At 42.3% G+C, this 574556-nt stretch overlaps 7 protein-coding genes and 3 long non-coding RNA genes across 35 annotated transcripts; 5 read left to right on the top strand and 5 right to left on the bottom strand.

Moving 5' to 3' along the window:
* Nucleotides 1-65116: 65116 nt before the first annotated feature.
* dntt (deoxynucleotidyltransferase, terminal) lies at nt 65117-199171 on the bottom strand. Of its 2 annotated transcripts, none has more exons than XM_061790168.1 (11): nt 198945-199171; nt 192916-193090; nt 189676-189786; nt 174616-174786; nt 167985-168056; nt 167648-167771; nt 164166-164298; nt 140830-140932; nt 122607-122855; nt 122205-122288; nt 65117-65979 (listed from the first exon to the last, which is right to left on the bottom strand). In XM_061790168.1, the coding sequence occupies exons 1-11, from the start codon at nt 199133-199135 to the stop codon at nt 65893-65895; spliced, it is 1500 nt and encodes a 499-aa protein (XP_061646152.1). In that variant the 5' UTR covers nt 199136-199171; the 3' UTR covers nt 65117-65892. The 2 variants fall into 2 exon arrangements, with proteins under 2 accessions (XP_061646152.1, XP_061646153.1); XM_061790169.1 differs by having other exon boundaries at nt 122205-122285.
* LOC133485854 (uncharacterized) lies at nt 193663-195142 on the top strand. The gene is made up of 4 exons (XR_009790826.1): nt 193663-193835; nt 194209-194364; nt 194465-194538; nt 194617-195142. It is a non-coding gene; the product is annotated as an uncharacterized LOC133485854 (long non-coding RNA).
* Nucleotides 199172-205356: 6185 nt separating the features above from the next.
* blnk (B cell linker) lies at nt 205357-236706 on the top strand. Of its 6 annotated transcripts, none has more exons than XM_061790016.1 (20): nt 205357-205461; nt 221016-221081; nt 223116-223162; nt 223889-223932; nt 224030-224147; nt 224447-224550; nt 226547-226619; nt 230838-230863; nt 230941-230972; nt 231133-231160; nt 231266-231317; nt 231525-231564; nt 231637-231661; nt 231757-231787; nt 232507-232585; nt 232668-232696; nt 235267-235316; nt 235402-235485; nt 235560-235715; nt 236429-236706. In XM_061790016.1, exons 4-20 carry the CDS (start codon nt 223897-223899, stop codon nt 236597-236599), a joined length of 1134 nt encoding a protein of 377 aa, XP_061646000.1. In that variant the 5' UTR covers nt 205357-205461; nt 221016-221081; nt 223116-223162; nt 223889-223896; the 3' UTR covers nt 236600-236706. The 6 variants fall into 6 exon arrangements, with proteins under 6 accessions (XP_061646000.1, XP_061645995.1, XP_061645994.1 ...); XM_061790011.1 differs by lacking the exon at nt 205357-205461 and adding an exon at nt 217896-217938; XM_061790010.1 differs by lacking the exon at nt 205357-205461 and adding an exon at nt 220628-220784.
* LOC133485765 (zinc finger protein 518A) lies at nt 236645-247696 on the bottom strand. 2 transcript variants are annotated; one of them, XM_061790009.1, is made up of 4 exons: nt 247545-247696; nt 240570-240898; nt 238763-239989; nt 236645-238635 (listed from the first exon to the last, which is right to left on the bottom strand). In XM_061790009.1, exons 2-4 carry the CDS (start codon nt 240604-240606, stop codon nt 237968-237970), a joined length of 1932 nt encoding a protein of 643 aa, XP_061645993.1. In that variant the 5' UTR covers nt 240607-240898; nt 247545-247696; the 3' UTR covers nt 236645-237967. The 2 variants fall into 2 exon arrangements, with proteins under 2 accessions (XP_061645993.1, XP_061645992.1); XM_061790008.1 differs by having other exon boundaries at nt 238763-240898.
* A 23246-nt stretch (nt 247697-270942) lies between these two features.
* On the top strand, nt 270943-286816 carry LOC133485729 (opioid growth factor receptor-like protein 1). 2 transcript variants are annotated; one of them, XM_061789937.1, is made up of 8 exons: nt 270943-271084; nt 271579-271813; nt 275494-275580; nt 276301-276379; nt 276583-276661; nt 276830-276896; nt 277114-277259; nt 283415-286816. In XM_061789937.1, exons 2-8 carry the CDS (start codon nt 271628-271630, stop codon nt 283953-283955), a joined length of 1185 nt encoding a protein of 394 aa, XP_061645921.1. In that variant the 5' UTR covers nt 270943-271084; nt 271579-271627; the 3' UTR covers nt 283956-286816. The 2 variants fall into 2 exon arrangements, with proteins under 2 accessions (XP_061645921.1, XP_061645920.1); XM_061789936.1 differs by lacking the exon at nt 270943-271084 and having other exon boundaries at nt 271265-271813.
* A 4934-nt stretch (nt 286817-291750) lies between these two features.
* LOC133485730 (uncharacterized) lies at nt 291751-316979 on the bottom strand. Its single transcript, XR_009790792.1, has 2 exons — nt 316626-316979; nt 291751-293801 (listed from the first exon to the last, which is right to left on the bottom strand). It is a non-coding gene; the product is annotated as an uncharacterized LOC133485730 (long non-coding RNA).
* Nucleotides 316980-322591: 5612 nt separating this feature from the next.
* Nucleotides 322592-343403, bottom strand: asrgl1 (asparaginase and isoaspartyl peptidase 1). Its single transcript, XM_061790049.1, has 7 exons — nt 343244-343403; nt 336378-336584; nt 334714-334856; nt 327772-327926; nt 326377-326498; nt 324510-324620; nt 322592-323281 (listed from the first exon to the last, which is right to left on the bottom strand). The coding sequence occupies exons 2-7, from the start codon at nt 336562-336564 to the stop codon at nt 323070-323072; spliced, it is 930 nt and encodes a 309-aa protein (XP_061646033.1). The 5' UTR covers nt 336565-336584; nt 343244-343403; the 3' UTR covers nt 322592-323069.
* Nucleotides 343404-350826: 7423 nt separating this feature from the next.
* LOC133485634 (regulating synaptic membrane exocytosis protein 1-like) lies at nt 350827-459839 on the top strand. 17 transcript variants are annotated; one of them, XM_061789663.1, is made up of 34 exons: nt 350827-351824; nt 354785-354859; nt 372313-372523; nt 377738-377749; nt 397664-397932; nt 398346-399034; nt 411735-411775; nt 412352-412465; nt 412591-412690; nt 413326-413449; nt 414664-414681; nt 415264-415310; nt 417468-417583; nt 417672-417802; nt 418327-418498; nt 418686-418839; nt 419134-419187; nt 422152-422314; nt 422772-422876; nt 423353-423412; nt 424436-424513; nt 425753-425842; nt 426953-427036; nt 428329-428394; nt 436973-437082; nt 437370-437488; nt 441159-441319; nt 441446-441660; nt 445838-445870; nt 447311-447476; nt 454217-454329; nt 454569-454670; nt 454813-454952; nt 457414-459839. In XM_061789663.1, the coding sequence occupies exons 1-34, from the start codon at nt 351673-351675 to the stop codon at nt 457630-457632; spliced, it is 4503 nt and encodes a 1500-aa protein (XP_061645647.1). In that variant the 5' UTR covers nt 350827-351672; the 3' UTR covers nt 457633-459839. The 17 variants fall into 17 exon arrangements, with proteins under 17 accessions (XP_061645647.1, XP_061645632.1, XP_061645630.1 ...); XM_061789648.1 differs by lacking the exon at nt 424436-424513 and having other exon boundaries at nt 350828-351824; nt 417471-417583; XM_061789646.1 differs by lacking the exon at nt 424436-424513 and having other exon boundaries at nt 350829-351824.
* An 8387-nt stretch (nt 459840-468226) lies between these two features.
* On the bottom strand, nt 468227-473155 carry LOC133485826 (uncharacterized). The gene is made up of 2 exons (XR_009790813.1): nt 473054-473155; nt 468227-468444 (listed from the first exon to the last, which is right to left on the bottom strand). It is a non-coding gene; the product is annotated as an uncharacterized LOC133485826 (long non-coding RNA).
* A 1707-nt stretch (nt 473156-474862) lies between these two features.
* Nucleotides 474863-525079, top strand: bcl11aa (BCL11 transcription factor A a). 2 transcript variants are annotated; one of them, XM_061790000.1, is made up of 3 exons: nt 474863-475265; nt 478411-478860; nt 519494-525079. In XM_061790000.1, the coding sequence occupies exons 1-3, from the start codon at nt 475211-475213 to the stop codon at nt 521719-521721; spliced, it is 2733 nt and encodes a 910-aa protein (XP_061645984.1). In that variant the 5' UTR covers nt 474863-475210; the 3' UTR covers nt 521722-525079. The 2 variants fall into 2 exon arrangements, with proteins under 2 accessions (XP_061645984.1, XP_061645983.1); XM_061789999.1 differs by having other exon boundaries at nt 478408-478860.
* The last annotated feature ends 49477 nt before the right edge of the window (nt 525080-574556 follow it).

Below are 574556 nucleotides of genomic sequence, written 5' to 3'. Positions count from 1 at the left end.
AATTAAAATGAAGACGTCATTAGAGAGAATGATACATTTAGAGGCAATGCCAACACCTTTTTTTGTTAATTGCATATATATTTCAATATCCTAATAAACCATTAAAGTGTATTCACATAACACCAATGGTCGTCACAACTGATCGCCTACATGGTGAAATCTAGTTGACACAATAGACAGTGTTCCGCCTTGTCCCACGCAAGCCTGAAAATTGAAAGAAGAAACACTCCTGATGATGAAATTTTCATTAAGCAGATAGAGCTAAGAATAGTTTCCCAATCCCTGGGCATCTTGCATCAGCTTGTACAGATAGTTCAGTCCACACAGAGGTCTGATGTCTTGTTAACTAAGGGAACGTAATATGTTTGTAGGGGATCCTCCCTAAGGTACAGTATGCATGCACCATAAGTCACATGCTGCTTCAAGAATCAGTGACTCTTCTTTATCGCAGCATGTCATCGTCCTTTATCTGTCAATACAATGTTGTCTCTCTGTGAGTGTTACCAAAGGCTGGGAGACAAGAAACACCACATGGGAATTCAGCAGCTCTATCTTGTGTTAACTGTTGTAGGGACATTTGTTCAAAGACTGGGCGGAAATTATAATTCCTGCTTGTCAAATCTGAATAGTATTATCCGCAACCCAAACTTGAACCCAGATTTCTTGGGAGGTGTTCTTTGACCATTTCAATTCTAATACTATTCGTCATAGAACTGAAACCTTGATCTGGATTTGACCTGAGGTCGAGTGTGTTCAAAAACATACACACTGACCATGACAGCAAAGAACCAGTTTTTGTGGCACGTTAGCCAGATACAGAATACAGAATCAGTTAGCTGTCAAAATGAATGTGTATGTGACACATTCATTTTGACAGCTAACTGATTCTGTATCCCCTTTCCTTAGTAAGGAGAAAACCCATCCAGGCACGGGGAGAACATGCAAACTCCACACATGTGAGGCCGGATTTGAACCCGGGTCCTCAGAACTGTGAGGCAGACGGGCTACCATTTCCACAATAAAAAAATAACAAACACAAAAAAAAACCTCAAGAGTAGTAATCCCAGCCTAGATTTCAACCCAAAATCCTTGTAGGTTTACCACAATAACAAAGAGCCACTCTATCACACAGTTGCTACTTGCTGTGCTGTTATTTCCTCATGTGTTTGTTTATTTGTCAAATATTTACAGTGTTTCACTGACATTAACAATTACTCTATTAGCCAAAATTAATTCAGAAGGGCCTAATAATATGAAATAAATGACATTCGGAGTTGCATTAATATTTTAATGTGAGGAGGAGGAACAGACTGGTCCTGAGCTACAGAAAGTAGAGCTTATGAATTTGATGGTTCCTCCTCCCTAATAAATATTCACAATCATTACTTGTCACGTTAGCTACCGCTCAGAAAACAATTCTATTAAACTGGAAAAACAAACACGCTATTAACATCAATCAGTGGCTAAATCTCATCATAGAATATACTGCGCTAGAAAAAATATCAGCAGAACGAAAAAATCAATTACACATATACGTAGATAGCTGGTCACCTTTCCTCAACATGCTAAATCTAGACTCTTGATTCCATTGCCTGAGTAGGGTGCCATCTGACATTTGACAATAGCAAGACTATTTTCATAAGTGTGAAAGTAAACAATGGAATTCTGTATTCTTTGTTGAGGTTGTTGTTGTTTTATTATTGTTCTATTTATTTCTTTTTCTTTTTTATTTTATTTTCACACATTTGAGATTGGTTTGCATGGTGAGAGGACACATGCATGGTGTGATCTTCTCCTCTTGTCCCTGTGTTTGCTGTTCCAGAGTCTGTGGGGGCGGGGCTTTTTTCACTCCTTCCTAATCTTGGGGGTGGGGGGGAACCACTGGGGCGACGTCCTGGGGAGTATTGGTGGTGTGATTGTGACTCGCCCATGTTCCGTGGGTGCTGGAGAGGTGCCAGCTGGCGCCCGCCTGGGTCCCCCGCTCTGGCTGCTGGTGGGGGCGGTGCTTCCTCCTCTTCTCTCCATTCCTTGCATCCCGCTGCAGTCGCCTCTTCCTCTTCCCGTAGTGTAGCCGGGCGGTCCCGCTGTGTGGGGTGGCCCTCTTTGTCGGTGGTTTTCCGGCCACTCACTGTATATATTTTTCTCACTAATCACATCTGGGCACATATACATATCAAAGGGGTTCGGGGGACTGGTATGGGATCGGGAGGGTGAGGGTGTCAGACCGGGTAGGGCCAATGACTGCCAGTCGTGGACCTGGCAGTCATAGTGACAGGGGGGGAGGTGGGTTCTCACTTAGTTGCATGGTGGTGCTCCTGAGGCCGGGCCTCCCTGGCTGGATGACTGCTTGGTGTTGGGGCTGACCTCTCATGGCCCGCGGCTGATCCTTGTTCCCATCCTTGTCGGATGCCCCTATTTGCCCTCCTTTCCAACAAACAAGGGACACTGTCCCACCCTCGGGCTGGGCGGGGACTGGCTGCATCGTGGGCCCTGCGGGTTGGGGGGCGTGTGGCTCTCCTGGGGGTGGAGTAGGGGGTGGGGTGGCAGGGCGTGTGGGGTGGGGTGGTTGGCTGGGGCGGTGGCATTGGGTCCCACTGCTGCTGCCCCCACTCGGTGGCCAGTTGTCGGGGCGCCTTGGTGGGGCCGGCGGACCGCCCTGGGTCCCACGGTGTGGGACGTGTCCCGTCCACCAGGCTGCTCTCGGGTGGACCCCTGGGCCCGATCCTGCCCCTCGATTGATTGGGTCGGGTCCTCAGCCTCCGCGGTGCGGCCACAGCAATTACAGGAAACTTCTGTCAGTCTTTGTGCATGTAAAACGGTGTCAATTCACTTGCATGTATCCACAGGCACACACATCTGGGACTCTTTCACTGGGTGTGGGGTCACGCACTTACTGCGACAAATAACTCATGAATATGCAAATCACTTGTATATCCCCTCACTTATACTCTCGTCGTGTAGACTTTTATAATTTACATGAATTAATCCCACCACACTTCAGTTGTACAGCCGGGTTCACGACCCTTGTTCTGCATGCTTCTTCTCCTGTCCTTGTCCTGTTCTATCTTGTCCTGTCCTTCCCTCACAGGGTGTAGTACTGCAGCCCCATGCAACACTCATATTAAATGTTTCATTTGTATAGATAATGTAATGATTTACTTCTCTCATCCTGTTTACAATTCGTGCTTCGTCTTTTGTCTTTGTTTCTCTCTCCTCTCGAGAAACTTTGTTCCGTTCGACTGACCGACTCTGATTCTCAATAAACCTCAATTATAATATTAAGAAACCACAGTGGAAGCTTAAAAAGTCCACTGTGACACAGTAAAACTGTTTCGGCATAAAAGGGATACAGATTTTCCATTCTGCTTGACCTAACATCTGAACAGGACGAAAAAAAATAAAAATAAAAATGAATTTGATGGTTCTGATGGGATTTGATACTTGGCCTCTGCCCTCCTCTACATTATAGCCTGAATTTTTGTTTTTCTCTTCAACACTCTGGCATGAATTATTTGAAACGTTTCAATTGCATACAACGTTATCATAACCATCTTAGTTCATTTCACAAAAGCAAAATATGAGCCATATATCAATATCATTTACATATGTATGAGTTTGGAGATTGACACATGTAAGACCCCTGTTTCCTTGGCCTAGAGACTAGTTGGCGACCTAATGGTGACTCGAGTCGCCGCTGGTTGCAAAAACTGTCTCCTGGAGTCTCCTGGAGAGTAGCCGAAGAGTTGCAGTGAAATAAAACGTTAGATTTCATGGAGACTTTTGGAGACTCCTCCACAATAGAGAAAAAGCTTAACATAGTTTAATGTCACAAGACTGCAATCGTTACCCAAATTTATGTGGATATCCCTACTTATGCCCACTTAAACCTCTGAAAATATCAGAACTAGCTGGGAGCTGTAGATGGGATTTTATGGACATAGAGTGTTTTCATCTCCATATGCTCCACATGTATTGAATTCCTTCTGATTCCAGCAGTAGTCTAATTAATAGACTATAATGGGAAAACATGAACTAAAATATCTTCAGCAACACCAAATGCAACAACAGCCTTATAGTTTGTTAATATTTCGGTTTTGACATGTCTACACTAAACACCTACCACACAATAATTTTTAGTGTTTACACAAAAAAACAAAAACAATAACTGCTTTCTTCCTCAAAAAACTCACTTTGAGACCATTTTCAAAATGTGTTTTTGGCCCCAAAATCCAGTTTTTGTGTAAACGAATGTCCAATATTAACTATATTTAGTGGAAGGAATGCTTGACTGTACCATTCGAATGAGCTCCTGTCCTATAACAGACTTTAATTAAAAACTCATGAACTGACAACTCCATTTTAACTTTATGAATCCTTTCAACACACTGATTTTACTTTTATAATGGTGAGGAGAATGTGATAAAACACCAAAAGCACTTATTGTGATTGTTCGCTGCTACTTGCTGGTGAAACGTGTGAGCAGCGATGCATAAAGAGGGGTTTTGTTGAAGAGGCATCGGATCACTTCCTTGAATGCTGATGAAATACGGCATACAGATGAAGATGCGACCACTCAATCTACTGTTCATTGACCCTTTACGGATGGCGCAAATTGTAGATTGCTCTGATTATCCAATGAACAAAGTCCAATCATGGAGTTTGACCTTTGACGCATGAGGTCTGCTGGATAAGGTCACATGGAAGTACTGTAGTATCAAAATACAAAGTACATCAGGACGCATGTCCATCAAACTGCAAACAAAATTAGAATATACAGTGTGCCAATCAATATGCCCTTCTATTGACTGGCAACTAGTCCAAGGTGTTGTCCGCCTTTCACTCACAGTCAGCTGGAATAGGTTTCAGTTCCCCATGACCTGTACAGGACTAGTAGGACAGAAAAAGGATATATGTATGTGAAATAAACAAAATAGATGTTATACTCATAAGCTTTAAAACTCCAGAATGAGCCTCAAATTACAGCACGACTGCACTTGCCTGCACTGAGAAACATGTTTTGTTGAACATTTTTTTTTTCTTCAAGCAGCCTTTTCTCTGCATACTGTATGTCTAGCTGACTAATTTGGAGCAGATCAAGTGGCAAAGTTATCATTTTGCTTTTGTTCACACATTCACAGGTGACAATGTACCACCTGTTGCCTGTGTGAAGCATGTGCTGAGAATATGCTGGCTGTCCTTAACAGGCAAGTCTGTCTGGCATGTGAAAATTGAGTTTTTTCTATGTAGGAGTATCTCACCTTATTGCAGTGTGAAATGTGCTCTGGCTGCAGAAGTTCATTATCCTCCTCTTTTTCTCCTGCTGGATGAGAAAGCAAACTACCGCGCAGGTTTCAAATCCTATTCAGAAGTTTAAACGATGGATAGATGGCTGTGTCATCAGATGACCTCAGTTCAACCAGCTATTTCTCACCAATGAAACTTCTTGTCACATACAAAACACATTGTGATTGACAGCAAACTTATTATTTTGTAATAATGTAACAGTTTCCCCTGATTTAAATTTTGAAATGTACCCTATAAAATTATTTCTGCCAAAGGATAGATTTATGATATTGATATTTCCTGACAACAAGATGTCGTTAATCTCCCTTAATGAGTTTACATCACAACTCTGTACTTTTTCCATCAACATCCTCAAGATTCTGTGATGGATGTGGTACTCTTTCTAGGCATGAAACCATACTGTTGCTCGCAAATACTCACTTCTGTCCTGAGTCTCCCCTCCACTACTCTTTCCCATAATTGTGTGTCTCATCAATTTTATTCCTTGATAGTTCCCACAGCTCTGCGCATCACCCTTGTTCTTAAAAATGGGCACCAGCACACCTTTCCTCCATTTCTCAGGCATTTTCTCACCCGCTAGAATTCTGTTGAACAAGCTGGTCAAAAACTCCACAGCCGCCTCTCCTAGATGCTTCCATACCTCCACAGGAATGTCATCATGGCCAACTGCCTTTCCATTTTTCATCCTCTTTTATGCCTTTCTAACTTCCCCCTTACTAATCATGCCACTTCCTGGTCCACCACACTTGCCTCTTCTACTCATCCTTCTCTCTCATTTTCCTCATTCACCAACCCCTCAAAGTATTCTTTCCATCTGTCCAGAACACTCCTGGCACCAGTCAACACATTTTCATCTCTATCCTTAATCACCCTAACCTGCTGCACATCCTTCCCATCTCTATCCCTCTGTCTGGCCAGCCTGTATAGATCATTTTCTCCTTCTTTAGTGTCCAACCCAGCATACATGTTATCATATGCCTCTTGTTTGGCCTTTTCCACCTCTACCTTTGCCCTACGTCACATCTCATTGTATTCCTTTTGCCTCTCCTTGGTCCTCTCAGTGTCCCACTTGTTCTTAGCTAACCTCTTGTATGATTTCCTGTACTGTAAGGTTCCACCACCAAGTCCCCTCTCCTTTCCTGCCAGAAGATACACCAAGTACTCTCCTGCCTGTCTCTCTGATCACCTTGGTTGTAGTGGTCCAGTCTTCTGGAAGCTCCTCCTGTCCACCGAGAGCCTGCACAACACTCTTCCTGTCTCAGCTTCCACCACATGGTTCTCTGCTCTGCCTTTGTCTTCTTAATCTGCCTCCCCACCACCAGAGTCATCTTACACACCACCATCCTATGCTGTCTAGCCACACTCGCCCCTACCACTACTTTACAGTCGGTAACCTCCTTCAGATTACATCGTCTGCACACGACGTAATCCACCTGCGTGCTTCTACCTCTGCTTTTGTAGGTCATCCATGTTCCTGCCTCTTCTGGAAAAAAAGTGTTTCCATCCTTTTTGCAAAGTCTACCACCATCTGTCCCTCAAAGTTCCTTTCCTTTCCTACTTACCCATCACTTCTTCATCACCCTTGTTTCCTTCACCAACATCTCCATTACAATCTGCACCAATCACGACTCTCTCTTGTTTGGGATGCTCAGAACAACTTCGTCTAGCTCCTTCCAGAATTTCTCTTTCACCTCTAAGTCATATCCTACCTATGGGGCATAGCCACTAATCACATTACATATACATAACACCCTCAATTTCAGGTTTCAGCCTCATCACTGAATTTCCGCCGGCACCCTGCAGGTTAACGGTGTCGGGGGCGGACATTGTTAACCCGGGCCACGACTGATCCGGTATGGAATTCTTTACATGAACACTCATATTTCTTTGGCAAATTTTTAAGCCGGATGCCCTTCCTGACGCAATCCTCTGCATTTACCGGCCTACAGTTTGCACCGGCTTGTGCCCCCCATAGGGCTGCATTAGTAACTGCACTGATCTTAAAAAAACAAACAAAAAAAAAGTCACAATGTACTGAATCCGCAATAAATCAACTGTGATATAGCGAGGGATTACTGTGTATCTATCCACCCATCTGTTTGTCCGTCCATTCATCCATGCATCCATCCATCACAGAATCTAAACTTTCCAATCTAAGGAAACCACATCTCATGATTTTGTATAATAAATATTGACTGGCAATGATTCATGTACCTCTGTGCTTGTTTATGTATTGCACAATAATGTATCGAAATATTTGATAACTTGCAAAGGCTATTTTTGTGATACGCTGTGAATATGTGGATGTGTTTGCATATTTATTAGCTCTTAAGACTTGACAAATAACTGTGTTAATGGCTGCACAGTGAATTCAATTCAAGCTGTGATTATGGGAAAGCAGAGACTTCTGCAAATGGACTTGAACATTCATAACCCATTTACGCACCCTAGAGCCTGTAATTTAGCACAAACTGCACAAATCCCAAACACAAAAGCACATATACAGAGAAAAGGTCTTTGACAGATTTATGTTATTACACGCCTACAAAATTCTAATTATTTCACCTGCTGGAAGGCCAGGATTGCCAGGCAAAGGAGAATTTGTATTGGCAGTCCAGCGTTACCCTTGATAACACTTCTATTGTTGTTTATCATCAACTCAACTCAACTTTATTCATAAAGCATTTTAACAACAACTGCAGCTGTAACAACATGCTGTAGGCCTACATAATGTGTATGTCACAGTCTGCCATGTCTGCCATGACTGCCAAAGCCAGCCAATCAGAGTTTGTTAGCCACAGTCAGCTTCACCAGTGGTTCTCAACCTTTTTGGGGTCCAGGACCCCTGCATGTTTTTGATCGACCTTAAGGACACCACTGCTGCTGTTTTGCTAGAAACAGAAGAAACTGCGTTTTAAATTGCATTATGGCCTTTAATTGCTCTTTGAGACAAATATGAGCTTTCAGTTGTAACTTCCAGAACAAAACATTACTGTTGTTTGTGTGTATACACTAAACAGAAGTTCAGAGTACACACCCATTTTGGAGTCATTGGAGGGGATGCTGGAGAGCGTTCCCGCTGGGGACTCCATCCTTCTGCTGGGGACTTCAATGCTCATGTGGGCAATGAGTGGGCAGTGAGACCTGGAAGGGCGTGATTGGGATATATGTGTGTGTATGTATATATATATATATATATATATATATATATATATATATATATATATATGTGTGTGTGTGTATACCTGTCATGAACGGAACAGAGGATAGGACCCAAAAATGCACGACTCCAAAACAAATTGACAGTTTCCAAAAAGAGAGGTTTAATAGACGGGCATAGGTCGGTACACAGGCAGGCAATCCAAGAGAGGCAACAGTATCCAAAAACATGAGGCAAAGAGACAAGGTCGATAATCGGAACAGGGTCAAGTCTTACTGTGAATCTATGACGTGGAAACAAGGAATGCTGGAACGCGACGACAAGGTACAACGAACTGGCAACGAGAGGAAATGAGACACAAGGTTATATACAAGGGGTAATTAGGGTGAACGAGGCACAGGTGATGAAGATGCTCACATGAGCAGGTGTGTGTGAAACAGGGGGTGAAGACAAAACCCGGAACACACACACATATGACAGTACCCCCCCCTTAACGGCCGGCCCCAGACGGCCCTGGGGCCCCTGGATGCGCAACGTGGAAGTCCCGAATGAGCGAATCATCCACGATAAACGCAGACGGTACCCAGGAACGCTCCTCAGGCCCATAGCCCTCCCAGTCCACCAGATATTGAAACCCCCTGCCCCTCCGACGAGATGACAACAGCCGCTTCACAGAGAAGACAGGGCCCCCATCCACAAACCGGGGGGGAGGAGGGGGCCTGGAAGGCGGGACCAGAGGGGACTCCCGGGCTGGCTTGAGTAGGCTGACGTGAAAAGTAGGGTGGACCCGCATAGACCTTGGGAGCCTCAGCTTCACGGTGACAGGGTTGATTATTTTTGTGATGGGGAAGGGCCCAACGAACCTGGGAGCGAGCTTCTTGGACTCCACCCGGAGTGGAATATGTTTGGTCGAAAGCCAAACTCGCTGACCCACTTTGTAGTTCGGGGCCGGTGTCCTCCGACGGTCAGCAGCGGCTTTGTAGGACCGTCCCTGGCGCAGCAGCATCTGGCGGGCTCGCTCCCAGGTCCTCCTGCAGCGTCTCACCAAGGTTAATGCCGCTGGAACTGTGGATTCTGGGGCTATGGCAGGAAACAGAGATGGTTGGTAACCATGCACAACGTGAAAAGGCGATAGACCAGTGGATGCAGAGGGGAGGGAATTGTGGGAGAATTCGACCCAAACCAGTTTCTGAGACCAGGATCGCGGCTCCTGTGAAGCGAGACATCGGAGCCCCGTCTCCAGGTCCTGGTTCAGCCTCTCGGTTTGGCCGTTGGTTTCAGGATGAAACCCGGATGACAGACTGACGGTAGCACCTATGAGTTTACAAAACTCCTTCCAAAATTGCGAAATGAATTGGGGACCCCTATCAGACACCACATTCTTGGGGAAACCATGGAACTTAAAAACCTGATTAATCATTAGCTCGGCAGTGTCTTTAGCTGAGGGGAGTTTTGGAAGTGCAATGAAGTGCGCCATCTTAGAGAACCTGTCAACAACTGTAAGAATGGTGGTATTGCCTTTAGAGGCCGGTAATCCTGTAACAAAGTCTACGGAAATGTCTGACCAAGGACGTTGTGGTATTGGCAGGGGTCGCAACTCCCCAGAAGGACGTTGATGAGAGGCCTTGTTAGCAGCACATACCTGGCAAGCATTGACGTAATCGCTAACATCCCTCCTAACATTAGGCCACCAAAAGCGCTGTTCGACCACCGATAGCGTCTTGGCAATGCCTGGGTGACATACCGTTCGGTTCGTGTGAGCCCAGTGGATGACTTTTCCCCTTAAGGTCGGAACCACATAAAGCCTGTTCTCGGGGCAATCTTCAGGGCTAGGAGTGTCTTTCAGAGCCCCTTCAACCGCAGTCTCAATGTCCCAAACAAAAGCGGAAATGAAGCATGACTTAGGCAAAATAGTCTTAGGGTCGGACAAAGAACTCTCCTCGGAGAAAATGCGTGACAAAGCATCTGGCTTACCATTTTTAGAACCCGGTCGGTATGATAACGTAAAATTAAATCTAGAGAAGAAAAGAGCCCATCTAGCCTGCCTCGCATTTAATCTTTTGGCAGTTTTAATATATTCAAGGTTCTTGTGATCTGTCCATACTAAAAACGGAGTATGTGCCCCCTCTAGCCAGTGCCTCCACTCCATCAAAGCCACCTTGACTGCCAACAGTTCACGGTCGCCAATGTCATAATTTTTTTCGGCTGGGGTCAATTTTTTGGAGAGAAACGCACAAGGATGTAACTTCTCATCCTTGAGAGACTTCTGGGAGAGCACTGCTCCTATTCCGGCATCAGACGCATCGACTTCTACCACAAACTGCTGTTTGAGATCTGGCAAAGTAAGGATGGGAGCGGAGGTAAAGCTCGACTTAAGTTTTTGAAAAGCTGCATGACAAAGCGGGTTCCATACAAAAGGTTTGTGTGGCGAGGTAAGATCATGCAAAGGAGAGGCTATAGAACTGAAATTCCTGATGAATTTCCTGTAGAAGTTTGAGAACCTAAGAACCTTTGTACATCTTTGCGTGACGTGGGAGTAGGCCAATTAATAACGGCACTGACTTTGCAAGGGTCCATCTTGACTTCACCTTGAGCCAGGACGAAACCCAGAAAAGAAACGGACGCCTGGTGGAACTCACCTTTCTCAGCCTTGACATAGAGTTGATTCTGCAGTAACTGCTGCAAAACAGAGCAGACATGAATAATGTGAGTCTCCTCATCCGGGGAGAATATCAGAATATCATCTAAATAAACAAAAACATAAACATTCAACATGTCGCGCAGGACATCGTTGACAAGGTTCTGGAAAACAGCTGGAGCGTTAGTAAGCCCAAAAGGCATTACCAAATATTCATAATGTCCCGTTGGTGTGTTGAATGCTGTTTTCCATTCATCCCCCTCCCTTATCCTGACTAGATGATATGCATTTCTTAAGTCCAGTTTTGTGAAAATCTTGGCTCCCTCCAGGAACTCAAAGGCGGTGGAGATGAGAGGAAGAGGGTACCTGTTTTTTACCGTGATCTCATTGAGACCCCGGTAATCGATACAGGGTCGCAGGGTCTTGTCTTTCTTGTCCACGAAGAAAAATCCTGCTCCCGCAGGGGATGAAGATGGGCGAATGATCCCGGCTGCCAGTGATTCTTCTACGTATTCCTTCATGGCCTTGTGTTCCGGCCCTGAAAGAGAGAACAACCTCCCTCGTGGGGGTGTGGTTCGAGGCAGCAAGTCAATAGCACAGTCATAAGGTCTGTGGGGTGGAAGGGATTTGGCCTTGGACTTGGAAAAAACATCTTTAATATCCTGATAACAGGTGGGCACTTGCGATAAATCAGGATCCGCAGATGGGGTCTGTGGAGTGTCCTTAGAAACATGACCCTGAACATCACGTGGCGGCTTGAAACAGTTTCGGCCGCAATTGCTGCCCCATGACATAACCTGCCCAGAGGACCAGTCAATGTGGGGGTTATGTAATTTCAACCATGGGTTTCCTAAGATAACGTCATGATTTATGGCGTCAAAAACATGAAAACTAATACGTTCCGAGTGAGAATCAGGGAATGTCAATGTGAGTGTTTGGGTGCGGTGAGTGATCTTGCCCATAAAACTGCCGTCTGCAGCATAGGTGTTGCGGTGGCGTTTTATTCCAAAGGTTCTAAGGTGCATACGTCTAACAAGGATGGAGTTGAGTAAGTTTGCATCAGAACCAGAGTCAATTAAAACAGGTGTATGAATTTCTTGATCAGGAGAGCATAGTGTCACTTTAGGAAGAACCCGTGTAGGGTCTTCCTTAATGAAATTCAGACTCACCTCTCCCGTGCCCTGGCTACCGGCACCGGCAACTTTGACGTGACAGTTGCTCACGGAATGACCCAACTGACTGCAGTAGAAGCACCGCCCTTCCCTCAGCCGGCGTTGACGTTCCTCAGGGGAGAGACGGAACCTGCCCAGTTGCATGGGCTCATCCGTGGTGACGCTAGCCAGTGGATTGAGACTGGCAGCAGGGAATCTGCCTTGGTTTGGCTTGTCACCGAGGCTCGTCCTCCAAGTGCGTGGTGATGCATCCCTCCGCCGATCTCCATCCAGCTCGCGATCCAAAAGCCTTCTGTCGATCTTGAGGGCGAGAGCGATGAGAGTGTCCAAGTCGGTTGGCAGGTCTAGCGGGACTAAATGATCCTTGACGGCGGGGGATAGTCCTTGAAAAAAGGCATCGAGTAGCGCCCGATTATTCCAATGAGTCTCAGCTGCTACAATGCGAAACTCAATCGCGTAATCTGACACCCTGCGCTTGCCTTGTTGTAAGGTGACAAGGGAGCGAGCTGCCTCACGATCAGGAGTGGAAAATTGAAAAATTTGCTCCATAGTCTTGACGAAAAAAGCCCATGAATGACACGCGGCGGAATTGCGGCTCCATTCAGCAGTAGCCCACGCCTCCGCACGACCAGTCAGGTGGGAAATGACGAATGCGATCTTTGCCCGCTCGGTGGGGAAGGCGGCTGCCTGCAGTTCAAAGTGGAGTTCGCACTGCGTGATGAACGGCTTAATGTTCCCTGTTTCTCCAGAGAACCTCTCCGGTCGAGAGAGCTGTGGGCAGACAGCAGCAGCGGAGGTGGCAGGTGGCTGCATGGTGACTACTTCACACGGAAATACCGTGGCAGTACTGGGTGTGGTGCCAACTGGTTCCTTCTCTTGAAAAAATTTCAAAAGAAGTTCAAACTGCGAGGCCACCTGCGTCATCATATTGTCCTGATTCCTTGACAGTCCCTCTAGATGAAGGTGGAGGGCGGCAATCTGCTCATCCTGCTTCGCGAGGCGTTGACCCTGCGCTTGAAGGGCTTTGCGCACCGGGTCTGAGTCTGCTGGGTCCATGTTCTGGCCAGTTCGTTCTGTCATGAACGGAACAGAGGATAGGACCCAAAAATGTACGACTCCAAAACAAATTGACAGTTTCCAAAAAGAGAGGTTTAATAGACGGGCATAGGTCGGTACACAGGCAGGCAATCCAAGAGAGGCAACAGTATCCAAAAACATGAGGCAAAGAGACAAGGTCGATAATCGGAACAGGGTCAAGTCTTACTGTGAATCTATGACGTGGAAACAAGGAATGCTGGAACGCGACGACAAGGTACAACGAACTGGCAACGAGAGGAAATGAGACACGAGGTTATATACAAGGGGTAATTAGGGTGAACGAGGCACAGGTGATGAAGATGCTCACATGAGCAGGTGTGTGTGAAACAGGGGGGGAAGACAAAACCCGGAACACACACACATATGACAATACCTTTGTCCTTGTGGTGTCCCCATTAATATATTTGTCCAGCATGACTTATCAAAGTTAAGTCTAATTACTGTATTCAAGGTTCATACTAACAATAACTCACATTTCTATACTCTTGTTACAATTAGGAATGTAAAATTAGTAAATGTGAAATATGAATTAAAATCGTCCATGTATTCCTGAGTTCCAAGCATTTTTCTGTCGAAAGGTCTGAAATCAGGTCATTTGAATTTCTCATGCTTATCTATATCACGAGTGAAGATCTCTGCCTACCTCTCCGCTCCTGAGCCTGCGCTGTCAGTTCTGAGGACCGTGGTTCAAATCCCGGCCCCGCCTGTGTGGAGTTTGCATGTTCGCCCCATGCTTCCATGGGTTTTCTCTGGCTACTCCGGTTTCCTCCCACATCCAAAAACATGCACGGTAGGTTAATTGAAGACTCTAAATTGCCCGTAGAGTGAGAATGGTTGTTTGTTTATAAGTGCCCTGCAATTGGCTGGTGACCAGTTCAGGGTGTACCCCGCCTCTCGCCCAAAGATAGGTGGGATAGGCTCCAGCATGCCCGCGACCAACACTTACTTACGTGAACATCAGTGGTGCAGCGCGTTAAACCAGCTCACGAGCAGTCCAGACTCCAGATGAAGTTGGAAGCTCTCACTTCATTGTAAATATTATTTAAGAGAAGTATTGTCAGTCTTTCAGTGAGTCAGTCCTTACCTCCATGACGATTTCTGACCGCACACTTCGGTATGAATAATTAACAATGCATTGCGCGCTTAACACGCCAGTGAAACTGTATTCTTAATGTGTAAATAAAAAAGTAAAAACAATCAAATTAAATTTTTATGAAGAAAAAATAACCAAAAAAATGTGGTGACAGTGAAGCTGTGCAATTTCTGCACCTTCATTGTATGATGTCTTTTTTCTCAATGTTTCAGAAAGTAAGTCTCTGCCTCTGATTGGCTAGCACCAAGATGGGAATGTCCATTTTAGTGTATTCCTCCTTTGATTCGCTGTGTGTGGACACTCTTCACCAACACACACATGTAAGGGTGGGTTTTAAGACACACAGATGAAATCACTTCATGTGTCCTGCGTCTCAGATGCAGGACACACATCAAACAAGATCCCTGATATAGCATTGTAAAAAAATATATTTCTATAGTTTCTACAGACACCATTAACTTCAGCATCAGCGACAAAAAGACTCACTTGTTAAAGTACCTCACAGATTTGATTAAATAAAATGAAACCTTTACAGTTTGCTACGTGCATGTTTCAGTAACCATCAGCCATGAATCAGTACATTCTGTATGACAACAGCGACAACCCAGTGACCTTGACAAGTCCATTACAGATGTCATATTAGTGTGAATGAATAACACATGAGACGCTAAATGGCTCCATAGGAGTTCAAGTATAAATATTTAATTGACACAAGCTGTAGCTTTTCAGCAGGTTTCATCAGGTTTTGTGGGTAGTGTACAGATCTGATGGTTCAGACCTGGATGATGAGATGAGAAGATGCTCATGGACATGTTTTGAATTCTGAAATCATGGAATAAATAAATGGTGTCTATCTTCCAATTAGAGATTTTATTTCATGCAAAACATTCGTGTGTGTATATGTGTGAACATTTTATTTCTCTCAACAATAATCATAATAACAGGAGGAGGACTGTCTGTTGTCTTACTAGAGCGGCTCCAACTACCGGAGACAAATTCCTTGTGTGTTTTTGGACATACTTGGCAAATAAAGATGATTCTGAATTCTGATTCTGAAATTCCGAATAACAATCATAAGAATTGTCACAATGACCAAAGTGACTTGGATCAGCCCCTTTGTCCATCCATCCATCCAACAAATTAAAAAGATTTAACAGGTTCTCCATTGGCCCACACCCCTACTAAATTTTGCAGATATCAGTACAGTATTAATTACAGTGGACATTTTAGTGTAAACCCTATCTGTTTGGATGGAACTGGTCGACCTCCAGTTTGTTTGGCTTTTCGAACAACTTTTTCCATAGGAAAAAAAATAGAAATCAAGATATGTTTAAGGAACAACATTTTGGTATCATGAATAGTACAGGAAATCTAAAAATAAAGTTAAACACTGTTAAATGTCACATTCTGATGAAGAGGAATAATCAGTATTTGTTTAAGAAAGAGGACTCCTACAGACTAGAATAGTAATTCCCATTAGGGTTGGGCATTGAGAATTGAGAACTGATTGGAACCGGGGCTAACGTTCCGGTTCTTCCGGAATTGTTCAAATGTATAAATTTTGGTTCCCAGTTTCGATGCCTACAGTCCGTCGACCCCAACGAAGAAGCGGCGAAAAGTAACGAAGAAGAACGTGCACGAAGACGTCCTTGTGCCCAACGGCTGCGGTGAACAAAAGTGTGTCTTTGTTAAAATTAATGACCAGTCACCTCAGTGCAACACTTGGAATAAGATTATATTGTGCAAAGGAGGCTTTCAAGATGTGTAGAAGTCTGACGTGCTCCCTCCCGCTCCGAGCCTCAGCCTACACCGCGCGGAGCTTCAGTGACGTCAACTCTCAGTCAATGGACATGTTCTATAGTTCTTAGGCGATTTATCAAAATAAGGGAATGTTTGCAAAAAAATAATAACGTTCATCATTTTGAACATTAAATATCTTGTCTTTGTCGTCAAGTTAAGTCAAATCAAGATTATTTCTATAGCCCTTAATCACAAAAGAGTCAAAAAGGGCAATGAGTGATCACATCCCCTAATCTAAACCCCCCAATCGGGCAAGGAAAAACTCAAAACCCCATTTGGGGAAAAAAGAAACCTTGAGAAAGGACCGCAGATGGGGGTGATCCCCTTCCAGGATGACCAGGCTGTAATAGATGTCGAGTGGGAAACATTTATCACATAGTCTGGTGCTGTACAATGTTCATTACAATGGTAAGATGCTGTACAATGTTCATTAAAATGGCATAAGAGTCCATTTTAAGAGAAAAGTCACCACAGGGTAGACGCCTTTGGTGGTTCTGCCTCAGGACCTGGCCCGGTTGGTTGGAGCGGAACCCTCCATGCCAACGACTCCAGGGGAAGTGGTCCACTTCAGATCTTGTCCCAATAAGATTGCGGAACCCATATTATATTTTGAGTTGCTGTGGGCACGGCACGAGATTAATACTGCAGGAATTTGGTAGTTATTTCTCGACTTGTCATTGGTAGAATGAACTGAGGAAGAGTACTTAAACTCATCAGACAGTACGACTTCAGCAGAAAGCATAACCGTCTGCATTGCATTAGTGGGAAGTGGATCCGAATGTGTAGTATGTCGCTGTAATCTACATATAGGACTAAATGTGTTGTTAGCATCCAGCATAGCGCATGTTAGCCTTAACCTTACAGACTCCACACGTTCTAACAGACTTGCTAACCACCTGTGTCCCAGCTTGCTCTAGCTGTAAACTGTCATGGAAAGCTCAAACAGTAATCCATGTTTCTTGAAAGAGTAATGGGGCCTACCCCATTTGGGTGAATGCTGTATGCCCTCATCAAGCCGGGAGTCCTCCAAAACGCAGGCCACTTATCTAAAAATTGCAGTCCCTGTTCGTTACAGAAGTTAGCCAGCCACTAGTTAAGCGAGAATAATCTGATAAACCTCTCATCATTGGCTCTCGCAGGGAAGGGGCCACAGACAATTACTTGATGCCGACACATCTTTCTGGCGAGATTACAAATCCTGGCTATGTTCCTCTTTGTAATCTCTGGTTGCCTCATCCTTGTATCATTGGAGCCGACATGTATCACTATATCCGAGTAGCTAGTGTTGTTAGCCCCACGCTGGTGTCTAGGCCTCATGCGAATCAGCTCCCTTAGGCTAGGTTCAATGTCAGGTGCTCTGCCCCCAGCAATACACATTACAGTGGCTGGGTTTTTAAGATTGATGTTATGATGGAGTCACCTATGACGAACATGCAGGAGCCAGTAGACTGAGGAGGAATGGGACTAGCTAAAGGAGTGAATCTGTTATGCATCTGAAGAGACTCACTGTGGTTAGCTAGCCGCTTGGGGCTAATGCTAACGGGCTAATAGGTCAGCTACAACCTACACTATCAGGTGTGCCTGCCACATCTACAGTTGCCAAACTATTCTGCTCTAGTTGGCAGACACGTTCCTCTAGCAGAGAAAGTCTCTCAGGGAGAAGGGTGCAAGTGGTGCACAAGTACATACTCACGTTTATTTGGTCGGAGTTTTGGAGGTGAAGTTTGTGGAGGAGCCAAAGAGCCTCGTCTGTGTCAGGCAGTGGTGCGGCTGAAGCGTGTAGCATCAAAAACAGGGCTACTCAGCCCTCAAAAACTTAAAACGAAGATAAAACTAAAACTGTAAAAATGTAAGTAGACGAGGGGAAGATGTGAAGAGTTAATCTCTCGGACGCACACAACGTCATGTGACTGGAGCAGCGTCTGGCTTTGTAGTGTGTTAAACTGAATATAAATCATTGTATTCTGTTTTTATTTACATTTGACACAACATCCCAACTTCACCGGAATTGAGGTTTATGTTATTTAAAGTAGAACCAAACAGACCAAAAAAAATGTCTGTAAATTTGAAACATCACAGAAAAAAGCCGGACAATGAATGAATGAATAATTAAAAATCACAAAAGTATGTGAAATCAGGCTCTAAAAATGGTCAAAAATTGAAACAACTTGCAGATGCTGTGGCATTTTGCTGAATGTGCTGAAATCCCGCCTCCCTGGAACTTTCAGCGGTCAATCAAATACAGGCCTTCTTTCACAGCTCCTAAGCAAAGAGAGGAGAATACCCAACGACAGATAATGCACACGAGCTGCAGAAAAGCAGTCTTTTAGCTGGCATAATGACGATCAGCCACTCTGCCACGACAATTTTCCCTCCTTTGAAATTCAGCAGGAAAACGCACTTCTGTGGCCGCCGACGGGTGGAACATAAGCGATCAAATAGCGCGACGCGCACCAGCACCCTTGGATGATTTTTTTTCCACTCCTCCTCACTTTGGGCCACGGGGAGGTGGATCCCGTCCGATTTGATGCTGCCTCGTAACGTAACGCGTGTGGGGCCAGACGTCTGAGACACTGTAGCCCAAATAACTTAAAACACATTCGACTTCAGGGAAGATGAACTTTATTTTTTTCAATTTGTGGGCATAGTTTGATGGCCAATTGCAAGATGCCAAGAACGCACTCACCATCCACATAGGAAGACAAGAAAAGACTCTTCAAGAAATCATGGAATCCCTAAACTCCCTCACGCAATAAAGTATCCCTCCTTTCCTCGAAGATGCAATCCCAACTTCCTCCTGTAAATACTTCTGAGCCCGCAGCCTCCGAGCCACCCCGTTTCCCGTACAAAGAACCTCATGTGACTGCGCCCGAGCCCAACTCCGAACTCCGTAAAGTATTCGATTACCCCGTTCAGAGCAAAGAAGCCACCCGTTGCCTATCACGCTCCTCATTTACGGTAATCAGCGTGAGTACATTTCCCTCTTTGTCATTCCTTCCCCTGTTTGCCCTTTAGTTCTTGGTATTCCCTGGCTCCAACTTCACAACCCCGCCATAGACTGGACTCATTTATCCATCACAGGATGGAGTCCTCATTGCCATTCCCACTGTCTGCTCTCTGCCATTTCACCCTCAGAAGACCAACCACCCTCTGCCGCCCCAGTGGACCTCATAAATTCCCGAAGCGTATCATGATCTCTCCCCAGTATTAAGCAAGGACTTGGAAAATCTCTCTACCCCCCCACCGCCCGTACGACTGTGCCATTGACCTCTTGCCGGGAGCTCCAATTCCCATCTCTCCCGTCCGGAGAAAAAAGCAATGCAGGACTCACATCAGGGACTCACTGGCTGCTGGACTCATACGTCCCTCCTCATCTGCGGTTCTTCTTTGTGGAAAAAAAAAGACACCCATGCATAGACTACCGTGGACTCAACGACATAACCATAAAAAACAAGTCACCGCTACCCCTGATTGACCCGTCCTTTGAACCCCTCTACGAAGTTCAGATTTTCACCAAATGGGACCTCCGAAACGCCTACCTCTCATCCGTATCCAAGAGGGGGACGAATGGAAGACCGCCTTCAATACCTCTCTCAGCCATTTCGAGTACCTAGTCATGCCGTTCGGCTTAACAAATGCCCCTGCAGTTTTACAATCATTTATCCATGACGTCCTCCGTGACATGCTCAACCGGTTTGTTTTCGTATACCTTGATGACATCCTCATCTTCTGCCACTCCCCCGAAGAACCCCGCCAAGATCCAAGCCATCACCGACTGGCCCATACCCACTACCCGGAAAGAACTGCAACGCTTCCTCGGATTTGTTAACTTCTACCGGCGATTTATCCAGCAAGCAAGGTCGCAATCCCCGTTACTAACCTCACGTCCACCAGCTCCCCCTTTCAGTGGACCCCGGCAGCCTCCCAAGCATTCAGTAAACTCAAATCACTGTTCACCAATACTCCCATTCTGCGCCACCCTGACCCCTCCCTCCAGTCCATGGTGGAGGTTGATGCCTCGGACTCCGGAGCTGGAGCTGTCCTCTCGCAGCGGCACCCCACGACTCAGAAACTACACCCCTGTGCTTTTTTTCCCCCCCGTTGCCTATCCCCTGCGGAGAGGAATTATGACGTTGGCAACCGAGAGCTGCTGGCCATAATATGGGCCCTGGAGGAATGGAGGCACTGGTTGGAGGGAACTGAAAAGCCATTTCTAATTTGGACTGACCACCAAAACCTCGCTTACCTCCGTTCCGCTAAACATCTCAACCCCGGACAAGCTCGCTGGGCACTATTCCTGAGCAGGTTAAATTTCAGTCTCTCCTTCCATCCCAGTTCACGTAACACCAAGGCACATGCCCTGTCCCGTATTTACTCATCAGAACCCGAACCCATTTTCCCTTCCTCCTGTTTCATTGGAGCGGCCACGTGGAAGATCGAGCAGGTGGTCAAGAAGGCTAAAAAAAAAAAAAAACCTGATCCCAAGACCAGGCCTCCAAACCGCCTATTTGTACCGGATTCTGCACGTTCTGACGTCCTACAGTGGGCCCACAACTCAAAACTCACTTGTCATCCTGGCATCACCCGTACTACCCATGTCGTCCAGCAGCACTTCTGGTGGCCCGGTCTCATCAAAGACCCCTGAGAATTCATCCAAGCCTGCTCAGTCTGCACCCGAGGGAAATATTCACACCGGCCCCCAGCTAGCCTGCTGTGTCCCTTGCCGATTCCAAGTCGCCCTTGCTCTCACATCGTCGTGGACTTCATTACCGGCCTACCCACCTCAGAAGGTAACTCAGTCATTCTCACTATCACTGATGACTTTTCCAAAAGTGTCCATTATGTGCCCCTCCCCAAACTCCCGTCCGCCCTGGAAACTGCTAACCTTCTTGTCTTGCTTGTATATAATCGCCACGGTATACGCATCGACATTGTCCCCGATCGAGGTCCCTAGTTTTCTTCTCAGGTCTGGAAGGAATTCAGCCAGCTTATCCTCGGTGTATCATCCGCAGAACAAAGGCCAGAAGGAGCGGGCCAAACAATCCCTGGCTTTCTTCTGTGTGGCCACACGCAACACCTCCTGTTGGAGTACATTCCTCCCGTGGATCGAATATGCCCACACCTCCCTCACCAGCTCCGCTACCGGTATATCACCGTTCATGGCTTGCTATGGTTTCAAACCCCCACTATTCAAAGTACAGGAGCAGGCGGTGGCAGTTCCCACCGTACAGGATCACCTCCAGAGAGTCCAGGCGGTGTGGGACGACGTCCGGGCCACGTTGATCCGGGCCGCGGCACGCATCAAGCCCGTCATCGCTCCTCTACGCTCAAATACAAGTTGGGTCAATCCGTCTGGCTTTCTTCCCACGACCTCCCACTTCAAACACAGTCCCATAAACTCACTTCGCGTTTCATTGGTCCTTTTCCCATTACCAATATCATCAATCCCACTTCCGTCCAATTGAAACTTCCACAGTCCTTGAAAATTCACCCCACATTGAAAATCTCTTTGCTTAAGCCTGTCTCCACCTGCACCCTGAGCCATCCGGCCGAGCCCCTCCCACCCCCCCAGATTATCAATGACCATGCAGCCATCACGGTGTCGCGCATACTCGATGTGAAGCCTAGGGTGAGGTGGTTCCAGTACCTGGTCGACTGAGAAGGATATGGGCCGGAGGAGCGGCCTTGGATTTCCCGGAAGCTAATCCTCAATCCCTCTCTTCTGGATGACTTCAATACGGCTCACCCGGGGAAGCCTGGCAGGATGCCGGAAGGCGTCAGTTGAGAGGGGGGTACTGTCATGTACTCCCCTGCAGTGCCGTTTTTGGTGCCTGGATGGCGCTTTGCGCCCTCTCGTCCCCTCCCTCCCCCCCTCTTTCAGCTAATGCCTCAAGCTGTGCACCTTTCTACAATCAGCCCTCATCACCACCTACATACAACTCCAATTCAGGCATGCTTATACAACCCCAATTCCAATGAAGTTAAGACGTTGTGTTAAAAATAAATAAAAAGAGAATACAATGATTTGCAAATCATGTTCAACCTCTAACGACACGGTGGAAGACTGTTTAGAGCGTCTCCCTCACAATTCTGAGGACTGGGGTTCAATCCCCGGCCCCGCCTGTGTGGAGTTTGCATATTCTCCCCGTGCCTGCGTTGGTTTTCTCCAGGCACTCCGGTTTCCTCTCACATCCCAAAAACATGCATGGTAGCTTAATTGACAACTCTAAATTGCCCGTAGGTGTGAATGTGAGTGTGAATGGTTGTTTGTTTGTATGTGCCCTGCGATTGGCTGGCAACCAGTTCAGGGTGTACCCCGCTTCCTGCCCGATGATAGCTGGGATAGGCTCCAGCACGCCCGCGACCCTTGTGAGGAGAAGCGGCTCAGAAAATGGATGGATGGATGTTCAACCTCTATTTAATTGAATACACTACAAAGACAAGATATTTTATGTTCAAACTGGTAAACTTCATAGCAAATAATCATTAACGTAGAATTTTATGGTTGCAACACGTTCCCAAAAAGCTGGGACAGGAGAGAAAAACGACAGAAAGTTGAGGAATGGTCATCAAACACCTGTTTGGAACATCCCACAGGTGAACAGGCTAATTGGGAACAGGTGGGTGGCATGATTGGGTAAAAAAGAAGCTTCCCTGAATTCCTCAGTCATTCACAAGCAAAGAGGTTCACCTCTTTGTGAACAAGTGCATGAGAAAATAGTCGAACAGTTTAAGGACAATGTTCCTCAACGTACAATTGCAAGGAATTTAGGGATTTCATAATCTACGGTCCATACTATCATCAAAAGGTTCAGAGAATCTGGAGAAATCACTGCATGTAAGCGGCAAGGCCGAAAACCAACATTGAATGCCCGTGACCTTCGATCCCTCAGGCGGCTCTGCATCAAAAACTGACATCAATGTGTAAAGGGTATCACCACATGGGCTCAGGAACATTTCAAAAAACCAATGTCAGTAAATACAATTCAGCGCTACATCCGTAAGTGCAATTTAAAACTCGACTATGCAAAGCAAAAGCCATTTATCAACAACACCCAGAAACTCCGCCGGCTTCTCTGGGCCTGAGTTCATCTAAGATGGACTGATGCAAAGTGGAAAAGTGTTCTGTGGTCCAACGAGTCCACATTTCAAATTGTTTTTGGAAATGGTTCTGTTGTCCTCCGTGCCAAGGAGGAAAAGAATCAACCAGACTGTTATGGACGCAAAGTTCAAAAGCCAGCATCTGTGATGGTATGGGGCTGTGTTAGTGCCAATGGCATGGGTAACTTACACATCTGTGAAGGCACCATTAATGCTGAAAGGTACATACAGGTTTTGGAGAAACATTTGCTGCCATCCAAGCAAAGTCTTTTTCATGGACGCCCCTGCTTATTTCAGCAAGACAATGCCAAACCACATTCTACATGTGTTACAACAGCGTGGCTTCGTAGTAAAAGAGTGCGGGTACTAGACTGGCCTGCCTGCAGTCCAGACCTGTCTCCCATTGAAAATGTGTGGCGCATTATGAAGCGTAAAATACGACAACGGAGACCCCGGACTGTTGAACAGCTGAAGCTGTACATCAAGCAAGAATGGGAAAGAATTCCACCTACAAAGCTTCAACAATTACTGTCCTCAGTTCCCAAACGTTTATTGAATGTTGTTAAAAGAAAAGGTGATGTAACACAGTGGTAAACATGACCCTGTCCCAGCTTTGTTGCAGCCATAAAATTGTAAGTTAATGATTATTTGCTAAAAACAATAACATTTATTTGTTTGAACATTAAATATCTTGTCTTTGTAGTGTATTCAATTAAATATAGGTTGAACATGATTTGCAAATCATTGTATTCCGTTGTGCGGCACGGTGGCCGACTGGTTAGAGCGTCAGCCTCACAGTTCTGAGGACCCGGGTTCAATCCCCGGCCCCGCCTGTGTGGAGTTTGCATGTTCTCCCCGTGCCTGCGTGGGTTTTCTCCGGGTACTCCGGTTTCCTCCCACATCCCAAAAACATGCATGAATTGGAGACTCTAAATTGCCCGTAGGCATGACTGTGAGTGCGAATGGTTGTTTGTTCCTATGTGCCCTGCGATTGGCTGGCAACCAGTTCAGGGTGTACCCCGCCTCCTGCCCGATGACAGCTGGGATAGGCTCCAGCACGCCCGCGACCCTAGTGAGGAGAAGCGGCTCAGAAAATGGATGGATGGATGGATGTATTCCGTTGTCATTTATGTTTAACACAAAGTCCCAACTTCATTGGAATTGGGGTTGTATCAGCCTGCCTGTTCCCGGAAATCCTCGGCCACTTACCTCACGTAAGCCACACTGTTCCTGTCTCTCCTCGTTCCCAGTATTCCCCCGTGTTCCTGATCCACGTCATTCCTGCCGCCAAGCCAGCCGCTTGTCCTCTCCACTGCCTGCCACCTGTCCGTGCCACTGCCTGCCAACGCACTCAGGACCACCTCCATTACCTTCCTTAATAAACTGTTCATCACAATCTATCTGCCTCCGCCTGCTCTTGGGTCCAGCTCTTCTCCATACGTGACAGATAAGACGAAATGGCTGACGCACCATCATGTCAAAGCCAAAAGTCAAGGAGAGCTTTAACACGAATAATGTTATTATAATGATCAATGTATTAGTGATTGGCAATGTCATGTTCCGCTGTGTTACATTAATTGATAATTGATAAGTGCATTTCGGTGGCTTGCTGATAAAATTCTGCCTCCACAAGTGGTAATATAATTGAATCTCTGTGGGCACTTGCTTTGAAGCTAGCTGCACATGAAGCGATGCTGCCGAACGCCACTGAACAATGTTGTCGTGTAGTTCAATGTGCAGAGTTCTACAAGTAGTTTTCTTGGGTTGCCAACCGTTTGCAACTAGTCTGACTGCAATTCGAATTTGGAATCGGAAGTGAATGGCATCACAACAGCACAGACGTTATGGCCAATCAAAATGCCAGGTTATCTCATGATCTTTCACAACACGTTTGTGGGTACCAAGTGCGATTCAGCCCGCTGTGGGTGTTATTATAGAAATAATAAACAGCATGTGTAACACTTCAAATCTTTATATGGTGAGATCCAGTCCATTGGTCATTAAGTGAAAAACGGATTCACCATCGGTCCATAATATTGTGTGTGGCGGGATGAGGGCTGGCACAAATGCTGGAAAAATATGTATACCCTTCTTTTGATGAAAGTATGTCACAGACATGTTGATAAGACACCTAGGAACTGTTTTAAATTGTGAAAAAACTGCATGATACGTCCCGTTTTTTAAGTCTAATTCAATCTTGATCTACTAAACATATTGCTTTTGCAGCTTTGAGAATATATTATTATTACAGCATGGTCTTTTGTAAAATGGAAAGATTGTTTTTGTAGATGTAGATGATTCACTGTTTTGTTTCTTTTCCGAGTTTATAAAGTTATAGTTTTTCACATCGGTGTTGCCTGCCAGGCATGACTAAACATAGTTTATATTCAAGCATCTCAGTAGGTACAACAATGTAAATGTGAACTTTTATGCATATACCATAAGGACATCAAAAGATGTGATCACCAAACAAAAGCACACCTGCAACATCCCATCCAGTGCTCAGATTTAAAGTTCATGCAAAATTTTCCTCTATTTCCTTGGGAATTTGAAAAGGGAAAATGTGCATTGAACAGTGTTCATAAACATGACTTCTGCACACTAATCCAAGCAATACAGACTGGCCACAAATGCTACTCGTATGCAAACACTGATACAGTCACATTCAAATGAACAGCTGCTTGTCTCGAATGGTTAGGGAGTAGATCGGCCTCTATACCTGAATATTTTGTGGACCGCAATGTGACACAGGCTAAATTGACTTCTCTGACTTTGCTCTGTTGTCTAATTTGGCAACAATTAAAATTGTACTTGGAGAAGCAGCAATAAACAGTTTGAGAACCTTCTATCTTTTCCAAATTCTATAACACAACATAATATACTGTAACATAGCATTTGACTTGTGTAACTTGTGTGTGCATACAAGATGAGAATGTAAATTTAACATTTCCTGTAAAATACCATTTATCAGGTCTGAATCCCGTAATCATTCAAAAGATGTTAATGTGTCATGCTTAGAGTCTTATTACAATTCATTCAAAGCCTTTTTTTTTAAATTGAGGTCCTCGATAGCAATATTTTTAACAAGTTACTAAGGGTTTGTTCTTCAGAGGTTTATGCTCTCTGAATATTCCTCATGATACTGTGCCATGACACAGAAATATCGTTGAAAGAGCAAAGATGGTGGACTGACACATTAAACCAGATATTTCCTGAAAGCTAAATGTAAATTTTTAACCAGTTCATTTCATATTCACCCAACCATCCCCAACAGGGACCAAAGTCTAGGCGGCTTTAACCTTCATTCATATCTTAGCAGCAGTGAAGTAAATGGAACCAGGCACCAACAACACCTCTCACAGGACCCAGCAGAAAAATATCTGAGTTGTAATTTCAGAAACAGCTGCAGTATAAAGCTACACGGTGTTGCTGCTATTGTCTAGTTTAACCAAGTGAAATCATTTTAATGTAGAGTTAAAGAGAAACGATTCAACTCACACCATTGCAGGCATCAAATTAGCATATGGATAAAAGCTCCAGCTGTTTGAAGCAGATGGGATTACTATTTAGCCAGTTTTGTCAGAAATAAATTTATGGGTAGTATTGTGCAGCTGATGCGCTTAATCACTTGATGATTAGGAATCCTTGATAATAAAGAAATTTGTCCACAACATCCACCAAATTAAACCAGAAGCAATGGAAGGTCTCAGCACCAGAAGCAACTGACTTGTAACCTTGTGACACCTATCTCCGTCAATGCTTTAAATTGACATATAAATGTATCAAATATACATTGAAAATTGCAACACTAATTTTATCCAACCTGGTCACTCCGAGAGCGAACCTCAACATCTTCATTTCCGTCACCTCCAGCTCTGCTTCCTGTTGTCTCTGCAGTGCCCCTGGCTCTAATCCGTACATCATGGCTGGCCTCACCACTATTTTATAAACTTTCTCCTTCTTCCGAGCAGAGACTCTTCTGTCACATAACACACCTGACACCTTCATCCACCCGTTCCAACCTGCTTGGACCCGTTTCTTCACTTCCTGACCACACTCACCATTGCTCTGGACGGTCGACCACAAGTATTTCTTCACTTCCTTAATCTAATCTTCATTCCTCTGCTTTCCAGTTGCGTGCCTCCATCTTTCTAACTGTTCCTCCACTTGCTTCCTGCTTTCACTGCAGATCACAATGTCATCTGCAAACATCATGGTCCACGGGTATTCCAGTCTAACCTCATCTGTCAGCCTATCCATCACCACTGCAAACAGGAGGGGCTCAGGGCTGATCCCTGATGCAGTCCCAACTCCACCTTAAAGTCATCTGTCACACCTACAGCAGACCTCACCACTGTTCTGCTGCCCTCGTACATGTCCTGTATTATTTTAATGTACTTCTCTGCCACTCTAGACTTCCGCATGCAGTACCACAGTTCCTCTCTGTGTACTCTGTCAAAGGCTTTCTCCAGGTCCACAAAGACACAATGTAGCTCGTTCTGACCTTCTATGTACTTTTCTATCAACATCCTCAAGGCAAATAATGCATCTGTGGTACTCTTTCTAGGCATGAAACCATACTGTTGCTCGCAAATACTCACTTCTGTCCTGAGTCTAGCTTCCACAACTCTTTCTCATAACTTCATTGTGTGGTTCATCAACTTTATTCCTCTATAGTTCCCACAGCTCTGCACATCACCCTTGTTCTTAAAAATGGGCTCCAGCACACTTTTCCTCCATTCCTCAGGCATCTTCTCACACACTAGAATTCTATTGAACAAGCTGGTCAAAAACTCCACAGCCACCTTTCCTAGATGCTTCTATACCTCCACAGGAATGTCATCAGGACCAACTGCCTTTCCATTTTTCATCCTCTTTAATGCCTTTCCAACTCCCCCCTTACTAATCATTGCCACTTCCTGGTCCACCACACTTCCCTCTTCTACTCTCCCTTCTCTCTCATTTCCCTCATTCATCAACTCCTCGAAGTATTCTTTCCATCTATCTAGCACACTACTGGCACCAGTCCACATATTTCCATCTCTATCCTTAATCACCCTAACCTGCTGCACATCCTTCCCATCTCTATTCCTCTGTCTGGCCAACCTGTATAGATCCTTTTATCCTTCTTTGGTGTCCAACTTGGCATAAATGTCATCATATGCTTCTTGTTTGGCCTTTTCCCCCTCTACCTTTGCCCTATGTAGCATCTCAATGTATTCCTTCCGCCTCTCCTCGGTCCTCTCAGTGTCCCACTTCTTCTGAGCTAACCTTTTTCCTTCTATGATTTCCTGTACTGTGAGGTTCCACCACCAAGTCTCCTTCTCTCCTTTCCTAACAGAGGATACACCAAGTACTCTCCTGCCTGCCTCTCTGATCACCTTGGCTCCAGTGGTCCAGTCTTCTGGAAGCTCCTCCTGTCCACCGAGAACCTCTTCCCGAAAAGCTGCACAACACTTGTCCTGTCTCACTTTCCACCACATGGTTCTCTGCTCTGCCTTTGTCTTCCTAATCTTCCTCCCCACCACCAGAGTCATCTTACACATTTTACTCCATTTCTCTTCCCATCTACACCATGGTAAAATAATTTCAACCCTGCCCCTAAACTTCTAGTCTTACTGCCTTTCCACCTGGTCTCCTGGACACACAATTTATCAACCTTTCTCCTAATCATGTCAACCAACTCCCGAGATTTTCCTGTCATAGTCCCAACATTCAAAGTCCCCACATTCAGTTCTTGGTTCTGTGCTTTCCTCTTCTCTTTCTGCCGAAGAACTCGCTTTCCACCTCTTCTTCTTTGACTTCGACACAAAGTAGCTGAATTTCCATCGGCAACTTCATATTTGTTTGACAAAGTTTTAAGCCGGATGCCCTTCCTGATGCAACCCTATGCATTTATCCGGGCTTGGGACCGGCCTACAGCTTGCACTGGCTTGTGCCTCCCATAGGGCTGCAGTTTTGCACTTTCTCCTGTAATGTATGATTCATTTTAATGAAATGCGTCGATGATGTCATCACCGAGCTTAATTTCAAGAGACGTACTATTGTACTTTTTGTTGTAAGTGGACTGAAAGGTCTGACTTCCCAGTTTTGAATACTTTGAACTTAAAATTAAATACAATTATTGTGCCTCGAAGTCACTGATGGTGTAGTGGTGCACTCGCCTGACTTTGGTGTGGGCAGCGTGGGATCAGTTCCCACTCAGTGACGGTGTGAATGTGAGTGTGAATGGTTGTCCGTGTCTATATGTGCCCTGTGACTGACTGGCGACCAGTTCAGGGTGTAGTCCGCCTTTCGCCCGAAGTCAGCTGGGATAGGCTCCAGCGCCCCCCGACCCTAACCAGGATAAGCGGTGTTGAAAATGGATGGATGGATTGTGCCTCAATCGCCTATTTCGGGAATGTTTACATGAGAACGAGGTAGAAAAAACACCTGATGACTCTGTAATTTGCATGTCGTGATTCTCCTCGTGAGCTTATTCAGAAGACTATAAGCGTATACTTGAGAATTTGAGTTAAAGAATAAATGTGCTTCCGCTGATCACCATTTATCAATCGTCACTCGGGTAACCTTAGCAAGCCCATTATCTATTGCAAAAGATCGTCAAGTTTTTCCTCAGTATTGAACTCTGCTACAAAAATTCAAATTCCGCCAATGTGCTCGGTGTAGTGATGTAGGATTATCATATATGTTCCTCTTCATGGAAATAGTCATACCGAAGTCAGTGTTTCATGATAGAATCAAGGAGGGGAAGATTTTTTTTTTTTTTTTACTGATGCATTAAATAAACAGTTTACAAAAGACACCCAATTAGCTGTAATTCAACAATAGACCATAACCACAGGCAATTTCATCTCCATAGAGCATAGAGAGAACAACAGAGTAATTTAAAATGCTAGTGGTGCTTTAGTAAATTGGAATACAATCAGAGTGAGGGTGATTTTCTCTGCTGAAATTACTGATGCATGCTTGACCAAGTAGGAACAATCAGGATATTAATTAGGAGACACGTTCACCCACCTGTTTGGACGTTTTATCAGGCTGAACCATCTGCAGGCTAAAGCAATCTCACAAATAGATATTTGAATATGCCAAATCTCAAATGGGAAAATGTTGGAGTCACGCCCCATTTAGCTAAAAATGGACAAAAAAAGAACATCATGGATCTACAATGCTACGATTGAGGAACTCAACGATCAATGGTTTCAGTTTGCGGCAATTCCAATTCATTATGAATTTCACTTTCTGAGGCTTCTTTGTAATGAGCAACAGGGGAATTCTGGACTGACTGATCACTTTTATGTAAACTCAATTTTTCATTTCCCCCTGTCAAGGGTGAAATACTTTGATAATTAATTTTGTATCATTGCAAATATAATCTGTCCTTAAATTTTGAAATTAAGCATCTTTAATGAAATGAACATTGTAAGGTATAAGCTTTCAGAATTCATAAGCTTGGCAAAAATAAGAAGAGATGTTACTCCTGTTTAACTCAGCAATGTAATTGTCGTGGAGAAAAAAAGGTTAATGACTTCCGGCACAGAAATAATCGTAGTTGCTAATGATGCATGTGTATATTGTTTGTATTTTCATATAAACATTTCACAAGCTACTGTCCATATTCACATGTAATTCAATCCAAAGTAGAGAGGGGATGACACCGGTTGGGATCCTTAATCCATTTTCATTCTTTTGTATTTATGTACTATTATTGATGTCAGAACCGCAATCATCAGCATCACAACCAAGATAGCTTAGGTCGAAAATCAAATCAAATATGGTTCTACTCGTCAAAATGTAATCACTTGCCAATGCACAGCGAGTCACAATCAGTACTATACTTTTATTATTGTTCTAACTAGTGGTTTTAATAATTTTTTTACCTTACCTAAATGACATCCCTCTTTTACATCCTGTTTTTTTATGCAAATGTGTTTTGCAACGGCTTGGCAAGAAACTAATTTCTTGATATACAAGTCAAATTTAGAATAATTCGTATCGGAAGATTAGAATGAGACTGAAAGCACTTCAATGCATTTATGCACACATCATTTAAAGGTCTTGACAAGCAAGACGAGCAAAGGTCAATGACAATGTATGGTGGTATTTATTGTAGCCGATCTGGATTGTGAGCTAAAATTATACATGAAACCTTTTTGAGTTTCTATGTAATGTAAATTTTGTTGCATTTAAAGTATAAAGTTTTGTAAAATCATTGAGTCTTGCCAGAGGGAAATTCTGCCTGCGAGCCTTTCCAATAAATACAAGAGAGGGGTTAACACATTTTATGGTTATGTAGCAAGTGGAATTTTGGATCAATGTTTGATAAAAATGTACCTTTTATTAGATATGTGCTTGGCTTAAACCAAATGCTCATAAGACAAATGTAGAACAAAGCACATTTTGAGCCCCCAGTTAAAAAACAATTAAATGTAAATGCAATTTGGCCACATTTAGTGGCATATAAACCGAAGGAAGCTTCACCAGTGTTAATGTATGAGCCATTTAAATAGTTGAGAAGCTCAGAGGTTTTGGTCGAAGTTAAAATGAAAGAAAACATGCAATGAAGGGAAGAGCAAGTTCTTTAAAAGCTTATAACTAGTGTCATCATTTCTAAACAGAAATGAATCAGCGCAGTGTCATTTGCACCAAATCTGTTTTTCATGAGCATTGAAGAAAATGTATACTTTTCTGTACCAATTGAAAACCTGAGACAATATACGGCGTGTATTTGTACATACAGTGCAGTATATTGTATTTATAGAGCACCCCAGCACCTCTAAAAGTGTTGACGACCCTCTAATATTAGCATGTCGAAAATAATTTCGTATCGATCCATTTTCTTTACCCTGGCTGAACCAAGGGAATTTCGTACAAAGGCAATTCAAACAGACTAAGTAGCCCAAATCATTCCCAACTATTTCCAATATGTAGCTCCCCGCCTCCATTTATTTAAAAGTCGCATTCAGGCTAAGTAAGCGGAAAATACTTTAAATGCTTGTTAACTTGTTAAGTGTTCAGGTAGAAGGATGAAACCACAGTGCCCATAATTGGATTTATGCAGTTTTTGGGTGATCCTTTTCCATGCTACATTAGGTGGAATATGGAGATTCGGTAAATGATATTAGGTCCATCTTGTGCTACAGTGATGAGCTAATTTATAAAATTGGACTTGAGAAATTGTCCATCTAATTTCAGGAAGACTTGCCCACTTTTGAATAGCAATGATAGTGTACTGTGTTTACAGGTTATGGTATTACACTTCTTACAGGATATACACAGTACTGTTCCTCAACCTGACCATTTCCGTTTTAAGATTAATAGTTACTATCTCAATCATTTTGAACAAGTTTTGAACATTTTTTATTTTGTATTGCATTGTTATTGCTTGTGAAATTGAGATTCTTATGCCAGCATCAGTTATTACAAATGTTATTAAATAGCAAGCCACTCAAAACTAATTCCACCACCACTTTAATTTCTTTACAGGGCAATACTTTACAATTACAGGAGGCAGTCAAAAGAAAGAGAGTAAATGTAAAATGTAATGGACAACCCCCAGACAGAGACAAATGCTCAGAATGAAGAAATCCGTCTGGGTAGTCACTCGCAATTCAGACAATTAGTTTTCAAACGAGACACTGTAAGACTGTCTTAAAAAATGTCTAAAACTGTATGAACTCATATCATTATCAGCTCAATCAATCAATAAATATTTGTACTCCTGACTTGTCCTGCTTGCGTCCCTGCGTCCACCATGCCTTTTGCATCCACTTCACCAAAACAAACACTTCTATGACAATGTTTCCATCATTTCGGTAAAAGACCTTCAAAATACTGGCCTAATACCAATTACAATGACATACATTATTTTATTATTCTTTTTCCACTTATGAAACAATCTGCACTACTCACTGTTAGTCATTTTCACTACTATCTGTAGATCTCATAAGCTGCACTATTTGTACCTTTGTATTATTGTTCAGTATATGTGGTCATACAAGTGAGTTGTTTTCTATCTGAATTTTTAAGCCTTTTTTAAAATTCTGTACTAAAACAAGGTACAGTAAATGCCAAAAGAAAGTGGAGGACCCAGTGTGATAATGTGCATAAAATTACAGTATTTCATTCACAACCAATCAACTTGGTAGCTCTGTGTCTGACCATCATGAATGATACTTTTAAACACACTCGTCTTGCATTCCACACATATTATTTTAATATTCTTCTTCTCAGCCATGGGTATTGTTGATACGACAATGGAGATGATGAGATTTAACCTCTTAAATTTCTGTTAATTACGGTAAATCAAGCTGAACTCAAATCTTAACTACTTAGCTCACCATGAAATGGATGAATTAAACTTGATTGAATTAATATGAAGGTAACTGATGAGATCCAGAGATGTACATAGACCACTTATCTTTAGTCACTGTGTGTAGTAGCGCTTAATAATGGCCATACTACATACATGATAGCTGGTGTTGCTAAAGAACACAGATTTATCAGGTGCGATGGAGATGCCTTTTGTTTTTAGGCCTTAGTGGCACACTCCATCTTTTCCCCACCTGTGTTCACCTGGCACATGCAAAAACTCTTGTGTACATGTACAAAAATGAATGGTAGTCTAAATGTGTACTGACAGTCACATATTTTTACACAGGTGTGTTTTAACCTTTTTACTTCTTACAGGTATGGCTTCATGTTGGTTTTACTCATGTTGCATTCAGATTCAAAAGCAGACAAAGCGGACATTATACCAGTGCTGATCTTAAAACCCTAAGCGGTCTATGTGGATTTATGATAAAAGGACTCATGCAGTCTGGTTAATTCTATATGAACAAGTTGGTAAAATGAAAGTAACATTTTTAATACATTTATCCATCGATCCATCCATTTTCTTTAGCGTTTATCCTAACTAGGGTCACGGACTGAGGGAGCCTATCCCAGCTGTCTTCGGGCGGGTGGCGGGGTACATCCTGAGCTGGTCGCCAGCCAAACGCAGGGCACACATAGAAACAAACAACCATTCACACTTGCTAAGACCGCCCCCTTTCCTCTGATTGGTTGCCTTCTTGTACAAAACCCCTTCATGAGAGCACACGTCTTTGTTATGTTGACAGCGCTGGCTCGGGAAGGGAAGGCGAAGATCTTTACTATTGACGTAGATAAGCTTGAGAAATTTAAATGACCTGATTTCAGGCCTCTCGGCAGAAAAACGCCTGGAACTCAGGAATGGGTGGACGATTTTAATTCGTATTTCACATGGCACGGTGAGCGACTGGTTAGCACAGCCGCCTCACAGTTCTGACGACCCGGGTTCAAATCCGGCCTCGCCTGTGTGAAGTTTGCATGCTCTCCCTGTGCCTGCGAGGGTTTTCTCTGGGTACTCCGATTTCCTCCCACATCCTCAAAACATGCACGGTAGGTTAATTGAAGACCCTGAATTGTCCTTAGGTATGAATGTGAGTGTGAATGGTTGTTTGTGTATATGTGCCCTGCGATTGGCTGGCAACAAGTTCAGGGTGTACCCCGCCTTCTGCACGACGGGATAGACTCCAGCATACCTGCGACCCTACTGAGGATAAGCAGTGTAGAAAATGGAAATGGATGAAAATGGATTTCACATGTTTACTGAGGCACCATAGAGACAATATTACATCCAAAATAGTAGAAAAAGTTGGTTGGCAAAATATGACCCCTTTAATATATTGTTCATGTGGTAAGGTCTTTGTACTTTACTTGTATGACAATATTTGCCATGCAAATACTTTGAACTTACTCTTCTTTGGACCCTGTAAATGTAGACTTAATAAAACCTTGACAAATGAAAATTACAAAAAACAAACAAACAAGCAAAACAAACCAATGACCAAAAAAAAAAACGGCGCCACGACACACAACACAAATAAGACAAATAAGTACCAGTATGTAAAACACATACAAATACAAATACTACTACTGCTACTACTAAGGGGCAACAAATGCTTATGGCATTTTTAAATAGCTTTCCTAATTACGTTTTATGGTTAATGTTAGTTGTTTGTGTATTTTCGTAGTGTAATAGTAGTTGTATGTGTTTTTGCTCATAAATAACACAATACACTCAATCATCAATCTTTATTTGTAAACAGAACATCATATTCAGTAGTGTGTGCGTTTTTCAAAACAAAGCTGTTTTAAATCCACTGCAGCCTTGCTTTTTGCCAGGAGAGGTCACTATTTCTTACGCTTTAAGTAATTAACTAATTTTCGAAACATTTGGCCCAAGTCGTTCAGGTCTTAACAAAAGCTTCATTTGCCCATCACTAGTTACAAGCATGTTCACAGCATAACCCCTTGAACATAAAACTCTCACCATAACCACCGACATTTATTATAATTTGATGACAAATTTAAGACACTCTTTGTAAACGTCCCATGTGTTGGGAAGATGGCCACGAATTTAGTAGCGCTACGAACGAGTGGTTTGTAAGTCGAGTTAATTTCAGAGGAAAAAAAAAACGAACGCCGATTTTTCCATTTGAATGAAAACGAGGCCGCACGGTGCCCGACTGGTTAGAGCGTCCGCCCCCGACTGTGTGGAGTTCACATGTTCTCCCCGTGCCTGCCTGGGTTTTCTCCGGGCACTCCGGTTTCCTCCCACATCCCAAAAACATGCATGAATTGGAGACTCTAAATTGCCCGTAGGTGTGAATGTGAGTGCGAATGGTTGTTTGTTTGTATGTGCCCTGCGATTGGCTGGCAACCAGTTCAGGGTGTACCCCGCCTCCTGCCCGATGATAGCTGGGATAGGCTCCAGCACGCCCGCGACCCTTGTGAGGAGAAACTGAGAAACCAACACTTTGTAGTTTTCTCTGTCTATAGCTATATGTGCAACTTAATGTTTTACGACAGGAAAATATGATAAGTCACAACATAATGCTGACGGTCAGATCGAAATGTCCCACGCCATTTTTGGTTATGTGTAGTTAGTTCTTATAATCTTTTAACAGTTCACACCCTGTTGGGCACGCTCTGGTAGAGGAATTGACCAAGAGGTCATTCTTTCACACACCACCGATAAAGTCATGGTTTTATAAAAAAAAAAAAAAAAGAAACCAGCAAAACATAAATCACCAATAAATGTGACAGCTATATACGGCAAACATTCCAAGAACCACTCTTAACGTATACAGAAACGACGACATTTAATGTAACAATAATGATGTTATTGCCTAAAAATAAATACATAAATAAAAATCCACATTGCATTGTGGGAATTGCGTGGCTTGACGTCACGTATGCTTGTTTTCGTTACCATTAGCAGCTACCTTTGTGAGCGATCACGCAAATAGTTAAACGGCAGGCTGGCCGTGTGCTGTTGGGGCTTCCTGTACATTACAGTCTTGTTTAGTCAGTGTATGGTTCTCAAGAATCAGTCTTGTACAGTATTTCTTTTTTTTATTCACATCATGTACCAATCAAACAGGTCACAGCTCGCATTTATTCGACACGAAACTATTATTCTTCGTGTCCTTTTCTTCGCCTTTTTTTGACGTAATATTTTACATAGTGCCCCCTAGTGTTTCGACTGAGATACCACAGTTGGATAAAATTGTACCTTTATCACAACATGACAAACTTGTATTCCTCTTTTTTTAAATTAACACCTTGTTTTTGATCTTCACAAGAAATGCCAAGTTTTAACTGAAATCTATTTATATTTGTGTTTGAAATTGCCTCAATAGACATTTTGTAGACAACAAATTGCAGTTTCCTGCTATATGCATAATGTGAATTTAAGAAAAATACGGTTGATTATCTAAAAGAGGAACCCAATTGGTTCTTCATTATTAGTTGAAATGTCTCATTTTCTCTTATGTGTTCATAATTGCTCTATAACCAAGCAAAAATATATTTAATCCTTATACTGTATGGTCAGTACAATACTCGATTACTAATACTCGATTACTAATTGCAGCACTACTGGATGCACATTCTTATTTGTGACAGGTCTGTTTAATGTCACTTAAGAAATAAAATGAGAAAAAGTAAGTGATAGCTTAGCATTTTCATAAAATAACTGAAAACTACTATCAATCAATTTTGAAGGGGCATTAACTAAGCCCCCTCCTTGACTATTGAAGGGGCAAAAATTGTGATCAGTACCCTAGTTTTCTTTCAAAGGTTCAATGCACTGGTTTATCAAATTTGATTTGATAAAGAAATATGACTTTTAAAATAAATAAAATATATAAATGCAGTAAATAATATATATCTATATATATTTACATATATATAAAATATTAATTAAATATATATATTAAAATATATTTGTATTTTGTTGGTAAAATGGCTCGAAAGGATTCGAAACTCAAAGTGTAGGACTTGCGACTTGACTCGGGACTTGCCTGTGTCGACTTGCGACTTGACTCGGGACTTGAGGGCAAAGACTTCAGACCTACTTCTGACTTGAAAAGCGATGACTTGGTCCCACCTCTGGATTTAAGAAAGAGAAAGCAGCGTAGTGCTAGGGCTGCTAGGTAGCCAGCCAGCTAAGTAGCCAGCAGGCTAGCTAAAAAGGCAGCAATTTGGTCTGGTCAGTGAGGATTTATGGCATTGACGAGCAAAAACATTATTGATTCTATTGATTCTAGATTCTACCTATGGCCAAGCTATGACAAGGGATCCTAATTAAAGTAAGCCATTTTAAACTAAAAAGAAAAACTTTTCTGCATGGAGATGGAGCTAAAACAGCATCACTCATAAGTCAAAATGTGCCACGGTACTCTCTTACTGGTCAATAGATAGTTTTCAAATAATCAAATTGGACTTTTCATTTGTTGGACTATTATTTTGAAATAGTACAAAGAGAAAAAAATCTAATCTGATCCGCTAGTTGTGAAAACGTACAGTACATGAGCGATAGAGGGATACAGAATCTGAGTCCGATCACTGGTATTTAGTATTTAATGTAATTAGCAATCATAAATTTTAGTTATCATGCTGGGACTGTACTTATTCCAAAAAAGTACAATAAAATGTCCCTGGAAAGTGAAAATAAATTTATTGTAAATTTGAAACACAACAGAGAGGGGTGTTGTTAACAACGCTGTCAAATTTGAATGGTTAAAAAAAATGGTATACTGTTAATAAGTATACGAAATTAGGTTTCAGAATCATGGAAAATCATTCCACTCTTAGACACTCTGGGTGTAGCCGCTGAATCCATTGAAAAAGTGTGATATTTCAGTTTTTCTTTTTTAATAAAGCTGCAAAAATTTCAACAATTAAATTTTCTTCTGTCAATATGGGGTGCGGTGTGTACATTAATGAGGGAGGAAAAATGAACAAATTATTTTAGCAAATGGCTGGAATATAACAAAGAGTGAAAAATATAACTGGGTCTGAATAGTTTCCATACCCACTGTATAATTTGTTTTACTTTCCCAAACATGGCTAGATGCAGGGATTTTGCCATGTGGTGCTGCTTTACGAGACTTCACTGAGTTACTTAAGGTGTCTGCCTCCATTTTCCGAACTTTGCGTGTAGCTCTGCTCGGCTCCACGATGGCCAAACGAAAACGGCGACAGAGGTTGGGGGCCTAGACCAGAAATGACATTGACTGACACAAACGGCGAATGGTGAGTGGAATTTCTTTTTAAACCCATTACGTGTTCAACGGGCGCTGGAATGCGACGTCCTGCCTCGGCAATATCTCTTGCATTGGACTAGGACCCAATGCGCCTGTCAAACCTTTAACAAGAGTTTTTCGAAAAACGTCTGAGCGTCCTGAGACCGGAAATGACATCATAGAACAAAACAGCAGCAATAAATGAATCCTTTTCCTCTTCATTCACTGTATACAATGTATCCTGCTCAACTAAAATTACATAAACATATACTTCGTAATATTTTTATCATAACATTTAATTTTATATTTAATTATTTAACTTTTTTTCTTATTCAAGGTATTGACTCAGCTGACCAGTAGGGTGGCGCCGCTAGCGCCCTTATTGAGCAGCTGCCACTGATGTGTGTACCCCATTTACTTCTATTTTAACGCTCACACGACTTTAAAATGAATAATATATGGTTTCTTGGGGGTAAAAAAAAACAAAAACGTTCACATGTCATGGCATGTTTGCATGTAGGGGCTGGATTGCTATTTCTTGGGACACTGTGGTTAGGGATCTGCACACGCAATAGGACAGGGGAGGCTAGCTTCGTATTGCAATGTTAGTAAGTTATCACATTGTCTCTTGAGAAAGTAAGTGGCCCCTGAAATGGCTGACAATATTGTCTTAGCTGATCATGTTAGAGTCACTTGTGTCACCATTGTGTATGCCTCTAATATGTACCTGTGCTCCAGTATGGATCAGAAGACCACATAGAAATTGATAAAATAAAGCTAATTTACAAGCAAGCAAGCAAATGTGATACGTCGTAAGTAAAAATCACTGTTGTTCCAGTCCTTCACTGCCCTGGTCTGGAAAAACCAAGTAAACGTATGACAACTGAATGCTAACTGAGGTTTCCCACCTCTGGTTAAACGTTTTCAGAACTTTGCACACTACAATAGCTGTGTCTGTTCCATTGCCAGAGAGCACACATTGCAAGGTTAGGCTGCTTTTCTCAGCAGGATGTTCTCATAAAAAAAGACTCACTTTCATTTGTTATTTGTCTGTTTAGCCCTGTCTTCACACATGATCAATAACAATGTATTATGTCTGCTCTAAACCCCAAATGCAGCCAAATTCTCACTGCCTGGGCTTTGAAAGAACAACAAGGTTGTTAGTTACAAAGGTTACATTGATTAATATCCCTTCTTTGCCATGAATAGGTGAGTAATTTGCAGTAATGGAACATCCTTTGCTTATAGAATCGATCGTTCATGAAGTGATGAATTACTAGTAACAATTCTGTCGACCAATCAACAGTGTGTCTGGCTTCCACCCCTACTCAAGAATGACCACAAACAAAAAGAGATCTCTCAACTCGATGCCAGTTTCAAACAGACAACTCTCTCACACCGTACTCCACAGCTTTAATGTGTCCTGAATGACAAAGTCCAGGAACATCACTTAACTCAGAGAAGAAATACTGGTGCTATTCAAGGGAGATAAAGAGTATTGTCTGTGTCCAACCCCAAAAAATACATGACTGGCCGGGTGGTGCACGGACAACAATCTCTCCCTGATTGTGGAGAAAAGCAAGAAGATTGTTGTGGACTTCAGGAGAGTGCACTCATCAACAATGCTGCGGTGGAGAGGGTGCGCACCACCACGTTCCTGGGAGTGCACGTCACTGAGGACCTCTTCTGGACTAGCAACATCTCATCACTGGCCAAGAAAGCTCACCACCATCTCTACTTCCTGCGCAAGCTGAGAAGAGCCAGAGCCCATGTGCTCGTTCTATAGAGGGACCATAGAGAGCATCCTTACCTGCTGCATCACTATGTGGTACGGAGCCTGCACCGCATCCTGCCGCAAGACTCTCCATCGCATAGTGAGGGCAGCTGAGAAGATCATTAGAACCTCTCTTCCCTCCCTGCAGGACATTTACAACACCCGCCTCACCCCCAAAACGCTCCACAGAGCGGGGGATGTCACCCATCCATTCATCAGTCTGCTGCCATCAGGGAGGAGACTGCGGAGTCTGCGGCCAAGTTTTATTCATCACGCTGTCAGGAAGCTGAACTCTCTACCTCTCTTGTCCTCTGCCCACCTGAACTCTAAACCCCCACGCACATGCACACACATGCGCACACCTCCCCACACTGCCTTCTAATTCTTAAATGTCTTTATGTGCCTTGGTACTCAGACTTTGACTATGTTGCACATCTCTCCTAATCTTTGATATTTGCACATTAAATTGCTACTTTCTATACTGTATATACCATAGTTTTATTTAGCTTCTTTATCCATCTATCCATCCATTTTCTGAGCCGCTTCTCCTCACTAGGGTCGCGGGCGTGCTGGAGCCTATTCCAACTATCATCGGGCAGGAGGCGGGGTACACCCTAAACTGGTTGCCAGCCAATCGCAGGGCACATACAAACGAACAACCATTCGCACTCAAATTCACACCTACGGGCAATTTAGAGTTGTCAATTAACCTACCATGCATGTTTTTGGGATGTGGCAGGAAACCGGAGTGCCCGGAGAAAACCCACGCAGGCACGGGGAGAACATTCAAACTCCACGCAGGCGGGGCCGGGGATGGAACCCCGGTCCTTAGAACTGTGAGGCTGACGCTCTACGGCCACCGTGCCGCTAGCTTCTTTATACTGATGTTTATTATTTATACTTTTTGAATATTTTTTTGTAGCACTGTGGGCCTTTGAGTACCATAATTTCAATCCTCTATATGTGCTACACATAATGTAGAATTGACAATAAAAGTACCTTGTACCTTGGTTTCAACTCGTAAGATTATGTTTTGGTTGATGTGATGTTGAGATGCGGAATGCTTCCATCATCCTCTATCACAGTGACTGAGTCAACAGGAGGGCCAAATGCTGTGGATTACACTTACCTTGCTGTCACACAAGTGTTATTTATGTGCTGCAGTGGCATAACCCCCCCAGGTCGTCAGCTTTTGTTTTGGAGTTGTGAATGCGAGAAGGGAGCAGGAGATGAAAATAAATAAATCTCTTTATTAGATTATTGCCTCAGCTCCTGTGGAAGAACCCTCTTGTCTTGCTCCTGAGCCTGGCCAGTAAAGACATTTGCCCAATGAGCCAGTAACAGAAAATGGCAAACTGATACAGTATCTCAATATCACCATCGCCAGGTTAAAGGGCCATGGATTATTTTAATGCCATCTTGTGTACAGAAAGCCTCAAGCAGCTGATCAATGATACGTCTCCTGTCCATTCATGCCCCCCTGTCAGCACATACAGATGTTCAAGCCCTTTTTAGTCTCTCTCATCTACAATATGTGCACACATGCCATAACCATACCACACTATAACCTGTGAGAAAAAACCGAACTGCTCTTGAAGACAGTGGAATATGATTAAATGTTTTGCACTGCTATTATCATCCTATGAGCTGTTGAAAGCCAGGAAAATGGAACAAAGTGAATAACCTCCAGCTGTCTCGGTGTAGTCTGCAGACCTCAAGACAAGGCCTCATAAAGTGCTTCCTGCTTCCACAGAATCTCGAGAGAGCCCCTTGGACCTTTGGAGAAGAAACTTTGCTATTGTAGTAAACAGTATATAACAGCTGCACTGTGCAAAATATTACGTGACTATAAATGAAACTTTGCTTTTTTGAATTTTTCCCAGTTTGTCAGATGATATTTAACTGATATTTTTTTTAATGAAATCTTTTCTTCTTTCCAGCTTTTCCCTAGTCACTTGACCCTTCTCCAAATGTTCCTGTTCAGGGCATTCCTTTTAAAAATGATTCTTTCTCTTCCAGATCTGATATGATACAGTTTTTCCATCTGGTTCTTGGCATTCCTCTTTTCATATGCTTTGTACTTCCACTTCCATCACTTCTCTACCTACATGCTAAATTTCAGTTATACTCATCAGATGTCTAAACCACCGCAGTCTAGCTTCTTGTGTTTTCTTTGAAGCTTGGGTAATCTTCACAAACCCCCTGATGTATTCATTTATTTTTCTGTTTTCCAGTCACTCCGGACAGCCATCTGAACCTCTTCATTTCGGTAACAAAAAGCTTCCTTTCTTCTACTTTCTTAAATGGGGCTGCTTCCAATCCGTACATCATGGTTGGTCTACAACTTCTTCATGTACTTTGCCTTAAAATTTTTGGGGAACTCAAAATTCGTTACATATCACCCCTGATACTATCCACAAGTTGTTCCACCCACATTGTATACGATGGTTAACTTCCTTCTCCATTCCCCCTGTTTCACTTACCATCCATCCATCCATCCATCCATTTTCCTCCGCTTATCCGAGGTCGGGTCGAGGGGGCAGCAGTTTAAGCAGGGAAGCCCAAACTTTGCTCTCCCTACCCACTTTATCCAGCTCTTCCGGGGTGATCCCGAGGCGTTCCCAGGCCAGCCGAGAGATGTAGTCTCTCCACCGTGTCCTGGGTCGTCCCCAGGGCCTTCTCCTGGTGGGACATGCCCGGAACACATCACCAGGAAGGCGTCTGAGAGGCATCCAAACTAGATGCCCAAGAATCCTCATCTCGCTCCTCTCAATGTGGAGGAGACTCTGAGCCACTCCAGGAAGACCAAGCTTCTCATTCTATCTCTAAGGGAGACCACTTGCATCCACGATCTTATAATTTCGGTCACGACCCACAGCTCATCACCATAGGTGAGGGTAGGAATGTAGATCGACCATTAAATCGAGAGCTCTGCCTTTTGGCTCAGCTCCTTCTTCACCATGATAGACCGATACAGAGTCCGCATCACTGCAGACGCTGCACCGATCCGCCTGTCGATCTTCCGCTCAATTCTTCCCTCACTCGTGAAGAAAATCCCAAGATACTTGAACTCCTTCACTTGGGGCAGGATCTCTTCCCCGACCTAGAGAGGGCGCTCTCCCTTTTCCGACTGAGGACCATGGCCTCAGATTTGGAGGTGCTGATTGTCATCGTAGCTGCTTCACACTCTGCTGAGAACCATTCCAGCGAGAGTTGGAGATCGCAGCTTGATGAAGCCATCAAAACCACATGATCTGCAAAAACAGCTAACTAGTACTGATGTCGTCAAACTGGACCCCCTCAACACCCTGGCTGCGCCTAGAAATTCTGTCCATAAAGGTAATGGACAGAATCAGTGACAAAGGACAGCCTTGGGGGAGACCCACTCTCACTGGAAACGAATTCAACTTACTGCCGACAATGTAGACAAAACTCTGACACTGGTTGTACAAGGACTGAACAGCGCGTATCAGGGAGTCTGGTACCCCATACTCTCGGAGCACCCCCCCACAGGACTACCCGAGGGACACAGTCATATGCCTTCTCCAAGTCCACAAGACACATGTAGACTGGTTGAGCGAACTCCCATGCACCCTTGAGGACCTTGCTGAGGTCTACTGTTCCACGGCCAGGAGCCACACTGTTGCTCCTGAATCTGAGATTCAACTTCCTGTCAGACCCTCCTCTCCAGAACCCCTGAATAGACCTTACCAGGGAGGCTGAGGCGTATGATCCTCTGTAGTTGTAACACACCCTCCAGTCCCCCTTCTTAAAAAGGGGGACCACCACCCTGGTCTGCCTATCCAGAGGCACTGTCCCTGATGTACACACGATGTTGCAGAGGCGTGTCAACCAGGACAGCCCCACAACATCCAGAGCCTTTGGGAACTTCGAGTTGATTTCATCTACCCCCAGGGCCTTGACAGCGAAGAGCTTTAAACCACCCCAGAGATAGAAGAACGCACTGTTTAGACTCCCCAGACTCTGCTTCCTCATGGGATGGCGTGTTGGTGGAATTGAGGAGGACTTCAAAGTATTCGGCCCACCGACTCGCATCCTGTTTTGAGGTCAGCAGCGCAAAATACACAGTGTTAACTCTGCACTGCTTCCCCCTGATGAGACACCGGATGGTGGACCAGAATTTCCTCAAAGCCATCCGGAAGTCATTTTCCATGGAACTCCTCCCATGCCCGAGTCTTTGCCTCAGTGACCACCAAAGCTTTGTTCCGCTTGGCAGCCAGTACCCATCAGCTGCCACCGGAGTCCCACAGGCCACAGGACTCCTTCTTCGACTTTATGTCCACCAACGGGTTCAGGTTTCATGAGACCCTCATGAGACGTTTGGGTCTGGCATCTTCCCCCGCCATCGGAGCCAACTCACCACCAGGTGGTGATCAGTTGACAGCTCCACCCCTCTCTTCACCTGAGTGTCCAAGACATGCGGCTACAAGTCCTATGACACGACCACAAAGTTGGTCATTGAACTGCGGCCTAGGGTTTCCTGGTGCCAGGAGCACATGTGGATATCCTTATGTCTGAACATGGTGTTCGTGATGGACAATCCAGGCAGGCTACCCTCTTGTCAACTGGGATAAACCCCAATTTACAGGCATCAAGTTGGGAGGCAATAAGTATACCCATATTATTGTTTCACCTACCATTGAATCAAAACATTTAAATTACCCTATTTATGTTTAAGACATCCAACTGTATCTTGGCCTTCTGATCTCCTTCCACTTGGGTTGAACTTCTTCCTACTGAAGTTTCTCGGTTAAAGCCAGAATTTTCATTATGTGGGAGCCAAGAGAAGCCAGCTCTCATAAAGACAAGCAATTTAACTATCTGTGTGCCCATCCATCCATCCATTTTCTACCGCTTATCCGAGGTCGGGTCGCGGGGGCAGTAGCTTTAGCAGGGACGCCCAGACTTCCCTCTCCCAAGCCACTTCATCCTTCTCTTCCGGGGGGATCCCGAGGCGTTCCCAGGCCAGCCGAAGGATGTAGTCTCTCCAGCGTGTCCTGGGTCGTCCCCGGGGGTCTCCTCCCGGCTTCTCTCAATGTGGAGGAGCAGCGGCTCTACTCTGAGATCTTCCCCGATGACCGAGCTTCTCACCCTATCTCTAAGGGAGAGCCCGGACACCCTGCGGAGGAAACTCATTTCGCCCGCTTGTATCCGGGATCTTGTTCTTTCGGTCACGACCCACAGCTCGTGACCATAGGTGAGGGTAGGAACGTAGATCGACCGGTAAATTGAGAGCTTCGCCTTTCAGCTTATCTCCTTCTTTACCACAGCGGATCGATACAAAGTCCGCATCACTGCAGACGCTGCACCGATCCGCCTGTCGATCTCCCGTTCCATTCTTCCCTCACTCGTGAACAAGACCCCAAGATACTTGAACTCCTCCACTTGGGGCAGGATCTCATCCCTGACCTGGAGAGGGCACGCCACCCTTTTCCGACTGAGGACCATGGTCTCAGATTTGGAGGTGCTGATTCTCATCCCAGCCGCTTCACTATCTGTCTGTACTGTATTTTATTCAGTTCATTATTTTCAATTAAACTTCAATGAAATTAATTTTAAAGCAATTAATTTAAAAATGTATTGTCCTAGACGAATAAAAGATAACAAAATCAACCAAAATAAGTAAAAATAAAAATACAAAAGGGCAGACGGCACAAGGAAAATCAACATCTCATGAATCAGAATCAGAATCACTTTTATTCGTCAAATGCATCAATGGACACACAGGAATTTGACTTGGGATCCAGCGCTTAACACAAACCTAAACCGATAAACAAACCCTAGCCCCCTAAGTTGAAAGCAAAATTAGATATTAAGCATTTATGAGAGGAACTTGTCTGATGTTTTGTGGAAGGTTTTGTCAGATTCGGAGCAGCAACAGACAAAGCACGATCAGTTCTGAGCTTGCTTCGGAACAACTAAAAACATCTGCTAACCAGCCTGAACCACACAGAGTGTATGAGTGGAGCATGTCTGTAATGTAGGTGGGTGCAAGACCAGGCAAAGTTTAAAAAAAAAAAAAAAAAGGATTTTAAAATGGAGACAGAAAGTAACAGTAAGCCAATGAAGGGAAGCCAGGACTAGAGTGACGTGTTCTCGTTTAAAGGTACCATTTAAAAATAAGGCAACGGCACATTTTGTACAAGCTGTGAGCAATTAAGGGCAGACTGACTGATCACAAAGTATCAACATTACAGTAGTCAAGCCAAGTTGTGGATTACTGTTTCAAGGTACTGAGATGAGAAAAACTGTTTTCATGCAAGCCCGCGACCTTAGTAAGGATAAGCGGTACAGAAAATGGATGGATGGATGTTTGACAGTTGTCCCAGTTGAAAGCAACTCTATTTGCATTTATGTTGTTGACCAATACTGGCCACTCATGCCAGAGTAGCATCTGCCCATTTTGGACACTGACTGAGGAGTATCTGCAACATTTGCACAATCAACATTGTCCCAGACTATTGCACTACTAGTCACTTTAAACTACATACATTCCTTGAAGTGTCGGCGTCCTTTGCACAATGGTCATTGCACCGGACTTTTGCTATATTAGTCATTCAAACTGCTCTAAGTGCTCGAGGACTCTGCATCTTTTTGCACAATTCTCCCCAAAAAAAAAATATACAAATTTGTACCGGCATTACCAGATAACTAGCAACCCTTTACTGCTCAGTGACTGTTTTTGTCAAGGTCTTTATGTCTCAAAAGTGTTCTCTGTCAATTGACTGTCTGTTGTCGTACTTGAGTGGTTCCAACTACCGGAGACAAATTCCTTGTGTGTTTTTTGGACATACTTGGCAAATAAATAGGGTTCTGATTTTGATTCTGATTCTGATTTGACAACAGCACTAACTTGGTAATTCCGTTTAAAATCTGGGTGTAATTTCACCCTTACAGTAAATTAGTGACCATAGACATTTCATTAGGAACTAGAGAGAGTGAGGCACCACTAGACCCTCCAAGACAAAACAACTCCTTTGTGTTTTCATTAAAATTGAGAAAGTTAAGTGTTTTGTCGATAACGCAATCGAAAAGTGCTTTGCCCGTATGCTACAACTGTGCCATTCTTAACATTAAAACAAATACATTCAACAACTGGTTCTGTATAAAAAATATTTTATGTGGAATGAAAAAACAGTGTATGATTAAAACTTTCTTTCGGGTTTATATCATTTACTTATTATTATTTACTTTTTTGTATTTTCTTGATGTGACTAAATACCATTAAAACTCCATATAATTACAGACTCTCAGGGGCCCGTTTTTTTACATCACAAAAAAAAAAAATCTGCAAAGGAAACATGATTGATTACTCGATTATAGCTCCACTATAGAGCCTCCTCGATGCTCGCTTCTCGATGCACATTTAAGACAATTGAGATGTTTAATAATATGGTGGTGTGAAAATGACATCTGGGTCATGGTCGGCGGGGCGAAGAAAGCTGCACTTAAAAGGACATGAGATCCACCCCTTGTTTAAAAAACATCAATTTGTCCTAACAATTTTCAATGACATTAAAATATAAATATTCTGTCCGACTTCCGACCATCTAAGAGTCGAGTGGTGTTTAAGCCTACTGCAGTGTGCGCTACAACTTACATTTATCCATCCATCCATTGTCTGAGCCGTTTCTACTCACGAGGGTCGCGGGCCAATTTATATTTAGTTATTTTCAATTTTGTGTCAGTGAATAGCAACTCTTGTCAGCTGTCTTGTTATTTTGCAACACTTAAGGACTGAGGGATCTCTTTAAAAAATATCTAGATTTAGAAACCCTGCAGTGATCGCGATATTGCAACTAGGTCAAAGGAACGGGCAGGAAGCAAGGCTGTTAGACAGAGGGAGTGCCCAGCCAGGATCAAGTGTGTAGCAGAAGACTAAGCTCTGGCTTTCTCTTTGGTTGTAGCTTTGTCAGCATGTCTTTTTCTAAATTGACAGATAATAAATACAGTGGTCTATGTTCTGAAACATATACTGTGTCATTACAACAGCAGGAAGCGACATCTTGCCCAACCTTAAGGAGCACGACTGCTAAGATCACAGTGTAGGCAGAAACCAATGCAGGTTTGAGCTCTCAAATGAGCCTGTTGATAAATTAAGCCAAATAAATTAGGACAGGAACTCATTTTGTGCTAGACAGACAATTAAAGATGCGATGGAATTTCCCCAGTGAAAACATCTAATCTAGAAGCAATCATCAAGATTGACAATGAGTGCTCATGAAAAAAAATGGGATCTGAGATTACAATGCCATTTCAAAAGCTCAGTGGGATTTTGAGTTCTTATCTAGTTTCCCTTTAGACATAAATGCGTTTGTGGTTTTTTTTGTTTTTTTTGTCTTGTCTCTTACACCAGAGTGGCATGGCCCTTGACGTTGGTGTTTATCAGCATGAAGCGAGATGAAAAAAAATACGTGTGGTTTAACCAAGGTCTGGAGGTGGGGTTAAATGCTTGGCATTGCAGTCAAAGCACCACAGAATAAATATCTTTGTGGAATATCAGGAAGAAAAGTGGGGAGACTGAGATTTAGCACTAGTGTTTTTTTTTCCCAGAACTTCCCACACACCATTACTTTTACCTCAGTCAGTGTGGTCGTGACACTTTTAAAGTTATTGCCGATATTACTACCTCATGATTGTAATTGCTGTCTCCTTATGATCAAAGGTTTTCTCATGCCTGCTAAAAATGTCCACACAGCTGCTTGCAGCCCTTTCTCATTCAGTCTCGTTCCAGTTCGCAAACTCTGTCCTGCTTGCTGACATTCTGTGTTCATAAACTTTTTCTGACAGATTCATTCACACGGCCTTGCTTCAAACCAGATGGTTTCCTGCCAGTGGAGTCCTTGTTGAGCATTCAAATTGAGAACATGATGACTATATTTAGTTGCTGCATATATAACTAGAAATTGAGGACTTATGTCGATGTCTTGCTTAATTATAGTATGTCCTATCGACTTGGTTTTGGAGAATTAAATTCATCCATTTTTCATATCAGGCTCACTGTGGGGGATGGAGTCTATTCCTGTAAACTGAACATTCTGGAGTGATCACCAGTCAATCGCAGGACTATTCTAAAAGGAGCAGTTGGAATGGATAAATTCCTTGCCACCAGGGTGAGTAATCTATATGAACTAACATAATTTCTTGTGTAAAATGCAAACCCATGTATAATACGCACCTCCAAAGTTGACCTCCAAATTCTGGAAAACCCTTCTTCCTATGTATAATACATGATTTTGCTTCTACCCATATGATCAAAACATGAAGTATTATCTGTATTTTGTTCGTTTTTTCAAATAATTATTCTTAAATTAAGCACTTTATTTCAACACATAATACTTTATTATTATTTACTTTTATTTTGAAATTCACAGCCCTACTTTTATATAGTAAATGAGAAAACACACTTGTGCTCATATGTTTGATTACCCAGGCAGAATTTGTAAGCTGGGTACAATTATTTAAATAAAACATGAAGGGCCAGGTGAAACACATTTAATTTTATTTTAATGGGATTCAAATTAAACTATCAAGCATTTCACAAAAACATCTTTAAATAAAACATAAAGAAATGAATGATAGTTGTTGTTCAGTCATCAGTCGTATTTAAAAAAACAATATTTCACAAATTCTGCCAGGGTATATAAACTTATGAGCACAACTGTAGAGATATGCAGTCATACGTATGAGGGGCCGTTAGGGACATTAATCAGGATTAGCTCTCACACTATTCAAATGCTTTCACACACACACAAACTACTGAAAGGCTCTCATAAACACAACTCAAACCCTCTCATACACACGAGTCATGCTCTCATAAAGACTACTCAAACACTCTCATACACACGAGTCTTGCTCTCATAAAGACGACTCAAACACCCTCATTAACGCTACTCAAACACTCTCATACGCATGAGTTTTGCTCTCATAAAGACTACTCAAACACTCTCATATGTACGAGTTTTGCTCTCATAAAGACTACTCAAACACTCTCATTAACACTACTCAAATGCGTTCACGCGTGCACGTCAATCATATTCTCACACACGTCACTGGCATTCACGAGTTCACGTCAATCATGCTCACACACACATCGATTATCCATCCGACGGGCAGCCATGGCCCAATGGTCAAGATCATCGCCTGCCACCGTGCGGGACCTAGGTTCCAGACACCGACTGCCCCATCCGCCAACATCCCCCGGACTCACGGCTGTGGTGTCCTTGAGCAAGACACTGATACCCTGAAATGCTCCCCTGGTGCTTCAGCTGCCCCCTGCTCCAGTGTGTTCCACTAACGTGTGTATGTGTTCACTGTGATGGGTTAAATGCAGAGAACAAATTTCATGTGCATGCATGCATGTTCATGACAATAAATGGTGATTCTTCTTCTTCTTATGCTCACACATAAATAGTGTAAATCTTTTATTAGGTAGTTCCATTCAAAAAGTGAAATTATAGAGATGCACTGGACACTGCACACACTCAGAGTGAAGTATTTCATATTTAAATTTGTATAATTTTGATGATTATAGCATATAGCAAATAAAAAAATTCCCCATATTGAGAAACTAAAATATAACGTCAAACGAAATAGTGAATTAATTCAAGAAATAAAGTAAAATTAGGCTGGAATTAGGCCCTCTGAAAAGTACTTCAATGTTTAATCACTATGAGTACTGAAGAAAAACCTTTCAACTATATTATAATTTATTGAGATATACCTATATTAAAAAAAAGGCATGAAATATTTGGCTCTGAGTGTGTGTAGTCTGGAGTGCATATCTATGACACGAGTTTCACTACGACAATTAAATTTCTTCATTCCCCAACTCGTGAATGCCAATGACATGTGCGAGAATGTGATTGACGTGCTCGCGTGAATGCATATGAGTAGTGTTAATGAGTGTTTGAGTAGTCTTTATGAGCGCAATACTCGTGTGTATGAGAGTGTGTTTATTAGTCTTTATAAGAAAACTACTTGTGAGTATGAGAGTGAGCTGTGTTTATGAGAGCCTTTCAGTAGTTTGTGTATGTGTGAAAGCATTTGAATAGTAACTGTGAGAGCTAACACTCACAAACAATTGGTTAATTCTGAACACAGCCACATTGCCAGTTATAAAAGGGTGTGCACACCTGTGCAACCACATTATCTCAGTTGCTGTTTTTTAATTTCCTCTCTAACCGTCACGTGACCAAACCTGGTAAACAGTTTAGCAGACTCCCTGTGTAGGCTACGATAACTAGCATAACTACGGGTTGATGACATGATAGTTTGAACCAGAACTTGCTAAAATTTTGTCATTTGCTGGTTGCTAAATTCAGGTGTAGGGCGGGTGGAGGGTGAGGGTGCGGGGGTGCTGGTTTGCTGAGCAAATTGGCCAAAATGGACCACCTGCCACTGCGAAATACTGTATATAAAACCTTATTTCCTATTAAAATAGCTTTTAATGAGGGTCTGACTATCCAATCTATCTCTAAAAAAAGATGTATTTCTACAGAAATAATAGCTTGTAGGCCTCTGTTTGGTTCTGTCTTGCAATTGCTTTGTTGGGTTGTGTTGGAGCTGGTCACAGCACATTGCTTTCGCTTCACACTGGCTGAACTGACTTTGTGATTGGCTTTGAGAAGCAAGGATGCACAGTGTCCTTATTCTGTCACTTTCCCTGTTGGCTTTGAGTGGCCTCAACATATAAACTGAAGCCCGAACAGAAGCAGCTAATAAATCACTGTCTTCTTGTCAAAAACAAACAAACAAAAAAACGTCTGAGGAGTTCCACTCAGAATTCATCAGGGTTTTGTTTCTGACAATAAGATAAGCCTCTGCCTCTTTGAGAGTGAACTTAAAGAATCTTAGAGTATAAGGCACTATATTGTTGGTTTGGGAGGCTGTACAAAATCAGATTTGTGGGTCTGTCCATTATATAACCTCTTAATTTATGTTGGTTGTTTCACCATGGAACAGCTATACAGTAGAACCAGTGTTGCCAACTTATCTTTCAGGCTATATTTATACTGGAAACCTTTCTGGATGTTAGCTTATAAACGCTGAGACTCAAACTGCTGTCAGAGTACAAGATGTCCATCCCTGTATGTCCAAACTGCAAATGACTCGCATTACGCAAAACGACAGCTGGCTTACTGACCGCACAACACTACCCATCAACAATTTTGTGGTAATCATCGCAGGTGTCAGAAGTGATATATTTCATCACCATTTTATTTTCGTTCTCATTCAATAAAGCATTATTCTTTGTCATTATTCGTTTCCTGAATTTTTTCATCTTCATAGAGGTTTTTGGAGCTGTGCTTTGTATGGTCCCTCACATAGGACCTGTTTGCCATGGGTGACCCCGCTAGGGGCATAAAGCCCCAGACAACTTAGCTCCAAGGATCAGGAGAAATTTTCCCTTGCCCGGACGCGGGTCACTGGGCCCCCCCCCCCCCCCTGGAGCCAGGCCTGGAAGTGGGGCTCAAAGGCGAGCGCCTGGTGGCCGGCCGGGCACAGCCCAAAAGGGTAACGTGGGTCCCCCTTCCCATGAGCTCAACATGTGTGGGAGGGGCCATAGGGGTAGGGTGCAGTGTGAGGTGGGCGGTGGCCGAAGGCAGGGACATTGGCGATCCGATCCCCGGCTCGAGAAGCTGGCTCCCGGGACATGGAATGTCACCTCTCCGGCAGGGAAGGAGCCCGAGCAGGTGTGCGAGGTCAGGAAGTTCCGACTAAATATAGTCGGGCTCGCCTCCACACACAGCCTGGGCTCTGGTACCAGTCCTCTTGAGAGGGGTTGGACTCTCTTCCACTCTGGAGTTGCCCACGGTGAGAGACACCGAGCAGATGTGGGTATACTTATTGCCCCTCGACTTGGCGCCTGTACATTGGGGTTCACCCCGGTGGACGAGAGGGTAGCCTCCCTCCGCCTTTGGGTGGGGGGGACGGGTCCTGACTGTTGTTTTTGTGTGCCAAACAGCAGTTCAGAGTAGCCACCCTTTTTGGAGTCCTTAGAGGGGGTGCTGGAGAGCACTCCCGCTGGGGACTCCATCGTTCTGCTGGGGGACTTCAATGCTCACGTGGGCAATGACAGTGAGACCCGGAAGGGGGTGATTGGGAGGAACGGCCCCCCCGATCAGAACCCGAGTGGTGTCCTGTTATTGGACTTCTGTGCTTATCACGCATTGTCCATAATGAACACCATGTTCAATCATAACATTTATTTGTATTGTATTTGTATTTGTCTAACACTCTTTCTGCGTGGAGGGCATGATTAACATATTCCTCCAGAGGGCCAGTTGCTAGGTTTATCCAATGTTTATCTACCCATCTGTTAATGTGTTCTTTCGAAATCACATGTAAAGCATTTTTTAACTGTTGTTGATAAGGTGTGATGCCGGCTACGGCCTTTTTCACATCCTCATTAGTCCAGTTTAACCAGAAGAGTAAGTCGTCAAATCCATCTTTTTGTATTTGTGATATATCATTTTTGTGTCGACACTTTATTTCGTTTTGAAGTTGAACTATTTTTTGCGAATTTAGCTGGCCAGCGAAACCGTATTTGGTTATCCACGTGTTTAAATCTTCTATTTTGAAATGGTTTTGAAGTTGAACATATTTCCAATCTTTACACGTTAGGTCTATTTTTTGATCCTGTTTACTGTTATTTATTCCCATTTTTGTGAATTTGGAAGTCAGTTCATTTGCACCTAGAGTGACCTAAATACTGACTTTATTCAAAAATGACAGGGTGACAATAAATGTCTGAGTTTTGGTAATTCTCAAGCTTCTACCCTAATTGGGGCGGAGAATTCTTGCCTTTGCTTCCAAACTCAGTTGTCACTTACAATCCCGTCTTATACATTCATACTTTTACACATACACACGATATTAATAACGTTTTTATAAACACACGAAAACACGGAAACACAGAAACACAGAAATACGGAATTTAAGTACGTACAGGACCCCGCCGTCCCCACGGATTTTATCGGATACCGTTGTCCATCTTGACCACTTGCCAGTGACTAGTATTACACAAGGTTTGTTCTGCCGCAGACTTCTTCGTCGCGCAATTCACTCACTCTTTTTAATCCTTTTTTCCCCAAAAATTTTTTTTAAAATTTAACTCACCACTCGTCTTCAATCCTGTGGATTGTCGTCAACCTTCAGATCCCAGTTGAGGAGGACGAAGACCAGTCCCGTAAAAGGGTCTTACTTGCCGTGGCCACGGTCTCTTAACTGGAAGTCGGCTCCACAACTGGAATCCTCGGGTGTGTTGACATCCGGCTCGAAGGACCAATTTAATGTTGGATTTATCTTACCCAACATTATAAAAAATAGACACAAAAGGAATGAAGACGCTGGTTTCTTTTTCTCATGAGGAGGGCGTATGGGAGATTGTTCAGATCACAGTCTCTCAACACGCTCTAAACAATCCCCCCCCTCGCTCCTGCTTTTATTTGAAATAGGAGGGATTTACAAATCATAATGTTCTAAGCAATAAGACACAACACAAAATATTTGATAATAAGAGGGTTTTTCCCAGACATAGTATTCTAAACAATAAGACACAACACATAATATTGAACCAACACCTGTCACGACCCGACCACATCCGATCACGTCCTTGGTCCAGGCGCCCTTCCATCGGATGATGCTGAGTCTTCTTTTTGAAGGCGAGACATCTAAAATTGTCCATTATACTAATGCAAGCTAAGCAAATAAATGATAACTTCTACAATTTATCTAACAGGTGTCCACATGTGCACTTGGCACCAGGACACTCTAGGTCGCAATTCGATGATCGACTTTGTGTTCGTGTCATCGGACTTGCGGCCGCATGTCTTGGACACTCGGGTGAAGAAAGGGGCAGAGCTGTCAACTGATCACCACCTGGTGGTGAGTTGGCTCCGATGGTGGACGAAGATGCCAGTCCGACCTGGCAGGCCCAAACGTATTGTGAGGGTCTGCTGGGAACATCTGGCAGAATGGAGTTTCAACTCCCACCTCTGACAGAACTTTGCTCACCTTCCGGGGGTGGCGGGGAACATCGAGTCCGAGTGGAGCATGTTCCGCGCCTCCATTGCCGACCGGAGCTGTGGCCGTAAGGTGGTTGGTGCCTGTCGTGGTGGTGAGGGATGCCGTCAAACTGAAGGAGTCCTATCGGGCTTTTTAGGCCTGTGGGACTCCTGAGGCAGCTGATGGGTACCGGCTGGCCAAGCGGAATGCAGCTTTGGTGTTTGCTGAGGCAAAAACCCGAGCATGAGAGGAGTTCAGTGAGGCCATGGAGAAAGGCACTTCCCAGACGCCTTCCTGGTGATGTGTTCTGGGCATCTCCCACCAGGAGAACAAGATCCCGGATACAAGCGGCTGAAATGAGTTTCCTCCACAGGGTGTCCGGGCTCTCCCTTAGAGATAGGGTGAGAAGCTTGGTCATCCGGGAGGAGCCCAGAGTAGAGCAGCTGCTCCTCCACATTGAGAGGAGCCAGATGTGGTGGCTGGGGCATCTGATTCGGACCCCGGGAGGAGACCCCGGGGATGACCCAGGACAATCTGGAGAGACTACGTCTCTCGGCGGGCCTGGGAACGCCTCGGGATCCCCCCGGAAGAGCTGGATGAAGTGGCTGAGGAGAGGGAAGTCTGGGTGTCCCTGCTAAAGCTAATGCCCCCGCGACCCGACGTCGGATAAGCGGTAGAATTCGTTTCAAAGACAAATCACATACATTTTTTCTAAATCTGATGGCAAAACAATTTGACAATCACAATGTATATTTTGTCCCACATACCCACTGTCATGCAAAGCCAAGCCTTTATTTAGAGTGGTACGTTTAGTAAAAAAAAATAATAGTTCAATCACTCAAAATGTTCATCGTAGCACCCCACTGGTGACAGTTGAAATTATATTGTGTTTTATTATCCATCTATCCATCATGGATGACACTTGGCAATTCATTTAGTTTCAATTTTAGTATTCAAGATAATGCTGTATGTTTAAAGTAATGATCTTAACTGTAGGTATAAAAAGAATGACCTAGGTAAATTTTACTTGAAATACCTGGGATCCTGTTGGTTGAAAATACAATCTCACCTTTACACCTTTATATTTGCTCTGTCTTGATGTATTACGGGAGGCATTATGGAAGTAAACCTAGTCATGTAAGTATAATGCATAATTATTAATGACAAAATATACAGCAGGAGGTGGATATTCAGTTTCATGATGATCCATTTTTTCAGGATCATTTGAAATTGTAAAAAAAAAAAAAAAAAAAAGGAAATTTCCTGAATCTACAGGGTACCATGTGAGTAGCCAGGCCTACTCTGATATGATCATGGCACTCAAAGCAAAAGAGCCTCAAAGTGGAGTTTTTTTGCTATCATTCCATTTTTGATGTGTACTCATATTTAATTTGACCTTTTGTCACATAACTATGCCTGGCAAGCAAAACATTTTATGGAATCTTCAGGTATGTTCTGGAGAGGATTGCCGTTTGATGCATGTTCCCTTGAGTGCATGTGTCCTTCTCAAAGAGCAACCCATTAATCTTTGAGCACTTTCCATCAATACAAACTGTCAACATATCATCCTCTCTCTCGGTAAATCATGTAATATCGGCAGTGACAAATAGACAGAGCTGCAGGACGACCATATGTCATTTTACACTGCCACATAACAAAGGGCATATCAAAAGGTCAGGAAGGAGGGTGAACTATCTCCAGATAAAGACTGAGAGGGGCCGGTATCATTTATGTTGCAAATATAGATGTCCTGTGCCATCATGTATTCATCCAAATTCAGGGGACTTTGCCACATCATTGTGAGTGAACACTGAAAATGGAAAATGATTACACATGGAAATGTAAACCTGACTGAATCGCAAACTACATGATTACTTTGTAGGCAAATTGGCAAATGACTCATATGCAAATGACTGCATGCAATTTATCGTGTTGTCACACACCAGTCATCTTAGTCAGACCTCAGACATCTAAATGGAAAAAAGGTTGTGCGTGCCAGACTTTGAAAAGCCAAAGGCAATAATTTGCATAGAAAATGGATACGTGACTGGCTAAAAGTCATGAACAAACAAATGATATGTGGTTTTACAATTGGAAACTTAAAAAAAAAAGGTATGGATGAATTGAATTTTGATTTATTAAACATCAGTTGTCTTCTCTATCAAACTAAAGGGTTACACAGATACAGGCACCTCACAAGTTAGATGTGTGTTAGATGACTTTCATGGAGTGTGAATTACTGATTTTAATCCATGTGTTTACAATGATTTGGGCTGTTGTCATGCAATATTATAGGATTAAACATAACAAGTAATGGCCGGCACGGTGGACGATTGGTTAGCACATCTGCCTCACAGTTCTAGGGACTGGGGTTCAAATCCCAGCCCCGCCTGTATGGATTTTCCATGTTCTCCCCGTGCCTGGGTGGGTTTTCTCCGGGCACTCTGGTTTCCTCCCACATCCCAAAAACATGCGTTGTAGGTTGATTTAAGCCTCTAAATTGACTGTAGGTGTGAGTGTGAGTGTGAATGGTTGTTTGTTTCTATGTGCCCTGCGATTAGCTGGCGACCGGTTCAGGGTCGCCTCCCGCCCGAATATAGCTGGGATAGGCTCCAGCAGCCAGCGACTCCAGTGAGGATAAGCGGTAAAGAAAATGGATGGATGGATGCCTCCCATGCCTACGGGGCGGCCATGTTGTATGTGGGCAATGTCATGATGGTGATATCTATTGTTTATTGTGACGTAGAGCGCAGCGCAGAGAGAGAGAGCGGCATGGCGGCAGCGTGAAGTCTAAGGAATACAAACATAAGTCTCTGGAATCTGGAACATGCTAGTTTTGGTACAGTTAAACATTTTTGTCAAGCCTTTCCCATATGGCAACGGATTTGGAACAAGGAAGTACACTAATTCCTCACGGGTCATGAAAGCGACTCGCCTATAATGAGCACTGTATTGTCAACCATGTCACCATGACCAAGCACACTGATGTGGTAAGTTTGGATAGAATGTGGAACTTTCAAAGATTTTCAAGTTTTTTTTAATTTATTTATTTCCAATAACTTTGTACTATACTATATATATATAATTTTTTTTAGGCCATATATATATATCCATCCATCCATCCATTTTCTGAGCCGCTTCTCCTCACCAGGGTCGCGGGCGTGCTGGAGCCCATCCCAGCCATCATCGGGCAGGAGGCGGGGTACTCCCTGAACTGGTTGCCAGCCAATCGCAGGGCACATACAAACAAACAACCATTCACACTCACAGTCACACCTACGGGCAATTTAGAGTCTCCAATTAATGCATGTTTTTGGGATGTGGGAGGAAACCGAAGTGCCCGGAGAAAACCCACGCAGGCACGGGGAGAACATGCAAACTCCACACAGACGGGGCCGGGGATTGAACCCCGGTCCTCAGAACTGTGAGGCTGACGCTCTAACCATCACCATTAACACATCACCATTTTTATCACTAAATATATTTCCAAAGGTGCTATTGACCTGTAAATTTCACCAGATGTTGGGAACAACCCAAGTAATCCATACATACAAAGAAAGGAGAACAAATAAGATAAGGAATTAAATTCTGTGTAAAAATGTGAAATGACACAGGGAAAAAGTATTGAACACATGAAGAAAGGGAGGTGCAAAAAGGCATGGAAAGCCAAGACAACACCTAAAATCTGTTGATAATCAAACAGCAATCCAGCCCCCTGTCAGTGCAAAAGAATATCAGCTGGTTCAGTCCTAATTGATGGTCTACATAAAGGTCTCATTGCCAAGGTGTGAGTCAAGACACATCTCATGATGGGTAAGAGACCAAAGAGCTGTTTCCACATCATCGCAAACTAATTGTTGCAGAAACATAACAACGGCATTGGTTACAAGCGCATATCTAAGCTTCTGAACGTTCCAGTGAGCACGGTTGGGGCAATAATAAGTAAGTGGAAAGCCGATCATGCCACCATAAATTTGCCTCGATCAGGTGCTCCTCACATGATTTCTGACAGAGGAGTGCAAATAATAATCAGAAGAGTTGTCCAAGAGCCAAAGACCACCTGTGCAGAGCTTCAAAAAGACCTGGAATTAGCAGGTACTGTTGTCACAAGGAAAACAGTGAGTAATGTATTCCGCGCCTGTATGCACGCTCATCACACAAAAAAATGCTTGTCAAAGCTCGTTTAAAGTTTTCTGAACAACATTTGGAAAGCCAGTTAAATACTGGGAGAATATAGTCTGGTCGGATGAGAGCAAAATTTAACTGTTTGGATGCCATAATGCACACCACATTTGGATGGCACTGCACATCACCCCAAAAACATCATACCAACAATGAAGTTCGGAGGTGGGAACATGATGGTGTGGGGTTGATTTCAACAAATGGTACTGGTAAACTTCACATTATTGAAGGAAAGATGAATGGGAAAATGTACTGCGACATTATTGACAAAAATCTGCTGCCATCTATGAGGATGATGAAAATGAAACGAGGGTAGACATTTCAGCAGGATAATGATCCAAAACATACTGCCATGGTTTCAAAGAAAAAACAATAAAGCTGCTAAAATGGCCGAGCCAATCAACTGACTTGAATCCCACTGAAAATCTATGGAAAGAACTGAAACAAAGATTTCAAGACTACTTGTGTGGAGGAATGGGCCAAAATCACACCAGAGCAATGCATGCGACTAGTTTCTCCATAGAGGAGGCGTCTTGAAGCTGTCCTTCCAATTAATTTCTTAATTTCTGATCTTATTTGTTCTACTTTCTTTGTCAATATGGATTACTTGGGTTGTTCCCAACATCTGGTGAAATTTGTCGATAGCGCTGTTGGAAATATATTTAATGAGAGAAATGGTGACAGAAATATCTATATATCCATCCATACATTTTCTGTATCGCTTATCCTCAGGCAATTTAGAGTCTTCAATCAACCTACCACGCATTTTTTTGGGATGGGGGAGGAAACTGGAGTACCCAGAGAAAACCCACGCAGGCACAGGGAGAACATGCAAACTCCACACAGGCAGGGCCAGGATTTGAAAAAAATTAGGAGAAAGTGACGACAAACCTTTTATCAGTCTCATAACTAAAGGTTGCTACATTTTATGAAATACGAGTTCTAGATGACAGAGGCTTAGTTAAACTCAAAACACACGCAGAACACAACCAAGACACTAATCTTGCACATCATGGTGACAATTGCAATGTCTACTCACAAATGTAGATCAGGTGATAGGTGGGGTGGCCTGTCTCAGTCGTCTCAAGAAGCACAGAGGTAGGTTTGGTTGAATGAGAAAAAGGATGAAGAAAAATGAAACAAAAGCAAAAGACGAAAAATTGTTGTTCGTTACGCCTCGTTGGGAGAATATGACCGTCTCTCTCCCCGCCTGTCCCCGGGATCCGCTAGCAAGTTCAGTGAACTCACGTTTGGCTTGGAGTGTATCTGGGAGCTCAGCAGCAACTGTTCTGGAGGGTTAACAGCGGCGATTCCTGGAGGGTAGGGAGCCTGATCTCCATCCCCAAGGCCCGCGGTTACCGAGCCGTGTGCCTGAACCAAGAAAGGGAGGGGTGGCCGATAGCAAGAGCGAAGAACTAAGAGGGCGGAAACAAGAGAGAGCCTGGCAGCGGGAGTCAGGTGTTAAATACCCCGGGGGCGTGTCGAAGAAGACCGAGGACCAGACGAGACCACACCCATCAGCTTGAATCTAGTCTACAATTTTGACCCATAAAATGGGTTTAAGATTAATATAAAATACTCCCAACTTTGTACTCTCTACTCACAGGTCAAGCATATAGAATGATTGTTTATACTTTAGTCTTGGCAAATCAACTGATTATGGTTAAAATCACATTTCATGCTGCCTGGCGTTAAACCAAAGCAACCAGTTCTTAAGATCTCGCAGCTGCGCTTGTAAAGTTGACACACTGGCACAGACATCAAGGCATACTCTTGGAGTAATTCGGCAGAGTTCGTAAAATATCACAACAGAAATTTTCCTTTGGTTAAACATAAAACGAGAGTCCACGGTTAGGTTTTGCAGTTTCTCTAAACGCCAGCGAGTGTCGCCTTGTCCCAGCAATTGTTTCTATTTAAAGACAAATGGTCCAGGTGAAACATCTGGGGGCCTTTGATGCGTAGGAGTTCAGATTTCTTGGGATAGATTTTAATTAGTTTAGGGTCCACTTGAAGTACGCCAGGTGTCCTCTTCGTGGGAGTCTCACAGCAGGGCCACAGCAGTTTATCAAGTCGTGGTGGAGTCACTGTGACACCTCAGGTTGCGGGGAGCATGTCCGTTACATTATATATATATATATATATATATATATATATATATATATAAGTTCCCCACATCCATCGTGGATCTTATGTGGACCTTGTTCTAATATATAGATTATGGGATAATTGCTATATTGTGATTTGCTGCGATCGTTGCCAAAAACTCTGAAATTGTATTATTTGTTTTTTCCATGTCCCCTGTTAATTCCAACCTGTTTTTTGGCCAATCATTGAACACATTCAACTTAATTTCAGAGTGACAAAACAGTCACTTGAAACTGTGCACCTGAGCTTCGTGTTACATCTCTGACCTGACAAGATGCTGCACAATTCCCGTCCCAATCGGAAGTCACAAATTAATCTGCTGGACATTCTGGTACTCATGCTTACCGAATCTTTTGTCGACATTTTATCTTATATGACACATAGCTCATTATTTAAATCAGACCATTTACAATGCTTCAAATGCACAATATGTAATTGTCATCTCCCAGACTATTTTAGAAAATTTGGCACTTGTACATGAAATTAGTTTATCAATTAATGTGATGGTGTGCATAAAATTCTTCTTCATAAAAATAAAACCACAACATGGATGGTGGAAGTTTTTTTTTGGATAAAAATAACTCAAACATTTAATTGACAAGATTAATAATGCTGAGTATAGAGACTGATTGTACTGAGCCTTTACAACTCCTGATCTTAATCGATCTGCATGGGCAGATTGTTGTTTATAAAAAAATATTGTTGCTTTACCACTCATCATTAGGTGGAAAGTATACTATCTAGAAACACACTTTTACAATGTAGTAATCGTAAAACCAATTAAATTATGCAATCAAAGAAATTTGCGATTTCTTCCACAGTTTGGACAGTAGAAGATGTTTTCCATCAGTCTCTGCATAGTGCCATTAATGTCCTTCTGAAGTGAACACACACACAACTCCAAATGGAGAAATATTAAAATGAAGAAAATTGAATGATGAAGACACTTTTACTTTTTTGGGATTCAGATTTGAAATCAATCTGTATGTGGCATAATTCAGAATTTGGGCTGTCAATGTACCAAGGATTACTGAGAATACTTCTCTTCCCCCAACTGTCATATTACAAAGGGAGGAAACCCTTTGGAATTTGTTAATTTTCTGCATAAATTGGTCACCTTCATCTGAATCACGAGAACAAAGTCTGTTTAAAGTAAAACCACACAAACTATTATGTTTTCATATTTTTATTGAAAATAACATGCAAACATTCACAGGACAGGGAGGAAAATTGGATTTAAATAACTGGTTGACCCTCCTCTCCAGCAATAACCTCGACCAAACGTTTCCTGTAGTTGCAGATCAAATGTGCACATGAGGATTAATTTTGGACCATTCCTCTTTACAAAACTGCTGCAGTTCAGCAAGTTTCCTGGAACGTCTGGTGTGAATAGCTCTTCTGAGGTCATGCCACAGTATCTCAATCGGGTTGACTGGGCCACTCCAGGACATGTACTTTTTCTTCTGAAGCCATTCTGTTGTTGTTATGCTTCTGTGTTTTTGATCATTGCCTTGTTGCAACACTCATCCTCTTTTGAGCTTTGTTGGACAGATAGTCTCAAATTCTGTAAAATATCTTGATAAAGTTGTGAATTAATTTTCCATGGCCCAATTGTTAAGATCATCACCTGCCACCGTGGGGGACCTAGGTTCAAGACCCCGACTGGACCATCCGCCAACATCCCCCGGACCCACGGCTTTGGGGTCCTTGAGCAAGACACTGATACCCTGAAATGCTCCCCGGCCGCTTCAGCTGGTCTCTGCTCCAGTGTGCTCCACTAACATGTGTATGTGTTCACTGTGATGGGTAAAATGCAGAGAACAAATTTCGTGTGCATGCATGCATGTTCATGACAATAAAAGGTGATTCTTCCTCTTCTTCTTCTTCCCATTGATGATAGCAAGCTGTGCAGGCCCTGAGGAGGCAAAGCACACCCATGCCATGAGGCTTCCTCCACCATGCTTCACAGTTGAGAAGCTTTTGATGATGGTGTGCTGTGGCATTTTTCCTTCACACATGGTGTTGTGTGTTCCTCCCAAAGAATTCAACTTTGGTTTCATCTGTCCACAGAATATTTTCCTAGTAGCACTGTGGAACATGAATTAAAGTGCTCTTTAGCTAACTTTAAATGTGCAGCAATGTTTTTATTAGACAGCAATGGGTTCCTCCTCCAGTTTTTTATTTTATTTTATGTATGGTAGATTTGTCAACAGAGATGCTGCCATGTGCCAGTGATTTCTTTAAATCTTCAGTTGACACTGTAGGGTTATTTTCTTTTTTACCTCATTGCGCATTCTGCGCTGTGCTCTTGCAGTCATCTTTACAAGACGGCCACTCCTTGGAAGAGAAGCAACAGTGATGAACTATCTCCATTTAGAGACAATTTGTCTAACCGTGTAGTGATGAACATCAAGACTTTTAGAGATACGTTTGTAACCTTTTCCAGCTTTATACAAGATTATATATAAAGTCCTGACAGCAACCCAATTGAGATGCTGTAACATGACCTCAAGAGAGGTATTCACATGAGAGATCCCAGGAATCTTCTTGCTGAACTGTAAACAATTTTGTCAAGAGGAATGGTCCAAAATTCGTCCCGATTGTTGCATACGTCTGATCTGCAACTACAGGAAACATTTGGTTGAGGTTATTGCTGCCAAAGGAGGATCAACCAATTATCAAATCCAAGGGTTCATTTACTTTTTTCATCCTGTACTGTGAATGTTTACATTTTCAATAAAAATGTGAAAACTTATTGTTTGTGTGGCGTTAATTTAAGCAGACTGTTCTGGCATTATTGTGATTTAGAAGATCAGACTACATTTGATGAGCAATTTATACAGAAATTTAATAAATTCCAGTGAGATCACATACTTTTTCCTCCCATTGTAGTTGTCCACAGAAGTTAGTTTTACCAGCAATTTGTAACAGTGAGATCAGTTTTTCACTTGCATTGACAGCAATGCATTTATGAAATAACAACACAAAGCTACAGTATGGAATACATTGATAGATACTTTATTAATGCAGAGGAAAATGAAAAAAATAATTATCTTAATACAAAAAAAAACAAACACTGTTGCCTTTCAAAGATCTATCAATGTGGCTAATCAGTTTGACCACCACAAATTTACACTGGTTCTGGATTACCACTGTAATTGATTACCACAAATTTTAGTTTAACATGTGATTGAGATCTTTCATTGGCTAAGGAAAAGCGCAAAGTCTTTGGATAATCGAATGCCAGCTAAATGATCTGCATTGGACGTAGACTGAAATGGAGAGTAAATGGCGACACAGAAGGCTCTTTATCTGAAGCTCATTACCCTCCACTCAATTCCCAAAAGACCTTCTTTTGCTTCACGCTGAGCACTTTCCTGCCGAGAGAGTGATTGCAACATTTTTCTTGACAAGCCCTCACCCCTCTTTTTCATTGTTTCCTGTCTCCCCTCAACTCACTTTCTCTTTCTGCCTCCTCCCTCCCTCTGTGCTTCTTTCAGTCTCCCTCCAAGGCACTCAATTGCCTTTGTCTCGCAAGTGTCATTACAACACTTAGAGAGACGCAAACTGTAAATGAAGGGGAGATTTTATTTACTTCCTGATAACAGGGAATGAGCAACATTATGAATCATGCATGGGCATTTAATCCCAAAAACAACAAATGGGCTCATCAATACACAACAATATGAAAATCAAAAGTGAATCAGAGAGTTAGACTAGAAAGCAGATGGGACCAACGGCGATTTCGAGTGTCACCGATCCAAGGAGGAGTGGATGCCTACGCATTTCTCTGCCAAGGCTCAATGTACTCGAGACCCAGATGAGCAAATATGTCCTCTTCGCTCCTCGCGGTTAGGAACTCTCCCTACCAAGGACACACACAATTATAAAGTCAGTGGCATGGGCAGAAATGCACAGGTATTTGTGAAACCAGATACCGAAAGACAAATTACACTGGACCATCTAAGCAGTGGTGTCAAACTCATTGTAGATTTGCTACATTACATACATTGCTACATACAGTCTAATCTGATGTCAAGTGGTCTGGACCATTAAAATCAAAACATAATTAATATCAATAACAAATAACAGTACTTTTCCTTTTGTTTTAATGCAAAGCAATAGAAGTACATTAGGTAAACCATCATATTTAAAGAACTATCCTCTTTAAAAAAACATTAACAACCCCAGATTACTGCAATTTGCTACATGATCCTCTACATGTGTGTATTATAACTGATCAATATGATTGAATATAAAGGCACATAAAGTCACAGGTGAATTTGGAACTGAAAAATTTACCATTGGACTTTAAAACGAAACCAGTTTATGAAGACAGAGGAATTATTTTCACTCCATTTTGTACATGCATAATAATTCTCAAAACACTAAACTGACTTCCGAAACACAAATTCCATCCATCCATCCATTTTCTGAGCCGCTTCTCCTCACTAGGGTCGCGGGCGTGCTGGAGCCTATCCCAGCTGTCATCGGGCAGGAGGCGGGGTACACCCTGAACTGGTTGCCAGCCAATCGCAGGGCACATAGAAACAAACAACTATTCGCACTCACAGTCATGCCTACGGGCAATTTAGAGTCTCCAATTAATGCATGTTTTTAGGATGTGGGAGGAAACCGGAGTACCCGGAGAAAACCCACGCAGGCACGGGGAGAACATGCAAACTCCACACAGGCGGGGCCGGGGATTGAACCCGGGTCCTCAGAACTGTGAGGTTGACGCTCTAACCAGTCGGCCACCGTGCCGCCACACAAATTCCACTGAGAATTTATTTTAAATGTATAAGCAAGAGAATAATTGCCTTGAAAATGTATACACCTTAAATATTAAACATATGGTACATAAAAGATACAAAGATACCTGCATATTTTATCGCATTGCATGAACAATATACGGCCAACTCCAACAAACCAAACTCTTTTGTATTGAAGCAGTTAACTAACATCAGCATGTTTCCTTTTACCAAGGCAAGGATTCACTTTCACAGAAACTCGCTGAATCAATGAATCGAACACCATTCAGTCACAGCGACTGCTAAAACCACCACACACAACCACAATTTATTTTATGTTCTGTAGTGTCTGACCAGAAGGAAGTGGTCTATAAACAATCTCTTTCATGCACAAAGTAGTGCAATGGGATATGGACAAAACTCTAAATCCCGATAACGATACAGATCCCATTATTATCCATCCATCCATCCATCCATCAATCCATTTTCTACCGCTTATCCGAGGTCGGGTCAGTAGCTTTAGCAGGGACGCCCAGACTTCCCTCTCTCCAGCCACTTCATCCAACTCTTCCGGGGGGATCCCGAGGCGTTCCCAGGCCAGCCGAAGGACGTAGTCTCTCCAGCGTGCCCGGGGTCTCCTCCCGGTGGGACGTGCCCGGAACACCTCACCAGGGAGGCGTCTGGGAGGCATCCGAATCAAATGCCCTAGCCACCTCATCTGGCTCCTCTCGATGTGGAGGAGCAGCAGCTCTACTCTGAGATCCTCCCGAATGACCGAGCTTCTCACCCTATCTCTAAGGGAGAGCCCGGACACCCTGCGGAGGAAAGTCATTTCGGCCGCTTGTATCCGGGATCCTGCTCCTTCGGTCACGGCCCACAGCTCGTGACCATAGGTGAGGGTAGGAACGTAGATCGACCGGTAAATCGAGAGCTTCTCCTTTCGACTTACCTCCTTCTTTACCAGAATGGATCGATACAAAGTTCGCATCACTGCAGACGCTGCACCGATCCGCCTGTCAATCTCCCGTTCCATTCTTCCCTCACTCCTGAACAAGACCCCAAAATACTTGAACTACTCCACTTGGGGCAGGATCTCATCCCCGACCTGGAGAGGGCACGCCGCCCTTTTCCGACTGAGGACCATGGTCTCAAATTTGGAGGTGCTGATTCTCATCCCAGCCGCTTCACACTCAGCTGCAAACTGCTCCAGTGAGAGTTGGAGGTCACGGCTTGATGAAGCCAACAGAACCACATCATCTGCAAAAAGCAGACATGCAATACCGAGGCCACCAAACCGGACCCCCAATACGCCTCGGCTGTACCTAAAAATTCTGTCCTTAAAAGTTATGAACAGAATCGGTGGCAAAGAGCAGCCTTGGCGGAGTCCAACTCTCACCGGAAACGAGTCCGACTTACTGCCGGATATCCGGACCAAACTCAGACTCCGGTCGTACAGTGACCGAACAGCCCATATCAGGGGGTTCGGTACCCCATACTCCCGAAGCACCCCACAGGACCCCCCCGAGGGACACGATCGAACGCCTTCTCCAAGTCCACAAAATATATGAAGACTGGTTGGGTGAACTCCCATGCACCCTCAAGGACCCTGCCAAGAGTGTAGAGCTGGTCGACTGTTCCACGGCCAGGACAAAAACCACACTGCTCCTCCTGAATCTGAGATTCGACTTCCCGACGGACCCTCCTCTCCAGCATCCTTGAATATACCTTACCAGTGAGGCTGAGGAGTGTGATCCCACTGTAGTTGGAACACACCCTCCGGTCCCCCTTCTTAAAAAGGGGGACCACCACCCCAGTCTGCCAATCCAGAGGCACTGTCCCCGATGTCCACGCGATGTTACTGAGGCGTGTCAACCAGGACATCCCTACAATATCCAGAGCCTTTAGGAACTCTGGGCGAATCTCGTCCACCCCCAGGGCCTTGCCACCGAGGAGCTTTTTAACCACCTCGGTGACCTCAACCCCATAGATAGGAGAGCCCGCCTCAGACAACCCAGACTCTGCTCCTTCATGGAAAGGCGTGTCGGTGGAATTGAGGAGGTCTTCGAAGTATTCTCCCCACCGGCTCACAACGTACACAGTGTTAATGGTGCACTGCTTCCCCCTCCTGAGACATCGGATGGTGGACCAGAATTTCGTCGAAGCCATCCGGAAGTCCTTCTCCATGGCCTCACCAAACCCCTCCCATGCCCGAGTTTTTGCTTCAGCAACCACCAAAGCTGCATTCCGCTTGGCCAGCCGGTACCCATCAGCTGCCTCAGGAGTCCCACAGGCCAAAAAGGCCCGATAGGACTCCTTCTTCAGCTTGATGGCATCCCTCACCGTTGGTGTCCACCAACGGGTTAGGGGATTGCCCCCACGACAGGCACGAACCACTTTACGGCCACAGCTCCGGTTGGCCGCCTCAGCAATGGAGGCGCGGAACATGGTTCACTCAGAATCGATGTCCCCCGCCTCCCCCGGAACATGAGCCATTATTGTATTTTTCCTTAAAATTTAATTAGATGAATCGCATTTTTCTCTTATCTTTTCTCAATGTATTTATGACATTTTATATAGAAAAATAATTCAATAAATTATATTCTCTTTTCCTTTCGGCTTGTCCCTTTAGGGGTCGCCACAGCGCGTCATCCTTTTCCATGTAAGCATGTCTCTAACTTTGGCTCCAAAACATCAAACCTTGGCTGTGCCTCTGATGAGCTCATTTCTAATTTTATCCAACCTGGTCACTCCGAGAGCGAACCTCAACATCTTCATTTCCGCCACCTCCAGCTCTGCTTCCTGTTGTCTCTTCAGTGCCACTGTCTCTAATCCGTACATCATGGCTGGCCTCACCACTGTTTTATAAATGTTGCCCTTCATCCTAGCAGAGACTCTTCTGTCACATAACACACCTGACACCTTCCTCCACCCGTTCCAAACTGCTTGGACCCGTTTCTTCACTTCCTGACCACATTCACCATTGCTGTGGATGGTTGACCCCAAGTATTTAAAGTCCTCCACCCTTGCTATCTCTTCTCCCTGTAGCCTCACTCTTCCCCCACCACCCCTCTCATTCATACACATATTTTCTGTCTTACTTCAGCTTCATTCCTCTGTTTTCCAGTGCATGCCTCAATCTTTCTAACTGTTCCTCCACCTGCTCCCTGCTTTCACTGCAGATCACAATGTCATCTGCAAACATCCTGGTCCACTGGGATTCCAGTCTAACCTCATCTGTCAGTCTATCCATCACCACTACAAACAGGCCATTCCTCAGGCATCTTCTCACGCGCGAGAATTCTATTGAACAAACTGGTCAAAAACTCCACAGCCACCTCTCCTAGATGCCTCCATACCTCCACAGGAATGTCATCAGGACCAACTGCCTTTCCATTTTTCATCTTCTTTAATGCTTTTGTAACTTTCCCCTTACTAATCATTGCCACTTCTACTCTTCCTTCTCTCTCATTTTCCTCATTCATCAACTCCTCGAATTATTCTTTCCATCTATCGAGCACACTGCTGGCACCAGTCAACATATTTTCATCTCTATCCTTAATCACCCTAACGTGCTACACATCCTTCCCATCTCTATCCCTCTGTCTCGCCAGCCTCTATAGATCCTTTTCTCCTTCTCTAGTGTCCAACCTGCCATACATGTCATCATATGCCGCCTATGTGGACTTTGCCACCTCTACCTTTGCCCTGTGTTGCATCTCAATGTATTCCTTTCGCCTTTCCTCGGTCCTTTCTGTGTCCCACTTCTTCTTAGCTAACCTTTTTCCTTGTATGAATTCCTGTACTGTGAGGTTCCACCACCATGTCTCCTTCTCTCCTTTGCTGCCAGAAGATACAACAAGTACTTTCCTGCCTGCCTCTCTAATCACCTTGGCTGCAGTGGCCAAATCTTCTGGAAGCTCCTCCTGTCCACCGAGAGCCTGTCTCACCTCTTCCCGAAAAGCTGCACAACACTCGTCCTGTCTCAGCTCCCACCACATGGTTCTCTGCTCTGCCTTTGTCTTCCTAATCTTCCTCCCCACCACCAGAGTCATTTTACACACCACCATCCTATGCTGTCAAGCCAAACTCTCCCCTACCACAACCGTACAGTCGGTAACCTCCTTCAGATTACATCGTCTGCACTAGATGTAATCCACCTGCGTGCTTCTACCTCCTCTCTTGTAGGTCACCCTATGTTCCTGCCTCTTCTGGAAAAAAAGTGTTCACTACAGCCATTTGCATCCTTTTTGCAAAGTCTACCACCATCTGTCCCTCCCAAGTTCCTTTCCTGGATGCCGTACTTAACCATCACTTCTTCATCATCCCCATTTCCTTCACCAACATGTCCATTACAATCTGCACCAATCACAACACTCTCTCTGTCTGGGATGCTCAGAACTACTTCGTCTAGCTCCTTCCAGAATTTCTCTTTCACCTCGAGGTCACATCCTAGCTGTGGGGCATAGCCACTAATCACATTATACATAACACCCTCAATTTCACGTTTCAGCCTCATCACTCGATCTGATACTCTTTTCACCTCCAAGACATTCTTAGGCAACTCTTCTTTTAAAATAACCCAGACTCCATTTCTCTTCCCATCTACACCATGGTAAAATAATTTAAACCCTGCCCCTAAACTTGTAGCCTTACTGCCTTTCCACCTGGTCTCCTGGACAAACAATATATCAACTGTTCTTCTAATCATCATGTCAACCAACTCCCGAGATTTTCCTGTCATAGTCCCAACATTCAAAGTCCCCACATTCAGTTCTAGGCTCTCTTTCTGCCGAAGAACCCACTTTCCACCTCTTCTTCTTCTTCGACTTCGACCCACAGTATCTGAATTTACAACGGCACCCTGCAGGTTGACGGGCGTTGACCCGGGCCACGACCGATCCGGTATGGAATTCTTTGGATGAACGCTCATATTTGTTTGGCAAAGTTTTAAGCCGGATGCCCTTCCTGATGCAAACTTCTGCATTTATCAGGGCTTGAGACTGGCCTACAGTTTGCACTGGCCTGTGCCCAATAGGGCTGCATTAATTCAATAAATTATATTAACGATTATAAAAAAAATACTATAAAACACAAATATCTTGTGGAAAAATACCAAAATATCTGGTCGTACAGTTTTCAAGGAACGCAGACTATTGTTGTGTGCATAGTACTGTGGTGTAATGTATGGTCCTCCATACAATATTAATGTAGCCTCCAAGATGTAGGGCTTCTAAAATCAAATCGTCACACAAAATCTCCTGAACTCGTAGAGTGGCTCTCATTTCTCTTAATTGCAACGTTCCTCGCACCTCGATGCTTTGACTACCACCTGGAAGTTGTTCTCAGCCCGCCTTATTAAGGAGCATTTCAATTATCTTCAATCCACTCATGATTGGAGTTGTGGAGAGTAACAGCGTTGGTCATATTTTTTTATTTCCACTTCACAAAGCACAAAGCACAAAGCAAGGTCCATAATGGCATGGTTAGATGACTTGGGTGTGGAAGCCCTGACCTCAAACCCTTCAATCATATTTGGAACGACAACATCTCTATCTCCACACCAAAGTGTAAATATCAGTTATATGGTATAGTGTATACACAGTATTTATTCATCCAGTTTTTGTCATGTATTTTGTGTAGGTTGTGTCATGGTCTCTGCATGTCACAGTAAATTTTCCATTTAGCTCATTCGCACCTTGCATCCTCTTTCTTTCTCCCCACAAACACTTTGTTGTGAGTATTTGTGCTACTGCAGTCGAGATGAGCATTTTCCCTGACAAAACATGACTAGGTTATTAACAGCTGGCTGTCTACCAATGGCATGTGATGGGGGTTTATGTCTCCATGAGAGCGCTGACGAGCTCTGACTCACCTTGGGAGCAGGACCGCCTGGAGAGAATGAGCTGTGATTTTGACACATCTTTCCTTCAAGTGCTAAACTGGACCTGACATGTTGCAAAAAGATGGTAGGAAAAGCCAAAAGAACGGGAAGCCAAGCTGTCAGCTCAAAGCAGTCATAGTAACTGGGAACAACAAGTTGTCAGCCGAGAGAGAAATGTAAGTCCACCATACTAGCTTGTTACAGATAATGCAAAGGACAGGTTGGCCATGAGGCAAAGAGGTGTGATAGGGGTGTATGTATTCAGTGAAGCTCTCAAATTACACATCCTGTTTAGATCTAGACATCCAGGTTTGAGTGGGTGAAAGGTAAACCCATCTTTACATGTACCATGCACGTGCTTCACTTTTTCCATATTTTTTTAATATTACAGACTTATTCTGAAATTTATAATAAAAAAAATTCTCAACATTTTACACAATACTATAGCAGACTAAAAGTGCCAAAATTAAATAAATACAGCACATAATTACGTAAATTAATTAAATGTGCCTATTATTTCATCCGTTTATTTAAATAATAATAAACAATATTTCAATATTTACTTTCATTCATTCATTCATTCATCTTCCGTTCTGCTTATCCTCACTCGGGTCGCGGGTGTGCTGGAGCCTATCCCAGCTATCCCAGCTTTGAACTGGTCGCCAGCCTATCGCAGGGCACATAAACAAACAACCATTCACGCTCACCTACGGGCAATTTAAAGTCTTCAATTAACCTACCATGCCTGTTTTTGGGATCTGGGAGGAAACCGGAGTGCCCGGAGAAAACCCACCCAGGCACGGCGAGAACATGCAAGCTCCACAAAGGCGGGGTCAGGATTGGAACCCCGGTCTTCAGAAAAGTGAGGCAGATGTGCTAACCAGTCGCTCACCGTGCCGCCTCAATATTTACTTATTTCATATCATATTTAAATACATGTTGAAATAACTAAATCATTATTGCAACATTTAAATTTTTTTTTTACTTTTTATTAAATTATTTCACTATTTATTTATTCGATTTTGTCACTCTTGTCCTGTGCATCCATCCATCCATCTATTTTTTGTACCGCTTATCCTCACTGGGGTCACGGGTGTGCTGGAGCCTATCCCAGGCGGGGTACACCCCGAACTGGTCGCCAGCCAATCGCAGGGCACATATAAACAACCATTCACACTCACATTCACACCTACAGGCAATTTAGAGTCTTCAATTAACCTACCATGCATGTTTTTGAGATGTGGGAGGAAACAGGAGTACCTGGAGAAAACACACGCAGGCACGGGAATAACAGGCAAACTCCACACAGGTGAGGCCGGGATTTGAACCCCAGTCCTCAGAACTGTAAGGCAGATGTGCTAACCAGTCGTCCACCGTTCCACTGTCCTGTGCATAATGGAATAATTTTATCTGTAATTCTCCCCCAACAAACTGGGCAGGCACTGGGAAGGACAAGCGCTGATCTCGCCCCAACCAATTGCTGTTTCCTCACAAAAGAGAGATCTCTCTCTTTTGTGAGTTAAAAACATGTATGCTGAACAATTTATTGTATGTGTACATTTTGGGACCGAAAAGTGTACATAGGGTCGTATATTTGAGCAGGGCTCAAAGGTGAAATACTTTTTAAAAAATGTGTGTGAAAAAATGAATCCCTTTTGATTATTATATTTATATTATTATATTATATTATACTATTATAACATTATTATCCTATTAAAATAAATCCTATTGGAATTGATAACTGGTTGATCCTGTGTGTCCTATTACATAGCCATTTATACTTTATGAAAAGCATAATAATTTGTTTTCATTTTCAACAATCAAATTAAACCTAATCCTGGTGGACATTGGATTCCACCAAGGGTGCCATTTGTCACTAGTTCTGTGTGTTATCTTCATAGATCAAATGCAGGTGAATTTAAGTTTTTAAGAAAACAACAACTCCAGTTTGGTGGCCTGAGGATCTAATTTCTGCAATTTGCCAATTATTTGGCCCTGACAGTTTCATCGAGCTGTCCTGCATTTGCTGGGATAGTTCACAGATTAGTGTGAAGCTGTCTGGATGAGAATCAGCACCTCCAAATCCAAGTAAAGCGTACATTGTAGCCTCTGGGTTGCAGTCCTACCTCAAGTGGAGGAGTATCTCTGGATTTATTCCCAAGTGGCAGAAAATAGAACGCAAAATCGACAGACATCTGTTGTGGGGGGAGGAGAAAGCGCTGCCTTAAAAGACAAAGCTCTTAATTTACTTATCGATATTGTACAGTTTTGATGTTTTATGTGTTCAATACAATGTCTTGGCACTGTATCACTATTGTAATGTACAATAATGTAGTGAGTTTTATTTATAGAATGTTACATTACAAGAAATGTAAGGTTTAGTGATATTTTAAGCAAGCTACTTTTAAGCAAGTGGATTACCAAGTCAATGAAAACATGATGCTCCAATGAAATTATAACATATGGTTTCGCTTAGATTCAGTCTGGACAATTTTCCTGTGAGTGGGTTGCTGCAGCAGCCTGGGCAGTGAAACCCCTTTGAAAAAATAAATCTAGGGGTGTATCCCTATTCTGGCCAATGATCTAGGATTGCTTATGTGACATGCCTCAAAAATGTGTGCAGTGCGGTAAAATGGCTTGATCAATTTACAGTAAGTGGATAAAATTCTAAATGTTCGGGAAAAAGAGCAAAAATGTAGAGCTGGGTGTTGACCACACCCAAGCCTGATTACCTCCAGACATGTTCACTCAAGAAATCACCTAATTTGAACCTCTCTGACAAAATGAAGTCCGCCAAAAGATCTCAAAAAGCTGCAACAAAATGCCACGATCCATAGAAATTCAAGAACAGATGTAGTAATTGACATCTGTCTGGAAAAGGTTACAAAGCTATTTCTAAAGCTTTAGGACTGCAGCAAACCACAGTGAGAGCCATTATCCACAAATGAAGAAAACATGGAACAGTGGTGAACTTATCCAGGAGTGGCCGGCCTAAAAGAGTAACCCCAAGAGCACAGCGACGACTCATCCAGGAGGTCACAAAGGAACTCAGGACAACTTCTAAAGAACTGCAGGGCTCCTTTGCCTCAGTTGAGGTCAGTGTTCATGAATCAACTATAAGGTAGAGACTCAGCAAAAAAGACATCCACGGCAGAGTTCTTTATGCGAAAACCACTGCTGACCTCGACTCGGGACGTTGTGAGTCGGTGGGGAGAATACTTCGACACCGACACGCCTTCCCATGAGGAAGCAGAGTGTGGGTTCTCTGAGGCGGGCTCTCCTATCTCTGGGTTTGAGGTCACCGAGGTAGTTAAAAAGCTCCTCGGTGGCAGGGCCCCGGGGGCGGATGAGATTCGCCCCGAGTTCCTAAAGGCTCTGGATGTTGTGGGGCTGTCCTGGTTGACACGCCTCTGCAACATCGCGTGGACATCGGGGAAAGTGCCTCTGGATTGGCAGACTGGGGTTTTTAAGAAGGAGTACTGGAGGATGTGTTCCAACTACAGGGGGATCACACTCCTCAGCCTCCCTGGTAAGGTCTATTCAGGGGTGCTGGAGAGGAGGGTCCGTCGAGAAGTCAAATATCAGATTCAGGAGGAGCAGTGTGGTTTTCGTCCTGGCCGTGGAACAGTGGACCAGCTCTACGCCCTCAGCAGGGTCCTCGAGGGTGCATGGGAGTTTGCCCAACCAGTCTACATGTGTTTTGTGGACTTGGAGAAGGCGTTCGACCGTGTCCCTCGGGGAGTCCTGTGGAGGGTGCTTTGGGAGTATGGCGTACCGAACCCCCTGATACGGGCTGTTCGGTCCCTGTACGACCGGAGTCAGAGTTTGGTCCGCATATCCGGCAGTAAGTCGGACTCGTTCCCAGTGAGGGTTGGACTCCACCAAGGCTGCCCTTTGTCACCGATTCTGTTCATAACTTTTATGGACAGAATTTCTAGGCGCAGCCGAGGCGTAGAGGTGGCCTCAGTATTGCATCTCTGCTTTTTGCAGATGATGTGGTTCGGTTGGCTCCATCGAGCCGTGACCTCCAACTCTCACTGGAGCAGTACGCAGCCGAGTATGAAGCGGCTGGGATGAGAATCAGCACCTCCAAATCTGAGACCATGGTCCTCAGTCGGAAAAGGGCGGCGTGCCCTCTCCAGGTTGGGGATGAGATCCTGCCCCAAGCGGAGGAGTTCAAGTATCTTGGGGTCTTGTTCACGAGTGAGGGAAGAATGGAACGGGAGATCGACAGGCGGATCGGTGCAGCGTCTGCAGTGATGCAGACTTCGTATCGATCCGTTGTGGTAAAGAAGGAGGTAAGCCGAAAGGAGAAGCTCTCGATTTACCGGTCGATCTACGTTCCTACCCTCACCTATGGTCACGAGCTGTGGGTCATGACCGAAAGAACAAGATCCCGGATACAAGCGGCCGAAATGAGTTTCCTCCGCAGGGTGTCCGGGCTCTCCCTTAGAGATAGCGTGAGAAGCTTGGTCATCCGGAAGGATCTCAGAGTCGCTGCTCCTCCACATCGAGAGTAGCCAGATGAGGTGGCTGGGGCATCTGATTCGGATGCCTCCTGGATGCCTCCCTGGTGAGGTGTTCCGGGCACGTCCCACCGGGAGGAGACCCCGGGGACGACCCAGGACACGCTGGAGAGACTACGTCCTTCGGCTGGTCTGGGAACGCATCGGGATCCCCCCGGAAGAGCTGGATGAAGTGGCTGGGGAGAGGGAAGTCTGGGTGTCCCTGCTAAAGCTACTGCCCCGCGACCCGACCCGGATAAGCGGTAGAAAATGGATGGATGGATGGATGGCACTGCTGTCCAAAACAAACAGACTCATTTTACTTTTGAAATTTAAAAAAAATGTAAAAATTAAAAATCTGAATAATTCCCAAGAACTCTGGGAGAATATTCTATTAGGTGACGAGAAGAACGTTAAACTTTTTGGAAGGTACGTGTCTCGTTACATCTGGCGTAAATGTAACAGCATTTCAGTAAAAGAACATCATAGCAACAGTCAAACATGGTGGTGGTAGTGTGATGGTTTGGCGCTGCTTTCTATTTAAGGACCTGGATGACTTACTGTAATTAATGGAACCATGAATTTCTGCTCTTTGACAGCAAATTCTATCATAAACAATCTATTAATATTAATCACTGCTTAAATCTCATCATATATTGCGTTCTCCTAGGGGTGTGCGGGGGGGTTGCTGTGGGGGTGGTGTGAGATCCGTGCGGCCTCCCCCGGGTGGCTGGTTTTCGGGGTGCCTTGGTGGGACCGGTGGACCACCTGGATCCCTCGGTGTGGGAGATGTTGCATCCACCGGGTGGACTCCTGGGCCCGACCCCGCCTTTCGATTGGGTGGGTTAGGGTCCTCAGCCCCCACCGTGCAAGCACAGCAATTACAGGACACTTCTGATGGTTATTATGCATGCGAAACTGTGTCAGTTCACATGCATGTGTCTGCAGAAAAAAATCCCCTGGAATTTATTTGCTGGGTGTGGGGCCACTCACTCATTGCGAGAAATAATTTCTAAGTATGCAAATTTCTTTGGTATCTCCTGACTTACACTCTGTTCCTACAGCTGTTTATGATCATGTACCCTAAATTTGGGTACCTTAAGCATTTTTTTATTTTGTGCTCATCTGTTGTTATTTCAGTGGTTGGGTTCACATGAGGCGGCACGGTGGCCGACAGGTTAGAGCGTCAGCCTCACAGTTCTGAGGACCCGGGTTCAATCCCTGGCCCCGTCTGTGTGGAGTTTGCATGTTCTCCCCGTGCCTGCGTGCGTTTTCTCCGGGCACTCCGGTTTCCTCCCACATCCCAAAAACATGCATGGGTTGTAGTGGCTCCAGGAGTGAAGCTTGCCATGTAGTTGGTAGAAGATGTACAGGATAATAAGTTTGTTCTGCTGTGTGCTTTAATGACAAGTTAGTAGTGACACACAAGTAACAATAGCCATGACCTGCCTGCTATACCAGAGTGTGTTATTAGAGTGAAAGTAGTGAAATATGCCATGTAGTAATCGTTAAGTTAGCTGGGGGAGATGCTGGCCGATGCTTGCCTCCAGACAAAACGTCAAAATGTCTAAGTCAGTGCGCCCTATGCGATGCGCGTCGAGTGCGCCCCCTGTACGATCGTCACTGGGTGTGGGGTTAGGGTGGGGCCTTCTTCTGAGTGTGTTGTATGGTCCTTTAGCAAAGCTAAATTGATAATAAAAAAAAGTAAAATAGGATATAATGTAATTTTAAGAAAAGGTATTGTGCAGATCCCATTAATCAAAATCAAAACTGATCACTCTATTGTGCAAAAAAATAAAAAATGATAATATAAATATAAATATTTAATAAACTATATATCAATATACTTTTAACCTTATAGGTCGCTCCTCTTAGCAAATGTATGCGATAAGGTATTAATCCATTTCCCTTTATATTTTTTTGTCCTGTTCGGCTGTTAGGTCAAACAGATCTGTATCCCTTTTATGTCGAAACAGTTTTACTGTGCCACAGTGGAGTTTTTAAGCTGCCACTGTGGTTCTTTGTATACTGATTGATTTTTATTGAACATTTCAGTCAGACAGAACAAAGTTTTAAAGCGGAGTGACAGAAAAAAACAAAAGGTGAAAAGACAGTGAAAAGATAACTAAATAATATAGGAAGAGAAGACAACAAAAGACAGGACATTTGCTGTAATAAATATGAGGAAAGTAAATCATTATATGCCTAGTACAATGACACATTAGATTCGAGTGTTGTATGGGACAGTAGTGCTCCAAACTGTGAAGGAAGGACATAACAATATAGGACAGGGCTGGACAGGACAACGACAGGAGGGGAAGCATGCAGGACAAAGGTAGTGATCCGGCTGTAACACTGAAGTGTGGTGGGAGTGGCCATGTAAATTCTAAACATCTTTAGAAATGAGTGAGACGTTACCGAGGAAGTTCGGATAGTTATGAGTTATTTATCGAAATGTGTGAGTGGCCCCACACCAAGCGAATAAGTCCCAGAGGTGAGTATCTGCAGACACATGCAAGTGAATTGACACCGTCTCGCATGCACAATAACCTTCAGAAGTGACCTGTAATTGTTGCGCCTTCATCGCGGGGGCTGAGGATCCCACCCCACCCAGCCGAGAGGCAGAGTTGGGCCCAGGAACCCAACCAAGAGCAGCCCAGAGGATGGGACTCCACCCACTCCGAGGGACCCAGAGTGGTCCACCGGCCCCAACGACGCGCCCCAAAACTGGCCACCTGGAGGAGGCTGCAGGAGCCCAAAGCCACCCCTCCAGCCACATTAATTTGCCTACTAATTTGCGGTTCATAGTTGCTTATGGGCAGCACGGTGGAAGACTGGTTAGCACATCTGCCCCACAGTTCTGAGGGCCCGGATTAAAATCCAGTCTCGTCCGTTTGGAGTTTGCATGTTCTCCCCGTGCCTGGGTGGGCTTTCTCTAGGTACTCCGGTTTCCTCCAACATCCCAAAACATGCATGGTTGGTTAATTGAAGATTCTAAATTGCCTGGAGGTGTGAATGTGAGTCTGAATGGTTGTTTGTTTATATGTGCCCTGCGATTTGACCATAAAAATATAAAAACAGAAGAGCAGAAGAAGACAGTTAAATAATTGTTGTAACGCAGTTGTTGCCAGACTTGAGTGAAAGGTTTGCTGTAGCGTCTAAGCACTGAGACGCGAAGCTACCATTTTATGATAGGTTAGTGGTTAGAGGTTAGTGGTTAGCATGGCTTCTCCACCTTCTTCTGTTAATTACTCCTCATCCTCCTTTCGCGAAAATGATTCTTGTCAGAAGCTTTTTCGCCACCGTGGAGGCGATTACTAGTGACATAGAGGAGCAGCTCTGCACCGCGTTAGTCAGCTGCAGCGCGCACCGTCATCAGACGTGCTTGTAGTCATTTTTATACTTAGGCAGATGCGATGACATTATCAACAAACATTATCGCGATTGGTTGGTAGAGTCCAAATCTAAATCTCATCAAGAATATCAGCATGATAATGCACTGCTCCACCATAATAACAAAAAAAGCGATGACACTAAATGTGAGAACTGTTATATTAATTATGTTTCCCGATTACATTTCTTGTTATAGTTCATCCCTAATCAAGATCAGACATTCAGACAGGATATTTTCGTGCTTTGGAAGATTGTATGATGTCTGAAGGTGTGATTGCATTGATCAAAAATGTATCACTTGAATTCAAAGGGTGATACTTCTATAGTGATCTGACTTTCTTGTCCTTGCAGACTCGGATGGTTCTTTTTGTGTTTGAGTTTTTTGGCAGCAGTAAAAGATATGGCCATAACTATAAAAATAAAACCTCAGCTGTAATATAATTTCACTATCGTAAAAGGGCCACCTCTTAAAAGCAGTTTACTCTGACACTCAATAAATATTTGAGGTTTATATGCTTATCTCATTACATCATGCACACCAAGTATTTAGAGGAAGATAACCTTTGTTTGTTTGTTTTCAGGAAAAAAAAAAAAAAAAAAACATGGCGTGGAACATTTATATTGCAGTGAAATCAAAGTGGGGCAAACAACCTTTAGTTTTTGCCTTTCTCATAACCCCAGGCCCATTTATTGCACTAACAACTCTAATCAAATAACATACAGACACATATCATTGTAATTTATGGTGCGGCATCCTCGACAATATTGAACTCCTAGGTGATAACAGGCTGCAGCTGTAAGGAGGAGTGGAAGAAAACATGAAAAGAGAGTGCTTGACACGGCTGATGTGATTTGCAGTAAATCTACTTCTCCTACAATACATGGCAGGGCCTATTGTTCAGAGGAAAGAAAACACAGATGAGATTTTTTACATTACCAATTTAGCCATTGTCGCCGATCAGAAATAAAGCCCTTTTTCTGGTGCACTGTTCACTTTTCTCAAGTCCAAAATATTGTCATATACCCTCAGCGAGCTGCTGATTTATTTACTTAGCTCAACCCTGCGTGGCCATGAATTTTATGTACTTTAGAGCAGACTTTTCTATCTTGGGTATGCACAGGAAGGCTGCACTTGATAATGCAAAGATGTATATTTCTTTTAGGTGCCTTGAAAACACATTGCAGCTGTTAATTTTAAAGGTCCCATGCTATCAACATCCGTTTTTTTCCCACTGTTTTATGCATAACGTAGGTCAAAGTATGACATCCATGTGGTTTGTCGATTATATGCAATAGCAAATGAAAGGCAAAAGGCAGGAAAACTGAGCCGATCAGTTTCACCGTCTTTGGAATGTTGATACGCTAATCATTATACAAGTACAACCCCAATTCCAATGAAGTTGGGACGTTGTGTTAAACATAAATAACAGAATACAATGATTTGCAAATCATGTTCAACCTATATTTAATTGAATACACTACAAAGACAATATATTTTATGTTCAAACTGATAAACTTAATTGTTTTTAGCAAATAATCATTAACTTAGAATTTTATGGCTGCAACATGTTCCAAAAAAGCTGGGACAGTTGGCAAAAAAAGACTGAGAAAGTTGAGGAATGCTCATCAAACACCTGCTTGAAACATCCCACAGGTGAACAGGCTAATTGGGAACAGGTGGGTGCCATGATTGGGTATAAAAGGAGCTTCCCTGAATTGCTCAGTCATTCACAAGCAAAGATGGGGTGAGGTTCACCTCTTTGTGAACAAGTGCGTGAGAAAATAGTCGAACAGTTTAAGGACAATGTTCCTCAACCTACAATTGCAAGAAATTTAGGGATTTCATCATCTACGGTCCATAATATCATCAAAAGGTTCAGAGAATCTGGAGAAATCACTGCATATAAACGGCAAGGCCAAAAACCAACATTGAATGCCCGTGACCTTCGATCCTTCAGGCGGCATTGCATCAAAAACTGACATCAATGTGTAAAGGATATCACCATATGGGCTCAGGAACACTTCAGTCAGTAAATACAGTTCGGCGCTACATCCGTAAGTGCAACTTGAAACTCTACTATGCATTACAAAAGCCATTTATCAACAACACCCAGAAACGCCGCCGGCTTCTCTGGGCGGTCATCTAAGATGGACTGATGCAAAGTGGAAAAGTGTTTTGTGGTCCGACGAGTCCACATTTCAAATTGTTTTTGGGAATTGTGGACGTCTTGTCCTCCGGGCCAAAGAGGAAAAGAAAGATCCGGACTGTTATGGACGCAAAGTTCAAAAGCCAGCGTCTGTGATTGTATGGGGCTGTGTTAGTGCCAATGGCATGGGTAACTTACACATCTGTGAAGGCACCATTAATGCTGAAAGGTACATACAGGTTTTGGAGAAACATATGCTGCCATCCAAGCAGACCCCGGACTGTTGAACAGCTGAAGCTGTACATCAAGCAAGAATGGGAAAGTATTCTACCTACAAAGCTTCAACAATTAGTGTCCTCAGTTTATTGAATGTTAAAAGTAAAGGTGATGTAACACAGTGGTAAACATGACCCTGTCCCAGCTTTTTTGGAACGTGTTGCAGCCATAAAATTATAAGTTAATTATTATTTGCTAAAAACAATAAAGTTTATCAGATTGAACATTAAATATCTTGTCTTTGTTGTGTATTCAATTAAATATAGGTTGAACATGATTTGCAATTCATTGTATTCTGTTTTTATTTATGTTTAACACAACGTCCCAAGCGGCACGGTGGGCGACTGGTTAGAGCGTCTGCCTCACAGTTCTGAGTGAGGTTCAATCCCCGCCCCGCCTGTGTGGAGTTTGCATGTTCTCCTCGTGCCTGCGTGGGTTTTCTCTGCGTACTTCGGTTTCCTCCCACATCCCAAAAACATGCATGGAAGGTTAATTGAAGTCTCTAAATTGCCACTATGGGTGAAAATGTGAGTGCGAATGGTTGTTTGTTTAAATGTGCCCTGCAATTGGCTGGCAACCAGTTCAGGGTGTACCCCGCCTCCTGCCCGAAGATAGCTGGGTTAGGCTCCAGCACTCCCGCGACCGTTGTGAGGATAAGCGGCTTGGAAAATGGATGGACAACGTCCCAACTTCATTGGAATTGGGGTTGTACTTTGTGGTTGGTACCCACCCAGTCAACTTGGGAGAATGGCTGACTGGCTGTAAACGTCCTGGAGTTGTTGAACACGACAATGGAGAATAAAATTAGCGTTGCTGTTTGTTGGCACCTGGAAATTTTTGATAACTCCTGCTAACAATACTGGGATCATACGAAAAAAAAGCAGGCCTCGTGAATGGTTTGCAAGGAAGTTGAAGTATCTGGTAAGTACTGGTTTAGAGCTGTCAGCTATGTGAAGCATAGCCACATATTATACTGTACACTCTCTCTGTCGCTCTCTTTCTCTCTCTCTCTCTCTTTTTTTTCTCTTCTCTCTCTCTCTCTAACACCCCCCCACACACAGACACTCTCTATTAAGAAATATAAATAATGGTGTTGGTACTGTATCTAACAGGGAAAGCTCCTCCACCTCTCAGGGATGTGTGGCACTAATGAAGCGAATACACGTTCAGTATGTGCACTACTCCTGCAGTCAAACTCACAGCAGTAACGCAAAGCAAAAGTTTGCTTTGTGTCCGGTGTGAATGAGCATTGAATCGAGCCCTGTCAATCAATGATACAAGTCAAGATGTAGCCTACTACCAATCAGAGCAAAGCTGTTTTCCATGTTCAAATTAAGAACAACAGTGATCCAATCAGAGAAAGCTAGTTGTCTCATTTGCCAAGCGTTTTGGTCCAACTTCAATAGCTTGAAAAAGCACATCCTGGGCATTTCCAACCAAAATTATCTTGCAAACCCGATAAAAGGATGTAAGAGATTAGGAGAAAAAAAGTTGGTGTAGCGTCAGACCTTTAAAATATCTGACTGAGACGTCAAGTAGTTACTTTTATGCTAGAATGGCACTCAGTCGAGCAAACAACTCCACCAAGGTCAATTCTAATTTGGATCAGCACCAAATTTCACACCACCACGTGCAAAAGTGCTTTGTGCATCGGGTCATAAAAATGTTGACAAAATTGAAAAATGTGTTTTTGTGGAAATCCTGAATAACAAACAGCGAGAATCAACAAAACCTCCTCAGCAGAGGCAATAGCAGTTAGAAAGTATGTTTACATACTAAATTAAATAACATCTCTGACATTGTAATGCAAACCGTCAATCATCTACTTTAGTTGTCCGTTTTAAAACACATTGCACCTTCAGATGTTCAACAGACATGACTACTTACTACAAAGCAAATTATTAATGAAACTCGAAGTCATCTATTTCTCTCTGGTTTTCATGTTGGTTATGCCTCTAACTACTATAAATGTAGTCTTCTCATACAAAACACAAATCTGAAAGAGAGCTTAGACATTCAGTGCTTTTTATTGCATTGATTATTTAAACAATAACAATGACACACCTGGGCAACAAAAAATACAGTACCTGTCAGTCACATAAAATAATTGGCCTCACTGTTCCAATACTTTTGTAGGGGAGGGAAATGTATACAGTATGTATTCACTGCTGCTTCAGCAACAAGCATGAGCAACCCATCAGCAATCCAGCTCAAAATGAAAACACTGTGTTACTGTGAGTCAGTGTCCTTGACTTAATAAGCTGCTAATCAGCTAGGTTTCTCTGTCCTCCCCATAATGACGTCCCTCGCGAATGTGAACACATTCAAGTCCCTGCAAAACATCTGCCTCATCTCTGTTACCCATCATCATCTGTGTGCCACCCAGCTCAAAGCTTGATGGATGGGGCAGATGCACATGGCTGCCTGCCCGATCCCGGACCGACTCCACCGACACATCAAAGCGCCACAGAAAAGGAGAGAGAGGGGGGGGGGGGGACTGGAAAACGGATCAGCACAACTGTCAGGGAAACTTTGAAGGGTATTGTCAACTAAATAATCAACGATTTTATTCAAAACATGCTAAAAAAAACCATTAAAACCCATGTGTCTGATACTGTATGTCCTGCACAAATCATCATTTAGGCCTTTGACATATTCTTAACCAAATTCCATCCATAACTCAGTTGAACGATTTTCATTAAGGATGAACCAATACCAGTAGGAGTATTCACTCTTGAGTACTCACACTCTGTTTTCTTAGTAAATAAAGTAGGAAGGAATTGGTGAACATAAGTATCCTGTATACCAACCAACCACAACATTGTACAATATAACTGTATCCAACACAAGAGCTATAGCAAATATTTTGCTTAACAAAGATTATAATTGTAATCGTTAGTTGTGACTGGCACCGTTTTAATTCAACAATATCTTAACAATATTTTTTATTAGAGACAGGAGTGAGTCAACACGTTAGGATGTTGGAAATTATCCCATTACCTTTGTGTAAAATATGTCTAAATTCAGGAAGATTTATGAGTTAAGACCTTAAACCAGGCGGCACGGTAGCCGACTGGTTAGAGCGTCTGCCTCACAGTTCTGAGGAAAGGGGTTCAATCCCTGGCCCCGCCTGTGTGGAGTGTGCATGTTCTCCCCGTGCCTGCGTGGGTTTTCTCCGGGCACTCCGGTTTCCTCCCACATCCCAAAAACATGCATGGTAGGTTAATTGACAACTCTAAATTGCCCGTAGGTGTGAATGTGACTGCGAATGGTTGTTTGTTTCTATGTGCCCTGTGATTGGCTGCCAACCAGTTCAGGGTGTACCCTGCCTCCTGCCCAATGATAGCTGAGATAGGCTCCAGCACGCTCGCGACCCTAGTGAGGAGAAGCGACTCAGAAAATGGATGGATGGATGGACCTTAAACCATCTATTTCAATGATTTTAATAAGGGAATTTTAAACTGATTCAAACACTTTTGCTGAATGGGGATTAATACAATATTAGGATTAGAACACCCCAGTCAGATAATGTTGTGTTGTTTATTGCAGAACTGCTCTTATTCTTGCTTGTTCTTAATTTTCATTTGTGGAATAAAAGCCCATCTGATTACTTCAAAAGTTAATTTGTTTGGATGACAGCAGAAAAAAGGCTGTCAGTGGCAGAGAAAGTGTTGATTACCCACGTCCTCCTTCAACAACGATCAGCCGCACAGTCGCTGTTCTCTTTTCTTCCACTCGGCAGGACCTCAGGTCAAACACCAGAGACAGAAACCGGAAGGGCGCATGCACCTCACTAACCACACCAGCAATTAGGAGAAGAGTCATAAAACACGGCTGCCTATAAAACAGCTTTATTAGCGTTAGTGTTGTTGTCATTATCCAACCTTCCCTCGCTTGCTAATGAGCTTGTAAAGCAGTTAGAGGTCCAGTAAATAATGAATTCCTCATCAGAAACATCGGGATCCCAACTCAAAATATGCAAATGTTATTGCTCTCTGTGCCTGTGGAGGACCAAACATTTGCAAATGAAAATTGTTTCGTGCGTTTGGGTGCCCAAATGTAATGGCCAGCTAGAACAATGAGATAAGCTAAAAAAGCCTGATGTTTTCATTCGCATGAATACAGGAATGAAACATTGGAAGTTTGTAATGCATAAATTATCATTCTTCGATGCCCGAATTGAGTGACCATTCATTGCTAATTATGCTTGCAAAAACCAAAACAAAAGTCTGATCGTTGTTCATAATTTTTAATTGTGTGGCTGTTACACCCTGGAAACACCCTCAAAAAAATACCCCCTCTACTCACGATATTCTTTCTGTTTCATGTAACTCCTGCCATTTATGTTGCTTGTACAAAAATGATTATCACTGTTTGCTGTTAGTTTGCAACAAACATGTGCAAATGTTGATTAAATGTAATTAAATGTGTTAATTAATCAATTATGACAGGTAAGCTTTTCATTCTACAGCTTTAAGCGACTGAAATGCTTAAAGGTTGACAACTGAGCTTGCAGTCGTACTTTGTCTCTCTCCTTCATTTGGACTCACACAGAACACCCCTCTAATGATAGCAGAAAATTAACTTTCTCTCTTGCACCAAGGCTCATGAATAATTAACTGGTTTGTTGAGCAGGGAGCAGGCGCTTTCAAGACTATTATGGGTATTCTCTATATGGAGGTTAAGGTTACGGATTCAGGCTGTGAGTTTCAAGGAAGAAAATCTAACGCCAACTGAAATAAGCTTGCTCCGCTCTTAGTGATCTCTGGATACTGCCGTGATAACGCCACTGGAATAAAAAGGGTGCAAGGTCAGCAAATGCTCTTCTTCTTTTGTTTTTTTTCCAAGAGAAAATACTGTAGTTATTTAAATTGTAAATTGCTTCAACAAAATGTTAAAGTCCCTCTCATAACAATTTAATTTAGACTATCATTTATTAAATAGTCCCTCAGGAAGAAGATTTTGTGGCAGACAATCTTTGTGGAGAGTTTGCTCAGCCTCTTTTCCATCTCATCAAAAAAGTTAGGGGCAGTCACTTGGAGAAAGAGAAGTGATCTCATTTGCAACAATCACGCTGATGTAGCGAGGATGTTAGTAGAAGACAGACGTTTTCAAGCCGATCAATCTTAATTGATTAACTTCATGGATTTAGATAAGGGTGGAATGCATGTTGTTTTTTTCAATGAATACAGTGTGCTGGTATGGGATGACTGAACTCAGATGCACTACTTTGAGGGGGGGGAAAAAACAGGAGTAGTGATTTGATTTTTAAAGTTAGCTACTATACTGTACATCAGCGGTCAAAAAGTTAACTTATCCCGGGGCTGCTGGCCGTCTGAGTGACTCTGGACTGCATCAAGTATTGCACAAAACGGGAATCTAATCTTCTCAAATTGTTTGGATTAACAATTCTGAACACGATCGTTGACCCGGTCATCTCTCTCACTTCCCTGGTATTTTGCATACGCCTCAGCATGTCTGGTTGAGTCATGAGGTTTGACATTGACAATATCAGGACACATTCCAGTACAATATCATCTTGTATTTCTTGAGCAATATGAATATAAGACATGTCAGGGTGGTCCTGTGCTCAACAGTGAAACATTGTTTCCCACTTTTCCTGAAATTGGCTGTGCTTATTGCCAAACTGTCTCTTCGAGGCAGATTTTGAGAAAGACATAACTGGGACGGGGTGAGTAACTAAAGTTGCTAATTTACTTTGGCTAACTTGTCCACAAACACCGCTGAAATATGTCTTGAGTATGAACTATGGTAGTTTATAAGTGATGAAAAAAACCCAAAACGCACAGGGCAACGACTTGGCAATAAACGCTAAACCTTCATGTCAAGTAGGGGGCCTAAATATCATCTTGTGGTCTCCAATTTGCCCCCGGGCTATGAGTTTGAGACCCCTGCTATAATGTACATGTACAACTTGTCTCGAATTCATTTTAAAAGTATTCTAGTATTTTGAATGTATTTAGTATGTGCGTCTATCTGACTATATTCCGTACATCTTTCCACGTTAGTTTTTGTGTGTGTGTGTGTATTAAAAAACGCCTTGACCAGAGCTGTCCCATTTGTTTCACAATGCAAGCAACTTTGACAAAACAATAACTGAGAGGTACAAATACAGTCAGTTGAAATCTCACCTATGTCCACTTCCACAGTTAGATGTTTGCATCACTCCAGACCAGCCAACCAAATATGTCTCAAAATACATTGTGCATGCAAATGCATGTAACTATGCATGACAGCGTTCTTTTATGCATTTTACATTAGTGCTGATTATCATGTCACTCAATTCAGAAATTCTTTACCATTTGTTTTACTGCCTTTATTTTCAAGTGAAATTAACCCATTTACAATAATGATAATGCATAGCTTTGAGTGAGTAAGTGCACATGTACATGCTAAGAAATGGGTACCTTTACTCCAGTAACATCTTTGGTTATATTCATCCATATTCATGCTCTGAGATCACAATATAAAGGCTGAGGTCACGACATGTCTGAGGTCAGCACTCCTCTGAGCAAGACTTACAGTCTGCTCAGTTTCCTGATATTGTAGAGTCAAATCACACAAAGGTTGCACAGTGACCGCAAGATCAGCCTGAACCAGCCAAGTGATTGTTCATTCGAGTGTTCCACTAAATAAATCATGGGCCAAACTGAAAGAGGAGCCCAGAGTGGAAGCGTGCCTGTGCCACCGCCAGCTCAGTGTCAATTAATGCTATATGACAAGGCAAACACGGTCCAGCATCAGAAAGTCCTGAAGCCTTCTGCCTTTCACTTCATCAATAATGGATCACAATTTGCCTCCATTATGAGAGATAAACTGGATTCAGACTCATCCTGCAATGCAGCTTCACCGCTCTCACTATATTTGCACCTTTCCCTTTCATTCTATCTGCTATCTCCAATAAGAAGACTGAAGCTAGCTGTTATAATAGCCTGCAATTTAATTTTATTTTTACTGGCTGAATAAAAACTACCCATATTTCCTTTCTCTTGTTTGTGGGTTGATAAGAGTTTGGTCAAGTGGAGGCAATGGTTGGATGGGTAATGGCAAAAGAATGAAATATAGAATGGTCACATTCTCTCATTACAACAAATCGCGCAATTTTACACACACACACACACACACACCCACACACACCCACACACACACGCACACACACACACAATTAACCATCTTAGGTCACACAACAGCTGTTAAAAAGATCAGATCCTAATGTCCTCAGTAATAGTTTGTGCTTTATGACAACCAACCTATTATGTTGCCAGTCTGACAAACAAATCTTGGATGATCAACACAGAGGGTGTCACAATTTAGCAGAGGCTTCAATTAACGAAGTACAAATACTTCATTACTATACTTTAGATTTTTCTGGTATCTGTACTTGAGTATTTATTTTTGTTGTTTCTTTTATGCCGGCCGGCATGGTGGAAACTGCCTCACAGGATTTGAACCCCGGTCCCGCCTGTGTGGAGTTTGCATGTTCTCCCCGTGCCTGGGTGGGTTTTCTCCGGGGACTCCGGTTTCCTCCCACATTCCAAAAACATGCGTGGTAGGTTGATTGAAAACTTTAAATTGCCCATAGGTGAGAATGTGAGCGCGAATGGTGGTTTGTTTCTATGTGCCCTGTGATTGGGTGGCGACCGGTTCAAACACAAATATAACACAAATATCTGTACTTTCCACTCATTGCTTTTCAAAATGAGCTGTTACCTTTAAAAAAAATTCTAAGGTTACTGACGACGCCACGTAAAAGACGGATGTGGCAAAGTGAATATTGCCCGCGTCAAAAGCACTGCCTGATAAAATTTAAAGTTAGTGCTCAATCTGGTGTGTGTGAGTGATTTTAGTGGTTTGTTCAATATTAAAATAAAGATTTGTTATTCATATGAATTCATGATAACATTTAGTTTCCTGTGGACTACAGGAAAGAGTTTATTCTCTGTTGTGGCTGTATCCAATGTCGTGTTGGTCATACATACAATGGAATGATTTATTTCTTGCATTTAGTGAATAATACTGTAGCTAAACCTACCCCCCCAAATCGCATTCTAAATCTCAATAATTGTCAATATAAATACATAAATAAATAAATAACTCACAATTACAGTATTTTCCCAAATAGTTCAGCCCTATTTCTGAGTGATGACTCAGGAGTTTTAATTGGGCCCACTTGTTAAAAGTTATTGGCTTCCAGTGACAAGGATTGGCTCAGTGTGGCTAAAGGTTTAGCCATAAACACACGTGATGTTGTGACTACACACGTGCGGCTAGGAGATTTTTATAGTTTAGTGACATTGGCGAAAAGGGTTTATGACCCAGTGCCAACCCTGCAATCGGGAAAACAGTCGACTTGTTCTAACAGGGTTTTTCTGTTTTTTTTTTTTTTTAAATATACCTTAATTCCTGTATAACAGGTATCTTCAAATGGCAGGCATCGTCACTTGGCTGTTTTTTCTCTCTCAGAATACCCCATTGCCACAGATTGTCCATGATCAGTTTTCTAGAAAGCTACCTTGTTGAAGTGTGGCTCGCTTGCAGTCAGTTATGTCACGCTTGAGCATATAATATTTCAAACACATTTATTTTAGTGGGCAAATGTTTGAAATAAATACAGCTTTTTTAGTTTGAACAATTTTTTTTTGTATATAACGTCAAGCTGTACGAATAAATGCTCATCTTTTCATTTAAGCCTATCTGTTTTTATTTTTGTTTGGGCCATTGTTGACACCAGAAAAAGCATGCCAATCATCTGGAGAAATACAAAAGTCTCCCTATATGTATTTTATTATTGGGCTGGAAAATATATATTTACTTTTTACTTTTTTTACTTAAGTACATTTATAAGTGTACACTCTTTAACATTGTGCCGATCAAAGTGCCTTAATTGTTTATGTGACCTCAATGTGCAACAGTGCATGCAGTCGCTCTATCTTGAAATGAACGTCCATATTTTTGTTTGCCTGCCATAAGTGTCACTGGTTGGATGGCTGAAGTGAACAAGCATGTTCTCCCTCAATGAGAGGGAGGACATACAAGTGTTTCTCATACATTTGTACAGATGAATAAAGAATGTGTCATCAAACAAAGTGATGAATGAACAAACAACTCATATGTCTAGTGCAACTATTACACTGAACTACTAATCAGAATCAGAATCATCTTTATTTGCCAAGTATGTCCAAAAAACACACAAGGAATTTGGCTCCGGTAGTTGGAGCCGCTCTCGTACGTCAACAGACAGTCAATTGACAGAGAACACTTTTGAGACATAAAGACATTGAGAAAAACAGTCACTGAGCAATAAAGGGTTGCTAGTTATCTGGTAATGCCGGTACAATTATTATTATTATTTTTTTGACAATTGTGCAAAAAGATGAAGAGTCCTCTAGCACTTAGAACAGTTTGAGTGATTAATATAGCAATAGTCCGGTGCAATGACCATTGTGCAAAGGACGCCGAGACTTCAAGGAGTGTGTGTAGTTTATAGTGACTAGTAGCGCGATAATCTGGGACAATGTTGATTGTACAAATGTTGCAGATAATCCTCAATCAGTGTGCAAGTGGGGCAGATGCTACTCTGGCATGAGTGGCCAGTATTAGTAAACAACAGATATGCAAATAGTGCAGCGTGGCGAGACTTCGACAGTGAGTGCACGAGTAATGTATAATTGGCCTGACAGAAATGTGACAAACTCAAGACAAAAAAAAAATTGGCAGCATGTTGAAATGGAATTGTAGGTTAGCTGTTTAAGTAGTTGATTGCAAGAGGGAAGATGCTGTTGGAATGCTAGGGAAGTTCTAGTTTGCATTGATCGGTAGCGCCTACCTGGGGGAAGGAGCTGGAAGAGCTGGTGACCGGGATGTGGAGGGTCCAAGAGGATTTTGCACGCTCTTGTCTTAGTTCTGGTAGTGTGCAAGTCCTCAAGGGTGTGTAGGGGGGTACCGACAATCTTTTCAGCAGTTTTCATTGTCCGTTGTTCTATAAGGGTCATTTATTTTAATTAATAACAGTAAAGACACGGCCCACTGTGTTTCCTTTTGAAAATCAATTAATTTTACGGAAGTATGTGAATTATTGGCAGTTGTTATCCATCAAAAGGTCAAACAGTAATGGCTTCTAAAAAAGAAATAAAGAAAAATAATGAAATTGTCATATACTGCCCTGCAGTTCCATTATTGGAACCGGGAGGGTGCTTTGTGTCCTCTTTCTCCCCCCCTCCACTCTCTGTTTTCAGCACCTATCTTCAATCAGCCTCATCACCACCGGTGTATATAAGCCTGCCTGTTCCCAGAAATCCTCGCCTAAGTATTTCAGCCTCTCCTAGCGGTACAATGGCCCACCTTTGTCAAGTAACCTATACTGTTCCTCGCTTCCCTTGTTAACTCTTGTGTCTCCTCGTTCCCAGTGCTCCCCTGTGTTCCTGACCAATGTCATTCTTGCCACCAAGCCAGCCGCCTGTCCACGCTGCCGCCTGCCAACACATCCAGGACCACATTCATAACCTTTCCTCAATAAACTGTGCATCATTTTACATCTGCCTCTGCCTGCTCTTGGGTCCAGCTACTCCCCACACAGAACAGACAGAATACTTAGACCACTATGGACCCAGCAACTCCGGAGACTCTGAAGAACGCACTAACCCTCCAAAACGCCCACATTGGATGACAGGACAAAAACCTGCAATAAATCACCAAAAGGCTTCACTCCCTTTCACAACATGTCTCCATCCTTTTCCAACAGATGCAATCCATTCAACCCCTGTAAGTTGAGCCCCGAGCCCGCAGCCTCCGAGCCACCCCGCTTCCCGAACAAAGACCCTCATGTCCCTCCGCCCGAGCCTTACTCCAGGGACCTAGATGCATGTAGCCAGTTTATTCTTAATTGCTCACTCATATCCAATCGCCAACCGTACAGTTATCCCACCGAACGTTCCAAAGTAGTATATGTCACTAACCTCCTCTGCGGAAAAGAAGCAAAATGGCCCACTTCATTATGGCAAAACTCCTCTCTGGTACTTCATTCATACAATTCTTTTTCCGCTGAACTCCACAAAGTATCTGATCACCCAGTTCAAGGCAAAGAAGCCACCCGTCGCCTCCTCATGCTTACGCAGGGCGCTAAATCAGGAGTGGAATATTCCATTGAGTTCCGGATATTGGCAGGTGAATGAGGGTGGGACGAAGCAGCACTTGGGAGGATTTTTACAAATGGCCTCTCTGACCAACTCAAGGATGAGCTAGCGGTCCGGGACGAGCCCTCCTCTCTCAAGCATCTCATCGCCCTTTCCATTCGGCTAGATAACCGACTGCGAGAGAGAGCACGAGAACGTATGCAAGAATCCTCCCACTCAGAGCACCACGCCGTCGGCTTCTCACCCGCCTCCCGCACCGTCTCCCGCACTTCCGTCACTCCCCGTAGCTACCACGGAGCCCATGCAAATTGGTAAAACGCGTCTAGACCCACAGGAGTGTCAGCGTCGAGTCATCCAACGGCTGTGTATCTACTGCGGTCAATCCGGTCACTTTATTTCCTCATGCCCCCTCCCATCAAAAGACCAGGCTCACCGCGACCCGAGAGCGTTGTGGTGAGCCAAACCTACATTCCCTCAAGCTCTCCCTCTCATTTGACCGTTCCCGATTGCATTATAGTTTCTGCTCAGAACACCCCCATTACTGCCCTTATAGATTCCGGTGCCGATGACAACTTCATTCATGAAGCAATAATTCACGAGCTCCAAATCCCTCTCCAACAACTTCCGTCCCCGAAGAAAGTCACAGCCCTGGATGGCCGAATCATGTCACCCGTTACCCACTAAACTGTGCCATTCACCTTGCTCATTTCGGGTAACCACCGTGAGAACATCTCACTTTTTGTTATCCCTTCCCCTGATACCCCATTAGTCCTCGGAATTCCCTGGCTCAAAAAACACAACCCCACCATCGATTGGACACACTTAGCCATCACTGGATGGAGCCCTCACTGCCACTCACACTGCCTGCTCTCAGCTATACCGCCCTCTGATAAATCGCCACCCTCTTCCACGCCCGTTGACCTCTCCCGAGTCCCTGAAGAATACCATAATCTCTCTCCGGTGTTCAGCAAAGACCTGGCATTTTCTCTACCCGCCCCCCTCCCCCGCCCCCCCCCACCGTCAGTATAACTGCGCAATTAATCTGCTGCCGGGGGCCCCTCTTCCTTCCAGCCGTTTCTACAACCTTTCCCGACCTGAGAAAAAGGCAATGGAGGACTATATCCATGACTTTCTGGGTTCCGGACTCATAGGACCTTCCTCTTCTACGGTAGGGGCCGGCTACTATGTTGTTGAAAAGAAAGACACCACTCTTCACCCATGTATCGACTACTGTGGTCTCAATGACATCACCGTCAAATATAAATCTCCGCTTCCCCTCATCGACCCCTCGTTTGAACCCCTCTGCGACACCCGAATATTCACCAAGTTGCATCTACGGAACGCCTACCACCTCATCCGTATCCGAGAGGGGGATAAATGGAAAACCACTTTCATCACCCCTCTCGGACAATTCGAATACCAGGTCATGCTCTTTGGCTTGACTAATGCCCCCGCCGTCTTCCAGACCTTCATTAATGACGTCTTCCGTGATATGCTGAAGCGGTTTGTTTTTGTCTCTTTGGATGATCATATTCTCCTGCTCCCTTGAAGAACATCACCGTCATGTACGCCAAGTCCTCCTTGTAAGCTGTCTGTATGTTAAACCCGAAAAATGTGAATTCCACCTCTCTCCGAACACTTCCTGTGCTACGCTAGTTCTAAAGGACAACAACAACCCAACCCTGCCAAGATCCAACCGGTCGTTAACTAGCCCTCTCCCACCACCCGCAAAGAACTGCAACGTTTCCTTGGATTCGCCAATTTCTACAGTCGATTCATCCGTAATTACAGCAAGGTCGCAATTCCCCTCACTAGCCTCACATCCACCAGCTCCCCCTTTCAGTGGACCCTGGCAGCATCCCAAGCATTTAGTCAACTCAAGACCCTGCTCACCAGTGCGCCCATTCTTCGCCACCCCGACCCCTCCCTCCAGTTCGTGGTCGAGGTTGACGCCTCGGACACAGGGGCAGGGGCTGTCCTCTCGCAGCGGAACCCCACGACCAGGAAACTTCACCCCTGTGCCTTTTTTCCCCGTCGTCTGCTGAGAGAAACTACGACGTTGGCAACCGAGAGCTACTGGCCATTGTATGGGCCTTGGAAGAGTGGAGGCAATGGCTGGAGGGGACTGAACTACCATTCATCATTTGGACAGACCACAAGAATCTCTCAGACCTCCGTTCCGCCAAACGCCTTAACCCTCGACAAGCTCGCTGGGCCCTCTTCTTGAGCAGGTTTAATTTCAGTCTCTCCTTCCGTCCTGGCTCCAAAAACAGCAAACCAGATGACCTGTCTTGACTTTACTCACCCCCCTCCAGCCCTGACGAAACAGAACCCATGCAGCCACTTGGGAGATCAAACAGGTGGGTCAGGAGGCCCAAAAGACTCACCCGGATCCTAAAACCGGGCCTCCCAACCGCCTGTTCGTACCCGATTTCGCACACTCTAACATTCTTCCTCATTACCAAGATCATCAATCCCACCTCCGTCCAATTGAAGCTTCCACAGTCTCTGATAATTCATCCCACATTCACGTCTTTTTGCTGAAGCCTGTCTCCACCTGCGCCCATGCTGGATCACTTGGTGGCGCTCTAAAATGATGTAGCGGAAATTAGGTATTTTACCTATGAACGGTCAGGCCCATATACGGACAGGGCGCAAGTCAACTGAGCCACAGAGAAAGTAGAAAGCATGCGGGGTTGGAAGGAGGAGGAGGCCAGACAAGCATTTAGTCTACGTCATATCCAAGTGACGAAGGCTTTGTTGCAATGCTGAATTCCAGCGTTAGGTGGTGCCAGAAATCGCCAATTATAGCTTTAATATGCCTTTCCATGAAAACTAACACAAATGCATTTTAGTGTGTTGAGATTTCCTTTTATTGGTTTATTGGACAAACCGTCCTTCTTTATCACTCAAGGTGTCTTTACTGTTAATGCCATTGTTGTTGCAACACACCAGAGGATCTGTGAGCTGAAGTGTCAGGTTGAGGCATCCGATTAACATTCACACAATCGCAGACAGCAAAATCCATCCATACATCCATCCATTTTCTGAGCCGCTTCTTCTCACTAGGGTCGCGGGCGTGCTGGAGCCTATCCCAGCTATCATCGGGTACACCCTGAACTGGTTGCCAGCCAATCGCAGGGCACATACAAACAAACAACCATTCGCACTCACAGTCACACCTACGGGCAATTTAAAGTTGTCAATTAACCTACCATGTGTGTTTTTGGGATGTGGGAGGAAACCGGAGTGCCCAGAGAAAACCCATGCAGGCACGAGGAGAACATGCAAACTCCACACAAGCGGGGCTGGGGATTGAACCCCGCTCCTCAGAACTGTGAGGCAGTACGCTCTAACCAGTCCACCACTGTGCCCTGACAGCAAAATCAATGGTGTTATTTCTGAAATATGAATGAATATGTATGAATTTGTCAAAGTGTCAGAACTATTGTATGTCTTCGCCTTTATCATGATTGTATAAAGGCAAGAGTTTAATTGGTTGAATGACTAGTTAGGATCATTTATGCAATTTTATCAGCAGAGTTTGAAGGGCAACACATAAATTATGCAATTCCCATGATTTTTTTTTAAGCTGCTTATGTCTTTACTGTTATGCACTTTTGCCGTTACCATTATAAAAGGAAATGTATTTCAATGGGCCACCATCATTTCCTATGTCAACAAGAATTGCCTTTCCTATGAATGCCTAAAGTTTTAAATCATTAATAATGTTTTGAAAATAGAACTTTAAACGTCGCTGTTCGGGAGATATGTACCCATACAAAAACAAGGCAGCATATGAAAATGATTAATTAATGTATTTATTTATTAGTATCTTTACCGTTATTGATCAAATTATACGAAAATAATCCATTAACAATATGCACAAGCAGAACTGATTTTGGAACTAACATAGAAGTACCGGAACACATATACAGTAAGTACATTTCACAGCGAGGGAACCTTGAAATTGCACTTTACTGCAGCAACCATCATATCACTGCATAACCCATCAGAGACAATGAATACAGCTCTATTTATTAGGCTTATAAAATATATTTTACATCATTTAAAGACCAACTATGGGAGAAAACACAGTCTGAAAGCAAATCCCAGAATAAAATGTATTTTCCTTTTCTAATTCTGGGCGGCAGCACCCTCATAAGAGAACGAGTTTTTGTTTAATAGGAATCATTTCAAGAAGACACAGAAGTCTGTTGCAAAGCCATGTGACATCAACATGGACATCCAGTCAATTTAGTTATTACAGGTAAGATGATAAAATTATGATAGTGGCTCCTACAAACAGATTGGGCTTTAGAGGATATAATGATACTGAAATGTTATATACAGTTAATGCAAAATAGGCCTAGCGACGCCCCTGCTGTATATTGTAAAAAAAAAAAAAAAAAAGAATATCACTCAAAAATCTACAATATAGTGTAGGAGCGAACAGTGAATTTTTCAAAAGCGCACAGCTGCTCTGTAGCTAAAATGTCAGCTGCGAAGTGCCATGTGAAATTAGGTACATAACTATTGAAAGAGAAAAAGCTTCAACACTTCCACGAGCACTGTAAGCAGACACTTGTAGTTTTCCTAATATGTATTTTAATGATTAAATAATGTTTTCTGTCCCCGTTTTGTCTTTTCTTTTAGGTAAACAGTGCTTGGTTGTCAACTGTGTTTAAAACTCTAATTCAGTGGTAGACAAAGATAAGTATGCGGTTGGCCACATGCCTAAAACAATTTAAACTCTTTCACACCAGCACTTCTGTCATCCACATGAGTTTCTCACTTGAATATCCTGCCACCAATTATAACAGCAGCTATATTTTGCTTCTGGCTGTGCTCCATGCTTTTTTTGAGTTCGTCAGCACACATTGCAAGGCTGAACGTTTGAAACACTCCAATTTCCCTAATCCTATTTATAAATCCAAATGAATGCTATAATTTGTAATTTCCCATTCTTATCTTTCAGCCATAGGTGGTGGCTTCTACTGGAATGTTTTAAATGAGATATCGAGAGCAGGCATTCTGTCGTGCTGAGATATGCCTAGATTCTTTAAATCCGACAAGTCATCTACATGTAGCTCTGCTTCACGCAAATATTCTTTTGCAATTTGCCTACCACGTGTTCATGTTTTTATTACTGTATGATTGGATGGCAAAACCTAATTTCAGAACAAATCACAAGTTATTTGCTCTGATGCAATGTTTAGGTGCAGCTTTTGGATTATGACCTGTGAATTTTTACGAGCTGAATAATTATACATTCTAAGAACAAATGGAGAGAATAAACATAATGTATCTAGCTTGTTTATGCTTCGATAATGGTGCATTCATTGTAATCCTAACCAATGCCTACAAGTACACTGAAAAACTCCACACCTCACTGATTAGCTTAAAATTGATAATAATTGAGACTTTGACTCTGAGCTGCATTCTTAGTTCAATTTACAAACATAAATTGACCAGTAACGTGATAGAAATATAATGCAATATACTGAGCAAAAAGTGCAGTTACACTACAAAGAATACGTAAAACATGCTTTTCTGTATTGCGAAATATTACCAGTATTAGTGAAAACTATAAGGATGATGATGACTTTGGGTTCCTAATTAAATGCAAGATGTTGTTTGCACTCATGTGAGGCAAGGGAGAAATAAAGTATCCCTCTAGCGCTTCGCTATAATGAGGTCACAAAACAGAATTGGGTGCAAGCCTTATTTTAGTATTTTCGTTTCCTGCAATTCCGATGATTGATAGCTCCGAATATGGGTAACAAACAGGCCAATTTTAAGGTTTGTTATTGCATATGCTAATTAGAATTGCATTGGGATTCTCAGCCAATGGCCTGTGATGGAAACTGTCATGGTTATCAAAATAATGCATACATTTGTGCATTCTTGTAATTGGTGTGTGACGATATTTCAGATCCTGTAATTATAGGCAGTCCAGGTTCAGAACAGAGATACTACAGCAATGTAAGTTTGTTATTTTTATTTATTCTTGGAAAATAGTGACTGAAATGGACTGTCAAAAAAATTTCAAAGTGAAACTGATTTTGTAAGCATGCAGGTAAGGTGTTGTATGTGTGTGTAAATTGTATATCTTTGTGTTTGTCTTTTAAAAAAAATATTGGAACATCTTCACATTGGTTACCAGAAAAAAGATACTTTCACAGATGAAGCTGTTGAGGAGGACAAATTCAAGGATTGAAAGTCTGCACATTCCGGGCATTGAATATCCTGCTGGCTCTTCTGACCTTGAAACAGTACATCACAATGCAACTCCAACACAACTACACCAGGTCCTTTCATCTGCATCTGTTAATTAAATTGTAATTAAAATTCTTACGAACAGACAGGAAGAGAGGTTTGTCGGTGTGAATAGTAAATATGCAAGGAACCCCACATTCATTTGTAAAAATGCAGCGGCTGATTTTCAAGCTCCCCCACACACCCAACAGCCACCTGAGTGTTTAGAGGACACCTTCCACAGTTCACTTGTCTGTGAAAACGTACGCGCAGGTGTCTGTTTCTTACAATATGTGAAACCCTGAGGGTCCATGTGCCACCATCCGCTAAATTAAACCTCTCCTCCCCCTTCCACTGCACACTTAAGATCCTTCTCATGACCAGTTCCTATCCTCAAACATCACACCAGCTTGAAAACGAGGAGGCTCCAGAATCCTTGCTCCCCAAAGCCCTGTGCAATTGCCCTGTTATTGTCCAGTCATTCACTGCTTACAGGGGGGTGGGTCGAAAGAGCTGAGAGCATACTGCACCCTAGATTTTCTAATTTGACAGTGAGCTTCATATTAATTTCTGCTCTATGCCTGGGGGCAGAGAGAACTTTTGCATGACAGGGAACTATCTTAACAGGCTGATCACTTTTTAAATGAAACATTTTTATGCTTGTCAGGAAGAATTGGGATTGTCGGCACCATCTACTGAATTTCTTGTATTGGAAAGGGTATTTTAGGAAATTGCCGGTATATCTGCGGACGGATGCAATATTTTATTTAGAAAGCAGAAATTGTGTGAAAGTTAATGTCAGTGGAAAACCCCTGCATGTCAAGATATCTATGGTTATTGTTGCATTCTTGTCACCAAGACTCATTCAGCATTTTATTAACAAATATTATTTAAATTATATGCTTTTATGCTTATTTCATTTCTGTCTAACATTTCAGTATTTCTCAAATGATGAGTAACAAATACTAATATTTTAAATAATATATTTACTCCATGTATCAATTAATTTTAAATAATTACCCAGTTGCATATTAACATTTTATGTTTTATTTCAAACAATTATACACATTTTATTGTATCTTAGCACATCACATCCTATCAAAGTAAATACAAAATGTGTATATTTTATCATCATTTCTGACTGTATACCTTTAACAAATGTGCTGTGTGTTACCACAGAAAAATGTTCATTTGACAGTAGCATAAGGTAAATTACAGTCAGGTGCATTACATTTCACTCTTGTATAGAAAGTTACAAAGTACTTAATTGAAACGTAACTGTCACAGACATTTATCTCGTCTATTCTATCACTGATACCAAGTATGATTAAACTATTTCCTCTCAGATCTTCACAAACAATTTTTTTTCTTTTTTTGGAGAGGGTATTTGGCAGATCAGATATCAATGGAGAAATATGATTTCTATAGTTGGGAAAAGGATGACGCGCTGTGGCGACCCCTAACGGGACAAGCCGAAAAGGAAAAGAAGAAGATAGTTGGGAAATATTTCCCATCTTGACGTTTAACTGAGGCGGCACGGTGGAGGACTGGTTAGAGCGTCTGCCTCACAGTTCTGAAGACTGGGGTTCAATCCCCGGCCCCGCCTATGTGGAGTTTGCGTGTTCTCCCCGTGCCTGCGTGGGTTTTCTCCGGGCACTCCGGTTTCCTTCCACATCCCAAAAACATGCATGCGAGGTTAATTGACGTCTCTAAATTACCCCTAGGTGTGAATGTGAGTGCGGATGGTTGTTTGTTTGTATGTGCCCTGCGATTGGCTGGCAACCAGTCCAGGGTGTACCCTGCCTCCTGCCCGATGATAGCTGGGATAGGCTCCAGCACGCCCGCGACCCTAGGGAGGAGAAGTGGATCAGAATATGGATGGATGGATGGACGTTTAACTGCAAGCATATGGGGGGTAGACAATTGTAAAGATGTACTTTAGGCTTGGTGTCAGTCATGGAGGTTACATGGGCCCAAAGCTTTCCTTGGAGTGTGTCAGGTAGAGACAGTATACTGTAAATGGTCTTCCCATATCAGTAATTGCGACGAGACTGAGCTACGACATCTACAGTACACTTGCCTCCCTTGCACCAGTACTTCATTAATCACACTCAATCACAGTAATTACCCTCTAATACTGACACACTCCGGCACACATGCATGCACACCCACACAGAGACACACAATTTACATGAACATATTTTAACAGTTGGCTTGTCTACATTCTACAGACAATACATATCTGAGCGATGGCATCACCCCCCCCCCCACCCGCCCACACACACACAAACAGACATTGTGGCCATCGACAGAATGAATTTCAATGATAGGTCATTCCAGGCTGTGGTTATGTGTGTTTGGAGGTGTTAGACAGGTCATGGATCCCTCTTGCTCCGGGAGGGAGTAAGTCTGTCATGGTATGATAAAATCCTCCACCTGTCCTCATTCATCAGGCCAACTACACATTTTAATTATCACAAAACCTTCAGACTAACAGCAGAGGACACGCAGATACGCTCACATCGAACCAACTCCATTGAAAAGCTACTGCAGCAGAGACTACTATCACAGCAGACCTCTTTCTGTAAATCCATTCTGATTCTAGTTCCAAATGCCTGCGGCACCACAAATTGATGACCTAGAGATGTCAGTCATTGCTTGCCGAAGCTAAAACTTCTCAGCTCGCCTTAGTTACAGTCAGTCACCTAAACCTCACTACACATGTGCAATGAAGCAGCTGTGACCCACAACCAAAACGAGCAAGGAGACCCAACCTATGGATGTGACATCACTTGTATTTCTAAAAACAGAGTATGTTCTTTTTTCTTTTTTTTTCATTAATTGACCTTTAACACATGTACTTCATCTGGGTTGTAGCTTGCAAGATACTGATAAGACCAACTGGTGCAAAACTTGTCCAATCAGCAGTTCCCAAATTCAATAAAAGTGACAATTGTGACCAAGTTGGCTTCTTAAATCCACCCGATTCTTTTGATGTACTGTATGTGGTGGGAGGTTGTGGACCAGGCACATCAGTTCACCAGACCGGAATCCAATCAAATACCTCTCGGACATCTGCCAGGAGACCACCCCTGATCTTATCAGGAGCATTACCAGACCTTGCATGGAGTCCATAAAGGCACACAACTGAGCGACAGATTCACTCTACTACTCTCAGCCCATGTACAAATTTGATCAAAGGTTTCTTAAGTTTGTGCCCTGTGGCTGACTGGCAACGAGTTCAGGGTGTAGCCCATGACCCTGAACAGGATAAGCGGTATTGAGAACGGATGGATGGGTGGTTACCTAAGTTGCAGTTTGTGTTTGTATAAGAATGTACTCAATACACAATGAGCATGAACTGATTTGATCATTTGGTTTCTTACATTATGTCAAAATTGCCACATCTTAGAATTTCCTCCAACAACAACACGTGTTTCAAATTAAGTTTCTTCTTCGATCCCTTATTTCCAGAGACAGCACACAGCAACATTTCTGTAACCTGTCAACCTGCCAGATTATATGATTTGACAGTGGGAGTATTTGCAGCAAAAGGAATGGTTAAGGCAATACAAATTTAGCTCAGCTAAATGCGGCTTGCTGTTGATTTAAGGGAGGAAATGCTCCACTGACCATAACCTTCGCATAGGCCATAGTCAGCTTATTTTATTTTTTAAGGTGTTAGTGTGTTGAGGAATACCTAGATATACGGGTAACCCATGTGCAGGGATCCTGTTTGGTAATTTGTGCCATTTTTCACTACTGCTTTCACCTGTCTTCAGTTGACATTATTTTAACCTATGCAAAAACAGATTTAAAAGTGGATCCCAATTTACTGTGCATGAACCCGAAATTATTGTATCTCTCTATGCCAGTTGCAAGCCTTGTCAAAATTCCCCCAGAGCCAGTACTTAATGGGGAGATCATTAGATTGAGTATAGTGGTGTTATTTCTGATCTTTTTTAAGCATTTTATAAGACAGTCATTTAAGTCCTTTTATGGATATATTTGTCTTCCCAGAAGAGTGGAAGCTGTTGTAGCTGAAAAGGGGTGGCCAACTTCAGTTTCTTCCATTTTCACTTGTAGGTACAAGAGCAATGCATCCATCTTGTCCATTTTATCTGATTTCTAACATCCAGCTCATACATTGTTCAAATATAAGCATGTTTATGCGTGACTTCTGCTGTCCATTTAAATGCACGGATGGCTGCACTGTCAGCAGGTCTGGTTTTGTCCTTGCATTTTAATAAACACCATCTGAGTTGGCTAGTTGTGTATAAAACTGTCATGAAGCTGCCGCCCCGTGAGCCCGAGAACCTGACCTCTGTCCCAAGGGAGCGGCTGATGGGACATTGCAGTGACAGGGTGGGACCCATGTCAATCAGCATGCTGATACACTAGCCGTTGCCTCTCTACGCTTGAAAACAGCCGTGCTGTTGCATGCATTGTAAATGAGATAAGATTCAAAGAAAGGTTGCAATGAGAGTGTCAACACAAGCCTCAGAGATGACTGATGCAAGATTGTCGCCAAGAATTTTTGTTTTCTTGTCTGTTGTATAAAATGTCCATTGAGTTCTGCTGTGGAGTTGTAGAATATTTTTTTGCTTCTTAAATTGTTTCTGTTAGACAAAGACAAATGAAAAAGCTGTGTGCAGGAAGTTATTTTTTTTACAAATCAAAACTGGTCATGACTGCAGAGTTCTTTGTTTGTTGTTCACATTACATTTTCCAAGTATATGACATGATGAGTGTAAAGTTAGTCTTGCTTTCATTTTGTGTGAGTACATACATCAACGTATGTTTATGAGCACATGTATTCATGCCTTCTCCTAAACATCGGATGCCCCCCGAAGCTTCACATTATGATCAGATGATGGTATGAAGGCAACCATCCAGTACAAACATCAAATGCAGCGTGAAGCAAGGCTGCATTCTTGCTCCAACCCTCTTTGGCATCCTCCCTCCTTCGGAAACATGCTTTTAGGAACTCAGCTAAAGGGGTGGACATGCACACAAGATCAGACGGCAGCCTCTATAAGATTGCTAGACTCAAAGCAAAAACCAATGTGCGTATGATCATCATCAGAGACATGCTCTTTGCTGATGACACAGCAGTCACCTTACACACTGAACAAGATCTACAGTGTCTGATGGATAAATTCTCCCATGCCTGCAAAGACTCTGGACTAATCATCAGCATGAAGAAGATCAACGTTCTAGTCAAAGATGTGGACACACCACAGCCATTACTATTAACAACTACCAACTTGAAGTCAAAATCAACAAACAGATTGGCAAGTCTGCCACAACCCTGGGGCAGCTGACACTACACTCTAACCAAGATGGCAGTGCACAACGCCTGCATAACACTGCTCAGACAACACAGAAAGTGCTCGGTCGGGTCCCAAAGGATCTTTTTTACGGTCAACTCGCATCTGGCGAAAGACCCCGAGGCCGCCCACAGCTGCGATATCAGAATGTCTTCAAGCGAGACATGAAAGCGCTGGATAGCAAAACAGAGATCTGGGAGGACACTGCAGCAGCTGGCCCTGCTTGCTCAAGAAACAGCTGAAAGCAGGCGAGGAGAAGATACTGAACATGGGAGAAGAGAGGAGAGCCAGACGTAAGACACGTGCACACAGGCATACCCCAACGACCAACTACTTCTGCACTTTGTGCAGCAGAGACTGCTACTCGCGCATTGGTCTAACCAGCCACCAACGATGATGTTCTAGTCGCATCACCTCAAACTCCTAGGGCGCAGTATCCATGGTCGACAAGTCACCGAAGGAGGCCGACCTAGGCATGCGAAACAAAAATAAGCCAGCTTGATTGCCACCACCTGTGCTGTAATGGTGCTGAATGGTTTTGATATCCATATCTACTATGATAATACTATACTATAATTCCCCAAAATGTCCATCCTAGAGTACATGTTATGCTGTTAACATTTGAAGTGAACACTATTAAAGGCACCCCACAGCGTTTTTACAAATGTGGCTGCAGTGTTGGAAATTTACCAATGAGATGGTCTAATGTAAATATATTTGAGAAATAAAGCTAGGATTTTTAAAGACCCCTCCTTGAGCCATCACCTTATCGTGGTGGAGGGGTCTGTGTGTCCCAATGATCCTAGGAGCTACGTTTTCTGGGGCTTTATGCCCCTGGCAGGGTCACCCATGAAAGACAGGTCCGAGGTGAGGGACCAGGCAAAGCACAGCTAAAAGGCCCCTAATGAAGACGACAAACTACAGACTCAGTTTTCCCTTGCCCGGACGTGGGTCACCGGGGCCCCCCTCTGAAGCCAGGCCTGGAGGTGGGGCTCGAAGGCGAGTGCCTGGTGGCCGGGCCTGCACCCGTGGGGCCCGGCCGGGCACAGCCCGAAAGGGTAACGTGGGTCCCCCTTACCATGGGCTCACCACCGGTGGGAGGGGCCATAGGGGTCGGGTGAAGTGCGAGCTGGGGGGTGGCCGAAGGCAGGGACCTTGGCGATCCGGTCCCCGGCTACAGAAACTGGCTATAGGGATGTGGAATGTCACCTCTCTGGCAGGGAAGGAGCCCGAGCTGGTGTGTGAGGTCAAGAAGTTCCGACTAGATATAGTCGGACTCGCCTCCACACACAGCTTGGGCTTTGGTACCAGTCATCTTGAGAGGGGTTTGACTCTCTTCCACTCTGGAGATGCCCACGGTGAGAGGCGCCGAGCAGGTGTGGGTATATTTATTGACCCCCGGCTCGACGCCTGTACGTTGGGATTCACCCCGGTGGACGAGAGGTGAGCCTCCCTCCGCCTTCGGGTGGGGGGACGGGTCCTGACTGTTGTTTGTGCCTTTGCACCGAACATCAGTTCAGAGTACCCACCCTTTTTGGAGTCCTTGAATCGGCTGCTGGAGAGCGCTCCCGCTGGGGACTCCATCGTTCTGCTGGGGGACTTCAATGCTCACGTGGCCAATGACAGTGAGACCTGGAAGGGCGTGATTGGGAGGAACGCCCCCCCACCCCATCAGAACCCAAGCGATGTTCTGTTATTGGACTTCTGTGCTCATCACGGATTGTCCATAACGAACACCATGTTCAGGCATAAGGGTGTCCACACGTGCACTTGGCATCAGGACACCCTAGGTCGCAGTTCGATGATCGACTTTGTGGTCGTTTCATCGGACTTGTCATCGGGTGAAGAGAGGGGCGGAGCTGTCAACAGATCACCATCTGGTGGTGAGTTGGGTCCGATGGTGGGGGAAGATGCCGGTCCGACGTGGCAGGCCCAAACGTATTGTGAGGGTCTGCTGGGAACGTCTTACAGAATCCCCTGTCAGAAGGAGTTTTAACTCCCACCTCCGACAGAACTTTGCTCATGTTCCGGGGGAGGCGGGGGACATCCAGTCCGAGTGGACCATGTTCCGCGCCTCCATTGCTGAGGCGGCCGACCGGAGCTGTGGGCGTAAGGTGGTGGGTGCCTGTCGTGGCGACAGTCCCCGAACCCGTTGGTGAACACCAATGGTGAGGGATGGCGTCAAGCTGAAGAAGGATTCCTATCGGGCCTTTTTGGCCTGTGGGACTCTTGAGGCAGCTAATGGGTACCGGCTGGCCAAGCGTAATGAAAGCTTTGGTGGTCGCTGAAGCAAAACGTCGGGTATGGGAGGAGTTCGGTGAGGTCATGAGAGAAAGACGGCTTTGAGGAAATTCTCGTCCACCATCCGGCGTCTCAGGAGGGGGAAGCAGTGCACCATCAACACTGTGTAAAGTGGGGATGGGAAGCTGCTGACCTCGACTCGGGACGTGGTGAGTCGGTGGTGAGAATACTTCGAAGGCCTCCTCAATTCCACCGACAAGCCTTTCCATGAGGAAGCAGAGTCTGGGTTCTCTGAGGCGGTCTCTCCGATCTCTGGGGTTGAGGTCACCGAGGTGGTTAAAAAGCTCCTCGGTGGCAAGGCCCCGGGGGTGGATGAGATTCGCCCGGAGTTCCTAAAGGCTCTGGATGTGCTGGCGCTGTCCTGGTTGACACGCCTCTGCAACATTGCATGGACATCGGGGACAGTGCCTCTGGATTGGCAGACTGGGGTTGTGGTCCCTCTTTTTACGAAGGGGGACCGGAGGTGTGTTCCAACTACAGGGGGATCACACTCCTCAGCCTCCCTGGTAAGGTCTATTCAGGGGTGCTGGAGAGGAGGGTGCGTTGGGAAGTCGAATCTCAGATCCGGGAGGAGCAGTGTGGTTTTCGTCCTGGCCGTGGAACAGTGGACCACCTCTACACCCTCGGCAAGGTCCTCGAGGGTGCATGGGAGTTTGCCCAACCAGTCTACATGTGTTTTGTGGACTTGGAGAAGGCGTTCAACCGTGTCCCTGTGGGGGGTGCTTCGGGAGTATGGGGTACCGAACCTCCTAATATGGGCTGTTCGGTCCCTCTACGACCGGAGTCAGAGTTTGGTCCGGATATCCGGCAGTAAGTCAGACTCGTTCCCTTTTCAAATCTTCAGCAGAAGGTGTTCAAATCGTCAGCTAGTCCTTTATTGTTCTCTGCTTGGGAGGGATGGTCGCTCGTAGTTGGTTAGCAATTGTAATCCACGCCAGACTGACTTAAGAGTCGTTAGCGGTAAACTGTTTTTCTAGCTTTCCTGCATAATTTCTTTTTGCGATGTTAATTTCTTTAGTCAGCTGGTTTTTAGCGCAATTATACAGGGCTCTATCCCCACTTTGATTGGTGTCCTCCTTTGCCTGGCAAAGTTGCGTAAGTTTGGCAGTGAACCACATGGCTTATTGGCATTGAACGCGCGGACTGGACTGTCTTTGTTGATACACACACATCTTCACAGAATCTGATATAGGATGTAACAGTGTCCGTATATTCATCCTGGGTGCCAGTTGAAGACTCACTCCAATCTGTGCAGTCTGAACAGTCTTGAAGTTGTGACTTTGCGTCATTGGTCCACTTCTTCACTGTTTTCACCACAGGCTTCGCACATTTAAGCTTTTGCCTGTAAATTGGAATTAAGTGAATTAAGCAGTGATCAGACGAGCCCAGAGCTGCACGGGGGATAGGATCGCAAGGCAAGAACATGGTGGACCCAATTGCAGGGAAGCAGGGAGGCAAGGCAGGAGTGCGGGAATCTCAAAATAATAATATTTAATCACATTTAATCACATAAAACAACAGGAGACTATGACAAAAACAACTGGCGACTATGACAAAAACAACAGGCGACTATGACAAAAACAACTGGCGACTATGACATGGCAAGACATGTGACAACGACAATGAACCGACGAGAACTGAAAGAAACCAGGGAACTAAATACAAACAAATTGACGAGACAACGAGGAACACCTGGACAAGACGAGTGGCTAGAGAGAGCTGATTGGTCGACAAAGTAGATGAGAACAGGTGGACACAACAACCTAATGAGCACACGACAAACATGGAACACAGGAAAACATTGAACAAAACTAAACACAACCCAAACCAAAACACAGACCATGACAGTACCCCCCCTCTAAAGGAACGGATCCCAGACGTTCCCCAAACAACAACCAAAAAGACATCAACCCAGGGTGGGCGGAAGGGGGCCTGGAGGAGGGTACAGAGTCCACCCCTCAGGTCAGTCTGGTGGCCATCCAGGCCACCCGAGGTGAGGTGCTTGGCTGAGCGGTTCAGGAGGTCGTCCAGGACGCCAAGCACCAGGGTCTTTACAGGGCCATTCAGGCGGACGGCCACGGTGCCGAACCCAATGGTAATGCAGGGGCCAGGCAATAGGGTTGGGTGGCGGCCGCTGGACGAGCGCCGCGGGCGCGTGGTCGGGTGGCGGCCGCTGGACGAGCGCCGCGGGCGCGTGGTCGGGTGGCGGCCGCTGGACGAGCGTTCCCGGTGAGGGTTGGACTCCGCCAAGGCTGCCCTTTTTCACCGATTCTGTTCATAACTTTTATAGACAGACTTTCAAGGCGCAGCCGAGGTGTAGAGGAGGTCCGGTTTGGTGGCCTCTATATCTCACCTGCCATCTGCCAGTGGATTTACAGCTTCCTGACGGGCAGGACACAGCAGGTGAGGCTGGGGGAGGCCACCTCATCCACACACAGCATCAGCACTGGGGCGCCCCAACGTTGTGTCTTCTCTCTGCTGCTCATCTCTCTCTACACAAACGACTGCACCTCAACGCACCCGGCTGTTAAACTCCTGAAGTTTGCAGATGACACCACTGTCATCGGCCTCATCAAGGACGGTGACGAGTCTGCATATCGACAGGAAGTGGAGCGGCTGGAACTGTGGTGCGGCCGACATAACCTGGAGCTGAACACGCTCAAGACTGTAGAGATGATCGTGGACTTCAGGAGGCATCCTTCGCCACAGCTGCCCTTCACACTGTCCAGCTGCCTTGTGTCAACTGTCAAGACCTTCAAGTTCCTGAGAATTACAGTCTCTCAAGGACCTGAAGTGGGTGATCAACATCAACTCCGTCCTCAAAAAGGCCCAGCAGAGGATGTACTTCCTGCGGCTTCTGAGAAAGCACGGCCTGCCACAGGAGCTGCTGAGACAGTTTTACACAGCGGTCATCGAATCAGTCCAGTGTTCTTCCATCACAGTCTGGTTTGGTGCTGCTACAAAAAAGGACAAACTCGGACAATCAAAACTGCTGAAAGGATTGTCGGTACCCCCCTACCCACACTTGAGGACTTGCACACTGCCAGAACTAAGACAAGAGCGTGCAAAATCCTCTCGGACCCTTCACATCCCGGTCACCGGCTCTTCCAGCTCCTTCCCTCAAGTAGGCGCTACCGATCAATGCAAACTAGAACTAGCAGACATTCCAAGAGCATCTTCCTTCTTGCAATCAACTTCTTAAACACCTAACCTACAATTGCATTGCAACATGCTGGCAATATTTTGTCTTGTGTTTGTTGTCACATTTCTGTCGGGCCAATTATATATTACTCATGCATTCACTGTAGTAGTCTCACCACGCTGCACTATTTGCATATCTGTTGTTGACCAATACTGGCCACTCATGCCAGAGTAGCATCTGCTCCATTTGCACACTGATTGGGGAGTATCTGCAACATTTGCACAATCAACATTGTCCCAGATTATCGTACTACTCGCTTGAAGTCTCGGCGCCCTTTGCACAATGGTCATTGCACCGGACTATTGCAATAATAGTCATTCGAACTGCTCTAAGTGCAAGAGGACTCTGCATCTTTTTGCACAATTGTCAAAAAACAAAAAAAACAAAAAAGAAAGAAAATGTACCGGCATTACCAGATAACTAGCAAACCTTTATTGCGCAGTTTTTTTTTTTTTTTTTTTTTGTAATCACGTCAAATGGTTTACATTTTTTAACTTGACTTCCTGTTTTGAGATTGTAGCCTTTTATTTTGAAGGGTACGCACCAGAACTCAACATTTTGGCACGAAAAGTAACATTACACACCACCGGGAATTTTTTTTTTTTTTATTGGATGGAACAAAATGCTATAAAACGATTACTGTCCTTACCCACCAATGAGGCACAAGGTTAGTGTTTGTGATACTGTGAGACAATGTTTTTGTGAATTTTGTCACAATTCATTGTGATGTAAAGTTGGTTTGGTGAATTTTTAGCTCAATGTTAAGCTTTTTTTTTCTGTCATCGGATCTTACGTTGGTTTGAAGAATAAAATAAACACTAAAACCCATCAGTGCAAAAGTCCAACCAACCGTTTACCTTGTTAGCTGTCTCAATGTTGGCATAGACGTATTTTATTGTTTCACTCATAGACGTATTTTTTTGTTTCACTCACCCAATTGACGGAGAGTTGACTTAAATGAAAGCTCCGCGCGGTGTAGGCTGAGGCTCGTAGCGTGTCAGACACTACACATCGTGGAAGGCTCCTTTGCGCAGTATAATCTTATTCCAAGTATTGCACTAAGACGACTCGTCATTCATTTTTAATAAAATTAAGACACACTTTTGTTCGCCGCCGCCGCTGTTGGGCACAAGCACCTCTTCATATGCGTTCTTCTTCTTTGGTTTTCTCCGCTTCATCATTGGTTTTCACCACATCTTCAGAGCCGGCGGACTAGGCATCGAGACTGGGACAAGAAATCTTTAAATTTGAATTATTCCAGGAGAAACGGGACGTTAGTCCCGGTTCCAATCGGTTCTCGATTCTCAATGCACAACCCTAGCGACAGGCCTGCAGTCATTCAGACCTGAGATTGCAGGATTCTTGGGGACTGGGATGATGGTGGAGCTTTTGAAACAGGATGGTACTTCACAGAGTTCCAGACATCTATTGAAGAGCTGTGTGAAGACTGGAGTGAGCTGGTCCGTGCAGACTTTGAGGAAGGATGGAGAAACAAGGCTGGCCTGCCACTTTGTTGCTCTTTTGTTGTTTGAAGATGCATCTCACATCCTGCTTGTGGATGGTCAACACAAGAGGGGGAGTCAGATGTGTGATGGTGGTTGGTGGTGCAGTTGGGTGGGTGTGGGGTGTGAAAGTATCCTTTTCAAATCTTCAGCAGAAGGTGTTCAAATCGTCAGCTAGTCCTTTATTGTTCTCTGCTTGGGAGGGATGGTCGCTCGTAGTTGGTTAGCAATTGTAATCCACGCCAGACTGACTTAAGAGTCGTTAGCGGTAAACTGTTTTTCTAGCTTTCCTGCATAATTTCTTTTTGCGATGTTAATTTCTTTAGTCAGCTGGTTTTTAGCGCAATTATACAGGGCTCTATCCCCACTTTGATTGGTGTCCTCCTTTGCCTGGCAAAGTTGCGTAAGTTTGGCAGTGAACCACATGGCTTATTGGCATTGAACGCGCGGACTGGACTGTCTTTGTTGATACACACACATCTTCACAGAATCTGATATAGGATGTAACAGTGTCCGTATATTCATCCTGGGTGCCAGTTGAAGACTCACTCCAATCTGTGCAGTCTGAACAGTCTTGAAGTTGTGACTTTGCGTCATTGGTCCACTTCTTCACTGTTTTCACCACAGGCTTCGCACATTTAAGCTTTTGCCTGTAAATTGGAATTAAGTGAATTAAGCAGTGATCAGACGAGCCCAGAGCTGCACGGGGGATAGCACGATATGCATCATTTAGCGTGGTATAGAATGTTGTTTTCCCTGGTAGGACAGTCAATGCCTTGATTGTATTTACTGAATTTGTGGTTGAGTTTAGCTTTTTAAAGTCCCCAATAATAATGAGGGTTGAATTTGCGTGCCTTTTTTCAAGTTCGTTTACTAGTTCAGCGAGCGTTAAAAGTTCGGTGTTTGTGAGGAATGTAGGATGAGGATGGAAGAGGCGAACTCGCGACAGCGAGTAGAATGGTTTACAGTTCAAAAACAGCGACTCCATGTCATGAACATGGTTAGGGCGACGGCGAGGATCGCAAGGCAAGAACATGGTGGACCCAATTGCAGGGAAGCAGGGAGGCAAGGCAGGAGTGCGGGAATCTCAAAATAATAATATTTAATCACATTTAATCACATAAAACAACAGGAGACTATGACAAAAACAACTGGCGACTATGACAAAAACAACAGGCGACTATGACAAAAACAACTGGCGACTATGACATGGCAAGACATGTGACAACGACAATGAACCGACGAGAACTGAAAGAAACCAGGGAACTAAATACAAACAAATTGACGAGACAACGAGGAACACCTGGACAAGACGAGTGGCTAGAGAGAGCTGATTGGTCGACAAAGTAGATGAGAACAGGTGGACACAACAACCTAATGAGCACACGACAAACATGGAACACAGGAAAACATTGAACAAAACTAAACACAACCCAAACCAAAACACAGACCATGACAGTACCCCCCCTCTAAAGGAACGGATCCCAGACGTTCCCCAAACAACAACCAAAAAGACATCAACCCAGGGTGGGCGGAAGGGGGCCTGGAGGAGGGTACAGAGTCCACCCCTCAGGTCAGTCTGGTGGCCATCCAGGCCACCCGAGGTGAGGTGCTTGGCTGAGCGGTTCAGGAGGTCGTCCAGGACGCCAAGCACCAGGGTCTTTACAGGGCCATTCAGGCGGACGGCCACGGTGCCGAACCCAATGGTAATGCAGGGGCCAGGCAATAGGGTTGGACGCGGGCGCGTGGTCAGGTGGCGGCCGCTGGACGAGCGCCGCCGTAACGTGGTTGGATGGCGGCCGCTGGACGAGCGCCGCCGGAGCAGGGTCGGGTGGCGGCCGCTGGACGAGCGCCGCCGGAACAAGGACGGGTGGCGGCCGCTGGACGAGCGCCGCCGGAGCAAGGACGGGTGGCGGCCGCTGGACGAGCGCCGCCGGAGCAGGGTCAGGTGGCGGCCGCTGGACGAGCGCCGCCGGAGCAAGGACGGGTGGCGGCCGCTGGACGAGCGCCGCCGGAACGTGGTCGGATGGCGGCCGCTGGACGAGCGCCGCCGGAGCAAGGACGGGTGGCGGCCGCTGGACGAGCGCCGCCGGAGCAAGGACGGGTGGCGGCCGCTGGACGAGCGCCGCCGGAACGTGGTCGGATGGCGGCCGCTGGACGAGCGCCGCCGGAGCAAGGACGGGTGGCGGCCGCTGGACGAGCGCCGCCGGAGCAGGGTCGGGTGGCGGCCGCTGGACGAGCGCCGCCGGAACAAGGACGGGTGGCGGCCGCTGGACGAGCGGCGCCGGAGCAGGGTCAGGTGGCGGCCGTTGGACGAGCGCCGCCGGAGCAAGGACGGGTGGCGGCCGCTGGACGAGCGGCGCCGGAGCAAGGACGGGTGGCGGCCGCTGGACGAGCGCCGCCGGAGCAGGGTCGGGTGGCGGCCGCTGGACGAGCGGCGCCGGAGCAGGGTCAGGTGGCGGCCGCTGGACGAGCGCCGCCGGAGCAAGGACGGGTGGCGGCCGCTGGACGAGCGCCGCCGGAGCAAGGACGGGTGGCGGCCGCTGGACGAGCGCCGCCGGAGCAAGGACGGGTGGCGGCCGCTGGACGAGCGCCGCCGGAGCAAGGACGGGTGGCGGCCGCTGGACGAGCGCCGCCGGAGCAAGGACGGGTGGCGGCCGCTGGACGAGCGCCGCCGGAACATGGTCGGATGGCGGCCGCTGGACGAGCGCCGCCGGAACATGGTCGGATGGCGGCCGCTGGACGAGCGCCGTTGGAGCAGGGTCGGGTGGCGGCCGCTGGACGAGCGCCGCCGGAGCAAGGACGGGTGGCGGCCGCTGGACGAGCGCCGCCGGAGCAAGGACGGGTGGCGGCCGCTGGACGAGCGCCGCCGGAGCAAGGACGGGTGGCGGCAGCTGGACGAGCGCCGCCGGAGCAAGGACGGGTGGCGGCCGCTGGACGAGCGCCGCCGGTGCAAGGACGGGTGTCGGCCGCTGGACGAGCGCCGCCGGTGCGGGAGCCTGGCGCAGCTGCCGAGGAGCCGGAACGGGAGCCTGGCGCAGCTGCCGATTAGCCGGAACGGGAGCTGCAGTCGCTTCCTCAGCCTGCCGCCATTGAGGTGTGGGAGTAGAGGGTACGGGAGTGGAAGAGTGCACAAGGTCTCGGGAAGGTGAACTAGGAAAAATGGCTGGTACTGAACATGGCTTGGGGGCAGGTTTGACTAGACGTGACTTAATTGGAGCCGTGGAACAACGTGTGGGAACAGGTGAAAAATCAAGTGATTTGTGAACAGGGGGGAAAAAACGAGGGGGCAAAATTTGACCTTTACTTGGGCGCCTCCGTTGGCCACCACGCGGCGGTCCCGGGTAGATGGCCAAACGGGTGCCCAAGAAAAGGTCAGAGGGAAAGGATTTGGACTCACTGGGGTTGGAAACGTGGAAACGTGACAAAAACTGACGAGGACGGGATAAACTAGGGAAGGAACCAGAAAAATCTAAATCTGTGTCAGAGTCAGAATCCGACAGGAGGTTAACTAAATCAGGGCCATCTTCACAATCAGAAAAATCTGAATCTAAAGAAACATGTGGATGTACAATAGTAGGGCATGGTGAATAACTAGGACAAGTGGGGGGACCCGAGGAAAAGGACAGAAAAGACTGAATGATAGGGCTTACTGGAGGAGGGTAGGTATGGATGGCAGGCTGAGGACGGTGGGAGGCAGTTTGGTGGCGTCCAGGGTGACGCCATGTTCTTCCCGCTGGGTCCTGTTCTGGTCGGTTCATTCTATCATGAACATGGTTAGGGCGACGGCGAGGAACGCAAGGCAAGAACATGGTGGACCCAATTGCAGGGAAGCAGGGAGGCAAGGCAGGAGTGCGGGAATCTCAAAATAATAATATTTAATCACAATGATAAAACAACAGGCGACTATGACAAAAACAACTGCCGACTATGACAAAAACAACAGGCGACTATGACAAAAACAACTGGCGACTATGACATGGCAAGACATGTGACAACGACAATGAACCGACGAGAACTGAAAGAAACCAGGGAACTAAATACAAACAAATTGACGAGACAACGAGGAACACCTGGACAAGACGAGTGGCTAGAGAGAGCTGATTGGTCGACAAAGTAGATGAGAACAGGTGGACACAACAACCTAATGAGCACACGACAAACATGGAACACAGGAAAACATTGAACAAAACTAAACACAACCCAAACCAAAACACAGACCATGACACTCCAAGTCCGGGCTGCAGTGCGTGCTGAGCTCTGTGACGCCGGTTCCACCATTTTGTGTCGATATAGAAGCATAGCCCACCGCCTGTTGTCTTCCCCGATAAATGCCCGGTGTAGTTTGAAGCCCGGAAGCATTACGGCACCAACAGGGATGCGTCCACAAAGCCATGTCTCCATGAAGCACATGGTGGCGGAACGTCCAAAGTCTTTCCTGGTATTTGTGAAAAGCTGAAGCTTGTCTATTTTGTTGGGTAGGGAGCGTATATTTGCAAGGTGAATCGAAGGGAGCGGCATTCGGAATCCTCTCTTACGGAGCTTGATGTGCACTCCGGCTCGCTTCCCTCTGTGGCGTTGCCTTTGCCTCCATGCTCTGTAGACCACGGCCGCCGCTCTGGTGAGTAACTCAGACAAAAAACTGAGCGGATTTGTGAAGGTTGATGAAAGAAAGTCCAGGGTAGACCCCCTAATGTTTAGTCTTACCTTGTGTAAGAGAGTCACGTAATGTCTCCAAAGACAAATGAAAAACACAAAAACAGTACTAGAGAACACGTAACCGAGGCGACCACATGGTTATGTGCAATCTTGAAATCACCTTGAATGATTACTTTTAAGTATTTAATTGAGTCAGCAGTAGCTTAGGCTCTGTAATTTAAGAAGGGGCAGTCTACATGGAGGGGTGGGAACTTTAGAGAGCCTGGGTTCTTTCCTTTCTGCACTGACGTGCATGCACACCTGAGAGCATGTGAAGCATTTATTTTATTTGGTGATTACATTAATCCTTTTTGGCAAGGTGCTTTTCATATTATCATATCCTCCTGAGACCCAGCCTATTCATTTGTGTCCACTGTAGTAAACATTTGGTTTTGGTCTATAACTTTTGACTCATTTGAATTACCCTACTTAGTCCTGGTGTGCACAGGAGAGGATATCCTGGCCTTTCCAATGATAGCTCATGTGTTTGGGTGGGTTCTAAGTGGGTTGTCCGGAGACAAAATGGAGAATGCAGCAAAACACAAATGCCAGAAAAAGAGAAAAGGAAAGTTAAATATCCATACATCCATCCATTTTGTGAGCCGCTTCTCCTCACTAGGGTCGCGGACGTGCTGGAGCCTATCCCAGCTATCATCGGGCAGGAGGCGGGGTACACCCTGAACTGGTTGCCAGCCAATCGCAGGGCACAAACAAACAAACAAACAAACAAACAACCATTCACAGTCACATTCACACCTACGGGAAATTTAGAGTTATCAATTAACCTACCATACATGTTTTTGCAGACACGGGGAGAACATGCAAACGCCACACAGGCGGGGCCGGGGATTGAACCCCAGTCCTCAGTACTGTGAGGCAGACGCTCTAACCAGTCCACCATGCCGCCAAGTTAAATATTGTTAAGATAATGTTTTTTTCACCAAAGGCAATCATATATTTTTGTTTATGAACATTTTATGAGTCATAATTTGGAGTCAGAGTTCAGTTGAACTTTTTGTTCGGAAAAATAATAGCTCTTTTATAAATGTCTACTGTAATGGACATGAGGATGATTTGATAGTGTTAGCTAATAACTAAGTAGCTTTCAAGTTCTTTGTTTACATTCCATTTTCTGCCCCAAAACATATTTCTTTGTGGCGTAATAAACAAGCTGAATGTATTCACTGAATAAAATAATGATAGATAGATAGATAGATAGATAGATAGATAGATAGATAGATAGATAGATAGATAGATAGATAGATAGATAGATAGATAAGGTTATGATTATTTATTTCAACCTCTTTATTTGTGACACTATTGTAGGAGGCAGAAGTGAGACAAATTTTGTCCCAAATAATTGAAGAAAATTCAGTTCTGGAATCGTCAGATGAAGAAAATGCAAACAATGAGCTTGCTTATGCTGGAGAAGAGAGAGAAAGCTCAGAAGAAGAGGCAGGAGACTTATCAGATTATCTAACAGACACACATGAACAAGAAAACCTTCTTCCTCTGTGGGCCAAGACCATCACATATGATAACTCGATAGATGGATATTTAAGATAAGTAATAGTAAGTAATAAGATAATAAGTAATAATAAGCCGAAAAATGACAAGGAACAGGTTCTTCAAGTTGAGAAACTCACTGAAGATTGTCAATGACCTGGATGTAACAGATGAAACAAAGAAGAAAGACATTCTTTGGAGAGTCAGGCCTCTTCTGGACAGAGTAAGGCAAGGCTGCTTTAACCTCCTGAAACCAGGAAAAGTCTGCATCGATGAGCAAATTATCCCTTTTACAGGCCGCTGTCCCAACAGGCAATTTGTTCCATGTAAGCCATACCCTACAGGCTTAAAGGTATTTGTCCTTGCTTCGCCTGATGGTCTGATGTTGGACTTTGAAGTACCGCATATCAAGGGAAGAATACATTTGCTGGTCAAAGGTTGGGAATTGGGACAGGAAGTCTGCTGTACTTCGACCGCTATTTCACGTCAATTGATCACATGGATGCATTGCTGGCCAAGGGCCTTCCAGCAACTTGGACCATAACAAAAAAAAAACGTGTCCCAAACCCATGTCGTTTGCCTGATCACAAAAAAATAAAAAAGAGAAGGGAGGGGATCGTCAGTGATGATAGTCAGGAGAAGTCCAGAGTTGGCAATCACAAAATGGTTTGACAACAAGCCAGTTTTGATGGCTTCTACGGCATACGGGAAAAATCCTGAAGATGTCTGCATCAGATGGTCGAATCAAGACAAAGTCCAGATCCAGGTCCAAGTGAGAAGACCCGCAGTCATTAAGGAGTACAATGACAACATGGGTGGTGTGGACCTCTGTGACTGAATGCTGAGCTTTCATCGCTTGGCAAGCAGAATCAAGAAATGGACCATGCGTGTGATTACTCATTTCTTTGATGTTGCCACCACAAATTCCTGGATCCAATAGAGGTCTGACAGCAAAGTGCTTAACCGATCAGCAAAAAACTCTGAACAGTTCCTGGACTTCAAACTGCATCAGCCAAATGACCTGCTGAACTACCTAGATCCTGACGACACTGACAAGAGGGTAGAGGAGAGTGAGGTAAATGAAGAAGAGTAAAAGCCACCTATCAAAAAGAGAATTCCACAACCAGAAGCATCGTTAAGAAAATATGGGGCCAGGCACATGCCAGAAATGGCAGACTGCAACCATGCAGAGAGGTGCGAAACCAAGGTTGCAACGGCAAAACATACATGCGATGCATCAGTTGCAAGATGTTCCTCTGCCTTACAAAGAAGAGAAACTGCTTCCTGGAGTACCATCGCTAAGAATTGATTAATGAAGAAAAGAGGAAACTGAGGAGAAGCTAACACATTGAAACCTGTGCTACCGAGGCCTCCTGACTTGAGAGGACAAACATGTTTAAGCTCAATCTGTACGATATAATAGGCTTTTTGTTAACCAGTTTAACAGAAACACAGGCCAAATGTTCTGTTTTATTAAAAAAAAGATTGATATTTTTGTTTTCATGTCAGCCTGTTATATTTTTGTTGTGTTATGGTAAAATCGTTCTGCTGTCAACTACAGTAGACATGTTGTAAAATCAAATTTAAAAATATTTTTAAAAAACTCTAAATTGTGAGTTGTTGTTTTAGCTCCAAGCAGGCAGGAAACCACAGAAATAAATAAATTGAAAGACACTATTTTTCCTTGGTTCTCAGGAGGATACACTGAAACAATAATTGTCCTAATTTATTTAAATGGTGATTAAGATGGTCTTTCTCATAATACTTTAAATATAGATTTCAGTCATCAATGCTTCTATACCCAGGACAGTGAGCAGTTTCACATGAGGAAGTCAAAAAAGAGAGGCGTTAATCACTTGTTTTCCTAGTTTACACAATAGTCTTGTTGGGTCATGAATTATTATCTTATGGAAACTTCTTCAGCCAACTGGTTTTGTAGAGTGGAACAATGGACTTTTAATGACATTTAGTACACTTTGGCCCTGATTTAACACCATCCCAAAAAGCGGGCGCTAAATTGTGTGTTTATGCTAACATATTGCCCGTGCTGTTGGTGGGCATATTGCGCTGATCTAGTAAGATTGTGATCTTTTACAAAGCGCCCAAATAGCAGGCATGAAATTGCGTGTTCACACACTCTAACAGATTGTAGCGTGTTTGGCAACAGGTGGAAAGGTAGTGGACATATTTAAAAGAGGCTCTTGCGCTTTCAGTCGCGCTGATGGTTTTCACCGTTGAAAATTCAGGAGAGCATCACAAATGCAAAAGGAAGTGTGAATTCATGGAACTGGAGGTGTGATTGGAAGAGCCAGACAAATATATTACTCTGTAGAAAAAAAAACACTAAAACTAAAACTGTCGATTAAATAATATTGCGGGACCTAAAAAACATAAAAGCTGTTTTGTTGGACTTAATTCATCACAAGTGTGTAGCAATTGGAATCTGCCCATCGTGCATAACATTGTGTTTAAAACCTGGGACAGTACACTCGAAAAACTGATCTGTGAGAGACCAATACCATTTGTCACAGTGCACTAAAATGACCAAGATGCAAGAAAATGCAGAGTTGAAAGGAGCTGTGATCAAGTCTGCAAGCAAGTCTTTAGTACAGCAGGCCCTTTGTGTTGTTAAGTCATATTAGTATTTTAGCTTTTTTTATGCATACAACTCCTCACCAACTACCTTTTTGTGTGACAGAGTCCCAGGGGTTATTCTATTTTTGTTTGTATGTATTGCTTGTTCCAAATGTAAATAGTAATAGTAATTTATACATGGAGAATAAATGTATACTCTTGGTGTAGCAGTCCTTGGCTTTAGTCTTTCTGAGCCCCGTACACTGTCTCACTTGGTCACAAAAGACACAAAAGAAAATATGCTGCTCAAGCTGGTTACTACTCCGACAAGCCTTTTCAACATTGATCATATTTTTGGTAGCTGATTTTGCAATATTTATTACATTTTTGTTTATAGACAGTGAGGGTTTTATAAAATGGAACGAGTAGAACACCTTAATTCTGAAGTGACAGCATAGTGTAGCATTTGATACAGTATTGTGTAAAATACTAATTGCTATTTTACAGCAGTACTTTAGTACTTATTTCACCTCTAAATTCATAAAGAACACCCCAAGATTCTTTTCTGGTAAAGTGTCAGTGTCAGTGTAAGTATTTCTGATATGTACGATACCTTGGTTTTGTCATAAAGAGTATGATTGTCCAAAATCATCTTTCTCTCCAACCGAGCAAACCTCCTCAGATCTCTGTCAAACTGCTGTGGAGAAAGAAAATAGGTGGTTAAAAACCAATATTTTCTCTATTTTCATGGTATTGTAAGACATATGGTTGCATCGACAACTATTAATCTTGTTGCTTTACATCACAAACAAGACATATTGGAGACAATATACAGGCACACACGTTTGTCATTCCAGCAAAGCATCGTCATGTAGAAAAGTCAATTGCTTTGTCAAAAATGGACCACAAAGTTTTTTTTTGAAAAAGTGGTTATTGATTTGGATTTTGTCTCAAGCATTATTGTAATGACAGTTTTTTTTCTTTTTTTTTCTTTTTTTGTTTGTTTGTACCATACCGTAGACCCAGTCCATCCCAGGAGAGCATATGCGTAACGATCCATCGGTGGCGATACCAAGTCCACACGCACTGCCCTCCAGCCCCTGTTGTCCCCCTCGGCACAGCTGAGACCTCCGTCCACATGGCTGGCCTCCAATCGCAGGATCAGGAAACATTTTGCAAAATAGTCCATTGCCTCAAACCTCTGGCAAGGCAGCTTTGACATGTGAAAAGTAGAGGCCTGGTAATCGCAGTAAAGAAGAATCCCCTAAAGAGGAGAACACATTCAGAACACAAAACCATGTAACATTGTTTTGTTTTTGTTCCCCCCCCAAGTATTAACATCATAAATACAGGATAATCATTGACATTACAGTCACAGTCTGCTATGTACTCTGCTTTTTATTTCAAAGTCTGACCTATATACAGTAGATATTCTTGTAGGACTCTTGACAAGTAAAAAAAAAGGACAGCAAGTCTTGCTCGCTTAAGTGGGAACCCAGGGTTCCAAACAGGAAAGGTGATAAAGTCACCTTTCATCTAAAGCCCATGACTTTATAACTGCCTAAATTAACTTTATATGAGGATCAGAGTTTGCAGATTTGTCATGAACGGAACAGAGGATAGGACCCAAAAATGCACGACTCCAAAACAAATGGAGAGTTTCCAAAAAGAGAGGTTTAATAGACGGGCATAGGTCGGTTCACAGGCAGGCAATCCAAGAAAGGCAACAGTATCCAAAAACATGAGGCAAAGAGGCAAGGTCGATAATCGGAACAGGGTCAAGTCTTACTGAGAGTCTGTGACGTGGAAACAAGGAATGCTGGAACGCGACGACAAGGTACAACGAACTGGCAACGGGAGGGCATGAGACACGAGGTTAAATACAAGGGGTAATTAGGGTGAACGAGGCACAGGTGGTGAAAATGCTCACAGGAGCAGGTGTGTGTGAAACAGGGGGGAAGACAAAACCCGGAACACACACACATACATGACAGTACCCCCCCCCCCCCTTAACAGCCGGCCCCAGACGGCCCTGGGGCCCCTGGATGCGCAACGTGGAAGTCCCGAATGAGCGAATCATCCATGATAAACGCAGACAGTACCCATGAACGTTCCTCGGGCCCATAGCCCTCCCAGTCCACCAGATATTGAAACCCCCTACCCCTCCGACGAGACGACAACAGCCGCTTCACAGAGAAGACAGGGCCCCCATCCACAAACCGGGGGGGAGGAGGTGGCCTGGAAGGCGGGACCAGAGGGGACTCCCGGGCTGGCTTGAGTAGGCTGACGTGAAAAGCAGGGTGGACCCGCATCGACCTTGGGAGCCTCAGCTTCACGGTGACAGGATTGATGATCTTTGTGATGGGGAAGGGCCCAACGAACCTGGGAGCGAGCTTCTTGGACTCCACCCAGAGTGGAATATGTTTGGTCGAGAGCCAAACTCGCTGACCCACTTTGTAGTTCGGGGCCATGTCCTCCGACGGTCAGCAGCGGCTTTGTAGGACCATCGCTGGCGCAGCAGCATCTGGCGGGCTCGCTCCCAGGTCCTCCTGCAGCGTCTCACCAAGGTTAATGCCGCTGGAACTGTGGATTCTGGGGCTATGGCAGGAAACAGAGATGGTTGGTAACCATGCACAACGTGAAAAGGCGATAGACCAGTGGATACAGAGGGGAGGGAATTGTGGGAGAATTCGAACCAAACCAGTTTCTGAGACCAGGATTGCGGCTCCTGTGAAGCGAGACATCGTAGCCCCGTCTCCAGGTCCTGGTTCAGCCTCTCGGTTTGGCCGTTGGTTTCAGGATGAAACCCAGATGACAGACTGACGGTAGCACCTATGAGATTGCAAAACTCCTTCCAAAATTGCGAAATGAATTGGGGACCCCTATCAGACACCACATTCTTGGGGAAACCATGGAACTTAAAAACCTGATTAATCATTAGCTCGGCAGTGTCTTTAGCTGAGGGGAGTTTTGGAAGTGCAATGAAGTGTGCCATCTTAGAGAACCTGTCAACAACTGTAAGAATGGTGGTATTGCCTTTAGAGGCCGGTAATCCTGTCACAAAGTCTACGGAAATGTCTGACCAAGGACGTTGTGGTATTGGCAGGGGTCGCAACTCCCCAGGAGGACGTTGATGAGAGGGCTTGTTAGCACCACATACCTGGCAAGCATTGACGTAATCGATAACATCCCTCCTAACATTAGGCCACCAAAAGCGCTGTTCGACCACTGATTGCGTCTTGGCAATGCCTGGGTGACATACAGTTCGGTTCGTGTGAGCCCAGTGGATGACTCTTCCCCTTAAGGTCGGAACCACATAAAGCCTGTTTTCAGGGCAATCTTCAGGGCTAGGAGTGTCTTTCAGAGCCCCTTTAACCGCAGTTTCAATGTCCCAAACAAAAGCGGAAATGAAACATGACTTAGGCAAAATAGTCTTAGGGTCGGACAAAGAATTCTCTTCAGAGAAAATGCGTGACAAAGCATCTGGCTTACCATTTTTAGAACCAGGTCGGTAGGATAACATAAAATAAAATCTAGTGAAGAACAGAGCCCATCTAGCCTGCCTCACATTTAATCTTTTAGCAGTTTTAATATACTCAAGGTTCTTGTGATCTGTCCATACTAAAAACGGAGTCTGTGGCCCCTCGAGCCAGTGCCTCCACTCCATCAAAGCCACCTTGACTGCCAGCAGTTCACGGTCACCAATGTCATAATTTTTCTCAGCTGGGGTCAGTTTTTTGGAGAGAAAAGCACAAGGATGTAATTTATCACCCTTGAGAGATTTCTGGGACAGCACTGCTCCTATTCCGGCATCAGACACATCGACTTCTACCACAAACTGCTGTTTGAGATCTGGCAAAGTAAGGATGGGAGCGGAGGTAAAGCTCGACTTAAGTTTTTGAAAAGCTGCCTGACAAAGCGGGTTCCATACAAAAGGTTTATTTGGCGAGGTAAAATCATGCAAAGGAGAGGCTATAGAACTGAAATTTCTGATGAATTTTCTGTAGAAGTTTGCGAACCCTAAGAACCTTTGTACATCTTTGCGTGACGTGGGAGTTGGCCAATTAATAACTCCATCGACTCTGCAAGGGTCCATTTTAACTTCACCTTGAGCCAGGACGAAACCCAGAAAAGAAACGGACGCCTTGTGGAACTCACATTTCTCAGCCTTAACATATAGTTGATTCTGCAGTAACTGCTGCAAAACAGAGCGGACATGAATAATGTGAGTCTCCTCATCTGGGGAGAATATCAAAATGTCATCCAAATAAACAAAAACATAAACATTCAACGTCACGCAGGACATCATTGACAAGGTTCTGGAAAACAGCTGGAGCGTTAGTAAGCCCAAAAGGCATTACCAAATATTCATAATGGCCCGTTGGTGTGTTGAATGCTGTTTTCCATTCATCCCCCTCCCTTATCCTGACTAGATGATATGCATTTCTTAAGTCCAGTTTGGTGAAAATCTTGGCTCCCTCCAGGAAATCAAAGGCGGTGGAGATGAGAGGAAGAGGGTAGCTGTTTTTTACCGTGATCTCGTTGAGACCCCGGTAATCGATACAGGGTCGCAGGGTCTTGTCTTTCTTGTCCACAAAGAAAAATCCTGCTCCCGCAAGGGATGGGCCAGTTCGTTCTGTCATGAACGGAACAGAGGATAGGACCCAAAAATGCACGACTCCAAAACAAATGGAGAGTTTCCAAAAAGAGAGGTTTAATAGACGGGCATAGGTCGGTACACAGGCAGGCAATCCAAGAAAGCTAACAGTATCCAAAAACATGAGGCAAAGAGGCAAGGTCGATAATCAGAACAGGGTCAAGTCTTACTGAGAGTCTGTGACGTGGAAACAAGGAATGCTAGAACGCGACGACAAGGTACAATGAACTGGCAACGAGAGGGAATGAGACACGAGGTTAAATACAAGGGGTAATTAGGGTGAACGAGGCACAAGTGGTGAAGATGCTCACAGGAGCAGGTGTGTATGAAACGGGGGGGAAGACAAAACCCGGAACACACACACACACATGACAAGATTGGTGGCACGGTGATCCGACTGGTTAGAGTGTCCGCCCCCGAGTCTGCATGTTCTCCCCGTGCCTGCGTGGGTTTTCTCCGGGCACTCTGGTTTCCTCCCACATCCCAAAAACATGTATGGTAGGTTGATTGACCACTCTAAATTGCCCGTAGGTGTGAATGTGAGTGCCCGTAGGTGTGAATGTGAGTGCGAATGGTGGTTTGTTTGTATGTGCCCTACGATTGGCTGGCAACCAGTTCAGGGTGTACCCCGCCTCCTGCCCGATGATAGCTGGGATAGGTGCCAGCAAAATGGATGGATGGATGGAGTTTGCAGATTTGCTCCGGTCAATATGTGATCTGCTTGTAACAATTTTGATCTGCTTGTAACAATTTTGTTCTATGATGTAAATATTTCTTTCGTCAACCTGTGAACATGGCACCTTTTTTAATGCTATGAATAACATTGTCACTGTCATGCAAGTAGAAATACAGTATACAGTATAAGTAACTTGTACAGTATAACTTGCGACTAGTCAAGGGTGTAGTCCACATTTCCCCCGAAGTCAGCTGGGATAGGGTCCACCTCACTGGCACCCTGAATAGGACAAGCCGTATCGAAAATGGACTGATGTATAACTTGTACAGTCCAGGTTTGCACTCTCCATTATCTTTAATGTGTGGCGGACGCATGACTTGGTGGCTAACATGCAAAGGGAGATAACTGTGTCTAGTTGTCTCCAAATTAATCTATTTATCCCTGTCACGTTTCATTTTTTCATGATATTGACTTACTTTCATTTTAGTCATACCACAGTATATTTATACTGAGAAGCAGTGTTGGGAAAGTTGATTTTCGCCACGATTTAGTTCAAAGTTCAGTTCACCATTCCAAATATTAACTAGATCAGTTCAGAGTTCATAATTCAAAACTTTGAACTCCATTCACTGTTCCAAAAATTAACTAGTTCATAGTTATTTTTTTTTATTTTTTTCAATACTGTATGTTGCTGATGGGCTATGACCCTCAAAATACTGGCATTTAATTGTCCCATTTTTGCCACCTACAGTATTCAGCTCACACAAGTAGCCAGCTGGAGCTTTCACCCGACAATCTCAAAAACTTTGCTTGAATGCCATCTATCCATCCATTTTCTGAGTCGCTTCTCCTCACTAGGGTCGCGGGCGTGCTGGAGCCTATCCCAGCTGTCATCGGGCAGGAGGCGGGGTACACCCTGAACTCGTCGCCAGTCAATCGCAGGGCACATTTAGACAAACAACCATTCGCACTCACATTCACACCTAAGGGCAATTTAGAGTCTCCAATTAATGCATGTTTTTGGGATGTGGGAGGAAACCGGAGTGCCCGGAGAAAACCCATGCAGGCACGGGGAGAACATGCAAACTCCACACAGGCGGAATTGTGAGGCTGACGCTCTAACCAGTCGGCCATCGTGCCGCTTTGCTTGAATGGTCTTTTTTAAAATGAGGAGTTAAAACAAAGACATGACTTGTCCTTAATGTGGAAACAAAAACATGCAACAGTATGACAGGAACGATGGTGAAAGAACATTAATAACTGCATTTCTAGCAGCTCTGGCTGACTATATTAACCAATTATTTTCTCTCGTCTAGTTTTATATTACAAAACAAAATAAATTCCATATTATGACAGTGTGATCGTAGTTTTTTAACTAAAGCATTCTGGTACAAAAAAAATTTCTACCAAAGAACACTATCCATCACCACCGCAAACAGGAAGGGGCTCAGGCCTGATCCCTGATGCAGTCCCACCTCCACTTTAAAATCGTCTGTAACACCTACAGCACACCACACCACTGTTCTGCTGCCCTCGTACATGTCCTGTATTATTCTAACATACTTCTGTGCCACTCCAGACTTCCGCATGCAGTACCACAGTTCCTCTCTGGGTACTCTGTCATAGGCTTTCTCTAGATCTACAAAGACACAATGTAGCTCAACATCCTCAAGGCAAATATTGCATCTATGGTACTCTTTCTAGGCATGAAACCATACTGTTGCTTGCAAATACTCACTTCTGTCCTGAGTCTAGCCTCCACTACTCTTTCCCATAACTTCATTGTGTGGCTCATCAACTTTATTCCTCTACAGTTCCCACACCTCGCTTGTTCTTAGAAATGGGCACCAGCACACTTTTCCTCCATTCCTCAGGCATCTTCTCACCTGCTAGAATTGTGTTGAACAAGCTGGTCAAAAACTCCACAGCCACCTCTCCTAGATGCTTCCATACCTCCACAGGAATGTCATCAGGACCAACTGCCTTTCCATTTTTCATCCTCTTTAATGCCTTTCTAACTTCCCCCTTACTAATCATTGCCACTTCCTGGTCCACCACACTTGCCTCTTCTACTCTCCCTTCTCTCTCATTTTCCTCATTCATCAACTCCTCAAAGTATTCTTTCCCTCTAGCTAGCACACTGCTGTCTCTAGTCAAAATATTTCCATCTCTATCCTTAATCACCCTAACCTGCTGCACATCCTTCCCATCTCTATCCCTCTGTCTGGCCAACCTGTATAAATCCTTTTCTCCTTCTTTAGTGTCCAACCTGCCATACATGTCATCATATGCCTCTTGTTTGGCCTTTGCCACCTCTACCTTTGCCCTGTGTTGCATTTCAATGTATTTTTTTCGCCTCTCCTCTGTCCTCTCAGTGTCCCACTTCTTCTTAGCTAACCTTTTTTCCTTGTATGATTTCCTCTACAGTGAGGTTCCACCACCAAGTCTCCTTCTCTCCTTTCCTACCAGAAGATACAACAGGTACTCTCCTGCCTGCCTCTCTAATCACCTTGGCTGCAGTGGTCCAGTCTTCTGGAAGCTCTTCCCGTCCACCGAGAGCCTGTATCACCTCTTCCCGAAAAGCTGCACAACACTCGTCCTGTCTCAGCTCCCACCACCTGCGTGCTTCTACCTCCACTCTTGTAGGTCACCCTATGTTCCTGCCTCTTATGGAAAAAAGTGTTCACTACAGCCATTTGCATCCTTTTTGCGAAGTCTACCACCATTTGTGCCTCCAAGTTCATTTCCTGGATGCCGTACTTACCCATCACTTCTTCATCACCCCTATTTCCTTCACCGACATGTCCATTACAATCTGCACCAATCACGACTCTCTCTCTGTCTGGGATGCTCAGAACTACTTCGTCTAGCTCCTTCCAGAATTTCTCTTTCACCTCTAGGTCACATCCTACCTGTGGGGCATAGCTGCTAATCACATTATACATAACACCCTCAATTTCAAATTTCAGCCTCATCACTAGATCTGATACTCTTTTCACCTCCAAGACATTCTTACCCAACTCTTTTAAAATAACCCTGACTCCATTTCGCTTCCCACCATTTCTCTTTAAACCCTGCCCCTAAACTTCTAGCCTTACTGCCTTTCCACCTGGTCTCCTGGACACACAATATATCAACCGTTCTCCTAATCGTCATGTCAACCAATTCCCGAGATTTTCCTGTCTAGTCCCAATATACAAACTCCCCACATTCAATTCTAGGCTCTCTGCTTTCCTCTTCTCTTTCTGCCAAAGAACCTGCTTTCCACCTCTTCTTCTTCCTCTTCTACTTCGACCCACAGTAGCTGAATTTCCACCAGCGCCCTGCAGGTTGACGCCGCCGGTGGCGGACGTTGTTAACCCGGGCCACGAACGATCCGGTATGGAATTCTTTGGATGAACGCTCATATTTGTTTGGCAAAGTTTAAAGCTGGATGCCCTTCCTAATGCAACACTCTGCATTTATCCGGGTTTGGGACCGGCCTACAGTTTGCACTGGCTTGTGCACCCCATATTCACTGGAACATTCAGAAGCTTGGATATGCGCCTGTAAATAATGTCATCGTTATACTTTGCAACAATTACTTTACGATGTTCTTGAGACAGCTCTTTGCTCTTATCCATCATGTCTTTACTCACACATTGGCAATGTGGGCTAGTAGTCGCTAGAATGATGATGGAAAAACCATGCGGTTCCCATAATTCATTGCGACATGCAAACTTGAATTATTACAGTAAAAAAGACGTCTTTGTTATTAATGTATGTTACTAGTAGTTTGTTGAATGTATGTGTTATGTAACATTTATGCTTATTTCACAATTATGATTGACTTATCGCACTATGTCATTATCAAACGTGAGTGTAGTGTGTGTGTGTAATAAAATGAACTCCCAGTCAATTCAACTGGATATTTGGCAATGCTCTTTAGGGCATTGCTTTTTATTCGTAAATGATTCTTTACTCTGAGGTGTACATGCTTGTGCGTGGAAAATGTATTTCGGTTCAAAACCAAAAATGCACTTTTGGGCCTTGCTCCCACCTTCTTCTCCACTTTAATTCCCTCCGTTGTTAATAATTCCTAAATTTCTATCTATGCCGATAAAATAATCTTTTTTCTTGGGTCTGGTCCTTCTCAGGCAGTGATTACATTTAAATTATTTCAGGGCAGTTTTTGTTTCATTACAGCATGGTGATGATAACCTTTGTTTTATCACCAAATGCTACAAAGATTACAGTATGTGTTTAAAGGAAGTGTGACCCTTTCACTTTGACTATCACCGGCACAGATGCAATCATGCAGGTTTATATATTTGGAAAGATCGTTTCATTTCACTCTTGCACTCTGGTGCCAAAGGTGAAACTAATTAAATGGCCTAAGTTGAAGCATACGTTATAATAAAAGTTGATTGTTGCACTGCATAGATTATTTATTTTTAACCATGCAACATTCTTACTTCTAATTGAGATCATACAAAGACATTGCATGATCATCAATAGTGATTTCAATTACTATAGCAGCCACAATTGTCCATTGATTTTTAATCTGACCTAACACCAAAGAGTTTCCCGTTATGCTTATTTGTGGATGATTCATCAGTTTGGTTGGTAATTTGATATTTAGTTATGCTAATATAAATCCAAACTAATATATACATATAGTAACGGACATGCCCGTAAAGATGGCATCCAGCACCCCCAGTCTCGTGCTGGTTCCGCATACCTGCCTCGGCTGCACGCTGTGTTAGTCTGCATACACAAGACAACTAAGGAAAACATTGTCCGTTTATCAAAGAAGAAGCACGGGAGGTTGAAACTTCGCACACGGATGCTAAATGTATTACCAGCCTGTCCCAAGTAGCTCATCAAAGCTGAGACACAGACAGTGGTTTCTCACCCGGACGCTAAATTAATTAACTTCCACCCCCAGCCAGCCTGAAGAGTCTCACCAACAAAGACTTCTTTTTCCTGCTGTTTTCAGTCACATTTGTTCCTCCTGTCTGGGACAATGACTGGAGCACTTGCGATACCCACAGGTAGTGGAAAGCTACTGAAACCCCGGAATAACTAATCACAATCTTCACTGGACTTGAATGTTATATAATATTTTTAAGAACTTTGCATGAACGCCATTAGTGGTACCATCGCAATAGCGCCACTCATGATTGTTTTTGCAAATTTGAATGTCTGATGTCAAATCTGTTTGTCAACTGAACACAAATGCCACATTGCAAATATTACAGTGTTCTCAACAACCACATACAATTGAAACATTCATTACAGGGATTAAAGAGGATGTGCACGTGACAATGCAAGGCTGGAAAATAGTCTCATTATCTTAAATCCAATAATTTATATTTTATCCCACTGGTTTTAGACCACAAAATAATCCTAAAATGGGAAAGTAACATTAAGAGGCGGTCCATCTTCCCTGTTGGCCCTGGAGGGGGGGCAAGGTGCAGAACCACCCCTTTTGGCCGTCTTAAAGGCCGGAGCCTCCTTTGTTGGGGGGCTCTCGTTCGACCAACTTGCCGAAGACTGGCTTAGCCAGGACGCCCCCCCTCGCACCACGAGGTGACGAGGACACACCAGATCCTTCCCCGCCGGAGGGCATCCTGCCAGCACTCCCAGCTACCCTTTCGGGTGCCTGGGCAAACTCCATTGGGAAGGAAGTGGGCAGCACACATCCACTCCGGACGTCTTGCGAACAGCGACATACGGGCTGCGGCCGCCCTGCCTTGGAACTTTTTTTTCTCAGATTTTTTTCCCTTCATCCTATCCCGCTAAATCCACCTGTTCCCCCGTGCGGACCGGACCGGCCAAACATTCGGGAGTTCGACCCGCCTGCCTAAATTGTGTTCCACGCACCTAAATCCAAATTGCTTTCTACTAAAAGTACAGATTAGCGCATATTTAGGTTTAAATAAACGAGAACAGGAACCCCCAGCTCTATGCATATTCACTACATGCTCATTCCACCCTAAAATCACAAGTCAAGTCTCCTTTGCCAATGTTTGTCTGTCATTTGTGTTTTCTTTCCTGCATTGTTCCCTTGTAGATTCCCATGTTAGCGCTCATTACATGTTCTATAAAAATTCACTACCCGTATCATTTGTGTGTGCTTGGGTTCGACAAAAGACCTCTGGTTATTGACAACACTTATCTAATTCATGTAGCAATCTTCAAATTACGAGACTGATAAAAGGTTTGTCGTCACTTTGTCCTGACGTTTTTGTGAGTCTAAAAAGTGATGTGGTGCCCCTTTACGAGACAAAATAGCTTGATTTTTAATGCTGAAACTTAAAATTACGCTAAACTTCGTCGCTTCCATCTTATTCTTTTCTCCTAAATTAATTACGCTTTTATTTAACCTCATATACGCTACAATATACACATATATACAGACCCTTTCCCACACATTTGAATATCATGGGGAAAAAAATTATTTCCATAATTCCATTCAAAAAGCCCACAATTTAATCAATTTCAAGGATTAATTTGTTTATTTTTACATAATTTGGTCTTCCAGCTCATAAAACCGGAATTGAAAAAATTTGAATACTGTGAAGAAATCAGCCCAAATTTTGCAGGCCATACATGTTTTAAACTGAGTGTCACACACAAATCATCTACTACACTCAAAGCCCCTGCACAGGTATCCCCAGGTGTCATTATATTGCTTCAGTTTGGTTAAATTCTCTTAGTTGGGTTCAATATGGGGAAGACTGCAGACTTGACAACTGGCCAGAAGACCATCATTGATACTAGACTTGACATCAATCTGCTCGCCTGATCGGTATCAGCTGATAATTAGCATTTTATGCTGATCGGCTTTAATGTCATCGCCGATCCGATCAATGACATCATTGATCGGATCCACAAAAGACTCCATGTCACTGTCGTGTACAGTATAGTCGAATCCAAAAGCTAGTTTGATCAATGGGCTTCATCTTATCAACTCAAACATGACCGGACACACACATTACCATGGGGATGACAACAATATTGGATCATGCCACGTATTTATAAGAACAAAATGGGAAAACCCGTGTGTTGGTGGTAACCGGTGCTCGGGAGAGGACGTTCGTTTAAAGACTTGCTTGAGGTATGTTCACGTACTTTTAATATGATACCGCTCGCAATCAGCCAACCACAACAAAACATTATGTAGCCTCGCAAGCTAGTGCTAGCACTAACGGTTGTACGTAAACATGCTGGCCTTCTGTCGTATCATGCTCTACAGTTTCGGTGTGTGTGAAGTAATTTAATTACGACAAAGTAATTTAATTACAATAAGTTAGCACCCATTATTTCTGTCATGTTGTAATGTTGGTTTGACCTGACAGAATACATGATCTGACTAGACTACTGATTGCCTACCTTTATGGAGCCAAGGCACATATTTTGCAATTGAAAAGTCTCACGGCACACTAACAAACAAAAATGTCACAAAAAGTAGATTCTTAATTACTGTATGTACAAACCCAAATCCAATGAAGTTGGGACGTTGTGTTAAACATAAATAAAAACAGAATACAATGATTTGCAAATCATGTTCCACCTATATTTATTTGAATTTAATTTAATTAAATTGAATACACTACAAAGACAAGATATTTAATGTTCAAACTGATAAACTATATTGTTTTTAGCAAATAATCATTACCTTAGAATTTTATGGCTGCAACACATTCCAAAAAAGCTGGGACAGGGTCATATTTACCACTGTGTTACATCACCTTTTCTTTTAACAACATTTAATAAATGTTTGAGTCACTGATGGTGTAGTGGGACACCCGCCTGACTTTGGTGCGGGCAGCGTGGGTTCAGTTCCCACTCAGTGACGGTGTGAATGTGGGTGCGAATGGTTGTCCGTGTCTATATGTGACCTGCGACTGACTGGTGACCAGTTCAGTGTGTAGTCCGCCTTTCGCCCGAAGTCTGCTGGGATAGTCTCCAGCGCCCCGCGATGCTAACCAGGATAAGCGGTGTTGAAAATGTATAATAAATGTTTGGGAACTGAGGACACGAATTGTTGAAGCTTTGTAGGTGGAATTGTTTCCCATTCTTGCTTGACGTACAGCTTCAGCTGTTCAACAGTCCGGTGTTTCCGTTGTTGTATTTTACGTTTCATAATGCACCACACATTTTCAATGGGAGACAGGTCATGACTGCAGGCAGGCCAGTCTAGTACCCACACTCTTTTACTACGAAGCCACGCTGTTGTAACACATGCAGAATGTGGTTTGGCATTATCTTGCTGAAATAAACAGGGGCGTCCATGAAAAAGACATTGCTTGGATGGCAGCATATGTTTCTCCAAAACCTGTATGTACCTTTCAGCATTAATGGTGCCTTCACAGATGTGTAAGTTACACATGCCATTGGCACTAACACAGCCCCATACCATCACAGATGCTGGATTTAGAATTTTGCGTCCATACAAGTCCGAATGGTTCTTTTCCTCTTTGGGCCGGAGGACACGACGTCCACAATTTCCAAAATCAATTTGAAATGTGGACAAAACACTTTTCCACTTTGCATCAGTCCATCTTAGATGAGCTCGGGCCCAGAGAAGCCGGCGGCGTTTCTGGGTGTTGTTGATAAATGGCTTTTGCTTTCCATAGTAGAGTTTTAAGTTGCACTTACGGATGTAGTGCCGAACTATATTTACTGACATTGGTTTTCTGAAGTTTTCCTGAGCCCATGTGGTGATATCCTTTACACATTGATGTCGGTTTTTGATGCAGTGCCGCCTGAGGGATCGAAGGTCACGGGCATTCAATGTTGGTTTTCGGCCTTGCCGCTTACATGCAGTGATTTCTCCAGATTATCTGAACCTTTTGATGATATTATGGACCGTAGATGACGAAATCCCTGAATTCCTTGCAATTGTACATTGAGGAACATTATCCTTAAACTGTTCGACTATTTTCTCACACACTTGTTCGCAAATATGTGAACCTCACCCCATCTTTGCTTGTGAATGACTGAGCAATTCAGGGAAGTTCCTTTTATCCCCAATCATGGCACCCACCTGTTCCCAATTAGCCTGTACACCTGTGGGATGTTCCAAAGAGGTGTTTGATGAGCATTCCTCAACTTTCTCAGTCTTTTTTGCCACCTGTCCCAGCTTTTTGTTTCAGCCCAACGTGTTGCAGCCATAACATTGTAAGTTAATGATTATTTGCTAAAAACAATAAAGTTTATCAGTTTGAACATTAAATATCTTGTCTTTGTAGTGTATTCAATTAAATATAGGTTGAACATGATTTGCAAATCGTTGTATTCTGTTTTTATTTATGTACAACACAATGTCCCAACTTCATTGGAATTGGGGTTGTACTTCCTGCCATCTAATAGAAGACCATTCATTTGTTCTGTCTGTCACTATGCCTCACTGGCATAAATAGATTAACAAAGATACATTATTTATTGTAAATATATTTTTTGAGCAATTAAGTCCACAAGTATACACAGTAAAAGAACAAGTCATATTGCTCCATCTTGTCATCGGATCGGTGATCGGTTATCGTTTTTTTAAACTCGGTGATCGGCCCCAAAAATCCTCATCATCTAAAGCCTAATTGATACCCTCCATAGGATGGGTAAGCCACAAAAGTTTATACCAAAGGAGGCTGGCTGTTCACAGTGTGCTGTGTCCAAGCATATGGAAACTCGATTGGAAGGACAAAATGTGGCAGGAGTAGATGAATTTGCAAAAGAGATGACCGTGGGCTTCAGCGGATTAACAAAGATTCAAGAATCTAGCAGAGATCCAGAAAGAGTGGAAAGAGGTGGGAGTCACAGCTACAAAAACCACCACATTGAGACGCATCCGGGTTATGGACTACAACTATCGGGTTACTCGGATCAAGGCACTCCTGAGCCTGAGCCAATTTAGGAAACGTCTCAACTGGGCCAAGGAGAAGAAGGACTGGACTGTTGGCCAGTGGTCCAAGGTCCTCTTTTCCAATGAAAGTAAAGTGTGCCTTTCATTCGGGAATCAAGATCCAAGGGTTTGAATGAAAAGACGGGTGAAGCACAGAACCCAAGCTGCTTGAGGTCCAGTGTGAAATATCCACAGTAAATCATGATTTGGGGTGCAATGTCCAATGCAGGTGTTGGTAAACTCTGCTATCATAAATACAAGGTCACCGAGGTCAAGGAAATCTGGGCTTCCATAACTCCCAGGCAATGCCACAGCCTGATTGCTTCAATGCCACGGCGCATCGAGGCAGTGATTAATTAAAGCAAAGGGATTCCCAAGATTATGAAGATTATGATTAAGATGTTTGGAAAATACCATATTTTGATTGATTTAATGTGACCCTAATTTCTTTATTTTTCAAGTAAATGGTGATTTCTTCACAGTATTCAAATTTTTTGAATTCCTGATTTTGTGGGCTCTATGAGCTGGAAGCCCAAATTATGTAAAAATAAACAAATAAATACTTGAAACTGTTTAAATTGTGGGCCCTGAATCTATAAAATTATTTGCTAAAAGAAAATAATCGGTCATGGTCTATCACCACTATAAAATCTTTAGCAACTGCACAGGCATTTCAAAGTAACATTTTAGCAATCATAGTGTAAGTGTAGTAAGTTTAAAAAGAAAAAAAAAAGTTAACCACTGCTAATCATAAAATGTGAGAACAATAAAACAATCTAACTTAACTGACAACAAACACTAATTCGAATTGCAGTCCCTTTCACATAACGTCATGTAATGTAAAATATGCTCCTTCCATCTTCTTTCATCTCACAACAGCTTTTATTATGGCTGCTCCTTGCTGTCGGAAAAAAAAAAGTGTTGAGTGCTAGCGCGGAAGATCTTGATGCTTGATGGCGGTGCGCATTCACCTTTTGTGCAATGTTAGAAGCATTTTTCTTGAAAATTGTACAGCCTCAGGCAACTTTCAACTTTAGAGGTTGTTGCACTGTAGTTTAACACGAGCAAAGATAGCCAGTTAAGTCCAGATGGTTTGGTTTATAAGAAAAAAAAAAATGCTAGTACTGCATCAACATACCCTGAATGGAATCAACGGGCCCCCCTTCCATACTATCCACCGATATATATATATATATATATATATATATATATATATATATATATATATATATATATATATATATATATATATATATCCCACCAGAGAGCACTGAGTTAAGAAATAATGTGGAAAATTAAGGATGTTAGAACACTGAGGAACAAATTTCCAAGTGTCACCCTCGAGTGCACACATGCTTTCTCTCTCTCTGCAATTACAGATAACCGTTCACCTTCCAATAGGTATGGGGATGGATTCTTTAAGTTCCCTTTGTGTTGGACAAAGTAGTCCGTGACTACAAGGGCAGCATAAAAGACCGCATCTGCAATTAGAATCCCTGACATACAGATACATTAAAAGAAAGACTAGTTCCGCAAGAAGGACTGCTGCTCCTACACATGAGTTTGGAGATGAAGGCCAATTCTATTTTTGCCCAGCCAGCTGATTTTTCACTCCCTGCTGTCAGTACATTACTTTTGGCCTTGAAGCATATTGATGCATTTGGAGAAAAGCATTAATGGTTCTGGTGACAGTCATTTGGACCATTAAGTACCTGAATACATTTCATTCACGCTCTTAGGTTTGGGGCTCTCCAGCATACCTATATATGTCTCGTGCAGTTGCTCTGATTTGTTCCTGTCTTGCTCTTTCTGTTTGATGTGCATACACTCAAAAAGTCTTTAAAAAAAGAAAAAACAGGATGTCATGAAGTTCTCATCTAAGTATCGCAGTGGACTGTTTAGGCCAATGGCGGTCTGTAATCATCGCCCAAGCAGCAGGTAATGTCAGAAAACATCTGAGAGTAAGCTTATTTCAGAGTTTATGGAGGGAATTACAAAGAATGACGCAGGCGCAAAGATAATCTTTCCCCAAAAGCTTTGCCTCTGAGTACAGGGGGGACGAAGGGGACGATTGGCATCTGAATTTTGTTTTTTCCTTGTTTTTACCTACTTGCAGCCTTTTTTAAGATAACAATGTGGTCATAGCGTAACAGCCAACATTCAGAGGACAAACATTATGTTGTGAGGGAAGCATAGAACTGTGATCTCATCTTGTAATTTGTCTGACTCACAGAAAGGAAACTTCTAAATCCCTGGAAGTTCCAGATTAAATTTTTTTTAGCCAAGAGCTTTTAAACTGGGCTTTGACTTTGATAGTGTCTATGTGTTTTTGTATGGGTGTTCGTGCGTCTCTGTGTGTGTGTGTGTGTGTGTGTGTGTGTGTGTGTGTGTGTGCCTGCCCTAAATGTCAGTTGAAGTAGTAGACTTTACTGCTCAGATTGGATTTAGATGTAAAATAGAAATCTAATCTCAGCTGTATTGACAGCGCTGCCTGAATCACTTATCCAACCAGAGGTAGAACACTTGAATCTGTAACTGCATTGAGTTGGCACAAATGTATAACAATAAAGCTGAATCGTATTATGATGGCAGGCAACGCTCAGGGCTCAGCCTTTGGAGAGCAACATTGCACAGTATTGAAAGACACTGATGAAAGATGAATGGAAGCAATGCTAAGTGACTCATTTGTCTGCTTCTGAATCTGGTGCTGACCTTGCCTCTGCCCATAAGTTATGCTTTAAAAATCAACAGGAAAATGATGATGACATTTGTTTTGCGAGGATATTTCTAACTCCCTAGAAATTGGACATTGATGGTTGGGGAACTTTAGCTGTTGTTCGAGGGACTGTTACTTATATTATTACTGAGTGAATGGGCGTGAGTCCTCTGGACGCAATTGCCAATGACAAGATGGACTTTTATAATGTCATTTAATCACTTTCTGTTGTCCTGGTGGCTGCTGACTGGGCCAACTCTATCCGTTTTTTGTCAAGCCTGCTGAGAGGAACGTTAGAAGCCATATTCCGCTGTCCTTTCCTTGTCACCTAAAACCTTTTTAACACCAGCCCTACCTGCTTAAATCACCATCTCACTTCATTGTTACCTACTGTTCACACATGCTTTTCACAACTTTAGCTCTCCTGCTCCGCCTTTAGGGAACAAGTGGCTGCAAATGGTAGGAGCACTGTTACAATATGTAGCAAGTAGGATGTAATTATTGTCATTGGACCTTTGAAGGATGTTAGGCATATTTGGAATACCCCCCACCCCTGATTCCGAATAGCTCAGTTGATGTTGCACTCATTATGTTAATTGCTACACAGAGTATTTTTCAAATGGTAAAGATGGTATTGGTAGGGAAGGCTACAACATATAGAATATACTCCATACCTTTTTTTTTTTTTTATTTACCACCTATACTTGCCCTGGTGAATCTAGTTTAATTTTCTTGTTACATACTAAAACCTATGATGCCCTACCCCTAAAATAAGTAAAGTTACCAATGATTCAGCACCAATACAATCTGCACGTTATACAGACACTACAAATATCATGAGGTCTTCCATCATGTTATGTCTTTGTACTGGCCTTTAAGGTATTCTCTTGTAGCATAAAAGAAGTTTGGAGTTCATTCTGGTACCTTTTTTTTAAAATCGATCTATCCACTTTCTATACCATTTATTCTCATTACATCCATAGAATTTTGGACAAGAGGCCATTCACGGGGTCCATATTGACAAACAAGCGTTCACACTCACTATTGGTGCCACTACTTAATTGCCCCACTTAAACATTATTTGCTAAATGTATTTAAATTAATTGTGTTCATTTTTATACCCACACTCTATCAACATGTACATTTACAGTACTACAAAACTGAGTTATCACAGTGTCTCAACAGCTTCAGTAATGTTCATGTTGTCAAAACGTTCATTTTGAACTCTTTAGAAGGTTATACAAGTCACGGTCACAGATAGTTTTGCAATTTAGTGCCTAAAGAGCAAGAAGTCACATACTTGTTTTTTGAAGGTATCAATGATGTTGCGTAGAACACATTCCTCCTTCCCCACCTCATGTGTTGTGACAATAAAGTCCACATCATGGCCGACCTCCTTCCCCCTGGAAAGAAAGACAGCATGTGCTCAATGTGTGTGGGAAATTACATTTTAGTTACTAAAATATGCACATGGCCTTTTTTTTTTTTTTTGTACCTCTCAATTTGTTTGATGTTGAAAAAAATGTAAAGATCTATTTTGACATTTATGCAGGGAAATATTTTATAAAACCATTTTTCTGGCTCTGTGTCATCAAAAAGAAACCCAAATAGAGTCCGACAAGGCTTAAATAGTGCATTTTTGCTGTCAGCACTACTGCAGGAACAGAAAGCGATCAGGAAAAAGTCTCAGAGCAGAAGACCGACATATGCACATGACGCTCAAAAAGCAGATCTAAAAGAATCTGTCAGGGATATGGCCACTGAATTAGATACAGCACTCTGTTACAAATTTATGATACTTATCAAAACACTCTTGTGACCATTCGAGATGAGTTAATTAATGCCTCAATTACAGTACATCCTCACTGAAAGTTATTACATACAGTGAATGAGTTGACTTTTGTCATGTGACACATTAACCTGTACTGTTTCATTAGTCAGTAATGGGGAAAATGGATGTGCTCCAATATTCTGTGCCTTGATATATTGGGAGTTTATCAGATGAAAATAAGGGGCCAAGAAGACCTAAAATAAAGCAGTCAATATTTTCTCACCAACATAACAAGGAGTTAAGACTTATGAACTAAGACGCTTTGGTTTTAGTTTTTTTCATGAACATCCAACATGATGAAATGAAATTGTTGTCTGCCAGTTTGATTTCAGCTACCGTTTATACAGTATTTTGACACATGCCAGACACAGGTGACATATTGCAATGACAAAAGGAAAAGGTGTTTTCCTGCCACTGGCTCGTTCTGGGCTCATTATCAAAACGCTCAGATTCCATGACGAAAAGTAACATTGTGTTCTTGTGATTACAGTGACCCACTAAAACAGCCGTGTGTGCAGTTTGTCAGTGAGAACAATGCTGACACAAACACAAAGCAAACAAAGGCGACGAACGAATGACAGAGATTTCCTTATTCATCAAAGTTGGCCTCCGCTTCAGCTTTATCATTTGCCTCTGCTTGCTGCCAGTTTGGGCAAGTGCCATTTCAAACTGATCATTATGCACTCACTTAGTCACACACACACACGCACGCACGCACATGTACACACAACTCCTTTTGTGACAGCAAAGTGAAATGACAATGCATGTCAGGGACGATATGGCTCCAGGAGAAGGATGAAATGCTGCAAATCTCAGTGTTCGATCTCCCTTTGCTGCTCGTAACAAATGAATGATGGAAACATGAGAGAGCAACATCAAAGCAGCGACGATGGGCTACGAATAGCTTAATGGAGAGGAACAGAGTTCGCCATAGCTAATTTAGGGCGCAACTAAGTCTTTGAAATTAGCCATTAATGCTCTCACAAAGGCATGTGAATGTTAATGTTTAGGGTTAGTGGCAGGGGGCATGTACCCCTGTGAGTGCTTTGCTTTCAAGCACACTGAGCAGATGTTGATTTTGTCACATTAATTTTATTTGCCCTCTTACTTTAATTTATTCGCCTTCCATTGGAGCAGATTCGTCTCATTTGGGTGCGGTGTTGCTCTGTGAAAATATACAGTAACTTTACTCTCATGAGTTGACTCATGGGACACACTTAACAGTATTTTCATCGCAGATTCCCATCTGCTGACTGTGCAACTTTCACATAAACCCTACAGCACTCTTAATTGGCAAGGCTGAGATTCCACAACATTTCCAGTTCGTGTGGGGTGTTAAAAAAAACATGAAGAGAAGCTCGCCACCTCACCAGCAGCCTCTGCTACGCTGGCAAATCTCACTTGAGTGCGCTGCATAAATGTGTGCCATGAATAGCAAAATCACAACCAGGGAGAGAGATCATCAGCATACATTCATAACTCTCTTGGACATCCACTACCTCTAATCAGGGTGTGGGTGAGTGCATAGCATCGGAATGGGTAGTTGATGAAATAGGACACATTCAATATACACTACACTTCTCAGATCTCTGGATAGCTGTGCATTATTAGTACGTTGCACGGCTGTGCAGCTACTTCAACTAATACCGCTTCGGTCAGCAGAAAAATGGATGATAGCACACAAGTCCCATTCTCTCAAGCTAAGAGGGCGTTTTTGTTTCTTTTCTTTGCAGTCTCTATAAGTCATCCACTTACGGTCAGATGCATCACCACCCACACAAAGAAGTAACAGTGTAAATTCAGCTGGTCTACACTTATATTGCATGAAGAAAAATGATAAATTATTAAGTCTTTCAGCACAAAGTGCATGAAATATTAAAGGTTATTTACAAATATGTGTGGATGACAGGGTGACATGTATGAATAATACAGATATGGGAAGTGTTGCTTCTGGAAATGTCAACGAATGTGAGGAAAGAAAAGTTTAGTCGTAGTTAAAAGTAGCTGGCCGCAGAAAGGAAATGGCTTCCGTCGCTGTGATGTGCCTTTTCACCTTGTGTTTTGCCTCACTGCAAGACATGGGAGGTGATAATGAAGGTTTAACATGAATACAAAAAAAAAACATTTAAGGACTGCATTTAGTTATACTTTTTTTTCCTGAACGCATTCATCCAGGCGGCACGGTGGACGACTGGTTAGAGCGTCAGCCTCACAGTTCTGAGGACCCGGGTTCAATCCCCGGCCCCGCCTGTGTGGAGTTTGCATGTTCTCCCCGTGCCTGCGTGGGTTTTCTCCGGGCACTCCGGTTTCCTCCCACATCCCAAAAACATGCATTAATTGGAGACTCTAAATTGCCCGTAGGCATGAGTGCGAATGGTTGTTTGTTTCTATGTACCCTGCGATTGGCTGGCAACCAGTTCAGGGTGTACCCCGCCTCCTGCCCGATGACAGCTGGGATAGGCTCCAGCACGCCCGCGACCCTAGTGAGGACAAGCGGCTCAGAAAATGGATGGATGGATGGCATTCATCCAGCCATTTTCTATGCCGCTTATCATGTTCAGGGTAGCCAATCCCATCTGACATTGGGTGAAAACCAAACTATACTATATATCATTGTTGTTTTTCATTTAGTATTTAGTATTTCTTGCTCACGTTTGGCATGTAACCTTAGCTTAAATTTTTCAGTTTGATTGCACAACTTTTTCAAGTCTACAACCCCAATCCCAATGAAGTTGGGATGTTGTGCTAAACATAAATAAAAACAGAATACAATGATTTGCAAATCATTTTCAACCTATATTTAATTGAATACGCTACAAAGACAAGATATTTAATGTTCAAACTGATACACTTGATTGTTTTTAGCAAATAATCATTAAGTTAGAATGTTATGGCTGCAACATGTTCCAAAAAAGACTCAGAAAGTTGAGGAATGCTCATCAAACACCTGTTTGGAAAATCCCACAGTTGAACAGGCTAATTGGGAACAGGTGGGTGCCATGATTGGGTATAAAAGGAGCTTCCCTGAATTGCTCAGTCATTCACAAGCAAAAATGCCGAAAACCAACATTGAATGTCTTCGATCCCTCAGGCGGCCCTGCATCAAAAACTGACATCAATGTGTAAAGGATATCACCACATGGGCTCAGGAACACTTCAGAAAACCAATGTCAGGAAATACAATTCAGCGCTACATCCGTAAGTGCAACTTGAAACTCTACTATGCAAAGCAAAAGCCATTTATCAACAACACCCAGAAACGCTGCCGGCTTCTCTGGGCCCGAGCTCAGAGAATGCAAAGTGGAAAAGTGTTCTGTGGTCCGACGAGTCCACATTTCAAATTGTTTTTGGAAATTGTGGACGTCGTGTCCTCTGGGCCAAAGAGGAAAAGAACCATCTGGACTGTTATGGACCCAAAGTTCAAAAGCCAGCATCTGTGATGGTATGGGGCTGTGTTAGTGCCAATGGCATGGGTAACTTACACATCTGTGAAGGCACCATTAATGCTGAAAGGTACAGGTTTGGGAGAAATATATGCTGCGATCCTAGCAACACATTTGTCATGGACGCCCCTGCTTATTTCAGCAAGACAATGCCAAACCACATTCTGCATGTGTTACAACAGCGTGGCTTTGTAGTTAAACAGTGTGGGTACTAGACTGGCCTGCCTGCAGTCCAGACCTGTCTCCCATTGAAAATGTGTGGCACATTATGAAGCGTAAAATACGACAACGGAGACCCCAGACTGTTGAACAGCTCAAGCTGTACATCAAGCAAGTATGGGAAAGAATTACACCTACAAAGCTTCAACAATTAGTGTCCTCATTTCCCAAACGTTTAGTGAATGTTGTTAAAAGAAAAGGTGATGTAACCCAGTGGTAAACATGACCCTGTCCCAGCTTTTTTGGAACGTGTTGCAGCCATAAAATTCTAAGGTAATGATTATTTGCTAAAAACAATATAGTTTATCAGTTTGAACATTAAATATCTTGTCTTTGCAGTGTATTCAATTAAATATAGGTGGAACATGATTTGCAAATCATTGTATTCTGTTTTTATTTATGTTTAACACAACGTCCCAACTTCATTGGAATTGGGGTTGTACATTCGCCTGACTTCAGTGCAGGCGGCAAGGGTTCAGTTCCCACTCAGTGATGGTGTGAATGCAAGTCTGAATGATTGTCTGTCTGTGTGTCCCCTGCAACTGACTGGTGACCAGTTCAGAGTGCCGTCTGCCTTTTGGCTGAAGTCGGCTGAGATAGCTTCCAGCGCCACGCAACCCTGGATAAGCAGTGTAGAGAATGGATGGATGGATACTGAATGGTGTCCCTCAAGGTGAAATTCAACTCACGTGCCAATGTATTGCATAAGTACAGCTACAACTGTCCGCATGTCGAAGTGTCCTTGGGCAAGACACTGAACTCTAATTTACTCCCAGTGGGCCTGGCAGCCTGACCTTGCATAACAGCAGTCACCCATTGGTGTATGAATGTGTGTGAGAGTGGGTGAATGTGAGGCTTTGTGAAGCGCTTTGGGCACTGTAATATAGTAGATAAAGCGCTATATAAGTGCAGTCCATTTACCATTTACCATACTTTGCGTTGCACAACATATCACACACATGCAGACATTTAAGGAGAAAGGCAGAGTAAAGGGGTGCGCAAAAAGTGCTGCACCACTTCAACTGGTGTGGTTGGGACGATGATTTGTTCAAGGTCATCGACAGTAGCCAGCAAGCACACTACCATCTTTCCGACAACTAGTTGACATTTTTTTTTTGTCTGTAGTGGGACTAAAACCAATGTCCTCTAACTTCAAAGCCCAAGTCCTTACAGACTGAGCTGCTGCCCCAAGTATATACGCTACTTACATACATACATAAATACTTGCACAAATACATACCAAACAGCTCGTATTAGGGAGTTGGGTCCCCCTTACTCCCGCAGTACCCTCAAACTGAATCACGAAGGGACACGGTTGTACGCATTCTCCAAGTCCACAAACCACATGTAGACTGGTTGGGCGCACGAGTTTCTGCCTTGGCGACCACCAAAGCTGCATTCCACAGGACTCCTTTAGCTTGACGGCATCCCTCACAGGCGATGTCCACCAAGAGGTTTGACGATTGACGCCAAGACAGACAATGACTACCTTACGGCCACAGCTCCAGTCGGCAACAGTGGAGGACTCCCATAGGATGTGGTCCAAGTTCTGCTGGAGGTGGGTGTTGAAAGAAATTCCTCCTGACGGAGGCGGTGCCAGATGTTCCCAGCAGATCTTCACAATACTTTTGGGTCTGTCAGGTCAGAACGACATCGTCCACCACCATCCAAGCCAACACACCACATTGTGCTCCGTGGATAGCTGCACCTCTTTCTTCACCCTAGTGTCCAACACATGTGGTCGCAAGTCCGATGACAAGACCATAAAGTCAATCATTTAACTGTGGCCTAGGGTGTCCTGGTGCAAAGTGCACATATAAACACCCTTATGCTTGCACATGGTGTTTGTTATGGACAGTCCGTAACGAGCACAGAAATTCAATAAGAAAACACCCCAGGGGTTCTGGTCGGGGGGGCACTTCTTCCCAATCACACACTTCCAGATCTCACTGTCACTGCCCATGTGAGCATTAAAGTCCCCTAGCATAATGAGGGAGTTCCCATTGGGAGCACTCTCCAGCACCCCCTCCAAGGACCCCATAAAGGGTTGGTATTCTGAGCTGCTGTTTGGTGCATAGGCACAAACAACAGTCAGGACCCATATCGAAGGCTACCCAATCATCCACTGGGGTGAACCCCAACATACAGGTACCCAGCCGGGGGACAATAAGTATGCCCACACCTGCTCAGCACCTCTCACTGGGGGCAACTTCAGGGTAGAATCCCCTTTTGAGATGACTCGTACCAGAGCCCAAGCTGTGTTTTCAGGCGAACCTGACTATATCTGGTTGGAAACTCTGAGCCTGGCACACCAGCTTAGGCTCCTCCCCTGCCAGAGAAATAACCTTCCACCTCCCAAGAGCCAGCTTCTGTAGCCGGGGATCGGACCACCAAGGTCCCCGCTTTAGGCTGTATTGCAAGAGGACCTGTGCATGTCCAACATTTAACAACAGTCAGTGGGTAAAGAGTCTGGCGCTCCAAACCGGAAGTGTGTCATAAAATAAGACAACAGAAATAAACAAATAAATTTTACTCATTAACTGTATACTATGTATCCTACTCATCTAAAAATATCCATACTGTATGTTTTAAACTATTCTTATTATGACATTTCATTATGATGTGGCACGGTGGACAACTGGTTAGAGCGTCAGCCTCACAGTTCTGAGGACCGGGGTTCAATCCCCGGCCCCGCCTGTGTGGAGTTTGGATGTTCTCCCCATGCCTGTGTGGGTTTTCTCCAGGCACTCCGGTTTCCTCCCACATCCCAAAAACATGCATGAATTGGAGACTCTAAAATTGCCCGTAGGTGTGAATGTGAGTGTGAATGGCTGTTTATATGTGCCCTGCGATTGGCTGGCAACCAGTTCAGTTCCTACCCGATGATAGCTGGGATAGGCTCCAGCACGCCCGCGACCCTACTGAGGAGAAGCGGCTCAGAAAATGGATGTATTTCATAATGATGTTCATTCTTTAATTTTTGTCTAATTCAAGGTGGCTCTGCTGAAGTGAACCTTGCGCCCTCTGTTGACCAGCCGCGACTGTTGTGCAGTTGTACCTAACGTAGCAGCCAGCGATTGTACATACCATATTGTAGTAGCGAGCGTCTCATGCAGTTTGAGGATTTGAGTGTTTAATATCACTGAGAGGCAGTCCAGAAAATCATGATTTTGAATAAGATCCACAGCTAAGACTTGCTGGTGCCATTTGAGAATTTCACATAAATTGCTGGCACAAACTGTGTTTTCCAGCCTAACCTATTTTTACACCCCCCCCCCCCTCCCCCCCCCACACACACACGCACACATTTCTTTAAGTCACTTTTTTGCACAACATTTCCTTCAAAAAGGCTAATGTCAGTAGGATCAACAAATCCTTGTCGTGCTGCTTTGCTCTGAAGTGGATGGCAGCTTGACTTACTGCAGTGTGTCAATTAGTTCTTGTACATTTTGAGGGTTGACTCACACTTTAGTGTATATTATCTGGCTGCATCTATTTAAAGATATTCAATAAAGGCTACTGGTTGTAAGTAATTAGGCTAATAAGAGACTTCGAACTCAAAATTATAGCTAATTAAAATCTGTCGAAACTTTAGAGGGGTGCTTTTTCAAGATTGTCACAATGAAGAGAATTACTGGGTGATTATTAGTGATGCTGGCAATTATATGATCACATAAACTATTTTGGTGTAATAGACCCTAACTAGCATCCACTATTTAAAAAAAAGAGAGACATACAAGATTAAGGTAAATTAATCACTTACAGGCTTACAAGTCATTGTTCTTCTATATAGCGATGCATGACTCCAATCAGATTTCAAGGAATACTCCCCAAGCCCACACCAAATATCAGAAGAAATTTAAGTGTGCTCCATCTTGCCGAGTTTGAAGTCATAAAAGCTCTCTCATGGGCCTGTTATTCTTTTCAGCAGATGCTCCTCCCTGAAATCGTGTACTGTTGCTACCCATCATCTTGATGTTAACTATCTGTGATGCTCTAATCTCTTTTTCCTCATCTCTTTTACCACATTTTCCCTTGAGGAGTAGTTATTTACATAATCAGACATGATTCTAGCTGTCACTCAGCTCTTTGAAGTTAAGAGTTACTGTGCTGTATTGGGAGGATGCCATTACTTATGTTTCTCTCAAGTCAAGAGAAGTCATAAATTTCCAAGCATTATAGCAACAAACTGTTATTTTATTTAACCAATAACTTTACATGGCTAATGTTAGCTAATGTCAGAAAATTGTTTTCAAGGGAAAAAAAAAAGGGTAACAAAATATCAGAACCATACTCTACTATTTTTAGTGCCCTGCAGTTCGGGTACCAACTGCAGTGTTGCAGTGCAGAAGACAAGCACAAAACAAGACAGCTTATTGTTTTTAATCACAGACAATCATCACTGTGGTGTGAAAGAATGAAGGACATACATTTTTAAAAGCATGACAATGGCAGCACAGTGAGCAAGTGTTTTGTATTTTTGCCTCACAGTTCTGAGGTTTGGGGTTCGACTCTTGGCCTCCCTGTGTGGAGTTTGCATGTTCTCTGTGCTTGCAGGGGTTTTCTCCGGGTACTCCAGCATCCTCCCACATTACAAAAACATGCACATTGGGTAAATTAAAGATTTAATTGCCCATAGGTGTGAATGTGAGTGTGAATGTTTGTTTGTCTGTACGTGCCCGCCAATTGGCGGGCGACTAATCCAGGGTGTACCCTGCCTACCACCCAAAGTGAGCAGGGATACGCCCCAGCTCACCCGTGAACCTAATTAGGGCAAGCTATATAGAAAATGGATGGATCATTATAATTGAAAGCTATTTGTGTTTCTTGGTATAATAATCTATTGTAGGTAAGTCACCCCTTCATTTTTTTCATGTATCATGCAATTAGGGCCCTATAATTTTGATGAAATTATTGAGCAATTTCATGGTTGAAATTTCTACTTGTTATTGTAAAGGTTTCCACTTTGCAGAGGACAATAGGGTGTACCCTGCCTACCACCCAAAGTGAGCAGGGATACGCCCCAGCTCACCCGTGAACCTAATTAGGGCAAGCTATATAGAAAATGGATGGATCATTATAATTGAAAGCTATTTGTGTTTCTTGGTATAATAATCTATTGTAGGTAAGTCACCCCTTCATTTTTTTTCATGTATCATGCAATTAGGGCCCTATAATTTTGATGAAATTATTGAGCAATTTCATGGTTGAAATTTCTACTTGTTATTGTAAAGGTTTCCACTTTGCAGAGGACAATAGGTAGATGGAATTATAAAAGTACATGGACCTTTTATACCGATTTGAAAACAAAAAAACAGCCACGGTTAGGAAAATTTCATTCTCAAGAAATAAAAAGTACTAGAAGTATAATGACGCTGGAGTAGAAGGAAAAAATCTGAAAAAACATATCCTGGATTGTCGCCAGCCTGTATCTAATTCTAAACGTAACCCTCCACACTTATAACTATGGAAAATTTAGTATTCATTTAACCCAACATGCATGTTTTTGGAATGTGGAAGGAAACCACAGTACCCAAGGAAAGCCACTTCAGCATGGGGAGGAGATGCAGTTGCGAACCAGGAGATCCTTAGCCAAGATTCAAACCTAGAATCTCTTAACTGTAATGTAGGCAATGATGCTAGCCACTACGACAGTGTTGCCGTAAAAAAGCCAAACGATAAAAACAAAACAACAATATGAGGGAATTAATAATTAACAACAAGCAGCAAACTAAAACAGATTTAAGTAACCATTGCTATGGAAAAATATGGTCCATATTCTTTATTATATTATCTCCCAGTCTCTGTGTGATTCACAGTAATAGATTTTTGTTCTCCTGTGACTTTTTCAAATGTACCTAGTAGCTCTACCAGCCTCGCTTTTCTCTCAAGGACAAGATAACTGTGTGAATAGGTCTTTCTTTCTTCTTTCCTCATCTTCCTCTAACTGTGCATTCGCTCTTCCATGTTTTTCAGAGACGGGGAGAAGCCCGAAGCAACTGCAGGTTCCTTCTCTTGACTGTTTCTCTCTTTGCAAAGATTTCTTTCTTTCTTTCTTTCTTAATAATAACCCACAAAGACAAGATTGCTTCCTTACTTCTTCTGTCAGAAAGAGATTTGCCAAAACATTACATACACACCGACAACAACTGTCTTATTTGATTTGTACAAAATATTATGTCCATGCAGGGTTAGAATCTGGAATGTAACATTGTATTCCATTGCAACATGCTGCCAATTTTTTTTGTCTTGAGTTTGTTGTCACATTTCTGTCGGGCCAATTATACATTACTCGTGCACTCACTGTAGTAGTCTCGCCACGCTGCACTATTTGCATATCTGTTGTTGACCAATATTGGCCACTCATGCCAGAGTAGCATCTGCACCACTTGCACATTGACTGAGGAGTAACTGCAACATTTGCACAATCAACATTGTCCCAGATTATCGCGCTATTAGTCACTTTAAACTGCATACACTCCTTGAAGTCTCGGCGCCCTTTGCACAATGGTCATTGCGCCGGACTATTGCTATATTAGTCATTCAAACTGCTTTAAGTGCTAGAGGACTCTGTATCTTTTTGCACAATTGTCAGAAAATAATAATAATAATAATAATAATTGTACCGGCATTACCAGATAACTAGCAACCCTTTATTTCTCAGTGACTGTTTTTTTTTTTTTTAATTAATGTGGAATGACACAGGGGAAAAGTGTTGAACGCGCCAACTGGTATTTATTTAATACTTTGTACAAAAGGGTCATTGATGGTGATGGTGCTTGACTTTGGTGCGGGTAGCGTGGGTTCAGTTCCCACTCAGTGACGGTGTGAATGTGAGTCCGACTAGTTGTCCATGTCTATATGTGCCCTACGACTGAATGGCGAGCAGTCCAGGGTGTAGTCTGCCTTTCGCCCGAAGTCCGCTGGGATAGGCTCTAGTGCCCTGTGACCCTAACCAGGATAAACGGTGTTGAAAAAGGATAGATGGACTTTGTACAAAAGCCTTTCTTTGCAATGACAGCTTTAAGACGCCTCCTGTGTGGAGAAACTAGTCGCATGTATTGCTCTGGTGTGATTTTGGCCCATTCCTCCACACAAGCAGTCTTCAAATCTTTAAGGTTCTGTGTGCTTCTTTGATGGAACTTGAGTTTCAGTACTTTCCATTGGATTCAAGGGAGGTGATTGGCTGGGCCATTCTAGCAGCTTTATTTTTTTTTCTTTGAAAGTAATTGAGAGTTTCCTTGGCAGTATGTTTTGGATATTCATCCTGCTGAAATGTCCACACTCATTTCATTTTCATCATCCTCGTAGATGGCAGCAAATTTTTGTCAAGAATGTCTCAGTACATTCGCTCATTCATCCTTCCATCCTTCCTAATGTGAGATTTACCAGTACCATTTGCTGAAAGGCACCCCAACACCATCATGTTCCCACTTCCGAACGTCACTGTTGGTATGGTGTTTTTAGGGTGATGTGCAGTGCCATTTCTCCTCCAAACGTGGTGTGCACTTTGGTATACAAACAGTTCAATTTTTCTCTCATCCGACCAGACTATATTCTCCCAGTATTTAACTGGCCTGTCCAAATGTTGTTCAGCAAACTTTAAATGAGCTTTGACATGATTTTTTTCCCACCAATGGTGTCTTGCGCTGTGAGCGTGCATACAGGCCATGGCGGCGGAGTACATTACTCACTGTTTTCCTTTTGACAACAGTACCTGCAAATTCCAGTTCTTTTTTAAGCTCTCCACAGGTGGTCCTTGGCTCTTGGATAACTCTTCTGATTATTCTTTACAATCCTCTGTCAGAAATCTTGCAAGGAGCACCTGATCCTGAAATTTATGGTAGTATGATTGGCTTTCCACTTACATATTATGGCCCGTACTGTGCTCACTGGAACGTTCAGAAGTTTAGATATGCGCCTGTAACCAGTGCCATCATTATGTTTTGCAACAATTAGTTTGCGATGGTCTTGAGACAACTCTTTGCTCTTACCCATCACGAGATGTGTCTTGACTCACACCTTGGCAATGAGACCTTTTTGTAGGCCATCAAATAGGACTGAACCAGGTGATATTCATTTGCACTGACAAGGGGCTGGATTGCTGTTTGATTATTGATATATTTTAGGTGTTGTCTTACCTTTTTGCACCTCCCTTTCTTCATGTGTTCAATACTTTTTCCCTGTGTCATTTCACATTTTTACACACAACTTAATTTCTGAGCTTGTTTGTTCTACTTTCTTTGTATGTATAGATTACTTGGTTTGTTCCCAACATCTGGTTAAATTTAAGGTCAATAGCATTTTTGGAGAAAAAATGCATTTAGTGAGAAAAATTGTGACGTATTCAATACTTATTTCAGCCACTGTATGCTGGTTGACTAAGTACTATGAGAGACCAACAACAAAGAGGAGCTCAGTCTCCCCTGTTGACTTAAGTGCCTTTCCTTACTGCTCCTATACTGCTTATTCTGAATTATTTAACGCACACACGTGCACGCACGGGCACACACACACACACACCCCCAAATTGATATAACTGGATTTTTACAACACATAGACCAGAGCGCGCCAAATTTACTCCGGCAAAAAGCCCTCGATAAAACGAGGCAAGCAACTCAAAAGAGGAAAGAAGGTGCAAATAGCTGCACTCAGTGTGTCAGAGTACTTAGTAGTAAAAGTTTAGGGTGACCAAGAACAGGAGAACTGTCACAAACCAATATGACCTTTGACCCTAGTTTAATGGAACATATTAGTAAAACTCTACTCATGCAGAGAAAAAGTCATGATTGTTTGGAGCTTTATTTCCAATTGTGAATGTTTTGAGCTTTATTTCCAATTGTGAATGTTTTGAAATTTCAAAATGATGACAGCTGATTACATCAGCTACCTTGGCCATCTGGGGTCATTCATCCTTCTAAATCTATAAGTCAATACATCATTATATCAAATTGTTCTTACTTTTACATTACAATTACTAATTTTAAAGAAGACTAATTAAATAGTTCATCCATCCATCCATTGTCTTCCGCTTATCAGATTTCAGGTCGCGGGGGCAGTAGCCTTAATAGGGAAGCCCAGACTTCCTTCTCCCAAGCCACTTTGTGCAGCTCTTCCAAGGGTGGATCCCGAGGCGTTCCAAAAATGCCACATAGGACACGACAGGCACCCACCACCTTACGGCCACAGCTCCGGTCGGCCCCCTCAACGATGGAGGCGCGGAACATGGTCCACTCGGACCTCCCCTGGGACGTGGGTGAAAGTGTAAGGTGTAAGTGGGAGTTGAAACTCCTTCTGGCAGGGGATCCTGCCAGACGTTCCCAGCAGACCCTCACAGTACGTTTGGGCCTGCCGGGTTGGACCAACATCTTCCCCCACCATTGGAGCCAACACACCACCAGGTGGTGATCAGTTGACAGCTCCGCCCTTCTCTTAACTCGAGTACCCAAGACATGCGGCCGCAAGTCCGATGATACGACCACAAAGTCGATCATTGAACTGCAGCCTAGTCTGTCCTGGTGCCGAGTGCATATATGGACACCCTGATGCTTGAAGATGGTGTTCGTTATGAACAATCCGTGATGAGCACAGGAGTCCAGTAACAGAACACTGCTCGGGTTCTGATTGGGGGGGTGAACGATGCAGAACGATGGAGTCCCCAGCGGGAGCGCTCTCCAGCACCCCCTCCAAGGACTCCAAAAAGGGTGAGTATTCTAAACTGCTGTTTGGTGCACAGGCACAAACAACAGTCAGGACCCGTCCCCCTACCCAAAGGCGGAGGGAGGCTACCCTCTCGGCCATTGGGGTGAACCCCAATGTACAGGCGCCGAGCCGGGGGGCAATAAGTATACCCACACCTGCTCGGCGCCTCTCACCATGGGCAACTCCAGAGTGAAATAGAGTCCAACCCCTCTCGAGAGAACTGGTAACAAACCCCAAGCTGTGTGTAGAGGCGAGCTCGATTATATCGAGTCGGAACTTCTCGACCTCACACACCAGGCTCCTTTCCTGACAGAGAGGTGACATTCCACGTCCCTAGAGCCAGCTTCTGTAGCTGGAGAACGGATCGCCAAGGTCCCTGCCTTTGGCCACCGCCCAGCTCACACTGCACCCGACCCTTTGGCACCTCCCACAGGTGGTGAGCCCATGGGAAGGGGGACGCACGTTACCCTTTCTGGCTGTACCCGGCCGGGCCCCATGGGTACAGGCCCCGGTCACCAGGCGCTCGCCTTCCGAGCCCCACCTCTGGGCCTGGCTCCAGAGGGGGGCCCCGGTGACCCGTGTCCGGGCAAGTGAAAATGTTTTCCAGTGTTTTTTTATGTATCATAGGCATCTTCTGAGCCGTGCTTTGTCTGGTCCCTCACCTAGGCCATGAGTGACCCTGCCAGGGGCACAAAGTCCCAGACAACTTAACTCTTAGGATCATAAGGTGACGGCTCAAGGACGGGTAAATAATTAGTGTTCTTTACAATGAAGAAGTAAATTCCAATATTGTAACCTAAAGTACAATTTGGAATTGAAGCAATACCATCAATAAAAAATACACCACCTCGGTAACACAAAACTTAATGCCTGACAACCTTTGAGATGTCAGCATACCTCAGCAAGACCTTAATTCAGTGACCTTGCAAGGATTATGTGTTTATGTTTTTTTTACATTTTCTTTGGATTTTTGCAACACTTATTCTAAAGGAATAAATGAGGACCAGCCTCAACAAGATGTAGAACGTCCATCCATCCATTCATTTTCTGAGCCGCTTCTCCTCACTAGGGTCGCTGGCGTGCTGCAGCCAATCCCAGCTGTCATCGGGCAGGAGGCAGGGTACACCCTGAACTGGTTGCCAGCCAATCACAGGGCACATAGGAACAAACAACCATTCGCACTCACAGTCATGCCTACGGGCAATTTAGAGTCTCCAATTCATGCATGTTTTTGGGATGTGGGAGGAAACCGGAGTACCTGGAGAAAACCCACGCAGGCACGGGGAGAACATGCAAACTCCACACAAGCGGGGCCGGGGATTGAACCCGGGTCCTCAGAACTGTGAGGCTGACGCTCTAACCAGTCGGCCACCGTGCCGCCGATGTAGGACGTGAAACATAAAATAAATAAACAACCTAACTCCAGCATTATACGCATTGTCACTTTTTAAAAGGGAATTTGCTAAGTGTTTTTTTTGGTTGTTTTTTTTTAAAAAACATTTGTTGATGTCTTTTTACACTTGTGTGATGATTAAAACATTTTTTTAAAACAACGAGATGTGTGAGCTGTCAATCGGGTGTACCAGGCATTTGTCCGTTGGGCCGACAGCCATCATGTTACAGACCTATACTGTGGAAAAAAAACATTTCCGGCGGCACGGTGGCCGACTGGTTAGAGCGTCAGCCTCACAGTTCTGAGGACCCGGGTTCTATCCCCGGCCCCGCCTCTGTGGAGTTTGCATGTTCTCCTCGTGCCTGTGTGGGTTTTCTCCGGGCACTCCGGTTTCCTCCCACATCCCAAAAAAAAAAACATGCATTAATTGGAGACTCTAAATTCCCCGTAGGCATGACTGTGAGTGCGTATGGTTGTTTGTTTCGATGTGCCCTGTGATTGGCTGGCAACCAGTTCAGGGTGTACCCCGCCTCCTGCCCGATGACAGCTGGGATAGGCTCCAGCACGCCCGCGACCCTAGTGAGGAGAAGCGGCTCAGAAAATGGATGGATGGATGGCATTCTTTTTCCTCTTCATTTTCCTTGAAATCGGCCCCTATTTTGAAATGGGCGGCTCGCTGTTCTTCCACCACTGTTGACAGTTGGCTGAACTAATCAGACCTTAATACCTGGACGCCTCTTCTCACTGTAGTAAATAATTTAAGCGATAAAATGCATGTGTACCATTAATGCACTATACTTTACCTTAATTAACCTTGACTGCATCAGTAATTTAAAGATAATTTTGCTTGGAAATGCCCAGGATGCCTTTTTTTAAGCTATTTTAGTTGGTCTTTAATGATTGGTAATTAAGACAGATTCATTGATATGTAAATAAGCTTTGCTCTAATTGGATCATTGTTATTCTGAATTTCGATATGGAAAACAGCTTTGCTCTGATTGGTCCTTGGTGATAGCTTGACATCTTGTGATGGCCAAGCGTTCATAGCAATGCCCCATTTGGATCCTTCAATGTGGGGTCTTACTATCATCGTGGAGTAGAATTAACCAAGCGTTGAAGTCTGGATTGTTGGCCCAATAATAGGGAATGTGACCTGAAAGGGGACATGAGTAAAAATGAAGACAGAGGGGTATTTTGAGGTTAGGCTCGTCATCCACTCCCATTCACTTGAATTGAACCTGCGCGCGACATTCATCACTCTCCCACATGTTGGTGACAAGGCCTTTAAGATTGGCTATTTCATCCAGTTAGATTATAAATTATATAGTTAAGTATTGTTAAACAACATAGGAATTATACACTGTATTTCTATGGCTTGGCAGCGGTACAGACCCGGATAGCCGTGGCCCAATGGTTAAGATCATCGCCTGCCACTGTGGGGGACCTAGGTTCAAGAACCCAACCGGACCATCTGCCAATATCCCCTGGACTCACAGCTGTGGTGTCCTTGAGTAAGGCACTGATACCCTGAAATGCGCATCAGCTGCCCCCTGCTCCAGTGTGTTCCACTAACATGTGTATGTGTTCACTGTGATGGGTAAAATGCAGAGAACAAATTTCATGTGCATGCATGCATGTTCATGACAATAAAGGTGATTCTTCTTCTTCTTCTTAAAACCCAGAAATGCTGAGTTAAATGGATGGGTACCAACCACAAAGTGGTCAGATACTTGAATAATTAGTAACTACATACGTTCCAAACACATGGAAATCTTATCCGGTCATTTTGCAACCCTTAAGCCATTTATTGCCTTTTGCATTCAATCGACAAACCGCATAGATGTCAAACTTAAACCATGTCACAGATTCATTTTGACCTATGTTATGTATAAAACAGTAGATTTGTATTTTATTTTGATAGCATGGGACCTTTTAGCATATTTATTTTGTTGTGGGTGGATTGGTCATGCCTGGAGAGTGGGCGAAGAAATGACGTGCTAAAGAGGTGACTGCATTTGGATGTGCCAACATTTTGAAAAGTGTCTGGACACATTTTGCAATTTCATGAACAGACAGGGAAGCACGAACTGAACAAGTCACATATGGTGTAAAATCTACCGCACAAAAAGTGTAATCATTTATAGTGAAATATTTCTGGCCGTATTGCGTAATGGACAACAGCGCATATCAAGACTTGTTCAGGACGCTTGTGCCTCGATATTGGATCCCTTTTGCGTAAGTACATTACACAAAAGGGAACACTGTTATTGTAATAATGATAATGTAATGTACTAATGTACTGTAATATTACTGCCAGAGCTGTGGTCACTGTAAAAAGAGCCACTCTTAAAACCAGAGTGTGTATTTATTTGTTTTTGTTTTTATACCCTCGTCATGCGTTCATAAAGCAGCCCGTTCTTTAGCCTGATACAAATTATCACTTTTTAATGGAGGCAACACCTTTCAACCTGAAGAATTAGATATGAGCTGCTATATCACGGAAATTCAGAAAATACATTTTAGAGATGATTTCATTAAAAGGATAAAATAATTAATTAAACTACACAGAGCAAACAAAAACTTAACAATAGAGGCTCAATAAATCTGATATTAAGGATGTTGCAGATCCAAAAAATAAAATAAAAATCACAACCAATTCAACAAACAGGAAGAGTCCAGTTGCATCGATTCAGCCTTTGCCGATTACCATGACCTTGATGACAGAGAATCTAAACAGACAAAGAATTTTTTTTTTTAGTAAGCACGTTGGTATGTTTTATTGATATTGTGTCAGTAAGCAAAAATCACCGAGGAAATTATGCTATTAGGCATAATTTTATTATGATAGAATAATGTATAACTTAGGAGGTAAGACTATGTGTTGAGTAAATTTACAAAATTTATTTCCACAATGGTTATATAACTTCTAAAGTAGTGATTCACTGTACACTTCTCATGAACCGAAAGGCAAACAAGTTGTTTATATAACGCTGTTATTTTTTATGTGGTTATAAGCGTGCAGGACTCCAACTCCAGCACTTTCTTTTCGGTTATCTTTGTTGGTGTCATGCGTGAGTGAATGATTATTTTGAATAAAAAAATAATAAAAAAATTTCACTTTAACCCTGCAGTATGTAACTATTTTTTAATGCAGCCCTATGGGGGGCACAAGCCAGTGCAAACTCTAGGCCGGTCCCAAGCCCGGATAAATGCAGAGGGTTGCGTCAGGAAGGGCATCCGGCTTAAAACTTTTCCAAACAAATATGAGCGTTCATCCAAAGAATTCCATACCGGATCGGTCATGGCCCGGGTTAACATTGTCCGCCACCGGTGCCGTCAACCTGCAGGGCGCCGGTGGAAATGCAGCTACTGTGGATCGAAGACGAAGGAGAGGTGGAAAGCGGGTTCTTCGGCAGAAAGAGAAGAGGAATGCAGAGAGCCTAGAATTTAATGTGGGGACTTTGTATGTTGGGACTATGATAGGAAAATCTCGGGAATTGGTTGACATGATGATTAGGAGAACGGTTGATATATTGTGTGTCCAGGAGAACAGGTGGAAAGGCAGTAAGGCTACAAGTTTAGGGGCAGAGTTTAAATTATTTTACCATGGTGTAGATGGGAAGAGAAATGGAGTTGGGGTTATTTTAAAAGAAGAGTTGGCTAAGAATGTCTTGGAGGTGAAAAGAGTATCAGATGGAGTAATGAGGCTGAAACTTGAAATTGAGGGTGTTATGTATAATGTGATTAGCGGCTATGCCCCACAGGTAGGATGTGACCTAGAGGTGAAAGAGAAATTCTGGAAGGAGCTAGACGAAGTAGTTCTGATCATCTCAGATAGAGAGAGAGAGTGGTGATTGGTGCAGATTATAATGGACGTGTTGGTGAAGGAAACAGGGGTGATGAAGAAGTGATGGATGAGTACGGCATCCAGGAAAGGAACTTGGAGGGACAGATTGTGGTAGACTTTGCAAAAAGGAAGGAAATGGCTGTAGTGAACACCTTTTTCCAGAAGAGGCAGGAACATAGGGTGACCTCCATCCATCCATCCATTTTCTGAGCCGCTTCTCCTCACTAGGGTCGCGGGCGTGCTGGAGCCTATCCCAGCTGTCATCGGGCAGGAGGCGGGGTACACCCTGAACTGGTTGCCAGCCAATCGCAGGGCACATAGAAACTAACAACCATTCGCACTCACAGTCATGCCTACGGGCAATTTAGAGTCTCCAATTAATGCATGTTTTTGGGATGTGGGAGGAAACCGGAGTGCCCGGAGAAAACCCACGCAGGCACGGGGAGAACATGCAAACTCCACACAGGCGGGGACGGGGATTGAACCCCGCACCTCAGAACTGTGAGGCTGACGCTCTAACCAGTCGGCCACCGTGCCGCCCATAGGGTGACCTCCAAGAGCGCAAGTAGAAGCACGCATGTGGATTACATCTGGTGCAGACAATATAATCTGAAGGAGGTTACCAACTGTAAGGTAGTGGTAGGGAGAATGTGGGGAGCCAGCAAAGAATGGTGGTGTGTAAGATGACTCTGGTGGTGGGGAGGAAGATTAAGAAGACAAAGGCAGAGCAGACAACTATGTGGTGGAAGCCGAGAAAGGAAGAGTGTTGTGCGGCTTTTCGAGAAGAGCTGAGACAAGCTCTCGGTGGACAGGAGGAGCTTCCAGAAGACTGGACCGCTGCAGCCAAAGTGATCAGAGAAACAGCCAGGAGAGTACTTGGTGTATCTTCTAGCAGCAAAGGAGAGAAGGAGACTTGGTGGTGGAACCTCACAGTACAGGAAATCATACAAGGAAAAAGGGTAGCTCAGAAGAAGTGGGACATTGAGATGTAACACAGGGCAAAGGTAGAGGTGGCAAAGGCCAAACAAGAGGCATATGATGACATGTATGCCAGGTTGGACACTAAATAAGGAGAAACGGATCTATACAGGTAGGCCAGACAGAGGGATAGAGATGGGAAGGATGTGCAGCAGGTTAGGGTGATTAAGGATAGAGATGGGAATGTGTTGACTGGTGCCAGTAGTGTGCTGGACAGATGGAAAGAATACTTTGAGGAGTTGATGAATGAGGAAAATGAGAGAGAAGGGAGAGTAGAAGAGGCAAGTGTGGTGGAACAGGAAGTGCTTAATAAGGGGGAAGTTAGAAAGGCATTCAAGAGGATGAAAAATGGAAAGGCAGTTGGTCATGATGACATTCCTGTGGTGGTTCTGGAACCATCTAGGAGAGGTGGCTGTGGAGGTTTTGACCAGCTTGTTCAACAGCATTCTAGCGGGTGAGAAGATGCCTGAGGAATGGAGGAAAAGTGGGCTGTTGCCCATTTTTAAGAACAAAGTTGATGTGCAGAGCTGTGGGAACTATAGAGGAATAAAGTTGATGAGCCACACAATGAAGTTATGGGAAAGAGTAGTGGAGGCTACAGTGCGAGCAACAGTATGGTTTCATGCCTAGAAAGAGTGCCACAGACTTGAGGATGTTGTTGAAAAGTACAGAGACGGTCAGAAGGAGCTACATTGTGTGTTTGTAGAGCTAGAGAAAGGAAGATTAGAAATGAGCTCATCATAGGATTAGAAATGAGCTCATCAGAGGGGCAACCAAGGTTAGATGTTTTGGAGACAAAGTTAGGGAGAGCAGACTTCGATGGTTTGGACACATCCAGAGGAGAGAGAGTGAGTATATTGATAGAAGGATGATGAGGATGGAGCTGCCAAGCAAGAGAGCTAGAGGAAGACCAATGAGAAGGTTGATGGATGTCGTGAGGGAAGACATGAGGGCAGTTGGTGCTAGACAGGAGGATGCAGGAGATAGGCTTACATGGAAAAGGATGACAGGCTGTGGTGACCCTTAACGGGACAAGCCGAAAGCAAAAGAACTGTAACTAAAAAAAAAAAAGTAATTTTCACTCAATCCACTACTAGAGGAGATGACAAAATGCTGAGTAAGCCGATGAGCTCGTCTGACATCTTGCTGTATGTTTCAATATTTGATTTTTTTATATATATTTAGTGTATGACCAATTCATTTCCACGCTGGACCACTTGGTGGCGCAACAAAAATGACGTAGCGGAAATAATGCATTTTAGCATGCAGTGGGTGGAGCATGGCCCCTTTTGTGGAAAGCTCACTAAACGTATTATTTTGGGTTTCTGGAGCAGAAAATAATCATACAACAATTACTGTGTAAAAGAAAACAATAAAAACAATAATAATTAGAGCGAACGAACAAAAACTCTTTCCAAGGACCCCTGAACTGCCCAACAAGGTGCCTGACATAAAATCCACACACCGAACAACAAATAATAAATGCAGCAATAAAACAAAATGACTCACTCAGTGTGCATTGTAATGCCTGAGATGTTTCTGTTTGATATCTTCGTTACAAATGCAGACAGGACAGGGTTTGATGATAAAAGAAAACAATAACAGCCGTCTTCCGCTTCTTGCAGAGCCCCTCTTAGCTGCTCAAAAAGGTACCTGACGTAAAATAAACAAAGTAACGTCCGAGCAATGCAAACGCAGCAATAATAGTGAATGTACAACAATAGCTTCTTCCCAAAAAGCAAGAATCTGAAGAATCTTTTTCCCCACTGGCTGCCCTTCAAAACAGAAACAAAATGTTGTAGACTGTTGTTGAATTATCACATAGAAGGGGCCATCATCTTCATGTCGAAGCGACGGTTTCTGTTGTTGCAATAATGAATTGCGGCCAAAGGGGCGACAGAACTCACATATTTAAGTTTTAAGTTACTGAATAGAGCTGAATAGACAGAACCTAATGAAATACGATGGAACAGCAAGCATTACCGGGATAGTCCCATGTTATAGTGTTTGAATGGTTCAGATTGTTGCAGTTTTTTTTAAATTAGGTTTTCAATTTACCCCTTTAGAAATGGTAATTCTCTCTCCCTCTCATCCTGTATAGTCAAGCCTGGCTGTTGAGGTAGCAGTGGAGAAGAGAGACTACATATTCGTACTACATAACATATATACACCTTACTACAATAATAACTATTAGAGAGTTGGGTTCAGGAAAATAGTAAAATACATTTTTTTCGGGGAATTCAAACAAAAATTATGAGTTGGTTGTGCTCTGCTAAAAACGTGGGGCCAGTCTCAGCCAAAAAGGCCAGGGCTGATTTTTTTTGTCCCTGTTCAGCCCAGGATGTGTCTGCAACACATATCACCTCCGTATTTAAAGTAACACTATGAATCTTATTGTCTTAACATTAACAGTGGTCAACAAATATTTTCACTTGTATGACTGTATGATCTTTGAGAAGGTTGTCATTGTACTTAAAATATCATTCATTCTCACTAGGGTCGAGGGCGTGCTGCAGCCTATCCTCGCTATCTTCAGGCGAAAGGCGGGGTGCACCCTGAACTGGTCGCAGTGCACATATAAACAAACAACCACTCACACTCACATTCACACCTACGGGCAATTTAGAGTCTTCAATTAACCTACCATGCATGTTTTTAGGATGTGGGAGGAAACCAGCGTACCTGGAGAAAACCACGCAGGCATGGGGGGAACATGCAAACTCCACATAGGCGATTTGAACCTGGGTCCTCACAACAGTGAGGCGGATGTGCTAACCAGTCTCCCACCGTGCCGCTTAGAATATCATATTACAGTAAATGTATGAGCCCCACCTCTAGGCCTGGCTATTTTTTTAAATATCATATTACAGTAAATACAGTCTATGATTATATTTTGCTCCTTATGTCATACTTGTCATACTAGTTTCATTAAAAATTTAAATCCAAACAAATCTGGGTTTGACCACCATCATGGAGTGGATATTGTTCAGCCTTCAATGTGTCATTGTACTGTACTAAAACTACTCACATACACCCAATTTGACACATACTGTGTGAGCACTTAGCAACATGAAGTAGCTCCTTAGAAAATGAAGCAGATCTTGAGGGATATTTCGCGTGCCCATCAGCATAAGCGACGTCAGTAGAACAATAGCACAAAAGAGGAATAGTTATTCTGTTTCAACCACCCATCAACAAAGAGAGGACGAGACAAGTCTTCTACCTGCGGAAGCCACCTGTCAGTGCTATGACAGCGTCCGATGTGATCAAATGGACAGCTTCGTCAATAATGTTCCCCAGGGCTTGAGCCTCCGCTTTAGTGACAACCCTTGTGATGTCTCCATAATGCAGAAAGCCTGTGGGGGGGGAAAAACATGTGGTTATTAGTCTGGGAGCCAGCCATCAATCACACCCAGTTGCTCTGGGGAAGTGGAGAGTCAGTGTGAATTAAAAGGGAGATACAATATGATATGTTGTGCTCGAAGGCAACTACTGGTGCACGTCAGTAAATGATAAACCGATGTCATTTTGGTTTAATCCATCTCAACTATTAGTTTTGTTTTTGTCACACTGTTGCATGGAAACCATTAACTGTATGAAGAACATAAACCACCCATTTCTAACATAATTATAAATATGCCTGGTCATATGAGCCATTGTTCTACCCCTTTACATGGATAATGTAGCGTAATGATAGAGTTCATCCATCCATCCATTTTCTGGACCGCTTTATCCTCACAAGGGTCGCGGGCGTGCTGGACCCTATCCCAGCTAACTTCGGGCGAGAGGTGGGACCTTGAACTGGTTGCCATCCAATCGCAGGGCACATATAAACGAACAACAATTCACGCACACATTCACACCTGATAGAGTTCAGACATCTTTTTATGTCAAAAATGCCATTATTTGTCTGCACAGAGCAGTCATTACAGTTTTGAGAATGATGGATTTGTCTATCAGTACAGTAATTTGGGAAGTGTGATCTTTTTAATCTGATGTTTTGGTTTACTACTTCCTGCAGCGCTCCATTTCATGCATCCAGCTGCATTGTGAGCAGCAAAAGAGCCAAAGAGAATCAAAATGTGCATCGTAAAAAGGTTTTAATCCCAACCTACAATGTTGAAAATTGTGATTTAGCTCTGAAATTAGAGACCTACAGTAAATGCCCCACAGGGGTAAATAAAGTTTTCTGAATCTGAATCTATCAATCTACCTCTTCTCAAAAGTTCAGAGGTTTGTGACAACAGGATGCCTTTTTTCATTTGCAGAAAATAATGAATAAATCACATCTTACCACAATGATTGCTAAAAGATGTTACATACTAACAATGGTCCTCATTCAGTTTTTTCTAACCTTTGTAATCTATAACAAGCTATACTGGATTTTTGCCATGTTCTTAAAAGATAGTAAACGTGTGAAGGTGCAAGAAAGCTGATCCTAGTTCCCATAGGGAACCAATATTTTCTAATAGTAACTGAGCTATGAATCACGGATGGTATAGTTGTTTACTCGCCCGACTGTGCAGGCAGCGTGGGTTCAGATGCCTCTCAATGACGGTGCGAATGTGAGTGTGAATGACGGTCTGACTTGATACAGTATGCCCTATGAGTGACTGGTGACGAATCCATGGTTAAGTCTGGCTGGGTGAGGCTCCAGCTCCCTGCAAAACTGAACAGAATCACTGGTATACAAATGGGTGTATGTCTGAAATTGTATTTTTAAACCCATAAAATAATTATCGTTAAAGGTAGAGTTTCAAACAAACAAACAAATACTTGTTGTCATATATGTTGAAAATGTCTTCATGACCTGACAGTAGAAAATTAGTCAAATCATCTTTTGAAAATTTACCCCTCGTTAATGCCTGTAATTTAATTTAAATAATTATTTTGGGGACAGGCGGCATGGTTAGGGTGTCTGCCTCACAGTTCTGAGGACCGGGGTTCAATCCGTGGGTTTTCTCCGGGCACTCCAGTTTCCTCCCACATCCCAAAAACATGCATGGTAAGTTAATTGAAGTCTTTAAATTGCCCATAGGTGTGAATGTGATTGCGGATGGTTGTTTGTTTGTATGTGCCCGGCGATTGGCTGGCGACCAGTTCAGGGTGTACCCTGCCTCCTGCCCGATGATAGCTGGGATAGGCTCCAGCACTCCCGCGACCCTTGTGAGGATAAGCGGCTCATAAAATTGATGGATGGATGGATTTTGGGGACAACGGGACAAGAATAACGAATCAGAGAGTGTAGTGACAGGAGCCGTGACCGAATAGTCTGTCAATCATTTGCACATGCCCACCGTGCACACGGAGGCTCGCAGGGATGTAACTCAGCCTCTCACAGAGTAGATTTATAGTTTCTTGGCCTGATTATTTAACTCTGGTTAGCAACAAAACTGAAAAAGAAGGAATTAGAACTGAAATTTGGCTAAATTAAAACATTGCTAGCAGTTTCAAAACTGCATATTGTCTTTTTAGGGTCAGTTGATTGGTAAGCAGAGTACAATGTGATGTTTTTGAGGGTGAGGGTTACTAAAATCAGCCTGGAAGGGAGTTTCCAATTCTCTAAAAATCTCCAATAACACAGAAAACAGTTGCTAGATTTGTTGCTTGTCACGAGGGGTGTGTGAAAAGTCACTAAATATAGCGACAAGCGACTATTGTTGGCAACACTGCTGTGATAGGTTAAGCAAGGTGGAAAATGTGTTACAGCACATCATGTGGTATCAATATTGCACAGTCATCCCTGTGTTGAAAAACCTTGAGAGTTCCAACTACAGGTCATCCACAGTTTGTTCTCCTCTGTCCCTCAGGTAGCCTTATTAGTGTCGCCTCACTGCTTAAAATTCAACACCTTCTCAAAATTCCTCAAGAAAATGCATCATTTTAAATTATTCTGCTGCCTAGCCCGCAAACATTAGGTTTTTTTTTTTTTTTTTTTTTAGGAAGTGTACTAACGTGGGATAACAGCTCTTGCTAACACAAGTAGACAAATACAGTACCTACATTTTCTGATTGTGGTACCTTATCTTTTAACCTGAAAAGTATTTCTTAAGATATTTGTCATTGGCTAATTTGTATTGGGTGTAATTGGGCTAGTAAAACCGATAGAATGGAAAATGCTGTTGTGAAAAGAAACTGTAATGTTGTTACTTCATGTTTCATTGTATTATTTACCTTATTACCCACAGAGACAGTATCCGCACAGTTAGTATGTGATTGTAGTAGTACGAGTCGGGAGATATTGAGACAGGATCTTAAATTTTTATACTCTTTACAGATATACTCTATCCAACCCTTTGCAATACAAAGGACAGTCTTCTTCCATGAGTAAAACAAGCAATAAAAAATAAATGCCCCAGCTGCTCTCCTACTGATTTCTAAACGCTCAGTGGTTTGAAATTTCACAGCAAGCATTCCCTTTCACAGTCACCATTGAGGTTTGCTAAAAAATATCCCTGTTGTTTACATAATTTTCTTTTTACTGTAGATTCCCTGTTGTTGTCATCTCTCAGTATAACACCCCCCTACACGTAATATGAGCCTATTGGTGGTAAAAAAAAAAAAAAAAAAAAAGTGGCATGCAGACTCCAGGATGAGTCCAACAATTTGGTCTATGACACATACTCTTGGCTCCTAACTCCAGGTGGATTTTACATTCTATAATCAGTGGAATGGAAAAGTACAGATGATGAGATGTTGACGTACCACTCTGCTGCATCCGGTTGAGCTGAATGCTGGGCTCTGCCAGAATGTCACAAAATGAGCGCAGCCCCCTGCGGTACCATTTCTCTGCCGTCTTCGGTCCAACCCCAAACACACTTGTGAACAGCTGTCAGGAAATGAGGAAAGGGCTTCATTAAGAAGCTCTTACATGACAGTTCTTTTAAGAAGGGTTTAGTTGTCGGAGTTTTGAAAAGCTATACGGATGGCCTTTAGAGAGGGCAAAATGCAAATCACTTCCAAAGTAGTTCCAAAGCACCTCAATTGAGAAAGCAAAGACAGGCTGTGTTGATGAAAATGTACTTAATTTTCATCCACTGACCTTTAAGGTCTGATACCTCTCACTCGAGAGGGCTCTCTCAACTTCAAATGCATGGCCACATTGGAGGATCTCCTGAAAAACACAAGATGACCACAATAATTGTTGTTTTAACCATGAACACTTATTTTACTGTAATTTATCATATACTCCTATTTTGCGTTTGCGATTGTCTTTCCAATCATCTAATTCCTACTGTACTGTCTCTTTTTTTTTGTATCTAGCCTAGCAGGGTAGGTTCTCAAGGGATTTCAGTTCAGTACTTGTTTTGGTGCATTCAGAGACTGGTTACTTTCCTGCAACAGTGACTAATGAATGGGAAGTAAACCCCCAAAAACATTTTCCAGAAGCTTTTCTTGAGGAATTGTTTGGCTCGTGTCTTACACAAAAAGTACAGCACTGGTTTCATTGAAATGTTGTGGAAAGTTGGGTCATGGATACAGTATGCATTCTAAGAACTCATTACATTTTTGTGCACATCAGAATAAAAATAAGACTGTAGTAGTTTATGTTCTACTGTCATCGCTAAGTCTAAAAAGACATTTCCATGACTCCTACCCTAAAGATGGTACAGTCCATTCTGGTGCTGGAAAGTTGCTGCATTGCAGTGCTGAAATGATGGCCCACGTAAGTAAATCATGTGCATTTATTTCATGTTCTTCTGGATCCAAATTTTAAAATGTCTATACTTTTAATAATGTTGAAAATGGCAATAATTTAAAAATAAAAAAGTTAGGAGTGACATTTGGACCATTTCCAACCATACAAAACCAAGTGGATGTCCGAAAATTGAGACAAAATTTCACCGAAAAAAAACAATCATCCGAAAACAAGGGCATACAAAAACTGAGGTTCCACTGTATATGTAATGATATGATGAGGTGGTTATTCATTTATATGTTTCCACATTCATAATGGCCATCTGAGGGAAACTACTGTGTACCTTCAATGCGGCCTGCAACAACAATGAGATTTAGACCCCTCATCTAAACCGTACATTACAAGAGTGAGCAGCATACATCCACCTGCCATCCTTCACCTTGACTACATATTCCTTTCACTTACACACACACACGCGTGCGAACACACACGCACGCACACACACACACACACACACAACACACACAAGAACTTACTATTCATCACAAACTGCCTCAGACCTTCACATCAGTAGGTTTTTATCTTCAGTCACTGCTGTGTGAGTGTCGCTCCAATGTTCACAACTATATCAAGCATTTTGTTTTCACTCTGTCTGCTTTCACTTTGTTTTATGTGTCATGTCATTTTCTTGTTTTTATCTATGAGCGATCTGCTCAAAGAGAAAATAAACAGTTGTGGTGGTTGAGCATCTGAATGTTATAAAGAGAAGACGTCATTCATTGCTTCTTTAATTTGGTCTTTTGTGGTACAGTCATGTTATTTTCTTTAGTCATTCCACCTCAAAGCTGACAGATCTGACAGTTTTTGAAACATGCACCAAAAGACGGACTGTATGCTGAAAGTTTAACGTGTCAACTAACCTTACATTCTCAGACAAGGCCTTTTATAAAGAGCGCAGTTGCAGTAATTTGCCTGACATCCTGACATTATCTAGTCAAGCAAGAGGAGGGAATGATGCCCAAGTGACCCAATATTACTTTTTTTCACGCCAAAAATGGTCAAAACCTATGTAATGCCCGCCTGTACATGTAAAAAGTTTTGTTACAGTGCTTGGCTGGAAACTTTTTGATATTTTGAAAGGCTGAATTAATAGTGGCACAGATAAACCAGTCAGTCAGTTTATTTGATGATACAAGCAAGAATGATATTTTCACCTTGTCTGGTATTTTAAGAAAAAAGGGCTAGCCACCTGACATTCTAATATGACAGCAATTGTCCACACGGCCCCCAGTTAACGGCCTAGTACACAAAACATGCTAAGTTCCATGTAGGGATGAAAGAGTTTACAGTATACTGATAAACGGTGATTAAAATGTTAATGTGTGTGCACAGCATGTTTCACCGAAACCAATGTTTCCCAACCTGTATTGAACCAAGGCACACATTTAACATTAGAAAATTTTCACTGCACACCAACAAAAAAGTCAAAAAAATATATACTATACTGAAATAATGATGTTGTTGTCACAATACCATGGTGTTAATTTTAACTGGACCCAGAACCAGGCGGAGGCTGAAGAGGTTTGTGGAGAATGGTTTATTGAGAGGAGATTCGGAGGTGGATCCTTTAAGCGTACTGAGAGACAGTGAGCGTGCAGCAGGCAGTGGCGTGAGCAGGTGGATGGCTTGGTGGTTTGGTGGAAGAGGTCAGCAAGGCGGGGAACACGGAAGGAGCACTGAGGACAAGGAAGAACATGGATGTCAGAAATATTGCGAGAACTGGCGTAGCGTACGTGTAAGTTGCGAGCCAGTGTACCACGGGTGAGCGTTAATACTCTGGCAGTGGAGTCTTTGATCTGGCAGGCTTAAATGCAGGTGATGATGACAACAGGTGCGCGGCCAAGGTGGTGCTGATTACTGGGAAGAGAGAGTGAGAGGGAGAGAGAGAGGGCGAGAGGGGCACAAAGCGCCACCCAAGCTCCAACAAGGGAACTGCAGGGCACAGCTCATGACAGTAACCCCCTCTCAACGGACACCTCCTGGTGTCCTGTCCGGCTTCCCAGGGTGAGCCGCGTAAAAGTCTCTAATCAGGGAGTCATCGAGAATAAGCTTGTGGGAGATCCAGGAGCGTTCCTCCGGACCATACCCCTCCCAGTCCACAAGGAACTGGTAACCCCTGCCCCTGGGCCTCACGTCAAGGATGCACGAAACTGTGAAGGCCGGATGGTTGTCGATAACATGGGGGGGCGGAGGGGTTACGGCCAGAGGGGTAAGAGTGCAGGTGGAGACAGGCTTGAGTAGTGACACATGGAACGTCAGATGAATCTTAAGAGCTTGTGGAAATTTTTGTTGAACTGATATGGGATTGATGATTTTAGTGATCGGGAGGAATAAAGCGGAGTGAGTTTACGGGATTCAGTCTGGAGTAGGAGGTCACGGGAGGAAAGCCAAACCGTCTGACCCACCTTGTACTCAGGTGTAGGGGAGTGACGAAGGTCCCCGTGCCATTTATTTCTCTCAGCGGACCAGGTTAAGGCCGCCCTGACGTCCTTCCAAATGGACTGGACCCTTTGCAGGTGATCCCTTACTGCGGGAACCGCCACCGCATGCTCCTATTCCCTAAATAATGTAGGTTGGAAACCGTAACAGGCCATGAACGGAGACATACCCATTGAGGGGCTGATGAGGGAGTTGTGGGCGTAGTCTATCCAAGGGCGGAATGTGCTCCAGGAGGTGGGGTTGCGTGCGGCAACACAGCGAAGGGCCGACTCCAGGGACTGATTTGCCCGCGTCGTCTGGCCATTGGACTGTGGATGGTATCCGTAAGACAGGCTGGCTGCTGCGCCCACCACTTTACAGAACTCCTTCCAAACTAAGGAGGAGAACCGAGGCATCAACCTTCACCACGAACTGGAGGGAGGGGTCGGGGTTTCGTAGGATGGGAGCAGTGATGTACAGGGTCTTAAGCTGGTTGAAGGATTGGGATGCAGCCGGGGTCCACTGAAAAGGAGAGCTGGTGGAGGTAAAGGCTAGTGAGATGAATTGCGACCTTTCTATAATTGCAGATGAAGCGGCGGTAAAAATTGGCGAATCCCAGGAATCGTTGTGGTTCTCTGCGGATGGTGGGAGGGGGCCAGTTAACGGGTTCTTGGATCTTGGCTGGGTCTGGTTGTATAATTGACCTTTGGCAATGATATAGCCCAGGAAGTGTACGGAGGAGAGGTGAAATTCACATTTTTCAGGTTTGATGTAGAGGCGGTTCTCGAGGAGATGTTGGAGGACTTGAGGGACATGATTAGAATTTCGTCTAAGTAGATGAAAACAAACCAGTTCAACATATCGCGGAGGACGTCATTAATGAAGGTTTGGAAAGCAGCGGGGGCGTTGGTTATTCCAAACAGCATGATCAGGTATTCGAAGTGTCCAAAGGGGTATTGAAAGCAGTTTTCCATTCATCCCCCTCTCTGATACGGATGAGATGGTAGGCATTGCATAGGTCCAATTTTGGTGACTATCTGGGCATCACAGAGGGGTTCAAATGAGCGGTCAATAAGTGGGAGTGGAGATTTGTTTTTAACGGTGATGTCATTGAGTCCACAGTAATCGATGCAGGGGCGGAGAGTGGCATCTTTCTTCTCTACTGGAGAAGAAGCCCAAATGACTCCTGAAGCCAGGGAGTCACGGATATAGTCCTCCATAGACTTTTTCTCAGGGCGGGAAAAGTTGAAGAGACGGCTGGAGGGAAGAGGGGCTCACGGCAAAAAAATTATCGTGCAGTCATAAAGGCTGTGGGGGAATAGTGAAATGCAGTTGCCCATTTAGCTGCTTTTCCACATAGGAGGTTAGTGACGAATGTTACCTTGGATTGTTCAGTGGTTGTAAATTGAAAACTAGGGAGCAATTTAGGAGGAATTGGTTGCATGCACCTAAATCCCCGGAGTAGGGCTCAGGCGGCGGGACATGAGGCTCTTTGTACGGGAGGCAGGATGGATTGGAGGCTGCGGGCTCGGAAGGAGTACTCACGGGAGGAAGGTCGGACTGCATTTGGGAAGAAAGGAAGGATACTTGTTGCTCGAAAGCAGCAAGATCAAACTTTTGATGAATAAGAGTGGTCAAAGGAGCTGACGTACGATACATACAGTATGACGTATATATAAAGTTATATAGAGTCCAAACCTTGGACACCATAATTTTAACAATTACGCTTGCTGCAATCACAAAAATAAATACATTTCGGAACAAATATTAGTGTGCCTTGTTGTTTACTTACAAAATCAATTAAAGTGGTGCCTTGAGATACGAGTGACTTGCGTTTTCGAGATAGGAGCTGTTGATCAGCCAAAATTTTGCTTTGACTTGCAAGCCAAAACTTGAGATATGAGTGCTGTATGGCGGCAGGTGGCCCCACTCACATCACAACAAGTAGCAGTTAGGCTGATATACTGGAATTAGTAAATATTCTTCAGAAAAGGCACTTCAAGCTGTACATCGCCACTACCAGTTAGATTTTACTTGAAAGCTAACTATAAAACAAATATTAACCATTGCGTATTTGAAACAACCTCGTGCCTCCATTACGCATATGATGGAAAACACCAGAGCCACATGTGGTAACAATTAACATCCATCCATCCATCCATTTTCTGAGCCGCTTCTCCTCACTAGGGTTGCGGGCGTGCTGGAGCCTATCCCAGCTGTCATCGGGCAGGAGGCAGGGTACACCCTGAACTGGTTGCCAGCCAATCGCAGGGCATATACAAACAAACAACCATTCGCACTCACAGTCACACCAATGGGCAATTTAGAGTCTCCAATTAATGCATGTTTTTGGGATGTGGGAGGAGACCGGAGTGCCCGGAGAAAACCCACGCAGGCACGGGGAGAACATGCAAACTCCCCACAGGCGGGGCCGGGGATTGAACCCGGGTCCTCAGAACTGTGAGGCTGACGCTCTAACCAGTCGGCCACCGGTTACATATACAGTGGAACCTCATTTTAACATTTTTTAACAAATTTACATTTGCCAGGCTGTAACTTAGCCATGTACTCGAGTATTGCCTTGCTGTGCTCTTGAAAAATGGCAGGCCTGGGTTCAAATCCTGCCTGGAGGATGTAAGTTTGGATAAATTATTCAAGCTTTTTTATATTTATTTATAGTAATGTTTTACTGTACTGTGTTGTAGGCCACAGAAAAAGTTAAAAACAATAATTTTGTACTGTATGGTTGTAATTGGGTCATAAAAAAGTGCTTCAATATAAGACAATTGGCTGTAACACATGAGCCCCCCCACAGCTTTAGTCCATTAAATTGAGATTCCACTGTAATTATCTATTGCACAGGTGGGCTGCAACAAAACTTTGAAAACAACACTGACATTTTGCACAATCAATTAGTTTGGCATGTTTGTAAAGGGTTGCAAATGTGCACATTCAACTTAACAGTATGCCTTTAAAATGGTTTTCCCAATATACCTTTTTCTGAATAGACATTTAATGTTCTCTGCTATTGCTACTGGGTGTTTCTTTTACATAAGACCAATAAATAACTCAAATATCCAGCTCATTTTTTGCCCTCAGGAACCGTAATTATCCCACTTCATAGACACTGCATTTCATACACTAACATTTGAGGGATTTTAGGAATTTGAACTTTGTTAGTAATACAAACAGCAGCACCTACCAAGGCATGTAAACACTCTCTCAGATGAATTTAAGTTTAGAGTCATAGCACCTGTTGTAAACAAGTTACATGCATAATATTTCAGATGATCTCATGTTGTAAGGAGAAGGCGCCTTAAAGTTTAACGACATACAGTAAACATAACAGAAAAGCATTTGAAGTGATTGGGCAGACCAGACTACATTATTGTATTCTCGGGTGGGGATAAATTCTCATGGTCACACAAAATGACGAAAGGTGAAAAGAAATTCTGTAGCCTCACCTTTAAACAGATCCTCAAGAAAAATAAATGTGTTCTTTCTTTGCACATGTGCCCCCTGTCCGTAATGTAATTGAATGACTAAATACTGATACCTCCATGACTGCCTTGGTGTGTTCCCTCAGGCAGGGCAAGCTCTGAGTAGCCCCTATACACTGCACAGTCCATGGCAGACTCTTCAAGACGGAGGCAGCTCTCCTGAAGGCAAGGCATGAACTCTTGATCTCACTGAATTCGTAGTTCTCTGCCAGTACTTCCAAAGCATCCTGCAGGCAGAGGAGACCAGGACAGACAAAGGATGGGGGAAAAGGAGGATCATTTCGGATGCGCTAGATTGCCGATACATAATACTGATTGTTTTTTTAAATGGATCTGTCACAGAATAATGTTTCTTTAGCCCCGAGAGCAGACACCCCAGACGTAGTTGGTCGTAAGGTAAGCAATGGGACCCAAACTTAGAGCAACAGCATATTAAATCACACAGACAAACAGTATTTACTCCATGTAAAAAAAAAAAAAAAGTTTGATGAACTTAAAACTTCAAGGCAAAACATTTCAATGAAATTTTAAACTATTATTATTCAACTAAGTTTTGCTTTTGTGAAAATTTGGTTTCCCGCATTCCACAAGAAAGAAATGAGTTTACAAAAATGTTGTTCTTTATATTGAACCCCAACTTAAAGATATCAGTAAAAACAACAAGGCAAATTGTTTGCTGCAAAACAATTTGCCTTGTTGTTTTTGCTTGCTTTGTTGTGCTAACATCATTGCCATAAATGTCAATAATTTATATTTGAAAGTTTTTTTTACTTATATTGCTGTTTTAGGCCCCACAATACAAGTTGATTCTTTTTACAGTGTACGGTTCCTCTTCAGTTACTTTAAATGACAACCCTTCCTTTTGGTGCTCTTAAGTATGCAGGAACACTTCAACTTCACGGCTTCACTTCTTAGTTCTACACACTGACTGCAAACTAAAGCAATGTTTTCACTTCTTAATGATTCATTTTATTCAACACTAATAAAAGTTACATTGTTTAGCAATGCTTTATGAAAACTGGCAAGTGTGTCCCTTCAGGAGATGTTTTCAGTTAATTTCTCATGGCATTTGGGGTAGTGTTTCGTAATATGCTGACAGTGCTACTTTTTTTGTATTACATATCACTTAAACTATGTTTGTCTCATAAACTACTTTATTATTTTTCAAGTTCCAAATATGGCTGGGATTTAACCCTCTCCGATTTGATCAAGGAAGACCCTGCTTGAAGCCAAGCCCTCGTTTGAGACCGCAGCACCACCCGCTGTCTCATGCAGACATGCAGCCTCGGGTCAATAAACAGGACACTAGCTCATCTCTGGATGCACTGACCCGCTTAGTGTGCCACATGGAGATGGAGCAACTAATGCACTTGCAAACACACACTCACAGCTGCCTCTCTAAACATGCAACACACAGAAGCAGCAAGCTGGGCTGGTAATGAAGGAGGATGAGAGAGCATGTATGTGTCCTGGATCTGTTACAAGTAGCTTGTACTACGATACAACTTTGAGATGAATACCTTATAATAGATCTAGCTCAAAATAATTTCTTATGAACTCAGTTGACCTTAAATGTATGTCTTTTATAAGTGAAATAGATTATTTAATTGACTGTTAATATCATGTCATGTTAATGACTATTCTAATCTGAAATTTGGTTAGTTTATCTTTTTGTCGCTCGATATTATGATTTATATCATGATTATATTTTCATAGTTGTAATGACATTACAAATGATTTTTACGAAGCCCAGCGACTGCCATAAGATCGTAGTGAAAGGTGGGGTTGCAATCTGCCTCATATCACTTGCTTTGATACACTTCCTTCCAAAAATATTGTAAATGTGAAGTCACTTCCTATAGTTTTGCTGTGGACTGAAAACATTTTGGGTTTGACATCAAAATACGAATCAACATTTCAACTTTTCCAGTTATAGTATTTAAATCTACATTTGATGCACAAGTTAGGAGACAGCATTATTTAAAATAAAATTGAATTTTTCATTAAAAGGAAAGGTACTTCTAACGGACTTAAAATAGAATGTGTGAATAAGAGTTTTTAATTGGAAATTGAGAACTTCAGTCACTAAGTCAAATGCATGCTCTATAGAGTTTATGTCCGAGATTGACTTGGTCAATCTAAACTTCCACTTCTTTCCCCTGATGAATACGTTTTGGTTGGTTTAGGCAAAACTCAAAACACTTAATTTTACGATCACAGAAAGAACAATTCAATTTAAGAACTCTTCATGATTCCAAGTTACACTTTTGTTATGAACCTTGCTCAAAACAAATTCTAAGAAAAATCATAATGGACACCCAAAACAAAAAATATGCAATAAACAACCCCCTAATGTCATTCTGAGGCTGCAAATGTTACACATAGCCTACTGTGTACATTGACATTCGATTGGAATTTATAGCTTGTGATTCATATATTCAATATTTGTTCATACTGTGATATGTGCATGTCCATGTCAGCCCTGTTACTGTTAGGATCAGTCCAAGGTGTACCCCACCTTGCACCTCAAAGTCAGCTGACATACTGTAGGTTCCAACTCAACAGTTTAAGTGGTAGAAATTTGATGGATCCACTCAAAACAGAATAGACATTAAACAACATTTATTCAATGTAAAGTTTTTATAATATAATAATGATAATGATTTCCTCTGTTAAATTGGAAACTATAGTATTAATAAGTAATGAGTTGGATTTATCAGTGAGTCTTTTGATAAAGAGCCTAACAAATGAAGCAGTTAAACATCATGAGTAAGGGATAAAACAATCGAAAACATTCGACATAATTTTACCTTACCCTATACAATCACAAATACCCATGAAGCTCGTCTGTCAATTTTTGTTATTATATCAGCTAAATGGAGTGAGCATAGTGGGAAAACACAACACACTATGGCATTCCTCATCTTATTAATGAGGAATTATAGCTCATTGGGGAGAACACTGGAGACACTGATGCAGCATGCCGATTTACCTCACACCACCACATATAACAGCCATGCCTGTGAGTCACGTTCGCACAGCAACCGGCCTCGCTGCATGTGCACACAAAAAGCATGAAAGCAAGCCAGAAACCACACTGAGAAGTAATTAAAGACAATTAACAGCTACGACAGGTTTTATTTATCCTTATCCGATGCACAATGAAATGTATACACAAAAAAAGTAGATTTGAATCAGGGTCCTCAGAACTGTGAGGCAGATGTGCTAACCAGTCATTCACCGTGCCGCCAATTATTGAAATACTTGAAAATATAATTAAAGACAAAACAATAATACAAATGTTTGAGAATATGTAAAACTCCAAATAGTTAAATATGATGCGGTGGAAAATATGTAATATCTGTATATAATGTAGGGCTGTCAAAGATAAAACCTTAAGTTGTGGTTAAACACAAAAACATTATCGCATTAAACATGTATTAACTCAGATTATTCAGACAATTTATTTTGAACACACACTCCTTTACTCTAACTGCAGATGGATATCTGAAATGCAGCGCAGGTTGCTATCAGGTCAGTGATCAGGTCAATGATTATGCCATTGCGAATATAAGTATATATATATATAAAAGACTCCGACTGGTGTGCTTGGCGGCACATTTTGCTTGAAAAGTCATCCCGAAAGGTAATTTGCATATAGTGGCGTGCTGAACTCTTTTTTTCATCGAAGCACATGTTTAAAATCCCAACTCAAAACAAAATATGGTACTATGTGTGGTATATTTGTCGCTTGTGACTAATCGTAATTAATCAAAATTCAAGTGTCATTAATCTGATTAAAAATATTAATCAATTGACAGCCCTCGTATAATGCTTCCAATGTGCTGTGTGTGTGTGTGTCTGTGTTTGTGTCTGTGTGCGTGTTTCTTTTCAATGCAAGACGTCAATCATCCAAGACGCAAATGTCAATTTTTGCGTCTGTGTATGTCAGACTTGTGAGGAAAGCATGACACTGGGGGCAGAGGGGTACAAAGTTCACAGAGAGCCAACTTGATTTGTGTGTGTGTATGCAGTATAGATTTCCAAACCAAATGAAGAGCAAGACTAAGATTATGAGAGACGAAAAAGTAGCAAAAAGATCAGGAATAGGTGGTACAAGACTGGAAAGGTGTGATGTAGCGAAAGTAAATTGTGCAAAAAAAGGAAATTGTCACCCAATAGTGCATGGCTGTGAAGCAAAGAGTGTCTCGAGTGTCAATGAGCTGATGTACATTCTGTCTTGCTGAGCCTGACATTGTTTTGTACCATCCACTTCCTCTTCCTCCCTTAACGCATTCTGTTGGCCATGGTTGCTCTTTTTATCACCCCCAAGTCATCATATAGAGAGTAGACTGACTGACCCGCGTGCATAAATCCTAAAAATCCTAAAATGTTTTCTCGCCCACCCCGGCAGGATCTCCTTCAGGCTCGGGTCCTCTACCAGAGGCCTGGGAACTTGAGGGTTCTGCGCAGGATCTTAGGTGTTGCCGGTATTGTGCTCTTCTGGATGGAGATGTCGGATGTTGTTCCTGGTATCTGCTGGAGCCAACCTCCCAGCTTGGGGGTTACTACCCCGATCACTATGGGCACCACTGATGCCTTCACCATCCACATGTTCTCTCGTACTTCCTTCAGTCCTTGGTATTTCTCCATTTTCATGTTCCCTTTTCCAGTTGTTGCTATCACTCCAGATTGCTACATCTATCATGACTGCTGTCTTCTGATGTTTTCCCACCACCAATATGTCAGGCTGGTTGGCCACCACTAGTTTCTCAGTCTCGATCTGGAAGTCCCACAGGATCTTGGTTGTTCTCAACAACCTTGGGTGGTGTCTGCCATCTTGATTCTGGGATCTCCAGTCAATATTTGGTACAGATGTTGAAATACAATATTCCGTACAGATGTTTAAGTACAATATTCCTGTTACCTGGTTATGCCGCTCCATGTAACCCATCTGGCTCCTTCTCCTTACTGAGCTTCTGTTGCCTGAGGCATTCATTTAGTGGTTTGTCCCTGGGGGCCATCATGTATTCTTGGAGACTTGTTGTTTCCTCCTGGATAGTGCTGCTAGACACTCGCTCGTCCTCACCACCCTCTTTCGGCTTTGTGTACAGCCTCAGGATGCTGCACTTGGGGTGGAACCCTACGCGCATTGTAACAAGCATTCTTGTCTTGATGTTAGTGGGTTGCATCTCTTCCAGTGGCCAGGGTATGATGCCAGTGGGGTATCTGATTACTGGCAGGCCATAGGTGTTAATGGCCTGGATCTTATTCTTGCCATTCAGCTGACTATTCAGGATCTGCCTCACGCTCTTTAGGTATTTGGCAGTTTTGTGACATATGTGACATTGAGCTTTTTCTACAACCTGAATTCCAATGAAGTTGGGACGTTGTGTTAAACATAAATAAAAACAGAATACAATGATTTGCAAATCATCTTCAACCTATATTTACACTAAAAAGACAAGATATTTAATGTTCAAACTCATCAACTTTATTATTTTGAGCAAATAATCATTAACTTAGAATTTTATGGCTGCAACACATTCCAAAAAAGCTGGGTCACGTGGCAAAAAAGAATGAGAAAGTTGAGGAATGCTCATCAAACACCTGCTTGAAACATCCCACAGGTGAACAGGCTAATTAGGAACAGGTGGTTGCCATGATTGGGTATAAAAGGAGCTTCCCTGAATTGCTCAGTCATTCACAAGCAAAGATGGGGCGAGGTTCACCTCTTTGTGAACAAGTGCGTGAGAAAATAGTCGAACAGTTTACGGACAATGTTCCTCGTACAATTGCAAGGAATTTAGGGATTTCATCATCTACGGTCCATAATATCATCAAAAGGTTCAGAGAATCTGGAGAAATCACTGCATGTAAGCGGCAAGGCCGAAAACCAACATTGACTGCCTGTGACCTTCGATCCCTCAGGCAGCACTGCATCAAAAACGATCGTTCAATGTGTAAAGGATATCACCACATGGGCTCAGGAACACTTCAGAAAACCAATGTCAGTAAACACAGTTCGGTAAGTCCGTAAGTGCAAATTGAAACTTTACTTGTCATGAACGGAACAGAGGATAGGACCCAAAAATGCACGACTCCAAAACAAATGGACAGTTTCCAAAAAGAGAGGTTTAATAGACGGGCATAGGTCGGTACACAGGCAGGCAATCCAAGAAAGGCAACAGTATCCAAAAACATGAGGCAAGGAGGCAAGGTCGATAATCGGAACAGGGTCAAGTCTTACTGAGTCTGTGACGTGGAAACAAGGAATGCTGGAACGCGACGACAAGGTACAACGAACTGGCAACGAGAGGGAATGAGACATGAGGTTAAATACAATAGGTAATTAGGGTGAACGAGGCACAGGTGGTGAAGATGCTCACAGGAGCAGGTGTGTGTGAAACAGGGGGGAAGACAAAACCCGGAACACACACACACACATGACATTATTATGCAAAGCAAAAGCCATTTATCAACAACACCAGAAACGCTGCCAGCCTCTCTGGGCCTGGCTTCCTAGTAAAAGAGTGCGGGTACTACACTGGCCTGCCTGCAGTCCAGACAACAAAATACGACAACGGAGACCCTGGACTGTTGAACAGCTGAAACTGTACATCAAGTAAGAAGGGGAAAGAATTCCACCTACAAAGCTTCAACAATTAGTGTCCTAAGTTCCCAAACATTTATTGAATGTTGTTAAAAGAAAAGGTGATGTAACACAGTGGTAAACATGACCCTGTCCCATCTTTTTTGGAACGTGTTGCAGCCATAAAATTCTAAGTGAATGATTATTTGCTAAAAACAATCAAGTTTATCAGTTTAAACATTAAATATCTTGTCTTTGTAGCGTATTCAATTAAATATAGGTCAAACATGATTTGCAAATCACGTTCAAATTCTCCGTCACTCCTTGGCAACCCAGCTAGTCTCCAGGAATCAACAGGAGACTCCATGAGATGTCACTGAGACATCCCTACTACCATCAGGTTGCCAACTTGTCTCCTGGCCAGTGAGATGGGGGTCTAACATAACAAAATATGGAAAATGTGAAGCGCTTTGAATACCTTTCAGATGGATTGTATAATATTTTTTATCATTGGCCTATCCAGCAGTTAAAGGTCAGAGGACAAAAATTCTAAATTTTTTCTTGATAACTCTAAAACCCCTTTACAAACCACATTTGCATCCAGCGCCTTCCGGTCTTCGGCTCTATCCAGCGCTGTGACGTCAGCTGCGGTGCCAACTATTTTTCCTACAGCCATCGGGACCTCAACTGCCAGCAAGAGAACTAAATCTCGCAGCCGCCACGGTGCCATGGCGAAGCGGCACATACAAGTGGTGAGGATTTCCTTGGATATACCTATGACTCTTTTATGGTTACTACGCACTGAGGAGTTGGAAAAAAAAAGACCCACGTAGTACTTTTCATTACTGTCATCTGTACTTGTGCCTATATGACAAGCCAACAGACACGGCAAAGACTTTCTGTGCGGCGTGTTATAACGCTACTCGAGCGAGGGGCACACAATATCTAGGAATACTGCATCCTATGTAAAAGCTTGTGCCGCATCACTGAAACATATATGAATATTTAATACATATAGTCGTGCTCAAAAAATATTGGGTTGCCATTATTTCAAGCCTTGACTGTATAAAAAGACATGCTTTTGACATACTGTCAGATGGACCCAGTTGCCGCTCTCTTTTTCTGTTGTACAGCTGTTACTTGGCTGCTCATCATCGTCACTGTTCCGACCTCCTGATGGGCTCAAACGTACGGTTTGACGATGCCAAGTTCAGTTGGGTGCTCGTGTACGTCGAAATCCTCCTCCTCCTCATATTCCAACACGTTGCTCGCCATTATGTATAGTGTGTAGCGCGCTGTGTTTTTCAATTGCAATCACTTCTGGTAGCCCTTGTGGTGGAGAGAGTAACCACACTCTGGTGTCTTGAGCTTCGGGTGCGTTCAGGGAGGGTGTAAAAACCTCATTTTTAGCTACCGTAATTTCTCGTGTATAATGGACATTTTTTCCCCCCCAAAATTGTCAAAAGTCAATAGTGCACATTATACATAGGTATAGGGGCAAATGGAAAAAAACTTACACATTTTATAAATGTATGCCGCCATCTAGTGGTTATGAAAAAGCTGTACACTTTCATTCCAAAATGCCACCACCACCTAGTGGTTATAAAAAAGGTGTAGCCTACACTTTCATTCCAATATGACATGGGGTATGTATGACTGCATATATGTACAGTTATGCTCATAAGTTTACATAATAAATATTTGTGAAATATTGTTGTTTTTTTAATATGACTGATGAATGAACAACATCCATCATTAATTGCTTTATTGGTATGTTTTGTTTAATAATAATGCTTTTCTGAAATGCTTGACCGTTTAATTTGAATCCCATTAAAATAAAATTAAATGTGTTTCGCCTGGTCCTTCATGTTTTCTTTAAAGAATTGTACCCATCTTATAACTTCTGCCTGGGTAATCAAACATAAGAGCAAAACTGTGTGTTTTCTAATTTATTAAATAAAAGTAGGGCTGTGAATTTCAAAATAAGAGCAAATAAATTAAAGAAGGATTTAATTCACTTAATACCGACGTACAGGCAAGAACTTAAATGTGCAAAGCCTACAGTGAAAACAGTCAAAAAGTGGACAAATGAAGCCAAGATGGAACTTCAAAGCTGCTTAGACTGCACAGACTGGAGTGTCTTTGAAAATTCACCTGGCAGCCTGGATGAATATACGGACACTGTCACATCCTATATCAGTTTCTGTGAAGAGGTCTGTGTACCAACAAAATCATTTCGCACATTCAACAACAATAAGCCGTGGTTCACTGCTAAACTTAAGCAGCTTCGCCAAGCTAAGGAGGACGCATATCAGAGCGGGGACAGGGCCCTGTATAATCGAGCTAGAAACCAGCTGACCAAAGAAATTAACATTGCAAAGAGGATCTATACAGCAAAGTTGGAAAAACAGTTTAGCGCAAACGACTCTAAATCAGTCTGGCATGCATTCCAGTCGCTGACTAATTACAAGCGACGATCCCCCCAAGCTGAGAACAATAGCACACTAGCCAACGACTTGAATACCTTCTACTGCAGATTTGAAAAGGACAGTTTCACACCACACACCAACCCGGCCGCACCCGCGACCACAATCACACCTCTGACCTCTGCGTTAACCATCCATGAACAGGATGTGAGACGCATCTTCAAACAACAAAAGATTAACAAAGCGGCAGGCCCGGACCACGTGTCCCCATCCTGCCTCAAAGTCTGCGCGGACCAGCTCGCGCCAGTCTTCACTCAGATCTTCAACAGGTCAATGGAAATGTGCGAAGTTCCATCCTGTTTCAAACGCTCCACCGTCATCCCAGTCCCCAAGAAACCTGCAATCTCGGGTCTGAATGACTACAGGCCTGTCGCTTTGACATCTGTGGTCATGAAGTCCTTTGAACGTCTTGTGCTGGACCACCTCAAGAGTGTCACAGGTCCCCTGCTGGACCCCCTGCAGTTTGCCTACCAAGCGAACAGATCTGCGGATGATGCAGTCAACATGGGACTGCACTTCATCCTAGAACACCTCGACAGTGCAGGGACCTACGCGAGGATCCTGTTCGTGGACTTCAGCTCAGCGTTCAACACCATCATCCCTGAACTCCTTTCATCAAAGCTTCTCCAGCTCAGCGTCTCGCCTGCCATCTGCCAGTGGATTTACAGCTTTCTGACGGGCAGGACACAGCAGGTCAGGCTGGGGGAGGCCACCTCATCCACACGCAGCATCAGCACTGGGGCCCCCCAAGGTTGTGTCCTCTCTCCGCTGCTCTTCTCTCTCTACACGAACGACTGCACCTCAGCGAACCCGACTGTCAAACTCCTGAAGTTTGCAGATGACACCACTGTCATCGGCCTCATCAAGGACGGTGACGAGTCTGCATATCGACAGGAAGCGGAGCCGCTGGAGCTGTGGTGCGGCCGACACAACCTGGAGCTGAACACGCACAAGACTGTAGAGATGATCATGGACTTCAGGAGGCATCCTTCGCCACAGCTGCCCCTCACGTTGTCCAGCTGCCTTGTGTCAACCGTCGAGACCTTCAAGTTCCTGGGAATTACAATCTCCCAGGACCTGAAGTGGGCGACCAACATCAACTCCGTCCTCAAAAAGGCCCAGCAGAGGATGTACTTCCTGCGGCTTCTGAGAAAGCATGGCCTGCCACCGGAGCTGCTGAGACAGTTCTACACAGCGGTCATCGAATCAGTCCTGTGTTCTTCCATCACAGTCTGGTTTGGTGCTGCTACAAAAAAGGACAAACTCCGACTGCAACGGACAATCAAAACTGCTGAAAGGATTGTCGGTACCCCCCTACCCACCCTTGAGGACTTGCACGCTGCCAGAACTAAGACAAGGGCGTGCAAAATCCTCTCGGACCCTCCCCACCCCGGTCACCAGCTCTTCCAGCTCCTTCCCTCAGGTAGGCGCTACCGATCAATGCAAACTAGAACTAGTAGACATTCCAACAGCTTCTTCCCTCTTGCAATCAACTTCTTAAACAGCTAACTTACAATTCCATTACAACAAGCTGGCAATTTTTTGACTTGAGTTCGTTGGCACATTTCTGCCAATTATGTATTACTCGTGCACTCACTGTAGTTGTCTCGCCATGCTGCACTATTTGCATATAGTGGCCACTCATGCCAGAGTAGCATCTGCTCCATTTGCACACTGATTGAGGAGTATCTGTAACATTTGCACAACCATTGTCCCAGATTATCGCACTACTCATCACTTTAAACCGCATGCACTCCTTGAAGTCTCAGTGCCCTTTGCACAATGGTCATTGCACCGGACTATTGCGATATTAGCCATTCGAACTGAGGACTCTGCATCTTTTTGCACAATTGTTGTTTGTTGTTGTTTTTTGTCAATGTCTTTATGTCTCCAAAGTGTTCTGTAAATTGACTGTCTGTTGTACTAGAGCGGCTCCAACTACCGGAGACAAATTCCTTGTGTGTTTTGGACATACTTGGCAAATAAAGATGATTCTGATTCTGATTCTGATTACATGTTCAAATAAAGTGCTTAACTTCAGAATAATTCTTTGAAAAAACTAACAAAATACAGATAATACTTCATGTTTTGGTCATATTGGGTAGAAGCAAAATCATGCATTGTAAAAATGCACAATACATCGGTAGAAGGGTTTTTCCTGAATTTTGAGGTCAACTTTGGGGGTGCGTATTATACATGGATGCGCATTATACACGAGAAATTACGGTAAACCATGGTTGTGTTACGTGCATGTATTACATAAAATATAAACAATGCAAATATGAATTTTAACTGACCCCATAACATCTTTGTGATCTGACCTTTCAGCTTGAGTCCTATGAAGTTTGCATAGCAACAAGTGCAAACACCAAGCAGGACTAGAGAAAAAAATACTACCCATAATTTTGGTGGTCTATGTTGCTGTGTCTGTTGGATATTTATTTTATTTCAGTCGTCGTTTTTGTACTAAATAATACTTTGGGTTGTTTGTGTTGTTTATTATCACGAGAAGCATATTGGAAGAAAATTTGGATTTTAATTTCAAAACCAGACAACAAAAGAGAGAACTGTAATTTTGTTGTTACTCAGTTTTCAGAAATGCAATCACAAAATTCATCACTGGTAGAGCAATGCTATATGGTACAGTGAATAATATCAAGAGGACCTGGGAAACTACCGGTACTTCCTATTTCAATCTGACAAGCTATTTCAATGTGAACATTCCAAAGTGACAAAGTGAAATCTCTCATGAGAAGGTACTGTGGCTGTACATGAGGTTAATGATTTAATTATGAGAAGAGAAACTGAGCGCAACTGCTAATTGCAGAGTTAATGGAGAGAGGGAAAACAGGGGTTCAAAACCTGAACACCAGCTCTCCCCATTTGAGACATGAGTGAGGAACTGAGGCATATGCAGATATTTATGTTGTGAAGATAGCTGGGTTAGGCTCCAGCACGCCCGCTACCCTAGCGGTACGGAAAATGGATGGATGGATATTTTCATTGAAAATTACATTCACGGGACAGTGAGGAAAAGGTTAGCGAACCTCTAGGCTGCGGATTCTCCAAGAGCTAATCAGTCAGGTGTGAGTCAGCCTGGAGTCCAATCAATAAGAGAAGATTGGAGGTTTGCCTGAAAGCTGCTTTGGCCACAAGAAAATGCACACCAGTTTAGAATTGTCTCTTGTCAAGAAGACATGAATGTTTTTGGTATGTGGGAGGAAACCGGACTACCCAGAGAAATCCCACACAGGCCGGGGAGAACATGTAAACTCCACATCGGCGAGGCTGGATTTGAACCCCAGTCCTCAGAACTGTGTGGCAGATGTGCTAACCAGCTGACCACCCTGTCTCCCCCAAATCTACCATACATAAAAAATTATACAAGAATGAGGTCCATGGCCGAAAACCCACCAAAAACCCATTGCTGCATGTTTGAAGTTTGCCAAAGAGCACTTACATGTTCCACAGCACTACTGACAAAATATTCTGTGGACAGAGGAAACCAAAGTTGAATTGTTTGGGAGGAACAGACAATGCCATGTGTGGAGGAAAAATGGCACAGCACACCAACATCAAAACCTTATCCCAACTGTGAAGCATGGTGGAGGGTGTATGGGTATGGGTGTGCTTTATTCCCTCAGGGCTGGGACAGTTGCTATCATCAATGGAAAAGGGAATTCAGATGTTTATCACGATATTTAGCAGAAGAACTTAAGCCTATATGTCCAACAGTTGAAGCTTAATAGAGGATGGGTGTTGCAAAAGGACAATGATCCAAAATACGGACGCAAATCAACAACAGAATGGCTTCAGAAGACAATACGTGTTGGGGAGTGGCCCAGGCAAAGTCTTGACCTCAATCTGATTGAAATGCTGTGGCATGACTTCATGAGAGCTATTCACATCAGAAATCCTGTTGAACTACAACAGTTTTGTGAAGAAGAATAGACCAAAATTCATCCTGATTATTGTGTACGTCTGATCTGCAACTGCAGGAAACATTTGGTTGAGGTTACTGCTGCCAAAGGAGGGTCAACCAGTTATTAAAGCTCGGGGTTCACTTACTTTTTCTTCCCTGTCCTGTGAATGTTTACCTGTTATGCTCTGTAAAAATAAGAAAACATATAATTGTTTGTGTGGTATTAGTTTAAGCATACGTTTTTGTTTACTGTGATTAAATGAGGCGGCATGGTGAAAACTGGTTAGAGCGTCTGCCTCACAGTTCTGAGGACCGGGGTTCAAATCCCGGCCCCGCCTGTGTGGAGTTTGCATGTTCTCCCCATGCCTGTGTGGGTTTTCTCCGGGTACTCCGGTTTCGTCCCACATCCCAAAAACATGCATGGTAGGTTGATTGAAGACTCTAAATTGCCCGTAGGTGTGAATGTGAGTGCGAATGGTTGTTTGGTTAAATGTGGCCTGCGATTGGCTGGCAACCAGTTCAGGGTGTACCCCGCTTCTCGCTCAAAGATAGCTGGGATAGGCTCCAGCACTCCCGCGACCCTTGTGAGGATAAGCAGCTTGGAAAGGGAAATTATTAAATGATGATCAGACTACATTTTATGCAGAAATGTTTGAAATTCTAAAGTGTTCTCGTACTTTTTCCTCCCACTGTAGACGTAGAACAAAACAATACATTTCACATTTGATGATTGCTGAGAATACAACACAATTATTTACGGGGAAGCGCGGTGATCTAGTGGTTAGCACGGTTAGCTGTTGTTAGCCTCCTTCACAGTTCAAGGGTTCGAATCATAACTCTGGCCTTCCTGTATGGAGTTTGTATGTTCTATGTTCCAAAAACATGCAAGTTAGGCTAATTGAAGATTTTAAAATGTCTTTATGTGTTTATTTTAGTGTAAATGGTTATTTGGCTTATGACCAGTCCAGGACGGGGGTACCACCCCCTCTCATCTAAGTCAGTTGGGATAGGCTCCAGCTCACTCTATTGGGGAAGTGGATGGATAGTCAATAAGGTGAAAAAAATGTTTTCATTACAATATACTGTTTGTATTTATTTTTGGTCTTGCGAATGGTTATAGGAATTGTATTTTTAATCAGCAACATGCAGACAAAAACTACGTATGTCCTGTCATCATAACTTCCAATTTATTTTAATGCCAAATTATGAGGATGTGGAGTCTTCAGCACCCCCCCCTGCTCCAGCCCTCCAGCTCTGTTCATGAAGACAGAGTAACAAATTCATCATTCCTGATGAGGACTGTCATGTTCGTCATCCCCTTGGCTAATCAAGCGCCTGTGGGTACAGTATGTATATGCCAGGGTTTGTGAATAATTCAACTGTTGTGCTTCCAAAGTGTCGCAGCTGCAAAAGCATCTTATTTGCAGCTTTAACACATTTTGTGGAGTGTAAGTCAAAGTGCTGATGATGGGGAATAAAGCAAACTAGTGTCACCATATGGGAAAAAAAAGACTCATACAGGAAGGGAAAATGGAAGAATTGAGGGAGTCTGTTCCCTTTTAGCAGGTATAACTGCCACTCATCTGAGAAGACTTTCTATAAGATTTTGGTATGTGTATTTGGGGATTATTGTCAATTAATGCCGAAGAACATATGTGAGGACAAATATTTTAAATGTTTCATATGTTAATTAATTAAGATTAAGGGTGAGCAAGTGGTCTTGCAAAGAAAGAGTTAATTCTAAGACTTTTGTAAATCTAGACAGTGGCATGGCCTGAGTCGCAACCACGTGGGGGTGAGTCTCATATCTGCTCATATCTCTAACCAGTGAGCATGTCGCATGGCTCCCCTCCACTATTCCATCAGCGTTTTATTTTTATTATTTTTTACCTTTCTTCATAGCTTGCCATCATCATGAGGTACAAAGACTATTAAACGAGAAGGGGGGGGGGGGGGGGGGGGGGCTGAGCAATAAGAGGAGAGAGGAGTGTGTTTTCACTCCCCGACAAAACATTACACATGCACACACATGACCACGGCATCTAGCATATCAACTGTCTGTATTTTACAGTGCAAAATACGATTAATGGAGTTAAGTGAGGTAACTGTTTCTTACTGTCAAAATCTTGTTTTTGTTGTCCGTGCTTGTCCGTCTCTGGCAGGCATATTGAGAAATTGTTGCCACAGGGGTGAGTACCGACGCCTCTTGCGATGCAGGCAGTGTGTCCTGTGTACAAGAATAACCAGGCACTCAAAAACAAATACATGCATGGCATATACAGTATTTCTTTCATGTAAGTCTTATCATGTCGGGTACTGGAAAGTTGCTGAGTTGCTAAATGTCTAGATGTATCTGAGGTTATACAGTATATCCTTGACTAGCAGAGCCAAGTGCTCAAGCCGAATAACATATAAATGTAACCATTTGCCTTGGAGAAGTTATTTCATAACCGCGTGTCTCCGGGGCAACACGCTAATGACACTCATCTCACAGTCTGGTGGCATCCAAATCCATTACAGCTCTGAACCCATGGCATTACAAATCTGCTTCCCTTCATCCAATTTGGATCCTGTAAATTGCCTTTTTCATCCAGTGACGAAACGGTTCAACGTTTGTGAAATATATGTCAAGGGCATAATAAAATTTATTCAGATAATTAGACATCACAAAAAGAATATTGTCCAATTAGTTGTGGATTTAGTATGAGAATCGTAACAGGAGAACGAAGCACGATAGCAGTCAAACTATGCACTGTTTATCAAAAAGATAATGAAAAGAGTTCTCCCACTGCTGGGTTGAATCTAATGTATAAAATGTTGACCAAAAGTATTGATAAACTTAACTCGAGTCAATATGAAAGAATATAACAGTTGGTCAGTGTGATGTTGATGTTCCGAAGTAAAATTGCTTAAATATGTTCCACATAATAAAAAAAAGAGGTTCTCAGCATTTTTGTTGTTGTTGTTGTTTTCACACCTGATGCAGTTCATTAAATATCGCTCTCTGTCGTATGGAACTGAGCAGGGCAAATGTCATCAAGCTCTCCCCTCTTTTTGAATTCTTGCACATGCCACCTTGTACTTACCCACTGGAATACAAACAGACCCACAGTAGGCCTCAGCAGGCCAATTGCATAGCAATCAGATAGATATTCATTCACATTCCGTTCCGCTTATCCTCACTAGGGTCGCGGGGGTGCTGGAGCCCATCCCAGCTATCTTCGGGCGAAAGGCGGGGTACACCCTGAACTGGTCGCCAGCCAATCGCAGGGCACATAGAAACAAACAACCATTCGCACTCACATTCACACCTACGGGCAATTTAAGTGTCTTCAATTAATGCATGTTTTTGGGATGTGGGAGGAAACCGGAGCGCCCGGAGAAAACCCACACAGGCACGGGGAGAACATGCCATCTCCACACAGACGGGGCCGGGATTTGAACCCCGTTCCTCAGAACTGCGAGGCAGATGTGCTAACCGTGCCGCCTCAGATAGATATATGCTTTCAAATATATTCTGACTTGCTGTGGACTATCACATAAAATTTAACTTATTTCCACATTATAAAGTCAAACCCCAGAGAAATGCCCCCAAGCAATAGCCTATTTGTAGATTTGTTTTATCTCTACAACCCCAATTCCAATGAAGTAGGGACGTTGTGTTAAACATAAATAAAAACAGAATACAATGATTTGCAAATCATGTTCAACGTCAAGATATTTATGTAGTGATTTCTCCAGATTCTCTGAATCTTTTGATGATATTATGGACCATAGATGATGAAATCCCTAAAATCCTTGCAATTGTACGTTGAGGAACATTGTCCTTAAACTGTTCAACTATTTTCTCACACACTTGTTCACAAAGAGGTGAACCTTGCCCCATCTTTGCTTGTGACTGAGCAATTCAGGGAAGCTCCTTTTATACCCAATCATGGCACCCACCTGTTCCCAATTAGCCTGTTCACCTGTGGGATGTTCCAAACAGGTGTTTGATGAGCATTCCTCAACTTTTTTGCCACCTGTGCCAGCTTTTTTGGAAACTGTTGCAGCCATAAAATTCAAAGTTAATGATTATTTGCTAAAAACACTTAAGTTTATCAGTTTGAACATTAAATATTTTGTCTTTGTAGTGTATTCAATTAAATAATACAGCGTCCCAACTTCATTGGAATTGGGGTTGTACTTGAATGAGTTTATCACTCATACACAATTGCCACTGCGTGGTTCCTCGTTTAGTTTGCAGAGGACGTGCATCATAAAAGAAGAGAAGAGGGTTTATGGTTACCTGGGGACATGCATCAATAAATGCCAGCATGCCATCATTAGCACAATTAATGACAAGGGTGGCTGGAAGAGAGGAACTATGTCCATGTGAGAATGATAAAAAAGACAAAGGCATTATAGGAAAGCAGAGACATGTCATTCTGGCAGTTAACACAGGCTTTGGGGTAAAAATGTAGATAAAGCCTGGGAAAATTTAGATCCATTATTATTTATTATATCCATCCATCAATTTTCTGTACCATGTATCCCCACTAGGGTCGCGGGCGTGCTGGCGCCGATCCCAGCTATCTTCGGCCGAGAGGCGGGGTACACCCTGAACTGGTTGCCAGCCAATCGCAAGGCACATATAAACACACAACCATTCACACTCACATTCACATTTTAGAGTCTTCAATTAACCTACCATGTATGTTTTTTGGGATGTGGGAGGAAACCGGAGTACCCGGAGAAAACCCACGCAGGCACTGGGAGCAGGCAGAATTGCTTACCAGTTGTCCACTGTGACAGCCATTATTTCTTACATTTATTTTAATATTCATTTATTTTTCACAATGAAAGCTTACCACCAATGCCTCAGAATGCAAATGGGAAAATTAAAGGTTTGTCTTATTACTTAAATTTTCATAAACCAGCCTGCGAACTAATATGTGTATATTTCACTCTTGCTAGAGCAACTTATTTCCTCTGTTTACCATTTTTAAATCAGAATGGAAGCTTTGACCTGCCCTTGACTACAAAAAGACACCAGGTCCGATCCTGTTATTGAGTTAGGGCTTGTTTGTGTTGATTTATGATGTTTTAATATAGTTTGAGCTTGCACCCAAAGTTAATTTGTTGTTAGCCACACAAAGATCCCTGTCTTGTACATTCATGGTATCTATTTCTTAATTTCTGTCAATGTCCATGCTCCTGATTGCAGAAACTACAACTTCTGGTCAGACGAAGAAACACAAGTATGGCGTGAAGTAAGCTGTGTTATTATCGTATTATTGTCTGGAACAAGAAAACAACCTGCTGTTTGGTTTTAAGTGTTCACGTTTTCTGCTTTTGTTTGATTTATGACCCAAACCTGAATGAGGTGTCTGTTCTCCACGGCAGCAGGCTTTCCCACTCTCATGCTGTCAGTGAACCAGCTGATGTGCAGCACTTGCATCTTGGAAAGATTCTTCAGGCCACACCCCTTGAGCCACTCCCACAGGGATGCTGCCTCGCTGTCCTCAGATACCACGTGAGTGATATCATCACTGTAAATGAAGATGAATGATTTCAATGCTTTGTTCCATTGTGTCAGATAAACTACAGGACAAGTCCAGGTCACACGCATTCACCCTAAGCTAAACTGAGGTCATGAGTATTTCCATGAAAGTTAATTTGCACCCCTGACACAAGGTTTCAAACGTTTGATTAGCAAAACAGAAAATCAATAAATTGATTAATCATATCACAATCACACAAATTGTAACTTTGTCCATTGTAAATCTGGATTACAGAGCATTTTTCAAAGTGTTCGGCTTGAATTTGTTGTGCAAAATTAATCTTGGGAGAATGTGAATAGTATAATACAAATACAAATAATGCAATATCATTTATAGAACATATTTTATATTAAAAAATACAACAAAATGAATAAAAAATAGATAAAAATACAACAAAACATAAATATCCAGTAGAAAAATACAACCAGTTTTCAAGGACTGTACAGCGTTGTACATTGTAATGTAGTTGTCATATAGTTGTCATCTGCTGTTTTGTTGACTGTTTGTAATCCATTTCCCTTCTCTGTCCGCAGCATTACCTCAGTGATGTGGGGCGGAGCCACCGAGCTGCACCTGCTTTCAATCAGCTTTTTGGTGTATTTAAGTGTGGTTCATTTTGAAGGAAGATGATGCAGTATTTCCAACCATATTGCTTTTTTTTTTTTTGTCATACTCTAGTTCCCTGGCTTTGTTCCTGTCGCATCCAATCTCATTGGTTCCATTGGGACTTGAGGTTTGTGGGATTTAAAAAAAAAAAAAAAAGTTTTTAGTACCACTGTGTTACTGTTTGTGCTTACCTTGGTGGACCAAAAGTACTTATTTTTGTTCTTAAGTACTTCTGTGATTTTATTTTTTTTTTATTTTATTTTTTTTAAATGTTGGTGATAGTTTTGTTTTTTGCTCCATTTGGTACCTTCCTTCAACTGTGGCTCCATCCACCATCATTCTTTGTTCTCGCTACAGACCTTTTGCCATTGTTGTTTTTGTTTCTGGTTAGTTTGACGGGTGCGGTTTAGTTTTGTAATTTATAGTCTTATGCGGCACGGTGGACGACTAATTAGCACATTGATGAGGGTCATTGTTTTTGCTTTGCTTTATTGTTTTAGGCACAGTGGTTGACTGGTTAGCATGTCTGCCTCGCAGTTCTGACTACCTGGGTTCAAATCCAGCCTTGCCTGTGTGGAGTTGGCATGTTCTCCCTGTGCCTGCGTGGGTTTTCTCCAGGTACTCCGGTTTCCTCCCACATCCCCAAAACATACATGGTAGGTTCATTGAAGACTCTAAATTGCCCATAGGTGTGAAAGTGAGTGTGAATGGTTGTTTGTTAATATATGCCCTGCGATTGGCTGGCGACCGTTTCAGGTTGTACACCGTCTCTCGCCCAGAGTCAGCTGGGATAGGCTCCAGCACCGCTGTGACCCTAGTGAGGATAAGCGGTACGTGAACTGAATGAATGTATTATGTGTCCATTGTTTGACTAAAACGTGCAACGTGCCTCTCTTCCCTCCCTGCAGGACATTTACAGCACCTGCCTCACTCGAAAAGCCCTCCGCATAGCGGGGGATGCCACCCATCCATCACACAGCCTCTTTAGTCTGCTGCCATCTGGGAGGAGACTGTGGAGTCTGTGGACCAGGACTAGCCGACTCAGACAGTTTTATTTATCAGGAATCTGAACTCTCTGCCCCCTCTACCTCTTCTGTCCTCCGCTCACCTAAACTGTGAACTCTGATGCACTACATACATGCGCACACACACACACACACACACCAGTCTCAGGGTCACACCAGCCACTTTAGCAGCATTGGGGTCTTGTCTTCCTATTTTCCTTGATTCTCTGACCTTGACTATGTTGCACATGTCACCTTATCTTTGATATTGCACATTCAGTTAATACTTTTTATACTATATATTTTATACTATATATTTAGCGTTTTATATTGATATTTGTACTGCCTTTGTAGCACTGCGGGCCCTTGAGTACTGTAATTTAAATCCTCTGTATGTTACGCATATTGAAGAATTTACAATAAAAGCACCTTGGCCTTGTTTACAACTTTCACTTCTGCGTAGTGGTCCATTCCCTGGCTGTAGTCCTAACATGACTGTAGTGTAATGTAGCCTACAATGTTGTTTACCCATGCTCCTCTCACAGTTCCATAAATTATTATTTGCTGGTAATTGTAGCATTGCTTCTACATTAACCTTCATTCATTTTTCACAAAATGTCAGTGGAGTGCCAGAGATGTTGGCCTCTACATTCAGTTTAGTTGTGCAAAAACCCAGGAACTTGTTCTATCTTGGAGCACATGTGTGACGGTGGTCAGAGGACGGGGTATTACCACCATCCTGCTGGTTGAGAATCAAGTGTGCTAACCAGCATGCTAAGATCCCAGACTCCTAACCTACTGACTAGTGCTACTCTTAAGGCTCTCTACTAAAACACTTTTGCACAATGCAAACTGGTGTCTGTTACACATTCACACTGCAAATAATTTATTGACCTCAAGTCCCAAGTGACCAGCTAACAGTAACAGTCGCCTCTTTAGCACATCATCCCCGCACCCTACTCTCCAGGCATACTAATCAATTTACGCTCAATTCAACTGCTACACTATTCTGACAGTTGGATGGGTTGATTGGTCATTGGAGCGTGAGGCACAAGGATGACCTCAAGGAATAGCAGCTGTTGTTGTTACTGTCTCGGACTTTACCTTAGAGTAGCAACTGAGCTAACAATATTTCACACGTCAAAATAACAAATGAAAGAGGGTTACATCGTATGGTAGGCATTTTTATATCTCACTACGATCTTGATGCCATGTTTGAAAAGTTCAGTACCAAAGTACACTTTTTGCATATGACGTCATCACTCATTTGCGATGTAAGAGAACTCGATCAGCAGAATCGTCAGGCAAGCAAGCAAACGATTCCTAGGAATCGAAAAATTCTAAAAATGAACCAGTTTTCGATTCTCAGCCCCAGGGCAGATACTCCTTCCTACAAAATAAAACAGACACAGGGAGAACACGCAAACTCCACACAGGGGGGCCGGGGATCAAACCCCACACCTCAGAACTGTGAGGCTGACGCTCTAAGCAGTCGCCCACCGTGCCGCACTCCTTCCTCCGATATGCCAAGCAAATTCATAATAGCCGAAGGGGTAATGCGAAAAGCAGAATTGCCTGGCAAGCAAGCAAACGATTCCTAGGAATCGAAAAATTCTCAAAATGAACCAGTTTTTGATTCTCAGCCCTAGCCCAGATACACCTTCCTACAATATGCCAAGCAAATTCAGAATACCTACATCGTACATTTGTGTGACCACCAATATATTCCATTTGAGGTATTTCAGCAATAACCTTAAACCTAATGAATTGACCAGTCTATGGACAGGGTAACGGCATAATTTGTTTTTGGCTTGATTTGCTTCTATTACGTAAAGGCTTTGTTGAAATACTGTATGATTGATGAACACTGAAATAGCACTGCATGTTTGCCCATTTTACAGGATTGAAAGTTGATTTTTATCTGTACCCATACAAAAAAACAACAGAAAAATCCAAACTGACATGTACAGTAAATGAGCAAGAAAGCAAGCTCAGTGCTGAATTGTTTCTGCCAGAATCAGTGGTACTGTGAGCCTAGACACAAGGACGCATTAAAGTCACAGAGCTTTGATATAGAGAAGTCTCTGTGGACAATTCTCTCTCCTGGCCTGTTCTTTCAGCCAATAGCTTCCAGTTCCTTCAAAATGAGACCAAATGGGCCCATCATAAAATGAGAATGTCCATAAGCATTGGCATTTTTTGCTCTTTTGTCTTAAAAGCTGATCTCAGAACTTAAAATGTAAAATTAAAAATCAGTCCTAATCACATATCGCATCATACAGACCTCAGTGTTAAATAATTTAAACTAGATCCGGGTAATACATACCCTAAGTGATCACGACATTAGTTACACTTGCACAAGCAAATGAGATAGATGCAATACACATTACTGTGTCAGAATTTCATCACTAAAAGATCATATCTTTTGTGGCATTTGTGCATCGCTGCAAACTGCACCCACAAAAATATACTGTACCTCTATGGGAACCTGTACTGCTGTAAAGCGGTTATCCAATTAACATTTGCATGTGCACCTAATCAAGTTGCCATAAAAATTTAATTGTTACAAAAACAAAAACACATTATTTTAAAAAGAATGTCCAAATTATGGGTTGAGTTTGGAGGTTTTGAGGGCCCTCCGCCCTTTTGCGACTGAGTACCATGGTCTCAGATTTGGAAGTGATGATTCTCGTCCCAACCGCGTCACACTCGGTTGTGAACTGCTCCAGAGAGAGTTGAAGATCTCGGCTTGATGAGGCCAACAGAACGACGTCCTCTGCAAAAAGCAGAGATGTAATACTGTGGTCATCAAACCGGACCCCCTTAATACGTCGGCTGTGCCTCGAAATTCTGTCCATAAAGGTAATGAACAGAATCAATGACAAACGGCAGCCTTGGCGGAGTCCAACCCTCGCTGGAAACAAATCAGGCTCACTGCCGAGAATTACAATTACTATACTAGTACACTACTGTCCATCCAGCCATATGTTGAGAGCTGTGTGCCTTCAACCTGTGTGAAACTAGAAATGTGTGCTTTTGCTATCAAACTGCATCTGATATCAGCTTCGTCAGCTTAGAGAATTAACGTCAGTCTGAGGCAGGCACGCTCCATTTCCTGCTGTTGGTTTCAAACTATTGTATCAAGCCGAGTGTAACCGAAGCAGCTTTCAAGCTGTGTTTCTGGGAAAGCTGCCATGGCCAAGCTGTCATGTGGCTGGCAGGCACACAGACACACGTACACACTTATGGTTATACAAAACTCATGAGACCCTTCATTAACAGCGCACACTACATACAGCTTAAATCTATAATAACAATTTTGTGTTTGACTCACAGAAAATAAGATGAATAATCGTGGCTAACATTTACAGAGACAAACATTACAGAAGGAAAAATACTGAACTTCTATTTCACTAGCAATGTTAACTAAATCCATCCATCCATTTTCTGAGCCGCTTCTCCTCACGAGGGTCGCGGGCGTGCTGGAGCCTATCCCAGCTGTCATCGGGCAGGAGGCGGGGTACACCCTGAACTGGTTGCCAGCCAATCGCAGGGCACATACAAACAAACAACCATTCACACTCACAGTCACACCAACGGCAACTTTAGAGTCTCCATTTAACGCATGTTTTTGGGATGTGGGAGGAAACCGGAGTGCCCGGAGAAAACCCACGCAGGCACGGGGAGAACATGCAAACTCCACACAGGCGGAGCCGGGGATTGAACCCGGGTCCTCAGAACTGTGAGGCTGACGCTCTAACCAGTCGGCCACCGTGCCGCCTGTTAACTAAATCAATTCATATAAATACACTGCATGAACAACATCACCTAACAGTAAATTGAGTCTAATGCTTTGTTTTTGATCATACAGAGGAATGTGTGCACAGTTTTCGGTTTAGGAACACATTCAACAAGCGCTGAAGGCCTGTCACATCCACAGGTAGCACATAACATCTTATTTATCATGGCTTGAGGCAACTTTACCAAAGCATTCCCACTTTAAGTAAACCCTTGACAGCAAAATTTTTTTTTACAAACTCATAAAAAAAATGCCAATTTGTTGTGTTAAATAATATTAATAAGACTAAAAGGACTTAATACTAAGTATTAGTGAACATGCTCTGAAATTCAAAGCCCTAGCCACCCCCCCACCCAATGACCATAAATCTAAGTTACAAAGGCTTAAGACAAACACAGAAAACAGAGTAACAAATATCTCTTTTTTTCCCAACCTGAGGATGTCATCCACAATAAAGCCTTTTGACCTGGCCAGCTGGGCGAGAAAGCTCCTCCTGCTGCAGCCCATTTTCCTCTCCACTAGAAACAGTCTGAGCTCCTTAAACTTCACCGCATACCTGGGGACACCGACGCTTGCTGGTTTTGATCGTTTCCTAACATGAGGCAAAATGCCAGCATGGAACATCTTTTCTGGAATCAGCAAAGTGTTTCTGCAGCTTTTGTTGTCATACAGTAACTTCCATCAAGGAAAAAAACATTTAAGCAACTGTTCCTGTTTTTCCCCCCAACAGTGTGACAGTTGCTGGTAGCCTGCCACATTTCTAGCAACAGGTGTTGAAGTTGAAGTTTTGGTGTTTACCATAGAAACACCTGCAATATTGGGTGGTGCCCCCCCCCCCCCCCACCCACCCAAAAGAACGTGTGCCAAAAAGATGCTCCCATAAGGGGCTCTTAGTGGAGCTGTGTTTGACTGAGTTGTGCCCAACAAATCAGCTCAAAAGTTTTATTACAAGTACACTCTCTTGGAATGAGTGAAACTTCTCTCCAGGGAGTTGCCTGAATTCTGGTCACCTCACACAGCTGTCCTGCCATGTCCAGTTCATTTTGCCACTTGCTCACACATTATGTCCAGACCAAGTCTGGAACATCTGCTCCACCACTTTAATTAGCTTACTGTCTAAAAAAAGAGAGTCTGTGTGGAATTTCATCCACAACCTTTGCACACACAGGGGGCCAAAGCAGACTGTATTATGGCTGAAGAAAAAGTAGTCAGGAGGACAAATGGAAAAAAGTTAGTTAGTTTTCTTAGTTTTCTTTTTGAATTACTATTTAGAAGACATTCTATTGCCTTGTATGATTTTTGCCTCTGCAGCACATCTAATAATCGTTTCCTCACTTTAACAGACACACTTTGCTTCAGCTAGTTTGACACAATTTATTACACTGCTCTCAAATAGCTTGGCCTTCTTAGGGCTAACGGGTATCATAATGCAGAGTTGACTAATTTGACGGTTTACCCCCTCCCCTCAATTATTCAGCAGGTGATGAAGGTGCTTAGTCTCCTGTCAAAATGAGAACCATTGAATTTTAACATAGCTAAGACAAATGACTTCACTCACTCCAGGAATGTCTGAAATTGCATTGAACCCAGTTACTCAACTGACTTCCTTCAGCAGCCAAATGTGCACGCCAAATGACTTTGTCCCATAACTATATGGAGTCTTAATATCAATCCATGTCTAAACCCATTAGTTGATGCCTTTCATACAACTGCCGTGGGTTTGATTCCTGGACACTGAAGATCTCCAAATTGATCTTTTTCCCCCTTCTTTCTTTGTATGTATTGGGCACTTTCTGCTTGCAATGAGGCAACAGATAAGAGTAAACCCCCATTTAATTTACTGTAAGCCCGCAAACACAAATGACAGAGATGCCTTTTCTGTTAACTGACATCAATCACGGTCCATTCAGCCACAATTAGATACTTACTATATATGATGCATTTAGGCTGCATCTGCCTCTGCAGGACCCTACACCTTTTCTGAATTTAAAACAGAGCTATACTTTATATATATGTGTGTTTGTGTGTGTGTGTGTGTGTGTGTGTGTGTGTGTGTGTGTGTGTGTGTGTATGTATGCATGCACACCACCCAGCCAGTCCGTGAGAAAAATGACGACTCCTAAGAAGGTTGGGGAACACTGATGTATTTTGCGGAGTTGATCAATGACTGATTGATCAGATCGGCGAATTATGACATTAAAGCCGATCAGCATAAAATGCTAATTATCGTCCGATCAGATCGGTGTAAAGTCTAGTTTTAGCTGCTTAACCGTTTTCTCTATCGTTTTTTGGTCAACTGTATAAAATTATGACATGGTAATAGAATTTTTCCTGGGTGGCTTCAAATGTAACGTCATTTTATCATTTTGCTGATTTGTGCTAATATTTAACCTGATGGATTGTATTTTATTTCACTAAATTAGCAAGCAAATGTATCTATTATATATTGTCATACTGTATGTTGTTGGCATATTTACAGTAATGTTTAATAATACATGATAATTTATTTATTTATTTATTTTTGTTTTTTTAATAATGTGACAATCACTACAGGACAGGATTATTTTGATAGTAATGTGTCAGGTCCAATATAGTTTCAAGAAAAAAATGCCAACATTCTAAAAACTAAAATTTAAATCTGAATTTTCATTAGCTGAGATAATTTTATCAAACGTTATTTTTTACACACAATGCTTGCAGTTAATGCATTACCACTGAACACACAAAGGCTATCAGAAAGACAGAAGTTTGTATTGTGTGTACTTCCTATCTTATTTGTGCTGCATGTGCTGTATTAAGTGAATGTGTCACAGTTGAGAAGTTGTTTCCGTTTAAGTGATTTCAATTGACGTTATTTAATGCAACAGTAAGCACATACGTGCAATCATCTCCCATTCTGTTGTATTTAATAACTTTCACATGCTCCTATTGTGTGTCATCTGTATGGACAAATTACAGACTGACATTTCAGGAAATATTCTCAGAGAAGAAAATAAATAAAAATTCAAGCGGAACAGCACTGAAAAAGTGTGCGTCCATCCATCCAGCCATCCAACCAGCCAGCCAGCCGTTAATAAGGCGGGTCATCTAAAGCCTATCCCATCTGAATTTGAACGAGAAGCAGGGTGCACCATGGAGTGGTTGCCATACAAACAACCACACCTAGGGACAAGTTTGAGTCTTCAATTAACCTAAGATGTGTTTTGGGAATGTGGGAAGAATGTACTTGAAAAACAAACAAACAAAAAACTACCGGGAAAACATAAAACCCAGATTTAAACCGCCAACCTCAGAACTGCGAGGTAAATGTGCTAACCACCCATCCACTATTGACCATTCTGTAGTCACAGTGTTCAAAAATAGTTAGGGTTATTTCTATGGCAAAGCATAAAAATCCCTGATTTAAGTCAGTTGAACTGAACCTTTTACCTCAACAAGATTAGAAAACTTTAGATGGATGTACTTTACAGTATTTCAAACTCATGATAGAGCTTAGTTTGACAGAAGCCAAAATGCCTGAGATCCTTGGGAAGTACTGCCACTTTCTATTGTCACAACAGTAAAACACAAAATAAACAATTGAAGTGTGCAGACCTCTGCCAAATTGTTAACAATGGTGAAATTCATTTATTTTCCTCTATAGCTGGATTTACTCTCCATGGTTCAAGTCACACAATTTTTATGCTGCTTTGTGGCACAATTCCGATATTGGTCATGTCAATGTTAAAACGTAAAGAAACGTCTGGAATCGAGACATCCTCGATGAGTGAGCCTTAATCAAGTATGTGGAATAGCAACCAGAGACCTGTATACTGTTGGAAGTTTCTAGGCCAACTAAATGGTATATGATTTTTTAAAATCATTTTCTTGTTTGTACTTCTTGTCACACTTCTGTAACAGAATATAATCTGTTGTTCACTGTTAGACATTGCATCGGGTTTTTACCATAACTTTCTGGAACCACTGCTGCCAGTATGTAAATTCAAGTTTACTTGAATAGTAAACTTAAATCTGCAGTAACTTACTGGCAAACCTGTTGCCAGTAAGTTACTGTCATGATCTGTGCCCTGCAGTTCCTCTTTTGGAGCTTGGGTGGCACTTTGCACCCCCTCCTCTCTCTCTCTCTCTCTCTCTCTCTCTCTCTCTCTCTCTCTCTCTCTCTCTCTCTCTCTTTCTCTCTCTCTCCCCAGCTATTACCATCCCCTCGCCTGAGCACCTGTTCCCAATCAGCACTCATCACTGCCTGCATTTAAGCCTGTCAGATCCAGGAATCCAGCGACAGAGTATTGACGCTCGTTCGTCTGCACCTTACATGTCTCCCACTACGCTGCCCACTCCTGCCATGCGGTCAAAGCTCTTCCACCTGCCCACGCTCCCGCTACCTGCACCTTCCCTGTTCCAGCAGACCACCATCACTCCTCGGATATCCTACCCCCCCCAAGCTTCTACCAAATAAACCATTCTCATCTACTTCCTTCCCCTGCGCCTGCTTTTGGGTCCAGTCCAATATTATATAATTACCAATCGTGACAGTTACGGTTAAAAAAAATAATACTTAAAAAGTGGGAGGTGAGTAGTCTGAATTGGATTCTGGAGTCATGCACCACTTGATACATCATATTCATACAGCAGCTATGAATCATTATTTACTCAATACAAGTTGATTAGCTTACCTGAATCAGGTGACACTATGTGAAGCAGCAATTGGCTTCTATCTATTCCATCCATCCATCCATTTTCTGAGCCGCTTCTCCTCACTAGGGTCGCGGGCGTGCTGGAGCCTATCCCAGCTATCATCAGGCAGGAGGCGGGGCACACCCTGAACTGGTTGCCAGCCAATCGCAGGGCACATACAAACAAACAACCAATCGTACTCACATTCACACCTACAGGCAATTTAGAGTCTCCAATTCATGCATGTTTTTGGGATGTGGGAGGAAACTGGAGTGCCCGGAGAAAACCCACGCAGGCACGGGGAGAACATGCAAACTCCACACAGTCGGGGCCGGGGATTGAACCCCGGTCCTCAGAACTGTGAGGCTGACGCTCCAACCAATCGGTCACCGTGCCGCCGCTCCTATCTCTTGACCTCTACAATGACCTTCCTCCCATGGAAGCATACTGCTACTACCAAACCCACATGTATATAATAGAAGCATAACAACAATGCTTTTCTCCAATGGTGGCCACATTGCTAGTGGTCAGTAGAATAGAATTGAATCACCTTTTATTGTCATAAATATGCATGCATGCATGCAAGCACACAAAATTTGCTGTCTGCATTTAACCGATCACAGTGAACACATACACAAGTTAGTGGAACACACTGGAGCAGGGGGTAGCTGAAGCACCCAGGGAGCACTTCGGGGTATCAGTGTCTTTCTCAAGGGCACCACAGCCGTGATGTTGGCGGATGGCCCAGTTGGGGTCTTGAACCAAGTTCCCCCACAGTGACAGGCGATGATCTTAACCATTGGGCCACAGCTGCCCGTAGTTCTACACAATAGATTTTTACAATCATTCTCTTTCTTGTCTTTTTTTATTTTTTTTGCATGTGTCTCTTGTTAAATACATGTCTTATTTACACAGAAATGCTTAAACACTATGTGGAGCCATAAATATGGCAATGGAAACTGGGAACATTTATTGCAGTACATGTAGACATTGCTGTAAATTCTACAGTTATTTTCCACATATCCAGTAAAATGCTGTAAAGTGATTATAATTTAAGTAAATAGCTTCCACTGCATCATGGAATTTTGGTTGACGTCACACACTATAAACAGAAGCTATATTTTTTAAAAACAAAATCAATGTTATTATTCATTGTGGTCGTGGGGTGGCCAAATTGAGCAATCACAAGGAAATTCACACTTCTATCTAATGCAGCTGATAAGTCACCAGGTAATAGCTTAGCTTCACTTAACATACAACTGAACGAACCGAGATGTCACTATATCGCACACAACCCACAGCCAGGGTTTCATGAAAGTGCAACATAAATGCAACAGTTAAATAAGACACACATTCAACGAACGATGGGTAACATAAATACACATTATTCATGTTACGTTAATCCTGATCGTTCATCAACATTCAGGATTAATGTCTTTATTCCGGTAACAGTTCAACATTTCATGGTGCAATGCATGCTGGCAGCCACGTGCCTTCTGTTACAAAATACAGTAATTCTCTGTGTGACATCAACCAAAATCCAATGATGCAGTCGAAATTGTACTCAGTTACATATAATCACTTTAAAGTATTTTACTGTATGGTATGTGGTAAATAACTGTAGAATTTACAGGAATGTCTAACAGTGTAGTGTTTCTATGCATTTTTATTGTGTGCACATTAAATTTAAACCATGTCAGATATGAATCACTTGAAAGTAGTTGTCAGTCAAAAATAATTAGAAATAGAACTAAAATAGAAATAAACTCAATCTAAGCACTCAATCAGACTGAGGGACTGAGGTGAGGTGCTGCATGTGGTATAGAAATAAACCGTACAATTTTACTTACGACCCTGAAAAAGTTGCCAATTGAGGATGTTTTTTACACTTTTGTTGGCAGTTTAACCTGAAATGGGAACCAATTACAGAATTGAATAAGGACCTGAAAGTGAAAGGCAGAGAAATGCACAGAGAAGCTCTCTACTTCCAACTTTGGATGCATTAGTGGAATCTCAGTGAAGGTTTTTCACCATAAACTGCTCCATTAGTTAAGGATGTAGAAGACTAAAAATGAAATGACCTCCCACTGTGCACTTCTCTCTACTGAAGCTGAACACTGGAGCTGCAGGATGTGACAGGTCAGTCTATTACTGTACTTACAGGGGCACACACAACTTCAACTCGGAGTGTTCCCGCTGTGACTGAAATGAACTTGCCATCCAGAGAGCAGTGTGAGAGGTGGGACAACAGCCAAGTGGCCTTATTTATGGGCAAGGTGAGCAATAAGAACACCAATATTGAAGTATGTTGAGAGTGCTGATGGATGCCAAGAAGACACTTTGATCTATTTCCTCTGGAAATCAGGCTTTCTTTATATTACTTTACAGCATCTTAACTGATCAGAATATAAATGATAAAAAGATGAAAAATGCCATTGTATATAGAGTTAAATTGGGGTAATTTGTAATAGCCAGCATTAAAAATAATGAGCAATTACTAACAAATTCTTATATATCTGTCGTAAAAATGTAAATAGACCATCTAGCATCATGAAGAGCTTTAATATGGACTTTTGATTTCACTTTGAGAAAGAATGAGGAATTTCAAACTGAATTCACCTTTTCATAGCCAAATTTGAGCCTGCTCACTGAGATGCTCTGAGAAGTCCAAAATAAATAAGCAAACAATTCAACCACTAAAACATTTTTTCCTGTTCAGGAATGCAAGTAAATATTAATTATAATTTAATATAATTTGACATCTTAATCAAGAAATGATCATTTGCTTTGGTGGTTTTTTTTCTCTATTTTGTAAATCTGTGAGTTTGCATATGCATGATAACAGTACTAATTAATTATACAGGGTGATTGAAAAGGAACTCCCTATTTTAAAATACACATATTTATAATATTCATATGTTGTAATATTTTTCTCAATATTTTTGTGTATGTTCCATGATTAAAGGAGCAAGTCTATTCTACCAAACTAACGACTTTGGTTTCTTGTAAGAATTATAGTTCAGAAATAAATTACAAGTACTTAAAAATAGGGAGTTACTTTTCAATCACGCTGTATATCTGCATTAACAGTTTTCATTAGAGTTTCAACAAATTTGTGTATTAACGATTACAGAAACATAAAATATATTTTGGGGAATAATAATGCTGTTAGGCAGCATGGTGAAAACTGGTTAGCACATCTGCCTCACAGTTCTGAGGACCGGGGATCAAATCCCGGCCCCGCCTTTGTGGAGTTTGATTGTTCTCCCCGTGCCTGCATGGGTTTTCTCCGGGTACTCTGGTTTCTTCCCACATCCAAAAGACATGCAGGGTAGGGAAATTGAATACTCTAAATTGCCCGTAGGTGTGATTTTGACTGTGAATGGGCGTTTGTTTATATGTGCCCTGCAACCATTTCAGGGTGTATCCCGCCTCCCGCCCGAAGATTGCTGAGATAGGCTCAGACAGAGACTCATGGAGTAGCTCCTAGTTTATTTATTTTTTCCAACCTGAATGTACTGTAATTGTCCATTTTTTTCATGTTTTAATCTTCTGAGTGACATTGGTGGCCTGCGGCTATGCAGTTTGTCATTCTAATTACTTCCAAATGGACAAATCCTAGCTAGCAATATGAATATGCTATTACAACATCACACTGATTACATTTAAAGAGGCTGTTTGTCAAAAATGATTAACAGTCAGTTTTGTCATGCTGAACATTCAGTGCAACATTTTGCACTTTTCTGTTTATAATTACATATTTCAGCTTTGGTTATTACCTTGTTCAATTTTAAATTATAAATGTATATGTAGCACTGTAAATATGACCATTATGAGATATTCAAAATGCAATGCATAAAGCAATTCAGTTGAATTACTTCCCCCTTTCTACTGGAGGACGTTCATCAGTGGCCATTATTGTTCACATTGAACTGGAACTTCTGCTTCCACTTTCCTGTAAAAAGTAATGAGTCTCTCACTACTTTATCTTTATTGACCACATTGTATGTAATCTTTGGTGCATACCCTAGTTCATTTTATTTACAGGTATATCCATCCATCCATCCATTTTCTGAGCCGCTTCTCCTCACTAGGGTCGCGGGCGTGCTGGAGCCTATCCCAGCTGTCATCGGGCAGGAGGCGGGGTACACCCTGAACTGGTTGCCAGCCAATCGCAGAGCACATACAAACAAACAACCATTCACACTCACAGTCACACCTACGGGCAATTTAGAGTCTCCAATTTATGCATGTTTTTGGGATGTGGGAAGAAACCGGAGTGCCCGGAGAAAACCCACGCAGGCACGGGGAGAACATGCAAACTCCACGCAGTCGGGGCCGGGGATTGAACCCGGGTCCTCAGAACTGGGAGGCTGACGCTCTAACCAGTCGGCCACCGTGCCGCCTACAGGTATATGAGTGAGTCAAAATATTAAACACAGCCCTCTGCATGTTGCAGTGCAGTTCTACTACGCCGATAGTGTTAAATATACAGTGGTGCCTTGAGATACCTGTGACGCTACATACAAGTTTTTCGAGATAAGAGCCATTAATCGGCCGATTTTTTTGTTTTGACTTGTGAGCGATATTATGATATATGAGTACTGTATGGTGGGAGTGAACTCAATTCACTTTAGGAAAAGCAGCAGTTTGACAGTTTTTTTGTTTTGTTTTTTTTTAAGCCATAGTACCTAGAAAAAAAAACATGGTGGACGCAGTCGGGGCCGGGGATTGAACCCGGGTCCTCAGAACTGTGAGGCTGACGCTCTAACCAGTCGGCCAGTTTTTTTTTAAGCCATAGTACCTAGAAAAAAAAACATGCAAACACGAGGAGAACGGCCATAGGCGAGATTTGAATCCTAAACCTCAGAACCGTGACACATACATGCTAACCATTAGCCTACTGTGGTGCCTGGTGGGATAAAATTCGACTACAACCAACAAAACAGCATTTATCTTTATATCTCATCAAATACACGATATTGCTAAAAGTATTCACATCCAAGTAATCTGAATCAGGTGTTCCAATCACATCTATGGCCGCAAGTGTATGAAATCAAGCACAAAATGCATGCAAACTGTTTTTACAAACATTTGTGAAAGAATGGGTTGCTCTCAGGAGCTCAATAAATTCCAGTGTGGAACTGTGACAGGATGCCATCTGTGCAACAAGTTCAGTCGTGAAATTTCCTCGTTCCTAAATATTCCACAGTCGACTGTCAGCTGTATTATAAGAAAGTGGAAGCGTTTGGAAACGACAGCAACAACGCAAGCCACGTAAACTGACAGAGTGATGCTGAGGTCTATAGTGCGAAGAGGTCGCCAACTTTCTGCCGAGTCAATCCCTACAGACCTCCAAAACTTCAGATTACCTCAAGAACAGTGTGGCGAGAGCTTCATGGAATGGGTTTCCATTGGTGAGCAGCCGCATCCAAGACGAACATCACCAAGTGCAAAGCAAAGCGTTCGATGCAGTGGTGTAAAGCACGCCGCCACTGGACTCTAGAGCAGTAAAGACGCGTTCTCTGAAGTAAGGAATCACGCTTTTCCATCTGGCAATCTGATGGACGAGTCTGGGTTTGGTGGTTACCAGGAGAGCGGTACTTGTCTGACTGCATTGTACCAAGTGTAAAGTTTGGTGGAGGAGAGATTATGGTGTGGGGTTGTTTTTCAGGAGCTGGGTTTGGCCACTTAGTTCCAGTGAAAGGAACTCTGACTGCTTCAGCATACCAAGAGATTTTGGACAATTCCACGCTCCCAAAGTTGTGGGAACAGTTGGGAGTTGGCCTCTTCCTCTTCCAACATGACTGTGCACCACAAAGCAAAGTTCAAAAACACATGGATGACAGTCTGATGTGGATGAACTTGACTGGCCTGCAGAGAGTCCTGACCTCAACCTGATCGAACACGTTTGGGATGACTTAGAGCAGAGACTGAGAGCCAGGCCTTCTCGTCCAACATCAGTGTGTGACATTACAAAGGCTTTTCTGGAAGAATGTTAAAAAAAATCCCATAAACACACTCCTAAACCTTGTGGACAGCCTTCCCACAAGAGTTGAAGCTGTTATAGCTGCAAAGGGTGGACCGATGTCATATTGAACCCTATGGCTTAGGAATGCCCCCCCTTGAGCTGTCACCTTATCGTGGTAGTGGGATTTGGGTGTCCCAATGATCCTAGGAGCTACGTTTACTGGGGCTTCTCGCCCCTGGTAGGGTCACCCATGGCAAACAGGTCCTAGGTGAGGGACCAGACAAAGCACGGCCCCAAAAACCCCTATGATGAATATGATAAATGGATATAGGTTTCCCTTGCCTGGACGCGGGTCACCGGGGACCCCTCTGGATCCAGGCCTGGAGGTGGGGCTCAAAGGCGAATACCTGGTGGCCGGGCCTGCACAAATGGGGCCAGGCCGGGCTCAGCCCGAAAGGGTAACATGGGTCCCCCTTCCCATGGGCTCACCACCTGTGAGAGGGGCCATAGGGGTAAGTTGCAGTGTGAGCTGGGCGGTGGCCTCCACAGACGGCTTCGGCTCTGGTACCAGTCCTCTTGAGAGGGGTTGGACTCTCTTCCACTCTGGATTTGTCCACGGTGAGAGGCGCTGAGCAGGTGTAGGAATACTCCTTGCCCCCCAGCTGTCAAGCTGATGAATGAGTTCTATCGGGCCTTTTTGGCCTGTGGGACTCCTGAGGCAACAGATGACCAAGCAGAATGCAGCTTTGGTGGTCACTGAGGCAAAAACTCGGACATGGGAGGAGTTCGGTGAGGCCCTGGACAATGATTTCAGAATGGCTTTGAGGAAATTCTGCTCCACCATCCGGCGTCTCAGGAGGGGGAAGCAGTGCACCATCAACACTGTGTATATGGGAAACTGCTGACCTCGACTCGGGAAGTTGAGAGCCGGTGGGGAGAATACTTCGAAGACCTCCTCAACTCCACCGACACGCCTTCCCATGAGGAAGCAAAGTCTGGGGTCACTGAGGCAGGCTCTCCTATCTCTGGGGTTGAGGTCCCGGGGGTGGATGAGATTCGCCCGGAGTTCCTAAAGGCTCTGGATGTTGTGGGGCTGTCCTGGTTGACACACCTCTGCAAAATCGCATGGGCATTGGGGACAGTGCCTCTGGATTGGCAGACTGGGGTGATAGTTCCCCTTTTTACGAAGGGGGACCGGAGGGTGTGTTCCAACTACAGGGGGATCACACTCCTCAGCCTCCTTGGTAAGGTCTATTCAGGGGTGCTGGAGAGGAGGGTCCGTCGGGAAGTCGAATCTCATATTCAGGAGGTTTTCTTCGTCATGGCCGTGGAACAGTAGACCAGCTCTACACCCTCGGCAGTGTCCTCGAGGGTGCATGGGAGGGGTCCAGTTTGGTGGCCTGAGTATTGGATCTTTGCTTTTTGCAGATGATTTGCTTCTGTTGGCTTCATCAAGCCGTGATCTCCAACTCTCACTGGAGCGGTTTTCAGCCGAGTGTGACGCAGTTGGGATGAAAATCAGCATCTCCAAATCTGAGACCATGGTCCTCAGTCGGAAAGGGTGGAGTGCCCTCACCAGGTCGGGGATGAGATCCCGCCCCAAGTGGAGGAGTTCAAGTATCTTGGGGTCTTGTTCACAAGTGAGGGAAGAATGGAACGGGAGATCAACAGGCGAATCGGTGCAGCGTCTGCAGTGATGCGGACTTTGTATCGGTCCATTGTGGTGAAGAAGGAGCTCAGCCGAAAGGCGAACCTCTCAATTTACCGGTCGATCTACGTTCCTACACTCATCTATGGTCACGAGCTGTGGGTCGTAACTGAAAGAACAAGATCCAGGATACATGCGGAGGAAATGAGCTTCCTCAACAGGGTGTCCGGGCTCTCCCTTAGAGATAGGGTGAGAAGTTCGGTCATCCAGGAGGGGCTCAAGAGTAGAGCCGCTGCTCCTCCACAGAGGAGCCAGATGAGGTGGCTTGGGCATCTGATTAAGATGCCTCCTGGACGCCTCCCCAGTGAGGTGTTCCAAGCACGTCCAACCGGGAGGAGACCCCAGGGACGACCCAGGACACGCTGGAGAGACTACGTCTCTCGGCTGGCCTGGGAACACCAAGGATCGCCCCGGAATAGCTGGATAAAGTGGCTGGGGAAAGGGAAGTCTGGCCCTCCCTGCTAAAGCTACTGCTCCCACGACCCGTCCTCGGATAAGCGGAAGAAAATGGATGGATGGATAGATGGATGGATTAGAAATAGGATGTCACTTAAGAGCAATACTTTCGACAATATAGTGTAATTAAGGGGCTGCTGCTTTTATTATCACTGACAATTTTCAGTTACAAAAATCCCATTGTCTAAATTGTCTTATTACAACCTATTAAACTAAACTCGGAAAATTAAATTATTACCTTCAAATCATGAGCAAGTTGTAGTAATCACATAATGCTGAGGCAAGGAAAACTGAATTATTGCTTTTATTCTGTTTCTCATGATTGAAGAACTTTAAAAGTGATTAACATGAGGACATTTTATATTTACCTTCACCAGGCACAAATATGAAGTATTTGTTTTGATAGCTATAAGTTTTCTTGCCAATGTAAAACTAAGGAAGGATAAGCTGTTTTGTTGGTCAGCATCACAAAAAAAAAAAACTGCATTGCAGATTTCGGATTAACTTTGTTGGTGGGAGGTGGGAAGAACCACTCGGACGTAACCAAAGTACACACATACCGATCACTAACATCTTAATCGCTTTTACACACAGCGACCCCACACATGAAAAGGAAAAAAATCTGCTTGTAATCAATGGTTCTCAAACTGTAAAACAAGTACCACTAGTGGTATGTGGGCTCCCTCTACTCATCTTGTGATATGCGAAAGAATCACTGAATTATGTTCAAACTGCACATAATGTTACAGTGGCTCAAACCTTTTTTTTTTAATCCAAATTTTTTTTTTTTTAATTAAGTACAGTTTTTTTCAAACCGGTGCAAAATATTACAGTGGTTTACAATAATATTAAATATAGTATTCAAGACTTTACACCGATCTGATCGGCTTGAATTAGCAGTTTACGTGTGTATTATAATAACACAGCCGATCATCATAAAATGCTAATTATCTGCCGATACCGATCAAGCCGATCAGATCGGTGTAAAGTCGGTGTAAAATGGTGGTGCATCCGATAAATTTACTTCAGCTGACTTTGATCAGACGGGAGGGGAAATTCTTAAAGTCGGCCCAGTTTTTATGTTTCTACCCCACTTAAATGCAGATCCATTCATTCTTTTCGCCATTTGAGTTGCTTGTGAGTTGACTCCAGATTTTATTTGGATCTGCTTTTGATAAGACATGATAAGTGTTAATCTAACGATCCACTTGTTTCACTGTGTACTGTCTGTCAGGAACTCATGGTTCTATCACATCCTTGTAGATGCTTTAAAGCCAAGCTGTTTATTTTGTCACGCACGTGATGCAGAATGATGCATGTTCATAGGTTAACCATTAAATACTGTTCAGACGATAACATGCGTGGATGTGAATTTATGTGATGTGGAAGTGTTTTACTTAGTTTACTGTATATGCATGAGTCCACATCATTATCATGAAACTTCCCATTTGACTCAAGAACTCAGCATGTGTCAAAGGGCAGAGTAGGGCAAATAACTGGTCACTGAATGTCACCCACTGAGAGCTCCTTTTGTATATATTTGCATATTCATGAAGATATTCATATATAAGATGCCTCAAAAGGTTGGAAAATAATTACATAATACAATTATAAAACAAGCCATGTGAAAAGGCCACTTTAAACATTTGTTACATGTGACATGACAGAGGCTGTTGAAAGATCACTGCCCCGGTACATCTTTGTTGAAGTTTCATGAACAAATAGTCAATGTTTTCTGTGACTATACAAACGTTTGTCCGTTCCGATAATGATTCTAATAAATATATAGTGAATCCTGTTTATCACAGGGAACACATTCCAGACCAACTTGCAATAGGTGAAAATCCACAATCTAGAGAGTTCATAAAAAAACATTTTTTAAATACTTTTAACCCCCACGTTTTAAAGACACTTTTTGAAGTATTCCTTAGTGCCTTGTTCTCACTCTCTCATTTGCACAGGGAACACCATGCTTGCTTCTAACTGTTTAATAGTGTCTCACAGTTGTAGTTTATTGTAAAACTGAAACATAAAACAAAAAGACAATTAAAAACTGAACTGTTCTGGCAAAATGTTCAGGCAAACCATATAGTTTTTAAACAAAAGTCTGCTAGCTTAATGCTAACATACAATGGGTAACGCTATAGGCTGGCTAACAGAAATTAGCATGGTTTATACGGTAAATATAAACTTTCAAACAATTTGTACAAACAGAGCATACAAAAATGCTTACAGGCATATTTCTCTGCTCTGTTGTGTATACATGTCTATTACTGGAGATTAGTTAGCAAGCTTCTCTACGTGGCATCGCTTAACCTAACTGCTGCCTGACATGTTACGGCACAACGTGGTACTACACTAAAGGCACACAACTCTAAATTCTGACTTGCCTCATACTGTAAAAACCCATTAAAAATGTTTGATTAAAAATCTACGCTATAGCAGGGGTGTAAATGATGAACGATGATATAGCACTGTATATTAACCAATTAGCAGGATGGTGGAATCACCACGTTTCATAGTCTTCGCTTGAAGATGTGTGGTTTTTGTTGTTGTTGTTGTTGTTGTTCTCCCTGTGCTTGTGCAGATTTTCTTCAGATATTCTGGTATTTTTCCCCACAACCCGAAAACATGCTTCAGTTTGAACGAAGACTCAATTGTGTTTAAGCGGGAGTACACACATATCAATAATGGGACTGAATTAAGCATTTTTTTCCCCACTTCTGACCAAAGTCACCAAAGTCCTGACGTCTCTAAAAGATTATCCTAACTGGTTAGCCTGTGGTGTGGGGTGTGTTAAGAGTAATTCTTTTCCTCCCCGATCTGTTCAGAAAATGGTTGGGGGCCGACAATCTGAAATGGTAAACCTGTTCAATCAATACTCCAACTTCAGCAGGGTCATGGTCTCAGTAGCCAAATAGGAACCGACCTGACGCTTGCACTGTTGCCGGATACAAATAGAGGACCAACTGGTTGTATTGAATCATTGCATAACACGTCTCTCAAGTCATTCACCACAATACAAATAACAAGGAGAAGAGTTACAACAATTTATTTACCAGATAAGCTAAGAGTTAGCCTAACTTCTTCTATTTCTTCCTCTACTACTACTCTTTTTTTCTGCTTTGTTTTTTTTCCGGGCAGTCTGGATGCCCTGTGGCAAACTACTGCCTCTCACAGGTCAGTCTTGGTACTATGACAGATGTCTGCTTTAGAGGAGGAGACTTGTACTTGGTACCGATATTGCTAATGTGTGTATTGTGGTGTGTTGGTCATATCGAGTACACCACAAATACAAGAGCAATTGGCACAGGCATATATTTTTTTTCCTTGTCATCATGTGTAGGGTGACCCACATTTAAAAAATTGGTAAGGATGTTAAAAAATTATATATGTGTACCAGTGCCCCACTTTATTCTTTGAAGCTTAGGGCTAGCCAAATAATTTCTGTATTTTTACATTTATTTTTAAACAAAAGGTGAGTCATCACTGAATTCAAAAATAGTTATGCAAAAAGGCTCACCACAACATAGGGAACGAGCGGTAAATACACTGAGACTAACAACACACAAGTAAGAAGGCCACGAGGAGGGCAGAAGCTGATTGGATGACAGAGGAGCAAGGCACACTGGAGGGACAGATGCAGACCAAACCAATGACTCCAAATCCTCCACACAATTCCTCAAAGCATCCAGTTCAAAGTCCTTCTCCTCACCTTCAAAGCACTTGATCACAGGCCCTTTCCTACTGACCTGCTACACTGCCAAAACCCCCACTGCCCAACGCAGGCTCAGTTCCTTTGATTTAAACCTTCTTTCCCCAACCACCACTACAGAATTTGGGGACAATAAGCCTTCTCTATTGCTGCCCCTTCCCTTCGGAACACACTTCCCCAACTCATCTGCAACTGCACACACCTTAAAATCCCATCTGGTCACACTCACCTTCCAATGCCCGTAACATTTTAACTATCCATCCAGCCATCCATCCATTTTCTGAGCCGCTTATCCTCACTAGGGTCGCGGGAGTGCTGGAGCCTATCCCAGCTATCTTCGGGTAGGAGGCGGGGTACACCCTGAACTGGTTGCCAGCCAATCACAGGGCACATATAAACAAACAACCATTTGCACTCACATTCACACCTACGGGCAATTCAGAGTCTTCAATCAACTTACCACGCATGGTTTTGGGATGTGGAGTACATGGAAACTCCACACAGGCGGGGCTGGGGATTGAACCCCAGTCCTCAGAACTGCGAGGCAGACGCTCGAACCAGTCGTCCACCATGCCGCCACATTTTAACTATTTAACTTTAATAATTATTGTTCTTTTTTTATGCTCTGTAAAGCAACTCTGAGTACGTAGGATATTGTATAAATAAAATTGTTGGAAGTAGTCGTAATATAATTCCTAAATAGGCAACACAGAAACAAAAAGGTATAAAATTACCCTGAATATTGCCCTGGGATTGGCTAACGACCAGTTCAGGGTGTACCCCACTTCTCGCCCAGAGTCAGCTGGGATAGGCTCCAGCACACCCGCGTCCCTAGTGAGGATAAGCGGTACGGAAGATGAACGAATGAATTAATAACCCTAACTAGTCAAAAAATGCAACAACATCCAAACAAACTAAGGCCAAAAGTGAACCCTGATCATTTTGCACTTCATCTTTTCTTCTGGCAAAGCAAATTGTCCCAATTTTGAGAGTATGTGAACTTGGTTTTATCAGTGTGAGCCTTCAGTGCAGTTCCCAAAATGTAACTATATCACAAAAGAAGAAGAAATATGATAAAATGGTTGTGGAGATGATTGTTTCCCCTTAAAATGCACTAGATTTTTATTATATCCACACACCCTTGTCATATAAAGACAGAAGTCGTGCTTAAAAGAACTGTTCACAAATGCCAATTTAACACTATTCTAACAGCTGGTGAGTTATTAAGATTTGAAAGTGGCTCAACAAGGCTTCCAGTGTGTGATACAATGGAGAGATAGTCTGCAGCTCAGAGAGAAGTTGTGTCTCATTTGAACAAGCACAGACTCTCCTATAAATAATTCAACATCGGAACGGTGCCTAAGTATCCACTGGGGTGGATTATTTGATATTTTATTCTGTGTCAGAAGGCTAAGTCTGATTTATACAGACACCTTTTCCCCCACTGTAAGACGCATAATGATGAAGTGTGGGGTCAAAGTTCATTTTATTTGAAGGAGGTAAAGCCTTTCATATTAAGCAATCTCACCCTGTGATTTACAAATGATTCAATCACAAGACTCTGCTTTAAAGGGCGTTCACTGTGTGCATATTTTTGGGGCTGTCTGTTACCTGGAGTTTCCCACGTTCACACAAAAGTCATGTCAGGTGCTTTAAATGCCTCCCTGAGGTGGACTAGATAAAAGAACATCACTATTCTTGTTTATTATTACCCATTAAATGAATAACTGCCTTCCTCCATTTGTTCATATGGCATTTTACTGTCACAGAGTTCCATAACAGGAACAATTTAAAACAAAGAGCAAGCGAGAGAGAGAGTGAGAGAGAGAGAGAGAGAGAGAGAGAGAGAGAGAGAGAGAGCAGGAAAATGGAACGACCTGGAGCACTGAATTATGAATGAAGAATGGAATACATAATTTAGTTAGTATTGTTGCATATTTTATGGTAATCATTTTCCTTCCATTTACGATGACATTGCTGCTCAACAGAAATAAAGTTTGACAAAAAAAAAATACAATATTTTTTTTTTTTTCCCCAAATGCTGATGATAACATAGTATCCCTGTGCCCCGCTGGTTAGCGTGTCTGCCTCACACGGTTCTCACTGTCTAATCGCACCGTGGGCCTTTCAGTGTGAAGTTTGCATTTCACTTCGTGCTTGTGTGTGTTTTCTCAGGCCACTCCAGCATCCTCCCACATTCCAAAAGCATGCGTGAATACCGTAAATTGCCCATAGGTGTGAATGTGAGTGTGAATGTTTGTTTGTCTATATGTGCCCTGTGATTGACTGGCGACCAGTCCAGGTTTCCCCACACCCAAAGTCAGATGGAAAATCCTCATTTCACCCATGACCCTGAACAGGATAAACAGGAGAAAATGGATGGATAGAAGGATGGATGCATTGAGGGATGCATGGTAATGTGGTACTTTGACAAAAGGGTTGTATTTTTAATCAGCATGCAGACACTAAATTGTTCATAAATCAAGTGTAAATGTAAACAAGCTACATACTTTGCAAATATAAGATGCCTGTACAATGCCAAGTAACACTCAAGTCATGGGCACATTCTCCTGCAATGTTGCTCGTAGTCTGTGGTTATCACAAAGAAGTGCTGCTTAATAAAATATGGAAATAAATGTGTCTCCTGGAAATGCCCTAAAGTGACCGCAGTATCACCTCTAAATGTTAGTTTAGGGAGCAAATTATAATGTAGGCAGAGGGCATGAACAAAATGGTTGTGAAATACTGCCATCTAGCGTTTGTAATTAGCCTGACATACTGTATGTGCAATATCACCTCTATCGTGATCTTGTTACCTAACAGATCTTTACAGCTGATCTCTGTTTGTTTGAACAGAACATGTTAGATGGCGACATGAGCAGGTTCAGCTCCCTCCATCGGCAGTAAGTAACAATGACCATATTCTTATCACTCACCTTAGCCTCCTTAAAACTAATAAAAATGTAAAAAATAAATAAAATCTCTTCCTTAACACCAGAGGTGGGTAGGAGCCAAATATTGTACTCAAGTAAGAGTACTGTTACTTTAGAATAATATGAGTCAAGTAAAAGTAAAAAGTAGTCCTCCAAATAATTACTTAAGAGTAAGAAAGTACTCAGTGAAAATTCTACTGAGTAAGTAGTGAGTAACGTCTGATTTCTTTTTAAATCAGAGCATGAACGTCAAATAAAAAAATAAATAAACTGATTTATTTTTATATCTTTTTGACAGGGGAGGTAAAAATAAACAACTGAAATAAACTTGAATGTGATTGAATAACTTGGACTTGACGTTCAACTTGCTGCCTTCTTGGGCAGCTAACCATTGCAAGAGAGATGTTCCGTTTTTGCCAGGTTAAATAAAGTTTAAATAAAATAAATACAAATAAATCTGGTTGCAAAAGGCTCCACTCCCTCTTATAACTGGTATGTGGCTGTGTTCAGAAGTAACAGATCACATTCAAATTTGTGTTCAATGGGAGTCCACACACACTTGCTACCATTTCAATTTTAAGTGGAAAAAAAATAACAACACATGCATAGGGCATAAAAGAAACATTATTTGCTTTAAACACTAAAATGACTGAATGAAGAAGCTGTTTGCTGACCGGACTAATTGATAAAGTGTGTGTGTGAGAGAGAGAGAGAAAGAGAGAGAGAGAGAGAGAGAGAGAGAGAGAGAGAACATGATTCATGTTTTACAGTTACTTGTGACCATAAAATAGTGCTAATGTTGCCATATGCACAGCCAAAACAACAGCCAAAACATCTGCAACTTACCGCAAAGTGTTTTCTCAAGTTAAAAGTGGGCTGAAATTTCAAAGTTTGTGCAGTTACAAAACTACACTGCATGTTTAAAGATCTTGTTATTCCTAGTTTGTAATGTAAACATGAGTCGCACGCAGCTGTCACGACTCACTTTGCTTGGCCCGCGAAGCCCAATAGAAGGGGTTGTGTGCGGACATCTGACTTTCTTGTCTTGTTTGATTGGTGAACTTGAGTTAAATGTCACAGTGGTGGTAAAGTTAGATTGGAGCAACGGCTCCCAATGCGGAAGTCTAAAACAAAAGTCTAAAAATGGATTCCTCACGCAATTATTGATAAATGAAAGTAGCCAGGGGGCACGGTGGGCGACTGGTTAAGGTGTCTGCCTCACAGTTCTGAGGAGCGGGGTTCAATCCCCGGCCCCGCCTGTGTGGAGTTTCCATGTTCTCCCCGTGTCTGCGTGGGTTTTCTCCGGGCACTCTGGTTTCCTCCCACATCCCAAAAACATGCATGGTAGGTTGATTGAAGACTCTAAATTGCCCGTAGGTGTGAATGTGAGTGCGAATGGTGGTTTGTTTGTATGTGCCCTGCGATTGGCTGGCAACCAGTTCAGGGTGTACCCTGCCTCCTGCCCGATGATAGCTGGGATAGGCTCCAGCACGCCCGCAAACCCTAGTGAGGAGAAGCGGCTCAGAAAATGGATTGATGGATGGATCCATCAATCCAAAATGCTTCCTAATAACTGTTCTCCTACAGTTCTGAGTGGACAAAGATTTAGAAAAGTTTGAAACTGATGATCCTATTGGGACTTTAACTGGAAATGCATTGTTTTTTCATTCCACAACTCAAACTTCATTACAGTTTTCCACGAGAGAGACGAAAATAATACAATGATTTAAGATGTGCTTACATTACACCTCCAGATTGCAATAGTGTCAAATAAGTATTATGGGTCCTTTCTATATATAATCTGATCAAATATAGTTGACATAGCCCAATGTAGGTCTTTTTGAAAATCCATTTTTTACTCATATGAGTATTTGAATTATTATTATTATGGTCCTTCTTTGTCAGTCCAGCTGTCTTTATTGTTAATGTCACTGGAGACAGCCTTATTGTGTTGTTGGAATATATGAGAGGGACCTGTGAGCTGAAGTGCCAGGATGAGGCAGCCATTTTGCATTCGCAAAATAGCAGACAACAAAATAAATGGTGTTATTTCTGAGATATGAATGAATATGTATGCATTTGTGAACGTGTCTGAACTATTGCATGTCTTTACCGTCGCTACAATTGTATAAAGACAAGAGTTAAATAGTTTATCATTTATGCACTTGTAGCCATATAATTTGAAGGGCAACACATTTTTATGCAGCTGTTTATGTCTTTACCGTTATAAAAAGAAGTGTATATCAATGGGCCAGGGCTACCATCATTTGCACTGTCAATAAGGATTGCCTTTACTATTAATGCCTAAAATTTTAAATCATCAATAACTTTTTGAAAATAGAACTTTAAGCGTGGCTGTTTTAGCATGGGAGACATTTACCCACATAAAACCAAGGCGGCATAAAAAAATTGCTGAATTATAATAATTATTTTTTTTTACAAGTTTCTTAATCATTAATAAATTATATGGTAATGGCCCATATAAGGAAGTGCAATAACACCCCTAACCAACACGAGATGGTCCCAGCACTTGCACCTGCTGATGCAAGACATTTGTTGAAAATTGTGGTCACACAAATCAACTTTTTTGTGTGTGAGTGTTAGTTTAAGAGTGTGAGTGACAAGAAATAGAAAAGAGAAGTGATTCTTTTTTTTTTTGGGGTGGGGGGGCAACCAGAATGAATTCCAAAGGTGTGACTTATTTAGACCTACAGTACAGTATGAGATAAATGATGCTTAAATATGTAAAGCCTTGGGTTGAGTGAAAACATGGATATTTTAGGTAAACTCGCAGCTTCTGCCACAGCAAAGATTCGGTAAGCTCTGTGAGTTCTTCTCACCATCTGAACTACAACATGACTTTTATTTTGACATTTAAAGGAATGTGTTACAGCTGTTAACTCGACCAACCAAAATGATTTATAGTCTAAGGCTGTGCCTTTGCCATTCTACAAAATTTAAAAACAGCAACGCCCTATTCAACCTTTTCCCCATTCACGTTTACACTGCGGGTTCTATCTGACCAACTATGTTAATGTTTTTTCTAGGCATCTTCAAAAGATTGCTCAGGACATCCAGAAAAATGATGACAGCTACCTGAATAAACTAAAAAGGTACATTTAATATTTTATATTTCTTTTTAACAATTAAATACTGTCCAAGTCCAATTCGACATTTGACACCAATAAAAATACCCTAAATGGCATTCTTTCAGCCTGAAATTTCATGACTTTTCATCAAGTGATCTGAAATCAACAAAAATGGAAATACTTAAAAATGTCATTCTTTTGTACATGTGCTGCAAAGTTTGTATACACTGTGCCTGTTCCAGGTTAAATTTGACCCGTATCTACTAAAATAGATTTTGGACCTACCACCAGTCTCTGTCAATTCAAAGAAAATGGCGGGAATGTTGGGAATCTTAAAACTGTGAAACTGTAATGTGTGTATTATTTATGGGACAATGGTAACTGTGTTCAAAAGGCGATTGAAATGCAAAATGTCCCGAGAACATTTGAAACAGGTTTCCACTAAAACGTGCCCCTGATGGTTTTTGAAATGTCCTGGAGGATTATCGAAAACATCTTATGTACAGTTTTTTAATGTGTCAGTGGGCAAGGTGTTCACAGGTGAAGTTGAAAAAGTCCCGAGAACTGTTTGTGTTCCAATCACATTTGACCGGATTCCAGCAAAAACATCCCCATGTTAGTCTTTGAAGAGACATTGGGGAAAACAGCAAATGAATGAGCATAAATACAAAAGATAAGAAACAGATGCCATACAGAGGTCAGAGGGTGCCTTGACATAGGCACAAGACATTCACCTGCAAAAACAAAATACCTGCCATCAATTATTCGATCAAAACTGGGTCATAAACTCATGAAGCTTTATGAGCTGATATTTCCGTGACTGAGGTTATGGCAGACGGGCTTAAGCTACCTTCCAAGAGGTTCTAGATTTAAAAACTAGTGCTGTAAAACATAGAAAATACACTTTCCCTTTACTCTGAAACATTGATTCAGGATTAATCATCCATTTATGAGTGTCAGAAAGGCTATTAATAAATTTTGCAAAGATCTGTAGTTCATAATTTAATAATGTGAGGATATTCTTGGCCCAGGTCAAAATTGACCCATAATAGACTACTTATGCATGGAAAATTAACAGCTTGCCACCTAACTACAACCACAAAAACAATTAAACGTTTGTTGGCCATTACAATAGCAGACCTCTAACATCTAAACATGAATGTGTGTGTTGTTGGAAAATGTTTCCGCTTTCACAGTCATTTCACTAAGAAACACTATGAAGCCAAAAATATATAAAACAGATGGCCTCTGTCTCACGTACTGTTTCTGATATGAATCCCTTGAAGGATAGAAACCACTTGGAGTTGCTACACTCAAGATTTGTGTTACTAAACTTACTTACATGTCTGTTCAGTTCAAAGCTGTCTTTCCCTTCTAACACTATTCTAAGATTCTCCTTTTGTTCAGAAAAAAATGCAACCTCATGCCTCAAATGCTGTCATTTGAGTTATCCAAATCACATTTATGTTGTACATTTATGTTCATGGCACATATACACCAAGTTAAAACGACTGTGTGTGGACTCACCACCTGCAAGGGAAGCATAGGGCTTTGTTGCTCGTGTAAAAAGAGGACAAATTGCAGGTTCAGGGGTGGTGAGCTCCCGGCCAGGCAAGATCGATTTCACTGTTTTGTCCAGTTAATGAAATTTCATCCCCACATATATGAGAGAGAAACATACCACTTTTTGGGAAGGTCTGTGACAAAACCACCAATATTTTAAATGTTAAGCCACAGCAAAAGAGGAATAGATTGCATTTATAAAACAAACATATTGTAACCCTATTAATTTTTAAGACAAATTATTTTTATACAGCAGCACCTCTAAATGCTCATTAACCATATGCATATTATTATTATTATGATATATATATATTTTTTGGAGTAAACGAGCCCCCTACAGTGAGTTACTAAATTGAAAGTTAGCTACTAAAAATACCAAAAATGGACCATGGGTTTCATTGCTTAAACTACCTGGATGGATATGGATGGATGGATGAATAAAATGTTAAACTTTTCAGTCTGATACCCTGCTTATAGTGTCCTTCCATGTGGCAGATTGAAAAGCAAAGCAGTTCCAGAAGTACCTGTGAGAGACTACAAAGGTAACATCTGCATCTTTACACCTAAAATGACTTGAATGAAGACAGTCAGTTTCCATCTCTGAAACAGACGCATTTGAAAGCGCAAACTGAGGCATAGCAGGGTCACTACAACACCATTAGAAGCTTTTTAGTGTTATTAAAAATAATTCTTTCTGTTTTCATGTTAGGGTTAGGGTCAATGACAGTTTTGTAGTTAATTTTCATTAATAATTTTGCCAATCAGTCCCATCTACCATAAATCTACCATACTATGCACGCAATCATGTATTAAAATTAAATTGAAGGTTACTTTAGCCGGTATTCTAATGTCATCATTTACACCTTATTGAAGAATATACATATTTTTAATCAAAACAGTTATTTACTTTGACAATTGTTTCTAAAAATTGTCCAAATGGTTGTCTATACTGTATGTGCCCTGTGATTGACTGGCAAGCAGTCCAAGGCATAGCACGCCTCTCTTCCAAAGTCAACTGGGATATAGGCGCCAGCTCACCAGTGATCCTTATGAGAGTAACAGAACAGAAAATGGATGGACGACTAGATTATATAAATGATGGAAAACAGATAATTTGGTACTTAAATGAAGGCGAGACATGTTTCACTGCTTCCGTAACAGACACACAAGACTGATTTATCTGTGAAGTGATTGGATCAATTTGCGGGGTTTCGTAATTGAAGCATGTTTTCCTCAAATTCCAATACGATGATCTATGGTGATTACAGATGAGGTGATGGTGGATCTGGAAGATTTATCTGAAATGGAATATGTAAGTTTGAAAAAAAATAAAAAATATGGCAAAATTATTTACACAGCGCTACAGTTCCCTCTAAAGTAGCAAACCTTTCAATGCATGTTGTTCCCAGGATAATGATACGTATGACAATGCACTGCAAGGGCACGATATCAACTATGAGCCGCCTCCCTGCTGCAAAGTCTTCACCAGAACCACTTCTTCATCTTTTCTAACAGGGGACTATCTTGGTTAGAGTTTTCAAGTCCACTCAAGCATAATTTTCCCTCTAAAATGTATCACTGGTAGTGAACAGATTAAGGCCACATCATTTGTCTTGATACATTGAAAATGTATACATGATTTGACTCATTTTCTATAACCTTGGTAGTTTTGCCAGTTTTTTAGTATATGTTAACACTCTTATACCGCAAGTTGAATCAGGTGCTTTGTGTTGAGTTTTTAAATAGAAACACTGTCAAACCGGCACCTCGAGGGAATTAAGAAGAGAGCATTATGCAAATGCTGACGCTCTGCTTCTGCCTTCCAGACAGCTGCCATAATGGACCAAACTTGGAACACAGAAAGGCCTTCAAAAGGGGCAAAGAATCTCAACAACTACCCCCAGAACCCACCTATGTGGACAGTAATGACGTAAGATTAAAATCAAGACACAAGTATATACTAAAAATATTGTCCCCCTTCTCACTTTTTTTGGTTTGTTTGCAGTTTCCCTACTTTGTTTAAGATAAGATAATCAAACAATATAAATATCAGACAAAGATGACCCAAGTAAACAAAATGCAGTTTTTAAACAGTGATTTTATTTATTAAGGAAAAGACATTTCAAAGTTACTTTGGCCTGTGTGAAAAAGTAATTTAACTGGTTGGGCCATCTGCGATTGGCTGGCGACCAGTTCAGGGTGTACCCCGCCTGTTGGCCGAAGATAGCTGGGATAGGCTCCAGCCCGCCCGTGACCCTAGTGATGATAAGCGGTACAGTAAATGGATGGATGGATGGATGGTTGGTTGGGCCATCCTCAGCAGCAACAACTGAAAATCAAGCATTTTCTATCACTGGCAATGAGTCTTTTACATCTCTGTGTAGATATGTTGGCCCACTCTTCCTTGCAGAACTGTTTAATTCAGCAACAATGGAGGACTTTTAAGCATGAATGGCCTTTTTCAGATCATGTCACAGTATTTCAATCGAATTCAAGTCTGGACTTTGACTAGGGCACTCCAAAACCTTCATTTAATTTTTTATTTTGTCTGTTTGTTGTGAAGCCATTCAGAAGTTGACTTGCTGGTGTGTATTTGATCATTCTCCGGCTGCAGAACCCAAGTGTGTTCCAGCTTGAGGTCACAAACTGATGGCTGAACATTGTCCTTCAGGATTTTCTGGTAAAGAGCAGAATTCATGATTCCATCAATCACAGCAACTCATTCAGGTCAAGCAGCCCCAGATCATCACACGACCACCACCATACAGTATTTGACTGTTCTTTTTCTGAAATTACATTTATGCCAGATGTAACTAGACAAACACCTTCCAAAAAGTTCAACTTTTGTCTCATCAGTCCTTAAAATAATCTTGGGAATCTTTCAGAGGTTGGTTTTATTTTCATTTATGCCATTTATGTTCTTTTTTGGTCAGCATGGGTTTTGGCCTAGGAACTCTGCAATGGATGCCATTTTTGCCCATGACATAAACTGAGGTAAGAGATGCTCGCAGTTCTTAAAGTGCAACCAAACTCATTTTCTTGTTTTGGTTCTAAAATATATTCAATATGTTTGATGATGGCTGAAAAGATCTGCAAAGACTGAGAACAATATAATACTGAATTGTTGACATATGGCTCGGGGAGGTGGAATTTTCAGAGATCTCAGCTACACGCACACAGCGTCTGGAAGCTGAAAGAATGTCTCAATTCTTGACCATTTTTGAAGCCTGATTTCACATACTTTGTGATTTTTTTGGTATCCATTCGTTCATTGTCCGACTTGTTAAGACTTTTCTGTGATGTGTCAAATTTACTAGACATATTTTGGGTCGGTTTGGTTGCACTTGTTTCTTTGTTTTCCTGGGTTCCTTTGTGACCTCCCGAATGAGTCCTCGCTGTGCTCTTGGGTAATTTTTGTAGGTCAACCATTCCCTTGAAGGTTCACCACTGTTCCGTGTTTTGTCCATACATGAATAATGGCTCTCACTGCGGTTCTCTGGAGTCCTAAAGCTTTAGAAACGGCTTTGTAACACTTTCCAGACTGATATATGTCAAACAATTTATTTCTTGTCTGTTCTTGAATTTCTTTGGACAGTGGCATTTTGTTGCAGCTTTTTGAGATCTTTTGGCTGTCTTCATTTTGTCAGACAGGTTCTATTTACGTGATTTCTTCATTGGACAGGTCTCGAGGTAATCAAGCTTGGGTGTGTTCAAATTGGGCGAAAGGGAAAGTGTGTGAAAATTGACTCAGCTTTCCAAAAATGTCATTAGCTACAGTTAATTCCTGATTTAACAAGGGGGGTCATAAACTTGAGTTTGAGTGAGTGAGTTTCTTCCCTTAATAAATAAAATCACTATTTAAAATTTCATTTAGTGTTTTTTGGGGGGTTATCATCATTTATTGTGTTGTTTTTGCTGTTCTACAGGGAGACTACATCAATCCAGATGGCAGTAATGAGGATGGCAACTATGTAGAACCTGCAGAGAACCTCCCTGCTAGTAAGATACACTTCTGAATATAACAAAGAAGTATAAATGTGAAACTTGAGAATAGTAAAGGGTGGGGGAAAAACGCTCCGAGTTGTTGAAGGCTATTTCAACAAAAATATCCATTCATCCATCTATTTTCTTCCGCTTATCCGAGGTCGGGTTGCGGGGTCAGTAGCTTTAGCCCAGACTTCCCTCTCCCCAGCTACTTCATCCAGCTCTTCCGGGGGGATCCCGAAGCACTCAGTGGCCACCTGGGAGACATAGTCTCTCCAGCGTGTCCTGGGCCATCCTCGGGGTCGCCTGCCGGTGGGACGCACCTGGAACAGCTCACCTGGGAGGCGTCCAGTAGGCATCTGAATCAGATGCCCCAGCCACCTCATCTGGCTCCTCTCAATTTGGAGGAGCAGCGGCTCTGGATGACAGAGCTTCTCACCTTATCTCTAAGGGAGACACCCTGCGGAGGAAACTCATTTCGGCCACTTGTATCCGGGATCTTGTTCTTTCGGTCACGACTCACAGCTCGTGACCATAGGTGAGGGTAGGAACGTAGATCGACGGTAAATCGAGAGCTTCGCCTTTCGGCTTATCTCCTTCTTCACCACAATGGACTGATACAAAGTCTGCATCACAGCAGACGCTGCACCGATCCGCCTGTCGATCTCCCATTCCATTCTTCCCTCACTCGTGAACAAGACCCCAAGATACTTGAACTCCTCCACTTGGGGCAGAATCTCATCCCCGACCTGGAGAGGGCACGCCACCCTTTTCCGACTGAGGACCATGGTCTCAGATTTGGAGGAGCTGATTTTCATCCCAGCCGCTTCAAACTCGGCTCCGAACCACACCAATGAGAGTTGGAGATCACGGCTTGATGAAGTCAACAAAACCACATCATCGGCAAAAAGCAGAGATGCAACACTGAGGCCACCAAACCGGACCCCCTCTACGCCTTGGCTGCACCTAGAAATTCTGTGCATAAAGTTATGAACAGAATCGGTGACAAAGGGAAGCCTTGGCGGAATCCAACCCACATCGGAAACGAGTCCAACTTACTGCAATGCGTAAGTCTGACACCGGTCGTACAGGGACCAAACAGCCCGTATCAGGGGGTTCGCTACCCCATACTCCCGAAGCACCCCCCAAAGGACACCCCGAGGGACACGGTCTAATGCCTTCTCCAAGTCCACAAGACACATGTAGACTGGTTGGACGAACTCCCATGCACCCTCGAGGACCCTACTGAGGGTGTAGAGCTGGTCCACTGTTCCACGGCCAGGACGAAAACCACACTGTCCATCCATCCATTTTCTGAGCCGCTTCTCCTCACTAGGGTCGTGGGCGTGCTGGAGCCTATCCCAGCTGTCATCGGGCAGGAGGCGGGGTACACCCTGAACTGGTTGCCAGCCAATCGCAGGGCACATAGGAACAAACAACCATTCGCACTCATAGTCATGCCTACGGGCAATTTAGAGTCTCCAATTCATGCATGTTTTTGGGATGTGGGAGGAAACCGGAGTGCCCGGAGAAAACCCACGCAGGCACGGGGAGAACATGCAAACTCCACACAGGCGGGGCCGGGGATTGAACCCGGGTCCTCAGAACTGTGAGGCTGACGCTCTAACCAGTCGGCCACCGTGCCGCCCGAAAACCACACTGCTCCTCCTGAATCTGAGATTCGACTGCCAGAAGGGACCCTCCTCTGCATCCCCCCTGAATAGACATTGCCAGGGAGGCTGAGGAGTGTGATCCTCCGGTAGTTGGAACACACCTTAGGTCCCTTCTTAAAAAGGGGGCCCACCACCCCAGTCTGCCAATCCAGAGGCACTGTCCAAGATGTCCACGCGATGTTGCAGAGACGTGTCAACCAGGACAGCCCCACAACATCCAGAGCCTTTAGGAACTCCGGGCGAATCTTATCCACCCCTGGGGCCTTTCCACCGAGGAGCTATTTAACCACCTCGGTGGCCTAAACCCCAGAGATAGGAGAGCCCGCCTGAGAGACCCCAGCATCTGCTTCCTCATGGGTAGGCGTGTCGGTGGTATTGAGGCGGTCTTCGAAGTATTCTCCCCACTGACTCATGACGTCCCGAGTCAAGGTCATCCCCACTATACACAGCTTTGATGGTGCACTGCTTCCCCCTCCTGAGACGCTGGATGGTGGACCAGAATTTCCTTGAAGTCGTCCGGAAGTCTTTCTCCATGGCCTCACCAAACTCCTCCCATGCCCGAGTTTTTGCTTCAGCGACCACCAAAGCTGTATTCCACTTGACCAGTCAGTACCCATCAGCTGCCTCAGGAGTCCCACAGGCCAAAAAGGCCCGATAGGACTCCTTCTTCAGCTTGACGGCATCCTTCACCATTGGTGTTCACCAACGGGTTCGGGGATTGCCACCACCTTATGGCCACAGCTTCGGTTGGCCGCCTCAGCAATGGAGGCGCAGAACATGGTCCACTCGGACAAAATGTCCCCCACCTCCCCTGGAACATGAGCAAAGTTCTGTCGGAGGTGGGAGTTGAAACTCCTTCTGACAGGGGATTCTGCCAGACGTTCCCACCAGACACTCACAATACGTTCGGCCCTGCCACGTTGGACCAGCATCTTCTCCCACCTTCTAATCAGTGGTGGTGATCAGTTAACAGCTCTGCCACTCTCTTCACCAGTGTCCAAGACATGCGGGTCGCAAGTCCGATGACACGACCACAAAGTCGATCATCGAACTGCGACCTAGGGTGTCCGGGTGCCAAGTGCACGTGTGGACACCCTTATACTTGAACATGGTGTTTGTTATGGACAATCCGTGATGAGCACAGAAGTCCAATAACAGAACACCGCTCGGGTTCTCATCGGGGGGTCCGTTCCTCCCAATCATGCCCTCAAGTTCTCACTGTGATTGCCCACGTGAGCATTGAAGTCCCCCAGCAGATCGATGGAGTCCCCAGCAGGAGCGCTCTCCAGCACCCCCTCTAAAGACTCCAAATAGGGTGGGTACTCTGAACTGCTCTTTGGTGCATACACACAAACAACAGTCAGGACCCCACCCGAAGGCGGAGGGAGGCTACCCTCTCGTCCACTGGGGTGAACCCCAGCGTATAGGCGCCCAGCCGGGGGGCAATAAGTATACCCACACCTGCTCGGTGCCTCTCACCGTGGGGAGTGGAAGAGTGGGGAGTGGAAGAGAGTCCGACCACTCTCAAGAGGACTGGTACCAGATCCCAAGCTGTGTGTGGAGGCGAGCACAACTATATATAGTCGGAACTTCTTCACCTCACACACCAGCTCGGCCTCCTTCCCTGCCAGAGAGGTGACATTCCACGTTCCTAGAGCCAGTTTCTGTAGCCGGCGATCGGATCGCCAAGGTCCCTGCCTTCGGCCACCGCCCATCTCACACTGCACCCGACCCGTTTGGCCCCTACCACAGGTGGTGAGCCCATGGGAACACTACTCAACAAAAATATTCTAAGTATAAATGCTTTCCTTTATCTCTATCGTTAGATCCTAAGATATATTCTGCAATGCAAACAGAACCATGAAAGGCCATCTCGTATTATCACTAACTTTAAGTTAATAAAAGAGGGACCTATTTGACGTGCAGAGATTTTTTTTTTCATTTTGCCAATTTATCAAAACAGGTATTGTATAAAATTGACACTATTTTTGTTATTTTATTTACTTTTTTTACTGAAGTCAGACCCATGCTTAAGATAAGGAGTGCAATCAGTACTTCTACTTTGCGATTTTGTTTTACACAAATATCTGTACCTCAACGGAATGTGAGTACTTTTGCTACCTCTGCTTAACTGTCATACAGGTTAACGAGTATCAATATTACAACATAGACGCCTCATGTCTCTCACTTTTAAACATGTCGTCACTGTAAATAATAAAACGCAAAAACAAGAAAAGTGATGGTGCATATGGTACTGGTGAAGTTTTTATCTTTTCAATTCATGTGTGTTACATCCTCCTTTATTTCTCACATTCTCGCCCTTGTTGAAGTTGATCCTTCTTTTGGAATGTGGAGCAAAAATTAATTACAAATATTCAGTGCTCTGAAGTGAAAAAGACTTGTATGACTTGTAGACTTGTCAACAGTATGTTGATGTGTTTAGACCAATAAAACATTGTTCAAACACCCAAATTCATTAATAATAATCACAAAGAATTTAAATTAAAAATGCCCATATATTGAACACCTAACAAAATTACAAATTTGACATTTTTTCCAGATTTGTATGAAGTTCCAGAAAAAGAGGTGGGCTTTTTCATTGAAATCTGTGTGTGACAAGAATTACAGCATGTTCATTAAAGGTATTTATGGGATCTTCACAGGATACCATGTTGAGACAGGTTTCAGCAAACAGGTAAACCTTAAAATATTATTTAGTCTATTTACCGTAATGCATGTGAGTGAGAAATTAGCCGTTACTTCAACCCTGCAGTGATACAATTAAATGAAAAAGAGAAACATAAGGGCCCAAATAAGAGCATGTAAACGTTTCCCTGCTCTGATCTTGATTTCAGAGTAAAAATGAGGAGATCACGCTGTACTGTAAGTGTTAACAAATGAGCAAGCCATCTCAACATGCAGTATATGATATATTGGAGGCTCATCTTTATGTTTTTTTGTTTTGTTTTGTTTTTTGTAATCATCCAGGACCAGCAGGCTGAAAGTGACTCGAGATATGAAGTATGGGATCATGAAAATAGTGGGTATCAAATGGAGGAAACACCAGTAATCCCTAATTATAGACCTAAACAGTAGTACAGTAATTTAGCATGTTGTGCCATCTAGAGCATGGCCAGTGGAACAACAGAAACACATTGATGCATAAGTGTTTAATAAAAGCAAGCGAGGTTCTCAGTGAGAGATCATATGAATTTATGATTGTGGTTTCCTATTGATCAACCTGCAGAGCAACCTCCTCCATACCCACCCAAACCTTTGCCGAGAGGGTGAGTAACACAAACATACACTTTACCTTTACATTAAATGATGGAGGCATTAGACCCGTTTTTCTTTTTCAGGTCACTGAAACCTCCCTTAAGGCTGGTAGGTTGAATCCCTCAATACATTGCCTTGCTTTAATATTAATTCATCGTGCGCTTTGTTTGTTTCTAAAATCACTTGCATGACTCTTATTTCAGGCACAAGATGTAAAGCAGAGAGACTGTGACCGTAGGTATTTGAATCAGGTCTAGCCAATTTGCAAAAGAAATGAGCAGACATCAGTTTAAAAGATTGTGGTGTCCCATTAGTGCATAGTTATTTATTGTACAAATTACTTTTCAGATCTTTTCAAATGAAATGTGAGAGCAGATTATTGCACATAGTTGACACTAATACAGTGGAACATCCAAAGTTGATATGAAAGACTGCTTAGTAGTAAGCAATGTAATAATACATATATCATATTCCAATTTATTTAAAAAAAAACAGATTCTAACCTAAATAGCATGTAGCAGACACTAATGCAGATTAACTCTCCTAACATTCAGAACTTGAAACTCAAACAACATCACAGAACACATTGTTTGACTTTGAACGTTCCACGCACTGTAAAAATTAATCTGCTTGATACATGCAATTTCTCTTCAAAATTAAGAGTTGAGAAGTCGTGTTTCAAATCTGTTTGAAGTTTGAATGTTCTCTCTTCGTGCTTGCATGGGCTTCCTCCCACATTCAAAAACATGCATGGTAGGTTGATTGCGAACGGCATGCGAGTGGTCATTTGCCAATGACAGGCAAGCAGTTCAGGGTGTACCACAGTCTCTCGCCCAAAGTCAGCTGAAATAGGCTCCAGCTTACCCGACCCCAATGAGGGCAAGCGGGAAGTGGTATACAATGAATTACTGTAATGGATACAACATTCTGATAGTCTGTGTGGATGATTACAGGGCAAATGCATCTGATAACTTACCCTGATCGTAAATCACATCCTCCAAAATCCTCCACTATGGACATGAAACCTCCAAAGTAAGGCACATGCAGTATTTTGAGTGTTAACCCATTTTAGTTTATTCGTGTGACCTACTATTTGTCTGGACTCTTTGTACAGGATACCTCTTCCAAATGTTACCTTCTCCAGTAAGTAATAATGGGACTTCGGTGGGTATACGCTCAAGAAAACAACCAAATCAGATGAATTTGTGGTTTACAAAGAGAGGAGAGGTTATCATTTTTACAACATGTGGAAAAAATTGCTGGTACCCCTCTGTTAATGAAAGAAAAACCCACAGTGGTCACAGAAATAACTTAAATTTTACAAAAGTAATAATTTATTTTTTTTAAATGATGAAAATTAACTATGAAAATCAGACATTGGTTTAGAATTGTCGTTGAACAAAATATTTTTTTTTTTAAATGTAACAAAATGTATGGTACCCCGAGAAAACATTGAAAATAATTTGACCATAAGGACATGTTCAAACAAGGTGTGTCCTCTAATTAGCCTTAGAGGTGTCTTGTAATCAGTCAGTCAACCTATTTAAAGGTAAAGAAACGCATAAGACGAATGCTAACAAAAGAGCCAAGAACAATCTCCAAAGAAATTAAAGGTACATCAGTCTCAGATCACACCATCCATCATTGTTTGAGCCAAAGTGGACTGGATGGGAGACAACCAAGGAGGACACCACTGTTGAAAATAAATCATAAAATAGCGAGACTGGAATTTGCCAAACTGCATGCTGACAAGCCACAAAGCTTCTGGGGGAATGTTCTAGAGACAGATGAGACAAAACTGGAATTTTTTGGCAAGGCACAGAATCCTCTTTATTGCCAAGTATGTCAAAAACACACAAGGAATTTGTCTCTGGTAGTTGGAGCCACTATGACAATAGGCAGCCATTTTGACAGTAAATACTTTGAGACATAAAAACATGAGTCACTTAGCCTCCAGCAATTGAATGGCAAGAGGGAAGAAGCTGTTGGAATGTCTGCTTGTTTCATTATGCATTGATCGATAGCGCCTACCTGAGGGGAGAAGCTGGAAGAGGTGGTGACCAGGATATGGAGGGTCCATGAGGATTTTGCATGCTCTTTTCTTAGTTCTGGCAGTGTGCAAGTCCTCAAGGGTGGGTAGAAGGGTACTGACAATTATTCCGGCAGTCCTAATTGTCAGTTGCAGTCGGAGTTTGCCCTTTTTGTGGCAGCACCAAACCAGACTGTGATAGATGAACACAGGACTGATTCGATGACTGCTGTGTAGAAATGCCTCAACAGCTCCTGTGGCAGGCCGTGCTTCCTCGGAAGCCGCAGGAAGTACATCCTCTTCTGGGTCTTTTTGAGGAAGGAGTTGACATTGGTCTTCCACTTCAGGTCCTGAGAGACTGTAATTCCCAGGAACTTGAAGGTCTCGACGGTAGACACAGGGTAGTTGGACAGCCTGAGGGGCAGCTGTAGTGAAGGATACCTCCTGAAGTCCACAATCATCTCTACAGTCTTGAGTGTGTTCAACTCCAGGTGTGTCGGCCGCACCAAAGCTCCAGTCGCTCCACTTCATCTCGATACGCAGACTCGTCACCATCTTTGATGAGGCCGATGACTGTGGTGTCATCTGCAAACTTCAGAAGTTTGACCGCCGGGTGCGTTGAGGTGCAGTGGTTCATGTAGACAGAAGAGCAGCGGAGAGAGGACACATCCTTGGGGCGCCCCAGTGCTGGTGGTGCGTGTGGATGAGGTGGTGTCCCCCAGCCTCACCTGCTGTGTCGTGCCCATCATGAAGTTGTAAATCCACTGGCAGATGGCAGGCGAGACGCTGAGCTGGAGAAGCTTGGAGGAGAGGAGTTCCTTGATGATGGTGTTGAATGTAGAGCTGAAATCCACGAACAGGATCCTCACGTAGGTCTCAATCTCAAGATTATTAAGGTATTCTAGAGGGAAATTTCCACCACAGCGTCAGAAAGCTTGATCTGAGTCTGGAGAAAGCACTCTTCAAACCTGAGACAACTGGAGCACTTTGCTCATGAAGAGTGGGCCATACTACCTGGTGAGAGGTGCAGAGGTCTCATTGAAAGTCACATAAATGGTTTGATTGCAGTGCAAAAGGAGTGCAACAAAATATTAAGGGTACCATTACTTTTGTCTAGGCCTGTTTCATGATTTTTTATTTTTTTTATATAATTCTGTTGAACAATTAAAAAGCAATGTCTGATTTTCATTGGTTATTTTTTTTCATTAAATTGTTATTACCTTTGTCAGATTCAAATTATTTCTGTGACCACTTTTGTTTTTTCGTTCATTAAGAGAGGGCTGGCGGCACGGTGGACGACTGGTTAGCACACAGTTCTGAAGACCAGGGTTCAAATCTGGCCTCGCCTATGTGGAGTTTGCATGTTCTCCCCGTGCCTGTGTGGGTTTTCTCCGGGTATTCCAGTTTCTGCCCACATCCTGAAAACATGCACTGTAGGGTTAATTGAGGACTCTAAATTTGCCATAGGTGTGAATGTGAGTGCGAATGGTTGTTTGTTTATATGTGCCCTGCGATTGACTGGCGACCAGTTCAGGGTGTACCCTGCCTCTCACCCAAAGATAGCTGGGATAGGCTCCAGCATGCGGTATGGAAAATAAATGAATGAATAACAGAGGGGTACCAACAATTTTGGCCACATTTGTATGTATTTTTTCCTGGCAATAAAGTTGTCTCTGTGTACCAGAACAAACTGACAGTGATTCTGTTGAAAATGGAGCCACAGACCAAGATAAGGTTATCCTTTCAAAGCTCAATATGCATAACAAAAAACTGAATTAAAATGTATATTTACTGTTGATTTCGTTCTCCTTTATTTCAGGATGCAGATTTCTATGCGAAGCCATGGTTTGCTGGGAAATGTGACCGCAAGACTGCTGACCAGCTGTTGTTTCACGCAAATAAAGTATGGCTCTTATCAACTTCCTTACTTCTTATAGCAGTCATTGACATTTCCCTGACTGTGCTGGGTTGTTTCAGGACGGGGCCTTCATGGTGAGGAAGAGTTCGGGACAGGACAAACATCAGCCCTACACATTGGTGGTTTATAATAAGAGCAGAGTGTACAACATCCCAATCCGGTTTATACACACAAGGCAGCAGTACGCACTGGGAAGAGAGAAGAAAGGAGAAGAGGTACACTTGTAATTTTTTTTTTCATTCATGTGGCAGTGCCAATTATTACAGAAGATATGGACGTTTGACTAACCAACATTTATTTAAATGCAGTGCGACATCACTGCATGTTCGTTGTTACTATAATTTATTTAATTAAAATTGAGAATTGAAAGGGTATTTTTTTTTTTTTATGTAAAATTGTGAATTGTTGCAGTGTAATGCAGGTATGTCGCACGCACATTCAACAGCACAGCAGGTGAGGCATGACACACAAAAACTGAAGTTTTTCAATCAGTCCTGTGATTGTTAGCGACCGTCCAGGGTGTATCCCAGCTCTCGCCCAAAATCAGATGGGATACGGTCCAGCTCAAACGCAAACCTAATGAGGACAGGCATCATAAAACATGGATAAAAAGATTTTTACGATTACAAAACTAATTCTAAGCGAAAAACAAATAAAAAATATAAAAATAAAAACAGTGTGATGCATGTGGCCAACATACACTTGGCAGCACAGTTAGTGGGACAATACAAACACAAATTTGCACAAGATTTGAAGCAAATGTTATAAATATTTGTCATTTCATGACATGGTGTAGAATATTAACTCAAATGTCAAAAGTGGTATAAAATTTTAAAATGGCATTATAAACCTGAACTATTGGGAAGGAAATCAAGTCAGAAGAACTGCTTCAATGGATTTCATCCCCCCCCCCCTCCCCCCATTTAAGTATTTCCACAGCATCTCTCACATCATCGAGAACCACCAGAAGAACCCTCTGGTCCTGATAGACGGCAAGAGCAACAGCAAGGATGCTGCCAAGCTGCGTTTTCCTATGAAACAACCAACCACATCTGGACATCAAGGCCAGACTTTTGATGCGTTCTCACCTAGTTTTTAATGCCCACATGGTCAATCTGTGGCACTAAATTAGCAAGACTCAGAAGACTTTGAACATGTTTTATTGAGATGCTTTGCAGTGTTCACTCAGTATTCAAATTAACGAAAAGGCTGAGACAGTAGCTGTAGCAGGATTTTTTTTTTTTAGTAACTTACAAGTTGTATTTTTCAAATAAAGCAAAAGCAATATGTAACTCAGTCTCTTTAATCATGTCACCACGAACACACAACTTGCATTTATTCTCTGATCAACAAATAATGCTTATGCAGATTGGTTGCATAACAAAAAAACAAAAAAACAAAAAACAAAAAAAAGAATTAAGGCACTTTATGGAAAATATTCTTACAGTACCACGAGCTCAACTATGTACAATAAGAAATCTCTTGTCAGAATTGAAGATTTGATATTTACAGTGACTTACAGAAAGGGCTGTGGAATGACACAGAAACACACACACACGCGCGCGCGCACACACACACACACACCACAGTTCCTGTACTGTCAATACTGAGATCTCATGGCTGCTTTAGGAGATGTTTTACCACAGGAGGACACCTGTTGAGATTGTCGGCTTGAGGTGAGGTAAAGGAAATAGAACTCCTCCTTTAGTGCAAGTAAAAAAAACTAGATCATTTTCAAGTCAAACAAAAGTAAACTAATTGAAAAACAACACAACCAATCCAGGTGAGATTTCAAAAAACTATAGTCTATCATTCGCTGAAATATAAAACACACCTTTAGGTATAAAAATGTAGCGCGTGTTCAGGAATATCTGCTCCCATTAAATGAATGCAGGAAAATATATCCATCACAGATAATACTAGATTTGAACATTATTTGGAATTTACAAAACATTTACAAGAAATATTCCTTTGAACCAAAAATAAAGTCTATACATAAGAATCATAAATAAATGTTGAATAAAACAGCTTATTGCTTTTTTTCTTCTTCTTCTTTTAGAAATACACAGTTTTTGGTATATTTGACTAACGTGGGTCTCGGCATCCCATTCCTAAAACAAATGTTAGTTACAGCCTACCCCCATGCAACTGTGTGGCAATACACATTTACAGTGTTTTCTAAAATGTGACAGTGTATTTAAATAAAGCGATTGCGTGGGCAAACACAAAGGGTACTAATAACTAAAGGAATCACATTATTGTGACTATTGACTATTATTGTGAAATTTCATGAAGTTTCAAAAGGAGTTACTCAAACTGGGCAAGACAAAAGATTATGGTAGGTAATGTTACCCTGAGATTGTCTTGGATGTGCGACAACGGTTAATTAAGACTCTGAAAAGATGATTGTCACTGTTTCCATGATTGTTTAGCTGTATTGTATTTTGTTTTCCAGTGTACGCGACATTTAAAAGTTCTCACAGTTTGGCCTTTTCCAGTCCATCAGATGCCTCTGCCGGTGGACCATCCAAACCTCCTGCTTGTCAAAGACCCTGCCACAAAACCAGCAACTGAATTTCTTTGCAACCTTCATGCTGGGTGAAACTGCACCGACCACCTCATACTTTTTCCTGCTCAGTCTCCGCAGCCTAAGCTTTAAAACAAACCTTTCCTGGACCAAGTTCTCCCCGTGCCACAGTGGTTGGGTCTGAGCCGCCATATAATGGTTTGTCTCATGGGTCCTGTTGGTCGCGGTTGAAAGCGCGTTCAGAGTCCTTTTTGACAGAATGACCTTCTGCACAGCTCCTCTGTAACGACCAACCACGTTCATGATCCTGGCCACCTCTGGGATGTCTGCATCAGGGTGATTGAGTACCACAACAGGCTGGTCTCTCACTGGACGCCTTACCAACTGAGTGGGGTACATTGCTATCAATTTCAGAGTTCTTTGCAGGCTTTTTGGAGCAGGCTCCCGGCCGCCTACAAAGGCTGGCCACGATTCCTGTTGGATGGCATTCTCCATCGGCGGGTCAGCATTGTTGAGAAGCTCTGGGTTGAAGCCTGAAGGCACTTCTACACAATGGTCGCTCTGTTCTGTAGACACTGTTAGCCTCGCTCTTCCTGAGTTCATCACACCTGTGAGATTAAATTCGACACTCTTTTAGAAATACATGTGAAATCTAAATGTAAAGTCAAAGATATAAAAGTGGGATAAACCCTTGGCCATTTTTATCTCTATTGGAACTATAATTTGCAGGCTTACCCTTTTGCGTAATAGCTGGTTGTGAAAGAGGGGGAGACTTGCTGTGGCTGCTTTGAGTGGCTCCATCAATGGCTGACAGACTGCAGTCTGGGAAAACACTGGAGGAAGAGAGCTGAGCACTCTCGGGACACACCTCAACTGCAGTCTTTGTTAAATTTGACAGGATGCTCTTGTCAAGAACGGTCTCCAAGAATTGTAGCGATTTGTTTGCATCATTATGTTTTCTTTCAAATGGCAATAGCAAATCTTCAAACACAACAGGCTGGTTGATGAGAACATTTTCAGACCTTGCTGGATTTGCAGTGCAATGTGGAGGAAGTTCAGCCCGTGATGGTGCATGTGCTGCTGCATTGGCTTCTTGGGGGTCTTGCTGATCAGTCACCGGTATTGAGACCTTCACTGTTCTGTCAGAATTTGGTCCTTTGTATTGATCCTCCACTGGAAGACCATCTACTGTAAGTAAAGGGCTTTGTGACACCCACTGCCTCTCTTTGACAGGATTTTTCTTTAACACAATCTTCAAGGCTAATTCAGAGGTTACATTCTGCACCTTTTCAGATCTGGACTTTCTTTTCCCTCTTCTCAGAGTTTTATTTTTTGGTTTGTCTTTATAAGTGGTTCTTTGCTCTTGGCTCTCATTTATGACAACTGGCTCACCATAAATACTGATTCCATCCAAACTGAGTTGCACATTTTCAGGCCTTACATCTGTCCCAATATTGAAGTTGGTCTTTAAATCCTGGTTCTCTCCATTTTCAATGATCTGGACACAATCAAGTGGTTCATTGTGGGTGGAAGTTAATGAATCTTTACTGAGTTTTGTTTCAGTCTCAAGGTAATGTGGGTCATCATTCAAAATTACTTGACATCCCTTTTGCCCAACATCATAATGAGCATCGCCAGCAGGATTTTCAAGTGTAAGACTTTCTTTTTCCATCTTCTCTACCATTTTCAGTCTTTTAGCATAGCTTATAGCATTCTGAGCTACTGTTATCTTGTTCTGGACCGTGAGGACTGTGAGATCCTCTGAATTCGACAGGATACCATTCTCAGACTTTGGATGGACGTTAATGTCTTGAGGAACATTAGACAGAACAGATTTGAGAGCCTTGGTCCATTTCCGGTCACCCTTTTCACCTGCAACAGATTTCATTAAAAACTGCTGGGTCTTCTCTAGTGTAGTTTGGGGATCAGACAAATGGCAGTACTTCTCCAGGAAGTCTCTACCTGGAAGAGAAAGGCAGTCCTGTGTCAACCAGCACATTTCCCTCACTGTACTCCTTGTTAACCTTGGTGTAATTTGGGTGTTGTTTGATTTTGTTGCTATGGAATGGATCTCCTTCTTCCTCTGGTTACCTTTATGGCAACCATGGTTTGCATTAATGTGCTTTGCAAGTACCCACTTCTGAGATGCTTCATAGCTGCAGTGGGGACAACATAATGTTTGACTTGCTGTCATAGACCCAAATTGAGTATTGTCCTTGGGAAGTCCAATCTCATGTGCTCTTTGGAGGCCGAGATGATGTGCACACATATGCTCTAAAAACACAGTCACATCGCCAGTGGAGAATCCCTGACACTTTTCACATGAATATTTGCCATTTTGACAGTGACGCATTGTGAGATGTGCACTCAGTTCAGACCATGTGCGTTTCACATCATCATTACAAATAATGCAGCTAGAAAAAGTGTCCTTGTGGCTTAACAGATGAACCTGAAGGTAGGCGAAGTCATGTGCATCAAAGGGACACATATGACAACAAAAAACAGGTGAGCTCCCTCTGTGGTTTTCCTCAAAGTGTCTTACCAAGTCTTTGGGAACATATTCCAAATTGTCCTTGCATTGAATGCACATAAACCTGAGTGCATCAATACTATGGTTTGTGCAGCTTTCACTCTCCTGTGCCTCCAGGTGGGGCTTCGTTGATGAAGGCCACTCTGTCCTTTGCTCGCGTTTTTCTGGTAACTTCTTTGGACCATTTTGAGCTTTACGTTGCATAGTTGGGAGCTGAGCTGCACGCTTCCTTCGACGGAGCCGTTTGTGCCAAACTCTATTCTTCTTCCTTGCACTCTGCTTTTTATTTGCAGCAGCAGTAACTGTGCAAATATCTACCAAATCCATGGGCTTTTCTGTTTCTGAAAGAGAGTACAAGAAATCAACACACAAGGCACAACCACTTAAATTAAGACAGCTATGAAGAAATGCACGCCATTATTCCATTTTAAATAATTATTCCAAATTAGACACATTTTTAAGATGGAGTTTAACAAAGTCTAACCTCAATTTGTTCAGATTTCACATTTACTGTATTTTACTCTTTAGAAATAATGGCAATAGAATTATTCCATTCCTCAGGATGAAATGTAACCATTATCAACAACCTTCACAAAAAAAGAAGTTGACCACTGTTAATAGAGAAATGCAAAATAGAGGGGGGGGGGGGGGGGGGGGGTGAGTATTGATTTAACACATTAGCAAGTGGAGGAAGAGGATTACTGACAAGACCCTTTGCTGAGACTCCCTCCGGATTCAGAAAGTAAATAATGAGTATTTAATTCATTTAAAAAATAAAAAAAATCAACTTAAAAAATAGGTTGGCACAGAAATCTCCGCAGGTACAATACGAACCACCTTCCATACAGACATACTGTATCGACATACAGTATACCTCCATTCTACTGTATTGACTTTCCCTTCACAGTGTATTAATACCCTCTACTGGTAGAAAGTAAACTTTGCCCTTCTCTGCTAGGATGAAGGGCAAAGTTTATAAAACAGTGGTGAGGCCAGCCATGATGTATGGATTAGAGACAGTGGCACTGAAGAGAAAACAGGAAGCAGAGCTGGAGGTGGCGGAAATGAAGATGTTGAGGTTCGCTCTCGGAGTGACCAGGTTGGATAAAATTAGAAATGAGCTCATCAGAGGGACAGCCAAGGTTCGATGTTTTGGAGACAAAGTTAGAGAGAGCAGACTTCAATGGTTTGGACACGTCCAGAGGAGAGAGAGTGAGTATATTGGTAGAAGGATGATGAGGATGGAGCTGCCAGGCAAGAGAGCTAGAGGAAGACCAAAGAGAAGGTTGATGGATGTCGTGAGGGAAGACATGATGGCAGTTGGTGTTCGAGAGGAGGATGCAGGAGATAGGCTCTCATGGAAAAGAATGACGCGCTGTGGCGACCCCTAACGGGACAAGCCGAAAGGAAAAGAAGAAGAAGAAGAAGACTGGTAGAAAGTGGGTACTGCAGGCATGAACCTAAATTCAGTAAGGCAGGGGGTTGTATACATACGATTACTCGATTATTGGAAAAAAAATGTTGAAAAAAAATGCGTTTTAGGCATTAACTGTATTTGCTTCTATTAAGTTGCTGTTCGTGATTGGACTTTGTAATAGCATATTTATTCAGTTAACCCTTGCTAAAGTACACTTTTGGGGGGGTAGATTTATTTGTTATTATTATCTATCATTTATTCTTATTTAAAGATTCATTGTGCACTGAAAACTGTTACATATTGTTTTTTGAAAAGTAGAGCAATACAAATAAAGATTTTTCCCTAACATGAGGAATAATCATGATTAATAATCATGATCGCAATATTGATTAAAAAAAAAAAATCGTGATTATTATTTTGGCCATAACCGTGCAACCCTAATCGATTCTAAAAAGATTAGATAGTCACAGCCCTATTTCCATCAATCCATCCATTTTCCATACCGCTTATCCTCACTAGGGTCGCAGGGGTGCTGGAGCCTATCCCAGCTGACTCTGGGCGAGATGCTAGTCGACAGCCAATCGCAGGGCACAACCAACCATTCCCACTTACACCTACGGACACTTTAGAATCTTCAATTAACCTACCACGCATGTTTTTGGGATGTGGGACGAAACCGGAGTACCCAGAGATAACCAAGCAGGCACGGGAAGAACATGCACCCGGGTCACCAGAACTGTGAGGCAGATGTGCTAACCAGTAGTCCACCGTGCCACCCAGCCCTATATTTTAATGTAATTCTAAATTGAAAGATTAAGAAGAACTTATAACACTCAAATAAAACGTGTTTTATTGTTTTACACTAAAATACACGTCGACCCAAGAACCCCGCCATGTTTTACAACCTGTACATGCGTGGAGGAAAGCCAGGTGTGCATCTCAGTCTGTGGACTATAGTGCGTGCAAATTAGAGGTTAACTTCAGCTAAGTACTCCAATGAAAGGGTGAGTACTAGATCACTGTATGGCTGTATAACATGTTATGAGGTTTTTATGTGTTAAGTTGTTGGGTGTAACGCTGGTTTAAAGAAGAAGAGAGGTTGGAACTTCAGAGTTACTGCCTGTTATTATTAGTTTACCAGATTAGTCACATTTGGGATTAAACATGCTGTCATGAGCTCAAAATATGTTTGGCTACTCATTTCCAATTGTTATGATGGTTCAAGGTGCGGCGGCACGGTGGCCGACTGGTTAGAGCGTCAGCCTCACAGTTCTGAGGACCCGGGTTCAATCCCCGGCCCCGCCTGTGTGGAGTTTGCATGTTCTCCCCGTGCCTGCGTGGGTTTTCTCCGGGTACTCCGGTTTCCTCCCACATCCCAAAAACATGCATGAATTGGAGACTCTAAATTGCCCGTAGGCATGACTGTGAGTGCGAATGGTTGTTTGTTCCTATGTGCCCTGCGATTGGCTGGCAACCAGTTCAGGGTGTACCCCGCCTCCTGCCCGATGACAGCTGGGATAGGCTCCAGCACGCCCGCGACCCTAGTGAGGAGAAGCGGCTCAGAAAATGGATGGATGGATGGTTCAAAATCAAGGTTTATTTGATTTTTAAAGCTATTGTATGCAACGTTTGGCGGCCCCCAAGCTTGAATTCAGCATTACAACAAAAGAACAGAGCCGTCCCTTAAATTCGACGGAGGTAATGCATGTTATGCACCTTGTATGTGATTCGACAATATTTTTTCTTATGTTTTGAAGGACAGCTGGTAGGAAAAAAAGACGGATTCTTTGGATGAGGTAATTCATGTAAATTCCCTATCACTGCTGCGTTTTGCGGGTTGCATTGTTCAGTGCTGAATATCATGTGGCTTACGTCAGACACCAGGGGTGGGTAAAAATATCGATTCATCAGTGCATTGCAATTCTTTTGGATATCTTCCGTGTAGTGTGATATATCAACGACAACTCTCCGACAGTGCACCTTGACGTCGACCAATAGGATTGCGTTCTGTGACCGGCGCATCGCCTCCCGTGATTGCTGTTGTCAACATACTTGCGCGCCGTTAACATATATTCACGCGCACAAACGTTTACCGAAATTTTAGAGCATGATTCGACAGTACGCCGATATGTTTACGTACAACCGTATGTGCTAGCACTAGCTTGCTTAACGTTTTTTTGCCTGCTTGCAAGCCGTTTCGTATTAAAAGTACGTGAACATACCTCAAGCAATCCTTGAATGAACGTTCTCTCCCGAGCACCAGTGACGAACAACACACGTTTTTCCTCATTTTGCCCCCCACACTCACTCACAGAAACAATACATTGCGCGGCACATTGTTGTCGTCATCGCCATGGTAACGAGTGTAACCGGTAATGTTGACCGGTAACACGTTTTCTGCGTCCACCTGTGTGACAGTGATTGATTTGACAAGATAAATCCCGGTGAGCGTAAAAGATGGGATACGCTGCTATTGGAATAAATCTTGCGTGGTGTTGCCACTCTCTCCCAGAGAAACGCCAAGATTTGATGGCATAGTCTGAGTCTGACATAGTGCAATTGGGAAAGACCAAATTTGTCTTGTAGTCTGATCCAGGCATAAGCAAGCATCGCACGAGTTAAAAACCGAATGATTTCTACTTTTAAATCTAACGTTTGGGCTCATTCTTGATTCCCCTGTAAATCTGGAACACAGGAAATGGACAAAAGACACTTGAGCCCCGATATGCAATATCAACATGAAAACATTAGAGGTCGCCGTCCCGAAGTTGTACATGCAGTTAAGACAGTCATTTTGGAGTCAAAGTTGGCAGAAAGAGTGGCACTTAGGTACGTGTGATGGTTTGTCTTCAAGAGCAACTGACCTCTACGTACGTAACTAGTATCACTTCTCAACTAATTTCAAACAAGTGGGAATTAGTGTCAAATGTTCTGCAGACTAGAGCCCTCCACGGAAGCCACACAGGGAGCAACATAGCAAACTTGTTGAGAGAGGCAATAAATGAATGAATGGGGTTTGACGAAGTACCAGTAATTGTTACAATGCCACAAACATGCTACTTAATTAGGTATTACTTAAAAACCAAGCCAATATCAATAGTAACCCTAACCCTAATAAGAAATATACCGTAGTTTAAAGTATACATGCGGTTTACTTTTTCCAATAAAGAGCTGTCATTGTGTTTATTTTTGTACTCCATAAGCACAAATAAGTTATTGTGCTTATTGTGCACATTTTTATTACAATTTCCAAGAGGAAGTACAAATTTAAGGTTACATTCAAATTATCTTTTCAGTGTTTATACACAACTGCTGTTATTTTTACTTTTGTACTCTATGTGCACAAATAAGTTATGTGCAAATTTGTATTTTCAGATTTTTTTTATTGCTTAAGGAATGTGACATGACATACAACATATTTATAACTTGGCATCAAAAATGTTTATTATTTATTTATTCATGTTTATTTCTACTTCTTACTGAATTGATATCGGAGCATTCAAATCAAAATTGAATCGCAACCTTAAAGAATTTGTATCAAATCGAATTGCAACCAAAAAAAAATGTAAATCAAATCGAATCATGACATTCTTAACAATGCCCAGCCCTATCTACCATAATATTTTGTCTTGCCCAGTTGGCAACTACCTCCAAACCTCTCTGCTCATGCCTTGGAAGTATTAGCATGAAAGGATCTCACAGCCCACAATTAACTAACGTTAGCTCATATGAGCTAATGTCTACGTTTGCAGATACACTGTTGCATAATAATAACGCGGCGTATCAGTGACTAGTCCATAGTTATTTTGAAAACTAAAATCTTCCCGGGTGAGTAGAGTGGTGGCGTGCGCATGTGTTGAGGTGACTCCACACTCCAAGCGTACAGTCTCAATTGGTTGGTGTCGGGTGGCAAAAAAATTCAATAAATAAAGAGGATTTGCGTGTTCACACGAAGGCAGCATGTTTAATCCATCCTCACTAGTCAAGTGCAGCAGTAGACGGTAGTCAAGGCTAGCATAGTGGAGGAGAAGAGAAACTTGAAAACACTCAATCTTGCGTCATGTAAGTCGAATGCAAGACGAAAGCTGCCCAACAATCACTCATCATCGTAGCATTTAAGCAGCACCTTGCTGCAAAAATCCAACCTGACAGCAGGCTTAAGCTATTAGAAAAGCTATTGGGGTGTTTATTGCTGAAGACATGAGGCCATACTTCATTGTGCAAAACATGTTATGAAATCCAGTCGCACACCCTCTTCAGTGCGATGATCGAGTCAAGCCAAGTCTTTATGAACAGGAAAAGGCCAAACTTGGATGCTGCGATAAAAAGCCACAAAAACTAGGTTTCTGAGCCAATATTATATAGAGGCGGTTGGCTAGTCTGCCAATTCATTTTTAAGCGCATGGGCACAATTACATCCAGATGACATTTTGCGAACGCTCCCATAGTTCAATTTACTTTAGCGTGTGAAAACATACTGAGGGACGGTGTGAATGTGAGTAAGAATGGTTTTCTGTCTCTATATGCCCTATGATTGAATGGCGACAACTCCTGGGTCTATTCTGCCTCAAAACAGTTCGGGACAGGGTCAGGCTCCCTGTCACCCTGAAGAGCATACGGATCTTCTTCAGTAATGGGCGAGTACAATTGAAATGACCAGCTTTACATGCCTTTTGAAGAGTTTTGGGGTGCAAATCGTACCACTGACTGAGGTATGAATGCATATCTGGCACACAAAATGTACACAGGTTTGAAAGACTGCAGGTGATTGCCAAAACATGAGTTTGAATGTTTAGCACGAAAGAATCACCCTCCTGAGCATTCATATACAGTTTCCTTGGCACACAATAAGTGTTGATGCTGAGACACAGTACAGCATTCACCCAACAGAAGAGTGTCGAGACGTTCAAGAGCTCAACATTTCTGCTGCATGTCCACCTGTTGCTTGCTATGATTCAACTTGTTCTGCGTAGAAAGCCTATCATTTCCCTATGGCGGAAAAAAAACTAAACTACTTTCAACAACCAGGTGTTGGGCCACTGCTGTTGGGCTCACTTGCTCTCACTTTGTGTCCTTTTCTGACTAATCACCATATACCGTGGATATGGGTAGTAGCATTAAAATGCCTGTCGAAGTTTGCAAATGGACCGCTAAATTAACCAACGTAGTCATATAGAAGCCTCGTCGGTCAGTGGGGCGGCCATTATACTATACTCTAACTTAACCACAACAAAGTGACGAAACTGTAAGCGACAGACCCTTAGGAAATCGGGAAGTGACGATTTAAAAACAAGAGAGACTTGTCACTGTTTTCACTTCCCAGGAAAACGCGCTTCGTGCGTTTGCTATCGAGCTCAAGGCAAACATTTTTCGTGAAGTAGCGTTTTGGTTGTTTAAAAATAACGTGACGCACCGAGCGCTCGCATAAACGAAATAACTTAGCGACAAAGTTACGATAAATCCACATTTTAGCGTGGCGTCGCGGTAACACTATAATTAAAGCTACGAGGTTGTGTAAATCCAAATCAAAGAAGTTGTTGTTGCTATAATTGTGTCGTTTTTTTTTTTACCTCTTCTTTCGTCGAGAGCTTGACAGCTCAGCGAGTGGCAGCCATGATGGTTTCATCATCCGGGGATTACAATCTCTGAGCCCCCTTAGCCTTTAGCCTTTAGCCGGATGTCACCAAGCGGCAGGCCAGGCAGTCCCTCCTGCCTCAGGCCTCCTTATGGCTCTCTCTGCCGCATGTGGCTTGTACAAATGTACATGTTCAGTGGGAGTAAATAAATTAATTAAATAAACCTTCTCGTGTTCTACTCGATGTAACCAGCTCAATTAATAATTCTGACTGCCTTTTTGTTGCTTTAAAATTGGATCAGTGTTGGTTTTATACGTTGCCCCATATTTCCACACAATAAATCGTATATGCCAATGGCATTAACCATGCATATATATATATATATATATATATATATATATATATATATATGTGTGTGTGTGTGTGTGTGTGTGTGTGTGTGTGTGTGTGTGTGTGTGTGTGTGTGTGTGTGTGTTTGTGTGTGTGTGTGTGAATAATTTCGTATAAGTATGCTTTCTCAGCATCTAAAGAAATTTGCTAAATCCTTATCCTAGTCAACAGTTTCTGACTACCATAAACTGGATTAATAAGGGATCATGAGGGACAATTTTTCAGAATTTTCTTTCATCACGTTTTTATCGTCTGCTTTGCAAAAAAAAATAAAAAATCACCGACCTCATTCATTGGGTCGCATTGTGGGTAAGGGCTGTAATCTGAGGCAGAAAAGTTGTTCTTCAACTATCATTACCAGTTTCAGTGAGTTAAAAATAAAAACGTTAGCAAGAGCCATAAAAAAAATTGATACCGTGCAAAACTTTGTTTCTGGAGGTCAGGTGACCTCGAGTGGCTTATGTGGACAGCCACTCGATCTGCATGTTGGAGACTTTATCAGGTAGTTTAGATATCATTATAGTCCTGTTATTCTGTGAAACAATATTTTCTTGTCTTGATACAAAATCAGGATCAATTCTACTAGAAAGCGTGTCTGAAAATAAGTTTCTTGGAGTAATAATTGAACAACATGACAACATACAGCGGCTGAAATAAGTATTTAACAGGTCACCATTTTTCTCACTCAATATATTGACGTGACATTTTCACCATATATTTCATGAGAAAAATGGCGACGTGTTAAATACTTATTTCAGCAGCTCTGCTGTGTGTGTGTGTGTGTATATATATATATATATATATATATATATAGTGTGTGAATAATTTCGTATTTCGTACAGTGTGTATGTATATATACAGTGTGTATATATATATATATATATATACACACACACTGTGTGTGTTATGTCAAATATACTCCAAAAAGTCCCTTAATTAACCTCAAACAAGTGAATAATAATAGGTGAACATACCGACAATGACATTGAATTTAAGATGCGCTATTCATTATAACCAATAGATAGCGCCATATACCAAAGGAATTTTTTTTTTTTTAATTCAAGGTTTATTAAGCCTAAAAGAAATGATTCGTATTACGCACGGTAAAAACAATGGTAGCACTGACATTCTTACTTTGCTAGTCTCCCGCCACCTACCAAAAATATAAAAGATAAAAAAATGAACAGTTTTGTATAACGGAAGATAACTACTGAAGTAAATGTATGTACTAACAATTTTAAAACAATGATAATTTTTAAAAACAATGATAATTTTTAAAAATGTATTCTAGTTTGGCAGTAGTAATAGTTTTGCTAGTGCAAAAAAAAAACATAATGTGCAAAGATGCAGGCATTCAAGTATTGAAGTATTGTGGGTTTCAGAAGTATTGCAAAAACGTTCAAATGAGCAGGATTACAAAAGAAAAAAATATCATGTGTGGTTCACAGGTTGTTATGACATATTTGTTCAGGAGTCTGATGGCGTAGTGCAGTGTTCTATTTTTTTTTGCACGTAGATCTTGGCTTTCTGTCCTTGAGAATGGAAAATTCTCAATGACTATGGTTAAAGCCAGAGTTTTTTTTTTGTTTAGATATTTTTAGTAAACAGGTTTTTTATTTGTACAGTACAAATTCCGATTATAAATAAACTATCTACTTAGTTTTATATTAGCGCAAAACAGAATGAAAAGGGGAAAAAAGAAAATCCAGAATTAACTATATAAACATCAAGACAAAAACAACAATACCACCTATCCACCTGCCCGTCTGTCCCGATACATAAGTCATTTACAATACATAAACCCAAAGTATATTGCAGGATAGGGTTGGGAACGATAAACTGATGCGACCGGAAATCCGTTCGTAAAGGCGAGAGATACAACTGTATCAGTAGCAGATTCCGTTATCGATACAAAATCCGTCAGGAATCTTCAGATATATCGGTTGTAGGCCTGCGGACCAGATATCGCAAGACTAGGAATCGGTTGCCTGAAAGTTTATGGTTTTTATCTCGGAAAGCTTTCCTCCGTAGTTAACGTTATGTTTACAACCAAACTCAGCAGTGCTGGATACTAGCGACACTACTAGCTTAACTACATTTGTCTGTAGCGTCACTATTTCAACATCAAATAGCTTTTCAGTAGTTAAGCTACTTTTGTGGTCACGGCAAAAGCAAAGTAGCGTTTCCCAGGATTTGTAAACTTTGAATGCGACGTCACGTTACGTACCTTATCTCAAGTCCGCCGTCGAGACCGGGGCCCTGTGTGCAGCGGCGGCCCTAGCTTGAATGGCACGGTGAGTGAGACCCCCCATGGCTCTTTAAATATTGTTTGTGCAGATTTTGTGGAGAGAAAATCTTAAAAATTAATTGTTGTGGTCTATTTAAATAAATAATTTTATATTTAAGTAAAGTAATCTATAATTTTTATTTTTTAACACTGCCATAAAGCAACAATGCTCAGGGTTAAGTGGTGTTTTCCTGTACATTTTAAAAATAATGTTAGACAAATTTCATTTTATAGAATTGAGTTAAGTTAAGTCAAGGCTTTTTATGATTAGCACGTGCAAATGTTAACTAGCACGTTTTTTTCTGCAGCGAATCGAATCGAGAATCGTATCGTTCCCCTACTGAATCGAATCGTATCGAATCATTCCACCGGTAGAGATATCGTTTTTGAATCGAATCGCAACCTGTGTATCTAGATATGTATCGAATCGGCCTCGTGCCAGAGATTCCCAACCCTATCACAGGTGTTAGAGGTGGAGATAATCAGGGAATGGTTGCCATATTTTGTTAAATGCTGAGAGTCTATCAGAGAGAACGAACCGTGTTTGTTAGGTCCTTAGAGTCTTTGAGATGGAGTGTCGTTTTTCTTCCGGAACACCAGAAGCATTTTATTTTATTTATTTTTTTTTTTTTTTATTTTTTTGCAGTCACAATACAGCAGATTTTAAACATCACGGTGCATCATTCAGATTTACCATATCAGGAAATATTCCCAGCATAATTGCCAAAGGTTAAGGTTTCAACTGTTGGTGAAGGAGTTCAATCATTGTTTGAAAAATGTCTGTCCAATATCTGTGAACCTTCGGACACACACACACACAAAAACTATGGCTGAGTGTGTTCTCTGACAGAGAACATTTCTCAGTGGGTGAGATCAGGGTAGATGCTATGTAATCTTGCCTTAGAAAAAAGAAGACAATGTAGTACTTTAAAGGGACACTGTGTGGGAATTATTCCCTGAATTACTACACTGATATTGTGTATTGTATCCAAACGAATAGTGCGCTCTAGACCCTCAGTTTTTCAAACACGTATTGCAACAAAGGTAGCCGTCGTAAATATATATTTTAAAAAAAAACTCAAAGAACAACAAAACTGTCTAACAAAACTGAATGAAAAAAAGTTATCTTTAGGATAAATTATGCAGTGTTGACTTACTTCTTGAGGAAGAGAAAGCTGGCAACTTCAGTTTCAAGATGGAAAACTATCATCGTGCTCCCCTACTGGGTCACCACTCTTATGTATAAATAAATCTAAAATTCTTCGCTTACAAGAGCATATCAAATTATTAACAGAGGTCATAATGAACCATTGACAACACATACCTTAGGGAGGAAAAAGTCAAAATCAAAGCCTAGAAGCCTATATTTTCAGGGGATCTGCCTAAATGAGGAAAAGAACCCCTTGAGATACAGGTCACTAATTCTGTGGATGCCAGCTTGTTTCCAAATTTTAAATGTTTGGTCTAGGATTGATGGCTTGAAAGTGGAAAAACAACAGATAGGGACTTGCTTTTAATGTTTAATCTAATTTGTTTGAACATACATACAGTATGATGGATTATAACATTGTCGTGATACAGTGTTTTTTTTAATTGGCAAAGGAGAAAGTAAAAGAGCACCTATGCGCGTTTTTACCAAAGCAGTAAGTTATAAATCAGCTATGCGAGGCCCAGTAGTATGTCAAAAAGTCTGGGATTGCTAATCCTTCTTTTTTAGGTTTGCGAAGGTGCCGTCTGGCAATTCTACGTACCTTGTAAATAGGGATGCACGATAAGTGTTTTTTGCAACCGATAACTGATAACTTGCTGCTTCTCCAAGCCGATTTTTTTTCATGGTCTGTATTAGGGGTCTTCAACAATTTCTAAGCCAAGGACCACCAATGTGGCCCGACTGGTTAGAGCGTCAGCCTCACAGTTCTAAGGACCCGGGTTCAATCCCCGGCCCCACCTGTGTGGAGTTTGCATGTTCTCCCCGTGCCTGCGTGGGTTTTCTCCGGGCACTCCGGTTTCCTCCCACATCCCAAAAACATGCATTAATTGGAGACTCTAAATTGCCCGTAGGCATGACTGTGAGTGCGAATGGTTGTTTGTTTCTATGTGCCCAGCGATTGGCTGGCAACCAGTTCAGGGTGTACCCCGCCTCCTGCCCGATGACAGCTGGGATAGGCTCCAGCACGCCCGCGACCCTAGTGAGGAGAAGCGGCTCAGAAAATGGATGGATGGATGGACCACCAATGTGGAAAGCTGGAGCAGGACATCCTACTTATGTATATTGTATATACAGTAATTGTGTTTTATATCCAACTGGTCATATAATAGAATGCATTTTTATAGATATAAAATATAATTAAAATTAAAATAGTATTATACTAATATAAAATCATAATTTATTATCAAATATAATATGTATATAACATATGTAATGTAATATAATGAAAATAAAAGAATGCATTTTTATTGTCACGATGCACTAAGTGTCATATGTGTGTGTGTTCCGGGTTTTGTCTTCCCCCCCCCCGTTTCACACACACCTGCTCCTGTGAGCATCTTCATCACCTGTGCCTCGTTCACCCTAATTACCCCTTGTATATAACCTCGTGTCTCATTTCCTCTCGTTGCCAGTTCGTTGTACCTTGTCGTCGCGTTCCAGCATTCCTTGTTTCCACGTCATAGATTCACAGTAAGACTTGACCCTGTTCCGATTATCGACCTTGTCTCTTTGCCTCATGTTTTTGGATACTGTTGCCTCTCTTGGATTGCCTGCCTGTGTACCGACCTATGCCCGTCTATTAAACCTCTCTTTTTGGAAACTGTCAATTTGTTTTGGAGTCGTGCATTTTTGGGTCCTATCTCTGTTCCGTTCATGACAGAACGAACTGGCCAGAACATGGACCCAGCAGACTCAGACCCGGTGCGCAAAGCCCTTCAAGCGCAGGGTCAACGCCTCGCGAAGCAGGATGAGCAGATTGCCGCCCTCCACCTTCATCTAGAGGGACTGTCAAGGAATCAGGACAATATGATGAGACAGGTGGCCTCGCAGTTTGAACTTCTTTTGAAATTTTTTCAAGAGAAGGAACCAGTTGGCACCACACCCAGTACTGCCACGGTATTTCCGTGTGAAGTAGTCACCATGCAGCCACCTGCCACCTCCGCTGCTGTCTGCCCACAGCTCTCTCGACCGGAGAGGTTCTCTGGAGAATCTGGGAACATTAAGCCGTTCATCACGCAGTGCGAACTCCACTTTGAACTACAGGCAACCGCCTTCCCCACCGAGCGGGCAAAGATCGCATTCGTCCTTTCCCACCTGACTGGTCGTGCGGAGGCGTGGGCTACTGCTGAATGGAGCCGCAATTCCGCCGCGTGTCATTCATGGGCTTTTTTCGTCAAGACTATGGAGCAAATTTTTCAATTTTCCACTCCTGATCGTGAGGCAGCTCGCTCCCTTGTCACCTTACAACAAGGCAAGCGCAGGGTGTCAGATTACGCGATTGAGTTTCGCATTCTAGCAGCTGAGACTCATTGGAATAATCGGGCGCTACTCGATGCCTTTTTTCAAGGACTATCCCCCGCCGTCAAGGATCATTTAGTCCCGCTAGACCTGCCAACCGACTTGGACACTCTCATCGCTCTCGCCCTCAAGATCGACAGAAGGCTTTTGGATCGCGAGCTGGATGGAGTTCGGCGGAGGGATGCTTCACCGCGCACTTGGAGGACGAGCCTCGGTGACAAGCCAAACCAAGGCAGATTCCCTGCTGCCAGTCTCAATCCACTGGCTAGCGTCACCACGGATGAGCCCATGCAACTGGGCAGGTTCCGTCTCTCCCCTGAGGAACGTCAACGCCGGCTGAGGGAAGGGCGGTGCTTCTACTGCGGTCAGTTGGGTAATTCCGTGAGCAACTGTCACGTCAAAGTTGCCGGTGCCGGTAGCCAGGGCACGGGAGAGGTGAGTCTGAATTTCATTAAGGAAGACCCTACACGGGTTCTTCCTAAAGTGACACTATGCTCTCCTAATCAAGAAATTCATACACCTGTTTTAATTGACTCTGGTTCTGATGCAAATTTACTCAACTCCATCCTTGTTAGACGTATGCACCTTAGAACCTTTGGAATAAAACGCCACCGCAACACCTATGCTGCAGACGGCAGTTTTATGGGCAAGATCACTCACCGCACCCAAACACTCACATTGACATTCCCGGATTCTCACTCGGAACGTATTAGTTTTCATGTTTTTGACGCCATGAATCATGACATTATCTTAGGGAACCCATGGTTGAAATTACATAACCCCCACATTGACTGGTCCTCTGGGCAGGTTATGTCATGGGCCAGCAATTGCGCCCGGAACTGTTTCAAGCCGCCACGTGATGTTCAGGGTCATGTTTCTAAGGACACTCCACAGACCCCATCTGCGGATCCTGATTTATCTCAAGTGCCCACCTGTTATCAGGATATTAAAGATGTTTTGTCCAAGGCCAAATCCCTTCCACCCCACAGACCTTATGACTGTGCTATTGACTTGCTGCCTGGAACCACACCCCCACGAGGGAGGTTGTTCTCTCTTTCAGGGCCGGAACACAAGGCCATGAAGGAATACGTAGAAGAATCACTGGCAGCCGGGATCATTCGCCCATCTTCATCCCCTGCGGGAGCAGGATTTTTCTTCGTGGACAAGAAAGACAAGACCCTGCGACCCTGTATCGATTACCGGGGTCTCAATGAGATCACGGTAAAAAACAGGTACCCTCTTCCTCTCATCTCCACCGCCTTTGAGTTCCTGGAGGGAGCCAAGATTTTCACAAAACTGGACTTAAGAAATGCATATCATCTAGTCAGGATAAGGGAGGGGGATGAATGGAAAACAGCATTCAACACACCAACGGGACATTATGAATATTTGGTAATGCCTTTTGGGCTTACTAACGCTCCAGCTGTTTTCCAGAACCTTGTCAACGATGTCCTGCGCGACATGTTGAATGTTTATGTTTTTGTTTATTTAGATGATATTCTGATATTCTCCCCGGATGAGGAGACTCACATTATTCATGTCCGCTCTGTTTTGCAGCAGTTACTGCAGAATCAACTCTATGTCAAGGCTGAGAAATGTGAGTTCCACCAGGCGTCCGTTTCTTTTCTGGGTTTCGTCCTGGCTCAAGGTGAAGTCAAGATGGACCCTTGCAAAGTCGATGCCGTTATTAATTGGCCTACTCCCACGTCACGCAAAGATGTACAAAGGTTCTTAGGGTTCGCAAACTTCTACAGGAAATTCATCAGGAATTTCAGTTCTATAGCCTCTCCTTTGCATGATCTTACCTCGCCACACAAACCTTTTGTATGGAACCCGCTTTGTCATGCAGCTTTTCAAAAACTTAAGTCGAGCTTTACCTCCGCTCCCATCCTTACTTTGCCAGATCTCAAACAGCAGTTTGTGGTAGAAGTCGATGCGTCTGATGCCGGAATAGGAGCAGTGCTCTCCCAGAAGTCTCTCAAGGATGAGAAGTTACATCCTTGTGCGTTTCTCTCCAAAAAATTGACCCCAGCTGAAAAAAATTGACATTGGCGACCGTGAACTGTTGGCAGTCAAGGTGGCTTTGATGGAGTGGAGGCACTGGCTAGAGGGGGCACATACTCCGTTTTTAGTATGGACAGATCACAAGAACCTTGAATATATTAAAACTGCCAAAAGATTAAATGCGAGGCAGGCTAGATGGGCTCTTTTCTTCTCTAGATTTAATTTTACGTTATCATACCGACCGGGTTCTAAAAATGGTAAGCCAGATGCTTTGTCACGCATTTTCTCCGGGGAGAGTTCTTTGTCCGACCCTAAGACTATTTTGCCTAAGTCATGCTTCATTTCCGCTTTTGTTTGGGACATTGAGACTGCGGTTGAAGGGGCTCTGAAAGACACTCCTAGCCCTGAAGATTGCCCTGAGAACAGGCTTTATGTGGTTCCGACCTTAAGGGGAAAAGTCATCCACTGGGCTCACACGAACCGAACGGTATGTCACCCAGGCATTGCCAAGACGCTATCAGTGGTCGAACAGCGCTTTTGGTGGCCTAATGTTAGGAGGGATGTTAGCGATTACGTCAATGCTTGCCAGGTATGTGCTGCTAACAAGGCCTCTCATCAACGTCCTTCTGGGGAGTTGCGACCCCTGCCAATACCACAACGTCCTTGGTCAGACATTTCTGTAGACTTTGTTACAGGATTACCGGCCTCTAAAGGCAATACCACCATTCTTACAGTTGTTGACAGGTTCTCTAAAATGGCGCACTTCATTGCACTTCCAAAACTCCCCTCAGCTAAAGACACTGCCGAGCTAATGATTAATCAGGTTTTTAAGTTCCATGGTTTCCCCAAGAATGTGGTGTCTGATAGGGGTCCCCAATTCATTTCGCAATTTTGGAAGGAGTTTTGTAAACTCATAGGTGCTACCGTCAGTCTGTCATCCGGGTTTCATCCTGAGACCAACGGCCAAACCGAGAGGCTGAACCAGGACCTGGAGACGGGGCTCCGATGTCTCGCTTCACAGGAGCCGCGATCCTGGTCTCAGAAACTGGTTTGGGTCGAATTCTCCCACAATTCCCTCCCCTCTGCATCCACTGGTCTATCGCCTTTTCACGTTGTGCATGGTTACCAACCATCTCTGTTTCCTGCCATAGCCTCAGAATCTACAGTTCCAGCGGCATTAACCTTGGTGAGACGCTGCAGGAGGACCTGGGAGCGAGCCCGCCAGATGCTGCTGCGCCAGGGACGGTCCTACAAAGCCGCTGCTGACCGTCGGAGGACACCGGCCCCGAACTACAAAGTGGGTCAGCGAGTTTGGCTTTCGACCAAACATATTCCACTCCGGGTGGAGTCCAAGAAGCTCGCTCCCAGGTTCGTTGGGCCCTTCCCCATCACAAAAATCATCAACCCTGTCACCGTGAAGCTGAGGCTCCCAAGGTCTATGCGGGTCCACCCTACTTTTCACGTCAGCCTACTCAAGCCAGCCCGGGAGTCCCCTCTGGTCCCGCCTTCCAGGCCCCCTCCTCCCCCCCGGTTTGTGGATGGGGGCCCTGTCTTCTCTGTGAAGCGGCTGTTGTCATCTCGTCGGAGGGGCAGGGGATTTCAATATCTGGTGGACTGGGAGGGCTATGGGCCTGAGGAGCGTTCCTGGGTACCGTCTGCGTTTATCGTGGATGATTCGCTCATTCGGGACTTCCACGTTGCGCATCCAGGGGCCCCAGGGCCGTCTGGGGCCGGCCGTTAAGGGGGGGGTACTGTCATATGTGTGTGTGTGTTCCGGGTTTTGTCTTCCCCCCCCCCGCCCCGTTTCACACACACCTGCTCCTGTGAGCATCTTCATCACCTGTGCCTCGTTCACCCTAATTACCCCTTGTATATAACCTCGTGTCTCATTTCCTCTCGTTGCCAGTTCGTTGTACCTTGTCGTCGCGTTCCAGCATTCCTTGTTTCCACGTCATAGATTCACAGTAAGACTTGACCCTGTTCCGATTATCGACCTTGTCTCTTTGCCTCATGTTTTTGGATACTGTTGCCTCTCTTGGATTGCCTGCCTGTGTACCGACCTATGTCCGTCTATTAAACCTCTCTTTTTGGAAACTGTCAATTTGTTTTGGAGTCGTGCATTTTTGGGTCCTATCCTCTGTTCCGTTCATGACACTAAGTACAATGAGTTTGAGATGAGATGTCATTTATAAATGTACTATGTTCCTGTGCAATCAATAGCCATAGCAATAGCAAACAAACCCAGACTTTCCTCTCCCCAGCCACTTCATCCAGGTCTTCCAGGGGGATCCTGAGGCATTCCCAGGCCAGCCAGGAGACATAGTCTCTCCAACGTGTCAATATGCCTCTATCCGGCCATCCTGTCAGCAACGTACACTGTACATTTCATATTGTAATGCAACGGTGTTGAAATTCTTGTCTTGAGTCCAGGAGTAAACACACATCTGTTTACGTTTTAGTCCAAAAGGCACATTTATTCGGCAATATCCGTATTCGGTTAATGGCGTCTAACTCTGAGTAAACGACTCTAGCGCTGCATCATACAGTACACTGCTTCTGATTGGCCTACATACAGTATTAACTAAATGAGGAAAGGCATTATTGTAACACAATAATCGACAAGTATATGACATATATACATTATAAATATCTATGTATATACGATACAGTATATTGCTATGTAACACTGGTGCGTGCGTTAGGTTTACTATTGTACTTAGGTACTTACTTTGTGATGGTTAGGTTATGTCTGTTGGCCAATGCCATGTTTTATTTTGACATACCCAAAAAGGAGTAAAACAAAACAAAAAACTGTTCACTTTCAAATATGATAAATAGCCGCACACACACACACAAACTGCATTCTCTCACACACACACACACACATCAACCCCGTGTACACATCCAGGTCAAATATGTTTGCATAAACATACTGCATGTCACATCCATTCACACACCATATTGAAATACATTAAAAAATATCCTCAGATCCTTTCACACATCAATCTCAAATGCTCTCATACACGCTACTGAAAAAAAATTATTTTTTTCTTGGGACATTTATTTATTTTAGGAAAGCTAGATAGATAGATAGTGTTATGATCATGTTTGCTGGTTTTATGTTGTATTGCTCATGACTGTTCTTTCTTGAGAGATTGTTCCCCTTTGGTGTGAATGTGGGTGCAGGGATATGTGTGGCCTGATTGTGAACAGGTGGGACCTGCTGATTGGATGCATTGACTTGATTCCCACCAGGTGATTGGCCAGAGGAGGGACCAGAAGTCTTTTGAACCAGCAGATGGTTGCAGTACGGTGTGTTTCCTGATCTTCCCCTTCCAACATGGCCAGCCACCAGTTTTGTAACTGTCATTGTCTATTGGTAGGAGTGAGAAGCCATTTTTGTTCATCTCTTTTTCTCCTGTGTTGGGTTAGGAGTGAGGTAAGATTGTGTCTTTCATTTTTATTTTGAGCACAGACAGACAGGGTTGTTTGGTTCCATTTTGTTTATTGTTTTGGCATATTTCTCCCTCTGAAGTTGTAATAAACATTGTAAACCGTATGAATCGGTGGCACTGGCCTTACTTGGGAGTGGGAAGAAGGTAAGAATCAGATCCCGTTAGGTTCTAGTTTTCCCCTAGCCCCGGAACGTAACAACAGATAGATAGATAGCGTGTATTGGCGTTTGGATAAAACATAATTTATTTAAATAAATCTGTCGAAGGTGAACGCCTGCGTTCACTTCCAGGTTAGTCCAATTTACATTTTTAACGTCACAAATCAAACTATTTTTGTCTCGTAAAGGGCACCACGTCTACGATACAGGTAGTGGAATTTTATATATAATTGAATGAAATCTAACAGGGGAATCTACAGGGGAACAATGCAGAGGAAAGCAAAACAAAGGACAGACTAACATTGGTAAAGGAATGAGCATGCGCGGTGATTGTACGAGAGTTGTGAATCTCTGTGACTGTTATTTCTTTGACCCAAATATGCACTAATGGGTATTTAGTAACAGCACATTGCGTAGGCCAATTCAGGGAGGCGGGTCAACCTTTCAGGTAGTTGGCACTAGGGTCGCGGGCGTGCTAGTATAGCCTATCCCAGCTGTCATCGGGCAGGAGGTGGGGTACACCCTGAACTGGTTGCCAGCCAATCGCAGGGCACATAGAAACAAACAACCATTCGCACTCACAGTCATGCCTACGGGCAATTTAGAGTCTCCAATTAATGCATGTTTTTGGGATGTGGGAGGAAACCGGAGTGCCCGGAGAAAACCCACGCAGGCACGGGGAGAACATGCAAACTCCACACAGGCGGGGCCAGGGATTGAACCCGGGTCCTCAGAACTGTGAGGCTGACGCTCTAACCAGTCGCCCACCGTGCCGCCGGCTTAAAACCAGTGTAATAAAATAACATTGATTCACAACTAATACACTGTTTACACGCACTGTTTAATCTATGCAATTAGTGTTTCGACCTTATGTAGTGGCTAATAAATCTTACTGTTTGCATAACATTTCTGTGTTCGTTTTTAGATAAACACAAGCATATTCGGTTGCCAAACAAATGTAACCAGCAGACATTCAAATTCGGAGAAATACAATCACTAGTGACATTGGTGTGGTAGTAGACACTGGGGGCATTCATGCAAGGTTCTTGAAATATTAAAGCAGAAACATTCGGTGAGAACATGTTGCAGTATCTCTCAATAGCCAGTGGGTGTCGATTGTGCTCCAACTGGCCCAGACCAGAAGGGCCAAATGGTCCCTCAGAGAAAATACTTTGTGGGTGAGCAGAGACACGTCTTTGTCAGTGAGAGTCTTCAGACCGGCTGTGGGTGAAAGTTAATTAACTTAGCGTCTGCGTGAGAAACCAGTGTCCTGTGCCTCAGCTTTGATAATGAGATTCTTCAGACTGGCTGGTAATTAATTTAGCGTCTGTGTGAGAAGTCAGGTTTCCTGTGCTTCTCTTTTTGATCAGTGGCTCAGGCCTCCCTTAGATGTCTTGTATACACAGACGGGCTCAGCAGGGCGGCAGAGATTGGAGGTTCCTGGGTGCCAATGATCCCGCTAAGCTGCGCGCCTGCGCAATCGCGCACTGCTAGCACATACTCAGCGCACAAGAAAATCTATGCCGCACAAAAAAAATAAAATTCAACAGAAACGTATTAAATAATGTCTGATTTTACACCTGATATAATCTAATTAATTAGACCAATAATATTGTTTTCTGTACCATTTTGCAATGTAACTCAGTGAGCTACAGGTGCCCAGCCAATGATACGATATGGTTCACTTACGCTACGCAGCCAATCATAGCATTGACAATGCTTGCATATGTTCCCTGCCCATACGCGCCGTGCAGGTTAGCGACCTAACAACAGTGCGGCGGAGTTAAGAGATACAAACGCTAACCCCTTATCATGGCGAAACGAACGGGCAGCAACACATCCACTCATCAAGCCAAAGTGAAAAAGAAATGCGGTTCTTTTAAGATGGAATGGCTGTCGGAGTATGTGCAAATAGAAGGACAAGCGATGAAACTGGGTGAGATTTTTTTCCTTTTCGAGTGAGAAAGGTGTACTCTGCAAAACATGCAGCGAAGCCAAAGTAGCAAGTGAGTTTTTGGAGGGGAAAATGTGGATAGAATGGAGGTCAAGCCTCATATTCAGCAGAAATGTCATTTGAAAGCTGTTGGAATTGTACGAAGACTCAAGATGGGACAGGGGATCAGTACATTATTGCGGGAGAGAGCAAAAGACAGAGAGAAAAAGAACGAGCTGTCACACAAAGCAAAATCTGACCCCCGAGCAAGTTAAAGTTATCATTGACAATATTTTACTTGCTATCGAATTGAATGCATCAATGCTGTCAGTTAAACAAATACACGATCACATGGCAAAGTATGTAAGTATACCAGAAAGCTGGCGAAGTAAAAACTATGCCTTTTGAATTTGTGAACTCAATCAATGAAATAGTGCTGAATGAGACTATGTGCAGTGTTAAAAATGTACCCTGGCATACCTTGATAGTAGATGAGAGCACAGACATATCAGTACACAAAATGCTACTCCTATATATTAAATACAGGGAGGAAAATGATGTTAACCATAAAACTGTGTTTGGTGGCATCATTCAACTGACAGCTTGCACTGCTCAGGATATTTTGCAGGCAATAACTCAGTTTTACTCCAAACATGGACTGGACATGCAGAGAATGGTGATGTTGACCTCCATTACTGGTGCCTCAGTAATGCTAGGAAAACACAACTGAGTTGCGGCTTTCTTAAAGAGCCAAATACCACACCTAACTGAACAACATTGTGTGGCTCAGGACTTGAGGATTGATGATGCCTGGAAAAATTTACCTTTAATGCGATTTGTGGAAACTCTTCTTAGAACTGTGTATTCTACTTTCTCTCGGTCCACTGTGAAGAGGGGCAAAATGGAGGACCGAGCAAAGATTCTTGAAGAAGAAGACTGACACTGTCATTCAGGCCTCTGAACGAAGTGTGATGGCTGTCACGGCACTAAGCTGTCAATGCTGTTCTGAGGAACTACACTGTGCTTCAAGAATTCTACAAAAAAGAACTTTTGATCGGTTGTGTATGTATTTCGGCTAACACTTCTTTATGAGTAATGGTAAAGGGGTAAGAGTAAAATAAGTTTGACTTCTTCCTACTCCTTTCTGGACCGGCAGTGCACAGTGGTTCAGTGTGGGATAACAGTTACAGTATTGTACATTTTTTTTTGTACTGCATGTTTGATGTAAATGTTCAATTAGAGCAAATGAGAAACAAGATGTAATTGAAATATGGATTTTCAAGGCTTTGGGATTCCAGCAAACCCTGGTCAGAGTAGTTATCCCCAAATGGAGAAAACTGGGAACGGTTCTGAACCTTTCCAGCAGTTGTATTATTTGTATTTAGACTAGTATTAAATATATTAGTATTAAATATATTAGTATTTTGGCGGCACGGTGGCCGACTGGTTAGAGCGTCAGCCTCACAGTTCTGAGGTGCGGGGTACAATCCCCGTCCCCGCCTGTGTGGAGTTTGCATGTTCTCCCCGTGCCTGCGTGGGTTTTCTCCGGGCACTCCGGTTTCCTCCCACATCCCAAAAACATGCATTAATTGGAGACTCTAAATTGCCCGTAGGCATGACTGTGAGTGCGAATGGGTGTTTGTTTCTATGTGCCCTGCGATTGGCTGGCAACCAGTTCAGGGTGTACCCCGCCTCCTGCCCGATGACAGCTGGGATAGGCTCCAGCACGCCCGCGACCCTAGTGAGGAGAAGCGGCTCAGAAAATGGATGGATGGATATTAGTATTTTAGACATCCGTACTGTAATTATCTCACCTTTCAAATGACATCTTCCCGTGTCTCTACATTTCAAAACTCTTTTCAGCAGAAATGTTCTGAAGCAGAGTTTGCTGATTGTGTTGAATGTGGATGTCTTGGAAGTTATTCTCAGTCTCTCTAGTCTGAGGTTTCTGGGACTTACATTTTAGATACTTAAGTATCAGTTTATCTTAAGACTGTTTGAGGCCAAGTTGAGGCTTTGTTGGGACTATGACGGGAAAATCTCGGGAGTTAGTTGACATGATGATAAGGAGAAAGGTTGATATATTGTGTGTCCAGGAGACTAGGTGGAAAGGCAGTAAGGCTAGAAGTTTAGGGGCAAGGTTTAAATTATTTTACCATGTTGTAGATGGGAAGAGAAATGGAGTCGGGGTTATTTTAAAAGAAGAGTTGGCTAAGAATGTCTTGGAGGTGAAAAGAGTATCAGATCGAGTGATGAGGCTGAAACTTGAAATTGAGGGTGTTATGTATAATGTGATAAGTGGTTATGCCCAACAGGTAGGATGTGACCTAGAGGTGAAAGAGAAATTCTGGAAGGAGCGAGACGAAGTAGTTCTGACCATCCCAGACAGAGAGAGAGTCGTAATTGATGCAGATTGAAATGGACATGTTGGTGAAGGAAATAGGGGTGATGAAGAAGTGATGGGTAAGTACGGCATCCAGGAAAGGAACTTGGAGGGACAGATGGTGGTAGACATTGCAACAAGGATGCAAATGGCTGTAGTGAACACTTTTTTCCAGAAGAGGCACGAACATAGGGTGACCTACAAAAGCGGAGGTAGAAGCACGCAGGTGGATTACATCTTGTGCAGACGATGTAATCTGAAGGAGGTTACCGACTGTAAGGTAGTGGTAGAGGAGAGTGTGGCTAGACAGCATAGGATGGTGGTGTGTAAGATGACTCTGGTGGTGGGGAGGAAAGTGAGGAAGACAAAGGCAGAGCAGAGAACCATATGTTGGAAGCTGAGACAGGACGTGTGTTGTGCAGCTTTTTGGGAAGAGGTGAGACAGGCTCTCGGTGGACGGGAGGAGCTTCCAGAAGACTGGACCACTGCAGCCAAGATGATCAGAGAGGCATGCAGGAGAGCACTTGGTGTATCTTCTGGCAGGAAAGGGGAGAAGGAGACTTGGTGGTGGAACCTCACATTACAGGAAATCATACAAGGAAAAAGGTTAGCGAAGAAGAAGTGGGACACTGAGAGGACCGAGGAGAGGCGAAAGGAATACATTGAGATGCGACACAAAGCAAAGGTAGAGGTGGCAAAGGCCAAACAAGAAGCATATGATGACATGTATGGCAGGTTGGACACTAAAGAAGGAGAAAAGGATCTATACAGGTTGGCCAGACAGAGGGATAGAGACGGAAAGGATGTGCAGCAGGTTAGGGTGATTAAGGATAGAGATGGAAATATGTTGACTGGTGCCAGCAGTGTGCTCGCTAGATGGAAAGAATACTTCGAGGAGTTGATGAATGAGGAAAATGAGAGAGAAGGGAGAGTAGAAGAGGCAAGTGTGGTGGACCAGGAAGTGGCAATGATTAGTAAGGGGGAAGTTAGAAAGGCATTAAAGAGGATGAAAAATGGAAAGGCAGTTGGTCCTGATGACATTCCTGTGGAGGTATGGAAGCATCTAGGACAGGTGGCTGTGATATTTTTGACCAGCTTGTTCAATAGAATTCTAGCGCGTGAGAAGATGCCTGAGGAATGGAGGAAACGTGTGCTGGTGCCCATTTTTAAGAACAAGGGTGATCTGCAGAGCTGTGGGAACTATAGAGGAATAAAGTTGATGAGCCACACAATGAAGTTATGGGAAAGAGTAGTGGAGGCTAGACTCAGGACAGAAGTGAGTATTTGCGAGCAACACTATGGTTTCATGCCTAGAAAGAGTACCACGGATGCATTATTTGCCTTGAGGATGTTGATGGAAAAGTACAGAGAGGGTCAGAAGGAGCTACATTGTGTCTTTGTAGATCAAGAGAAAGCCTATGACAGAGTACCCAGAGAGGAACTGCGGTACTGCATGCGGAAGTCTGGAGTGGCAGAGAAGTATGTTAGAATAACACAGGACATGTACGAGGGCAGCAAAACAGTGGTGAGGTGTGCTGTAGGTGTGACAGACGAATTTAAGGTGGAGGTGGGACTGCATCAGTGATCAGCCCTGAGCCCCTTCCTGTTTGCAGTGGTGATGGATAGGCTGACAGATGAGGTTAGACTGGAATCCCCGTGGACCATGATGTTTGCAGATGACATTGTGATCTGCAGTGAAAGGAGGGAGCAGGTGGAAGAACAGTTAGAAAGATGGAGGCATGCACTGGAAAGGAGAGGAATAAAGATTAGCCGAAGTAAGACATAATATATGTGCATGAATGAGAGGGGTGGTGGGGGAAGAGTGAGGCTACAGGGAGAAGAGATAGCAAGGGTGGAGGACTTTAAATACTTGGGGTCAACCGTCCAGAGCAATGGTGAGTGTGGTCAGGAAGTAAAGAAACGGGTCCAAGCAGGTTGGAACGGGTGGAGGAAGGTGTCAGGTGTGTTATGTGACAGAAGAGTCTACGCTAGGAAGAAGGTCAAAGTTTATAAAACAGTGGTGAGGCCAGCCATGATATACGGATTAGAGACAGTGGCACTGAAGAGACAACAGGAAGCAGAGCTGGAGGTGGCGGAAATGAAGATGTTGAGGTTCGCTCTCGGAGTGACCAGGTTGGATAAAATTAGAAATGAGCTCATCACAGGGGCAGCCGAGGCTTGATGTTTTGGAGACAAAGTTAGAGAGAGCAGACTTTGATGGTTTGACACATCCAGAGGAGAAATAGTGAGTATATTGGTAGAAGGATGATGAGGATAGAGCTGCCAGGCAAGAGAGCTAGAGGAAGACCAAAGAGAAGGTTGATGGATGTCGTGAGGGAAGACATGAGGGCAGTTGGTGTTCGAGAGGAGGATGCAGGAGATAGGCTTACATAGAAAAGGATGACGCGCTGTGGCGACCCCTAAAGGGACAAGCCGAAAGGAAAGGAAGAAAAAAGTCAAACAATAAGTTTCGTGAACGTTCAGCGCTGAGGTCTTCCACATGCAACTTGATCAGCTCCGGGCAGAAAAGACCCCAGAAGTCTTCGGTCACAGTCGAGACTGCCGTGACGTCATGCAGTCACAGATCAATCCTAGCTTCGCCTTGGTGCTTGGGTACGTACAAAAATTCAGTCCGACGCTCTCACTGTGCATTGAGAGTGTGGTGTTTAGAGACAGAGTGCGCTCCATTTTCTCTGAAAGTGTATTGGCCATTGGGCAGTGATGTCAGTGCGTCTGCCATATTGAATGTGTCAGTTCTTCCTGTAACAAATGGCACACTCCAACAACGTCCCGAATTTCGAAACATTCCAGGTCACAGAGAGTGCGCCCGGAGTGAACTTCCCAACGTACCCTCTGTTGATATATTGTGCGAGTGTTGTAGCTGTGTGACTAAGTGTAATATATGTACATGTATAAAGCAATTATATGTTTGTGAGAAGAGCTGGGTTTGTATCTGAAATGGAATGTAGCAAACAAAACGTATGCAGTGTTGTGTAAGTGTGCAGCCAGTAATTTCTATCACTACTAGCCACCACCAGCCCTGAAGCTAGCCTCAACCAGCCTTCTAGCCTCCTACAGCCCTGCAGCAGCTTGATCCCACCAGTTTACCAGCCACTACCTGCCCTACAGCTAGCCTCCACCAGACTACCGACCTCCACCAGTCGTCCAGCAGCAGCTGGTCTCCAACAGGCTACAGCCACCAGGAGGCCTACAGCTAGCCTACATACGGCTACCAGCCTCCAACATCACTGCAGAAGCTATCCTGCAGGCCAACCCTCATCAAGATGGCCACTACTATACTGAGGACTGTGTTGGTTGCTTTAGGAATACTACTATACTGTGCAGCTCATTTTATGCTAAGTGCTGAGAGCAGAGGATAATTGCAATTCTTCTGATCTTATTGTGTTTGCCGACTTTATGGGATTTAGTGGCAAATGGTTGCTCCTCCATGAGTGCTTCTTGTAAAGTGAGTAGCCTGCTGGTCACTGGTCATGGTTGCACTTCTGCCAGTGTTGCGGTACAACCACATGAACATCTCGCAGATGACATGAACTTATCAGCTCTGTGCAGAAACCTACCTGAATTTCAAGGTATTTTAGCCTTGCATACTGTAATTACCTCACCTTTCGAATGAGATCTTGCCTTGTCTCTACATTGCAACTCATTTCAACAGAATTGTTAAGAAGCAGAGATTGCTGATTGTGCAGTTGTTGGGGTGGCTGTGGCTAAATTGGTAGAGCGGGTCGTCCAGTGACCTAAGAGTCATCGGTTCAAATCCTGGCACTGCCGACTGTCCGCTGTCTAAGTGTCCTTGGCCAAGACACTGAACCCTAAATTGCTCCCAGTGGGCCTGGCAGTGCCTTGCATGGCAGCAGCCGCCCATTGGTGTATGAATGTGTGTGTGAATGAGTGAATGTGAGCCTCTGGAAACCACTTTGGTGTAGAAAAAGCGCTATATAAATGCACTCAATTTACAGTTTACCATTTGTTGTTACTCATCTGGTAATGTGCAACCAAACCCCGGTCCTCATCTAAAGTGTATCCAGACATCTTCTGATTTTATATCTTTGTCACGTCTTAAAATAGTTCATCTTAATGAGTGCAGCTTGTTACCCATAGTGAACATTGTCAAAAGTCTGATTAAATCAACAGATGCAGATATATTTCTATAACTTGGTTGACGAAATGTACTGAGATGATCACGTTAATATATTTTGCTACAATGTTTATCGTATGAAAAGGCCTACAAAAGGTAACAGTGTTGCCATTGTGATGTCTCAGTGGTTCTTTCTGAATCCATCTGTAAACAACTGGAATTTTTGGCACTGAATGTGGAAATATCTAAGAATCTTTGCATAACCGTTGTTGGGTTTTATACGCTTCCAGTGGCGTCGTTAGGCCTATTTTAAGTCCCCTAAATGGTTTGTTTAAAAAAAATTATGTATATCCATCCATCCATTTTCTGAGCTGCTTCTCCTCACTAGGGTCGCGGGCGTGCTGGAGCCTATCCCAGCTGTCATCGGGCAGGAGGCGGGGTACACCCTGAACTGGTTGCCAGCCAATCCCAGGGCACATAGGAACAAACAACCATTCACACTCACAGTCATGCCTACGGGCAATTTAGAGTCTCCAATTCATGCATGTTTTGGGATGTGGGAGGAAACCGGAGTACCCGGAGAAAACCCACGCAGGCACGGGTAGAACATGCAAACTCCACACAGGCGGGGCCGGGGATTGAACCCGGGTCCTCAGAACTGTGAGGCTGACGCTCTAACCAGTTGTCCACCGTGCCGCCAATTATATGTATGTATGTATGTATGTATATATATATGCGCTTGGCTGACTTGGTGGCACATAGAGACAAACACCATTCGCACTCACATTCACACCTACAGGCAATTTAGAGTCTTCAATCAACCTCGCACGCATGTTTTTGGGATGTTGGAGGAAACCGGAGTGCCCAGAGAAAACCAACCCAGGCATGGGGAGAACATGCATGCATTCCAATCGCTGACTAATTACAAGCGACGATCCCCCCAAGCTGAGAACAATAGCACAGTAGCCAACGACTTGAATACCTTCTACTGCAGATTTGAAAAGGACAGTTTCACACCCCACACCCACCCGGCCGCACCGCCGACCACAATCACACCACTGACTTCTGCGTTAACCATCCATGAACAGGATGTGAGACGCATCTTCAAACAACAAAAGATTAACAAAGCGGCAGGCCCAGACCATGTGTCCCGATCCTGCCTCAAAGTCTGCGCTGACCAGCTCGCTCCAGTCTTCACTCAGATCTTCAATAGATCTCTGGAACTGTGCGAAGTTCCATCCTGTTTCAAACGCACCACCATCATTCCAGTCCCCAAGAAACCTGCAATCTCGGGTCTAAATGACTACATGCCTGTAGCTTTGACATCTGTGGTCATGAAGTCCTTTGAACATCTCGTGCTGGACCACCTCAAGAGTGTCACAGGTCCCCTGCTGGACCCCCCTGCAGTTTGTCTACCAAGCGAACAGGTCTGCGGATGATGCAGTCAACATGGGACTGCACTTCATCCTAGAACACCTCGACAGTGCAGGGACCGACGCGAGGATCCTGTTCGTGGACTTCAGCTCAGCGTTCAACATCATCATCCCTGAACTCCTTTCATCCAAGCTTCTCCAGCTCAGCGTCTCACCTGCCATCTGCCAGTGGATTTACAGCTTTCTGACGGGCAGGACACAGCAGGTCAGGCTGGGGGAGGCCACCTCATCCACATGCAGCATCAGCACTGGGGCGCCCCAAGGTTGTGTCCTCTCTCCGCTGCTCTTCTCTCTCTACACGAACAACTGCACCTCAGCGCACCTGACTGTCAAACTCCTGAAGTTTGCAGATGACACCACTGTCATCGGCCTCATCAAGGACGGTGACGAGTCTGCATATCGACAGGAAGCGGAGCGGCTGGAGCTGTGGTGCGGCCGACACAACCTAGAGCTGAACACGCTCAAGACTGTAGAGATGATCGTGGACTTCAGGAGGCATCCTTCGCCACAGCTGCCCCTCACGTTGTCCAGCTGCCTTGTGTCGACCGTCGAGACCTTCAAGTTCCTGGGAATTACAGTCTCTCAGGACCTGAAGTGGGCGACCAACATCAACTCCTGTCCTCAAAAAGGCCCAGCAGAGGATGTACTTCCTGCGGCTTCTGAGAAAGCACGGCCTGCCACCGGAGCTGCTGAGACAGTTCTACACAGCGGTCATCGAATCAGTCCTGTGTTCTTCCATCACAGTCTGGTTTGGTGCTGCTACAAAAAAGGACAAACTCCGACTGCAACGGACAATCAATACACAACCGATCAAAACTGTCTCGGCGCCCTTTGCACAATGGTCATTGCACCGGACTATTGCAATATTAGTCATTCGAACTGCTCTAAGTGCTAGAGGACTCTGCATCTTTTTGCACAATTGTCATTGTCAAAAAAAAAAAAAAGTACCAGCATTACCAGAATACTAGCAACCCTTTACTGCTCAGTGACTGTTTTTTTTTTTTTGTCAATGTCTTTCTTTCTCCAAAGTGTTCTGTAAATTGACTGTCTGTTGTCGTACTAGAGCGACTCCAACTACCAGAGACAAATTCCTTGTGTGTTTTTGGACATACTTGGCAAATAAAGATGATTCTGATTCTGATGCAAACTCCACACAGGCGGTGCCGGGATTTGAACCCCAGTGCCCAGAACTGTGTGGCAGATGTGCTAACCAGTCCACTACTGTTCCGGCTATATAAAATTTTAACCTGCAGTGGATATTAAGAAAAAGTCTACACTGGGTCTGGTGTCTCTCAATTTCCTCTTGGCAATATACCATAGATTCTCAATGTGGTTCAGGTCTGGTGAATTTGCTAGCCAACCAAACATAATAATTCCTTGGCCATTTAGTCTTTAGCAATAACCTTGAGCGAGGTCCCTTCTTCATGGAAGGTATTAATGACTGTCTTCTGAACAAAAGTCAAGTCACCAGTCTGCCCCAAGATGATGGAAGCTAGTGACAACGACTTTGAGACCACTTGAGGTTCAAGAAGCCTTTACAGGTGTTTTAAATAAATTAGAGAGAGAGAGAGAAAGAGAGCAATGTATTGTAGTTAGATTACCCTTGTCTTTGTTTGAATGCCAAAATCTGAGTTTGTGGTGTGGGGGTTGGGTAGGAGTAGTTTTCTGTCACTGTACTGGCTGACTGTAAAGTCACGTGACGCAGCGCCGGTCCTGATGCTGCTGTTACTGGACAGCTACTGTATACAGGCAGTGATTAATGGCACACACAGCAGCAGGCTGGATGATGGAGAGGAATCCTTTAACAGGAAACTGGATTACACATCGCATCATCGTCTTGAAGGAGGGGGAAAAAAAGACAAACAATAATAATCACGTTAAATACCGGTCAGCATTATTTAATCTTATAATAATAGAAACAAACATGTTGTCTACTGTATGTGTCAGTTTTTTTAAATATAGTTTAGTTTTTGCAGTTGTACCTAAATTGCTTTTTTTAGTGTGTCGAATGTACTTTGTCTCTCTCTCTCTCTCTCTCTCTCTCTCTCACACACACACACACACACACACACACACACACACAATCCCCATCTGGAAGTACTAAAGTACTAAGTTATTTTATATGTATAATGCTATAGTAACTCGTCACACATCATAAAATATAAATTTATTTATTGTAGATCGTCGAGTCCTTTTCCTATTGGGCAATGGAGCACAATAACCAACCCTCACATATCAACACGCATCCTCGTTGCTAGGCTTGAAATCTTCTTGTCCTTGGCATTTCAACGCTGGGTAGAATGCAAGGAAAGTCGGCGGCGCTCGGTAGCTGCAAACAAATGTCAGTTTGGCCCATTATAATATTAAAAATGTAATATTAGGAGAGGAGAACCCCCTGAGGGAGCGGGCGCCGCCGCGGCGTGATCTTAAATGGGCAATTTGTTGGGCAACTGGCGACTCAAGGAGCCGAGCACCGTGGAGGAATGCGACTCGACGTGGGGGTCGGACTCGGAGAGCGACCAGCCGGCGGCAGAAGAGGACAGCGGCATCTCCGACAGCGTGAGCCCGGTGGAGAACGAGTGGGCCGCCGGAAACAATGGAGACTCGCCCCCGAAGGTACGGCTGAGTTTAGCTAGGTGACGATAGCACACGGGTGAAAAGAGTCGGCAGACCAAGACGAACAATAACTGGGATATAATCTTTCAATGCAGTTCAATATTACGTTATATATATTTAAAAAAATAAAAGAATTCAAACGTTTCTTTATTGACAGCAATACTTATGTTGTGAACTTCCTACATTACATATTCGCTTCACGTGAGACGAAACATAACATCGCAGCACTTCCTTGTACTGAACACGAAACCGAACACGACAGGCACCCATTACAATATGAACCAAAAATCCCAAATTGTTCACATTACATTACTCTCAAACAAATCATAACGGTCTCTTAAGGAATTTCTTCTTTGGGGTCGAAAACTGATTTTAACATAATGCTTGCACAAACTCTTGACATCCTATATGTGTGCTGTTGTACCAAATATTCTTCCTTTGTAAATATAATAATGCTCAGTTTTGATTGACACTGAGAGGTATGCATTTAACAATATGCATTTTGTAGTTTGCAGTGGTGTAGAACTGTACTGCATTATAATATACTGTAATTGTGTCTAATATTTTGAGTACCTCAAAGACATGAATTTGGAACAGGTCTCTGGTATCATTATGATTTTTACAGTTTTACACCACCACAAACTACAAGCACAATATCTCTGACAGCCTTGAATAGCAAAAATTTGTGTTTGTTACCTTATCAAAGGTGAAACTGTAGATACAGCTCTTGTATTGTTATCATTACACTGTATAGTGCAAAAGGTCAAAATGTTGTGGCTATTCAGTATAGAGTATTCAGTATACTCCATAATACAAGAGCTCAGGAAACATGATTTATAATGTTTGGCCTGGTTGCGTTTTTCTTACAACATTACATTTTATGTATTTGATTGCAGCTAGGCGGCACAGTGGACGACTGGTTAGAGCGTCTGCCTCACAATTCTGAGGACCGGGGTTCAATCCCCGGCCCCGCCTGTGTGGAGTTTGCATGTTCTCCCCGTGCCTGCGTGGGTTTTCTCCGGGCACTCTGGTTTCCTCCCACATCCCAAAAACATGCATTAATTGGAGACTCTAAATTGCCCGTAGTTGTGACTGTGAGTGTGAATGGTTGTTTGTGTGTATGTGCCCTGCAACCAGTTCAGGGTGTACCCTGCCTCCTGCCCGATGACAGCTGGGATAGGCTCCAGCACGCCCGCGACCCTAGTGAGGAGAAGCGGCTCAGAAAATGGATGGATGGATGGTATGTTAATTGACAACTCTAAAATTGCCCATAGGTGTGAATGTGAGTGTGGATGGTTATTTGTTTGTATGTGCCCTGCGATTGGCTGGCAACCAGTTCAGGGTGTACCCCGCCTCCTGCCCGATGACAGCTGGGATAGGCTCCAGCACGCCCGCGACCCTAGTGAGGAGAAGTGGCTCAGAAAATGGATGGATGGAAGGATGATTAAAGCTGGTTGACATTTGAGTAGAAACTAGGGCTCAGTGAGTTGGCACAATAAAGACATCACGATAGATTTTTTTTCACATTGTCCGATCTCAATTATATCACCCATCCATCCATTTTCTGTACCGCTTCTCCTCACTAGGGTCGCGGGCGTGCTGGAGCCTATGGAATAAGTAAATTAAAGAAAATGAAAAAGATGAACATAGAAAAATACAAAAACAATTTTTACCCAACAGAACAACAAATGTAGGCAAATATAAAATTATACAGTGAAGTAATTTACAATCATGACTGAGTGTTTTTGCAGGTATGCAAGACCCATAATAAACAATAAAGATGCTTTTAAGGAAGTATGGGGTCTTAATGGTCCATATTTCACTCACAAGTTGATTTCATGTATTTTTTGCTGAATAAAATGAAAATGGCAGTCTTTTCCAATAATACCAATCCATTTTGGAGCAGTTGCTAAATAACTAATTGCATTTGGAACACCCTCTTTTCATCGCCAAAATCGACACGCCACCGTGTTGGTGTGATGTCAGAGGCAGAAGTGGAAACCAACTTCACTCCATAGCTGGTGTGGAAAAATGAATGTACAATACTATAAAGTGGTAGTAATCAGTCATATTTTATATATTGTCGTTGTCGGGAGGACTCCCCCCACCTCCAAAATGACAACTTTTGGGGGAGAAAAAAACAACTGGAGACACTGCATAGTCTGTGTGGACAAAGGAATTTACTAAAGTGACAGTATGAACTCATATTTTATATATCGTAGCTGTTAGGTAGTAGTAGTAGTTTCCAAACACTGCTTTGTTCAAATTTGTATTTTAGTTTATATTGCTGTCATATATGATTGCACTATCATATGAACAACAGCTATCTCGCGTGAACAACAGCTAGCTGAAAAATGGCTAATTTATTATGGTGTCATTGATTAAAAATGATACAAACACACCAGGCGAGTGCCACATCTTTGCAAGCCTCATGCATGAACTCGCCAATGGCTATTTGAAACAGGATGTGGAAAAGAGAATACTGCCCACGTCAGCCACGCTGGTGATTCAAAATCGGCCATGTCAAAAGCTGCCTGATAGAAGCTGAAGTGAGCACGCTCATTCTGGTGTGTGTGAGCGGTGTTCATGGTTTAGTTTTTTCCTCCCTCGCTTCGTGAAACATTTCGATCCAGCTGCTGCTGGCTAAACAGACAGGCTCATGGGCTTTGCCAGCTGCGAGGTAGCAAAGCCGCTGCTTGAAGCATATCGCGATCTACATTTGAAATGGCGATGGTCAATGTGTCCTGCAATTGTCATTAGTTCTCGCAGCTAAGTAGCCACCTTCTTCATCAATGCACGAGCCACGAATCACAATTCAATATTATAAAAAAGATGTTATTATTCATATGAATTCATCACAACATTTAGTGTTTGTTTATGTGTGCCCTGCGATTGGCTGGAAACCAGTTCAGGGTGTAACCCGCCTCCTGCCCGATGATAGCTGGCATAGTCTCCGGCACGCCCGCGACCCTAGTGAGGAGAAGCGGCTCAGAAAATGGATGGATGGATTTAGTTCTGGCCTGCTGGAAAGAGTTGTTTATTGTCTGTAGTGGCTGTATCCAATGTTCGGTTGGTCATAGTATATAATGATTTCTTGCTTGCATTTAGTGAATAATGCCAAATACAACAAACTTACCACCAAAAATCGCATGCTGAATTGCAATCGCAGCAATTTTCATACCCCAGTGCCAACCCCGCTAGTCCCTTTTAAAATGTGAATATTATAAATGTCAAAATATCATACTTAATATGGTGTTAACATTTTTTCTACTTGCAAATTTGCATCATTTTTAATAACAATACCAATTACATAGTTTCAGAGTAAAATATAATACAATGCACAATACATTTAATGATCTAAAAATTAGCAGGACTGAATACTCAACTCAAATGTCTTCTGCCCACAATACTCCTCATGGTCATATTTAAAACAGTATGACAGATGACACGAATGATTGCTGTTTTGCTGAACAGCTAATGCTACCTAGCATAAGCACAAATGTCACACACATTTCTGACATGTTTGACTGAGGAAATACAAACAGATCAGACCACTGTGATTGACGGGAAATTCATCCAGATTTATGATCGCGATAAATTTCATTAATTTATTCGCCCAGAAACTGGATTATCTTCTTTTATATGATTCTATTGCATTTTTCTTTTTCTTCCTCCTGCAGCTGACTGACTCTCCAGAGTTTCTTCCAAAGATGAAGAGGAGTTTTTATGCTGCCAGAGACTTGTACAAATACCGCCACTGCTATCCGGTAAATGCAGACACAAACACAGCAATGAGAATATGTTGCTTTGTTTTTGGTTGTTTTAGAATGTAGATGTGCAACACAACGACTGTATGTCGCACAATACACTGTAAGTGTACATACAGGTGTGCAAAAGTCTGAACACAATGAGGATATGGATGAACTGGACTGAATTGTTGCGCAGTGTGTGGGGTTCTGTGACTAGTTTTCATGAGTGGGTGACTGCTGGCCTCTAGTTTTACTGTGATTGGAACTTTGAATCGCAGGTGAACGGTGTCACAACGTCGCAGATGTAACAGCCAATCAAAAATGCCATGTCATATCACATAATGTTTCACAAAAAAAGTACACGGTGTAACAATAATTCTTAACTATATTTAGAATTTCATATCTAATAAGCGAAGCGTGGAGAATCTGTTGACAAAATGCACGTGAGCTTCACAACAAAAATTACCTTGGGTATGACGTTACATCCAGCCAGCCACAGCCAAGCCGTACCAATACAGTATGTGTGTGTATGTATGTGTATGTATGTATATATATATATATAAGAGGTGGGAAGGTAGAGGTAAACCATGGTATGGTCTGTACCTTTCGGGTCACAGTTTTGTACATTTTCGGTATGTTTTTTGAGGAGAACTTTTATCTCTCACTTTTATCTCTCTCAAAATTACCCCTGTCAAATTTATTTATTCACTTTTGGACTTTTTGTTGTTGTGTGTGCAGAATTACAAAAAGTCCCGGCAACCCAGCGAGTACCGTAACCTGCGTTTCTACCTTAACAAGATCCCACTCGTACCCGATGGTGAGACAGACACACATATACACATACACTATGTGCACAAGACCTATTGACTGTATAGAGAGGGGCGATGTTGGCTCAGGCATTATTGTCTTTTATTTGGCGAAAGGTTGGGTTTGCTTTGGAAAGACCAGAAGATGAGTGAAGTGATTCCACACATCCAGCTAAATGTCCATTTCTGATTATAATGTACACTGTCTTTTTAGGTATCTATATAGAAGAGATTTTGACAAGGTGGAGGGGTGACTATGACAAGCTGGAGCACAATCACACCTACATTCAGTGGTAAGACACACTTCACATTTTACAGTCAGTAATTTTCCATGTGTGTGGCACCAATTGAAATTGTTAACTCCACAGAAAAGTTGGAATGAATGACAGTCATCCTGAGATTCTGTACTTTGTTTATGAACAAATGTTCTTTTTTTTTTTTCTTTAATTGTTGGGTGGAAGGCTGTTCCCATTACGAGAACAAGGGCTAAACTTCTACGCACATGAATTGACTCAGGATGAGATTAAAGTAAGACACACACATGCACACACACAACACATTATGTATGAGCAGTATGTCTACGGTTTTGTATTGCTCAAGGAATTCATAAGAAACAAAAGTCTTCCAAAGTATCTCCCTGTGTGAGTGATATGATGCCGATCATGAATATTAATATGGCTATATTGGTTGATATTTAGACAGAAATGTAAATTACCATTTGTAACTGTCATTATTCACTCCTCAGGAATTCCAAAGCACTCGAGAAGCCAAGCGGAGGTTCTTGGCAGCTTATTCCTTGATGTTGGACTTTTATGGCATCAAACTACTTGATAAGAGCGGAAATGTTGCTCGTTCTTCCAACTGGCAGGAGCGCTTCCATCACCTTAATGAGTAAGTGCACAAATGATTTCACATTATAACATCATCTACACGATGGATCTGACTGCACTTTCGGGAAGTTTCTGTAATATGCAACTATACCTGGTGGAAACACTGTTGTGTAGATGAAGCAATTGTCTCTAATGCGAGACATGTTGCAAAGTCAATAGGATCTCTAAGTAAAGAGCACAAAATAACCAGAAAAATTGAAAAAAAAAAAAGAAAAATTTTTCAAAGTATTGTTTTGGTGTGCTGGCGGCTTTTCCAGATGACTTTGGGCAAGAGGTGGGTACAACCTGAACTGGTTGCCAGTCAATCGCAGGGCAAACAAACAACCATTCCCTCTCACATGAATACCTACGGACAATTTAGTCTTCAATTCACTTATCATGGAATGTGGGAGGAAACCGGAGTACCCGGAGAAAACCCATGAAGCATGTTATTCCCAACACAGAATCGAACAAATGGTAATCAATTCCCCTCAGGAGACCAATGTAATCTAAACTGTACAATTTAGATTGCAATTGTACATTACGGACTATAAACCCTCACCACAGACCCGTGACAGCTCCACCTCCCTACTAAATGAGCTAGATGACTTATTTGCTCGCTTTGAGGCACACAACAGCACTCCTGCACACAAGACTCCACCACCCCTGGTGACCAAGTGCTGACACTGACCCTGGACAGCGTGAAAAGATCTCTCGACAGGATCAACACACGAAAATCCCCGGGCCCAGATAAGATACCTGGTCGCGTTCTGAGAGACTGTGCAGCTGAACTCACAGATGTCTTCACGGACATCTGTAACACCTCCTTGAGTCAGGGTGCTGTCCCCACGTGTTTCAAAGCCACCACCATCATCCCGGTCCCGAAGAAGTCGTCTCCCTCCTGCCTCAATGACTACCGTCCGGTAGCACTCACTCCCATCCTGATGAAGTGCTTCGAGGGACTACTCATGCACAACATGAAGTCCTCCCTACCCCCCTCCTTGGACCCCTTTCAGTTTGCATATCGGTCCAACCGTTCAACCGATGATGTCGTCTCCACCGCCCTCCACTCTGCCCTCAAACACCCGGACTCTAAGGACTCATATGTCACACACTGCTGTTCATAGACTTTAGCGCAGCATTCAATAACAATAACATCATCCCTCAACAATTGATCTATATATTGGACCAGCTGGGGCTCAACACTTTGATGTGCAACTGGCTGGTGCACTTTTTGACAGGGAGACCGCAGGCAGTACGGATCGGCAGCAACACATCCAGCACCATCACTCTGAACACGGGGGCCCCTCAAGGTTGTGCGTTGAGTCCCCTTCTCTTCACCCTGCTGACCTATGAGTGCACACTGACATACAGCTCCAACCTCTTCATCAAGTTTGCAGACGACACAACTGTGGTGGGTCTCGTCAGCAACGGGGAAGAGACAGACTACAGGAGTGAGGTGAGCCGCCTGGCCGGGTGGTGCACGGACAAAAATCTTTCCCTAAATGTGGAAAAACCCAAGGACATTGTTGTGGACTTCAGGAGAGCGCACTCCCAGCATGCTCCCCTGAACATCAATGGTGCTGCGGTGGAGAGAGTAGGCAGCAACAAGTTCCTGGGAGTGCACATAACCGTGGACCTCTCCTGGACCAGCAACACCTCATCACTGGCCAAGAAAGCCCACCAGCATCTCTACTTCCTGCGCAACCTGAACCTTGAACCTTAAACCTTATATCAAGCATTTCCCCCCCACAATTTATCAAATCACATCAAACCTTATTTATAGTAGAAGTAGTACTTTTCGTACAGTGATGTGCATCTCAAAGTGCTTGACAAAGTTAAATTCAATCCCACGTGCGCACGCACACACACACACTCACAGAGTTAAAAACTAAGAAAATAATGCAATGATCTATGGCTTGGAACAGAGAAAGCAAGTGGGAAACGCATCTTAGGAAGCCGTCTGCATTAAGAGGAGACAGCAGACCGCGGCCACAGGACACCAGCATGGAGCCCCAGTGTAGTGGCGCAAGGGGAGCCACATATGGCGACTGAGGACCCCATGAGGCAGGACCATGGCCACGGTCATTTCCAGCTCCCAGTGCAGAGGGCTCCCTCTGAGGAAAGACTGAAAGATACTAAAATAATTATAAACATACATAAAAACACATACTACATAAAACCCAAATGTACAATGAAGACCTAAGACTGTAAAAAATACCATAGAAATAAAGATAAAATACGATAAATAATACTAAAACATTGAAAACATCCATCCATCCATCCATTTTCTGAGCCGCTTCTCCTCACTAAGGTCGCGGGCGTGCTGGAGCCTATCCCAGCTGTCATTGGGCAGGAGGCGGGGTACACCCTGAACTGGTTGCCAGCCAATTGCAGAGATTGAGAACAACAAAATAAAACAGTTCTAATGTACGTTAAAAGGTACATTAAATATTAGTTAAAAGCTAAGTTAAAAAGGTGATTCTTGAGCCTGTTCTTGAAAACATGAACGTTCTCTGCGTACTGATGTGCTCCGGCAGGCTGTTCCACAGACGGGGGGCATAAAACTGGAAAAAAACCATCATTCTTCTCGTTATGTTTATGTTTATCAGTTTATTTTTGAAAGGGGACAATGCAATTTCATAAAACACATGAAGTACACATGGTTAAAAAAGCCAGAATTAGCCAGAAGGCTAGTTTTCATCTGTAGTCCCCTGGCCATGATGTAAAAAAGCAGTAAAATACATCTACAAGACAATATAATACAGGATACATAATCAAACTATACTATTAAGAGAGAATAAAACCATAATTGTTTTGATCATAACAAAAAGACAACATAACATACTTGTCTTTTAGTGTTGGCAGCTATAGGTGTTAACTAGCCACATTTTCAGTTTTTTTGTGAAGGCCTTGTATGTTGTAAGCAATTTAACCTCCTCAGGTACTGAGTTCCACTCACCAGCGCTCCTCACTGACCAGGCTGACTTACTGAAAGTGCTCCTGCGCAGAGGAATGAGACAGTCACCTCTGACAGAGCCTCGAGTGACACGCTCAGAGCTGTTTCTTTGGCTGATGAACTCAGCCAGAGGAGCTGGGGCCAAATCATGCAGTACTTTATAAATCAAATTTAAATCTGCAAATATGTGAAGACTGTCCCAGTTTAAAAGACTATATTTTTTTTAATTGCACAGTGATGATAGTGCCTTGGTTTTTTATCCATCACTTTAATTACTTGTTTGTACAAAACTTCCAATGGTTTTTTTGCATTCTGACCAGCCTGGGACCAACTGGTTATGCAATAGTTAAAGTGACTAAGAATCATCGAATGCAGGTAAATTTTTGCAGCTTCAGTTGACATTTCATTCCGAATTGCACGAAAATTTGCGAGGTTTAATTTGATATTTTTACACAATTTGTCAATATGGGCTTTAAAGGAAAGCTGGTAATCTATTATTAACCCAAGATATTTGTATTGGCTGACAATTTGCATTTTTTCTCCATTAACAAGTATGTCGGGGTCAGGTGATACTCTATTTGTTTTAGTGAAATACATGCCTACAGTTTTAGAAACGTTTAGCTGTAGACAGCACGCCTGCAACCAAGTTGTGACACAGGACATTGTATTAGTGAGTTTAGCAGCAACAGTATCTTTGGAGCAACCATGAACAAAGAAAACTGTCGTCTGCATACATTACGCACTCTGCTTCAGAGCAAACAGTGGGCAAATCGTTGATATAAAGACTAAATAAAAGGGGGCCCAATATTGATCCCTGAGGGACTCCAGAGGTTAGCCTAAGAGACTCTGATCTGCAGTTGTTAACTGATACAGATTGTGTTCGGTCATGCAGATATGATTCAATCCAGCTCACAGCTTTGCGAGAGAAGTTAAATGTTGAGAGCTTGGTAAGAAGAAGAGAGTTATGTCAGCTTTTATAATGGTTTTAATAATCTAATGGTTCTGTGACATGCTTTCATCAAAATACCCCAAGGATAAAAAATGACATGCATATTTATGTACCATTTTTCTTTCTGTCTCAACATCTTTGAACTTTAGTGGCTGGCAGTCTCATGCAAGTCAGCTCCGCCCCTCATCCTACCTCATATTTTGCTGGCTAAGATTGGGCGATTAATTGAAATTTAATCCTGATTTTGATTTTGGCTACTCACGATCATAAAAACGCTAAAATCAAAGGAAAAAAACGGCGGAATTTTGGAGTAACGCGCTACCGGCATCACTGTTCATAATGTACCTGTGGATGAACCCGATAAGCGCGCTGTCTCCACAATGCACATGAGCAATGTACGCATTGAACCACGCTTCATTGAATGCGGGTGATCGAGGAAGCCCCTCAAAATGTCCACACTCTCTCCTTTGTAAAAAGCAAGCAGTACTAGTTCAGCTAGCTGACTGTGAAAGTGGCAAGGTACAGAGCTAGACGCCGATATTTAGTTTTCCCCGGCTTTATATCTTGTTAAAGCCATTCCTAGTGGGAAGGATTTAACCTGATGTGCAAAAAATGCACGTAATGTGATAAAATGGCTTGATCGATTGAAGTGGATAAAACTCAAAATATTGAATATTAATTATTAAAGAACCAAAAATCTGTAAACTATGTGGTGGCCTGACATAAGGGGGGTTAACATGGAGCCGTCAATTCTGATTATATTTAGAAGCCCAATCTGAATGAAAATGTAAACACCTCAATCGCAATAAACAGGCCAAATCCGAATGGAATTTCATTAGGTTTCCCAGGGTCGAATTCTCCTTTTTGCCAAAGCGATCAGAACAAAATTTTCGTCATTGTAAACTGTGAATCGGAATTGTGCCGGGATGCGCACTGTCTGCGCATGCTCTGTCTTTACGTAAATGCGCAGTGATGTCATTGTTTACGCAGGTTAATATGCCGGCTTCCGACCAGAGCTCATATGCCACGGAGATGTTGTTTTTAACTAGCGTAATTTCTCGTGTATAATGCGCACCCATGTATAATACGCACCCCCAAAGTTGACCTTAAAATTGTGGAAAACCCTTCTACCTATGTATAAATCATTTTTACAATGCATGGTTTTGCTTCTACCCATATGATCAAAACATGAACTATCTGTATTTTAATCGGTTTTTTTTTCAAAGAATTATTCTGAAGTTTAGCACTTTATTTGAACACCTAATCCTTTTTTTATTCACTTGCTCTTATTTTGAAATTAACAGCCCTACTTTTATTTTGTAAATTAGAAAACACAGTTGTGCTCATGTTTGATTACCCAAGCATTTCAGAAAAGCATTATCATTAAACAAAACATAACCATAAAGAAATTAATGATGATTGTTGTTCAGTCAGTCGTATTTAAAAAAAACAATATTTCACAAATTCTGCCAGCGTATGTAAACTTATGAGCACAACTGTACATATATGCAGTCATACGTACCCCTGTCATATGGGAATGAAAGTGTACAGCTTCTTCATAACCACTAGATGGCGGCATACATTTATAAAATGTGAAAGTCCCCCCGTTTGCCCCTATACCTATGTATAATGCGCACTATTGACTTTGACAATTTTTTGGGGGGGGGGGAAATGCGCATTATACATGAGAAAGGATGGTATTTGTAACTTGTTTTTATCAAGCCAACCAATCCCAACTACTGTGCAAAATAGATGACGCACCTCCATCTTGATAAATGCCGTGACGTCTATGTCAATCTGCGCACGTCACACAGCTGTTCTGATTAAATGGAGCACACAATTGGAAAAGATCACGCCATATGTAAACAGTTGACCAGAGGTCTTCATTCGGATTGATTTCAATCGGAATGAAAAAAAAGTCTCCATGTAAACTATAGTCCCATAGTGGTCCCAGGTAATTGTTCATGTTGGACCCTGTCACTGGTCTAATACTTTTGGAAGTACAGTACAGTATTCAGAATTTCATTTTTTAATTTATTTTTATTTATTTTTTCAATTATGGCTGCCCCTACTTTTATTACTACTGCTACTTCTACAATATTTCTGTCCCTCTTTTGAAAATTTTACCCACCAAAAATAATCTCCCCCACCCCGGGCCAGTTTTGTGGTCCCCCCTGCTCCAAATCCAGAATTGCCCCTGTTATTCATGTAATGCAAGAATGAAAAACATGGACTCATGCAATAGTCTTTATGTCGCTCTTTTGTGAAGGTCACAGCACAACTACCTGCGCATTACCCGCATTCTGAAGTCGCTGGGCGAGCTCGGCTACGAGGCCTTCAAAGCGCCATTGGTCCGCCTGTTCTTGGAGGAGTCGCTACACCACAACACACTTCCCAACATGCAACACAGCATCCTGGAATACTTTGTATACACCATCCGTCAGCCAGCCGCCCGCAGACGGCTGCTGCGCTACGCCCGCCAGCACTACAGGCCTGCTCACGCCTTCCTCTGGGGTCCGCCACCTAAGAGATCCAAACCTAGAAGCGGAGATGTTGGTGCTAGTGTGGGGGCTGGCAGCAGCGGGATCCGAGCACCTGCTCCCACACCGGAACCACAGAGGAGGGAGGAGATGAACTTCATCCCTTCCTCTGCATGTAGCGGGACCCTTGTGTCTTTTCACGATGCTGCGACGTGGCTGGAGAGAAGCCCGAATGGATACACACCACTGGGCTCCAACATGGATGGACTGGAGGGAGCACTTATTATGATGCTAGGGAGGAATGATTACAGCGAGGTTGTTCCTTTGTAAGGTGCCATTTGACTGATACTGACTTTTAAAAAGTAAAGTAGACATACAGGCATTAACGTGAAGAAAAATCTGCTTGTTCTGTAGCTTTTTAGGACCCCATATTATTAAAGATAAAACTAAGACATACTGTAGATTATTGTATTTATCATTATTAGTTATAGTAGAATATCCTAAGGGCTTATGATAAACACATACAGTATTTGCTGTTGATTAATTTAAGCTGTGCTCAAGAATGTTAGCGAGGACAGGACAAGAAAAACTAAATGTTATGGACTGAATACCCCAACCATGTGAACTTGTTCAGGCCTAAATCAGGGACATTTGAACACAAGACTAAAGATGCCCTTATATTTTTTGGTGATTTGGAGCTTTAGCCAACTTGATTTCTGATGTTTTGGAGCACTTCTGAAGCAGGTGCTTGCCATCGATACAGTTAATCAAATCCTGAACGTGGAGCCACGGTAGGGACCAGAATGAATCTGGACAAAGCCTACTTTGTATAACAACGTGTGAAGCGGGATTTCAGGGAGAACCTTTCTATTCTTACTTTTAAAACTCAGTAAAACAACAAACCTGAGTAGGCTAAGAACGTATAGCAATACTTTATCCATTCTATATACTTTAGAGTACCGGTAATGTGAAACTCAGGTTTTGTGCCTGAGCCCTGTTAAAATAGTAGATGCAAGTTGAAACTTATATTTTTTGTTACTTGTAAAGACATTGCACACCTACTAGTAAAGACAGATTAATGTGGCTCACTGGTATTTATATAGCCTTTTAAGATCGGCCATGCATTTTTAGTGAGTTAGCTACTTTCATTCTAAACAGATTAATGCAATAAATAACTGCAGGTCAATGACACAAAAATGGCCAAATGTATTTTTGCGGCTCATGAAACCTTCCACGTTCCAGTCTTGATTAATCTAAAACTTAATATCTCCGCAAGATCAAAATTTTAGTACATGGCTTACAGGATCTACTATTGTTTTTATGATTGAAAATAGTTGGTAGGTAAATTTGTTTTGAATTACAATTATATACATAATTATCTATTCATTAAATAACCAACTAATAAACAAGGGGTAACCACCAAATTTGTAACCATAAACTATTTACAGATCCTTAATAATGACACTCATATGTCAAGTATGCTGTACAGTACCTCTAAATATTAATTACAAACACATTATCAATAGTGTTTGTCTGTTTTGTCAAAGACTATAGACAGTATCTTTTTTTTGCCTGAATAGAAAAGTCAAGTCTGCTACTGGAGGAGTTTCAATTGTACTTTTAAAATCTACAGTCTGTCATGTGTTGTGGCTAATATGGAGTATGAGGGCTGCATTGAAAATAAAATAGATTATGCAAATAAAGTCGTACAATTCTGTATACAAACAATATCAATAAGTTCAGATTTACAATAAGAAAGTATTACTACAAGAGAATAGTTGGAATGTTATGAGAATAAAGTTGTAGAATGAGCGTAAACAATCAGAACTGCTGCGAGGACAGATTCCAACCATTCTTACATCGTTGTTACTACGTTTTACCCTCGTAACAGAACTTTTTCCACATGATACTACAGTTGTCTTTTTCTGTAATTCTACATTTATTTTATTTCCAGTGTGGCCCTTTGTGAAGTAGCGAAGAGGAGAACATGTGATATTCAGATCGGTTGAGGCAAACAGTGGACTTGGACTCCCCAACTGGCTAAAAATAACAGTTGAATAATATGTGTGCTGAACTTTTTTTTTTTTTTTTGGGACAATCTGTGTCTTCCCGTTAAAAGCGCTGTAAGATTACTTCAAAATGCTGATATACTGTCAAGAGAGCTGTATATACAAGTGCAAGCTATACTTTGTAGGATTCACATATTTATAGTTAATATATGTCCATTTCAAGAGTGAATATACACATAGGCTAAATGACAAACTGACTGTGATAGTGAATTGTATGTGAACTATGAGCCCATAAATGTGAGTCTTTCATACTCTATTATGAACATGCACTAAAAACACAGACTTAATTCTTATTTTATTTGTTTTACGTGAGCAGCGCCTTATACCAGAGTGAAAATAGTAGTCTTATATCCTAGGCTCTGTTGAGTGTCTAAATGTACTGTATATTCTGCATAAGGTTGGCAAGATCGCCGTTTTTGGGGTTTTACTATAAATAAGACAGAGCACCGCAGGAAGAGTGTCTTTTGCTCAGCCAGACAGGCCTTAGCAAATTCATTTTTAAATATAATTTGGCAGATGCTAGTGTTTGGAAAGATGACGCCTTTATTGACTTCCCGTAGTGTTCTTCCTGCTGGCTGACGTACCACAGCCATGCATTTGATAAAATTGTAAAAAATAAATAAATAAATGTTTCAGGTGAAATGTGTTCACATGGGCTAAACTGGTTCACTTTTTTGCATACTGTATGTATTATCGATACTGTTTATGTGGATATGACCCTAGTTTGGATAAGCGGTAAAGAAAATGGATGGATGGATGTATTATCTATGCTGTATATGTGGATGTGAGAGTGTGTGTAATACTATTAAGTGCCTCTTTTGTAGTTTATTGGTGTCTGAAAGGATAGAACTTCCCAATCACTTCTTGTAAACAGTTTTTGTATAGAATTTTAATGATCTATTTCAATATAGTCCTCTTCAGTATGAGTAATTATCTTGCTAAAGTAAAGGAATATATCTCATAAACATTGTATTGGGCTCATTTAATCAATACTATTGTTCCGTGGTTCACTATTATTATATTCGTACTTACTTCCTGGACTTTACAGTATTAGTAAGCTTATACAATAATGTAAAATGAATGCACATAATATGAAATAAAAATTGGGCTTGTGGTTGAAAAGTTAGCTTGTGTTTATTTCAGAAATGTAGCCTTTGGATTTTAAGAGGTTACACAAAAATATATTTAGAACTTACAAGAGCTTTCGACAAAGTGAGTATAATTGTAAGATTGACTATATTTGTCATGGTCTGTGTTTTGGTTTGGGTTGTGTTTAGTTTTGTTCCATGTTTTCCTGTGTTCCATGTTTGTCGTGTGCTCATTAGGTTGTTGTGTCCACCTGTTCTCGTCTACTTTGTGTCGACCAATCAGCTCTCTCCAGCCACTCGTGTCTTGTCCAGGTGTTCCTCGTTGTCTCGTCAATTTGTTTGTATTTAGTTCCCTGGTTTCTTTCAGTTCTTGTCGGTTCATTGTCGTTGTCACATGTCTTGCCATGTCATAGTCGCCAGTTGTTTTTATCATTGTGATGAAATATTATTATTTTGAGATTCCCGCACTCCTGCCTTGCCTCCCTGCTTCCCTGCAATTGGGTCCACCATGTTCTTGCCTTGCGTTCCTCGCCTTTGCCTTAACCACGTACGTGACAATATTTTGCACAACTTGGATGAAAATCAAGTTGAACAAGTGAAGAGCTCATTTCCAAAATGATAAAAATGATTTTTTATTCTAAGAAAAATGACTTTTATCCAGACCTGCCAAATTTACAAACATTAATTGTATCTTCCGAAAACAATTAATTGGCAATTGTCTGAACACGTTCAACAGTTGTTAACAGAGTCTTTGGCACGATCAATCATTTATAAATTTGGCTTTTATCCCATTATGGAATGATACAGGACTTAATCCATTCCAAGATCATAAATTCCATATTTTTGTCAAACTTCCAAGAATAAAGATAAAAATCTATTCTTCAATCACATTTGTATTGTTTTATTTCAAACCAATTGCAGTAATTTATCAAGATAAAGGCATGAATAGTCTGAAATTGTCCAAATACTTATCTAACTCCATTTATACCAGTGCATTAGAATTATTTTCTCACTTTCTAATCCGTACATTGAATATACACTTGGTTACTGCATGCTAGCTCCTTTATCTCATTTGTGTGTGTTTGTGTGAAATTGACACTTTCCTCTGAATTCTTGCCTGACAACAGATGGCATCTCAATGTGCTTCCTGTCTTCTTGTCCTTCATATCCTGCCAGCACAGTGTGCTCCATCCACACTGCTGTGCCTTAAACAGTTGTTTTACAATATTCGTTTTATTCTCTCAATCCTTTAGGGTAGATCAGGAGTAATTACGTTGTACAAAAACTGAGAAGTAAATGGTGATTTCTTCACAGTATTCACATTTTTGGAATTCCTGATTTTCGGGGTTTTATGAGCTGGAAGCCCAAATTATGTAAAAATAAACAAATACTATTTAAATTGTGGGCCCTGAATCTATAATCTATGAAAGTTTCACTTTTTGAATGGAATTATGGAAATAAATAAACCTTTTCATGGAAAGGGTCTGTAGTCCGCTTTGTGCCTGAAGTCACCTGAGTAAAAACCTCCACTGTGCTGACCAGAAAACATCCCCTTAAGGCAGGGGTGTCTAAACTACGACTATTTGTGGTCGTCTTCCATTTTTCTGTGGCCCGCAGCATATTGTAAAAATATTTAACATGGCCCACACTGCTATTAAAAAAACAAAAAGGCAAAAGTGTGGGTGTCAAAAGTGGACGGGTTGTGACACCCACATCCTACTACTACAGCTACTACTAATAATAATCGTAAATTGGTCTGATATAGAGCTTTTCTAACTTGCCAAAATGGAAAGAAAATATACAATGAAAATCGTAACTAAATTTCTCTTCATAATCATAATCAAGATGATTCAGTTTTAAAGGCAGAAATGGTTTACTCCAAATTCTGTTCTGTGTCAATGTCCAATTAGTGAACATATCACATTAATGATCCTCATGTAAACCGCTTTAAATATGTTTTTACTACAAGATGTGCTTATTTCAGGTTGCTCTTGTTTTGGTTCTGAATGTGGACGTGTTTCGGCTGCATAGCCAAAAAATGCAAAATCCTGAAATATTCTAAACTATTTGTCTTCTCACCTTTAACAAAAGGCGGTGATGTTGCAGTTTTTTTCAAGATAACTCATATACAGTACACTATATAAAATAATTTAGAAGTACTTGATGAATTGGTTTGAGCATGTTTAATTAGTGAATTGAAGTTGAAGAATGTCAAATTGGCACTTGCATCCTTCTATTATTCTCAAAGGAAGATGAGGGCTCTTAAGATCACATTTTCCATTAAATGCTGGTATGGTGTGATCAGCTCAGTTCAGTTATTCGTTTGAGACACCAACATCCTCTGTACAGTATTTATTTGACATTACATTTTTACAAAGACACCGCCGAGCCCTCTTACTCCTTTGTGTCGTGTCCCACTGTTTCACATGACAAAGAAGGTTCACGCATTGCACATTTGATTGGTGTCAGGTTAAAGGGGTGTCAAACTCATTTTTGTCACGGGCCACACTGTTACGGAGCCCCAGACGTGACATGTAAAAAAAAAAAAACCGACTACTTATTTGTGCGCACGAGCTACTAATTTGTGCGTGCGAAATAGTTACAGCGTGCGCACGAAGTAATTGTTCGTGCGCGTGAAGTAGTTACTGCGTGCGCACGAAGAAGCCGTGGCTCCGTACTGGAGGGTAACCAAATCGAACGCACTCTTACGGACAAACGACACAGCCGAAACTGCAAGACACATACAATGGCTTCAGGGTAAGATTATTTTCTTATCATGTTCTAGTCAATATCTTATTATTCTATATTTAGGCAGTTATTTGATTGGGTTTATGTTTGCTACTTTGTTACAGCGAGCAGTAGGCTACTCTTTGTGTGTTTGTAGGAACTGCAACTCTGCCTCGACTTTCAACTTCGAAAGACGGTGTGCTCGATTTACCCTCCTGTCCAGTATGGACTTCGTGCACACCCTGTAACTATTTCGTGAGCATAAACAACTACTTCGTATGTAGAGAATAACTATTTCGTGATGTAGTACTTCGTGCGCACGAAATTGTTTATTATAGTAGTTTGGGCACACAAAATAGTTGTTTTCACCCTCTGGGGCGCCGTACACTGCAGTTATGGTTTGCGCCTGAAGGCTGTTACGACTGTGGAGCCATATACTGTAAATGTGTAATCGCCTCATCATATTTCATATACAGTGGAACCTCGGTTTTTTGTATGCCCTGTTCTTTTTTTGCCAAAATGTCCCAATTTTTATTACATCCGCTTGGTTTTCATACAGTTGAAAATCGTTAAAACACTAAACACGTCTGCATATCTCCTAATTTTCTCATTTTAAAATGTTTGCAATTTCTTAATGTTATTAAAAGTAAAGACAACTTTAAATATTGGTCCCGAATAACATGAAATAGATGCACGTAGTTTGTTTACATGGGCCACATGAAATAATATGGTGGGCCATATCTGGCCCCCGGGCCTTGAGTTTGACACCAATGTGCTAAAACATACCCTAAATGGACAACCTTATTGCCTTTCATTTTTACTTTAAGCAATATGTGTGTACATAATATACATTTACATATTTGACAGGAACTTACAAATAATTTGTCCGTTTGTGCAAATATTCTCTCTCTCTCTCTCTCTCTACCTTCTGGGCTATGTCATATAAGTCCTAAGTGTGTGAATGTGTGCCAGTTCCTGCTCGGAGGGAAAGTCATGACCCAGGTTGTTTGGTCAGGGAAAAGCAGCCAATCAGAGACGAACCGCTCCCCGTTTCCTGTGCTGTATGGGAAGTATTCCGCAGCACTTGCAAGGATATCAGAGGAGTTTCGCAAAGCTGATAAAGGACTGAAACAGCTCTTTGTCTAAGCTTGTTCTAAAATGTTGTTGTTTTGGCCACGTAAGACGAAAAGATGCACTAAAAACGGCCATCGTGAGCTCAGAAACAGTGGCTGTAAATCCAGAAGCAGCACAAGGCATAAGCAGACGTGTTCAGGACCCAGGACCACTAGAGGGCCCCCAAGAGCAAACACGTCAATGGAGCGTATAGTCTTTTTTTTTATTTTTTTTAAATAAGCATTGAGGAAGAACAGAGTAACATAAAATGTTGAACGTTTACGTAGTTTATTTAAAAAAATATAATAATTAAAAAGCCAATTAATGTTACAGTGTTAAGGTCTAATTATTCAAATTCATATTTTGTTGTTCATTAACAATAAGGATGAAAATAATTCAACTTCACATTTTTTGTTCATTAAGGATGAAAATAAAAAAATCTTAAAATTTAGCACATTTTTTACATAGTTTTAAGACTAAATTTTATTCAACTTTATATTTCAACCATTTTTGTCACAGTGTTTCAGTTACCTCTGTTGAGTTACATTAAGTATTTGCTAGCCATTTTTATTTTTGTACATCTTAAATTAGTTTTATATATATATACTACTAGTCAAAAGTTCACACACGTTTTCCATGCTGTCGAATGAGAAACCTTGTCTAAACTGGTAATGTACAGCTGTGATTTTATTTGCTTTTGCACTTTACTCATGTTCTTGCGATGCTATTGCAGTGTTTTGGGCCCGAGATGATATTGAGTATCCCGCACGCTTTATCCCTTGGAATGTTGTGTCAATCAACTGCAGTCGGCTTTTGTAGTTTTTTTTTTTTTTACTCTTTAAAATCACTTCGGGTAGTGATTCTCAAAATCCATGCAAGTACGGAGAGAAGATGCAAAAACCACACAGGAAGGCCAGACCTAAAACTAGAACCCAGAAACTCTTGACTGTGAAGCAGACGTGCTGACATCATGTATTTACTGAAAATTAAATTAACATGTCAACATTCTCAAGACCATTACAGTATACAGTAACGAGATGAAACAGTCGAGAGCAAAATTATGACGATTACCACAATACCAAATTGTCAAATGGAAGAAAAAAAAAAAATAGATACATGCTCCAAAAATATTGCAAACCATTTTATTTTGAATACAAAACTCAACAAATCATATAAACAACTGTTTGTACTTTTTCCACATTTGAAGTGATAAAAAGCAACAACTAAAGTGTATTTTCATGCATGTAAAATCCCACAAAAGACAACTGTGATATATTTAATAGTGGGGGAGACTAATAAACAAATTGAGTCTGATATTAATCTCAGAATTGTTTTAATCAATACTCAATTTATGTAAAACAAAGCACAATTTGTCAACCTAGCCTTAAAATTATATTCACTGAATAAACAAAGTATGAAGTTACATCTAACATACAGCATGTGTTTAATATGTGACCGGTCACCGTACCAACATTTAGCTGAATTATTGAGACAGATAGTGCAAACAGGCCCACTCCCGGCCACCAGGGGGTGGACGCCGAGAGTGTAGGATGTTTACACTTTCTGCAACTCAGAGGTCATTGCTTTTAAGTAAGAAGTCAACTTGTAATTTGCATCAACAAATGTGGGAACAAACATCCAGGAGGTTCTACCTGATTTACTCCCTTTTTTCTGCAATACGTAAATAACAAGGTTTTAGCTGATAGTGCGCAGTAGTCTGAACGAGCTGTTTCCTTGGTTCTATGACCATTGAAGAAAGATGAGAACAGTTTAAACAAATCCTGCAAGAAGCACAGCACGGTATGATGGACGTGGAGGTAAGGTTGTTTGTAATAATGGCACGCCTACTTCCTTCCATGTCTGTGGTCCTGTGCTGTGTCACACAGTGTTACGAATGGGTGCAGAAATCAATAAATATCCCAAACTTTAACCGCTGTTTTTGTTTCAGCTGGGTTCTTGTATCCCACTGGGAACAGACAATTGTCACGGCATGTAATCACTCTGCGCACCAGTTTGTCTGCGATTTTAGGTCCGATATCACTTTTGCTTGCTTTGATGGTTTGAAAATAAAGCAGCAGTGCCATACAGGATCCACCAGATGGCCTCACAGTGAAAAAAACAACTGGTTATGCATTAAAGTGAATCCCTACATATTATTTGGGAGGAACTTAATCTTCTTTAGTGGAGTGGTATTGACTTAAAAACTCAGGTCAAAGCAATAAGAGTATTGCTTTGCTGCCATCTTGCAGCTTCTTGATGCCAAGGAACTATGTTGAAGTGAGTTGAGGCGCTTCATTTAGACAAAAGTCTGTCCTTTCTCTGCCATGTTGGGCAATATTCCTGTCCCCCAAGGAAGTGAGGAGAAGGAAAGTTAAAGTTATAAAGCATAAAGTTATGCCTAGCAACAAGTGAAACTTCTGACATGACAAGCAAAATGAATCTGAGCACATCTCTGACATGCTAAAATTCATTTGCAGTTGGAAGAGAAATTAGAAGTACAGTGGAACCTCGATAGAACGGTCTAATAGGGGCTGGGTGTCGTCCGATACAGTCAATTGTCCTTTACATTGAAGCACTTTTTTTTAACGCAGGAAAGGGAGGCATGTCTTTTGGAATGAGATCTAGTAATACTGTATATCCGTGACCCGGAAATACGTCAGTCCCATTCGCTGCCTGCACTGCGCCACAGCATCAGTAAACAACAGCGGCCAATTCTGGAACTAACAGACTTTGTCAACGGGATTTTAAATGACAAATAGAAACTGTTTTTGGACACATTGTTCAGTCCCGACAGTCCGTTTCATTCAATATCAGTTCAATCCCTTGTTCATGTTTGGTCACATGAAGGCCAACAGCAGTAGGTGTGCATTTCACATGCCCAGTTATCCCCAGAATCAAGTGTGGTACGGAAGTGTCCAGTGTCTACAGATGGTACTAGCAGGTGGCTGCTGCAAACATCCGACTGAAAGCCCCAAGACCCAACACCAGCTTCCAGTCAAGGATGTTTACAGTAGCCCTGACTGCCAAACAGCCTGGTGAAGTTTGGATGAGCATCTTTAGACAACAAGTTTAGCAATATTAAAACAATAATTGAGACCAAAACTAATGTGAGGACCAGGTATTCCATGATTCCACTGGCCTGGGCAGCTGCTCCGTAGTCTCACGCAGTAGATAGAGGCCTGAAAGAAACAAGAGTTCCTGGTTGATTGTCTTGATGAGCAGAGAACAAAGAACTTAAACCACTGCATTACATCAAATTGTATATCAGCTATGGATTAACACCCTTCACATACACTCGACGGACAACAATAATGGGATTCCGAGCAATGACATACATGATGTGAAAATATATAGTACAATTGACAAACTATTGCTACGCATTAAAGCAGGTGTATTAGGCTTTTTTTTTTTTTTTTTTTTCACAATTTAAAACAGTTTCCAGGTGTCTTAATAGCAAGTCTGTGACATGCTTTTGTCAAACTACCCCAACGACCAAGAATGATAGCACCCTTTCCACACCCCATGTCTTGTCTTTGTAGTGACTATGGCCCGGTTGGCACTGCAAACCCCTTCCCAACAACTTGATAAACTGCATTCTCCCAAGCCGCCCCGCTGTGCCTGGGGGATGCATGGCGGATGTCAGCTGGACCTTAAACTAATTAACAGTTCCCCTCGAAATCTGGATTCCAGACATCAAAGATGCCTTTCCTTCTTTGGAAGTGACAGAGCCCCCAAAAGGTTGGACTCTCTCCCAACCACTGGGAACATTGCTGGAGCGCGGACGACACCTGCTGGCGTTTGAGAGTTACTGCAATGTGTGGACTCTCATTCGGGCTTTCTATAACTGAAGATATTTTAGAACTCTGCAGAAATATTCCAAATGTATGCTTTGATGCCTATGTCATTGTGTCAGCTTTACAGGTCCAGCTGCAAGGCTCTGAGAGCTGTTCGTCTTGACAGTACAAATGTTGGAGTGAACAATAAGCAGTTGATCTGCCAAGAAAAAAGTTTAAACAACCATTCTATGTGCTTGATCTATGAGTAAGAGTACAAAGTTGGGAGCATTTTCTATGATTTTTCCACCATTTTTATGGCTAAATTGGAGACTAAAATTCAAGTCGATGGGCGTGGTCTTCTCCAGTTTCTCTGTCCCTTAGACACGCCCCCGAGGTATTTAACCTTTGACTCCCGCCTACTCTTGGCTTTTTGGTTCTTCTCACTCTTGGTTCCTCATGGTGAGGACTACCTAGACACACCTCAGCCGTGCTGCCACCCCTTCCCCCTCCCCTTTTCTTTTTCAAACACGCAGCTCAGCCAATGCGGAGCCCGGGATGAAGACTCTGCTTCCCAGCCTCAACTTGTTCACCGCCAGGTGATCAGAGTAGTTGCTGATAAAAGTGCTTCCAGCCAAGCGTGAGGTCTCTGATGTCCCAGCGGGTCAACGAAAATGTCAGGAAGAGAGACAGTCACATTTCCCAACCAAAGCGTGAAGAAGAACTTCTTTTCCTTTTTCTGGCTGTTTTTTTGTGTGTGCATCTTCTTCAACCAAACCTGCTTCATTTTCCGTCTGAGATGTGAGGAGAAAGACCATCCCCAAAGACCCACGGATCTACGGTCATGAGTAGGACACAACAATCGTTTTTAGGTTCGATATCACTTTTGCTTGCTTTGATGGTTCGAAAATAAAGCAGCAGTGCCATACAGGATCCACCAGATGGCCTCACAGTGAAAAAAACTGAACTGGTTATGCATTAAAGTGAATCCCTACATATTATTTGGGAGGAACTTAATCTTCTTTAGTGGAGTGGTATTGTCAAAGTGTAAAGGATATCATCACATGGGCTCAGGAACACTTCAGAAAACCAATGTCAGTAAATACAGTTTGGCGCTACATCCGTAAGTGCAACTTGAAACTCTACTATGCAAAGCAAAAGCCATTCATCAACAACACCCAGAAACGCCGCCGGTTTCTCTGTGCCCGAGCTCATCTAAGATGGACTGATGCAAAGTGGAAAAGTGTTCTGTGGTCCGACGAGTCCACATTTCAAATTGTTTTTGGAAATTGTGGACGTCGTGTCTTCCGGGCCAAAGAGTAAAAGACCCATCCGCACTGTTATGGACGCAAAGTTCAAAAGCCAGCATCTGTGATGGTTTGGGGCTTTGTTAGTGCCAATGGCAAGGGTAACTTACACATCTGTGAAGGCACCATTAATGCTGAAAGGTATATACAGATTTTGGAGAAACATATGCTGCCATCTAAGCAACGTCTTTTTCATGGACACCCGTGCATATTTCAGCAAGACCATGCCAAACCACATTCTGCACGTGTTACAACAGCGTGGCTTCGTAGTAAAAGACTGCGGGTACTAGACTGGCCTGCCTGCAGTCCAGACCTTTCTCCCATTGAAAATGTGTGGCGCATTATGAAGCGTAAAATACGACAACGGAGACCCCAGACTGTTGAAAAACTGAATCAAGCAAGCATGGGAAAGAATTCCACCTACAAAGCTTCAACAATCAGTGTCTTCAGTTCCCAAACGTTTATTGAATGTTGTTAAAAGGTGATGTAACACAGTGGTAAACATGACCCTGTCCCAGCTTTTTTGGAATGTGTTGCAGCCATAAAATTCCAAGTTAATGATTATTTGCTAAAAAAAAACCAAAGTTTATCAGTTTGAACATTAAATATCTTGTCTTTGTAGTGTATTCAATTAAATATAGGTTGAACATGATTTGCAAATCATTGTATTCTGTTTTTATTTATGTTTAACACAACATCCCAACTTCATTGGAATTGGGGTTGTACTTTTTTTCACAGAAAACAGCAAAAGACAAGCACAGTTAAATGTATCCACTATGGCTCTTCCCTTCACATTGTTGTTCAGTAAGCATCCTGTCAGTATGTGACATTCCACAGCCTTAACTCCCATTCCACACAAATAAACATATTTACCATGTAAACACGTCTCAACTTCTGTTTAGCCATCATGCACACTCCCACAGGTCAGCACACACAAACGCGCGCGCACACACACACACACACACAAAGAAATCAAATTACATCTTCACACGCAAATGAATGTGAACAACTCCCATTGTACCCTTTTTGACCTCCACATGAACACACACACAAATTGTGTTCCTGTCTTTGTCCAGACTCCTTCACACCCTTTTCGCATAAGCAACAATGAAAGCTTTAAGGATTGTCTGCGTCTGTCTATATAAACAAAGCAACTTTTATAATAGAAATAAATTTTTTGTGATTTAGAAGAATTGCACAACAAATCATTCAAATTGTCCCAGACAGAAAATGTTACCATCACAAAATCTTAATAACTGCATGTAATGTTTTACAGAACATTCTAACACTTTTAACTGTACTCAAAAGTGTTAGAAAAGAAGTCTGTTGCTTTAATAACCTATTTCACAGCCGTAAAACAGTAAATAGTAGAAGGTATACAGTTATTGCGATTGTCTGGCAACCAGTTCAGGGTGTACCCCACCTCCCACCCAAGGTCAGCTGGAAAAGGCACCAGCACACCCGCAACCTTAGTGAGGATAAGCGGTACAGAGAATAGAGGGATGGTATAGTTAGCAGGATTACCAAAAAATTATTGATTTCTCCAAACCTTTTAATTGCTGTGGTGCATGGGTCAAGGAAGAGCCCATTACATTTTGGTAAGGATCTGGAGAAAGGTACAGATAAAGGAGTTTTATTTTCCATTTGAGCCACTAGTGCATCAAAAGCAGCATCCACCTTTCAGAAAAAAATACTTGGAAAATGTAGTACCGTATTTTCACGACCATAAGGCGCACTTAAAAGTCTTCAATTTTATCCAAAATGGACTGGGCGCCTTATAATGCGGCGCACCTTATGTGTGCACTGAGTTCCAACATCTATAAATGTTGTTGTGTGATGAGCGCTCCGCTTGACTTTTTAAAATTTTATTATTGTTTTTATTTGTTTATTTATTTATTTTTAGCATTTACTGCCGACACGCTGCTTACACAGAGGAAAAGTGGACGTGGCTGAGGACACGAACCGCTGGACATCCGTGTAAACAGGGCGTTCAAAGTGAAGTTGCGAGCGGCGTGGGAGCCATGGATGACAGATGGCGAACACAGCTTTACTAAGACAAGGAGGCAGCGCCGGGCGAGTTACGCCACAATTTGTGGATGGATTCTGGATGCTTGTTCGAGCTTTCGCACGGCAACGAGACTGACTCGAACCTGGCGTGTTTGATTGAGAACTTGCCTAGCTGTTCATTTCGGATACAGAAAATGAGGACTTTGATGGATTTGTGGAAGAGGATTGATCAAAAAAATAACGTGAGTACATTGTTAAACACTTCAATAAAGTACAACCAAACTCAGTTTTGCTCCCGCTGCCTTTTTAAAAACATTGTGAAAGCATGCTTGCTGCTACCTTATGTTTTAAGCTAGCATATGTTTTACCATGCCTGAACCCAATAATACGGTGCGCCTTATGTATGTGTTAAATACAGAAATAGACCCCGTAACTGAGACTGCGCCTTGTGGTCGTGAAAATGCGGTAGTTGCGGGGCCGTGAAAACGTATTGGCTCCCTTCTCAAATTCTGATATTTTTGCATGGTTTCCCCACTTTGTTTAAGATCATCAAATGTTAATACCAGACAAATATAACCCAAGTGAACTGGAAATGTTTTTTTCCAATTGTGATTTCATTTACACTGAACAAAAATATAAACGCAACACTCGTGTTTTTGCTCCTATTTTTCGTGAGCTGGACTCGAAGATCTAAAAGTTTTTCTACATACTCAAAAGGCTATTTCCCTCAAATATTATTCGCAAATCTGTCTAAATCTGTGGTTACTGAGCATTTTTCCTTTGTCGAGATAATCCATCCCACCTCACAGGTGTGGCATATCAAGATGCTGATTAGACAGCATGATTATTGTGCAGGTGTGCCTTAGGCTAGCCACAATAAAAGACCACTCTGAAATGTGCAGTTTTGCTTTCTTGTGGATGTCTGGGGTGGTCAGAAAACCAGTCAGTATCTGGTGTGACCACCATTTGCTTCACACAGTGAAACACATCTCCTTCTAGGTTGGTGTGGTTACACGTGGTCTTCAGTAGTGAGGCCGGTTGGATGTACTGCCAAATTGTCTGAAACAACTTTGGAGACAGCTTATGGTAGAGAAATGAACATCCAATTCACGGGCAACAGCTCTAGTGGACATTCCTGCAGTCAGCACTCCAATTGCAGCCTCCCTCAGAACTTGCAACATCTGTGGCCTGGTGCTGTGTGATAAAACTGCACATTTCAGAGTGGCCTTTTATTGTGGCCAGCCTATGGCACACCTGTGCAATAATCATGCTGTCTAATCAGCATCTTGATATGCCATACCTGTGAGGTGCGATGGATCATCTCGACAAAGGAGAAATGCTCACTAACCACAGATTTAGACAGATTTGCCAACAATATCTTTTAGATCTTGGAGTCCAACTCACGAAAAATGGGAGCAAAAACAAATGTTGCGTTTATATTTTTGTTCAGTATATGAAGGTTAAAAAAAACCTATTCAAAGTTACCTGCCCCTGGGTGAAAAAGTAATGTCCCCTTAAACCTAATTACTGGTTGGCCCATCCTCGATAACTGTCAATGAGTCTTTCACATCACTGTGGAGATATTTTGAACCACTCTTCCTTACAGAATTATTTCAATTCAGCAAAAATGGAGGGTTTTGAGCATGAATACCCTTTTTAAGGTAATACCACAACATTTAAATTAGATTAAAGTCTGGACTTTGACTTCACCACTCCAAAGCCTTCATTTTGCTTTTTAAGCCATTCAAAGTTGACTTTCGGGTGTGTTTTGGATCGTTATCCTGCTGCAGAACCTAAGTGCGCTTCAGCTTGAGGTCACAAACAGATGGCTGAACATTCTCCTTCAAGATTTTTCTGTTAAAGAGCAGAATTCATGGTTCCAACAATCACAGCAAGTTGTCCAAACTGGGGAAACTATGCAAATAAATAAATAAATAAATAATAAGTTGAGAAGGGGGGGGCAAAAATATGTGTTAATGGCACTCTCATTTTAAAGAATTTGGATACATTACAATATTGCTGTTTTTGAATTAAAAGGAATTCCACTACTTACTTGTAAGCATCTTACAACAAAACAACAATGAAATTCTACAGAATAACGTTTAATTTCATACAGGTGTTCCTGGATTTACCACGTTCCCAACACACAACGTTACAAAGTTATGAATGGCATGAATGAAGTAATTTGAGCAGTGATGTAAGAATACAGTGCCGTGAAAAAGTATTGGCCCCCTTCTCAAATTCTTATATTTTCACACAGTTTCCCCACTTTTGTGTTTCAGATCATCAAACAAATGTTAATATCAGACAAATATAACCCAAGTGAACTTAAAATGCTGTTTGTAAATTGTGATTGCATTTATTAAGGAAAAAAATATTTAAAGTTACCTGGCCCTGTGAGTAAAAACTAACTGGTTGGGCCATTCTCAGCCGCAACAATTGAAATCAAGCGTTTTCGATTACTGGCAATGAGTCTTTCACATCTCTGTGGAGATATTTTGGCCCCCTTTTCCTTGCAGAATTGTTTGAATTCAGCAAAAATGGAGGGTTTTCGAGCATGAACGGCCATTTTAAGGTAATGCCACTGCATTTCAATCGGATTCAAGTCGAGACTTTGACTAGGCCACTTCAAAACCTTCATTTTGTTTTTTTAAGCCATTGAGAACTTGACTTGCTGGTGTGTTTTGGATCGTTATCCTGCTGCAGAACCCAAAAGCGCTTTAGCTTGAGGTCACAAACTGATGGCTGAACATTCTTCTTCAAGATTTTCTGTTAAAGAGCGGAATTTATGGTTCCATCATTCACAGTCAAGTTGTCCAGGTCTTGAAGGAGAAAAGCAGCCCAAGACCATTATACTACCACCACCATGTTTGACTGTTGGTCTGATGTTCTTTTTCTGAAATGCTGTGCTACATTTACACCAGATGTAAAGAGACAAAAACATTCCAAAAAGCTCAACTTTCCTCTCGTCAGTCCATATAATATTCTCCTCAAAGTCTTGGGAATCATTCAGATGTTTTTTTGCAAAAGTAAGACAAGCCTTTTTGTTCTTTTTGGTCAGCAGTGGTTTTCGCCTTGGAACACTGTCATGGATGCCATTTTTGCCCAGTCTCCTTCTTATTGTTATCATGAACACTGACCATAACTGAAGCAAAGGAGGCCTACAGTTCTTTAGTAGTTGTCCTAAGTTCTTTTGTAGCAACCTGGATGAGTCATTGCTGTTCTCTCAGGGTAATCTTTGTAGGCCAGACATCCCTGGAAAGGTTCACCACTGTTCCAGGTTTTCTCCATGTGAGGATAATGGCTCTTCCTATGGTTTGCTGGAATCCTAAAACTTCAGATATGGGTTTTGTAACCCTTTCCAGATGTCACTTACTTTATTTCTCGACTGTTCTGGAATTTCTTTGGAGCAGTCATTTTGTTGTCTTCTGTCCGACTTGATTTTGTCAGGAGAGATTCGGTTTAAGTAATTTCTTGATTGAACAGGTCTGGAGGTAATCAGGCCTGGGTGTGATCAGTGAAAATAAAAAATTTGAAAACGTGATTACCGTGATTAACAAGGCGGGAAATTACTTTTTCACAGGATCAATACTTTTTTTTGTTTGTTTTTGAATGAAATAATTTTAAATCAGCATTTTAATTTCACTTGGGTTACATTTGTTTGATATTTAAGTGTAAATGTTTGAGAAGGGGGCCAATACTTTTCACGGGACTGTATATCATCACAGAGCACAAGAAGGCCTGCTCAGTTTCCTGTTTACCGCTTACTCTTTTCGATTTGTTTTATATTCATGGCCTACACATATTTACAGTAATTATAACTTTGCTTTTGTGTTAGGATACGTTACGTTCTGGGTCTAGGGGAAAGCCAGAACCTAACCTGATCTGATTCTTCCCGTCTTAACACTCCCAAGTAAGGCCAGGGCCATCAAGTCACACGGTTTACAATGTTTATTAAAACTTCAGAGGGAGAAATATGCCAACGCAACACACAAAATAGAACTAAACAACCCAATCTGTCGGTTCTCAAAACAAAGATGAAAAATGAAAGACACACTCTTCCCTCACTCCTAACCCAACAGGAGAAAATGGGATTAACAAAAATGCCTTCTCCCTCCTACTAATAGACAATGAAACCGACAGTTACAAAACCTCTGGCCAATGACCTGTTGGCAATCAAGTTACCAGTCAATCAGCTGGTCCCACCTGTTCACAATCAAGGCACACATATCCCTGCACCCACATTCACACCACCAAAGGGGAACAATCTCCCAAGAAAGAACAGTCATGAGCAATACAACATAAAACAATATACCATGATTGTAACACATAGAATAGTGACTAACCCTGGCACATTTCGACACACGTACAAATTTGGTTTCTGTCACAGAAGAAAATCAGAATCATCTTTATTTGACATGTGTTTGACAAACACACAAGGGATGTATCTCCTTGTGAAAATGAAGTTCTGTCATAAAGATAAGACAACGGCCAAAACAACAGATTGCAAATGATCCCAGTCTTAATAGGCATACTTTCTACTGAACTTTTTGTTTCCATAAATTCAAACATGAACTACTTATTGATCGTTTAACAGAAAGAAACAAAAACACGTTTCAGTCCCCCTAATATGCTTCACCATGGCCTGTATGTATTTTGGTTAGAAAATAAATTACCGTATTTCCGCGACCATAAGGCGCACCGTATTAAAAGGTGCAGTCTCAGTTACGGGGTCTATTTCTGTATTTAACACATACATAAGGCGCGCCGTATTACTGGGCGCAGGCATGGTAAAACATACGCTAGCTTAAAACATACGCTAGCATGCAAGGCAGCGAGACCAAAACTGAGTTCGGTTGTACTTCATTGAAGTATTTAAAAACGTTAACAGTGAGTTCGGTTGTACTTTATTGAAGTATTTAACAATGTGCTCACGTTATTTTTTGATCAATCCTCATCCACAAATCTATCAAAGTCCTCATCTTCTGTATCTGAAATGAACAGCGGGGCAAGTTCTTCATCAAAAATGCTGGGTTCTCTCTCGTCATTGTCGGAGTCAGTCTTGTTGCTGGGGGGCTGTTCAGCAATGATGCTGGCGTTTTCTTGCTTCCTCCGCTTGCGAGCCATGGATTGGTTGATCATGAATTCTCTCGCGGCTGCTCGATTCCCATGTTCCTCCGCGTAACTGACAGCTTGCAGTTTAAACTGTGCTTCGTAAGCGTGACTCTTCGTAGGTGCCATTTTCGGGGATCCTTAGCCAAACTGATGTTGTTTTGCACAATGCACATACTGGCACTATATACCTACTGGGGGCGTGCCTTTAACGTCCTCTTTCACGCGCCCTTCCCCCTTTAACGTCCGCATGCTGTCCTCAGTCACGTCCGCCTTTCCTCTATATAAGCAGCGTGTCGGCAGGAAATGCTCCTCGTCAGTCAAGTGGAGCGCTCATCAAAGTCACACAACAACATTTACAGATTTTGGAACTCGGCGCACACATAAGGCGGGCCACATTACAAGGCGCCCTGTCCATTTTGGAGAAAATTTAAGATTTTAAGTGCGCCTTATGGTCATGAAAATACGGTATGTTTATTCAATGTCTGGCCCAAAATGAACTGCGTGAGGGCTGCGTTCACATAGCGTGGGAAACGATTTAAAGAAGCTTTCCTTAAAAATTGCTTTGAAATCCTCCCATCAATGTATTCACCAATAAGTAGCTTATTTATGTCACTGTTTGAGTCAGACCATTTTCAATGAGCCAGTCTGCCTACTGGTGCGAGAATAGGACCCAGAAATTATGTGGCTGATTCGGCTTCCATTCACAGTACAGTGGGAGGGTTTAATGTTAACTCATTTAACATTAATGGCTGCGAGAGCTGGAATTTGACGCCCTACCTCTGCAATATCTTTTAGATTGAACATGACCACACTCCACGTGTGACAATTTAACAAAACGTTCAAGGTAAACGACTGAGCACTGAGGCTGTGTGCCCAAACGGGAAGTAATAGTAGTTATAATAGTAGTTACAACATTTGAAAAGTAAAAAAACGGTACTAAACGAAATGGAACTTGCCCATGGTTACAAGGTTAAGAGAAAAGCCAGCACAAATCCTCTTAATTCCTACTATGCTAGCTTTCTGTTTGCAGATATTGATAGTACTGACCTATTGGGAGCTGCACACACCTCAAACCGCACTGTAGCAATTGTGACTGCACAAACAAGTTCCCACGTAGCTGTAGAAGAGTCCCAGCGTAATCAGCTGGCAAATCAGTGGAATTTTGCTTATCTGAGGGTAAGCTGTGGAGAAAAAAACTTGACTGCAATCTTGGAATCAGCATACCAATTTTAGTTTTAACAGCATAAAAATCTAATTCAACAAAAAAAAAATTTCATTGTTCCCCAGTGATTATCCTACTCATCTAAATCTAGATATACATATAGTTTATTATTCATTTATATGATAATAATTAGTTATAAGGCTATCTTTATTTTCTCTTTCCTTTCTTTCACTTGTCCTTTTCAATGTGAGTCAGTAGTGGGTGGGCGGCGCCCTAGCGCCCCCTATTGACCAGTCGCCATTGATTAGTATTTATCACACTAAATGAACAACAACTATCAGGAGAAGCCTTTTAATGAGGTAGAAAGACTTAGCAAGTTTTTAGACAGAGGCTGTCCTGCCCCTCCCTTTGGAAACTCAGGAGCACTCAACTTTTTGTCCCTGATTGTCTGAATGCTCTTAACTCCATGCAGGCCTCTGTGAAAAGTCCAAAAAAACGGGTCCTTGACAATAACAGTGCAAACATAATGCCTCAGGAATGCTATAGTACTGATTCAACAGTACATGGTTTTTAAGGCTAATTGCATGAAGAGAACAGCATGTACTCTGTATGTATGTGTTCACAGTAGGCAGTTAGTTTGAGTTCACATGCACAAGACTAAAAAACATAACACTTCAGGATAAAATGTATTCTTCGCTCTCTCTCTCTCTCTCTTGCACGCACGCACACACAAGGTCTCTTGGGGAACAAAGCTAACTTTATCAGAACATTGGATTCCTGCATTCCTCAGATTCTTGGCAACCAACTAACACAGAATGAAGAGAGAAAGACAGAGAGCGAGAGAGCAAGAGAGAGATGATGTGGTAGTATATGACAGAAGCCCTAACGAGGAGGAAAGCATGAGTCAAAAAAGGGCAGGTGTCTGTATAAACTGGCACTTCAAAGTTTTCCTTTCATGCAATTCAGGCGTGTACATTGTTACTATTGTGCCTTAGAATTGTTGTAGGCATTGCAATATTGATGTTGCTCAATACTGTGATAACCTTCTTAAAACGATTGATAACTTGGTAAACACAAGGGGCTTTGCGTAACCGTTACAAAACACACCATAGGTGTAAATGCTGTTTCTGTCTTGCACGTGCCATTCGCTCGCCCAAATAGTCTTTAGTCTTCACTGGATCTAACATATGGGTATGTTTTTACAATGTGAGAGGAAGCCCTAGTACCATGAGAGAACCCCAGCAAGCATGGGCGGGAGCTCAAACATTATTGCACTTAAATTGAGCTAACTGTGTACAATGCATATTCATTAAATACCTGCAGTGATTCCTGCAGTAGAGATACACTTATGTGAGAGTGTAAAGGCAATTGCGTTTCTTCTCCAGGGGTAAGAACTGTCATGAAAGAAGGGTTAAAATCTGTGTCGGCCTTCTGTGTGAAGTTTGCATGTTCTCTCTGTGCTTGTGTAGGTTCTTTGTGGTTACTATGACTTCCTCAAAAGTTTTAAAAATATGTTACCCAGGGTGGTTGCACAGGACACCAGTAGCGTCACTTTCTGCACTGTTCAGTGAATTGTCAAAGAAATGTTTTTATCTGAAAATGGCCCAAAAGTGCATTTTCGGTTTCAGAATGAAAGACTGTCACCGAAATAAAACAGCTGAAACAGGATGTTGTAATGAGGCAAGCAAAAACAGCGGCGAGCATGCGGTCATGTACACTGTATTGTAAAAAATAAATACTGTAAATAAAAAGCGAACAGTCTCCATTGAGTCCTCGCCGAACGTGGGGGGAGCCAACAGGCTGGCCACATTTTCTGGGGTGGGGTGGCCAATGACGATTACAATTATAGAGTAATAATTATGTTGTACAATTGAACAGTATGCAGAATTATTTACAGTGCTGTGAAAAAGTATTGGCCGCCCTCTTGAATTATTATATTTTTGCATAGTTTCCCCATTTTAATGTTTGACCTTATCAAACAAATGTAAATATGAGACAAATATAACCCAAAATAACTTAAAATGTGTTTTTAAAATTGTGATTTCATTTATTACGGAAAAAATAATATTCAAAGTTACCTGGCCCTGTGTGAAAAAGTAATGGTCCCCTATACCTAATAACTGGTTGGGCTATCCTCAGCAGCAACAATTGAAATAAATCAGAATCAGAATCATCTTTATTTGCCAAGTATGTCCAAAACACACAAGGAATTTGTCTCCGGTAGTTGGAGCCGCTCTAGTACAACAGACAGTCAATTTACAGAACACTTTGGAGACATAAAGACATTGACAAAAAACAATTGTGCAAAAAGATGCAGAGTCCTCTAGCACTTAGAGCAGTTCGAATGACTAATATTGCAATAGTCCGGTGCAATGACCATTGTGCAAAGGGCGCTGAGACTTCAAGGATTGTATGCGGTTTAAAGTGACGAGTAGTGCGATAATCTGGGACAATGTTGGTTGTGCAAATGTCACAGATACTCCTCAATCAATGTGCAAATGGAGCAGATGCTACTCTGGCATGAGTGGCCAGTATATGCAAATAGTGCAGCATGGCGAGACAACTACAGTGAGTGCACGAGTAATACGATAACTGGCAATGAGTCTTTCACATCACTGTGGAGATATTTTGGCCCACTCTTCCTTGCAGAATTCTTTGAATTCAGCTAAAATGGAGGGGTTTCAAGCATGAATGGCCTTTTTAAGGTCATGCCGCTGCATTTCAATCGGATTCATGTCTGGACTTTGAGTAGACCACTCCAAAACCTTCATTTTGGTTTTTTTAAGCCATTGACTGGTGTGTTTTGGATTTTTTGGTCAGCAGTGGTTTTCGCCTTGGAACTCTGCCAGGGATGCCATTTTTGCCCAGTCTCTTCCTTAATGTTGTGTTATGAACACTGACCTTAATTAAGGCAAGGGAAGCCTCCAGTTCTTTGGAGGTTCTCCTGAGTTCCTTAGCTTTCATTGCTTTCTCTTGGGGTAATCTTTGTAGGCCGGCGACTCCTGGGAAGGTTCACCACTGTTCCATGTTTTCGCTATGTGCGGATAATGGTTCTCCCTATGGTTTGCTGGAATCCTAAAGCTTTAGAAATGGCTCTTGTAGCCCGTTCCAGACTGATAGATGTGAATTTTCTTTTCTCAACTGTTCTGGAATTTCTTTGGATCGTGTCATTTTGTTGCAGCTTTTTTATATGTTTTTGATTTCTTGATTGAACAGGTCTGGAAGTAATCGGGCTTTGGTGTGATCAGTGGTGACAATTAACCAAAAATTGTGATTAGCCACAATTAATTCACAATTTGACAAGGGGCAGAAATTACATTTTCCACACAGTGCCAGGTAACTTTTTTCCTCATGTAAAATCATTTAATCACAGCATTTTAACTTTACTTGGGTAATATTTTTCTGATATTTACATTTGTTTGTTGATTTTAAACATTAAAATGGGGAAACTATGCAAAAAATATAAGAATTTGAGGAGGGGGCCGAAACTTTTTCATGACACTATATCCTATTACATCATGAGGGGCTTTTCCACCAACCAGCCCAGGAATTTTGAGTTCCTGGTAGCAGGAGTTCCTGGTAGAAAACGGTTCCTGTGGGTCATGTAGTTTGTGTTTCCGTCACACGAATTAGTTCAGGGTATCTTAAACAAATGAGGCTGATGTTGCTCATTACTGACACCTACTGTAGCTAAAAAAAATATTTAAAAAAAATACGGTATTTCAACCTTTCAATGTCTTATTTTATATCTGAATCTAAATTTCAAATATTTTTGATATCTTTAAAAGGTAATCCTTTATCCATGTGAGGCAATTGAGAACTGATTCACATTTGCTATGCCAACCTGGGTGCAGACAGTCTTTGAGGTAGAAAGTATTAATATCTACAGGTACATTTCAATAAATTAGAATATATTCATACTATAGTATTGAGATGACATACCTAACAGGATTGTGCAACAGAAGCCTGCAGATAATTATAAATGTGATTTCTCAGCTGGAAAATGCAATCGGGACATGAGCCTGAATCTTTACACAGCTCCACTACAAATTTGAGAACAATAAATCACATCTTAAGACAAGTTTTTCTAATGTCTTGGCATTCAGGCGATTACATTTTTCTTCACGCAAGTTCTCCAGCTTTAGAGAATATCTGCTCACATGGCTACACTACTTGTGCTGGGGAATTGGGGTCAGTGCCTTGCTCAAAAGCACCTCAACAGGAGTCAGCAAGAAGAATAGCATCCCTCCAACAACTAATTTTTTTTGTCTGCGGCGAGAATCAAATTCATGCCCTCTGACTCTAAAGCCCAAGTCCTTACATGTTGAACATGACAATAGCGATATGAGAGCCTAAAATTGAGTTTTCATGTAAAAGTTGAAAACAGTTATTGGTGAAAATGTAAGGGATGACTATTGTTGGCTTACATGAGTAAGCAAAACCTGCAAGATAATGCTGTGGAGTAACCTGTGACACTTTTGCTGAAAAAGGTTTACAGTACATTTACTGCAGCACTACTGAATCTAGCAGTCATTATCGTTCACATTTTACATATACATAGATTATGGGTATTCAAAAGGCATTTTCCCCCAGGAGGACAAGCAGTTCGTCTGCATGTTTGTCATGTTCCTTTACAAAAATTGCCATTGCAAGCCTAATAAATGTTTTTTTTTTTTTTAGATTTTGTGAATAGGGGTAGTTTTATCATCGGAAAACTTTTAAAGGCACAACGATTAATCGTTTAATTGACAACTAATCAATTATCAAATTAATCGATAGCGATTTTTGATATTTTATTTGTCGCTTAGGGACCTTGCTTAACTTAAAATTCCTCGGAATTTCAGCCTCTCAAAAGCAAATAATAATAATTATTTATTATAATAATAAAACAGTAGGTTGGTTAGCACATCTGCCTCACAGTTCAGAGGACCGGGGTTCAAATCCCGGCCCCGCCTGTGTGGAGTTTGCAAGTTCTCCCCGTGCCCGCGTGGGTTTTCTTTGGGTACTCCTATTTTCCTCCCACATTCCAAAAACATGCGTGGTAGGTTGACTGACAACTCTAAATTGCCCGTAGGTGTGAATGGCTGTTTGTTTATATGTGCCCTGCAGTTCAGGGTGTACCCCGCATCTCGCCCGAAGATAGCTGGGATAGGCTCCAGCATGCCCGCGACCCAAGTGAGGATAAGCGGTACGGAAGATGAATGAATTAATGAATGTCTGTATAGTATACAGTACCATGAAAACGTATTGGCCTCCCTATTTTGTTTTGCGTAATTTTTCACACTTTAATATTTAAGATCATCAAGCAAATGCCATGCCAGACATATCAGACAAAGATAACCCAGCTAAACATAAATTGTTTTTAAATGGTGATTTTATTTATTAAGGGGGGAAAAAATAGTTCAAAGCTTCCTGGCCCTGTGTAAAAAAAAAAATTGGCCCTTAAACCTAATAACTGGTTGGGCCATCCTCAGTAGCAACAGCTGGAATCAAGCGTTTTTCACATCTCTGCTGATATATTTTGGCCCACTCTTTCTTGCACAATTGTTTTAATTCAGAATAACTGGAGGGTTTTCGACCATGAACGGCCTTTTTAAGGTCATGCCACATCATTTCAATCGGATTCAAGTCCGGACTTTAACTAGGCCACTCCAAAACCGAAGATAGCTGGGATTGGCCTGCAACCGTAGTGTGGATGAGCGGTACAGAAAATATTAGGGGTGTATCAATTCGTTTTAACAACGATACGATTCGTATCATGATTTGTGCTTGCCGATTCGAATCAAGGATGATATTGGCTCATTTAAAACGATATGAACTGAAACCATTGAGATCAATTCAGTCATTCATTAGCCATAAAATTAACGTGACTGTGAAATAAATAGCAGGACACTACACAGTGCAAATGAAATTTCCTAAATTCCTTTTGTTTCTTGTAAAGGAATTAGGTAAATTAATTATGGATATATGATAAACAAGCATTAATGGCAAATACTTTACCACTTTGAATAAAATGAAACTAACATCTCTTCAGGTTGGATTAACAGTAGGTTTACAGGCTACTTCTGATGTTCAACACACAAATACAAATGTTAAGAACAAATACATTGTGTGCATAATTATTAGGCAAGTGTCATTTTTTGAGGATTATTTTTTTGTAATCAATAACCACAGTGCTTTAGGTCAAACCAAAATGTTAATCAACCTCATATAAGAATGTTTAAGAAAATAAAAGTCAGGTTGAGGCTTTCTCAGGAGAATATCAATATGGGGACATTTATTCGGAACTATTGGTGTGCAGAATTATTATGCAACTAAATGATCTCACTTTTTTATATTCCTTTGTTTATGTGAGAATTATAACAAACTCAACATTTTCCAATAGAAATTGATAGAAACTATATATACATATATAAAAGTAACCAATTTAGCCACCCTTCTTTTTAATAACGGTGATAAGCCTTCATCCATGGTTTCTGTCAGTTTCTTGATTTGTCGTTGATCAAGTTTTTGTGCAGCAGAAACCTAAGCCTCCCAGACATTGTTCCGAGAGGTGTACTGTTTTCCTTCACTGTATATTTACCCTTGAAGGACTTCCACCAAGTTCTCAGTTGGGTTCAGGTCAGGTGAGGAAGGGGGTCATGTTATCAGTTTTTCATCTTTCAAGCCTGTACTGGCCAGCCACGTAGAGGAAGGAGTACTTGGATGCATGTGATGGAGCATTGTCTCACATAAAAATCGTCTTTTTGAAAGATACAGTCTTCTTCCTGTATCACTGCCTGAAGAAAGTCCATCCATCCATTTTCTGAGCCACTTCTCCTCACTAGGGTCACAGGCGTGCTGGAGCCTATCCCAGCTGTCATCGGGCAGGAGGCGGAGTACACCCTGAACTGGTTGCCTGAAGAAAGTGTCTTCTAAAAACTCACAGAATGTTTGTGAGTTCATGTTGAGTCCATCTTCAACCCGAAAAGGTCCAACCAGCTCATCTTTAATTATACCAGCCCATACCAATATCCCACCTCCACTTTGCTGGCGTTTGGGTTGAAGTGGAGCTCTGCGCCCGTTAGTAATCCATCCATCCATCTGGTCCGTCAAGAGTCACTCTCATTTCATCAGTCCATCAAATCTTTGAGAAATCTGTCTTCAGATATTTCTTGGCCCAGTCTAGATGCTTCATCTTATGTGTCTTGTTCAGTGGTGGTCTTTCTTCAGCTTTTGTTACCTTGGCCATGTCTCTGTGAACACTTGCGCACCTTGTGCGTTGAGGTATTACATGTAGGTTGCAGTTCTGAAATATGACAGCACTTGAAGATAATGGGTTCCTAGGAGCTTCACGCTTGATTCTTCTCAAATCCTTGGGAGTTAATTTGCATTATTTTCTCTTAACACGTTTCTTGCGATACTCGCAACAAAACGTTTGAAGGTTCTGTGATCATGCCCAAAAATCTTAGATATTTCAGGAGTGCTTCATCCCTCTGAAAGACTTTTGATATTTTTTGACTTTTCAGTCAGTCAAACCTCTTTTTTGGCCCATTTTGTCTGAAGAAAAGAAGCTGCCTAATAATTACACACAACCTTATATAGGGGAGTGGATCCCAAAGTGGGGGGCACAGAGCAATTGCAGGTGGTGTGGCGTGGGGGGTGTGGAGGGCGCGGGATGAATGAATGAATGAAAAAAATTGCATTAATAGCAATGTGGAATATTTAAAAAATTTAAACCTGTTACAATGAACCTAATTACACAGTTGAGATGCTTGAAACCTAGTTACACTTACTGCATTACAACCTGCTGTTTATGGCAGTTCACATTAATTTTTTCCGAAAAAACCCCATTGAGGTAGTTATTAACTATCCATCCATCCATCCATTTTCTGAGCCGCTGCTCCTCACTAGGGACGTGGGCGTGCTGGAGCCTATCCCAGCTATCATCGGGCAGGAGGCGGGGTACACCCTGAACTGGTTTCCAGCCAATAGCAGGGCACATACAAACAAACAACCATTCGCGCTCATGTGTGAAATAAACTGCAATGAACTCAAAACAAAGTGTGTATGTATGATCTGTTTTTTCTTCTTTTTCCTTTTTTTTTGGGCGGGGGACAAAAACTTCTTATGAATCAAACGGGGGCCCAGCAGAGAAAGTTTGGGACCCACTGATATATAGGGTGTTGATCTCCTTCGAAGACATCCACACATTACTCATCATACACAGCACCCGGTATGCTTAAATCCATTAAGCATTCAGGTTTATCCAGCTGGGAGCGAGGAAAAATGCCGAAATGTAATGATGTGGTCAAAATACAGAACATGCCTAATATTTCTGCAGTGTCTATTAGTACAAACGTGAGTCTATGTGCATCATATAAGACTTATTTAGGAGAGGAATGATTAGCGCAGTGTTTTCCAACGTTCGTTGAACCAAGGGGCAGCAATTTTACATTAGAAAAACCTTACAGTAAACAACCAAACATAAATATCATGGAAAGTATGAAATACTGAAATCTTTTATTTTAGTCACAAATGTACTTAGTGTAAAATCTGGCATTGTTTACTTGAACACAAAGATGGTATATTTGCAGGGAGCCATGACTTCTGTTGTACGAATTGCAACAAGTGTATACACTGGTTAATTGTACCTTTTGCCATCCAACGAAAGAGCATTTAATTGTGCTGCCTGTCACTAAATACCGCTGGCATAGCTAGACAAACAAATATATATTTGTAATTGAAAAAAAATATTTAAATTGTAATACAAGTAACAAAAGATAGAAGACAACTGATTTTCATAAGAGTCAACGTGTACCGAACCAAACCGAAAACCGTCACCACAAAACCGGGATACAAACCGAACCGTGGATCTTGTGAAGTGTTCCACCCCTAGCGTTTACAGAAGTAAATATGGCGCCTCTTGAAGGTCTCAGTGTCAATTTCAAGCATTTGGTGCTTGAACTGACCAGTCCTCCATATTAGGCATCTTCTTTTCACCACTGATTGTTTTCTGCTCCTTCGTCCTGCATTGCTTTTCACACCTGTCTGTTTTGTGAAACAATTTGTCGCCTTTTGATAATGTATAGGCTGGATGAGCGCGACCCGAGCATCCAGACTGCAGTTGCACTGGATACATATCCGGTTTACATCCACGTACGAAAGAGGCGTGGGTCTGATTTGAAATAAATTGGAATTGTAATGTTCACACTAACATGAAAAAAAAAATCGGATACTTGTCACATATGGGCGAAGAAAATTGATCTGCAGCATGAACACAGCCTAAGGTGGCATTTTAGCATTTCACATAATTTCAGTTATGTCGTCTTAAAAAAAATAAATCAGACAGCACCATTCAAACACTATCCCCTATCCAGAGACATGGCCATTAACAGACACGTTTATCCAACCACTTATCTGTCAGACACACAAACCTTTGAAGGTCAAATAAGACATAACAATAGTTTCTTTTACATACAGCTGTTACACCTCAGTTCAGTCTGAACAGGACAAAGATGTAAAGAAACTGTTCAAACAAGGGGAACTGAATGATGGTGGACCCACTGTACCTGGATTTCTGTAAAAGAGACCAGTCTTCTTCCAGCAAGGGTTCAGTATTTATGCCCCCAAGACTGGGTGAATTCACTGTTGCTATGCTATTGTTGAAAATTACCACAGAAAAAAGCTTGCAGAGATATGTTTGTTCTTTGATCCACCTGTCTTACATGAACGCGACATCGACACAATGAGTGGGTCAGCATGCTCGTCGAACGCCATTAAAGGGGCAGTATATCACATGACCTCTTGCTGTGTTATGTGCCAAAAAGAACCTTTGCAGTATGAAAGCTTTTCTTCCAGTCAGTCACCTGAAAGACGGTAATATAATGATTTATGTTGCCTGATTTGTAATTGACATTCATATTAACGGCAGTCCCACAGTCACTAAGGTGGTTAACTAACTTAAGTACTTGGAGATCCTGTTAACATTAAACAATCCCAACCTGTAAAAAACTTTAGCAAACAATTTTTACTAATGACGATAGATAATGCAACACTAAACATTTTTTTTAAATAAAAATAGAAGGTCCTCCTGTTCCACTCCACTCCACACACATGGAGGACAGGCTGCATAGAAAGTAGGATTTGGGAATCATTTCAAATGGTTTCAAAGGGTTTATTATTTTCACAACATTAAAATTACATCTTTTGGATGTATCCCCTTACAATATGTAGATTACCTACTAATTATTGGACACTACTTTTCATAAGGCATTCTACGACAACAAAATCTAACATCGACACACTGTTACCTATGTCAGGAACCCTGCTACTTTTCTTTTTAACTAAAATGTAATCGGTAACTTTGGGTACTTGGATTCTTGTAGAGTCATGCAGAACCTCCATTCTACGGGTTATAGGTCAGCTTTGTGGGTTTTAAATTTACAGGCTTCCTGGAATGGCCTTGATGTTAACAGCATGACTTTCCACAATTAAGCCTGTGGGTATGTAAGAGCATTATGACTCCCCATACACTTATACTTATCTTTATAAAGTGAAAAACTTAAAAAAAAAATAATAATAATAAATAAATGACAATATTTTCTAAATGAATTATTTTCCTACTTACTCAATGCGGTTTGGGTTGATATATTGTCAATATGTTACCACAAATAAGGACACTTCCCAAAGTAACCTTGATGTAATAACAGCTGTGCTCCAAATCTACAACATAAAAAAAATCCAGCAAACAGCCTTGACCTTTATGTCTTAAAGGTTTCCATTCTTTATCAGTAAGAAGCCTCCTTCTCTCAGCTTTCTATCCCTGACAAGTTGACCTTGTACATCAGTCCTTGTCAGCAATTTAACAGGCCACCGGATATTCCGAACAGTGTCCTGAATACTAACAGAGCTGGTGGGCCGTGTAACCAGAACTTTGATTATTAACACTGTTGACTCCTAAAGGATTACCGGGTACAAAGCAAGTTAATGTTCCTTGACACCCTTTGGGTCGCTTGCAGAAAAAGCTTCCTAGGTCTCCCTGAAGATTTAATATAATAAACTGAGGTCAAAATAGTAGCCAGCATTTTTTATTTATGTAATGCATTCAAATATTTCAACTTTGTTTTTTCCTTTTTCAAGGGGGTCGCTCTGAAACATGCCTGTGCATTAAAAGCAAAACCAGTACTCAAAGATGATTTGCTTGGATTGCTATCAAAACTTAACACAGAACAGAAATTCAGAAACATGACAGACCATAAAGTGACACAGTTGTCTATTTTATTTAAAAGTTAGACTGCCCCTGTCTGTGCTAATGTCCACATGCACAATTATAACAGACAGCATAGCCTTTGTTTTAATTGTGAGATCTCCTTATTGAGCTCCAAATGACGTCCAACTTACAGTACCTGAAAGCATCACTGCAGAGTGCTGGTTGTGCAACATGGACATAAAGTTTTTACGTTTTAACTATTTCAAGACATTTTTACCAGTGTTTAAAGTAAAATTTACAAACATGTATGCATGCACTGCCGATATACTGAGTGCGACTATCTTATTTTCTGACATCATGTATCAAACACGAGGCTGGTGTCTAGTACATAAACAGTGATTAACTCATTCACTACCAGCCTTCCCAGTTAACATGGATATTTGACTTCTAAAGCCGTCAGGGGCAGTGAATGTGTTAAACAGTCATTAAAATGTGTAGATGGCTTTCTTCATTCAAAGTTTTCTTTTGTACTGTATCTCTCAACTTGCCTCCATTGTACACTATTTGGCAATGCATATTCGTTACATTTTTTGGCTGTGAATAATGCAACCGAAATAGAATTCACCTCTGCACCCTTTTTCATTCTCCCTGGCAAATAATACACTCTGGGATGGGCTGAGAATTCAGGAAGTGACTCTTGCCATCTCCATGGCAACGCTGAGGTCAACCCAGCAAGGCCGGAGACCCCTCCTCAAACACAGAGGCCCAGAGCTCTGGATCAACACAAACAACCCAGCTCGTGCACGCGCACGCGTACACACACACGCAAGCACACGCATACAAGCACACACGCAAAATCAAGCTGTAATAAATTCCACTTAAGTTAAGAAGTACCTGCGGCAGTAACGGTACACCACATGAAATTTTAAAGGATGTGACCAATAGGACTGCAGTGATGATGGTTAAGAATTGCGTTGTTCTTCTGAACAAAGTCTGAAATTGTGTAACTGTTCCAAGTAGATAGATCATTAGTTCTCTTGACAGGGCTCTAGTTAAATCTTGTTGGGATTATACTTAACTACTCTCACTGTTTCTTCCAAACTCTTACTGGGCTGGGAACCAAAGCAGTCATCGTCACGTCACGTTAGGAAAGAATTCATCCATTTCATTTTCAGTACCGATCAAGGGTGGTAAACAACTGATATTTTTTAAACAATAACAAACACATAATGGTCCTTTGCGCATAATGTATAATATACTTCATCCGAACATCCCTGTCATTAAAGGGAAACTGATTTAGGAGCTGGGAGAATTAGTAATTTTCTGGACAGCAAACTTTAAATGAATATATGATGGCATATAATACATTCAAGGAGTCAGACGTGAATACAGTGTTATCAAACCTTGCTTTAAATTGTAAAAAGTACGGAAAACTGTCGTTAACTCACCGTGAGTACTTCAACGTCGACAACAACTTTGCTTCACTGTACATATCGGGACGGTATGGCAGTTTCCATTCCTTTAAAATGTTATTTGAAAAGGATATTTATGTAAAGACGCCTTTGAGGCTGAAAAGCAAACTTCAGTCTTCTGTAAAAGCCGTCGGTCACTTGTCCTTCACGACTCCATCGCACAAACATGAACGAAGTGTTAATCGTCGCGTTTTTATTAGTTGGTTACTTTCAAACGATTTGTACATCACGTCTTACTCAGTCAAATTCTTCGAGGAAAGCCTGTCGTCCCAATTGCCAAAGGTTTTTGTTGGCGCAAGACTGGGACGTGTCCTGCCCCCTTCTTCCTACCAACCGGTGTACAATTATTAGCATGTTAGCCTCAAAGCTATTCAGCTTCCGGCTGGCTTGGTTTTCGTCAAAATAAGATGAAACGTTTTTTAAATATGAAGCCATCCATCCATTTTCTGTTCGTCTTATCCATATATTATACTAAAAACTATGAGAATCAAGGGAAGTTGATTCCATTATCTAAATTTCATGTTGATAACCAGTCTTTCGAATGTACAGTAATACAGAATATAGTCAAAGTTCACATACGGGTAGCTTTTATTTTTTAAATCAATGTGCTGCTTCGGTAAAGATAAGACTACTTCCTGCAGGGCTGTCTCACACAGCAAACTCAGAAGCAACAACCCTTTAAACTCATAACAATTTCAAACGCTAACCTCTGCATCGTTTGGACACACAATGAACCCAAATGAAAATACTCTTGTCAGAATAATTATACAAATTGTGTGTGGTCATTTGCTACATGTGAAAAATGAATTGGATATTGTTGTTATTGTTGTACACCAGCGCTGTGTCTATCAACTAATACCCACACCTCACTGGTGCTTTCAGTGTAAACACTTTACACATCCAGCCAGCGGTTGACTGTATTTGATCTGCTTTTAGATCATGATACCTGAAAGTTTGCAGTTGGTACGCAAAACAAAAAATAAATAATAGAAATAAGAGGGCTATGGACAAGAGTAGCATGCGGACCTATTGACCAAGCTTACTGTGTTAACAGTCGACAAGCATTGCCCCTTAGCTTTTCATCCTTTAGAGTTTAGCATTATTAGGGTGGGCTTAATAGCTCAAAGTGGTACACATAGGACCACATTGACTGACTATTTCTTGTCTGTATCTGCACTTATGGAAAACATGGTGGGTAGAGCAAATATATTAGCTTGGTATTACTTGTATAGTTCATATTTGAAAAAAAAATACTGGAAAATGTGTGATTGTAGGTCACGAGGCGGCACGGTGGACGACTGGTTAGACCGTCAGCCTCACAGTTCTGAGGACCCGGGTTCATTCCCCGGTTCCGCCTGTGTGGCGTTTGCATGTTCTCCCCGTGCCTGCGTGGGTTTTCTCCGGGCACTCCGGTTTCCTCCCACATCCCAAAAACATGCATTAATTGTAGACTCTAAATTGCCCGTAGGTGTGAATGTGAGTGCGAATGGTTGTTTGTTTATATGTGCCCTCCGATTGGCTGGCAACCAGTTCAGAGTGTACCCCGCCTCCTGCCCGATGACAGCTGGGATAGGCTCCAGCACGCCCGCAACCATAGTGAGGAGAAGCGGCTCAGAAAATGGATGGATGGATGGATGGATGGATGTAGGTCACCACAATGTTTCAATCTTGAAAGCACAACAAGAACACCAGTAGGAAAGTTGGTACATTACAAACCCTAATTCCAATGAAGTTGGGACGTTGTGTAAAATGCAAATAAAAACAGAATACAATGATTTGCAAATCCTTTTCCACCTACATTCATTTGAATACCCTACAAAGACACGATATTTCCTCAATGACATTTTCTCATTGAACGTCTATGTATTCTGCAGTATATATTTTTTTGTATATATAGAAAGTCTGGATGTGTTTTCAGACAATAATGAGGGAAAATAATGATAGTGAAACGTTGGGAGGCTTGTTAAAAATAAAATCAACCGTTGAAATGCCTCCTTGAGGAAAGAAGACAGCCACATCAACCCACATGAGGTAATTCTTGCAGATTAATTTCTGCCTGTCAGCTCAATTTTGTATTGATTGCACCACAAATGCTTCTATGATGTTTGAAAAAAAAAGTTCCTATAGATGACAAAGGCCTTTCTGTAGGTATCATTGTGTAACTTTAACTTTGGCTGGCTGTCATAACGTTGGATGAATGAACGGCTCTCCCGTGCAAGAGTGTTACCTCACTTAATGTCCCAAATTTCTGACCGATCGTCACCAAAATGTATGTGGACATCTCTATTTATGGCACTTACACCTCTGAAAATATCAGAACAATCGGCCCGGCATTTAGGATTTATGGATGCTACCGCTTCCCTCTCCATAGACGATCATTTAAGAAAAAGGAACGTGGATCGTACATGAAACCCAAAATATTGGGCCAACTTTTAATATTTTCAGAAGATGAAGCTGCCAAGAGTAGAGATTTCTGTTTAAATTTTGGTGAAAATTGGTGACAGTTTTGGGACATTTAGCCATGCACAGTATATGATTGCTTTGGTTCATAGGCTTGCAAGGATGAGGCACTCTCCCGGTGTGTTTGTACCATTTTAATCAATGGCATCCTAAAAGAATTTGTGATTTTTCAGCATATTAAACTAGCGATTGAACATAATTTTGAGGTGCTAGCTGTTTTTCATATGAGAGTGCAACGATATACTGCATAACAGCAATAAAAAGTATAATACCAACTTGAACAAAGTGATGTTCGGAAACTCACGTGAACTGTCATTTTTTTTATTATTTCCTGAAAAGTTGTAATTTTGGAGGTGAGGGTGTAGGGATTCCACCCTCAAGCATTAATATATAAATTATGACTAAATACTGCCACTTTATAGTAGATTACATTGTTTTTTTCCCCACACCGGCTAAGCAGTGAATTTGGTTTCCACTTCTGACACTGACGTCACATCAAAACTTGGGGGGCATGTTGATTTTGGCGATTAAAAAGGGGTGTTCTAAAGGCAATTGGTTATTTACCAATTGCTCCAAAATATATTGATCTTATTGGAAAATCTTGAGCAAAAGATAATCTTGTGAAATATGGACCATTAAGACCCATACTTCCTTCAAACAAAGCCGCACACATTATTCAGCTGTTGTCATACTAGAGTGCCTCCAACTACCGGAGACAAATTCCGTGTGTGTTTTATTTACATACTTGGCAAATAAAGATGATTCTGATTATTTCAGTGCATTACCTTTAATAGTGAGCTTAGTTTTATAAAATGGACAAGCAAAACAACTCCAGACATGATGGCCAAAAGTTTCGGGGATGGGAGCTTGATGGGTAGGTTGAGTAAAAAGCTTTTCCTTTAAATCTGGAATCAGGTTTTGGACTTTTAAGTCTTTCATATGGAACAATTTGTAGTTGTTTTGATTGGTTAAGTTAAATGCTATTATGCATTTATGATGATAAACCAAAACTCATCTCAGAAGTCAGAGACTCTTCTTTTGCAGATGGCCGGCGGACTTTATGGCATGAAACACCTATTACAGTAGAACTGTAGCGAACAGCAATGTATACTGATTCGAGCAGACAAGGGCAAATTGCACATGAAGCCATATTATATCACAAATGTAAAACAGAAGGCAAATAATGAAAAAACGGCGACCCCAGCTCATCTTCGGCTGTCTCGCCAACGTCTCACCGGCACTCATGAAACTGTGCATGTGTACATTTAAACGCAACGATGTTTCAGAATAGAAGTTACTTAGTATTTTCAGGTGATTTTAAATGAATACAATCACCTAAAACGTATGGATAAATATGTTAATAAATCAGTTAAGAAATTATATGGAAAAAAAACTGTGTAATATAATGTTGTTTATTTAGTTTTTACAGAAATGTAATATTATTGTGTAAAAATAATACTTTTTAATTAATATCACACTACCCAAAAGTCAGTTTTCTTTCACTGAATCACAGGCTCGCACATACAGTTAGATCGAGAAGAATTTAGACAGTGAGTTTTTATGATTTTCCCTGCAGACGGAAATAAAACAGTCCAAATGTGGTGGACTTAAGGCTTTGTGTTCACAAAAATATTCCATTTATCAATTATAGCTAAGTATTCACTGATGGTGTAGTGGTACACTCACCTGATTTTGGTGCAGGCAATCCAGTGTTTAAAATGGGTTATGCTCAATGGCTCTCTCAACAAACATGCAATTTTTCGGGTCTTCTGAAAAGTGACGGTTATGGAGATGTGAGGATTCCTTCCAATGCCAGAGTGATATGTGCCCTGCGGTTGACTGACCAGTCTAGGGCATAGTCTGCCTTTCGCCATATGTCCGCTCGGATAGGCTCCAGCTCACCCATGCCCCTGCACAGCAGAAACTGTATAAAATGGATGGATGGATTGTAGCTATTTTACACACAGCTTTGTTTTCAGAGGCTCAAAAATGTTAGAACAATTGACGTAATGAGAAATATAACCAGATTTCTTAATACAGTACTACGATGTAACTACTTTGCAGTCTGAAGCCTGAAGTTTGGAGCCCATGTACACCACCAAATTCTGAGTTTCCTCCCTGGAGATGCTTTGCTAGGCCTCAACTGCAGCCAAATTCACATGTGTTTGAGTCTTGCTGCCCTCACTAAGTGACTAACTTGGGCATTAAAGATTATTTAATTTCGCTACCACTAGAACTACAATTAGTTTAGAGTTGCTTTTCACAGGAACTTCTACAACTAAATTAGATGATAGCAGAATTGCTGTTGTAGTGTATAAAGGCAGAAAAAAACCCAATGTCTGTGTCCAAATACTTGACATAACTATAACTACTTATTTACAGAGAGATTCTGCAAACTAGCCACATCAAATTCACGACAGTAAATCTGGTAGTCACCTTTGCTTCTATGTCAGAACTCAGTGTAGGTGGGAGAGACATAGATGCATGATAATGTCAGTGTCTGGTGTGAAGTATTGTCAGATGGCAACACGGCAGGAGAAGTGTGACACTTCATACTGTACCTGTCTCGCCATCCCGGCATACACACAGGCGTCGTCCCGGCTGTTACGATCACAAGGTAGAATAATATTTGATTTACATGGTCCACACATTGTGTCTTTTCCATTTATACGAACAGCAACTTTTACAAAAAACATATAGTTTTATTGTCGTTGTACGCTATAGTTTGTAGTGAGGTCTCTAACATAGTGAGATTGTTTCGAATACCCCCCCATTCACTTTAAATAAGTATCCAAACATTTGAAACCTCTGATACCACAAAGTATATTTAATAGTTTACAACACATACAGTATTATTAAAATCTAGAATAAGAGAAACGTGAGCAAACATCAAACGGTACCCTACGTCGTAATATTCAATTTCATGTCCGAACTCACGTCGTGGTTAGCAGGCCTTCCCCATATCTCGACTCAGGCCTTGCACTCCACAAGTGTTCTCCCTTGTATGGGTTTTCTCCAGGTACTCTGGCTTCCTCTCACAATCCAAAAACATACATGTAAGATTAATTGAAGATTTTTAAATGTTCCTTAGGCATGAATGGTTGTCTATATGTGTCCCAGCCTCATGCCCACTGTCAGCTTGCATCGGCTCCAGCTCACCTGAGAACCTAATGAGGACAAGCACGAGGGAAAATGGATGAATATCCATTTTCACTCACTGGTTGAGGGCAATCTGGCATGCAAGGGTATAAATCAGATAATAAATAATTTTGATCAAGTGATTGGTAATCACAATCCAGGGTAGTCCGCCTTTCGTACGTAGTCAGCGGGGATAGGATCCAGGTCCCCACGAGCCTTAACAGGATAAGCGGTAGGCTATGGAGAATGGATGGATGGAAAAAAAGAACTATTCTCCCAGTCATGCGAGAAGTCCATGCAATACAATGTCATCAAACAATTAATTAAAAAAATACCATGAAAAACACATTCCACTCAACATTTTATTGTTTGAAATCATATGGAATAAAATATTTCATGTCAATACAAACAGCGATTTACAGCTTAAGAAATACCGTACTGTAAACCCATTTCCTATTTTGGAGTTTACAACAGCACCTTCTTGTGGTTCCAAACTGTAATCGCCATCAATTGATTAGCCTGTGATTAGGTTGAAGTGATTAGTTGTATTCGTAATAAGCAACACCAAAGTTAGAGCGCCTTTAAGTTCAATATAATTACATATTGGAAACAAAATTTATTCCAATTGTGGTGTCTATGCGAATCTTTAAATTGTTGTTTGACCTTGTATGCTCATTATATGTCCATATTGCAACTTGGCAAGTAGACAGTCATATTTGAAACCTGTACGCTAGACAGTGATAAACAGACATTTTTGGCATTATTAATTTTAAACAAAGAAGCTAAGATGGCAAACTTCCCTGAGTGTTGTGTTTTCTCTCATTAAGGTTCATCAATGCCTTGGGTAAAGCGTTCCCCGGCGAGCAAGCCATAGTGTAGGGTGTCCTTCTGGGCTGCGGCCCAGGCCATTTGAGGACTGGTGAAGCGAGCAGCCCAGTGACCCTGGGGATCCAGTGTCACCACCCCAGCCAATCCCTGCACTCTAGACTTCATGTAGGCCAAGCCCAAGTCAGAGGCGGCCTCTGCTGACTGACCTGAGGACAGAATGTTTCATCATCACAGAAAACATGAACATGATGGTCAATTGACAGGTTGGCAGAGGAGTCTTCAAATTAATCTGACAAGAAGCAGGTCTTGGGGTTAAAGCACAAATCTACAGGTTTCACATAACTCTTGTAAACAATTAACAATGGACAGTCAATGTTTAGTCACTTCCCAATAAAGCTAGTGTGTGCCAGAGGAGACAGATCCTGATAATAGTCCAACTAGTTTTGTGAGGAAACGGTTGTGGTCGGGGGGGGGAAAAAAAAAAAAAAAAAAGGCAGGAACTTCTGTATGAGTGGCTGCGCAAGTTTACCTGAGTGAGGTATATCACAGATATAAATTCAATCAACTCCAAATTCTACTGTCGATAATCGCAATAAGTAGGGAACATGAAATTTGCTGATAAAACTAGCATTGCCGGCCTAAGACAACTTTACATCCTTAGTACTTAAGCTGGGTAACTGATTTATTATGTTAATGTGGTGTCAAAACTTGCACTCTGAAATGTGAATTTAAACATTGTAGTTTCTACGTTCATTTTCAAAGTATTCATGACAACACATTTTTTTAAAATGAGTGAAAACGTGAATAATTAATTTCGATTTGCAGTGTGCACCCCTAAATTTTGAGCCCATAAAATTAACTTTGGGGCCACTGTGGTAAAAAAAAAAAGTTAGTCTGAAGCCCTGCAATGTCTTTCTTTCACCTGTTTGAGCACAAAAACATTTTGTTAGTGTTTAAACTCTGCCATTCATTGGTTTGTCTTCACTAGCTTGTGACCATGTCTTTGCCAAACGTGGCATAAACAATAATGACACCACATGAGTGTAGGTAAGGCCTGGAGCGACAAAAAAAAAAAAAAAAAAAAAAAAAAAAAGTAAACCTATCATGTTTGTATGCCTGGAGCAACAACAATACTAAATGAATACAATTTTAAAAAACAACAACAATAGTTCCTGTACTATATCTAATTTGCTATCAAGTATCAAAATTGATTATAAAGGTGGGGGGTTGAGTTTGACAGTTTTCCTTTATACGTGCTGAACTTTCAGTTCAGAAAATCTTAACACTTGGAGAGAATTTTCCAAAAGTCAGTATTGTGTGACCAGTTTCATATCAATACAAATAATTATTTTAAAACAAATGTTTGTGTAGATATGGATGAATGAATGGATGTTTGTGTGTGTTTAATGTGCGCATGTGTGTGTGTCTCAGTACCTTGCTCCATGTGAAACAGGATGAGTCTGGCAAGAGTAACTTTCATAATGGCCTCTCCGTGGCCTGTAGTTGACACAGCTCCCACCTGATTATCAGCAAAGCCTCCACATCCTGACACACATAAAGATTAAAGAACTGAAACGTCTTCTCTCCTTAGTATTATTCAATTGTTGACAGTTGAAGCATCTTTTAAAATTTAAGTCGCATTATAGTTGCCTTTGCATAGAATTCACATACGAAGAATTACAAAGTCAAAAAATGTGTGTTGTAGCAAACCTCAGCATTAAATAAACTAATCTCATGAAAAATTAAAATGCACCAGTTTTTGAACACTATGTTCAAAGAAAACAGACATCCCGAAATCAACAATTAACCAAGTTAAGTTGCCTCCGGTTACATGCACATCATACATAAACTGGTAAAAGACTGACTGTTGGAGTCCATTTTAGAAAATCTTTAATGTCTGTTACATTTTCTCAAAACACCCCAGAACAGAACTTAATGTATAATAGGGTGACTTTGGAATGACACCGAAATGGATCACAAAGCAAAGAAATATATATATATATATATATTCCAAAAGAAAACTTAGAATATCATAGAAACGTTTATTTATTTCCATAATTCCATTAAAAAAGTTAAACTTTCATAGATTATAGATTCAGGGCGAATAATTTAAACAATTCCAAGTATTTATTTGTTTATTTTTACATAATTTGGACTTCCAGCTCATAAAACCCACGAAATCAGGAATTCAAAAAATTTGAATACTGTGAAGAAATCAGCCCAAATTTTGTAGGCCATAAATGTTTTAAACTGAGTGTCACACACTAATCATCTACTAAACTCAAAGCACCTTCACAGGTTTACCCAGGTGTCATCAAATAGCTTCAGTTTGGTTCAATATGCGGAAGACTGCAGACTTGACAACTGGCCAGAAGACCAGCATTGATAACCTCCATAGGATGGGTAAGCCACAAAGGTTCATAGCTAAGGAGGCTGGCTGTTAACAGTGCTGTGTCCAAGCATATCAATGGAAAGTCTAGTGGAAGGACAAAATGTGGCAGGAGAAGAACACCAAACACAAATTCCACACAGGCGAGGCCAGATTTGAACCCAGGTCCTCAGAACTGTGAGGCAGATGTGCTAACCAGCTGACCAACGTGCCACCACTTCAATTATGGTTCTGATCTTATTTTAACAATCAAAACAGCCGGAATTGAGGTTATTTTATTATAATTATTAATTTTCATTCGTCCATTTTCTGTACCGCTGATCCTCACTAGGGTCGCAGGCGTGCTGGAGCCTATCCCAGCTATCTTCGGGCGAGAGGCGGTGTACACCCTGAACTAGTCGCCAGCCAATTGCAGGGCACGTATAAACACACAACCAGTGACACTCACAGTCACACCTCCAAGCAATTTAGAGTCTTCAATTAACCTACCATGCATGTTTTTGGGATGTGGGAGGAAACCGGAGTACCCAGAGAAAACCCACGCAGGCATGAGGAGAACATGCAAACTCCACATAGGCGAGGCCAGATTTAAACCCGGCTCCTCAGAACTGTGAGGCAGATGTGCCACTGTGTTTCGAATTTTTTCTTTTGAAATAAAGAATTCAGTGGAAGTGGTTGGCGTAATTTATATTGTTTTGTGTTTCTTTTTTTGTAACTTGGTTTTGAACTACTGACACATATATTTTGAACATCATAAATTGACAAATTGAAATTTATAAATAATTTATTATTGAGATTAAATGAATTACGTCCCCTGTCCTTCACTCAACCTTGTGAAGGAAAACCTACAGTATGCTACACACAGGTTAAGTCAAAATGTTTCAACTTAATTACGAAGATTGCGGCACTAACCGATGCAAGGTGTGTCACCCACACGTCCTTCCATCTTGTTTAGAATCCCACCAGTAGAAGTAGCACATGCTACATTTCCTTCTATGTCAACTGCCACAGCTCCAACGGTGCCCATCTTTCCCCTAAACAACAAGACATGATCTCAGGCTGGTTCATGTACAACATTTACTATCGTTCCATTTTCCGTAACGCTTATCCTCAGTAGAGGCGGGGTACACCCTGAACTGGTTGCCAGCCTATCGCAGGGCACAAATAAACAAACAACCATTCACACTCACATCATTCACACCTACAGGCAATTTAGAGTCTTCAAGTAACGTAAACATTTACTCGATATTTTTTAGAGAGAGAGAGAGAGAGAGAGAGACGGGGTACACCCTGAACTGGTTGCCAGCATATATTTATGTGGGTTGCATGATACTTTGAGTATTGTCATCGTGATGTACCTGTCCGCAATAGTCACATCGCAGGGTTTGCTGCGATGTTAGTGTACTGTATACTGTGTGCATTGTGTAAATGCTCAAATATCGATTCCAAATGAGGTGGTCATTTCATTCAGAATGTGAATGCTGTGATTTTTCCGATCAGAATAAACTCAGTCAACAGTCAACCCCCGGTGATAGCATAGGGCATCACCGGCCTACTTAGCCACAGGCATCTACATACATTCGCACACCACTGCAAACATCCATCCATCCATTTTCTTTGCCGCTTATCCTCACTAGGGCCGCGGGCCGCTGGAGCCTATCCCAGCTATCTTCGGGCGGGAGGCGGGGTACACACCATGAACTGGTCGCCAGCCAATAGCAGGGCACATAGAAACAAACAACCATTCGCACACACATTCACTCCTACGGGCAATTTAGAGTCTTCAATCAACCTACCACGCATGTTTTTGGGATGTGGGAGGAAACCGGAGTGCCCGGAGAAACCTCACGCAGGGATGGGGAGAACATGCAAACTCCACACAGGCGGGACCAGGATTTTAACCCTGGTCCCCAGAACTGTGAGGCCACCGTGCCGGGCCACTGCAAACGGCTGAATGCAATTTAAAAGCACAACTTCAGACGATTGTTCTCAATGGTGCAGTGAAAAGAATCTGCAGCTATCAGACGCCGAAACAAACAAGGCAGCAAATATTGATCATGTATGGCAAACATGCTAAACCCAAGACGTGTCAGTTACATTAATACAGTAATCTGTGTACATAAGGATTATTGAGAGTGGTAGGAGGATATCAATAATACCTTACTTCATCCTGTTATTTGCCAATGCTCTCAGTAATGTTGCGCTACTGCGAACATCCTGCACTGTCAAATATATCATGTTTATCTCTTCCTTTTGTGAAGGGAAAATATTAACAGATTACAACTGACATTATAGGAAATAACTTACATTTGGCTCTCCACAGTGTTGGGATCATCTGCCAGGTTTTTTCTCCAATGCATTCTGGAGTATTCAGTGATGAGGGATTCTTGGGGCACCTCAGGGACACCCATGGCCCGGGCAAACTGATTAGCACCATGTGCTGTCAGACAGTTATGACTGGTCTAGAAAAACACCAAAGTTGAGAAGAGATTACAAACTGAATGTTTAACATTATTAAAAACTATTCATGGAAAATCTAATTGAAATTTGGTTGATATTTTCATGAGCCTTCAGTGAGATGGGTCCACATGGAGAGACAGGAATTCTGGTCCCTTATATCGGTATGCCTACTGAGCTGAGCTCAGTAGTTAAATAAATATTAGGGCTATTAAATACAGTGGGTACGGAAAGTATTCAGACCCACTTAAAATTTTCACCCTTTGTTATATTGCAGCCATTTGTGAAAATCATTTGTTCATTTTTTTCCCTCATTAATGTACACACAGCACCCCATATTAACAGAAAAAAAAAACAGAATTGTTGAAATTTTTGCAGATTTATTAAAATAGAAAAAACTGAAATATCACAGAGCCATAAGTATTCAGACCCTTTGCTTAGTATTTAGTAGAAGCACTCTTTTGAGCTAATACAGCCATGAGTCTTTTTGGGAATGATGCAACAACTTTTTCACAACAGGATTCGGGGATCCTCTGCCGTTCCCCCTTGCAGATCCTCTCCAGATGGTGAACGTTGGTGGACAGCCATTTTCAGGTCTCTCCAGAGATGCTCAATTGGGTTTAAGTCAGGGCTCTGGCTGGGCCATTCAAGAACAGTCACGGAGTTGTTCTGAACCCACTCCTTCGTTATTTTAGCTGTGTGCTTAGGGTCATTGTCTTGTTGGAATGTGAAACTTCGGCCTAGTCTGAGGTCCTGAGCACTCTGGAGAAGGTTTTCGTCCAGGATATCCTTGTACTTGGCCGATTTCATCTTTCCTTCCATTGCAACCAGTCGTCCTGTCCCTGCAGCTGAAAAACATCCCCACAGCATGATGCTGCCTCCACCATGCTTCACTGTTGGGACTGTATTGGATAGGCAATGAGTAGTGCCTGGTTTTCGGCACATATACCGCTTAGATTTAAGGCCAAAAAGTTCTTTCTTGGTCTCATCAGACCAGATAATCTTATTTCTCACAATTTTGAAGTCCTTCCGGTGTTTTGTTTTTAGCAAACTCCATGGGTGCTTTCATGTGTCTTGCACTAAGGAGAGGCTTCCGTCGGGCAACTCTGGCATAAAGCCCCGACTGGTGGAGGGCTGCAGTGATGGTAGACTTTCTAGAACTTTCTTCTATCTCCCGACTGCATCTCTGGAGCTCAGTCACAGCGATCTTTGGGTTCTTCTTTACCTCTCTCACCAAGGCTCTTCTCCCCCATTGCACAGTTTGGCCAGACGGCCAGCTCTAGGAAGGATTTCGGTCATCCCAAACATCTTCCATTTAAGGAAAAAAGAAAAAAATTTATAACCTTGGCCAGATCTGTGCCTTGCCACAATTCTGTCTCTGAGCTCTTCAGGCAGTTCCTTTGACCTCATGATTCTCATTTGCTCTGACATACACTGTGAGCTGTAAGGTCTTATATAGACAGGTGTGTGGCTTTCCTAATCAAGTCCAATCAGTATAATCAAACACAGCTGGACTCCAGTGAAGGCTGTAGAACCTTCTCAAGGATGATCAGAAGAAATGGACAGCACCTGAGTTAAATATATGAGTGTCACAGCAAAGGGTCTGAATACTTATGGCTGTGTGATTTCTGTCAATATGCGGTGATGTGTGTACATTAAGGAGGAAAAAAAAGAACTTTAATGATTTTAACAAATGGCTGCAATATAACAAAGAGGGAAAAATTTAAGGGAGTCTGAAAACTTTCCGTACCCACTGTGGATATCATTAATCAACATTGATTTGTTACCCAGTGACATGATATTGAATACAGCTAACTTTGCAGAGATAATTGTAGCCAATTTGTTTGGTTGACATTTTATACTCAATAAGCTAGTAGCTCTACTTTCTTTGTGCCTCATTTCCTTAACTGACTTTCTGTCCTTTGTAATTATAGGGATAAAAAATGCCTGATCTCCACAGGGGTCTGACTTATTCTGGGATAGCAGTCAGATTTGAAGTTAAGATTCTTCATCGGTGGAGGAGGGGCCCTTCACATCTTGGTGGATGATGGTTTCAGGCAAGGGGGGATGGGAGGAAAATACTGGCGTGGTGTCCAACATTGACAATGGCCTTCATCTTGTCCGTGACATCAAGCAGGGCATTCAGGCTAGTTGAGAGTGAGTTTTGCGTCGGATTTGTGCTCCCGTGGGGCAGGGAGGGGTGTGGGAGATTCCAAGTGCTGCCTCATCTCATTCGTCATTCATTCCTGATTGTTTGGGTGACGTCAGTGACTCCTTGTGCTCGTCGGATCATCTTATCTCGTTTCGCCGATTGTTTATGTACAGCTGAAGACTCCTGCGCCTTTTGCCCTTCAACCACAACAAGGTCAATGTTTTCCTTTTGTCCCACTGAATGACGTACAGAGTAAAAAATGTTGGCAGTCAGTTACTTAACCCCTTGTTTATTTAGACGGAAACCGTCTACCTTGTAAAGATGTCTACAATCCCAAAATATACAGAAAATGTCAATGAAGCTCATGGATAGACCCGTATACACTTGTTTAAGTCACTTATTTAATTACCTAAGCCTGCTGAAACGTTCATCTCCAGAGAGTACCACTGGGAGAAGTCCACTTACGAAAACCTCAATATACAAACATTGCACTTTTGTGAAGAGATCAATGAAATCTCATTTTGGTACCTCTGATTGCTGCTTGACAACGATCAGGGGCCCTGTGTGTATAATGACAGATTTAAAAGTTGGGTACTTAGTGATATCCATTATTTTTTTTTACCGATACCAGACACCATGCCGTTGGTAAAATGCGCTACTTTTGGTGTTCTTCTCACTGCAAAAACATTTCTCATCCTTGATAGCTCCGTCACCAACCAGCCGTGGCCCAATGGTTAAGATCATCGCCTGCCACCGTGGGGGACCTAGGTTCAAAACCCCGACTGGACCATCCGCCAACATCCCCCGGACTCATGGCTGTGTCCATGAGCAAGACACTGATACCCCGAAATGCTCCCCGGGCGCTTCAGCTGCCCCCTGCTCCAGTGTGTTCCACTAACATGTGTATGTGTTCACTGTGATGGGTTAAATGCAGAGAACAAATTTCATGTGCATGCATGCATGTTCATGACAATAAAAGATGATTCTTCTTCTTCTTCTTCTTAACATTTGGGGTGCCATTTTTTTCTTGTATGATTTAGTTTCATACCTTTCCGTGGTAGTGTGGGATGAGCATTCTTTGCCACGGTCTAGTAAATGTGGCTCAAATCTGTTTGTTAGTCTGATGTCAATGTTTTGCGTTGACTTTCTTCCTCTTTTCTTGCCCTTCGCTTTAGCGACCGTCAACGGCCGCTCTCTATGGGTTGAAGAAGCAATCAACGAAGGCCAGCCAGATTCCTCTGTAATCTGCTGGCGTTCTCTCCTCCCTTTTGGATCCTATCCCATTTCTTTTGGCTTTTCTCCCAGTAAATTCCAGGGAGAACTGCTGGATGATCCATTACCATTTTCACAGTCAACATTCATCCTCTTTGTGGAGCTAACTGGCTGTCTGTTACCATGCTCCTGGTCACCATTTTGAGACATGGGTACAGTGGTTTCATTCCCGTAATAGCCATTTACTTTCACATACACTTCAAGGCAGTGAATTTTAGTTTCCACGACCGCCATCTTCTGAAGCACTTCAGTCTTCAGTGGAAAAGGGAGGCATCTTGTTGGTGGTCTTGCTGCTAATAGCAGGCCTGCGCTAATTAGCAGGCCACGCTCACGTAATGGTGATAAAAAATATTGGAATATAGCAACGACTGACTATCAACAAAAAGTACAGTCCCACAGGTTTAAAATTATCCAGGAGTTGCTGCTTCTTATTTCTTTGGAAGAAGAAAAACACATTTATCAGCAAGGGGCGAAGCAAGCAGAGTGAGGAAAAAAAGCATCTGCACTCTACGAGAGCAGGAGTGGAAGCCATACCTATAGTCTGGTTAAGTCCTGGTCGCAGTTTTTTTGGGGTCGCAGATTTTGTCACAACACCAGAAAAAATAGCGAACGTATTTTGACTGGTGCATTTTCACTTCTTTTTGGCAACCGTTTCTCTTTAATTTAAAATGGCTCACTTTAACCATGATCCCTTGTGGTAACGTAACCGTGGTCTGTTTAATGCCGGTCTGTGTGCCGTAAAATGTATAAATCCAGGGTGGCTGGCAACATCTGCTCCTATTATCCAGCTGTTTAGCTTAGCTGCTAGTTAGCAGTAGATGGACAGCTCTCGTCAATCATCTGCCACGATGTGTTGAATGAATCTTGCATAACCTTATCCAATTCATCTTCCCTGGTTGCAGTCTGCCATGAACATCCATGCAGCTCCTCAGGCACGGCCATCAAACGGCTCGTTCCATGGAGACTATCGTGACAGCCCCGTGATCCTTATGATCGGCGACAGTAGGTACTGCACAACTGCATACATGCGCATGCACAGTAAATCAAAATGGCGGTGGCCCAGAACAAAGCAAGTCAATGCGGTTTCACAGCACTGTACCGCTTGTCAGAAGAAAGTACCATTGTGTTATTCTTTGATTTGATTTCAAATATAGGCTACTTTCAGCCAAATCTGTTTCTGGAAGAAAAAAATGGAGAAAACAGCCTTTTTGTGAAAGCAGAACAATGACTTTGACACCAATATTTGAACATCTGAACATAAAACAACGCAGAGCAAGTACTTTTGACAGAAAAATAATTTATTATTATTTAAGTATAAGTATATACAGAATTTACATTAGACAAAAATGCATGAACAAATGGGCCCCCCACACTTGCACTTTTTTCCTCCAAATTCTCCTCCTCTACGTTTGCTCAATAGTCCAGGTGTTTATTACCTTGCGCATAAAATCTAGCAAAGTTTTATCCACATTATTCTTCTGTTGGAAGTGAATGAGATCTTGTGTGGTTGTCATTCTCCTTGAAACCAGTCACTACTTCTGCTCGAAGCAGAACCTGTGCAGTTTAGAAATTAAACTATTACTATAAAAATACATTGTTGAAATTGCTGTCGTGGGACGTGGAGAAACAAAGCTTTCAATTACCTTTTTTTTCTGCATTGCGTACTGGGATGGAAGTTGAACGTCTGCCGAATGCATAACCTGTAAGTTTTAAAAAATGCATACGCTTACTAGAGAATACTTTTTATTAATGACGTGTTTTGCAAGGGTTAAAAAAAAAAAAAAAAAACCTTCTTCGCAATCCTAAAAGATGCTCGATTCGTGGGCAAGATGGAGGAAATGGAAAATTCTAAATCAGTACTGGCAACAGATGTTACACTGTAATGTGAACTATCCATCCATCCATTTTCTGAGCCGCTTATCCTCACAAGGGTCGCGGGAGTGCTGGAGCCTATCTAACCTATCTTAGGCGGGGTACACCCTGAACTGGTTGCCAGCCAATCGCAGGTCACACATAAACAAACAACAATTTGCACTCACATTCACACCTGCGGGCAATTTAGATTCTTCAATGAGCCTACCACGCATGTTTTTGGGATGTGGGAGGAAACCGGAGTGCCCGGAGAAAACCCATGCAGGCATGGGGAGAACATGCAAACTCCACACAGGCGGGGCTGGGGATTGAACCCCGGTCCTCAGAACTGTGAGGCAGACGCTTTAACCAGTCGTCCACCGTGGTAAAGTGAACTATCCATCCATCTATCCATTTTCTGAGCCGCTTCTCCTCACTAGGGTCGCGGGGGTGCTGGAGCCTATCCCAGCTATCATCAGGCAGGATGCGGGGCACACCCCGAACTGGTTGCCAACCAATCGCAGGGCACATGAAACAAACAACCATTCGCACTCACATTCACACCTACGGACAATTTAGAGTTGTCAATTAACCTACCATGCATGTTTTTGGGATGTGGGAGGAAACCCGAGTGCCCGGAGAAAAACCACGCAGGCACGGGGAGAACATGCAAACTCCACACAGGCGGGGTCGGGGATTGAACCAAGCTCCTCAGAACTGTGAGGCAGACGCTCTAACCAGTCGTCCAACGTGCCGCGTAATGTGAACTAGTGGGACTAAATTATGTTTTTTTATGTAACAAGGATTGAAGGAGCGTGTTTGTCCGCTAAATGTAGCTAACGCGAGCTGCAAACGAGTTACCTTTGTCGTCGGACTTCGTCGTTCTTCATCGGAGGAAGCTCGCCTGGCGATCCAAATGGGAGTTCACAATCTCACAATTCCCATTTATTCAATTCCTGGTCGGCAGACGATCAGCCAGCAAGCGGCCGAGAGCATCTCGCCATACGTATGGTCCGGCATGTTGCGCGATCGCTTTGGAGCGTCATCCTTAATTCCCTGCATGATCTAAGGCGTCATTCCAGTCGGTCGCAGGAATATTTTTCTTGCCTTGGCGCAATAAATTTCTAGTACCGAAAGCTTCTTTTTTTTAAGAATGTTTCCATTTTGTCTTCTCTCTTTTTCGCCAATATGTTTGTCTCCTCTCATTGTCTCTTGTACCCCGCCGGCCCGCCCCCTCCTTCTTCCTCTTCTTCCTCTGAGGGAGGGACGTTCACCTCAAGGCATTATTGCCCTTTACAGGGTGCCAATCCTCATTGCAGTTATCCAGAGGCTTGACGATCACACATAAACTGCACAAGACCCTCCTCCACCCATACCCGTTAAAAAAACGTCATAACGTCTTTAGACGGTATTGGCAGGGAATAGATGGATTCTTAATGACGTCTTTGGATGGAATTGGCAGGGAATGAGTTAAGTTCTGAATGTATTATAAGAATCAGTGATCCTTGTGTATTCACCTTGTCCATTACCAGTCTTGCGAGCTGCACAGGGTTGGCTATATTGCGCACAGCAGAAACAGCACCACAAGCCAGTGTTTTCCCATCCATCACAATGGCATCCATCTCCACGTTCCCATTGGTGGTTAGCACTGACCCACACCCTAAAAAAACAACTCCAGATGAATGTACAGAATCTAGGGAGTGGACTTCAAACAAGTGATGCATACAAAACTTAAGGCACAAAGACTCACAACCTTGCAGAAACTGAAGGTGGCTCTGGTAAAGGTATATAATTGTGTATTGAAAACAACAGCTATGTAAAGTATATATTATAAATGGCTATAATTCTCTCAAGATAGATTGCATATTTAAGTCATTAAACTAAAGCTGATAGTTGAACAAGTTTGTAACTGTTCAATTTCAAATCAGTTGTAAATACCATACAGGCAAATGATCAATAAATTTATATAAAGTTGATACAGTTAATGATTGTGGTCTGTGGACGACTGGTTCCCTGCTCTTCAATTGCCTATTTCAAGTTAAAAGCAGGAACGGGAACCCACAGTTTTTAATTTTTGCAGTCACTAGGAATTGTCAAGTGATCCTCACAGCACAGGGCGTTACCATATGTATCCCAATACCCTACTGGCACCACCACTATGGAGCCATCTCCTTTAAAACATTGTCTTTAGCTAATGTTTTTCAAATTAGAAGCCATACATATTCCGCTCATTCTGCCCGATACAGTGTCAAGTGGGAATTATCTGAAAAGAGCACATTTCATTCCACTTAACAATACAGTTTGGTTCGGGGGGGGGGGGGGGGGGGGTGTTCACTGTACAAAGTTTATTCTACATTTCCATCACTGCATTCCAAATATGCAACATTCCTATTTTCATACTTTTATTGGGGTACTGGTTGCCGTCATACTGTATGGATTACATTGACAGGGTGGAACTAAACATGATTGATCAAGTGAATTGTCATTCCGTGTTTCAGTCGATTGTAAGATTGGAATGCACAACAAACAAACATTTAAAACTGCATGTTGGAGTTCCAAAAGCGTTACACTGTGACAGAGCTTGCGGCATCTCTATCATGATGCATAAATGAACAACACATTCTCCATTGGCCTTTTAATGTGCCCAGTCCACACCAAGCAGTCCGATAACCGCACAGCTGACTCACACTCCGTCAAGCATGACGACAATTTTACCACTTGAGTTTTGTGCACCTTTTAAGGTTTTTTTTCACAGAACATTTTGGCCAAATTATTTGTAGGACACCAAAATTTTACAGAATGATTTTACGTAACGGCGGGCGACTGGTTAGAGCGTCTGCCTCACAGTTCTGAGGTCCGGGGTTCAATCCCCGGCCCCGCCTGTGTGGCGTGTGCATGTTCTCCCCGTGCCTGCGTGGGTTTGCTACGGGCACTCCGGTTTCCTCCCACATCCCAAAAACATGCATGGTAGGTTAATTGACGACTCTAAAAAATTGCCCGTAGGTGTGAATGTGCGTGCAAATGGTTGTTTGTTTCTATGTGCCCTGCGATTGGCTGGCAACCAGTTCAGGGTGTACCCCGCCTCCTGCCCGATGATAGCTGGGATAGGCTCCAGCACGCCCACGACCCTCGTGAGGATAAGCGGCTCAGAAAATGGATGGATGGATGGATTTTACTAAACCTGCATTGAAGTTGGGGTTATTCTCCAGCTTGGTCACTGCCTCAACCACAGCATCCATGCTGCTTCCCCCACTCTGGAGGACAACATACCCAGATCGGGCAGCTGCGCAAACTCCAGCCCTGGACGCTTTTGATTTCTCACTTGGCACATATCCAGCACCTCCTTGGACCACCACAACAGGAAGCATGTCAATCACCTCTGTAAAAGCTGGGGAGAGAACAAGCATAACACAAGGCTCTAATTCATACTAAGATTTGTATCATAAAAGGACATTTTCTTCTCCGTCTACAGTTAAAAACAATCAAAATGCATTACAAAAGCACTCAGAGTGTCTGTCAAATGAAATATCTTTTTTCATAGTTTGCTCCCCGGATTAATTGGAAATTGTTTATCTGGACTCAAATTTATATGAAGGCGTAACGAGGATATTTGTGACATTTTGTCTTTTTGGTGATGGTGTCAGATACATAAACATCATAGATAACAACTGACTTGTAACAGACAGCCAGTGATCATAACTTGCATTTCCCCTTTATTTGTTTCATTTTTCAGAAATGAATGGTCGACCATTACTTTGGTCATCCTCCAAAACAAAATATGACTGAAATCTGGAATAGCTTTCGTTCCAAAGCCCAAACCGTGATCATCATGATTCCTTCACTGATTGTTTAGGCAATGAGAGAAGAACGTTTTAAAAAGGTATAAGACTTTCTGCTCTGTGTCACATAATTACTTTGCATATTACGAAGACACTCAATGAGAAAAGGAGTCCAGATGACAGGAACTTATTCCACAGGCTTTGAATCTGAGTCATCAGAATCAGAATCAAAATCATCTTTATTTACCAAGTATGTCAAAAAAACACAAGGACTTTGTCTCCGGTAATTGGAGCTGCAGACAGCCAGCCAGCCATTTGACAACAGACAGCCAGCCAGCCATTTGACATAAAATACTTTTGAGACAAAAACACAGTACGAAGAGTCACTGAGCAAATGAAAGGTTACCGGTAATGCCCATACATTTTCTTTTTTTTTTTTGACAATTGTGCAAATGATGCAGAGTCATCGAGCAATATAGAACAGTTTGAAATGACTAATATAGCAATAGTCTGGTACATTGTTCAAATGGCACAGAGACTTCAAGAAATGTAAGCAGTTTAAAGTGACTAGTAGTGCGATAATCTGGAACAGTATCAATTGTGCAAATGGTGCAGATACTTCTCAAGGATGAGTGGCCAGTATTGTTAAACAACAGATATGCAAATAGTGCAGAGTGGCGAGAGTACGACAGTGAGTGGACAAATAATTGGCCCGAGACAGGTGTGACAGCAATCTCAAGACAAAATTGGCAGCATGTTACTATGGAATTGTAAATTATCTGTTTAAGAAGTTAATGGTAAGAGGGAATAATTTGTTAGAGTGTCTGCTAGTTTTAAGTTTGCATTGTTCAATAGCGCCTACCTGAGGGAAGGAGCTGGAAGAGGTGGTAACCAGGATGTCGAGGGTCCAAGAGGATTTTGCATGCTCAGTTCTTAGTTCTGGTAACATGCAAGTCCTCAAGGGTAGGTAGGGGGTACCGACAATCTTTTCACCAGTTTTGATTGTCCTTTGCAGTCGGAGTTTGTTCTTTTTTGTGGCCGCACCAAACCAGACTGTGATGGATGAACAAAGGACTGATTCGATGACTGCTGTGTAGAACTGCCTCAAGAGCTGCTGTGGCAGGCCGTGCTTCTTCAGAAGCCCCAGGAAGTACAGCCTCTGCTGGGCCTTTTTGAGGATGGAGTTGATGTTGGGCTCCCGCTTCAGGTCCTGAGAGACTGTAATTCCCAGGAACTTGACGGTTGAAACAGGGCAGTTGGACAGCGTGAGGGGCAGCTGTGGCGAAGGATTCTTCCTCAAGTCCATGCTCATCTCTACAGTCTTGAGCATTTGCAGCTGCAGGTTGCGTCGGCCGCACCACAGCTCCAGTCGTTCCACTTCCTGTCGATACGCAGACAAGTCACTGTCTTTGATGAGGCCGATGACTGTGGTGTTGTCTGCAAACTTCAGGAGTTTGACACCCGGGTGCGTTGATGTGCAGTTGTTCCTGTAGAGAGAGACCTGCACCTGGGCGCCCCAAGGATGTCTTGCCCAGTCTCACCTGCTGTGTCCTGCCCGTCAGGAAGCTGTAAATCCACTGGCAGGTGCCAGGCGAGATGCTGAGCTGGAGAAGCTTTTTAGGAGAGGAGTTGGGGGATTATGGTGTTGAACGCAGATCTGAAGTCCACGAACAGGATACTCGCGTAGGCCCCCGTGCCACTGAGATGTTCTAGGATGAAGTCCAGTCCCATGATAACTGCGTCATCCACAGACCTGTTTGCTCAGTAGGCAAACGGCAGGGTGTCCAGTAGGGGACCTGTGACGCTCTTGGTGGTCCAGCACGAGGCATTCAAAGGACTTAATGACCAAAGATGTCAGGTCGACAGGCCTGTAGTCATTCAGACCCGAGATTACAGGTTTCTTGGGGACTGGTATGATAGTGGAGCGTTTGAAACAGGATGGTACTTCACACAGTTCCAGATATCTAAAGAAGATCTGTGTGACGACTGGAGCGAGCTGGCCCGTGCAGACTTTGAGGCAGGATGGGGATACAAGGTCTGTCTGCCACTTTGTTGCTCTTTTGTTGTTTGAAGATTTATTGTTCCCTGCTTGGAGGGATGGTCGCTTGTAGTTTGTTCGCGATTTTAATCCATGCCAGACTGACTAAGAGTCGTTAGCAGTAAACCGTTTGCCTGGCTTTTCCACATAATTTCTCTTTACACTGTTACTTTCCTTATTCAGCTGGTTTCTAGCGCAATTATACAGGGCTCTGTCCCCACTTCGATTTCCGTCCTCTTTTGCCTGAAGAAGTTGCTTCAGTTTGGCAGTGAACCACGGCTTGTTGTTATTGAATGTGCGAAATGTCTGTTAGTACACATTTATTTGCACATGTAACTGTCCGTTTATTCCCAGTTGAAGTTTCAAACACACGCCAATCTGTGCAGTCTAAACAGTCTTGAAGTTCTAACTTTGCTTCATAGCTCCACTTCTTCACTGTTTTCACCACAGGATTCGCACATATAAGTTTGTGTCTGTATGTTGGTATTACGTGAATTAAGCAGTGATCAGACCAGCCCAGAGCTGCGCGAGAGATAGCACTATGTGCGTCACTTGGCATGGTGTAGCAGTGGTCTAGAATGTTTTCCCTGAGAGTTTGTTGACAGCTGCCTATATTTAGGGAGTTTGTGGTTGAGTTTAGCTTTGTTAAAGTCCTCAAGAATAATGTGGGGTGAATATGGGTGCTTTTTTTCAAGTTCGTTTACTTGTTCAGCGAGAGTTAGCGTTGCGGGATTCGTGTTAGCTTGAGAAGGAATGTAGACACCCGCGAGTATGAATGAAGCGAACTCGCGCAGCAAGTAGAATGACTTACAGTTCAATAACAGCGACTCCATGTCCGGGCTGCAATATTTGCTGAGCTCCGTGACGTCGGTACACCATTTTTCGTTGATATATAAAAGCATATCCCACCGCCATTTGTTTTCCCGAATAACTCCATGACACAATCTGCCCAGTGTAGTTGGAAGCCCAGAAGCATTACAGTGCCATCGGGGACACGTTCACAAAGCCATGTCTCCGTGAAGCACAGGGTGGCGGAACGTCCGAAGTCTTTACTGGTCTTTGTGAGAAGATGAAGCTCGTCCATTTAGTTCTTAAAAACCTAACCTACAATTCCATTACAACATGCTGGCCATTTTTTGTCTTGAGTTTGTTGTCACATTTCTGTGGGGTCCATTATACATTACTCGTGCATTCACTGTAGTAGTCTCGGCACGCTGCACTATTTGCATATCCGTTGTTGACCAATACTGGCCACTCATGCCAGAGTAGCATCTGCTCCATTTGCACACTGACTGAGGAGTATCTGCAATGTTTACACAATCAACATTGTCCCAGATTATTGCACTACTCGCTTGAAGTCTCGGCGCCCTTTGCACAATGGTCATTGCACCGGACTATTGCAATATTAGTCTTTCGAACTGCTCTAAATGCTAGAGGACTCTGCATCTTTTTGCACAATTGTCAAAAAATAAATAAATAAATGTACCGGCATTACCAGATAACTAGCAACCCTTTATTGCTCAGTGACTGTGACTTTATGTCTCAAAAGTGTTCTCTGTCAATTGACTGTTGTTGTACTAGAGCGGCTCCAACTACCGCAGACAAATTCCTTGTGTGCTTTTTGGACATACTTGGCAAATAAAGATGATTCTGATTCGGAATCCTTTCTTACGGAGCTTGAACTGCACTCCGGCTTGCTTCCCTCTATGGCAGGGGTGTCCAAACTTTTTGCAAAGAGGGCCAGATTCGGTCAGATGAAAATGTAAGGGGGCCGACCATTCGGGCTGACATTCCTCAAACCATTACCATTGTAAATTAACATGTAAATATGTAACTACATCACTTTGCTGTCTGCAGCTAGGTCGACATTGCAAATGAGAATCTGTTTTAAATTGCATTACCAGGATAGTTAAAGGTTAAAATAATAATAAATGAAATACAAATGAACTATTTTATGAAAGTTAACTGAATTTTTTTAGAAATGTATTTATTCATTTTGTTTTAACAAATCACATCCCAGTGCATATTATGACAAAGAATAATATACTGACTATACTAAAATTGAAATTTGACAAAACTGTGGTTTGATCATCACAAAAAAATCAATTCACTGAGACTGGTAGCTCGCCTTTGTAGAATTTTCATTTGAGTGAGGGGCTCTTGTGAAAAAGCGCTGCTATGCTATCAAAACAGCTTCCAGTGGCTTCAGTTTTTCGGCACGTTTGTTCGCCGTTAGCTTGTCATAGTTAGCATGTTTCGTCTGGTAGTGCCTCTTAATATTAAATTCCTTGAAAACAGCCACAGTCTCTGGGCAAATTAGGCAGACACAGTTGTTTCGTATGTCAGTGAAAATATCCGCTTGTCCTGGACACGGCGGCCCTCGTTGTCAACTTTCCTCTTTTTAGTTTCAGTTACCATTTTAGAAATGGGCTAAAAACATACCACAGGGGTAAAAGTTCACACAGGGGTCACGCGATGAGGGTGCGGCCACAGGTCTACTGCCACCCTCTGGTGAAATATAAAATGACTTTTTTTTGTATGTGTGTATTGTTTATTGTGGTAAACTGTGCTGGCGGGCCACACATTATTGATTTTATGACATGATGCTTCGGGCCGGAGAAAATATGGACACGGTGACCACCAGCACACGTTTTCCCCCCATTTTGTTCTGATAATACACACGGCGCGATCCATTGGTGTTGTCGTCGCCATGGTAACGAGTGTATCCAGTCACGTTTGAGTTGACAAGATAAAGCCCAGTGATGCAGTGGTATCGGAATACAAGATTTTATTGCACTTAGTCCGACAAAGTGCAATCGTGAAAGACTAAATTTGTCTTGTACTCTGAGCCACGCATTAAGTGTTATTTGTCTCAGACGTGTTGTCTGTCCCACACCACCGTTTAAAAAAAAACAACTTTATTGGTTGTCAGATATTTACAGTACTACGTCAACTACTACTGTACTTGATGGCGACGCAGAGTAAATGTCTTTTGTGGAGCCGACCAATGACGTTATTGATCCGATCGGCGAATTAATGACATTTAATGATATTAAAGCCGATCAGCATAAAATGCTAATAATCGGCCGATACCGATCAAGCCGATCAGATCGGTGTAAAGTCTAACAGTTAGGCAACCACACGCTTAGGCGCCATCTTGAAAGAGCTATTGACTGAAGAAATCAGTTGAGTATGACACATGCACATGTTTGTCTGGCCCCCAAAATGTCATGTTGATTCACTGACCATTTAAGAAGATATTTATTTTGTTACTGCACTCAGTGGAATTTCAGATACTTTATTTTTTAGATTTTAGTTGGTTTATTAAAGACATGATACTTAGTAAGTAGGATTCACTATTTTATTTGCATCATTATTTTGTGCTGCATCACTCATACTGTATGCTAAATGCTACTAAAAAGATGCTTACTTGGTTTAAACTACTGCTGCACTAGATTTACAGTACAGCCAAAGAAAATGTTATCATGTTGGGATGTCGGGGGGCTAATGTTAATGCAAATAGTTTCTAATTTTACGAATAAACATGTTGGAAGACATCTTAGTCATGAACAACAAGCTTCAGAAATTAAGTTTCAATTGTTAGTATTGTTATCATCAAACAAGTAAGAGAACAGTAATACGTTTGTTGAAACTGACTGTCGAATGGCATTTTATAATGTAGAAGTGGAGCGGTGAAACATTTTAGTGGTCAGAAGAAAAACTCGAAAATCCGAAAATCAACAGTAGGCAGTATAAAAGCAGGTGAGAGCAGGATCATTTCCACGTACGAAGAAAACTAGACAATGGGAGGAAACAGTTAAGTCATAAAACTACAGGCTACAGTCAGAGGCTTAAGCTACTACTTTTACTAAAATGTCGCGTTTACTAATCTTCACCGCAGAATATTCACCACAAACTGAGAAACGAAGAAAATATGACGACTGGCTAGTATTTATGCTGTTAATACAACGGTTCCGATTATCAAGAGTCCAGCTCCAGTCCATACACAAGACGTAATACCGATTTGTGCACAGAAATTATTTCACTGAATGCACCGAGGCAGACAGTTGCACAACTTGATTGACAGATTGTATCAAAAAGGTCATGTGAGGTACTGCCATGTAAATACGGTGGTCAACTAATAATAAATAATAAAAAAAAAGAGTGGACAAGGTTGTGTTCATGTATAACGGTAACATGTCATAAAAGAATAACCCCAATTGTACTCACCGAAAGGTATGCTGACCCAATATGCTTACAATTGCGACATGAACGTGCGCTGTTTCGTTTCTCGCTCGGCGACTGTGTGTGCAGGTTCCTGTCTTGCACAGCAAATGGAATAAAGACTCATACTGCAGACTAAAAACCAACATGAATGGTGCATGTCGCCCCTTGCTGGAGGGCATCCTCCAGTACCACAAGGTTTCATAAGTCAACTGTACTTCTCATTCATTGTTTGTTTCCTTAATTACACTCATTGTTGCGCCACGGTGCTTCTCAACCTTTATCGAACCAGGGCACCCATTTCACTTGACAAAAATCTCTCGGCAAACCACCAAACGAAAATATCCCAATAAGTATGAGTACTAAAATAATGATGAGCTTGTCTTAATTGACTTACACTGTGTGAAATCTGGGCCCGTTTCATTGAAGATGATAGGAAGCCATAACTGATTCCGCTGTATGAACGGCAGCAGGTTTATCTTTTGCCATCTAATGGAAGAGCATTTTAATTGTTCCGCCTGTCACTGTACATCGCTGTCATAAACATAGATATATTTGAAATGGATAAGTAATCATTTTAGGGCAAATTAAGTTCAATTAAATACGGCACACCTGATGAGTTCTGCAAGTGTATAATGTTTAACTGATATCGGATTATCTTTAGGACTTTAAGATTCTCTTTTAAATTAAATCTGCCTCAATGAATGAAATGTGTCTTCCTATGTTCATTATACCCATATTTAGTCTTCAAGAAGAAGAAAAAAACATCTGTTTATTGTCAGGGCATACATGCATATTTTTAAAAAATATATACAATTTTTTTTTTATTATTTGATCGTCTGAAATCATGTTTACCATCCCTACATGTGGAGCCCATCAAAAGGATAATAAATAGGTTTATTACTACTGTCACGACTATTTAATTAGATAACTTAAACTTTTGGCTATTGCATCACTAAGACATACTGCGAACCTGTGTATTTTTAAAAAGTAATTTACTGGGATGTAGGATTGTTCTTATACACAACCTTTTAATTATAATATCAAAGATTTTGAATGGTTCGTAGTTCAATTCCACGAGAAAATGTTCAAACAAACATCAAATCACTGAACTAAAGATCAAGTCTTTTGTTCCTGTTTAATATAGACCTAAATTCTTACAAAACAATAGCAAGTAGCTTATGTTATTCTTGAATATTTTTGTTGAGCAGAAGTCGGCACCGTTTTCGAGCAATTAAGAGTCCCTTGCAAATTATGACAGTAATATGGCGCTCAGTCATAAGCTTCTGGATTTGAATCTCAGCTCACGCCATCCAGTGTGGCCTTTGCACCCCGCGCTTGTGTGGGTTAACTGATGGATGCTTCGAGTCCCGCTGTGGTCAAATGATAACCAATGGGAGAGATGCAAGTCTGTTTCCTGGCTACTGTCAAGGTGCCCCTGTGCAAGGCACCCCTCCCTGCCCCCAGCTTAAGAAGTGTAGCACTGTTTCCGCACCCCTTTCACGCTGCCATCTCTCCTTGCATGCATGTGTGCAACTGGCTCTAGTTCTCTGTGTGGTCTGCAACACAAAATATACACGTTGAATTTTGTTGAGGTATTATGAGTACAGTATGATAAAATTAACTGAAAACTCTAAAGTCGGCGGCACGGTGGGCAACTGGTTAGCACAACTGCCTCACAGTTCTGAGCACCAGGGTTCAAATCCCGGCCCCACCTGTGTTCTCCCCGTACCTGCGTGGGTTTTCTCCGGGCACTCCGGTTTCTGGAAGACTGTGGCATGCTCAGTTATCGCTGTACTTGCTATTTTTCATTTGATTGCTTTAAATTAATAGCTCAGAAGTGGTTTTCATCTATCCATCCATCCATCCATCCATTTTCTGAGCCGCTTCTCCTCACTTGGGTTGCGGGCGTGCTGGAGCCTATCCCAGCTATCATCGGGCAGGAGGCGGGGTACACCCTGAACTGGTTGCCAGCCAATCGCAGGGCACATACAAACAAACAACCCTTCGCACTCACATTCACACCTAGGGACAATGTAATGCATGTTTTTGGGATGTGGGAGGAAACCGGAGTGCCCGGAGAAAACCCACGCAGGCACGGGGAGAACATGCAAACTCCACACAGGCGGGACCGGGGATTGAACCCCGCTCCTCAGAACTGTGAGGCTGACGCTCTAACCAGTCGGCCACTGTGCCGCCGGTTTTCATCTAACTTACTGTAATTAGAACTTTACCACCTTGTTGGCATAGGTCAGTGATAGGTCCCGACTTACTTACAAATTTGCGTTAGGCCGCTGCCGTACAAACAGAACTCTGTTGAAAACCTGACTAGTGAGCATTCATTGCTTATATTTTTTATTGTCTCTTTTCTCTGGCTTCCCCCTCTCAAAATTATGTAAATATGAGGAAGTGTTACTGGTATTCGTAAGTTATTGATTTTTGTTGTCTCTCTGTCCGTCCACTCTCACTTAAATCATAATGATGACTGAAATCGCCCAAATGACATTTTGACACACATAGCTTGAAATAGCTATTAAGGGTGTGTTTCCACACCCATGACTTGTTTGATTGCAATTAGTGTTAATGTATAAATAGTCATAGAGTGTCTAAGCTCTTGAGATACCCCTGCACATTTTATCCAGGGCTGCCGCTGCACTGACTTTGCTGGGGAAAGTCACGGGGAAAGCAAAAGATCTGTCAAAGGACTGGTGTGAGAAAAGCTAGTTGAACTTTAGAAATCTGTAAAAGATATAAAATTATTTGAAAATGCCAATCAGTACTGTTCCAACTCTGATAAAGAAGTGGAACATTAGTGTTTTTGTTGATACCACGCCACGTTCGGGGTCACTCAACAAAAATTACAGACACAACGGCCATGAAGTTTGTTCGGGATGTAAAGAAAAACCCAAGAGCAACTTCCGCTGAAATACATGCTTCTCTGCAAAAAAAAAGAGCAGTGTGGCTTTTTCAAGATGCACAATAAGGAGATACTTGAACAAAAGTGGTCTGCAGAGCCGGGTCGCCAGAAAAAAAAGCCATTGCTTCGGCAATATCACAAAACAGCCCACTTATAACAGAGCCTCAAAACCTCTGGAACAAAGTCATTTGGAGTGATGAACAAAATTGAACTTTTTGGTCACAAACATAAACGTTATGTTTGGAGAGGATTCAACAAGGCTTATGATGAAAAGTACCCCATCCCTACTGATGTTTTGTGTGAGGTACAATGGCACAGGGAACATAGTCAAAATTGATGGCCATATGAATAAAGCATGTTCTTAAAAAATAGAGGACAATTTGCATTCATCAGCCTGGAAGGTGCGCATGGGATGCACTTGGACTTTCCAACATGACAATGATAGCACATAGCACAAGGTCAAGTTGACCCTTCACTTACTGCAGCAGGAAAAAAAAAGTGAAGGTTCTGGTGTGGCCATTACAGTCTCCTGACCTCAATATCATTAAGCCACTCAGGGGATATCTCAAACATGCAGTTCACGTGAGAAATGAAAGATACTGTGTGCTCTGGTTTCCTCCCACATTCCAAAAACATGCATGGTAGGTTAATTTAAGACTCTAAAGTGCCCGTAGGTGTGAGTGGTTGTTTGTTTTTATGTGCCCGACAATTGGCTGGCAACAAGTTCAGGGTGTACCTTACCTCTGGCCCGAAGTCAGCTGGGATAGGCTCCAGCACGCCCGCTACCCTAGTGAGGATAAGCAGTACGGAGGACGAATGAATGAATGAACGTTTTGCCTGCCCACTCATATTGTCCTTGAAGAATGCTACACATCTTACAAGTTCTGCCAGAGTGTGTAATTTATGAGCACAACTGTATTCCATTTTATTGTTCTCTCTACTTTTTTTGTTGCCCTTTGCCATTGCTTTTTGTGCTGTCCAGTTACAAATACTGTACAGTAAATTCCAAGACAACAGAGGGAGTATGCCAGGCTCTCATGTCGTATGTACAGCAAATCTGTTGGTACAATGAGACACAACTGACTAACGACTAAGGTTTCTGGACAAAACAGGTTAAAAAACAAACTATAAAATAAGATTGTTGGAGCAATAATCTGTTTATTGGTTAAGAATATAAAGTAGTAAAAATGAAGTCAATCTTTAAATAGCTTTCTAAGCATAGAATGAGCTAGTGATGTGGTTTTCATGTCATAATACTGAACAATATTTATTTTAAGAACTGAGCATTATCACTTTTTATTTGAATGTTAACTATCATCTCTAAACATATTGACATAACTTTGAACCAAGACACTAAAGGGCATTAAACCAGTCCAGCAAGTATTTTTTGCTTGTATGTCATCAGTTGTACAAATAATATTTTCATATATTTGTTTGTGTTAGGGCAGCACGGTTCAGACTGGTTACAGCGTCTGCCTCACAATTCTGAAGACCGTGTTTAATCTCCGGCCCCGCCTGTGTGGAGTTTGCATGTTCTCCCCGTGCCTGTGTGGGTTTTTCTTCGGGCACTCCAGTTTCCTCCCACATCCCAAAAATATGCATAGTAGGTTAAATGAGGACTCTAAATTGCCCGTAGGCATGACTGTGAGTGTGGATCGTTGTTTGTTTGCATGTGCCTTGCGATTGGCTGGCCACCAGTTCAGGGTGTACCCCGCCTCCTGCCCGAAGATAGCTGGGATGGGCTCCAGCACTCCCGTGACACTTGTGAGGATAAGCAGCTCAGAAAATGGATGGATGGATGGATGTTTGTGTTAGTAAATGTAGAACGGGGGAAAATAGAGACGACATATACTGTACATATTTAAAGTTTGCAAGAGCCACGTTTAAGTCGACACAATATGCAGTTATAATGGGTTACACAACTGATATTTAACATTAAAACTGGATGTTATATATCATTGTATGTTACCTGTGACAAACAGGCAGCTTTAAGACTGTAGTTAGCTTAACTGCTGCATGGGCAGTGACTACATTGGATCATTGACAAAGATTTACCTCTTTAAGGTAAACAGTTGTCTTATTGTAAAGATTATATTATAGAAAGATTATTTTTTTTGCTGAATTTGCAGAGGAAATCTTTGTGAGTGCAAATCGGCCGAAAACAAAACATTAAATGGGGATGTCTTGGGCTCAGGACTTACAGGGGCCATAGAAAAAAATATTTTCAATTTGCAGCATTCATGTGGTGGGGTCCAAAGTGATATTTTTTTACGGCGCCCCAGATAAATGCTCTTGATTGTGATAATGCACATAGCAATACAAAAGCTATATTATTATTATTTGTTTTAACATTGTAAAAGCTTTTGATAGTAAATTATATAAATGTTCATTTTGATCCTCTAAATGGGATATTGTAAAAGTGTCTTTCAAAAAGATCCCTCACTGTTCATACACGTTTGACTTGTATGGTGGATGTTCTCAGCATTGTAAATGTGATTTTAAAATCACATTTTAGTTTTTGAATGAAATATTTGAAGGAATATCACGACTATGGAAGTAGTATTTTCTAATTTGCACTACAATGATATCAAATAGTTGCAATGTCCCCTCCTTACCTTGAATAGCTGCTGACAGAAGGTGAAATTGTTTACAACAAGGACTCACTCCGTTGGTATCGCATAATAATTGCACACAGATCACTAGCCATTTAGGGTCACTATAACACGTCATTATTCTTCATGACTCTGATTCTCTTTATTTTGACGCTCATTTTGCGAAAGGTTTTCAGTGTTGTCATCCTCCCAACCATTCAAATTTGAAAGGCTGAATGAATGCCATACAGTATCTGCAATGATCGACAAGTATAAGCAACATTTACAAAATGTGAAACAAATTTACAAAATCCAACAATTTTGGGGGGGGGAACAAAAACCTAGGACACGCTGGAGAGACTATGTCGAAGTGGCTGGCCTGGGAACACCTTGGGGTCCCCTGTAAGAGTTGGTCGAAGTGGCTGGGGAGAGGAAAATCTGGGCTTCCCGTTCAGTCTCCTCTTGAGCAGATAAACACAGTTTCACAGACGCGCTAGTATGTTTAGCATTCTGAGATCATCTTTCCACCTGTCTCCAAACTTATCCTTTCCATTACTTTGGTAGGTTAGTCTTTCTATAATTAGTCTATAAAACAAAATTTTGTCTGGCCTTCCTAATCTTGCTCGAGTGATTTGTATCTTCCAGTGTTGCCTTTACACTTCTGTCCATGAAGTCTTCTCTGCACAGTAGCTTGTGATACCTTCACTCATCCCTTTTGTAGGTTGTTGCTGATGGAACTAACAGTTTAGATCTTTCCTTGCAGCCCTCACATTTAATCAACTGCTGTTGTTTTTCTTGATACACCTGAACTAACATCTGATACTTAGTATAACAGTGGGATCGTTTGTCATGACGATGTTGCAAATGGTTATGCAGGCTAAGGCCAATGTTTGTGCAATGGATCACAATTGCTTGTTATTCATTCATAGATAACTCTCTGGTTTTCATGTTACTTACACCTCTATGTGTAAATGTAGTTTTCAGTGTTAACGCCCATGTCTGAAACCAAGTGTAGACATTCAGTGCTAGCTATTTCTTTTTTTTTGGACACACCTGTGCAACAAAACACACCTACCAGTAAAATGTTGTAATGATTTGAATCAGATGACAGACAAATTGATTCAAACAAAAGCCACACTCTTCTAAGTTGTGTATCAGATTCAGATGTAAATACAGTTGCAGAAATACTTAATTTAAAGGCCACTTATTGATGCTTGTACCAAACATGGTGTTATAAAAAGTGTTTTCATCGGTTGTACAGTTACACACTGTCAACAGGACACTACATCAGTAGATCGCTACAAACCATTTCGGCAAGATTTGTGATTTGTGCATTTGGGGAGTTGGTGTTTCACAATGCTTCACATTTTGCAAGTTAGTTTTTTTAAATTGTATTTTGTAATTGTCATAATGTTTGACATTACATGGTTAATACTTTTCGGCCATGTAAATATCTCATAAGAGTCTAGTGGAAACGAATTGGAGCTAGTGGATAGGAAAACATTTTGATTTCATTACGAAACGATATTTAAAAAAACTACTTATTTAACAGCATCACAACTACAGGCAAAACAGTGCTTATAGTTAAGATGAGTTATACTTTAGTTGATAATATTTAAATCTGATCTCCAGGTTCATCAGGATACGCAAACTAAGTAGTAACGGTGGCTTTTCTGCTTTCTGATCATAAAGGGCCCAAAGTAATACTTTTCACGGGGCCTAAATTCTTGATTGAACCCACGAACATGTTTTCATGTGGATGGATCAGTATATGTAGGCATAGAACCTTGTAAAGTGTGTCCCCCCCCCCCCCCCCCCCCCCCCCCCTCCCTCCTGTCCACTTAGCCAAAGTATGTTGTGCTACTTTACTAAATGCACTAAATGACAACTTTGGGGGAATCTTAAAGAAGTCTCGCACTGCGATGCCCCGTTTTACAGTCTTCCTAAAGCTGACCAATCAGAGAAAGGTGTTTGCTTGTGGGGACGTTTAAGCCTTAAAGAGACAGGAACCAAAAGAGTAGAAGGTGATTGAGCAGAGTGCAGACTTCATGAAGCTAAAATGAGACAAATAATGAAGGTTATTATTTAATGGACTTTATCTTAGAAAAAATGCATTGCCTTGTGGAGCTTTAAAAAAAAAACAAAAAAAAAACCAACAACAAACAACTCTTGAATTTTAGTGCTAGGTAAATGAAGTTAAGCTGTAACATAACAGTCAATTGGGGGCGGGCAAACCTGATATCTCGCCCCTGAGGAAACCCTTTATTTTGATACGTGCGACAGGCTGCCGTGAGCGCGCATTTCCCCCGTCGAGTGGAGCCCCCCATTCTCAAATTAGGGCGGCGCGTTCCTGCTGCAAGAGAAGTGAACGCGCTTGAGGGGCTGCGGTTTCATTGACGGCTCTGTCTCCTTGACAGCAGCATCAGCATCAGCATCAGCATCATCAAGAAGTGTCTGCTCGCCTTGCAGCGACGCAGCCAGGCCAGTAGTCGAGCGGAGACCGCCTCCCTCTCCTCTGCTCGGCCGGAACTCGGATCATCCCCGTGTGCCAGCGTCCACACCGACCGCCGGAGAAATGGGCTCCCCGTGAAACAGAGGTGGTGGAGGGGAGAGGCGGGCGGCTGGGTCGGGGGGTGGGGGTTAGAAGACACCGGAGCTGCAAGAGGGAAAAGGAGAGGCAATCACGGCAATCCGGAACATTGGCACTACCACAACCAACGTCGCTGTCACAGCTACTATCACGCCGCCGCCGCCCTCGCCGCTGCCGCGCCGGGAGCCCCCCCCAACCGCCATGGGAACTCCGCATCAGTCGCTACTAAAACTACTTCATCCGTGGGCCATGTCGTGATCCGTGGACTCCGCCAGCGGGTTTTCGTGATCCGTGATCCCAATCGAGGGGAAGAAAGAGGAGGGTGGTGCTGAGCAAGATGTTCGCCTCAGTAGGCCCTCGGGGTCCAACCGTCGCTCAGGCCATCCCGGAGCCGGACTTGAGCCACTTGACTGAGGAGGAGAGGAAGATCATCATGGCAGTACTGGCTCGGCAACGGGAGGAAGAAGCAAAGGAGGAGGCCATGCTAAAGTAAGCTAAAGAAAGATTGTGCGTGCGTGTGTGTGTGTGCGTGTGTGCGTGTGTGTGTGCGTGTGTGTGTGTGTGTGAGAGAGAGGGATATATATATATATATATATATATATATATATATATATATATAGAGAGAGAGAGAGAGAGAGAGAGAGAGAGAGAGTTCATTGTGTAACTCGTGCTTCAGCATTAGTATCACACCTTTTTTCTACTGTATCTTACCATGCATGTGTTTGTACGTGTGCTGGCATGGGTGTGAGTATACTGCAGCTTACTGTAGTTCACACACACACACGCACACGCACACGCACGCACACACACACACACACACGCACACACACTCACAGACTGGATGCAATAAAAGAAGAACGAAAAGTGAAACACAGGCCCGAGTAATGTTTTAATCCTGATGTTGGGTTATTGGTAACTTGAGGATGATGACAGGATGAAGTGTCTGTCACTATATGGCTCATCACCAGCAGCGTGACATCCCACTTACACCCTTCCCTGAGAAATAGAAACTAATTTCTCATTTGCACTCGTGCCACTAGCATCACTACTATGAGTCACGCTTATGCTTCAGTCAAGTGGACTATATTTGCTTTTAACCTGAAGTATTTTATTGACAGATGCAGTGGGAAGAGGGCAATGGAATAGCAGAAAGCTCACTGATGCCTGACATGGCACATAGTAAAAGTAAAACCCTCCCTGTTGGCGTTTATCTGGGCAGCATCCATCTCAACAGCTGCTGTTCCCAGCTCTGGGGTGCGGTTGAGCCTTTCCCATCCTTATGCATGATACAGTATGTAGGCCAGAGCGCTTGCAAACAGACAGGCTGTTATAGAACCAGTAGGCCAATAACAGAGTGGGGAGAAGGCGCCTGTTTAATGTCATTTTGAATCAGAGTGACTTGTATCCACTGTGTGCATCCACCTCCTCCGTCTTGCTTTATATTGCCCAATCACCATACATGCATCTATGAAGAAAGGTTCAATGTTTACCATTACGATCACTGCGGGAATCAACCCAAATCCACCCCCTTTTGTCAGTACCACATCATCCAGCAAGTTAAAGCCTTTCCTCATAGTCTCTGCACACATAGCCGGACAGATGGATAGAGAGATAGGATGACCCACCTAAGCTACACGTTCCTCAAGCTGTACGATTCAGTTCTATTTTAAGCACTCTGCATGGACTGATAGGAGGATCGATTCACTGCATCTAAAGTAGGAAACGTCCAATATATAGCTCCAGTTCTAAGTGGCTGTGCGTCATTTTTAGTAATGTTTCAGAAGACAAGGATTCAGACACGCCATTCTGTAGCAGCTGCAAATCAGACTGTCAGCCCCTTCGTGTCTTAACTTCTACTGACCTCAGCACCGTTCTCTGACATTAGTGTTTAGATGTAAATTGACATACCAAAGCCATCTTTTCGTGTCTCACTGGTTGACAAATACAAATTATTCACACAAGTATTGCACAACTGGCCATTGCATCTCAAGGAACAGAACATGTCGGAAGCACATGTCACAGTCTAAGTGGCTTTTACACTGCTAACTCACAGCTACTGTTGGTATTCCCAGCTTCCAATATTAGCTTAGGCCTTTCGGTATTGTTTGCATCCTCCCACAGTCTAAAAACATGTAGTTTTTGTTGAGTTATTTTGGACGTAGTGTAGAATTCTACAAACCCTTCAAGTCTTTAAATTACATTCACAATAGTGGTGCAGAAAATGGACGGATGGATGGTTTCCCATTTGCAGCTGTAAGAAACCGGTTAAAGCAGGACTCTTCTGGGAAGACTTTTGGTGTGAGTCTGTGGGATCTTTTGCAGCTTTTGAGTTCGTGAGGTCAGACGTATCTGATTGTGGACAGCCTTGATCACAATTCTAGAACTAGGCTCTGTTTGGAGCTTTGGGCACCAAACTTATCCGAACATTCCTTTATGGAACTTGCTGTGTGCACTGGGGCACAGTCACACTGGAACACAATAGGGCCTAGCCCAAAGTTACCACAGAGCTGTAAAAATTGCAAATAAATTAAAATATAAGGGGAAAACTTCTTAATTATTCAAGGAAGTGAAGCTGTCAAATACTTTAGCCATAGAGTGTAAATGTTTGGTGAGTCAGCAGAACAACGGGATGGGTATGTATGTTGTACTACAGATAGGTATAATGGTATACTCAGTTTAACCAACTTTAGCTGGAGGTGAATAATCTTGTCAAAATGATTCTTTATTGTAATTTTACAAAAACATGTCAATGCGCCACTGGATGCCACATTTGTATATTCCTTTGCTCTTCATAAGGGCACACATGCATCAAACCATAAACAAAATGTTTATTGTAAGAGCTAGATCGAGCATACAGTAATTTGTCGTGGGTTTGTGATGTTTGCATGCATGCTTACAGCCTTGCACTGTATACTTTTTTTGTACAATAATGTGCAAGGGGTGCATATTTTGAACACATTATGTATCATGTATTTTTAGAATTGCCAATTACAGTATCTAACAGTATGCATGTGAGAAAAATTTAACTGATAGGTTTACAAGCTTTGTCACACATACATAAATTTGATATTTGAATTACACATTAATTATGAAAAGTATCTAGAAAGCTATCAAGGTGGGGTGTAGGACTCAAATTTCAATCCCAATAGCTTTAATCAGGTTGTCTTTGTTCAACAGTCTTGTCTAAGCCCACACGCATCATTTTGAGGGGACATGTTTCATGAAGGACTGGATCATGTAACTGTAACTGTTTGATATTAACCACATTTCCTATTTTAATTTTAAAAAAATGTAATCATTGTTTTTGTCTGAAAATCAGATCGAAAACGATACAAATGCTTTACAGTGTGGAAAAAGTAGTCCTTGTAAAATAGGAATTAACTGCCAATACACAAAAATATGTTTAATATAGCCAAACTGACAACATGTTCTTACTTTGTGTATTTCAGAGAAGAGAAGCCTATCCAAGCAAGAACAGTAAACTTGGTTGGGCAGAAAAAACCACCGCAGCAAAACGATGTCCGGTGAGTGGCTACAGTTAACTATATTACCAAATTGCTGGGAGTTGCAAATTCTAATTTAAAAAGTGAGTTTGGATTGTGCCCTCCATTTGTCATAATACCTGTCTGTTCTTTTGCTTCACCTTCTTTGTTTTGTCGTGAGATCCAGTTTACGCCTTGGATGAGTCACTAGGATCACAACTGCAGCTGCAAGAATGGCAGTTTATAGAATACACGTCGGTGTTGAGAATAATTATTGTATGTACCCTGTATGTACTGAAAATATGCCTATCTAGCAGGTGACGACTACAACAGCTTTAACCATAAAGATGGACATTACCCTTCTGATAATTCCATAGCAGAGTTTTTCATGTTTGAGGGTCCTGCAGTGTGCCCACTTCTTAATAAAACATATGTTTTGCTGCAGAAATGTTCCTCATATTTGAGAATCAAATGTGCAGGAAAATGAATAATTTCTTTATATAGATCGTTATAAGTTCAGAGATCAAATAATACTGTATGTGTGGATGTGAGCCAGACATTGGCAAATGGGCTCTTTGCACAAAATCCCGTGTTGCCGAAATAATGGCAGTCTTTTCTGGTTTTGAAATAGTTTTGACGCCGTGTTGATAGGATTTGCCCCAACTAATCATCACAGATGTACAAATATCATCTTTGCAAGTCCTTCTCCATAGCATCGAGCGGCAATATATTTAAGGGCTTTAAGATATAATGCCCCTTTTTACAGACATGGATATGAACGATAAGTCAATATTCTATGAACGATAAGTCAATATTCTTCCATTATATATTACATTATATAAAGGTTCTCAATATGTCCCGAAACATTCCCGGTTAGTGACCGAATATGTGTATGGTAATTAGGCATACACTGAAAAAAATGCGTTGTGATGACGAAAGCAAAAAAAAACAAACGAAACAAACAAACAAAAAAAAAACTTTGCCAGCTCGCTGTTGTGTACACTACCGTATATTGTAATTATTATTATTTTTTTTAAAAAGGCGCCTTAACATCCATCCATCCATCCATTTTCTGAGCCGCTTCTCCTCACTAGGGTCGCGGGCGTGCTGGAGCCTATCCCAGCTGTCATCGGGCAGGAGGCGGGGTACACCCTGAACTGGTTGCCAGCCAATCGCAGGGCACATAGAAACTAACAACCATTCGCACTCACAGTCATGCCTACGGGCAATTTAGAGTCTCCAATTAATGCATGTTTTTGGGATGTGGGAGGAAACCGGAGTGCCCGGAGAAAACCCACGCAGGCACGGGGAGAACATGCAAACTCCACACAGGCGGGGACGGGGATTGAACCCCGCACCTCAGAACTGTGAGGCTACCGCTCTAACCAGTCGGCCACCATGCCACGGCGCCTTAACAATGAACGAAAAATCTCACAGTGTAAATAAAGGGCTGCTTGATGTTATGTATAATTTTTCCACATCCACATTGTATGTCACCAACGGATCCGTGGAATCTTTGTAATCCAGATGTAGAGTTAAGTTTTTAGTTCCCAAATCTCTTTCTTGAACAAATCTATTTTTCCTGATTTTCGTTGACGATGTTCACATTGGTACCCAGCAATGTTCAACATAATGTTTATGTTACTTTTGAGAAAAAAATCAAATATTTTTTTTAAGTCGTGCGGGAGTACATGTGCGGCTCTTCAAACTATGAATACAGTATATGGCTGTCCTATTGCACAAAATAGGAAAAGAGTGACATGTATTATTTGCGACAGATATGACGACATAATGTTATGTGCAAAGAGCGCATGAAGGTTTGTCAAGTTCATCTTTGGAAATGGTTGGTGGTGGAGGGTCTGTTGAGGGAGCTATTTGATCTACTCTAGATTTCAAATAAAGCACACACAAGCCAGTTGGTCTGTTCCCAATTTATTCACGTAATGGATATTTTATTTCAAACACAATGGTGTGGTAGCTTTTTATTCTGTGTGTGTGTTTTTGATCATTAATACAGACGTGAATTGCCAGTGTTACTTGAAACAGACTGTCATCTCGCTTTGAAGAAATATGAGCGTCTCCATCCCTTTCGGCTTATTTGTGCTCTGAAATTCAGGTTCCCTGCAATTCGGCATGACTTCTACAGTCAGTAATGTCTTTCTTTTCGCCACACAATGATCAAAGGATAACACTTGTCTGTGTTTTATCCCTGCCCACTTTATGTGTGGAATATGTGTGTCGTTGGGGCAGAGACTGATATGGAATTACAGAGTCAGCTGGAGCACACCTGCTCCTCTGAAGAATCTCACAGGATGGCTGTCATTTATAATGTTATACAATTTGGGTCTTTACGCAGGTGCTTTTCTTCTAAGAGCACGACGTTATAGGCAGTAAAATCATCATACTCTTCTTGTACAACCTCACATTTTCTATTTAAGCCGAGGCTTACAAAACTTTAAAAAATCGGGTCACAATAAATGTATCCTATGGGGTAATTATTGGGTTTAAAGGTAACTATTTATCTAGATTCTTACTTATCCAGGTCATTTTTGTCACAGACATCTGGCTTTTACAAAACCTTTAAGAATACTAGCTTAATACTTGCTTTGTACCCCTTAAGGAACAGGTAATATACTATACAAGACGGCTAGCTTCCTGGAACTTGGAAGATAGCTTGGAAGAGTTAGCCGGGGTTAGCATCAGTTTTATCAGGGTGGTACCCGCTGGCAACGGTGCACACCAACCTGCTGACCCGATTTCAAGATTTGAACAAGCTATTTCACCTCAGTTTAGTAAAATAGGTATCGAATCACCAGTAGTACCCGTGCAATAGGCCTTTAAAGATTGATTTCATCACTTTGAGACTTTGGAAACTAAATAAACATAACGTGGGATTCATTGTGCTTTTAAATGTGTTTTCACGATCACATGAGAAATCCGTAAATTAATTTCCAGCTCTGTTAATAGCACTACCTAAATGTCATGTTAGGGAATCCCTGCTAGAAAACCTCACCTGATGATCGCTTATCTCCCAACAAGAGTCCAGTGTTCCTAATGTTTATTTACATATCTTTTTTAACGTCTGTCAAAAATGAAGTAGGCTGAAAAGATGGCTGCCGGTTGTCAGATGCTGCTAAATGATGGTCAGTTTCTTCGTAGTAGAGAAAGAACACATTCGTGGCAAACTCAATTAGCTTGCAAAATAGCAAATTCCTTGTTGTTGTAATATGGATCATGCTTCTGTAACGATGATGCAGATGCAGCATTAGGTGTAAGGATGTTTTTACTTCAGATCACTAAACGTGAAAGACAAATGTCTCCTGATAGCAGGGTACCATGGCGATGGCCCAGCAGCCCTATAGCGTGCTGTGCTGTGAGCTCTGAGATTGGCGAGGAGTCATTTCCTGAGTTCCTTCAGGGATTGGATCTTATCCCGGTCTTCCCATGAGCCTCTGCCCAAGCAGGGACCAGGGACATGTTTAACTCAATCTCTGTTTCACATCTAGACATCTGAGAGAGCCCCATCTTTACTTAGCAGGACTGCTGGATTTTGCCAAGCTTAAACTTGGTGCACTCGTGGCTTGTCAAAAAATGAGCAGGCCAGTCAGTGTTCTTGTCGTAGTTGTGGTATAGTTGTGAAATGTAACTCCAAACTTGCACCAATAACTACGACAGCATTTGAAGATTTCATTGTGATTGTTGCCATAGTACCAGAGAATATTTCTTCAAGACTAGCAAAGAAAAAGAAAAAATCCGTCACATAGTTTGTTGGACCTTAAGTCACGATTTTCAAGAGGATTGTGACATTCACCTATTTATGTTTTCTTGAAAGCACAGATCAGCTTCAGGTGAAACTATGGCAGTTTTAAGAGTACAAATTCTCCACTGTTCTAACTAGTTTCTTATTACCTGTAATTTCTGTCTTTACTTTTGTTTTTGTATACATATAATATTCATATTCACAAGCTATAATGTGCAATATTGAACAACAAGCTGCATTTGAGGAATCAGTGAACTTGATTTGGCAAGGAAGACAAGTGGTCCGATGGCCATATAGATAAAGAAAAATAGACAGACAAATACTGTACGTTGTTGTTAAGTCAGTTGTGGTTTGGGTTGATTTCAAGTGAACAGAAATCTCGATGTGCATAGACTGACTCATTGATTGGACAATTTATTTTGTATTTCTATTTGAAATCCAATGGAGTTTCCCCACACAGGCCCAAGTCTACATTGCAAATGAGAATCTGTTCTCAATTACCATACCTAGATAAATAAAGGTTAAATAAATACACTTCTACTTACTTAGACAGTTCTGGTATCTTATCAACATTGTTACAGACAATATATTTTCATCGTTGTTTGTTTTTATTTAGCAGGTTACAGAATTTCTGTTAGGAGTGCAGACCTCAACATTTCAGTGTTGAGGTCTTGCATCTCAGTAAATTGCATCAATCTGTATAACAGCATTCTGGCATACAGTATGCAGGACATGACATGTTACAGTTTGGTGCTGATCCAAATTGGAATTGTTTGGCCTTGGCAGAATTTTGTCCGTGGATTTATAATACTGTTGAACCTTTTGAATAAAGTGGTTCACAAAGTCACCTTTTGAACGTAATGAATAGGGGTGGCGCTTACATCTCCTTGAGGTGCATTTGTGTTATAGCTCTACCAACTTGCCATCTTTACGCATATACTGTACATGCTGTGTGTATGTCTGGCTGTGTATGGCATTACCAGGCCATATGGATCCCTGTCTGGAGAGCTCACTGCCTACTTAACTCTGCTGTTGGCTCTGGTGGTTCCTCCATCTGCCTCTCCTCTCCTCTCCTCTCCTCTCCTCTCCTCTCCTCTCCTCTCCTCTCCTCTCCTCTCCTCTCCTCTCCTCTCCTCTCCTCTCCTCTCCTCTCCTCTCCTCTGTGTTCTTTTGGCTCTCAGGTTCTTCTTTTTCCAGTTGTATTTATTGTTAGAGATCTAATCTTAAATTAAAATCCCCCAAAATAGACATGAATGCCTTTGTGAATTCATTCATTAATACACCAACTATGACAGTTAAGGTCTGTCATTTACCATAGTTTTTTCCCCCCCAATGTCTACTCAGCTGGTAATATAGATTAGCCATGGAAGAAATTCCAAACCAATGTTTAATATATAACATTGTTTTTTTCCGATGTAAGGTGTCTTTATTTCCAAATTTTTTAAAGCTCAAACTGTTTCTTATTCACCTTTTTCAAATAAACTGACCTGTGATCAGTGGTAGTAGAGGGTGGCAGTGAAGTGTGAGATCCAACAGATGGTGCTGTTTTTCTTTTAGCCAATATCTATTTTATATTTGATACAGAGTAGAGATTTAAAAAAAAAAAAAAAAAGGTTTAGCCATTTCAACAGCGTAGTGGGTGTGAGTGCACCCTGAACTGGTTGCCAGCCAATCGCAGGGCACATACAAACAAACAACCATTCACACTCACATTCACAATTACGGGCAATTTAGAGTTTTCAATTAACCTAGCATGCATGTTTTTGGGATGTGGGAGGAAACCGGAGTTCACAGTTCTGAGGACCCGGGTTCAATCCCCGGCCCCGCCTGTGTGGAGTTTGCATGTTCTCCCCGTGCCTGCGTGGGTTTTCTCCGGGCACTTCGGTTTCCTCCCACATCCCAAAAACATGCATTAATTGGAGACTCTAAATTGCCCGTAGGTGTGACTGTGAGTGCGAATGGTTGTTGGTTTCTATGTTCCCTGCGATTGGCTGGCAACCAGTTCAGGGTGTACCCCGCCTCCTACCCGATGACAGCTGGGATAGGCTCCAGCACGCCCGCGACCCTAGTGAGGAGAAGCGGCTCAGAAAATGGATGGATGGATGCCCTGCTTGTGTCAAAATCCTATTGTTCCTCCTGCCCCAGAATGCAAATGGTCCTATAGTCTGATGTATTTTTCTTATAAACAAGAAAGGGGACTACAGATGAAAACTAGCCTTTTGGCTAATTCTGGCTTTTTTATCCATGTGTACTTCATGTGTTTTATGAAATTGCATTGTCCCCTTTCAAAAATAAACTGATAAAAAAAAAAAAAAAAGTGACTTTTGTTTGTCACTCAGACTGGCCTAGCTTTGGTATTATGCAACATCAACACCTTAAATTCAGTATCTACCTGCAGTTATTTTATTTTATTGTTACCTCTCACAGTACAATATGAATATGCTAATCGTCGTTATTGACACTCTTGCTGGCTGACATACCACAATATGTCTTTGTACACAATTCGAACAAATCTGAGGTCAACCATAGTCACAGAAAGTATTATGTTCAACTTGGAGGATCCGCTGTAGCCAGTTAGGTTTCAGTCTTGAGAAATGACAACAAATCTTAGACTGCAAAATATGTACTTCACATCTAACAAAACAGAGGTAAATGGTAGAAAAGGCAGGAAATATGTAGAGGCAGGGAGAGAAACAAAGAAAATAAGATGTGTGTCTAGAGGACACCTGATTTGCTAATGTAAAAGGTGTCCATTGAATACATTTGAATTAGATAAGCCCATTTCCATCCTCCCTCCTATCTCCTTTTTAGTCCATGTACGTAGACAACATACACACTTTAAAGAGTGACTACCCCCTCAAAGACTGAGAGTAAGCATTGAAGGGAGGATGAAAAGGTGGGCTGGAGGTAGTGAGTTGTGGGGACTACTCGCAAGCAACCCAGCAGGATAAGTTCTCCAACGGAAGTGAGGGAAGGTGGAACAACAGCACTTGTCTCAGCTTGATAGAGCAAGCAAGAGAGTCTGCTGTGCCTGCTTCCATATGGCCACAGCACGTATTACACAGTCTACGTATGTACACAGTTGAACCTTTTTAAAAAAAAAAAAAAAAAACAGAAATAGAACTCATCATGAAACCTTTATTAACTGTACAGGCCACTTTTAAGTACTGTTTATCGTTCTTAATTGTCAAGCAAGTGTAAAAACACGTAAAATACTTTCAATATTAAATTGGAAAAACATTCGCAATAATGACAAAAGCATGATGTAAAGGTGATTCACGTTATAGACACACAATCCTTATGATAACTATGTAGGTAGATACTTTATTTAACCTTCAGGAAATTCTGATAGGAAATTGTCACACGTGTGTAGAAAGAAGTTAACCACTGTTATTAATGAAACAATAAAACACTCTGCCTGAACTTTGATAAAAAGTGATTTATTGACTAGAATTTGACTAGAGTCTAGTGTTGGACATCGAGAATTGAGAACAGATTGGAACCGGGCCTAACGTTCCGGTTCTCCCGGAATCGTTGAAATTAAAAATTTTCGGTTCCCAGTTTCGATGCCTAGTCCGCCGACCCTGAAGAAGTGGCAAAAACCAATGCAGAGGTGGCGAAAACCAACGAAGAAGAACGCACATGTAGACGTGCTTGTGCCCAACGGTGACGGCGGGAACCAAAGGTGTGTCTTAACTTTGTTAAAATTAATGACCAGTTGCCGAAGTGCAACACTTAGGGTAAAATTATATTGTGCAAAGGAGGCTTTCACGAAGTGTAGCGTCTGACGCGCTCCGAGCCTCAGCCTACACCGCACGGAGCTTCAGTTAAGTCAACTCTCAAGCAATTGGTGAGTGAAACGATAAAATATGTCTATACCAACACTGAGACAGCTATCAGAGTAAACGGTGGCACTTTTGCACTGATGGTTTTTTAGCATTTATTTTAGTCTTCAAACCAACATGAGCCGATGACAGAAAAAAAAGCTTAATATTGAGCTAAAACTTCACTGTTCCATCCAGGTGGAACAGTGGTCAACTGGTTAGAGCGTCTGCCTCACAGTTCTGAGGAGCTGGGTTCAATCCCCGGCCTGTCTGGAGTTTGCATGTTCTCCCCGTGCCTGCGTGGGTGTTCTCAGGGCACTGCCGTTTCCTCCCACATCCCAAAAATATGGGTGGTAGGTTGATGTAAGACTCTAAATTGCCCGGAATGTGAATGTGACTGCGAATGGTTGTTTGTTTCTATGCCAGTCACAGGGCTGGTGACCGGTTCAGGGTGTACCCCGCCTCCCACCTGAAGATAGCTGGGATAGGCTCCAGCAGCTCGCAACCCTAGTGAGGATAAGCAGTAAAGAAAATGGATGGATGTTCTGTCAACACCACATCGCTGAATTAACAATTTCAAACATGTTTTATAATGTCCTATTTTTTAACAAGTACTTCAACTTTCCATCAAAAGTATCCATTAAACACAGACTTGTGCTGCATGCAAGAATGCAGAGAAGTCTGATATGTCCCGAGATTATCAGGTCTGACTCCAAAACATTGTAGTCAACTGTAAACAATAGATAAGTGACAAGTGACAACTGCAATAAATTAGCAGTTAATTTGTGTCTGAATAGATAGTTTGACTGGCAAGAGTCCTGACAACAAACCCAATCTTTTGTGGCAGTCTTGAATACTGAATAACATGTTGAGAACAATAATAAGATACAGAATCTACAATATGTGTTATCTAGTATAATTAATGCACAGTTGTATCAAATCAGTCATCTTTTTGCATCCTGGTGAAGTCTGTGTACATCAATTTGCATAAGTTTAAGATTATCTAGTCTGATAATACAATATTCGTATTCAATCGATTAAAAAGGAAAATTTCCCAGTTTTGTGGAACGCAGCATTAAAATGGCGTAAACAAACTGATTATTGAAAACTTGTATGACTAAACAAAGGCCCAACAAACTATATTGCAGTATGTACATTTGAATCTGATGTTTGACATACCCGATGAACAGTTAATCAGCAACAATAGACATAAGGACAGAAGATAGTTGTATACATTATGCAATATTGACTCCCTCAGTTTTCTGAGGGACTTTGCTCACATGGGCAATGATAGTGAGACCTGGAGGGGCGTGATTAGGAGGAAAAGCCTCCCCTGACAACAACCTGAGTGGTGTTCTGTTATTGGACTTCTGTGCTTGACAGAGATTGTACGTAACGAACACTGTGTTTGATATAAGGGTGTCCAATGTGTACTTGGCATCAGGAGACCCTAGGTCGCAGTTGGATGATCGACCTTGTGGTCGTGTCATCGGACTTGCAGCTGCACATCTTAGACACTTGGGTGAAGAGAGGGGCGGAGACCTAAGCATATTGTGAGGGTCTGCTGGGAAGATCTGGCAGTCAACTGTTTAAACTCCCCCTTCTGACAAAACTTCTCCCATGTCCCGGGGGAGGCAGGGGTCATTGAGTCCGAGTGCACCATGTTACATTGTTGAGGCAGCCGACCGGAGCTCTGACTGTAAGGTCGTCGGTGCCTGTCGTGGTGCCAATCCCCGAACCCGTTAGTGGACACCAACGGTAAGGGATGTCGTCAAGCTGAAGAAGAAGTCCTATTGGGCCTTTTTGGCTTGTGGGACTTCGGAGGCAACTGATGAGTACTGGCTGGCGGAATGGAAGTTTATCCACCAACCAGCGTCTCAAGCAGTGCACCATATAGTGGGATGGGGTGCGGCTGACCTCAACTCGGGACGTTGTGAGTTGGTGGGCAAAATACTTCGTCTGCCATATTTCCCCTCTTCTTTCTCCAACTGTCTCTTTTTTCTCAAGTCATGTAAATAGCTATTTGTATTAAGAAACCCATAAAGACAAGATCTATCCATCCATTCATTTTCCGTACCGCTTATCCTCACTAGGGGTGTTCAAGACCCTAGCTCAGCTAACATGGTACACCCCTAGAATGGTCGCCACCCAATCGCAGGGCACATATAGACATTCACACCCACGGTCAATTTAGAGTCTTCAATTAACATACCATACATGCTTTTGAATGTGGGAGGAAACCGGACTACACAGAGAAAACCCACGCAACCACAGAGAGAAGATGCAAACTCCACACAGGCGAGGCCTGAATGGGACCCGGGTCCTCAGAACTGTGAGGCAGATGTGCTAACCAGTTGGCTACCGTGCTGCCCTAAAAACAAGATTGCTTCCTTAATTATTCTACAAAAGAGGAATTTGCAACACAAGGGATGAAAGCAGGCTAGAGAAATGTTTATAAGACACCTGGGAACAGTTTTGAATTGTGAAAACTGACATTATATGGCTCAATTAATTACTATCCAGATATTCAGGTATATTTTTTTTATGCTTTGTTTAAAGTGAAATGACCATGTTTTGTCAAACTCAAGGCCCGGGGGCCAGATTCAGCCTGTCACATTAATTTATGTGGCCCGCCAAAGCAAATCATGTGCGCTGACTTACTGATTTTTGCTAAAATATATAAATTGCAAATTGTCTTCATGTTTGATAATGTTGAGGTATTGCAAGCATTTTTTTGTTGATAAACCACTTTTAAAAGAATTTGAAGACCGATAATAGTTGAACAAACAATTTTGTCCTGGCTTCTGATTTCAAAACTAGCTATACATCTATTTGTTGTGTCTGTCATAATATGAGACGATCACGCATATATATGGGTTCACAGTCATAGCGGCACATCCGTAGGAAAACAATAACTACCATGTGGCCCGTGGCAAAAATTTGTTCGACACCCCTGATAGGGATTGTGTATATCCATCCATCCATCCATTCATCCATTTTCAACACCGCTTATCCTGGTTAGGGTCGCGGGACGCTGGAGCCTATCCCAGCTGACGTCAGGCGAAAGGCGGACTACACCCTGAACTGGTCGCCAGTCAGTCACAAGGCACATTCGCACTCACATTCACATCGTCACTGAGTGGGAACAGAAACCACGCTGCCTCCACCAAAGACTGGGCGAGTGTACCACTACACCATCAGTGACTGGATTGTGAATAATGTATCAAAATGTGAAACGGGATTACTTGGTTAATTACAAAAAGAATAATTTAATAATAATAATTTTAGCATATTAAAACAATATAGAATCATAGCCCTCTCGTACAATAGACCATTTGGAATGTGTGAATTTTGGTGCGTCATAGTACAATGCAAGTTTCAAAAGTGCAGATATTGTTTAAAAAAAGGTGCTAAAGTATTTGCTGCAAATAATAAGGTGCTAAAATGATTGTGGGTGGATGTGCTTTGCATGTAAAAAAAACTCTCAGAGAAAGACATTGTTAGACAAAATGGAAGCATTCTGAAACTTGACGTCAAATCTTAACGAGAATGTCTCACTTGTTATCACGAAATGATGTGATTTTAATTTTTATTTCACTTTTAATGAGATAAAATATATTATGTATGGATATGTATTATGTTGCAAATGGCTATTCAGTGATTTTCTGAAATTGAATTATTTTTATTATTATTATTTTATTTTTTTTACATCTGATTCCTATTTGAATATTGATCCAAGAAAAAGTGGAATGACTCATAGGCCACATAGGACCAAACGCCAACAGGGAATAGTTGAAGCTGGCTCTGAATCCCAACAACATGCCAATCTGCTTGGTAAAAGCTCAGGACTGTTTGGCTTAATAGCAGTAATGAACCTCAAGTACTGGGCCTTTGTCTTTTATTTGCCTTATTTTGGACACAAGTACTGAATGTCAAGCAGAAGGTATTTTCCAATTTGTTTTATCTCGATTATGCTATGATTGAGGATCCAGATTCTCATCCAAAACCATTGCTGGAAACAAATGAGTTATTTATTAACTCTTTTGGTAACTTTTCATGAAGAATTACCTGAGAGAAGTGGCAGGGTATCACAGTGATAATATTAAATAGCTGAGACAGAATTTAACTAGATAATGGTTCTAAAGTTTCAACATTGATGTTATGTGTTTGAGAACACAGCAAGTATTATTATTTGTTGCTACGCCTCACCATCTCCAAACTATTTCATTAGGCATGTAAAAAAGGCACATAACCATAAAGTCAGGTCCCCACAAAATACACCTCTGTGAATTTGCTTGAAATTCCTGAAAGGTTACATTAAAAGATACTGTACAACCCCGATTCCAATGAAGTTGGGCCGTTGTGTTAAACATAAATAAAAACAGAATACAATGATTTGCAAATCATATTCAACCTATATTGAATTGAATACACTACAAAGACAAGATATTTAATGATCAAACTGATAAACTTTCGCAAATAATCATTAATTTAGAATTTTATGGCTGCAACACATTCCAAAAAAGCTGGGACAGGGTCATGTTTACCACTGCATTACATCACCTTTTCTTTTAACAACATTCAATAAACGTTTGGGAACTGAGGACACTAATTGTTGAAGCTTTGTAGGTGGAATTCTTTCCCATTCTTGCTTGATGTACAGCTTCAGTTGTTCAACGGTCCGTTGTCATATTTTACGCTTCATAATGCACCACACATTTTCAATGGGAGACAGGTCTGAACTGCGGGCAGGCCAGTCTAGTACCTGTACTCCTTTACTACGAAGCCACGCTGTTGTAACATGTGCAGAATATGGTTTGGCATTGTCTTGCTGAAATAAACAGGGGCGACGATGAAAAAGATGTTGCTTGGATGGCAGTATATTTTCTCCAAAACCTGTATGTAGCTTTCAGCATTAATGGTGCCTTCAGAGATTTGTAAGTTACCCATGCCGTTGGCACTAACACAGCCCCATACCAGCACAGATGCTGGCTTTTGAACTTTGCGTCCAGTAACAGTCCGGTAAAGACATTATGGCATTAAAAGCGTGAAGACCCCCCACCCCTACCCCTCCCCCACACACACAAAAATTATTGAATAAGTGAGTATATACTGCCAATAAGCATTTTGGGGGTTGGTTCCACCTCCAAAAAAAAGAAAAAAGAAAAAAAAATTGACAAAAAAAAATCTAAATATATATATATATATTTTTAAAATAAAAAAACACAAATAAGTGAATTCCCAGATGCAGGGGTCCACTGTATATGCAAATAGATTCATTTTATTTTTTTTAAAATTTAGCACATACACTATGATTTATCAAACCTGAGATGACTTGCGATGGGTGTTTTTGCATCTTAAAAAAGGCTTTTTCAAAGGCACATACGAACCAGCACGCAAAACAGTACCAGTGAAATGCAAACATTTTTGAAATGCCAAAACCAGCCTGTTAAAAGTGACCGATTTGTAGAGCCTCTCTCACACACTCATACATAAGCTTACACACAGTTTTGTGCCTCTCTGGTACGATATCATATATGTGCATTTGAGTGAACGTTGTGTTGTATTGAGTGATACGAACAGTTTAGCATGCGTTATGCTACACTGGGTACACGTTCTTTCGGGAGTCAAAAAGGCAACAAAGCTCACAAGAGTGACAAACATCTGTATAGAGCATAGTTTGAAAGCAAACTACAACCACAATAACAAACAACATCCATCCATCCATCCATTTTCTGAGCCGCTTCTCCTCACTAGGGTCGCGGGCGTGCTGGAGCCTATCCCAGCTGTCATCGGGCAGGAAGCGGGGTACACTCTGAACTGGTTGCCAGCCAATCGCAGGGCACATACAAACAAACAACCATTCGCACTCACATTCACACCTACGGGCAATTTAGAGTCTCCAATTAATGCATGTTTTTGGGATGTGGGAGGAAACCGGCGTGCCCGGAGAAAATCCACGCAGGCACGGGGAGAACATGCAAACTCCACACAGGCGGGGCCGGGGATTGAACCCGGGTCCTCAGAACTGTGAGGCTGACGCTCTAACCAGTCGTCCACCGTGCCGCCTAACAAACAACAACAACTGAAAAATATTTTATTTTTAAAGTTTGCATAGTTAAGTTACAAGACAAAAATTAGGGGCTTTTCCACCAACCAGCCCAGGAACTTGGAGTTCCTGGTAGCCAAAGGATCCTGTTGTCCATGTGGTTCGTGTTTCCATCCAATTCAGGGTAGCTTAAACAAATGAGGCTCATGTTGCTCACTGACACCTATTGGATCTAAAAAAATGATGGTATTAATTTATGTCTTAATCTAAATTTGAAATAATTTTGATAGCTTTTAAATCTAACCCTTTATCCAGGTAATCCAATTGAGAATTGATTTTCATTTGCAATGCCAACCTGGCGTCACTTGCGGTAATGTAACCCAAATTTGCACATAAATGGTCTAAGGGTTCAATGCGGGAAAGACGACCCGATAGCAGACGTGATTAATGCAGATTTTAGTGAAGAAATATTGATTTACTTTATTCAGTAATGGGAAGAGGAGTTGAATCCAACGAGGGTTGCAAGATGAGGTTTTGATGAAAAACATTTGCCTTGAGAGTGTTGATGGAGAAGTACAGAGAAGGTCAGAAGGAGCTACATTGTGTCTTTTTAGATCTAGAGAAAGCCTATGACAGAGTACCTAGAGAGGAATTGTGCTACATGCAGAAGTCCGGAGTGGCAGAGAAGTATGTTAGAACAATACAGGCCATGTATGAGGGCAGCAGAACCGTGGTGAGGTTCGCGATAGGTGTGACACAGGAGTTTAAGGTGGACTGCATCAGGGATCAACATTTAGCCCCTTCCTGTTTGCAGTGGTGATGTATAGGCTGAGAGATGAGGTGAGACTGGAATCTCCGTCGACCATGATGTTTCCAGAAGACATCGTGAGCTGCAGTGAAAGCAGGGAGCAGGTTGAGGAACAGTTAGAAAGGTGGAGGCATGCACTGGAAAGGAGAGGAATGAAGATTAGCCGAAGTAAGACAGAATATACAGTGGGTACGGAAAGTATTCAGACCCCCTTACATTTTGCACTCTTTGTTATATTGCAGCCATTTACTAAAATCATTTAAGTTCATTTTTTTCCTCATTAATGTACACAGAGCACCCCATATTGAAAGAAAAAAAAAATAATTGTTGATTTTTTTTTTGCAGATTTATTAAAAAAGAAAAACTGAAATATCACACAGCCATAAGTGTTCAGACCCTTTGCTGTGACACTCGTACAGTATATGCCTGAATGAGAGGGGTGGAGGGAGAAGAGTGAGTCTACAGGGAGAAGAGATAGAAAGGGTGGAGGACTTGAAATACTTGGGGTCTACAGTCCAGAGCAATGGTGAGTGTGATCAGGAAGTGAAGAAACGGGTCCAAGCAGGTTGGAACTGGTGAAGGAAGGTGTCAGGTGTATTATGTGACAGAAGAGTCGGCTCGGATGAAGGGCAAAGTTTATAAAACAGTGGTGAGGCCAGCCATGATGTACGGATTAGAGACAGTGGCACTGAAGAGACAACAGGAAGCAGAGCTGGAAGTGGCGGAAATGAAGATGTTGAGGTTCGCTCTAGGAGTGACCAGGTTGGATAGGTTTAGAAATGAACTCATCAGAGGGACGGCCAAGGTTCAATGTTTTGGAGACAAAGTTAGCGAAAGCAAATTTCGATGGTTTGGACACGTCCAGAGGAGAGAGAGTGAGTATATTGGTAGAAGGATGATGAGGATGGAGCTGCCAGGCAAGAGAGCTAGAGGAAGACCAAAGTGAAGGTTGATGGATGTCTTGAGGGAAGACATGAGGGCAGTTGGTGTTAAGAGAGGAGGATGCAGGAGATAGTCTTACATGGAAAAGGATGACGCGCTGTAGCGACCCCTAATGGGACAAGTCGAAAAGAAAAGAAGATTTTGACGAAAAATACTTCTAAGCCATAAATGTAAAATAATCAAATGAGTACAACGGTGACTGAGCGTGCATTATTGTCCTCCCTGATGACAGATTTTCACGCCGCTGAGCAAATTAATTCATTGTGCGTCATTCATAATCTCAAAATGTCATGCTAACACTATTAAAACTATTTTTTGTATTAAAAAAACACACTTCTAGGACATAAATATAAAACAATAGGTACGATAGTAACTGAGTGAGCTTCCTTATGCAGTGCCACAGGACACCCTGTATAAACAATTTGTATAATATACAGTATAAATCAGTGGTTCTCAAAATGTGGTACAAGTACCAATAGTGCTACTCGGGCTCCCTCTCTTGGTCCGTAAAATAATCACTAAGTTAAATGTTCAAACTGTGCTTTGTATAATACAGTATCTTGAACTTTTAATCCAACATTTGAATTTAATCATTATTTAAGAACAGTTATAAGTTCCTATACAGTTATATTTCTGCCTTGTTTATGATGAACACTGGTGCCTCCTACGCTAATTTATTTCAATAGTGGTCATTATGCGAGTACTTGGAGAGCCAAGTATTGTTTGAGCTGGTACTTGGTGTGAAACGTTTGAGAACCACTAATATAAATTGTGGCGATTAAAAACAAAAAATATGATCGTGATTCAGATACTGAAATTGAACACACACAGGGTGAAGAGGTTACAGCAAGATTTTTATCTCTTATTCAATCTTTGTGCTCTCTCTTTTTATATTTTATGAAATGTTTTTTTCCCTTCAACTTCTTCCAGTCCTTACTTGTTTGTTGCTATTTTTGCTCCCCTCATTTCCCTCCCCTCATTTCCTTTACCTACAGTACATACAACCATCTGAATAAGAGACACTAACCTGGATGTATTTGTGTGTTGACATACTGGTAATTCTTTTTTCATTTCACTTCCATTCTGTCCATTTTCCAATCTCTTCCCACACTATTTGCACACTCTTCAATTACCACAAGGTGAAATCCGATTAATCTGAACACAACACCTTTGAAAAAATGACGTTCTCATCCTATATTGATTGGAACCTTGAAACATGTGGACACATATTTTGATTTTTCAAAACAGACAATTAAAACAGAGACCTGTTGTATTGGCTGGATTTAATGCATTTTGTTCCTGAACATTTTCAGTTCACGTTTTTCTTGCTGTGATTGATTATTCTTCCAGTGTTTGCTCGCCAATCAACTGTTCTATTGCAAACATTAACTCAGAGATGCATGCAGTGTGCAGAAGCACAGATTTTTTTTCCCGAGTTTTCATGCAAGAAAATGTATAACATTACTTTCACCATCTTTTTACTGCTTTCCTTAAACACAAAAACCTTCCCCAAGCAGATTTATATACAAAACCCAATTCTAATCATGTTGGGTCATTGTGTAAAATGTAAATAAAAAAAGAAAACAATGATTTGCAAATCCTTTTCAACTTATATTCTATTTAATACACGACAAAGACAAGATATTTTATGTTCAAACTGATAAACTTGATTTCTATTTTGCAAATATTCCCTCATTTTGAATATAATACTACTAATAATACTAATACTACTAATAATAATATTTTGCCGTTTTTTGTATTCAATTGAATATAGGTTGAAAAAGATTTGCAGATCATTGTATTCTATTTTATTAACATTTTACGACCCAACTTCAATGTAATTAGGGTTTGTACATTTTTTTTCTTTTCTAACAGAGATTGGAAGCTCCTGCTGTCAGTCACTGTTCGTTTTATGTCAGGAATTATTGCTGTGTCATGAATGACTGTACATGTACTTTATTTTATTTATTAAATGAAAAGAAGCCATTGTATTACATTGACCAGAGTGGCATCTTCTGGTTTCCAGCCGAATGCCTGTAAATGTTCCCTCAGCTCCCTTTTACATATTTCTAAATTTCATGCAGCACCCACTAAACGTTTTATATGTCACAGGGGCATCCAGCAGCAGCTTTCCAGCTACAGGGAGACAGTGATCAGGCAGGCTACAGCTGCAGCAGGCTCAGGAGTTCACCGAGATGATGCCCCAACCTGCGGCATCTGCCAGAAGACCAAGTTTGCAGATGGTTGTGGGAACTTGTGTTCGTATTGCCAGACCAAGTTCTGTGCTCGTTGCGGAGGGAGGGTGTCCCTTCGATCCAATACGGTAAAATAAAGAGAGACCATTATATTGTATTTATTTTTCATTCAGCTTTTAATCACACGGTTATACAAATGACAACATGATTTTCTATTCTTTCATGTGAGACAACAAAAAACGTCCTTTGTCCCCCAAATACAAATGAAAAAATAAAAGTTATTTTTAAGTTTAAATCAATTCAACGAAACAAACAGGTTATTGCTACCATTTTTCAAATGTAAGACATAGATAATCAATTGTCCAGTGTAACACAGCAATTTCAACATTATATTGAAAACAGACAACATTTTTGCCAAACAATGAACATAAGTATCAAGCCAAAGGATTAAAACGTCTTAAGAATTTGGAGTGATTTACAGACCTATAGACATGCATAGCATTTGGAAAATTATGTGAACAGCCCCACGTAGGACCTAAACATATCCTTATTGCCCCTCACCAAAATTAAGAAAGCACCATACAGTCTTGTGAAGGTCATGCCAACACCACTAGTGCAGTATGAATAGTTATAGATATATGGATGGATTCTTTTTTCCGACAGTATAGATCAAGACTAAGTATTTTTGTAAGGGCAGTTTGTTGCGGAGTTTTATTTGATTTCATTAGATTGTGCCATTGTGCCAAACAAGTGGCAAGTTAGTGCATGTTGACATTACATGCATCCATTACATTAACATTGTTAAAATCTGTTTCATTGAGGCGGGTAGAGTGGCCGACTGGTGAGCACTTCTGCCTCACAGTTCTGAGGACCCAGATTCAAATCCGGCCTCGCCTGTGTGGAGTTTGCATGTTCTTGCCTGTGTAGGTTTTCTCCAGGTACTCTGGTTTCCTCCCACATCCTAAAAACATGCATTCATTGAATACTCTAAATTACCCGTAGGTGTGAATGTGAGTGTGAATGATTCTTTGTTTCTATGTGCCCTGCAATTGGCTGGCGACCAGTTCAGGGTGTACCCCGCCTCTCACTCGAAGATAGCTGGGACAGGCTCCAGCAGCCCGCGACCCTAGTGAGGATAAGCGCTAAAGAAAATGGATGGATGGATGGATGAAAAACTGACAATAATGCCTCTCAACTATAAGCATATTGCTCAATATACTTTTACATTACATTTTATTTAGCTATCATTAAATACTGCAAATAGCCAAAAAAAACATCAATATTTTTAAATTAATACATCCCTAACAGTGTCAATCAGAAACAAACAACAAACAAAAATCTGACATTTTGATCCAACCCTTGTCTTCTTCTTTTCCTTTCGGCTTGTCCCTTTAGGGGTCGCCACAGCGTGTCATCCTTTTCCATGTAAGCCTATCTCCTGCATCCTCCTCTTGAACATGTCTTCCCTCACGACATCCATCAACCTTCTCTTTGGTCTTCCTCTAGCTCTCTTGCCTGGCAGCTCCATCCTCATCATCCTTCTACCAATATACTCACTATTTCTCCTCTGGATGTGTCCAAACCATCGAAGTCTGTTCTCTCTAACTTTGTCTCCAAAACACCGAACCTTGGCTGTCCCGCTGATGAGCTCATTTCGAATTTTATCCAACCTGGTCACTCGGAGAGCGAACCTCAACATCTTCATTTCCGCCACCTCCAGCTCTGCTTCCTGTTGTCTCTTCAGTGCCACTGTCTCTAATCTGTACATCTTGGCTGGCCTCACCACTGTTTTATAAACTTTGCCCTTCATCATAGCAGAGACTCTTCTGTCGCATAACACACCTGACACCTTCCTCTACCCGTTCCAACCTGCTTGGACTCGTTTCTTCACTTCCTGACCACACTCACCATTGCTCTGGACTGTTGACCCCAAGTATTTAAAGTCCTCCACCTTTGCTATCTCTTCTCCCTGTAGCCTCACTCTTCCCCCACCACCCCTCTCATTCATGCACATATATTATGTCTTACTTCGGCTAATCTTCATTCCTCTCCTTTCCAGTGCATGCCTCCATCTTTCTAACTGTTCCTCCACCTGCTCCCTGCTTTCACTGCAGATCACAATGTCATCTGCAACCATCATGGTCCACGGGGATTCCAGTCTAACCTCATCTGTCAGCCTATCCATCACCACTGCAAACAGGAAGGGGCTCAGGGCTGTTCCCTGATGCAGTCTCACCTCCACCTTAAATTCCTGTGTCACACCGACAGTACACCACACCACTGTTCTGCTGCCCTCTTACATGTCCTGTATGATTCTAACATACTTCTCTGCCACTCCAGACTTCCACATGCACTACCACAGTTCCTCTCTGGGTATTCTGTCATAGGCTTTCTCTAGATCTACAAAGACACAATGTAGCTCCTTCTGACGTTCTCTGTACTTTTCCATCAATATCCTCAAGGCAAATAATGCATCTGTGGTACTCTTTCTAGGCATGGAACCATAATGTTGCTCGCAAATACTCACTTCTGTCCTGAGTCTAGCCTCCACTACTCTTTCCCATAACTTCATTGTGTGGCTCATCAACTTTATTCCTCTATAGTTCCCACAACTCTGCACATCACCTTTGTTCTTAAAAATGGGCACCGACACACTTTTCCTCCATTTCTCAGGCATCTTCCCACGTGCTAGAATTCTATTGAAAAAGCTGGTCAAAAACTCCACAGCCACCTATCCTCGATGGTTCCGTACCTCCACAGGAATGTCATCAAGACTAACTGCCTTTCCATTTTTCATCCACTTTAATGCCTTTCTAACTTCCCCCTTACGAATCATTGCCACTTCCTGGTCCACCACACGTGCGTCTTCTACTCTCCCTTCTCTCTCATTTTCCTCATTCACCAACTCCTCAAAGTATTCTTTCCATTTATCTAGCACACTACTGGCACCAGTCAACATATTTCCATCTCTATTCTTAATCACCCTAACCTGCTGCACATCCTTCCCATCTCTATCCCACTGTCTGGCCAACCTGTATAGATCCTTTTCTCCTTCTTTAGTGTCCAACCTGGTATACGTGTCACCATATGCCTCTTGTTTGGCCTTTGCCACCTCTACCCTTGCCCTATGTCGCATCTCAATGTATTCCTTTCGCCTCTCCTCGGTCCTCTCAGTGTCCCACTTCTTCTTAGCTAACCCTTTTCCTTGTATGATTTCCTGTACTGTGAGGTTCCACCACCAAGTCTCCTTCTCTCCTTTCCTGCCAGAAGATACACCAAGTACTCCCCTGCCTGCCTCTCTGATCACCTTGGCTGCAGTGGTCCAGTATTCTGGAAGAGCCTCCTGCACACCGAGAGCCTGTCTCACCTCTTCCCAAAAAGCTGCACAACACTCGTCCTGTCTCAGCTTCCACCACATGGTTCTCTGCTCTGCCTTTGTCTTCCTAAGCTTCCTCCCCACCACCAGAGTCATCTTACACACCACCATCCTATGCTGTCTAGCCAAGCTCTCCCCTTCCACTACCATACATTCGGTAACCTCCTTCAGATTACATCGTCTGCACAAGATGTAATCCACCTGCGTGCTGCTCTTGGAGGTCACCCAATGTTCGTCCCTCTTCTGGAAAAAAGTGTTCACTACAGCCATTGCATCCTTTTTGCAAAGTCTACCACCATCTGTCCCACCAAGTTCCTTTCCTGGATCACTTCTTCATCACCCTTATTTCCTTCACCAACATGTCCATTACAATCTGCACCAATCACGACTCTCTCTCTGTCTGGGATGCTCAGAACTACTTCGTCTAGTTCCTTCCAGATTTTCTCTTTCACCTCTAGGTCACATCCTACCCGTGGGGCATAGCCACTAATCACATAATACATAACACCCTCAATTTCAAGTTTCAGCCTCATCACTCGATCTGATACTCTTTTCACCTCCAAGACATTCTTAGCCAACTCTTCTTTTAAAATAACCCCGACTCCATTTCTCTTCCCATCTACACCATGGTAAAATAATTTAAACCCTGCCCTAAGCTTCTAGCCTTACTGCCTTTCCACCTGGTCTCCTGGACACACAATATATCAACCTTTCTCCTAATCATCATGTCAACCAACTCCCGAGATTTTCCTGTCATAGTCCCAACATTCAAACTACCCACATTCAGTTCTAGGCTCTGTGCTTTCCTCTTCTCTTTCTGCAAAAAGAACCCACTTTCCACCTCTTCTTCGACTTCGACCCAGAGTAGCTGAATTCCCACCGGCGCCCTGCAGGTTGACGGCGCCGGTGGCGGACGTTGTTAACCCGGACCACGACCGATCCGGTATGCAATCCTTTGGATGGACGCTCATATTTGTTTGGCAAAGTTTTAAGCCGGATGCCCTTCCTGACGCAACCCTCTGCATTTATCCGGGCATGGGACCGGCCTACAGTTTGCACTGGCTTGAGCCCCCCCATAGGGCGGCATTTTTGATCCAACCCTTGTATGGGCCATTAATTTGTAGCTGTGCCTAATGCAGTGGCAGGTGAGTCTATTTGCAATTTAAAAGTCACAATAACTTGTATGAAATAATTGCTTTTACTGAAACACTTTGTGGGTAATCACAGGTTGAAGTCTCCAATATATTGCAGCAAACACATCAAGCCCTTACTGCATCACAGCGTCAACCCACCTGAGCTCACCCATGTGCCATAACATGTACAATGTACAGTATGTGTTTATTGATATTGTACTGTATCTCTTATATTTGGTATAGTCATACTGTTTGTTTATGTGTGTTCCCACCACAGTGTCAATAGACTGTGCAACCCAGGCAGAAGTTGCAAAAGGTTAATTGGGCATTAGACTGAACTGTGGATGGAGGGGGTAGTCTCCCACTCTATCTCGGTCTCCCAGGGGTGTAGAAGTGCCCTATAAACACACAGCAGGGGAGAGATGTGTGTCGGAAAAGGTGTTAAAACTTCCACTGAAATAAGTGGTGTGTCCTCTCGATCCCTCCCCTGTGCTCCCGGTGTGGCATTTAATGATCCCGCACAGACTTAAACACACACCCTAAAGTCTACTCTAATTATTGCCTTCCATGGGGTCCCAGGTAGCATGATTGGGTGGGTGGCAGTTTTATTCATTGGGGGAAAGTTCACTGTTACACACATTTCATTTGGATATTGGTAAGAAATATGAATTTAACAGGAGTACAAACGTGACTTGTACCCTAGTTTGTTGTTTAAAAATGCAACTTTTTCTTTCAGTATGTACATTGAATGTTCATTGATTTCAGACAGCACCCTTACTATGTTTCTCACTTTCTTTTTAAATTATACGTATGGCTGGCTGACTGGGCTGAAGGAGGACAAAGTGGTGAGTACTGATTTTTTGTTTTAAAAAAGTATGTCACATACATTTTGAAGTGGGATGTAGGATAATATCAGTGTTTGTCATTATAAGTGACATCTGTGGTACTGTAGTGCATCCAGAACATCTTCACAATGCTTCAGTTTTTCCACATTTTGCTATTGTTTTATTTTTCCTGTAACGATGAAACTGATACACAACGTAGAAGAAGATAACATTATTGGTAACGGAATGCTACATTTTTAGGTGAGCAAAAATAGTGGAATGGATACACTTAAAATATATTAAAATGAATAAGATGTGGTTGAAAATCCTTTGCTTGCAAAAGCGCATCGAGGATGGGACAATTAAGTAGTTATCTGGAAATACATTGTAGCCTCAACTCTCAAAAACCTCAAGGCATGTAAAATTTTGAGTTTGACCATCATTGGAGTTCAACCAAAAAATATGTACTAATTTTTGAAAAACTGTCAGGAGGCCCTGACTAGACCTTCAGTCAGCATTAAAAAAATTTACTCTGACAGTTTGTGGGTTTTTGAGACACCTTTTTTATGAATCAACGATAATGGTTAAAGAAGAAGAATGCCATGAGTAGAGAAGACAATTCATACACACCAGCTATCATGAAGAACTGGGTTTCTGTTAAAGAAAGCAGAAAGACACCAGTGGTGTCCAAGTATGTACCTTTCTTTAACGTTGGTGAGCGGTTCAGTGTCATACCAGTCTGAGATGATCACCAGTAACCATGGGGATGCGTAACAGAAGCGTAGAGGTGAGATGGGTTAACTTTGTAACTTTGTTCAGCAATGTTTAGCGCCTAGTTGTTCCCACTTTGAATGACTGGTGAACAGTCCACGGTTTTCCCCCCATCTCCTGCTGTTAGCTGGGATAGGGTCCTGTAACCCTATTGAGGACAAGTGTTGGAGAAAATGGATATGAATGGATGGATGTTCCCATTTTCGTTGACTCTAAAAGACTATTGGTGTTGACCAACTTTTTTTGACCAATTTTATTTTACCGTATTTTCACGACCATAAGGTGCACCGTATTAAAAGGCGCAGTCTCAGTTACGGTGTCTATTTCTATATTTAACACATACATAAGGCGCACCGTATTATTTGGCGCAGGCATGGTAAAACATACGCGAGCTTAAAACATAGGGTAGCATGCATGCACGCTAAAACAATGTTATTAAAAAACAGCGGGAGCAAAACTGAGTTCGGTTGTACTTTATTGAAGTATTTAACAATGTACTCACGTTATTTTTTGATCAATCCTCATCCACAAATCCATCAAACTCCTCATCTTCTGTATCCGAAATGAACAGCTGGGCAAGTTCTCCATCAAACATGTCGGGTTCCCTCTCATCATTGTCGGAGTCAGTCTCGTTGCCAGGGGGCTGTTCAGCAATGATGCCAGCATTTTCCTGCTTCCTCCACTTGCGAACCATGGATTCGTTGATCTTTGTTGAATTCTCTCGCGGCAGCTCGATTCCCATGTTCCTCCGCTTAACTGATAGCTTACAGTTTAAACTGTGCTTCGTAAGCGTGTATCTTCGTAGGTGCCATTTTCGGGGGTCCTTAGCCAAACCGATGTTGTGCACATACCGGCACTATATACCTACTGGGGGCTTGCTTTTAGTGTCCTCTTTCACGCGCACGCTTCCCCCTTTAACGTCCGCATACTGTCCACAGTCACGTCCGCCTTTCCTCTATATAAGCAGCGTGTCGGCAGGAAATGCTCCCAGTCACATAACAACATTTACAGATTTTGGAACTCGGTGCACACATAAGGTTTTGGAGAAAATGCAAGACTTTTAAGTGCGTCTTATGATCGTGAAAATACGGAAATTGGATACAAGGTGACTGGTATCAGGTGTTTGAGTCCCATCTGTTTGTGCTTTTTGACAAGAAGTGTGTGATGTACTGTACGTGCAGATCTATGGGATGATAACGGATATAGGACATTGATGTCTGAACATTGCAGACTATTAAAAGAGTCGCTCCCCATTCACTTGCAAATGCTGAAGTGGAAGGAATTTAACACCATTTGCGTGTGGACGAATGTTCAAAATGCACAGAAAGATGTTTGTGTCGACGTCCGTCCAGCATAAGATTGGGTCTGTGTGTTTCCACAGTTAAGAAAACATTCATGCTTAATGAATAAAACCGACTACGCTGAGAACTAAGCTTGGTTGTCATTTAAATACAGTTCCCTTGTGCGTTCTGTGCAGGCCTCGAGATATACACTAACAGCCTACAACATTAACATTGTAATCAGGAGGTGTGTGTGTGTGTGTACTGTAGCCCATGACAAATTGAATAAAGACTTAATTTTTTGGGGGGGGTTGGGGTGTGGAGTATTAGTAACAGACAGAGACAACAAGCAGGCACACACATGGGGATGTTATTAGCAAAGAGCACTCACTGAGCATTCTCTTTGGAAAGTTCATTTTGCTGGGTCGAGGAGACTTTGGCTCAACGAAAGATTTGAAATCCAATGAAAGAAGGACTGAGTCACAAATGAAACTACAGTTTACATTACAATGTACAACCCCAATTCCAATGAAGTTGGGAAGTTGTCTTAAACATAAATAAAAACTGAATATGGTCTCCGTTGTCGTATTTTACGCTTCATAATGGGCCACACATTTTCAATGGGAGAAAGGTCTGGACTGCAGGCAGGCCAGTCTCGTACCCGCAGTCTTTTACTACGAAGCCACGCTGTTGTAACACGTGCAGAATGTGGTTTGGCATGGTCTTGCTGAAATAAGCACGGGTGTCCATGAAAAAGACATTGCTTAGATGGCAGCATATGTTTCTCCAAAGCCTGTATATACCTTTCAGCATTAATGGTGCCTTCACAGATGTGTAAGTTACCCATGCCATTAGCACTAACACAGCCCCATACCATCACAGATGCTGGCTTTTGAACTTTGTGTACATAACAGTCCGGATGGTTCTTTTCCTCTTTGGCCCGGAGGACACGACGTCCAAAATTTCCCAAAACAATTTGAAATGTGGACTCATCGGACCACAGAACACTTTTCAGAGAAGCCGGCGGCGTTTCTGGGTGTTGTTGATAAATGGCTTTTGCTTTTTCAGTTTGAACATTAAATATCTTGTCTTTGTAGTTTATTCAATTAAATATAGGTTGAACATGATTTGCAAATCATTGTATTCTGTTTTTATTTATGTTTAACACAACGTCCCAACTTCATTGGAATTGGGGTTGTACATAAAGTGTTGAATCCGTACTTCGCAGTGAATTGCAACTGCTTTTGATGGAGTACATTGTCTCTGTTCACAACACAATTGAAACATGAATTACTGAACATTTCTAAACTGCATTAATTTAAAAGGTTCCAGAGTAACATAATTAGTTTTGTGTTCATAATCTAATCCTCAGAGTGTCTTTATGCATTGGTTCTATTGCTCTACTTTAGTGTACGGTACTGTAAACTGCTGCCATGACGTCCATGTCATGATTGTGTACTGCAGCCCTGGGGTGGTGTTGGTCAGCTCAAAGACTAGACTGTCTCAAGCTGTTACAGATTTTCTCAGAACACCTCAGAGCCAAAGTGTCACACTCTCCTACTGGTACAATGCTGATCTGTTGGTTTCACTGAAAGCCTCTGAACCCGATGCAGGTAAACTATCACACACTGAAAACTTTGGATGGCTAACCACTGGGGGAGAAAAAAAATAATCTTGTGATGACAGGAATGCGCTGTTAAGGTTGTAATACCATAAAAGGGGTTGCAAATGTTGATCTATTGATCCAACTCTACAAGAAATGATGTGCTGCTTTGTGTCACGGCACAACAGTAGAAAAAGCCTGAGCGATGTGCCATCTCCTGTTAGTGCCACAGCAGCTCATGATTACTATTGATTGCCAGTCTTACGAGTTGCGTCTGCCTCCATGTGCATCTCTCATTGACTGGTCTTAAGGGGGGCATCTTTTTTTTCTGCTTCTTGCTGTACATTGCCATATGATAGCAGAAATACACACATACAATTGAAAACATACAGTATGGCCTGTTTGTGTGATAAACGTTATTGTTTTTAGCAAATAATCATAAACTTAGAATTTTATGGCTGCAACACGTTCCAAAAAAGCTGGGACAGGGTCATGTTTACCACTGTGTTACATCACCTTTTCTTTTAACATTCAATAAAATGAGGACACTAATTGTTGAAGCTTTGTAGGTGGAATTATTTCCCATTCTTGCTTGATGTACAGCTTCAGCTGTTCAACAGTCCAGGGTCTCCGTTGTTGTATTTTATGCTTCATAATGCACCACACATTTTCAATGGGAGACAGGTATGGACTGCAGGCAGGCAAGTCTAGTACCCGCACTCTTTTACAACGAAGCCACGCTTTTGTAACAGAATGCAGAATGTGGTTTGGCATTGTCTTGCTGAAATAAGCACAGGCGTCCATGAAAAAGACGTTGCTTGGATTGCAGCATGTTTCTCCAAAACCTGTATGAACCTTTCAGCATTAATGGGGCCTTCACAGATGTGTAAGTTACACAAGACATTGACACTAACACAGCCCCATACCATCATAGATGCTGGCTTTTGAACTTTGCGTCCATAAAAGTCCGGATGGTTCTTTTCCTCTTTGGCCCGGATGACACGACGACCACAATTTCCCAAAACAATTTGAGATGTGGACTCGTCGGACCACAGAACACTTTTCCACTTTGCATCAGTCCATCTTAGATGAGCTCAGGCCCAGAGAAGCCGGCGGCGTTTCTGGGTATTGTTGATAAATGGCTTTTGCTTTGCATAGTAGAGTTTCAAGTTTGCACTTACGGATGTAGCACCGAACTGTATTTACTGACATTTGTTTTCTGAATTGTTCCTGAGCCCATGTGGTGATATCCTTTACACATTGATGTTGGTTTTTGATGCAGTGCCGCCTGAGGGAATCGAAGGTCACGGGCATTCAATGTTGGTTTTCGGCCTCGCTGCTTACATTCAGTGATTTCTCCATATTCTCTCAACCTTTTGATAATATTATGGACCGTAGATGATGAAATCCCTAAATTCCTTGCAATTGTACGTTGAGGATCACTGTCCTTAAACTGTTCGACTATTTTCTCACGCACTTGTTCACAAAGAGGTGAACCTCGCCCCATCTTTGCATGTGAATGACTGAGCAATTCAGGGAAGCTCCTTTTATACCCAATCATGGCACCTACCTGTTCCCAATTAGCCTTTGGGATGTTCCAAACAGGTTTTTGATGAGCATTCCTCAACTTTCTCAGTCTTTTTGCCACCTGTCCCAGCTTTTTTGGAACTAAGTTAATGATTATTTGCTAAAAACAAAAAGGTTTATCTGTTTGAACCTTAAATATCCTGATTTTGTAGTGTATTCAATTAAATATAGGTTGAACATGATTTGCAAATAATTGTATTCTGTTTTTATATAAGTTTAACACAACATCCCAACTTCATTGGAATTGGGGTTGTACAAATAGATATATACTGGGGAAAATTACAGACATCCCAAGGGAAATTCCATTTCCCAGGTGTTATGTGGAATTTCCAAAAGGCTTCCTATGTTGTATATGTTGGGCTGTTAGCATAGAATAAATATATAAACATGTTGAACATGATTTGACACAAATTCTATTTTCTCAATAGCATAAAGATGGTTAAGGGCCTTTCATTGCAAATGGCCAGGTTTGCTTTTTTTTACATAGGTGTATTAAATATAAGAGTAAATGAAATTGTAGTTAAGCGCCTCATAGATGAATGCAAAAGGATAGAATTCAATGCACAATACGATGGAAAAAAAACTGTAAACATTGTAAAATGCTTTGTAATTGCAGCCTGTTGTCGCTTTTGTTCATCTATTGATGATGTGTACTTGTTTACCTACTTTTTTGGGTGTGTGTGCATGTGTTTTGCAAAGTAAATGCCTAGCACAGTATTAACCTATGACGCTATTATGCTCCCAGGGTCTACAAGTCCAGTTTTGACCTTGGACCTTTAGGGTTTGTAGGTAGGGCGTGTAAGGCCTTGGATAAGGGAGCCTAAACAAGTATGAGTCGGTATATTCAGCAAGTCACACTGTTGTAGACGTTAGTTCAAAGACAAAATTGTTACCACCGTAGGGACTCTGGCTGGCTTTACATTGCCAAATTGCGATTAAATGCCAATATCAATAAATTTTTTACTTTGTCTCTTTTCATATACGTTTCACGTGAACCATATCTGAAATACCATGTACAATTACATATGTCAGCATCAGGCAGCGACAACAAATCAATTATACTGTACATCATTTACAAATTTATTAACTATAATATTATATTTTAATATAAATTAATAATTACTTATAATTTACTTACTTGACCTGGACAGACTCATTTAATCTCACACAGGGTCATTCCAACGATTTCCCTTCCACTACAATCGTATTAGCAGATTTTCAATTCATATCAGATTTTTTTAATGAAAATTTAGAAGAGGCCTGGTTTGGATCTGAGGATATTTGATTCCGTAAGGTTGACGCATAGAAGCAAACTGTGTATATCTAAATGCGCTACATGTGAGAAAAATATTGTGTTACTTTAACCACATACTTTCAATCCCTTCTAATACTGTATGTAGTAGAACCGAGATGGGATTTTTGGGGCTGATGCTGAAAATGATTTTGTGGCCTTAAACAAGCCAATAAACTATATATCGACCGACATCTGATTTATTGGTCGATAACCGATATGTCAGCCAGTATATGAAGTAAGAACATTGATACTGTACAACGCTGTGAATGAACATAAGTTCTTATAATACCCAAAATATGATTTCAGACAAAGAAGCAGAACACGACTAATTCACAAGAGCATCTTAGCAATATCAAATAGTCATATTTACTAGCTATTGAAAAGTTCCATCTGCAACCACTGGGTATTTACAAACATCTCAAAAGTAAATGCTTAGGCAAACATTCAAAATTGAAAGAAAAGTTGACTACAAACTAAGTTATGAATAAGCAAAACACACATCACGTTACTAGACTTAATACAAGGTACTAAACTAGATTTTATGTAACAATTTAGCTGCTTTCGAAACATGCACTACGTTGGTAAAATTACAACTACCGGTACATACCGGTTGGAAGTTTTTCAAATTTATTTTAATGTAGACATTAGCTCGTAAATTTATGAGCCCCGGTAAATTCGGCATGGTAGCATGAAATGGGACGCTCTATAGTCGTCTTATATTAATGGTGGACATGGGGGATATTTAAGAGACATGACTGTTCAGGAAAGATTGTAATCATACTGTTCATCAAAATTAGTTGTTATTGTATTACTACCGTATTTTCACGACCATAAGGCGCACCGTACTAAAAGACGCAGTCTCAGTTACGGGGTCTATTTCTGTATTTAACACATACATAAGGCGCACTGTATTATTGGGCGCAGGCATGGTAAAACATACGCAGGCTTAAAACATACGGTAGCATGCATGCACGCGAAAACAATGTTTTTAAAAAGGCAGCGGGAGCAAAACTGAGTTCAGTTGTACTTTATTGAAGTATTTAACAAAGTACTCACATAATTTTTTTATCAATCCTCATTCACAAATCCATCAAAGTCCTCATCTTCTGTATCCGAAATGAACAGCTGGGCAAGTTCTCAATCAAACACGCCAGGTTCGAGTCAGTCTCGTTGCCGTGCGGCTCCTCAGAAATGATGCAGGCTTTTACAAATGCTCGAACAACAGTGCAAGCAGACATGTTAGCCCAAGCATCCACAATCCATTCACAAATTGTGGGGTAACTCGCCCGGCGCTGCCTCCTAGTCTTAGTCAAGCTTTGTTTGCCATCTATCATCCATGGCTCCCACGCCACTCACAACTTCACTTTGAAAGCCCTGTTTACACCGATGTCCAGCGGTTGGAGTTCCTTCGTCAAGCTGCCCGGAATGATGGCAAGCTTATTGCACTCAGGCGAATGGTGACTGTAGAGACACTTCTCCCGGCTGTTCTTTGCTCATTAATCCATTGCTCGAGTTGGTCTTCCAACTCGGGCCACCTCCCCTTGTTTCTGCGGAAACTCAGCTTCGTCTTCTTGACTTGACGAAGCTCGTTTTCCTGCTTCCTCCACTTGCGAACTATGGATTCGTTGATCTTGAATTCTCTCGCGGCTGCGGCTGCTCGATTCCCATGTTCCTCCGTGTAACTAATAGTTTGCAGTTTAAACTGTGCTTCGTAAGCGTGTATTTTCGTAGGTGCCATTTTCGGGGGTCCTAAGCCAAACCGATGCACATACCGCCGCTATATACCTACTGGGGACATGCCTTTAGTGTCCTCTTTCACGCGCACCCTTCCCCCTTTAACGTCCGCATGCTGTCTTCAGTCACGTCCGCCTTTCCTCTATATAAGCAGCGTGTCGGCAGGAAATGGTCCCAGTCAGTCAAGCGGAGCGCTCATTAAAGTCACACAACAACATTTACAGATTTTGGAACTCGGTGCACATACAAGGCGTGCCGCATTATAAGGCACCCCGTGCATTTTGGAGAAAATTTAAGACTTTTAAGTGCCCTTTATGGTCGTGAAAATATGGTATTTGTTCACAGAGAGCCCACATACCTTAATTATTCTTTTTTTTTTTTTTAAACTACGTTCCTTTTTCTATTGTCTAATATTGATTTATTGAACTGTAATTGATGGCATCGTTCATGCATTTTCTTTGTATTTGCATTGAACGTAACTTAAGTTGAACCACATGGTGTAGTGAAGAGACGTTGTAAGTCAGTATACACCATACATTTTCTGGCTTTAAAAATAAAGCTGATGTCCAAAGGCAACTCAAGAAGTCACTCGTACCTTGTACCTGCAACAGTTAAGTTGCATTTATCTTGGTTTATTTCACAAAGACACAATTTACACCAACTTTAAAATCATGTGAATCAACAGTTGGGTATATCTTTGTTTATTTCACAAAGATCCAATTTACATAAAGTTAAAACGCTATAATACGCTCTCTAAAACTAAACAAACAAACAAAAAAATAATAAAAATAGAATGCTCTTCCTGATGTGCCCTAACAGCGTGTTTCTACAACGATGTTATGTCATTGCGCACAAAAGTCACAGTTTACCATGGAGTAAAAATCTGCAGTTTCTCTAGCTTTTTCTCTGGGAAGAATGTGCTGCACTTCGCTGGGTCTTTGTGTCTGTGTGTGAAGGGGAGGGGCAGCTTGCAATGCAGCACAGACACGAGCATGCTGACAGAATCTCCGTTCTGCAAAAAATGTTAATACATCGGTTACATATTGATCGATGTCAGTTTATCGGTGATAATTGGCTCGATTAAACCGCCAATGAATCAGTCGGGCTGTAGTACATTGAATAGTTGTGTAAAGAGTGTGTATCACATCTCTAATCATCTTTTCCCATCGAAATAGTGGAAATTCCATGAATGCGTTCTAGCCCCCCCCCAAAAACATAATTTGGTGTTCGTGTTTTTTAATGAGGAAAATAAATACATTGTAAAGAAATCAACAGGTTATGCATCATGATTTAATGCTGCAATTCAATTAATTGTGCTCCTCCTTCTGGTGTGCCTGCCTTGTCCAACACGAACAAAGAAGAATAGTTTCACATCTACTGTAAGTGACTCAGTAAGATGCTATAGTGTCAGTCATTGAATTCATTGTGGATGGAATAATACAGTATATGGTGTGATGCCTCTGCCTACGTGTTGCTCCACTGTTTGTGTTTAAAAAGCTATCGCTGAAAGGGTTCTATTGATGCCTATCATTAGCATATCAATAGCGTTTTGCTGGCCTTTTTTTTAGGCAGTTTTTTGGGTTTTTTTAAATACACAATGCATAATTCTCTTTATGTTTAGTTTAACAGTGAACTTAAACTAGGAGTGGTATTACATAGCTTGAAGCCTCTTTTTTTTTATGAATTGTTCACTATTTACCAAACTACTATGAAGGGTGTTGAATTGAGTTCACATCCGACAATTAGAAAAAAAATACTGGATAGCATCTTTCTGGATTATGCATCTCTAATCTGTAAGGATCCATCATTTTTCAAAGGATTTCCTACTTCATTATCACGAGAAAATAAAAGGTAGTGATATGATTTTAGTGGTCATCAGTTTCTGTTGCTGACTAATCATGCATTCAATAGTATTCAATGGTATTTCATAGATCTGTGTAACATACAATGTACAGTATTGTGGGAATGATTTGTTTGACTTGCACGTTACTGTGTATTAGCCATTTGTGTAAGTGCATGTGTACTGTAATTGTACTGTGTACGTGTGGGTGTGTATTGTGTTGTGGGAGAGCTGTGGTGTGCTGATGTAGTACCTCATTAGATGCTGTGGACACTAATCTCCTTTGTGGCAGTCTTTCATCCTTAGCTCAGGATTTATAGACGCCCACAGACGCATGTTGTCGGTGCCATATGTCAAGATGTCATTGGCTGCTACTACTTCCTGTTCCAACCCCTCCACCACCTCCTTCTCTTCCTCCTCCTTTCGTTCTTTTGTCCAAATGTGTAATTTTTCTCACCTGATAGGTGGCAAGCATTTGGTGTGTTTTAGCTCGATTGGAGGCATTAGTAAAAAGTCTAATGTGGCCTGCCACTGTTACAGTGTGACTGCTTGACTGCACACTGGATTTTGTTGATGACTGTGGTGATCAATAGAATAGGTGACAGATTGTGACTTCAGGTGGTAGGAATTTGCAAATTCAAATGTTCATACTTTGTAAAAAAAATTCCGTATGTTATTCTGCAGTGATGAAACAGGACTATCATATTTGTGTGGTGCAAAACGGGCAAACATAGGGCATAGTTAACTTAAAACATCAGCTCACACCCAGATTTGCACCTATGGGCAATTTAGAGTCTACAATAAACATAAGATGCATGTTTTTGGAGAAAAACAAACCTGTCTCACAGTAAAGACGTTCTGGGTTCGAATGTAAGAAAATGGCATGGGTTGAATAGATGAATGGATGGATAATGGAGGGAACGGTGCAGGCAATTTGCTTCTGCAATGATGTGTTTCTTGCATCTAATTTAGTTTACCCTTTAGACTTTTTTTTTTTACATGCTTTAGATACATCTTATTTCATACATGTGCACATACACTACAACGATGTGGCAAATACTAAGTCCTTGCTTTTTAAATCTAAAGCTCAAATTGAACCTAAAAATTGCATTATTTTTTTTTCTCCAGAAAGTACATCATGTCACAAAGGGTTTTTTTTATGAAGGCAAGGCAAAACGTGGAGGACTCAAGTGGAGGGAAGCAGGGAGGCAGACTGAAGTCTCAAAAATGATATTTAATTCCGAATCAAAGCCAAACAAGGATTATGGAAAAATCTAAATACTAATTCACAAGTCCAAAATCTAAACACAAAGTAACAAAGAAACACTTGAGTAAACCCAAAACAAGAAAGAAAACAAGACTGGTGAAATAACTGAGCGACAACTGGCGACTATAACGTGACACAGAGACAATGACAATGAACTGACAGAAACCAGGGAACTAAATACAAAGAGATTGACGAGACAACGAGGAACCCCTGGACAAGACACGAGCGGCTGGAGGGAGCTGATTGGTCGACACAAGGTTGATGAAAACTGGTGGACACAATAACCAAATGAGCACACAAGACATGAACAGCATGGGACTCAGGAACACATGAAAGAAAACACAGACCATGACACCACAAGCACTACACACTTCATACAGTACACATGAGCGTTGATGGACATACTGTATGTTGGCGCAGACCTCCTTTACCCACCGCCACACATATTTAGAGACACACACGCACACACACAGCTGGATGCACACAGGCACAGATGCTGCGGGATGCCAAACAAACACACACACGGGTTTTGTGTCCTAGTTTCCTTCTATGGAGAAGCTAGTCACTCTGTAGTTCTCCTTCACTCACAGCGATCTCAGGGGGTTCTTACTACTGTGATGTGACATGCTGCTGCTGCAGTTGTTGCTGCATTGTGTGCATGTAGATGTGTGTGTGTGTGTGTGTGTGTGTGTGTGAGTGTGTGTGTCCATGCATGGCTCACAAAAGTGATATGCACATTGTTGCCTACGTGTAAATGTTTATATAGTCGATGTCACCAATGTTTTTGTAAATCTGTTTCTATACTGTATGTGTGCTCATACAGTTCTTTCTCGCCTGTGCCTCACCATCAATATAATATAATATGAGGGATTACAGTATCATGAAGTCATTCTCATTGCAGCTCATGCCTCCGCACATAGGGTTCTAAATCGCATTGCACGATCGTAGTTGGCCTTTTACCTTAAATGCTGCAATTTTATTTTATTTCTTATATATATATATATATATATATATATATATATAATTTTAAAATAATTTTTTTATTGATTTATTTTTTTGGGGTGGGGGGCGGCACGGTAGACGATTCGTTAGCACATCTGCCTCATAGTACTAAGGACCCGGGTTCAAATCCGGCCTCACCTGTGTGGAATTTGCATGTTCTCCCCGTGCCTGTGTGGGTTTGCTCCGGCTACTCCAGTTTCCTCCCAAATCCCAAAAACATGCATGGTAGGTTAATTGAAGACTCTAAATTGCCCGTAGGCGTGAATGTGTGCGCAAATGGTTGTTTGTTTATATGTGCCCTGCGATTGGCTGGCGACCAGTTTAGGGTGTACCCCGCCTTTCGCCCAGAGTCAGCTGGGATAGGCTCCAGCAAGCTCGCAACCCTAGTGAGGAGAACCGGTACAGAAAATGGATGGATATTTAAGAAGCGAATATTTCCTCCACCACATTTAATCAGTTGATGTCAAGTATAATCGAGAGGCAATATCAGTTGATTAATTCAACTTAGCAACCTTACACAACTGAATGCTTAGCAAAGTTAAACTAACTGAAATGTATAATGATAGACATTTATGTTACAATTATATTACTGTTCTTCCTCAACCTATTGAGCTTTCTGACAGGTTCCCTTGCTATATTGTGTTTCACTTACATTTCACCACTCCCTAGCAGATTTTTTTGAGGAACATATCTACTTGTCAATTGAGGAAATCCTCGCTATATGGCATAAATCTGCCGTTTATAGCGATGCTTGAAACAGAAGAGAACATGACAGTAAAACATAAACACAATGAGCACACATGCTGGAGCTGTTCTCAGCCACAATTTACATCAAGCCACTCCCGGTTTGTTTAGCTTTGGGCACATATCTAACACACACTACTTTGTGTTTTCAAATTAGGGCTGTCAATCGTTTGTTTTACAATCAGATTAATCATATTTTTGAATTTTGATTAATCACAAATAATCACAAGTGCTAAATATCAGACACATAATGCCACATTTTGCTTTGAGATGATATTTTAAACTTGTTGTGCTTGTCAATGAAAAGAGAGTTCTGCGCTGCACTATATGCAAATTACATTTGTTTTTCCAAAAATCCCATCGGGGTGACGTTTGAAGCGAAATTTGCCGCTGAGTACACCAGTCGGAGTCTCCTCACTCATCTTTGCACTGGCGTAAGCATTGACCTGATCTCTGACTTGACAGCAACCTGTGCCGCCTTTCAGATGTCCATCTGCACTAAAGGTAAAGGTGTGGTCAAAATAAACTGGTTAATCTGCGTTAATACAATTAATGCGAAAAAATTTTGTGATTGATTATATGCGTTAACGCATTAAATTTGACAGCCCGAGTTCAAATACATTTATTATGTGTTTAAAATGTGGGTTTGATAGTTTTAAATGTTTAAAGTCTCTCTCTGTGTGTCTGTGTGTCTGTGTGTCTGTGGGGTTGTTAAACGATATAATAAACATCTTATATTGTATCTCTATATCGCAGATTTACACCTATTGCGGCACGGTCCGGAATGTTTCCCCTGCGATGAACAGGGGTTCACTGGGTTCATTTAAAATATGTCGATCTGACAGACATTCATCACTCTGGCTGCCTAAAACGCCATGGAGGATGTTTTCAACAAAGATATAATGTCCCACATGAGCCAGTGTGCTTGTGTTTGTGTGTGTGTGTGTAGGTGTGTGTGTATTTTTGAACACACGCTTTCCCTGGTGGTGCTGGGCTGTTTGGCAGGATAAATATAGCTGCGGCGTTGGTGTAAAGCTGTTTTCTCCTTAGCTTTTGTAGCTTTAATCAAAAGCAATCTGGAGGAGGGAGAAGTGAAAGAGAAGGGGGTGAGAGAGCACATGAGTGGAGGGAGAGGATGGGGAAAGGGGGTGGTGGGTATGGCAGACGGCAGAGTGTTTTATTTTAGCTCTCTTTAAATAGTCATTGGGGAGTGTTCAGGAGTAATGAGAACCTTGGTGGCTGGAGAAGACGGACTGACTCTAACCTCCCATCTCTCTCCTCCTCCATCCTCTGTGCGTCTGTATTTCACGGCCAGCCACACTTCCTCTGTCACTGAATCTGACGTAAATCCGGGCCTATGACTACGACGCTCCACGCTGCAGGGCCTTCGTGCAGCGCTTCCTCTTTTACACAATGATTCATCATATCTATTCTGGGATGGAATCACAACCGTCATCAATATCAACTGTCAGTGCTGTAACTAGTAGTTATTGATCTGTCACCATTTATTTTCTAAATGCATTGAGAGTTCTCTATTGTATAATGTCAGTTATTAACATAACATCCCCCTCACAATCCCTCATAGCTGACATATTTCAAACCGCAATTCACTATTGTAGAACATTGTCATGGTCTGTGTTTTGGTTTGGGTTGTGTTTAGTTTGTTCCATGTTTTCCTGTGTTCCATGTTTGTCGTATGCTCATTAGGTTGTAATGTCCACCTGTTCTCGTCTACTTTGTGTCGACCAATCAGCTCTCTCCAGCCACTCGTATCTTGTCCAGGTGTTCCTCGTTGTCTCGTCAATTTGTTTGTATTTAGTTCCCTGGTTTCGTTAAGTTCTTGTCGGTTCATTGTCGTTGTCAGGTCTTTGCCATGTCATAGTTGCCAGTTGTCGTTGTCACGTCTTTGCCATGTCATAGTTGCCAGTTGTCGTTGTCATTGTGATTAAATATTATTATTTTGAGATTCCCGCACTCCTGCCTTGCCTCCCTGCTTCCCTGCAATTGGGTCCACCATGTTCTTGCCTTGCGTTCCTCGCCGTCGCCCTAACCATGTTCATGACAGAATGAACCGACCAGAACAGGACCCAGCGGGAAGAACATGGCGTCACCCTGGACGCCACCAAACTGCCTCCCACCGTCCTCAGCCTGCCATCCATACCTACCCTCCTCCAGTAAGCCCTATCATTCAGTCTTTTCTGTCCTTTTCCTCGGGTCCCCCCACTTGTCCTAGTTATTCACCATGCCCTACTATTGTACATCCACATGTTTCTTTAGATTCAGATTTTTCTGATTGTGAAGATGGCCCTGATTTAGTTAACCTCCTGTCGGATTCTGACTCTGACACAGATTTAGATTTTTCTGGTTCCTTCCCTAGTTTATCCCGTCCTCGTCAGTTTTTGTCACGTTTCCACGTTTCCAACCCCAGTGAGTCCAAATCCTTTCCCTCGGACCCTTTCTTGGGCACCCGTTTGGCCATCTACCCGGGACCGCCGCGTGGTGGCCAACGGAGGCGCCCAAGTAAAGGTCAAATTTTGCCCCCTCGTTTTTTCCCCCCTGTTCACAAATCACTTGATTTTTCACCTGTTCCCACACGTTGTTCCACGGCTCCAATTAAGTCACGTCTAGTCAAACCTGCCCCCAAGCCATGTTCAGTACCAGCCATTTTTCCTAGTTCACCTTCCCGAGACCTTGTGCACTCTTCCACTCCCGTACCCTCTACTCCCACACCTCAATGGCGGCAGGCTGAGGAAGCGACTGCAGCTCCCGTTCCGGCTAATCGGCAGCTGCGCCAGGCTCCCGTTCCGGCTCCTCGGCAGCTGCGCCAGGCTCCCGCACCGGCGCCGCTCGTCCAGCGGCCTGCCACCCATCCTTGCTCCGGCGGCGCTCGTCCAGCGGCCGCCACCCGTCCTTGCTCCGGCGGCGCTCGTCCAGCGGCCGCCACCCGTCCTTGCTCCGGCGGCGCTCGTCCAGCGGCCGCCATCCGACCATGTTCCGGCGGCGCTCGTCCAGCGGCCGCCACCCGTCCTTGCTCCGGCGGCGCTCGTCCAGCGGCCGCCACCCGTCCTTGCTCCGGCGGCGCTCGTCCAGCGGCCGCCACCCGTCCTTGCTCCGGCGGCGCTCGTCCAGCGGCCGCCACCTGACCCTGCTCCAACGGCGCTCGTCCAGCGGCCGCCACCCGTCCTTGCTCCGGCGGCGCTCATCCAGCGGCCGCCACCTGTCCTTGCTCCGGCGGCGCTCGTCCAGCGGCCGCCACCCGTCCTTGCTGCGGCGGCGCTCGTCCAGCGGCCGCCACCTGACCCTGCTCCGGCGGCGCTCGTCCAGCGGCCGCCACCCGTCCTTGCTCCGGCGGCGCTCGTCCAGCGGCCGCCACCCGTCCTTGCTCTGGCGGCGCTCGTCCAGCGGCCGCCACCCGACCCTACTCCGGCGGCGCTCGTCCAGCGGCCGCCACCCTTCCTTGCTCCGGCGGCGCTCGTCCAGCGGCCGCCACCCGTCCTTACTCCGGCGGCGCTCGTCTAGCGGCCGCCACCCGTCCTTGCTCCGGCGGCGCTCATCCAGCGGCCGCTACCCGACCATGTTCCGGCGGCGCTCGTCCAGCGGCCGGCATCCGACCATGCTCCGGCGGCGCTCATCCAGCGGCCGCCACCTGTCCTTGCTTCGGCGGCACTCGTCCAGCGGCCGCCACCCGTCCTTGCTCCGGCGGCGCTCGTCCAGCGGCCGCCACCCGTCCTTGCTCCGGCGGCGCTCGTCCAGCGGCCGCCACCCTACCACGTTCCGGCGGCGCTTGTCCAGTGGCCGCCACCCGACCACGCTCCGGCGGCGCTCGTCCAGCGGCCGCCACCCGACCACGCTCCGGCGGCGCTCGTCCAGCGGCCGCCACCTGACCACGCTCCGGCGGCGCTCGTCCAGCGGCCGCCACCCAACCCTATTGCCTGGCCCCTGCATTACCATTGGGTTCGGCACCGTGGCCGTCCGCCTGAATGGCCCTGTAAAGACCCTGGTGCTTGGGGTCCTGGACGACCTCCTGAACCGCTCAGCCAAGCACCTCACCTCGGGTGGCCTGGATGGCCACCAGACTGACCTGAGGGGTGGACTCTGTACCCTCCTCCAGGCCCCCTTCCGCCCACCCTGGGTTGATGACTTTTTGGTTGTTGTTTGGGGAACGTCTGGGATCCGTTCCTTTAGAGGGGGGGTACTGTCATGGTCTGTGTTTTGGTTTGGGTTGTGTTTAGTTTGTTCCATGTTTTCCTGTGTTCCATGTTTGTCGTATGCTCATTAGGTTGTAATGTCCACCTGTTCTCGTCTACTTTGTGTCGACCAATCAGCTCTCTCCAGCCACTCGTGTCTTGTCCAGGTGTTCCTCGTTGTCTCGTCAATTTGTTTGTATTTAGTTCCCTGGTTTCTTTCAGTTCTTGTCGGTTCATTGTCGTTGTCACGTCTTTGCCATGTCATAGTTGCCAGTTGTCGTTGTCATTGTGATTAAATATTATTATTTTGAGATTCCCGCACTCCTGCCTTGCTTCCCTGCAATTGGGTCCACCATGTTCTTGCCTTGCGTTCCTCGCCGTCGCCCTAACCATGTTCATGACAAACATACTGTACGCAATTCGCTGAAACTACTGGCTGTCAGGCAGGTTACCTAGAAACTTGAAAAAAAATTATCATCAGAACATGACTGCATTTCAAATCTTTCTATAATTTGCCTTTTTCTAAATTAAAGCTGGGGATGAGCTATTGTGGTTGCTTGAAATGAGGTGAATGAAAAATCAGACAACAGAAACAGAACTAATAATGGACTATTTACATGTTTAAAATGTGCAGCGTACGCTTGCAAAATCAATGAGATACAATACAAATGCTGTCAGAACAGGCATTGATTTCCATCCATCCATCCATCCATTTTCTGAGCCGCTTCTCCTCACTCGGGTCGCGGGCAGGCATTGATTTAACAATACTTTTTGTTTTGCAGTGGTAGTAGAACAGAATTGCACCACATCGAGAGGGGTTCCACGAATGTAGAATTTTATTTTTGTAGTTTAGGATAGTATTGGTTCTCATTTATTGTGCAAGTGTACTCAGTAAGTGCATAATAATAGTAGTTTTCAGTTAACTAATTTTGGGTCATGTACTGACCTCATAAGTACTGTAAGTGCCAAGCTTTAAACTGCCAGTGCAGACACAGGTCAGAGAATACTGACTTGTCTTACAAAGTGTTTACACTTGTTTGTTTACAGCTGGTCAGAAATAATTGTGTGATGTGTAACTATAACCTGACTAATGGAAAATTAAATTGAATAATACACATTTTTTCGAGAACATAAAAATGTAGCAACCCTTGAAAACATAGTTAAATAATGTGGACAAAGTCTGCATTCCTCCTTTGTCTTATTTTTCAATCAGTCTTTCAGGTGGCTAATTTAGAACCACTGACTTAAGGTTTATAGTAAAACAAAAGGTAATTTTCCTCTTTATTATTAGACTTAAGGTTATGTTTCATATGTTGTGGCGACCATGTTAAAAACTTGCATCTGGTATTTGTAGGAATTGGCATATTACATTTAGAAAATGTAAGCTAATGAGCTGTGTTATAGCAGGTTACATTACAGTAGCTGTTCTAACAGTATACCTAACTTTCTGATGCTAGTAAAGCATTTTTAAAATTGTTTGGATTTTAACGTAGGACTCGCTTTGGCAGACAGCTTCAACAGTGTCAACAAAGTTAAAGCAACAGAGCGCCATGCACAGCAGACATAAATGGTGGCACATCAAGCACTTTCAATGGGCAGATCGTTAGCCACTCGTTATTGTTGCTTAATTTATTGTCTTCTGAATTAAACACATAACTGACTTAAAACTTAATGTTATGCTGTTGACATAGCTTACCTGTCTTTGGTAGTTTTATAGTGAGGCGTATAATTGTCGTGTCTCTTAGCTTTGGGTTGCAGACCTTGCAAGTTTCTCTTTTTTCCTGATTTAATAAAAGAATATAATCCTTAACTCAAACTACAATAATTTTTTTGAGCCCCCCTCTTAATACTTGCTAGACGAGGTGGGCTCTGCACTCTGCATCATAAGATACTAGTGGGTTGACAAGTTCACGCGCACTACACAAAAATAACTTCATCTGTATCAGTTATTCTGTTCAGGGTCACAGGGAGCTGGAGCCTATCCCCGCTAACTCTGGCCGAATGGCAGACTACACCCTGCACTCGTCGCCAGTTAGTCACTGGGCAAATATCATTTACACACACATTCGTCTGTCACTGTGTGGGAACTGAACTCACGCTGCCAGCACCCAAGTCAAGAGAATGTACGACTGTGACACAAAAAGTAACTTTTCTTTCAAAAACAAATAAATGCCACTCCTTAAAATGCAGCTATTCAAATGTAAACCGGCAAGGCTTGTCAAGCCATGTGTTTAAAGTCCAAGTCAAGTCAAGTGTCATGAATACCGTCAAAGTCAAGTTGAGTTTTTCATGTTTTAGCCAAGCCAGTCCCAAGTCCTATAAATGGCGACATAAGTCGGGCTCAAGTAAAGTCATGTGACTCAAATATCTCACCTCTACTCAATAATATTAACATGATCATGAGGAGGAGACTGTATTGTTGGGTGCTATTCTGGTGATTTGTCCTTAGTGTCTTATGTCAGATGCGACAGGGTCCATTTTCCAGAAACCCTGTCCAGGATAAGCACCATAGTGAGCGGACGGATAGGTCCATGGTATATTTTAGTTATTAAGATAAGCTCATATGGGAAACAACAGTTCACCACCATTTGTGTGTAATATCTAAATTTGACTGTTATTTTTGTAGGTCATCTGGGTTTGTAATAACTGCCGAAAACAACAAGAGATACTGACCAAGCCAGGCGAATGGTTCATCAGTCCGTCAGGAAAGCCCACTGGTCTCGGTTCAGCCATCAGTGAGCCATCTGTGTGCCAAACCACTGGTGATAAGAAGCTCCGATCCCACTCCCAAGCCCCTCCCGGCTCCACAACATCCTTAGACCCCAACACAGCCAGTGCACCTGGGAGCACAGCTGGAACAGACATCCGGTCACGAAGTGAACCACCAAGAGACACGTACGTTTTGTAACCAAACTGCATTTAAAACAAATAACGATGCCAAATGTCACTTGAGAACCAATTAATGTTTTTAGAGGAGCAGAACTCTTTTCTTTGAATTGGCATTTCTTACTACTCTCAAAGTAGCATTACATTTGATATGCTGTATATTTAAGTAAATGTAGTGAATATAACAGATACATTCTTGTTTCAATTTGGTTGGGAATTGGGGCCTCTCAATATCCACTCAGAAGGTCACTTGTGATTGTTCATGAAGCAATGCTTGAAGAACAAATGCTTGAACACGTATAAATGAGGACTAGGTCTACAGTAGGAATAACAGTTAGTTATCAGTTTTACAAAGCACAAACAATTCTATTCTATTAACAATTTTATTCTCTTGATCTCCATCCACTAATTTATTCCACTAGGAGAAATGGAAGAGGCGCTGGAGGAACTGGTCGGGGAGAGCGCAGGTCAGGCCACCCCATGTTGCAGACACAGGTTTCCATGGACCGAGACCTCCGGGGTGAATCCAGGGAGCACAGGGAAAGCCGACGACTCACAAAAGGACGTTCTTTAGAGATTGATCCAGTGGGAGGAAGTAGTGGGGTGAAACGGACACAAGAGGGGAGCTACCAACACATCGGCCACAGTGGTGCCCCCCCTCGTCAAGCAGGGCCAGTACCTTTTGGAGGCCGGGGCCATCCTGTACCAGTACAAGGCTGTGCAACTTCAATGATGGGGGAGGTGAGGGATGGTGGAGTGTCCGGACAAAGTACTGTCGGTGGACTGTGTGAACACACCCTTGTGCAACAAGACCACTCCCCTCACCTCAGAGAACCTCTGAGCTCAGGGCCTGGAGCAGCCCCTGCTCAGGGGCTTGTAGTGAGACGAACCAAAAGGAACAAGACTGACAGCATGTTACGCAATGATTCACTCAGCTCAGATCAATCAGAGTCCTTGCGTCCACCACCACCCAGACCCTATAAATCGAAGCGAGGGCTGGGGGCAGGAGGGAAGAGGCAGACCAGTGTCAGCAGCTCAGAGGAGGAGGGTGGGACCACGCCCGAATACAGTAGTTGTGAAGATGCTGAGATCGAAAGTGTTAGCGAGAGAGGTGAGATTTATTAATCTGTGCCATCTTTCAATCCATCACATAAAATATATGAGCTAGAGCAATGTCCGATACACTTAGTAGTTATCGTAATTTCTCGTGTATAATGCGCATTTCCCCCCCCCCAAAAAAAATTCAAAAGTCAATGATGTGCATTATACATAGGTATAGGGGAAAATAAAAAAAACTTTAACATTTTATAAATGTATGGCGCCATCTAGAGATTATGAAAAAGCTGTAGACTTTCATTCCAATATGCCACCGCCCTCATTTACTAAATAAAAGTAGGACTGTGAATTTAAAAAAAGAGCAAGTAAATAAAAAGAAAGCATTATGTGTTCAAATGAAGTGCTTAACTTCAGAATAATTCTTTGAAAAAACTAACAAAATACAGATACTTCATGTTTTGATCATATGGGTAGAAGCAAAATCATGCATTGTAAAAATGCAATATACATAGGTAGAAGGGTTTTCCAGAATTTTGAGGTCAACTTTGGGGGTGCGCATTATACATGGGTGCACATTATAAACGAGAAATTACATTACCTATGACGATGACGATATGTGACCTCATGACCGCGGAATCTTTTTTTTATTCCCAGTGACATGTTTAGCAGCTGGTATTGGTAATAGTGTTTAATTAAGTAAAGCAGTGGGTGATTGGTGACGGGATAGTGAGATATTTACTTACGGTGCAGCCATAGGGCTATGCCAGATAGCGCCTCCATTAGCCTTATCAGCAGTCGGGGTGACTTTGACAGCGCACAGTTTTCAGTTTTCTTTGTTTTCTCCATTCTCTTCATTTCACTTTTAAACTAGTCACGTTAGCAAAGCCAGCACGTTCATCGAGTGGCCGGTCATTTTCCTGTTGAGTAACAAAAAACTATACATGCGTTCCATTGAGGTCCATAGCGATGATTCATCCACTTGTAAACTGCTAAACTCCTGAGAATGTTGCTCGGAGTCGGCCCACTCATTTGAGAGGGAGAGTTTGCGTTGCTTGCGATTGTGTCACATGACTGAATCATGTCCGCTGATTCGGCGAATGAGGACGTTCATGTGTTTCCTCCTTTCTCTCTTCCTTTAATGCCGTCCATGCTCCCGTTCAGTTATTTTCTTTTTGAGACAGTATGAATACTCGATAATGTAAAATTGTGAATCCTTAAAACAACATTCACGATTATATCGAAGGCAATATATAACACCCACCCCCACTGTAAAGCGTCTTACTGTAAAAATTACAGTATTTTACTGGCAGCAGTGATCCTGTAAAATACTGTAAATTAATCTGGCATAAAATTGTAAATTTTTATATTCCTATTATATTTTCTAAGACTACTGAGAACAGCAACATACGAAAGAAATTTACAGTATTTTACAGGATCAATGCTGCCAGTAAAATACTATAATTTGTTGTGATTCATTAATATAATGTAATTTTATGAATATTTACAGTATGTCGACTGTATTTTTATCCATCAATATTTATTTTAATCTCCATTGTTGTGATTATTGATGATGATAATATTTTTTAATATCATATTATTATCCATCCATCCATCCATTTTCTTCTGCTAATCCGAGGTTGGGTCGCGGGGGCAGTAGGTTTAGCAGGTAAACCCAGACTTCCCTCTCCCCAGCCACTTCATCCAGCTCTTCCGGGGGATCCCGAGGCGTTCCGGGAGCCAGCCGAGAGTCTCCAGCATGTCCTGGGTCATCCCCGGACATGCCTGGAACACCTCACCAGGAAGGCGCCCAGGAGGCATCCTAATCATATGCCCGGCCACCTCATCTGGCTCCTCTCAATGCGGAGGAGCAGCGGCTCTACTCTGAGCCCCTCCCGGATGACTGAGCTTCTCACCATATCTAGAAGGGAGAGCCTGGACACCCTGCGGAGGAAACTCATTTCGGCCGCTTGTATCCGGCCGGGATCTTGTTCTCATGACCATAGGTAGGGTAGGAATGTAGATCGACCGGTAAATTGAGAGGTTTGCCTTTCAACTTAACTGCTTCTTCACCACAACGGACCGATACAAAGTCCGTATCACTGTAGACGCTGCACCGATCCGCCTGTCGATCTCTCGTTTCATTCTTCCCTCACTTGTGAACAAGACCCCAAGATACTTGAACTTCTCCACTTGGGGCAGGATCTCATCCCCGACCTGGAGAGGGCACGCTACCCTTTTTCGACTGAGGACCATGGTCTCAGATTTGGAGGTGCTGATTTTCATTTCAGCCGCTTCACACTTGATTGCGAACCGCTCCAATGAGAGTTGGAGATCACGGCTTGATGAAGCCAACAGAGCCACATCATCTGCAAAAAGCAGAGATACAATACTGAGGCCACCAAACCGGATATTCGTTGCACCTATAATTCTGTCCTTAAAAGTAATGAACGGAATCGGTGACAAAGGGCAGCCTTGGTGGAGTCCAAGCCTCACTAGAAACGAGTCTGACTTACGGCCGGCAGTGCGGACCAAACTATGACACTGGTCATACAGGGACTGAACAGCCCGTATCAAGGAGTTATTATTATTATCATGGTAATCACCACTACCATCATCATTATCAATGATAAAGACAAAAGAAAGGTAGATCCTTTTCAACCTTTTTTTACTTGAAAGTCTAACAGCGTTAGACGAGCTTAACTCTTGTGACTTTAACAACTGTAAACGAAAAAAAAAAAAACATGAACCACAACGTATTTGTTTGTGTGTGAGTGTAAAAATCACACAAAAGTCCCACTTGAAATCACCAAACCTCTTGATGAGTGTACAGACGTGGATTCACCGATGCTGGCTTGTTTTGCAGCATCCTGCCACTTTTCTTGCTTGGTCCCTTGTCACTCTTAGTTTTGGGTCCCCTCTTTGGATTTATGTCAGCGAAGCTTCTCGACAAACAAAGTAAAACAACAACAAAAATCAGTCTTTCAGGTGACAATGTATTAATCTAGTATAAACATTGACTGGTCATGACGTTAACAGTGGGCTGTTGTTGGCCCCAGGGACTGTCAGGCATTTATTTGTCTAAATATATCTACATTTATTTGTCTAAATATGTCTAACAGTTCTTAAGGGAAACATTCAAAATATGCCAAATAAGGCCAGTAACACCTAAGCCTCAAAATGTCTGCATGGACCGTTTGCTTATTTTGACTATGAAAGGGTCAGAAAATGTCCTGTGAATAAGTGCTTTTTCCCCTTTTCCCAGAAAACTTGAAATTTTCAAATATCTAGCAGGTTAGGGTTAGGTTAGGTTATCCCTGATGTCTCGTTGACGAGGCGTCAGGGATAAAATGATTTAATAACACATCAAAGACAAATACATTTTTGGGACGTCAATTGCAAAGAGTTGAGTTGACAGTTGATCTGTTCTGTACTGTAGTCACTCCCTAGGGACAACGACCGCCCACTGTTAACCTCATGATGGCCAGTCAATGTTAACGGAGACAATGACGTTTTGCAGCGCGAAAAGAAACGCAAAGGTCTGAGTCTTCCACCGTCATGCCAAGACTGTTCGTAAACAAAAATAGTATGTAATCTGAGGTAATTTTTCTTTTGAAAATATAGTTCGTGCGGCACGGTGGACGACTGGTTAGAACTTCTGCCTCACAGTGCTGAGGAGTGGGGTTCAATTCCCGGCCCCACCTGTGTGGAGTTTGCATGTTCTCCCCGTGCTTGCGTGGGTTTTCTCCGGGCACTCCGGTTTCCTCCCACATCCCAAAAAACATGCATGGTAGGATAATTGAAGACTCTAAATTGCCCGTAGGTGTGAATGTAAGTGCGAATGGTTGTTTGTTTCTATGTGCCCTGCGATTGGCTGGCAACCAGTTCAGGGTGTACCCTGCCTCCTGCCCGATGATAGCTGGGATAGGCTCCAGCACGCCTGTGATCCTAGTGAGGAGAAGCAGCTCAAAAAATGGATGGATGGATGGATCTGTTCTTATTTCCTTTAGCATGTCTATGGATTTTTGCATTACTGTATTATTTTGCCTGTTTGGCTGTTAGGTCAAGCAGAAAGGAGGATCTGTTTCCCTTTTTTGCCGGAACATTTTTACTGTGTCGCAAAGGACTTTTTAAACTGCTGCTGTGGTTTCTTAGTATTTTGATGGATATATATTGAGAATCAAAGTTGATCAGTCAAACAGAACAAGGTTTCTAGAGGGGCGGGAGAAAGACAACAACAAAAGACAAAGCACTAGCTGTAAAAAGGATGAGGAAAGTAAATCATTATATACCTAGAAAAATGACACATTAGATAAGAGTGTTGTGTGGGGCAGTAGTGCTACACCCTGTGAGGGAAGGACAGGACAAGATAGGACAGGACAAGGACAGGAGGGAAACCATACAGGACAAGGGTCGTGAACCCGGCAGTACAACTGAAGTGTGGTGGGAGTGGCTATGTAAATTATAAACCTCTATAGGACCAGCGTGTGAGTGAGGTGATACCCAAGAAATTTGCATATTCATAAGTTATTTGTCGCAATGAGTGAGTGACCCCACACCCATGCAAGAGAATTGACACTGTTTCGCATGCACGATGACCGTCAGAAGTGTCCTGTACTTGCTGTGCCTGCACCGTGGGGGCTGGTGACCCCACCCACTCAATCGAGAGGCGGGGTCGGGGTTCTTGGGGTTGCCGTTGACAACCGGGCCATAGGCGTAGACGCTACAATGTTCAAACTGAAGATGATTTTAAATGCAGCATTTGTTCTCTGTACATCTTTTTTTGGAGAAGAATTGCAGTGCTTCGAACCTTTGCTGGTTTTAATACACAATGCATGCCTCAGGCCAGAGCCAGCAGCCTGACTGTCATTGTGACCAGTGTGCATGTAAACAAGTGTGTCTTAGACTGTGTGCATGTTTCTGTGTCTCCAAATGCTTTGCTGAGTGTCATATTATATTGTTTTCAGCTTGGCCCTAAGGAAATTAGTTGGTAGTGACAGTCGCACTGAAGAGTGTACATGTGTGTGCATGTTTGTGTGTTTGTGATGGGTCCATTTGACCCCATTTGATTCATGTGTTGACCTCGTGTGGCCTCACATAGAAAACTATGTCCTAAAGCGCTGGAAGACACAGCTGTTAACGCTCTAACATTGTTATTTCCAAGTGGGGTGATGTCACATCACTGCTAAGCATTCTTTGGAACTAGAGCTCATTGCTAAGGAGCTAACAGCAAAAACATGGAATCATATTTTTACGAATTTTATAGCGCTTACAAGAATCGGGATTGTTGCTGTTCATATAACCTAACAGTCCCTGCTCAGAGAAAGGCTTACTTTTGTGATTTAGGAATGCAATGTGTTGAGTTGTAGAATTTGGCTAATAAATGTATAAATGTATCAACATTATAATGAGTTACCCTAAGAACCTGTGTTATTTCGATCAGACTGAGGAGCATTTCACATTTAGCATTTCAAAAGCCTCAGAAATTATCATTAAATGAACACCTCCATACGATTAGTTAAAGTAAACACAAATAATATTATGCATATGGATTTCCATCCAACCATTTTCCGTACCACTTATCCTTACGAGGGTCAAGGGTGTGCTGGAGCCTGTCTCAGCTGAATCAGGGCAAGAGGCAGTGTACACCCTGAACTGGTCGCCAGCCAATCGCAGGGCACATGTAAACTAACAACCATTTGCGCTATGGGTAATTTAGAGTTTGAGGAGGGAGGAAACCCATGCAGGCACAGTGAGAAATGCAAACTCCACACATGCGAGGCCGGATTTGAACCCGGGTACTCAGAACTGTGAGGCAGATGTGCTAACCAGTCATCCACTGTTTCACCATATAGTTATCATTTTTGTTATTAATGTTGAAAGATTGGTTAAATGCCCACTATGTTTTACAAAGCATGCATTTTTCGTACTGTATTTCTTAAATAACACTGTAAATTTCATACTAGTCTAAAACTAGTGACGGGTTTCTGTCACACAAATTCTTATGTTTGGAAATAATTTTACCCGCATTTCCTTTTAAAAAGACAAGCTCCAAATACCCATCCATCCATTATACTCATTAGTGTTGCTGTCAGCTGTAGCCTATGTCAGACTTTGAGGTACACCCCGAAGCGGTCGCCAGCCAATCGCAGGGCACATAGAAACAAACAACTATTCACACTCACATTCACACCTACAGGCAATTTAGAGTCTCCAATCAACAAACCATGCATGTTTTTGGGATGTGGGGGGAAACCGGAGTGCCCGGAGAAAACCCACCCAGGCACGGGGAGAACATGCAAACTCCACACAGGTGGGGCCGGGATTTGAACCCCGGTCCCCAGAACTCTGAAGGAGATTTGCTGACCAGTCGCCCACCGTGCCGGCATGGACCATTCAGAGAGCACAAATTTTCAAGCACAAATTTTGTTCAAATGTTCCATCCATCCATCCATTTTCAACACCGCTTATCCTGGTTAGGGTCGCGGGACGCTGGAGCCTATCCCAGCTGACTTCGGGCGAAAGGCGGACTACACCCTGAACTGGTCGCCAGTCAGTCGCAGGGCACATATAGACACGGACAACCATTCGCACTCACATTCACGCCGTCACTGAGTGGGAACTGAACCCACGCTGCCTGCACCAAAGTCAGGCGAGTGTACCACTACACCATCAGTGACATACTGTTCAAATGTTCTGTTTTGCAACTTCTGGAGATATTGACATCAGAGGTTCCACTGCATATTCAAGATAATGCATCAAAATTACAAGGCAGACACAATATTACAGGTTTCACTGAATAATACATTGCCGACTTATACAAACCTGTGACATCTGATTGTTGTAGTTTCTGCAGAAGTCCAAAGTTAGATGCAACACCAAGCATTATGACACTGAGCAGGTGGAGGATATGTGTTGTTTTTGTCAGAGCAGGTTTTACCGTACTGTATACACTACAGCATGGCAGCAAGACACTGCTTCCTTTTTTTAGCTTCAGACTGAGACAGGATCAATTATGAAATGTAGTTGCTGGCAGCTGAGAGGCATGCAAGCTTTTAAATCATTTGACTTTTTTAAAATCATTGTGAGATCACAATGGAAACACACGCATGCACGCACGCACGCAAACAAACACACACACACACGCACACACAAGCTCTGTCTGTGGAGGTAACCACTCTCGACCAGGCTGGAAATCAGAACAGTGTACTGCATTCTGCCTGTGTGGTCTTGAGCCAGATATTAACACACTCAAGAGCACATACAAATATAGACAAAAGTAAAAATGTAATTTCTGGTTTTATTTTTAAAAGAGGTTAGATGTCAGGGTTACAGAAGGGCTATACTTGTACAGTACATTAGTATGTAGAGTATATTATTTAAGAATATATAATTGATCCATGGGGTCCTGACTCTATATGTCCAGGCCTTTTTAAGACTGCAAACATAACATTCTCAACCACGTGGCCTGACCACTGCACAGAATTACATTCATGCTTGAGTTATGAAACTGAGAATTTAGTTTGCTTTAAGATTACATAATGCCACTATAAGTTGTCACAACCCATTCTCCTCATAGTCTGCCTGCTCCGAGGGATGCTTGGCTCTGTTTTACTCTTATTTTACTGTATGTCATAACAAAGGCGTTGAAGTGCTGCACACATTTCAACAACGCCTCCCTGCACATGTGAACGGAAGCGAGTACAGCTGGAAGAACCCCTGAATAATATTTTTCATCACTGTCTGAAATATGATATTGAATTTTTAAAAAAGAAAGATGATTTTGTTCGGTTTCTCATGTCAGTTGACAAATCATCAAGGACACCTGAATCAATGACAAATAAGGCAAGGTATGGAGAACCCTGAAAGTCAATACCAACTGATGACATTGACAATATGATCTCAGTTTTCATATATTGACGTGAGCTCCACAACTCTCCTAATTTTATTCCTTAACACAAGTAGTGACTCAAACTTTAATGGTTAGCACAGTTGGGCCTTCTTTGTAGACTGTGTGTCAATCTGTTCAAGTTCATTTGCTCACATCTATGTGCAGAGTCAACCTTTCAAGCTTTGCCTTTGACAGTGACCCAATCAGGAATGGAAGGAGAAGGTTCTCCCAAGACTATAACTGTTAACTCTGAGTTTTAATTCGACATTTGTGGCTTTCCAAGAGTGGATAAGGAAGTTTAGCTCTTCTGCTTATTGATCTTGTCGGCTTGTAATAGATATGACAGTATAGTAGTGAAACAGTTTTTAACATGGATTTTCCAGATTGATTTCCTTCTTTTGTAACTCCTTTTGTGGAACAAATCATTGTGTTTCAGGTTGTCATGATTCTTTGGTTTCTTACATTATTTTCTGAAAAATAAGTGAATAAATGTTAGCCTCATTTGTCTACAAATGTTTTGCAAACAGCAGAAATGGTCAGATGGAATAATAGTAGTGTCCCAATTGAACATCAATTTGACTGCATCAGCAATTTTTGAGTAAAATTTCAACATTCTTTACTGTCATGAAAAAGTAGTTAAAGCCCATCTTTCTAGTAAAACAAACAAACAAACAAAAAACAATAAAACATTTAGTCTAAAATTTAATGACATATGACAAAGACATAAAAAGAAGTTAGCTCTGTCCAGAGGATTTTACTTTTGCCATTGGGGAGTCAGGGTTTGAATCCCTCTGCAGACAAGACTAACTTGTAGTTGGATGTTGGAGTGATGACCGTCAGTTTGTCCTTGAGCAAAGCATCAAATGCCACCTTAGCCTAACCACAGAATATGTACAGCAGAGTGAAGATTTCCATTCACTGATGAAAAATGGGGGGCCCCGGTGGCCCGCGTCCGGGCAAGGGAAAACGAAGTCCATTGTTTGTCGTCATCATTAGGGGTCTTTGAGCCGTGCTTTGTCTGGTCCCTCACCTAGGACCTGTTTGTCATGGGTGACCCTGCCAGGGGCATAAAGCCTCAGACAACTTAGCTCCTAGGATCACTGGGACACACAAACCCCTCCACCACGACAAGGTGACGGCTCAAGGAGGGTGGTGGTGGGGCTCGAAGGCGAGCGCCTGGTGGCCGGGGCCTGCACCCATGGGGCCCGGCCGGGCACAGCCCGAAAGGGTAACGTGGGTCCCCCTTCCCATGGGCTCACCACCTGTGGGAGGGGCCATTGGGGTCGGGTGCAGTGTGAGCTGGGCGGTGGCCGAAGGCGGGGACCTTGGCGATCCGATCCCCGGCTACAGAAGCTGGCTCTAGGGACGTAGAATGTCACCTCTCTGGCAGGGAAGGAGCCCGAGCTGGTGTGTGAGGTCGAGAAGTTCCGACTCCATATAGTCGGACTCGCCTCCACACACACCTTGGGCTCTGGTACCAGTCTTCTCGAGAGGGGTTGGACTCTCTTCCACTCTGGAGTTGCCCATGGTGAGAGGCGCCGAGCAGGTGTGGGTATACTTATTGCCCCCCGGCTCGGCGCCTGTACGTTGGGGTTCACCCCGGTGGACGAGAGGGTAGCCTCCCTCCGCCTTCGGGTGGGGGGACGGGTCCTGACTGTTGTTTGTGCCTATGCACCAAACAGCAGTTCAGAGTACCCACCCTTTTTGGAGTCCTTGGAGGGGGTGCTGGAGAGCGCTCCCGCTGGGGACTCCATTGTTCTGTTGGGGGACTTCAATGCTTACGTGGGCAATGACAGTGAGACCTGGAAGGGCGTGATTGGGAGGAACGACCCCCCCCGATCAGAACCCGAGCGGTGTTCTGTTATTGGACTTCTGTGCTCGTCACGGATTGTCCATAACGAACACCATGTTCAAGGGTGTCCACACGTACACTTGACACCAGGACACCCTAGGTCGCAGTTCGATGATCGACTTTGTGGTCGTGTCATCGGACTTGCGGCCGCATGTCTTGGACACTCGGGTGAAGAGAGGGGCGGAGCTGTCAACTGATCACCAGTTGGTGGTGAGTTGGCTCCGATGGTGGGGGAAGATGCCGGTCCGACGTGGCAGGCCCAAACGTATTGTGAGGGTCTGCTGGGAACGTCTGGCAGAATCCCCTGTCAGAAGGAGTTTCAACTCCCACCTCCGACAGAACTTTGCTCATGTTCCGGGGGAGGCGGGGGACATCGAGTCCGAGTGGACCATGTTCCGCGCCTCCATTGCTGAGGCGGCCGACCGGAGCTGTGGCCGTAAGGTGGTCGGTGCCTGTCGTGGCGGCAATCCCCGAACCCGTTGGTGGACACCAACGGTGAGGGATGCCGTCACGCTGAAGAAGGAGTCCTATCGGGCCTTTTTGGCCTGTGGGACTCCTGAGGCAGCTGATGGGTACTGGCTGGCCAAGCGGAATGCAGCTCTGTTGGTCGCTGAAGCAAAAACCCGGGCATGGGAGGAGTTCGGTGAGGCCATGGAGAAAGACTTCCGGACGGCTTCGAGGAAATCCTGGTCCACCATCCGTCGTCTCAGGAGAGGAAAGCAGTGCACCACCAACACTGTGTATAGTGGGGATGGGGCGCTGCTGACCTCGACTCGGGACGTTGTGAGTCGGTGGGGAGAATACTTCGAAGACCTCCTCAATTCCACCGACACGCCTTCCCATGGGGAAGCAAAGTGTGGGTTCTCTGAGGCGGGCTCTCCTATCTCTGGGTTTGAGGTCACCGAGGTAGTTAAAAAGCTCCTCGGTGGCAGGGCCCCGGGGGTGGATGAGATTCGCCCGGAGTTCCTAAAGGCTCTGGATGTTGTGGGGCTGTCCTGGTTGACACGCCTCTGCAACATCGCGTGGACATCGGGGACAGTGCCTCTGGATTGGCAGACTGGGGTGGTGGTCCCCCTTTTTAAGAAGGGGGACCGGAGGGTGTGTTCCAACTACAGGGGGATCACACTGCTCAGCCTCCCTGGTAAGGTCTATTCAGGGGTGCTGGAGAGGAGGGTCCGTCGGGAAGTCGAATCTCAGATTTAGGAGGAGCAGTGTGGTTTTCGTCCTGGCCGTGGAACAGTGGACCAGCTCTACACCCTCGGCAGGGTCCTCGAGGGTGCATGGGAGTTCGCCCAACCAGTCTACATGTGTTTTGTGGACTTGGAGAAGGCGTTCGACCGTGTCCCTCGGGGAGTCCTGTGGAGAGTGCTTCGGGAGTATGGGGTACCGAACCCCCCTGATACGGGCTGTTCGGTCCCTGTACGACCGGAGTCAGAGTTTGGTCCGCATATCCGGCATTAAGTCGGACTCGTTCCCGGTGAGGGTTGGACTCCGCCAAGGCTGCCCTTTGTCGCCGATTCTGTTCATAACTTTTATGGACAGAATTTCTAGGCGCAGCCGAGGCGTAGAGGGGGTCCGGTTTGGTGGCCTCAGTATTGCATCTCTTTTTGCAGATGATGTGGTTCTGTTGGCTTCATCAAGCCGTGACCTCCAACTCTCATTGGAGCAGTTCGCAGCCGAGTGTGAAGCGGCTGGGATGAGAATCAGCACCTCCAAATCTGAGACCATGGTCCTCAGTCGGAAAAGGGTGGCATGCCATCTCCAGGTCGGGGATGAGTTCCTGCCCCAAGTGGAGGAATTCAAGTATCTTGGGGTCTTGTTCACGAGTGAGGGAAGAATGGAACGGGAGATCGACAGGCGGATCGGTGCAGCGTCTGCAGTGATGCGGACTTTGTATCGGTCCGTTGTGGTAAAGAAAGAGCTAAGCCGAAAGGCGAAGCTCTCAATTTACCGGTCGATCTTCGTTCCTACCCTCACCTATGGTCATGAGCTGTGGGTCGTGACCGAAAGAACAAGATCCCGGATACAAGCGGTCGAAATGAGTTTCCTCCGCAGGGTGTCCGGGCTCTCCCTTAGAGAGAGGGTGAGAAGCTCGGTCATCCGGGAGGATCTCAGAGTAGAGCCGCTGCTCCTCCGCATTGAGAGGAGCCAGATGAGGTGGCTGGGGCATCTGATTCGGATGCCTCCCGGACGCCTCCCTGGTGAGGTGTTCCGGGCATGTCCCACCGGGAGGAGACCCCGGGGACGACCCAGAACACGCTGGAGAGACTACATCCTTCGGCTGGCCTGGGAACGCCTCGGGATCCCCCCGGAAGAGCTGGATGAAGTGGCTGGGGAGAGGGAAGTCTGGGCGTCCCTGTCCCTGCTGAAGCTACTGCCCCCGCGTCCACCCGGATAAGCAGTAGAGAATGGATGGATGGATGGATGATGAAAAATGGTCCAATAAACACGCAATAAAACACTCGACCTTAACTAAAAGGGAAAATAAAGCTAAAGAAAAATCAAAACATGCTTTTCTTTACATTTGAGAAACTGAGTTCTGGTGAAGTACACAGCGGTCTTGCACAATATTGTGATCATTGCTATTTCTGACTAATACTTTACAACATTCCAAACAGGAGATTTTGTGTGACTTTATATTTGTCCTGACATTATTAATCAAATTCTAAATTTGGAGAGGTTCCATTTCTCTATTAAGGCATTTTTTGGTGGTCTTTTTAATTCTAAATTTTCCACCACACTGCTTGAGCCATATTACAGTGATGTACACTAGGTTGTTTTCTCAAATTTACATTTGTCTTTCTCACACACCTTCCAATACATACAGTATCTAAAACTGAATGTTCCATGAATTCTAACCCCATTGAAAATGTATTCAAAATGAGGTTCCAAATTTGGCAAGGAGTTAGTAATTGTTTGTTTGATTTTTGTTTTACGCAGTACAGTATAGAGTAAATTGTATATTGAAAAGGTTGTCTTAGCTTCACTTTATCAAAGCCCATCTTCCTCTTACAGGTGACTGGGAGTGCTACCCTCATGACCCCACTGTATGGCATGTAAGTATTTCTCAACTCGATTCCACTCCACTCAACTTCATTTCTATAGCACAACACCCGCAGCGCTAACATACTGTACATAAAACATAAAAGACAATAATTAAAGTAATAATAATACAAATGGGCGGCACGGTGGACGACTGGTTAGATCGTCTGCCTCGCAGTTCTGAGGACTGTGGTTCAAATCCCCGCCCCGTCTGTGTGGAGTTTGCATATTCTCCCCGTGCCTGCGTGGGTTTTCTCCGGGCACTCCGGTTTCCGCCCACATCCCAAAAACATGCATGGTAGGTTAATTGAAGACTCTAAATTGCCCGTAGATGTGAGTGTCAATGGTTGTTTGTTTATATGTGCCCTGCAATTGGCTGGCAACCACTTCAGGGTGTACCTCGCCTCTCGCCCGGAGATAGCTGGGATAGGCTACAGCACGCCCGTGACCCTAATGCGGATAAGTGGTACAGAAAATGGATGGATGGATTCTTTTGTCATCATATCGCTTATTGTTACTTTTAAATGTAGCTCAGTGTTATGTGCCAGGTCCCAGTCACAAGTCTAGTAAGCTCCTGTTTCTTGTTGCAGCATCCTGTAACCTGGCAACCATCCAAAGAGGGTGACCATCTGATTGGCAGAATCACCCTCAGTAAGAGGAGCACAACCATGCCTAAAGAAGCTGGGGCTCTACTGGGATTGAAGGTCAGGATGGCATTGGACACTTACCGCAGACACACACGCAAGATAAACAAGTTGGCTTCACAAGCCTCTCCAAAAGGGTTTCATATAGTTGATGTTCCTCATGGCATCCCTCTTTCTCGTTGTAGGTGGTCGGAGGTAGAATAACAGAGTCAGGAAGATTAGGTGCCTTCATCACCAAGGTCAAGAAGGGCAGCCTGGCTGATGTGGTTGGACATCTGAGAGCAGGTATACTGAAACTTTGTGAGTCCTCAAAAATAGAGAAGAAGCCCAAATACTTGTGTCTTCAGGCCTCTTACAGAAATTGAATGCTTTAAAAATATATATATATATATAATTAATATAGATACAGTACAGTATGCCTGTTTTTGCTCATTGCAACACCTGTTAGCATTTACACATAATTTCAGAAAAAAACTACAACTATTATGGTTCCATTTCATTTTGTTCAACAGGGAATTTGTAGTGTCCTCGCATATTTTATCTTGAAGGTTATTTCAGAATAGTACTTTTTCACAATTCCCGACAGGTCAAAATGAAAAAAAAATAAAAATAAAAAAAATCCTGCTAGATGGTTATATGAATAAAAAAGTATTTATTACACTGAACAAAGCCAGTGATTTTAAATCAATCCCACACGTGTGTATTTACTGCTGGAAATTCTTACAAAATAAACTAGTGGGAAAAAATATCTTCATAACATAGCCCTCTTAGAAATAGGCATCTTTATCAGGAACCTATGGATTTTAGAAAAGATATCATGCCAGGAAACCAACGTGAGACGAACAATACAATGCTAATACTGTATTGCTAATCGCATAAAATCACTTTCACACAAAGTATGACACAACATCTAATTTCAGGGGATGAAGTTTTGCAGTGGAACGGGAAACTGTTACCAGGAGCCACCATGAAGGAAGTTTACAACATCATCCTTGAATCTCAAGCTGAGCCCCAAGTCGAGCTAGTTGTATCCCGGCCTATTGGGTAAGTAGTGTGTTTTTAAAGACAGCTCATGTGAGAGAATACATAGACACAAGTAAATTCAGATATACTCACTCACTGGACACTTCATTAGGTATACTCGAGTCTCAGTCTACAAGAACTGTATCAAAAAGTCTACCTTTGCAAACACAACAATGCCTAGCTTTGATTGATGAATTGTTTTGACTGATTGTTTGTTAGCGTAGCGTCTCGTAAAGGCCGAATCTTTCATAGTTTATGTGTTCCCATTAGATTGTGCTGGTGTCTAATTATACGCTGTTTTAAGCCTGGAAATTAAACACATGTACAATTCATTTCATATGTCCTATTCGGTAAAATAAAATATGCTGTTAAGCTCTAAAATATAAGATACAGTAATGCAAACAAAACTGGATGTAGACAGTAGATATTTCACAGTCAACATATATAATTACAAATTACCCAACGCTCTACTCAGCAATTTCTGTTTGTGTTTGTAACAATGATTTATTTATTTTTATTTTTTTTTTAAATATGAACACTCGTTTAAATTTAGATATCGCTGGCATCGGGCCAAAACCTCTGCTGTCAAACTATTTCAAACTTAATATTTTTTCACAAATCTATACTACTGTATTGGTCAGTCCCCACATGTGTGTGTCACTGTATTTTTTACAAATTATTGACTAATCTAAAGTGTTGAAAATGGCTTTCTCTCTTTGCTCTCCTGAAAAGTGATGTTTTGGAGTTACGAGGATAATGCTCGACGCCAGCGATATGAAGTAATGTTTCTCAAAACGTGCAGTACTTAAAAGTTATGAGAACAACAATCACAAAAACCATAAAAGATCATCCAGGATAATGTGCTTTTCTTTCAACATTTCACATTTTGAACAGGAATGAGGGATGAAATTAAACCTCTAAAGTTATTATTATTTATTTGACTGAAATTATTATTATTTATTTGACTGATTGTACTGTATTATTCATGATATATATATATATATATATATATATATATATATATATATATATGTATATATATATATATATTATTATTTTTTAATTAATAACTTAAATAAGAAGCATGGATTCATGGATAACAGTTATTTTCAACATTATTGACATTGTCTTTATTGATGTTGTATTATCTTTGATATTGTTTTTATCCATAACGTTGACATACATTTTGGAACACAAAGTTGAATGTATTAATTTCTCTCCAAACACTGACAAAGGGTGTATAGAAAATATCAGTAAGTAATCCTACCATTTTTTAGGACCATTGATCCCTCATGCTTATGGAAATATAGTTTCCTATTGCTGATGCCATTTTGCATCTCGAAAAGAGAAGATCTTTCATTTAGATGAGCTCATGCGCAAATTGGCTTTAAATGAATATCATTGCATTTGTCCATCTCAATTACTGTATATTTTTAACTCAAAGGGATGCAAAATGGGAGTTGTGAATCAAAGTCAATTGTTTTCCACAAGCCAAATTAGCCAACATTCCAAGAAAAAATCATTTGATACGTAGCACGCTCCAAACTTTGCTAACACTGCTGTTTTGATTTTGGCTGCTGGAATCGATGAAGCACGATTTGAGTTTATTTTAATGATGCTTGCTTTATTCATTTTATCTATATTTGTGTTTAGTAAACTATTATGCCTCCGAACCATGTGATATTTTAGCTTGAACATCTACAGTACTGTAGCTAACCAGTTTGAATACTATTAGAAATTTGACTCAAGCATGCGAGCCTGCGCATCCACAAAACTACAAACTTTAATGTATGTAATGTCAACATGCAAATGACTCGTGCATTTTTCTTTTTCAGTGATATCCCAAGAATCCCAGACACATCCCACCCTCCATTAGAATCTAGTAGGTATCACTTATGTTATACAGTGGAAGCTCCAAAGTAGAACCCAATCCATTCCCTGACGCTCGTCGACTTCCAATTATTTTGAAATAAAATAAAATTAAAATACCATAGAGATCCATTGGAATTTAAATAATCTATTCCATAGCCAAACCACTGCCTCATCAAGTGAGCTGGCAGTTTACAATTACATTACAACAATTACAATTTAAGTTGTTAACGATCACACATGTAAATATACAGTACCTCACATACACTCAGTCGACTCTGTGTGGGATGCGTTCCATTCTTCTTGGATTGTTATTTTTGATTTATTGTTGGGTCAGCCATATTATGCAGAACTGCCAGGACAGAGATGCGTGAATTGTGTATCTACCGGGTGATTGAAAAGTAACTCCCTATTTTTAAGTGTTTGTAATTTATTTCTGAATTATCATTCTTACAAGAAATGAACATGAGAAGAGAGTGTATTGCATGGAGTTTTATTTAAAATTCGATATGGGCGCCAGCATTAGCCAACAGCTTCTCAAGCTGCCTGGGAACCGCATTAACTGATTTCACAAGGAACTCTTGTGGGATGGAAGACATAACTTCTCGTATTTGCCCTTCAAGTTCTTCCAAAGTCGTTGGTTTGGTAGACTAGACTTGCTCCTTTAATCATGGAACATACACAAAGAAATTGAGAACAATATTACAACATATGAATAAATTATAAGTATTTTAAAATAGGGAGTTACTTTTCAATTAGCCTGTAGATTGCGTTAGAAAGACCACACTGACTTGGTGCTGTTTTCCTTAACCGAATGTCGACATATTAAACAAAGCTCACTTTCATTCTTTTTATTAGCAAAATTGCCCTGATTGTGGGTGACAAGTTGGATGAGTGGTTAGCACATCTGCCTCACAGTTTGGGGTTGGAATGTGGGCTCCGGACCTTCCTGTGTTTGCATGTTCTTGTTTTATTATGGCGTTTCCCTGTATTTGTCTCCAATTAAATTCCGAACATATATAAAAAAATATTTTTCTTTGAATCCAACCAGCTTCTTTTCTGCTTATCCACCCATAAAGACTGAGATTGAATCTTGTGTTCTTGTGAAGCATGAATAATTGTGTATTTTTCATGCATAGGCCTGAAATAACACAGGAGCCATCTGACAGTTTTCACAAGCTACTTCATTCAAATAGAGATGGTGCTGTACTGTCCATTAAAAGCCCGAACACTCAAGATCCTAAACACACAGTGTGTAATGCCAAATACATCTGCAATTTCTTTTGCCTTTATGAAGCTTCGTAGTCAGCGCAAACCCATTTTTACTTGTCGGGAACAGGAACAGAACTGTTTTAATGGTACGTGTCACTTTCTGCCATAAAAGGTCCATGTTCTAACCTGTAAAAGTCTGCTGATCTGTCAACAAATACAGCTGGTAGTGGCTTGTGAACATAGCAGCATTTAGCAGCTTAAAAGATAGCTCTGCCAAATCTGAGGGACTGGAGGAAAAAAAGGGTTTATGAACAATTATTGCAATCTGGAACTACATTCTCACAAATGTAATATGTAGTTCTCACTACTCTATAGTGTTGGATCCAATTTACCATAAAATCTGTTGGGCTACAACAACAGGAAAAAAAATCTCAAAACAAGTAATAAAATATTTTGAAAAATAACATTTTTCTCCCTAAAAAGAACCTGCCAATGGAACTAATATTTTGACTATTGACTTGATAAGATTCTTAAAATAAGATATTGTATCATGTCTTTTTGAAAATTGAGGGTAAAAAATGCCTCAAAATAAGTACAGTAAGATGTTTTCACTAGAAATAAGATCAATTCACTAGGTAAGATTTGCAGTGCAGGATTAAAGCGACATAAATAGTTGTTCAGAGCACGCTATCAGGCTCAAGAAATAAATTTACAGCAAGTCCACATTTATACAATTTCAAATCTAAAGTCACCAGAACCCAGTCGCAAAAAACTGAACCTCTGCGGTTAGCCTTTTTTTTTTTTTGGAAGCAAAAGCTGATATAAAAAAATAATAAATACTCCAAACATTGCAAATACTGTAATTCACACTGTTTTGTTTTCTTTTACCATCAACATAGGCTCAATCGTCAATTCTTGAGATTTTCAAATAATTGTTTTGTTTCTTTTTACTTCGTAGCAGGTTCGAGTTCATTCGAGTCCCAGAAGATGGAGAGACCTTCTGTAAATCTCTTATCTCCCAGCAGTCCCAGAATGATTCTAGATGCTCCACAGCTAATGCCAGGAAAACTTTCTGTGAGTTTGTATGCTCTATAAATCAGCTGTTGTGTGTTTCACATTGTGAAGTCTCTGGACAAAATGTGTGTATGTATTTGTCCTGCAGGTGAAGCTGTGGTACGACAAAGCGGGTCACCAGCTAATAGTCAATGTGCTTCAGGCAGTAGAACTCCCTCTACGGCCTGATGGCCGACCCAGAAGCCCATACGTTAAAATGTACTTCCTTCCTGATCGCAGGTAGGGGTGTCAAATGTTTGAGTTATACTATGAAGTAGTGTCCGATGCCGATATTTGGTAGATTAAATTTCCGATAACCGATTCATCGGGCAATTAATTAAAAAAATTTTTTTTTAATAAAATTCACTTCTTTTTTGGTCCATTAATGCTTACAACAATAAAGATATGAATTACACGCAGAACATTTGAATGTTTTGCAATATGTTTAACTTTACCACAGGGAGAAATTTGTCTGATCTGATTTGTTAATGTATTAAAACAAATCGGCAAAAAATCTGTTTTGAAAAGGGCTAATATTGACCGATTGAATTGGTCGGGCCCTACTATGTCCACAAAAATGATTTTTTTAACATATTGAAAGTTTGGGGTTTGCTCGAGTCCTTGGAATGAATTATGTAACTCAATACGATGCTTCCACACTCTCCTTGTCGGCACAGCACCGCACATTGTCTTTAATCATCAACGTTGGAGTTTGCTGGACACATAAAAATCTTAAAATTTGTGTTTGAATGTGGTTGAAATAGTGACAAGAGTAAACGCAGGACAAAAGCACTGAAGAAGACCTGCGAACCCAAGTGGAACCAAACATTCCTCTACACTCATATCCATCGTAGGGATTTTCGTAACCATATGCTGGAGCTGACTGTGTGGGACCAGCCCAGGTCACTGGAGGAGGACAGCATCTTTATGGGAGAAGTAATATATACACTCACAGGCACACAGGCACACATAGCACTATGTGCTTGAATTTTTAGGTCAAGAAATAAGAATTACATGGAGCAGCAGTTATTCAAGTATTAACTTTATTTGAAGTAAAAACACATTTTGATTGTTTTAAAATCAATAATTTGTCTTATTTAGAGTGAAAACTGTGACTTGACAGATCCTCATAGAGCTGGAGACAGCCTTACTGGACGACAAGCCACACTGGTATCCCCTCCAAACGCATGACGTCTCATCCATACCGCTCCCCCGACCTTCTCCGTATCTGCCTCGTCGACACATACACACGGACAACCCTGCCAGGAAGCTGCAGCGTAAGTATTGCATGCCTGTGTCTATACGTGTACTTAATTCTGAGTGTTTTTTAAGCTCTGTCAAATCTTCTGTGTGTGTATGCGTGCACTGGGAAATACACTTTTTTTTTTTTTTTTTTTTTTAAATCAGTCATCGGCTTTGTATAACATACTCTATGTCAACGTTAATGTCTGCTTTTACTTACCTTCCCTAATACTTTATGTGTACTGGAATGTGTGCATGCCTGTTTGTGTGTCTGTGTGTGCGTGTGTGTGTGTGTGTGTTTGTGTACGTGTGTGCCTGTGTGTATGTAGGTTCACAGCGTGTAACAGAGCCTGAATTTGAGGGTACAGCTGTAGTTTCTAAAGGTGGGTGGGGATTGTTTCCTTGTACAATGCAATGTTTCAGACATTTGTTTTTGTGTAGTCTTTTTTTGTATGCTCATAAATGGAATGAAAAGTCAGGGAAAATTATATCGAACATAAAATACAAACACTCATCACGTGACCATATAACACTTTCACCTGTAAACTGCAATGTTGTAGACTGTATGCTAATTCCGTCCGTGCTGAAGCTCCCACAATGATTCGCGTTGTAAAACAAACAGATCTGGAACTACATTCTCACAAACGTAATATGTAGTTCTCATATTTGAGAATATTTCTCTACAACAGTCAAAACATTTGAACTACTTGGAGTAGCTGACTGAAAAACTCATCACATTACTTTTGTGTACTGGTTATGGGTAGAAGACGTGAGTCAGGAACATTTGCACAGAATATTGGTATGAAATCTTCAAAATTTTCAAAGTTTGCTGTTGATACAATTGTTGATAGTGAAAACTGATAACTGCAGAGCGTCCTTTGAGAAGACAAAAGCAACAGAGATTTTTTTTGTTGGTTTCAGTGTGTCAAAGCAAGAAAGAAGCTTATAAATGAAGGCAACCCTAAAAGATTGGTGTGGATATTATCATTGCACCAGTTTGATCAGAACATTGGTTCAGTAAAACAAAAACAAAACAAAACGCAAAGAACTACACTGAAAGCTTTTCGTGATGAAAAATGTTACCACCATCATGTCACCTTGCAACTTTTTCTGAAAAGTTCCAGTTTTTTCGAAACACCTTAGATCAACTCTTTCCCAGATGGGCTTGAGAAACAAACTGTTTTGTAAAACAAACCATCTGGTGTGTCTGGATAGGTATAAATGGGAAGGGAAAATGGTAGACCCACTTAAAGAGAAACTAGTGGGCCATTGCTGGCTTTGAGGTATTGCACTGTTGGAAATGAAGCCAGGGACCTTGGGATCAAAACAAAGCCCAGCAAGAATGCACATATGCCTTCAAGGCTGATCACTCGCTTTATTTCTAATTTTATCTTCAGATCATGTTCAGATGTTTTATTCTTATTTTAAAATATAGAACACAGTGCTGAAAATACCACTCTTCAGTTCTGTTAAATGTTTGCTTATTGCTAACATATTTCCATATGCACTTTCCTCCAAAATAATTGGAACATAGTGTCTTATTTCTTAGTTTTGCTGAAATTACATTTGACATCAAAAGATGAACAGGAGACAAGATATCAATATCTCAGCTTTTACAGTAGTACCAGGTATTTATATCTGGATCTGATTTCCAACATACTCAAAATGAAACAGCATTTTTTTCTTTTTTTGGGGTGAGAGTATTGTAACAGGCTAGAGTGAACATTTGTGATCCATTTTTAAAGTTTTCACTACAGCACATTTGGAGTGTTTGTTTTGAGGGTTACTACCTTCAGTCTCCTTTTTAGCAGGGAAAATTCAAACTCAGTGGGGTTTAAGTCTTGGGATTTACTTGGCCAGTTGAAAACCTGCCACTTGGTGCCCCTTAACTCCTTTGTGGTTTTATCAGTGTGTTTTGTGCCTCCGTTTATGACAGTCTCCATTGCTGCGGTTGCGGCACTAGCCTACACTAATGCAGTAATAAAGTCATAATTTCTGTAAATAATTCTATGAAAAGCACTTGCAGGACATCAGTAGATAACAAACAATTGAAAAACAGTATTGTGGGAACTGAGCGTGCCTTCTTGTCCCGCGCGACAATGTATTCTTTGCGTGCTGTAACCTCGAAGCATCTTGATGTCGTAAAACAAGGACTAGTACTGTACATCATCAATAAAGATTAGAGAGCCCGTCCCAGAAGAAGCCCCGCAAGCGCAAGCCAAGTCAATGTTTCACACATGAGCTTTTATATTTGGCATCATCAGTATATCTTTTTTTTACCCACAAAGCTTTAGCCTTTCCATCACTTTGGTCTTCATCTCGTCAGTCCTTAAAACTTTTTTCCCCCACATTTTTTTTTTTTGCTCATCTCTGTGGTTTTTGCAAATTCCATCCTGGCCCTTCTATTATTCTTGTTAATTATTGGTTTGCATCTGTACTTTGTTCTTGACCTTCACTCCATCCCTTTGCAGGTTGTTTCTGAGGTCACAAAGTTGTTTTAGGATCTTTTTTTTTACAGCTTTCAAACTGTTTTTGTTATCAAGAGCTGTCATTTTCCTTGGTCTAGTCATTTAATAGCTCTTATTTAGTACACCAATGGTTTATTTCTTCTACAGGACATTCCAGATGGTTGTATTGGCTATGGCCAATTTAGTGCTATGGTTCGAATAGATTTGTCATTTTCAGCTTCACAAGTCATTGTTTTTCACCCATTGATAGCTCTCTGTTGTTTTGTCTTGTTAGTTACAGAAGTATAAATGTTGTCTTTTCAGACAAAACCCCAATCTGAAACTGAGCGTAGAGATTTCACGCAATTTATGGTTGGAAGAATTAATTTAATAGGACTCACTCGGACAATGAAATACTGTACATCAGTCAGTCGTTATTCACATAGTCACACAATTGTCCAAAACCTTTTCTCACACGAAAAGTGGGTTGGTTCAAACCCGGGATGCTACCTTCTCAGTTCGGATCAGACCAGAATGATATCTAAAATGTGGATATATTGACTCCAATTCGTCTTTTGATCCAGATATACTTAGTCTACATAAAAAATAAATTCATTCGGAGGGCAGCGTATATGGTATATGACTAGATTTCATAAGTAACAGTCTACAACATTTCCAGTTTCTGCTGGTATAATGGTCATGTGTCCCAATACCTCTATCCATATATTGCATTTTGTAGTAAAAAAAAAAAAAGACTTCCCTAAATCAAAATCAAGTGTGTAAATGGTCTGAAAAACTATTGGATGCACAGTGTTTGGAATTTCCATTCCCTTTACTTGTGAATGAATTGTTTGTGTGTATCAATATGCGTTTACATGCAACATCACTGGCACCCAGCAGCAGAGGGACGTGGCAGGGAGCATCAACGAGAGCCCACGTCCACCCTGGAGGTGCCCGAGCACCAGAGGACGCCGTCACATCACATACGTTCTCGCTCAGTATCCCCCCACCGCGAGGAGCAGGGATTTATGCGGTCCCGACCAGCCAATGTACCTGCACAGAGGTGAAAAGTTAGATGACTGATGATGTATTATTGCATTTAAAGGGGCAATGCAGTGGCTTCTAAAGTGTAGCATAACACATTGATCGGCTTCATGGTTATTCCAATCAATTCCGTGTCTGCTTTGAAAAAGTGTTTTTCTTTTATATCCTGAAAAATAATGATATTCAGCAGTTTCCATTGGGTGCTACAGTCCGGTTGAATAAACATATAGAAAAGGAAAAATCTAAAAATGGCACATGATAGTGCTTGAGAGAGGAGGCGTGTTGGAAACCAACAAACTGAGGCCATCCCCAAATGAAATGGCTGACTACTCGGGAACTCATTGTGCTGCCAGCTCTGCTTTTACAGTCTGAGCCAAATGAGCCTAGCCAAGAATTGTCTGCCAAATTGCTTCACCACTACAGTGACATAAGACATTTCCGTCTTTATTGATATATTTATTGTCTTTCTTTTTCAGGAGTCTAGACGATGAGCTTTCGCACTCTAGGCGTTCTCGTTCTCCGACCCGCTACTATGACTCTGCAAGAGGTCGCCACAAGGATCAGGAATACCTGGATGACAGGTATTATCCTTGAATTTGCATCTGTCCTATCCTCGTATGTTCACTTATTGTGTTATTTGTATTTTGGGCAATACTGACTGCTTAACTGTACGCAGTGCTGGAAAGTGGAAAAACATTTGAATGTATGAATGTCATTGCTGGTGAAACCACATTCTATGAGTTATGTAAAATTATCAAAATGGTTGTTTGTTTGTTTTTTGGGGGGGGGGGATTTTTGGGAAGCAAATGTCTCATTTTCATTGTTGGTTTGGACTTCGAACAGGGGTTGGTGCTGTAGCCTCCTGATTAGTTGTTTGTAAAGCTGTGCAGTGTACCTTGTGTGTTTTGCCGTGCGAGTGTGCGTTTATGTACTGTTTGTGCATTTGTGTTGGTGCATAGCGTCCTCTTGGTCCAATTCACTCTCTTCTCCCTTTACTCTCCTGTTTTGGGGAATTGTTGCTTTCCTCATGTGTCATCCATCACCATGTTTACCCCAGTGAGGTCATCATGATCCACCAATCAATGCGAGGCAAAAGTGCTGAGTGCATCCACTTCAGGTAACTTGGCCAAAAATGTCATATTCATATTATTCATATTCATTACTATGTGCTTCTGGGTGTGAATTTCTGACTCAGAAATTGTACCTGGAGAGTATTTCCATGAATGTTTATGATAGTTTAAAATACATATGTTGGAATAACTGAATCTCACTCAGAACAATTTCCTATTGTTGAAAAAGAAGATATAAAGTTTAGCCCAGTAAAAAAGACAATCATATCTATTTTCCATGCAATATTAATACATTGGTAATGTTTACTGCTAAGTTGCACAATAATGGATAAATGTTTTGAGAGAACTGTGTCAAAAGAACACATTAGTGGATCATATGTATGCAATAAGCTTGCAATGCTGCCTGTGATCCACAAGAGGACACTACAGGACGATGATTATTGTTACGTATAGTCATGAGTGACTCAAGAGTTTGCTTTACGAGTTTATAAAATGTTTTCATTTTACATCGGAAAAAAACATATTAAGCAACAAAGTCAATATTTACAATGTTAACTGTTCTTCAGATTTTTAAGTTTGGTCAGGCATACCATTTTTTTTTTTTTGTAAAAGAAAAAAAAATTATTGCAACAATATCCAAGCACTGTGATTTAAAAAAAAAGAAAAGAAAACTGAAGCAGTACCAAAAATTTGAGCGCAGGCACGGGAGAACATGCAAACTCAAGTGACATTTCAGCCATTTTTATATACTTGCTCAATTGGTATGCGTATGCCGTATTTCTTATCGACTACAGCATTTTATTTATATACAGTACAATAACTAACAGAACTAAACAATAAAATCCGCTATAGTGCACTAAATTTCTAAATGTCGAAATCATCTGTCATTTGCGGTGCTTTATACCACAACATACTCAACTGCATAAATTCACTGGTTAACTTTCCTCTTCATTTACCCTGTGGATCTCTACTGTCTGTCCAAAACAACTGCACACTTCTTTTTTCCTTCCCTTCTCCTACAATCTTGTCCATTTGGTTGCTTCTGTCTCTGGCATGCATGCACAATTCAGGAGATCAACTAGGGACAGTCAAACACTCCCACTCAAGATGCCACTTTTATTCAGCAATACCCACAGTAACATGAGGAGGTAGGTATAAGGGTTTAATATGCTTCAAACAAACGTCATATATTCACTCGAGTCACATGAGTCAGACTAGGACTTGGGACTTGCTAGTCAAATCCATGACAGATTTGATTTGACTTTGACTTCACTTTAAAACCCACAAAGAAATGTATGCTATGTTAATAACTCCACAGTTTAGCTCACTTATAGCTGGTCAAACATTAACTAAGATTCATGTCGGGTAGAGGTTTAAGTGAGAAGATGAAGAAAGAGACAAGACGGAGACTGTTTTGGGACCATTGCAAAATGTGACTGTGAATCTGTTAGCACAGCTAATGAACGGAAGTACTGATCGTGAGTGCAATGTGGCCAATGAATAAATGTTGTAACTGAGCAAGATCGTATGACTTGCCGAACCCAAGTATTGAATTGACTCGAATTGACTGAAGATTACTGGCGACTCGACTTGAATTGCTCGATTTTTATCACAGTAACTTGGGACTTGCTTGAAACTTGAAGATTAAGACTTGACACTTACGACCTGCGCATACATTATGTGACTTATGCGACAAAATGTGTTTTCAAACCAACTCTTTTACGAGACGCCCTCAGGTGTGGCCATATTTTCATGATTTGATGACAATCTATTGTATATAAGTAATGTAAATCGTCAATTCGACTACATTCCTTTGTTTGAAGCATATGGACAAACTTTGTGGTGTTACACTGATGATTTTATCAATCCATCAGTAGTTTATCCCTTTGTGAGAGTAATACCAAATAGTTGCTGTTACTTTAATTAATGGGGAAAAAAATTGAGAAATTGATTTGGTCTGAGAGATCCTCACTTTTTTTCGGTCTCCTATTAGATTTAATTGAATCTGTTCTAATTTTGCTTGCAATGCATGCTGTTGTGGAAAATGTGCTGTGATCACTAGCATTGTACCGTGCCGGCATGTCAAAAGCTAAGCTAAAGCAAGCGCTTTTCTAGAATCCCGCCCTGGTAAAACTCGTCACTCGTCGCACAGGACTTTTGGTAACTCAGGTTATAACACCTTAATGACATACCACTCATTGTGCCCTGCAGCCAGGCATGGCTTCGTTATCAGACGTATCATTTTGTGAATCCAACCAGACTTTCTTTTCAAGTAAGTTTTGTGTTTGTCCATTGTTTTTCACTTTGTGGTTGACCTCTTGCCCTGTCTCTCCTCTCCATCCTCCTCTTCCTCCATTGGATGGCATGTTGTGCTGTGATGCCTCTAGTGATCTTCAGCCTTCTCTGGACAGGGTTAGGAGTGCTAGCACCAACTGTCTGACTCCAGATAATCATGCCCCCACACCTGAGTTGGAAAGGTACCATGCTTTGTATCCAACACCCTCCTGTAGTGCTACTGTAGTCCCTATTTGCCTTTGGTATTGCGCTCTTGCACTTTTCCCCACCTTTAAATAACATTTTGCTTCACCCTCAGAACACCTCAAGGCACTCACTGTAGACCAGTTTTCCTTTGTCTTCACAGCTGTTTAATATGAACACTTTTTTCCCCATTAAAATGATTTGGACGGTAAGATATCTTTGAGCCACTAAGTTAAGAGTTTCTACTTGCGACTGTAAAAGACAATTGAGTTTCTTGTTTTGAACACCTCAAGCTCTTAATTCTTCTTCTGGTCTGATTCACTTCACCAGTCGCACAGTCCTAATACTCTACCCTGCTTATGTGCGCTCAGCAAAGATTGACTGTCAGTAATTTGTGTCAACAGCACTCCTTTATCAAAACCAGTTTAATTTGTCTGCTTGGTGAGACTGAGTTGTGTCACTAGCATGTATTGCTATTCTAAACAATTGCTGTTGTTTGTGTCTAGTATCCGTAGTGTGAACCGTGAGCCATGAATGGGTTTCTTGTTTCTGTCATGTACTGTAGTAATGCCTCTGCAGTATAAAAGAAGAAGAAACTGTATACTGGCGGAGAGTAGTTTGTCAAACACAGATATTCCTAAAACAGTGTAAATTACATAGATTTAAAAAACACAAACAAAAAACATTGAGGAGATTTTGATTTCACGACTGTACAGCAAAACCGAAAGCAAGGAGAGAATTGGGAATACGACTGTCTTTGCTTCCCTCTAGTGGTGAAAAATAAACGCATGCAACTTTACTCTATTGTTTTTTTTTGTTTGTTTGGTTTTTTTTCAAATAAATTATTATCCAGATGAAATGCAATTGATAAACTAAATTATGCATTTGTTGTTGTTTTTTTGAATGATGTACTGTAGTAATAAATCATTGCAAACAGCAACTGCAATAATAAAGCCTGTTCAATTCATAGCTATCTCTCTGACAGCTATCACATTATCACATTATTTGACAGACTGTCTGTAAAGTTGGACTTGAATATATGAGTGAATACAAGAATCCATTTTTTTTTTTTTTTTAGTGAAGTTATTTGTTTCCCTGTGCACACATAGAAAATCATTGTACCATTCCTTGCCAAGGAGACGTCCTACCAGCCCCAGGATTTTTATCCAACATGCTTCCCCTGAAGATGACAGGTACCCTTTTGTGGACCCGTGACCTCACTCTCCTGAGCTTGACATGTGACACCACTGAGTACCAACTTCAAAACCTTTATTTTGCAACTTGAGAAAAGCTTCCATGCACACAGTTAATTTATTTATGACCCCAACCCTCCAATCCGCCACCCTTAGTTTCATTTCTTCTCTCAAACTGCAATTCATGGGTTCACATTGGTTTTATTTATGTGCAAGCAGATGCCAAACTCTACCTTGTGTGTGCGTGTGTTTAACACCGATCTTTTGAAGAGTTTGGATCCCATTTTTTTATATTTTGGATGAGCTAGTATAAATATTCCTAATCTAACTTTTAATTGATGAGAATTATGAGTAGAAAGTGATTTTATCTTGTGTGAAATAAAGCACTGACATACTTAGTAATTACAATAAATAGCTTCTTTATATTTGAACACACAGGATAAAATCACAAACTATTCTTTTGCTGGCTCTCGCTCTAATCCTAAATCACTGGTACTCTGTGGTTATCACTTTGGCACACTGACTGTGGGATACAAAATGGAACTTGTGAGAATAACAAGTCAATATATAGACATGTTCTACAGTTTGTCACTTTTGTGCATCTTTGCCAAGAGTGGTAGTAATGGTTTGTGTTCCTGGTTGTGGATAGTGTTGAAATTATTTGGTCTTGTTAGTTTTGTATTGTTTCCGTCCCTTGTTAAGCTTCAGCTTGTGCTCATTTTTAAATTGCGGTAGCTTGGACTGCTTTGGTGTGAAATCCTGCGCCGTTGTGTTTGCTTCTTGCAGTGACAAAGTATTTGTTGTTGTTGTTGATGGTGGTGGTGGTGGTGCTGTTGTTCTGGTAATTGCATTTGCAGCTTCTATGTGCTCAACTTCTTTGTTTCCAAGACCTATTCCTCAGCAATGGTTCATAATTTTCAATGGCATCAAGTTTGGATGTGTGTATGTGTGTGTTTTTAGTACAGTATTTTTTTGTTCTGTGGTGCCTGAAATTCCCGTCAGTAAGGTACACGGTATTTTGTTCAGGCATCTGCACACACGCGCGCACACACACACACACACACACACACTCACACACGTTTGTAACTGAGTCCTTTGTCTTCATATCACCCTCATAACACCCATCACATCTAATTAATATTCCGTGCCATAAAAATGTGAGGTCAATGATAGTCTCCTTAACTTATATATCCTTATTTTCATTCTCCATCTTGCTCTCCTCTCCATGCATCCATCTTTTCTTTTCTTTTTTTGTTCTGGTGTATCTCCTTTCCTCAACCGCCATTGTCCAGGCAGACTCAGACTCTCGATACACCTGAATGTCAGACACGTGGCAGGAAGCTGTTTGACAGTGGCAGGTAAGGCATGTACTGGATGCTCAGAACATGTTTACTAGCAGCCATATGAAACGAGGTCACGAAGAGCCTGATTTTAAAACAGCACCATCACCATATAATTGCCTCGAAACAATTAATAACAGCACTTTCTGTCCAATAACCGACATCTCATTTAGCCATCCATTGTATATACCACTTGTCATCATAAGTGTCACGGGTGAGCTGCAGGGAAATCCCAACTGACTTTGGCTACACCATAGCCATGTCACCAGCCAATAACAGAGCACAGCTAGACAAACAGTCATTTACACTTACAATGCCATGAAAAAGTATTTGCCCCCTTCTCAAATTCTTAATTTTTTGCTTAGTTTCCCCACTTTGTTTAAAACCATCAAACAATTGGAAATAAATATCTGACAAAGTTACCCATATAAACATAAAATGCAGATTTAAAATGGTGCTTTTATTCAATAAGGAAAACAAAAGCTTCAAAGCTCGCTGGCCCTGTGTGAAAAAATAATTGCCTCCTTAGCCTATTATTGGGTCGGGCCCCCCTCAGCAGCAACAACTGAAATCAGGCGTTTTCTATACTGGCAATGTGGAGATATTTGGGCCCACTTGCAGAATTGTGTTAATTCAGCAACACTGGAGGGTTTTCGAGCATGAACGGCCCTTTCAAGGTCATGCCACCTCAACACACCCTGTCAAACTCCTGAAGTTTGCACATGACACCACAGTCATCGGCCTCATCAAAGACGACACAACCTGGAGCTGAACACGCTCAAGACTGGAGAGATGATCGTGGACTTCCGGAGGCATCCTTCGCCACAGCTGCCCCTCACGCTGTCCAACTGCCTGTGTCAACCGTCGAGACCTTGAAGTTCCTGGGAATTACAGTCTCTCAGGACAGGAAGTGGGAGACCAACATCAACTCCATCCTCAAAAAGGCCCAGCAGAGGATGTACTTCCTGCGGCTTCTGAGGAAGGGAGCTGTTGAGGCAGTTCTACACAGGAGTAATCAAATCAGTCCTGTGTTCTTCCATCACAGTCTGGTTTGGTGCTGCGACAAAAAAAGACAAACTCCGACTGTAACAAAACTGCTGAAAAGATTGTCGGTACCCCCCTACCCACCCTTGAGGACTTGCACGCTGGGAGAACTAAGACAAGAGCATGCAACATCCTCTTGGACCCTCCATCTCCTGGTCATAACCTCTTCCAGCTCCTTCCTTCAGGTAGGCGCTACCGATCAATGCAAACTAAAACTAGCAGACATTCCAACAACTTCTTCCCTCTTGCCATTAACTTCTTAAACAGTTAACTTACAATTCCATTATAACATGCTGTCAATTTTGTCTTGAGATTGTAGTCACATCTCTGTCCGGTCAATTATACATTACTCGTGCACTCACTGTAGTAGTCTCGCCACACTGCAGTACTTGCATATCTGTTGTTGACCAATACTGGCCACTCATGTGCTGCACCATTTGCACAATTGACATTGTCCCAGATTATCGCACGACTAGTCACTTTAAACTGCATAAATTTCTTGAAGACTCTGCGCCATTTGCACAATGGTCACTGCACCTGACTACTGTCATTTCAAACTGCTCTAAATGCTAGAGGACTCAGCATCATTTTGCACAATTGTCAAAAAAATAAATAAAACATTGTACCGGCAATACCCCATATCCTGGTAACCTTTTATTGCTCAGTGACTGTGTCTTTATGTTTTTATGTCTCAAAAGTATTCTCTGTCAATTGACTGTCTATTGTTGTAATAGAAGAGACACATTCATTGTGTGTTTTTAACATACTTGGCAAATAAAGATCATTCTGATTCCCATTCTGATTCTGATTCAATCAGATAGAAGTCTGGACTTTGACAAGGCCACTTCAAAAGCTTCATTTTGTTTCTTTAAGCCTTAAGCCCTATTAATAATGTGTTACCTCACAAATAATACAACCCCAATTCCAGTGAAGTTGGGACGTTGTGTTAAACATGAATAAAAACAGAATACAATGATTTGCAAATCATGTTCAACCTATATTTAATTGAATACACTGCAAAGACAAGATATTTAATGCTCAAACTGATAAACTTTATTGTTTTTAGCAAATAATCATTAACTTGGAATTTTATGGCTGCAACACTTTCCAAAAAAGCTGGGACAGGGTCATGTGTACCACTGTGTTACATCACCTTTTCTTTTAACAATATTCAATAAACGTTTGGGAACTGAGGACACTAATTGTGTTGAAGCTTTGTAGGTGGAATTCGTTCCCATTCTTGCTTGATGTACAGCTTCAGCTGTTCAACAGTCCGGGATCTCATAATGCGCCACACATTTTCAATGGGAGACAGGTCTGGACTGCCAGTCTAGTACCCGCACTCTTTTAATACGAAGCCACGCTGTTGTAACACGTGCAGAATGTGCTTTGGTATTGTCTTGCTCAAATAAGTAGGGTCGTCCATGAAAAAGACATTGCTTTGATGGCAGCATATGTTTCTCCAAAACCTGTATGTACCTCGCAGCATTAATGGTGCCTTCACAGATGTGTAAGTTACCCATGCCATTGGCACTAACACGGCCCCATACCATCACACATACTAGCTTTTGAACTTTGTGTCCATAACAGTCCGGATGGTTCTTTTCCTCTTTGGCCCGGAGGACAAGACGTCCACAATTTCCAAAAACAATTTGAGATGTGGACTCGTCGGACCACAGAACACTTTTCCACTTTGCATCAGTCCATCTTAGATGAGCTCAGGGCCAGAGAAACTGGCAGCGTTTCTGGTGTTGTTGATAAATGGCTTTTGCTTTGCATAGTAGAGATTCAAGTTGCACTTACGGATGTAGCGCCGAACTCTATTTACTGACATTGGTTTTCTGAGCCCATGTAGTGATATCCTTTACACAGTGATGGAGTGTCGCCTGAGGGATCGAAGGTCACGGGCATTCAATGTTGGTTTTCGGCCCTGCCGCTTACATGCAGTGATTTCTCCAGAGTCTTTGAACCTTTTGATGATATTATGGACCGTAGATGATGAAATCTCTAAATTCCTTGCAATTGTATGTTGAGGAACATTGTCCTTAAACTGTTCAACTATTTTCTCACACACTTGTTCACAAAGAGGTGAACCTCACCCCATCTTTACTTGCGAATGACTGAGCAATTCAGGGAAGCTCCTTTTATGCCCAATCATGGCATCCAGTTGTTCCCAATTAGCCTGTTCACCCGTGGGATGTTCCAAACAGGTGTTTGATGAGCATTCCTCAATTTTCTCAGTCTTTTTTGCCACCTGTCCCAGCTTTTTTGGAACGTGTTGCAGCCATACAATTTTAAGTTAATGATTATTTGCTTAAAACAACAAAGTTTATCAGTTTGAACATTACATTTTTTGTATTTGTAGTGCATTCAATTAAATATAGGTTGAACATGATTTTCAAATCATTGTATTCTGTTTTTATTTTATTTATGTTTCACACAACGTCCCAACTTCTTTGGATTTGGGGTTGTATGTCCCAGCCACACATTATTCGACTGTTTCCTAGCAACAATTCCCTTTTTTCTGGAATGGAAAATTTTGATCGGCACCCCCCCCCCCCCCAGAGAAAGAGCGGTAAAATGTTCCCCCGAATTGCTGTGCCCACCACTCCAAAAGCTGTCTCGCTGGCATTGCAACTGCGCCTCAGCTTGAGGTCACAAACTGATGGCCAAACATTCTCCTTCAGGATTTTCTGGTAAACAGCAGAATCTGTGGTTCCATCAATCACAGCAATTCGTCCAGGTCCTGAAGGAGGACGCAGCTCCAGACCACAACAGGACTACCACCATGTTTGACTGTTGGAATGATGTTCTTTTTCCAAAATGCTATGTTACATTTATGCCAAATGTAACAAGACACACACCTTCCAAAAAGTTAAACTTTCGTCTCGTCAAACCATAGACTGCTTTTTCAAAGTCCTCACTAGGGTCGCGGGTATGCTGGCCCAGCTATTTCCGGGCAAGAGGCGGGGTACAACCTGAACTGGTCGCCAGCCAATCGCAGGATAGAAACAAACAACCAATAACACTCATATTCATACCTACGGGCAATTTAGAGTCTTCAATTAACCTACCATGCATGTTTTGGGATGTGGGAGGAAACTGGAGTACCCGCAGAAAACCCACGCAGGCACGGAGACAACATGCAAACTACACACAGGCAGGGCCGGGATTCTAACCCCGGTCCTCAGAACTGTGAGGCAGATGTGGTAACCAGTCGTCCACCATGCCGCCATCTTGGGAAATCCGTTTTTTTGTTGTTGTTTTTTGTTGTTTTGTTTGTTTGGGTCAGCAGTGGGCTTCGCAATGGAACTCAGCCATGGATCCCGTTTTTGCCCAGTCTCTCCCTTATAGTTGAGTCATGAAAACTGACCTCAACTGAAGCAAGGGAGGCCTGCAGTTCTTTAGATGTTGTCCTGGGTTTCTTTGTGACCTCCTGGATGAGTCCTCACTCTTGGGGTAATTTTTGTAAGCCGGTCACTCCTGGGAAGTTTCACCACTGTTCCATGTTTTCTTTATCTGTGGATATTGGCTCTCACTGTTGTTAACTGGTGTCCTGTATCTGATCTGTATAGATTGCAGGTAATCAGATTTGAGTATGTTCAGTGAAAATTAACTCAGCTTTCCCAAAAATGTGATTATTCACAGTTAATTCATGATTTAACAAGGTCGGAATTACTTTTTCTCACAGAACCAACTAGCTTTTAATTTTTTTCCCCTTAATAAATAAAATCATTGAAAAACGGCATTTTATATTTACTTGGATTATCTTTGTCTGGTATTTACATTTGTTTGATGATCTCGGACGTAGTAGGGAAACTGTGCAAATATTAATTTGAGAGAGGGCCAAATACTTTTTCATGCCACTGTATAATCACACCTATGGAAGTTGTTGTATCCCCAGAAAACCCTTGCATGCACATGGAAAACCAACACAAGTGATTCTGAGCCGGAATTTGAACCCAAAACCTCTCGACTGTTAGGCAGTAACCACTACAGCACAGTTCTGGCCATGCTTACCTCATCCATCCATCCATCCATTTTGTATTCCACATATTCGCATTAGGTTCATTGGTAAACCGCATACATTTTTAAAAATTATTATGCTGATTGGTTTCATTTTAACATTAACCAAATATACTGTAGGCATTAATACATCACCTTGTGTTTTATACCAACCTGACATGCCAAATCAAGTCAAGAAGTCAATTCTTCATTGTAAACTACAGTATGATTTTAATTTTGCATTATTTATAATCTTGTGTCATTTATGTGTATTCTATCTTTTGTCCTCTTCTTCATTTCCATATTTTTGTCTGAATTCTGTTTTGTGCACCATTCTATGTGTGTGCACCAGAGTAAAGCCTTGTCATGAACGGAACAGAGGACAGGACCCAAAATGCACGAATCCAATACAAATGGACAGTTTAAAAAATGAGAGGTTTAATAAATGAGCAGAGGTCGGTACACCGGCAGGCAATCCGAAAAGGCAACAGTATCCAAAAAAACGTGGGGCAAAGAGGCAAGGTCAATAATCAGAACAGGTCTTAGTCTTACTATGAGTCGGTGACGTGGAAACAAGAAATGTTGGAACGTGACAACAAGGTACAACGAACTGGCGACCAGAAAGAATGAGACAGGAGGCTAAATGCATGGGGTAATTATGGTAAACGAGGCACAGGTGGGGAAGATGCTCTCAGGAGCAGGTGTGTAGGAGACGGGGAAGACAACAACCCTAACCCACACCCATGACAAGCCTACCTCCATCTTAAGGTGCTGCTTCTACAGTCTTTTGGTAACGGGATTTTCCCCTTGAATAATTTAATGAGAAGAAAATGCCCTTTCATTTACTAAAGACATTGTTGTCGAATATATCATATGACATATCAAACCCAAATCTCCTCAGAATAATCTACTGTTCTGTTTGTGTGTTTAGTGTAAAGATGTTTGTCTGTCCCTCTGTCACCCAGTGAATGTATAAGCAGTAAAGATTTTGTCAGTGTAGTTGTCAATTGCATATTTTAAACTGTTTTATTGTTCATTTGTTTTATATGTATGTGTAAGAAGATGTACTGTACTTGCAAACAGAGTTTAAATATTTCCACTTTCATCCACAACTTTCACCTATACGTGTGTGTGTGTGTGTGTGTTTTGATCTCCAAAAATCTATTTTTGCTTTATTTGCTGAGCAACCTACACCTTTGCTTCTCCTGTGGCTTAAATGTTTTTGCCACATTTTCTCTGAATGTTTTTGTTGTTGTTTTCATCAAAAATGCAAAGACCCTTTCTAAAAAAAAATAATCTACTGTTCTGTTTGTGTGTTTAGTGTAAAGATGTTTGTCTGTCCCTCTGTCACCCAGTGAATGTATAAGCAGTAAAGATTTTGTCAGTGTAGTTGTCAATTGCATATTTTAAACTGTTTTATTGTTCATTTGTTTTATATGTATGTGTAAGAAGATGTACTGTACTTGCAAACAGAGTTTAAATATTTCCACTTTCATCCACAACTTTCACCTATACGTGTGTGTGTGTGTGTGTGTTTTGATCTCCAAAAATCTATTTTTGCTTTATTTGCTGAGCAACCTACACCTTTGCTTCTCCTGTGGCTTAAATGTTTTTGCCACATTTTCTCTGAATGTTTTTGTTGTTGTTTTCATCAAAAATGCAAAGACCCTTTCTAAAAAAAAATTATGTAATGAAAAAGTGTATTTCCATAATTCCATTCAAAAAGTTAAACTTTCATCGATTATAGATTCAGGGCCCACAATTTAAACAATTTCAATTATTTGTACATTTTTACCTAATTGGGGTTTCCAGCTCATAAAACCCACGAAATCAGGAATTAAAAAAATGTGAATACTGTGAAGAAATCAGCCCAACTTTTGGAGGCCATAAATGTTTTAAACAGAGTGTCACACACTAATCATCTACTAAACTCAAAGCACCTGCACAGGTTTCCCCAGGTGTCATTAAATTGTTTCAGTTTGGTTCAGTTGTCTCAGTTGGGTTCAATATGGGGAAGACTGCAGACTTGACAACTGGCCAGAAGACCATCATTGATACCCTCCATAGAATGGGTAAGCCGCAAAAGTTCATGGCTAAGGATGCTGGCTGTTTACAGCGTGCTGTCTCCAAGCATATCAATGGAAGGACAAAATGTGGCAGGAGAAGATGCACAAGCAAAAGAGATGACTGTGGGCTTCAGAGGATTATCAAACAGAGAAGAATCTCGCAGAGATCCAGAAAGAGTGGAATAAGGCGAGAGTCACAGCTTCAAAATCCACCATATTCAGACTCATCCGGGAGATGCAACTGTCGTTTTCCTTGGGTTAAGCCACTTCTTAGCCTGAGCCAACGTAGGAAGCATCTCAACTGGGCCATGGAGAAGAAGGACTGGACTGTTGCCCAGTGGTCCAAGGTCCTCTTTTCTGATGAAAGTAAAGTGTGCCTTTCATTCGGGAATCAAGGTCCAAGGGTTTGGAGGAAGATGGGTGAAGCACAGAACCCAAGCTGCTTGAAGTCCAGTGTGAAATATCCACAGTCACTCATGATTTGGGATGCAATGTCCAGTGCAGGTGTTGGTAAACTCTGCTTTCTTAAATCCGAGGTCACCGCAATAGTCTACCAGAATATTTTAGAGGACTTTATGATTCCTTCTGCTGAGGATCTGTATGGAGATACAGATTTAATCTTCCAGCAGGACCTGGCCCCTGTCCGTACCGCCAGAAGCACCAAAACCTGGTTTGATGCCCATGCCATCACCGTGCTTGACTGGGCAGCCAACTCGCTGGATCTAAACCCCATTTACAATCAATGGAGTATTATCAAGAGGAAAATGAGGGACACCAAACCCCAAAACAAAGAAGAACTGACAGCAACCATCAAGGAAATCTGGGCTTCCATAACTTCCAGGCAATGCCATAGGCTGATTGCCTCAATGCCACGGCGCATCGAGGCAGTGATTAAAGCAAAGGGATTCCAAACCAAGTATTGAAGATTAACATATTGTTTTGAAAGTACCATATTTTGATTGATTTAATGTGACCCTAATTTCTTTCTATTTCTACGAAAACTGAGAAGTAAATGGTGATTTCGTCACAGTATTAAAAATGTTTTAATTCCTGATTTTCTGGGTTCTATGAGCTGGAAATCCAAATTATGTAAAAATAATCAAATAAATATTACAAATTATTTAAATTGTGGGCCATGAATCTATAATATTTGAAAGTTTGACTTTTTCAATGGAATTATGGCAATAAACCTTTCCATGATATTGAATTTTTTTGGAAAGGGTCTATATCTATCTATCGATCTATCTTGGTGTGTTATTTAGATTTTATAGATTGATCATAATCTGAAATATTTCATATTGAATTACTTTACCTGAATATTTGGTTTTATAGATTTATCATAACCTAAAATATTTCACGTTTAATTACTTAGCGTGAATATTTTGGATTCATTTTATTTTCAGTTTTTTTTCTCCTACCTCTGGTTCTCAAATGTTCTCTTCCTCTTTCTGTTCTCCCTTTACTCTGTCACTTAATAATAGGGGCCAACACCAAGGTGTTACACCTCTTTCCTCTTCAGTGACCTCCTCCTCATCTCGCAAAGTGCGGCAGCTCCCCCAACTTCCCCCCAAGAGCAACAGTGTAGAACAAGGTAAACATTAACATGCTCATGCATGTCTTCTACCATATGGTACATGGTATAGTTTTAGAGTAACGTAGAACAAAAGCAGACATCATTAGTGCAAATATGTAATCCTCGTGGTATTTTGAATTACGACCAATCAATTGTGTTTATGGAAAACAACCCCACAGATGGAAATGATGGTTTGTGATGTTGTCGTTAATTCACATCGATATCTTCCAAATATATCAGATGCTCACGTTATTGTCGAAGTCCTTTTCCATAAAGTCTTTGTTTTCATTTGTGTTTGTGTTCAGCCCTGGTAGCAGAGGAGCGCGTCCGTCAACTCCAAATTAGAGTTCATTCAAACCGGATGTCAGCTGCCAATAACTCCAGTCAGCAGGACCTGGATATAGCCCTCAAGAACAAACGGGAGGTGGGTCTGAAGTCCTCTTTCACTGTAAGAGTTTCAGAATAAGTTAGTAGGATAAAAGTCTTATTATTAAGGCTCAATGAACTGTAATTTAGAGATAAATTGAATAAGTTAAATATAAACAATGTTAAATTACTAAACATTTTATAGTACAGTGGAACCCCGATAAAACAGACCCCGATATAACGGATATTAGATTAAACACACCGTCAGGACTGAACTATGTATCCAAAAATAATTTCCATTTGTCACTTAAAATGCCGTTGAGAAAGTCTCTTAATTCCAGAATTGGTCGCTGTTGTGTACTGGCGCTGTGGCGTAATTTAGGCAGAGAATGAGACTGACGGATTTCCAGGTCACATATATACAATATTACTAGATCCAATTCTAAAAGATGTGCCTGCCATGCCTACATAGCGGCCATGTTGAATGTGGAGCATTGACGTGGCAGCCATGTCACAATGGTTATATAGATTGTCTCTTGTACATAGAGCAAATAGTGTTATTTCTGAGGAGTACAAAGTCTTTGGAGTCTGGAACACGCTATTTTTGGTACAGTAAGGGTTTTTCTTGCCAAGCTGTTTGCCTTTGGCTATACATTTGTAAGCACACTAATTCCTTGCTGCTCATGAAAGAGACTCACCTATGATGAGTACTCTAAGTCAACAATTCCACCATGACCAAGCACACCATGGTGGTAAGTTTGGATTCATTCATTCATTCATTTCCCATATCATTTATCCTCAATAGGGTAGCGGGCATGCTGGAGCCTATTCCAAGTGAGTCTGGGCGAGAGACGGGGTACAGCCTGGAATGGTCACCAGCCAATCGCCGGGCACATAAACAAACAACCATTTGCACTCACTTTCACACCTACTGACAATTTAGAGTCTTCCATTAACTGACCATGCAAGTTTTTTGGGATGTTGGAGGAAACCAGAGTACCCGGAGAAAACCCATGCAAGACCATGCAAGCTCCACACAGCCAAGGCCGGATTTAAACCCGGGTCGTCAGAACTGTGAGGCAGTCGTCCGCCGTTAAGTTTGGATAAAATGTGAAACTTTCAAACATTTTCAATATATTTTTTTTTTATTTGTACTGTATTGGCCTCCAAAAAAAAAAAAAAAAAAAGAAGCTTGATAAAACTGACCCGATTATAAGAGATATCGGATAATACGGACGGTCGGGACTGAACGATGTGTCCAAAAATGGGACTGAAGTATTTCCAGATCACAGATATACAATAAAAATAGATCCAAAAGGTGTGCCTCTCGTGCCTATGTGGCAGCCATGTTGAGAATGGGGCATTGATGGGGCGGCCATGTCATGATAGTTATGTCTAATGTCTATTATACTATGGAGTGCACGCAAAGAGAGCGTACATTTGGAAAGTCAATGTAAAGCTCTCACTGCGCTCTGAGAGGGCAGTGTTCAGAGAAGCAAAGCGCACTCCATTTTCTATGAATTTACAAACTAGCATGTTGGCCGTTGGCAGGAATACATCAGTGTGTCCGCCATTTTTAATGTGCTCCTTCTTTACCCTATGTTGACACTCACCTGTTTACAATTAACCTGATTACCTGCAAAATGTTCCAAACAGTTTTTTTTGTTTTTGTTTTTTTTGGTAGGGATTCCTCAACTTTCCCAGTCTTTTGTTGCCCCAATCCCATCTTTTTTGGAGCGTGTTCTGGCATCAAATTCAAAATGAGAGAATATTTGAACAACAAATATCTTGCCTTTGTCGTGTATTCAATTAAATATAGGTTGAAAAGATTTGAAAATCATTGTATTCTGTTTTTATTTACGTTTTACACAACGTCCGAACTTATTGGAAGGTTGAGTAAAGATATAGAAAACCAACAGGCATGACATGCATTCTGCTGATTCTGTGAAACTGAATCATTAACTGAAAGGGGGGTGTTCAAATAAATAGCAGTGCTGAGTTCACTTAATGAGGAAATTGATTCTGTGAAAAAAATAGGTGTTAAACAGGTGGCCCTTAATTAAGGATCAAGGCAACTGATGCTGCATATGCTGTCTGTACATTTGTCCTTGAAAAACAGTAAAATGGGTCGTTCAAGACACTGTTCAGAAGAAGAGCGTTCTTTGAGGGAAAACCTATAAAGAAGTGCAGAAAATGTTCAGTTAAAATGATATCAAACGCTTTAAAATGGCAGCCAAAACCAGAAAGGCGAGGAAGGAAAAGAAAAAAACGATGATTCGAAGGGATCGGAGAATAACCAAACTGCCAAAGGCTCAACCAATGATCAGCTCCAGGAGGATCAAAGAAGATCTAAGGTTGCCTGTGAGTACTGTAACAATCAGACGTCGTCTCTGTGAAGCCAAGCTACTGGCAAGAAGGCCCCGCAAAGTCCCATTGTTAATAAAAAGACGTGCTGAAGAGGTTACAATTTGCCAAAGAACACATTGACTGGCCTAAAAAGAAATGGCATAATATAGGTTGATTGAAAATTCTAAATTGCCCATAGGACTGAATGTGAGTGTGAATGGTTGTTTGTTTATGTGTACCCTGCGATTGGCTGGCAACCAGTCCAGGGTGTACCCCGCCTCCTGCCCGAAGATAGCTGGGATAAGCTCGAGCACGCCCGCGACCCTAGTGATGAGAAGCGGCTCAGAAAATGGATGGATGGATGGATGGATGGATAATATTTTGTGTACTGATGAGAGTAAGATTGTTGTTTTTGGGTCTAAGGGCCACAGACAGTTTGTCAGACGTCCTGCAAACACTGAATTCAAACCACAGTACACAGTGAAGACAGTGAAGCATGGTGGTGCAAGCATCATGATATGGGGATTTTTCTCGTACTATGGTGATGGTGTTGGTCCTATTTATCGAATACCAGGGATCATGGATCAGTTTGAGTACATCAGAATATTGGAAGAAGTCATATTGCCGAATGCTGAAGAGGAAATGCATTTGAAATTGGTGTTTCAACAAGACAATGACCCCAAACACACAAGCAAGCGAGCAAACTCATGGTTCCAGACAAACAGCATTCAAGTAATGGAGTGGTCAGCAGAATCCCCAGACCTTAATCCTATAGAAAACTTGTGGGCTGACATAAAAATGCTGTTCATGAGCAAAAGAAAGAAAATGCCGAGGAATTGTGGAACGTAGTACAATTGTCCTGGGCTGCAATACCTGTTGACCGGTGCCAGAAGTTGGTCGACTCCATACACCACAGATGTGAAGCAATTAGAATCAGAAACCGTGGTTACGAAACTTAATATTAGTTTATGATTCTCTTGAAAGTTGAATCTTCAAGCATTTCTTAGTTCATACAGTACATTTTTGAGTTTGTAAAGACAGATGTCAACAGTGCTGTTTTGAACATTATATTTCTTGACATTCTGTAAAATATTATCAAATTCAATTACTTTTTCCAATTTTCCTGCTTTGAAATAGAATGTACAGTGTCCCCAATGCATTTGTGTTCATTAAAATACAATTTATTTGAAGAATTTTGACGTTTACTCACCTTCTTAAACGCCCTGCTATTATTTTGAACGTGTGTGTGTATATATATATATATATATATATATATATATATATATATATATATATATATATCACACTTTCGCTTATTAAGCAATGATTGCACAAATTTCAGTCATGTGAACCACAGCATTATTCTCATTCGTATGATGCAGCTCTTCAAGGACCACAGGATGAGCTGTGAGAATGCTTCCCATAAGTCCTCAGACAGTGATGTCAGCGATGTATCAGCCATCTCTCGAACCAGCAGTGCCTCTCGGATCAGTAGCACCAGCTACATGTCCATCCAGTCAGAGAGACCCAGAGGACGCTTCAGGTACATACAGTACATTATATACACCAGTCTTTTCAAGCATTTGTTAGATGTCATTTTTATGATACAGCCACCTCTGTGGATAAATCAGTATTTCAATGGTGTGATTTTGTAAAAACCAATGATCAGTCGAGCCATGCGTGCGACGGGCCGCCACATGATGAAGAGCACCAGTGTGAGTGGTGAAATCTATGGCATGGAGCATGCAGATGGCAGCCAATCAGACACCGCCCTCGGGAGCTTGGGAAGTGGGATCAAAAAGCGTCGCTCAAGCCTCAGCCAACGCGTTGTTTCCATCCTGCCATCGAGGCGCAGTCGGAGTACCTCGCAGCTCAGCCAGACAGGTCAGAGACCATCCAGAAAATCATGCAAGAAAATACAAACACTGTGAGAAAACATCCTCCTCAGTAAAGTTTTGGCTGAAAAAAAACTGTTGGGCACTAAACAATATGAAGAATACATATAAATGTTTCAATTGATAAATGTGCTTACAATTAAACAGACACATCAGAATAGTAATGCTTGGATTTTCAACAATAGCAAGGTCACTTGCAAATTAATCACTTATGTTTATTAAATATAAAATCCATACAGTAAGTACAACCCCAATTCCAATGAAGTTGGGATGTTGTGTTAAACATAAATAAAAACAGAATACAATTATTTGCAAATCATGTTCAACCTATATTTAATTGAATACACTACAAAGACACGATATTTAATGTTGAAACCAATAAACTTGATGTTTGAGCAAATAATCATTACCTTAGAATTTTATGGCTGCAACACGTTCCAAAAAAGGGACAGGTGGCAAAAAAGACTGAGAAAGTTGAGGAATGCTCATCAAACACCAGTTTGGAACATCCCACAGGTGAATAGGCTAATTGGGAACAGGTGGGTGCCATGATTGGGTATAAAAGGAGCTTCCCTGAATTGCTCAGTCATTCACAAGCAAAGATGGTGTGGGGCTGTGTTAGTGCCAATGGCATAAGTAACTTACACATATGTGAAGGCACCATTAATGCTGAAAGATACATACAGGTTTTGGAGAAATTTATGCTGCCATCCAAGCGTCTTTTTCATGGACGCCCCTGCTTATTTCAGCAAGACAATGTCAAACCACTTTCTGCACGTGTTACAACAGCATAAGAGTGTGGGTAGTAGACTGGCCTGCCTGCAGTCCAGACCTGTCTCCCATTGAAAATGTGTGTCGCATTATGAAGCGTAAAATATACAACGGAGACCCTGGACTGTTGAACAGCTGAAGCTGTACATCAAGCAAGAATGGGAAAGAATTCCACCTACAAAGCTTCAAGAATTAGTTTCCTCAGTTCCCAAATGTTTATTGATGGTTGTCAAAATAAAAGGTGACGTAAAACAGTGGCAAACATGAACCTGTCCCAGCTTTTTTGGAACATGTTGCAGTCATAAAATTCTAAGTTAATGATTATTTGCAAAACCAATAAAGTTTATCAGTTTGAACATTAAATGTCTTGTCTTTCTAGTGTATTCAATTTAATATAGGTCAAACATGATTTGTAAATCATTGTATTCTGTTTTTATTTATGTTTAACACAACGTTCCAACTTCATTGGAATTGGGGTTGTATATATTCTATATATTTTATTTTATTTTATTTGCTGTCTCTTGAAAAGCACTACATAGATCAATGTTGTTATTATTATTATTATTATTAATAATAATAATATTAATATTATTATTATTAGTAGTAGTATATTAGTAGTAGTAATAGTAGTTGTGGATGTTGTTGTAGGAGTAGTATTTCATACAAAGAGCTATTTCTATTATTTGGATTCACTCGTTGTTAAATAGGTACATGAAAAATTCACAGAAAATGCAGTGCAGTTCAACTCTCCTCTTTTGCCAGGCAGATCCAGATAATTACGCTACCATTCATTTTGATGCCATGCTCTGATTTTGTTTGTTTTCAGTAGAATACCCAAGAACAGAGCAATACGTTTCAACTCTTATACACGGTGCTAAATTATAAGACTCATGCTGTTGTTGGTTTTACAAAATAATGTGATTTATACAATCAGTCATCAACAATTGTATTAGCTTCAATAATAATCTGGATTTCACCCATCACAATGATAGTTTATTTTGAGTTTAATTACATAAAATAAAGTGTTAAGTACTGTATGCTTCACATGGTCTCAGTAGGGTTGAGGTTAGGGTATGGTGGTGGTCACACCATGAGTTTTTCTTAATTTTTACCCTCGCAGTTAAAGCTTCAATGGTATTTTTTTCAGCGTGGAATGGAGCCTTGTCTTGCATTAGAATTATTTTACTGCGGAGGGCACGGCCTTCTTCCTTATACCATGGCAGAAAATAGCACTCTCTCTTCAGACCAAGCATTTGCCTCACAGAAACATTTCTTCATACACCTTCATTGGAATGAACCAGTTTACTCCCAGTTTGATGATGCCACTTTTGTTTTCATGAAACATTTTTCAATCCTTTTGCAAAGTATTGGACTAATTTGCCTCTTTCATTAGCAGAACAAAATGTCCCCATTTTGCAGAAAACTGTGACTTGTTTAATGCTGTAATGGGGTACTACATCCTTAAGTAATTTATCTTTAATTCGGTTACTCTGCGAAAAATTATACCATGATTTCAGGCTTGCTGGACACACACATTTATATTAGTGTTCTAAACACAGGAGATACAACATATTGTTGCTGTCGTGCGGAAACCATGTATGTCCAAACATGGTCAATGCACAAATTGATACTACTTGTCAGTCCCCATGTGGTCTGTTATTTTTGCAAAATATGAGGGGCAATGAAAATGTAAATGTGGCCAATTTAATTTAACCTACCAATAATTGATATTTTTTCTGAAATATTTACAGTTTGTAGTTTAAATACTTGTTTGAAAATGTATTTTCAAAATGTTTGTGTGCGGCGATGTTTCTATAACGTTCTAATCATTGTTGATGTAGGTGCAGTATATGATAGCAATATAAGCTATGACATCAACTTTAACAATGGTAACTTGGTAACTCAAGCGAGATGTTTTTTTTTTCTGAAAAGTAGAGGTTTTGGAAATGTGTGGATTCCACCCAACAGTGACAATAACTTTCCCAAAAAAAACTAAAATGTGTTGTTTAGGTAAATACTATATGACTAATCATTTTGAACACAGTGTATGGCTATCCATGTATGCTTTGCTTTTTGGATTCTTCAATTTGAAATGGGAAGAATGAAATCAGCAAACAAACTACAGTACATTTAATCTGTGGACACCTATTCGGTACATCCATCAATTTTCTACTGCTTATTCAGTTCAGAGTTTTGGAAAAGTTGAACTCTTTCCCAGCGGAAAAAGTAGAGTACACTGTCAATTGGTTCCCAGTCAACCACAGGGCACACAACCGACGAACATTCACATTTAATAGCACACGTACAGTCACAGAGTTGAGCGTGATCCCACGCGGACGACACAAAACTCAGTGTGTGTGTAGCAGTACTCTTTTTGTGACACTGGACACCTCTTCCCATTTATAATTCGTGTATAGTGTTTGTTTATTTACACATTAATCAGCAAAGGTTTAATGAAGACAACTGAACTGTTCTGGTTTGTTGTCACCTTTAATCCAAAAGTCTTCTTCAAAATCAGAATCAGTTTTATTTGCCAAGTATGTTACAAGACGGTAGTTGGAGCCACTCTACTATAACAACAAACAGCCACTATGACAAAATATACATTTAGGACATAAAAAACACGAGTATGAAGAGTCATTGAGTAATGAAAGTGAACCACTAATGTGGTGTAACTACTATAATGGCAATTGTGCAAATGACGCAGTCCTCAAGCAATTTAGAGCAGTTTAAAGTGACTAATAGTGCAATGATCTGGTACAGTGACGATTGTCCCAATGGTGCAGAGAGTTCTCAGACACGAGTGGCCAGTAATAATCAGTAGCAGGAGATATTCAAGTCGTCAGCCAGCCCTTTATTGTTCTCCGCTTGGGGGGGATGATCGCTTGCAGTTTGTTAGCGATTGTAATCCTCACCCAACTGACGCAGAGTCGTTAACAACTGGTTTCCTGGCTTTTCTGTGGAGACTCCACAACTAAAATTTAGAACTGAAGAAGCCTTTTGGATTTAAGGTGAAATGTCTTCAACAAACCAGAACAGTCCATATGCTTTGATTCAACCTTTGGATTGCCATGACCTGGATGACTGAGAATCCATACAAACATATTCACACGTTTGTATACATTGAAGTGTATACTTCCCCGGAAAAAACACATTGATGATACATGGAGGTTCTATATCTGGTTCAAGGATGCATCAATAGAGCACCTCAGTACTGGACACTGGATCTCCCATGGCCAGTGACATGGGCTTTATTGTCTTCCAACTGTGTACTACATGTACTGTATCTGTCGTCTTTACAGTATGAGACTATCATACATGGTTATACATTTATCTGTATTTCCAGTGCTTTGATTTTCGTTGTTGTTCATTGGTTTTGTCATGTGTTATTTCAGAGGCGGCTGGTAAGGCGGTGGACAGACAGAAAGGTAAACAAATGAGAAAGACAGTGTAGAATGGAAAGAAAGTTACAACAATGAGAAAAACTATGCTTCAAATCAGATTCAGGACATGTTATTGTCATTTAGTTTATACACCATTGAGGTATACAGCAAAACTACTCAACATAAAATTATGAGGCAGCTGGCTCAGCTATTAAAACAGAGAAAAATTATTATTATTATTATTTGAACACATATTTGTAAGAAAAAGTTGACCGACTATGGTTGTTGCAAATTCCAGCTTGTCCCATCAGGGGCTGCCACATCGAGTTACTGGCATGATTTGTTTGGCACATTCTTTTATGCCAGATACCTGTGCTGACACAAAAATCACCCATTTTTCTCTGGGCTTCGGATCGGAAGTGGTTGGGTATTGGGTCACTGGCAGAGAATGAACCTGTGCGGTCTGCACAATAGCAGCAGCATGTACCACTACCCTATCAGTAATAGATTGTTTCTTTCTAAATATATCGTATATACTATATATTACAACATAGAAATTCATAGCAAGGAAAAGATTAAATGAAGTTCATCCAAGCTTAGTTTTATCACTACTCCCAGCCCTTCCTGACATCTGTCTTCAGCATGCTTCCTTACTCCGTCCTCTTCATCAACATTATTGTGGCATTGCAAGATGCTGGGAAGTTGGAAATGTCCCAACAAAAAGGTTTTTTCAAGTAATGATGGCCCTTTGATTAACTTCCCTTCATCAACTATGGGGAAGATTAACAATTCATCAATTATTTGTTAATTGAAAAATATTATTATCACTGTTTTTTTTTGTTTAGGTTTGACTGAAACACTTTGATAACAGCCCTTGTGAGCGCCAAGTGGGATATTTTCAACATTCCATCAGTCTTAAATGCCGAAAGTGTGGTTCGGTTCTTGAAGAAGCAAGTAAAAAAGCAGTCTGTTTGCTTTTTTTGTATTGTCTAAACAACTTGCTGAATGTCAGGTTCAGATTTTAACAAATGGTCTTTGGAAAGAGCTGAACCGATCATCTTTGGATCCAGAGTATGTTGACTGCATGATTTCCTTTTTTCACCTTTTAAACAAGAGCGAACTGACTATGCTGTGGTAATGGGTACTATCAAGACTTACAGTAGTGACCTCATTAGCTAAAATATTATGTTTCAAACTCACAAGTTGTCCAAATTAGTAGATATGGTACAGTATATTGTTAACGTCACCATGGAAGATTTGTTAGCCTGCGTCTGCGTTGTAATGTATATCCTGTTGTGAGACCTACCTTGAAATCTAAATAAAAAACAAAAATTATAAATGTGAAAAATCAATTACCATACAGTACTTTACAGCTATTTGACGGTATATGAATGCACAACATAAACGTTGAGATAACACGCTTAAAACAGCGCATGCAAAAAAAAAAATAATAATAATTGAAGCTCAACAATTTTTTTGCTGCAGAGGCAACAGCAGGTAAGAAGGTGGCTAAGGCTGGCAGCAGCAGTATCCAAAGGAGCGTAGAGACGGGCATGGCAGTGGAGTACCCACGGGGAGGGTCAGCGATGAACCGTCAGGCCAGTAGGGAATCCACTGACGGCAGCATGAACAGCTACAGCTCTGAGGGAAAGTAAGTACAGATGATACCGTTTGTGAACCCTATGGTTTTACCTGGATTTTGGTATATGATATTTATCTAAGTCACAACAATAGACAATCACAGTCTGTTTAAACTAATATCACACAAACAATCATTTTATTCATCTTTTTATTGGACACTTTATGTAAACAAAAATATGTGAACCCCAAGGCTAATGTATTTCTGAGCATCCCAGACACAGAGAGAGTCGTGATTGGTGCAGATTGTAATGGACATGTTGGTGAAGGAAATAGGGGTGATGAAGAAGTGATGGGTAAGTATGGCATCCAGGAAAGGAACTTGGAGGGACAGATGGTGGTAGATTTTGCAAAAAGGCTGCAAATGGCTGTAGTGAACACTTTTTTCCAGAAGAGGCACGAACATAGGGTGACCGACAAGAGCGGAGGTAGAAGCACGCAGGTGGATTACATTTTGTGCAGATGATGTAATCTGAAAGAGGTTACTGACTATAAGGTAGTGGTAGGGAGAGTGTGGCAACACAGCATAGGATGGTGGTGTGTAAGATGACTCTGGTGGTGGGGAGGACGATCAAGACGACAAAGGCAGAGCAGAGAACAATGTGGTGGAAGCTGAGACAGGACGAGTGTTGTGCAGCTTTTCGTGAAGAGGTGAGACAGGCTCTCGGTGGACAGGAGGAGATTCCAGAAGACTGGACCATTACAGCCAAGGTGATCAGAGAGGCAGGCAGGAGAGTACTTGGTGTATCTTCTGGCAGGAAAGGAGAGAAGGAGACTTGGTGGTGGAACCTCACAGTACAGGAATCATACAAGGAAAAAGGTTAGCTAAGAAGAAGTGGGACACTGAGAGGACCGTGGAGAGGCGAAAGGAATACATTGAGATGCGACATAGGGCAAAGGTAGAGGTGGCAAAGGCCAAACAAGAGGCATATGACATGTATGCCAGGTTTGACACTAAAGAAGGAGAAAAGGATCGATACAGGTTGGCCAGACAGAGGGATAGAGATGGGAAGGATGTGCAGCAGGTTAGGGTGATTAAGGATAAAGCTGGAAATATGTTGACTGGTGCCAGTAGTGTGCTAGATAGATGGGAAGAATACTTTGATGTGTTGATGAATGAGGAAAATGAGAGAGAAGGGCGAGTAGAAGAGACAAGTGTGGTGGACCAGAAAGTGGCAATGATTAGTAAGGGGGACGTTAGAAAGGCATTAAAGAGGATGAAAAATGGAAAGGCAGTTGGTCCTGATGACAGTCCTCTGGAGGTATGGAAGCATCTAGGAGAGGTGCCTGTGGAGTTTTTGACCAGCTTATTCAATATAATTCTAACACGTGAGAAGATGCCTGAGGAATGGAGGAAAAGTGTGCTGGTGTCCATTTTTAAGAACAAGGGTGATGTGCAGAGCTGTGGGAACTCTACAGGAATAAAGTTGATGAGCCACACAATGAAGTTATGGGAAAGAGCAGTGGAGGCTAGACTCAGAACAGAAGTGAGTATTTGGGAGCAACAGTATGGTTTCATGCCTAGAAAGAGTACCACAGATGCATTATTTGCCTTGAGGATGTTGATGTACAGAGAAGGTCAGAAGGAGCTACATTGTGTCGTTGTAGAGCTAGAGAAAGCCTATGACACAGTACCCAGAAAGGAACTGTGGTCCTGCATACGGAAGTCTGGAGTGGCAGAGAAGTATGTTAGAATAGTACAGGACATGTACGAGGGCAGCAGAACAGTGGTGAGGTGTGCTTTAAGTGTCACAGACGAATTTAAGGTGGAGGTGGGACTCCATCAGGGATCAGCCTGGAGCCCCTTCCTGTTTGCAGTGGCGATGGATAGGTTGACAGATGAGGTTAGACTGGAATCCCCGTGGACCATGATGTTTGCAGATGACATTGTGATCTGCAGTGAAAGCAGGGAGAAGGTGGAGGAACTGTTAGAAAGATGGAGGCCTGCACTGGAAAGCAGAGGAATGAAGATTAGCCAAAGTAAGACAGAATAAATGTGCATGAGTGAGAGGGGTGGTGGGGGAAGAGTGAGGCTACAGGGAGAAGAGATAGCAAAGGTGGAGGACTTTAAATACTTGGGGTCAACAGTCCGGAGTAATGGTGAGTGTGGTCACGAAGTGAAGAAACGGGTCCAAGCAGGTTGGAACGGGTGGAGGAAAGTATCAGGTGTGTAATGTGATAGAGTCTCTGCTAGGATGAAGGGCAAAGTTTATAAAACAGTGGTGAGGCCAGCCATGATGTACGTATTAGAGACAGTGGCACTGAAGAGACAACAGGAAGCAGAGCTGGAGGTGGCGGAAATGAAGATGTTGAGGTTCGCTCTCGGAGTGACCAGGTTGGATAAAATTAGAAATGAGCTCATCAGAGGGACAGCCAAGGTTCGATGTTTTGGAGACAAAGTCAGAGAGAGCAGACTTTGATGGTTTGGACACGTCCAGAGGAGAGAGAGTCAGTATATTGGTAGAAGGATGATGAGGATGGCCCTGCCAGCCAAGAGAGCTAGACGAAGACCGAAGAGAAGGTTGATGGATGTCGTCAGGGAAGACATGAGGCCAGTTGGTGTTCGAGAGGAGGATGCAGGAGATAGACTCACATGGAAAAGGATGATGCGCTGTGGCGACCCCTAAAGAGACAAGCCAAAAGGAAAAAGAAAAAGAAGGCTAATGAATTCTCCAAGCGTTAATCTGAGTAAGGAGCAGAGGTAGAGTACCCAAATATTGTATTCAAGAGTACTGTTACTTTATAATAATTTCACTCAAGTAAAAGTAAAAAGTAGTCCTCAAAATAATATTACTTAAGTAAGAGTATGAAATTACTCAGTGAAAAAAACTACCGTAATTTCTCTAATTTTACTTTTTCTGTGTAAAATGCGCACCCATGTAGAATGCGCACACCCAAAGTTGTCCTAAAGATTCTGGAAAACCCTTCCACCTATGTATAATGCATTTTTACAATGCATGATTTTGCTTCTACTCATATGATCAAAACAAAGTATTTTTTCAAAGAATTATTCTGAAGTTAAGCACTTTATTTGAAGTAGGAGAAAAATCCCCATATCATGATGCTTGCACCACCATGCTTCACTGTCTTCACTGTGTACTGTGGTTTGAATTCAGTGTTTGCAGGACGTCTGACAAACTGTCTGTGGCCCTTAGACCCAAAAACAACAATCTTACTCTCATCAGTACACAAAATATTATCCATCCATCCATCCATTTTCTGAGCCGCTTCTCCTCACTGGGGTCTCGGGCGTGCTGGAGCCTTTCCCAGCTATCATCGGGCAGGAGGCGGGGTACACCCTGAACTGGTTGCCAGCCAATCGCAGGGCACATAGAAACAAACAACCATTCGCACTCACATTCACACCTACGGGCAATTTAGAGTCCCCAATTCATGCATGTTTTTGGGATGCGGGAGGAAACCGGAGTGCCCGGAGAAAACCCACGCACGCACGGGGAGAACATGCAAACTCCACACAGGCGGGGCCGGGGATTGAACCCCGGTCCTCAGAACTGTGAGGCTGACGCTCTAACCAGTTGGACACCGTGCCGCCTATTTGAACATGTAATACTTTTTTTTTTGCTTGCTCTTATTTTGAAATTCAAAGCCTTACTTTTATGTAGTAAATGAGAAAACACACGGTTGTGCTCATATGTTTGATTACCCAGGCAGAAATTGTAAGATGGGTACAATTCTTTAAAGAAAACATGAAGGGCTCGGCAAAACACATTTAACTTTATTTTAATGGGATTCAAATTAAACTGTCCATCATTGCAGAAAAGCATTATCATTAAACAAAACATAAGCATAAAGAAATGAATGATGGTTGTTGTTCAGTCATTTAAAAAATATATATATATATATTTCACAAATTCTGCCAGGGTATGTAAACTCATGAGCACAACTGTACATACAGTATATGCAGTCATACGTACCACTGTCATATTGGAATAAAAGTGTAGGCTACATCTTTTTCATAACCTCTAGGTGGCGGCAAATTAGAATGAAAGTGTACACCTTTCTCATAACCTCTAGGTGGCGGTGACATTGGAATGAAAGTGTACAGCTTTTTCATAAGCTCGAGATGGCGGCATACATTTATAAAATGTGAAAGTTTTTTGCATTTTCCCCTATACCTATTTATAATGCGCACTACTGACTTTTGACTATTTTTTGGGCAAAAACAATCGCATTATACACGAAAAATTACGGTACTGAGTAACTGAGTAACTTCAGATTTTTTTCTATCAGGGTATGAATGTCAAATAAAATAAAAATAACTAAATGGAATATGCACATGCAAATTCAGGTACTGCTGAAAAATATCACTGAATCCATCCATTTTATATACCGCTTATCCTCACTAGGGTCGCGGGCGTCATCTATCTTTGGGCGAGAGGCAGGGTACACCCTGAACCAGTCGCCAGCCAATCACAGGACACATAGAAACAAACAACCTTTCGCACTCACCTTCACGCCTACGTCCAATTTAGAGTCTTCAATTAACTGACCATGCATGTTTTTGGAATATGGGAGGAAACCGGCGTACCCAGAGAAAAGCCATGCTGGCACGGGGAGAACATGCAAACTCCACATAGGCGAGGCTGGATTTGAACCCGGGTCCTCAGAACTGAATCTAAAACATCCATCCATCCATCCATTTTCTGAGCCGCTTCTCCTCTCTAGGGTCGCGGGCGTGCTGGAGCCTATCCCAGCTATCATCGGGCAGGAGGCGGGGTACACCCTGAACTGGTTGCCAGCCAATCGCAGGGCACATAGAAACAAACAACCATTCGCACTCACAGTCATGCCTACGGGCAATTTAGAGTCTCCAATTAATGCATGTTTTTGGGATGTGGGAGGAAACCGGAGTGCCCGGAGAAAACCCACGCAGGCACGGGGAGAACATGCAAACTCCACACAGGCGGGGCCGGGGATTGAACCCGGGTCCTCAGAACTGTGAGGCTGACGCTCAAACCAGTCGTCCACAAATTTAGGCAGATTCAACTCCAAGAAATGGTCTAGGTTTACTTGTTAAACAGCACAATGGGCTCAACAGCCAGAGATGACAAAAACAAGGAACAAGGCTGCGGTCAGTGGACATAAAAGGTCTACACAGCCCTGTTTAAATGCCAGGTTTTTGTGATGTAAAATAATTTTGACCAAAATAAATCATTTTCTAACTTTTCCACCATTAATGTGACCTACAATTTTTACCACTCAAATTAGTTATTGGTTTAGGTTTATTTTGGTTTATAGGTTTGGCTGTGTTCAGGAGTAACCAGTCACATTCAAACTCATGTTAAATGGGAGTCCACACAAACCTGCCACCATTTGAATTTTTAAGTGCCAAAAACCAACAGCATGGGGCCTTACAGAAACATTATTTGCTATATTAACTAGAATGGCTGAATGAAGAAACTGTTTGGTGACCACATTTATTGATAAAGTATAGGCTTTTGAACTAGATCTGTTTTATGTTACCTGCACTTCAACTGTAGCGCGAGCGAGCAAGCGAGAAAGCACAATAGATTACACAACGGCAAAGATGCATGTTACTTATGGCCATAATATAAAACTAATGTTGCCTTACACACAGACAAAAAAAAACATCTGCAACTTACCGCAAGATGTTTTCTCAAGTTGATGTGGGCTGAAAGAGCCAACTTTGGGCAGTTATACTGAATTGCATGATAAAGCTGTGTTTTTTGTTTTGATTTTTCTTGTAGTCTGAAATGCAAATGCGAGTCGAGTGACTTTTTTTTTTTTTTTCCCAATATGAGTCACTGCGAATGGCCCACAAAGCCCAATAAAGGACTTTGTGTACAGACCTGTGACTTTCTTGTGTTGTTTGATTGGTGTAATTGAGTCAAACATCACTGTGGTTACGTTGGATTGGTGCAACGGCGCTGTTGCGGAAGTCGAAAACGAAAGTCTAAAAGCAGATCACGCACGCAATAATTGATAAATAAAATTAGCGAGCGGCATGTAGATCATTGTAATAGTAAAAGTACTGTTTCTTCTTAACATAAATACTCAAGCAAAAGTCAAAAGTATGATGAATGAAAACTACACTGACAAGTACAATTTATCCAAAATGTTATGTAAATGTAACTGAGTAAATGTAACGTATTCCTACCCTCCTCCGGTCAGGAGTAATCCAACCTATAGTCTAATCAATGTGAAAAGATCGAAGGTTTTGGTTAAAGCTGCCCTGCCCCATAAAAAATCTCAGACCAGTCTTGAGTTTGTTATTCTCAAGAAGCATTGCACAATGTGAATTATGCCTCGCAAAATAGGCCTTTCAGAATACCTACAACTGAGAATTGTTAACTTGCATAAAGCTGGAAATGTCACAAAAGTAGATCTTAAAGCTTCATCAGTCCATCGTAAAACCGATTGTCTCCAAATGAAGACATTTGAGCACTGTTTCTGCACTTTCTGGGAGATGTCATCCTGTAAAGATGACTGCATGTGCACAGCTCAGAATGCCCAATGAGGTGTAATAAAATCCTAGCATGTCAGCTAAAGATTTACAGAACTCTCTGACCCATGCTAACTTCTCTTTTGAAAAATCTACAATAGCAACAAAACTTCAACATGAGCCAAAGAAAACTGACCTGTGGTCTGCTCACAATCTCATAATCTCTGCAGTGGCCAAGGACAGAAAATTATGAATGCAGTGTTTCCCCTGGATTCCCCACTTCATTAAATATGTGTGTCTGTGTGTCTGTCTTTGTTTCTGTATATCAGTCTTATCTTCTCAGGAATGAGGTTGGGTGCTGACAGTCAGTTCAGTGACTTCCTGGATGGTTTAGGACCCGGTCAACTGGTTGGCCGGCAAACACTGGCAACACCTGCAATGGGTGAGTGGATTTACACCATTTATTTTGCTACTGTCTCCAACAAGTATTTTTCTTTATTTTCTGTGTTCATTTAGAAACATAATTGAGACAATTTTTTTTTTTGAAAATGAATGTGTCTAACGCGGCCTATTAACAATTAAGGAAAATACAATTCAATTAGACTTAATAATACAATTTACGACAAGCACAAATAATGCATGTGTTTCACTGGCGTACATTTATGTTTCCCACATATGCAGGTGATGTTCAAATTGGTTTGATGGATAAGAAAGGACAGTTGGAGGTGGAGGTGATCAGGGCACGAGGCCTTACCCCCAAACCAGGCTCCAAATCCCTCCCAGGTGACAAACATGTCCTTAGTAACTTCTTCCTCATTGTCCTCTTCTTTCACTACCTCACCATACCCAGTTTCTTTTTTCTTTTTTCTTCACCCCTTTATGCGTCATTTCTTTAATCCCTCTAACTCCACTGCTGCATCAACAGCTCCCTATGTCAAGGTGTACCTGCTGGATAATGGAACTTGTAAAGCCAAAAAGAAAACTAAGATTGCACGAAAGACCCTGGAGCCTCTGTACCAGCAGCATCTGCTATTTGATGAGAGTCCCCAGGGCAAGGTGCTTCAGGTAATCTGCTGTGTGTGTGTGTGTGTGTGTTTGTGTGTGTGTTCCAGATTGAATCAACAAAATCAGTTTCTCATTGCAGATTTATATATGAAAAAGGGTTAACCATATATCTACACCAGATAATAATGGTATCCATTCATGAAGTGAATATTTTAAAAACATTTCTTCTTTTTTTCCACTCCCAACAGTCACTAGATTTTCTGTTGGACTAAGTACTGTGGTTTGTGTTTTTTGTTTTACCTTTACACCCGTGTGCTGTCAACATTGTTTGTCATTAGCACCGCCCCACTCTTCCCTCAACTCCTTGCCAGCCCCTCTGTGCCACCCCCTCATTGTAAATAGTCTAGTTCAATGAGATTAACATAAAAGTTAAAGAAATCCAGTCTGAAAATTCAAAGTCCAGAAAAGGATAATACTCTATTAGGCATGCTGTACTATACTGTCCCACATGTTTTGGCTTTGTAAGCAGTATTTTTGTGTGTGTGAAATATAATCTTCTTAAAACATAAAATTCTGATGTATTCCAACACTATTTATTATTGATTTTCACAATGAACCTAAAGACTTAAAAGAAAAAGTTTGACTGAATTCAAGTAAAGTACAGAAAAATATTTCTGTTTAAAAATGTGTTTTTTAATAGGGTAGTCCAAAGTGCATGAAACTTGATAAATAACAAAATAAATAGTGTATATGTGTGCGTTTATGCATTCTTAATAAACTATATTTTCAAAAAGATTTTGGAATAAAAAATTTCTACAAACTAATAACTAAACTAACCCTGTTCTTTCATTGCATCTTTTTTTTTAATGCGGTCCTTTAGTTTGATCGGCTGTTGTTTTGTCTCAACCTTTTTTGTTCTGTAGTTGTATCTGTGAGTGTCTGATTCATGCCCTTGTTCCGCTGTTTGTTGATGAATGTTTTACTTACAGTTGTACCTTGACTTACGAGTGCCCCCAATTAATGATTTTTTTTTCAAGAAACGAGCTTGGTCGATTACCCGCTTTGATTTGCGAGCCAAAATTTGAAATTTTGAAGTAGGAGCAAGCCTCAGATACACCATAAAAGTCATTCTCTCCATGTGCCACGTATTTTAGGTATCTTTGTTTTTTTTCTGTAAATTTGTCCTCATTGATGCGCCCAAGAAAGTGAAAAGTGCAAGTGACTGTACTATTAGAAGTATAGCGGTTTCAACAATGTTGCATGAGCCCTCTCTGGCTAGGTTGCAAGTGTGCTGCTAGGGCATGTTTTTATTGACTTGTTTCTTGTGAAGAGCTATAAATCTTCTGTTTCGCAGTACTGTACACGGGGACAGAGTTCTAATCCTTCGACTGTGGAAATGTATTGCTCTGATCGGTCACTCCTGGTGCACATAACAGAGAGGCGCAATACGGCCAAGCTAGCTAATTTTTTAACATGGTTTGAGGGGAGTGCGACACAGAGCTCCTGGTGTCACTCACTGTAGGTCATTCTGCTGTGTTTGTGCGTGTTTCTTTACATTCTCTTTCATCTTTTTTTTTCATTAAAAAAAGCACGTTACAAAGAAATGGGTGTTTGTCGGTTGCCTGGAACAGATTAATAGCATTTCCATTCATTTCAATGGGGAAGGGTGATTTGAGATACAAGGAGCAGTCAAAAAAAGTAATGAGCCCAATTTGATTTAAACTACTAATAAAAAAAAATCTGAAATTTTCACTATTTGTAGTTTAAATACTTGTTTGAGGGTTTCTTTTTTTAAAAAATGTGTTTAAGCCTGTCCTCTTCCTGTCAGCCATTTTGGAAATGACGTCGTTGTTAGATGCCCATCTGAAGCATAGAGCCGTGATTGAATTTCTTGCTTTAGAAGGGGAACCGCCACTCAATCATTAATGACACATGATGGTGATGTCATTAATGGTGACGTTCCAATTTTCTCTGATCAATCCCTAAAGATGGTCTGCCAGTCCTTTGCTTGTCACGGAAGTCACTCAAAGCAGGCTCTTGTTCTAAACCTTTGATCCTGGACCTTTTTTGACTGTGCTGTAGCCTATTGCAGTTTCCACATAGACATTTTGCAACCTTTCAAAACATTTTAGTGGTGGTTCCATTTCCAAAGCAAGAAATTCAATCACAGCTCTCTGCTTCTGACAGGCATCCAACAATAATGTCATTTCCTAAATACCTGACATAAAGAGGAGAGGTTCAAACAAACTATTTTTATATAAACCTTCAAACAAGTGTTTGAATGCCAAACCGTGAAAATTTCAGTAAAAAAAAAAATATCTGCAGGTTAAATTAGATTGGACTCATTACTTTTTGATTGCCCTCATAAGTGGTCTGACTCATGAGTGTGGCCAGAGAATGAATTAAACTCGTAAGTCAAGGTACCACTGTACACAGTGGTTTAGAAAACATGTTCTTTTTGCATTTGTGTCCTTTTGCCTCCACCAAACTACACTGTGGTGACTGTTATTCTCTCCTCTAGGTGATCGTGTGGGGCGACTATGGACGATTGGACCACAAATGTTTTATGGGTGTAGCACAGATCTTACTGGAAGATTTGGACCTATCAAGCACGGTGATTGGATGGTACAAACTCTTTCCACCATCCTCGTTGGTCGATCCCACACTAGCTCCACTCACGCGACTGGCGTCTCAGACATCATTGGACAGCTCAGGACCACCCCCAGGTGTTCGGTCCTAGTGACCGCGATGACGTCAAGCGTCCGAAATGCCTACATCAACAAAATAGAGAAACATAGCTATTGGACCACAGTGGAGCAGAGGGTGGAAACAGGACAAAAAGACCTTGGTCTACCAATAAAAAGCCAGATGGAGAAACAGGGAATAAGAGTGACAGAGAGAAAGTGGGAAAGCTAGCCAATCAAAGCTTAGTCTGAGTCTGACAATCATTTCTCACACCTTTACTTCTTTATCGACTTGAGCCTTTTCTTTGCAAACCTTTGCCTTTGTTTACTCCTCCGAGCTTGAGATTTTCTGTCCACCTTGATTGTCAACCCTTTGTGTGTGTGTGTGTGTGTGTGTGTGTGTGTGTGTGTGTGTGTAACTTTATTTTTGTGCACCCGATCAATGTCCTTCACTAGCCAGGAGGGCTATAAACAATGTGGGGGAGTTGGTAAAGTTTCAAAATGACACCCTTCATGCAGAAGAACGGCTGCATGAGACCATCGGCACAACACCCGAGCTGAGCGCAAGGGGCTGCTGTTTGGCAAGGTTTAGTAAACTTTAAACGTTAAAGGAGCCTGCACACATGCACACACACACGCACACACACACATACATATGCACACACATATACACTCATTACTTGCCTTGTGAGACATGAATGCAAGCACAAGAAAAGCTTAAGTCCTTTATTATGGGAGAGACAAAAAGGCTTTTGGTTTATGTCTTAACAAAATGAAAAGGAGGCCAAATTTATGATGTGCTTTGGATAATTTCATTTGAAGTTTTGGTTGTCTGTGTTTCGCTCAGAGTTCAGTATGGTACCACATGGTACAAACTCCTTGCGTATATTTTTCTATTATCAGTTTTGGAGCAATGCTTTGCTTTTGAGAAAAAGCCAATAGCAGGTCACAGTTTTCCAAAAGCCAATTCCTAACTACTTGTCCTTATCACCGCCCCTCCACACACACACACGCAATCCATTTCCACTGTAAAAGGGAGCAGCATGATCTGGGGATGCCCTTTCCTTCTGCCCAGCTGCATGTTTGTTTGTTTGTTTTGGTACTTGAAATCTTCTTTTGTTTTGGTCTTTCTCGCTCTCTCTGTTTTTTTGTTTTTGTTTTAAGAAAAGTCAACAACACGAGAAATTAACAAACAGTTCTTTAAAAAAAATTGTTGGAAAAAAAGATGTGTGCTAGTTCCACATAATTTTAGGCCAGCTTGTATGTTGCATGTTCTTGTACAGTTTGCTTGTACTGAATATGAATACAAACCGAGAAAAGCCAAGCCATCCCCCGTCCCAATAACAGGAGCGGACCAATGAGGGAGGATCTACTCCACGCAGGCCACACCTTCCACTCTGGGTCAAAATGTCCATATCAGGAATTCTCCACAGTCGAATCTCATTGTTTCTGTTTTTCGTTTAAGACCGTTGAACGACAGTGCTATTCTCTAGTACGGGGCATACCTGAGACCCTGGTGATGGTGAGGATATAACTGTCAGTTTGTCGGGCTCCAGACCAATAGAGAATGTGTGAAAAACAGCTACATGTATATGAAGTACTTTTAAGAGTTTGAGAGAAATTATAAAGATAGAGATATATATGAATATAGAAAAAAATTGTATCTGCCTGTCTCCAAAACACACATGCACACCTTGTACATAGAAAATAAGAAGTTATTAATAAGAGAAATGTCAGTGACACGCAAACATTCCTGTTTTTTGTTTGTTTTGTTTTTTGAGAGAGGAATGTGCACCCTTTGGTTGAGCTCAAGCTGCTGAGCGGTACTGAGCCACAGAGGGGCACGGTAAAAGGCCTTTCTTAACCCCCTCAACCCCCTTCAAGTTGTTAAAGCAAATGTGTAGAAACAGTTTAACCATTGTTTTTCCTTTCACAAACCCCTGTTTGTAACTATTGGTTAGGACTGGACTTCTAAAGCCAATGAAGAATCTGATTTTACAGACCTATGTTGCAAATGTTTGTGTTGAAAGTCTTGGCAGTGTGGCCGACTGCCCTTTCCTTTGTCAGTATTACTCCATGGATACTGATTGTTTACAGCCCATGGCTCCCCAAACCCAAACCACGATGCTAGACGAAAGACGAAGAAGTATTCACTGCAACAGTTCTTGTTTGTATAACAGATGTGGCTCTACTGACGTGTATGTTTTCTATTCAAGAGTTCATTTTTATTATTTACAAATAAAAGACTGTGCGAAAGAAGATACCTGCTCATTCCAAGGAAGAGGCCTCATTATTACTGTCAAGCAGCCTTTGTTGTCACTGGTACTTTTTGTAGTTGGTTGAGGTGCTACTATGCAAAGAAAAATCTTTGTTGTCTTCTAGAAAAGTACACATTTCTTTCAGCTTTCTCATGGATCCACTCAAAGGAGACAAAGAGGCAAGACGTATTCATATTATCTATGGTTTTCTTTGAATTTGAATGTACGTTTGTACACTTATACAAATGGTTAAAATCTTACGTAAAATGGTTTAGCAAAGCAGTATATGTCCAGAAGAAGGCAGAAGAACACAAATAAATTAGATTCTATCATCATAAACTGTATACAGTATCTTAAATGCAGCTGTATGGGGGGGGGGGGGGGGGTACAAGCCAGTGCAAACTGTAGGCCGGTCCCAAGCCTGGATAAATGCAGAGTTGCGTCAGGAAGGGCATCCGGCTTAAAACTTTGCCAAACAAATATGAGCGTTCATCCAAAGACTTCCATACTGAATCGGTCGTGGTCTGGGTTAACAACGTCCGGCAACGGCGCTGTTACCCTGCAATTCAGCTACTGTGGGTTGAAGATAAAAGAGAGCTGGAAAATGTGTTTTAGGCAGAAAGAGAAGAGGAAAGCAAAGAGGCTAGAACTGAAAGTGGCGACTTTGAATGTTGGGACTATGACAAGAAACGCTAGGGAGCTGATTGACATGATGATTAGGAGAAAGTTAGCTATATCGTGTATCAAGGAGAACAGGTGGAAAGCCAGTAAACCCAAAAGCTTAGGGGCAGGATTTAAACTATTTTACCGTGGTGTCGATGGGACGAGAAATGCAGTTGGGGTAATTTTAAAGGAAGACTTAGCAAGTAGTAGTAGTTGTATGTCTTAGAGGTGAAAAGTGTCACATCGAGTGATGAGGATGAAACTTGAATGTGACGTGTTTATGTATAATGTAATTAGTGGCTATGCCCCACAGGAAGGATATGACTTAGAAGTGAAAGGGAAATTCTGGAAGGAGATAGACAAAGTAGTTCAAAGTATCCCATGCAGAGAGATAGTCGTGTTTGGTGCAGATTGTAATGAACATATTGGTGACGGAAACAGGGGTGATGAAGAATTGATGGGTAAATTCGGCATCCACGAAATGAACTTGGAGGGACAGATGGTGGTGGACTTTGCAAAAAGGATGGGAATGGCTATAGTGAACACTTTCTCCCAGAAGAGGCAGGAATTTAGGATGACCTACAAGAGCGGCGGTAGAAGCACGCAGGTGGATTACATCTTCTGCAGACGACGTAATCTGAAGGATGGTACTGACAGTAAAATAGTGGCAGGGGAGAGTGTGGCTAGACAGCATAGGATGGTGGTGTGTAAAATTACTCTGGTGGGGGGGGGGGGGGGGGGGGGGGGATTAAGAATAACAATTGTGATATATATATATATATATATATATATATATATATATGTATATAAACGTGGCCGCCACGTCAGTGCACCATGTTCAACATGGCCGCCCCGTAGGCAAGGGAGGCATGTTTCGGAATTGGATCTAGTCATATTATATATATCATATCATATATCATATCTGTGACCCGGAAATGCGTCAGTCCCATTCTCTGTGTGCATTGCGTGCATTGCAGCGCCAGTAAACAACAGCATCCAATTCTGGAACTGGAAGTCTGGACTTTGTCAATGGCATTTTAAAAAGTGGCAAATGGAAACTATTTTTGGACACATTATTCAGTCCTGAAGGTCCATTTTATCCGATATCCACTATGTTGGGTCCGTTTTATTGAGGTTTCACTGTAGATAGTGCCCCCTTCTCAAAATCTTATTTTTGCAGTTTGCCCCACTTTAATAATGATGATCATCAAATCATCATCAATTGATGAAACAGTGAGCAATTTCCATTTCTTTAAATATTGATGAATAAAGGGGGGAAAAAAGGCTGTAACACAAAGGGCAGGTTCTTGAGCACCCCTTGGGATCGATGTGTGCACGTGCCTGCTTTTGATTCTGTTTAAGAAGCAGTATTTTTATTCCTGCTTCATGCCAGCCAGAGATTATGCAATGTTTAAGGCTGGCACACACACACAAGAAGAAGCACGAGATATTTTTGTTTTTTCAGCCCTAGGAGAAAGAACTATGTTCTATGTTTTTGCTGAATATGTACAGGCCTCTTAGCCAGGAGTTCAGTCAGTGGAAATGTGGATGAGTGAGCAGCAGTAGCAGTGAGTGTTGATGTGGAGGCTGAAGAGATCGTGACGTCCAGGCACTGGAGTCAACTGCTAATGTTGCAGTCTGCAGTAGGAAATGGTTTGCTGGCAAGCTGTAATGCAAGGTAGTGTTTACATATCCCTTTTTTAGTTGTTAACTTGTTTTTTTACACTTGTGTTAAAATAGCGTTAAAAAGAATTTTAAAAGTACAACCCCAATTCCAATGAATTTGGGACGTTGTGTTAAACATAAATAAAAACAGAATACAATGATTTGCAAATCATATTCAACCTATATTTAATTGAATACACTACAAAGACAAGATATTTAATGTTCAAACTGATAAACTTGATTGTTTTTAGCAAATGATCATTAACTTAGAATTTTATGGCTGCAACACGTTCCAAAAAAGCTGGGACAAGTGGCAAAAAAGACTGTGAAAGTTGAGGAATGCTCATCAAACACCTGTTTGGAACATCCCACAGGTGAACAGGCTAATTGGGAAAAGGTGGGTGCCATGATTGGGTATAAAAGGAGCTTCCCTGAATTGCTCAGTCATTCACAAGCAAAGATGGGGAGAGGTTCACCTCTTTGTGAACAAGTGCGTGGGAAAATAGTCGAACAGTTTTCATCATCTGTGGTCCATAATAACATCAAAAGGTTCAGAGAATCTGAAGAAATCACTGCATGTAAGCGGCAAGGCCGAAAATTGAACATTGAATGCCCGTGACCTTTGATCCCTCAGGTGGCACTGCATCAAAAACCGACATCAATGTGTAAAGGATATCACCACATGGGCTCAGGAACACTTCAGAAAATACTGAATACTGTACCCATCTGTAATTGCAACTTGAAACTCTACTATGCAAAGCAAAAGCCATTTATCAACAACACCCAGAAACGCCGCCGGCTTCTCGTGGCCCGAGCTCATCTAAGATCAACTAATGCAAAGTGGAAAAGTGTTCTGTGGTCCGACGAGTCCACATTTCAAATTGTTTTTGGAAATTGTGGACGTCAAAGAGGAAAAGAACCATCCGAACTGTTATGGACGCGAAGTTCAAAAACCAGCATCTGTGATGGTATGGGGCTGTGTTAGTGCCAATGGCATGGGTAATTTATACATCTGTGAAGGCACCTTTAATCCTGAAAGGTTCATACAGGTTTTGGAGAAACATGCTGCCATCCAACAATGTCTTGTTCATGGACGCCCCTGCTTATTTCAGCAAGACAATGCACGTGTTACAACAACATGGCTTCGTAGTAAAAGAGTGCGGGTACTAGACTGGCCTGCCTGCAGTCCAGACCTGTATCCCATTCAAAATATGTGGCGCATTATGAAGTGTAAAATACGACAACGGAGACCCCAGACTATTGAACAGCTGAAGCTGTACATCAAGCAAGAATGGGAAAGAATTCCACCAACAAAGCTTCAACAAAGACCCTTATGATGACGACAAACGATGAACTTGGTTTTTTCGGTCACCGGGGCCCCCCACTGGAGGCAGGCCTGGTGGTGGGGCTCGAAGGTGAGTGCCTGGTGGCCGGGCCTGCACCTATTGGAGCCCGGCCGGGCACATCCCGAAAGGGTAATGTGGGCCCCCTTCCCATGGGCTCACCACCTGTGGGAGGGCCCATTGGGGTCGGGTCCAGTGTGAGCTGGGCAGTGGCCGAAGGCAGGGACCTTGGCGATCCGATCCCCGGCTACAGAAGCTGGCTCTAGGGACGTGGAATGTCACCTCTCTGTCAGGGAAGGAGCCCGAGCTGGTGTGTGAGGTTGAGAAGTTCCGACTAGATATAGTACCAGTACCAGTCCTCTCGAGAGGGGTTGGACTCTCTTCCAATCTGGAGTTGCCCACGGTGAGAGGCGCCAAACAGGTGTGGGTATACTTATTGCCCCCCGGCTTGGCGTCTGTACGTTGGGGTTCACCTCGGTGGACGAGAGGGTAGCCTCCCTCTGCCTTTGGGTGGGGGGATGGGTCCTGACTGTTGTTTGTGCCTATGCACCAAACAGCAGTTCAGAGTACCCATCCTTTTTGGAGTCCTTGGAGGGGGTGCTGGAGAGCGCTCCCGCTGGGGACTCCATCGTTCTGCTGGGGGACTTCAATGCTCACGTGGGCAATGACCGTGAGACCTGGAAGGGCGTGATTGGGAGGAACGGCCCCATCGATCAGAACCCGAGCGCTGTTCTGTTATTGGATTTCTGTGCTCATCACGGATTGTCCATAACGAACACCATGTTCAAGCATAAGGGTGTCCACACGTGCACTTGGCACCAGGACACCCTAGGTCGGTGGCCAGGCAGACGACCACGGGGATGCCAGCTTTAACTTCCCACACGGACGCTAAATTAATTAACTACCACCCCCAGCCAGCCTTAAGAGGCTCATCAGCAAAGACTTCTCTTTCCCGCTGTTTTCAGGGACAGGTGATCCTCCTGCTGCAGGGCATCCTACCAGCGCTCTGAGCTACCCTTTTTGGGTGCCTGGGCAAACTCCATGGGGATGGAAGCGGGCAGCACACGTCCGCTCCGAACGTCTTGTCGAGCAGCAACATACGGGCTACGGCCGTCCTGCTTGGGAACTTTTTTTTTCCAGCTTTTTTTTTCCTTACTCCTTTACTGCCAAATCTACCTGTTCCCCATGCGGACCGGACCGGCCAAACATTCGGAAGCTCAATCAGCCTGCCTAAATTGTGTTCGACCCACGTAAATCCACCTTGTGGTCTCCTAAAAGTACAGATTAGTGCACATTTGGGTTTAAACTAACAAGAACAGGAACCCCCATTTATATGCATTATCACCCCGTGCTCACTCCCAACCTCACATCACAAGTCAGTCTCCTTTGCCAATGTTCGTCTGTCCTTTGTTTTTTTTTCTTTTTTTGTTTTTTTGTGGGGGGGGGGGGGGGGGGGGTTCCTCATTGTTTCCCCTGTAGATACCCATGTTAGATTTCATTAAATTTCCGATAAAAATTCACTACCTGTATCATTTGTGTGTGTTCGGGTTCGACAAAAGACCTCTGGTTATCGAGAACTTTTATCTAATTCATTTAGCAACCTTCAAATTATGAGACTAACAAAAAGGTTTGTTGTCACTTTGTCCTGAAGTTTTATACATCTAAAAGTGACCTGGTTCCCCTTTCCGACACAAAATAGCTTGATTTATACCGCTGAAACTTAAAATCACGCTAAACTGCAAGTAACACGGGTGTCGCCGCCGGCTTAATATTTTTCCAAATTAATTACATTTTTATTTAACCCTCATATACGCTACAGAATAAAGAAAAAAAATGGGCAGCAGCAAGAGAAAAAGGTCACGTGCTTGAGCATTACTTAGGGTCTATGTGTGCACATGCCTACAAGAGCTGTAAAAGACTGTACTTTTGTGTAAATGGCAATGCTCATCTTTAATCATATAGTGATGTCATATTTTGGAAGTTATAGCTTCACAAAAAACAGGCAAAATATTCTAAACACTTCTCAGTATGGTACAATTCAGTTAACCACAACTGTAAGAAAGAAAACTGGATCTTGAACGTTAAAGTGTAGAATCAACATTTTATAAGAGCTCAACGTGCGGCACGGTGGCCGACTGGTTAGAGCGTCAGCCTCACAGTTCTGAGGACCTGGGTTCAATCCCCGGCCCCACCTCTGTGGAGTTTGCATGTTCTCCCCATACCTGCGTGGGTTTTCTCCGGGCACTCCGGTTTCCTCCCACATCCCAAAAACATGCATTAATTAGAGACTCTAAATTGCCCGTAGGTGTGACTGTGAGTGCGAATGGTTGTTTGTTTGTATGTGCCCTGCGATTGGCTGGCAACCAGTTCAGGGTGTACCCCGCCTCCTGCCCGATGACAGCTGGGATAGGCACGCCCGCGACCCTAGTGAGGAGAAGCGGCTCAGAAAATGGATGGATGGATGGATTCTCAATGTGTGGTACGAGTACCACTCGTAGTATGTGGGCTCCCTCTAGTGGTACATGAACAAATCACTAAATTAAAATTGCATAATATTACAGTGGCTTTGACTTTTTTTTTTTTTTTTTTTTTTTAATCCAGTACTGTACATTTGTTAATGTACTGTTCGGTTGTATTTAACTTTTAAGTATAAGATATTTGCGTTTAATCATTTACAAATGTTTGTTTTCAAACATTTACTCAGGTAAATTATTATTTAACATTTATGAGTGAGACATTTTAATTGAATCATTATTTAAGTGCCGTTTTTTTAAAATATATATATATATTTATGTGCAGTGCTAAATGTATGTATTTTTTTTTTAGGTGGTACTTGATGTAAAAGGTTTGCAAAGCACTTTTTTCGAACATGAAAGCCACAAGGGGTACAGCACTAGAAAGTTGCAATTATTAAATATTAGACACACGCAAAAATGTGAAACTTCAGCTTCCATGGAATGACGTGAAAGTCGGTGTAGAGAAGCTTCCCCGTCCATGTGAGTCAGCGAGCATCATCGCCAGCAGTTTTATGGCAGAGTCATCATCAGCCTCGTCGAGTGGAACAGCTTTATGGCTTGTGAGATGACAGAGGGTCTTAACTCTTGTCGCCCTCTGCAACTCTGCGCCGCCATCCTCCAAAGCTGCACACTGAACAGACGCTGAAAAGCTCTTTATTGCCACCTCGTGGCGTGATTCGTAAACAGTGTTTGGTCAACAGTGACCAATACTTTAAAAAAATTGCTCACTTTTTAAAGAAATAAAAACATTTGGAGAAGAAGAATGTGCAAAATATTTGTTATTGTGTCTTGTCCAATATATATATGGGGGGTGGGGGGGGGGGGGGGGGGTATATATAGGGGGGTTGTTAGGGGTTGTGATTTGTGTATAAATTTTGGGGGTATGGGGGTATGGTGGGAGTAGGGGTTGGGGGGGGTGGTTTTTGGGGGGGGGGGGTTGGGGGTTGGGGGGGGGGGGGGGGGGGGGGGTTGTATAAGGGTTGGAGGAATAGATGTTATTGGGTAGTTGTGGTTGGGTGAGTTTTGTAAGAAATGTATTGTTGTTAAGTGTTTAGGGTAGGAATGATTGGTGTAATAAGGGAAAACATTGTTTTTTTAAAATTTTATTTATTTTTATTAGAGTGATTTGGGGTAGGGTGAGGAAGAGTAGGAGGGGGGGGGGGGGGGTGTAGGTAGATGGGTGTATATTATTTTTTTTTTGTGGGGCAGTGAAATTATGGTGTATGGGTAATAGAAAAGGGGTAATCTGGATTAAGGTTTGTGTGAGAATGATGTTTTGGGATTTGTGGGGAACCATATTAGTGAATCATAGTATTGACGGATTGATGTGTGTGTAGAGTTATTGAGTTTTATATATATATATATATATATAGAGAGAGAGAGAGAGAGAGAGAGAGAGAGAGAGATATTTTATTTATTTATTGCTCATTTATATTAAGGATAAATTGCCAGGCCTCTGTCCTTGTTACCTGTCTGAATGCGTGATTCGCATCGTTGCGCATGTTATGCGTGATGCAATAAAACATTGATGATCACTAAATATGTCAATACTGTACCGGATTAGACAAATATGTGAAATTTGCATTTACTGTATAATGCAGCAGGCAGTATTTACAATCATGTACATTGAAATAACATTTTATTTATTGATTTATTTATTTATTTTACATATGATTAGTAATTAAATTCTGCCTTTAAATACACAGTAGTTTGGAATAGTTTCGATCGTGTCGGTCAGAGAGCTGGTAGAGAAATTACGCCGCGTCATACCGAGAGGCGCTTTATTTGCAGGTGAGCAAATATGATGCAGTAGGATACAACATTGAAATGATTGGAGCAAAGATGATTTCTCTTTAATTAAAACGGAGCTTTATCGTCTTGCAAAAGACATTTTTTGTTTTTGGTTTTTGTTTTGTTTTGATAATGGATTATGTTAGTGCAAGTGTGTCTAAAAAAATGTAGTCGAAAGAGATTCCAAATGTTCCCCAAAGAAATCGTGAGTGTTGATTTGTCAAAAAAAAAAAAAAAAAAAAAAACTATATCTATAAACACCCATGCAACCAAACTTTCTGGAGTTCACCAAACTTCAATGTTCCGCTGTAATAACGTTCTGTCCATATAGATGATTATTGGCTTTGATTTATATATCCCCATAACTTCAACTATCACATGCACATTTTCCCATTAAAAAAAAACAACAACAACAACAAAAAAACACTGTTTATTGCACGACTGTTGTTTTACAGCGTTCGCGCATGTGTAAACAAACATTAAGAGTGTAACCTATAATTGGTCAATTATGAAAATAATAGGTCCTCTTGGTCTCCAGAGATGCGCTACATGGAACACACAAGTCGAGGAGTCAGATGGCATTAGACGGAGGGACTTTGCCAGTAATGGAGGCTTTCTGGTTAAGAGGCAGACTGAAACAGAAGGGTGTCATGTCAGATTAGATTTGTTATTTCCCCCCTCGGTGTTAATGGTTTGAAAGGCCCCCTAGTTTGCTTCAGAGCCCATTAGAAAGTGGCGGCCGTGATACAGCCGTCATTACCGCGCTGTTCCCCCGCACCGCCGCTTAATCTAATTAGATAGCCCGGCTCCCGCCTGCCTTTTGGGGGGGGGGGGGACTCCTTCGATTGATATTCATTAAAAATACATGATTTATCACTAAGCTCTCGGAGGTACGAACACGCGCAGCCTTTCCAAGGTACAACAGCGTTCTTTGGACTGCTGCGGATCAAGGATTTCATCCGTTGCGATTTCAGGTTTCATCATATTGTATTAGTCGGAAAATGTGGAATTAATAATAATAATAATAATAAGAAGAAGAAGAAGATGGGAAAAATGGTGCAGCAAACAAGATCACGTAATGGTATAGATGAGTAATTATGTCTTTTGTCCGTGTTGTCAGGTTTAAGTAAGCGCGTTGATACAGATATACAGCATTCATTCATTCATTCATTCCTTTATATAGTTTTTTTTCTACTTCTGCGATACTCCTCCTAATTACATGAATTTACATTGGACATTGTTTGAGTCAATTTCTTTCAACCAAAAACATAAACATTGATTCCAATATACAACATATACAACCAATTTTCCAACATATAGAATACTTATTGTGCAATGTCATACTTTACCGTAAAACGTCACCGATGGTGTGTCTTAACGCAAATGTCTTGAATGGATTTCAATCACCTGACGGACGCTCTATTCCGATATTCAACTTCTTTTTTTTAGCGAGCTTCATGTCGGGTTGATGCTTCAGGCCCCAGAGCTGGGCCCCTTCTCTTACACTAGCGGCATGTGGCCACTAGATGGAACTCCAGTCCGTGTTTGTCGCTGTTAAAAGCCACCTCCATATAGTAAAACCCACTATTATATCCTTTAACAGCACATTCCATCGTTGCTTTATCAACACTTGACTAGTTCCTCTCAAATGTTTTTTTTCTAAATAGATCAGATAATCATTAAAAAAAACATACCTTCAATTAAATGCATCGTTTGCAAAGTGCGTTTAATTGCTGGATGTTGACGGATTTAAAATATATATATATATATATATATATATATATATATATATATATATATATGTGTGTGTGTGTGTGTTTTAAACTGTGCCGATGACTAACCTCGCATTATCCGAGCCACAAGCCCTCATTTAAACCCCTCCAAACACTTTGCTGCCTTTATAGGTCTTTTTAGCTATATGCGCCAGTGCAGGGCTCTATACTTGCAACACAAAAGGTCCCAGGCGTGTCATTCCCCCTCGTCATTCATCTTCATAACAACCAGTTAGTGTAAAATTAACAACGACTTAACTAACGGCGGCCATAAACGTGGCCGTGCATTAGAGCCAGATGGATGGTGGTGATGGAGGCTGGCCTAGGGAGAGCTGCGTTGCTCCAGCCCTTTTCGGTTTTGATGTTGTGTGGCCCCGATGCAAGACAACCGGGGAATTGGAATTCTCCCCAAATTAGATGGAACGATGAATAGCATTCATATCAACCGGTGTGGAGGAAACTGCGGATGTCCTCTCCTCAAATCAGATGTCGCGTCCATGCGCGATCGCGCTAAGAGAAGAGCGCGTGGGCGCGCGCGTGCCTGCGTGATGTAGGAGGTGGGGGTCTGGTATAATTTGGTCTATAGCTGCGTAATCCCGCCTGATTTCATCTAATACCACCGGGCAGACGCGGCGACGTGTGCGCACATGCCGCGACGTGATAATAGTTCGCTATAAAATCCAGCCTACCCCCGTTTTTGCAAATCTTTTTGGATGGCTGAAAATAGGGTGTGTTGTGTGTGTGTGTGTGTGTGCGTGTGTGCGTGTGTGTGTGTGTGTGTGAGAACATGAAATTCCGCTGCCAGAGCGCAAGACTGGATGTGACAGGGATTTGAAGCTCTGCATAGAAATTAAGACGACACCTGGGGGGGGGGGGGGGGGGGGGGGGGGAATAAAAAAAAGGAGAAAAAAGAAACAGTCTTTAACCCATAGCTTGAGGCTGTTTTCCAAACCATGTGCAGAACATTGTGGATGATAAAATCATGAATGGAGTTGTGGCTGGACCTCACGAAACCATCTAAAAGCAGTGATTCTCGAACGCGGGCTCGCACTTCTGTCAAATAAACACTGAATTAAACACAGAAGCAAAAAAAAAATCAACATTTAAAACACGAGATACAGTCAAACATATTAGAAAAAAAGTTAGTTGTAGCTATGCATAGCTACAACTACAACTAAAGCGTGTTTTTATTTTTATTTTTTTTTGCAGGACATGTTTTACTTTTCATGTACAGTACATTTTTAACTTTGGGTCAAATAATTTCCGGTACGGTTCAGTTGTATTGAACTTTTTGGAACAGTAAATACATGACAATTTAATCTTCAAGAACTCTTTGTTAACGTTTATTCACGTATGATTTTTATTAAACTTTTATGTGAAATATATTTTTTTTATTTAATCATATATTATGTCATTTTTTTTATTTTTTTTAATTTTTTTATTTTCCTAGTGTTACCGTCCCGTGCATAGTGTTACAGTCCCTTATAATAATTTTTGGAATAAAACCGCAGCCTTGTTCTTGATGAACACGTAGGCCTGCTACTTTACTGTATTTTAATGCATGTCATTATGGTGTTAATTGGAGAGCTGAGCATTTTTTTTTTTTTAGGTGGTACTTTGTGTCGAAAGTTTGAGAGACACTCCTGGAAAGTTTGCTTCTGGTGTGCTACAGGTAAAATATTTACCACACATTTAACGTGTGTTCTACAAACGGAATCAATTCAAAAGTCACCATTTGTAAGCACAATTTTGATCTGGAGCATATTCATGGTAAAACTATGGTTTTAATAAATGGATTAAAGTCTCTTCAAGCGCGTTTTGGGGGAGATTTCCTAAACAATATAGACGGCGACCCGAGAGACCAAGAGAGAGAAATGAAGGTGTAAAGAAGATCTGGGGTGTGTGTGTGTGGGGGGGGGGGGGGGGGGGGGGGGTGATGTGTGTGTGTGTGTGTGTGTGGTGGGGGGTCTATGTGCAGCCGATTTATCTCAGGGGCCCCCCGGTCATTTCCATATATTGAAATGCGCCCCCAGTTACTCAATTTCCCCGGAGCTGTCGTGCGTGCAGAGGAAGGCGCCCATGTGACCGTCATCGGTCTGATGCTCTGTTGTCTCTCCGCTCTGTTCACGTCCCTTACGACACACACACACACACACACACACACACACACACACACACATACACTGCACTCTTGAATTTATACATCCTGTAACGTGTTGATCTTCCGAACGGAAGCCCTGAAGTGCTTAATCGGATGGTATATAATATTGTTTTAGATTTGCACAAACTGCGTGCAAAAAATGAATGCCGCTGTTATTTTACTAAGTAACAAGAGTACAAGATCCTGCCAATGGAAACCAACACGCAAACGTGCGCGCACAGCGTTTCCTCGCACCGCAGCATTGTAAAAGTCTGATTTATGACGAGCGCCGCGCTTCCGATTTCAGCCCGGGTGCGCGCTCCTTGCGTCCGAGCGGCACTGTGCAATGCCCTGCGTGCACGCGCCTTCGTGTATAGGCGTGATCGAAAGTGTGCAGGTGAGGATGAGGAGGGAGACGGAAGGAAGACAAACAGAAGACAGATGTATAGACGAGGGGGGCAGGGTTGGGGGGGGGGGGGGGGGGGTCACGGTTAATGTGTGCTGTAAATAGACGCCCTCTTTAACCAACTAGGATTAGATGGTTGGAGTCCCTTAAACTTGTTGGCCCCGGGCTTTAAATGTTTGGATGTTTATACGGGCGCGCAGTAATTTTGAATGAAAGCCAGGGTTCACATGAAGTATATAGACAAAACGGAGATATAAATACGTGTATTACACGTATTAAAACATGGCAGCAATGCAACACTGCCCCCCCCCCCCAAAAAAAATGGTGTTATTGAAAGTCGCCCTCGTTCATACAACACGCTTCTAAATCCGCTTTGCTGGGGCGGTGGCTTCTTCTGGCGATACACTTGACGGCAAAACTCTTAAATGTGTCAAAGTATATGCTTAAAAAGTCCTCTATGTATCTTTCAATAACGCATCACACGACCAATAAATATGGAAAAAAAATTCTTTTCCCATCCGACATGCCCAATAGTCTAAACGAGGCAAAATGTATTATTGTGAAAAGATTGCAATCTAGAATTATACACCTTTCTTGATCCACTCTCGTGTTCGTGGATCTCCAAACTATTGTCCCGTGCGTCAAAAATCCACCAACTATTCTTAATGGCGTCCCCGCAACCCCCTTCGTTGCGTTTCGTTCGCTTGCAGGACGCAAATCTAGATTTCAGTGTATTTCCTCTGTTTATCCTCACTAATGCCTTCATCGCAACTATCAGGTTTTGATCATTAGACCGATGAATAAAACGCGAAGTGTTTCAATAAATGACTTTTGTCCAAACCTGCAGCTCCACACAAATGGACGCACATGCACGCGCACCGTCCCACGCAAACAAGCCCCAACTTGCAAAATATTTCACTCACTGGTCATGCATTTTCCCCCTTGACGTTGAACCTCCTCCGTCACTCCTCCGGCGACTCTCTCTCTCTCTCTCTCTCTCTCCTTCTCTGTCTCTCTCCCGTCACCCCCAGCCCCCCCCCCCCCCCCCCCCCCACCCCTCCTCCTCATCCTCCTGGCCTGCCTCCCCACACCACCACACTACCCCCCTCCGTATTAAGTGCGCGTCCTCTTCGGTCAGTGAGCGAATCTCCGGCTCCACTCCGAGCGCCCTCCAGCAACGCCGAAGTGGCTCGCCCCTTCCTCCCGTCTCCCCCCGGCAGCCACAAGAGCCAGCATGTCTCCCGTCTTCCAGGTCCTCTCATCCGTCGCTTTTGTGTCTCCTCAGCGGATGCACGCGTGCGACTTTGCCGATATAAAGCCCGTCGTCTTATATTACCGAACCCCCTTTTATTACAAGAGTATTTACAATCTCTTCCCCCTCCTCTTCTTCTTCACTCATCCTCCTCCTTCTCCTATATACCACCCCCACTGCCGACGAACCCTCCCCCGTTCCAGCTCGAACCTGAATCACATCTGAAAGTTATTATGGGCCCGCTGCGCACTTCTTCTTCCAAGGTCAGCAGCTTGGGTTTCACCCCGGACCGAGTCAGAACAGACAGGGGGCGGGAGGTTTGGGGGTGGGCGGGTGGTATTGCCTAGCTGGACATGAATGTGCCCACTAAACAGTCACCACTTTCACACTTTCAAAGGTGTGCACAATGTGATTGGAATCGGCTGGGCTTTGGACTTGACCTCGCAGTGACGTGACACCCATGCAAAACGGCGCTTAAGTCATTTTTAAGAAGGAACTTTTTTATTGATTATTTTTTTTTTGCCATCTTTTACGGTGGTCATCGAGTCGCTGCCGTTGCGAAAATGATGCTACGTGGGGGTAGGGGGGGGGGGGGGGGGTAAGGGGGATGACCATAATTCTAACATTACAAAAATAAAGAGTGATAGGTAATAAAGTGTCATCGCCGTAGTCTTGTACAATGTGCTAATCATACACTGTGGGGGTAGGGGGGTGAATAAAAATATGTAATTTGATCATGTGCATCAGTTGCAGGCGATTAAAATGTGGTAAAGCGGCGTAATTCTCCCCCCTCGTCTCCTCGAAAAGAGTGAAATATGTTTGAATCATGTGCGAATTGGGCCCAGGCAGTAAATAGGTCCAAAAGGCCACCCACTGCTTGGCCCGCGCGTTGCTCGCTTGCGGAAGTTTCCCCCGAGTGTCTTGTGCGCCAAGCGGGCGCGCGCACGCGACACAAGTCGAAGCGCATTCTCTGCTTGCCCTGTTTCACGTCCACGTCCCTTTCTCTCTCTGCATATTGCTTTCATAATACGTCTCTCTCTCTCTCTCTCTCTCTCTCTCTCTCTCTCTCTCTCTCTCTCTCTCTCTCTCTCTCTCTCTCTCTCCCCCCCCCCTTCCTTCAAGTGTGTCTTGTCCGGCCCCCCTGATCTCTGTGTCCATTGGTTTCCACCGGGTCTACTTCATGCGCGGCCCTCCCCCTCCTCTTCCTCCTCCTCCTCCTACTCCTCCTCCCCTCCCCTCGCCAATGATCGTCCATTGGTGTTATTTGGCGTCCCCTCCGTCCCTCCTCCCACTCCCACTCCCACTCGGGTGCCTCGGCCCTGCCCATGTTTTTGTATGTCGGGTGTCCGTCCACCGCCTGACGTTCAAGTTCGCCGGGAACGTCACGTCCGTGCACTTGAACCCCCAACCACGGGGGTGGGGGGGAGGGGAGGGGTGGCGGCGGCGATGGGGGGGGGGGGGGGGGGGGGGCGGAGGGGGGCTTTTGCCATTTTTTCCATCGCTCTCCCCTCTCTCCTCTCCTCTCTCTCCATCCTCACACACACACACACTCTCTCTCTTTTCACCGCTCTTCTTTCTCCAAAAAGCCATGAAGGCGATCCCGCGATCCATCTTCGCCTCCGCGCCATCTTTGTATTATTTCTAATTAGTTTTTAATTTTTATTTTTTTCAATGTTTTTTTTGGAGGGGTCAATGATTTTTGTTGTTGTTGTTGTGCGTGGATGACGAAGGCGCCGGATGAAGACATTCTTTTGCCCCAGCGGAGTCTCCTACGCGTAACCCCGGCTCTCCCCGATGTGATCCGCACTGAGCGCCGCCGCCAGCCACCATGTCTCGCCGCAAGCAAGGCAAACCTCAGCACTTAAGCAAACGGGATTTCTCGCGTAAGTACAAACCAGAAACGGAACGATACATGCCCGTGCATCGGTCTCGTTCAGTGAAATAGGCAAATGGGATGTATTGGTGTGTGTGTGTGGGGGAGGAGGAGGGGGGGGGTTGAGGGGTGAGGGGGTGTGCGTGTGTGGTGGGGAGGGGGGTCAGCGGAACGTCCGCCGCGAGGACTCCGGGATGGAGCCCTCGGACCCGCGGTGAACTGAACTCAACAGCGCGGTCCCAAAAGTGCGAGCCACGAGACCAAAATAAGTTTGTTGGTCTTGTTGCAAAACAGCGACAGGGATCCGAAAGGAGACGTTTGGGGGTGACCGGGGTCCAATTGTGCCCCCTCGATTGGTCCGGTCAGTGGAGGCGCACGCACGGCTCATCTGGGCGCTCGTAGACAAGAACGAGCCCCGATCGGAACATCACTTACTGTCTCGTGAGCAAAGTTTCACCTCCTCTCTCTCTCTCTCTCTGTCTCTCTCTCTCTCTCTCTCTCTCTCTCTCCTTCTATTCTTGGATTATTCCTAAAAACGGAGCGCAAAACTAGGGAGTTGAAATTTCTGGAAGCGGCGGAAACGCATCACCTCGTGTTTACAAGCTGCCTCCGTCACAGCAGCGACCGCGCTCGGCGCACGCAGACAACACACATCGATTTGCCTTTCCTCGCTTTTAAAACCCGAACGCCTAATGTCTCGGTGTTCATCCTAGTTTGAGGAACTTTCTCGCCGAAACACGCGCAACAGAGTTGTTGGAGCCCGGAGTTGCGAGACAGCAACAGGAACACCTCGTCATCCCGCTTCTCATCCATTTTTTTATTTTTATTTTTTGGTTTGATGCCACAAAACAAATTGGGGCTAAATAAATGTGAACATTTATGAGCAACGTCTGAACTACATACCATTTCGACACCGTTTGACGTAAAAATGACCCGTATTGATCATCGAATCTGTCGTCTTTATTGCTCCGACATTGACAGCAAAGATGTTCCATATGAGTGGAAAGCGCGTTTGTCACAGAATTGCAGCGAGAATGGTGTCAAACGGAATTTCATCTTGGTGGTGTTTCAACGGTGCACCTAAACTGTAGTCAATGAAAAGAAAAAAAAATACAAATAAAATAAAAAGCAATATTAACGAGATACTTGTATACGTATACACGAATGCTTGGTTAAGTTTTGGCATGTTGACTGGCTGTCGTTTTACGCAATTTTTTTTGGGGGGGGGGGGTGGTGGTGGGTGTGGGTGGGGCGGGGTGGGGGGTTGTGGGGGTACATGCAGGGTGACAGCGACTATGGCGATAAACTGTCGCTAGGAGGCAGAGCACGATCAGAAAATCCAGCTCAGAGCTTGAACTTGATCACTTTCACTGCTACCACTCCACATACTCACTAGTACTATGTGTGTGTGTGGGGGGGGGGGGGGGTATGGGGTGGCTAGGGGATGCTTCGGGCATTACATACATACCCCCCCCCCCCTCCCCCCCCACACACACATAATCACCCCCCCCCCCCCCCCCCACACACACATGCACCTTGACCTCACCATTTTTTATTTTTTTGGGAGAATTAGAATTTTGCATACATTTCAGATGCAAACAGCATGCATGAAATGTATTCACAACATGAGCATTGAAAAGAGACTCGCACTTTTCTATATACTGTCTCATCATTATTATATTAAAAAAAAAAACAACAACACGTTTTTACAGCAGGACCAACCTTCTATTTAAACCACCCAAAACAGAACTAATTCAAGACTAAAATATGTACTATCCAGTGCTTTATTTTTTTCAAATTTTTGCATGTTTAACTTTAAAACCAACATTTAATTCAAGTCCTTCAAGAAAAGTGATCTTTTTTTTTTTTTTAACTTAAAATCTTTGTCCCCTTCTCACAAAGCTTTACATGCAACCAAATGCGTTTTCTACCAATGCACTTACTCCCAACTGAAGTGTTGTATGTAAGGACTTCATGTATAGCTTTTATCAATATGTAAGTCTTATGTAGTCACTGTGACAAAAGTAAGGCCGCGGTGACCTGAAGTTAAATCATTAGGGTGCAGGGGTCCGGATGTAGGATGATGCTGGGGTGAAGGGGGTTGTGGTGGTGTTAGTGAATTTATCATGTTATCTCCATGTCCCAGTTTGTTCGTACATGTGTGCAGGAGTACAGCGTTCAAATGATAATTCCTGGAGGGGGATGTAGTCCACATAATATAAAAAAAGACACACACACACACACACAGGCACACACACACTGGCTTGCATTCCAACACGCACGTTCCAACCCTTCCCTTTTATCAGACAAAATCTGTACCAATCACCCAGACGATGAAAATTAAAATCTATTTTTTGATCCTCAGTGGTTTTAAGTTCATTAAAATGTGAAATTGGGTGGCTGAGTAAAGAAGGTCAACGAGCATTATCTGGCGAGTGCGGAGTCACACTCCTCACCTTCGACTGCAAGATCTTCTTTAAAAGAAGGACACTGAATTACGCTTCTTTAATGCAGCGGTTGCTCTGTTCGCATGTCTCTACTCCACCGTAGGAGGATGTGCCTTTGACAAAAGCCTTCTTAAAAAGTAGTCGAGAGTTAATCCCACATCGAAAGGGTTAGGAATCGCGTTGAATGGCTCATTTTGGGGATGAGTTTTGGAGTCTGTGTCAGGCACTGTGCCGCTGACGTACACTTTTTGTACTGGGCCTCGCATACACGTCGGACATGGTTGTTACACTTTTTTTCCCCATCTGCTGGTGACTGGAACAAAACTTTTTTAAACAAGGTTAGCAAAGTCCAAATATTTGTATACTACTGTTATGCACAAAAATGTCAAACCCTGTTTTCCTGTTGTTATCAAATTAAATGTTGACTTTCGAGAGTAATTCTGTCCATGGCACGTTTTTCTGTCAATACACCACCCTGTTATTGTCTGGATGCTTGCTTGCTAAGCACCTTAAAAGCTCATCTTTATAGTTGTATGGTTTGCTCCCTCCCCAGTTCACACAAATAAGTGTAGCAAAAGGATTAATGAAAAATATGTACTAGATTAATATGGGCTCATCTTCTAATTTCCTCCATTCTACTCATTCTTCTTCATTCCTCGCACTTTTATCTATTTCTTTTTCTTTGGCCTTTCTCTCCATTGCCAGCAGCCGATCCCCTGTCCACGGCAGTCGTCTCGTCGGAGGAGTTGTCGGAGCGCTGCTCGGAGCACTCGGAGGGGAGCAGCAGCCTCAACGGGCACCGCCCAGGCTCGACCTTAGGCCGGCTATCGCGACCAGGTCACGACCCTCACCGCTCGCCGGAACAGGACCTGCTGACCTGCGGCCAGTGCCAGGCCACATTCCCCTTGGCGGACATCCTGCTCTTCATCGAGCACAAGAGGAAGCGATGCCACGGCCCCCCCTGTCTGAGTGTGGGCCGAGGCCTGGACAAGCCCCCCTCCCCCTCCCCGGGCCTGGCCCTGACCCCTTCTCCCGCCTTGGGCTCTCTGCGCAGCCGAAGGCCCGTGGAAGTTGGCATCCAGGCTACGCTGGCGGACGACGACGACGACCGCTTTTTGTCACCTCGGGGAATCTGCCCCAAACAGGAGCTCCTCCCAGGTAAGTGCGTTCACACCTCCCGTTATGCGTCGATTCCCTCTGGGTTTGCACATGGTGCCTCAGAATAGGCGAATAAGCCTCTCTGACGTTTGCAGAGTTTCTTTAGAGCAGATGTTTGTCCATCTATGGGGTGTGAATAAGGTGGTAAATTTGCAATAAGAATTGTTCCAAGCATGAATTCAATATCTACGTATTGCACCTCTTTGGACTTTGTTTCATGTGTTGTGTGTATAGGCAGGAGGTATTATATTTGGATGAGAAGCCTGCAAGTGCTCCACCTAAACTGTACAGAGGCCAGTCTAGTCTAAGAAGACATGTTAAGACAAGCCTCGGGCTTCTGCTTTTCTACACGAGGGTAGCGAGAAGTGGGAATGACACCCGGAACAATGAGGTTCTGTCTTCTGTTCCGACTAACACCAAACTTACGTGGTTATGGTTGCCATTGTTAAAAAAAAATCTCGACTCTCTGGGTCGGTTTATACAGCGCTGTATATGCAGTTGTAAGTGAGTGTGTGCGTGTGTGTGTGTGTGTGTGTGTGCAAGCATTTATGACTCGGACTCTTCGGAGTCAGTGCAGACTCTTCCTGAGTTTGGTCGCACAGAATGCTTGTTCTTTTTTAATGTGTGAGTGTGTGCTTGCTTCTCTCATGTGGCCTGAGCAGATGTGTCCGCTCGGTGTGGTTTCCCCTTCTTTCATTGCCACATCGAGCCCGACGAAATGCAGTCCAGCACTACACCCCGCGTTAGTACTTCCAACATCTTTCTTTTTTTTTTTGCACCACGTGCCTCGTAGGTAAAATTTAAGATTTGTCCTCACATGTATGTTGTCGCTCCTCTTTTCCCTTGTCAAGCAATCAAAATAGCAGGCATGCGTTGAAAGGGAAAAGCCAGCATTAGTGCGGCTCTGAGAGGGAAAGTCATTTATATAAAGCATCTTAACGCCACTAATTATTTGTTGCACTGCCATCTTTTTCCTCCCCGTGCATTTTAATTAGCAGTAGTTTTTAGTGGCCGCCTGTCTGTACCAAATTAGCCACTGCAGAAAAAGAACGTGTAAAAAGGGGATGCAGATGAAATACAGCAGAGGAGAGACACAATAAAAACACACGCGTTATCATTTTGTTCCTTTAGTGTGTCTAAGGAATCCTAAGTGCTCCAGTTTGTTTCCCATTTCATTTAATTGTTGTGTACGACCTCTGTCCTGCACTAAATAACATTTCAAATGAGGAGCGCAGATGATGAAAATTATTGACAGAAAAATGTGCATTTGACCTTTTTCTGCAGATAGACAAATCTAGGTCTGTGCAAGAGAGGGTGTGTAGTTTTTTTCAGGCAAACCTGCTTGTCTAAGCAGTGACTATATTTCAACACGCACAAACGCACACACACACACACCACACACACACACACACTTACCAGCTCAACTGGGTTATTAGAGCGATTTACATCATAATGCAGGCGCCTGGTTGCTTCAATAGCGTTGTGTGTGGGAACGTCTTGGTATGAACAGCTGTACACTCAAACTGGTGGAGAAAACCAGGATGGCTTTGCTATATGTCTTGTCTGAGTTTGAACTACAGAAAGCCATAGAACATACTTCAGATTTTTACACACCAGCTTTATGTTACGAAAAAAAAAAAATAGAACACATCTACTCTGATCATAAAAGCCAGTATTTCCCGTCCTGCTTTCATCCTAATTGACCCCAAACTGTCATGGCAAAGTAAATATGTCAGAAAAAAATCCTGCCGGAGCTTCAGCCTTGATTATATCTGCCCGGCATTCCTAACGACAAAACAACGAGGAGAGCGAACACAGTGTGTTTCTTATTTATTAATGCTGACTTGTTGTGTTCAAGCGACATCTCTAATTATATATTTGATTTTTTCCTTACAGTAAATCAAGCGGGTCAGACATTACAGATGAACTCTGTTTTTGAGAAAACTCACACAGATGTATCTTCTTTCAAACTAATGCCAGTGATCAGTTTTTAAAATTCGGAAGTCACATGTGGTAGCTGTTTAATCACGTTCACAACACTGAAAGTAATCCGTTAATATTTTAGCTTAGATGAAATGAAAATGATTAATTTAGGGCATCCTCACAGTTTAACCTGAATTATTATTTTTTTTTATTCCATGTCGACCATTTTTGAATGTTGGAACAAGCATGACCAGTGTTAGCCAAAACGTTAGCTCTTGCTAACTTAGCTTAGTTTAGTTTAGAAACACGGCAGCGACTTTCAGTGCTCATGCACATTCACACACTCATACAAGCTTCATACAAGGCAGAGGCCTTTGGTGTCATTATTTAACATTTTACGGCGTCTTTCTTGTTTATGTGAGAGAAATATATACTGGCGGCTTAATAAGTCGCTCCTCCCGTCCCCAGTCTACCTGATCTGTACTCTCCAGCGTCGGATTCGAGGGCTGAATATTACATCCAGTCAAGGACAGATGCATGTTTAAAAACAAACTTTGCTTTAAACTAACTGTAACATGACCAAAATGCAAAGTTTGTTAATTTTTCCTACCGATGTCAACGTCGCTCTTTCCGTTGCAAGTCCACAATGAACTTGCAAATCACATTCAATTCAAGAAAATACTTTGGTCAAAATGAAACATTTCAGTTCAAGGGCATCGCTGCGACACTGCAAATTTGAATTACAGTAAAGAAAATACATTTACATCACTTGAAATGAGCAAACTAATATTTTTGAACAATTTGAATAAAAAATAAAATAAAAAAACACCAAAACAAACAAATGACAGCTTCGTTATAAATTTTTTTCAGTGTCGTGAAGCATGCTCCAAACATCATCTGTGATGATTTATTGCCATTGCAATTGGAATAGCATCTTAACCTGGATGGAAATCATGCCGTCTTTTCCGATAAATCCGTTTTTTTCCTAGCTTGTTTTTGTGTACCGATGATGCGATGACTCTGGAGCTGCTTGTTGTGAAATGCGTATCTGTGGTCAGAGTGCGACAATGATGCTCCAACTGCAACGCTTGGAAGAGCACAAAGCGCCGGACTCGTGCTTGGCCGCCGCTATTTGCATATCAAAGAGAGTTGGCTGTGGAGAGGATCCATTACCTGTGTGTGGTTATGTTTGTGTCTGTGTGTGTGTGTGTGTGAGAGAGTGAGGATTGTATAAGCAAATCAGTGATGCAAAAAAAAAAAAAAAAAAAAAACCCAGCATACCTACATACCACACATGCACGCACAATATGCACTCTCTCTTGCCCATTTATTCTATTAATCCCTAACTGAGATGAAAATTGTGATATAATCCCTGGGGCAGTTCATTCAAAAAGCATTGCTAATGTCTCAAAAGAGAGGGTTTTGCATGTGTGTGTGTGTGTGTGTGTGCGTGCGCGTCAATGACCATTTGTCTCACCTCACCGCTGCATGGTTTTGATGGATTTGAACAGTCTTGGTTTGAAAAACTGAAAATGCTTTTGATGACGTGCAATTTTGTTTTAGGACTGTAATTATGACCATTTTTCATACGTTAGAAGCAGTGATTCTCAAAGTGTGGCACGCGGGCTCCCCCTAGTGGTGCACGAAATAATCACTTAAGTACAGTTCAGTTGTATTTAGCGTTTAAGTTCAATACATTTGTGTTTAATCTTCAAGAACTGTTTGTTTTTTAACATTTATTTAATACATTTTAATGGCGGCATTTATTTTATTTTTTTTGTAGTTTTTTAAAAATGTTCCTCCATTTCAGCGCAGTGTTGATGCTTGAAATGGTACATAATGCTACAGTGATATACAATGATATTTAATATACTTTTTAGTTATAAAATCAAACACTTAAGCCTAAAACATTACAGTATTTGAATGTTGGTCATGTTGGTGGTATTTGGAGAGCTACGTGTTTTGTTTTTTTTGTAAGTGGGACTTGGTGTAAAAAGTTAGCGAACCACTTGAGTTAAAGAACGAAATGCTTCTTCTTTGACACATCTGTTTATGTGTTAATGAGCTGAAATTAAGCCAGAAGAAACAACTGTTCATCCTATTGACCAGCGATGTTATCGGCCGATAAACTGTGCTACCCCATCAATATTAGCTCATTAGCGCAGCCATTATTCCGACTTGCACAGATGAACCCTAAAATGTATTGAGATCCACTTCAAACTATCTATGAAAGCCATTAGCCCGCACTGGTGATATTCCCATTTGAAGGCTGGTAACATGATGATTGTTGTGTATGATTTATTGTTTAGTAATTATCTCATCATCACTGCTAATGCAACTTACCTCAATACATATTAGTTCATCTCCAAGGTCCATTTATTTTCTTGCATGGTGTCAGATCCCATTCTTAGCCTCATTCCTCTCTTTCTTTCTCTTCCTCTCTCTCGCTCGCTCTGTTATGAGTTCTTCTTTTTGTGTGATTTTCAACCATTTCATTTTCTCGTTTCACTCATGCATTCGTCTCTCTTCCTTGCAACATTTAACAGTTAATGCAAATCCAACACTGCAGATTGTAACTGAACCATTTTGGATGTGTTTAGTGTGTGTCTCTCACACTACAGCGAGCCTACAAAGAGATTTCACACACAGGCTGCCATCACTAATCTATTGATAGCCCCTCTTTCGTCCTTTTCCAGCATAAGATTTATTAGTGGACTCAAGTGCAGCCTTTTTGAACTTCTCTTGTCGGGTTTGGATTGTGCTTATGAAGTGTAAATATCTTTTTGGAGGCATAGAATATCAGCAGTGGGATACCACATGTAACTTAATTGACAGTGCAGCGAATAATCTGCTGTTGGGGACACGATATTGTATTGTGGTAAATATTCAGCAGCCACTTCCATTCTTGTAATTCCACATGTGTGTTATTTCTGCTACTGTTGGCTGTTAATGACAAATAGATACTTTATTTTAAACAAAGTAAAATAGGATTTCGACAAAGCTTATGTCAGCTGATGTTTGGGGTGTTGCTGAACTATTTTATTATTATTACTATTTTTTTGGGCAAATCAGACGAAACATTTGCCCGCACACAGAAGGGCACTTTGCCTAAAATGGGGGTACTTCTCGAAAAACTGTGAGGGCACCGGCCCCCTGTCCACTCCCGTTCTGCCGCCTCTGCACAGACCGGCTTCATAAAAATCGATATTTTGATGGACTGGCATAAAATCAAATCAATACAACTCATCATTACATGGAATGTACTTGTAGTTCTTGTGCTACTTAAGTCATTAAATAATTTTGTTTTGATTTCTGTCATTGCAGACAATACCACATCTCCTAAATAGGATGTTAGAAATGGAAGCAAGGTATTGAGCGCCTTTTGGGAGTTTTGAAGGCTTCATTGCCTCAATTGCAAATAGCCAAGTTGCTGTAGCCATAAAGTGCATATTTTAGTGGGACTGCTTCTATTGTCTCTTCAATTCAGATTTCGGCGGGACGGTGGCCGACTCGTTAGCACATCTGCCTCACAGTTCTGAGGACCCGGATTCAAATCCGGCCTCGCCTATGTGGAGTTTGCATGTTCCCCCCGTGCCTGCGTGGGTTTTCTCCGGGTACTCCGGTTTACTCCCACATCCCAAAAACATGCTTGGTCGGGTAACTGAAAACTCTAAATTGCCTCAAGGTGTGAATGTAAGTGCGAATGGTTGTTTGCCTATATTTGCCCTGCGATTGGCTGGCGACCAGTTCAGTTTTTGTTTACCGATTCTGCCTCTCGCCGGAAGTCATCTGACATAGCCGCCAGCACGCCTGCCACCCTCATGAGGATAAGCGGTACGGAAAATTGATGGATGGATGAAATTCAGCTTTCTTTTTCTTGGAAGCTGTCGGCTTTTCTTCTTTTGTGTCATCATTTGGCCTTTTCCCCTTTCCTCTCAGACATATTTTTGTTTAATATTTTTTACAAGCTTGTGGTATTACTTTTTTATATCACGCAACCAAGATGAGTGGTTTGACGTGTGTACAGAAGCACGGGCAGAAGCACCTGAATTTCAAAACAAAACTTCTTTCAGACTCTGATGACCAACACAAGGGCCCGACTGATATAGATTTATTGAGGCAGATGCCGGTCCAGATATTTGGCAGAGAAAAATTCACGTAACCAATTAAGTGTGGATAAGCAGTACGGAAAATGAATGAATGAATGTTTGACACTTTCACAATAGTTTGTCCGTTTGTTTAACTTTACAACACGGAGGAATTTTCCAGTACAAAAAATGAATGAATTCTTCTTGAGTATGTAAACACCATAATGAGTGTAGTTACTGGCAAAACCGTATTTACGCATCGTGCTCTTTAACATTAAATCCAATTTCTTCGACTCCGTTATTTTCTTTGCCATGAAGTGGTGAGTTCAAAATAAAAACCAGTGACGCCTTTCGCAGATGTCAAAACATTATGTTTGACAGAGTTGCATTTTCAATATATGATGTACAGAGAGAGAGTTAAACTGAAATGGGAGCCAATTTTAACACTAAAAATGCACTCTAAGCATTAAAATAACTTAAACATATTGTATATACATGTCTACTTACAGACATTTCATCTTGATGGGCATATGAGAAGATGGAGAAGGTTGCAATTGACACGAAAAAGCTTTCTGTCAGCCATGCATGTTCCTGCGCAGCCCTGCTGAACAGCAATTAGTGTTTCATGAGAAAGTAAGACTATGTTTTAATCGGAGAAACTACGGCAAATTATGACTATTTTTGATCAGGGCTAATATTGGTGTAATTGGTCGGGACGTATTGAAAACAATACTTTTTTTGTTCAGTCTCGCCATGCAGCTCAGTACCAAATGTCCCACGGACTGGTACCGGTCTAGACCTGGTGGTTGGGGACCAGTGTTCTTGTGTGTCATCATTTTTAGATGGAGCTGACACACACACACACACACACACACACGCACACACACACACACACACACACACACACACGCAAATAAACAAAAAGAGACAGAATCAACATTAAAGAGTTAAATTTAATAAGTGAAAGCATCACATTGCCCACATTCTTTGATTGACAGCTGAGACGACACGCCACAGATGGAGTCCTCGCCCAAAAATATTCTTGAAAAACAACAACTTTCAACAATTTCCTAGTTTGAGGTTTGTACAGGAGTAGCCCTGACATGTGCGACTACTCTCGTGCTGTGCTCTACACACTCACTGATGGTGGAGGATTGTTTATTGATCTGATTCTTTTGTGTTTATCTAAGCAATTCAGTGTCCACGCTACATTTACTCCTTCGTAGCACGAGGGAAAAGCTTCTGCTTTTGGCTCACTTGCTGCTCACAGGGTGTGTTTATTATTGCATGCACACACGCACACACTGTTTAGAGTGCGCAGGGGTTGTACATGTTACTCTTTTATTATGTTAAAGGGTTCATAAAAATGTTTATTTGCTACAAAGTTTATTTATATATGCCCCTGGATTACAGCCCCCTACACACGCACGCGTGCATATTTGTCAATGCCCTCCTTTGTATGGCTATTAAGACCATTACAGTCTGTCTACATACAGTACAGACTGCTGCTTTCCTGTAGCCGGTGCGGGTTCGATTCTCAGCCAGTGTCCTGACACAAAGCCACTGGAGCTCTCCAGTGCTGGTCCCAAGCCCGGAAAGTGTGTGTGGGACTTGGCAAAACGAATGCAAGGGTTTCGTTGGTAGTTTGTGTGTGTGTGTGTGTGTGTGTGTGTGTGTGTGTGCGTGAGTGTATGGGAGAGACACACACGTCATGAGATGCTTACATCTTCCAGCTGTGTGTGAGTGGGTCTGATCCTGTATGTTGGCATTGTGAGTGTGTCTGTTTGTCTCACTCTCTCCCACCACCTTCTCCACTTGACATCCTTCTCTTCAGTAAATGAAAAGGGCATTGATTGCCTTACAAAATAGGATCCATCCCTCTAGCAGGATAACATATGTAATTCGTACAATCTACGGCTGTTATGAGATGTCCTTTAACTAACACAACTCACTGAATGAAACTCAAGAGCTGCAGATGGCAATAATTCAGAGCGACGTTACCGATTCTACATGTAAAGTATTTTAATTGCTTTACATTAGAGGCATTCAAGTAAACATTTAAAGTCACCCAATGAGTGTAAGATGAATAGAAAATAGATCCTTCCATTTTCTTCAACCGCTTGCCCTCATTCGGGTCAAAGGTGAGCTGAAGCCTTTCCTAGCTGACTTGGGGCTGCCAATCGCAGATCACATTTGGACAAACAACGATTCACATTCCCAGCTTTGGACAATTTAAAGTTTTCACCTAACCTAAGAAAGATGTTATTGGACTGTGGGAGGAAGCCGGTGTGCCCGGAGGAAAGTTCTGTAGTTCTGACCAAAACAATAGATTATAATTATGTTATTATGACAATATCAAAAGTTCATTTCACTTGAACTAGAAAAACAAATTATGTCTTTAATTCCATTTTTTTTTTTTATGTTTGCAATACAGTTTAATACATTTGGTCATCCTGAAGTGCCTGGGAAGGGGAAAAAAAAAAAATACAAATTAAAAAAGAAAGCTGTGAGGAAGCGGTGCACATTAAAACCTGATGAAAAGTTGAGCATGCTAAATTATAAGCATTTGTTAAAAAAAAATAAATAAAAAAATCTAATAATAGGTATGGGTCAGCATCAAAAGGCTTCTGGGTCCTGATTTGCACCGCATTTCACAGAATATAACAGAATTAAATGTGTGATTAAGTCCCCCACATTCAGAGAAGCTCTTCAACATTTTGTTGAGGAAAAACCGTAATTACCTACCGTTATCATTAATGTCAGTAAATGTTGAATCCTGACCTAGCTGTGCACAGAAAAATACTACTACTCCTAGTCATACCTACAGTATACTGTACGTCTGAATTAAGCATGAATATATATATATATAGTAATCACAATTTAATAGTTGCTTAGTTTCGTCACATGGAACAAAAAACAGTTCATAATTCATTTGTAACATTCAAATTGTATATGAAGCATTATAAGAAATGCCACTGAATGGTTGTACTTTTTTATCCTATTTGCAGTCTAAAGCATTTTTATAATATTTTAATAATGTAAATGCACAAAATGGGCATATTGCCAGAAAAATTGGCAAAGAACAGTCATAGGAATGTGCACTCAACACACATAAACATGTATGCATAAGGGACCACCAAACACACACGCATACACAAACCGCCACCAGCAGCAACGCTGACTTTTCCAGATAATTTGTGGACGCTCATTTGAATTTTAAGCGCTACTTTAATCTTCAAAGCTCAAATAGGTTTATGAATATGCATGCAGTGGGCAGACTTTAGTTCATTACCTAGTTGTAAATTCTAATGACCATTAGTTCCTCACAGTAATTGCCAATTGTTTTGCATTTTTGATTGGCCTATTACCATGCGCATTCGCGATGCACATCCGCCACGCTTGTCAGAGCCCGCATGTCAGGGGGTGTTGTCATGCTTGTGCATGTGCGTTGTGTGTGCGCTTTCACATTTCTGCCTTGGGTAATTGTGTGTGTGTTTGTTTGTGTGTCTATGAGAGATGTATGTTTTTTTTTTTTTTTGCTTCTTGTTTTGATTTTTGGCTAATATAAATGAAAGTTGCATTATTCTTAATTGTGATGAGCCGAGCCAGATATTGGACATATTTAATTTATATGATGTCTCGCCTCTTTGGCTTTGTCTACACACACACAGATACAAAATATAGTCAACAAACCATCTGGCTAGGTCCTATATGGGTGAGCTGACATGGTAAAATTATTCCTCAACACACATCTCCCCCCCTCCCTCTCTCCCCCCCGCCTCCCTCTCTCTCTGTTTGTCCATTTATTTTGAGCAACCCTCTTTTTTCCCTCTTTCTTGAACAAAAGATATTAATCGAGTTCTCCTTTGCCCCTCCTCAACAGCATATTGAGAATCAATCTGGCCGAATGTGGTTGACTTTGTACCAGTGGAGGCTGGTTAAATAGAGGGCGCTAGGGTGCCACCCCATCGCTGCTGACTCACACGAAAAGGACAGAAGAGAATGTAAAAGAAGAAAGAAAATGAAAATAAGATAGTATTGTAAAAATATTACAAATTATATGTATATCTAGTTTTACATGATTAGGTAGTATTAAGGCTTGTATTCAGGTTAATGATGAGTGAAAGTGATTTGTTTGTCGCTGTTGTCTCGTTGGATGATTTAACTTCTGGTTTTGGGCGCTTAGACGTTTGCCGTTAACTCTTGTTACATCATGATATTGGTGGTGGTGTTCCTCTACAATAAGAAAGATATTGCTGAGATTGGGTGCCAAATTCCAGCCCCGAACCATTTCACGTTAAATGGAGTTAGCATTTAAAGCCTCCCACGCCCATGAATGGAAGCCCACGTCATTTCTGGTCCTATTCTCGTGCAGAGGCTCGTTGAAAATGGTGTGACTCAAAGAGTGGAATAATTATTTATTAGAGAATGAAAGGATGGATGGATGATTTCAAAGCAATTTTTAAGGTACATTTTTTTTCCCATGCTGAGAAAGCAGCCCTCGCTTTTCGGCTGGTTTAAGAATGGCGTTGTGACTTTTTTTGGGATGAGCGGTTAGAGCCTACGGCATAAGTGGTGCCTGTTCATGATTTTGCAAGCGTGAATTCGATCTCTGCCTGATTAACATAGTGTTCTTTTCTGGATTTAAAAAAAAAAAAAAAAAAAAAAAATTTGAAATACCTAATTCAAATGTCATGTAATATTTTTGTTAAAGCTCAAGTCAACTTTATTTATATCTCTCATGGCTGCTCTTTGTGATAGAACATCTTCTGAAGGGGGCGGTTCACGTCATTGCAGGCGCACACACACACACACACACACACACACACACACACACACACACATTTATATATATATATATAAAGCACATTGATTGTCATTGAATAATGAGGATGCAAAATTCAGATGAGAACAATGATGGGTAGCAGCATCACCAAACGCGTGAACAAGCACGAATGTTGAGATTTTCTTCTGCTGTTCCCTTTGTTGCTTCATTTTTTTTAATGAGTTACTTGCCCCCACTTTCTACTTACACACATACTCCTCTTCCGTCCTCCTCCCAGTCTGTGTACAAGTGCTGTTAGGGGAAATATGTGAAACTATATCCCGATGAAAAGGAATTCTTAATTGCTCAGAAATGAGCAACGTGATGGACCAAGTGTTTGTATGTGTGTTTTGAAGGGTGGTCTCTATAGGGACTCAAGGGGCCTGTTTCCCGAGGTGTCTATTCACACATAAGCAGACGCATGCACGCAGACACACAGACCACACCACACCACACACACAGTATATACCTCTGGCTGCTGTTACTCACTTCAAAGTTATTAATATTCAGCTGGGAAACTGTATCCAGAGTACAGCTAAATTATTTAGTAAATTAACTTTTTTAGGTAGTCAGATCAACTGATGGGCAATTTTCTCGTGTGTGTGTGTGTGTGTGTGTCTGTGTGTGTGTGCGTGCGCTTCTGCCCGGTACTTGGTCTTAGGCCAAAAGCATGCATAATTGATCCCATGCCCGCTATCATTTTCTTGATGTAATTGCCCTGTAAGATATGATGAAATCTAATGGTTAATTTATTTTCCCAAAATGGAATGGCTAAAATGTACTTTTTAGCCATTTTTCTCTCTTTTTCCCCTGTGGGTGTTCCTGTATGCATGTGTGTTTTGTGAACATGAACATTTCTGCTGTGTGTGGTCAAAATGAAAGTATATGCTCATGCTGCCGTCATTGGTCATTGCCAAGGTAAAAAGGAATGAAAAACATTTGATTTTTAACGAAATAAACAGATAAAGCTATTTTGCAACGAGTGTGGAACTGAGGATAAACAAAGAAATATGAAGTATGATTTGAAGATTCTTTTGTTGTTGTTGTCAGATGCTCTAAAAACTAACCCATTTTATTTTTTATTTTTGCCAAGCTACAATTTTTCAGCATCTATATATTTTATATTCTATCTATTTCAAAAAAAGTTAGTGTTAAAATGATCTGCATATTTTACAACCATGGTTTAAAATCTTCCACATTTCTAGCATCACAAAAATGAAAAAAAAAAACACATGCACACACTACTTATTTGTTGTTAAAGTCATAATAGTGTGACCTTCCTTGAACTGTTGGCCTGCACTAAATAAGCTTGCAAGAACACAACTGCATTGCGTGTGTGTTTGTATGTCCAACAGGTGTGTGTGTGCGTGTGTGCATTGATAAGAAAATATACCTTACCTACAGTGTATCCTTTATGACCTCCCTTTATCCTTTTTCACAATTTTGTCCTGCCTTTATCCATCTCCATCTTAGTTCTGTTTTTTTCCACAATATGTTTTGCCGTGGACTGTAGTTAAACTGGACTGTCGTTAGCACTACACTACACGTACACACAAACACAGTTTCACATACTGTATTTCTTTTGTTTTGAAATGTATTTATTTGAGGCTTTGTCTAATTCATGATTAACCTCTGTTTGCTTTTCTGGCTTACTGTAGCGTATATTCATCGGCTGCTAACTGAAAAACGGGCAAACCCCCCCTCTCACACACTGTTTACCTTTGGCGTACAATAGAAATGCCAGTCCCCAGTCCACAAAGTTAGGTGATGAAAGAGATTGTGGAATGGAACTATGAAAGGTAGAAAGAGAAGGACTGAGAGATGAGGAAGAGAGGGCATAGGGGTAGAGTGCCTTGAGGGACTTGGGCGGCGGGGTGGGATATGGATAGAGGTGGGATAGGGGATGTGAGAGAGAAAGAGAAAATGGGGTGGGGGTAAAGTGAAGTAGGACAGGCTGAGTCCTGACAGTGACTGTCCATTAACAGATGAACTTGGCCAGCGTCCAATTGTTTGATGAGACTCGTGTTGTAAGGTGGCGGATGTGTGCGTTTGTGTGCGTTTAGCCCCCCCTCAACCCACACCCTTACATGCACTTGCTCTGGCTCTGCCTTGTTTGTCATTTGGCTCCCTTTGCCTTCCTCATCATACACTCACATACATGCACAGGATGATTAATGCTTGGCTTGAAGAACAATGCAATAACTATAAATTGTTAAAACAGTAAAGTTCCAACAATGCAAAACAATGTAAACCTACATAGAGAAGGCCGAAAACCAACATTGAATGCCCGTGACCTTTGATCCCTCAGGCGGCACTGCATCAAAAAGCGACATCAATGTCTAAAGGATATCACCACATGGGCTCAGGAACACTTCAGAAAACCAATGTCAGTAAATACAGTTCGGCGCTACATCCATAAGTGCAACTTGAAACTCTGCTATGCAAAGCAAAACAACAACCAGAAACGCCTCCGGCTTCTCTGGGCCCGAGCTCATCTAAGATGGACTGATGCAAAGTGGAAAAGTGTTCCGACAAGTCCACATTTCAAATTGTTTTTGTAAATTCTGGACGTCGTATCCTCAAAGGCCAAAGAGGAAAAGAACCATCCAGACTGTTATGGACACAAAGTTCAAAAGTTAGTATGTGTGATGGTATGGGGCCGTGTTAGTGCCAATGGCATGGGTAACTTACACATCTGTGAAGGCACCATTAATGCTGAAAGGTACATACAGGTTTTGGAGAAACATATGCTGCCATCCAAGCAACGTCTTTTTCATGGACGCCCCTGCTTATTTCAGCAAGACAATGCCAAACCACATTCTGCACATGTTACAGCGTGGCTTCGTAGTAAAAGAGTGCAGGTACTAGACTGGCCTGCCTGCAGTCCAGACCTGTCTCCCATTGAAAATGTGTGGCACATTATGAAGCGTAAAATATGACAACGGAGACCCCGGACTGTTGAACAGCTGAAGCTGTACATCAAGCAAGAATGGGAAAGAATTCCACCTACAAAGCTTCAACAATTAGTGTCCTCAGTTTATTGAATATTAAACGAAAAGGTGATGTAACACAGTGGTAAACATGATCACGTCCCAGCTTTTTTGGAACCTGTTGCAGCCATTAAAATTCCAAGTTAATGATTATTTGCTAAAAACAGAAAAGTTTATCAGTTTGAACATTAAATCTTGTCTTTGTAGTGTATTCAATTAAATATAGGTTGAACATGATTTGCAAATCGGCGGCACGGTGCACAACTGGTTAGAGCGTCAGCCTCACAGTTCTGAGGTGCGGGGTTCAATCCCCGTCCCCGCCTGTGTGGAGTTTGCATGTTCTCCCCGTGCCTGCGTGGGTTTTCTCCGGGCACTCCGGTTTCCTCCCACATCCCAAAAACATGCATTAATTGGAGACTCTAAATTGCCCGTAGGCATGACTGTGAGTGTGAATGGTTGTTTGTTTCTATGTGCCATGCGATTGGCTGGCAACCAGTTCAGGGTGTACCCCGCCTCCTGCCCGATGACAGCTTGGATAGGCTCCAGCTCGCCCGCGACCCTAGTGAGGAGAAGCGGCTCAGATAATGGATGGATGGATGGATGGATGGATGGATGATTTGCAAATTATTGTATTCTGTTTTTATTTATGTTTAACACAACGTCCCAACTTCATTGGAATTGGGGTTGAAAATCAGGTGCAGTTACAACATAACATCTACTTTAAACATTATTATGGTGGCAGCACAGTATGTTTTATGCACTAGTATGGGTTTTTAGGGATGTGCTATTTAGTTAGAACTATCAGGTCACATATATTATGTCATATTGGTGAATTGTTTGGAGCAAAATCTAAAATGACTGCATTCTTCTGCACTTACATGCTGATGCACATTACAATTGGACAATACATTGTTGCCTATATGTCTCATTTTTCGAGCTCTAAATGTACAATGGTAGGTTAGGATAGGGACCGAGCCCAACTGGGGAATTGCAGTTTTGGGCAAATAATCAACGCTCCCCTAAAAGTTATTATAATTGCCTATATTAACAGTTTAAACCACAGGTATCAACCTCAAGGCCCGGGGGCCAGATCCGGCCCGCCACATCGTTTTATGTGGCCTTGGAAAGCAAATCAAGTTCCATGATTCCTGCGCAATCAAATGTGTATAAAAATTTGAAATCATCAAATGTAATGAATAATGTTAAGCAAGTGTTTTTGTGTTACTAAAGTTACCCATCAAATTGATGTGTACTGTATATGTAATACTATGGTGAGACGATGAAACCTTTATTTGGTTTCAAAGTCAGAACGACCCTCTGAGCAAAACCATACCAACAACATGGCCCGCGACAAAAATGACTTTGACACCGCTGGAAACCATACATATACCACAAACCATGATTCTTAAACACATTAATACCATATCAATTGCTTACAATTATTTTCAAACATTGCTGTACCCTTAAAATATCAGCACAGTACAGTACACCCACGCCAACAACTTTGATGTTGATAATTATGATAATGAAGATTTACTGTCAGGGTGCAGCCCGGCACAAAACAACAAACACCTGACTGCACTGCAAAACAAAGGCGCCACATGGATGCCGCGTCCTCTCACTAAGTGTTCTCACGCAGTGACAACACAAACTGGCAGATGTAGATAGGTTTAGCAATGTTCTGCGGAGCTGTTACGGACGCTGTTTTGACGGCGTGTTTAGTCCTAATTTTGCGAAACCTTTGCAATCCAATGACATGGGGACTGCCATCTTGTCTACCTACTCCCACTGTCCGTCATCATGTCAAATCCAACACGGCTGCTGCTCGATCTGTGATTGAGTGAGTGAGTGTGTGTAGGCGAACTTGCACCTACCCACACAACTGTGGTTGAGGGGAAATTTGGGTGTGCGGACAACTATTCTGCGGTGTTGACAGCCAATATTAACTGTTTGTTGTCTCAATTAAAGAAACTCTCCAACACAATATCATATATACTGTCAACAGTATTTTGCTATGAAAATAAAAAAATATATATATATTTTTTTATTTTCATAGCAAAATATATATATATTTTTTTAGCTGTATTGCCACGCCACTAACAAATCTTTAGAGAAAATATCGAAAATGGACTGATGGCGGCATGAGGTTTATATTGCTTGTGTTACTGTTAATGTCCTATGACAGCACAGCTGGGAAGTGGACTTAAGGTGCATTACGGGTCTTTGTGGAATGTAACATGAACCATGAACTGGACATGTTGACACCGACTGCTGTATATGTTGAATTGGCATGAAACAATTTACTTCCCTTGTGATGATTAATGAAATTGTGATCCTAATATCAACTCTTAAATCTCTATAATGCTCCATTATTTTGATAATATCATTCAACATGATTTGGTGGATAATCAATTATATTTCAAATCAAACAAATAAGTCTTACAGTAGAAAACAAAAGTGAGCTTTGTAGTCTGTAGTGGCATCATTTTGAATCAGCTCTTGCATTGGATAACAGAAGCGTACCTAATCTTGTGACTGGTGATTGTGGATGCAGCTGCAAACAACTCCCCCTTAAACTCGGACTGGATTTACTGTACACTGCAAGGGCCCAATTATGATTCAATTCTTACATCCACTATTATTTCTTATCTATTTATGTCCATTTCAAGTGACACAGATACGCTCATGACCTTTGTTTGCTAAGATGAGGGCTTTTGAGACAAACATTTTGGTTGTCAGTTCTTCTCCTCACTTTGTCCTTGTAGTATGTATTAATTGTATTTATTTATTTGGGTTAAATCCCTGAATTGCCGCTGCCAATTTTGCACAGGGGAAGTCATTTGCACACACATGCAGAAAAATAGATACAGGGTGGTGGTGCAACGTACTGTTTCTACCTCTGGCTATACCTCACCTCGCCCCCACTGCCTAGTGGCTATTTGTGGCATCTTTGGCTGCATTTGAAATTAAAGCTGCTTGGCTTGAAGCTACCATATCAGCTAGCTTCTTTCGTTCCTGCTCTCTAATCTTATGTAAACACAGAAATCAGCTTCCAGCTTACTCTGGCAGTTGAGGGCCAGCAGTGATGTCCCAGTGCGATACAGACCTCTAAAGCTTGGATTTAAAGTTTAGAGCTGCTTCACATTTTGGGGAGGTGCGCTTATGTAGGAGGACGAGGTTTTTCCATCGTCTCCTGATTGTATTTATACCTGGTAGAAGGATTTTTATTTAAAAAAAAAAGAAAACTTTGGGAGATTTTTTTGGGGTACTCTAAAAGTTCAAGTCCATTCCTTCCATTAATAAAGGGTGGTGGCTGCTTTAAAGTGTCTATTCTGCTAGAAATTCACATGATTAAGAGGAAAAGTGCACAAGGCAGACAAAATAGAGACAAAGATAAAGTGGAATTGAAAGAAAAGAAAACGGTGTCTTCACCAAGCTGAAAGAGACGTGTGACATGACCCATGTCCAGACCGATGTACGCATAAAAGCATCTGTGTGCGAAGATACATTTTTATGTATACCAGTGTGTGCGTGTCTGTGAATGATCTATGGTTTGCGTTTACCAGGCCATACTTTGGCCCGGTTTGCCATCACTTGCGTATGAATGATAAATTACGGATGTCCGTCAGATTCACCCAAGCACCTGTGGTCCCTCTTTTTCTTTTGCTGAAACATTTAAATTTATTGATGTTTACTTTTCACGACCAACAAAATTCAAAACAACTTTCATAAATTTGGAAATAGTCAAATCAGTCAAAAACAAATCTGAAATAAATTATTGTTATGAGGATTTAGTAGGAAATGATGAACACAGGTGGACATTTTATTACATATGAACAATGTTTTTGATGTACAGAATTCCAGAAATTAAAAGGACCCATTTTTTTTAAAATTGTAATTTGTAATGGTGAGAATAGGCTGCAGGAAAAAAAACAAAATTTGTGTTGAATCACTCCGATACAGAACTATTGTAAATACTTTTTCTAAATAAAAAACAAACAAAAAAAATAAATAAGTGAACTCAGACAAGCCAGAATCAAACAACCTTTTCCTCTCGTGCTGAAAGGTCCGTGTTTCTCTTTTGCTCCGTCTACACTTTAGCGTCTCTCTGGAACCTTAATCCTTTACGCTAATAAGACACACACCCATGTTAACATTCAGGCATCAATTTATCTTTCCGCTGCTTTTGTTAGTTGCTTATGAACTTTATTAGGAGCTGACTAAAGACATTCCAGCTCCCTTATGAACTGGTTTGTTGTTTGACCGGTGTAAAAGGAGATGGCAGACGGTGAGTGACACCATGTTTACCATTTTGATGCCTGTTGCATTTTTTTTTTTTTTTTTTAATTTAGGTCAGCTGAAATCCACGAGTTTATATTTACTGTTTGACAAAAGTGACTGTGTTGTTTGTTATTGTTCTGACTTCTGAGTATAACCGCTAAATAGACATGCTGACAATTTCGAAGACCATCTTTTGAATTTATCTGCCAGAGCTCCGGTGCAAGGTACAAATTCCTCGTAGCCCGTAGCTGTGTTTGGACTTCGATGACCTTTTGTTGTGACAATCTGTGTTAGGATGAAGAAAAAGCAGGTCAAAGCAATGGAATTAGTGCGATAATCACTGCTTTAGGATTTTAAAGAGCGGGACCAGCGCAAGAAAGCTCTTTGAGATAGATCAGCACTTCTGGTCTAATATTTCCCTGTTGTCTTGAAGTGTGGGCGGCACGGTGGCCGACTGGTTAGAGCGTCAGCCTCACAGTTCTGAGGTGCGGGGTTCAATCCCCGTCCCCGCCTGTGTGGAGTTTGCATGTTCTCCCCGTGCCTGCGTGGGTTTTCTCCGGGCACTCCGGTTTCCTCCCACATCCCAAAAACATGCATGAATTGGAGACTCTAAAATTGCCCGTAGGCATGACTGTGAGTGCGAATGGTTGTTAGTTCCTATGTGCCCTGCGATTGGCTGGCAACCAGTTCAGGGTGTACCCCGCCTCCTGCCCGATGACAGCTGGGATAGGCTCCAGCACCCCCGCGACCCTAGTGAGGAGAAGCGGCTCAGAAAATGGATGGATGGATGTCTTGAAGTGTGTATAATATTTGTAGCCTTCCCTTTTAGCACACACAAAACTCTCTTCGGTGCATGACATTACATACGTGTGCATTCTAATGCCCGCCAAAGTCTCAGAGCACTCGTTCTTTACCTCTTGCTTGATTGCTGTCTCACTCCCTTCTTTTTTCTCCTAACCCCCCCCCCCCCCCCTTTTTTTTTTTTTTTTTGCTGTGTTTGTGTTTCCACAGCCCGCTTGTCTCAGTAACAGTAAATACCCTTGCTACCTGACACAGATCCACCTTTCTACTTGACCGGGCACATAGAGAGGGTCAGCTGTGTGCGTGTGTGTGCGCGAGCGCGTGTGTGTGTATGTGTGCGTGCGCGCGCGCACGTGTGAACAAAATTGTATTCCCCAGTGACTCTCTGCCCCCTGGTTGAAAGGACTGAGTGAACGCAACCTCTTACTCACTCTCCCCCAAGCAGGCTCCCATCTCTGACATAAAACAGGTTTAATCTTTGACACTGTGTCCAAACTGGCCTCTTTGCAGGTGAGGAGAGCCTCCTGGGGTGTGTATGTAACCGTTAGATTCACTCTGACCTAAATTTGGAGGACAATAGCCTGGAGGCTGTGTGTGTATTTATGATTGTGTCTCTCCTGTGCTACTGTGTGTTTTAGTCTGCTATTTGGTTCCCTCAATGCTTTTAGCCTCAATCTTTTTCTTGAGAAATACAACTACATTAGATATTTGCTTTTTATCTGCTTGACTGCAACCACTGGTATGCCAAATGACTGTTTGTATCAATCGAGAAAAGCAGTATGCCCCTGCTATCAATGCTTACTACACAAACATTAAAAAAATACAAATAGAACATTTTCTACCACGGAATGCTGTTTAAAATTGGAGTGAATTAGAAGCGCCTGGGCATTTAAAAAGCTAACATGTTTCATCTTAGAAAGATGGTTACTACTACGCAGAACAAGCAGTCAAAAATGCTACTAGGAGTGATTATTCCGTATTGCCAAAACATCGCTTTCATCCAATACTGTAGCAATGGCTGGAGCCAAACAAGCTGGAATAAAAAGAGTGCCTGGGTTGATATCACAGTTAAGTGAATCAACATGTGTTTGAGAAGTCAAGATGAAAAAGCCCTTTAGGTTTCCTCATGTCAAATGTTTTTTAGTGCCCTATAAAAAGTTGCTACATCCCAATTCCGTAAATTCGGACAGTGGATCCAACATGTTACTCAATGGCACACAGCTTTGTGACTGCATAGTAATTTACAGAATTAGTTTACATAAGGAGATTCCACATCTCCCCCTTCTATTCTTACTCTTACTGATTTTATGAAATTAGCATCCTCATCTTTAAGTATGTTATTTCATTGGATTGAAGCTCACCTCATATGTAAGCTCAAAAAGAACAGAGAGATGTTGATCAAGGCTGAAAAAAAAAACATTCCTTAAATATTCTCAGAAAAAACTTTCCTTATATACTGTTTCAAGCTTTTAAGAGGAAGAGTGAAAATTAGTCTATTAGGAAATCCTCAAGTGATCTTTTTTTTCTCTTCTTTTAACTTATCTGGTCTTATTCTTATACCTTTTTTACAAATTAGTAGTTTTTCTTTCATCTAAACTGCACTTTTCTAAATTCCCTCCAACTTAGTTTAATCATTTAATTTAATGGCCACATTTGTATCAGTAAATCCTGAACGTCTTTTATTTTTTTTTTACCTAGAGATGAGCCGATATCTGATAACTGTGTTGATGTAAATTAAGTGACATAACAGTCATGCAAAGCAGTGTTACTGACACAGAACAAAAAAAAAGGTCGATGTTACGCAGTAAAAAAAAGTGCAACAATGAAGGACATTAAGCTTTTCGTGTTTGTTCTTTGTTTATTACACATTTGCAAAAATTTTTATTTTGTGTTCTTTCCATTTTCAACGTACGTACCTCATAGAAACAATGACTGATCATTCACCCGTCTAACTTCCTGTTAGATATTACACAATTGCTGGAACCTAAACAGACGACATCATTTTGTTACCCTTTACAGGTTTTGACAAAAGGAATATGAAACATGAAACCAAACTGTCCTTGGTGGAAAACAAACTATTGCTACACTAGATGCTCGAGAGCAATCCCAGAGTTCTTGTTTCTACTGCAATGCTCTCTCATGATGGAGAGATTGACCTTTTTGGAATATTTACCATGTAATGCAATTATACCACTAATGGATTTGGCCCACTGATCTTTTTTTGCGCAGTGTCAGTGGGCTAGTGAAGCGCTCTTGGCTTTATTACAACTCACAGACACACGGACCATGCACACCAGTCGAGCCCTGTGCTCATTTGCCTGTGTATGTTCAACATCTATAATCCTCCCTCTCTTGTGAAATCACACACAAGCGCAAACGAACATGCGTGTGCACACAGCCACTAACGCACACGTGCACGCCAGACCCCTTGTGAGTGTGTGTGTCTGCCAAGTCAGACGGCAGACTGCCAGCAAATAAGGGGGCTGCGATGGGGTGAGGGCTCATCTGCTGGGGTTAGCCAGCTACAGCCAAGCGCACACAAAAACACGAACACACACGCACACACACACTTAAGGAGTGGCCACTTAGATTAACAGGGTTAATTACCACAACATGGCGCCCTGACTTTCCCACTGAGCTCTGGCCAGGGTTACTGTAGAAGCAGTTGTGCAACGTATTTACTGTATGTACATATCACACGTGACTTCATGACTGACTTCCCAGACATAATTGATAAAAAAAATGTATAAAATATATGTAAATACTGTCACTATATAGTATTGATCATTTGATTTATAAATTAGCAATACTTACAGATTTCTTTATCACTGATGTTTATATGTTGAGACTTATTACACCGCATTTATAAAACCGATAAACAATGATACACACTTTTCATAAATAATCTAAATAATCATGGCCAAACATTTGTTTTCTCCTGATCCTTTGTCTTAATCATACCAAGAGATTCCAGACAAGTTATGGCTCCTAACTTTGTGGAAAGAAAGTTTGTGAAAGAATTGTTTCCGGCACTGTGACGTCACACGAGCCAAACAGCCTGTTTATTCGGCGTTGTGTACTATTGTTCCATGCTGTTGTTCCATCCTTGTATGATTTAACGATGTCACGATGGTTTATTGTGTGGCATTTGGTTGTACAAATGGTTCAGACAGCGGCAAGTTTTTTTTTTTTTTTTTGGCTTTACAAATGAAAAAGGAATACGTGACCAGTGGATAGGCAAAGTCAATCGACAGGGGAAGAAACGTACTTAGCGATGGGTGCCTCGCAAGCATTCCAAACTGTGCCGATCACTTCGAAGCGCCGTGTTTTGAGAGACTTAGACTTAGCAGAAAGCATTGGATACAGAGGCAGAGGCTGAAACCAGCTGCCAACTATTTTTCCTACGGCCATCATGACCTCAACTGCCAGCAAGAGAACTAAATCTTGCAGCTGCCACGGTGCAGCGGCGAAGACAAGAGGTGAGGATTTCCTTGTATATACCTATGAAACTATTATGGTTATTATGCACTGGGCAGTAGGAAAAAAAAGACCCACGCAGTACTTTTCAGTACTGCCGTCTGTACTTTTGCCTATATGACAAGCCAACAGGCAGGGCAAAAACTTTCTGTGTAGCGTGTTATAACGCTACTTGAGCGAGGTGCACACAATATATAGCAATACTGCATCCTATGTAAAAGCTTGCGCCGTGTCACTGAAACATATAGGAAGATATAATACGTATAGTCGTGCTAAAAAATATCGGCACCCCTGGGGCCATGAGTGTATAAAAAGACATGCTTTTGACATAGCATCACATGGAGCCAGTGGGCACTCTCTTTTTCTGTTGTACAGCTGCTACTTGGCTGCTCGTCGTCGTCGTCAGTGTCAGGTTCCAACCTCCTGATCGACGATGCCAAGTTCAGTTGGGTGCTCCTGTACGTGGAAATCCTCCTCATATTCCAACACGTTGCTCGCCATTGCGTATGGTGTGTAGCGCGCTGTGTTTGTCAAGTGCAACGTCACTTCTGGTAGCCCTTGCGGTGGATAGAATAACCACAACCCGGTGTCTTGAGCTTCGGGTATGTTCGGGGAGGACTCAATATGCGTCATAAAAACCTCATTTTTAGCTAAACTATGGTTGAAAACTTGCTGGAAGTTACGTGCATGTATTACGTAACATAAAAACAATGCAGATATGAATTTTAACTGACCACATAACATCTTTGTAATTTGACCTTTAAGACGCCTGAGTTCAACCGATGAAATGACTTTGGGAGTAACTACAACACAGCCAGGCCCACTCCAAATTCTGGATTAAAAGACATATTCCTAAAACACATTCTGGAATGGGAAAGAAAGTGGCCAAAGTTGCCTAAAATGTTCAGCTACTGTAGGTGTATTGCCCAAGTGTCCTCATTTCTTATTTAAGTGTAATTTGTCCTCTGTGTTTGTGATTCACTGTGGTTCTTGTCATGACTCGCCTGCCCACATATTGCCACATATATTTAAAGCCTCTAATATTAAACTGTGATAAGAAGTTAAGTGGCAGCCATTTTAAGGCGCAAACGGCAAGCGCAGAGCTGTCATGGCCGTCGGGGGTTTTGGCAAGACGCGCGAGGCGTGCTACTGTCGGGTTGAGAAGTTGAGGCACGTTTAATGGCGGGAAAAGGCAGAGAGGAGGTGATGGGGGGTTGTATCAGAGCAAGTCTGAGGCACGCTGAAGGAAGCAATGACAGCGAAGACACTCGCTGAGAAAAGACCAGGGCAGATGGTAAAACTAGTGCAATGTGTGAAAAGCAGCAGGAAGTCCATGTCTTTGCCAGTCTGCACTAAATAAGGCACACTTTGCCACCCTTACACACATACCCCTTCCCAAGCAGTTTCTGGAAAACAAGAAGGGGAAAAAAATCATCGACATAAATGCTGTTCACAACAAAAGTTCTGTTTCTGTGTGCATTCATAATGTGGTCCAACACAGTGGCAATAAATCAGATCACTTGTCTGCCTTTCTTGAGGAGTACATTTGTATTGAATTACAGTAACGGAAAAACTAACTGTGACTCACGTCTCTCATACTGGTGACTGGATGAAAAAAAATAGTAAAGGTTATTGGCACTGTTATAACTGCCATTTGATAAATGATGACCAAAGCAAAACTTTGTGTTTAGTCTCTGAGGTTTGGAACATTTATAGATGAAATATCACTCTTGCCCTACAAGTCCTCAGTGCTTATTTTTCAACATATTTGAATATACTTCTTACATATACAGGATTTTAGCGCTCTGTGTTACATGGAAATAATATATGACACGATGTTTGTACTGAAGTATGAACTAGCAGTACTGTATTACCTACAAAAAACAACCCAAGGTTTGTACACCATGTAGTCACATCTTATACTTTTCATTCATTCATTTTCCGTTCCGCTTATCCTCACTTGGGTCGCAGGCATCTTGTACTAGTAATTTTTTAAATTGATTTTCCTATTTTGTATTTATTGAAACAGTTGTAAAATAACTTCTTTTTTTCCTGGAATACGAAAAAGATAAGTAACTCATAGATGGCCACCTAATTAAGATTAAATGTGTAGAAAACAAAAGCTTCACTCGCATAAATGGATAACTCTGCTCGTTGACCAAAGTAGGACTACATTAACGGGTGATGATGAATGATAAATTATTGTATTATGAAAAATAATGCAAAGTATTGTAAAAGCGTTCCAGTGTTAAATACATACACCACTGAAAACGAAGTCCTTTGAATTTCTTTCCCCCTTACACACCGCATGAGACTCCTCCAACACCTATGACCCTGACAGATAGCACCATATTAAGCACACTCACCAATGCATGCACACATTGTAGCCTTATGTACATAGGTAGAGGTATAGGGACAGAAAGGTGGTGCGGGAAGGGTACAATTGGAGGATGTTATTTGGCAATGGTTATATAGCACATACACGTACACACAGAGACATGCACTCATACACAGCAGCTATGCTATGTTTCAATTTGATTTAGAGGGCTCAGCTGCAGGGAATAGGAGCAAGAAAAAAAGAGGGCAGGGGACATCGACGGACTGAGAGAAATGGGGGAGTGTAGTTTACGAGTAGTAGATCTGGGGAAGAAGAAATATAGGGAGTGTATAACTGTTTTTATGAGGTCCAGTAGTTGCTGCCCTGTAAGGAGAAGTGTGCTTTGTGGGAATTAATCTGCGCATCTGACACACTGCAACTTACATTCCATAGACATTCAGAAGACATTTGAGAGCTTACCGTCCCAAACGGCTTCGTCAGCTATTTTAAAGGGACTTTTTCTCCCTTCGAAATCCATTCCAATAATGTTCTTTGTAGATCATTCAGAATGACTGGGATGATGACTTTGGAGAGACATGCATGAGTGCGCTTTTAATGATGTGACTCAAGAGGGTTTTGGGGATGGCAGTGAGTGATATCCCACAAACTGAGAGAATGAAAGCTCATCTGAAAGCCAAAACAGATCCATAAATGGATACACATGAATACGATGCTGTCGATGCTTCTATCACTTCATCAGAAAGTTGTCCAACAACCTCTCAGGCCTAAAAAAAAAAATAAAAAAAATTTAAAAAAAATAAAGAGCACTGCTATGGGATCAGATATCAGTCATCTACCATTGTTTATTTGAGATGAATAGTTCACTGTGCACTGCTGAATGGTGCCTTTTGCACTGCTTTCCTCAATGCTAATACATTCTATCATCCTTGTTTTTTGGAATCATGTTTCACTGTCAGTACAGTACGACATTTTTGGATATCCGACAAACCTGCTCGAGTGAAAACACTTGTGTTGTCTTGCCACCTGATCTATCAGCACCTAAGCGCTTGTTTTGCTCCCCTCATGCTATGGCCGCTCCCAGGTTGTACAGCGTCTAAACGGGAATGCGCTTGTCAAATTAGCTGTGTGACCGCATCAGAATAACTTTTCACAATACTGTATAACAGCAGCTACAAATATGATGGCCTTGTGTTTTCTTAAAGAGCCAAAGAGGAGCAGAAAGTCCAATTCTAAATATGAGGTGCGTGTCTGTGTGGGGCCTCTATGGTGTCTGTTTCCTTTCTCAGATTTTGTGTTTCTACTTTCCGTTTCAACAGACATGCTACAGTGCTGATTGACTTGCTCTTTATGATGAATACCAGCAAGCCAGGTGTGCCGTGAGTGTGTGAGTGCATGTGTTGATGTATGGGTTTAAGTTTGGTCTTTCATTCACGACTTGCCTTAAGACTGATAGGAAAAAAAGAGATAAAGAGGGAGGAGATTGTAAAAAAGGTGAAAATAAGCAGGTGTAGAAGCCCGCAATCTCCATCCATCCATCCATTATCTGAGCCGCTTCTCCTCAATAGGGTCGCGGGCGTGCTGGAGCCTATCCCAGCTGTCATCGGGTAGGAGGCGGGGTACACCCTGAACTGGTTGCCAGCCAATCGCAGGGTACATAGAAACAAACAACCATTCGCACTCACAGTCATGCCTACGGGCAATTTAGAGTCTCCAATTAATGCATGTTTTTGGGATGTGGGAGGAAACCGGAGTGCCCGGAGAAAACCCACGCAGGCACGGGGAGAACATGCAAATTCCACACAGGCGGGGACGGGGATTGAACCCCGCACCTCAGAACTGTGAGGCTGACGCTCTAACCAGTCAGCCACCGTGCCGCGCCCACAATCTCTTTTTAGGAAAATATTGCTTCAGTGTGTCTTCGGTTCTGAATCATGCCTGAACCTGACCTGACGTGAATCTTAGCGGCTCTCCACTTGCAAGGAATGGACCCTGTTTACCCTGGAACCAGAGTTATTTTCTCTTACTCATGCTGCATACAAGTCCAAAGATTTGAAATTCCACCCATACAGCATATTCAGCACAGGGTTCAAGTGTTTTACCAGTCGTAATTGCACATTATCACATTGCAGTATTCAATAAAATAGTTGAAATGTGACAAAGTAGTTTTACCATCATGCAATTTGAAAAGCTGAAAACCAGCTGAAAAAGTTTTATGGCAGAAAAAAAGTACAGTTGCACCTGACACACCCAAGCCAAATTTGGCGTTCACTGATTTTTTTCATTTTTTTGTAAAAGACTATCTTTGAGATGAAAGTTGCACAAGCAAGTGACAAATGACTTCAAGACGTTTAGTTACAAAAATGGATGTAAAATAGTTTCTATTGTCATTATTTTGTACATTTTGAAGATGATTCATGTACATGATATTATTGGAAAAATTTGAACAAGATTTTGCAGAAATCTAAAGGTTGTTGGTAGCTTCGCACAGACCCTAGAGAATGATAATCAATTGTACATTTAGAACTGTATTCATTTGGGGGTTATTAAAAGTTTTTTCTTACATGCCACAGAAAAAAGGAAAGCACATTACAAAAAGATGTAACTTACAGCAAAAGAAACCACATTCCTCTCAAATGTATTCTACATGTGCTACAGTTTGATAAAGCCAGACATATGGATACTGCTCTACCTTTATCCCAAGGGGGAAGTCTGGTTTCTCAATTATCTCTGTTTGGCGCTACTTTTGACCTGTGGCTGTATTTACGCGAACACACATTTTATCCATGGCTTTTAATGGCGTATATAAAAAAAAAAATCACTTCCTCATCAAAAAGCCCTCTCCTAATAGCTTTTCAGAGTTGTTTGGGAGCTGTTTTGGTTTGGTCATTAGTGGACCATGAGTACGTGTGCGCGTGTGTGTGCGTGTCTGTGTATGTGTGTGTGTGTGTGTGTGGTGTTTTGGAAACCAGCTGATAGATGCGCTATAAGGTCGTCTTAGGTGGGAACGAGGGGTGGGGAGAGGGGGAATACAGGCCCTGCCCATGAGGGTGGGGTAAATTGGGGTTTAGGAGTTTGTGGTGCAGCACTTAAGCCATGCTGGGCCTGATGGGAATGCCAGGCCCCCACACCACTTTCCAAAATCACTAATGGAGCATCTTTGGACACACACACACACACACACACAAACACACACACACGCACACAAATGCACACACACTCCTTGCTACATGCCTGCAGACAAAAGTGTTTTGCCTAGATATTGAAGACATCCACACATATGTTAATAAGACATCACTATTGTAAATATATGCTTTCTATTTTTCTTCTTTTGCCATTCTCAATAATTTACTTGCCTTTTTGTCCTCTGCTGGTGGCCCGGCCCTAGGCATAGTTCAGTGCATATGTGTGTGTGTGTGTGTGTGCGTGCGTATGCGGCTTCACACACAAACAGAAGCGCCTTTCACATCCATCATGAGTCTTTTGTCACTCCCTCACCCTATCTATACCATATGCTCTGGCAGACGTCAACCCTCCACAAGCACACTGAAACAATTTTTCGTCAGCACAAACATGAAGAAAGGTTCATTTAGTTTTACATCGTGAATGTATTTTTTGCATTCTGTTTAACATAATTCATAAACTCATAAAATTACTCATGCCAGGTGGAAATTCAGTTTATCAATTCTAGTTTTGTTTATACACGTCAAAGTAAATCAAGCATTTACAATCTTAAGAATGCATAACTGATTCTTAAATTTGACTATTCTTATACACAGTATCTGACAAGCAGAACTAACAACCTCCTCGGTTGGCCTATGAAACCAGAAAATGAAGATTGAGCTTCTGAAATTATATTTGAAAAAAATCTTACATAACAACACAAAAGACCATGTGTTTCCAGTTGTGTCATGCCACATGGAACAACTCTTGCCCTTGGGTTTGTGGATATGATCAGTTTCCAGCCAATAAAAGGGTGTAAAATAATTTTTATATTTACTATATATTTTTTTTTCTGTTACACACACACACGCACACACGCAGGCACTTATGCGCGCACGGACACACACACACACACACACAGACACACACAGACACACACACACACACAGACACGGTTTTAACTGTTAAACATATTTTATATCTTCTACTTGATACAGTTATGCCTGAACGAAAAAATGGTTCTTTAGAAAGTTGTGCAGGATTATTGCTTGATGTCTGTCAAATACATCTGTCTTGATATTTCACACAAACCAAAAACCTCTTTCCACCATCTTGGCTGTGGTTCTAATGCTACACACCTTGTTTCTGTTGGAGGACAAAAGATTTCTTTTGGCAACAAGGGCTTTTCTGTCCTAGTCTCCTCACACACACATGACTATTCATTTAAAGAGGCAGGTAAACTGCTGTTCATTTCATATTAACACAGCTATATATTCTGCCTGTCTTGCTTGCTTCATCGCCTGCTCACAGTTTTCCCCTGTTCTATATAAAACGTCTGGGGGATCGATCGGGCTCTGCGGGTGTAGTGACTGCAGCGCTAATGAATGAAGCCAACAGTGTTTATTAAGTAGACAAGGTTGAGAAGGAGTGCTGGAGGGGAGTTCATCATCTGTCTTCATTTCATCGCGACCATGCTTGGTGTTCTTGTCTACGTCTGCAAAAGAACATAGACTTACATGAGAAAACTTGACGGCAATTATGCTTCTTTCAGAATTAATCTTATATGCCTTTTTTTTTTTTACCCAAAAATCCTTGCAATCAATATATCTGGAAAGGCACCAACTCACAGCAATTATCCATATTTTCATCAAGTCTCATTTTCTTTTTTAATCACCATAAACAATATAAAAGTGATGAATGTGCATTTTAAAGAGACTAAGGCAGAAATACCAGAGGTGGGATTCTAATTGTACAAATAGCTACATAAAATACATTATATCCATCCATCCAGCCAGCCATCCAGTTTCCATATCATATCATCAGTGGACGTGCTGGCGCCTATCTCAGCTAACTTTGGGCGAGAGGCGGGTACACCCTGAATTTGTTGCCAGCCAATCCCAGGGCACATATAGACAAACAATCATTCACACTCACATGCACACCTATAGGCAAGTTCCAGTTTTCAATTAACATGTATGTTTTTGGAATGGGTCACTGATGATGTAGGTACACTCGCCTGACTTTGTTGCAGGCAGCGTGGGTTCAGTTCCCACTCAGTGACGGTGTGAATGTGAGTGTGAATGCTTGTCCGTGTCAATATTTGCCCTGCGACTGACTGGCGACCAGTTCAGGTTGTAGTCCACCTTTCGCCCAAAGTCAGCTGGGATAGGCTCCAGCGCCCCGTGACCCTAACCAGGATAAGCGGTGTTGAAAATGGATGGATGGATGGAGGGATGGATGGCTTTTGGAATGTGGGAGGAGTACCCGGAGAAAACCCATGCAGGTACGGCAGAACATTTTATCTCAGAACCGTGAGGCAGATGTACTAACCAGTCGGCCATCGTGCCGTCATACGCTTCACAATCAAATAAAAATATTTGACATAATAATGTTTTTCAATGTAAACTTAAAAAAATTAAATCAAAATGTTTATTTTCCATGAGCTCACTCCACATAAAAACAGAAAAGTGCCATTTTTTAACACAGTTCAATTATGGGAATGTGAGCAGGCAGACTTGCCATAACCTCTAACATCCTTTTTTATGAATTAGAGTCCATCCATCCATTTTCTATATCGCTTATGCTGACTAGGGTTGCGGGTATGCGGTATCAATTAACCTACCATGCATGTTTTTGGGATGTGGGAGGAAACCAGAGTACCCGGAGAAAACCCACGCAGGCACGGGGAGAACATGCAAACTCCACAGAGGTGGGCCCGGGATTTGAACCCCGGTCCTCAGAACTGTGAGGCAGATGTGCTAACCGTTCCTGAGTCAGGAACGCAGGGGAGCTCTGCCTGCCTGAAGTCAGGGATACATGCATTTCAGTGCTAATTTGTCATTTTCCCTGCAGGAACAAGTGGACACAGACTGTGGTTGTGGTTTTCCCTTTGGATCCAACATTTGTATTGTTTCCGTATACACCTTTGGGTTGATTTCGAGTGGACAGTGAGCCAAGCCTTTTCGTCCAACGTCAGTGTGTGACCTCACAAATATACTCCTTGAAGAATGGGCAAAAGTTCCCATAAACTCAATCCTAAACCTTGCTGAAAACCTGCCCACAAGAGTTGAAGCTGTTATAGCTGCAAAGGGAAGACCAGCATCATATTAAACAATATGGATTTTGAATGGGATATCACTTAAAATCATTTGTGAGCAAATACTTTTGGCAGTATCGTGGATGTGCTTATTGCGAACACAAACTCACACTTTAACTAAACATTCGCATCCTTAACATGAGACTATCAAGGCTTTTTGGCGTCTGTGGGGGTCACCAAGTCCCATCAGAATGATCGGGAAGTGGTTTTCTTTCTCCCTAAAATGAATTTATCTTGTTAACATTCAAATAATAATTTCAAATAATTTATTCTCAGAATCACTGACAGTCCAAAATAAAGCCCACTTGGAAGCTGAGGGTTAAAATACAATGCTTTAAAAAGCTCCCAAAATACACCTAAGACCCACTTGAAGTTGTGGGCCTCATCTGAAAAGTACTGGGGTTGGAGGGCGGAGGGGGTGGGATTTTGAATCCGAGTGTTTTTGCTGCAGCCTAAACTCTATCTCTTCAAGGTCGGCAGTGAGACTGTGGGAGACTGTTTGTGTTAAAAGCAGGATGGCACATAGTTCTCCCACTCGCTTCTCATTCACTCTCTCACCACAAGCCAGAGCTGTCTTGGAAGGTAAAGGTTTTTAATTGCTGATGGCTTCCAGTCATAAATTTGTATTAAATATGTTCTCTCTATCGATTGGCCTTAAATGAATGCAATTAAAGAGATCGGCACTGAGTGCTTCCCACCTGGGAAAATGGAGGGATGACTGGAAGAATAGGGGTGAGCAATAGATAGAAAAGGAGGGATGGAACTGATGTTGTGTTTAACACGACCAAGATACCCAATGGACTGAAGTATTGAGACAAACGTACTATTCACTCGGTGTTGGAATCATAATTCTTCATTCTACCAAGACCTTTCGCACAATTCTGTGTCCCCAAAGTTGTGATTGGAAGATTCTGGTGTGGAAGTGCTTTAAAGAGCTCCCCTCAACATTATCAAACATTTAATTTCACAGAGATTGTGAGCCAGGCTCCACTAACCAACATCACTAAGCTCTGATCTTACAAATGTTCTTCTGGATGAATGCTCACAAATCCCCACAGACACAGTCCAAAATTGTGTGGAAAGTCTTCTACAAACTAAGTCTTAGACTAACGCAACTTCTAAATGAAAATGGCCTTTAGTCACAAAAACGTTGGTGATATTTTTGTGTAGCTTTGGCATGTGGATTGCAACCTTTCCTGAGGTTTCACTAAATATGCATGTGTTGGTTACAATGCCTGTTTTTGGTAATACACACATTTCATCGTACTTTTGGATCTTACGATTTTTCATCTTTACCTTTACATTGGTGTGAAATCATATTGCTAAGGGAAAAAGAAGTAAAATTTAATCTGGGCAGAGTGGTGAAAACAATGGCGTGGACAACTATAAGTAGTAAAAGACGACAGAGTGAAGACTTTATCGACGCACTGCGGCTGTCCCTCGCTTAGTTTGCCTTTATACTCGAGCGCAACCCACTCTAGCTGTTTTGAAAGTGTGCTGCAGTTCTCCTCCAAGTCGGGGGTGTCGTTAGAGCTGGTATTGGATAGGACACCACAGGGTGGAGTTTCATCTGCATTTTTTTTTGCCATTTCCGTAGCCGTTTATACTTTCCTTTCAGTAACAAGGAACAAAGCGACAACAAAGACGACCGCGACAGAACAAATGGACCTAGATGACCAGATGATACATTTAATTATGCTGCAAGATTGATCGAGAAGGCGGCGACGTAGGTGGTATGTAGAACCAAGGGGAATGCTGAGTACGTCATCACAGCATGTGACTAAAACGGACCAATCACGAGAGATGATCTCCGCGGCGTTCGACGCACAGCAACTATTTTTGTCGGATGCATGGCAAGCTACGCAGAGGTGCTGCGCAGGGCAATTCGTCGGTCACGTGATACAATGTTGTCGGCCGCGCGACCGCGGGAGTATAAAGAGGCCTTGAGAAGGCAGCCGCCTGTATGCAGGGTTGACAGACAGATGGGGGGATGAAGTCAAGTGGGCGGAGGAGGGATTAGATGAGGAGAGGAAGCAAAGTGCTGCGCGTGTTTGTGTGTGGGCCTCCGTCCAGCTGAGGTGTTTGTTCGGCTCAGAGTGATCTCCTACTGCGGTCACTGCAGCACGCACAAAGCACACACACACACATGCACATGCACAAACACGCACACGCACACGCACACACACAGACACACACACTGATGACTGAATTGTCCTGCTTGGCAGCTGTTACAGGTCTCTGCAGATCGTTCAATAGTACCCTGTATGTGTGTCATTTGTGACTACCAACCTCTTCTCTCACTTATGGCAAGTAATGAAAATCTCAGTGTGCTCCTGTGTGTGTGTGTGTGTGTGTGTGTGTGTGTGTGTGTGAGCAAGTGCATTTTGGGCTCTGGTCTTTCAGGAAAAAAAACCAATGGGCTCAATTGTAATGACTGTTATAAATCCGACGCGTCGAGCGGCGTAAATCTGTACGGAGGCGGGTTAGACCGGGTTTTTGTAATTTTGTAGATGTGTGCAAGGCAGCATTTTTAAAAAGGGAGGTCTGCGCCGTTTTGTGCATCAACACAACCAACTTTATTCCCTTTAAATGGCATCCGTGCATGACTGGAACATTGTCGCTGCTCTTGGCAGTTGTGACAACAGCCAACATGAGCGCATACCCTTATTAAATACAAAATTAACGTGATAACCGCTTGCAACTTCAATATAACAATATGTCTGCAGACTTCGTACAGTATATCTATCCCCAACACCGATCGTTGCTGCATGTGCTTCCCGCATAGTTCCATGCCAGCCAGTGGGATGATTTAAAAAATATAAGTATGATGATAATGATAATAACGGGTTCAATTATGATTTGATGTCCGCTGCTCATATATTTATGAATGAAATACGTCTGATCCACCAGGCATGTCCACGGAGGTCAGAGCTCTGCCTGTGCGCTGGTCACATTCAGCAAAATCGCATTAGACCAGCTGCGTCGGCAGTTAGACGTATTATCAGCAGGGGTAAGTTCAGATCGACTTTCTGCAACCAAACTGTCACATGTGCTGGGCGGATGTCAAAGGACACACCATCGTTGCGCCGGTACGCCCAGCTTGTTGTAAACACTTGCAGCGAGCCTTGTGCTTGCATAAAAATTAAGACAAGCCGGTTTTTATCTTCTGGCGCAGATCTGCCATGTATGAAAATACAGCCCAATGTGCTTTTAAAAAGAAGAATCTCTTTTACAGAAGTTGTATACTGTACATAGATGTGTAAAAATAAACTTAGCGACCTCATGTTCTTTTACTCCTCCATGTAAAAATCCTACATATCAAAGTCAAGTCAGATGTGTACAATCAATGAAAAGCCTAAATTATTCAGCCTCAGTAAAGTCCAAAGCAACACGGACTGATCAAATTGAATCTGATGAAAAGGCAAGAGATCAAGAGTTGAAAGCATGATTTTGCATTCTGGAAGTGGCCCACACAGGAACAATTGTGTGTGCGTGTGTATGTCGACTCAAGACTTACTCTTGTGTAACCAAGTTCAGAAGCGTCCAACACAAGCACAGACACATTGAGGACCACCTTCTGTCTTTCAATCCCTCCCTCCCTCCTCTCTCTCTCTCTCTCTCTATCTATCTCTATCTCTCTCTCTCTCACTCTCTGCTCGCATAAGCGCTGTAATTTGGCTGGTCTGTAATTTCACTATGGTGGTTTCGGGTTAAGTGGAGCCTGTCACTGCGATCAGGGGTGCCGGCCTTCCACATGGACACACGCACTCACTTGAACACATCGACAAGCATACTGCCACAGTGCACTTCAATGTTTCTGCAAAGGTCACTTCCATTTAATTACATTTATAAACACGGGTTAAAGGTGCAGGCTTTGTCATTACAACATACCTTTACAAGATGCATTACTGTGTGCGTGTGTGGGTCCACGTGCGTGACATAGATAGTTTGTATGTGTGTGATATGAAGAAAAAAACTTTGCAGCTATAATGGTTTGTGGTGGATTGACACAAACGCGCGCGCGCACACACACACACACACTAACACACACACACACACACACACCACACTAGATTACAAGTGAGAAAGTTGCGGATACCACAGTCTGTAGCCCGGCAGGGGTTCTAAACACAGAGACAGAAGGTATTGATATATTCCACAAACACACATACACACGGACAGACGATATTGATATTTTTTTGCTCGTAAGGCGAGAGAGTACGTGTGGCTATTTAGCAGCAGCATGGAGACACACTCGTTCACAAGCACACCCATGTACACGCAGCGTGCAAGCCAACAAGCTCTCTATTGTTGTTTTGTGCAATTTAAACGCATTCATACTGTCTTGCGTAGGAAAAGCTCTCAATGATCAACAAGGCTGCAGGCTACTCTTTGGAAAAACTGAAATTTGAAGAGTTAAAATAATTTAAGGCCAAGGTTCGTTGCTTTCAGCCAAATTGGTATGTATTTAACACATTACAGTTTCGAACTTTCGGTGTTTCTGTTCTAGGAATAGTTGAAGATGATAATTTACATAGGTGACGACAAGGTTACACTCCATAGAGCTAGTTTAGTTTCTTTCAGTGCGCGATCCCTTTTATGATATACTGTACATTCTAACCACCCCCTTTAAATGCAGAGTTTGGGGAAGTAGTCTCTGCCTGAGCATTTGGAGTCATTTGACTGTCCGGAGAGGAAACCAACTGCTTCTGTTTTCTTTTCAATTGTTTGCTCTAGGCTTAGTGACCGAGGAGGAATGTGTTGGAAAGATAATTTATTGCTGGAATTCAGCTTGAAATCTGAAAACTTTACCCAATTTTGTGGAGCCGGATGCAATAATTGAATTTAACAGAAAGCCGCATAAACACATTTCCTCAATAACTTGTTGTTCAAGGTTTTGTAGCAGCATAAGTTTAAACTTGACCAACAGGCATTTTTAAGTTTAACCAAAATTTTTTTTTGTAATTTTTCAATAGTAAGAGTACAGAAACACACATAATCATCTTCACATAACTGCAGTAATAAAGTTAACTACTGAATGGGATTCATTTATCAAGAGTAGAATACAAGGACTTGACTGTTAATTACTAGCATTAAGTCTGATGTTCTAAGATTGCTTTAGGTTATTAAAAAAAATGAGGTGAGGAAAGGTTAAAGGCTCAGATTTAAATCCCAAATTGTGTTAAGCGTCACTGTCCCTCACTGCTAGTATACGTTCTTAATCCTGTTTAGGGAATGTTCCATTACGTCAATTACTACCACCTCACCGAGAAGTGGTCAAGGACGGCTCTAAAGAGCCCTGATGAGTTGAAAGACAGGAGGAGGAGAAGGGCATTTGGATTACAAAAAAAAAATCAGGTGTAAATGAGCAAGAAGGAAGTCACAGAGTGAAAATATTCCACACAAAAATCTAATCTAATTTTCTAGAAATGGATCAAATTGATTCTAAAATGCTGGAAAGTCTATCTTTAGTGGTGGCAAAGACTTGGCATCTGCATTTATTTAACTATTTATTTATTTATTTGGTCTGAACAGTGCTCTAAAAGAGATTTAATGATGACAATGCAACTAATTTACAGGACAAAATGATTGGCTGAAGACCAGTAGTAAGTTTACAAAATAGACAGTCTGTGGTACAGTCGAAAGATAATTTGAAATTACAAATGACCCCCAACGGCTCCCCAACAAATACCTCACCTAACAGACTCACATGCATTGGATACTTTTACCCGTTTCAGTCATCCACAGTAATAATCACAATTTCTGGATTACCCTTTAAAAGTGGCAAATAAGAGCCATCTCAGATGTCGATGCAAATGTTTGGTGCACATTGCTTTCCTTAAAGTTTGTGACACAAACACTTTCACCAACAATGAGGATTTGCTTAATGAAACCACTCAGAATTAATGTAAACGCTAATGAACTCACGCCAACTGGCCACATTATCACCACTTGCACGATCTAATACTATCCACTCCAAAAATATATATACATTCTGCTTTTATGCAGTAAATACAATAAACCAATCATCTTGGACTGACACTGTCAGAGAGGTATTAATTAATCAACAATATTTGTATTATTGTGGGTGTAGTTGACAGTGCTGTTGACTTCCACTGCCCCATATGGAAAGCTGTTGATTTTGCGTCCCTCTTTTAGCCTCATCACTTTGTAAAGACAGCATATTGGTTACTTTCAATATGGATTTCATTGCATATTTCAAAGGGATAAAAGTGTGAGAAAATAGTGACTGAGAAGGTTAAATGTAAAATTTGAGACATCCAAAATTTCAGCACATATGAGTAATGGCATTAGCCCTCAGTTTTCTGGATGTCTATCCTCATTTTGAAGCATTAAAAACTATTTCTCTCTCTTTCACTTTCACTTTCTCTCTCTCGCTCTCTCTCTCTTGCTCTCTCTCTCTCTCACACACCCACACACACACACACACACATACATGAACACACGTATACACACCCAAATCCACACACAGACAGACACAGTGGGTAACACAAGTGAAGCTGCCTTAATCTCCCCCATTCCTGCCTCTCCCATCCCGCAGCACTTAAGTGTCCAAGCAATGCCCTTGGCGTAATAGAGTATAATGCCTTAGCTGGTCACCGTAGCATGGCTGGTATTGAGTGTTAGGACATTTTTGAAACTGAGAGTGTCTGTTCTCCAGAGTCTCACCAGGAGCTTTGACATTTAGCGACTTCGAGTAAAGAATCACATGATGTCGTCCGATCCGCATCTTTACTTTTCCTTGCTCTTACACCACTGCTTTACTCAATCTAACCTGTTATAGCATGTTTGTCATCGTTGTATTCATTTTAAATGAAAAGTATTACTTCACCTTTCTCACCTCTGTCCTCTTGCCTTCATCTCGCTGTCTCCATTCCACTTTCTCACTTAATTTTTCTACCTCAGAATGGCAGAGAGTTTCCCTAATGAAGTGGTTGATGGGAGTTTATTACAGAGAGACAGTGGAGCAGTCGCCTACTCTAAAATCCATTAACCTTACAGTTTCATTCAACGCATGGACAAGTCTCAGCTACCAGTGTATAAGGAACATCTTAGCATCAGAGTTACATAAATATACCTAGTCTTAAAATAATAGTCTTTGTTAGCTTAATATTTTTTAGTATTACATATATATTTTTACATATGTGGAAATATCTCTCTCGCTCGTACGCATCTACGGCACTGCACACACTTAGGATTACACTGCAATTCCATCCATTTTCTGAGCCGCTTATCCTCACAAGGGTCGGGGGAGCGCTGGAGCCTATCCCAGCTATGATCGGGCAGGAGGCGGGGTACACCCTGAACTGGTCGCCCGCCAATCGCAGGGCACACATAAACAAACAACCTTTCGCACTCACATTCACACCTAGGGGCAATTTAGAGACTTCAATTAACCTACCATGCATGTTTTTGGGATGTGGGAGGAAAGCGGAGTTCCCGGAGAAAACCCATGCAGGCACGGGCAGAACATGCAAACTCCACACAGGCGGGGCCGGGGATTGAACCCCGGTCCTCAGAACTGTGAGGCAGACGCTCTAACCAGTCGCCCACCGTGCCGCTGACACTGCAATTAGTCGGAAAAAAACATGACAAATCTGTTGTTTTGTTTTATTCTTTTGAGTATTAATGACTGTTATGAGTTAAATGGGCGGCACGGTGGACGACTGGTTAGCACATCTGCCTCACAGTTCTGAGGACAGGGGTTCAAATCCCGGCCTCGCCTGTGTGGAGTTTGCATGTTCTCCCCGTGCTTCCGTGGGTTTTCTACAGGTACTCCGGTTTCCTCCCACATCCCCAAAAACATGCATGCTAGGTTGACTCTAAATTACCCGTAGGTGTGAATGTGAGAGCGAATGGTTGTTTGTTTCTATGTGCCCTACGATTGGCTGGCGACCAGTTCAGGGTGTACCCCGCCTCTCGCCTGAAGGTACCTGTGATAGGCTCCAGCATGCCTGCGACCCGCGTGATGAGAAGCGGTACAGAAAATGGATGGATTGATGAGTTAAATAGTGTTGTGGGCAAACCTAGCATTTTAAGTGCAGTGAATTTGTTTTTGTTTAATGTTTTGTGGCCAGACATTTTTTATTTATTTTTTTTGCCGTGGGGATATCACTTATGTTGCAGAAAAACAGTAAATCTTCTATTGAGAACCAATGCATCTAATATGCAGGAGTCATTCATACCACCACATCATCCAAACCTTGGCTCAGAAAAATAGAACAGACTAAATTAATAAATGGACTGACCAGTTAATCAGGAGGAAAAATTAATGATTGAATAAAATTAACCATCCCCAGTCTTGATAATGCAAATGATATTCAGAGGTTAAATCTGATGCAGGTGGCCACATTAGTGGTAATTTGTGCCAATTTTAATGATCCATAATTTAGCAGTCCCTGTTCTGGCCATGTGGGACAACTGTGTGTTGGAAAGGAGATGCATTTCACTGAAACAAAAAGACAGAATGTGCTGTTCTGCACACATAAATTAACACTTATTTTTAAAATTGTACACCGTAATTGTTGTGTACAATGGTCGTAGATGTAAAAAGTAATATAAGCTTTCATGGCATTTAGGAATAATGTAAAGTAGATTTCATCGAATTAGATCCTTATTTTAAATTATGATCAGAATTCTGACTCCTTCTCAGCTAAGAAGAAGCTAATTTTGTATATTGTCTCATGGCGTGTTATTTAAATTATCCAAAAGGCAGTGACTGGGCTTGTTTGTTGTCGAAATTTGTAATCAAGTACTTAAGTACTGAAATACATGAATTGTACGATTGAATTTATGGAGATGCACCTGTATACTGTAAACATGTTCACATAGTAATGATTTAATTAACTCTGAATGGAAAAATATATCAGAGAATATAGAGAGAGGGGTGGGGGGGGGGGGGGGGGGACGTAGTGTTGCTGTAGCATGCAAGATTCATATTTATGTCAGTCTGAAATTGATACTACCAGTTCACCATATAATTCATATTATTGTTTGAGATCTGAAATATCTCATTTCAATGGCAACTTGCACATTCTTTAGCATTTAATTAGTATCATGACTAATGTTACCTTTTTTTCTTGTGGTTTGTGTCATCTTATTGTTGTTTAAATTTATGAGTGTTTGTCAGCAAGGCTGATGGATCAATGAGAAGGGAAAATGTTACTCCACTAGGATAGCGCTTCCTTTGTTCTGCTGCTGGACAAACATTTGGTGCAAAGGGAAACATTTTGTTCCAGAAAAGTCTGAGAGAAGAACAACATACACTGAAATAAACATGCACACCATATTCTCACATGTAACTCATGTGGGGGATGACCTCAATAAGAGGTACTGTTGTATTTGCAAAGTCTGCAACACCATGTGCCAACTGCTCTTAATAGCCGTAACATTTAGGCCTAAGGTTCCACAAAGTGATTGGTTTCGCGATGTCTTAGTGATTCATGCCTATTATTCTTGACAAAATAATAATAGTCTATATGCAGGGATAGCTATGATGGTGATAGATGAACAGAACTGAAGCTTTAATATATTTTGGTTTTCTCTACGGAGTCTGTAAAAGTAAATATATTTTCATTGAACTCATTACTCTTAAGGTCTCCTCTAAGACATTTTTTTTCTATGTCACCACAGGAAAAGAAGAACCGACAACCTACACGTGCACTACATGTAAGCAGTCATATGGCAGTGCCTGGTTCCTGCTGCAGCACGCCCAAAACTCCCACGGTTTCCGTATCTACCTGGAGAGTGAACATGGCAGTCCTCTCACCCCACGAATGGGTGGGCCTTCCTCCCTGGGTGGGGGTGCAGATTGCCCTTCTCATCCTCCCCTTCATGGCCTCCATCTGCCTCCTGATGCAAGCCCTTTCAATCTCCTCCGGATCCCAGGCTCAGGCTCAGGGGGAAGGGACAGTGTGGGAGCAGGAAGTACACTTGGGATTGGCGGTGGGCTCCATCATCAGCGTTTTCCTCCCACACCACCTATCTTCAGCCCACCTCCAAGGAACCACCTGGACCACCACCACCTGAGCCCAGAGGAACTGGCGCTGGCAGCCCACCACCCGAGTGCCTTTGACAGGGTGCTGCGCCTCAATCCTCCTCTTCCCATGGAGCCCCCTCCAACAATGGACTTCTCACGGCGACTACGGGAGCTGGCGGGGAACACCTCAGGGTCCACTCCCCCTCTATCCCCCAGCCGGCCTGGTCCCATGCAGCGCTTACTCCAGCCATTCCAGACAACTGTGGGAAGCATAGGCACAGGAGGTGGAGGTGGCAACAAAACTCCATACCTTGCAACCCCACCACCTCTGCCAGGCTCCATGCAGTCCCCTGTGGGCTCTCAGACCAATCCTACCACTCCTCTTCCCTCGACAGGGCCAACACCGTCGTCCAACACTCCGTTGAAATCAAAGTGTTGTGAGTTCTGTGGAAAAGCGTTCAAGTTTCAGAGTAATCTAATTGTGCACCGGCGCAGCCACACAGGAGAAAAGCCGTACAAATGCCATTTGTGTGACCATGCCTGCACACAGGCAAGTAAGTTGAAGCGCCACATGAAAACTCACATGCACAAATCCTCCTCGCCAAACACAGGCAAGTCAGAAGATGGACTTTCAACTGCCTCCTCTCCAGAGCCTGGCACCAGTGAACACATGGGCAGTGCAAGCAATGCCCTTAAGTCAGTGGTGGCCAAGCTGAAATGTGAAAACAACAGAATGCTACGTGAGAATGGAGAGGAAGAGGAGGAAGAAGAAGAAGAGGAGGAAGAGGAGGAGGAAGAAGAGGAGGAAGAAGAAGAAGAAGGAGAGGAGGAGGAAGTTCAGAATGGAGAGAGGGCAGCTAGACGAAACAACAGCTACCACTTTGGCTTGAACCTTGAAGCTGTACGTCCACATGAAAACAATGGAGGTATTGGAACACGACTGGGAGGAATGACTGATGAGGGGTCCATTCCACGGTCACTCCCTGAGGTAATGCAGGGACTGGGTCTCGCCGCGAGCATGCAGCATTTCAGCGAAGCGTTCAATGCACACAAAAGGAACGCAATTGCCCAGGAGAACCACCTCCACCACCACCTTAACAGGGGGCATCCACAAAATCGGGAGATGTGCGATTCTAACTCAGTGCCGGAAACAAATCGTGGTGAGGAGGGCTCCCTCTCAACCGTCAACGGACGCGGAGCATCTCCTAATGAATCTGCCTCTGTCTGCCTTTCTAAAAAACTGCTTTTGGGTAGCCCAAGTCCACTTAGTCCTTTTTCCAAACGTATCAAGCTGGAAAAAGAATTTGACCTGCCCACTCCCACAATCCCGAACACAGAGAACGTCTACTCACAGTGGCTTGCTGGCTATGCTGCTTCTCGACAGCTCAAGGATCCTTTTCTGAACTTTGGAGATTCCAGACAATCGCCCTTTGCCTCTTCGTCCGAGCATTCCTCAGAGAACGGCAGTCTGCGGTTCTCAACCCCTCCGGGGGAACTCGATGGCGGGATGTCAGGTCGCAGTGGTACGGGAAGTGGGGGCAGCACACCTCATCTCGGGGGTCCTGGGCGGCCCAGCTCCAAGGATGGTCGAAGGAGTGACACTTGTGAGTACTGTGGCAAGATATTTAAAAACTGTAGTAATCTGACTGTGCACCGGCGCAGCCATACAGGGGAGAGGCCATACAAGTGTGAGCTGTGCAATTATGCTTGTGCCCAGAGCTCCAAACTTACTCGTCACATGAAGACCCACGGTCAGGTGGGCAAGGATGTGTACAAGTGTGAAATCTGTAAGATGCCCTTCAGTGTGTATAGCACCTTGGAGAAACACATGAAAAAATGGCACAGTGACCGTCCATTGAGTACCGAAATAAAGTCCGAGTAGAAGGCTGAACAATGGGACCTTTTCCCTGCAGCTGTCTGCCATTAACTCCCTGTTTATTCCTAGACTCTTGCAGTTTTTGCCCCAAACCCAAAACTCCACTTTCACCAGGCTGGTGGAAAGTTAAGACCATGTGCTCCACACCAGCACACCCCGTGTTCATTATCCATTGAATGCATGATCTGTATCGGGGCAATACTCTTGCATTGAGGCAAAACTTTGAGCCTTTTTCTTGTGCAATAAATTACATGTTGTGTACTATTTTATTTTTTTAGTTTTACGCTTTCATTTCTAAGAGTTTGTCAGCATGCATAGTACGTTTTTGTTAATCAAAAATAACAAAAAAAACTAATGAAAAAAGAAAAGAACTTGTCCCCGGTTGGTTACTTGTTTAGTAAATGTGTTGCTGTTTTTCTCTTGTTATGTTTTTTTTCTTTTTATTCTTCAAAAAGAGAAAAGACAAGAAAGATACAGTATACCCATGCTGCATATACCCTGTAAAACATATCATGTACAGTTTTGTGTTGTTACATGGAAAATGACCCTCTTCTGGAACCCCTGGAAATGCACTTATCCGGATCTTTCTAAAAGATGCCATGTTCACACAGGGTTAAAATAAAGTACTGCATTGGTTCGATAATTAAAATAAATATTGATGACAGTCAAATTTCAACAACGCAAGGGTGTGCAAAGACTTCAAATCGTACTATCATTTGGTAGAGTGAGAAAGAGTGCCTTTGATATTTTAAGACTACATTGGCCATAATCTTATCTGGAATATGTTTGGGGGCCACACTAGGCTGTTGAAACCACCAAGAAAAGGTCCTTGCATCAAGCACCTGCCTGCCCCAGTGGACTGTGACACCTCGCAATCAAAGATTCAGTCTCTAGTTAATGACCATTTAGCTACCTAATACATGTTCAGTGGGCTTATCTTCAGTATGTGGCTTTCACAAGGAGCATGGTATGACCAGTATTGTGGATATCTGAATATGTGTCGTTCTGTTTCTGATAAGGAGCTACTTTTGAGGAAAAAACTGTAATCTGTAGTGTACAATCCTGAAGTTGAGGAGATACCAGTGATATTTTTCTGAGTTAGCACAAACCTGCTACGCTGCTTTCATTTATGGTGTATGAAACGGCACATTGAGTAATACATAACCTCTAAAAGAGACTTGAGAGCATTGAAATACCTTGAAGCTAGACAGAGAGAAAGTTACAACAAACTTGAAAATCCATACGTGTGATGGGGACTAGAGGCAATTACTTCTTCATTTCTTCAAAACAGCGTCTGTCACAATGATCTCCAGCAAAATAAATTGGAAAAAAAAGAAATCCATCAATACGCAGTGGCTCTTAAAAAGAGTGAAATGTGATTTTAATCAGTATGCATAGGCTAAAGGAGAGCACATACTTTGTTGCTTTGAACCCCAAGAGGAGAGCTCTTTATAAGCTGGTTTGAGTCAAGCACTTGTCATTCAACCTGGACGTACCATCAGCGCTCTTGCATTGTACCACACATTTGCAATGGTGGACAGGCTGGAGTCTAAATGCTACATTGTCTATTAAAAGACATGAAGTGCACTGTTTCAAATTCCAAGATAAGGTTTACACTGAAGGGGGAAAAGGGTCCCAGTGGTTCACCCCTTGCCATTTTACTTTTGACCATTTGTCAATGTGATGCCTCGAAAATCCCAGGTGTCTACTGGGTCAAGAAAAATCACTCTTTCAACAAGGTCTGTACATTAAATGTACAGCGCTCAGAGATCGTTTCAAAAAGGACTCTAGGTCCACTGGCAGCTGTAGTCCTTAATGTTGACTTTGGTGAAGAGCTGCATTGTTTCATTCTTGCCATCTATGTCTTGGATAATCGATTGAATTTGTCGGCTAGACGATAAACACTCAAATGTTGTTGTTCACATTTTTGTATAAATGTTCCTGTAATTATAGGTATGGAAATAAAACATTTTTTTCGGAAATGACACTTCACTGTCTTTTAGGGGAAACTGTTAAGTTTGTTGTCGTTTCTCTTTTCCTCAGCGTCTTGGTGATGTTCAAGACACCGATCACAGTATATATGAAATGATGAAATAGAAAAGAAAAAGCAAACAAAAAAATCTGTGATGGTTTTGTATTTTATTTTTCCTTGGCTCTTCACAGCTCTTCAGGTTGAAATACAATTTGCATTTGGGAAATGATTAAGATTATATATGAGTATATAAAGAACTTAAAATATAGGAAAATGCACATACATGTCAATTCCTATGCTTAAACACATTTATGGTTGATTTTTCTGTATTTCTAGAACTGTATTTGAATTCAATGTTCACTTAGAGTAGGCACTATAGTATTTATATTGAGGCTCGTATTTTTAACTGTTGCTTGTTCTCTCTAAAAGGTACCATACCTTTTCTGGTAGTGGAAAAAATCCTAAGCTGCCACGGTATATTTTTTTAATTTGGCAGGATAATATAGTGCAAATTATTTGTATGTTTAAAGAGATAAAATGAAAAACCTAATACAAAAAAATCAGCGAAAGCGTGTGGCATTGGGAGGCTATAGGTCATATGATGGCCACTGCTCTTTTCCCTGTCCACAGAGGTCGTTGTACATATCTTCTTTGGTTTTTGGTTCCGACCCTCCTTCCATCCTGCTGCCATTCTTGTATGCAGTAATACAAGCTGACATTGGCCTGTTCTATTGTGCGCTTCTGTCTCTCTTACCTACCTGACAACATTCCAACAAAAAGTAGAGAGAGAAAAAAAAAATCATATGCAGTACATGCCGTACAAAAAAAAGTATCAAAATAAATATGTTTAAAAATAATTCAATGTTTTGCATTTTTTTTTCATTGCCAAATACAAAATGGTGCTTTATATTTAGATTGGGTACACTTTCATATGCTAAGCATATTTAACATTGACCTGGGAGATGTGGAGAAGCCTGCTTGAGTTAAGAATTTTTGTAAATGGCAATGCGAATATTTTGTTATCAGCCTTTTCTATTCCTGTTCTGAGAGTTGTTTGTTGTAACTTGAACTTGAACTTTATCTTTTACAATGGGAGTTATTTATTATCACCTATATGCTCTGTTTAAAACAGAGAACATGGGATGGATCCTTGTTTTGATCTAATTTTATTTTATATTTTTGTTAGAGTATAATTTCATTTATTTTGCATTTGTGGCCAATGGTCATTTGACAAATCAAGCTCTTTATTAATTTCAGTTGTATATGGAGTACCTGTTCAGTTGTATTAAGAAAACCACTGTCTGTGTTTTCTGACAGATGTCTGCATAATCTTGTTACCACACCCATTTTGTCCCTTTATCAAAAAACAGTTAATAAAAAAATTAAAGTATATTGGCACTTGTCCATTATATCCACTCTGTTTGTTATCATCTCGAGGCTTTTTTCCGTCGTATGTCCATATCACCCAGCTTCACAGTAAAACACACCACACTATAAATGTTCTCATATTTAATTGTCATATTTCCAATGACTACAGTTGGACATTGAATAGTGTGTATGTATATTTACATACTAAATCAATATAAAGAAAATTATGTGTGCATTTGTGAATTATGGTGATAGAATTTTAGTTATATTATTTGTAAACTGTCTTTTAGACCATGCTTTGTTGTTCTTGGTGGTGGTAGTGGTGGTGGTGTGTGTGCATGCATGTTTGCCTGTGTGCATTATTTTTGTAAGTACATATGTCCATAGCACTCTAAAGACCAGTACAATACGCTGCTGATAACTGCTATTAATGGTCACGTGCACTGACATTCACTTGACATACTAACAGTATGAGTACACATATAATGGCCTCCTCTCACTGAATGTCCTTAAGCAAATATAATTATGTCCCTCAGTTTGCTCAGTAGTCACAAAGCCTCATAAAGCTGTCAGGATCAATCAGCACCATGTCCTCCAGCCACCGCACCCTTCGGCTCAGCTTACACACTCTTCGGCCTCTTTAGCAAAGATGTGAATAGATACTGGATTACTCAGAGAAAACCTTCGACTGAAGATTAAAGAAAATAGTATAGGATGTTGTCAATGATGAAAAATGTATACCACAGACCTCTGCCAAGGCCATAAGTTCTCAATTTGGATAAACACTAACTTCAACTTCTTTTCCACACTCTACTCCATTCGTCAAGATTGATGAGGAATCACTGATAATAGAGGCCAATGTAAAAAAACTAAATTTTCCGCGAGGTTAACAAGGGAATCCTAGATCTGGACCTTTATCCGATCATGACAACAGCTTCATAGATTCTGCTTGTGCCTGTGTCCCAATCTTCCACAATTTGGTTGTACACTGTGCAATGGCAATAAAGGTTGTATTTCCACTTCGAATTGTCATAGCCACCTCATGGTCCCCATAACCCAAAACCAAGTTTTTCTCCCTCTATACTTGCATTACGTAAGTATGTGAATGAATATGCCGATGTTCCAAGATACATGTTGACGTTTTAGCTTTGTGAACAGATAGAGGGGTTTACATTGTATGTGAATGGACAGACAGATCCTTCCCTGACAGAAGACATGGATTGAGGTGTGGAAATGGGTGAAAAATTACATGGCTTTGAAACGGGGGTGCAATGACATGACAATGAAACTTGACCTTTACTTGGGTGGTCCCATATAGATGGCCAAACAGGTGCCGAAGTAAAGGTCAGCGAGAAATGACTTGAGCTAGGACTCACAAGGATGGGAAAAGGGAAAATGTGACAAAAACTGACTAGGACTAGAAAAACGATGAGGGGAGGAACCGTATAAATCAAAATCGGTCTCAGAATCAGAAAGGTTAACCTAAATGGGGCTATCTTTACAATAAAAAAAATCTGAATCAAAATAAATACGTGAAAGGGAAATGTTAGGGCTTGGTGAATAACTAGGACGAGTGGCGGATACTGGTGAAAAGCACAAAGAAGAAGGTGGAGGACCCAATTGCAGGGAACTAAATACAAGCAAACTGATGGGACAACAAGGAACACCTGGACAAGACAGGAAGCTGATAGATTGACACAAGGTAGATGGGCTGACGAGAACAGGTTGAGACAATAACCAAATGAGCACACAAGACATGAACAACACGGGACACAGGAAACTTGAGAAAAAGAACAAATAAACTAAATCTCATCAGAACCAAGTCAAGAAAAACACAGCCCGTGACTTAACAAGCAGACAGTGGTCAATATTAAAGTTTATAAAAGCAGTAGCGGTTTCAACAAAAAGCATTTCAATAAATGAATACTAAAATAGGATTCTATATTAAAACAAACAAACAGACTAATAATGATCAACATCCATCAATAGATTTATTTTATTTTTTTCTCCTGGAGCTTGTCCTCATTCAAGTTGCAAGTGAGCTTGACTTTACTAGACTTACACTTCTAACTTGAGAAAACACCTTGCGGTAAGTTGCAGATGTTTCTATTGTTATTTTGGCAGTGGATATGGCAACATTAGCCCTGTCCTATGGTGTCGCACACGCACACACAATCACTAAGTCTGGTCAGCAAACAGCTTCTTCATGAAGTCATTTTAGTGAACAAAGCAAATAATGTTTCTGTAGGGGCCAATGCTTGTGTTGTTGGTTTTGGGGCAGTTAAAAATTGCAATGATGGCAGGTGTGTGTCGACTCCCATATATATATATATATAATTTGATGTTCATGCTCTGATTTAAAAAATTAAATAAAAAATAGAAGTTATTCACTAGTTACTCTTAGTAGTTTTTTTCATTGAGTACTTTCTTACTCTTAGTCATGTAAATATTTGGATGACTACTTTTTACTTTTACTTGAGTCACATTCTAAAGTAACAGTACTCTTACTTGAGTGTAATATTTGGGTACTGTACCCACCTCTGATCACAATCCCATAAAGCTGATCATAAGAGGTGAAATTCTATAGTATATAGTAACCCTTAATGGCAGGAATGCAAGATGTAAAAAAAGGCTTATCCATACCAGTGTGTAGTGATTCAGGTTCAAGTCTGTTTCCCTTGACCACCAACTTTTGCTACTGTCATGTACTTAAACATGTCTCATAATTTGGAAAGGCAGAGGAACTAAAAATGTGAAAAGTTGATATAACAGGCCTTGTTTTAAGGTCAAATGTGGACCTATGTGCCAAAGACTTCCTAACCCCCCACCGACCCCTCTCATTATTGAACTCCACCCCTGGGTCAGTCTGAAGTTCAAATTCATTGTCAGAGTGAAAACAAATGAAAAATAGATTTAATGAATAGGTCAGTGGGGAGCGTAAGTGAAGGAGTTGCTTGTGACTTAAGTTTTTTTCATGGATTTTCACAATAAAATGATGAGAATGATAAGCCTCTACTAAATGATTTATTGTCTATTGTAGATTTTATCTCGCTTTTTTTATTTATTTACCAATTATTTTACTGAAATGTGCCTTGGGTAACTCCATTAAGTCAGACCAAGAATGATGTTGATCCTAAACCAAATTATATTTTATAATGTATCAATATACTCTATAATCTTGTATTGCCTTTTGCACAATGTAGCCGAATAATGAAAAAAAACCACAAGTTACCCTCCTCCACTGTACAAGATGATCCCGTGTTATATCAGCATCTGTGACTCTATGTTAACCCTGTGAACTCATAACTCAACAAAGGCAGGAGGCTGTACGGGCTGTATCTTGTTTAGATCCGCCAGGGTCATGAAGGGCATCGTTCTGATCTCTGACCCTGAAAAGAGGCCTCGTGGCCGGGCTGGGCAAACGGAAAATCCCTCAGGCCTGAGCTGGATAAAAGGATGTCCAGGAAAGTCATAGATTATCTGTGTGTGTGTCTGTGTGTGTGTGTGTGTGTGTCTGTGTGTCTGTGTCGTGCCTGACTTGTGTTACCAAGTTCAAAAGTCTCCGATACAAGCACAGACCTACTCACAGTGGTCAGGGATGTTAATTACAGCTAGACAGATGAGGGATATGGGTCTATTTTGTTGGAAGAATGAGGAAAAGATACTACAATAGAAGGCACACGGCAGAAACTTCAGATGCACCGAAGTGTCTGTTTATGAGCATTTGTGTGTTCATGTAGGAGGGAATGATAGACACATGTGGGCTCTGGGACATTGTGTGTTTTGTTATGTCTGATACCAATGTGTTTCTGTGACCTTTCTGCCTTCATGCCTTTTACAATAAAGACACATACAGGCGCAACTCTTTCATCCTCTCATTTCGTCTTCCCCACACCACTTGCTTTGTGCATATTTGTCCATGATAGGGCAAAGGTCAACATGCAGTTGGGAGTTGGGTTTCACATGGCTGAACACCTTTATTGCTCAACACAGGGCAGGGGAAACCTAAGTGTGTATGTAAGATAAAGTATGGGTGTGTTTTGTATGTTGTGTCTTGCTCAACTATTGTGAAAACTTAATGTTTACTATGAATGCGGACTTCCAGATTATTATGCACGTAGGATTTAAGATAGATAAAATGTTTTTGCATATGTTGATTGTCCCATCTATTTAGATCACTTATATACATCTCAGACAGGTTTGATTATTAATTTCCCAGCTGAGCCCAATTTAAAGAAAATTAGAGGATATAGTCCCATGTTACATGTCACATTTTCTAAATATTGGACTGACTAGTCTTCTGATGAAACGCGTAGAATGACAATGCCAATGTCTTGCGAAAGGAATAAAAACAGGACATTTTAAGAAAATCATACTGTAAAATAATTTTCATGGGGCTCAGAGCAAATTGTTTTTTTTCCCACGATAAAGGCATATTCAGGAAAGTTTCTGTCAAGAAAATGCATCGTATTAAAAGAGCAGCTGTTAAGAAGCTACTGGTGTCTCTGGAGTCGCAAGAACCACAGTGCAGGAGGCTCCAAAGGCTTGAAGTCCTGCATACAGCTTAAATGCCGCTTAACCCATCTATCTCGTTTTTGAACAATTATATTCCCTCATGAATGCCTTTGTAATTTGGATGATCCAGATGGATGGAGTTCTGGTTGGGTGGTGAATGTCCACCATGTCACAAAAAAGGCTGCAACGCAAGCAATAGCTAGAAAAGCACTATATAAGTATAATGCATAATAATAATAATAATTATTATTATTATTACTATTATTCATTCATTCATCTTCCGTTCCGCTTATCCTCACTAGGGTCGCGGGCGTGCTGGAGCCTAGCCCAGCTTGCTCTGGGTGAGAGGCGGGGTACAATCGCAGGGTACATATAAACAAACAACCATTCGCACTCACATTCACACCTACGGGCAATTTAGAGTCTTCAATAAACCTATCACGCATGTTTTTGGGATGTGGGAGGAAACCGGAGTACCCGGAGAAAACCCATACAGGCAGGGGGAGAACATGCAAACTCCACACAGCCGGGGCCTGGATTTGAACCCCAGTCCTCAGAACTGTGAGGCGGATGTGCTAACCAGTCGTCCACCGTGCCGCCATTATTATTATCCATCCATCCATCCATTTTCTGAGACGCTTATCCTCACGGGTAACGGGAGTGCGGGAGCCTATCCCAGCTATCATCGGGCAGGAGGTGGGGTACACCCTGAACTGGTTGCCAGCCAATCGCAGGGCACACATAAACAAACAACCATTTGCACTCACATTCACACTTACGGGCAATTTAGAGTCTTCAATCAACCTACCATGCATGTTTTTGGGATGTGGGAGGAAGTGCCCGGTGAAAACCCACGCAGGCACGGGGAGAACATGCGGGGCCGGGGATTGAACCCCGGTTCTCAGAACAGTGAGGCAGACGCTCTAACCAGTCGGTCACCGTGTCGCCTACACTGCAATTAGTCGGAAAAAAACATGACAAACCTGCATTTAAACCTGCCAGATCCAGGACTCCTCTGCCAGAGTATTAACGTTCAACCGTGGTACACCAGCCTTGTACTCGCACGTAAGCCTTATTTGCATTACTCTGATTTCCATGTTCTTCCTCGTCCTCAGTGCTCCTTCTGTGTTCCCCGCCTAGCTGACCGCCTCCACCACACTGCCAAGCCATCCACCTGGTTACACCACTGCCTTCCGCACGTTCCTCTGGCTCGACGACCCGCCATTACGCCTCCTTTTCAATAAACCATTCTCCACAAACTTCTCAGCCTCCATTTGCTTCTGGGTCCTGTTACAACGGATACATTTGTATCGTGACAGAATACTCTGGCCACTTTGGACCCAGCAAACCCGGAGGCGCTCAGACAAGCACTCATCCTCCAAGGCCCTCATATAAGAAGAGATCATGGAATCATTAAACACTCCCATGCAGTTCCCCTCCTTTCTTCCAAAATGCAGTCCGACCACCTTTCCATAAGTCCTTCCGAGCCCGCAGCCGCCGATCCATCCCGCAGCCGCCGATCCAGGCCGATCCATCCCGCCTCCCATACAAAGAGCCTCACGTTCCTCTGCTCGAGCCCTACCTAGGTGCATGCAGCCAATTCCTCCTCAATTGCTCCCTGGTATTCAATCTACAACCACCGAACAATCCAAAGTACGACACGAACCCCCCACGGAAAAGCAGCGAAATGGGCAACCGCATTATGGCATAACTCTTCCCCGGTACTAACGTCATTCAACTTCTTTTCTGCGGAACTCAAAACGTTTTTGATCACCCCGTTCAGGGCAAATCAGTTCTCACGCTTACTCAGGGCTCGAGTTCCGTAGCTTCATATACTGTGTGGAATTTAGGATTCTTGCGGGTGGGATGACGCGGCGCTAAGGGGTATTTTCTTAAACAGGCTTTGAGAGCAGCTCAAAGATGAGCTTGCCGCCCGGGACAAGCCGTCTTCCCTCGAAGATCTTATCGCTTTATCCAGCCGTGTGGACAACCGGTTATGGGAAAGACCATGAGATAAGGAGCTAAGAGCGCGTAAAATTGCATCCATCACGCCGGCAGCACCTCGCCCGCCTTCCGAACCTCCGACCGTCTCTTCATCACCCCCCACTGCACCAGATGAACCCATGCAACTCTAGACCCCCAGGAACGTCAGTGCCGTGTCACCCAGCGACTGTGCATTTATTGCGGTAAATCAGGCCATTTCATGTCCACATTCCCCTTGAGACCACAAGACCAGGCTCACCACGACCCGAGATTGCTGTGGTGATCCAAACCACCACGTCCCCAAGCTCTCCCTCCCGCATGACCATTCCCGAGTGTATTCCCGAGTCCTGTTCACAACACACCGGTTATTGCCCTCATTGACTCCGGTGGAGATGACATTTTCATTCAAGAGGGATTGGCACGTCAGCTCCAACTCCCTCTCGGACCACTTCAGTCACCAAAAAGAGTCACTGCCCTGGATGGACTCCCCTGTCATCCACCAAATTGCTTTGATTACATTACTCATCTCAGGAAACCACTGTGAGGACATTCCATTATTTGTTATACCTTCCCCTGAGACCCTGTTAATCCTCACAATTTTCTGGCTCAAAAAGCACAATCCCACCATAGACTGGACCACCTTGCTATCATCGGATGGAGTCCTCACTGTCATTGGCACTGTATGCTAGCCGCCTTACCACCCTCTAGCAAACCTCAACCACCTGCTACACCAGTCAACCTCTCCTGGCTACCGCAAGAATATCATGATCTTTCCCCAGTTTTCAGAAAGGATCTTGCCATTTCTGTATCCCCCACCGCCCTTTTGACTGCGTGATCAATCTTTTCTTGGGAGCCCCTCTCCCTTCCAGCCGTCTCTTCAACTTTTCCCGCCCTGAGAAAAAGGCGATGGAAGATTATATCTGTGACTCCCTGGCTTCTGGACTCATTTGGCCTTCACTCTCTCCCGTGGGGGCCGGCTTTTTCTTCGTTGAGAAAAAAGATACCCCTATCCGCCCCTGCATCCACTACTGAGGACTCAATGAAATCACGGTAAAAAACAAGTCTCCACTACCCCTTATTGGCCCTTCATTTGAACCCCTCTGTGATGCCCAGATATTTACCCAATTGGACCGACGCAATGCCTATCATCTCATCCGTATCGGAGAGGAGGACGAATGGAAAACGGCTTTCAATACCTTCCTCGGACACTTTGAATACTAGGTCATGCCGTTTGGATTAATCAATGCCCCGCCGTCTTTCAAACTTTCATTAATGATGTCCTCCGCGACATGGTGAACCGGTTCGTTTTCGTCTACTTAGACGACATTCTCATTTTCTCCCGCTCCCCTGAAGAGCACTGCAGTCATGACTGCCAAGTCCTCTGGCACCTCCTTGAGAACCGCCTTTAAGTCAAACCGAAAAATTGTGAATTCCACCTCTCCTCCGTAGACTTCCTGGACTATATCATTGCCAAAGGTCAATTACAACCAGACCCAGCCAAGATCCAAGCAGTCGTCAGCTGGCCCACTCCCACCACCCGCAAAGAACTACAACGCTTCCTGGGATTCGCCAACTTCTATCGCCGCTTCATCTGCAATTACAGTCAAGTTGCGACTCCTCTCACCAGCCTCACCTCCACCAGCTTCCCTTTCCAGTGGACCCAGGCCACATCCCAAGCCTTCGACCAGCTAAAGACCATGTGCACCATTGCTCCCATCCTACGCCACCCAGACTCCTTTTTCTCCCGTCGTCTATCCTCTACCAAAGGAAATTACGATGTTGGCAACCAAGAGTTGCTGGCTATCATCTGGGTGTTGGAGGAGTGGAGGCATTGGCTGGAGGGGACTGAGTCTCCATTTATCATTTGGACCGATCACAAAAACCTTGCATACCTCCGTTCCACCAAAAGTTTCAATCCCCGACAAGCTCGCTGGGCACTCTTCTTGAGTCGGTTCAACTTCATACTCTCCTCCCACCCTGGTTCCCGTAACAGCAAAGCTGATGCCCTTTCCCGCATGCACTCACCCCCCTCCAGCCCTACAGAACATGAGACCATCCTCTCCTCCTCCTGCTTCATTGAGGCAGCCACTTGGGAGATCGAACAGATTGTGAAAGATGCTCAAGAAACCCAATTGGACCTCCTGACTGGCTGTTCGTACCCGACTCAGCACGATCGGACGTCCTACAGTGGGCGCATAATTCTGAAATCACCTGTCACCCCGGTATCACCCGAACTTTCCAATTTGTACAACAACAACACTTCCGGTTGTCCAGCCTGGTAAAAGACACCCAGGAATTCGTCCAAGCCTGCTCCGTCTGTGCCCGAAGGAAGACCTCACATCTGCCCCCAGCTGGTCTGCTGTGCCCCTTACCTATCCCAAGCCGCCCTCGGTCCCACATCGCCTTGAACTTGGTTACTGGCCTACCTCCCTCTGAAGGTAACTCTATCACCCTTACTATCATTGATCGATTCTCCAAATACGTCCATTACATACCCCTCCACAAGCTAACCTCTGCCTTTGAAACCGCTAACCTCCTTGTCAATCATGTCTTCAAACTCCCCGGAATCCCCATCGACATCGTCTCGGACCGAGGTCCTCAGTTCTCCTTCCTAGTTTGGAAGGAGTTCTGTAAAGCGGTGGGCGCAGGAGCCAGCCTGTCTTCCGGATACCATCCTCAGTCCAACGGCCAGACGTTCAACCGTTGTACACCGGCCTTGTACTCACACGTAAGATATGCCTTATTCAAATTGTTCTGATCTCCATGTTCTTCCTCGTCCACATTGCTCCAACCCTAACCCTAATCCCCGCCTTGCTGACCTCCTCCACCACGCCGTCCATGTGCTTACACCACTGCCTCCCACACGTTCCCCGGCTCGACGGCCCGCCATTACGCCTCAAAGGTCCAATTCCAAATTCCTTTTCAATAAACCATTCTCCACAAAACTCTCAGCCTCCGCTTGCTTCTGGGTCCAGTTACAATGGATACATTTGTATCGTGACACCTTTATGTTGAACTATCAACAAAGAGACGTGATAGTGCTTGTCACTTTTTAAAATACAACTGACATTTTTAAAGGCGGAAAATGCAGAGTTTTCAAAACGATGAAAAATGCGTCTTTTTCAAGTTGGGTAGGTCACATTCGTTCATATACACTGTGGGTGTGTACTGCTTAAGATAACTAGCTTAATAACACTTCTTCAGTGGTACGGTGGGCGACTGGTTAGCACATCTGCCTCACAGTTCTGAAGACCTGGATTCAAATCCGGCCTCGCCTATGTGGAGTTTGCATGTTCTCCCCGTGCCTGTGTGGTTTTTCTCTGGGTACTCCGGTTTCCTCCCACATCCCAAAAACATGCATGGTAGGTTAATTGAAGATGTTAAATTGCCCATAGGTGTGAATGTGAGTGTGAATGGTTGTTTGTTTATATGTGCCCTGCAATTGGCTGACGACCAGTTCAGGGTGTACCGCGCCTCTCGCCCAGAGTAAGCTGGGATAGGCTCTAGCACACCTGCGACCCCAGTGAGGATAAGTGGTACGGAAGATGAATGAATGAACAGTTCTTCAGCGACGTCTACATTTACTGTTACTGCTTACACTGCTGAGAAAGAAGGTCAGGTGAAATCATCAGTCCCAGTTGGTTCAAGTACCTGTATATGAGGGTTGCCATTTTAATAAAGTGTATTTATGACTTACATTACCGAGAACTTGAGGTGGCTTGTTCATTTCAGGTTTGCACAATACAGGTATTCATTTTGTTACAGCTCAATTGTTACAAGAACAATCTTCTCTCTCACACGCACACACAACATCAGCCTTTATCCATACCATCTGCATACTTTCACTTACGAAACATCAATTGCCTCCGTCCATCCTTCACCCCCTAGACTCCTGCTGTCCTTGTTGTTAGACTTGTCACTTCTTGCCTGGATTATTTCAGATCTCTCCTGTGTGGTCTATACCGCAAGTCACTACAAAAACTACACCTTCTTCAGAACTGTGCTGCCAGTATTATCACAACAACCCCCTCCACTCACCACAGCACTCCAGCCCTGCAACAACTTCACTAGCTCTCTGTCCAATACCACATCCAATATAAAATAATCTACTCACCTGCACCTTCAAGGCCATCAATAACCTCACCTCAGGCCCCACCTCCTTCATGTTGCCATACCCTCACCCCACTCTCTGAGATCTTCATCCTCCATCCACCTCACCATCCCTTCTGCCCATCTATCCACCTTGGGCGACAGAGCCTTCAGCTGCTCTGCCCCCCGTCTTTGTAACTCACTATAACCTGACTTCCGAAACACAGACTCATTCACCCTGTTCAAATCCAAATCGCCTCTCAATCAAATGAATTATGAATTATTGAATCATTGAATTACTGAATTATTATTATTATTAGTAGTATTATTAACCGTTCAACAATTGTGTCTACTGCAGCAGAGTGGAGAAGACAGGAAAAGATAACACCTTTGTGTTGGTTAAACCCCCAATGCTGAAGTTTGTTGAGCTTTCACGAACTAGTGGTTGTATTATATTCAGAAGAAGCCTGCTGCTTCTTTGCTAGTTTTTGCGCACTTTCACATAATGTCAAAAAACCTTTTTTGTATAAATTATTGCAGTGCAGACAAAAACATATGCATTTATTGTTATGTTTGAGCACTGATGTCATCGATTGTCTTCCATGGAGACTTTACAGACAATTTCATGTCCACTGTTCCCAGGGTAGACAAATGTTTACATATTGTCCCTTAAAAAAAATCTGAATTTTCTTTCATGTAAAACTCATTTGATTGTGCCGCACTGCTTAATGCTGTGGCCTTACAGCACAGTAAAACAAAAAAAATGCGTGTTTTACTAGTCTACGAATACAGATACAGACGCATGCATGCACGCAAGCACACCTGTTATCAACTACACCCAAATGCAAGACGAGTGTTGAGAACCCTCTGGAAGGCTTTTTGTTTCGATAAGCACACACATACTCAGGTGCATCAAAGGAGAACTGATACGGCACACTGTGTCGCTCAACCACACAAAATAAGGGTCAGACAAGTGTGCCTGTCACTCCAAGAAAGGTTTGTGTGTCACACAGACTCTGAGCCCCTCCTGATGACTAAGCTTCTCACCCTGTCTCCTAAGGAAAGCCCTGCATAAGAAACTAATTTTGACCGCGTCATCACAACATTTTTTTGTTCACTACCCACAGCTGAGGACCACAGGTGAGGGTAGGAGCGTAGATTGACTATTAAAAAAAGAGCTTCACCTTTCGGTGAAGTCCACATCACTGCAGATGCTGCACCAATCCATCTGTTGATCTCCTCTGGCTGAGGCCCAAGGTCTCAGACTTGGAAGGGCTGATTCTACCAGATTCACACAAAGCTGCGAACCATCCAGCAATAGTTGGAGATTACATCTTGATGAAACCAGATAATCTGCAAATAAAAGCAGTGACGCAATGCAGAGGTCACCAAAACAAACCCTCATTAATGCCTTAGCTATGCCTAAAAATTCTGTCCATAAATGTAATGAACAGTGAGAGCAGCTTTGACGGATTCCAACCCTCACCGAAAATGAATGTTACTTATTGCCGGCAATGTGGACCAAACTCTAAAACCAGTTGTACAGGGACTGGCGCGCTATTGCCTGTTTGGTAGACAAAAACCTGGGTGTGATTGGTTAATGTATTGAATTGCACATCTGTTTACGTGAGCAATCAACGTTGCACCTGTTCTTGCACAGGCATACCTTAGTAAATGAGGCTCTGACTTGTTTGCTGGCAATTGGTCCTACAGTACAGTATGTTGGTACAAGTGGTGTGAGTACATTAACAAACTTCTGGTTTTATGTTTACCCTTTTTAAAATGATCGCATAGGTTGCTGGTACCCCTCTACCCACCCTTGAGGACTTGCACGCTGCCAGAACTAAGACAAGAGCGTGCAAAATCCTCTTCCATCTCCTTCCCTCAGGTAGGCGCTACCGATCAATGCAAAATAGAACTAGTAGACATTCCAACAGCATCTTCCCTCTTGCAATCAACTTCTTAAACAGCTAACCTACAATTCCATTGCAACATGGTGCCATTTTTTTTTGTCTTGAGTTTGTTGTTACATTTCTGTCGGGCCAATTATACATACTCGTGCACTCACTGTAGTAGTCTCGCCACGCTGCAGTATTTGCATATCTGTTGTTGACCAATACTGGCCACTCATGCCAAACTAGCCTCTGCCCCACTTGCACAATGACTGAGGAGTATCTGCAACGTTTGCACAATCAACATTGTCCCAGATTATCGCGCTACTAGTCATTTTAAACTGCATACACTCCTTGAAGTCTTGGTGCCCTTTGCACAATGGTCATTGCACCGAACTATTGCTATATTAGTCATCCAAACTGCTCTCATTGCTAGAGACCAATTGTCAAAACAAAAACAAAAAAAAATTGCACTGGCATTACCAGATAACTAGCAATTCTTTATTGCTCAATAACTGTTTTTCTCAATGTCTTTGTCTCAAAAGTGTTCTCTGTGAATTGACTGTCTGTTGTCATACGAGAGCGGCTCCAACTACTGGAGACAAATTCCTTGTGTGTTTTATGGACATACTTGGAAAATAAAGATGATTCTGATTCTCTGATTCTGATCTATTGACCCACATAAGGAACTGTTAAAGTGTTTTTATAGTGTAAATGGAATGATGCCTGTAAGTGTAACAGCAGGGGAGCCATCATAGTGCACAGTCCTGTAATGTGCAGAAGACACAAAGGAGAGACTTTGCATTAATATTTGAAATAATGAATCCGTGTGGTCATTAGGCTGGTCTCCTCAGCTTCCACAGCAATACATTAAGCCAAGACAAGCGCCATGTATTTTACATGGTCCTGTCAACAGAAAATGGATCCTGTGGCATAATTATGTCCGCTCCGGTGGTAAAAAAAAAAAAAAAAAAATTACATTTTATATATATATATATATATATATATCCATCCATCCATCCATTTTCTGAGCCGCTTCTCCTCACTAGGGTCACGGGCGTGCTGGAGCGTATCCCAACTGTCATCGGGCAGGAGGCGGGGTACACCCTGAACTGGTTGCCAGCCAATCGCAGGGCACATACAAACAAACAACCATTCGCACTCACAGTCACACCTACGGGCAATTTAGAGTCTCCAATCAATGCATGTTTTTGGGATGTGGGAGGAAACCGAAGTGCCCGGAGAAAACCCACGCAGGCACGGGGAGAACATGCAAACTCCACATAGGCGGGGCCCGGGATTGAACCAGGGTCCTCAGAACAGTGAGGCTGACGCGCTAACCAGTCATATATATATATATATATATATAGAGAGAGAGAGAGAGAGAGAGAGAGAGAGAGAGAGAGAGAGAGAGAGAGAGAGAGAGAGAGAGAGAGAGAGAGAGAGAGAGAGAGAGAGAGAGAGAGAGAGAGAGAGAGAGATGAGTGCATATTTCGTTTCAGACGCCAGACTTTAGTCTAACCCCAGTCACACTGGTGACCTGATTTAGCTTCTACAGTTAAATCCTCAGATAACAGGTTAACAGTCTGGGTGTGTGCATTCTTGTATGGTACACAAGCTTGGTTTATATTGTGCTCTTTAACCCCCAGATATTGATGTGCCCAAGACACAAACAGTGTCCCTAACACATGTATTACCACAGTGGTGCTGTGTGTGCAAATCTGCTATGTGGTCATGATGTACTGTCGATCGTCATATGGGGCATAGGCGTCAGCCAATTATCAATAAGCTGATCTCGGAGTTCAGCACATAATGGTTTGACTGAAAGAAAGGTTGGACTGCTCACCTCTAAATGCAGTACATTCGTTCAATGGGTGGAGATAATTGTTTATATGGGAAATGGAAGACAAATTTAAAGGACGTCGTATAGACCTGCCAAGTGGTGATTTTTAGTAGCCCTCATTTAACTTGATACAAATCAAACCAGAGTAAATGGGGCACAAAAACACTTTCTAACCAAAAACACTAGTAAATATAGAGGACATAAAAGTGGAATCGCCTCCCGCCCGAAGATTGCTGGGATAGGCTCCAGCAGCCCGCGACCCTAGTGAGGATAAGTGGTAAAGAAAATGGATGGATGGATTAAAGATCAATTCCTAAATCCCTAAGTGTAACGAACAACCAAATTTTGTTTGATTGACTGAATATTCACCTAATTTTCACATTCCTCCCTGAACTTGGCTGGTTTCCAAAAAAAGGCTTTGCTAATGTAATTGCTGGTGTCATGGGTCTTCACTGAGCTTCTTTTTGAAGGGAAAATTAGATCTGATTGTTGTAGACACATTCTGTGTTAATGTCCCATAGTTAGACAGATAGACAGACAGACAGATCTGCCCGAATCACTGAATGAGTGGCGGCCTGCCAAAGCCAATAAGAGGCAACAGTGGGAGGTAGGGGGAGGGGAGACACTTATGTTTTATTCATGATTATTCACATAATCCCCAGACGGAGGAGGGTGATATGTGTCAGTAATTTAAGGTAAAAACATGCCAGCTAACAATGCGCACCCTGAAACTACATTGTATAGTTTACAAAGACACAAGAAGATACAATAACAGAAAATGCAGTGTGCCTATTCTGTATTGTAATGAGCCAATTATCATTCTTGGAGTTGTGTGTATTTAGCTTTTTGGATTACAAACCTAATTTTTGTCCTGCTAAATGTGGAGGTGTAGGTGAGCTAAACATGACAAAAAACATATACACTATTTTTCCAAAAGTATTCGCTCACCTGCCTTGACACACATGAATTTAAGTGACATCCCATTCTTAATCCACAGGGTTTAATATGACATTGGTCTACACTCTGCAGTTATAACATCTTAAACTCTTCTGGGAAAGTTTTCAATGGGAATTTATGACCTTTTTTTTTTTTTAAAGCAGCTTTGTGAGTTTACACACTGATGTTGGACGAGAAGGCCTAGCTCTCAGTCTCTGATCTAATTCATCCCAAAGTGTTCTAGGTCAGGATGGTGCAGTTAAACTGAGAGATACTGAATGGAAACAAAAGTTATTTAAAATAATTGTGTTAACAGGCATGTCCATCTGAGAAGTACTGTCAAAGTATGTATTAGAAAGTAGCTAACAAAAAGGGGGTAGCTCAGCTGTTTAGTGGTTAGCACCAGCCCCAGAGCAAGAAGGTACTTTATGCAAGTCAAGAGTCTTTATACTGTATGTCTTAAGGAAATATACATTGTTGACAGCAAATCACAGTGTAACAGATCAAGATCTGCACATGTTGAGCTATGATTGCAGGTGCAAGGTAGTGCGGTAGTAGACTGACACTCACAGACTTTCCCAAGGAATGATGAAAAAAGCAAAATTTTACATCATTTTTGTTATGCTGCCCTAAAAAAAAATATCCATCCGCTCATTTTCCACCACTTATCAGTGGGTCAAGTCACGGGGGCAACAATGTAAGCAGAGAAGCCCAGACTTTACTCTCCCCAGTCACTTCCTCCAGCTCTTTCAGGGGGATCCAGAGATGTTGTCAGGTCAGCCAAGAGACAGTCTTTCCAGTGTGTCCTAGTTTTTCCCAGGGGCCTACTCCTAGTGGGGCATGCCTGGAACACTGTCAAAAGGTAGACCTCCAGGAGGCATCATAAGCACTTGCCCGAGCCACCTCACAAGGCTCTTCTCGATGTGGAGTAGCACCAATTCTACTCTTAGGCAGAGCTTGGACACGCTATGGAGGAGACTCATTTCAGCCAATTGTACCCACGAGTCTGTTATTTTGGTCACGAACTACAGCTTGTGACCATAGATGAGGGTGGGGACATAGATCGACCAATAAATTGAGAGCTTAGCCTTTGAGCTCAGCTCCTTCTTCACCACAGCAAATCAATGCAGATGCTGCACCAATCTACCCAGCAGACTCTCGTCTCCAGCAAATAGACATTTCCAGGGAGGCTGAGGAGTGTAGTTCAAACACACCTTATTTAAAAAGGGGAACAACCAATTTGCCAATCTAGAGGCACTCTCCCCGATGTCCAAATGATGTTGCAGAGGAGTATAAACCAGGACAGCCCCACAACATCCAGAGCTTTTAGGAATTCCAGGCACACCTCATCAACCCCCAGGGCCCTGCCACCGAGGAGATTTTCAACCACTTAGCAACTTCAACCCCAGAGAAAGGAGGGCCAGCCACAGAGTCCCCAGACTCTCCTTCCTAATAAAAATGTGTGTTGGTGGAAGTATTCTCCCCACCAACTCACAATGTCCTGAGTCAAGGTTAGTAGCGTCCCATCCCCACTATACACAGTGTCGATGGCACAATGGTTACCCCTCGTTAAATGCAGGATCTTGCACCAGAATTTCCTCGAACGCATCTGGAAGTCATCCTCCATAGCCTCACCAAGCTCCTCCCATACCTGAGTTTTTGCCTCAGCAACCACCAAAGCTGCATTCAGCTTGACTTACCGGTATCCATCAGGTGCTTTCGGCCTAGGTTGTCCTGGTGCCAAGTACACTGGTGATGAACACCCTTATGTTTGAACATTCTGTTTTTATGGAGAATCCATGACGGGCAAAAGGCTCCAGTTGGGCTCTGGTCAGAGGTTCCTCCTAATCACGGCCTTCCTGGGGTCCCATAAGTATGGCCCACACCTGCTCGGTGCCTCTCATTGGGGCCTACTCCAGAGTGGAATAGCGTCCTACTCCTCTCAAGAGGACTTGTACCAGAGCCCAAGCTGACTATATCTAGTTGAAAACTCCCTAGAGCTAGCTTCCGTAGCAGGGAAACCAGAAGCCTTCAGTTGCCGCCCAGCTCACAATCCACCCGTCAGCCTTGAACCCTCTACAGGTGGTGAGTCCATGGGAAGGGCCCCCTATGTTGTCTCTTCAGGCTGTGCCCGGCTAGACATCATCGGTGCATGCCAGGCCACCAGCCGCTTGCCGTTAAGCCTCAGCTCCATGCCAAATTCCAGAGGGAGCCCCAGTGACATGCGTCTGGGCAAAGGAAAACCTCTTCCAATAGTGTTGTTTTCATAGGAGGTTTGGAGCCGTGCTTTGTCTGGTCCTTCACCTAGCACTTGTTTGCCCTAGGTGACCTTACCAGGGTCATACAATCCCTGACAACGTTGCTCCTAGGGTCACTGGGACACACAAAAGCCTCCATCATGGTAAGGCTCAAGGAAGAGAACAGGCAGGCATAGCGTCTCAAGGCTTAAAATTTAAATTGACGAAATCTATGTCATCATACCATACTTTTACTCCCTAATGGAAAAGATGAATGTTAAGATAGGAAAACAAAATAAGAAAAGCCTTTGATTGCAAAACTTCTCTCAACAGTCGCTTTTTGGATAAGCTGGCCATTTGTTAAAATAGCCAAACATTACTGTAATCAACTAGAATGGCACAGGTCTCTAATTTGCAATCAACTAAATAAAGAATCATTCACAGGAGGAAGACAGCATCACACACAGAGACATGGTCTACAAAGGTAATATTCAGAGGGTGTGATCAGAATTAAATAAAAAAAGCGGTAAGTGCTAACGAGTCTTTACACAGTACACGCTCAACAGAACCGTGTGATACCTCCATTTGCTTGATAGACTCCACCATCACCAGAAAGCTTTAAAAACAGGGATGAATGACTACCGGTTGTAATGATGTCTGATGCCAACTTGAAGCACATGATGTCCACTGGACACTGTAGAATTGGACACACAGGTCGGTAGGTATTGGTTTTAGTCAATCAACTTGGGTGTCAATGAGATCATGTACTAAAAGATTGTGTTTGCTGTAAAACAGCAGCTTTTGACATGTAATAAAACAGTGTGAGGCTGGTAAAAGTGTCACGTTTGATTTACAAATAAACAGCAGTGGTGAAAGACATCACTAAAATCGGTGAAGTTGTAAAGTTTTCTCATCCATATAAAATGCAACTTGAAATACTGGAGGGATAAGAGAGGAGTACTGTATGGGAAACCCATCTTACTGATCACTTTCTCAGCAAAAAACATTTTGCAACTTATGTGTAGCTTGTCGATAAAATGCAAATTTCTCTCCATAAAATGCACAACATTTTGTAAAGTTTATATTGTTTTTTTTATGCATTTTGACATCTCTACCTCTATATTCAATAAACAACCACAAAACATTTGTGAGCAAAGTTACAAATTCAGCGGGGGATAATTTTTTTTTCCTTCACTGTATATGTCGCCCACCTTAAACCCCTCCAAATATAGGTATAATTTTTGAAAATGAAAAGGGGCATCATTAAAACTGGAGAAAATCTAGCTATAAGTGTTCGATTGTAAAAATAAACCAGCTGATCAAGGTTTTTAAACAAAACCGCTTTACAAAGCTAGATCTTTGTCGTTATGCCCAAAAATAATGTTCTTACTACATTCATTATGTTTTATGCACTCTCATTTGTGTCACAGAAACATTGGAAAAAACATTTGGGTGGTGAAACCACAAATTATCACTTTCCAAGTGATAGTTCACTCTACTTCTGTAACATCCCCATCTTTTTCTCAATGTGAAAGACCTTAAGCATACACTGTTTAGAACAGTCTCTAATTGATTTGTCTGTGAATGGGAGGCATCACATTAAGAGTGCCACAAAGCTATTCTCTCTCATTGTCCCCCCATCCTCCCACAAATCAGGGGTGTGTTTGAGTTGAGGCTGAGGACTTCTAAAGAAGAATCCTCTTTGTCATGAGACATTTTTAACAGGCATATTCAGCCATGGGTGTGAAAATAGGCATAGCACCCGACTCCTACAAAAATTAGTTGTGTACAGGAGGCGGGTGGGGGGTGGAGTCAGAGTTTTCCTTCCAAAATGTTTTTGGCAATGACACTTCATTGAAATATTACCTGTGAAATGGATTGTGATTGACTGGCAACCAGTCTGAGGCGTAGTCGGCTTTTTGCCCCAAGTCAGCTGCGATAGGCTCCAGCTCTCTGTGACTCTGAACAGGATAGGGGTTTCTAGAAAAAGGATGGATAGATGGATTACCACTGAACTGCCTTGTATATCCGGGCCTACCATCTGCATGGTTCTGTTTATAATCACCGACTCTGTAATCTTGTGTTTCAGTGGGTGCATGCGTGTGTATGTGGCTCAAGCCTCCACCCCAGCTTCTGTTTTACCTCATATATGACAGCAACTCTCCAAACACACAATGCATAAGTGATATTACAAGTATTAATGCACACTGATGCAATAAAAAACGAAATATTTTACATTACTTTTCTTAGTAATCAGAGGGATTTTCTTTGGTTTACTTCACTGTATCTGTGAAATGATTTAATAGGATAGATACAAAGAAAGTACTCTTTTCCAAAATGCCCTTTTATTTTGCACAAACCGTATTATTATTTTTTTTGGTTGAACATTCAGTATTGGTGATTGTTTTTAAAAGGATAAAATTAATGTTGATAAAATTTAAAGGTCTGAGTGAGTACATTTCATTTTTGTCAGAATAAACATAATTGATGTACTGTATAGTGTCTTGGAAAATTCCTCTTCAAATGGAAATAACGGTAACAAACTGAGCCTTTGGTAAAAGCAGTATATACCTCATGGCAGAAAGATTATGTAATTGGTGTAAATAGAAGGAATTCAAGGGATTCAAAAGATTAATTCTGTCCTTTGAAAAATTAACTGTCAAATAAGACTTTCTGCTTTCATTGGACGTTCTGTTATACGTATCAATAAGCCAACAATGTGTTATGCAGCATACAACACATTGTTGAGCTTAGAGTATAATGAAGGTAGAACAGCACTTAATAGACAGCTTATTTACCATTTACACAACAGAGGCACAAAAGAAGTCGAATATATACTGTAGATATATACAGTTTTTGCCATCAGTGTCCATGTAGGGCATGTTGTGACTTTTTAAACGCTTCCTGTCTTGGATTTAAAATTTGAAATTACCATTACTACTAAGACTATACATGTCAGATATAAGAAAAGTTGCTGATCGTGGAACAGCTTGCATTTGTGTTAGTAAACCAATTTTCTTGTAAACTGCGAGCACCTTCCAGCTGGACAAACCCCTCGCCCCAAAAAAAACAACTCCGTAGTGTTATGCCTTTTCCACCCAACTGTAACGAAGCCATGTTACAGTCAAGACGGTAACGTTCTTGTGGCATTTAGCAAACCTAGAATCCATCATTTAAATCATTGTAATCATTTGATTACACCAGAGTCTTGTGACAAGATCTTTATACCACTCCATCTGACACTTGGCATCGTGCTTGGTGATGTAAGGCTTGAATGCTAATGTTCGGCCTTACAACCCCATGAAATGAAGGTACTAGTCCACTCTGCAAGAATACAGATTTCACTTGATCATGGCACAATACTTAACATTCATATTATAGAGTCTGAAACACTTATGCTTATTATAAGGTACGTAAATCAGTGTCGAAACCAAAACAGATGTAATCACATTTTTAAACTAATGTCTATAGTACTGGATATTCTTTTATTAGAAAAACAAACATTTTAACAGGGTTACGGTTCTTGAGATCTCAGGGCAATTGTGAGAGTGCATGGAGTGGGTAATAATCACACTCAAGCTGCATGGAAGTGGAATGTGGACCGCGACACAACCAATGGCATAAACTAAACATGGGCAAATTTATCTTGACTATGATTCTCTGTACAATTTCACCCATGCCCACCGCTACCCATAATATTGATGATGTAGAAAATAATTATAATAATCTATTTCCATTCTATTACAATTTCAGGTGGAGTTGTAAAATTTTGAGTCAAAACAGTGCAGGCATACCAGTACTCAAATTACGATAACCCAAATATCATACACCCATTATTTTCAGTTACTGTAGCAATGGTAAAGTGGACAATAGATGAAGAAATAAGTGTAATATTACGAGAGCATCAAGGAGAGGTAGTCCTCTAAACCTGGATAGAACAAGGGACAGTGTGAAAAAAGGAAGACCGAGAAGAGCGTAGAGTGAGGAGGAGAGAATGGGACCCTTTAATTGCATGGAGGCAGCATGACAATTGAGAGGAGAGTGGAGGGAGGAAAATCTCCAGGAGTATTGATCAGTTCGGTTCTTCCATTTCAGTCACTCCTCACCCCCTTCTGCATCTCCCCCTTCACCCAATTTGCACCCCTAATTTAGATTGAGGCATGTGTGCATGTGAATGTGTATGAGTGATGTTGAGGTCATTTTGAACACTGTTTGTCCTTCAGTGTATGCGTACATCTCTAATATATTCATTTACTTGTTAACTTGCCTGTCCATCATGTTACAGAGGTATTGCAAACACTAAGGACGTTGTGTCATATACGACTGTAATTTCTATTTCTGAGCATAATTGATAAATGACTTAACTATTTTATTTGAGAGTTATTTGTGACTAGCTTGTAGATGTTTTAGTTTTGCAGCTTATATGGGGAAGTGATGGTGTGTGTGTCTGCGTATAGCAGGTGACAAACAGTGGCAGAGGTCGTGGGGGTTATACTTCCTGATCGATCTCCCGTCTCCCTTCAGAGTGACCCTACACCTTTTCCTGGGCCTAATGAGATACACTTCATCATGGAACCAACACATGGACATCCCCACAAAATAATAGAAACACAAATATGTTGCAAGTCCAAGTATAATTTCACAGTCCAGCCAAAAATATGTTTATTTATCTGCTGATTCCTAGACACAATTCTAGCCACTATCTAAACTAGTCGGACCCCTCTCTTGAAGGATATATGATCAAGGCTGTGACCTTCCACCCCTGTCTCAGTCCCAGACTGAATCAATTCCTAACCAGACAATCCTCCCACCCTAAATACCCCCACCCCTTTTTCTGAACATAATGACCAGAGCAAGGCTACTTCACAAACAATATAAAACACAGCCAGCCTCAAAGATTGTGTGTGCTCACTCATGTTCGATGTGTGCTTGAGTCAGGAAAGGTGAGAGGCATTTATCAAGTCATGTTCTGACTGCAAGCTCTAATTAAGTGTAACTGGTCAGCTGCTGGCTTGGATTCAAAGTAAAACACTGGAACAGTTTTGGTGTGATACTTTCTGCTTTTCTTCCCATGTGCATATTGCGCATATATATATATATATATATATATATATATATACACACATACACACACACACACCTACACACACAGTGGGTACGGAAAGTATTTAGACCCCCTTAAATTAACAATTTGCTAAAATCATTTCAGTTCATTTTTTTTCCTCATTAGTGTACACACAATACCCCATATTGACAGAAAAAACCCAGGATTGTTGCAATTTTTGGAGATTTATTAAAAAAGAAAACTGAACTATCACACAGCCATAAGTATTCAGACCCTTTGCTCAGTATTGAGTAGAAGCACCCTTTTGAGCTAATACAGCCATGAGTCTTTTTGGGAATGATGTAACACGTTTTTCACACCTGGATTTGGGGATTGCCATTCCTCCTTGCAGATCCTCTCCAGTTCTGTCAGGTTGGATGGTGAACGTTGGTGGACAGCCATTTTCAGGTCTCTCCAATGATGCTCAATTGGGTTTAAATCAGGGGGGTACCAATAATCTTTTTGGCAGTCCTAGCTGTCTGTGTCAGTCCACCTTAGATTGCCCTCAATATTTTAATGGACCAACATGGAATTAAATTAAAACAAATGCGTAAATATAAAGCTCACCATTGCACCATTATGATACATGTAGTTGCTGTAAAAGTAGTAGCCTTGCGCTTTCAAGAAACTCTAAAAACCTGTTTTTACAATGGTGGCTGAAACCATCTTTGAACTGGAATCACTCCTTGCAGTTGTAGGTGAAAAAAAAGTCTGCTAACGCCGACATTCTCCGCCAATAAATATCACTGCTTGAATGCTTTAACATCCAACTCACAGCATCTCTTTGATTAGCTCCAGAAAATATTTTTTGTTTAGTCTCTCTACATAAATGTGATAGCTTTATGGAATCCTCTTAAAGTGCGTGGCAGCGTGTATTGTAAAGGTTCAAGTATAACATGATATTTCACCTTCCTGGGATGCTGGACTTACTACCGTCTCTGGAGCGCATAAGAGGAAATGTGCTATTAAGTCGACAGGAGAAGGCGCGCAAGACCAGATTTGACAGGGAACGCCCACATTTTGGGGTCGCCCCAGTGCATGAGCAAATGTGACACAAAGGTGTGTAAATGACAGAGTTAACTGGATAGGAGAATCTGTGTAGCCAGAAAAACATGCGTGCTTTTTTCTCTCTTTTTTTTTCTACATAAGCACATGGGAGAATATGGTCTCTAATGAGCTCACTGTAGCTGTTTGCACCTGCACATGCATATTTTGTTATTATTATTTTGTTTGTTTGTTTACAAACTTTGTCCAAGCATTGTATGCTGGAGCCACAGAATTTTCAGGTCTGCTGAAGTTAAAACTGAAGAGAGAATGTGGAGATTTCATTCTTTAGTCCATAGCAAGTAAATTATACTTTGATAGCATATTCAGTGAAAAACTTTGTATTTTAAGCCCTCTAGTTATTGCTAGTCTACTCATTGCCACTCATATATTCCCTCCTGCTTGGACAATGTAATTGTATATCGATTGTCAGGAAATGGAAGAAATTGTGATTTTATCGACTGTTGCAGCTAAACAGAATAAAATATGTAGTGTTTGTCCCATAGTGTAAGTGAAAGATGAGCAAAGCTCTATAATGTTAACAATCAAACACTGGAAAAAAAGTCCTGAATTTGATCATGTACATCAGTTGAACATGATTAAAATGTGGTAAGCTGATGTAATTTTCTTCTTCTTCTCCCCCCCAAAAAAGAAAGAAATATGTTAGTTTACCACATTTAATCTTGGACAACCAATGTACAGTACATGTTCAAATTAAATAAATTCACAGGACTTTTTTTTTTTTTTTTTAGCGCAGAGCTGTCAAGTCTACCGATTTAAGCCCCCTATCATATATTGGGCCGCTCAGCCTCTGTGGATATTTCAACATAAGTACTACAAACAGTAATTTATTTGTTAAGTAAAAAACTATGCACTTTATAAGCACCTTTCAGCAGCCTTTTTAAAACACTTTGGTTCTGTTAAAGCATGCAGCACCTGACCGGCGTGCTTAAACTGTTTATTTGACTTGCTACTGGGAGCATAGCAGTTTAAGTGTGTCAGTGTGGAGGTATGACTAATGTGTGAGTGGACGTGTCCATGAGCAACCTCTTTTATTTGTGTGTATTACCCTTCAATGGTTCCTACATATGCATCCGAATGTTTATGTGTTTCTGGGCATGTGTTTGCAGCCATTGCTTCCTTCCTTCCTGTTCAAGGGGATCTGGTCCCTTGACCGACTAACGCTCCTCTCCTCGGGGAGGGAACTTTCAGTTTGTGAGTGTTATTGTGTGTGTGCCTGTGTTATTGAAACTTGGCCCGATATGGTGCTCCTACAGGACTCATCTATTATTGAAGTTCTCTATTCTCAGAAACACATTCACAGCTGCGCCCAAATATTAAGCAAACCATGTAATATACACTTGTTGAAAAAAAAATATATTTTTTTTTTCTTTTTTTTTTGTAATGGTAATAGAAAAGTGTTGTCAGCCTATTTGTGTTATTACAGTGTTATTACAGCGGTTTTACAAATATATTGTTTGTTTGAAGGCAAACACATGTCATTGTGGAGATCTGGTGGTTGACAAGAAAAGAGTCGACAGTTTAATGTTCACTTTGCAAAAATAACAGTGACTAACAGCTCGATGTTTTCACTACTAACCTGGCAACCAGAGTGACTCCTCCTAACCCGAAATCGGAGTTCTGTACTCTCAACCCGGAAACTGAAGTCATGCTTGTTAAATGTCACTAATTATTGTGGTAACCACAGTATTTTATAATCTGGTGCTGATCCAAATTTTTGGCATTGATGGCAAGTTTGTGTCTGTACTCATAACTCAATTACTCATTGACACAATTGATTTCCTCTCTCGTATATATACAACAACTGAACAACAACAATAAAAACACACACACACACAGCTCTTCTCTTTTCTCTCTCACTTGCATATACTGCATACACACTACATTTGGGAATTGAATTTTGGAGATTCCAATTGTGTATCATTGAGATGCAGCAAGATTGTGTTTGGGGTCAGAGCGCTTATCATGTTGCCAATCAGCCGGGCCGCTCAAAGTCCTCACCAGCCTTTGATTGCATTTAGAATGGTTAATTCAATAAAATATGACATTATGTAAATATATGTGTCTTTGCCATATGGTCCTGGGAGCTGCCCCTTACCCCCACACCACCTTCCCACATCTCACCAGGGGCAACCATGTGTATGTTTGTGTGTGTGTGTGTGACTGCACATTAACTAAAAGTAAGAAGTTAACCAATTTTTCTCATTTCCTCCCTGTGTTGCCTTCCAACTGATGACATATATTTTTCTCCCTAAGTCGGTTTCAAGAAACTAGACTGCAGACAACAGTTCAGACAGACCAGTCTACCAAATTGCAAAACACATGCAGTGAGCCTTGCGCTTGCACGGAAATTAGAATCTGCTCCAGATGCGCTGTCTACGTAAATAGAGTCCATGGTACATACAGTACAACAGGGGGTTTATTTGAATGCCCGACTGCATGAAAATATGAGTTCGAAGTTAGCAGTGAGTGTTTGTTTGAAAGGCCTTTGTTGCACTGGAGTGTCATTTTAAAAAATAATCTCAAATTTCTTTAATTATTGTTAATTTTAGTCTTTGTCAATATTTCATCCAGCTAAAATAAAATAAAAATTCCGCATTCTTCGACACATTGAAGATTTGCAGAGTTGAGGTTTAGCGTGTCATCCAATTACACAATCTATACATTCATTATGTATTTATTTTAAAACAACTGCATAAAATGGATTTAGCACATTTACCACACACGTACCAACAGCTTGCCGTATAGGTCTTATACAAAAGAATATTTGACTTTGATTGTTTGGCAAGCGAATTTAAGGTAATTCACTGGTTAAATGTACGCTTTTCTGGAGAAGCGTTTTCAAGCTCATTAACGTGACCATCACACGCAACAACAGCCCTGTGTTTCACCATTCATGATTTGAATAGATATTCATGCATATGGCTCTTCATTAGCATGATACAAAAACAAATGCATATTAAGTGACAAAATTCCGTTTTATCATTCAAGAAACAATTAAGAAAGTATTTTTACATTGCTTTTGTAGTTGAATCAATATGTGCAATCTTGTGCTTTTTGTTTACCTATATTCATAGTACTATATATGTGTTTATTATATTAATACATTATACTGAATAAAGTGCTTGTTGCTGTGTCTCATTCTTTATCTCTCTAACTTTCTGTCTATCTCCCCCTGCCTGTCCCTACACTGTAACCAAACCACAAAGGAAGCTGCTGAAAAGCGAGCGAGGTTGTGGTTGGCACACATACGCCCAAAGGGGCCCAGGCCTGTCAGCTCAGTAGCCCCACATCTGGAGCCTCCCGCTGGGCCAGCAGCCTCCCTCCAGCCCTCCTCCCCCAACACCAACACCGCTCCTTGGGGAGCACGGAGCGCGCACAACTACACTCATACAGTCACACACACACCGACATGCCACACACACCGACAAGCACACTTCACCTACCGTAAACTCACTGAAACATATATTCATACAATGCACATATATGCTTCTTTCCAGTGGTATTGGAACAGTGAGATCAATATTTAAATTTTTATTTTCAAGTACAATCTCAAAAAAAAAATAAGAGTGACAACAAAATGTGATGTTTCATTTTCATGAAAGACAGTGTGCATATTGAAAAAAAATGACAATTACATTTTTGCTTTAATTGTTGCTTTTAAAACTGCAAATTTGGTGGGGCCACAGAAGACTCCACTTAAAATCACCATGAGTAACGTTTTGATGCGCATCACGGGTCCAAAGTGACCCAACTGAGTTTTCTAGATCTTTGCAATAGATACAGTTCAACATTCAGTATTTAATGAACTTGTTTTTTTAATCACTATGCATCCTAGTTATTGTTTTTTTCCCCTTTTGTATTTTATTATTAAAACCCATGTCTGTATCAGTAGCCTTCGAATGTGCAACATGGGTCAAAAATGACCTGTATCCATTTTCCAGCTTGTTTCATTATTGACTCATTGTTTGTATGAGTTCTTATCCGGTTAGTATTTTGAATGTGCGTCCTTCAATTTTATAAAGGGTGAAGTGCTTTTGAAGGTGAGAGAAACAGATGAAAAAAATCAAAATTAACAAATAAAAAGTATTTTCTGTTTAATGCTTTATCTCACGCGGGTCTGGAATATGTCAAATGAGCTGTTGGTGAAAGAGCTACATTTACATTTATTAAGCAGAGGTACAAATAATGATTTCACATGGCAATCAACGTTATGCTGTGGACCCTTGGAACTTTAATGGCACAACTGTTGAGAAACTCAGATTTTGACGATTAACTTGGTCCAGAAATGGAACTTGAATCAAGAACTCAAACTGAATCTGTATCTATGTTTGTGTTTTTTTGTGAATTTACCGTCTACCCTTTCGACACTCTCAACACACCCTCTTCCAGAATTGGACTGAGCTTGTACTGTAGATGTGGCCATTCCTTACTGGACATTCTCCCCTTAAAAGGCAGGAACACAATTCCAAAATGATGACAAAATGTGCGATTTCTAGTTTAGCATGTCTGAGCCAGACAACTGACCCTGCTCTCAAAATTGTGCTGTATAACATCTTTCTTTCAATTGACCTGAAAAGAAAATCTAGTTTGTGTGTAAAAATATGCATCTCATCCAGCAGGAGTATGGCTCATCACTATTAGTAGGGCTGGAACTCGTACGGGTCATGGATTTTGACTCCGACGTCTTAATCACTCAGCCCATTGTTAATCCATACCAGCCAATTGACCACGCCTCATAATTTTTTATATGGGTACTATCTTTTACCAGGAATGAGATTTTATGCCACATTAATAATTATCACAGTCACATGTTTGTGATTAAATTGACAACATGCATGAGAACGTTGGCCAATCCTAACAAAATGGGTAGTGTTGCAGGTGCAGATTGCTGTGCTGGTCAAACCTGCAGTGCATTCAGCACACAAATCCATTGCCAGTCAGTTTGTGGTTGCAAGATGATAATAAGAATAACTTTCTCCAGGATAATGGACCATATTCAGGCCTCTGTGCGTGCTGTCCCAGAGGATGGCCCTGTCTGCTGTGAATATTCTGCATTTAAATGGTCCATTAGAAGCCAAACAAACACAGACAGACCGCCATACTAATGACCAATCGGGTCTAGGGTTGAGGCAGGGCACCCACCCTGTCTTAATGTAAGTGTAGATGCGTGGGAGAGATACAGACAAGGGGTGGAGGGGGTTACACATGGTTAGCTGTGTGTGTTGGAGTGGGAGGTTGATTATGTGTGACAAGGGTCAGAAGGGGTGATGAGTTCTGAGGATGGGCTCTCTGGCCAGAGGGGAATCATCTTCCCACCCCATCCATTTGCATGTCTCTCCCGTTTATTTGTGGGTTGCTTATTCTCAAACTATCCATTTTTTGAATAATATGTCTTTGTTAACTTGCATGTATTTGCATGTGCATACATGTGCATATTGCCTGTCATTCTGTCATGTGCACGTATTCATGGTAATATTCAATATGGTGAGTGTGTGAGTGTGTGTGTGTGTGTGTGTGTGTGTGTGCGTGTGTGTGCGCGTGTGTATGGCTATGGTTATTCTAATAAGAAGATGCAAGTTGTGGGCTCCAGGCCCTGGTCAGCCCTTTGCTCATTATCATTATTAATATTTGAGTAGTAGCCTGTGCAGGGCAGACAGATGCCCTGGTCTCTCACCATTCAACTTTTCATGAAATGTGACAGGCCACGTCTTCATCATTCTCTGCTGCTTATCAAAATATGAGGACTGAGGGCGGAGGTGTCTAAACTAGGCGCAGTCAGGCTTGCCTTTTTTATTTTTCTTATTTTTTAATTTTCATTTTTTTAAAATTTGGTCAAGATCATAAGCAATATCAGCCTGCTGACAGAAATTGAAATTGGGTATTAATAATGTCAGTAAGAATAAGTAGCGGGTGCATTGCTCAATTTAATGCTAAATAAAAACAGTGGTTTTTACATGCCTTTTTATTTTATTTTTTATTTTTTTACTTGTGGTGTAGCAAAATAAGTCTCGTACCATGCATACACATTTATTGCTGAGAGTTGAGCATGATTATAGACTGAATGAAAATAAAGTGAGACTTGAGTCTCAATAAAACAACTCATTCTCAAATTCACATTATTGTAATTCAACGTCACGAAACTTGAAAACGTCTGTTTGCGTTGCACTCTATTTTTCTCAGCATCTCCGAAACATAACATTTTAATAAGTAAATAAATTGTAGTTTTTAATTTAGAATTTTTTTTAATATGAATAATTGGCTGATGTTTATTTTTCTGATTTATTAATTGTTGTCATAGTTTTTCTGTTATAATTGTGATTACTATCATTAGTTGAACATAAAACCTTGTACAGCATAGAAGAAACAGTTCAGATATCTGTGCCATTGTTTCATGTTATTCAAACACTATCCACCTGACAAGAATGTTATTGTATAATGCATGTTCTATTTACATTGCAAATCACCATCCATTCTGAGAGAAGCGAGAACTGTATCGACCCTGCTAACCCTGTTCATAGGCCAAGTGAGACGAGTGAGAAGTTGTTTGTGCTATTAATTGCGAGAAACAAAACCAGCAATTCTTCAAACAAGCATTGAGTCCTTTGTGACATAGTTGCATATTCATGAGAGAAAAAGTTTTCCCTTTTGTCTCTGTTATTGGCAGGGGGTGTCGGTTAGGAGAGTTATTTTTTTTCTTGTGACATTCTGGGACTATTTCCTGAATGCCAGCCACCCAAAATAGACAAAGATGTTGAACATGAACATAGCTGCGCACGCACGCACATACACACGCACACGAACAAACACACACATGAAGGCGGGCATTTTACTATTTGCATGCATGTGCACATATGATCAAACTTCTGAATAATGTCCTCATCTTTATTTATTGCCTTCATGTTGACCAAGATCCACAACCAAGTAGGTACTGCATCATAACAAAACACTCTACTTTCACGCATGGTACACGGTAGCATTTACACACACTGAACGTTAACACGCACGACGACAGAGAGAAAAGAGGCAAGTGAAAGAATACAGGAAAGAAAGAAACAACCAGGCTGCTCAGTAAAAGGAGGGAATTGATACTGTATAGTTAAAAAAAGATTTAAAAAAAAAAAAACATTTTAACTGTCTATTTGAAATGTAGTCGATAAATAGTGAAACGCCGAATAAACAGGAAAAAAAGAGGAGCATTGCCTAAATTTTACTTACCTTTCTGCGAAGGGTTTTTGTTTTCCAAGTATCCCGTAATAGACATTTGTCTAGTGAGTAAACACAAGAAATGTAGCAAATGAAATGGGTTAAAAACTACAAAAATGAGAAATTATCATTCTCTCTTTCACTGAATTGGGCGTCTTCTGGTCAAGGGAGCTCGGACCGCAGTAAAGATGTCAGTAAATACAGTTCAGCTGTGATGTTGAGAATGTTGTTGCTGTATGTCTTCATATAAAATACAGTAAATCAATTGGAATATGAAGAACATCACATTCAATCCTTTCCTAGAAAGTAGAGTTGTTTTGATGAAAAATAATAGACGGGCCTCTTTTTGCTGGGTTATTATCTTGAGTGCAACAGAGGCCTTGAGCAATGTAGCCAACATTTCTATTCTTGTGAAAAGCGAACATTCACTTTGGAGTATGGGACTGTTGTATGGGTCCCATTCCACATTTGTTACAGTGAGTAAAGCAAGTTTTTGATTTGCATGCTTTAACAAAACACCAAGACTCAATCAACCTCTTTTTTTTCCAATTTTCCAAACACAAGTTAAAATGTCCAACACTGAAAACACACCCCAACTATTTTGTGCTAGACTGTCGCTGAAGCAGACCAGAGAGGACCAAAGAAGACCAAAGAAGACCCCTCCTCTCTATCAATCTTGTGCTCAGCGCCTGTTCTTGTGCTGCCATGATGAGTTCTTCTGTGCTGTCTTTGAAACCAGTATGTACTGTACTAACCACTGGTAGGATTTCTCAATAGAGACCACGTTTTGTAATTGTTGGTGGTACATGGCATGCAGAGGCTTGTCCCATCATAAATGAGGTTTCGGCTTCCTGAGTCACCCACAGTTTGTGCGTCTTCCTAATGTACTCTCGTTTCATCCTGGATCACAGCTCACAAGACACTCAAAAGGACTCTGCCTCCCTTCTCCTGCTTAATGTACAATCTCAGGCAGGGGTGGAGCCAGAGAATGTTCATTTGGTTGCTAGGGTGGAACAGGAGGTCGTTGGGGTAGGAGGGGCATTTTCCAAGTGCCCACTTCACGGTGCAGAGCTGTGATTTCCCCCCGCTAGTCAACTTTACATCGCCCTCCTCGAGAGGTCTGCTTGCAGTTCCGTATAAAATATTTTTGAGGTTGGTAGAAAAGAGATTTACCTACTCATCTAAGTCCACGTACTTTGCTTATTTTGACTTTACAGATACAACTTTGACATTATTCAGTCTGTCATCATTCATAAAGTACAGTATATAACAATATATATCCATGATAATATCTACATTAGATTTTTCATCCAGATAGAGCACAATAAGGACTAATTCAAGAAGGTAATGTGATGCACTAGAGAAGTGCGTCAGTTACCTGGAGGAGCCAATTGAACTAGGGTGAAAAGGGGGCTGGCTCGCTTTTACTTTCCGAGGCAAACTGTCACATCGTCTCTCCCTGTCTGCCACACTTCTGTACGTCAGCTGGCTTCTTCTTGCTACCACTACTAAAAAAAATATACTCTATATCTGCTGTCTTTCTCTTCATTCTATTTCCCTGACGCTGTGGCATAATAGACACACACACACACAGAAACAAGCAAATAAAAAGTTACTTTATAATATGGCCACTTTAATCGAATGGTGGAAAAACACTATTGTGGACAGTGCTATGTACAGTATATATAAAGACTGATTACTGTTACCACGAGTCTTGTGTTCCATGTGTACCTGCTGACTATAGTCGTGTCTTGTCCCTGTGACATGATGAATATTGAAATTCAATCTGTTCTGATGACTGTCTCATAACTTAGAGGAAACAATGCCAACCTCTTTTTCCCTTGCCAGATGGCATGTAAAATCCCCCCAGCAAGTTCAGAATCGGCCGCTGTTTGTCAGTTTCAGGCGACCCTTTCATCTGCCCTAACAAATTGAGTTGAATCCTGTTCGACATCTAAGCACGTCAATTGTTCAAATTACAATAGCAGGGTATCTTTCACACCTCAGTATAGTGAAAGCCAAGGAAGATGACATTGGCATGTCAACTATACACACAAAGATGATCATTGTAAACTTTTAAGAATATGGAAAAGGAACATATAGAGATCAATCATGTTTCAATTTCACACACTTTGTATTTACTCATTTTATGGCTTAACCCTTACGGCAGACTGCTTGGTAATGGTGGAAAGTGCGCACATACACATAAATTTGTGCATATGCGTATCAGAATGAAGTCATCGCCTTATCTGTTTATAATTAGATTCTCTAACAGACCTATTGCTCCTGCCGTTCAAACGGGAAACCCCCTGCAGCTGCAAGATCCAGCCTGCCCACCTGTCAATCTTCATTGTGCCCCAGGGCCAGACCAAGCAGTCCGGGGGTTGGGTTGATAGTAACAGGATTGCCAAACCTGTTTCTCCCCATACTTGTTTATTTCCATTCTAAGCTGACATTTTAATATACCACGGTGGAGCTTGTCTGATCCTTTGCCAAAAAAGTGAAGAAAAAAAATAAATAAATCCCCTCACATGGTTGTCAGCTCGAGGCAAAACAGCCAAATCAGAATTTTGATGAAACAGAAGACGAGAATGATGGCTAGCATCTGTGTTTGGTTGGTGGGTTGGGGCATCAGCACACACATACGTATGTGCATGCAGGCCTTCATTCCAATTATAAACATACTGTTGCTTGTGGGGAAATTGACAGTTCTTGCTTTGCTAATGTGCCCTTTTTGAGCTGCTAATCAAAGAAAATAAAATTGTTAGTGCGACACTCTTCCACCAGTGCTTTCACCCGCAGACTATAAAATAAAGTTGATAAAATATAAAATATTGCCTGCCTCTCATTAGAGTAACAAAATATCTTTGAAGACTTACATAGATTTGGATCCTCTCCAGAGGTCCGACATGCTCTGACACCGCGAGAGACTGCGAGATTTCCCAGATGAAATGTTGGCAGTTTTGCTGCAAAATCAGATTAGCAACCCCAAGATTTAATTTCCTCCTCATCCAGTTGTTTTTCTCTTATTCTGGGGCTGATTGTGATTGATTATTTTTTTTCCCATCCCTGCTGACGCCAAGATACCATCGTGGATCCACTCGAAGATTTCATCGAAGGATCTTTCAATCGCTTTGTCATGCAAGCGAGCGGTTCCCACCATGACGACCAGCGCAATCCGCTGAAGAGACGAAAGGGTAATTTGTCCACAAGCACTGAAGATTTACAACTTTGCTCTCCCGACGCCCATATTCAAGTCCTCTCCTCCATTGACAAGAAGGTATCACTTCTCGATTGCATGATTCGTAATCTTATTGTATTGGTTTAGACTCAAGAGTAGACTGAGGCGAAGGGAGTAGATGAGAATGATTTATTAGGAATTGGCTCAGGAGTAAAGATATCCAAGGCGTGATGGTGGACCGTCGGAACAAGGATCGAGCAGGAAGGGTGGAAGAGCTTGGTGGCATGACTAGAGCAGACAGTGAGGCGGGGGGCACGGAAGGCGCACTGGAGACAAAGAACACAATAGAGTTAGAACAGATGCAGGTCGTCGGATAGTTACTTGCATACAACAAAAACCTGGAGGTACCACAATCAAGTGTCAATACTCAGGTGACGGCTTCCCGGAACTCATAGGCTTATATGCAGGCAGTGATGAGTGCTGATTGAAGACAGGTGCCCGGCCAAGGTGATGCTGATTGCTGGGGAGAGACAGGGAGAGAGAGAGAGGCAAGGCGCAAAGCGCCACCCAAGCTGCAGGGCACAGATCATGACAGATCTGTCATCCCCCCCAACAGGAAGAGCTTCAGGCAATGATTGGTTTTCAGATGGGTTCTATAAACATTTCTGGTGTGTACTATAACCACTGTTTTTCAGGAAGGTGATAGAGGTAAAATATAGGCCTGTTTAGAAGCCCTATGAATACAGCTGCAATAAAATTACTACTGAAACCAGGGAAAGACCCCACTCTTCCAGCTAATTACTAACCGCTGTTACTAATTAATACGGAGATCAAAATCGTACCTAAGCTTTTAGCCAACAGACTAGAAAAAAATCTCCGTTGTTCATACATTCTGACCAAACAGGTTTCATTAAAGGACGGAGCTCCACCAACAATGTCAGGCGACTGATAATCCTAATAAGTATGTCTCAGCGTAATAACCTAAAAACTATTGTCTTGTCACTAGATGGAGAAAAAGCTTTGACAAAGTTAACTGGCTTCGGTGACTCATATATTCACTACATCGCAACGTTATACAACTCACCCAAAGGAACTGTCATCACAAATGGGGTCACATCACAAAGTTTCCCTTTACAAAGAGGAACTAGACAAGGCCCTCTCCCGCCCCTGCTATTCGCACTATTTATCGAAATAGCAATACGGCAGAACACTAATATTAAAGGCAGCGGTACTCCAATGGCAGAACACAAAATTAATCTTTATCCTTCTTTATTTAAAAGAAGCTACAGGGAGAAGAAATAGTGAGGGTTGAGGACTTTAAATACTTGGGGTCAACAGTCCAGAGCAATGGTGAGTGTGGACAGGAAGTGAAGAAACGAGTCCAAGCAAGTTGGATCGGGTCGAGGAAGGTGTCAGGTGTCCTATGTGACAGAAGAGTCTCTGCTAGGATGAAGGGCAACGTTTATAGGACAGTGGTGAGGCCAGCCATGATGTAGGGATTAGAGACAAATGCACTGAAGAGACAACAGGAAGCAGAGCTGGAGGTGGCAAAAATGAAGATGTTGAGGTTCGCTCTAGGCGTGACCAGGTTGGATAAAATTAGAAATGAGTTTATCAGAGGGACGGCCAAGGTTGGATGTTTTGGAGACAAAGTTAGAGAGAGCAGACTTCGATGTTTGGGACACGTCCAGAGGAGAGATAGGGAGTATATTGGTAGAAGGGTGATGAGGATGGAGCTGCCAGGCAAGAGAGCTAGAGGAAGACCAAAGAAAAGGTTGATAGATCTAGTGAGGGAAGACATGAGGGCAGTTGGTGTTAGAGAGGGGGATGCAAGAGATAGGCTGACATGGAAAAGGATGACACGTTGTGGCGACCCCTAACGGGACAAGCCGAAAGGAAAAGAAGTATTGAAGAAAGTTTCCGCCTGTTGTTTGGAATTCTTGGAACAGTTCATCACTTGTCATAAAAACAAAATCATTAAGTAGTTGTTATAGGTGGTCAATTCCATGTTGTTACCATGTGCTAAAATGAAGGGTTATATTGTTAATTTTGAAATCTGGATTATGACAGATTGGGGAGAGCATACTGGGAGCTAATTGAGATCCTGTAGATTCTAAACGTTTCCACCAAGCTGTTAAGGGGGATGCGATTATTGGGTTCTTGAAGCATTTATGGCGTTTAAGAAATAAATGGGAGTTTTGGGAGTTTGATGTTGTAGCAGTCTATCTGTTCCAATTCTCGCCAAGAAGGATGCTCTCCATTGTGGTGCATCCATTTGATGAGGTATTGTAATTGCTTAGCTAAATAATAGTGTTTAAAGTTGGAAGCATTTAGGCCCTCCCTCCTGTTTACTTCTCTGAAGAGTGGATAAACCAATTCTATTTTTCTTATTTTTTTAATAAAAAATTTGATTTGATCTGCAGGCTTCCATGAGTTTGTATTTATTGGGAGTATTGTTGATTTTGTAATCTGATATTTGTGAAAATATTTAAATGAGATTGAAGACTGCCTGAAGAGAATACTTGGGTTTTTGTAAATAAATAAGAATATCATCAGCATACAGATTGATTTGGTGTTCTGTCACTGGCGAGCAAATACCTTTAATATTAGCATTCTGAAGTATTGCGGTAACAAGCGGTTCGATGAATATTGCAAATAGAATTGGTGAGAGTGCACATCCTTGTCTGGTTCCTCTTTGTAAAGTAAACTTTGTGATGTAATCCTATTTATGGTGACTGTCGCCTTCGCGAGTTGTATAATATTGCTATCCAATGTATAAATGAGTCTCCAAAGCCAAATTTGCAAAGTACAGCAAACAAGAAAGCCCAGTTAACTTTATTGAAAGCTTTCTCTGCATCAAGTGACATGATGATTGCATTTAGATTTGTATGCTGTGACATGCTTATTTAATTTAATAGATGTCTGACATTATTTGTGGAACTTCTACCTTTAATTAAACCTCTCTGGTCATAGTGGATTATTGACGGGAGTACCTTTTCAAGTCTCGCTGCGAGGGCTTTCGTGATAATCTTGATATCTACATTAATCAGTGATCAGGGCCGATAATTATTATTATTATTTTTTTTTTGGGTGGCGGCTGGCTCCTGTGTTGGACCCTGTTGGTGGCTGGGTCCCCCATACTCTCTGGGGTTGATGGGGGAAGTGGGTGGGCACTGCGTGGGGGGTAGGATGGGCGGTTGTGGGTGGGCATTGGTCCGGTGCCCGTGCCACTCCCTTTGGGAATGGTCGGTGCGCTTCGGTCAGGCTCGGGACCTCCCTGGGTCCCAGGTGGTCGGTGACGTCCCCCTGGTTGGGTCCCCTGCTTGACGGGCTTGCTGGCTCGACCCCCTTGTAGGTGGGGAGCGAGGGGGGGAGCATCACTCTTCCTCGATGTGCCAGCTCGGCAACTCCGTACACCAATTGAGTAACATGCATGTGATGGTGTTCATTCACTAATAAGTTCGATAGAAAAACTATAGACTTGAATTACTTGTGCTGTCTTCACTAATAACAACACAGGTTATCGTAACATATCAACTCACAGGTTTTTACAGGTGTTTAGAGACTAATAAAAGAATCCCACTCGACAGTCTTGCTCATTTTCCCACATCCTGTCCTGCCCTTTTCTGTCCTCTCTTATCGGTTCTCTTGGTTAGTTATTGCATGTCCTCACCGGGCCCCACCCCCCCCATCCCCCAATCTACAAATAAGTGTTGTAATGTTATTAGTTACTATTGTTCTGCTGTGGTTTTCACCCCTAGTCTCCTTGTCCACTCTGTTCCTCTGTCTGTCACCTAAAACCCTTTTGTGTCCAGCTGCATTTTCAATAATCATCAGAATAATTAACTAATTAAATAATGGGCAGAGCGAGTAGTTCAAACTCTCCTGTTGCACAGCAAAACTGTTCCAGCACAAAGGCATACAGATCCACCATTCTACAAGGTCATGCAGCTGAACGGGACAAGTTTAAAAACAAAAAAACAAAAAAATGAAGACTTCCAAAGGCTTACATATTTGTACAGGTATTATTTTTAAATTGACATGGACAACACCTGCAACAACATCAAACTACCAAAGCTCCCATTTATTTCTACTAGTCTTAAACACCATAAATGCTTCAAGAATCCAATAATCGCATCCACCTTAACGGCTTGGTGGCAAAGTTTAGAATCGACAGGTTCTCAATTAGCTCCCAGTACGCTCTCCCCAATCTGGCATAATCCATCTATCCATTTTCTGAGCCGCTTCTCCTCCTGGAGCCTATCCCTGCTATCATCGGGCAGGTGGCAGGGTACACCCTGAACTGGTCACCAGCCAATCGCAGGGCACGTACAAACAAACAAACAACCATTCGCACTCACATTCCCACCTTCGGGCAATTTAGAGTCTCCAATTCATGCATGTTTTTGGGATGTGGGAGGAAACCGGAGAAAACCTACGCAGGCATGGGGAGAGGCTGACGCTCTAACCAGTTATCCACCGTGCCGCCTCTGGCATAATCCATATTTTGAAATTAATAATATACCCCTTCATTTTAGTACATGGGAACAACATGGAATTAATCACCTACAACAACTATTTAACAATAATGTTTTTAGGACACGTGATGAACTGTTCCAAGAATTCCGAATAATAGCCGGAAACTTTCTTCAATACAATAAATTAAAAGCAGCAATAAAAAAAAGAATACCAACACTCCAGAGCACCCTCGAACTGCCTGAGTTTGTCAAGCAAATAATGAAGCTTCTCCCGCAAAGTAAAATAAATCTCTCAAAAGTTTATAAATTAATTTCATATACTAAATCAATGCACTTACCAATCACCAAATAGGAAGATGACCTCTCCATGTCTGCTGACCGTAGCTACTGGATACAGATTTGTAACAATACGTTTAGAATGACAAAAAACACAAATCTACAGTTTATACAATATAAAGTGCTTCATAGAACACATTTTACTCAGTACACTATGCATAAAATGGGCTTCTCTCTATCTAATATATGCGTGCAATGCACCAAAAATACCCCAGACATCTATTTTCATGCTATATGGGAATGTACACCAATTCAATGTTTTTGCTGTTTGGTTATACAAAAACTCTCGTATATTTTAAACTGGAGGATTCCACTTTCCCCAAGATTGTGCATACTTGACGATTTAAACATAATTGACCTCCCTAATAAATATTCACAATCATTACTTGTCGCGTTAGCTACCGCTAAGAAAACAATTCTATTAAACTGGAAAAACAAACAAGCTATTAACATCAATCAGTGGCTAAATCTCATTATAGAATATATTGCGTTGGAAAAAATATCAGCAGAACGAAAAAAATTAAGAATGAAAAAAATCAATTACACATATACGTAGATAGCTGGTCACCTTTCCTCAACATGCTAAATGTAGACTCTTGATTCCTTTGCCTGAGTCAGGTGCCATCTGACATTTGACAATAGCAAGACTATTTTCATAAGTGTGAAAGTAAACAATTGAAATTTATATTCTTTGTCGTCGAGGTTGTTGTTGTTTTATGATTATTCTATTAATTTATTTTTATTTTCAGACATTTTAGATCGGTTTGCATGGTGAAAAGACACATGCATGCTGTGGGGATCTTCACCCCGTGGGGGTGCCGGGCGGTCCCTTGCAGGCTGTGGGGCCTGCTGTGGGGTTCTTTTCCCTGCCTGGTTTGGGGGTAGAGTGGTGTGGGGGTTCCACCTCCCACGCTCAAGGGCGGGTAGAGGGTGCTGGCGGGGGTGTGGGGGGCCGGGGTTGGTGCTGCGGGTCTGGGTGGGATGCCCTACACTGACTAAACCAGACTGTAATGTATGGAAGCCCAGACAGCGCACGGCCGGCCCGCAGTGTAACTATTTGCGTGATCGCTCACAAAGGTAAGTGCTAATGGTAACGAAAACAAGCGTACGTGATGTCAAGTCGATTTATTTATTATTATTTATTATTTATTTATTTATCTTGCAATAATTAACATCCTTATTGTTACGTTAATTGTCGTTGTCGTTTCTGTGTATGTTAACAGAGGTGCTTGCAATATATGCCTTATTTAACTGTCACATTTATTGCTGCATTGTTTTGTTTTGTTTTGCCTTGAAACCATTACTTTAGGTAGTGTGTGAAAGAATGACCTCTTGGTCAATTCCTTTACAAGGGCATGCCCAACAGGGCGTTAACTGTCTAAAGATGGTAAGAACTAACTATAGCAATAATAGCATGGTACAGTTTGACCTAAAAAAATATTTTTTCCTGTAAAACAATAAGTGACACATATAGCTGCAGAAAGAAAAGTTACAAATTTTGGTTTCTTTGGTGCTTTGGTGTAAATAGTTTTTTCAAGTCAATGGGTACAAGTCCAAGTGAAGTTAGGAGTCATTGCTGTTCAACTCCAAGTTGAGTGGCAAGTCTTGCAACATATTATCAAGTCGAGTCTAAAGTTATCAAATTCATGACTCGAATCCAAGTCATTTGATTCGAGTCCACACTTCTCGTGTCTCGTGATTTGAAGGTCCCATATTTTGGCGATTTAGACCTCCATAGAATGACTCTCTGTCATGGACTTACTATAAAAGTGTCAATTTCATTTTAAAAAACACCTTTTTGTCATACAAGTGTCCAGAAAAGCCTCTCTGACAGCTACTTCTGTTTGACCCAGTTTTGTATCCACTTTATCCATATCTGGTTAAGACCGCCCCTTTCCTCTGATTGGGTGCCTCCCTGTAGAAGACCCACTTGTGAGAGCACACATGTTTGTTATGTTGACAGCGCTGGCTCGGAGTAGAGAGGTAGGTGGAGATCTTCGCTAATGACGTAGGTAAGCTCCAGAAATTTGAAAGACCTGATTTCAAGCCTCTCGGCAGAAAACGTCTGCAACTGAAATAATGCATGGAAGACTTTAATTCATATTTCACAGGTTTACTGCGGCGCCATAGAGACAATATTACATCACAAATACTATAAAAAGTTGGGTTGGCAAAATACCGGACCTTCAATGGACAGGTTTGGTTTTCTCTAGCGCTTGTAAATGTTTTGTATTATGTCCTGGATGACTAGAAAAAAATAAAAAACAGCCAAAATTGGACTTGTAAAAGAGAAATTGTGGTTTCAAGGTCCCTTAAAATGGGTCAATTCCTGTCAATTTGGGTCATAGAGCAGCATTGCTTTGGTGGCTCTCATGTAATCCTCATCATCATGGCAATGTATTGTATGTGCTTTTAAATACAAGTTCAGAAGGTTAGCCAACACATGGATTTTCCCAAGACCATACACACACTCATAACCATCTATGTGACCAAAGACCCTTTGACTTTCTGAGTATTAGTATCAATTTTGCCACTTAAGCCTTCACGTATTTCTTTAAAGCTGGCTAATGCTTTCCCTGAGGGCAAACACTAGCACAAACTGTCCCCCACCTCCATTAATCCTGTCTTTCTCACATACTCTCAATCTCTTAGTTTTTCTTCTTCTGCACTGGTTGACAGTTCCTCTTCCCTCTGTATTTCTGTGCCCTCCAATATCACCCATGTTTTTCTTCTCGCTGTCATTCATTAATCCCAGCTGTACTTTTTATTCTTCCATATGTTATGCTATATTTGCCTTTTTTATTTTACAACCCCAATTCCAATGAAGTTGGAACATTGTGTTAAACATAAATAAAAACGGAATACAATGATTTGGAAATCATGTTCAACCTATATTTAATTGAATACACTACAGAGACAACATATCTAATGTTCAAACTGATAAACTTGATTGTTTTTAGCAAATAATCATTAACTTAGAATTTTATGGCTGCAACACGTTCCAAAAAAGCTGGGACAGGTGGCAAAAAAAGAAAAGAAAGTTGAGGAATGCTCATCAAACACCTGTATGGAAGATTCCACAGGCGAACAGGCTAATTGTGAAAAGGTGGGTGCCATGACTGGATATAAAAGGAGCTTCCCTAAATTGCTCAGTCATTCACAAGCAAAGATGGTGCGAGCTTCACCTCTTTGTGAACAAGTGCGTGAGAAAATAGTCGAACAGTTTAAGGACAATGTTCCTCAACGTACAATTGCAAGGAATTTAGGGATTTCATCATCTACAGTCCATAGTATAATCAAAAGGTTCAGAGAATCTGGAGAAATCACTGAATGTAAGCATCAAGGCCGAAAACCAACATTGAATGGCCGTGACCTTCGATCTCTCAGGCGGCACTGCATCAAAAAACAACATCGATGTGTTAAGGATATCACCACATGGGCTCAGGAACAATTCAGAAAACCAATGTCAGTAAATACAGTTCGGTGCTACATCCGTAAGTGCAACTTGAAACTCTACTACTCTTGCAAATCACATTCAACCTATATTTAATTGAATACACTACAAAGACAAGATATTTAATGTTCAAACTGATAAACTTTATTGTTTTTAGCAAATAATCATTAACTTACAATGTTATGGCTCCAACACGTTCCAAAATGAGCTGGGACAGGTGGCAAAAAAGACTGACATAGTTGAGGAATGCTCATCAAACGCCTGTTTGGAACATCCCACAGGTGAACAGGCTAATTGGGAACAGGTGGGTGCCATGATTGGGTATAAAAGGAGCTTCCCTGAATTGCTCAGTCATTCACAACCAACATTGAATGCCCGTGACCTTCGATCCCTCAGGCGGCACTGCATCAAAAACCGACATCAATGTGTGAAGAATATCACCACATGGGCTCAGGAACACTTCAGAAAACCAATGTCAATAAATACAGTTTGGCGCTACATCCGTAAGTGCAACTTGAAACTCTACTATCCAAAGCAAAAGCCATTTATCAACAACACCCAAAAATGCCGCCGGCTTCTCTGGGCCCGAGCTTATCGAAGATGGACTAATGCAAAGTGGAAAAGTGTTCTGTGGTCTGACAAGTCCACATTTCAAATTGTTTTTGGAAATTGTGGATGTCATGTCCTCTGGGCCAAAGAGGAAAAGAACCATCCGGACTGTTATGGACGCAAAGTTCAAAGGCCAGCATCTGTGATGGTATGGGGCTGTGTTAGTGCCAATGGCATGGGTAACTTACACATTTGTGAAGGCATCATTAATGCTGAAAGGTACATAGAGGTTTTGGAGAAACATATGCTGCCATCCAAGCAACGTCTTTTTCATGGACGCCCCTGCTTATTTCGGCAAGACAATGCCAAACCACATTCTGCATGTGTTACAACAGCGTGGCTTTGTAGTAAAAGAGTACGGGTACTAGACTGCCCTGCCTGCAGTCCAGACCTGTCTCCCATTGAAAATGCCTGCCGCATTATGAAGCGTAAAATACGACAACAGAGACCCCAGACTGTTGAACAGCTGAAGCTGTACATCAAGCAAGAATGGGAAAGAATTCCACCTACAAAGCTTCAACAATTAATGTCCTCAGTTCAAAGACGTTTATTGAATGTTGTTAAAAGAAAAGGTGATGTAACACAGTGGTAAACATGACCCTATCTCAGCTTTTTTGGAACGTGTTGCAGCCATAAAATTCGAAGTTAATGATTATTTGCTAAAAACAATAAAGTTTATCAGTTTGAACAATACATATCTTGTCTTTGTAGCGTAATTAATTAAATATAGGTCGAACATTATTTGCAAATCATTGTATTCTGTTTCTATTTATGTTTAACACAACATCCCAACTTCACTGGAATTGGGGTGGTATTAATGTTTTTATTTTTTTTTTGCATTGTGTTCAATGGTGAGCCATGGGGCAGAGAAATAATTCAAAGACTTTGCATTTTGCAAGCTCTCTGGTCAGCGGTGGAGCACTGTGCACAGACACATTAGTTTATCTAGATTGACCCAGCAAACATCTTGCGCCATGACAAATAGCCTAGATGTTGCTGAACACACACATACACACAGAAACACACGCAGACACACACACAGAATTGAGGCATATGCAGAACACATACTCTGGTGCTGTTTATGGGGTGGAAAGCATGAATGCCCCAGGAGCAGACAACTTTAAAAATTCTCCAGCCAAAAAAAAATAAATGAAAGCATCAAGGGAGACAGGGAGTAAAGATACAGATTAAAAAAAAAATAAAAAAGCTCTACTGTAGCATCCCTTTAGGTAACAGAATGATTTTCTACATTGTTTAATTTTTAATCACTTTGCCTTACCCAACATTCCTCAGCTCCTTTTTGCATATTCTACATATAAATATATAATTAATGTCTGAAAGGCAGATAAAAGTAAAAAAAAAAAAAATTGAGGAGCTGAGAATAATTTGTTGTTCTGGTGAACATATTAATGCAAAGGATAAAAAAGTGGAGTTGCTGAGGCCACATTTTTTTCATCCTTCTTTCTTTTTATAATTTGGCACATTACATTTTCTTTTGTTCCACAGGCAAAGCTGTGCTGGTCATTTAAGGAAGTTTCGGGAGTAAATCGTCTCCTCCAGCAATCCGGCTGCAGACGAGGTATGCATTACTTTGAGAACAGAGTGGACTTGTGGGAAACTGTAGGAAATGTGGAACAGCACATACTTGCAGCATTGTGGACCCTCATTGTGATCATAATATAACTGTAATCCTGTCATAATTCATTGCCCTTAGTCAATGTGAATAAACCAAGATGATACACACATTAAATGCTACAGTGTGTGACATTTTATTAAGTCATGGACACATAGTAAGCCATGTTTCCACTAAAATTCAGTTTGTAATAAAAAGTCTAAACTGGTTTTGGTTCTCGGTGTGTGCTTGCGTGTGTGTGTAGGTGTGTGTTTTTTTTTTTTTTTTTGTCCTGTTCGCGGCTGTTAGGTCAAGCAGAAAGGAGGATAGGTGTCCCTTTTATGCTGGAACAGATTTACTGTGTCACAGTGGACTTTTTAAGCTGCCGCTGTGGATTCTGAGTATTTTAATGGATTTTTATTGAGAATCAGAGTCGATCAGTCGAAAAGAACAAGGTTTCTAGAGGGGAGTGAGAAAAGACGACAACAAGACAAAGCACTAACTGTAAACAAGATGGGGAAAGTAAATCATTATATACCTAGAACAATGATGGCATTAGATATGAGTGTTGTATGGGGTAGTAGTGCTACACCCTGTGAGGGAAGGACAGGACAAGATAGGACAGGACAAGGACAGGAGGGGAAGCATGCAGGACAAGGTTTCACATGTACAATGAGTGACAGAAGTGTTCTGTAATTGCTGTGCCTGCACCGCGGACGCTGATGACCCCACCCAATCGATCGAGAGGAGTCCACCCAAGAGCAGCCCGGTGGATGGGACACGTCCCACACCGAGGGACCCAGGGTGGTCCACTGGCCCCACCGAGGCACCCCCGAAAACCCAATGCCACACCCCCAGCCAAACCCCATCACCCCGCCAGGCACTGCTGCCTAACAGCCAATTAACCCCCACCCACCCAAGACCCACCAACCCCCCATACATGTATGTGGTGCATTAAAAGGACAGAGATGAGTGTGTGTAATGCATTAAAATCCTGGGGGGCAGGCAGGGCGGAGGGGCAGGGCGCCTGGACCGGGAAACAGCACTGACGACCTGAAACCCAGTCCGACCCCCGCACCCCTCCAACCTCACATTAGCCCCCCAAGGAACCCTGTATATGTGTATGTGCCCTGATGTGACTAGTGAAAAAAGAAAAAAATATTTACAGTGAGTGTTGTAATAGTGTGCTTAGTAAGTGATTAAGAGGCATGGCTCCTGCAGGTTGGGCCCATCAGGCAGGTCAACCACAGACAGATAGGGCCGCCCCACCCAGCCCCGCAGCACCGACCCCGGGAATCCCCCCATATTCCACCCAGCACCCACTCAATGATGTGCTGGCCAGGTGGCAGTCTGATATTTTACACATCATTGTGACAGGCTGAGGTTAAAAGTAGGTGAGTTTCTGGCTGCAAGACTCTCTTATTTTCATTTATATGGCAATGAAAGATAATCTTTAACAAATGCTAAAAACAAATAGCGGCGCATCTGTCCAATGGAGCTTTTCATCTCCCTTTCTGAGGTAATATAATGGGCAATCACAGTTAGAAAATTCAGTATTCCTGGAGGTTTGGATGGAATATGCCTTGTTTGACTTGTCACTCAATGTAAAGCTGTTTAAAAGCTGCGGGAAGTAAAAATCTCCCCAGATAAACTGACATGCTTGTCTTGCTGCCGTTATACACAATGCAAGTTGCTTGCACACTGTCACACTTCTGTCAACGACTTTAGAAAGCCGGCATTATAATGTAAAGTGGTCCAAAGTGGTGTATGTATGTATATCTTCCTGTTGCTGACTCTTTTCCACTCGTCATGCTTGCAAATGTTACAGATTTAGAAAAATAGAATATTACAACATGCAGAAAATGAGATCAAATTAAATTAACTCAGGTGAGTTATCCCTAAACTTAGACTGACTAGCTATGTCTATCACAACCAAATCAGTTGAACCGAATATGTAAGAGTACAGGTGTCAAACTGGTGGCCTGGGGGCCAGATTCGGCCCACCACCTCATTTTATGTGGCCCGCAAGAGTGTGCATCGACTTTGTGTTTCTTGCTAAAATACCAAAATTGCAAATTGGCTTCACTTTTTAAAATATTGAGATATTTCAAGCATTTTTTGTTACCAACCCCACTTTTAAAATAAAATTTATTCATACTGTAGTTGAACAAACACTTTTTACTGGCTTTTGATTTCAAAAGTAAATATCCATTAATTTGTCTATATATAATAATATGAGCCAATCATACATTCATATGGGTTTCCAGCCATAACGGCCCTCCGAGTGGAACCATAACTACTATGTGGCCCGTGACAAAAATGACTTTGACACCCCTGCTTTAGAGGTTCCACCCCTAAAATATAAATAAATATATATAAATAAATAAATATATATATATATATATATATATAGGATGTGCATGTTAATGCGTTATATTCACGTTAGCGTAGTAATTTATTAATGCCAACAATATTTTTATTTAATTTTATTATTATTTATTTATATATAGCTTCCTGACAGGCAGGACACAGCAGGTGAGGCTGGAGGACACCACCTCATCCACTCGCACCACCAGCGGTGTCCTCTCTCCGCTGCTCCTCTCTCTCTACACTGGACCTCAACACACCCGACTGTCAAACGCCTGAATTTTTCAGACGACACCACAGTCATCGGCCTCATCAAAGACGGTGAGGAGTCTGCATATCGACAGGAATTGGAGCGGCTGGAGCTTTGGTGCAGCCGACACAACCTGGAGCTGAACACGCTCAAGACTGTAGAGATGACTGTGGACTTCAGGAAACATCCTTCACCACAGCTGCCCATCAGGTTGCCCAACTGCCCTGTGTCAACCGTTGAGACCTTCAAGTTCTTGGGAATTACAGTCTCTCAGGATCTGAAGTTGGAGATCAACATCAACTCCATCTTCAAAAAGGCCCAGCAGAGGATATACTTCCTAAGGCTTCTGATGAAGCATGGCCTGGCACAGGAGCTATTAAGGCAGTTCTACACAGCAGTCATTGAATCAGTCCTGTGTTAATCCATCACAGTCTGGTTTGGTGCTGCCACACAAAAGGAGAAACTCTGACTGCAACGGACAATTAGGATTGCAACGGACAATTAGGACTGCCGGAAGAATCGTCGGTACCCCCTTACCCACCCTTGAGGACTTGTATGCTGCCAGAACTAAGACAAGGGCATGCAAAATCCTCTTAGACCATCCCATTTCTTCCAACTCCCAGGTAGGCACTATCGAACAATGCAAACTAAAACCAGCAGACATTCTAACAACTTCTTCCCTCTTGTCATTAAATTGCTGGAGGCTAAGTAACTCTCCGTCGTGTGTTTTTATGTGTTTTTATGACTCAAAGTAATGATGAAATGGCTGTCTATTGTCACACTAGAGCGGCTCCAACTACCGGAGAAAAAATTCCTTGTTTGTTTTTGACATACTTGGCAATAAAGAGCATTCTGATTCTGATGAACTTTTGAATGTTTTATTTTATTATGCTAAGTCTGAGCGGCACGGTGGACGACTGGTTAGAGCGTCAGCCTCACAGTTCTGAGGACCCAGGTTCAATCCCTGGCCCCGCCTGTGTGGAGTTTACATGTTCTCCCCGTGCCTGCGTGGGTTTTCTCCGGGCACTCCGGTTTCCTCCCACATCCCAAAAACATGCATGAATTGGAGACTCTAAAATTGCCCGTAGGCATGACTGTGAGTGCGAATGGTTGTTTGTTCCTATGTGCCCTGCGATTGGCTGGCAACCAGTTGAGGGTGTACCCCGCCTCCTGCCCGATGACAGCTGGGATAGGCTCCAGCACGCCCGCGACTCTAGTGAGGAGAAGCGGCTCAGAAAATGGATGGATGGATGCTAAGTCTGTTGCTTCCGCCTGTGACACTGCACTGGCTTCTGGCTGTGGCACTCACTGAAAGCGGAAAAGAAAAATGGTGGCATATAAACACACAGGGAGAAGGGTATGAAACTTTCACATGATAATTTTCATTTTAAAGCTCTTGCAATCCACTGCAAAGTTGAATTTTCTCATCACCGGCGTACAACCAGTCTGAAATATCATCTAAATGCAATACATGCAGTTGATACCAACAAACCATTCAACAAAACAAACAATGGAGGGAGGCTTTGACAGACTACGCTAGATCCAACGTTTGGGAGAATAATTGATAAAGAAAAAAAGAAGCTAAAAAATGATGACATGAAGTGGATAGCTACACACTGCAGGCCGATTAGTGTTGTGGAAGATGTCGGTCTGAGAAACATTCTCAGAATTGCTACAAATGACGACAGGTATGAGATTCCCTCAATACGCATCACAAGAAGAATACATGAGTTGTATGAAAAAGAGAGGACTGAAAAAAAGACAACTTTATATCGTGCACTTTTAGTTGCTCAAACTGGGGACTAGTGGACATAGTTAGGTAACCATAATAACCTCGGGGATACAGTGTATGACTGTATATCAATGAACAGTGGGAGCGGCATTCACATGCACTGGCCGTAATGAAAACACAGGAGAGAGATTATGCTGAAACACTCGGCACAAACTGTGCAAGAAAAGATTGCTGCTGTGAAAAATCTGCCTCTTGAACATATCCTCTGCTTCGCTCACAGTGTCCAGCGTTCTGTCACAGTATCTCTGCATAACAGTGCGTTTAACAATGTACCGGCCAAGTGCAGAAAAGTTGTGGGGCACTTTTTAAATACAGTCCAGCAAATTAGAGCAACAACAAGTAGAACATGGACAAAAGAAGGAGTCGCTTATGCAAGACATTCCAACAAGATGGAATTCAACTCTGGCCATGTTAAAAACCATCATCAGAAACAAACAGCCACTGAGGGATGTCCTCACCGCACACCCCAAGATTGCAATGCCAACTACAGCTAATATTGACAAACTACAGAGACCAGAAACGCAATATTTGTGTGTGCCGCAACAATATTGT

This window comes from Phyllopteryx taeniolatus, chromosome 11, assembly GCF_024500385.1.
Source record: "Phyllopteryx taeniolatus isolate TA_2022b chromosome 11, UOR_Ptae_1.2, whole genome shotgun sequence".
Lineage (NCBI taxonomy): Eukaryota > Metazoa > Chordata > Actinopteri > Syngnathiformes > Syngnathidae > Phyllopteryx > Phyllopteryx taeniolatus.
The sequence above is the reverse complement of the archived record's forward strand: the minus strand, read 5'-3'. Positions and strand labels throughout refer to the sequence as shown.

Excerpts from the sequence above, each read along its gene's own strand:
- LOC133485634 (XM_061789663.1), top strand. The coding sequence starts at position 351,673 with ATGTTCGCCTCAGTAGGCCCTCGGGGTCCAACCGTCGCTCAGGCCATC. Across the intron at positions 412,691-413,325 it reads GGTTGGACATCTGAGAGCAG|GGGATGAAGTTTTGCAGTGG; the intron begins GTATACTGAAAC and ends ATCTAATTTCAG. Across the intron at positions 437,489-441,158 it reads CCCTCAAGAACAAACGGGAG|CTCTTCAAGGACCACAGGAT; the intron begins GTGGGTCTGAAG and ends CGTATGATGCAG.
- LOC133485729 (XM_061789937.1), top strand. The coding sequence starts at position 271,628 with ATGGGCAATTTGTTGGGCAACTGGCGACTCAAGGAGCCGAGCACCGTG. Across the intron at positions 275,581-276,300 it reads AATACCGCCACTGCTATCCG|AATTACAAAAAGTCCCGGCA; the intron begins GTAAATGCAGAC and ends TTGTGTGTGCAG. Across the intron at positions 276,897-277,113 it reads TGACTCAGGATGAGATTAAA|GAATTCCAAAGCACTCGAGA; the intron begins GTAAGACACACA and ends TTCACTCCTCAG.
- LOC133485765 (XM_061790008.1), bottom strand. The coding sequence starts at position 240,884 with ATGGATTTGGTAGATATTTGCACAGTTACTGCTGCTGCAAATAAAAAG. Across the intron at positions 238,636-238,762 it reads ACCAGCTATTACGCAAAAGG|GTGTGATGAACTCAGGAAGA; the intron begins GTAAGCCTGCAA and ends TTAATCTCACAG.
- dntt (XM_061790168.1), bottom strand. The coding sequence starts at position 199,135 with ATGTTCCATGCTGGCATTTTGCCTCATGTTAGGAAACGATCAAAACCA. Across the intron at positions 174,787-189,675 it reads ACAAAAACAAGATTTTGACA|GATGCTTTGGAAGTACTGGC; the intron begins GTAAGAAACAGT and ends CTCTGCCTGCAG. Across the intron at positions 65,980-122,204 it reads CTCTTTATGACAAAACCAAG|GGAGAGTTCCTAACCGCGAG; the intron begins GTATCGTACATA and ends TGTCCTTGGTAG.
- bcl11aa (XM_061789999.1), top strand. The coding sequence starts at position 475,211 with ATGTCTCGCCGCAAGCAAGGCAAACCTCAGCACTTAAGCAAACGGGAT. Across the intron at positions 475,266-478,407 it reads AAGCAAACGGGATTTCTCGC|CAGCCGATCCCCTGTCCACG; the intron begins GTAAGTACAAAC and ends CTCCATTGCCAG. Across the intron at positions 478,861-519,493 it reads CAAACAGGAGCTCCTCCCAG|GAAAAGAAGAACCGACAACC; the intron begins GTAAGTGCGTTC and ends ATGTCACCACAG.
- blnk (XM_061790010.1), top strand. The coding sequence starts at position 220,738 with ATGGATATTTTAGGTAAACTCGCAGCTTCTGCCACAGCAAAGATTCG. Across the intron at positions 223,933-224,029 it reads ATTTATCTGAAATGGAATAT|GATAATGATACGTATGACAA; the intron begins GTAAGTTTGAAA and ends TGTTGTTCCCAG. Across the intron at positions 231,565-231,636 it reads CCCAAACCTTTGCCGAGAGG|GTCACTGAAACCTCCCTTAA; the intron begins GTGAGTAACACA and ends TTTCTTTTTCAG.
- asrgl1 (XM_061790049.1), bottom strand. The coding sequence starts at position 336,564 with ATGCTTCCTGTTGTGGTGGTCCAAGGAGGTGCTGGATATGTGCCAAGT. Across the intron at positions 326,499-327,771 it reads AACACTGTGGAGAGCCAAAT|GGGAAAGATGGGCACCGTTG; the intron begins GTAAGTTATTTC and ends CTTGTTGTTTAG. Across the intron at positions 323,282-324,509 it reads CCTGTTTCACATGGAGCAAG|GTCAGTCAGCAGAGGCCGCC; the intron begins GTACTGAGACAC and ends TTCTGTCCTCAG.